We start from the raw sequence: 472,840 nt of genomic DNA, 5'->3' as shown, positions 1-472,840 counted from the left end.
AGTGGGGTTAAATGTAATTGTATTGAGCACAGTCCTGTAAAGAGCCTCGCAGGGATTTACAAGAGACAGCTTGAGGCAAGAGAGAAAAACTTTGTGTGTGCCCTTTATGAAGCAATTCGAAAGATGCTCAGCCAAGATCATAAAACGATCCAATCCTTAAAATGAAAATGACATGGAGACATCTCACACCTGGCGATCTGGAGATCACTGTTCGGCAACGAGCTGACCCATTCTGGAATGAACGTAGAATGATAAAAGGGTCACATCTCTCAGGAATGTTTAAGTTAGGGACTGTTTCGCACAGCTCTTTCTGAGCCGGATTGACATGTAGAAAACAGACTCGCTGTGAATGCAGTCACTGTTTTCTGCTGTCGGGATAAAAAACGGGGCTTGAGATGAAAGAGGGCAAAAGACGCACCTTGGCACACCTGCACTCTAATCACTTTCTGATTGGCAAACATCTGACCTGGAGATACCAGACAATAAGGACGGTTCTCTTCAGCTCATTTCACTCATTCTTTGCTGGCTTGTTTTTGACCTGCCAAAAACCTGGAATTGGTATCTATTAGAAAAATAATAACATCAGTATTTGAACTCATATCTTACTATAGTGCAATCCCAATGCAGCACAAGGAACACAGCACAGCACCCTGTTTTGTCTTCTGTGCCAAGTGCATGAGAAACACTGAACCTTAAATCTTCTGTCAATCAGCAACATCATAAAATAACACAGCTGTTTGATCTGGATGTTCAGAAATGAGCTAGAAACAAATATAAAAATATTATTTATATACAGTAGTTCCCTTCTGGTATCCAACAAAGTTTGGAATGCAGTGTATAAAGCTTTATCTAAAATATACAATCTCAAGCACACTGAAGACCTGCATTTTAGAATGAGGGCACAAATCTTGTGAGAAAGCTCCTTTTTGTAATGGATATGTTAGGCTCAAAGACCAAAAAAAATCTGAGAACAGTGTTGAATGACAGCTCGGTACCATGATTGAATAAGCTGATAGTTCTTTGATCTTGTGAGAAAAAGAATCAAGGGCATTGCTTAAAAAATAACAATGCAAAATTGTTTACTGCTGCTTTCTGTTCTGTTCTTTAGAGGTGACTGTTGGAGGTTATGGATGAGGTTCTTAAAATAGCCTATTCCCTTTTAATTTCACTTTGGCAGACTACTGCGGGAATGCACACACAGTTCTCCCATCATCCATAGTCACTTTCATGCTTTGCTGCTTGACTGATGGCCTGTCATTCAAGATGATCCACAATGTGAATCACAGTGACGCCGTGAACACCTGAACACGCAGCTTGCATGTGACTGCTGTTCTCTTAGGGGAAGTTCTCATTTTCTCATGACCCCTTTCTTTCAGTAAGCTACTTTCTTAACATGTCTTACATTTGGTGGTGCAGCTACAGCTATTTAACCGATGGGATGCTGGCTCTTTTGGGCTACTTATCTGGCTAATGGACTGGCCAGGAATGTAGGCAGATGCCTCATTCTCATTGGCTAGATAATCAGCCAATCAGCTGCTCAGATAAGATAAGATCAGATCACTTTATTGGCCATACACAATTTCTTGCATTAGGAATTTGTCTATTCGCATACCCCAGCTTGCTCTCCATGAGACACACAGACAGGGAGAGAGAAGCTTGGGGTCAGAGCGCAGGGTCAGCCATTTATACGGCAAACTCCTAAAGTGTGTGAAACTCAAAAGAAATGGCGAATCTGAGATAGTCAGAAAGTGAAAAAAATAGTCTGCTCTCTGTGGGCGTGAAGGAAAATGAAGAGTTCAGCTTCTGTGTTGTTCCCTGCCAGATCAAGGTTACATGTGAGCATGATGACTGAAGCAGCTTTGTCAGTTTCCAGTGGATGTTGCAGTTAGCTGGACCTCTAGCTGCCTGGGAATGACAAATCGGACATGGCAGACAAGTGGAGCAAATAGCTCTGTAGACTGCATGGCACTTAGGTCTCACCCAGACTTAAATCACTGCTGTGGGGAGAGAGCCATTGTGCAATGGACACGATTTACTCCAGCTGGAATTCTGTGCACTGTTTTCAATGGAGCTCCAGGCAGACACTGACCTGGAGTTTGAAACTGCAGTTTAATCAGTGAAAAAACATACAGTAAAAAGCATAAAGAGAAAAGAGCATAGAGAAGAAATATTACTGTTCAAAAGTGCCTTTGTTTATATATTTCCCCTTATTGAAGTGAAATCCATCTCCATTCGTTTTTGTAACAACTCAATCCCATTCTGGGTTGCAAGGGACCCCAACCCTATCCCAGCAAGAAATGGGCACAAGGTGGGATACACAGGACAGCAGTCCACCGCAGGGCACACACAGAAATGCCTACACTACTGCCAGGACCCCTTGATCCAGAAATGAAGTAACCCCCAAGTTTGTTGTTGGACTGTGGAAGGAAACCCCCTTGTACCCCAGGTTCAGAACTGAACCCAGGACCCCAGCAGTCAGAGACAGTGATGCTGGCTAGCATGCCACCCTTTGAAGGGGAATAGCCAACAAAATTTATATTAAACTAAAAGAAATGCTAGAATGTTTTTTAGTAATTCTAACCTTCATTTAAGGAATTACAGCACTTGCTGTATCTAGTTCCTAGTAGTTTTAGTCCTGATTTAGAACCAACTTTGAACACCATCCATACTCCAGACAGAATTCAGAATTCAGCACGCAGTTTTCCAGCAAGCATTGATGATTTCCTATGACTGCCTGTAATTCTGATTAGGAGTTTGAAGATGGAATGGTGTTACATCTGAAATGTAGATGGGCCAAGCCTCTTGCTTAGATGTGCATGCCCACCGCAAAGTGGTCTTTTGGTTTATTGGAATTCACAAATTTAAACTGAGCTATACTCAGCATTTTAAAACACTATTTGTGTTGTACACATTTACTTCTATACTATAAGCAGCTCAGACACAGGAATCACTAGTGATCATGACAGCCTAGTGCAACGATTATAAGATTGAAACGTGTGGAGGGTTGCATCTGTAACTCTACAGTAGCCTCAAGAGCTGCAGCATGCTACACCACTAGAATAAATTCACTGGAGCATATAAGTATCATTTTAGAGGTATCATCAGTAATTTAAAGGTGACCTCTTTTGAAATTTTCTAAAGTATTAGTGAAATGGATTGTTATTTCTTGAATACCTTGGTGACCATAATGTACGACTCGGCTCTCTTAAGGTAATTAAAATGCAAGCACTCTTTAAAAAAAGGCCCAAGCTGGTTTGCTTTCATTTAGCGTATGCTCCTAACCTGCTGTTTCGTCTCCTCTCTTTTCAGTTTGCCCCAGCCCAAAAAAAGACTCTATGCTTAGAAGCATAAAACATCTGCCTTAAAATAATGTGCCCACCCCAGTAAAACTTACAGACACTGGCCAGACACACTGGTGCCATCCCGTAGGGTTATAATATCCAGCTACAAACCATGAACATCTACCAATTCAGTAGACATGCTCATCAGCACACAAATCACAAAATTAAAGGCAATAAAACATCAATAAAGCCCAAGTTCATGTACAGTACATTTGCTACCTTAAAAAAAAGACAATCACATAATTGCCTTGTAAATTAGTGGGAATTTATTAAGAAATTCGTTCTCTCTCTGCATAAGTAGATTCCATGCCTACTCCCAGCACAGCAGTAAACGAGAACGAGGGATTTGACGTAAAAGAAGGAAGCACAGCGCAGCTTTTAGCATCTCGAAGTCCAGAGGTCTTGCCAAGAACATATCTCGGCGTCATTCGCTGCCTCGTACAGCGATTCAAAAAAAAAAGTACGGTATTTATCAATATGCGTCAGGTTCCTTTTCTCGTGCAGGAAGTAAAATGACAGTAGTATAAGAAAAGCAAGATGGAGGACGAATGTTTAAACATGCGATAACTCGTATTTAATCAGTGACATTCGGCCGGTGTAATTTGTTGCAGCGTCAGCTGGATGTTCCTGCCTGCCGGTTCCGAGCTATTATCCGCACTCTCACCATTCCTCCACGGTTCGGTTGGAATCCTCTTCCCCGGCCACAGCGCAGTCCAGGCGCTGTATCCCAGGGAGAGCCAGGTCCCTTTGATTCAGTTTCTCCAGAAACGAGGAGAGAAGGCGCTTGTTGAGGTGATCGGTGAGGGTCCTTTCCTCTTCCTGGACCTTTCCCTCACTCATGCCCTCACCCTGGTGCACCAGCGGTTGGGAGCCGTTTGTTCTTGGTGCACCGGGATCGGGAGAGGAAAAGCTTCCTGGGCTCGTCTCCTCATCTCCCTTATCGCCGACAGTCGAGGCCGCTTGCTCCTCCACACGCAGGGAATTCAGGCTAGTTTGCAATGCAACATTCTCCAGCTCTTTATGTCGTTTACTGCTGGGGTTACCGGTGTTATTACTGGAATGATTTGCTCCGCTTCCAGCTTGCATAACTTCTCCAACTTCTTTGCAAGCCGACTCCATGATACCTGCATCTGTGACGTCTTAGGGGAATTTCCCTGTGAAATGCGGCTGCTGTTGACGTTGTAAGGTAGCTGCCATGTTTGTTGGGGGCAAACGGCTTAATTTAGCTTTAAAAAGGCCCAAGATTATAGGCTACTCCTTATCGTGATACATTTAGCTGTTTATTTTTAGATGCATTTATTGACAATAGACTAGGTGGAATATGTTTCGCGACAAATGCCCTAATATTTAAATTCACAAACTAGGCTCACATCTAAACTCTTAAAAATTTGAGTAACCCTCGGAAGTGATTTTCACACGCGTGATCTTGTTAGGAATTCGTTTCAACGTTTGCTTATCTCTCTAGGTTTGAGGTTAAAATGTTTCACGTAAGAAATTAATATAGTTTTACTGTAAGTCATCACACAGAAAACATTTACTGATTGAAAATCATTGTATTTTACAGATAATCTAAACAATAAAAATATCACATTATGTATTGAGGTACACTGATGATAGAAAGTGTTAAGGAATCACGTGTATTACTAATCATTGAGTACCAATTAATTATCTGTCATTTATTGTTACATTATTCACATTTGTGTCCTTTTATTAAGAGACGCAGTGCAAAGGACTTCAAATGGGCGTCCAATGAGGATAGTTGTGACGTAAAAAAGAAGCGCCATGAAGAAAAAGGACCCCTGCAAAACAACAAATACGAATCTTTTTGTAGTTTTTAAATTGTAAAATACGGAGCACGGCTAATTCTGAGGTGTTTCACAACAATGAGAGGGAATCCCACTGCCTTTGAGTAAACGTACGTATTTATTTTCGTGTATGTTCTGGGAAAATTAGTTTATGGACTTGGGCAATTGAATAGACAGCTTCCTGATGCTATTACGGAGTTCCTGAGTTGCTTTGAAAGGTAGGAATTAACTGCATTATCAAAACTGTATTTTTCTGGGGTGTAATAAGGAAGATAGCTTTCCTTACATGGTTAATTCTGTTGATGCATAAGTACGCTAAGAATTTTGTTGGACTATAAATAACGTTTAGCTCGGCGAATTATAAACATTACTTTGGTGGTGTACGGCTACGAGGATCTATTGGTCATGAAGATGACTGCATGAAATAAAAGTAAAACATTCAGTCTTCCTTAATTTTAGAAACATTGTGCTCCATTGTTTGTCACAATGGTAACGGAAAATGGTAATGGTTTATATCTGTATTTCCGGAGCCGTTCGGAACAGAGACAGCAAGCTTGTCCCTGCCTAGAAAGGTTTCACAATATCAAAAGGCTTTGTATTCTGATTGTTCTCGATTCGAGTATAGAAGTTCGCCGTTGTAAACAAATTCAACATAACAGAAGAGCGTAGAATTGTTAGACTGAAAAAACAAACAACTTAGAAAAAAATACAAAAGACTTCAGTTTGGTCTCGTCATACCGGAATGACAGAGTTTGGAATTTCCCTGACAATTTCCCCACAAATAATTTTTTCGAAGTAATATCAGGTTGAGGTTACTTTTTACTTAACGTAGAATAAAAGCTGCAAGCTGCAATTGTTCTGTAAGGAAAATTTTGTAGTTTCCTTTAATTGTATAAATAGAAGTTCGATAATTCCCTTCTTCGGCTTATTATTAAGTTAGTTTTTTTTTTGAGACTTCACAAATCGTAAGTAGTTCGAAACTGCAATGTTTCTGAGTGCGTTGTTGAGCTGCCATCGACACGTCAATCTACAGCTTCCGCCTTGGCGTTTCTTTCGGCAAAATAGAATATAATTGCAATATCAATGCGACTAGAATATCATTGTCTTCATCGCTTCTATTTGTGTTTTGGTTACTTAATTTGTTCCAGGTGTACCACTGTATTTTAGCTCTGGTGTTCACTGGGGACAACAACATCTAAGAATTGGGTGCTTTGTGGATACTCGGTGCAATAGGTTTGGCTTAACCCACTTGGTTAATGGGCAGCCTCCTGGCCACAGGACGAGGAGACTCGAACCCCGTTCAGACTGAGTGAACCAAGGGGCAGCCGCAAGGTGGAGATTGGTGGAGGAGGGCTGCTTGAACCGAAAGTGAAGGGAAGGCGTTTGAGCTCGGTGTATGTACAGTAGCTAGTTTCGTCTTTGACGGTGACTAGGTACAGCTGTGTGAGACGGACTTGTCATCATTATCCCTCCCCAACTTTAAGTTAATAACCTCCATTTCTTGGGAATATCCTGATTTGTTGTTTTTAAGTAGATTGTATGAAGGTGATTTATTCCAATTCGTGTTGCCACCGCGCCTGTGAGAATTTCACTGGAAGTGCATCAGTGGGGGTAAAAAGAGGAGGATGTAAGAGACTGCTTTAGATGTTGGGGGGGGGGGGGGAAGTGGATCATAGTTATCTGATTGGGGTCCTTGCTTGTGCCATTAACAGATTCTCCCCCCCCAAAGGGAACCCAGCGGAGGAATGCCGAAGAAGTTCCAGGGAGAGAACTCCAAGTCGGCGGTGGCGCGGGCGCGCAAGGCGGAGGCCAAGGCGGTGGCAGATGCTCGCAAGAAGCAGGAGCTGGAGGAAGCCCTGTGGAGGGACGACGACAAGCATGTCCTGAAGAAGGAGCAGAGGAAGGTGAGGGAGGCAGGGAGTCGGGGGGGGAAGAACCATGCATGCTTGCATCGGGGTGCCCAGCTGCCGTCCTGGAGGGCTGTTGCTTTTATAGGCTTCCATTCCTGCTCAGCTCTTAACCAGCCACACGAACTACTGTTGGGCCTAAGTGGAACAGTCTACCTGGTTCTCCTGGCCCTCCATGAGACCTAAGAAATCTGCTAGACTGTGGTTCACCAGGACTGCAATTCCATCAGCCTTCCTTCCCAGCCTTGGTCAAGAATGGGGGAAAGTTCTGGCAGGTGTAAGGAATAGTAACCCTCATTCTTATTGTCAGTAGTAATAACAGCAGTCATATTTATAATTACCTTTTCAGCATGACAATCATTCTCAGGAGCATGCTCCTGAGGTAGCATTCATAGGGCAGCCTGTCTATTATGTATGTACTATTATTCCAGAACAGTAAAGTGTCTGAACACTGATGTTCAGCTGACTGTATGATGCTGTCCACTGTACAGGCACAGTCTGCAAACTCTGATGTAGCCTAGAGAACTGTTTCCCAACCAAGTTCTTAATCTTCATTGCTAGTACTTATTTTAAGTTCCTTTCACACCTTGAGGGTGATGATTTTAACTCTGTGTAGCTCCTTTGAAAGCAAATAATCTCAAAGCACTTTTCATGCACATGAAAAAGACATTGCAAACGGACTTCCGCACAGATTGCCTCATATAATACCCAAAGCAACATAGTGTAAGTTCTGTAGCAACTGCAAATCAATGTGATCTTTCAGAACAGACAGCAGTCCTTTTCCAGGTGACAAGTTCTTGGCAATCTTGGCTGATGCGTTGCCCGATTCCATTAGCTCTGTTGAATAAATGCTTGAAAATGATAAATGTGAAATCTATAGTTGACTGGACTGAGGATAGCAAAGCACTGCTGATAGTTGTATGAGAGTTAGCAGTCAAATGTTTTCTAATTGGGACTGAATTATAGCAAAATTAATTGACGGGAGAAGTACTTTTAAGAGAAATCTCTAGTTCACCTACTTCATCTATTTATTTGTGTCCCTAAGCTATCAATAATTATGAGTTGCTAAGTAGAATGATGTGCTGTAGGAATAGCTTTTGCCTCTTTTTTTTTTTTATCCTCACTTTTAATGCACCTCAAAATATGTTATTTGCTCACAATAATGGCAGTTTGTATTGAGTGTCTCTTGCCATTTTGTTGCATGGTATTAGTGGTGGAATCCAGCATGATGACATCAGAGGCAACAGACTGCTACATTTGTTTCCAGCATATAGATTTGTGAATGTTACATAGACATATGTATGATGAATTTTCAGGCCTTATGCTGTTGATTGCTCAAAACATTCACACTATTGAAGGAACGGTTGCTTATAAAATACAGCAGAGCCAGTTAAGAAGTATTACTCTTATAAATAATTAGATCAATTTAATAAATAGACTCGCCATTAACTGAGAACTTAGGTGGGGGAAAAAACCTAAGACACTTGGTCCTCCAAGGGTTACGTTTGACACCCCCCAATGAAGACCTTGAGTGTAAGCAGAGGGATCTTAAAACTGGAAGGGGAGCCAGTGTAAGGGCTCCAGGACAGGAGTGATGTGGTTGTCCCAGAATCTTTAGAATCTGGCTCTTTTCGTATGAGGGTCAATGCAGTGGACTGAAAGTCCATAGGTTTTAATATAGGGCTTTTTTTTTGCTGTGTTAATGTCTTATCTGTTCCTAACTTTAGGACCATCCTAATGATTGGTGTGAAACTGTTGAGGTTGCTTTTGAAATACTTCACCAGTTTACCGTGGAACTGTTTTGATCTATTGTTGAATTGAATATGACGCTTTAAAATTCCAACACTCAAATTCCCCGAGTGGAGAGCAGTATTTCATTTGGTTGTGTCCTGTTGAGCTGTTTGACCTTAGCCCATGCCTGTGAAAGTCCCGTATGAACAGATGGAGTTGTGTTCTGTTCCTCTCTCAGTTGTTAAAACAGAGCGGGTTTGCAGTGGGAAATATTATGCTGACATTCTGAGTTATGGATTTTTGTAATTGGCTGTTCATGCACATGAAATGCAGCCTGCTGCGTTTGACTTGGCGTTTGTCGATTTGCATTTAAATGAGGTGCTGCTCTGTGCCCTTTGATGGGGATGCCAATCAATGCTCTGCTTTAGTCATTTTCCCACTTAAGATACGTGCCTGAAGTAAAACTTATTTGACCAGCGTGTTTTGCTTTGTTTTAAATGTAAATTTCTTTACTCAGCAGGACATACGATAGAAGTGAAACTGAAACATGTCAGTTACGTAAGATTTCATTTTTTTATTGTCAGTTTTAATTTTGTACGATTGCTTGCGTGAATCTTGAAAGAATATTCTTTCCTATGCTGGCTAATCATATTAGAAAGAATAGCTTGTGTTTATTCTGCTGTGAGCAGACAATGTGAATGCTTGCATTTTAAAGCTTGGATGCTTATAGGTGAACCGTATTTGTGCTGAAGCCTTTGTTGATCCTGACATAATTCCCAAAATATGCTTTTAGCCTTGTATAATAAGGTATATTCTGAAGCCTTTTTAACAAAATAAGTAAGCCAGTGTGATGTTTTCTTTTTAATAATAATAATACAAAAATAAATCTCTTAAGAAATCATGGAGAAAGCTGTGAGCTGGGAAGTAACAGAAAACAAAAGACTGCTCTAGTCCTTAGAGTGCGAGTGGATTGTCGTTTTAGTTGTAAGTGGTAATGAAAGCTATGGACCACTAGGTGGCAGTAGTAGGTTTGCCATTCTAATGCGCAGCACCTGTCTTTGCTGCATTCTCCTACCCTAAGCCCCATAGCCTCATTCTTGGCCACTGCATTGTTTCTGATTTCTCACTTCTCACATTAAACCAATAAAGGGCATCTGTAGGATACTGAAGCACATTAATCCACCGTGGGCTTTCATAAATCAGTTCCTTTCTCCTGTATATGCATGTGCCAGCTCCTTTGTGGTTCTTGTTGGTGATGTATACACAAGTAACTGCAGCCAACAGCGCATAGTCTGTCATCTTTCTCATGACATCCAGAGGGTGGCAGAGGGAGCTTAGGTCATATTCCGCCTTGCGATTGATAGTCACGGTCCTGGAATGGTCCCTGATGGATCTAAAAGAAATAAAATCTGCCATTAATAACCTAGTCCTCATTCCTGTTCTTTTGACTAGGGCTGTTAATGAGTAGATTTTTTCCCCCCTTTGTGCATAAGGCGTTTCTTCTTCTAAGTGTAACCCGATCACTGGGTAGGCCCAGAGGTGAGAGCTTTGGCATTTTGCCAGACCTTGTTCTGTTTCTCCGCAGATGAGAAGGAGAGCTTGGCCTGGCTATTCAAGGTTTTATTTTCGTCAGTTCTATGACCTACCTGCTTTGATTAATGCAGAAAGTGTCCTAGAAATATGAGGCACTTACCTTAATTCCCCTTTGACACCCCACTCAGTGGGGTGGAGTCCTGCCTTGGTGCAGAGAAGATCACTACTGTCCAAGCGATGGTGTTGCATGACTCTGAGACTCTGGATTGTTCAGAGATTTGTTCCAGTTGATCTCTGAAAGATTTCATTGACCCAGTTATTTCCTTAATTTGGTGCTAATTAACTTGTTCCAAATCTCACTTGGCTTCTGACCTAGGTCATGTATTACTCTGACCTATTACTCTGTTCTTGCAGTATCAGACTTTGCCTCTGGTCCATTATTCTCCTGTAATTTCAAAACGACTTTGTAGCCTTTTGGAACAATTATAGTTTATGTTCATTTTATTCTGTGTCAACCTTGTCCTAGTCTGTTTTTGGATTTGTATATGAGATGTCATGCTTTAAAAGACTGAAAGATGGTTGTTAATGTCCCAGTTTCTATGTGGGAGATGCCAACTATATGAAAATTGGCTGCTATGCAAGAACACATTCAATGCAACCCTTACCGGTATCAAGAAATGTCCAAGAAAAGGGAGCAAGATTTTACACTCACAATGGTTGCATACTGTAAATAAGTTTTTATCTATGGATAATCTATACAGCATAAGCGTTAGTGTGGGGGGAAAAAATGAGACCAGTATTTCTTATAGTTTTCTTGTAGTACCTTAGTACCTGGATACGTCTGGCACTGTTGACAGGTGAAGAATTTCACTGACTTCAATGTCCCGTTATCCTGTAATGAATAATTGTTATGTGTAAATCTGTGATGCTATACACCTTACATTACCTTTAAATAACCCTTTAGATATTATGTATAATAATGTTGGTGGCAGGGGCTATACAGTATATTTGTACTGTATGTGAGGTGCTGGCATTGTCATTTTCAGGAGGTTGATGGTATTGATTCTCTGTGATGCCATTGTAGAAGACCCGCTTCTGTACCTTCTGCACAATATGTGCTGTTGAAGCTGATCCAGCCACTGCTGGGCCTGTCTCCGCCCTGGGCTGCATGCCAGGGAAGGGCCTCACTTCCAGACTGCATGACCCTCCACAGGCATCTCTAGACTACAGGCCACAGTGGCTGTTCCAGCCAGGAGAATATATTCAGTGTGAGTGACACTTTGACACTCAAACTCTTGCTAAGGCAGTGGTTCATACATTCTTGGTTTGCTCTCTCATTGGGTTTCCTGCGTCTTTAGTGCATTCTCTCTTGTTCCTGTGTATTGACAGACAGGTTTCAAAGGCATGAAGCTGACAGGGTGGCCGTTTTGCCTAATGGCTCTGTGTAGACAGATTAAACTTGAAGCATGGTTTGAATACTCATCATGAAAGAAGCTAATGGTTGGATTGTGTAGCAGATGGACAACATGTGTACTCTGTGGAAAAGAAGCCAATGGGGACCTTATTGTTGTCTTTAAGAGTGAACACCTGCAATAGTCATTGGTTTTTCTCAATGCCACACCTCTGCTGCCTATTTAACGTCTGACCCTGAGCTCTGCTTATTAGGTTTCCACTGACTTCCTGAAGCTCTTGCTGTTACCCATGAATTATTGAAGACCTGATGCCCTACAGTGAGCGGCAACAGTGTAGTGGGGTTTTGCCAGACCCGTTCATTAAGTGACCATGCTAAAATGTTAAATCGCACCCTGTGCTGGGATTTTGGTTACGCAGTGCACTGTCACCCAATCCTGTGCTGCTCATCAATAGACAATGCAGATTCCACTACCAAGCCTATGCCTAGAATGGAGATAGATTACCCAGCAGGAGATGAGAGGCTACAGAGCAAGGGTTTGGATTCAGCCTATCTCTTAATGCATTTTCTTCTGCATTGATTCCACAGGCTTTCCCCAGGAGCCTGTCTAGACTTAGGAGGAATGCTGAGGATGAGGCAGTCATCCAGCCTGACACCAAGAACAGCAGTTTTATATACTGTATACACAGATATCATTTGACTTATTAACTGTTACTGTAGCTTCTTTGAGTTAAATTTAAGGGATCATTTGCGTTCCGTTTCATTTTTGCCCTATCAAAGGTTAAATTGAAACATTCTAAAGCCAAGCTAAAAACTGCATAAGTAATTATTTTACACTTCAGTTTGTTTTCTGTTTGTTAAATGCAAAGCATGAAAATTACAGTGCCGATCAATTAGCTTAATTTGCACACTGCTGGATTCAGGACCTCCTTCCCTGTTTGTGCTACTAATGAGGGCACTTCAGTGAATTGGGAGGCCACTCAATTAGCTGAAGGTTTTTTCACCTCATGATTCATTAGCTGTGGCAGCATGGCACACGAGAAAGAGGTGTTGGCAGCACTGATTCAGTAGCCCTCTCCTTTGGTTTGGCTCTTGCATGTTCACCCCTTTCTGCATGCCTGAGCCGTCCCTCTTCCTTTCAGGCTGGCCTGCCCTGCTCCTGTTCCTGCATGTTACCTTGCTGCCGGACATCTTTGCTGTCCGTCACAATTTTCCTGTACATCCAGATTGGCGACGTGACCTCCTTGAAGCTAATACTGGCAGCTTATACGTTTGATCCCTGACCTTATGCTATTTCTGACTGCATTCCATGCTGTGAGCCAGCCTTCCTATGAGAAAAAGGTTCCACCTGCTGCACTCTTGACCTTAAAGGAATTGACAGAGGGCTTTGACTGTGGGGTATCCTCTTTTTGCGAGCAAGGCTTCTCTCTGTCTTTGCTTCCTGTTAGCTGGTCCCTCTTTGTCTGACATTCGCTTTCTAAGTCCGCTAGTCCTTTTATCTGCCCTGTCTGTCTCTCCGCTCCCTAACCTTTACCCCCCCCCCCCAGTGAGCTGCAGTCCTCAATGTCACCTCGGCCTCTCGCTCTCCCCCTCTGCAGGATGAGAAGGAGAGGAAGAGGCTGGAGGCCCTGGAGCGCAAGAAGGAGAACCAGCGGCTCCTGGAGGAAGAGGACTCCAGGCTGAAGGGGCGGCAGACGAAGGCCGAGCCCGCGGGAGGCAAGGTCACTCGAGCTCAGATCGAGGAGAACCTCCAGAAAGAGCCGCAGCAGGCCTCCAAGGAGAAAGGTGTGATAATTACCATAATTAATGCTTTCGAGTGAATTGGTGTTTATTGAAGGCTGATCACGTTGTTCTGTTATCTATCCATCTGTTTTAAGGAATTGTAAAAGAAAATTCCTTGCCCGCTATGATTTTCTGTGCGGGCAGTGATCGGCCCAAGTGTGGGTGCCTGTTCCTCAGTTGTATGGGTTGCTCAGGCCCGAGGATGGGCTCCTATTCGGGCACAGTGGAGCGCAGCTTGTGGAATGTGGAGATGTGGCTTCAGGAGCTGGTATCTTAGTCTGATTCTGCTCGTCTTCCAGAGAAGCCCAAGAGTCACCTTGACACCCCGCTGGAGGAGAACGTGAATCGCATTGTCCCAGAAGAGGGCTCTGTGGAGGCCAGAACTATTGAGGATGCCATAGCAGTTCTGAGGTGACTATTCATCTTGTTCCCGACTCCTGCAACCCTTTGTGTAGAAAGAAAATTGACCTGAATGGAGTAGGACTGTGTTCATGTGTATACAAATATAAACATAAAATGTGGTTTAGATCACGGTGCCAAAGAGCATTTTATCATTTATTAATATGAATCAAAATGCACATCTCTGGTACCAGTACATTGAACCGATTGCAGAGCAGCAGTGTCTTGCTCTGCAGCTCTTAGGAGAGTTTCTCAGCATGATCACCCTCCAGCAATCTTAAGTGGGCTGACAGCGTCCGTGCCATCAGCACAACCGTGCTTGTTCAGTGAAGTTGAAAAAAACAGGGTGTGTGTGTCAGGATACTGTGTGCCAGTTCTACTGAGCAAGTAATTTACATATCTTTTCCTTTGCTGTGTGGTTCAGAAGTGTGATGCATAGTAGTAGATGTCATCGTGAGAAAGGTGTTAAAAGGGTATCTGTGATTGCAGGCGGTGATCTAATATCTCTTGGCACAGTGTGTACTGCACAGACCACCAGGAAAGCTAAGTCTGTTGCTTCTGATCAGTCTCAACCAGCTCTTTGTTTAAACATCTTGGATCTGGCAGAAACTATTGATCTTTTCAAGCAAATTCTAGTCCTTTTCAGGATCACTTTTTATCATGCAGCTATACAGACTATGCCATCTCAGAATAGCCAAGCACTTGTCTGGAATACTCAATACGTCTGCAATCTCATACATAACTGTAAATCAACATCCTTGTATGAGTGCAATAGCCTTCCTCACACCCGAAGAAGGCTCTACAGCTGAAACGTTGTTTCCTTTCTTCTCTTTTCAGCATGAAATAAACCTTTTACTTGTAATAAAACTGAACTGAATTGCTATTTACTACTACTACCCGAGGGAACTAAGCTCTTCTCTAATTAGATAATTGAACAAAAAAATATAACTAGATTATTTCAATACAGCAATACTTGCAATATTTTTGATTGCAATCTGCAATTTTTGCCCTCATCTCCAGCTAATATCGCAAACCTGGGAGACCTAGTTCTGTTCAACCACATGGCATCTAATTCATATCCTCTTTGTTTTTACGTAGTTAAAGAAAGGCCAGAATAGATTGCGCTCGCACTGCTGTCTTGCAGAGCAAGTGTGACGCAGATGAGCTTTATACACAGCTGTCCTTGCTCCTCTCTGATCGTCCTCTCTCTCTCTCTCCCCCCCTCCTTCATCTTTCTGTGTCTCAGCACGGCGGACGAGGGCGACCGGCACCCAGAGCGCAGGATGAAGGCGGCTTACACCGCCTTCGAGGAGCTGCACCTGCCCCGGCTCAAGAAGGAGAACCCCAACATGCGCCTGTCCCAGCTCAAACAGCAGCTGAAGAAAGAGTGGACGAAATCCCCAGACAACCCCTTGAACCAGCGCTACACCTCCTACAACACTGCCAAGTAATGAAGGACGTGGAGGTTTCTTTCCCTGTGCCCTCCCAGCCCTCAGCTGAAGATGATTGCTCAGGCACCCCAGTTAGAGCAGCAGGCCCGTCCCAGCCAGAAGATTTTCCTTGACTTTCTTCCTCTGTTCCTGGAGATTTTTTTTTTTTAAATGCATGAAGCGTCTGCCTTTGAAAGAGCATACCTCCCTCTTTCTCTCACTCAGTCCGTCTCCCTTCTTCTTCCTGGGAGAAGCACCCCTTCCTCTTGGGTGTGTTCCTCTGTGCTCACGTTTCTGACACCTGGTCCTGGATCAGTCACAAGAGATGGGAGGACAATCTGACTTTGTCTAGATCTAAAACGAATCCACAATTTACAAGCTAAATGGCTTCAAACAACCTAAAAAATAGGTGGATATTATAATGGATTGTGAAAAGAAATTCTAGACTTGATGGATAATATGTACATCCTGTCTTCTGTTATTTTGCCCGCTGAATTTGAAATACCACAGGAAGCTAGGGAATTGCCCCTGCTCACTCCAGCACTTCTCTGCTGTGTCAGGAACTCGCTGCCTGTTCATGACCCAGCATGGCACTCGACAGCAGGCCTAATTAATCTGCGTAACAAATGTTTATGATCCGCCAGTTATCCGTGAAAATCAGCTTGGTGCATAGATGTAACAGGATATGTTATCACTTGGGGTCTGCTTTAAAAAAATAAATAAAGAGATGCTGTTTTGGGGAGCTTCAAATGGTCACCACTGTTGCTATCCCAAAACTGTTGTGCGTGTTTTTGGAGGCTTTCCGGTCCACGTTCCATATGCTCCTGTTAGCTGTGCTTGGCTCCCTGCAAGGTGAATTTGTCTGAAGCAGCTGGAGAGCAAGATTGCTGCCAGTTCTAGTGTCATGAGGTTCTATCATCCAAGGGGCTATTTTGTAGATTTTACTTCTTAATTTATTTCATTTTTAGGGCTTGTGATTTCCGGTCTTTCTTTTTAGATTGATTTACCAGCTGGATCTGTAATCAACAGTCCACAGCCTGTCATTTGCAGTAGCCTTCAGATATATTCACACCCTAGAGAAACTGTAAAGGTTGATTTGGGATGGAAATCAATTTGACTTGTATGCATTTCAATATTGTATGCTTAAGTAGAACACCAGTTAAAAATAGTTCACTATATCTCTGAATGCAAACTTGACAGTACTAAGGGACTTGATTTTTGAAGCGGGCTTTGTATTTTTTGATCTGTAAAATTCATTTACAGTCAACCGTAAGCTTCTTGACAGGGTGGCAGTTATGTAGAATCTATGTCCCTCGGTTCTAACTAGGACACCAGAACTTCCCTGAAGCAGAACACATCCATTCCAAATTGCGTCCTGAAGATGGCAAAAATGTTTTGGAAAACACTCGACTGTGGCTCTTGGTTGCACGTTATCCTCCAAAATCACTTTTCTGGCCACACATTTTGCAGAATTCTTCCTACATCCTTGTTCTACTGAAGTATTAAGTATGAAGGACTCCTAATATTTGAAAACTTGTGTTGCACGCCTGCACTCTTTGCAGAGTCAGCTGTTAGTTACAGTTCATCAAGTATGTATCAACTTGAAGGCTTCTGTAAGTGGTTATAGTGCAAATTAGTTTCGCTGCAAAGCTTTGAGGAGCATTAAAGAAACTGGACCACTTTGCAAATGTAGTACAGATATCATATCACCTTCATGATGGAAAAACAAGTATTCTTCCGTCCTGAACACCTCTCTGTGCAGTAGCTGCATTAACAAAATTAGGGAATCCTACACATGACACAAACTAATAAGAGACTTTCAAGATGATTTGTCTATTTGTATTAATGCATGCAGCTTTTAAGCTGTTTCCCTACACTATCATCAGTAAAAGATTCTTACGCAGTCAGAATGAACTGGTTCGATTTTGCCCTGTGTTTTATATCACAGTATTTGCTTAAGAACTTCGGAGCTGTTAAATTTTGAACAGGCAGTTAAGGGGTCCTCTAGGACTAGAGACTATGCATCAGTCAGTACTACTCTCCAGAATGTTTTATCTGTGGTCATGGTTTAAAAATCCCCAGCATCTGTCAGTGTGATTCTGTTTTTTCAGTAGTTCTGTCAAAGTCTAATAATGAGCTGACAAATGTTAAAGGAAAAGCATATGTAATACTTTAGTGTTAACTCACCTGGCTGAGGGATGTCCAACAGTAGCCAAAGATCACAATTTCTAACATTGTCTACAAAATATGTACATTTTAAAGAAATGTTGTATAACATGATGAATTCCTCTAGTCCAAAACAGTGGAGGCAAAAGGGCAAGCTGCCCTCTAGATAAAAATGTATGCTAATGCCATATTGCCAACTTTAAAAGGTCAAAGGACGTTTAGATTTACGCTTAGGGTAAAGTCTTTCTAATACATTGAAGTGGGCTCAGTCCTAGTCATCTTCCAGCCTTCTTTCAAATAAGGCAGCTAAGCTGAGTGTTGCAGGTGGATAGATTTGTAATAGCGACCTGCTGAAATCGTAGGCAAACCTTTGATGGCTGATAGCTGTTGCAATGAGCAGATGAGCCATTTAAAGGATTATAAAAGTGGAAACAAAGCATTGCAGGTTGAGTAGTGAGCGAAGGAGAGAGGCACAGCAATCTGGCAATTCTTTTAGCCCGACTAGACGAGGTTCGAATTTCTCTCAATACAAGAATGTTGATTTGTGATTAAACCACCGATGGGTGTCTGTATTCAGGTGCTACAGGTTGGTCTCTATTAAATATTGGTAATGATTTTTTAATGCTGGATTTATTTTTGGAATTAATCATACCTTCTATAAATCTGTGAGGTTACCCACTGCATCACCCATGTGAGTGGATGGTTCAATACGCAATTTAGTCAAATGGGCATCTTATGAATATATGCGGTTTTGATTCCAAGAGTGGTTTTGAATGGCATCTTCAGAGTCGTGGGGCTTTCATGACTGTTATAACCATTCTCAGCTCTTTCTGACTCCTGCCCTTGGAAGGGGAGGTCAGTAAATTACCTTTATTGATAAACTGGGATGGAGCTTTGTGCATTCATTGAAATAAACTCTTTTAGGAATCTTTGTTGTATTTTTTGGGTGATGTATATAGAGGATAAACCCAAGAGTGGTGAGTTTGTTTGTGTTTAGTTGCATCAGGTTAAAATCAATTCAGGTCAATGAGGCCCGGTATTTTTTTTCTTAGGAATTGATATATTCTGTTCTGAATGTAAGGTCTAACATAATAATTCTCTGAAACTGTGTTAATCAGATAAAAGGACAGACTAAATTTTGCAATTTTCCTGGACTGGGGACCTGTGAGATGTGTGTGAGGGAGGAGAGGATGGAGACTATGTAAGCTCTAGAACAGCACTGTTCCGACAGCTTTGACTTTTAAACACAGGCGGGAAGGGCCTGTTTAAATTAATAAAATCAAAAGTATAAATTCTAAGTTAAATAAATTCTTGAAGTAATGGTCTGTGCTTTTTCCTTTCTTTTATTTTCCCTTTACGGTTGAACTCCTTTACTTTAAACAAGAAGGTGCAGTATCAGTGCAGACCTCCTCCTTTTAAAAGGGAGTCTACATTTGTGATTCTTTGTGGTCCTTTCTTTCTGTTCTTATCAACTGGTCTCTTTCCTTCCTCCTTTTGACCTATGTCAGGATTGCAAATAATGATCAAAACACATAGATGACCTGATAAGACACTGGGAATTACTTATTTACGCTCACCAATATTTCTGTTTGGTATGTGGTGTTAAGGGGCAGTACAAAACAAGCGAACTTGCCCTTATCTGATCGCGCCCATGTGGCACAAGTGTTGACGAGCTGTCCCATTATAAATCTTTCCGGATTTCGGAAGAAAACTGGGGGGCATTTTTACCACACTGTAACGCCTGTGCTTTTGGATGTAGCAGTTTCCCCCCCAGTACACTGTCACCTGGATTTCCGTGCAAGATGGTAAGTAAGAGATGGTAATATCAATTATGGAAGTGCACAATGAGAGTATGGGGTGACCTTATTTCTTTCAATGATTTTGAATCTTGTATTTTGGTATCTAACGGGAATGAGTCATTCCTCACATTTAGACTGAATGTTTTTGCTCCCTGACTTAGCATGCTCAGTCTGATCCCTGCTCTTGTAGTCTTTTCTTCCCTCTTGATTTTTAACTAAATAAGAACACATTTTGTAACTCTCATTTGCACCTTTTCTGGTTGATCTCCTACTTTTCTTTTGAAACAGCTGCTTTGTCTAAATGCAGAATATAAAATACTAGCCGGGGTCCTCTCGTGAGCAGCTGCACCTCGAGATCTTTTTCTCTCTCCTTTCGAGGGCAGCGGGGTGCCCTCTCTCCCTCTCCCGACTCCCTGCACACACTGCACCTTCGCTTAAAGTCTTTAAATGTCTCGACTGGAGCAGGAGTTCCCTTTCTTCTGCCTAATGAACTTGCTCGCGCTGCTTGCTTTGGGGAATACATTAAAAACCAGACACGATAAAGACCTCACGCTGGCTGACTGGTGGTTTGGTGAATCTTGTCACTTTTAGAGTTGCCGAAAACATTGTTGTTTTATTCTGCCTGGGCTGAACTCTAGAATAAATCCCCCCCCAAAAAAAGTTTCCCTTCGGGTACTAGTAAATAATTGACTTTCCCCCCTTTCTTTCTCCTCCTCTTCTTGCTTACCATGAAGGTAACTAACCTGTAGCACGAGCTTAATTAGTAGGGATCTAGCCCAACTCCAGTGACCCCTAAATAATGATCTGATTTCCATGAAATTGTTCCTTGAAGTGAAGCTTAAGGCCTAAAATAGAAAAGCATAGTGGGAGGAAGAGGTGTGAAGCTCTGCCTTTGAAATGCATTGAGCACATTCCTCGGCAAGATGGCTGCCTTCCAGAGGTAAGTGTAACTTATGCAGAATTTCCTTTTCTCTTGCAACTAATACAAGATTGACAGCCAGTATTGCCTGTTGTCTTATTGCATCCATCCTGCTGTGTATGCTCCTTCTGGAGATCCGTTTTCTATTTCGTTATGTTTGCTTGTTGGCCACAAGCTGCAATATTGCACATAAAAGAAAGTTTTTTTTTGTTGTTTTCTTTTTCCTTTGCTTTTAGGGGAAAGGAAACAAATTAGTGTCCAAGTGCTCTGAAGCCTACTGCACATCTAGCCCTTAAGGTACTTCGGTTGAAAACTTTTTGTTTTAAATAGTCATAAGTAAGGGCAATCATAGGTTCATATAAAGAATTCTTTTGACTGCATGAGTGACAAGAGGGAAAAGCGTTTAATACCCCTGCAGTGTTTTTTTTCATTGCAGGAGACACATTTCTGTTTGTACATTTAGCAGGGTCTCATACTAAATTAGCATGCTGTCAACTGTGTATCATAAATGTGCTCCAGCACCACGGAGAGATCTCGGCAGATCAGGACTGCAGCTAGTATCCAGCCCGTGCCTTTTTTTTTTTTGCTTATGGAAGCCACAAGATCAATGTTATGACACATTTCATATGCAGGGGTTTACAAACAGCTGCAATTTGGCACAGACATTTTTCCATTGCCAGGATGTTTTAAATAGTGCTCAAGGACCTGCACAGAGCAGATTACAATCTTATCCGTACTGTATGTTGGTTGCGGTATTTAAATGCTTTTGTCTGTTAAGGTTGAGATTGTTCACCTCCGTGTGAATGGCAAAAGTGCAATGGAGTGAAATGAAGTTGTTTGAGGGTCCAGTGTTTGGGGCAGAGGCAAAGGCTGGAAGCAGAGCTAGTGTAGTCCTTCATGGTGTCCTGTCCGGGCAGCCTTGCAGTGACACGCATCCCTGCTGAGTCTCATCACAACGGAAAGGAGAAAAGCAATCTCAGCCGATAGGATCTCCGTTTTATTGAGACAGGAAGATGTGTTATCGAGCCTTATATCGGAGAATTTACCTCTCCTGCCTCTCTTCTTCCTTTTCTCCCCTGATAGGATCTCTTTTTATCAGCGCTGGCTCCCGTCTTATCGCCACACTCGCTGGGCTATTCTTCTGCCTCTATCTCCTTTCCCCATGTCTCCTCTCTGCAAGAACTAAACTCATTTTGGACTGAGTCAGTACAAACAAAGCAATTTAATTAAAGCTTTTTAGCTGCTGTGCACATATTACAGGAGCTGCAGACCCAGGGTTTAAACTTGATAAATGAAAGTCCCTGATCTTAACCGCTGTACGAGAGAAATCGCACGACCTGAAAAATGTATATAACACTGCACTGACACTGGCACAGATGCCTCGTAGGCTTCCTGTTCTCTCTTAATTTTCTGTCCGCTTTTTTGAGGCTTTAGTGTCTGTAGCAGTGTTGATCCAATTAACAAGCACCGAGTCTGTTTTTATTAAACAGCGATTGAGTAGAAAATGGCTGTATAAGCAAAGGAATTGCTACAGGAAAAATAGAAAATTAAGGAGCCCCATTAAATGTTCGTTTTCAAGGGAAAATCCCCTATAGCGTGCAACTATAAAATGTAAATCACATTTACTATTCAACACTGTACCTACGACCTCATACAAGGGAGAGGAAGGATCTGCAGTGTAAGGCATGATTTTTAATGATCTGTACATTTAATCGGCATTTAAACAAATATGGAGAGAAGTAGAGGGAAGGAAAAACTCCCAGGAAAAGAGAGTGAGGGCGAGATAGACAGCTGTGTGTTTGCCTCCAGAGGGCTTCCCCCCTCTGCTACTGATTAAATACACTGTCAGCATTGATATAGAAACGCATTAATAATAAAAACCTGTGACTCAGACCCCATCTCTCTTCACTCTATCCCCGCTTCTCTCCCGTTTGTAGCCGCCTGTGATTGAATCTGTCGTGCTCGCTATCTCCAGCTGCCTCTGCTATTGTTTCTCTGTCCTTCGCCCGCTTGAAGGAATGCAAAGGAACGCGTTTAATTTGACACAACTAAACCGCCAAAAAGAATCCACTACATTTTGCAAGCAGGTTAAAAAAAAAAAAAGATCAGGTTGGCTTTAAGATCTCGATCGCTGGAAGTGAACATTTGTTTCCCTGATTTGCATGGGGGAAACAGGTCTCCACAATCCAAAATTGAAATCTCAATTTCTCAATAGTGGATGCTCATGGGATACCTCCTGCTTTGGATTCGCTCAGCAGTCTCTCCGGAGGAGGGTGAATTCTCCTACAGCAGAAGACTGGGGGGCATCCTGTCACTGGAGACATCAGTGCTGTCCAAGGGGACCCCTTTACAGGTAGCCTGAGTGAACACCAGGGTGACTGTTTCTAACCACATCTAAAAAACTGCAAGGTACAATAACCATCTGAGATTTAAAGAATTCAAATGAACAGGCTGATCTTTGCTCCCACTTCATCTCCCAGTTTATTTGGTCTTTCCTCCCCCTATTTAGAAACCACTGAAGTTGAGCCCTTGTTGACTGAGGCCAATTAAAAATAGTGTCGCATAGTCTCTGTATTCTCTTTGTGAAATACTAAGAGAGGTGTACTTGGCATAGGTTGGGGTGTTGTTAATCATGTTAAATCATTTGGCAAGGGCTAACCCAAACCAGAGCTCCAGCTACATCATTTCTGCCTCCTGTCACTGGCAGCAGTATGGAAAATTAACACTTTCCTCACCCTCAACTGGTCTTCAGTCAGGACTGTCTTTCATTTCGCCATATGCCTTAAAAAAAACATGTAACCACGACCCATCTGCCAAGAAAGATCAGCCAGTTCATCCATCCATCCATTCATTTGCTAACCGGAGCCGGAGCCTATCCTAGCAAGCAACAGGCACGAGGCAGAGAATGCCAGGGCCAGTGGAGGAGCCCCACATGAACATGGGGAGAACACACAAACTCCACACATATAGCACCTCATGTCCAGAACTGAACCCGAGATCCCAGCACTGCGAGTGAGCAATGCAAACCACCGCACCACTGTGATACAAGGCTCAAACAGCTGCCGTAAACAGTACAGCTCCATTCTTTACAGCTGGGAGGTTCCTTTTTACTGGGCAAGTCCAATTCAGATGTAGTCGTGCTTTGTAGTAGGTTCAGGACCAGGCAGCATCAGAAATGCAGATGTTGTCCTCTGCTTCAAACTTTTTTTGTTACCATATGAAGGGAATTGTTAATGTCGAAAAATATAATATCCATAAATCTCTCAATATGTATCCAATCCTTATCCAGAAACATTAGTTACTGACAGATAACATGCTGGTTTTATAGCTGTGAGTGAGGCTAATTGAGTGCAGTCTCAGGCCAGTCAATCAGTCCCTCACCTTTACGAGAAACCTCAGGCTCCGTCTCGGCTGGGTCTGATTAAGGTGAGGTAGGCCCTGTCCTGTTGCATTCTTGTCCCACCACTTGAGTTTCTTTCCACATTGCTCTGCAGTCCCCCCTTGACTGTCGCTCCTGGCCGTGATGGATGAGCTCGGTCCACAGCTAATTGTGCAGTTATTCTTGATAAAGGAATCACAAATCGTGGGTGTGATGGATGAGGAGCCATTTTGCGAAGGGGAAAAACAACTTTTTATATCAGAAACGCAGGTAAGCTCACAGCAGATGGAAAGAAAGTTGCTAAAAACTCCCAATTCCTAAATTGGTATGCTCCATTAGTCGATAACAGTGATGTTCATTCCAGGTACTGACCTGCAATTTTTAATCCTCTTCGAATAAAGACCACCAGGAAAAAGCAGTAATATAGACCGATTTAAGTAATCAATTGATTCATATAAATTATTTAAGAGTCCAGGATGTAATGATAGAAGACCCTAAAGCTCTGGATGACCTGGAGTGAACATCAGTCATCCACAAAAAGGTATTTGCACATTTTCAAAAATCATTTTATGCTTTTCTAATTTCTCTAGTTAGAAGAATGTGGGATTGACATTCATGTTAGTTGTATTCATTTTCTCAAGTAATCACTTGGTTTGACCCATCAGCTGCATGTGGCTGGTTTGAATCTTGTGCACCAGATAATTCTGTCCTTTGTCTGGTTTCCTAAAATTGTTTTATTAAAAAAGAGAGCGATATGAGAGATGGAATCAATCTGTAATATCCTGCGGCAAGAAACGAGACAGAAGGGCAAATTCGCCTGTGTCGCACACACAGAATCGGATAAAACAAAGTCATTTGCTCATGTTTCAGGCACAGGGAGCACATCACAGTACAGATAACCCAACAGAATTACACTGGCTACAGAGATTCTGTCTTGTACTAGTGTCTTGTAGCTCCTCTGCAATATAGTATACTCTATACCTTTGATCTTGTATTGTCAGACTATCACAGAGTATCGCCTGCAGCACAATTAATTAAAAATAACCTATTGTTGACCAATAATATTTGATTATAACTTTAAATATAGATTATATGTTTATGATTATAAGGTATAGAAATATTATATTTTACAATTCTTTTTTTTTGTAAAACACTGTAAATGCAGAGTAAAACTAAGGATTTTTAGTTTCTAATAAGCCAACTTTATAAACCAAAAGGGGCTTTAAGGGAACTTTCTGGCTCATGAAGGTGCCGAGACTTTGTTGTTTATCAACGTGACGGAGGATTTCATAAGAGCCCGCAGAGAGTGCTAATTAAAAATCTGTGAATCTGGGCCTTTTTTTGGTCTGACTGGTGCAGGCGACACTCAGAAAGCTTTTGCATGAGGTCCCTGAAATTTCGAAAACAAAAAAGCTGAAATGTTTTGCTTTTGCCTCATATTAATCTTTTAATATTGTTTCCTGTGTTGTAGTACCTCCCACCAGATATTATTGTGGACATTTTGACTGCCAGTCTGCATTACATTTTCTGGCCTTGTGCTCAGGCTTGAATAGTGTCTTTTCAATCACAGAATTGTTAAATAGCACAATAGCAACATTCCTGGTTTACATGCTTATTTTGTTTCCAGCTTGATGCAAGAAAACATGGCAAAATTGCACTGGTTATTTCTTGTGAAGTATAAGTCCTAGAGTTACACCCTGATGCATCACTGTATCATCTGTACTTTATTTTACAGAGAGGGACAGACCTTTTCATCAGGATTGTTAACACACTTGCTCATAATAATCAGCTGGAAAATATGCCAGACTCTGATATTTGAGTTTTAAAAAAATGCCTCTGTCCTGCCAGTAATTATCCATTTTAAGTGCTGATAATGAGCAATTAAATGATCATTCGAGTCACAGCTACTGCTCCGCTATGTTTCAAATTAAAATGCAGCAAAAAAAGAGGAAGAAGTATATAGCACTTTCGTATTATTCATGTACAATTAACAGATGATTGTTGAATGCAGACTCTGAAAATGATCAGTTGAAGCGGCCTCGTATTAGCTGCTAGACAGAAATTAGTTCTTGTTAATTATCTGTTAAATGCATGAGAATTAGATGTTATTATTAATGCACTGATGTTATTGTCCTAATGGTGCCATTTCAGATCTATCATAACATAAATGCCGATAATACAATACAATACAATACAACAACAGTACAATATCACAATGCACAACAGCATTTAACAACATCGCTCAGCAGCGACGCTGTTCTTGCAGAGCAGCTGGTTTCTGTACTTGCAGGTCTATTAGCTTGGGGAATCCTGCCGTGGCAAAACAAAGAGCTGTAAAGGAGAGAGAACTGGCTCTTCAGTGCTTCATGCAGATGGTATACACTTATAAGGAAGGTATTTTAGTTTCCAAAATGTGCTTTTAGGGCAGCCACTTTCCCTCTTCTCCTTATACCCAACACGATCGGGTCTGATCCAGCACTGGACTCCTTAAGAACGCGTGGCGCCCCAGTGTCATGGTGCAGTGCTCTGGCACTGCTTCAGAGCCCAGGCACAGCCCCCACCCCCTTTATTAATAGTCTGGTTGCTTGGTCACGATCCCAAAACCCATTGCCTAACCGGAACATTGCTGCTGTGGAGAAATGCTGCCTAGGAAACCCCCTGCTGCTCCTCCGGGAGGAGAGAGCTAAAAATAGACCAGGGATCCCCGCATCAACAGCGCCGACCGGCATAGCAAGGTCACGCTGTCTTCTGCTTCTGCTCCCCCCCCCCCTCCGCGTTCTCAATCGCGCTCTCCCTCATTCCCTCCCTCCTCTTTAAGCCCGTTTTTCCATTTTCCATCAAATTCAAAGTCAATGCAGCCCTCGTTGTGGCTGTGAAATGACGCCAGTCTCGTAGCCCCGAGTGCTGCTCTCCATTCACAAAGACGTGAGCCATGCTGGCAGTGTGGCGCAATATTACCGGCGTTATGAGTGTGGGCATTCATTTGAAAATTGGAGCCTGTGTTCAGGTGCGTGCGTTTATTATCTGTGGGTGTGCGCTTTGCAATTTGCTTGCCAGCCCTTGACTATGGGTAATATCACCGTGTGATGTGTTGAAACAAGAATTGCAGCTTCCTGCTCCTGTTTGCATATAAAAACTGAACAAGACTGCATTGTTTGCACTTGTAAAATTTTCAGTGAAAAAATGTGTGTGTGTAGGGGGGGGGTGTATTTGCAATGCATTTTCCTGTGCTTTGCTTTGTAAACAGTATTCCTCATTTCACAGTTCAGTTCCCCTACATAAAACTCTTATTTCTCCAGGGCCAGTTAAATGAGGGAGTGTAATCTGCGTTCAGCACAATCCGCAAATCAATCGTGACTCAATAATGAAAAGTGAAATAGGATGAAATGACACGACTCCATTCCCAATAAATAATGCCCCCGTCCTCCCCCAAAAAAAGAGCAGAGGATTTAACAAGGACCATGCTGTGGTTGATGCAAATATTAAATTTCATGGGCTCTGTGTGCAGTGAGGATCATTTTAATTGCATCGTTTTAACATTTAAATATTTAGGTTCACAAGCTGCGTGCGATCGAGAAGGCTAGTTCTCTTGCTCAGTCATTATCATAGGCTGGCGGCCTGGAGTAACCCTCCAGCCTGTCCAGGAAAGACTCCTTTCCAGAGCTGTGAATGCTTCTAGTCACCAGTGGATATGGATATTGCACTAGACCAGCACTCACCCTCTTTGACCAGAATGCATGGTGGGGTCATGGTGCCTATCACTCCTTAAATCCATAAACATGGATTGAACACGGAGATGAGGAATGGTCTCAGAATCAGAAAAATAATTTACCTTCATTATTTGAAACGCTTCCCAACGCTAAGCTTTTTACCGTAATGTAGATTAGTTTTTTCAAGCACTTGACATAAGCAGCTTTGCGTCAGTGGACTTTTATCATTTATCTCACAGCCTTTCTGTCTTGTTTTTGTCTTGCATGAAGGAGGAGGAGGGTAGCATCCCTTTTTATTATCTCCATCCTGAAACGTGGGCTCATTTCAGCCTTGGCTTCTCACTGGAGAAGGGCCTGACAGTCTAGGAAAAGCATTGCCTCCATGATGCAAGGTAAGTTTTTTTTCTTATAAAGATAGTGTTGTCCCCTGCTTGGTCAGGAGAAGACCTCCTCATTAATCAGAACCCTGCAGCCCAACTCCACTGACGCTCTCCCCCTCCTGGAATCATAAATCAACAGAAAACCTTGGTCACAGTCTGTATGCTTCCTGGATTCATAATCAACTCCTTTTCTCTGGGGAAAATAACTTTTAGGTACTTACTTGAAACTGACCAGTCTGGCAATGGTGGACACTCACCTCAAGACCCTTTGACTACTAACAAGTGGTTGGTAGCCTATGAGGAAATAAGAGATCCATTGTGGTCTCTGAAAAGCTTTCAGTGATGCTACTGTATGTGGGTATTTTAAACAATTCATTGTTTTATTACTATTATAACCTACACAAACCCCATTCCTTTAGTTCATTTATTTACGTGTTTAATATGAGCCATGAGATCCACACCCTCACATCCCTGTGTGGTTTTGACAGAGGAGACTGTACAGCCCAGAAGATCAGTGCAATGCACTATATTGATCATGATTTGAACTTTGTATGTACTGGCAAATAATATGAGTGCCAATAAGTGATCCACAGAGTCATGATATAAGACTACAGATGTGCCTGTGTAAGTGGGACCAGTCTCTGTCCATTTTCTCCCATTAAACCAGAGGACTCTTGGCATTCTGAGCGTCAGAGATTCTTGGCAGTCTTTTAACTGGCCACAATGGCTAGTGCGTCAGTTTTAGAACTCTTGGCTCCACAAGTCTTCACCAAGTTCCAGTCCCTTACTCCTCCCATGTGCTCCTGTGGTAGCAGGCATGTGGCCGAGATGAAATGTTGACCCAGAGTGGCTTCATGCATTCCAAATGTGGAATCGCGCCTGTGTGCAGCTGTTAGCCCTGACATGGGAGGGTAATTGAGCTCTTGGACATGATGGCAAGTGCTCTTCCCTGATAAGGGAGACTGGTTTTACCAGAGCGAGAGGTTTTGGTGCCAGGGGAGTGCTTTTGAGTTTGACTGCAAAATGTCAACTTCTTGTGACTTCCAATCTATCCATCTTCTTATGTTGAAAGCATAATCATTACTCTTATACAATCAATAGCTTTCTGGCCGCTTGAAAATATATCCATGTGTTCTACTAGGTTAACCAGAAAGCACAGTGCTGCATGTGTAATGGCAGATCAAACCCATCCTCTTTGCAGGTGTCATCCCTCCAGTTTCATAGCTGCCCATAACTGGTGTCACTGTGCTGCCTTCAGTCGGAATACTCATTAGTGCTCGTGAAGAGAACGAGCATCCCTCCCACCCAGCCCTTTCAGAGAGCCCGTGACGGGGGCGGACATGAAGAGGAGAGCCTTTCCTGGTTTTTGAAAACTGCTCCTTCCAAGTCCCGGCTTTGGAAGACGGAGGAAGAAAAGGAAAGCAGTTGAAATTGACCCCAACATCTTCAAAGAACTTGGCTCATGGAACAAGAAAGCACGCTTGCAGAAGCAGTCCAGTCGCAAGTAAGCTTTTCCTACACCTTGTTTTTCTGGGGAATGTTTCAGAACGGCTTTTGGGGCGGTTTATGAAGTAGCTTACCTGAATGTGCGTGTGGCCAAATTGCACGTCCTTCAACTTGAATCGGCAACCAACGGTATGACTCCATATGTTTTAACAAGCTAAACCTAAGGTAAAATTAACAAGAGAAAATCTTCACGCAAGATAAATTCACATAAAGGGTGAACATTTAAAAGCCCATTTATCTGTGTCATAGTGTGCACGCTTGCTGTAAAAGGATGATACAGGTATTGTGTTGTCTGTGAATTTCCAAGGAATTTAGGATCCATCTTCTGTCTGGTGTCCTGAGCAAATTGGAAATTTCATGTCTTTTCAGTGAAGATGTGGGATTTCTAGGTGGCACTGTGTCATGGCAGTAAGCGTTAGGTTTGATTCCAGATTCCTTTGTTGTCGGGTCTCAGGTGTGCGGAAAACAACTCGTTCATTTTAATGTATTCTGTGATGGCCAAATCTCGCCATGGCTGGACATGTCTGTCCCAGGGAGAAAAGCATTGCTTCCCGAGATGTTAAAGACAGGATTATATTCCGTGAGCAGGGATAGGTGCATTGGGTACTCTGAAACAGTAACCATATACTAGCAAGGAACATTAAATTTCACCTTTTACGCTGCATGCTTACTAGAGCTTTACCTTTTGCTCTTGTGCTTCATCATTCTACTAGGGTGGCTCTTCCTGTAATAGAGAAAGCTTAATCAAAGTCTCCTGTGGTGCATTTTCCCATTCATTTCAGAGTCTCAGTGCTTGTGCTGCACATTCCCTGGGCTTTGCATAGCTTATCAGTGGCTTGCTGCACCTGTCTGTGTTTTAACACGCTTGCACTCTGCTTTGCTCATTATTTAGAACACTCTTTTGGATCTCTGTTGGTTGTGGTTGTGATTTGATCCAACCGGCTGGCAGTTGATCTGCCTTAATGCAGTGCTATGTTTGTCCTTTCTCAGCGGGAATTGGTGCAAGAGGAGCTGTGTGGCTCTTCGGCCAGATGAGTCATTCCTTCCCTCCTCGTGTCTTCCTCCATGTGTTTTTGGCAGTTGTATTTTTGTAAGGGGATTACCCCTGGCTAATACCTTAATTCTTGGACAGCCTGGAAAGTTGCCTTCCTACACTGAAAACCTGATTTTGTCATAATACAAACAGATAAAGCTAGCCGAGCTATCCTTCAGTTTAATTTCTTATTAATTTCTTTTCAACATAATTAAATAAGCTGAAGAATGTCTAAAAAGACTAGCATGCTAGTTTCCTTGACTGAACTACTAATCTGTTGAGTTGGATCCCTTTTAGATCTGTGAATACAAATTCATCTCAGACCTGTAGCAACTCTAAAATTTTAAAACAAGCTGCAGAAGGGACACATTTTTATTATAATTGTTTTGGGTGTTCCATTACAGAAATGAAATATTTTGTGTCCTGACCTCCTAGTTGGTGATGGTTATGTCAGATTGTTGTACTGGACTCTGCCATAATTCAATAATGAATAATAAAAATAGAATATGTAGTACTTACAGGTTTCTTCATGCTTAGTTTCTGCCATGAGTCTTCAGTTCCATGCGGTGTGCTTTCAAGGGTTGTGTTTATCGGCCCTGTAGAGCACACACAGGAATAAGGAGAAGAGGAAAGGTCATCTGGTTCTGACAGGATGGCTAGGGACAGCAAATATGCCTCAGACCTCCTCCCTCACACACAAACAAGAGAAACCCACTGACGTGCACACAGTCGCATTGAGGGCCTGTGCTCAGAGCAAAAAAAGCTCACAGACAGAGGTGCTTTCTTTCTGGATGCTGTTGATCTCCCTTTTTTCTAAGTGCATAGGGGGAGTCATGTCTGTGCTTCAGCATAATACACTTGCGCTGTGGCACACATACTGTAGTGAAAGATTTCATTTTCTAGTGAAGGCTCACCTGCAGGTCCTGAACAACTGTTTCAGTTTTGTGCTACAAGGTGTGGCACTGTCAGTGTGTTTCATGTGCTGCATAAAAACAGTGTTTATGTTTGAATAATATTAGTGCTAGCATACTAGGATCCTATAGTACAGTGAACATAACCTTTTCAAAAACAAATCTGTTTCAGGTTTTTGTTTCTATAGTTCATTTTATTGAGTGCTTCTCAAGGAATGAAAAAACTTAAAAACAAAAAGAGCTCTTGGGGGGAAAAAACTGCTTGGATTAACTGAACAACACATGTGGGTAGACTTGTGGTTTTCCACATAGCCCCACTCAGGGGGAAAATTAATTCTGGGCTCTTTCAGAGACGTGGTAGTTTCAGTGTGCCGTATTAATGGCACGTCATCTCTTATTCCAAAGGGCAAAAGCTTTGTGAGAAAAGGCTGCCACAAGCCATCTCTCCTGGTTCGCATGAGAAGATGCATTTTTGTCTTTCTAGAAAACAAATGGTGGATATATTACCCTTAAATACCTAAAAGCAGACATTTTAATGCTCCAGGACAAATAGTCTCTCATAAAAAGCGGATGTGAGTTTGACAGATTGATTCATGGCAGACAGGATGTTATTAGACTGCTGTGCTTTGACACACTGGGGACAGATTGCTCATTACCAGCCCGTTCCCTCTGTTTTCAATTTCACTCTTTCGTTCTGTCCCTTCCCTTCTTGTCTGCTGCTTCTCCTCTTTGCTTCCCTTCTTATTGCTCCGGCTCTCTCTCTCTCTCTCCATTTATTCTCTCCAGTCTGTCAGTCAATCTGCCCTTTTCGGTCCATCCCCTTCAATCTGAATCACTGCCTCTCCTTGCCTGGAGTCTCCCTTTCGCCTCCCTTTCGCCTCCCTTTCGCCTCCCTTTCGCCTCCCTTCGCCTCTACAGAATACCCCTCCTCCCTTTCTCTTCCCCCCTCGCTCACTGCTCCCTGCACCTCTCTCCTTGCTTTGCCGGTTTCATGCTCTCTCTTGGTTGCCCTCTCTTTTCTGGGTGCCCAGATCACCCAGCAGCTCCATTTCACCGGAGCTCAGCAGGCGTGAGCCTGGTCAGTACCTGGATGGGAGACTCCTGGGAAAGCTAAGGAAGAGGTGTTAGTGGGATCAGTAGGAGGCGCCCATCGTGTGGTCTATGTGGATCCTAATACACAATAGCGATAGAGCACACTATGCTCTAAATGGTGCAGTCCTTTGCACGAGACGGAAAACCGAGCTCCTGACTCTCTGTGGTCATTAAAGATTCCAGGGCATTTCTGGAAAAGAATAGGGGTGTTACCCCAGTTTTCTGGTCAAAATTCCCCCTGACCTTTACCAATCATGGCCTCTTAATAATCCCCATCTATGGATTGGCTTCATCACTCTGGTCTCCTCTGCACTGATAATGTGGTGTGAGTGTACTGGCTCGCTTTGCCAATCGGTGGGGTCTACACATTGGTGATGGTGGAGAGTTCCCATTGCCTGTAAAGCACTTTGAGCACAGTGTCCAGCATGTTATCCTTGCTGCCAAATCTTCAGTGACTCACTGCAGGATCGAGAATCGGGGACCTGTCCAGTCTGCTCTGAAACACGGCTCCGCGACGGGAGGTTTACCACGTGCCTCTGACTGACACCTGTTTTTAGTCATCCAGCTGTTGACTCATCTCCCCACTGACTCGGTATCTGCTGACTTCCACTCCATTGCTTCACTGAACCCTTGACTGAAGACATCATTTACCTGTAATAGACCTTTCTAATTGTTTTACTGCTCTTCCAATTTGTTTAGGTTATTTCCTGTGAATATTTCCACCCTTCTGCAGTCACAAGGCTCAAAACTATTCAGAAAGGCCTAATTAGCAAATTCTTTAAAGTGGGTTTTAGTTTAAGTAAATCCAACTAGCGTTAAACAAGTGTAAGCTGAGAAGCCCTGCTCCCACAGATCGCTGTGTCAACCCTTGTCTTTCTTGGGTGTCTTTTTCTCACTGCCCACAGCTGGGATCTCTGATCCTCGTCCTGGAGGGCCAGTACATCTCCATGTTTTCAGCAGAGCGTGGCGTGTAACAGCTCGAATCAGATCATTATTGTGGCTTAATTGGGCCATTTTAACAGTATCTCAGGTGCCGGAGCTGCCTGGAAGAGCATTTCAATAGGATCAAAGTGAAAGTGTAACTGATCTTCAGAGGCTGGTGCTTTAAAGAGACTTAGAAACGTAGAGACACAGCTATAAGGACTGCGAGAGACCTGGCGTAGGGATTGGGAACAGGCAACCTAGACTTCGGCAATGTCTTTCTGGTGTTCTTCCGCAGTGAAATAGAGCTGATGTTTGATTTTGAAAGACACGATGGGGAGTGAATTGTTTCACTTTTCACTTGCTAGTCGGCACACTGCTTTAGGAAGCAAGCAAGCTTTTTTTTCCCCGATAAAAAGCCATCTTTTCAATATTTGTTGCGACTGTGAACATGCATATATCCTTTCCTCATTTATCTAAAGAAATTAATAACTGCTGTTCACTCAGTAGAACTTGACTTTCTTCAACATACTGTTTCATCTTCAGCTTTGTGACTGACCATCCAAAGCTTTGTCCTTAGACCCTCCGTTCCCATTTGCTCATCGTCCCGGGAGCCCCCTGGTGGCTGCCCGTGGGACTGCCTGCAGTTCATTGAACAGGTGGGGAAGCCGGGAAGGACTCGATTCCTGCCTGAATCAATAATTCAGCCAGCGCGTCTATTATATAAGACCTGGGAGCTGCGTAACCCCAAGGATTCCCAGCAAACATTAACCTCTTCTTCCCACCTGAAGGAAAAAATAACTATATATCTCCATAATAGAGATTTATACCATTGTCGTACGAGAATATACGACCAAACGCACAGTGCGTTGCTGCGTGCGAGCTATTATCCGTGCTTTTTAATGCGTACAAAAGCATTGTTGTGTTCACAAACATGTTGCAACAGGATGCTGCAAAATGTTTGAATTAATAAAACAGAGCTGATCACGGCTAGAGCTTATTCGGCCGTAAAGTGTAGGAACCCTTTTACAGAACACGTGATCCCCACAACAGGACTAGATCCCGGGCGCTGTCTGCAGAGAACACGATTTCTCTGTATAACTGCCCGCTCAGATTACTCAACACAGTAGCAAGGTCTGGTAGCCCTGTATCTGTACCCACTCGGGCCATTTATTTATTTTTTTTTACGATTTTGGTTTCAAGTCTACGTACTGTAGCATGTGCAGCCTTGACTGGTTTATAGACGTGTCCAGATAGTCATGGACTAGGCCGGCAGAGAAAGAGGCCGGTTTGGGTAGGGGGGTTTCCATAGGGAACCTGCACAGCACTGGAGTGTTCTGCTTTCTCTCCCCGGCCTTCACTTGACTTTGGACTTGTTTTGGGAAAGGAGCGCGGTGTGTTGAGGTGGGTAAATAATTGATGTGATCATCACGTCCCAATACCACACGCAAGCGATACTTTGCCCTGCCCAGGAACCCACGCAGGTCAGGTAGAGACTAATTACTTAAAATGATTGGGTTACCACAGCAGCAGTGTCCCCGACTCTTGAGTGCCTCCAAATTCCAGATGCCCTGCAAGAAAGGAACTGTAATAATAAACCAGGGCCAGAATGGGACCTGGCACCTTCTGAGCCCTCTCCCGCTGAGGAAAAAACGTCAACTGCCTTTCTACGAATATTAAAGTTATCGCTACTCCCATGCTCGCTGTGGTTGCCATTATTAGCAGCAGGGCGTTTCTGTGTTTGAGGCACAGCGAGTCATCAGGCCGGAGCGAATCTTGGTTTCCGTGGCGTTGAGCGAACAGAGAGCACAAGACTCCGCCCCTCTCCAGGATGGGATGCCAGCGCAGAGCCCACTCCCAGCACATATGGGTCCCCATTCCTACAGCTGGGACTGGAGCCACAGGGGTAAAGCACTTCACTCGAGATACAGACAGGGAACTCGAACCCAGTGCCTGTGAGTGACAAGGCCACAGGCTTACCTACGGCGCTACCCTGTCTCTATAGGTATCAGCAGCACTGCTGTGAAAAAAACAGAACCAAGTCAGATCTATGAGAAAATTGTATAGGAAAACAATGATTTAAAGCACCGAATCAACACTCAAAAGGTTATCATGCTGAATGTGAGAAGACCACAAGCCCATGTTCTTGGCTATTAAATTCTCACTGTCTGCCATGGGATCTTGGAAAAGCATTTCGAGGTTCAGAGTTTTCATGTTCTCGTGTCACAACCATCCTTGTTTAGGTAAACTAAATCGTAAAAAATGCCGCTCCTTAGAGCGAACTTTGAGGGAATCCACCTCGTGTCTTACCATGAAATGCAGTAATCTAATGAGGGGTTTTCAAAATTTCAGATTCGCTGTATTGTGAATGAGAGAAATAACATTAACAAGGGAAAACAGAGATAGCTGAGCAGTATAAAAACACGAACGCAATAGGGAGTTGGCCCACTCTTGAGCTCTGTACTGCCTCCCATGTGCTCTGTGGCGGTAGGTGGTAATACAGGCCTTGTCAAAACCTCAGGGATCCGGCTCCTGGCTGCCTGGGAGGCCCATTTAATCAGCCGTACTGTACTGCCAGCCCATAAATCTCTGCTTACACCGATATTTCCATTGACATCCTGACACAGGGCAGTTTTAATAAGTGCTGTTTATGTCAACATCAATACTAGAGATTAATAAAAGGATCACTTAGCCATTCATTTAGAGTAGTCCTCTGCGATTCATTCAGGTCCCGCGCAGCTTCTCAAGGAGTCTTGCATTAGGATCCTTGCAGGAATCCCAATAAAGTCGCCTGGCAATAACATTTTCATATAGTTTTCAAACCGATTTTCAAGCCTTTGAGTTCATTATTGTTCTGCATAGGGCTAATTATACATTCAACAACATAGCTTTGTGCCTATTTATAGCCCAATGCTAGTGTTTTGCACAGCGAAAAGCAGAGGACTGACCTGAAAGTCACCTGCAAAAGACAGGCCCTGTTAGATCTGGACACCTCCACTTTCTTTTTCCCAGGGAAAATGCCTAGAGAGGTTTCAGACACTCCTATAATACATTTTCCACGCAGCGTAACTTATTGCTATCTGCCATCTCGGATTCCCATACCTAAGCTCTCCCCAAATAGCCTTAATACAAATACGAGGCTCTGAATGCAGCCTGAGAGTGTTGACTACATGGCTAGTGCAATCTGCATTGTTTGACGTCTCCTTTCATTCTTGCTTGCTTTCCTTCTGTGTCTTTTGTGCGTCTCCTGAATACCCCTCTCTATCATTCCTTTCAGATTCGTATTTGCCCCCCAACTGTAGCTGCTTCAACCTACTCCTGCACAGATGGAACTAGCAAGCAGCTTGAGAGAGGGATTACTCTTCGAGATGGTTTTACAGTTTGGCAAGTTACAGGAGAATCATTGAAATGTCTTTTCTAAAGCAGCGTTCTGTGAAATACCTATTTTCAGCAAATGCCATGTAGGTGCCTTAATGGGATCATATGTTTTTATGTATTAATAAACTGAAATGGCTGTACAGGAGGTGCGCATGAATGATTTATAGTGACCTACACAGATCTATTGCGCTCCGAGGTATGATTTGAATATATTTTGTTTTAATTATGTATGTCTGCAGATGAAGAGAATAGAAGACGAATGACTGTAAAATGCCAAGTGTCTATTACAAATCATTGAAAAATTAGATGAATATTTTACTGTATAAGAAAAGTTTACCAAAAAACTCTGCAGTCCTTCTCTCCCTGTCATATACCGTTCTGACAGTCACCAGTATTTAAAGAAGATACTCGCTTTCAGTCTCTCATTCCTTGTTCTTTTTACTATGATAAACTCATGTCACTCTGTCCACGTTCCAAGAAATGCCCTCTCTCTCCCACTCTCTCTCTCCCTAACTCCATCCAGCCACTTTCACCGTCATCTCGTCCGTCACTGGCGTATCTGTCGCTTGACTGCTACCATTATTCTAAAAAGGGTTCGTTCAGTCACGATGGGAGGTGGTCTTTGAAAGGAGTACATGTACTGAATCTAAGCACAGGGCGTTCGTGTTTTAATCGTTTGCTACTGCTTGTGCACCCTTCCCGTCCACATATTTTGAATTATGGACTCCTGAAATAATTGCTCTACAAAATAGAGCTCGGCGTTTTAGATCACAATCCTTCATGCCCATTCATATTTTTTATTAGTCCATAAGCGTCAAAATTTTTGGTTGGTCTGAATGTCCAAAAAAATGTCGTGTAAAACTAGCTTTTTATGGATCCGTCAAGGGATGTTCTTTTTTTCTGTATTATTGGCTTAATCAGAGATGGTTGAAAATCCGGTTGTATTTGAACGCACCTGAAGTCCATATGCGCACTCTGTTACAATTACAGAGCAGGACAGGGCTGGATTCATTGGTGTATGTGCTGAACGTAACACGAAACGGCGTTTGACCATGATCAAATATTTAGTGCAGCCTGTTCATCAAATAAATATTACTTAGGTTTTTAGACGATTAAAATGGCCTTGTAATACCGCATAGATCTACTGTATCTGTGTGTACTGTGAATCTATGATGTTGGTGATAGCATGTATAAACGTAGTTTTCTTCAGTTTATTTTAACAGCGCTGATACCCTCCAGAAAGCTGTTGAGAGGTGACATTTTTGCGCGGTATAGATCCCATTAAAATTAAGAGGACAGAGGAAAGGACTTGGCGCTCTCAAGTCCCGTGAAGAGCGTGCCTTCGCAGTTTGGGAAAGTGGGGCACTGGACGAGCAAAAGACATTAATGAAGATGTACGCACTGCAGTCCGAGGGCAGGAAGAAGTTGGAAAGACAGAAGGGAAACCGTTTCCAAGACTAATTTAATTAGAGGTCGGGATTATTTAACTTCTAATGCAACCTTAAGCTCTTCAACCGCTTCTGAAATCCCTATGGGCGTTAAGAGATTTCGGTTTCGATCATGGTGGTCAGTGGCTTTAGAGGACGGGTAGGATTGTACACAGACTTGCCGAACCTGTCTGAACACTGATTCACATCTCCACCTCGCTCTCGGTAGGTGGGGGGGATTCATTCAAGTAACAGTGTTTGGACCAGTTTTCACATCTAGGCGGTGTGTTTCGTAGCCCTAACCGTGACGTTATGAGGCTGGTCTTGGTCAGACCTACCAATGAGACGGGTCGGCTCGATTCTGCCGGGGCTGTTCGCAATGAAAGGGTGCCGGTGCGCTGCATCGCACGGGAACAGCCCCAGAAAGACGGAGCTGTAGAGGGGATGCAGCATCGGCACACGGGAGCTGTCTTCCAGCACCAGCCCCCCGGACAAGAGCAGGACGGCGCGCACGGCGTTGCGAGTCATTCTCAGAGAGCAGTACCGAGCCCGGCCGGTCTTGCCGCGCTTGCCCAGCCGCAAAACGCCCCATTCTGCAGCCTGCCTCCGCCGCCGCAGCCGCACAAGCAGCGCTGCGCCGCCTCGCTTCGCCAGAACCGCCACGAACCGCCCAGTCCGAGCCCTTTCGCTCAGAAAGGTAGCACCCCTCCTCAGCTGCTGCGGCACGGCGGTCCACCGCCGATAACAAGCCACGGAACCGGCCAGCGACTCGCCGATCAGGGCTGTGGCTTGGCCAGCCAGTCCCTGCGTCCGCAACAGGATCTCGGGGCCGCAGCCGGCGTTAATTCGCAGTCGGAGCAGCACCTCTTCCAGAACTGCCACTGCAGTTATTGGACGGAGGCGAACCCTCCTCAGCGGCACCAGCCCCGCTGCTGCCCACCACAGCCCTCCCCATCGTCGCCGCCGCCGCCGCCGCCGTCGCGGCTATTTCCGCAGAACCCGAATCGGGGGGATCATTTGCAAAAGGGCGCTAATTGCCAACAGGAGCACCTCGGCAGCCACTGCAGAAGGGAAGGAGGGCTACCAGCGCCGAACCAGCTGTTGCAGCATCAGCCTCATAATCATTTCAAGCAACAGCAGGAGCAGAACCCCTCCTCTGGCTCAGTAACACGGAAGGCACAGCCAGCGCAGCTGAACAGTTCAGGCGAGTCGGCCGAAGTCCACCGGCGAGCGTTTGCGTTTCAACCTCAGGACCCGCAGCCTGCGCCTCCGTTGCAGGTGCAGCAGCAGCAGCAGCGGCTGGTGGGGAGCAGCCTGCCGACCCACCACTGCGCCAACGGAGCGGGGGAGCCGCACGGCAGCCAGCGCCGGCTACGGCTGCCGCAGCCGCCACAGCACGGCGCGCCCGGGCAACACGTCCAGCCGCGGACGCGTCCGCCGCACTGTGACCGCGACTGCGAGAAGCCGGGCGCGGAAAATCAATCGCACCCGCAGCCCCGGCACTGCCCCCCGCCCTCAGCCGCCCAGCCCTGCCGCCAGCTCGTGAGTAACTTCTCCGCGGGCAGCAGCGCCGCCAGCAGCCTGCTTCAGTCCCCCAGCCGCCGCCTGTGGCCGGAGAACCACGACGAGGAGGGAAAGCAGACCCGGACGGAGCAACAGCAGGTACTGTAGATTTACATTTCAGCACTGGTCGTGTCTCCCAAACAGGTACGCTTCTTGGTTAGCCCCCCCCCCTGCGCGCTTCCTCGTAATGCTGGTACAGTACATTATCTCGGCGGCGGAGCGCCGTGTGTAAGCAAGGTGTCTCCGGGGATTAACAGAATACGTCCTTGTTGTGTTTAAAACTTGACGGCCGTATTCCGTGTCTCTCAAGAGACCGTGTTGGGTTTCTCCATCGAATGTTTTTCTTCTGTTGCTTTCCCGGTGCACTCGCGCGAAAAGGCTGTGAAGATCCTAACCTCTAGACGGTTGTTTGGAAGGAGCAAATGCATTTTTAAAGAGGCGTATTGCAGACCGCATTCTCATTGTACTTTCACGCCTTCTTATTTATTGGTCTTGTTAATTTTATTATCGATGTAATAATATCAGTATTGTTTTAAATGTTGGACAATTATGAATGCCGTTAGGATTTTGCGGTGCCGTTTGTGATGGACTACTATGTTTAGAAAATAATATTGCATGAAGAATGCAGGACTTTTGTTGTGTTTTTTTATATATATATACACACATACTGTACATTACAACCTAATATCACTGGTCTCTTTACATTATGTTAGAAAAGATTAAGAATGTCTGCTCAAATCGCACGGTTTCGGAAATCCAGTTTCTGCTCTGATCCCGAAGAAAATTTCCGGCAGGAAGTTTGAATTTACACCTAGAACATGTTAATTCCTTTAAGATAGTGAGGGGACGGCTATTTAATCGCTAAGCGTTTTTTTTGTTGTTGGAAGACGGGATGTGGGATTTAAGGTGTGATATATGCTGTTTGTGCCTGTTATGTTCAGTGTGATCTTGGACCGCAGGTTCAAGGATATCGTGCGAATTTCTTTGCAGAATAAAGGAAGGATTGCACCACTGACATTCATCACTGCCCGTCTTCCTTCTCTCTCTTTATCAAAGGCAGGAAGATTAACCGTTTGCTCGTTCTCTAACGTTTTTAAGGCTGCGATTCCGAAAAGTCGAAGCGACCATAAAAGACTGTGAAACCGCGCCGGTCCCAACTTTGCCCGCTGGTCTGCGGTCATTTATGATGACAATGAATTGGAGCAGGTTTATCGAGCAAGGTCAGAGCAATCGTTACTAGCAATCCGGACACACGAAATTACATTGATACCGACAAGAAACACAACACATTAGACTGCGGCATCTTATGGTCCACTTCACCTAGTCTCTTAGTGTTAGCATTATACCGAGCAAAATTGTCACGACTGCATAACTAAATAAAAGTTCCAAAAAGTGAATTGATAACTATAATAAGAAATAATATAACCGTAAAGTAGGCCAATATCATGCCCACATAATAAAATAAAAGTTCTGAAGAGTAAAAATAATATTTTTATTATAAAGTAGCTCGAAAGCACTTCGGATGTTGGCTGTTTAGAAGTTAACATTTATTGGCAACCATCAGCAGAGGCTGTAAACTAATTAATTAGTGTAAAAGTCTTTAAAATGTGTTCAAGCACATTAGTAAAAGTATATGGAAATGTGTATTACAGAGTCTGCAAAGTACAGCACACACTGCAAGGTATAAATTCATTTAGCTGATGTTACCAGATGAGCACAGGCGTCTCTGATATTATGGCTCTTATTATTTAAGAAATAAATACGACCTTTCACAATAATAATATTTTAGTGACAACTGGAGAGCAGGCAGAGAGGTGGGAATGCGTGAGGACTTCAGGGAAAACTTTGGAACGGGGACAGGCCCAGACATCAGAGGCTTACCAGCCACTACGAGCTTTGGAGGAAAATAAAGTCCAGTGTCCAGCCAGCAGTGGGAGAAACAGAATGAGGTTCAAACAAAAAGAAAAGCAAACAGCTCATAAAGTTCATTCCATATAAAGAACATATCGTTAGTTCATTGCAGTAACTGCATTGTTATATGACAGCTACTTGTTTTCACATGGATGCATAAAGATGCATCAGATAATCACTAGACTTTTAGTTGTGAAAGTCATTTGGTCAGGAGTTCCTTGACCAGATGTTACAAATGATGAAAACCTGCTGGTGTTGAGCTTGTCAGGTCTGGGCAGTGATGTCCTCTGAAGCACGTGGTCAGTGCTATTGTGGTTCAGAGGTAATTACTCTTCTGGTCATGTCACCTATTTCGAGATGCAACTTGACCCCGTGACTCGGAAGCATCGGATTTCAGGCCCTAGATAGGTGTCCGCATTGAGTGACCGACTGCAGGAGGACACTGCAGTCTGAAATGCTGCCCCTGGCTTTAGGTGGGGCACTATATCATGAACACAGGACAGGTGACACACAAGAGGAGGTCATTTGGCCTATCTGGCACGTTTGGCTGCTAAGTAGTGGAATGATCCAAAAATGTTCTCCAGCAGTTTCAGGATCCCATGGAGTCAGTTTCAACAAGGTGATGAGAGATTTTTTTCCAGACTTCTCTAACCCTCAGCATGAAGACACGTCTCCCATTTTCTGTCCTGAAAGTTGCTCAGCTGAACTTCCTCGTTTCCAAAGGTCCCTGTATCATTGTAGCAGCATTCCCCGAGGAAGAAAGGAATGGAAATCTGCTTGTTGCTGTTTTGTCGGGAGTTTTTTAGGTTGTAGAAAACAGCGAAAATGCTTTGTCAGGCTTTTTTCTCCTCAGTTCCACTGAGCTAGGATAAAGGTTGCAATTGATGTGCTTTTCTTGGGAAAGATCATTTGGGGGTTTCTATGTGAATTAAAGACTTTTACATTCCAGGTTTGTGGGTTTTAACTTTTTTTTAAAGAGATTAGACTTGATTTTGATTCCAGTACTTTTACTCAGGAGGATAAAAAAAAATGTTCACAACATGTAATGCACTGCGGTAACTAGACAGAAAATGTGTTTTAACTAAGGCTTCACCTGAAGCTGCATCCAATCCTAAGTTTAGCATTTAGTGGAGAAGCAATGGGCTTGCTTATAGTTCAGAACAGGTTATTTTAAGGCCAAAGAACCTGTCAGGGGTCTCCTCACAATGGCATTTGTGCTGCACAGACCAGTGTTGTGTAAGGACATCTTTCACCTGCTCTCCAAGGAAAACCATAATTAAATTGCTATGCTTTTGCATACAGAAGACTTTTTTTACAGTCAACATAGCTAAAAAAACTAAGTATCCACATGGCGTTACAAACAGCGTCGCTTATCAATAAGGTGTAACCAGTCCAGTCCAGTGTCCTGTTCTGATTCTAACTGCACCTTTTTAACACTCGAGAATAAGGACATTCTTGTGATTTATGGCTTTAAGTGATTTCTTTTCCTGGAAAGCAAAACTTCTGTCTCTTTTGTTGACCTACAATAAAGACCAGTTTAGTTTTCACAACTAAATGTAAACGAAAGTAATGCTGGCCTTTCCACACCTATATAAAATCCCAGTTCATTTTTTAAATTTTGGGTTCGCATTTTCTTCCAGATTGTTGATTGCTCTAATGTTTCTAGCTGATCATGTGGGATTTTAGAAAATCTTTCTGTAATTCATGTGGCATAGAGATAGGTGGTTAAGAAACATTGTGGAGTTATTGTTTTTAATAATACTCTCTTTTCAAAATGACAGTACGGAAAAGCACTGCCTACTCATGTCTCTGTATCTTTAGCTTCTGTGTTGTAAGGTAGTGTTTGTCAACATAAGAACAAGTAAAGGTTTATTCCATGCTGAAAAGAGAAGAAAATAAACACAAAGTTTTGGCTGTGGAGACTTTTTCAGGTGTCAACGTAGGCCATCATTGTCACTAGGCTTATTGTGTACATACAGCCCTACAGAGCGTTCTTGTGCCTCAGACCTATACCAGATTTGTTCCTTTGGCTCATTTGGTGATTGAGCTAAGTACTGGAGAAAAAACAAAGTAAATATCCTGGGGAGGAGAAAGCATTTGTACAGAATGGATCCACGGACAGGAACTACATTAAAATGCAGAGGACTTGGACTGTTTCTCTACACGCGCAAGGACAAGCTCGTGTGAGTGGGCACGAACAAGTCGAGACGTATAGGCTATGTGCGCTGTATGTACGTGTAACACAAATCCTGTTTTCCACATGGATTGGCTGGCCAGGCCCCAGGTACTCTTTAACTGCAGCTGTCTTTGTTATGGTCAGGAAAGTGCACTGTCTGTGCTTGAGAAAAGCCCCCAGTGTGCATTGTCAGGGGGAAGCTCGGGGGGGGGGGGGGGTTATTGCAAAGAGGAGAATTCTTTTTGCACAGACCCACTTGCCTATTGAAATAGCATTTGCAATCAGGCGAATATTCATTTTCAAATTCAGCGGAGTGCAAGAGCTACAGGGAGTGTGTCGTCTTCTAACCCGGGTGGTCTATGTGATCTGATTTCTTTGCCTTCACAAAAAAGGCACGTTTTTCACAATACAAGGCAGTCCTCGCAGTATAGCTATGTACCAGCTTCACAAACTGTAGGGCCGCAAACAACAATAATAATTATTATAATAAGTGCTTACACTTTTATGGCTTTTTCTGGACACTCCACTCAAAGTGCTTTACAGGTAATGGGGACTCCCCTCCACCACCACTAATGTGCAGCCCTGGATGATGTGACAGCAGCCATAGTGCATAGTGCTCACTGCACATCAGCTATCAGTGGTGATGAAGCCAGTTCAGAGATGGGGATTATTAGGAATCCATGATGGGTAAGGGCCAATGAGAAATTTGGCCAGGACACCAGGGTTACACCCCTACTCTTTTTGAGAAAAGCCCTGGGATTTTTAATGACCACAGAGAGTCACGACCTCGGTTTTACGTCTCATCCAAAGGACGGCGCCTATGTACAGTATAGTGTTCCCGTCACTATACTGGGGCATTAGGACCCACATAGACCGCAGGGTGAGCACCCCCTGCTGGACCCACTAACACCTCTTCCAGCAGCAGCCTTATTTTTCCCAGGAGGTCTCCCAGCCAGGTACTGACCAGGCTCACACTGCTGAGCTTCAGTGGGCTGCCAGCTGTGAGTTGCAGGGTGATATGGCTGCTGGCTGCTAATGAAGGAGAGTGCATGACCAGCTGTACACCTGTAGTTATGGAAGTAATTGGAGACTCTGCTGTTATAATTATTAATGGCTCTGCAAATGTCTTCCTCCAGAGCGATGTGCACAGTACAGCAGTACACATAAGTGCAATACAATTTAGTATTTAAAAACTACAATTTAAAAACACTGCAATAAAGTTACAATAGTACAATGTGAAAATATCAAAATCATAATGAGTGTAAAGCAAAAATACAGTAGAAAAATTTAAATACATGTCAGATTCAATCAAAGTCAAAATGCAGTCTATTAATAATGCAAAGACAGTTAATAGTGTGGAATAGTGGTGAGGGCTCTGGACTTGTACTTGGGAAAACTGTAAGTTCAAATCCCATTTGGGAAAAGTGCCTTATGTAAGCCTAAGCCAGGTACGTCGCTCAGACTGATCTAGTAAAATACAGTACCTCGCTGTATAAATGCGTAGGATTATGAGGACTTTATCTAGAGTATCAGCCAAAGCAATTAATGGTTAAAATTGTTGTTATTTATTTATCAGTCAAGATTAGTTAGAAATGGGGAGTCCTTAACACTGGAAGAGCAGTACCAGGACACATCACGTTCTGGTATCTTCATTAAAGTTTATGCATGGACTCTTAGAGAATTTGATGCCTCTTGTTTATTTCAACATTGTTCAATAATATGGGCTGTTCTCCTAAACGGATACCTCTGGCTTATTTTCCAGGGTAGCCAGACGGTTAGAACATTATTGAACCTCCTCAACTCTCAGTTTAAGTGTGTTTATACCTGGGAAATGTCTTCCTTTCCTTCCAGACATCTAATATTTCTTGCAATGTATATCCCCCCCTGCTTCACTATCTACTCTGGATGGGAAATGTGCATTGAGACACTTCACTCTGCTTAAAGCACTCAAGCATAACCCAAGCGAAACTTAATCTGGTAATGAATCCATCAACACTACAGCCAAAAGAAATGTCAAAATATTTATTGCAGTCTAAACCTGGAATTAGGTTTAAACCAGGACAATAGACTCCCAGTGTCTATGCAATCGGGGAAAATGGCAACACAGTTATTTACTTAACTTTGAGTGGCTTCAGATGAGGTATTCTCAAAACGTTCTATTTCTTGTAATAAGGAAACCTGTGCATCGAAGTTGAGTGTTAAAATTGTCTTCAATGGTTCTAAAATGTAAAATATTTTCTGTTTTCCAAAAGAGGACTAAACTTGCAGCACTGGTTTTCTTCCTGTTTCTGCTTGTAGTCCGAGTGTATAGGCAGGACTGCAGAGTGACTATATACTGTACTACAGAGGTCTTCAACTTGCACACTGTGTCCCTGTTGTTTGGATATGTAGCATCAAGTAAACCTGCATAATTCTGTTGACAGCAGAAATTATATATTTTCAACACAGCATTACAATTCAAGCATGTGTAATCTGAAGATTAAAATGAAGTCAGCAAAGCCTTTGTGTGCTATTTTTTTAAAAAGCCTCCAGCTGATTTTTGATTATAATGATTGCTCTTTCTGACTACGACTCCTGTAATACATAGGAAGAATGTGGCAGTGAGCCCCCATCCATGTTGGTGAGGGGAAATATTAAGAATCTCTAGTTTACGTGAAAAATTAGCCATGAATTGTACACCAGGAATAATTCATGACACATTTAATATTTATATGCTTCTCAAATTGCATTTTAATGCCTAAATTCACCCTTCAATGCACCTCCAAACATGCCTTTTTTATACAAAGCTGTGACAGTACTAAGTAACAGTTTGCTAACAAACAGTGGAATATTCATTTTGGTTTCCTTCCCACACAGAGCTCTCTGCCACATAGGATCATCACTGGTTCATTGGCGAATGGGTATGTGCTGTGTCATTCTAATTCTGATCAATCATCCTTCAGTCTTTGATGGTCTCCAGCCTTCCAGTTCTACTTATCTCCTTCATTTCAGCTTTGTAATAATTTATCAATAATGTGTGTAGGCTGCATGTTCCAAATTCGCCCCCAGACTAAAGCTCATCGAAAGGTCCTCCAACTCATGTGAGCATACTCTTCATTTTTAGATAAATAAAATGGTTTCCATTAATGACCATTAATGAATTCATCCAGGTGTCATCAGATGTACGTAGGTTCTACACCATCTTAAGGCCTCAGTGTTACCAAGTGCACACAGAAAGACGTGTCTGGAATTTGACCTAATCAATCCCACTTTTCTTGAGATTCCTGAGCTCACACAGCTTCTGTTGCACATATCGTAGGTGTGGCCTCATGTAGTCTTTAGTTATTCTTATGGAAAAAGCCAAATGCAGTGAGATTCACCTGCCAAGCTAAAAAAGATTTAAATCATTGAACAGCTGGCCAGATGTGATGTGATGACCACAATGGAGCACTGTGGGCTCGATTCACTTCTCAATTAAAACTCTGTTTGTGTCTCCTAGCCATAAGGGGATTAGGTATGTGAGAAGACAAATTTAAAATCTGTGATCGCTGTCATAAAGAATATTGTTTTCCTAACAATCTCTTAATTCAGTTTTGAATGGCTGCGAAGGAGAGTACAGAAAGGGTGAATTCTGAAGTGACTGTCAAATTCACCAAGTTAATCCCGCAAATACACAAGTTCCTTTTTTATTGACAATAGTACAAGAGTAAAACATAATTTTAACACTGTGCACAATTTTAACGTGTGCATGTGACGAAGTGCACTGCAAATGGAGACTCGGGGTGGAATGACTTGTTCAGATGGGATACCATGAAGACACAATCTGGTCGCTGGTATTAATGCTGCACCGCCTCAGTAACACTATCCGAGTGTCAGTATCTCTATCCCCTGGCCTCCATCCTTCTATTTCTCTCACTCAGACAGAAAGGGGTAGGTGTCCCCCCTCTTCAGCCCTTCCCAGTCATGCATCCTCTTTCATAAAAGAGAAAAAAAAAACATTTAAATGGAGTCAATTTACACCAGGAACCCCAGAGGAAATTCAGGCACTGTGCTTAATTTCATAAAAAAAAAATCATAGCAGAAGAAAATCATAGCCTTGAGCAGCAGCAAACACAATTTCGGAACCTAATCAGCACACACCTTAACTGTGTTAATAACAATAAAGAAAAGGGTGCTGAGAATTGTGGGGGGGATCATGGTTTCTTGCAACAAATAACAGCACCAAAGTCGCAGAAAGAAAGCCGTCATTACTAATATTCATTGTTGGAGGGCATTGGGGCAGGGCAGAGTTTGTTCAATTTGAAAGAGTGCTCCAGCCCTGTCCTCAGATTTTAGGTCTTTAACTGGCTTGTCTCCTGCTGGATGTGTGTGTTGGGAGTTTCTGATGAGATTGGTATCTGTGAACCATGCCATGCTGGAAAACACAGAACTTGCCCTGGATGAGTAAGTTTTTAAAGAGAAGGATTTCGTCAGACAACTGGCAAATGTTGTTTCGGAATCTCTGGCTGCCACTAGACCTGTTCCCAGATCTTTCTGCTGCCTAGTGGGAAAACTGGAGTATTTCACTTAGCACAACTAAATCGCTCTGATTTATTTTTGGCTTAAAGCCAGTAGCTCACTGCACTTTACAATTTAGTTTGCCATTTCTAGTCTAATTACTTACACTATAAAGTATTCGCCATCTGTCCTAGTTTTAAGGGGAATCCCCTATAAAGATGAAAAAGAATCCTTAATTCACTGACAAATCAAAATTGAGGGTACTTTTTTTTCTGTATTGAATGCCTCTTTAGGTTGTGGTCCAAGTCACAGTGCTTTCTGAAGATCTGTCTTCAGAAAGCAGGACACAGTAAATTTGCAAATACATCAATAGAGAAATAACAAAGCCTTTTCTAACGTGTGTGACTATTTCTATTTGTTACATTTTGGAGGATAAATAAAACTGTTTGAAACAAAAGTGGATTACATGAAGACCGCAAACCACAGATGCTAGAATTTATTTTATTTACTTTAACTTGATTATTTGGCTGCACATTAACTGTGCTTTTGTGCCATACATTTGTTCCCTCTTACATGAACTGCTCCTGAAGTTGGGGTGTGTTTGCTACAAAAAGGCATCTGTAAAGTATAGACTGGTTGATTAACTAGTACAGGTCAAATTAAAGGGTAATGCACTCTTGACAAAATGTCCACCTCGCTTCTGAAAGCTGTGCAGTCACCTTTTAACACTGGGATAGAAAATGCAGTGTTCCAAACTGTAGTCATGCAGTGTCTGCATTTGCTTGTCCAAGCTTTACTACGAAATGTGTTTCAGAGCTCCCGGGACTATTTTAAACCAGAGATCAGCAGCAGTATTATTCCCTCTGTGTTTCCTTCTGATACTTTTATGATTTCCAGCTGTCTGCGTTTGAAACAGAAAATAATGTTGGCATCACCTGCGCACTATGCAGCCAAGAGTGTTAGTTCCTGTGACTTAATACGTGACTACGTACGAGGTGTGGGAATAGAACAGGCTTTCACAACTGAGTGAATAGCTCTGTGTGTGTTTGTGTGCTTATGAATGGTATTAGCACTTGGACTGCAAATCGTGAAAATCCTGTTACTGTGATAAAGTAACTGGAAAGCTTTGCTTTCTTGTCAGCTGCTCTCTTTTATTGAGAGGAGTGCTGTAATAGCAATCTTCTGTGTGTCCACAATATGCATCCACAAGTTGAGGAACCGCAAAAAGGCACTATCTTTTTATAGGAATTTATGGAACACTGACTCATTCATGGGCTGAAGCCAGCAGAGAACAGGACAAGAAAACTATTCTAATGTCTGCCTTCAGGTCCCCAGGATTCCGGTTCTAAATGGTGTCAAGAGTGTGGGACTGGTTGGAAACTATACTGTTCTGAGAGCGCTGGCGACACTTCCAGACTAGAGCAGACGCCTGTGCCATTCTCTTTGATCTCTTTCAATTCACCAGGGTTAGGTTGCAAGCAATTATGTGCCTTTTATCCTGTGTGACATGTACAGGTTGAAAATGGTGAGACGATATCCTGGTTACACAGTTATCATTCATTTAGTTAATTATTTATTTTAGTTAATTATTAATACTAGTTATCATTAATAAAAGTTAATTTCTTTGGCTAGCCGCAGTCAGTATGTGCAAGCATGTTAAAGGGAGCAATTTCTCCAAAAGCTGCTGAATTTTGCACTTTGTTGTCTCTCCTGTCCAGTCAGGGTGATCCACTTTTAGTTCAACTATGAAGATTTTGTGTTGTGCTGTGGTCAATGACTGTTATTTGAAAGACTTGCCAGCCAGTCTGTTTGTTAGGATGGTAGAGATGGTAAAGTTCTTCACATAGAATACTAGAAAACAATGAGGGCTGTATACAGTAAACTTCCCACTTCCTTCAGTCACAAGCATTTGTATTAGAAGGAGTGATGTTGCAGGGCCAGGTCTGCTTGAACACAAATAAAACCAGAGAACTGCATAAGAAAAGGAGAAAAAAGAAGCTAAATACAAAAAAAACAAGGCCTACATCAGCATTGTCCAAAACTTTCTACACCCAGGCACGCAACCTGTGGAAAACTCGAAGAAAAGGCTGAGAGAAAACACTTTGATCTTTCTAGTGGGACAGAACATTCATTAATTTAATGCTATTAAATGACGTTTCAAAGTCAGTGTTAATTCTGACTGCCACCATCGCCTTTCTCTCTTTTTCTTGGTCACAGACATTATTGCACATGCAAAGTGTAAATCCACTGGGCTTTGGGGCTTAATTGGGGTCGCTGAAAGTTAATTATGGGCACTGGGTATTATTATTTTGGTCTGCCTAGTGTTCCATGTCGCTGTTGTTTTGAAGACTAGACTACTAGGACTTTGTTTTTTCACCTTGCTTTAACTGGAGATGGGGATGTTTCTGTGCAAGGGATTTGACATGCTGCATCCTAAAACGTTTGCTGGAACGTCTTCTGGGTGTCGAGTTTCCAGCTGAACATTTTCTGCATTTTTCTCTCAGAGCCAGGATAATTGCAGCGTTCTGCCTGTTCTTAGCAAAATCCCATCCATCAACGCTTAGCATCTTATTTGGCTGAAAAATATTGGCTTCCTGCACCTCATCAAAATCATCTGTGACTGATACTCTGACACGTAAGAGACCAAAAAAAGCACAAAAGGTGAAACTAAAAGCACAAGGGAGCTAGGAGCTTTTGTCCTTCAAACCTTCAAATGTGGAATTATTCCCCTGATTGTTTAAGGACAGTTAGTTGGGAATAGTACTTTCTTGGCACTTAGTTAGGACTGTTGTTTGTAAAGGAGTCTGGCATTCTTGTGCAGAGTTTCTGATGACAGTAAATGTCTTAGAATTATATATTTATTCGTATACATTCTTAGCAGTTTTCTGCAAAATACATCTGAAATTCACTTTTTCTCCAAGAAAATTAGATAAGAGATAGCTTCAGGTTTTCAGCTGTGGGTTTGGCCATGACACCCGAGTTAACACCCCTACAGTAGTTCTTAGAAACAGTGCCAGTGACTTGGAAATGGCTTGATGGTTAGAAAGTCTGGTTCAGAGGGAAGACTGCCACCTACTGGTCCACTAAGTCCATGTCCAACAGCAACCTGATTTTCTTCAGACGTCTCCCATCTCCATCTAGTATGCTGTGCCAGTATGTAGCATGTTGTACTAGTCAGTTAGACTATGGTGATGGTGTTCTGTGTTTGTGACTGATCATTAGCAGTGGAATTCTGAAACCATGCCTCCTTTTTCTAACCATTTCATCCAGATTAGGGTTGTGGGGAAGCGACAGCCTATCCAGCCAAGCAACGGGACAAAGCTGGATACACCCTGGACGAGACTCCAGTCCATCGCGGGGCAGACACACACAGACGCACTCACACCATGTTGTGATCGTTGTGTGCAACTGCTTTGGACACTCAGCTATTACACTTCGAAGGCAGAATTCGAAATATAGCTGATCAATTGCTCATTATATGTGTTTCATTACATTCTACATAGTAAAAACAAGCGCATAGCCTGGGTTGTAACTGGAGTCTCAGTTACTCGGATGTTGAGAAAGTTCACGGATCAAATGACTGATCGTTACGAACTTCAAATGCTAAGAAAGGGCGGATATATTATTAAACGGGCATTTCAGTTTACCTGTAGCAAAGCTAAACTAAGATTTTTTTTGTGCCACGTGCTATTTCAGTAACTTCAGCTCTTCGGTTACAAAATCCTAATTGTTTTTACTTGTTTGATCTGAATGCACTGCAATATGCAGAAAGCTCTACGAAAAGTTTAGAAAAATAGGACACCTTCATCCCTTTCCTCCCTGGAATCGATTTTTAAAATAGACCTACTAAATTAATACGATATATCCCTATAGATGAGAAGGGTTATAACCTGTTTTTTTTAATAGCCTGCGGATAAAGCACATATTTTTGCTTTTCATAATCTGCTCTCTGACCACCCCATCTCCGTCTGTCCTCTCTCCTTGGAAGAAACCGTGGACTGACATTAATTTAATCACCTTAGCCAGGCAGCAAAATGATACGTCATTTTCGAGGAGATTGAATGGAAGTCGCTGCAAGTTATGGTAACCTCCTCTCACAAAACGCCATACCTGGGGAAGCTCTTAAGCTAACAATGTGAGAGAGGCACCGTTCCTCAGAGCTCCTCGGTCTTAGGTTTCCTTTTTAGAACTGGAGTAAATGCTGTGTGGAGCTTGTCTGTTCCCACCTAGTACGTGTTGTGTTATTTCCGGCTGATCTCCGGTGCTTGCAGGTTACATTTAATTGGCTGCTCTACACTAAGTCCCCGGGTATATTCCCAGTTGTGTGAGGCTGTGCATTGAAGAATTGAAGGAATAGACGTTCTCAAGCCAAACGGCAAATAACCGACTTTCCCTGAACAAGTTGCGCCCCTGATATTATACAGAACTGATGGTTAGGGCAACCAAAATCAAACTTGAAGCTCTGGCTTTGGTTTCTAAAGTCCTGAAACGACGCGGGGCGAGCCAGCAAGACGGTATCAGGACACGTGGTGGTAGCAGCGGTAATAGTGCGAGTAATCAGCGATTACTTGCACTGAAGAGCAGATATACTGTAATATCTGCGGATTTTAGTTTAGAAATTGTGATTACTCCATCCGTTCAGGGTGACCTTTGCAAGCGCTAGCCACTACATCACCAAGACGATTCGGTTTCAGAAAAGGTATAGATAAATTTAACCTCCTAAACCTTTCTTTGAGCATGGGAATTTAAAAAAAAACATTTATCTCCCTTGTAGGAATAATTTTGTCTTGTTTTCGCGAAATGCAAACTGCTTTACTTTTCTACACTGCTGCTCCGTTGTCAGTTCCTGAAGTAAACCTCTCTCTCGCAACAAATTCGCTTTTAATTTTACTTTCCAGAATCAGTGAAATTTTTCTTGTCCTGATGACTGAGCTTTTGGAATTTCACAGTTTCGTGTCTCTCCTGACTTGCTGGCCATCGGGCGTCTCTAAATTGTTTTCTTGTTTGTCCGGTGATGAGTTGGTGTCCCACCCGGACTGTGGTTTCTGCCTTGTTCCCTGTGCTTTCAGGATAGGCTCCAGTCTGTCCTGGCTCTTGCTACAAATAAGTGACATTCTCATAATGCATGAAGATTTCCAATTATCAATAATACTCCAATTCAAATAAAAAATATGGATTTTATCATAAACAATGTAACCTCTACATACACATTGTATAGTACGTTTTTTTTTTTCTGGATGAATACAATACAGAATAATGCTGAAGTCACCCCTCTAGGGATGTCCAGCAAATAATACATTTTGTAGTCCCAGTACTTCCAGTGTGCATCTGCAAACTCTGAGCCCCACAAAAGTAAAATGAGACACTGTCGTTTTAATGTGGAAGGGTTTATCTTTGTGCCGAGGGGAACAAATAAAGAAAAAAATGCAAGTCACTGATCCAGCCAGAGTTGTTTAGGTTTCATTACAGGGGAGGAGAAGGAGGAAAGGAATGGAACACGTGATGGGAGGGCTATGAGGGTGTGAATCCAATGTCAAAATGGATTTTCTCAATTGGATTTATATAGACTCAAGGAGGCTGGCGGAGGGAGAGGGGGAGATATGCCAAGCAGACATGAGGACAGCAGACGGACTAACAGGTCGCCAATAAATGAGTCGCTGTCATCCATTTTAATGTAGTATTAATTGTACTGATGATTAGGCTCCTGTTCCTCACTTTCTGTCTTTTGGGATGACTTGGAGAAGGCTTCACTTTCAAACAAAGGCAGAGGCAGGCGGGGCAGTGGCCATCGGAGTGGTCAGTCCTCCCTGCCACCCATCCTGGAGGGGACTGTGTCCTTGCTGTCCACTCGAGTGTCTAGACTCTGATGTGGGATTGATCGGTCTTCAAGCACAAAGGGAGGAATTCTGTGCACAACTGTCTCTGAATATTCACAGTGCAGAACACAGTGCACAGTGCAAGGTTTTACTGAGGTTTTAGATGTTCAATACATAGCACTCACAAAGGTCAACTTATGTGCCTTCGGAGTGGCTCATTCCTGTTTGGAAAGCTGGATCTTATGGCTGAAGACTAGGGGTTCAAATCCAAGCTGTGCCTCAAGCCAGCTGATATGTGGATATGTGGTGAGCGTACTGGAGCACTTTGGCTGCCGTCATATCATCCAGGTGGGGGCTCGTACCCGCAATCAAAATCAACCTGACTTTTCTGATTTCAGTTGCATCCTAACTGCCTGCTAGTGTGGTAGCTACTGTCTCTTGTGTCTTTGTTCTGTCTTCTGCCACGGTACTTTGAAACATGCTCTCCGAAGTCACAGATATGCTGGGTATCACAACAGGTTATTGTGGAGGATGATGATGATAATACTAATAATACCACTACTAATAATGTTTCATGGGATGCCTTTCCAAACCCTAGGATGCTACACATAGTGATAAAGAAAAAAGTACAATTAACAGTAAAAGTAAAAAAAGAGCATATAGCTTTATACAAATAGAATTTAGGGCAATCAGACACAGGCCCAGCTTTGGATCTGAAGAGAGTCAGAGAACTTGTCTCTTGTAATATTTGAGGAAGGACATTCCATAACAACTGAGCAGCAACAGAAAAGGCACGATAGCCAAAAGTCCAGTATTTAGTTGACAGGGCAACCGAAAAATCCATTAAGAATAGTGACAACTTTTGATTCTTTGGATTGTGTGACACTGCAAGGAGATCTATGTAGAGACACTCGTTTATTTTGTTTTATGAATCGCCCTCTGTGAACTGCCTTGTCCTTCAGACATGTGATTCAAAAATACGAGAGCATCACACTCATGCTCATGTCCTTCCTTGTCCTTCTTTGATTGAAAGTATAATTAAAGGGTGAAATCAGAAGCAGTGTTCTAGTAACGGAATCTTATGCAAGACACAGGCACTTGGACATGACAGGCCAGCCCTGTGCTGACCGTGTGAATATAGAGGAACTACCAAAGGCAGCAGGGGAGCTGAATTGAATAGAACTGGGCCTAGGGGCTGCCAAAGGTTGCAGAGTTCATGCATTGCAGATGATGTTAACAAAGAGCATTGCCTTTACAACAAGACGAAAGCCAGATAAAGTCTTCCTCAGGGGCTTTGTACTATCTTCTGCAAGATTGATATTTTTATTATTTTTCTTCTCTGTGCCGGACAGGACACTGACGCAATGTGCTGTTTGGAAAAACTTGTAATTACCAATATAAATCTCCAAGAGGCCTCATTTTAAAAGCTTTGCAACCGGCACTGAGTATTTTATATCAGTCTTATTCCAATATATAGAAGACACGTAAAGTTTGTTTTTGTGTACTGCAAAGGACAGTAGAGGAAAATTGCATGCATTAAATCTAGTCACGTATGGTATCAATGAAGGAAGATGGTGACAAGCTCGAAATTGTGCTCAGATTGCATGAATGAAACAATTAAAAGTACACGGCATGCACTGTCCGTCACCCATATTTGCCAGATTACTCGTTGTTTGATATGAAAGATGCATGCTTTGTTCCTATAAGGTTGTTTCATATGTTAATTCATTATGATCACAGGCTGTCTTTTGAGCTGCAGAGCAGGCTGGAAAAATCCTATATGTGCAGGTATAGTTAGAATAGAATCCTGAGGTGGGTCCTGCACAATGAGATGTGAGGTAAATATACGAGTTGTTTTGTTATATAATTTTTCTGCCAACTTCTATAAGGAATTAAAAAGGTTTAGAAGGGGGAAGATGTGAAGTCATAAAACAAATGGAAATGGGGAAGGGATTTCAAGAAGCAGCTTATTTTCAGAGTACAGGCATCTACAGCTCAAGATCTATTGATTCCAGATCCAGTTCCACTCCAGGCTGTACCAGCACTTCATTGTGTTAAGCCACTAGTGTTTGAAAATTAACCTGTGCACTGTTAGACTAACTTTGAGGTGGAGTGATCAGATTTCTGAAGCTAAGCAAGGCTTAGAACTATAATTTCCAATCCAGGCCCCTATGGAGATATCCTGATTCTTAAATTGAGGTTCAGGTTTTAAACCTTGAGGTTCAAATCATGAAATACTCTAGAGGTGTGAACCCTAGTGTTAAAACCTAAATTCTAGTCTAGACCTGTGACAACCTGGCCTTCTTAAAGTTCAGTTGGTGAAGCTATTTCTTGTCTGGATCTGGTCTGGATAGTGGGGCTGATAGCATATAATGATTACTGCACGCCAGCCAGGTGGAAGTTTCAATCCAGAAGTGGATGAAGTGGGACCTGTCTTGTATGTGAAGCTCTGTGGAACGAAAAGATCTACAGTATATGGTTGCAAAAAATTATCCATCCATCTGTATACAAACTGATTTTTCCAATTCAGATTGGCAGGGAGGCCAGAGGCCACAAGGCAGGGCCCATCTCGCCTGGAATGCCAGTCCATCACAGGGCACACACAGGGCCAGTCTTTCCTGAAGCCAGTTGGCCTACCAGTATGTGTTTTGACTGAGGGAGGAAACTGGAGCACTATGAGCATGAGTAAAACACACAAACCACATGCAGCAAGCATTTATCAGTAGTAGTAGTAGTTAATAATAATAATAATAATAATAATAATAATAATAACCCTCACACTTACTTTACTGGACACTCCACTCAAAGTGCTGTACAGGTGATGGGGACTCCTCTCAACCAACACTAATGTGGACCTGCATGGTGAGATGGTGTTTAATTTGACTGTGCACAAGATGAGTGCGTTGATTTTAGCAGGAATTTTGCAGAACACTCAAAGCGGTCTTGCAAAAGTGTTTCTGCTTATGTCCTAATTTGAAAAATGGTAATGTCTGTTGTCCATGTGTCTTATCTCATCTCTGTTTTCTCCTCAGTTCAGAAGTGTAGTAGTAAAATAGATTAAAATAAGTAATATAGTATATACAGTATATTAGTAAAAAAATGGTTCTGAATTAACAAACAATACCTGTGAAATCTAAACATATAAAATACAGGAGTTATCGCTGTGTGGTTGTCAGGATACCGCAGTGTTTCTTTTTTTTATTTCAGTGAATCTTGTTTCAGCGTCTCTGTTGACCATAGTTTTTGCCACTGTCATGTGATGGCATATTGACGGCTACAAGTTGCATTCCTAGCTAACAGTGGATCTTTAAAATGGTCACAATCCATCTGGCTACGTTTGCTGTGTGTATAAGTATCTAGGTTTGAATTCCTGTTTCACCCGGTAACTTACTGAATTGAGTAGTATCATGAGCACGCTGTAATTCTTAGAGATGAGGCAGACTCTTGTAAAAGGGGATTGGTAGTGTTCCAGTATCTGAAAAAATCCGGTCTGTTCGTGCACCACACCTCTGTGTTTCTCACCCTCTCACCGAGCCTGGTTTTAGGCTACCGGATTCCAGTGCTCGCCGGGCTGTCTCTAAAATCTTGCAGCCTCTCTGCAGTGTGACAGAGTAGCACAGCTTGCAGCTCTCTCTGCAGTGGCAGCCTGTTTCTCTGCCTTCGGGGCCTCTCTCTCCTCCCTCCCTCTCCTTCTCTCTCCCTCGCCTTCTCTCGGAGCGAGCGGAGTCTGCAGCAGGCAGCAGCGCGAGTCCACACTGGGCACGCACGAGCTCTGTGCACGAAGGAAAAGATTCCCGTTTCCAGTCAGCTTTGGGGTGAGGTGGAGAGGCGAGGGGGCGGGAGGGGGTGGGGGGGTGTTGGGGTTTGAGGAAGAGCACTGCAAGCGATCCCTTCTGAACGGCAGTGCCATTTTTCCGGCAGATGTGTGTGCCCGCGTTTTTGGTTGTCATTGGGCGAAAGTGGACAAGAGGCTGTGTGTGCTGCTTCTCCTACCTGTGAGGTGCTGGCTGCAAGCCTCCTGGAGTCTGTGCACAAGAGCCGCCCTCTGCCTCAGCCCCCTGGCTGCGTGCAGCTGCGTCTCCTGACAGTCTCTTGTGAGCGGAGGGTCTCTCGGAGGACGAAGGCTGGCTGCAGCAGTAAGTTTACCTTTAAGACTCTCTGTGCTTGTGCGGTCAAGGGAGCTAGGCAGCTGAGCCATTCTGCAAGCTCGAACATTGCTTGGGGAGAAAAAAAAAAGTGCTCTGCTGCAGTGCCTCATTTAAACTGTTCTGCACCGTAGCTTTTCAATTTCAAGCCGGGGCTCTGCTGGCGGAGGCTAGATGCGGTGCCGCATTCAGAATCCCTCTGGAGGGATGCAAGGGCGACCACTCTCCTGTTCTCTGGGAGGCTGTGAGGGACACACTGGTTAGGTTAGCAGCACTTGGGCGCAATGCTTCACAGCCGCTTGGCACTTTTGCCGTTTGGAAAGGTGCCGCTGCACGAACCGATGCAACCAAGTGGTACAACTGATTGTTCGGCGATGTACTGTAGCTGTGTGACTGGTCACTCTGTCGGAGGAGGCAAACTTGTGGAGCGCTCCTCGCTAGACAGCTCTGCTGCTAGTTTTCTGCTCATTGCAACGCAAGCCGGTGCAGACAGTACAGATGGTAGTTGCTCTTGTCACCCAGACTGCATGTGAGCTAGCTGAATGGAGGCGGTTGCTCTGTGTTGCCATGTGAGCGGGTAGCCATGTGGAAAACTACTGCATGGAATGGATTACTCACCACCAACTACATTCCCATGATCTGACATCTCTTACCTGTTTGGGTTTGCTTTGCTAGGCTGATGCTTCATGCTGTGCTGCTCTTCCTTATAGTTCACACACTGCAATCTGCATCTGTTAAGTCATCCAAATAAAGGCAGAGAAGGCTGTAGTGTAATAGAAACAGGAAGGCCATGTACTGTATACCAGCTCATGAACAATGTCAGCATCTTTAATTGTCACAGCTACAGAGAGGTTCCTAAATTTGCATTGGACCTGGTCCTTATAGGTAAAATTGAAGATTTTTGCAGCTGTCTTTCTGTGCTGTCTAAGTAAATTCCAAAGTCAAATAACATTTGGCTTTCCTTCCTCTTAACATGCTCCTGCACTGAAATTTGCTCAAGCATGTGTTACCTTACTCTGTTGGGCTATATGATTCATGAAGGAATAGTAAATATCATCTGCACTGTGCTTGCATTTAATGTTGTGTTCTTGGGAGTGGTGCGCGCCAATTTATGTGGCCCTGAGATTTTCATTTTCAATGAAACAGTAACTGCCTGTTTAGTCAAAACTAGCAACAGATGAGGCTCTTCAGGACTGGTGTTGGGGACATGTGGAAAGGAAATTCTTGAAACACCTGAGCAACCTTATTTAGAATGTTTCTGTCCAGTTCTGGTCACTTTATTGTTGAAGGGGTTTGTGTTTCTAAAAAGAGCATGAAGAGGGACGTCCATAGCTATCCCAGGAGTGAAAGGCATGTCATTCTCAGGAGAAACCAAGCAGGAATTTTCTTAGCCTTGAGAGCCAGGTAGATATGATCAATTTTAATTGTTTAACTTTTCTTTCAAGACTGAGGTACAAAATCAAAAGAAGTCCAGACCAACTACAAAGAGGCATCTCTTTAATCTCAAGATCAAACTGGGGATGGAGTTCAAGATGTTCCTGACTGGCTTGCTGGATTATGATTGATTGTGATTAACTGGAAGAACATGATTTGATAACTAAGAAATCAAGTACTGTAACTGGAAAATGCTGATGATTAATAGTATGCTTGTTTCAAACATTGGGAAACCATGTTAAATTGGGACACATAATACACTTGCTATAATAAGTTCAGTTGTACTTTAGAGTGCAGAAAGAGTGGCAAAGACAGCATCGTCTTGCACTTGAGAAGAAGAGACTGTGCATCACCACATAATAGTTAAGGGTATTCTTGCCTACTCCCATGAGTGTGTGTTAAATGAGTAAATTCTTAGTGGAAGCTTTAGTTTAAAAAGTCTGTTCAAAAATGTTCTGAATGGAGGACTAGGGGCACACTTGGGTATTTCAGTATCCTGTTCAAGGTCCAGAGGCCTGGGGTTGTTGTATCCCTTAAGTCTCGGCTGATATAATCGTGGTTGCCTCAGCAAATTATAAATCACTCTCCTGTTTCAGTACAAAGCAGCAAATCTCCTACTGTCTTCATTTAGACTTAAGACATAAAAATAGTTATAAACCTCAACAAAGGGTTAAAAAATTATGCAGGACACAATGGCGAGGGGGTGTGCAGGTCAGGACAGAGAGTGTTATGCAGAGTTGCGAGAGGAAGCTCACATACTGGCTGTTGGCACTTTGCCTGACTGCAGTCAGTACTGTTGTCTGACCCTGGAGCAATAATTCACATTCACTCTAAGAAGGAGCAAAAAGAACAATAGGAATGGCTCTATTGCTTTCGTCATGGTAATTTGTAAAGACTCTACCTGAGCATAACATAGGACATGACTGTCAAGTGTGTAGGAAATACTAGATACAACTAGTTTAATTTATCAAATGTTTAATATTGGCCTTGTGGTCTTCTTTGGTATAGGTGATGTAGATGTACTGCAATGACTATAATTAGGTGAGTCAGACTGGTGATTACATCTGGAGTTGCACGGTATCTCTGTGATACTTCCTTCATATTTGTTAATCCGGCATTGAGTCAATCTGTATTCTATCCTCTGCTCTGGGTGACCATGGTTGTACACTGGCAGATTTTGAATTTATCCTTTGTGCATCAAGTATCAACATCTGGCACAGTTTTGCATGGATGAGTTTAGGATTCATGGGCTTTTCAGAAGATTGGAGCCAGGAAGCGTCTGCATCAGGACTTTCACAAGGTGGATGTGTGTTGACCTTCTTGTGAACTCCGTTTGGTTTTCCAGACTTCACCAAAATTGTGCAAGAAATGGAATGTCATCCAAGAGGGTATGCACAACTTTAGATATTAACTTTAAGCAGTCGTTTTCCTTGATGTGATCAATGTCCCATAGGGGTTTGTGGAGTTGTGGTGAAGGAATGAGGGATGAATACACATTGGCACTGGCTGCTGGAGGGTTGGGGTCACCGTGTGTGCTCCAGAATGAGCAGTTAGAGATCAACAAGTTAGGTGTGGCAAATTCTGGTTGGTACTGGTACAAAGAACATGATAATAAGAGTCTACCCTAGTCCTCATCTTACCAGCTGCCTTCTTTGTGGAAGGTCATGGGAGGTCCATGTCACAGAAGATGACTTTTAATGGTGCACTTGGCTCTTCTCTCATCAAAGATGGAAAGTAGTGGTTATGGGTTTGGGGGGTTTAGCTTGTCTGTTGTTAAGCATGATTGCATGATGGTTGACCATGTAGGCACATCTGGGCAACTCCATGTTGTTCTTGTAGGCCTTGAGAAGTGTCTGGCAAGTGCCTCTCCAGTCAGTCAGTGCTGTGCTGTGAATGCTGTGGCTTGTCCATTTTTTGTTCAGCATTTGAATTCACTTTTCTTAGCTACTTCATTGTGTAACAAATATATAAATGTCATTATATCTCTTGCTTGCAGTGTCTCTCCTGCCAGAATGGTAAATCACCTCAAACAAATATAAATTAACCCCCAGGCATGGATAGTACATTTTCATGGGATGGCAACTTTTGATTAAGTAGAGCTCTGAAAAAAAAGTTATCAACACAAAGGATTTAATTTTTCTTTCTTCTTTGTTTGGGTGTTTGAACCTTTTTCTAGGAGGTTCTTTCCAAAATTGTGCATAGTGGAGATCAATAGAGTGTCAGTTCACTCACCACTTGGTCAAACAGTGGCCCCAACTTACTCAGAAACTCACGTGGGTTCCATTCCTATACCGTTTGGTTCTTGTGAGACATTAAAAGCAGACATGTTCTGATTAGGTTTGTTTTTCGATATTTGTGTCGAAAGACTTGATAAGCACAGTCAGGAATTCAGAGTTCTTTATGTTAGAAAGCGGAAGTCAAGAAGTCGAGTCCTGGATGTGTGTGGATGTCCATATTAACAGGCCTTTCTCAACCTCAAGTTCCCAGTGTGTCTGTATAGAAGGGCCAGCCTTTATGTTTCTGGTGTATTGTGGCCGTGTGAATAACAGCCATTGCAGATATCATCATTCCACACAGAAGTGGTGTGGAGTGTGTATTTAGCCAAATATTGGTTTACAGGATTTCTTGAGAAAAAACCTTTCACTGAAAGTAACCTCATTTTATTCTCCAGAATACTGAGAGAGTTGTAGTGATGTACATTTTAAAGCTGCTGTTAACCTTTAGTTCTTGTGTAACAGCCCATGAAGAGTGTGTTTGAATGTATAAGAGAAGGAGGGGCTTCTTGAGGAAACGAGAGGTCTTGTGTCCTGGAGAAGCATGCTGTGCTGCTTATTGAGACGGAAAATGAGTGAAATCTAATGATCAATATCGTTGAGCTATTGGTCCCTTCCATTTTTTTCTCTCTCGTTAGTTCTGTGTGCCACCTCTCGGTTAGGGGCCAACAGCATGTGTCTTCCCGATTCACGACAGAGATAAGGCAGGGTGTTTCAGCAGGCAAGGAAATTAGTTGTCCCTTTTCTGCTCCGGCAGCTGCAGTCTTTATTAATACCATTATGGGCCTCACACTGTTAAAAGGAATATAACAAAATCGTGAATATTGCCAAACAAAAGGGGTGACATCTGACTCATTTTTGCTTATTTTTTTTAGTATCTACTTATATTATCTCATGCCATTTCCTGAACATAACCAGGGTGTAGTTAGGTTTGTGGCTCCATACTCCAACAACTCTTTGTGTAAAGAACTGTCTTCTTTTGTCAGTTTTAAATGCATTTCCATGGTTTCCAGGGTGATGCTGAAAATATCCAGCGGGTCGACTCCATCAATGGCTTTGAGCACTGAAGATTTTTCATACCTGTATCAGGTCTCCTCCGTCTTCTCTGCTAAAGACAAAAAAGATTAAGTTCTTTTTGCCTGTCGGCATCAGGAGAGGACAACCCCGGCTCAAAGGAATCCAGAAAAACACACTTTTTCTGAGACACTTCAAAGACCGTGAGGTGTTATTTTGCTGTCAGGGGAAGAACACAATTCAGTTAAATCAGTTCTTGTGAATTAAGAGATGACGTAAGTGTTCGTTAGTGGGAAACACTTTGAAAGGGTGAAAGTGAAAGCAGTCAGGCCTAATGGTTGCATTATTTATTATAGGCTGTTGAATAAATTGAAGAGAGAATAAATGCGATGTGTACTGGTGTGTCATGATCAAACGGAAGAAACGGCACAAAAGATGAGGAATAGGACATCTCACTGTAAAACACTAGAAATGACCATCATCAGCCCCTTCAGTATATCTGACTATTTGTATGCTTTAACAAATTTTTTTTTGCTCTCTAGTCAGTAATTTAAACAAATGATTGTTACATGCAGTACGTGTTTAAATAGATTTAAACACATTTTTGTTTAAATGCTGTATGTGTACAACAGCCCCAGTGTTTTGGGTTGACTGGTGTGGTGCAGGTGAGGATCCCAATTAAAGAGCCTCATTCAATGAATCAAAGTTAATTTTTTCCCCAGCTGAAAGCACAGAGAATGCCTACTCCCTGACTGATTCAGCCTGTCGTGTGCAGATTTGTATATGAAACGTCACTGGGGTTAATCGAAAAATCCATTGGAATCGGAAGATTGCTGAATCACCTGCCATCACATTAGAGGGACCCGCGGCTTAAAAAGATGTCTTGCCAATATCTCTTTCCTTGTTGGCGGTTCTCTGTGATTTCTGTTGCTGTTTCTGTTTGTGTTTTTGTCTTAAACTATCCATGCCAACAGATTGCTGCAGTGGAAACAGCTTCCAGAACTAATTAAGCATCGCGCAAAGCTGTGAGGCCAATCAGAGGAGTGCCATGCTCCGGAGGGGTGTTTAGCTCCCTCTGTCATTTCCTGTCTTTTTTTGTCAAAAGCTCCATCCGCTCTGTGGGCACATGGTAAAAAAAAATTAAAAGCAGACAACGTTGATAATCATGTAGACCAAACAGTGTAACTGAATAGAGCAGTGATATAAGCTATACCTATAATGTTTTATTGTGATGGTTATTGGATAGTCTGTTCAGGATCATAACATTGGGTTTGCTTTAAAAGCTAAATACATTTCCCGAGATCTTCCATATTTAGCTCATTAACTTGATACGTTGCTAAAGCCACAGAAATACTTTGTGTGAAGTCAGAGTTGACTGGCTACTCTGCAGGTCAGCATACACATCTGACAGTTCTGTTACGTTCAGAAGAAAAATGTGGATGATGTTACAGAGCATACTGTAAGTGACAGGTGGCACAAATTTTTCTGAGCTCAGAATCTGCTTTTGGCCTGGTCTCACTGACTTACTTGAACGTGTATGTTTTAGTTCCAGAGTTCAAAGCTGTGTTAAAGCATGAACTAATGGAGTTTGGGAGAGATGATAACAGCCGAGTTCAGTCAGACTCAGCTGTCAGTTTTTTTATCACCCCTGACGTCATTTCCTCTCCTAAAACACTGTTAATACTGTATGTGATCCCCTTCTCTCCCTCGCATATGTCATTTTGCTTCACACCTCCATCCTTTCTCCCCCTCTGCGGCTGCCCCTGGGTCACTACTCACTCTGCAGGGGGGTCCCAGCCTCCTCATCTGGCCAGGAGGTCAGCCCTCAGCTAATCGGGTTCAGCCACATTTGAACTAAAACGGTCCATAATCCTTTGAGTATACTTCATTCTTGGGTGTTGTTATTCCTAGTGAAACCTTAGGTATCCTAACTGCAGACATGAACGCACATTTACTTGCAATCCGGCCCACCGAAATGAATTCCTTTACAGCTCCTGTTTGCCCTCTTGCAGGTAAATGCTGAGCCCAAGAAGCTAAGCCATGCTGGATCCAAGCCCTCCCTCTCCGAGACCTGTAACCCATTCCCTGAGATAGCCATGAACAGCTGCAAGTACAATGGGGGTGTGGTGAGACCCCTGGGCAGCTTAGGGTCATCACGGCGCAACCTTGCGGAGCTCGACTCAGAGACGCAGCCCCTCCAGACCCTGCACAGCTCCGGCCTGGAGGTGGTGGTCTCCAAGGGCAACGGCGAGGACCCCAGCAAGGCGTCCAGCGAGAGCCTGGCCAGGGAGGGGGGCAACGCGCCGCAGAAGAAGAACAAGGACATCGGCTACAAGTTGGGCCACCGGCGGGCACTCTTCGAGAAGCGCAAGCGGCTCAGCGACTACGCCTTGATCTTTGGAATGTTTGGGATTGTCGTCATGGTGACAGAAACCGAACTATCATGGGGGGTTTACTCTAAGGTAAGTAGAAGTCTCAGAGTGGGAGTTGTTGGTGGGGGGGGGGGGGGGAGATTGTAGTAATATTGTGACAAGTTCAGATGGGCAGCTGATTCAGCATGTGTAGGCTGCAAAGGAACACGAAATAGGTTTATTCCATGCTGAAAAGAGAAGAAAACACAACGTTTCGACCATGGAGCCTTCTTCAGGTGACCTCAGGTGGCTGAAACGTTGTGTTTTCTTTCTTCTCTTTTCAGCGTGGAATAAACCTTTATGTTGTGACAAGTCCTAATTTTACTGAGGAGTTAGTATGAGGATGTTGCTAATAATATCCTTTATTTTCTACTCTGTAAAAACGGCAGTCTCAGAACACTTTGTAGCAGTTTAAAAAACACATCCATCCATTTTTCTAACTGCTTTTTCCAGTCTGTGGTTGCAGAGGAGCCTGTGTCTATCCTGGCAAGAAATGGGTACAAGTACGCCCTGGACACGCATGCACTCACATCAGGGCCAGTTATCCCAGCAGCCCATTACCCTGCCACTATATCTGTGAACTGTGGGAGGAAACTGGAGCACCCAGAGGAAACCCACACAAACACCCACACGTGGAGATCATGCAAACTCCATGCAGACACCCCTGGTCCACAACTGAACCCAGGGCCCAAGCACTGTGCCACCATGCCTCCCTTAAAAAAGCACATGTTACAATACAAATAAAAATGAAGATTACAAAACCACATATAAAAGCAAAGCAAATACTGGAGAAGTATTTCTGAAAAAGTCTTAAGTCTTGATTTAAAAACACCTAATGTGGTAGAGTCCCTAGTTTTTATCTGTGGTGGGTTTACATAGTTCTGAGGCAGAATAAAGGACTTGATCATCCATAGAGCCTAAACAGTCAATAGGGACACATAATACAACAGAATAAACTAGCTGGAGTGCATCTAACTAACTGAAAAGGAAGATGCCTCTTATCTCCAGCCAGTCTTATCTTGTATACTGTTGTTTCAAAGTTGGCAGTGAAGAAGGTTTACACTGAAACCCCTCTTCTCCAATTCATTTTTAAAAACCCAGACCTGCTGCTGGTGTATTCACACAAGTAGGATTTGAATTCACAATCCTCCTAGGTCAGATCCTGTCCCGAGTCTAGATCCTGTAACTACTACTGCGCACTGCCAGAGGGTTTTCCTGTGGAGCTATGCCAGGCTGTCTGTGGAGTAATCTGCGTTGTGAGTTAAGGACAGGTGCTTCTCTGTACACCAGTTGGCGTGAGTAAGATTGCTCATTATGCCCCAAACGTCTGTTTACTTATTTAACGTGTGAGGTGAGGAGTTTTAATGAAGTGATCTTGTGAATGTTCTTCCCTGCCTGTGATCAAATGGAATTTAGCACCCTTTCAATGAGAGAGACTAGATGCAAACCTTCATTGAGGCCAACAACGCTGAGTGCAAAAGCCTAGGTCTCACTGACACCCCCCCCCACCAGGTACTGACAGGTGAATAAATAGGTTTACTCAATTTCTTTCCACAAGGGATCTGCAAGCGTCAGTTTCAAAGTCTCCTCTCGCCTTGTCTTGATCAGCCAAGCAAAGGCTCAGGTTAGTGGGGGGAGAAAACATAAATAAAAAGCAGAAAACTGCAATGAACTTTGTAGCTGACAAACATTTTAGATCAGCTGACAGAGAATAATTCCTTCACAATAATTACACTTACACTTTTATAGCTCTTTTCTGACTTCTGACACTCCACTCAAAGCACTTTACAGGTAATGGGGATCCCCTCCACCACCACCCGTGTTTAGCCCCACCTGGATGATGCGAGGGGAGCCATAGTGCACCAAAACGCTCCCCACACACCAGCTCTCAGTGGGGAGGAGATAAGAGTGATGAAGCCAATTTATAGATGGGGATTATTAGGAGGCCATGATTGGTAAAGGCCTGTGAGACATTTGGACAGGACACTTACTCTTTTCGAGAAGCGCCCTGGGATTTTTAATGACCACAGAGAGTCAGGAGCTCGGTTTTATGTCTCGTCCAAAGGACAGCGTTTTACAGTGCAGTTTGCCCAGCACTGTACTGGGGCATTAGGACCCACACAGACCACAGGATGAGCGCCCCCTACTGGCCCCACTAACACCTCTTCCAGCAGCAGCCTTCATTTTCCCAGGGGGTCTCCCATCTAGGAACTGGCCAGGCTCACACCTGCTGAGCTCCAGTGGGCTGCCAGCTGTGGGCTGCAGGGTGATACAGTAGCTACTGGCTACTGTAACAATGTCTGTGTAAAATAACCTTACTCCTCAACTTACCTCTGTAACGCCCCCCAGACAACTGAGGCTGCTTACTGACACTCAGGGAGTTAAAATCTAAGCATAAAATAAAGAAATGCCAGAAAAGCAATACAGGCTCCTATCTCTAACAGCTGTGATTTGGACTGCAGTTTCTGTCATGTATAAAATGTTCCAGTGGCCCGATTATCAGTGAAATGTACCCTCTTTGCTGTTGTAGATTTCTGACAGAGGCCTGCAGTCTCCAGAGAGCCAACTAGGGGTTAATTTAATAGCCTCTGCAGAATAACATTTCTCACACCAGTGACTACAGCATGCGTGCTGCCAACGTCTAGCAGGATCTCTGCAGCTGGAGCTCCTGCACAGGCAATTATAAGCCCGTCTGGGACATGTCACTGCCGTCCAGAAGTGCGTTGCTGCCACTGCGGTATTACCACGGCTGTAATCTCATGGCCGGGCAGGAACTGAACTCTCAGACGACCCGTTCACCAAATAATCACACTGCTGTGATTGTGGGTGGCAGACTTGGCTTTGTGGGTGTAGCGCACCCTGCTAACGTGCATACATACTGTATGTGGCATTTTCTCATGGCTCTGTGTTTATTTGATTTTATTTGACTTTCTCAATTGTTTTTCTGAAGAACTAGCCAGAAGCCGCAATATTCACTTTGAGTCAGTTTTAGACTGTGCTTCCAGACCAAATGAGCCATGTTTATTAATTGAAACAAGCAAAGGTTTATTCCCTGCTGAAAAGAGAAGAAAAGAAACACAATGTTTCGGCCGTGGAGTCTTCATCAGGTCTCAAGCTTCTTCAGGTGTCAAGTGTCAGGTGTCACCTGAAGAAGGCTCCACAGCCGAAACGTTGCTTCTTTTCTTCTCTTTTCAGCATGGAATAAACCTTTACTTGTTCCTTTCCAGCCTACGCATGCTGACACAGCTCCCTACTTGAACATGTTAATTAATTGCCTTTGACCCTATAATATGCACCCAATCTCAAGTGCTAAAGTTCTTTACAGACTGCTTTTTACTATACTGCTGAAGCAGTTTTATAGAAAAAGGCCTATTCTTTCCAGGGTGAAATGCATGTTCTTTGAAATCTAATTCAATACTGTTTGAAAAATAATTAACTTTTTATGTCTCTTTAGTTTTCAAAAACGTCTTTGGAAAGGGCAATAGGGCACTGGAGTTTTGATTTATTCTTGGTAGAATTGGTTGCCTTAAAGCTTTCTAAATACAGTATTGCCCTTTAAGCACTTTAGCACGGGATCAACTGTCTTTGAAAGCTGCCAAACTTCACCATGTCCTGATCTTGGTGTTGCACTTAACAGAGTTGCCCTTCCAAAGAAACTGGCATCAATTTGATTTAGACAGTTCAGGCTGAGTAAGACTGACAAAACGCGTTTTGAGATCAGCGGTCATTAGTGTATGGAAAAGTTTTGATGGTTATAAAAGGAGGTTGTGAAATCATTGAAGTTAACAGGAAGCATGAGAAATCTGAGAAACGATCCTGTTGTTTTCAGGCAAGCCAGGGGAAAGGAGAGGCTTTGATCTTGCTAATTCTGATTTTACTTAATTCTTAATTGTGTGAATTGGCACAAACTAAACTTTGGAGACAGTTCTAAGCTGTTGAGTGTTTTAATTATATCAACAATTAATATGGCACCAGTTCTACCTCAGTGATAAAGTTGTGCCAAAGACCTTGGCGCCTGATTTGTATTTATTTCCAAGTTAGCTGTCTTATTTAACCATAGTTCTTATTTCAGTACTTTACAAGCTGTAGCGGAATTTGTTTTTCTGTGAGGGCTGTGCCAGTCAGGGGTCATTCACCTGGTCATGGTCTTAAAGACCTGATTTGAAACAGTTGCTCACTTAATGGGAGGCATCGTAGCACAGTGGTGAGCATCACTGCCTCTCAGCACTGGGGTCTTGGCTTCCAATCCAGACCCGGGGTACTATCTGTGTGGAGCTTGTATGTTCTCCTCATGTTTACATAGGTTTCTTCCGGGTGCTCTGGTTTTCTCCCACAGTCCATAAAGATGCTGGTAGGTTAATTTCTGGGACAATTCTAGGATGATTGGCCCTGGTGTGATCACCTTGCACCTCCCAGCTGGCAGCCCACTGGAGCTCAGCAGGTGTGAGCCTGGGCAGTACCTGGAGGGGAGACCTCCTGGGAAAAACTAAGGCTGCTGCTGGAAGAGGTGTTAGTGGGGCCAGCAGGGGGCACTCACCCTGCAGTCTGTGTGGGTCCTAATGCCCAGTATAGTGACGGGGGCACTATACTGTAAACAGGTGCCATCCTTTGGATGAGGCGTAAAACCGAGGTCCTGACTCTCTGTGGTGTGTGAAACTCCAGGGCGTTTCTCGAAAAGAGTAGGGGTGTAGCCCCGGCGTCCTGGCCAAATTTCCCATTGGCCCTTACCAATCATGGCCTCCTAATATAATCCCCATCTATGAACTGGCTTCCTCACTCTGCTCTCCTCCCCACTGAGAGCTGGTGTGTGAGGAGCGTTCTGGTGCACTATGGCTGCTGTCGCTTCATCAGGGTGGGGCTGCACACTGGTGGTGGTGGAGGGGATCCCCATTACCAGAAAAGCGCTATATAAGTGTAAGCAATTATTATCATGTGTGTGTATTTTTATCTGCTGTGCGACCCTTGCTTGCCGGGATAGGCTCTGGTTCCCCCATGACTCTGAATTGCAAGCAGTTCGAATGGGTTCAATTAATGGGCCTTTTACTCATTAAGGATTCTACGTTGCCTATAAAACCTGGTGTACTGTGACTTGGTCCACTGTGACCCTACAGGACCAGGAGTGAGTATCACTGTTAGGTTCCAACGTCCCTTAAATACATAAGAAAACAATTAAGAGGCTCTTTCAAACAAAGACCTCCCATCTGTGGGAAACCCAGTGACTGTGATCTCACTCTAGCACGTGGACAGACAGGTGGTGTTTCAGTGTTGTTTTTCAGGTGTAAATTGTCTCCTTGTACAACAGCTTTTGAAAGGATCGCTTTCCTTCCTGTGTTGTGTGTTGCCTTTCTGGGCTCGACCGAGCCTTTAAGTTATTTAATCGCCTTCAGGTTTTGAGGGCCCCAGCTGTCATGCGCTGTACTAGATTCCAGTGGGCACCACATTAATCCTGCTCCGCTCTCGGCAGCTCGCGGGGCCGATGTTGTGAACACCTTCAGATCTTACACTGTGATGCAAGAATGTGCGTTTTGATTTGCCGCTGAGCAGCATTAATTGAAATTGGTTCAGAGAGCTGTGCATGGAGAAACTGCAAGAAGAAGCACTGTTCAGGAGTTACTGTACTTTAAAAGAGTGTGGGAGACAGCCGCTTAGTCCCCCCTCCCGCCCCTCCCTCAGGCCCTCCCTACCTCATTACTGTCGGGGACCCAGATCTAAAAGTTAAAATGATACATGGCCCGTGCTCGTGCTTCAGCACTGGCGTCTGTGTGCCAATTTATCATCGCTGCATACAGTAGGTTCTCCATAATGGAAATGAGAAGCCGAACAGGTCCCAGGAGGGATAGCGTTTAGAAGATAAATGTGGGTCTTTAAGGCATTAGCAGTCGGTGTCTTTTACAGGCTTTTGCAGGGGCCTCTGCTCTGCTGTTTCCCTTCGCCGCGCTGTTCCATGGCTCGGCGCAGTGTTGCAGAGCGCCTGTCCGCCTCCCTCTCCTCCGTGCACCTGGGCTACGGCTGTGAGCTCTCCCCCTGCTCCAGGGTGCAGGCAACCACTCCGACAAGGAGAGAGGGGCCTGTCGCACAGAGCTCTGAACGAGCATACCTTTATTATTAAAGACCCGGCATCCCTAAGTGAGCGTAAGGAATCGTTTCTCCCCTATGGAACCCTGACCATCTCAGTCCTTGGCTATTCTTGAGCTGAGCACAGATCACCCTATATTTAAAGCTACAGAGAAATACAGTGAGTATAGTCATTCTGTGGACGACAGCAATGCCAGTCTTTCTCATGCAGCCTCCTGTTTAACTTCTTTTGCTCATCTCCCTTTTTGAACCATTATTAGCTGCACAGATTGAAAAGTGATTAATCCCTTTCTGTGTTCAGCGTCTCATTAATTAATGGAAACCTTGCCACTGGTGAGCAGTGTTGCACATTTGTGGACTAGATATATTTCACTGTTCTGGTCTGCTAGACAGCTGCCGTTTCTGCCTCTCTGGGTCCTTCAACCCCTGAGGAAAGCACTGTGGTCACTTACACTCAAGGCTACTTACCGCTGCCAAGTTTTTGCTTTCAAGATCAATATTTGCTCTGTGAGACTGGTCCCAAGCACAGAAGCTTTTTTATTTGGTTATTTTTTAGAGTGTTTGTAGCAATTATCTGCCATCAAAGCTTTAGATCACTAACATCAAGAGGCATGTTTCCATAGGGGCATTCCTGTTCTCTCATTTCTTGATGGTTACTGTTGTTTCTGGCTCAGCTGTTGTTTCTTATGCTGATTGTCAACAGATACCGTAAAGGATTCATCAGATCACAGTAAATACTAACTGGAGGTATATTAATAATCTATCTAAATTGACCCTAATTGACTTCCACTGTGTACGGCTTGCAATGGGATTTTTTTCCCTTGTGCAGTTTATTAGGAAGTACTGTACATGAACCAAACTCAGTACAGCCTTGGATTGCATCTTTAACAAAATGATTGTTGCTCCGAGATCTAATGTTAGAGGGACAACTATATAAATTCCCTTTCAGTTGACAAACAGGTTGAAGAGAACTAGAATCAGACGACATCAGTTTGATGGAATATTCAGCTTAATGGAACTCCTTAATACCTTATCCTTTCTGTGCAACATAGTAAGATGTTCATGGTGGGATTGCACCCACCTGACGATGAATAGCGTTTAATTGACTTCTAATGTAGGTTACTGTACATCTCAAGCTGGAGGTTATGTGGTCCTCCTGAGCTGGGAATATTAATTAATGCACTCTGCCATAGTATATGGGGCGACTGGGGCTGTGGGCCCTGTCCTGTAAGGTAGTCAAGTTTTTCACATGACATCTCCATAAAATTGGGCTTCATTTCACACAGAGGAGCTCCACGATGTCTCAGGCGAAGAGAGGAGGGGAAGAAATGCAAAGACAAGAGAAAATCCAAATGCAAAAATGTTGTCTTCTGAGACCGCCTTTAAAAAGAGAAACAAATCTGGTTCATTCAGCACCCCTTAGAATCGAATGGCTCTACTCCAGCCAGCTTTGTAGTCTGGTTTTGCCAACTTGGTGAGAGCAGTACCGCTATAGCTAAATCTTTTTTTTTCTTCCTTTTTTCTTTCAGGAGTCTTCGTATTCATTTGCACTGAAATGCCTTATCAGCCTTTCCACTGTTATATTGCTTGGTCTCATTATAATGTACCATGCCAGAGAAATCCAGGTGAGTCAAGCTCTTTGTTACTGTGGAAATCAGATGAGGAGGGGTTGGGGGTTAAGGTCTAAACAGGCAAAGGAAATGAAAAGGGTGAATGGTAGCTGATTTTTAAGCCACATTTTCTTGCTGCTTTCATAGATTTATTACGAACCAGAACAGGTGTATTTTTATTTATATCTATGCAATTATTTGAAATCTCACACTTATCCCCCCTAATCCGCATCCTATTTTATATTAAGAATTTTGTACAGTCAGTATAACCAAAGAGGTAGATGTCATCCATGACTTGATTGCATACAGGTATAGTGCCTTTCAAAGTAAGCACCCTTCACAAAACTCTGCCCACTAAAAACGTCACAAAAATAAAAATGCATGTTAATAAATCGCCACCTTTTTCAGTCCCTTCATCTTCAGAAGCCTCTTCATTAGGGCAGATAAGGAATTCTAGAAATACACCATCAGTGACATGGATTTTTGAAAGGTCATTTATTCAATTCTGCTTATATCTGCGGTAGCAAAACATTTTTATCGTTTAAGATGAAAACATGATTTTGGACTGGTGAACGAAATTAAAAATGAACCTGGTAACTCCTTCTGAGGCTGCCCTCTCCTGAGCTCCTTTCCCTGGGCTTGAAAATCAACCACATGACCACATGGACCCTTTGGGGATCCTCTGTGCTTCATTGTCTAAAGACGGTCCTTCAGTCAGCAGCTTGACCGCTTCAGTCGAGAGATGACTAATTTTAATGAAATACCCGCCCAACTTGGAATTGTCACATGTTTTTTTTAGAAATAAAATGTAGGTCTCCAGTAAAGCTAGGAGAGAATGAGACATGAGGACACTCACCTCCGAGACACCCCTCTGTAGACCCGTTCGTCTTTGGGCGTGTTGCCATGAGAGCAGCATGTCTCCCAGTGATGTCGTTACAAGCCTCAGGAGTCGCTGCTTGCTGGAAAGACTCGGGAAATGCCAGACTAATCCCAGCACTGCCTGGAGGTGCCATCTTTTGAGAAATCACTGTCACAGTCGACAAGATTGAATCTGTGAAGGGATTCAATGGGATCCCGAACTGATCCCTGGGATTCGGTTAGTTTAGGTTACTTCTGGGCTGTGGCATTGACCATCCGTAGCCAAGACTCTCCAAGCTGCAGCGCAGAGCTTGCGTGTGCCACAGTGCTTGGGTGATTGGTGAGACGTACTGTACAGTATATGGCATCTTCATCCACCGCCCTAGATCAGAGACAGGCAAGCTTGGCTTGTCTTTGTTCCCTAGCTATTGACATGAGCTGCAACACCTAGGTCAATTAAGCAATTAAGGATACTTTGGGAATTATGAAGTCCTAGCTCTGCCCTAGCTCTTGCTCTGGCTGTGAAGTGCATGAGAAGTGCACGTGTTGGAGGAAGATCTGGTCTGGGTTAATACAGGAGTTGCACTGGTGAGATGAGTCTGAGGTAAGAACTGGCACACCCCGATGAAGGGACAATGAGAATAAGAAGTATACGAATAGTAAATGTCAATTCTAGATTTATTAAGAGAAAAAAGAATTGCTCCTCTTCAGCTCAGGTTTTTGGTAGTTTATGCTTAAAAGTGTTTGAGATTAACTTTCCTCTTTCTTTCCAAAGGACTTTTCTCTCTTTAATCCAGTTACTGCATTTCATCATGCTTAATTCTTCCATAATACTTTCAAAATACTGTCGTAATAGCATCAAACATGGATGATATTGAGTTGATCAGTAACTCCCACTGAAAACAGAATGATTGATGACCACATTAAGCACAGAATTGTTAACTAATTACCATTGTTATCTGGTGATGATCTTTCATGAATTATCACTTATAAATGATACCTAAATGGTCTTTTGATTTTTTTTAATTTTGTGCTCTAATTAGTCTGGGTGTATCTAATATAAGCCTAATACTTGATTTTCTTGTTTTACTTAGCGTTTAATGCATATTTAACTGTAATTAATTTGTATTTTCATGCTTTATTTATGGAGCATTTAAATTTCGATCAATTTATACTTTGCGTTGCTTCACGAAATGAACAGAAAATGACTGCAACAAGAGATGAAAATGTCAAAATCAATACAAATAAATTAAGGAAGACAATCCACAGTGCTAGGAGGCATTCTCACCGTCATTTTTTAAGCAAAATGCTTTTGAAAGCAAGTGTGTTAGTGTAACTCACCACCACCACGTTTTAAACTTTTGAGTTCTTGTTGCATCTCCTATTTTTCTGTATTTTATCATACCTCTTTGTGCAACGCTTTAATTTTTCTTTCCTGCTGAAACTAGAAATGCCTTTGTGTTCTGCTGCAGACATGCGGCAGTTGTAATCAAAACAAAACACAGACCTGTAGGTGTGATTCAGTACAGGGAGGGGAGGAATATCTTTTAGCACTTTTAAGAATCCAACATTGTGTCAGTAAGTGTGGCTATAAAAACAGCTTTGACTACAGAGTAATACTGCATCACAGGGGTCGAGCAAGTCTTCTGTGTATCATTTTGCCTGTTTCACCATTGACCTGATCTGCTTCCACCAAACTCTCTGAATTGTTTTTCTGGACTGTTTTTCTGCAAAAGCACTGACCTTTGAAAATTAGGGAAAATCTCCTGGGAAAGCTGCACAAAGCAGTAGGATCCACAGCATGTAAGATCTGCAAGGCCAGGAAACTACAGAGGTTGTCGCCCGAGTCCTTTGGTGAAAGGTAACTTTGCTCTCCGCCTTGTCAGTTGTTCATGGTGGACAACGGGGCAGATGACTGGAGGATAGCCATGACATACGAGCGCATCTTCTTCATCATGCTGGAGCTGCTGGTGTGCGCCATCCACCCCATCCCAGGCCAGTACGTCTTCACCTGGACGGCCCGGCTGGCCTTCACCTACACCCCCTCGGTGGCCAACGCCGACGTGGACATCATCCTCTCCATCCCCATGTTCCTGCGGCTCTACCTGATCGGCCGCGTCATGCTGCTGCACAGCAAGCTGTTCACCGACGCCTCTTCGCGCAGCATCGGCGCCCTCAACAAGATCAACTTCAACACCCGCTTCGTCATGAAGACCCTCATGACCATCTGCCCCGGGACCGTGCTCCTTGTGTTCAGCATCTCCTCCTGGATCATCGCAGCCTGGACTGTGCGGGTCTGCGAGAGGTATGACCCTCCCGCTCTCAACCCCACTCCACTCCACATTGCATCTCTGGGACAAGCCCCCCCTTAACTTAAGGCTCTCCTTTAATGCCAGGCATTGCAAAGCTGTTGAAGCTCATCCCGTCATGTAATTTAGATCCACAAACCCTAGAAAGCCATTTCAAATCTAGTTACTGAGTATATTGTTCTCCTGATATGTGTAGTTTTGTGCAGAGCAGTTGCTCATGCCTACAGCTTCTCAAGGACAACCTCAAGACTTGAGATAATGCATCTCAAGAGGTTTGTTCTGGAGACTGAGATTAAGAAGTACAACACATGTTGTCCCCTGTAGAGCTGCATGACAGAGAAGCAAATTTGCCATCTTTGGTTTTCTTTTCTTCATTAATTTAATGAAAAAGAGAAAAAAACAGAATACTTTGCCTTCTAAAACAAATGGCCCATAAGAAGTCTTAGAAACCAGACGCATGCGAGAATCAAATGACTTTTGGGATGTCTTCTGTACTATTCAAAGCAAATCAGAATCAAACCTGCTTTTCTGCCCCCTCCTGGCTGTATAATGGAGGCTGGTGTATTTATCAAAGCAGGGCCTGTCTTTGTCCTCCTCAACTTCAAACACTTACAACTTTGCTATCATATTGCAACTAACAGTGTTGACTTTTCACCAATAACTTTTAAAATAGCCAAGAATAGCCAAGTTGCAGACTGCAGTGTTCTCAGAGTTATGTGTGTCTTTAGCACTTAATAGACTTCAGGTGTGTGTGTGTGTGTTTGAAGTTACCCTCTCTGAAAGGGATGGAGGTGTTTTGATAAACTGCAGAGCCCTTCAAAAGAACATATCCTCTGCCTTCCAGGTGACACTTTTCTGCAAGAACTGATGCACCTGTTTTTTACAAACATAGGTTTACATTGGTTATTAACCTGTCCTGTCCACCTGTCCATAGTTTCTCTTTGGTACCCTGTACCTATATTAATCTCTCTAGGGAAGTAAGGAGGCTGATATTTGTCCCAGGTTTGAGGGTTTAATTGGAAGCATGCAGTAAGCTATTTTGAACACTGTATCTCACTCTAATGAGAACAGTGTTTCAAGAAGGATCCAGGGTTTTGAGAAACTAACAAGGAGTGCGGGGTCAAGTCAGTCAGTTAGGCATTCTTCCTGTGACTGTCTTTGCGTTTGGACAGCTCTCTGTTTTCTGCACACACCACACTGGTTTCTAGGTATCCCAGTCCCAAAAGCTCTGCCTCTCTCTCTCTCTAACCCCTATTTCCTCTTTCCAACACACTGATGACTATGCAGAAGCAGCCAGAGAAGGAGTGGTTCTTCACTCACCAACTACCTAACCTAAGGATTTGGTTGAGGAACAAAGAAGAGCAAGACAAAGGTTTCTTGAGCTGAGCCAGAACATGGATATTCTATCGCTACCTGCTTGCTCATCTTGTCAGTTTATGTTAAAATGGTACTGTTTGCACATAGAAAGGTGGTTTCAATTGCAAACAAATTTTAGAAGCTTTTTCTGCTTAGGCCAAGAGAATAGTGTTGGTAGCTGTGGGTGCCAATGGGCATGGCACAGCACTTACAGTAGCTTGCCCTTTACAGCAAGTGTTGCATGAATTGTGGCTGGAAGAGTTTGGTAGAAAGGAAAATGAACGGCAGAATGAGTAGGAAGAGTGATGCATTACTCATCACATCTTTAAGACATGCACAAAAAAGTAAGAGACAGTGGAATGGGAAAATGCGGATGAAATTATAGGCTGCTGTGAACAGCTTCTTCAGGTGTTTGGAGAGCACCTTCAGTAGGGTTCGGTCTGTGTCTGTTGTGTCTCAGCCTTTCTCACAGAGAGGAGAGGGGATACGAGACAGTGGCACAATCCACAAGGTGTGATGCCAGCCCTGTTGAAGGGTACAAGGGAGACAGGAGCAGAATTTTCTTTTATTTTTAAGGATTCTTTGGGAAGTACCTCACCCTCCCCTCTTCCCCCTCTCTGCCCAACTCCCGTTAGCCACAGTGCATGCTGGGAGGACGGGGATAACCTTCTTGGTAACAGTCCATTGCGTTATAACCTGTGTGTCTATAACTCACTGTTGTGCTTTCTATTTCCCCACTATGCTGCTCCATAGGGATACCATGTGAGTCCTCGTTCCTAGCCGCGGAGAGCTATCATTGTGCACTGAGCTGGCGCCACTGCAGCTCTGAGGGGGTGGGGCCTCTAAAATGCAAAAACAAATCAATTCCAAAACGAAATGCAAAAACCTCTCTCACCTTTCCTAACGGGGGGGGGGAGGGAGACGAAAAGGGCACAGTCATATGGAAAACTCAAAGCCACTTAGAGACAACAGCAGACGACAGGGACTAGGGCTCCTTCCCCAAAGCAGTGTAAATATGGCAACATCGTGAGCGAGACAGACACGGAGATGTTATTTAGGCCGCAGTCGCTCAAACTTGTAAATGTCAGAATCTGCGCAGCACTTTGAACCAAGCGTCTCTTCGTCAGTCAGTCCTGGGGGGAGGGGGTCGTGTAGAACAGAGCGGTTCCTTGATGCCACCTTCACAGGCATTGCTCGAGGATAGAGCTGTTTTTAAGAAGCAGCATTCACACAGTAATTATAAATCCTAACAGTGCTGACTATTTAAAGATCTCCTTTTAAGGTCTCCTGAGTTACAGTCTCCTTGCTTTGTGCCAGTTTTAATATGTGTTGCGTTCCCTGTAACCTTTCCTTCCCTGTGATGACCAGTCCAGCACTCTGCTGTTAATCATATTACGTTGTTTTACCTGATCGAAGAGGTGGAATGCACATCGGTGTTTTTTCTGCAGCAAATATAATGGAGGAAGTCACACTGCTAGAATGGGTTGTTTTTTTTTCAGAAAAAGACGATTTCAAGACGTAAAGGATTTTGTCGCTTGTGGAAGCTTGTGATATATACTTAAAAATGCTGTCTAGATATCAGGGAGAGGTGACCCAGTAACTGTCTGATAGACATAGTAGACGGATTTCACTTGTTTAATATAGCATGATTTACTTAAGGTCAGAAAGTACAGCTGGAGGATTGAAACAAAAGAAAAGAATGAAAGGGTGAACAGGTACAGGGGGATGAAGCATGAGGTCTCATTTGCTTATTCCTACTGTGATAAAGTAGGCTTTTTCGAATGACGGGCCCTGCAGTAATAAAGTTCTAGAGAGGGATGGACTGTTTCGCTGTAAGACAGGCTCAGTGCACAGAGAGAGACGGGTGAAGGGGAGGTCTTAACCCAGATTGACAGAAGAGGATTGGTGTAGTGCATCACTGTGGGTAAACACTGAAACAGCCTTCCTGTTTGTCACTCTTCATCTTTGGGAAGAGCTGCCTGTTCAACGGCACTCTCACGTTTTCAATAGGCCAATGCACTCCACTGTAATCTCCCACTCAGATGCTGAGATGAATCTCCCAACGACGATGTGTGCAATTAGACGAGAATGGAATCTCAGGAATCCTGGCCCAGGAAAGGGAAAATTCAAGGCATGTTTGGTAGGGATCCAGAGTCTGGAGATACAGTTGTATGCAAAAGTTTGGGCACCCCCAGCCAAATGACATGTTTTGTTGATTTTCTAAGTGAAAAGAAGTTGATACAGCCTCTGCAGCGAAGAAACATAAACTTGACATATTTCTGCAAATTGTAATGCACAGTTACTATTTATTTGCTGAATTTAGCAGATTGAAAAATAAAACAGTAAATGTGGCATGTGCAAAAGTTTCGGCACCCTATCAGTCAGTTCTTAGTAACACCCCCTCACAGCCTCCAAACGTTTCCTGTAGCCAGCTAACAGTCTTTCTATTCTTGCTTTAGGAATTTTTTCCCACTCTCCCTTGCAGAACGCTTCTAGTTCAGAAATATTCTTAGGTCGTCTTGCATGCACTGCGTGTTTGAGATCTGCCCACAGATATTCAATAATATTCAAGTCTGGGGACTGTGAAGGCTACTTGAAAAACCTTAATCTTTCATTTCTTGAAGTAGTTCATGATTGATTTTGAGGTATGTTTTAGATCATTGTCTTGTTGTAATATCCAACCTCTTTTCAGCTTCAGTTTCTTCACTGACTGTGGGACATTAGCTTCCAGGATTTGTTGATAGTAGAATGCATTCTTCCCTCTATCTGCACAATATTTCCTGTGCCACTGGCTGCCACACAACCCCAAACCATAACAGATCCACCCCCATGCTTAACAGTTGGCAAGGTGTTCTTTTCTTCAAATGTTTCTCCTTTTTTTCTCCAAACATACCTTTGGTGATTGTAGCCAAAGAGTTCCATTTTTACTTCACTTGGTTCCGAAATGCCCCTGGCTTATCTAAGTGTTGTGTTGCATGTTTCAGACATTGACTTTTGTAATGAGATCGCAGGTAAGGCTTCCTTCTGATGACTCTTCCATGCAGATCATGTTTGTGCAAGTTGTCCAGTGCACCACTACTCCCCTGTCAGCTTAGCCTTCCTGCAGGTCCTTTGCAGTGATATGGGGGTTTGGCTTTGCATTCCTGACCAGTCTACGAGCAGTTCTATCTGAGATTTTTCTTGGTCTTCCGGATCGTGTCTTGACTTCAACAGTTCCCCTTAACTTCCATTTCTTAATGACATTTCAGACAGTGGAAATTGCAAGCAGGAAGCGTTTAGATATCTTTTTATAGCATTCCCCTGCTTTGTTAGAGTCAATTATCTTTATTTTCTGATCCTCAGTCAGCTGCTTAGAGGAGCCCATGGTTGTTGAGTGTAAGCACAACACCCTGAGAGGTTCGAAGAGTCAGAGAATTTATTAAGCTCTGGAATTGTCATCACCTGACTTTGATTAAGGCCTAACGAGTCAATTAAGTTCCAAGACCTTACAAAAAAAAATACCAGTAGTGGATAAACACATTTACTGTTTTATTTTTTGTTCCTTTCAGCACATAAATAGTAACAGTGCGTTATAATTTGCAGAAATGTGTCAAGTTTAAGTTTGTTCGTTGCAGAGGTTGGGTTAACTGAAGAAAATCAACAAAACATACAATTTGGCCAGGGGTGCCCAAACCCTTTGCACAAAACTGTAAACTGGTTCTTCAGGCAGCTTCCACTCTGTTTCGAGTTTCTTTTTTCTTCCTTTCTCCGGGCTCATGCTCCATGCACACTTCCTATCCTTCCCTCTCATATACAATATAAAGCAGGCAACTGTCCAAAAACATTTCCTTACTTTGCACTTCCTGTTCAAAGCTAACGCTTCAAGGACACTTGCATGCTTAAAAACTGATACCAGCCACTCTGGAGGGTTTGAACTGTCAAGGACCTCTGGTTTGTGGATTTAGCAATCACTAAGCTCCGGCGAAACCTGATATGACAACTTGACACCATTTTTGACTCCTCCAAAAAGCTCTTGCTATGCACCTTGCAGCTTAGCTTACCAGATGGGTTGAGGATTTGCTTCTGCCAGGGAGATTAGAAGGATTGAGTTGCAGAAAAGCGGCCCTGGCTATCAAGCACATATACAGTAGCTAGCTAATGAAGATGTAACCTGTTGCACTCTGTCTCTTTATTTGCAGCCAGGAATGTGTTGGGAACAGTTCACTTTCCCGTTCCAACTTTTATAAGGCTATACAAAAAAATGTGTTTATGTGTTGATTAAAATCTTTCTCTCTTTTTCCTCAACCGTCTTAATTTTTGCAGTTACCGTCGCTTGTATTAGAACTGCAAATGTGTTAAAGGGAAATCGACCACCCGGTTTTGTACACGCCATAAGCCCCTTCCCTCACCACTTTCAAGATACCCGAAACAACACCAGATCACTTCCCAGAGGGAGTTTTATTCCTACAATAAGTGTTCTGAACAGAATCTTTTTTTTTCCTACTCTCTCAATTTTGAGGTCAGCAGGAAGAGACAGAGGTCGTTTTAGAGCTCTCTAGCTAATGAGCCTTTGAATAAAATAATGAACCATGAAATTTGATGTTTGAATGCTGGGTTTATGGATATCTCATGGATAGAACGGAGTATAGTCTTTATTGCAGAAAATTCAGTAGCTTTTAGGTCGGAAAGGTGGAGTTTTAAATACAGAAAGGTCACAGCCGATCTCGCCTGATTGTTCTAGCCTCCTTTCTGTCCTAGAAATTAGTCATGTCAGCATTGTGCTGATTTAACGCATTCAGGTCAAGAACTGAAATCATGCACATTAAACCCCTGTCCCGCCTCTGATGGAAGCCTGGTTGAGACACAGACACAGAAGTGAAGATCACTTTGCATCTGCTAGTCTCTGCTCTCTGCGTAGTCAGAGGATTTGCCCCTATTGCTTACAGTCCTCAGAATGCAGACTTTAAATCATTTTAAGCAAGAACCTTGTAGTGATTGAAATAAGCCCTCACGGTGACAAGAAATCACATTTTTAGAAAGAAAAACGCAACCTTTGCACAATGCATAAGCACCAAATTAGCTTTCCACTATTTAACATGTTAATCCATTAACATGTTACTGATGTTGTTACTTGATATTATTAATTGTACGATGGGGTTAGGGGTATAATAGTATAAAAAAGGGGTATAAGGATGGACATTCCTAATTTTGTCGAGTAAGTAGCAATGGACAATATTTTTAATCTGCCTTCTTCACTCTCCATGCACAAATGAAATTTGTGTTTGAACAAAAGCAGATTGGTTGTTGGCTGTTTGATTCCTTTTTTTGTTTTACTTTGTTTCAACCTTGCAGTGACATATTGCTTACCTCAGATTTATGCCACTGCTGACCGATGTGCTGATATTGTCAGCAAGACGCAAAGTTGATGAAGTAAAACTGTTTAGAGTCCATAGTTTAAGAATTGCACGGACGCTGTGTTTACTCGTGGTTTGTTCCACTATGTCTTTCACGTGATTCTGAGTGTTTTGGGTTTATGTTTCCGTCCATTCACGGAGAACCATAATCTGTGGAACAAGATATTTCAAAGCCAAGTGCAAGGAGGTGAAAGAACGAGAAGAAAATGTCACAGTTTGCAGGAGCCCAGAGACCCTGTGTCATTCTGTCACCCTTCCTGACATTTGGCCTTGAGAAATCTTTTCAGAAACGCTATTAAGGAACGTGGAAAAATGGCATTTTAGGCAGAACGGGACCAGAGGAGTAAAACTACATAAACCAGTACCTCTAACTAGAAATCATGCTCTGCAAATCATATGAACTACTGTGTCTAACAAACACAGAGGAGTGTCAAAAGGAATGTGTAAAATGCAAAGTTACCAGCAGCAAGACCTGTAGCTTTCTGGACTTAGAAGGAAATCTGTATCAGAACACTCAGCAGATGATTTCCAGAAATCTGTTCATCTTACTATTTCCACACACACAGCACTGACTGGCTGCTTTACGTATGTCTGAAGAGTGCAGGAGCTGTGTGCTGATTAAACACGGTGTTCACAGGGTCAGGAATGCGTGTCGAAGTGGTCCACAGTTTTGAAGCACCGCTTCAGGAGGCAGACTGAAGACGTACATGCACATGCAGGCAGAGAGGAAGATGTAGCCAGCTGGCTGTGTAAGGCTGCTTGGGGGAATGGGCTGTGAAGACAGTAAAAAGGGCTCCCTCCTGCGGCTTTGACAAGCAGGGGAGGATGGGGTGGGGGGCATGAGGGTCATGCCTTGAACTGTCCAACATTCCTAGCAAGGTTTGGTCATCAGTCCAAGACTGACAAGTGTTATGTTCCTTTTTTGGGTACACATTCAAGATCTTCACTGCACATCGCCCTGACTCATACCGGAGGTTTATCAACTGGGTTGAAAGGGACAGTCGTTAGGGTTATTTTTTCTGCCTTACTGGGCTTCCATTGAGTTTTTGGCAATCAAGCCACATATAATGACAATGATGGTGATCATTGGAATGATGCCATTAATTAATACTGCAGTGACTCCAAAAGAGTCGGAAAATACAGATGAAAGCAAAGGTCCTGAGGCCTCTAATTGGAAAATCCTGCTGGATTGGAGTGTTCTTGATGCGACAAACCCCTAGTCTTGTTATTTCCAATCGAAGGTGGTGCCAGCTCTCTTCCATCCCATGCCTGTGTACAGTATATTGAGAGCATAAAACACAGTAGATGGACTTTTCTTGCTGCAGTCTCTTGGTAAACGGATTAGTGGTAACAGAAGCTCTAGCATGTGATGTGCTTGGACTTAATCAAATTTAACTAAGTGGTAAATAACTAGATGTGATGGAAAATACTACAGAAATGTCATTATAATCCATGTTATAACAACGTCTGTAAATAAATAGGCTCCAGTGTATAAACATTTGTACGAAACAGTTTCCAACATCCTATTGATCCACTTAGATGAGTTAGATTATCTCCGGAATCTGATGCAGTTTGCGTCCATTGAGTTGTGACTTAGTCATGTGCAAAGTCCATAGAATATTCTGGAGCTCTTTACTTTTAAGTCATTTTTTTAGGGCAATGCATAGCATTCATGTCCACGAACCAACCACACGCTGCTGCTTCATAGAAAATTGCCTTCCAACAACTTTTGCTCCAATTTGCCCGTTACAGTTATACAGCATGAAATGACTTGAAAACATGCCCCCTCTCACTGCACCACTCCAGCTTCAGTGTCTTGAGACATTGTAATTGCTGGGAATATCAGAGCACGTGCAATTCGGATGGTTCTAGTGCTTAAGCTGCAAAAGCATGAACCTGATGAGTTAATTTAACAGTAAGAGATGATTGAATGGAGTTGTTATGTTGGATAATTTCTCAATGGTCCAGATAAGGTACAGGCTCTGGTCCAGAAGAATCAGGGAAAAGACAGAGTTTTTCTCCAAGCCCTGCCCTAAACACTTTTTTTATGTGTTTGTGTCCATTATTGGCTTTCACTCTGTACCTCAGGGCAGGATTTTGTGGGAAATGGCTAAGAACCCCATCAGCACCCTAGTGCTTCCAAGTAATCACTCCTGTACTAGTATGGAGTTTCACCAGGTTGGCCTGTATTTCTCCATAGGGCCCATTCAGCGTCCTCGGACAGTTTCATGAAAATACACTATCGACTCCTGCAAGTCCACCAACATCTCTGTTCACCTCTGCTAATTAATTACAAACCCTTTTTTCAATCAAATAAGTCAATTGCTGAAAAGAAACATTCGCTTACAGAGGTGACTGGCAAATGTCCATTTACACAGCAGTATATTCTAATGGAGTAACCTGAGTGAAGCACTTTGTTAAGGGTTCTACCTACCAGTTACACATCCAGAACCCTAACCACTACTCCACACTGCTGACGTTTAGCTCCTGGTGTGTTTCAAACTAAACTTTTTTTAATGCTCACTGGGACTTCTGACCAGAGCTCCTGATGAGCTGATGTCCCCAGAGCTGAAAGGCTAGTGCACTAATTCTCCACTCGCCTCTATATGCACATCGATCTTCACAGCGGTTAATAATAGAAACTTTAAGAACTCAGCAGCAGGACCAGATGTCTTGCTGAGACCAGAATGCTATTTGGTGTTCTAGTCACAGCAACACAACCAACATATTGCATTCATAGTATGTATATCCACATAGAGTATTAACAAGCTGATCTTTCCAAAGCAAGAAAGGAAATTACCATTGGTGATTAAACCCATTTGCCACTGCTTTTGAAAGGAGTAAGAACTGCTTTGAAACGACACCTGCAGTTCAAAAGGCTGCATTATAAATATCTTCAATCGGGTAGCCTTTGGACACTTTACACACTCCACTGAGAACTGTCCCTAGGGCACACAATATTCAGATCTCACATCGTATCACAGCTGCACTATCAGTGCCTGCCACCAGGCAGCTCATTCCTCCGCAAGGCCACATTCTTGAAGAATATATATGTTGATAAAGATTGTAGGTGAAGGACCACTTGAACATATTGCTATCCTGTGTTTTCCTGGAATTTAAACAGTAGAGCGTGATCTTGTTTGATTCTGTTTTTCACTTTCCTTGCTCTCAATATACTGTCTTTTCTTAGCATGCAGGCCGAGGAGTTTTTTTGTCGCTAGCATGATATCTACTGCTTTTGCATGTCAGACTGGGGGTGTCCTCCACAAAGACCTATATGACCAAAGTCAGTCATTTTTCCATGGGCACCAGTCTCTTGAGATCTGAGCATGCCTTCAGAACACAAGTGGAGTGCAGTCTGAATCCTAATGACAGGCAGATGGGTTTGGATGTGATCACATCATGGACCCATTTCTGAGAGTGAGCTGTCTGGGAGGCATACACGGGGGGAGAAACAATTGCCTGTGCCCATTTGAAGAACGTGAGCTTCAGTAGGCATCCATTCTGAGTCATCTGATGTAGAAGGCTATTTCGCACATGATTAAATGAGAACACCAAGTGAGCACTTTGGAAGTAACTAACAGTTGGGCACTCCCACATGTGATGATTGGTCAAAACCTTAAAACATGCCTTGATGTTGTGCTAGACTTCCAGACTGGGTAAAGCAGTTGTTCTTCCAATGACATGCCCTCCAAGACAGGTCATTAACAATAACAAGAGAAGCTCATGAGATCAGGATTGTCCTGTCCATCCTGGACTCTGAGTCACTAAAACACAATTAATATTTTTGGGTTCTAAAGTTTGACTAATGTCCTGTTCAAGGAAAAGAATTAGTTGTGATAAATGATTGTTATGCTGTGCCATCCATTTACCGGACCTTGCTAGTTTCTGAACAGAAGACACAATAATTCATGTTTATTTTGTAATTGTTTTGCTCCAACACTTCTCACATCTTGCAACTACACAGTTTTACCACTCTTGTTCTCTTGATTCTCTTAATACCATCTGCATTTTCCACAGTTGGTGGGAGGTCAAGTGCACATCATGTCGCCTGAGGATGATACAGATGCTGTCTGAGATGTGGAGCAGTTAGACTTTCTTTATTCCACATGTTTGTGTTTCCTTACTACGAGGACAAAACCACATTCACTGACATTAAGTGGATTACCTCAAAGCTCAATGCACCTCCTTCTATGTCCATTAGCAAGAGGCAAATTAGGTGCTAGGTTGCTCCCAGTGACTTGGTAGACCATAATTAGATCAATCAGAGTTTTTTTTCCAGGTTTTCTGCAGCAAATGATTGAAACATACCACACAAACAGTAGGATTCTAGGATTCTGTTTCCCTCCAGACAATACAAAACATCAGGCTCAGATTACCTCAATCCTTGATGAAGATATAGCTGACAATTCTATATTTTCTATATATAATTCTATATTCTATACAATCCCCACACTTTAGATATTTTTCTTATGATCACGCTCACCGGAAAGCTAATGGGTTAATGATCAAATTGGGGCCCAAGGTCACGCATGCAAGTTAATCAATGAAGAGGTTCGTACCTCTGGGATTCTGCGATTAAAGCTAAGCCAGTTGCATTCAATGTAAAGATGCTTTCCAAACACATCATCTTTTATCTCAGATCTCAGAGAAAACAATCACTAATGCAAATACTTGACTTGATTTTAGTGCTCAATGCGGCCTATTGATTTTGGCAGAACTTCCTAATGAGGACTTTTTGGCATGTCGCATCACTACAGCAGTATTTTTTTTTTAATCAGGGCAGACTGCAGTACATTTCTGCAAAGCAACAGATGCCTTGAAATTCTGATTGGGCTGTTTCCTTTCAAACCTCTCGGAAAGGAAATTAAAACAGAAGGGAAGGGTGAGATTAGAATCTGATTATGCAGCAAAAGCACCTAATCACTTTCCCGTTAAAAAAACACACAAAAAACACACCTAGAAAAGTTTGATGAAGATTACAGTCTGTGTTATAGCAGTGCTGTGACAACATATATTGATTTTTTATGTTCAAATACATTTTAAAGTTCAGTCAATAACTTTTTCACAAGAGTCACAGTATACAGTATATAATGCATGACAGGTTTCACGTGATATTGTAATTACTTTTGCTCTAAAAATACCTGTGCCATACAGTGAGCCCATTACAGTCAGCACAATATAAATATTTCAATCATAAATAACAGCAAGGGACAATCTCATGTGTTTGTGCTTAATGTGAAGATAATATTGTCCTTCGCATTCATTGCGAAGATAAAAACATAACCAAATTATTTGAATTGAGTTGAGTCCCATCATCAGATAAATCAATGGACCTTTATTTTACTGTTTGTTCAGATCGTAAACATAGAACAAGGCTATGCACACATTTCTGAGTTGAATTCCGTTTTCACTTTCTGCTGAATTCCAGCTGTTTTCTGATGCAGCTCTCTAACAGTGATGTAGTATTTCCTAGGAAAGAATATGATACAGTATGATAATAAGGTCCTCTGATATACCCTCCCGCTGATCCGTTCATCTTTTGATAAACCTCATACACCATAGTGCTCGACAGGAGAGCTACCTCTGACAGGAGAGGCTGCACATCTCTTGCTGACATCACTGCAAGCCCAGCCCTGCCCACAGCAATGCACAGCCAACTGTGCACTGATGCACACTGAATCTGCCACATGCAGATAGTGACCCAGGCTTCAAACTTGCAAGTGAGCATTTACTGATTGAGTTGATCAATAACCCTCCAGCCTTTATTCTATAGTTCAGAGGTGCAGAATGCAGAAACCTACTGTTCAGGTAGGGTAAGGGCATTTAGATTATAAACTAAACTGTTGGTCTTCAGAGGAAATACTGTATCTGAGACTGACTGTTTGCACTGACTTTAGTCACTGCTGAAAATTACTTGGGGAACTAGTCAGAGTTACAGTAGCTAGTGACATAAGCCTTAGACAACACTCATAGAAAATTACTTTTTTGGATAACACTCAGGCGCACAAGTACATGTTTCGATGAGGAAAAGCATATGTCAGAGCTTATAAAAAAGTTATTTAGTCTCATTTTTCTCACACCTTTTAAACAGGGCAAAGAATTCTTCATTTTTATCATGATGACCTACAGTATATGGAAATAGTTTGTACATCATAAGACATGTTAGCCATTGCTGGATATCAGCTGAGTAGTGTTCCTAGTTTGTCAGTCATAATGTTTAATAGTAGAATGATATCAAACATATGTTAAGTATTTATTTGTTGAATAAACCCAGCAAGTATGGGTTACACATTCACTATTGTTAAACAAAGGTCATCTGTCATAAAGAACTAATATACTGTATGCCTTGTAATGTAGCTCTAAAATAAAGCACTATCATTTGTTCTCAATTTAGTGCATGAGAATGGATGTGATCACCTGTGTTGCTGATTAAGTGTGGGATACAAAGATGTTTGTCTGCACTAGCCAAGGGATGTGACACATTTCATCCACCACCTCACTGATGAACATGCTTCTGGAAATCCAGTGCAGAGCAGTGGAGCTCAGCATATCTGTCACAGAATCCAGTTTCATCCTTTTTTCAGGAAGGTGAAGACAGCAGTGTGTTTGACTCACCCGTGATTATGAATGAAGTCATTAGCACGGCCGGGAGTTACAATAAAACATTCCATATTTCTCTGCATTCATATATCAAGGCGTCTCTGCAAATGCATCTCTGCCGACAGAATTTGGACTCATTACACATACATTTCAAAATATCTTAGTCTGCATTGCTCTCAAATAATATGCGTTCTTTAAGTCTTAAAAGTGTCCATTAGATTTCATAACCAGGTTTAAAATAGGTATTCCAGCCTTTCTAACCTTCTCCCAGTCTAAAGATATTCTGTGTTTTCCCCCAAAATAGTGTCTTCTCATTTTGTTTTTTATTGTGTCCTCAAGTAATGCTCACCCTGGTTGCTTCCTAAATGTGCCGATGATTTATTTCATGGCATAAATATCTGCATGCTCACTTCTTTCTGTCTGTATTGTCCATTCGTTGCTTCACCTTTTCATCAGTCGAGCACAGCCGAAATGTTCACTTGCTTTTTAAAATGAACCGAGTAGCAGGGCATGAACTGGTTGTCTTACATCCCTTATGTGAGAGACATGCCCTGGACTTAGGCCTCACGCCTTTTCTTTAATTTTCCTAAGATGACGAATTTCACTGATGTAGTCACAGAATATTCATCTCAGAACTGGAGAAAACAGAGATGCATAACCTCTCTATGGGAGTTATTAGTCAAATACTGGACTCAGTCAAGTTTCATCCTTGAGCTTGCTGCTCCCTTTGTTATTATGTGAGCTAGTGTGGGACTGCTCCCCTTGTGTAAGTGGAAGTAACGTTCTACTCTAACTTGTGTTTGTTTCTTGTCTTTGTATTTCATTGCCTAGGTATCATGACAAACAGGAAGTGACCAGTAACTTCCTGGGAGCCATGTGGCTAATTTCAATAACCTTCCTTTCGATTGGTTATGGAGACATGGTGCCTCACACTTACTGCGGGAAGGGTGTGTGTCTACTGACGGGGATCATGGTAGGTAGATCCCACCTACCTTGAAAACGTGAGCTCTGAAAGTTGCAGCTCTTCCTGGGTTGTCTGTTCTCGCATTGCACCTGTCAGCTCTGTGATCCACTATTCTCTTCTCACTTCTGGTTGCATGTAACCATCTTGGTTTTCTGTGGAGGGCCAGTAGTGCCAAGAATTAAAATGTCTTCTCTCTGGGCTATAACTAAAAAAAATCATGCTATCCTAGAAATGCTGTTCAGTTCATTACTAATTAGTGTGCCTATACACTAAATAAAGTCCCCTGTCTGATGAGAATTCTACATTCGTGATGCTTTTAACTTTAAACTAATAGGACAACTTTTCATGATACACCCTGGAATCACAGGGAAGACACACAGACATGCACAACATACCAGCAGGTCTCTGGACCATAGGAGGAAACCAGAGGACTAAAAGGAAACCTACGCAAACACAGGAACATACAACCTCAACACAGATCTCACCCCAGGAATTGAACAAAGGGCCCCAGCGCTGTGTGGCAGCTGATGACCACTGTATCACCATGCCACCCATTTTTGACTGTCATACAAAAGCTAACTGTTTTATCTACATAATATTTATTTTAAATGTGTTTTAAAAATGGGGATTCCATTAATACATGAAAATAAAACACCAGATCAAATTTCTTTAGACCTCTTTAACTTTTTTTCTGCCAGCTGTAAGCTCCTGGTTCTGTTGGTCTTTTTCTTGTTTTTAAGACAAGACAAATGGCTACTAAAAGCCAAGTTAGAACTGTTCTGACTTTTCACTTTTATTTTTGCGCTTTTGGTTTGTGTGTCATAAGAATATTTCTGCCTCGTTTCCGCAGGGAGCCGGCTGCACTGCTCTGGTGGTTGCCGTAGTAGCCAGGAAGTTGGAGTTGACCAAGGCCGAGAAACATGTCCATAACTTCATGATGGACACCCAGCTCTGCAAACGAGTGAGTGAGAAATCCCGGACATCCCAATGTCCATTTAAAGCTTCCTTTATCCAATACAGGGTTGAGGGGGAGTCACAGTTTATCCCGAAGAAACAAGCAAGGGGCACGATACAGCTTGAACAGAATGCCAGTCCATCACAGGGCACATATAGACAGAAACACCCAAAACCCTCTCACAGCAGGGCCAATTTTCCCAGAGGCCAACTAACTTCCCAGTATGTGTTTGGACTGTGGGAGGCAGCTGGAGCATTCTGAGGAAAGCCACGTAAACGCGGGGAGAACATACAATATCCACACGGATAGCATCCCAGGAATAGAACCCAAGGTCCCAGTGCCAGCGCATGTGATAGTGAAGTTTGAACAAAATGTAAAAATGTAAAAGTGAAGTCCAGACTAAAACCACAGTGGCTTAATGGAACAGATATCACTGGGACAGAGCTCATTTTGGTATCTGTAGCGTTAAGTGGATTAGAAAGCATGTGAATCTCACGTAAAATTGGACACTGGTCCATTGCAGGGATCATCCCCCCAATAATAATGGTCCCCATTCTTATAGCTGAGCGGACTGCAGCAACTGGGGTACAATTCCTCATTCAGGGTGCAACAGCAGTGTATGCAGTGTCAGAGACTCAAACCCACAGCCAGCCAGTCTTGAATGAAGGTCATTAAAGGAGGAAAGAAAATGCAAACTGGTCTACAATTCAGAGCCAAGCAGGAGATGACCCATTTCAACAATTTTTTTTTCCCCCCTACAGGTCAAAAACACGGCTGCAAACGTACTCAGGGAAACATGGCTCATCTACAAACACACAAAGCTGGTGAAGAAGATCGATCACGCCCGAGTCCGAAAACACCAGCGCAAGTTCCTGCAGGCCATTCACCAGTAAGTACCCCGGGCTGGCCAACGACCAGAACAAGGCAGCAAGTAACCTGTCTGTAGAGCACCTGCAGGAGAGTTAGTCTCATGGTTCAAGATTAGTTCATCTTGAGTACACTACCTTCCCAATGACCTGCTACAGAGCACCCAGGAGGTTAAGCTTAATATCCTTTCCTATCTTAAGTGGTTTATAGGCCCAGAACCTATCCTAGCTTCTAGGGCATGCATGAGACAGAATGTAATCATGTTGATGAATGGACAGAGTGCACACACATGTCATGAACAAAGGATTGCCTTCTTTTTTAAATAAAAAACCTGAAGGCCAGCTTTCAAAAAGCATTTTTCTCTCCTTTTGTTCAACACTACAGTTAAAAACATAAGAATGGTTACAAATGAAGGAGGCCATTTAGCCTGTCCAGTAATTTCAGATCTTAACACTAGTTGAAAATAATCTTTACTATTATAGTAAATAATAATACTATTATTCAATATTGACTAAGGATATTCAAGTTGTGTCTTCATTGGAAAAACAGAGTGGAGAATCTTTTTTGGACACATTTATTAAACATTGGTAGACACCAGAAAAAAAAAGCATAATCCCATCAAGTCTACCTCCAGCAGACGTTGAGTGGTTTGTATAACGTACAGCTGTATCTATAAAATGTGTTGTGTTTATGTCCATTAGTGTATGAACAGGACATCAGTACATGCCTAACGTGGTGAGATCAGTAGGAGATCAACATTGGTCAATCATTAACTAAGTGCGTGTCATGGAAAATTGGAAAAGTTGTTTGGCAGTATTATAAATTTGGGAGACTAAAACCACTTGTGTCTGCACCATCTAATGGTTTATTGACACCAGAAATGGCAATCCACTTTTACAGAATTAGCAATTGTGTAACTTAAAAGCATTAGCATATCCTTAGTAGTAACCAAATGTAATTTATGATGTGACAGAACCAATTAGTACTCTGTAATGTCGCTGAGAAAAGAATGGACAGATTTTTACCTATAACACTCTCCTGAACATAAAAGTAAAAAGTCTAGAATAACATTAGAATATAAAGAATAGTGTATTAGTTGCATTCACCCCCAGAAAGAAAATTGTGCATAAAAGTTTATGGAGTGCATTACAGTGATCTTTCTAAAAAAGTGTAATATCAATTTTGATGGATATCTCTCATGTTGGTATGAGTCTGGCATAGTTATAGACTATATACAGTAGTTCCCTTTAAAGGAGGCACTGCTCCCTGTGTTTTAGACTAGATCATGCCTTTCTCCTACCTTCCTGTGAGATATCCTTCGTAGCAGCTCTGTTGAACATAATGGTGAAGGGGCAGTTTATGTCAGCCATTGTTTTTTTTTTCTTTTTGACACGCATCTCATCCTGACCCTTGAACATGTTGAGATTTGGTGCTCCTGCTCAGATCTTCTTTTGTCTTTTGGACTGTTTGCTTTTTTCCTGAGAGAGAAGAAGGACCTGAACGAAGAGGAACTTAGGTTGGGGAACGTTGATTCATGTTGCGCAAGCTTCAACGCACCATCCTTACCCTAGCACTTGACTAGCGCCTGTCACAGTGCGCCTGTGTTTTACTTCCCCCACCCAACACACTTCCTCTCAATCAGGTCCTACTGGAATACTCCTGCTGTTAGAACCTCAGCAGGACAATCAGTTCTGTGGAATTCCCTTAAAAGCAAATAAGTATCATGACGAAGCAACACAGGATGTAAACTGCTCCTGCCCCATCTGTTTTAATACAACAAAGCAGGGAACCTAAACCCTGTTCTTTGCCAAGTCTGTCATGACATCTGTTCTACCTGCTGCAGTTTGACAGTAACCCTTTTGTTCTGAATGTTTTTGTTTTATCCAAATCTTTATAACCCCCAAAAACCATCTTCCACCCAAATCATAATGTTAAGACCACCCCTACCCCTGCCCCAACCTTGCACCCTGCTGAGAGCGAGAGAAGTCTAAGAGTTAACCTGTTTGTGTAAGTTGTGGTTTTTAAACTTGTACTGTGTTCTGTCTTTGTTTTGCTCAATCACTGCAGAGCTCAAAAGTAAGTTGCGTCTTCTGTGTTCCTCGTGTCCTATCTTTTCTCGTCGCTGTTTCTGAACATGATTGACGTGCATGAGGTTTGAAGCTGGATGCTGATTTGATTTCTTTTCTTTTTTTTTTTCCTCCCCTGAATGGAACAAAAAAAAAAGAAACAAGAGTGAGTCTGATGTGGTGGATGCAAAGCGCTTGTTCAAAAAAAAGCATCTTTCGAGCTGGAAGTATAGCAGCTTTCCCCAGAACCCATTCATCAATAAACGTGTCCAGATCTCCATACTAACTCGCATTGACCCCTAAATGATAATCAATTGTAAATGTACAGCAAAGCACCTGCTTTGAATCAATATAGTTCTCACTATGTGCAGATCTGTACTGTAAATGGGCTTTGATAATCCATTTAAACACCCAAATCATTTGATCATCCTCCTAAAGAGACTGACCATGTTAAATCAGAATGTTTCTTCTTGATTCCTTCATAATAGATAAATCCCAAATTAAATGTCTGGGGGATCCTAAACCACTTAGCCATTTTACCTTAAAATTGTATCCTGGGCTACGTTAATCAAAGGTCCTGTCAAGTTAATTGTAGCATGTGCAGTTTAAGTAACGTTCTATAGCAGTGGTTCTCAAACCTTTTGGACCAAGTACCACCCCTGATCAAACCAAAGCATCCAAGTACCACCTACAAGTCATGTTCTCATAGGAACCACAGAAAATCTCAATGACCAACATGAGCGCACACACATAATAAAAACAGCACTTGAGAGACACTGTTCCTTATGGTGGACTTGTGCCGCTTCATATCTTTAAGTGTCCTTTGAAAAAAATCAACATGCTTATCCTTCAAGAGCGCGTGTTTCGTGGTAAAGTGCCGCCTCAGATGTGCTGGCTTCATGCTTTCATTGCTGAGAATCCCACAGCGTATGACACACTGTGGTCTCGGCTTTTCCTCCATCCCAGTGTAAGTAAATCCCCAACTTAAATAAACAACTTAAACGCTTGCTAACACTAGCAGTACTGTCTGTGTAATACTTGGTTTTTGTGAGGTATTCATTTTCGATCACTTGTTCTGTTGGCGAATCTGGCCCTAAGCTGTTTCTCTGAAAGCTTGAGAGGAGTATAAACACTCAAGTATTGGCGCGCACTGTATCGGCATAGCTAAGTACGTAGGCAGCGTATTTGACACGTAAACTAATTTGATTAAAATAGAAAATATGAAAACCCGTCTCAAGGTTTCTGAAACCGCTTAAGTAAATTACTGACGAACAATTTACATATTTTTTCATTTTTTCCATTTTTAATTCCCAATTTTTCAGTGCGCACAACAAATTTCCAGGGTCATCTGGTGTACCCACTGGGGGTGCTCCAGAGTACCACAGTTTGAGAACCACTGTATAGTACTGCAAAAGCCCATTAAAGACGTTTTGCCCTCTTACTTTGCTGTTATAGCCAAATGCAAACCCAGGACTCACAAAGTGCGCTAGAGCTCTGTCATAACGAGTACGTATAAATACCCACTACCTGCCAGAAGATTTTGGGAGCTAGCCTTCTCAGGTTTATTCCTCTGCATGTTCTGCACAAGTGGCCTGAACTATACTATAGCCATGGAGTTGGTGCAAGATTCTATGGAGCTCTGGCTTAAGAAAGATGCTGTCCTGCAATGACTCTCCCAAACCCTGTGAGGAACTTTGGGAGCTCATCATGAAGACAGGGTGGGTTGCGGTGGGGGTGGGTGACAGCTTACATTGAAGAGCAACTGAGGAGTGGGGGGTGGCAACAGGGGAAGGGAACACTTACTTGGGCAATTATCCAGCAGATTTAGCAGGGTAATGGGAGCACTGTTAAGATAACACTGCATGGTAATTGCATACTTCATGGATGCAGAAACTGTGGTTAGTTAATTACTCTGTAATGATGGCACACTCCGACGAGCATCGGCTCATTCTGCGTTTGCCACGCGGAGCTGATCTCTCTTAATTGCATGCTCGTTTTTCTAAACAAAAAGAGGTAGTTGATGGCATCTGCATTTTGCTGTTGTTTTCCACCTTATTGTGCACGGCTCCCATGATGCTGTGCTGTGACATTCCACGAAGATTGTCATTTGCTGTGAGAAACAAAGGGTGATTGCGATAAAAAAGACCTGGAACACATGTTGGTGTTAATCAGCAAGCTACAAAACACTGTCGCTAAACTGCTTCCTCCAGACTAGGGGAATGTGGGTATTTCTATATCCCAAAAAGTCATCTGCATTTTTTAAGCTAACAGGTACAGTATCACCTAAGAATGAAAGAATCCTCTCGAAATGCAGTTGCAAGATGACGTTTCCTGCTTTTTCTGCAATCTGTTTCGACATGTTTTTTTCATTATCAACAAATGATAATGAGAAGGTGTCTTTGCACATTTGGAATAGCTTCTCTGCAACAGGATCTTTCTCCATTTTCTGTGATACCTGTCTGCTCAAAACGGTCTGAAAGGGATTGTTTGGGAAATACAAATATCAGCACTCCTGTAATCACCACACCTCTTTTTTCAGTCGGTTTTGAAAATGTACTTGAAAGAATGGTTACATTGCACAGAAAATTATCTCAGCATCATTGAACTAATAGCAGAGAACAATTACCATTGAGGTGTTCAATAAGTGAGTTTAATGACAGAAAAATGCAGATGTATGTTGCTTTATACTAACCAACATCTTGAATAGTCAGCTACACAACTATACTGTTTTTAAGCATTACAATTTGTGTATGATCAGCATGTGTTGTATATTAATTATGTAATACATCAGCGCTTATAACGAAGCACAAAGTTCACTTTAAGCTTAAAGGTTCATTGTCTATGGCAAATTTATTTAAACAAGAATCCTGACAGAACATATCAGATTTCTCTATGTATCTATTCATTTATTTATGTGAAAGATGGAACAACATGCCAGGAAATAAAAAATCAATTTCACAAATGATTTCACGCATCAGCAAAAATTGATTTGAAAGTAGAGTTTTAAGAATAATTGAAGAATGTGCTTGGTATGCTTCATTAGCTTCATAAACTCTTAATTAAAAGGAAGGCTATGTAAACTGTAGGCAAGTGAGCAAAAGATGAGTGTCTTCAGTTTAGGGGCTCTAAATTACTAAGTGTTTGAAAAAATGCTTTTTCAGATCCTTTTTAAGATGTGATACACTGACAGTGCATTTAAAGAGAGTTAACAGCTCTGTGGTTAGTATTGGTAAAACAAAGTAAAGATAAAAGGTATGTATATTTGTGGGTGAGCTCCCGAGGTGTGATTCAGTATTTAGAATTTTGACTTTGAGTAGCTATAAATTGCTCTAAAGATATATTGTAGGCCATTATTAAATCAAAACTTTGCTGTACCAGTTGAACATCACTAGCTGACTGTGACTGAGATGACAGTATGCAGTTAGCAGATCGCTGTCAGGATAGAGCTGCGATGTAAGTCATCCAGTGCTCCCTAGACTCCTGTAATTGGCCAGACTTGCACTGATCTCAGTGAGAGATGCGCTGCTCCTCCTATCGGTGGAACCTCAGCTGTCGGGCACTGTGCTCCTTTCAATATGTCCAGCTACAACTGGCTGTGCAGGTGGGTGTGGCAGTGCAGTCATTCTCACACGAACACTCATTCCCTTTAAACTGAGTTGTAAAACAATTGGGGATTCCAAAATAAGAAGCTGTATAAAAAAATAATTTTTGTTCACTTCAAAGACACTTCTTGCTTTGATAGAATCCCTTCACCAATTATTGGCAGTCATTCAGAGACAGACGGGTAGGTCTAGGTTTTTATTTAATCCAGACTTTATTTTTAAGTGTGAATGCGCCCTTAATTTTAAAAAAGAACAAAATATTTGGTACCATAAGTAGACATGGTGTGATGTAGAGGCAGACAGAAGCCCGGGCACTCATAACCCTTCCTTCAGTATCAACATTCAGGATCATAAATCAGTTTGCATCCATGGTCGAGCAGTAGAAAAGGTGTGTCATTAAAGTGTTGTCCCAGTTCAGATTCTATATTTCTTCTTAATTACAAATGTATGTGTCTGGAGTTTTCTTCCAAACCTTTTAAAGCTTTTAAAATCTCATTCAAAATGGGTTTGTTAATGGTAAACATAAAACAACATGGTCTGTTCCTCATAGATTTCAGGGAGCAACCTACCAAATTCACAGTTCTGGAAAAACACTCCTTTTCTGCCTATATCTAATTGATTCTACCACTTGTTTCCTTACAAACTGTATTTGTGCTGTAGTGTTAAAATTGTTTTATAAAGCTTTCTAATAAGAATTGCTTAATGAAATAGCTGGTGCAATGCAGAATATATTCCCTATACACCCTCTCCTCAGGTTATGCAAGACTCAATTTATATAAATTCTTCTTTACATAAAAATCTGCCGTTGGTTCCATAATAAAACTTTATGTAAATTCTATAAAGTTTCCTAGAGAGTTCCTGTCCGGAGTGAGCTTAATGTCACGAGTAATCACAGAGCTCTGTTTCACACCCGGTCTCACTTGCTCTTGTGCACGTGTGGTGACCTCTGCATATCATCTTTGTGCTTTTTCACTGAAAATTGTGAGTATTACAATCATATTGGGGAAGCACACAAGTGATTTTATTATTTACTCTGTATTATACAGTATTTTGTATTTAATTACTTAACGGCACAATGCTATACAGTAATGTATAGTATTTATAAATTCATTAAAAGGTATTTTCCCTTGTTTAATCTACTGTACTCTATATTACTTAATAATAGGCTTTTTTTCGTTCATCATTAATTCATTTCCTCCCCTAACATAAAAAGGGAAGTTTCCTTTTATCCGTCTACCTCCCTCTGTGATAGCCCATTAACCGTTAAAGCACAATAAACCCCATAATAATAAATAATGGGGGATCTCTGCTATGCTATGAGGGGTGACTCTCTATATGTGTTCACACAGAGGCTAAGAATGGGCTGCTTGCAAAATGTGTAAAATCTGGGTTGTGTAAAGACTTGCTGAACGGAACCCTTGTGTAACCCAGGGCATGGGTGTATAGTGAAATTCCAGGGTCAGGGTCTGTTTTTAAGGAATCGATCACCAGTGTTAGTGGAGTTCATTGGATCAGGACCAGATACATCACAGTGACATGAATTGCTCGTTTGAAGGCAGACAGCAAAGACAGAAATGAAGGGCAGCAAAGACACAAACCCCTGTCCATAAAAACACAATGTCTTAAGATCACGGGACATTTCAGTTGTCTGTGTGTCGTTGTCCTGTTTTGTTTTCCTGTTTTCCTGTCCTCCATGGCTTTACTGAGTCTGGGTTGGGTGGGCAGGCGCGCTGGCAGAATTGGCTACGGTGACCCCAGGAAGTAGAATATAGTCCCTTGACCTCTCCCAAACCTGCAATACAGCCCAATTAACTACATTTATACAGTCCAGTTACTCATATAACTACTCTTTACTAAACAAATCCACTACATATGTCAACAAAACCTTTGGCAGCATTGGTGAACTTTACTATTTAAGTGTGTATTATAATATCTGTGCACTGATTTGTAACATAATAATTTAGTGTTTGAGGAGTTAAATTTCATTGGGTAAAAAAACATGTATAAGAAATTCAAACTTCGGTGTGGAGTTCCAACAACCCCTGATGTCAGATGATATCACTGACGGAGCCCCAAAGCAGCACTTCAGACCTGTTTGTTGGCTCTTTTCCCAGTCAGAAGAATATTACTGAATATGATTAATAATAGTTTTCTAAACTAAAAGCGTGCAAAAAAAAAAAACAGCAACTTGCATTTTCCTGGACAGTTAATTGTCTTCGGGGAAAATTGGCCCAGGTGTGAATTTGTCTGCCCTGTGATGGACTGGTGTCCCATGCAGGGTGTGCCCTGTGCCTCTCACTTGCTGGGATAGGCTCCGGCTCCCCCATGACCCTGGATTGGAATAGCGCTCAGAAAACGGATGGAAGGAGAAACATTTCAAGTGATTCTAGTGTTGAATGCCACATTGGGTGACTGTGACAACTTGTAAGGAAGTTGGCAAGGAGATTTCTTCTTTAACAGAAGTGTACCATGTGTGCCACAGTCCTGGGATGAGCCCTATGCAGACATTACAAATGGTCTGCTAAAGTCACATCTTAGCCATGTCACGACAAAAATACCTTCCAGAATTCTGTGCATCTCGCTCACCTGAGCACCAATGTAAACCTATGTTTGTGAAAAACAGGTGCATCAGTTCAGAAATGGACCTGGTGGTTGAAGCAAAAGCCAAATTGATCAGAAATGGGCAATAACAATTAGCGAGCAAGATTGATAGGTTTAATTAATTGCCACATCTTGGAATCTCCTGTTGATCCAAACTGCCTTAGCCACTCTATCCCAAGTATTGACAGCCTGTGAGTAGTTAATGTAGTTAAACAGGTTCGTTTTCTCCATCTCTTTTAGTTAAGCAATGACTGTTTAATGTAAATGTCCAATTAGATCTGTCAGGCGTGTCTCATTCTGCTCGCGTTACTGGTTAACGAGTATATCCCTCGCATGAATGACAGGAGTGTGCACTTTTTCAGGAAAAAGGGCATTTTGTTTTAGATTTTGTTGTTGGTTAGCCATGTGTCATGTCATTGAAGGACTACGAAAGTCTTTATCATCAAATGTTATTATCAGTTTAGTTTTGATTTGAGAGAAACGCAGTCTAAGCCACAACCAGACTAAGAAGTCTGCACGGAATTCTGGGAGGTGTTGAGAGTGTATTGAATAAAAACACGCCAGTGATATCCAGAAGATGCCCTTGCGTTTTAAAAAGCTTGTTTAGTGCAATGGGTCTCAAATCCATCAAGTCAGAGAGGTTGACATACTTCACTTACCCTTGGGCTCTAATGCTGTTACTTTCAACCTATGCTCCCTAATTGCTATAAAACTTTTAAATTAAACACATAAACTGTATAAGTGTCTATATACAATTCCCCAGCATACAACATGATTTATCCCTTATTCTCTCTTTGGGATTTAGCATGATTTCAACCCTTAAATGGACAGGTGGAGTCTCTTTGACTACAGGGCTTATCCTTCAGTAGTAGCAGTAGCAGTAACAGTAACCATAGTAGTAGTTAATAATAATAATAATAATAATTCCTTACACTTATATAGTGCTTTTCTGGACACTTCACTCAAAGCACTTTACAGGTAATGGGGATCCCCTCCACCACCACCAATGTGCACCATCCTTTAGACCTGCAGCATTCAGTGTATAAATTATTTATTAGACTGAACCTGTTCCTTGTTTAATACTTTCAACCTTCTTAATTCTCCTCCACACCACCCCTGTGCTTCTTCTTTTCACCTCCCTTTTGGCTTCAGTTCATTAAAGCCACCAAAAATATTGCAGAGGACCCCCTCCCCCCCTCTCCCATCTCTTCACCGCAGGGCGAATTGGGACCCTTCTCGGCCCAAGCCGAGAAAAAAAGAAATTTGAATACAAACTGTCCTGGGCTCCGACAGCTTAAAAAAAAAAAAAAAGAGCGCAGGAATTTTCTGAGATACCAAAACACCTGCTGAGCATCAGGCTTAGAATGAAAGGAGGATGCAACTGTGAGGGAATCTTAAACCTTTCGGAAGAGGTTCTCGTCTGGGCGTCAAAGCCCGGCTGTATTTAGGGCTGTCTCTCCCCCAAGTTCCCCCACCCCAGCTTCTGCCAGTTCTCCGGCACCACGGCCTGCTCTGTCTAGCTCACCCTTGCTTTCATCACTGTGCCTCCGCTCCGACCTCATCCAGACTGCAACGCTGTCTCACACACTGCCAAGGAACCAAGGCTGCGTGGGTGTGGGAGCAGATGGGAGCAGTGAGATGTCTGAATGCCCTGATGGGGTTTTTGCCTCTTGCGGCCGTTGCATGTTTGGTATGGCATTCTGGACTGGGAATGTTTGCATGCGGACTGGTCTCTCCGTGTCTGGCGAGAGCTCTCCTGACAAGCGATGTGTTGCTCTCCCCTTCCTGCCCCCCCGATCCCACCTCCACTCCCGATCACCCGATCACCCTCCCCATCCCCTCCTCCAAACCTCACCCCCACCCTCTCTCCAGACTGCGCAGCGTGAAAATGGAACAGAGGAAACTCAACGACCAGGCGAACACGCTAGTGGACTTAGCCAAGGTGGGTGTGTTGCATTATCTCACCTTTTACTTCAGCTGTCGCTCGGCAGTTTCAGGCTCCGAACTTCCTGTACATTACCTGGCATCGTGGGAAATGCTCGGACTTTGCCACTGGTTAAAAACAATTCTGGGGGGAATTTTCTTTTAATGATAGGATTTGATGAATTATTTTAGCTCTCTATTGAAATGGGTCGATAGTATTAGCTACACATTCACAGTGTATTCCATTATCATGATTAAATAGAAGCTGTTCGCTGACATTTCCTGTGGAAAACAATCCTGTGATAGGAGTGGCATTTTCATTCAGATGATTAAGCAGTGAGAATATGAAATTCTGCTTTATCAGCTGTTGCAATCCAATAGCTGAACGCAGTGTGATTGCTGGATGGAAGCACAACATTAGGAGTTCATGTTGGGAGGTAATGAAAATGTCTTCTGAAAGTTGTGTTAAATGGCACTTAACACCTCTGTTATGTTATACTAGTAGCAGGAATTGCAGCCAATCAATAAAGCCCACTAAGACACTTTGTGGAAACGTCAATGAAACCGCTGCTGAGAAATGTTAGGAAATGATGGAAGAAGGGAACGCATCTTCTAAATTGCAGATTAACAGTTTGGAAAAGTAACGTCCATTGATCCCATCAATGGAAAGATAACTTCTTGGCAACGCACTCTTTATGTTATGCTGCACATCTGTTTTCTCAGATTTGGCCAGCATTATTGGGTGGATGTTAACATGTATTCGTTTCCATTGTGGTTTTTTTGGTTAGGAATGAGGTATTATTTCGAATCAGAATAAGTGTCTTCTTGGTTTCTGAAAGTAAAGGATGCATCGATCCCATTTTAGGTGTATTTGTTTACATTAAATAAGTGATTCGTTTCCCACAATGGACCACAACAAAGATTTTTTAAAAATCCAAGTAACTTGTCAGGCACACAAATGTTTTGCTGGGTCAGTACTGCATAGTGCCAAAGATTTTCTCACCTCTAACATTCTGTCGTGTTCCGGTCAGTTTTGGGAGAAATTGCTTGGTACCTTGTTTAGAGTGACAATGTTTTGGCGTTTGGCCCCTCTGACCCATCTGCAGCAGCTTTTCCGTCTGCCTTCCTTGAGGATGCGATCTGGCAAGGCTGTCATAGACCACGGGCTTTTTCTAACAGCCTGAGAGTACAGGCTGGGGCCTGGCTGCTCTTTGACCGCTGCTTGTGTTTGCAGACGCAGAATGTGATGTACGACCTGGTGTCGGAGCTGCAGGAGCGCAGCGAGGAGCTGGACAAACGCATCGGGACACTGGAGGACAAGCTGGACTCCATCACGGGCAGCCTGCAGGCCCTACCCGGCCTGCTCACCCAAGCCATAACGCAGCAGCAGAGGGACTTCCTGGACGGCTTCGCTCACCGTTTCCGGCCGGCCTCCCTGGGCTCGGAGCGCTCGTGGACCCCGACTCGGCGACGCCGCTCGCCCTCCACCGCCCCACACACGTCCTCGGACAGCGGCTAGCCCCGAGCAGCCGGGGGAGGGAGGGGGCCGCGCGCCTGTGCGCCTGCGCCAGCGGCCCGAGAGCGAACGATGACGAGACTCGAGTTCAAACACAAGAATGGAAACGCAAATCAAACAGAAGAACGGTAGAGAATATGGTTTATGTTTAGCCATTGTATGGCTGTTCAAGTTAGCTTTTTTGTAAAGCCCTTGTATAGTTACTGACTGAGTTCAGGGTGCTGGGGTGAAGCTGGCTATCACACCTGAAAGTCCTTAACCCAGACGGGAGGAACGATGGCGAGAACTGCCGCTGCCCTGCAAGACAACGGCAAGAGAGCGCGTGGCCGGGAGTAGATCTGTCGGCCCTGAGGGATGAGGAGGCGCGCGGGAGCAGGGATGGATGTGCAGTGGACTTTCCTCTTACACTTGAGGAGCACCAAAGCTCTTCCAGAAACCAGGGTGGGAGCAGAAGTTCTTTGGAAGCTCCAATCCATGCATTTAAGGGATGCGAGCGGGGAAAGAACACTGAAGGTGCTGTCGCTGTCCACTCTGAGCTGTAAAGCTCGCAATAACCCTTAAATTAGAGGCATATATATTTGCCCTCATCTGAAATCTGTGCCGAAAACCTGCAAGAAATTAAGTACAAATTTGTCTTCGTATGACATACTATACCATAGGCAACTAGCGTCCGTTCAGCCAATTCAGTTGCTCAGTTAGGGACACTTAAACATGACCAAACAAGACCTGAACCGTTTATCGCTTGACATCATTTTCCTCATCAGTCCCACTAGCAGAATCTACGGGTGATGTCGATCACTGATCCCAAAGCTTGCTCAGCTCACAATTTATATGAGGGTGGATGTTTTATGGTTTTATTTTTTCTACTAAATTTAAACAAGACATCCAGACAAATCTTCTTTCCAGAAGAACTGCCGGCATGTGTCGTACACAATGCTCATAAATACAACGGTTAAGATCATTCTGGTTAATAATAAAATTGTCCTAAAATCAGGGGGCAGTGAATACTATTGGCTATTGGGAATAATAATATTTCCTTGCATTTGTATTGCACATCTCATGCCAAAGGATCTCAAAGTGCATTACAACTATAAGGGGACCCACTTCATCTCCCCAGAAGTAAAGCACTCATCTAGGAGCAAAATGAACGCCATTAGCTTCACCACACAGCAGATCAGACGTAGAAGTGAGAAATTGCTTCTCTAGTTTAATTAAGGGGAATACCCAGGTAGAACACATTGAACAAGCCAGTCAAAATGGAATTTGGCAGGATTGCCAGGACACCCCTACTCATAAGAGCAGTGCCATGGGGTTTATATAGACCACAAGAAGCCAGGACTATGCATTCATATCTCATCTGAAGGACAGAATATTCTGCACTGTCTCCTGTCACCATAGCAGGGACATTCATTTAGGCAATTCTGTCCCGGGGGGCTCTAATCCACCAGTACAGCTCACAGCAGTAAACTGGTTTTGTGCAGTAGTCTTATCATCCCAGTACTTTTCAGGCCCATTCCCTGCTTATCTTCTGAGTTCAGGCTACAGGCTGCTAATGCTTCTTGTCTTCTGCTAGTGAAGACTGAATGGTTGCCAGCTAGAATTTAAAGGGAGTTAGATCATATTGTTTGTGTAAAGTGCATGGAGCTATTTCCCATGAAAATCTGAGGTAATACTCACATGAGTGGATCTAATCTGTTTGTAAACAGAGCCTGAATTAAGCCAGGTAAACTTTGTACTCCTCTATTAAGGCAGTCGTTCAACCATAAAATTGGTAGATCAGAAAACAAAAAGAATTAAGATGTCTCCACCCATGCATTCCTCAGTGCAACAAGAGATGTGAAGGTCATTGATTATTAGAACAGAGGGACTAATCAATTTCTGTTTCACCTGACTGATTTGTTTTCTCACAGCATGTGGTTCAGTTACATTTTCCACCTACGTTCAGGTATGTCAGCAAAAAGCCGCTACCGTGAATTTAAGCAACATCTTTGTACGTGTCCCAGCAGAAGGCAGGTACTGCATTGCTGAGTTTTGAAAATTTCTCCAGAATCCAAACATTAACAATCCAGATTATATCCCACTGCCATTTTGAATTTATCCAAACCAATGATTGATGAGAGCTTCCAAAGATCTTCATGTTACTAAATGAGGAACCAATCAAATGTGTCTCTTTGCCAGGGCTTAAAGTCGATTGGAAGAGGACAGCAGGCCACACCCACTGTGGATGGGCGGTTTTGTGACAGAACTGAGAAACAAACCCCGCCCCCTTGCATGTTTCAATGCAACTGGTGATGGAGCTAACCTTCGGGATGGCTTTATGTTATGTTTTTTTCTTTTATCTTTTTTTGTTTGTTTTTTACAGGAATTCCTTTTTTATCATTTAACTAGGGTTTTTTTTAAAAACAAGTCAAAATCTAATGTTAAACTGAGTGGCAGTGAAAGTGATTGCTATGTCAAACACCATGCATTCCTAGTTCTACTGCATATATAGCATCAAGAGAAATACAGAAAAAAATCAAAGCAGAATACACATTTGGAATAAGCTGTAATTAGCCCATGATCTGGTGCCCATTTCCAAAACCAGAGTTGAAAGACCTTAAGTAAAAGATGTGTGGGCAGCAGAAAGCACTGATGACAGAATGAATGTTTATGATGACATTTTACGGGTTTCAGATTTGAGAACTTTTTATTGAAGGGGGGATTTGACCCAATTTGCAAAGCTGTGACACATTTACTGAAGATTGCTACAGTATGTGGCCATTTTGTCTACTAAAAGTTTAAAAGTGGTATTTGTCAAGCTGCTTTTAAAGAGCAAAGATGGTCCAGAGTGACAATGTCTTTCTGCTCTCTTTATCATCTACTTGCAATACTCCCAAATTGTTCCCGTAATATGATATTTTGTCTTATTCATGCAAAAAAAGGAAGCAGGTGTGATGATGCTGCTTGCTCTGAATCTTAATGGGACTTGATCCCAGGTTACCAACCCATCAACAGGGCACACACTACTGCTTTTACTGCAGGGATCTCAAACTCAGTTGCTGGAGGCACTGCAGTTACCTATCTAACATCTCACATCCTGAGCAGAAGTTTTAGAATTATGTGATAAATTAAATAATTAGGTCAGCTCAGGTGGAATAAAACCAAAAGACACTGGACCTTCCAGGAGCCGAGTTTGACAGCCTCAGTCTACTGTGTTGCTACAGACTTGTACACTTTATTGGCCTGGTTGTCATGGTGTAGGTCTGACTCTGCACAGTACTGCAGGGAGAAACACATGGAAATCGGTGCTCGGAATACAGGGATGTGCTGCACCTTTGTGAATGAGCAAGTCCTCCTGAAACTATGAGAACTGTAAAAAACCTCAGTTGCTGTTAAACATTAAGGTGACTACTGTAGAAAAAGTGTACTTGGTACTGTTTCAAAGAGCCACAGTTCCATCTCCTTCACCTGATAGCAAAGCAAGTCAGCATCATGATGCATGATGGGTTATTACATGCGGTTTGATGTGGAATATCACCGTTGGGGACGGCACGTTTCAGAAGCTGAGAAATGCATCGTGCAGCAGGTCAGGTTGAACTCATGCCTTTACCTCCTTTGACGATGATGCTCTTTTAAAAGCCATTTTTTTTTCTTTCATTCACAACGGAATGGTCCTAAACTGATTATTGTGATCCTCTATTGAGAGACAGATGATAAGTAACCCATTAAAACTCTCCTGCAGGAAATGATGCTAACTATTTACTTCTAAATCCAGCGGGCCCATACCAAACAAATTACAACACTGAAGAGAGACAAATTATTGCAAACATTTGAAGTCTATATATTGTAATTAAAAATGTACTTGGAAGATGCAGTAGCCATTATATAAAGGTACCTTACCACCATTTCTAAACAAACAGGTCTCAGTAGCAAATAAGATACTGAAATTCTAAAGTTGCTTTCAGGAAACAGGAAAGTATGGGACTACATTCACAAGATGGGCAGAACAAACAGTCTTGCTTTTATGTTTGCACCCTTGGTGCGTAACATGTTAAAAAAGATCAGCTGTCATTCTGTGTCTAACCACATTATTCCTTCACAGAAAGGTCTATGCTGGAGCTAGAGCAGCTTTGACATTCTTTTTATCTGGACAGTAAGTGTAGCCATTTTGGGCAGGATGTTCCATCACTAGAGATACAGCATAGCAATGACTTTGGTCCTCTATCTATACTAAACACGCACACTCATATGTGCCTACACTTAAAAGTGCACAGTGACTGATCTGGCCAGAGTGCATAACATTAAACCTTTGAACTGTATACTGTATACCATTTTAAAGGCAGAACTTTATCATATGATTGGAAAAGGCTTCAGTTATGAGCTGACATATGAAACATTGCTTCCAATACCATTTCTAAGCTTGGGTCTGAAATCTTTAGAATTCAGATAACATTTTTGGTTAATATGACATCAGTTTAGATCTGGTGGACTCTGCAGTTAGCAAAAAGGCTATAGATTCCATAATCCAAACTAACAAACTATACAAATAGCCTCCTTTCCTACTCCACTGAGTGTCAAGTTGGTGAATGTGGAACATCGTGGCCACGTGGAGATTTGTATAAATTGACCCGGGAAATGAAACCTGGCTTTTTGGTAGCTGAGATCTGTGGATGTCCATACTGAATAAGACGGAAGATTATCACCAATGTGACCATTTTGGATCCCTTAAATTGTTCAAACCGGACAGAATTTTATAGTCCACGACAAGATCTGCGTTCATTTTTCTCATTGATGAAACAAAAAAGTACAAAACCTTCTATGACATCCATAATTGATAGGATAATGTTTTTTTCTCTTCAACGAGAAAGGAGGGATTTGTTTCCAAACACGTGCAAAAAAGCTGAGTTTCAGAGGCAGCTGAAAGCCATCGGCAAGCAGAGAGCTCTTGTGCAAGATGAGATGTGTGCTGTGGGAGTTTGAAATGGTAACTGCGTACATTTTCACATTGCAGGAAAGGTCCTGTGGCAGTGGCCAGAGGACTCTGTGAGTATGCCCTCAGTGAGGGTTTCACAGGGCAGATGTGTCTACAGGAGAGTAAAAGCCGATCAGAGCTGAGTAAACTCCCCATCACAAACACTCAACCCCCACCTTTGCGATATGTCAGAGTTTCAAAAGCCCCACGACAACACTTAGGGTGTCACCCCCAATCCCTTTTTAACTCCCCAAACAGAGCCCACATATGGCTCAATTTGTGTACCTCCCGCCCCACCCCCAGCTTTGCCCCAGCATTTAGATTCTTACAACAGAATCCATTTTCTCCTGTAATAGCCAAAAGTCACCGTAATGTAAAAAATAATACTATAATAATAAATAAAACAAAAAGATGCAAGTATGTATCTATTAGACGATATTATTTCTCAGTAGTGACATCAGATGATTTATAATTTTTTTAACAGGAAAACAAATGAAATGTATAATTACTGTTTTATATGCACTGCCACGCCATGCATATCTAGTAGCACTGGAATAAAAAAGAACTGTAATGAATGGAAAATGGTAGCGCTGCTTTCTTGTCGTCTGATCATTAACAACGATGATCCCGAGCATTCGGTACCCATATGTGGTGGGGTGAGCCTAAACGCCGAAGAAAAGCATTCTGGGAGAGTAGTGCAACGGAGTATACAGTATGCAAATACACTGTGGAGGAATAAAAAAAACCACCCCTGCAAAGACGGTGTTTATAAGTAATTGATTGTCAAAACACTCAGTGGTAAGTGAATCCTGACTTTGAGCAGTGGAGACTTTTTAACCTCTGATGGTTTTGGACTGAGAGAGCCGTGGGGTCCCCAAGTGCTGTTGCATTTGCATTGGCACCTTTATGAGTGCTTGGGCATCTGGCAGTGCCAGCGCTGACTCCCAGCTGCCATCAATAACCGTGCAACTGGCACAGCCCGCAAGCAGATGGCCACCGCGCTCTGCTGCAGAAGCACACTGCTCGCATCCCTCCAGCACACAGAACCAGAAAAGAACAGAAAGGGACAGAGGGAGAGGGAGAGGAAGGGACATCCATCAGCTATTTCTACACTGTAGAGGATGTGGGGTTTTGGGGGAGGGGGGGTGGTTTGCACAGAGAGTAAAAGATGAATGTAATAGTTGTGCTCCGTCATGCAGAAATGAGGTTTGTGTGGCACAGCATTGATGGAGAGCCCCAGGCCTTCACGAGAAAACCCCATTTTTAACAGCCCACAGGGACAGGGAGAGAGGGGAGGAGAGAAAAGCAGAGCAAGTGTCTGGAATCCCAACAGCGAGTGAGCGAGAGAACTTGAGGAAACGCGATAGGAGGTGGGGGGGGGCCTAGAGGGAGAGAAAGAAGAATGACAGACATGCAAGGGGCTTTCCTCAGCTCTCTCTTTGCTGGCTTCACACTGCAGGCAGCAGTGTGTACGGGGGTAGAGGAATGTAGTCCACTGATCCAAGTAATACAGAGATCGCTGAGGCTGAGAGAGGAGGCTCTGCTCCCCAGAGAGAGAGAGACAGCGACACCACAGGAATTAAGAAACATCGGATGTTCAAGGGTTGGGGGTGCACAGCAAATCAGGTGCTTCAAACGTGTAGGAGAGGAAAGCCTGTGTGTTTCAGGAAACCAGGAAATGGCTGTACCAGCGCCAGTTTCCCGCAATCCCACTGTGCCGGTGTGCTTCTGTGCTTTCATCCTCCACCTGGCTGACCGGTCTGTGAACTCTGGTTCCTAGGAGGACTTGCAAGGGTTTCCCACAATGCTACCCTGCAATTTGAAGTGTCGCTTAGAGTTGAAGGACAAAAAAAAAAACTGAACATGCTGTAGTACTTATTAACACTTATGAATGCTTCAGAAATAAAAAAAAATGTTGGTTTGAAGAAAGGTTAATTGAACTACTTACAAATAGAGGGATGTCATTCATCTTAAGAGCTCTCCCAGAAGAAAATATGTTTTTCCAGTTTTCCAGAAGAAAATGCATAATTGCAAGAAAATGAATTCTGAAAGGTACTGTAAGTCCAAAACAATCCATTAATAAGCCACCACAGAGATTCCTTTCAATCCAGAGAAGTATCATCTCTACTCCAATGATCTCCCATATAACTTAGCTTTTCACCTTATCATTGAGATTAAACCCCACAGCTCTGTGAAGAAAGCTCATTTCTGCAGATTTATTTGGTGAGCCATTGGTGAGGAAAAGAATGAAGATCAATCTGCAGACTGAGGGCTTCATCGGAGAACACAACTCCTGCTTCACCACAATAGACAGACCAGCGCAGGGTCCACAACACTGCTGGCTATACCAGTCCAGCAGCCTACCTCACATCCACCAGTTGCTGTTCCAGTCAACTCCAGGGGACTCATGAACACTCAACCCTGATACTTCACACTTAGTAGCCAGACGCTTATATGAGCATTGGAGATCAAGTGAGACAAGAATAGTGGGAGCAGGGAGCAGGCACCCTCAGCAGAGTGCAAAGTCTTGACCACGAATAAGGATGCAACCACTTCCAGAACACAGGGAGAAGATTGAAGGAAGAAGCAGCACCAGAGGCTTTACTCCCATAGCATCTCCCATAAGACATCTGGGGATCGTCTGCCTTTTCCAGGCTCATAAAACATTGGTAGACCTGATTGACAAACTCCACCAACTCCTTGAATATCCCCCCAAGAGTGCAAAGAACTGTTCTATTGTTCTGTTGGTTTATTAACCATGGATTGTCCTTCCATGCACTCTAGACTTTAACTGGGGAGGTTAAAAGGTATGACCCCCCTATCCTATTGCAAGAATGCACTCCTTAGTCCATTTCTTAAATTTGGCATTTGTAGACTCAGGTGAACAGATCACATCAACCAACCCCATGATAAAAGCAATAGGTTGTTTTGAAAAGGTAAAGACTTGGACACTTTGAAAGGTTCCTCGATTTGTTTCCAACCTTCTGGTTTTTATAGCCTCTAAAGAGGATTTATAGTCTGGTCTCAGGGCGGTATTCCTGTTTTGCTGTGAAATTGCTGACTATAGCTACAGACCTCAATAAACCTGAGCTTACAAAGCAGTGTGTCCACCATGCCAATGACTTGGCACACAGTGCTTTTCTATCTTTAGAGTACATTCCTCAATCTACGCAAACTGCGATATACTGTAGCACTCCGTGAATAAGAAGACTAATAAGGGTGAGTCATTTCAAAAGCTGCTTAATCAATATTTAAAAAGGATGCTTTTTTCATATCTGTGCAAAAGCCACTGTTTGTCCAAACATCGTCAGACAAGAGCATTCTAGCAAAGCCCGATGAACACCATTAAATATTTTATACAGAGAAAAATAGGAAAACTATGCACTTTGCTCTATAAGCACTTTTCTTGTTTTTCCTAGCCCAGTAATCTTCCAAATGGATTTGATACAACCGTTGCAAATACATATATGCTTGTAAAATGGTCTGCACATCAATAAATAATCATTCTCTGTCTATGTAGGTTCAGTACATTCAGCTGGGGCAGTTTTCCGTTTTTGCTATTTTTGACATTTTACATTTGGACACTATATTTTCAAGACTAATTTGTTGTATTGTAGTTAAAATGATCAACAAGGCCACCCACAACTGTGCTCTTAGATCATAGCTCTCTACAAACAAATGAATGTGTTGCATTTTCCTTTTGAAATTCTGAATTTCTGAAAAACTGAGTTGAAAATATGAAAGGCCATCTTAATCAAATATCAGATTCCTGCCATAGCCAAGTGCTTGATTTCCTTATATCTAACAAAATACAGTACCACACTATTGGAGGTCATTTTGGTCATCGCTATTATTGTTATTATACAATTATTATTGTTATTATAAAATTACCTTATCTTTGTCAATTTAATGCTACTTTCCAGCATTCCAGAGCCTATCCCAGAAGGATAAAGAACAAAGTGGGATCCCAGTTGTAGAACACAGACACACAAGAACAGTTTAGAAATGCCAATAAACCTAATTAGCATATCTCTGGCAGGTAGGAGAAAACCTGGACAAAATCCGGGTGTACATGCAAACTCCACACACAAGGCTTCCCAGACAGAAATGCTGCAGCATTCTTCACCATGACACCATGCTGCCTCATTTAGTAAATCTATAAAAAAGTGAAGATGAAAGGGTGAATATTTTCCTAGGAGGCCAAAACTTTGTTGAGAACGAGCAATAGAAAAAATAATTGCTAGCAGGAACCAATGCAACCATGGTAAAAAAAAAAAGTGGTGCTTCAAAGAAGCCAAGATGTAGCACATTGGAGAAAAAAGGGCTTTCTCTTTTCTTGTGAGAGGAGTCAAGTGCCTGAACTCAATTATAGCACGGAGAGGGTAGTTTGGAATCATTTTCCTTGCTCTCAAAATGCCATTAATGCTGAGGAGCAAGTCAGGAGCAGAGAGCTTTATTTCTCTCTAATAAAATTCAAATTCAGACATTAGACTTTGCTTTCATGGGCCGGATATTGCTCTAAAATGCTTATTATTGTAATATATCCATGGTGGCAAAGGGGTTCGGGCAAATTAGGGCCTGAGTGGAGACTTGATTGAATTTGGAGCGATCAAAGCTCATGTTGCTGATAGATATCAAAGGGGATCCATGGTGCATTTTGACTGAAAAGGCTGTAAAAGGATGAGAGTGCCACGCTCTGTCTCTTGACCTAGGGAACAAGGAAAACTCCCCATCCAAAAATCCTCTTCTGCCCGTGTCTTTCCAGTGATCAAGTACTGCTCCTTCCCTGATTCTCAGAGCTCCTGCCAACTGTCAACCAGAAAGGATATTCCCCAAGAAGGATGTATCCATGCGAACAGGCCAGCTGGTACAAACACATGTACAGTATTGAGTGGACTGACATCAAAGATTCCTGGGTGAACGACAAGGTTTTAAATACATACCATCCCGAAAGCTTTCCACCAAAAGTTAAATGTGATCATTCACAGTGCTCCTTGTTAGTTAAAAATAGGTTTGGGGCCAGATTTGTTTGCCCAAATATTTTACCTCTTATGTTAGCTCAAGGACAGGGTTTTGAGGACTTATACTCACGGCCAGCTACTTTTTAGCACGAGGCAAGTCTGGTACTGCACCCATTAAGCCATTAAAATAGGACAATTCTGTAATACATTGTGAAATTTTGGACTGTCAGGTGGTTTAGTGTCAGGACATAAAACCAGTGAAAAATGTCATAATAAAGCTAGTCTCTGTGTACCATAAACATTTTAGTGTTCTTAATGAACACATTTAAATAATGGCAGGCATCAACATGGGCAATGTTTTTTTAAAGAGTATGCTGCAGTAAAACAATGTATTCCACAGATGTTTCCTTGGCTAGCTCCGTACACTCATGACCCACCGAGAGATTGAAGGCCCCGTCAAAGGGGAATAAGAGTTTCTCCAGCGCTAAGACAGAGGCCGAAGCCTCTCTCTGGGGTTAAAGGGAGGTTGTTTACTTGGCGTGGTTTGTCAGTGCTTCGGCAGACGGTGAAGGGGGTGCCTCTCTGTAGTGCCATAACTGGTCTCTTTCAAAACCCTGAGCTGCCTTTGAAGCCTAACATTTACAAACAAGAAAGGGAATCCACTGTGAGGAGGTCAACCACCCAAGCTTTGTAGACTCACAGTCAGGGAACTCTCCTGTCTGTGGGCCTGTCCTTTAAGACTGTCTACATAAAGGCACAGAGGCGGTTTTTCAGCGTCTTCCAAGTCAATTAAATGTACCCACCCTGAGAGAAGCTGAGCTTTAGGAGGTGTTTGAAAATTATTAGGAGCCAGTTCAGGGAGCGATCTACTGGTAATTACCACAACACTGCCATCAGACTAATGAACCGGACAGGACTATGGATTCAGACATCAGCTTATATTTCAAAATAAAAAAACCTTTTGGGCTGCTACTGTTTGCACTGCCCAATGCTTATGGACATTACACACTCAAAATCCATTTAACAGAGAAATGTTCCCCAAATTATTTTGCCAAGTGAAAAGAAAATATACACACACTGAGCCAGTAAAGAACGACTGTATAGCTAGATGTTATACTTTTTTGTTACAGCATAATAGCTATAAGAAAAACACCATGTTGTTTTCAGTAAACAATCATTTCATTTTTCTAAACAGGTGCTTTAAGATTTAAGATTTTTCAACACAGTAGTTACACTGCTTGAAAAACGTGACAAAGGTCTGGTTGTGTCTGAGATAATGCCGAATACCCTGACATGTCACATGTAAACACGTGTCACAATTTAAGGCTATTATTTTGTTCGAGAAGAGTATTTGCCATGTACAGTATGTTAGAGACCTTTAGAGTTTATCAATCTATAGTGGTGTTGCATTTCCGTTTCAAAGATGTTGCCCGACAATCAAACATTATTTTTCACTGTTATTTTGATCAAGCTCACCAGTCTGTCCTAATTACATTAATAGGCAGCAGACATGTTTAAACTGACTGATCGTATGAGCCAGAAAAGCAGCCCATCACTTTTTCCTGGGTGGCGTATACCTCTGGTTTTCCCTAAACTGCAGTTTAAATTCCTCATGCTGCCATCAATTGTTCAAGAGAAGGAAACAAATATGTTTCAAAATGAGCAAAATCCCCTACTTGGTTAAATTTTTTCTTCGTTAAATTGTTAGATTTCTGTTCTAGCGGCCTTTTTAATCCCAGTAAGGCCTGGGAGAGCAGAAATCGATCCTGCAGTCACTCACATTTTTGGTGTGTGTTACTTAAGAGTTCGAAACCAGATCATTTTCTTGACAATTTAACCCACTCGATTTGAGCAGTCAGGTGGGCTCTATGAGCCCAGGGTCAAAAACAGAGCTTAACCCCTTCCCTGCCGAGTCACACCACTCTTATCTGCAGCTTTTTACCTTAATAATAATTCCTTACATTAATATAGCGCTTTTCTGGACACTCCGCTCAAAGTGCTTTACAGGTAATGGGGATCCCCTCCACCACCACCAGTGTGTAGCCCCTACCTGGATGATATGACGGCAGCCAGTGTGCACCAGTCCGCTGCCCACACACCAGCTCTCAGTGGGGAGGAGAGCAGAGTGATGAAGCCAGTTCAGAGATGGGGGTTATCAGGAGGCCATGGCTGGTAAAGGCCAGGGGGAAACACTGGTAATTGTCTACTTTGCTTTCCATGTCCAGTTCTGATTGTGCACGGTGAGTAGGGTAGATGATCTAAGCCCTCACAAGCGACAGCAGTCGGGCAGGCAAGCTGGTGTAGCGCAGGGACTGGCGAATCCGAGACCTCCTCTAGCTGGGTAGTGCATCACTGTGGAACGTCTTACCAAGGATATTCCCTTTTCACTGACCCACTTCTTACTCCCTCGGCAATCAGAGTGACGCAGGTGAGCAGGCAGTGACTCACCGCAGCAGTGACCCTCGGTGTGATCCCTTGTGCAACACCAGGGCATCACCAATTACAAGTTTGGAGCAAAGTGACAGCTACTCACTACACTATACTCACAAGCAGAATCATTTTTTTTTTAATTCAGAGCCACGGTATTTTAAAGTGATAGCCTCTAAACACAATAAAGATCTCCAGACTTCTCACGGCACACCTGCACCTACATGCCATCTGGATAGAGTTCTGTGTCACTCCTGGCAGGATTCCTGGAGGCTGGCTACTACATACCACTGTGCTTGTGCCTCCTCTGCCTGGTGCCTGCTGTTGTACCAGATACATTTTATCCTTCTAGCCTCCACCTACATCCAAGTGATGATAAAAAACCAAGTTGATGTTTGCAAGGGGAGACAATCTCTCTCCACACTGTTTCAACACCGACTGTAGCTGTCTGAGGTTTAAGACCGGCTGCCTGGTTAGTGCCAGTGTCTGGCTGCTCTGGCGTCAGCTCCCAGAGAAACAGTGGCAGCTGGGGGCCCGTCTCTGTTTACACGTGTAAACAAGGCTCCCTGTTTAATCATTGAAAGGTAATTGTGGGAGACGATGACAGGGATTTATTAAATTACTCCCGTGCCTCCTGTGACAAAGGCGAGGCTGTCATTGGCCCGATTAAGCTGGGGCCCAAGTGCGAGACTCTCTCCGACTGAAAGAAAGGTTTGATTGCTTGATTGATTGAAATTAACACGGACTGGCCTTTTCTCGATGCCCACACCCGATTAATTGCCAAGCATCCCCGACGCAAGTATGCAAATCAGAATTCAACTGTCTTAAAAGGCGGTACTTTGAAAATCCGAGCAAAATACGGGCAAAGCGTGCGATTAAGGGAATGGATGTTGATGACTGTTGAAAAAACGGGCTAAAAGTCCGACAGCGTTCATTTAGTCAAGTGTCCTGCAAAGGCGTTCAACATTTTCCAATCAATTAACCTCCTAACGACGTACTTGAGCATCACCACACCTCGGAACCCGATTGGCCTCCCGGTCTGCAGCTCACTATGAGACGGCCAGAGCTGGCCCTCTTCTGGTGCAGCACAGTCTTGACAATTTACGTGAGCGGGGAGCTGCGTCACGGCGCCTGGGCCGCAAAGGTACACGTGAAGTTTAAATCCGCGTTCGAAAGTCGGAAGAAGAAACGCAGCGTTTCGGCTGCTCATTCGCATTCAGGTGTCAGTCTCCTCATTGCTTGCTCTTTGCCTCCACGTTTCCATTCAAAATAAGCCATTGAGGAGAAGATAAGAGTATGCACGGTACTGATGAATAGCTTCGTTCCGTTTTGGGGAAAAAGTCATCCTCTCTTCCGCACCTTAAATAAGCTGTTCTGCGTCGCTGTGACAGCAGCAAAATGTAATTGTTTTGAGAGTTTTACCGCTAGTCACTGGTCTCGTACATTTATGCTTACGCCCTGAGCTGCTGAGCAGTGTGTCTTGTAGCCTATTTGTTTTTAACTGAACAAAAAGGTCACTTAACCTTAAAAGGCACCAAGACATTTCATACATTTGTCTCAGTTTAGGAAAATTCCGAGTAGGACAATGATGGTGTACACTTAGATTGAGCCAATAGAGAAGGGATAAAAATAAAAATGTGAGTTCTAATTGAGATGCTTTCATGAATTACATCTACCATATGCATACTTATACGTGTATGTAAGTATGATTATAATCATAGCAATAATCAATGACATGTATTTAAATTTTATAGTTCATACTACTTAGGTCCAAAATAAATTATATAAGAGTGCTTATATATGACTGTTCCCTTGGGCAATTTGCGTTTAGTATACCTCTGCAAGCTTGCATCTCTGCTGCTTTCCTCCTGGTGCGTTCAAGACAGATTTAATTATTTTTTTACAGCTATCATTAGAATGCAGCAGGAAGAGTAGCTGGCAGCGAAATGCTGAAGAAAGGAGTTTTTGAGTCCTCCTATCAATTTGCTATTGGCTCAATACCGTGGACAGAAAATGTCTAAATGTGTGACTGCATCAATTATTGTAATTGGAGAGCCTCAGCTGGCATCTTTGTGCTGTGAAGAGTGATACACCTCTTTCAGGCTTCAACTCTGGGCCCAATTCTCTTCCTCCCCCCTTCCTCTGGTGATGAGAGATCTCCAGAGCCTGTAACCACATCTTTGTTGCTTATGTTTTCTCATGGTTGCTGTTAGGAGCTAGATGTGTTTCGGTTTATAAAGGTTGTTGCTTTCTGAACCGAGCACCTTCTGGTTGATACCACCTGGTGGTAACCCATGCATACACAGATCAACATACAAACTCCACACAGATGGCACTCTAGCAATTGAACCCGGGCCCCAGTGTTGAGAGGTCACAATGCTAACCAGTGCGCAACTGTGCCACCCCAATAAACAAGCATGCAGAAAATCACGATGCGCTCCATAACATTCAGAGGGTGGGTTTGAAGGAAGAAATGTTAACCCATCTAGGGGCTGTTACCTGACAGAGCATCCTGCTCTCTCTTTCTGATTCCTGTCACGGAGGCTGATGAGTCTCCAGGCAAAGCCTTTTAAGGCTTCCTCTGAAAATCGATCACTCGCTTGCCTCGAGAGGGTGACGGAAATGGAATGAAACATTCAAAATTAGTGTCTTCATCAGCTGACACGGTGCAATTGTGAGATCGCTCTAGTAACCCTGACTCATTTCGAGACAGGTGTCCTGTTTTCCGGAATCACAATCCTCCAGCCCTTAGAGAAAAACAGCTGGAGCTCTTCTACCTGGGAGGCTCTTCAGATGTGTATGAGGCAGCCTGTCTGCTCAGAAACTGGCAGACACTCTTTAAATGGACTTGCCTGCAGTGGGAGAGTTTAATATTTCTTGTCCATTTTTATTTTATATTGTACTAAGCCTAACTACTTGGTGAAAATTCCTGGATCTTGTGTTTCTGATTTTCCAAGGTAGCTTTTATCATGTTTCAGCTTTGATGTTAGTGAACCCATTGAGGATATTTTTTATTTCTTTTTCTAAATGCTAACTACATCACATATATAAATTATTACAGGTATTATTTTAATAGAAGTATTTTATCAGAAGGGCCTGCTTAGAGTCTCATGTTGATTCATGAACAGCCTTGTTTAGAGAATATGGTATTAGCAGTAAAGAAATAAGGCCAGCAGAATGCAGGATGTGCAGAATTCAAATCAAGAGCGATAATGCAGAAGCCGAATAATTCTCGATGGTGACTCCATCTACAGTGGATTTTCAGGTTTGCTTTACAGATCTCAAGAAAGAAATTGGCTATAGAAGAATGATCAGAATAGTCCCAGATGAATTTCAACATCTGGCTAAAGCAAACTGGGGAAAAAAACAGGTTAGTTTGGACTCAAAGAAAGACAGTGAATACCATCTATAGCTACTAGTCTCCTAGTCTATTCCTTAGTTTTTAAAAGCTAGCACAAGAAAGTAATGATTATGACTGAGAGTTTCCTGACACGCTCAGCCCTAGATTCATTAGCTGAATTGGAATGTTTGTCAGAATGCACCAACAGCTTTGGGGCTGCCAGTAAAGGGAAGGTGGCAAACTTACAGAGCTGCACTGTTGTTCATTGAGGATCAGGGACTGGGAGAGAGAGAGGAGCTGTCTCAGGATGGACAGAGCCATGTCATGACTAAGACACCTGGCACAGAAGGAACTCCAGGCAGCAGGGAGCTTGGAGTGCAGTGAAGGATTTTATATACTCTGCTGGGCCTTGTTTAAAGAGGAAAATGTGTGAACATTTTTCTTTTTGTACATAAGAGCATGTGGGTCCATTTTATTATCATATTTTTAAATGGTTTTGATTGTTCTGGTAACTTGGTATGTTGATTTGGGGTGGCTACTATAACAAGAAAGCCTGAGGCAGATGTTGGATTCATGGTGCATTTTGGTTTGTCAGATTAACCCAACATGGCTGTTTCAGCTCAGTTCAAAATTGACCCAAACTCTGTTGGTGTCAGTGTAAGATAGCATTCAAATGCATTTAACAATGCATTAATACAAAACAGACTTGGATCGATTATAGAATATTTAACTGAAGTAGGACAATTAGTCTGAAAGGATTGCACTCTTAAACATTCTACTGCAATCTCATAAAACAATTTAATATGTCCATCCATATTGATAATAACAATATGCATGTCAAACTATTGGGGGTGTACAGGAAAAGCATAATGTAATACATATTTCTTAAAAATACAATTCTCCATGTTTACAAAGATTACTTTGCCTGTGACAGAAGAAATAACCCATATGACGGTAGAATAAGGTCCAACTGTTTTCTTAGGTGATCTTTTTGAAAATTAGAGCAAAGCAAATACAAGCAGTTGTTTCACACATTACTGTGCTGGGTGGAATAAGATGACTGTGCTGAAATGCTCTGTACAGAAACAAGCTGTGCACTCCCTGGTCTAATTAACACGGGTGGTTACTGCCCTCTCCTGGCCAGATGGAGAAAATATTTTCTCTTAAGAAATCGTATTGCACGTAAAATGAGTTCCAGTTTCTCCTTTTAAAGCCTTTTACGTTTGTCCTGTCAAGACTTTTGTCTTGGCCTGTTATGTCCTTCTCTGTGTTATAATACTTGTCTGTCTGGTATGTTTTTAAAGTTTTTACATTCTTGCTAAATATGCATTATGTAAATATAACCAGGAAAATAATTCAAGCAAGAAAAAATACTAGCACATTCTTCTAACATTCTAACCCATCATGAGACTGGTCATCATGATCATGATCATCGTGTGAAAGACAAAGACAGTGTTGAGAGACAAAAAAAAACAGCCTGTGCTATTCAAATTATAGTAGACCAGTGGTACACTGGGCAACAAATAAAGGAACACTTGCAAGGAAGTACAAAAAGTATCACAATTGCACTGGATACTGAAGAGGTTCACGGCACTCTGTACCAGTTCCTGTGCCAATCAAGATGGGTACAACTGTACCATCCTGTGGAGTGTACCGGCAACCATGAAAGCATGTTCCATTGTGCCATTTCTGTGTGTGCCCCCCACAGTTCCCAGCTTTAACAATGGTCTTGTCTAGACAAGCCAGCACACTTTATAATCACCTTATATTCCCAGTGAAGAAATAAAAGTGTTCTCAATAAGGCTTTGCCAAACCTGTAGTCTATATAGTTTCATTATTTAGACGTTGCTGTTGTGTGCTTTGTCAGTGTCCATTTCAATGGTTGTTCAGGAACTCGGGAATCTCCCACGCCTGTGTCCAGCTCTTCTCTGTCAGATGCAAGGCCACCTGTTAAATAATACAATCTACCATGAACGTCGCTCCTTTTCTCTTATAACGCATAGATAACATGGTGGAAAAGGACTAGATGGGTTCTTGCTCATGCAAGCTATACAGGATCTTAGCTGCCAAGAGCCAAACTGAGCTGTTCTGCTCCAGCCTGCTGTGTGTGTGTGTTGGTGACTGGTAGAGTGTACAGGGTTTAATGTTTAAACTGCAAGTTCTTTTTCAGCTCCCTGTGATAAGGCCCCTGCGTCACCTGAAGAGGCAGCTGGGGCCTGTTAGGGAGAGGCCATTTTAACACTGCCCACTGCCAGTCAGATAACAGTCTGAGGGTCCTGTTCGGCCGCAACAGTAAGGTAAAGTACATAATCCTATTTATTTTTTAAATCTGAGCCACTTTGTTGCTGCTATTAACTCACTGCAGGAGAAGGGAGGCTTGTTTCTTTTCTGTAAAACCAAGAGAGCTGATTTTTAAGCATGTGCGCTGTGGATTTTTTTACTCTGTTTGTTCCTGGCCGCTCTTACAGACTTCGGTACAAGCTCTCGTTTCTTCCGCATCAAGCAGGAATGTAAACCAGGGAGAAAAAAGGTTTTGCAGTTCTTGTAGTGGGTTCCACTGTAAATAGAAGTAAGAATTAATAGAAATATTTCTTAGCTGGGTAACTGGGTAACAGCACACTTGCCGTGTTGTTAGTGTGGATTCCTAGCATTTTGAGCCAGACTGGCGCTCAGCTCTTCAAACCTTTGTCGCTGCGGTATCCGTGAAGAATTCGTTGTTTTGTGATTTCTGGGTGGCTTTGATACAGCTTTACTTTTACATCCAGAATTTGAGCAGAACTACATAAAAATAAATAAAACAATAATATATAGTAAAATAATAAAACCAATATTAATATCAATTCACAGCGGTAACTAGCTGATTCTCAGCTCTAATTCTCAGCCCTGGGTTTAATTCTATACCTGGGTTCTATCTGCATGAAGTTTGTATGTTCTCCCTGTGCTCATGTAAGTTTCTGCTAAATGTCCAAAAATATACAGTACAGGTAGGTTAATTGACTTCGGTGAAAACTGTCCCAAGTTGTGAGTGTGTGCATGTTTACATCTGTATGGACCATCACCCTGTCCAGGGTGTATCCTGCCTTGCACCCACTGCTTGCTGGGATAGGCTCCAGTTCCCCCAGCAACCCTGAATTGGTTAGAAAATGGATGGTGGAATAATAATAATGGGTGTCTCATATACTGTAGTTCACCTACTTTTTGTCTTCCTTATAAAATCATGTTGGACTTTTAAAATATTGACATGTTTTATTGAGAGCTATTTTTTGCCATGAACTGATGGTTGTTATGCTGTGCGTTTTAGAAGTGTAAAATTGCAAAATACAAGAAAACATATTCAAATCATATTCCTCATGTTGTTTTTCAGTGTGGGCCCAAGAGCTAAAGACAGAGACATTGTTTCTGCGAACTGAATTAGGATGATCTACAAATACCTTCAAAGATCTCTTTATCATGGGTTCCTCACCGCTCTGTAAATTGCTAGATGTATGACTTTCTGCTTCCTTCTTTGAGGGGAACACAATCATATTATGACCTCTGTAGACGGATCGTATTATTCCAAGAGCAGGACTGAGAATAGAAGACCACTGGTTGATGTTCTTGGAGATCTAGATGAAACTCTTCCTCTGCAAAGACAGATTCTGCCCAGCAGACTGTCAGAACATTCTTCACAGAGGGTCCAGGACGATGATGAGTTTGATGACTCCAGTGAGGGCCCCCCTCTCCCCAGTACCCCACCAGTCGGGGAGGTAGCCAACCCAGGGGATCAGGAAGAAAAGAAGCCCCTAAAGAAGAGAAATCTCATCCCCAAATCATGGGGCAACTTCTTCAAGAAATGGAAGAAGGGTGACAGACCTGATCAGGATTCGCTGGAGGAGAACTTCCTCCCTGATGGAACACGAGTCAGCCCACCCCTGAGCCCCCTCCTAAGCCGGAGGTACGGAGAGCCAGAGGACTCTTTGAGATCGAGCGGGAGCTCACGCAAGCCCCCCTTCACAGACAGCAGCACGGCATACTCCAGCCCGCCGTTCCAAGATCCTTCCGAAGCGTCGGACCGAGCGAGCATCCACCCTGCGGAGTACTATGCCGAGAAGCTCGAGGTGTACCAGAAGAAGTACTCCTACATGAAGTCTTGGCCTGGCTTGCTAAGGCTGCTTGCTGGCCTCCAGCTCCTCTTCGGGGGGATGGTGTTCGCCTGTGTGTGTGCCTACATCCAGAAAGACAACGAGTGGTACAACCTTTACAGCTATCAACGCCCCAGCTTTGGATTCGGGGGTATATACAGTGGGGGAACAGGTTACTATTATAATGGACCCATGACCCCCTTTGTTCTGGCAGTGGCTGGTCTGGCCTGGATCGTGACGGTCATCCTGCTGGTCCTGGGGCTAACCATGTACTACCGGACCATTCTCCTGGATTCTCACTGGTGGCCGCTGACCGAGTCTTTTATCAACATCGCCATGTTACTTCTGTACATGGCAGCGGGAATCGTGTACGTCAATGACCTGAACCGAGGAGGGCTGTGCTATATGACTATCGGCATCAACCCCATGATGTCCAGTCTGTGCCGGGTGGAAGGAGGCCAGATGGCCGCCACTGCCTTCATCTTCATCAACATGCTGATGTACCTCATCAGCTTCCTGGTCTGCCTCAAGATGTGGCGCCATGAAGTTACCCGGAGGGAGAGGGAGGCCTCAGAAAGGCAGGTGGGTCGTGCTTGGGGATTCCCCATCTTCTCTCGCCATTACTGATGTGCTTCAAAAGCTTCCTATCTTGTACTGAATAAATTTGGACAATGGTTAGGCCAAAGGACATAAACATCATTTTCTTTCATCAGCATAAACCAGAAGACCTTAACAAAAAACAAAACGAAAGGCCTTTGCCTTAATGTTGTCCATGCAGTGTTATAAAATGTCAATCTTAGATTTGTGCTCATGGCTTGCCAAGGTTTTCAGGCACACTCACTTTAGAGTCGTGCTCTCAAACTTAGGCCTTTTCTCCAAAAGTAAGAGTACCATAGCTACTTTTAACAAAAGGGCTCACAACAAAAGTTCCATTGGCAAAGATTTCAAGGCAAAAAATAAACAGAGTGCAGCACGATGACGCAGTGGTTAGCGTTGCTGCCTTATAGCTGGGCTTAGTTCTGGGTTCAGTCCTTGGGTGCTTTCTGCATGGAGTTTGTTTGTTCTCCTCACGTTCATGTGGGTTTCCTCCAGCTGCTCCAGTTCCCTCCTACAGTCCCAAAACATACTGGTAGGTTAATTATCTTCTGTAAAACTGGCCCTGGTGTGTCTGCCCTGAGGTGGTCTGGTGTCCCACACACGGTTTATCCTGCATACCCAAAGCCTCCTGGGATAGGCTCTGGGCCACCATGACCCTGAATTGGATAAAGCGGTTATTGAAAGTGACATGATGAAAAATAAACAGTTACTGTTGTCAGCTGCATTCATGACATTCAAACAAGTCCTTGTTTGCAAACCAGTGACTGGTGCAGCTACTGTATGCTTGTAGTTTCACTGGGGTCCTATAGAGCACAAGATTAAACTATTTCAACCCCCCAATAGGCACTGTAAACAGTTTTTATCTTGAGGTAAGGAAATGACCTTAGAACTTGCATTTTAAGTTCAGTATAATTTGTTTAGCTGAAGACCATGTTGTATTCTAATTCTTTAGTCAAGATGGCATAGGAGTGAGAAGACAAATAGAGAAAAGTGTTACTCACAGACTGGAACATTGCACATGGTGTTGTGAATCAGAGGATGGGTTTTATTCTACTGCTACTGTCAATTAAACATTTTTTCTCCCTCAAGATTCATTATTAAAATAAGGTCAAGGTCTTGCCGGAAGGGAATGTTAACATTAACAACCAATGTTTTATGGTTACATATACCATTAAGCATTCAGATTTCAGCGATTCTTAATTCTTAATTAATTTGAGCAGGACATTTGCCAAAACTTTCTTGTACTCACCAAACAAAAGATTACATCAAAATTACACCATTATTACTCAGGAGCAGAGAGTAATCATTCACTAACACATCTTATGGGACATAAAAAGAAAAAACTCACTTCTCTGAGAGGTGAGATCAATTTTACTCTTTTTTTACAATTTTACTGCTCTGTCGTCACAGCACTGCCAGTATTCCAGTCGCTATTTTTCTTTTATCAAGTTTCCCTCCTTCTACTCCAGAGTCCTGTCCTCTTGAGGAAAGCAATAAATTGTCCAACCAAGAAGGGAGGAAAAAGTAATTATTGAAACAAACAAAAAATGGCTCCAACGAATACACCAGGGACTTAAAATAATGAAGTCCAGATATCCAGAAGCAGAAACAGATACTTGACAGAGCAGTGGGTAACGGTCAGGGAGTCCTGTGTTCACAATTACATGGCAGAGCAGCACAGAGGAAACACTGAGGTGTGTAAATTAAACAGCTGGCATGGAAGACTTCATATCAACACAGGCTATTACTGCATAGCAGTGGAATATATCCAACTGCTTCTCCTGCAGCAAACACCTGGCATTGGAGAGTCTAGAAATTAATTAGGATGTTAGACGAAAGTCGTTTTAAATGATCTGATACATCATGTCCTTGGCTTAATGTGCTAGAAAAAACAATCCTAATTTGTGGAAGGAGGCGCTCGGCGGATTCCAGGGCTTCTGTTATCATGTAGCAAAGTTTTTACCGTCAGCTGTTATTCACACGAGGAGTATCTTCGTTTAACACTGGCTTTTTTATATATATTTATGTACCCATCCATCCAGTTTCTGACAACTTCATCCAATTCAGGGTCGCAGGGTTGCTGGAGCCTATCCCAGCAAGCAATGGGTGCAAGGCTGGACACTGCCCGAAGAGGACGCCAGGCCATGGCAGGGCGGGCACACAGACATGAACACACACGCACACTCACGCCAGTACAGCAGGGCCGATTTTCCCAGAAGCCATTTTTTTCCCAGAACCCTCCAGTATGTCTTTGGACTGTGGGAGGAAACTCACACTGACACAGAGTACAATCTCCTGACAGATAGCACCCCAGGTCTGTAATTGAACCCAGGGCCCCAGTGCTGCAAGGCAGCAATTCTAACCACTGCACTACCATGCCTCTCCCGTATTTTTATATATTATATATTATTGATGTACACAAAGTGGCAAGGGTGTCTTTGCCATGGAACTGCATTATTTGGCTTTTTTAGAGTTTCCTGTGTTTGTTAAAATCAGACACATTCATATCCACAGACATGCAAATTAATCTAAACTAATATATGTTTGTCTTACGTGGGTATATGTGTATGTACTGTATATTGCTGGAATCGGGATCAAGCTGTTTAAAAGATGCAGCCTCTACTCTCTGTCCCCAGCTGTCCGCTTCTGCCAGCACAGTCACGACAAAAACCAAGAAGATCATGTTTGAGGATGAAGTGAACCATTCAATGAGGACCACGAAGAGGATTCAGTTCTCCGAGTCCGGAGATGATCCTGGCACCCTCAACAGGGCTATACCTTCAGGATATGTCCCCAAACCACGCATCATCCCTGATTACATCATGTGAGTGCAGAGTCTTTAGTCAGCCGAGGCCAGACTGGAGGGGTTAGATGCAGAGGTGCATTAAAAAAAATATATGGTTTGTCTTTAGAATTACATGCTAAAGGATCTACTTAACATGCTCTACATTTATCCCATTCTGTTTTATCAACATTGTACTTCAAGAACAGAATAATTTCATGTCTGTCACTCCTTCCTAACCCTTTGAGAATACCAGCTGTCTCATTGCCTGCCAGTGACCTCTGTGTCTATATCCTGTGTGTCTGTCCCAAAGGAAATACCCTGACATACGCTCCTTTGAGGACAGAGAGCAGTACAAGGCTGTCTTTAATGACCAGTATCCAGAGTACAAGGAACTGCACAGTGAGATCCAGGCTACCATGAAGAAATTCAGGGAGCTGGACTCCATGATGGGGAAACTGCTGACCAATGATGACAACCCTGAGGTAAGAGACAGGGCAACACTTGCAGATAAGGGGAACCCTTTTCCAAAGCACATCAAGTGCAAGGAATTGAGGTCCATATTAAGTGGGCTGGACTCCTGTGCTGCAAAAGTGGCCAAGGTGCTCCCTCAGAGCACAAGTGGAGCACTGTGGTCAGCATAGGCAAAGATCTCTCCCAGGTTTTAAAGGGCATGTGTGTTGAGTTCATATCAGTCCCATGTTTCCACCATCACTCTCGACAGAACCCCGAGGGCAATCGCCTCAAGACTGAAACATTCCCACTTCTCTGTTCGTTTCTGTCGACTTTTAGCCTCTGACATCGCCAAGAAAGTGGCTTAAACGGTTACCGGGGTTTTGCTGTTGACGAGTTTGGACAACCAAGAATGTTGAAAATAGAAACTAAAAAACAAAAAATGCTGAATTTAATCATACTTAGCAAAGATAAGGAACCCGATGCAGTAAGATCTTCCAGCTGTTCAGTCCAGCCAAATTCTTTCAAGGCTGTTCTGTCCAGGAGTGAAACTGTGTGTTAATGAGGGATCATTCTAATTTCTTCACTGATTCTTTTCTGTCCACTCTGCAGGTGCACCAGAGAATTCAAGGCGTGCTGGTCAAGTACAGGCTGAAGAAGAATGTAAGTTCTTCTCAAGGACACTGGTGTTTATTGCTTTGATCAGGCTTGGTCCAACAATGTGGGATGAGCTATCTGTATATTTAACTCTCTCCTAAAACAAGATTATAGCTAGTTTCCAATAATAATTATAATAATGGATCAATGTCTGCAAGAGAAACCATTTTTTATTCATCCCACATTGCTTTCTGCTGAAGTTAGTTTATTTCAAATGATCTCTAAACCTCTTCATGTTAAAAAGCAGCTACTTTAGTAGCCAGATTGGATTGCTCTAAACATCTAGGCTTTCTGAAGTTGATGGTTGGCTACGCACTATGGTGTGGCAAGGGTTAGCATTGCTGTCTCACAGACAGGGCCTGGGGTTTAGTTCCAGACCTGGGGTGCTATCTGTGTGGAGTTTGTATATTCCCCCTGTGTTCCCCCCCACTGTCTAAAGACATACTTGTAAGTTAATTGTCTTTTGGGAAAATTGGCCCTGGTGTGAGTGTGTGCGTCTGTGTCTATCCTGTGATGGACTAGAGTCCTGTCCTGAGTGGATCCACCCTTGTGCCCATTGCTTGCTGGGATGGGTCCAGCACCCCCTCAATCCTGGACTGGATTAAGCAGTTAGAGAAGGGGTCACTGGAAGGGTAGCCTATAAAGCTGTATTGTGGCTTTTCAAGACCTGCTGCCAAAACATCTTGGGTGCAGCGAGATATTTTAAACTCTGTCCAGTGTAATCCCTCCACCTGTCCGTTGTCCATCTGCAGGACCCCACCTTCCTGGAGAAGCAGGAGCGCTGTAACTACCTGAAGGCAAAGTTGAGCCACATCAAGGGCAGGATCCAGGAGTTTGACCGGAAAACTGCAGGAGGCCGGATTTGACATACATTTCTGATTAGTTCAGACTGAGAAAATCCTACCAGCCTCAAGACAGACATACTGTATACCAGTACACAGAGATCCAGGCTTAAAGAGAGATCCCCACTGCTGTACAGAAGTGTTAGACACAGTACAGAGTTACAAATGATGTATTTTAGGATCTTCATCAAATCTTATTTAGCCATCTTCAGTTCACGTCGATAATCTCCAAAAACCTGATCAAAACAACATAAATTCAATATAAAGTGTTATAATAACCAATCCCATCACATTTACCAGTCAAACCTAATGTAATTGAGTGTTCCAATCATTAACATCCTGTATACACACTCATGAAGCTAAAAAAAAGCGAGTTTTTGTACAACAAAATACAAACCTCTCTGGATTGGCTGTTATTCTAAAAACAGAATGATCATATTTCAATAGAGATGCCATAGAGCGGTGTTTCTGTGTTAAGAAGAACAAAACACTGAGAGAAAACAGTAGAACAGTGCAGGATATCTATAAACATTTGTGCAGCACTGTGTCCATGTTAAAGCACACGGGATCTTTTTCAGGCCAGTTCCATATCTAATATGACACCTCTACAGCTTTTTTCAAGTATATGTCCAGGTACGATAAAGTGGAGATAGTTCTGCCCCCAACTGCTTTCTTTGATCTAATACATGATGCTTGGTGTGGGGTGCTGTGCTACAGTCAAAATCCAATTTGTTCTACATGAGAATTAACAAGGAACAATATTTTAGGCTGTCAATCAAATTTGCCTGAGGTATAAGGTATTAGGCGGATGTTGTTACGTCTTTACTGGAGATACAGTTAAACACTTGTAATCACTGTTTTCACACATAATTACATTGATGTATATAGTTATTTTGGAGGGGGAAAGATGTCCATGATTTTGTCTGCTTACAGTTTGTCAAAGATGGTAATGAAACTGACCACAATGAGCACCTTAAACTAAAGGAATGTGTACGATGTGCATTGTGGGCATGTCAATGCTTGTATGCACTTACACACAAATCACAGTCCTGTGCAAATATTTTATGTTCGTTGTAAGATACATACTGTATATACTCCTGTTTCACTCCTCAGAGGTAGTTATAATGGGCTGCTGAGCCCCAGGTTGAAACCGCTGCCCATGGTGGCTGACTTTGACTAAAAAGTAAAAATAGAAGTTGCTTCAGAGCTCTAGCTGCTCAACATAACCTGAAAGACTTTTCTTGTCCAGTATTTTATTAGTTAGGTGTAACAAGTTATGAACTTGTTTCTTCGATCTGCTTTCAGAAGTGGATCTTAAATGAGGGAGAATCAAGAGGCCCATATTCAGCCCTGTGAATGTTTTTTTTTTAGAGTTGGAATAAGAAAATAATCATCTTGATCTTTCCTTGCTCCAGGGCTTTATCACAGGAAAGAAAAAAATGTGTATAATTTTGTGTTGAAGAGGATGTGTGTAGTCCTGTCTGCCTCTCTGGTTTTTGAATACAGTATATATACTGTATATATATAGTGTATATATATAGTGTGTATATATATACGGTATAGATGAGACAGGGGAACACTAGAGCTGGCATTCCCAGTTTTAGAAAGTGAGGCACTCCAAACAGCTTTCGACGGCCCCGGTTCCTGTTGGTTTCACAAGTACATTTCAATCAGCAATTCACTGGGACATTTTACAATAACTAGTTATGTTTTTTAGACATACACAATACACTTAAAATAATCAGAACAGCCCTAAAACACAGGAGTGGACAATGTACGGGTATTTTGGGAGCCTTCTAGATATTCTTTACAATTTCATTTAGTCAAAGGTGGAGCTCAATGTAGCAATTATCGAGCTGGTTGTATCATAGCTCTGGAATGGAAGGTATTGGAATCATTTTTAAGAAATAAAAGTATGTCAATATAAATGTTCAGGTGGGGAGCTGCGTCAGCATGCGTAGGCTGCAAAGGAACAAGTAATGGGTTTATTCCATGCTGAAAAAGAGAAGAAAGAAAACACAACGTTTCGGCCGTGGAGCCTTCTTCAGGTGCCAATATAAATGTTTATATTTTTAACAAAAGAACACTGTAAGTATAATCTGGAACCTGAACTTGGGAAGATAGAATTCTAACCCTGAGCTTTGAGAGAGAGATTACTGTTTGTTCCCTTAATGCAAGAGGCCAGCCTGATACGAATCGAATTTAATGCTTTGTATGGCTTGTTGAAGCACACACACAAAAATTGTATATGTATCTTTGTAACTGTATTTGTATATAATTAAATTCTTCATACTTGGAACGTGCGTGTTTTGTCCATCTTCCAAAAAAGTAATGAATATAATCGAGTCACTGTGATGTAATACAGGGTTTAGTAAAACAAAGCAGGTCATGAAGAATTTCACTTGATCTGCGCTAATGTTGAACCCGGTTTCTCTAGTATTTTACTGGCTGGTTGTTTTCACACCTAATTTGTGTAGTTTTCTTTTAGCTTTCTCGTGTCCACATATATTTTACTGTTTAACACGGTTCCACTATTTATGTCCGAATGCAGTACGTTTAAATGTTATTTTTTTCCCCTGATTATATTTTTATTAAAACGCTACCATTCCGTTATTGGGGGAAGAGAGGGGAAGATGTGTTTTCGTCTGCCGCAAATGACTGCTTTCGTGTTCAAGAAAATACAGTGACACACATTCCGCTTTTAAAACACAGGAGAGGGATATTTACGTTACTGCCAGCCATTTTATTTTTGTTTGCTTTTGACGTTGTTGTATGATAATTGTGAAAAAAGGGGGCCGATGAAAAATATCTCTCGTTATGCCCACCTGTACAGGCAGGTGCTTACTTACGAAAAGCCTGCGGTTGCTTTTAATACGTTACAGAAGCTCTCTAGCGTAGCGGTGAAATGACGGCACCTGAAAATCAGAAATGGCAATTAGAAAATGAGTAACTAAGGCTCATTTCTGCGCTGTTCTTTTACACGCACTGGACCGACCGCCAGGAGGCTGGGTTTGTGAGCCGGCCAGCAAATAGCTCTGACTGCAGAGCGCAACAAGTGCTCCTAGCCTGGGAGGCTGGAGTTTCGGTCTTTGTTGTAAAGTCATTAACCGTGTCAGCCTAGGGGCCGTAGTTTCTCGTTAATTTGCGGGCGCTTTAACAAAGAAACAGCCCCGACCAAGAAGGCAACAGTCACCTGTCTGTCTGAAAGCAGGGAGGAAAATTACGAGTTACGAACAATATCCACGCTTTTACATAGAGAAGAGGGTTTTAGAAACGTCGAGGCAAGACTATGGATCGCAGAAAATGAAACATCATAGTTAAAATCTAACTGGAACCTTGAAAGCAAGAAAAAAGAAAGGGGAGAGACTCTTTATTCCGCAGTAGTTCGTACAGGTGGGTGGATTGTGAGTTTTTGGCGTTGCTAGTTGTTGTTTTGTCAACTCACAAAAAAAGCACCGCGATTTGTGTTCCTGTAGCGGAGTGCCCGAAACTGCAAAATCGTGACGCTAACTCAAGATAAGCAAATGTATGCACCGATAAGTTTCCTCGCAATATTCCCAGATAAGATTTCAATTACGCTCATTTCAGGAACCGGTCGTGTCTCATAATAAGGATCCGCTTATTCCTGTTAGGAGACTGTAAACCGCAACAGGAGGAATATATTTGAATAGGTATGTTACAACCTGTGCGCAGCGCGGTGTTGTTAGGAGGGGTGGGTTTACATCTGTATTAAAACACGCTTTTGCCTGATATTGTTACATTGTAAGGGATGTGACGAAGTAATCAATTTAAGTACTTTAAGATTAGATTATTTTGCACATTTAAAAAAAACAGAAATAGATCATCTGAAGCTTGGTAACACGGCTAAGGTGAAGTTGACGTACTATACAAAACAAGATTTATTTTTTACGTTAGGTCGTGAAAAATAGTCAAGGGTAATGGATCTTTAATTTAAAGGTGAACGTAACTAAAAGCCTGAACTGATTTCTTTAGCATGAATGTTTTTCATATTTTAATTTTGATTGTGCTGATATTATATCTTTTTATATACCGCTCATAAAATAACAGGTAGAGATACGTAGTCGTACCTGATGATACCACAGATTTCTTTTGTAGGTACGTGGTATTACTTCATGACTCTTGTCCACTCTGCCTGTGTTGTTTGTATGACTTCTACAAGCGTTTAGTGTCTTTATTCTTGGATTACCTGACATTGCTCTGTAAAAGCTGTACAAAAGCATTATGCTTTGGGTTTTGAGTCTGTGCTAAAGGTTGAGGGATAGATGACATTTAGCTTTTGGCTGGGAGTATCAACATCAATTTCACAACAGCCTAGTTCAAATCTGCAGACAGTACAGGCCTAAATTCTGCTCGCTTCTACCATCCTGCAGAAAGAGATTACAGAGGTCTTTCTGCAGGAACAAGCTGAATTATTTAACTGTGTCCAGAGAGAGACAGGTAGGTTACAGTGTATTGTTTCCAGGGACAAGGGATGAGATGTTGAGGCTGAGTGAGAGCACAAAGAGTCTTTTGTCATTTGCTGCTTGTATTTAAACAGCCAGCTTTTTAAAAACCAGTGTGATGCACGAATTGTAGGCTTTTTATTGGGCTCACAGTGTAATCTGTGTAAAATGGCTGACCCTGCGCTCTGACTCTCCCTTCTCTCCCTGTCTGTGTGACTCATGGAGAGCAAGCTGGGGTATGCGAAAAAAGACAAATTTCCTAATACAAGAAATTGTATATAGCCAATAAAGTGATCTTATCTTAATCAAGAGGGAAGAGCTGGGCATTCAGCAGGTGCTGCTGATACCTTTGCAGAGGGGACATGTACTGTATAGTTGGCTTCACTAGCCTCTGCTGTCTGCCGAGTTACAGGGGCTGACAGGGCAAGGAGACCTCTCATTAGAAGCAAGGGAATGAAAGTTAATTTGCACGGGCTAAAAGGACACAGCAGAAGTACTGTGGATTGGCAATCTTTAACATGGGAGTGACATCTGACAAGCTGCCTGGTCTGGGCTTTATTGAACTTGTTGCATTGGTATGTCCAGACCTCAGTTAATGGGAGACATTTAGGCAAATCCTGCTAGCTTTTGCCATCAATATAGTATATGTCTATATTTTAATAACAGCATTGATATAATCCACTTGTATGCAGTGCCGAACACTGTGTGTGTATATATATATATAAATTGTACTTTTTGAGGCTCAAACAGTAGCAAAGCATTGAAGGTAACGCCTATTTAGAAGCAGAACAAAAACTTGCTTAACCTAGTGAGTTTTCTGACCTGATAAGCTACTCTGCACTTCCTTGACAGCCCCTTTGTCTAGTTTTCCAGTAGCTTTTAAAAATAAATTTGACTCGACTCGTACGGCAGGCGGTGTGCCTACTGTTCAGAGCTCTGGAAAGCCCAACTGAAGCGTGCTTGGGGTTTTTTTTGGTGGGGAATTCCATGGTAACCCTGCTCCTGTTACTTCCAGCCTTGACTTTTCCAGAGCCAGAGGGGTGGGAGTGGGCTGTGAAGCCCCTAGTACGCGGAGGTGTGATTGGCCGGCACTGCAGACTCCCTGGTGCGACAGTGTTAGTGCCAGGACCGGATTGCTCTGCCTAATCTTCAAAGCTAGTGTGTGATTTCTTTTCCCCCGGACAAAACAGTACGGTCTTTATGCGGGGCCCAGAAAGGGGTTATGTTGTAGTGATCAGTATGTGACAGTGAGTTATTCTAAATACAGCAAACGGGGGGGGAGAAGCAAATTGAACAATGGTAGGGGTCTGGCAGGTTTGGCAGAGATTATTAAGGAGTGGAATTTCAAAACGCAGTACCAGTAAGAGTGAGCACCTGCTAAGCATACTTCCATAGAAACCTTCCCTTTGGATCACGAATTAAACCAGCCTGTGAGGGGGAAGAAACATTGCTTTCATTAGTGATATTTTATACAGCTTTCTGCAAGTCTTCCAATGAAGTTGTAACTGTTTTTTTTTTTACAGTTAAGTGTGGCTTGTTCCCATGTGGAAGGGCATTTCTCTTCTTTCTCCTGACTCTGGCAGCATGTAAAATACATGTTTTAGAAAACAAAAGACTATTGTTTAATTATTTTGTGATTAGTCAGGGGTGGTAGAACAAACTTCACATAAATTCTGTAATGGCGGACAGGATATAAACTACAAAAAGACTTTGCGGTGGTTGTACAATGGGGGGATATGAAATGACTCCTACAGCCTTCATAACTAGAACAAACAGTCACTGATTGCTGGCCCTGGTATGTCTAACTTTTCTGGCTCACAGATTCAAACCAAGGTTATCATTGAGATAGTTCTGTATTTATATTAGAGACAGAAATGGAGAGAAAGGGAGCTTGAACTATTTCCTTTTAATTTCCTGAGACATGGTAACCCCTTGTAGTAAAATCTTCATTATTCTCTTAGCCATGAACTATAAGCTGAAACTCTGCAGTAAATCAGGTCCTTGCAGATATTCATACTCAACAGCTCTCCTAAAGACAAGGAGTCAAGAAATAGCAGTTCCGTTGGATTCTAGGTACCGCTAAGTTTAAAAAAACTTCCTTTTCAAAGACAAGAAAGAGCTGGATGTAATGTTGTCACAAACAGTACATCAACCACATTAGACTCTCTTCTGTATTGCAGAAGGAAATAATCCCTAAAATCAAATATAGTTATTGGCTTTATTAAGGTTCTAAAGTGGGTTAGATTCTACAAAACATTTTAGCCCTGATATCACCATTTTGATTTTATCTAGTTATAGCGATGGTGAGATCTAATTATTTAAACAAATATCTTAAAGTCCATGCATAGTTTGTTTGAGATATTTCATTCTAGCTTCCTTATTGACCACAATGAAGCTGCTCTTGTCAGTTAAGATAAGGATAATCGCATATCTATATTCCCTGATTTGACAAGTTCACTCGGTTCACTTTCAGCGCTTGAAATATTTAGGCTTACGTGCAATATCAAGTGCATTTGACCATTCTGTTTGAATTAATCATCTTGAAAATAATCCTCATTTTGATTCCATCTCTGAAATAGGATTCAGTTGGATAAAAAAATAAAATGATGCCTCCTTTTAATCTAACATGACCAGGGATGTTCCACAGGGATCCATTCATCTATCATCTAAACCAAGGGAGAGCTTTGCAATAAATATCCTTCGGGTTGTCTGGCTGGCATTAATAAATGGAAGTCAAAACAGTTTTTAAAGTTAATAAAACAATCCTACTGAAACCTCCTAATCAGTTTAAAAATGCTAAATCTGATCACTAATTCAGTGGTTTTTCTACAAATTGGAAGGCTGGGTTGAGATATGTAGGTGTTAACTGTGAACAAGAGCAAGTTTGTGAGCATCTTCTTAGAATTGCACGAATTACTTTACGTTGTGTATTTGCAGCAAAGTGGACCATCATACATTGTATATTAAAAAGTCAGGGGTTACATAAGTATATTATGCACATGATCCTAGTCTGTTTGTGAAGTTTTCCCAGTGATTGGTTTGCATTTAAACTGTTGTTTTAGTACATTAACTATCTTGCTGAGCATTTTAGGGTATCCTCAAGAAAATTGTTTGGAAAAACATTTGGAGAGGCAGCTACTCATAAGATGTAAGCTAAAGTTCTGTGATTTTCAAACATTTCCTTTATTACTTGTGATAACTTCTGTTATCTAGTAGTACACAGAAAATAGCAGAATGCGGCACAGTGGTATTTACCTTCTCCTGATCCCACTCACACACTTGAAAAATACCCCATCATTACCTATGTTCACATAGACTGAAGGCAACTGCCTTTCTCTACTTCCAAAGCTGTAAAACTAAAGCCCATAATCACTGTTGTGATTCAGCTGGCTCAGCTGGACGGAAGACCTGTCTGAAACAAGCTATGCTGTGAAGGCACATCTCTGGTGTGCCAGTGTGAAAAAGGACATAAGGTATCTTTAATTTATCTAAGAGACACTGCCAAGCTCAGACATACTCTTTTTCTGTCTAACACTGAGAATAATGCCTGCCTTTGTCATACTAGATTATTGTAATTCCCTTTTCTTTGTTACCTCTAGTCATTTAATGCCTACAGCTTGTAAAGAATGTTGTTGCCAGAAATGTAGCAAAAAACATGACATTTGAACAATTGTGCCTTGTGTGGGCACACCTCTATTGACTCCCTGTTCAATCAAGAATTGATTTTAAGAACTTGCTTATGACATGTAAAGTTCTACATAACTGTGGTCCCTCTTACTGTATCTAAAAGACCTGTTGATCCGCTTAGTGTGCCCACTCATCTCTCAGGTCTCTGAATGCAGCCCTGCTTTGTCCCAGAGCTGCAAAGAATAAATGCAGGTGACCCAAGTATTCCCCTCAAATATGATCTGTCACTTTCATAAGGGAGTCTTCCTCTTTTTCTGTGTTTAAAATACAATTTTTACAACTTGCATTTTAGATCTCCATGCGTGAGTCTCAGAACTGGTTAGTATTTGCTGTTATCATCAATTGCATCTTTGTAGCAAAAACAACCTTTCCCTGTTACTCCATTTCCCAGTTGTATGCACAGAGAGGGCGTGTGAGCAAAATATAGGAGGCTTCTTTTGAGAACTTTATTCGTGTAATAGTTGAGAAACATGAGAAAGGCTACGAATAAGAGGCAGCCACTCCACCCATCGAGCTCAATGGGAAATCTAACTGAGCAGAGTGCATTGTGATTATAAACCCACAACCTCTTCTCTTGAGTCTATGAGAGAAAATGAGTGGGCATTGTCTGTGATATGGGCAGTGAGGATAACTTCCTCCAGAAATCTGGCTCTGGCCTGGGACCATTGCTCCCGACCTGGGTGGAGTGAATTTTAAACAGATACCTGCTGTCGTACGTGACACCTCAGAAATCACTGAAAGGCGGGACAACATCAGGAATAGCCACTAGGCCATAAAAGGAATGCATGCTCATGAACCCCCATTTATGACAATACCATGCCTGGACTCAGACTACAAAACCCTCTGTTACACTTGCAGTTCAGGGAGTTGTGGGAAATAGACCATGTGTGTGTCTCCTTCAGAGTTCTCCAGAGGTGGCCATTTTCATTGCGATGAAACTCACGTCAAGCCTTCACTGGACTCCTTGCATCCTTACACCCCGTTTATCCTTCTTGTCGTTTTTTCTTAGGAATCGGCCTCACTGTTGTTGAAGCATGTACGACAGGCAGCGCTATGACAGCCCACCCATGTACAGCCCCCCCTACAGCCCCTCCACCAATGGCTTCGGCCCACCGGGGAGCTTTAACCCCCCCGGCAGCGAGTACGACGCCTACCCCCCGCCCCCCGGCTCCTATTACATGGAAGCCAGGCCGCAGCACTTCTATAAGTGGCGTTCTCCTCCGGGCATCATCAAAATCCTTGAAGGCCTGATCGTGCTGCTGTGCATTGCCATCTTCGCCTGTGTGGCCTCCACCCTGGTCTGGGACATGCAGTATGGTTATGGCATGGGAGGTTATGGTGGCATGGGAGGGTACGGCATGGGAGGGTACGGCATGGGAGGGTACGGCATGGGTGGTTACGGCTATGGCACTGGAGGTTACGGCATGAGCTACTACAACTCCTACCCCACCCCGTACTCCGCCAAGACCACCATGATCGCCATGGCCGCCATCACCTTCATCGCGTCCCTGGCCATCTTTGTGACCAGCTTCTCCAAGTCCGACTCCTCGCGCAGCCGGAAGTTCTACCTGGTGGTGCTGGTGATCAGCATCCTCCTGGCCATCCTGGAGGGCATCATTAGCATCGTCTACATCGTGGGCATCAACCCCATGGCCCAGACCTCCAGCAGCGTCTATGCCAACCCCATGCTCATGATGTGCAACTCCATGTACGGGACTGGCATGGGAAGTTACTCCACCATGGGCATGTACAACCAGTACCTCTACCATTACTGTTACGTTGATGCACAGGAGGTAAGGGATCTTATCCACCTGCTTGCGTCTTTGCCGAAGGCTGGGGTTAAGGATAACTGAGTAAAGAGGAAGGATATTAGGGAATATGATGGTAAAGCACGATGCTGGATTTTTAAGCCTCTTAACTTCTGAAGGTGCCTTTTTTAATTAATAAGAAAGGGAACGGGTTGGAAGGGGCACAGTGCCACAATGGTTAGCATTGCTGCCTCACAGTGCTGGGGGCCCTGGGTTCAATGCTGGACCTGGGGTGCTGTCTGCGTGGAGTTTGCATGTTCCCCCCCTTGTCCACATGGCTTTCCTCCAGGTGCTCAGGTTTCCTCCCACAGACTAGTGACATACTGGTGGGTTAATTGGCTTCTAGGAAAATTGGCCCTAGTTTGAATTTGTGTGGCTATATCTGTGTATATTCCGCCGCCTGAGCACGGTTTACTGTCATGTATTATGAGGTGCTGGTGTGTTTCTCTCCATTCCTTCATTGTAAAGCAGATTGTACTGTGCCACTCTGGTATACTTCTCTTCACAGAAAGAGACTACATACATTAAGCTCTGATTGCTGTTCTTCCCTCCAGGCTGTGGCTATGGTCTGTGGGTTCATGATTGTCATTGCAGAAGGTATCATTGCTTACTTCGCCCAGAAGACTCGTGGGAAAATCTGGCGCTACGGGAAACCCAACATCTACTGGGAAAAACCTTTAACCGGGGAGTCAGAGGGCCGCAACGTGGAGGAGTGGGTGAGTGAGTGAGTTTGGGCTGGGTCAGCTGCTTCGGCCGTACTTGTAAATGCTGACTCACGCAGCCTAGTCTGAAATCGGGCCACAACAATCATGAACAAACCGGAAATTAGTTGGGGTTTTATTTCAAAAAACATCTTACTTTGAAGACGACGTTGTAAGCTTCGTATTTTAAGACTTAAATGTGGCTTTCCTCAATATGTATCTTTGAAAGCAAAGTCCTTTCGTCAGCAGACTTCACGTTGCTCGAGAGCTAGCAGTGCCAATAACAAATCTGAAACTTAAACGACTTGCTGGTGACACTGTAAGCAATGAAATCGGTAAGAATTTTATACAAAGCTGGAAGATACAATCCAACCTGTAATCCTAACCCTTCAGCTAGATTGATCTGTCATACCCCTGGACTTGATTTAGAGAAAAACGTGTTCATAAGAGAAAAACGTTAATGTTGCGGGAGGACAAATAAACAGTTAAGGATTATACGACTATCCTTGAATGAAATGTGATTGTAGCTGGAATGAAGGTTAGAACATACGGTAATGATGACACAGTGCAATAAAGCCAGTGTAAAACTTCCATATGGCTCAAAGTTCAGTCTAGCCTTTTATTTCATTTTCCAGGTAGTCCATTACCCTTGTCACATCTTCTGCTGGGCCAAACCCTTTAGGTGTTTCTATAAAGAGCACTCACATGACCCTCTATGTTCTTGATAGCTGTTGTTTGCTCTTCATACACTAGGTTTCAGTCTGAGTGATCATTAACTAAGCTAGATAGCAGGTAGTTTCTGGTGCTCTGCAACAAAGGTTTCTCCACCACACCAAACAGAGGGAATACTATGAGTTATATCCCCATATCAGAAGATCTGGGCTGGTAGAGATTGTCAGTATTTGCTCAGTTGTGTTTGTCAGTCAGACACATTGCAGCTCTAGAAATATGGAGGTACTGTACACATTCAGAAAAAGATAGAACAGAAACTGTATTACAAGTGAGATCTTATTATATAATGAAACACCCTATTAAACAAACTGATTCCCAATGTATCAAACCTTAATCAGTATTCATAGTGTTCATGTTGAATTAAGCCATCTGGGATATGATGTAATTGGTTGGGGGGGGGCTGAGCCTAATTTAATTTCTGGGCAGACAGGGGAAGGCTTTTCAGGGGTGTTTCTGTGTGCTTTCCCATTCTCTCTAGGACATGCAGAAATGGGCCGCCATCACAGCTGAGCAGAATCTAAAACTCACCAGGTCTGCATTCAGCATTTACCGCACAAGGTGCCCTAATGTGGCTCAGTGCCAGCATCACCACCCCCATGTTAATTAGCACACCTGTGCTAATTATAATCTCAAACTGAACCAGGAATGTACCGTTTGAGTCTCTGTTTTACTCTATCCTGGTAGCTTGAAGGATTGATGTCTCACCTGTGTGGGCCTAGAGGAGATCAGCATTTTGCATTTTTCCAGACCCTTTACATCCTGTCAGTGTGACACTGTGGGAGAAAGGCAGGGAGCAGTGAGACCAGTAGATGTGTGTTTGTTGAACCCCTCCCCCCCACTGTGTTTGGTGTGCGAATGGGTTGAGTCACAGTGCTCCTGCAGTTTCGCAGGCGTGACGCATTGCTACACTTCTTGGAGTTGGATGTATCGCAGGTACATTGTTACTTCTGATCACTGACCGGCACTTTTAAGTGTCTGTTCCAAGGCTGCCCTGCGTTTGAGTGCATGCATGACTGCGTTTCTGCCCAGTGTTGGACTGGTGTCCCAGTATTCCTTACTGGGATAGGCTCCGGCTCCCCCGCGACCCTGACTTGGATGAAGTAGTTAGAAGATGGATGGCTGGATGTTCCAAGGCTGTGCAGTGCTGTGCCAGGCACTCAGCTGCTTGATGGATTGGGCAGGGCTTAGTCAGAGCCTGGTATCGCACTCCCAGTTACTTCAAAGGAGATCAGCCAGCTGATTTTGTTTATGCATGCCATGGGGAAATTAGAGTCAGCAGATGGCTTGTCATTTGGCATTGTTATTGTTTTTATTATTGTTATTGTCATTTCCCATCAAATGTAATCTCACCCAGTCTAACATAAGTATTTGTGTGTGTGTTTGAGCTGGTTTCAGTATTTACATCATCTGTCTATTAACCACCCTCTGCTGTCATTATTGAATGACTAGTGAAGCCAGTGACTGTGCAGTATAGTGATAGCACAGTTTAACCCCTAAAGTGAATCATTAAGACTGAAGAAAGGGAAAGAGGCCTCTTTGACCATTATAATGTCCTTGATGATTCCTTTAGTTGCTTAGAAAGTTTCTAATGAAAGACAAGATGTCTGTAACTGAAGATGAAAATTCAGTCTTGTACTTGCTGACATTTAAACCAATAATAAGACCTAGAGTTGATGTTTTTGGGCAGGGGTAAAGGTTGCAGATTCAGAGCTTTGAAGTTTTGTCATTCCACAGACTCTGTATTATTAAAGCAGTATACACTTTGCATATTTACAGTAACGTCAGTACCCCGAGGAGTCGTATTTTTGTTTCAAGTAAATGTTTGCCTAAATACATTCGTATTGGATAAGGAAGCCTGCCCAAAACAAAGTGCTAGACGAATAACTGCTGTAGATCTTCTCAGTCTGAGTCCCAGAACGATCAATATGTGCTTGATTTGTGTGACTGTTATCTGAGGACTTGGAGACGTAACATATTGAGTGTCTTTTGAGGTCAACACCTACCTGGATAAATACAGAGTGCCATTACAAAGGTCAAGTGTTTCATCTCTTCTCTAAAATGCAAATGTATTGATTTCAATCAACACATATAGTGAATGCGATTGCCTGGCCAACTGGTTCCTATCAGACAATTGCCTTTGGGACCTGTAGTATTGATCGCCACCCCAAGGGCTTAATCACTCAATTAATTTTGCTTAATATAGCATGTTTCATGCAAAACAAGTTGGAATGTACTTTTAAGAGCAAATAAAAAAGGAATGTGACATGAATAAATACAGTCCATCTCCCTACCTCCACATCCAGCTCCACATCTCAAAAAAAGCCTAGAACAGATTTTGTATTTCATATTTTGTCCTTTTATTATTTCTCTTTTATCTGTTTTTGGTTTTCAAACCAAATTATGAAGTGTATGTTAAGTATATGGTAAGTTTAGGATTAAGGCAGGTTTAGGCTTAGTCTGATCACTATAATGAATTTATTAGCATTCTACGAAACCTGAATTTGTAGTAGAATAGCCATTAATACAGGACACGAAAGAAAACAACAGGAAAATGCATTAAATTGAGAACAAGAGGCACTTTTTTTACAATAATGATTGTGGGAGTGAAAAAAGTTAACTAGTCCTGTTTTTTACATGAATATCCTGGCGTCTTTCAAAAACAGCTCCCTGCAATCAAATGAATTAGACGGGGCGAATGACCTCTCATCTGGAACCTTTCTTATTTCGGGTTACTTCTCACAGTCCTTTCCCAATATTGCAAGCGTTCATGTCTGGCTGCTTGCTCCTACAGTCTGTGTACTGCTTCACAGTGTCTGCAGAGAGGGCATAGCTGGAATTCCTAGATGACTTGCATTCTTCAACCCGATGCAACAAAGTCTTTTGTAACTCAAGATGTGTAGTAAATTGTTTCCTAGGATTTTCTCCAGCACCAGCATAGATGTAACAAAGCTTCTCATGCCAAAGGACTTTGCTCAGTTTGTTTAGCTCAAATGCTAATGAACAAAAACCTGACATTGTTTGTACACCTGGCAGTGTAGTGTAAGCTGTCTTGTGACGGTATGACTGAATGCTGATTCTGTTCCTGTCATCACTGATCAAGGACAAGTTTTAATACGTGTGATGCGTTGTCTAAAAATGGGGTTGAAATATGTGCAGAGTTTTGAACATGTGGAGAGCTCTTGGTGTATTTTGTGTGTATCTTGGTAATTGCCTTGTGCAGCTGGAGGTAGAAAGACACTGCAGTGACAACAGGCCGCCACTAGAGACCGCTAATGTAGCAGGGGAAGGACTTTGTTAATTGTTTACTTGTTAATTGCAGGTAACCATAGAGAATGTGTTTTCGCATGGGGTTGTGTTATTATAAGAGGGTGTCCTGAAGGAGGCAGACGGAGAGGTGGAGCTACCCATCTCCAATAGAAGTGTTTCCTAGAGCATGGCCGGGGCTCAAAGACAGATATGTTGTTTTTTTCTTTCCTGAACAGTCCCTTGTTTTTCTTCCACTTTCAAGCACAGCCTAGAGAACGTCTTGTTAATAACTTGTGTTCTAGATTTCCGTTAATGATTCAACAAAGTGTGAACGGTTCCGTGTTGATGGAAACCAAAGCCACACTGCCTGGACAGGGAACCTTCTGACGGAGGCCTCGTTTGTTTCAAGTTGTAAAATTACGTCATCTTTCAAGGCCCACACTCACATTGGCGATGGGATCAGCCGTTTCCATTTATCATTTTCAAAAATGTGTAAATTAATGGAACATTAAAGAACGACACACTCTGCTCGATTTTGGTTTATTTTCAGCCTAATTTTGCTTCAATATGCTACAATGTCTTATAGCTTTTATTAATGTTATTTTGCTTATAAAATATCTAAAGCATATGAGAAGGCAACCATACTGGTTTTTGTTAATCGGTTATGTCTTTGACTCTGATCTACCTTATTGGCCAACTGGCTTTGACAGAATCCCGAAATAGATTTGTTTGTTTTTACATTGCAAGTTTGTCACTGAAAGAATCTCATCTGGCTAGCGATAATAATCTAGGAAGTGTGTGTCTTAGGTTTAGGCACTGTGGGAGGCATAGTCCGATTTAAAACAATGGACATTTTCTAATGCTGTTCTGTGGGGGGAACCCGTGTCAGATCTTGTACTCCCTTGAGGAGAGAGAGCAGATTTGCCTCCTGATAAAGTGAACTAAACAGAATGTGGTGCCTGCCATTGTGCCTGACCTTCTTTAGACTCAGAACTCTGACCTCCAGGAGACCTCTGCAGTCTCAGTTTGAGCTCAGGAAGCAGCATGGCGATCCAACAGGAGGATATCCTTATTTTTCCCTCTGCGTCTTGTTTATGTTGCGCTGTGGACGGTTGGAAGAAGACAGCAGTAAAGCTGCAGGGGGTGAATAAAAAAATAGATCTTGGCGAGTGTTCCTCAGGCATATAAATCAGAGTAGGGTTTCCTGAAGGTCGTCCTGTTAAAACACTAGTACAATAGGAGTTGGTGTGTAGGTGGGAAACAAGAAGGAAGGAAGAAAAGGACAGAACCCGCATTTACTGCTGCTATCTGGATTCTTGTGTACTTTTTATTTGACCCCTGCCAGATGATGAAAGAAGTGTAAAATAATTTGAAAAACCTGTAACTCATGACGTAGAAGTGGGAGATACACAGTCTCAGGTAGGCAGGGGTTAAGGCGGGTCAGTGGAGAAAGGCAGGTGATGGATAGTTAGACGATCTGCCTTCTCTTGATAGTGTGGGAGCAGCACGGGGGGGGGGGGGAGTGTTAACCGCAGAGGGAATGGGAGTCGCAGTCAGGGCAGCACGGTCCAATTTCACACTTCACTGGCCTCCCAGAGTGGGAGAGACCTTGAGCTGTGAGTGAAGCAAGCTGAGCAGAGAAGAAATGGGCCTTCATGTGACCTTGAAGCAGGAACACCTGGGGTTTCAGTCACAAGACATTACTGCTCAGCACACCTGCTTGCCTGTTTTGTGTATCCCAGAATGCTCAGGCAATGTAGTGTGATAAATCTGACCCTGTGCTTGTGTATGGCTTTCTCCTTACCTGGGTTATTAGATGTGCTTCAGAATTCCTCTAACAGCAGTTGTGTACATCATTAAATTAACTCTCCTGTCACTCTCGCAGTTCTGAGGAGTGTAGTCTCTAGCTTCTTTTCATAGTGCTTTAACCATTTGAAAGGAGAATACAAACGATCCATTTCTTCAGCGCTGTACACAAACTGCTGGTCTTGACAGTTTTGTTCAGCAGTTGTACAAACGCGTTTTTAGTGATTTTAGCTGCTTAATGTGTTGCTTTTACAAGAGCTGATTTAAATTCTGTTCCTTTTCTCTTATTTTTGTCTATGCACCCACAGGTCAAAAATGTGGAAGATGAAAAGAGTATTCATGACGCCCCAACGGTAGTGCTGTCTGAGAAAATGAGCTCTCCTCTGAATGCTGTCAACAGTGTCAAAAGTGTCAGCACCTACCCAACCAAAGCAGACAGTTGCTTCAGCTCTGGGACCTACAACAACCACGAGTGAGTAATGAGGCAGTGATTAGATGGAACTTTAAAGGGTTCTGACTGAGGGTGACGTCAGGGCTCCGAGAATTGCCTTGGTCCAAGACCTATCCATTAGTTCTGAATTAACCATATCAGCTTTACTCACTACCAGGAAGGGGAGATGTCCAAATCATGTGTGATGGGTTAGCATATGTAATTGCATCACAATTCTCAGCCCTTAAAGTTTCATTGTGTTTTAGCGTTTAGTGTTTGTCAAAAAACTGAATTTTGGAGCACCCGCACACTGAATGATTCAACAAATACAGGATCTGATTCAATAACTATTCCTTTTTTGGGTGTAAATAGCATTTTCCCATAGGATCTGAAAGCACTTTACATCTAGGAGGAGACCCACTCTATCTGTCACTGAAGTGGAGCCCCCACCTGGCTGGTGAGAAATTCACCAAATGAGTTAAGGGGGAACTTCAGGAAGGCCAGGTTGTGTAAAGCTAGAATGGAATCTCTGATCAACTAGTCAGATCACCGTTTGGATCACTGTATGTCATTACTTAGTTGTAACCAGGATTCTCGGCTGCATTGCATGGTCGACCTCATGGGCATTGGGGCTGGGTGGATTTGAGAAGGCTGGGACAGTGTCAGTTTTGCAGGGAAGAGCTTGCAGCTCCTCCCTGGCTGTATCCAAGGGCTCGCAGTGTCAGCGAGAGCTGCGTCTGCCCTCCCTCTGGCGACTGCTCGGCCGTGAGAGCTGTGAGCTTGCAGCAGATGTCAAAGAGGCAGATGGCGCGGCAGGGCCATCAGAACGCACACGTGCCATCCTCATTTCTCCTCTGTGTGGTACCGCGGTAATGACGGAGCGGGAGGCCTTGTCCATCTCCACTGCCGCTCAGTCGTCGTGTTTTGGGATCATTTTCTAACTTCAGCTACACGGACACTCCTGCCAGCCGGCCCTCGGAGGGGCCATCCCGCGGAGTGAGCTCCAGCCCCTCGGAGGAGGCGGGAGGGGTGCGGCGGCCCTCTGCCTGGAGGGGGAGGAAGAGGCGGAGGAACCCGGAACTGGATGAGTCGCAGTACGAGACAGATTATACCACTGGCGGGGAGACGTGCGGGGAGCTCAACGAGGACCAGTGGAAGACGTAAGTCTGGTGCGGGGGCCTCTGGCTGCTGGGACGGGTCTCTCGATACTTCTCGATATTGGGGCCGTGATCTGCAGACCTTTGTGTAACCTCTTGCCAAGAGCAAAGCCTGCCTTTGAGAAACTAACCAAGCGCCTTCCCTCTCCCTTCCTCCTTGTCAGCATGTACCCCCCGATCACATCCGACGCCCAGCGACAGGAGTACAAGCGGGAGTTCGACTCCGACCTGAAGCAGTACAAACGGCTGTGTGCTGAAATGGATGACATCAGCGACCAGATGAACAAACTGAGCAGAGAGCTGGACAGCCTGCAGGAGGGCACTGCGAAGTACCAGGTTAGGTGGTGGTGCGGGGTTTACAGAATACAGCCTGGGTGTCTAAGGCAGCCCCTTGAGGAAGTCTGAGGTTCCACTTTGCTGCTTATCAATGCATTGAATGACACATTCAATGCACTTCTCCAAAGTGCCCTTAGGCCAGTGGATCTGGTTGCTTGAAAAGTGGACAGTTGCTCTTTTTTATGAGGCCAAAAATGTGGAAATCATTAAAGATTAAAGGAAGTTCACTCCTGGAGGTTTCGGCATGGTGATTAATAGTTATTTTTGGTCTCTGAGGTTCATGTACTGGCCGTGTGCTTGTGCAGTATGTGTGATCGAGGGAGGCTGTCCTGTAGTGGGGACAGAGAGAAAGGTACAGGTGCCTCAACGCCTTCTTCTCTTGTAGGGAGTGGCTGAAGAATACAACAGATTGAAGGACTTGAAACGGGTGAGTGACCAACGCCCCTCGGCTGTAGCTTTCTGATGGGATTTGTGCAGTAGGCATGCAAGGTCTTTTCTTACTACAAGACACTGTGAAAATGTGGGGACATTCGTTCACATCCATCGGTTATCTTTTGCATTAAGCAAGCGAGGGACAGGAGCCCACACTGAAACCCTTGGTGGATTTTAAAGCTTTTTATTGTTGCAGAACGGTTGATGATAATAAATGGTATAACGTATCAGGGGCTGTATTGCAGTAGTGCCGTATTGTGTCCCCAGGGTCACACAGCTGTGAGGTGTGGATTCCCGGGACTGTCACTGACTCCTGCTCCCTCTTGCGTTCTAGACCCCCGATTACCAGACCAAGAAGCTGCAGTGCCGAGAGCTGCGCCACAAACTGTTCCACATCAAGCGCACGGTGAAGGACTATGACAAGGGGTGCTCCTAGAGCCAGGACCCCAACCCGCCCCACCTATACCCACTCCTTGTAGACTCGACATCGAAGACTAAAACTGGTTTTTGCTGCAGGGATCCTACAAACCAAAGCTGTACAGACTCTTTGAGATCTACAGGGCTGAATCTGCTTACACAGGGTTCCAGAGCTCCAGACAGATTGAGAAGCCTCCAGGTTTGGAAGGTGAAGGGTCTTGGAAAACATTGCATCTAACATTGAATAGGCTTCGTTGGGGGCGTTTTTAAATAAGATGCACAACAATGCATTGGCTTGTACACTCATCTGTCTTTGTACCTTACATTCTGTACTGCGTTAGCTCCAATAAGATGATCTCCATTTTAAAACCCAAAGCACGTAGTCAAGCTGCTGTAGCATGATTGTAAGACGTTTTGCTGTTGGACAGCAGTTGGTGACAAATTCAGTCTGATAAACTTAACTGTGATCGTTAATTATTCCATCTGAAGAAGGATTGCTCAACATTCCTGCTCACACTTTCTTCCATAATTCTTTCAACCATACAAAAGCAGAGTTTTCAGTTAAAAGATAAGCTATAGCTAAGCCCCTGCAGAGAATTTGATGGTAGGGCCCAGTTGCTAAGCTGTGCCTTTGAGTAGAGGTGGATGACACCTGTAAAGCACAGGTGAAGCTTGTCAGGTAACATGTCTTGGTGGCTGTTGTGATTATGGTCCTTGGGGATCCATTGAAATCAAAAGTATTTCTGTGCGAAGCCGCACCTTGTCAGACCTCATATGTCTCTTACGAGACATACATGTCTTTACAAGAGACATACATATGTTCAATGTTGTATTTTTACATTTAATTCAGATTAAGGTATGAAGAAAAAAAGCCACTGTAGTATTGCCACAGAGTAATGTCCGATAATCATTTTGGTTTAGATTAAAAAATTGGAAGGAATTTAATACAGAATTATTAAATTAGTAGGGGACGTTAACACACTTCTGCCTTTAATTTAGGTTTAAAATCAAAATCAGAGGCACAGTAGGAAATGTTGCTTTATGGAGTTCATAACAGATGTTCAGCAGGAATCTTGCACACTTCTGCTCGCCTACATATAGAGGTCTCGCACCTGGGACTTCCTGTAGTGCATCTCTCTTGCATGCTCCTATCACCCCATCTGTACCCCTGCAGCAGCTCTCTGGCGCAATCCAAATACTCGATATTTTTTGTCCCTCTATCACATTCATTAGAATCTCCATAGAAATGGAGACCTGGGAAAGCAGCTGTGACATTAAGCTGTAGTTTACACTTGATCCAACACTGTATCAGTTTTAATATGTTTGTATCACAAAACTGGGAGAGCATGTTGTTTAAAATGGGTGTGAAGAAGTTGTTTATGGAAAAGTGCTTCAGACTGCCAAGCACTAATGGAGTCTTATCTATCGACCTTTGCTCTGAATTTCAAGAACAAACTTCCAAACATCTGAGCTCTTTCCATGACGCTGAAACTCTTGGAAATCAGGAGAGAAAAGGGTGTGATCGATACCAAGGAGTTTATTCTGTTCAGTCAGTGCCAAAGTAAGCTGCACACAGCTCCATCTATTGGTTCCCAGTGGAACTGCCGCCCGTTATTTATACCAAAGACAAAAAATGTTTTTGCTTTGATAACTATCTGTCAAGTGAAAATGCATTACTCCTCTCGTGACCAAAGTGACATTATCATAACATAAAATAGTAAAAAAAAAGTCTGCTATTTTGATAAAAGACGGTTATCAATTTTGATTTTTTTATGTGGTCTTGTTGGGCTTTAGTGAACCTACCCTGAGCTCCTATAGCTTGGCTGTATTGTATGGTTATTTTTATGGCTGTAGCATGGCTATAGAGTGAATAGAAATTCACTCAGGACAGAACTAACAGATGCCTCTACCCTTTAAACAGACAGGATATACAAGTCCTGAATAATGTTCCCCTTCACCTGGGTGTGGTAGCACAGTTAAACTGCACGTACTACTGTTACCTACATCTTTTACATCTTGACCAGATGTGGTTATAAGTCATTTTGAATAAAAGCATCAGCCAAATGAAGAGATTTTGTGAATTACTCAGAAGATGCAATGCACTGAGGAATTTGTTTAAACAAATCACAGTATGAAGAATGCAACGTTCACATTACACTCCTCACTATCAAATTTCCCCATTTCCCGATCAGTGGTGACTTTTCCTGGATTTAGAATCTGGGGTCTGTTAACCTGTAGGTATGCATCATATGGGCTTGAAATAGATTTGTGGAAATTCTATGGAGACATAAGCTCATCTTTAAACTTAAGGTGTGGGCATTGTAGAGCACCGGCTAAATACCATGAATCTGGAAATACTACCTTCTAAGTGAAGCAAGAGATACATTTCCCTGACAAGAATGTTTAGTGTACGTATGTAACGTACTGGAACAGTGTCAGTCGTCTGGAGTTGTAATTGTGATTTCAGGAAAGGTGAGCAATTTGGCACCTTCTCTCCTCTTGGATGTGTGACTATTCCTGGCTGGCGTATTTCAAAGCACTGCTGGTTTCTCATGCTGTGTTTAGCTTGTTGTTTATATGTCAAAGCTCTGTATCAGGTTCCAAATAATCCAGATACTTCTAAAGTTCAATCCGTGTAGTAAATGAGTGATGAGGCACTCGTGGAAATGGGGGTGCTATATTCCAGGCCAAATCTGAAGGCTGGAAACTGTTTTCAAATTGGTTCGTCAGACACAGCTTGATCAGACTGTGGTGCCTGTATCCGATTTCTCTCATAGAGTGTCAGGTCTTAGCAACTTTTTGCAATTATGTTTATTTGAATTTTTTGCAAGGATTTTGGATTTGCTTCTAAATTTCTATTTCAGTAAAAAAAAGAGCTTTGAATGCCAGCTGGGAAGACGCGGGAAGTTTTACAGCCAATGCTTGTTTTTTCCACTTTTTGTATGGTGTGTGTTATTGTTGATTTACGGTGGGTTAATGTAGCCCTGTTCTGTTTATGCCAGGAGCCACCATGTGCACATTCCTTAATCCTGAAACCTTTTGCCTTCTTGTAAAAAGACAATGCTCTCAGCTTTTTTATATATGAACTATTACTTTTCCTAAATAGATTAGCAGATTTCCTTTTATTGGAAAAAAAAACTTTTTGTAAATGCCATTTACAAAACAAAAATAATGACACTTTTTAAATAAATCATTTAATCTGCACAATATGTTTTTCAGACATCTTTTTGTTTCCTGCGCTTATGAACACACAGAAGTAAGAGTGTTTTAAATGGGACGTTCCAGGCAAACATCCGACAGTCTTGCCTCAGACACTTCAGAATATCCATCTAACCAATACTTGAATGATCGACAATAATTGAACATTTACTATTTAATTGACCCTAATGGTGAAGGCAATTGAAGTAACTGATGGATTAAATGGATCAGATGAGGTTCCATTCCTAGACTTCTCTGTCGTAAGTGTTTCCTCTATGCATTGCTTTACATGAATGCTTAAAAGATGCATTGATGTTTGGATATCAATCATCCACCCCTTCATTTTCTAGCTGCTTCTTCTAATTCAGGGTGGCCAGAGCCTATCCTGGCAAGCAACAAGCACAAGGCAGAGTATACCAATCCACTTTGGGGCACATATACAGACACACCACTGCTAGTTTTCCTAGAAGCCAGTTAACCAACCAGTATGTCTTTACACTGTGGGAGGAAACCAACACAAACCCAGCGAGAACAACCCAAAGAGAACTCCACACAGACAGCACCCCAAGTCTTTTTTTTATCACTTTATCGGCCATATACAATTTTTTGCATTAGGAATTTGTCTTTTTGCATACCCCAGCTTGCTCTCCATGAGACACAGACACACAGATAGGGAGAGAAGCTTGGGGTCAGAGCACAGGGTCAGCCATTTATACGGCGCCCCTGGAGCAGTTGGCGTTAAGGGCCTTGCTCAGGGGCCCAACGGAGTAGGATTCCTCTGCTGGCTGCAGGATTTGAACCGGCAACCTTCCAGCCACAGGCGCAGATCCTGAGCCACAGAACCACTGCTCCGCCCAGGGAGCTTGAACCCAGGGCCCGGCCTTGTAACCCATCAATTTCCAAAAAAATGTAAAACCGTGAAATTAGTGCATTTTTCTAATCATCTTGACAGTGCAAGGAGTCAGCTCTCTCTCTCTTGTCTCATCAGTTCTACCATCCATGACCTACAGAGGCTTTGTGGGGGGGGGGGAGAGATGAGAAAGAATCTGAACACTGTGTTTTCCTGTGAGCACTCAGGCAAACAGACAAACAAATGGACACCTCTGTTCCTGTAAAATATTTTATTGCTTTTCTTCAGGCATTATTAGTTGTCATTTACAAATGTTCTAATCGGTTACTAAAACCCCACCCTTTCCTAGCAAACTAATCTGAATTACACTGTCAGGGGCAATCTCAGCCTCTTCCTTCCCCCTCTCCTGTTCGATACTCTGCCATGTCGGACAAATGAGAAACTGCAGACCTGACACAAGCATACTTCACAACGGGGCTCGAGGTTGGGCTCTGAAGTCTCTTGAGTACAGCTGCGGCTTTGTAAGTGAAGCAGGATCAGCAGGATAGGCAAGTTGTCATGAGCCCTGACAAGAATTTTCACCATGAAAACTAGAAAAGCCAGGAAAAACAATCATAAACTGAGGAAAAAAAATATATATTTATATATAGATTTTTAACACAATCATAGAAGTCAACGCGCGTCTTCACATTGTGATTTGGTGATTAATATGCAGTCATACTCACGGGAGTCTTGAAGCTTATTAGAAGAAAAATCATTTTGACGTGCTGAAACGTTGCGTTTCAGTGAAGATTAGAAGATTCCAGTGCGTGAAGGCGCAGGTATGAGGTAAGTTCTGGTCAGTTGTAGGATGTGAGATTTCTAGCCCATCGTCCGTGCTCACAGGGCTAAAAATGTAATTCTGAGCTTTTTTACATGTACAGGCAAAAAAGACAAGTACATTAAATTATTTGTCAGCAGCTTTGACAATATGCCTTTAATTAAACTACACTTTCAGAGAGATGTTGGTCATTAAAACCTAAATGTCTGTCCATGACGGTCAGCCTCTCAGCTCATCGGGCTGTGTCAAGATGCAATCGCAGTGCAGGGTAGTGAGATGATGCATAACTAAGTTCATGTAGAGCTCCAAGTTTGGGCTGTGCTGTCAGTGTAGTGAGTGTTCAGGCTGTTCAGGGCCTATTGCATGTTGAACACATCTTTTTTTAAGTTTTTTTCTACGACTTGAAAAACTGATTACAGCATATCTTAAAGGGGAGTCAGAAGTGTTTATTGGCTTTTTTTCAAAGAAAAAGATCAGGGGAAAATAGATTGGTGTATGCACAATCTGAGTGAGGCAAGGGTCACTAGAAACGCTTTCTGTATTTTATTGCTGTCCCATTCGAAGGCAGTAAAAGTCACTTTTTTTCTGTTTTTCTGAGACCACACTCAAGCTGTGCATGTGAAAATCGTCCTTTAGGCAAAGATCTGTCCAGATAAAAGCATGCAGTATATTCCCAATGGTTTGCACACTGCATTAGAACGATGTTTGCACAAGGCTATCAGGCTACATGTTTTCACTATGCAAAGCAACAGTGATTGTTGATTAACTTTCCATCTTATTCTTTTGGCAATGCCATGACATTCACCATTCATACTCGGATTGAAAACGGAGAGTTGGCTGTTATAGCAGTCCAGTTCTTTTACTTAGTGCAGTTCTCAACCCAAGTGATTTTTAGAACCTGTCTAATTCTTTTGCTAATTTCCCGATAGCATGGATGGCTTTTGTTTCTTAAAGCAGATGTGAGCATTGTTTCAAACACAGAACCTTTTCTTCTTTTTACTCCTGTCAGATGGTCTCCTGACACCAATGTTTTAATACAAATCCAAATGCAGTTCTAAATCCCTTACTCTGCAGTCATAAATTAATACAGGTCGTTATTAGGCTTTTGGAATGAAGGCAAATGGGAAGATTTCCCTGGAATAAAGGCAACATTATTCCAGGTTTACATGTTGTGATCTAACAGATGACTTGAATTTCTATATCTCTAACAGTTTAACTCTTTATTCCTTATTCTCCACAGGAAATCCATCAGAGAATTTTAGTGTCGCCTTTTTTTCCTAGTTTCCTCACTCCCTTTGTCTTCCAGTTCAATGACAATGCAAAGCTTTATGCTCGTCTCCTATTTGACTTGCTTTTAGAGATGTGCTCTCGCGAGGTTCCCTTTCCTTTGGTGTTGCAGTTCTCCTGGTGGCTCTAGGGATGAGTACAAACATGCTCATTGCAAACCTGCCGAAGAGCCTTCAGAACCAGATCTGCAGGGAGTAGAGCTCTCTGATGTACAGTATTCTACAGCTCTTGTGTTGTTACCTTGGTTGATGAGGCCTCCAAAACTCAAACAATAAAGATCAAGCTGGTGTGCAGTGGGAGAAGAGGCCCAAGCCAGAGAGCACAGCCGTGCCATCGCTGGCAGCGGAGGCTACTGTCCGGGGACGTAGGGCCAACTGATGGAGCTGCCAGAGAGCTGCATGTCGCGGATCAGAGTCTCGATGGGCGTCTTGCCCACCAGCCGCATGAAGAAGAGCTGGGAGATGAGCGAGGCGGGCACGGCCCTGAGGGCGGGCAGCCGGAGCAGCAGGCGGCCAAAGCGCTGGGGCTGGCCCGGGTACTGGGCGCGCTCGTACTCGGTCAGGGCCACCTGCGCCTTCTCCTGCAGGCTCTCCACGTGGGCCGGGTCCGTCAGGCCGCAGGCGTCTGAAAGGGAGAGAGGAGTGGGTCCAGACCCTCTTACCGGGAAGTAGTTTGAAGCTAGCGCTGCGAATATCGCACTCGATGGGCTGGTTTTACCAGAGCACCAGCCCTGGTCTTGCAGACTCAAATTCACATGAAGTAGTCCAAGATTTATGATAATCCTGGCCTGTCAAATACTAAAAACTCCGTCTCTTTTTTGTTTATTCCCACCATAGTCATGCAGAATCTTTGAATTTAGTTTTATCAATGCTCTGAATTAATTACGAGTCTTAAATTTTGGAAGAGACTCATCTAAGACTTAGAAATGGATCTAAAACCTGCAGAATTGTGGCGAAGAATAGAACTTGCAATCCCTGGTTCTTTTCACAGCTATCCAATATCTCTTTGTGCTAAATTAGAGACGTTATACATACAGAAAAAAACCACAATGGCGAAATTGGAATAGGGATTCTATATCCAACAGTGACGGTAAGGTTTGGGGGTCGATGTTTTCTCAGTAACTGCTGGTCTAGAGCAGATTTCTTTAGTTTCACGCCAAGACCACACACATATTCGCCAGCAGAGGGAGCCAAAGTACAACAATCCCCGTAATATCCCCGTTTTTCTCAGCGCTGAGGCTGTCTCTGCACAGGTGTGGGGGGAGAGTTTCTTTTCCCGATTCCACACAAAAAGATCTTTCACAGTTGAAATGTTTCTCAGTGATATTTTATGCCGAGATTTACCGAGTATGCACCATAGGCTGCTATAAGGCCGTTTTAATGTCCACTGGGACCTGCTGGGTTGTGCTCCATCTGAGGTTCCAATTGCTCAGTATAATTGAATTACTTATTCAATTTATCTGTCTTTTCCAGATCACTAGCAGCTGACAGCTTAAACAGGCTTCTATAAGGCTGATTTTAGACCCCCCCCCTTCTGGTCAGGAATTCATTTTCAGGGCCTTGAAAACCTCATCTTGTAGAGCCCCAGTCTCCTCTGAGCTTTTACTCCAGCTCAAGCTGAGCTCTAAACGCAATTCTGCGCCTTTCGCTGGCCTGCAGATTGAGAGAATACCCCCCCCCCTCAAACCCCCCGGCCAAGACGACCAGCCCGTACTGCGCACCCCCAGGCGGTAGGCAAACAAGAGCCCATGCCAGCGCAGGCCAGCGGAGGAGGGGGCACCCACCTGGCGAGAAGAGGGCGATGGCTTTGAGGCAGCTGTATTCGGCCGAGTCCACCTGCAGGCGGGTCAGCTTGTCCACCTGGTCCTGGAAGACGCGCACCTGGTCCATGAAGGAGACCACCCTCTCGGCCGACATGGGCGCGGCGTGGAAGCCGGCGGCCGCCAGCAGGGGGGCCATGTGCAGGGGCAGGGCGGACTGCGCGGCGTTGAGGATGAAGAGCTCGCTCCAGCTGAGCCGCAGCAGCGCCACCTGCTCCGACACGGGCAGCTCGGGGAAGTAGGGGATGTTGCGGGCCCACTCGATGGTGCTGAAGAGCAGCCGGGCGGCCAGCTCGCAGATGTTGTCGATGCCCATGACGCTGGCGCCCTGCTGTGGCTGCTGGCCGAACTGGGCGCCGTAGCGGCTGCTGGGGTACGGCTCGGCCCGCAGCAGCTGGGAGATGAGCTCGGACACGGGCTGCCCGTTGAAGAAGTCGACCCCCCCGCCGCCGCCGCCGCCCCCGGCGCCGGGCGTGGAGGTGGGGCTGATCCCCGAGTGGGACGGGGGGATCCGGCCCCGCTGCACAGCTGGAGGGGAGAGAGGGAGCAAGAGGGGGGCTGAGTGACCACGAATCCTAGACAGAACCCCCTGACGTCACGGCCCACCTCCAGAGCACGAGACCCTCGCAGACCGGCAGGCGTGGAGGGGCGGTCAGGGCTCTGCACTCATACCAGGAGGCATGTGGGTGTAAACCCCAGGCTGGGCACTGCTGTGGTGCCCTTTGGCACTGTGCATCACTCCAATGGCATCATCCAGGTGGGGCCACACACTGGCGGTGGGGGAGTCCCACATTACCTGTAAAGCACTTTGAGTGGGGTGTCCAGAAAAACGCTATAGGTGTAAGGACTATTACTAAGAAAGAAAAAACCATGAGAGGAGATAAAAAGTACCACAAAAACAGGGGTTTTTAAGCGTGGTAGAAGACACAAGGGGGCAGACCCAGACATCAGTGAAGTAAAAGCCCTTCTGAAGAAGGAGGTTTGGAGTCTGGATTTGAAAGGCCTCAGGGAAGGTGACTCTCGGATATTCTTGGGGATAGAATTCGAGACCTTTGGGGCGCTGCAGGAGAAGGCACCCATAGAGTGTAAACGAGCTTGGGGGACAAACAAGGGAGCAGAGTCAAAGGAACAAAGGTTGCAAGGTGGGGAGCAGGAAGATGATAAATCACATAGGTACAGAGATACCAAGCCACGTGGCAAGAGCCTTATCCCTGAGCATGAGGATTTTGAAGGAGTGACGAGTTCTGGTGTTTGAAGTCCTCATCTGTTCTAAAAGGAATTTAGAAACTCTGCATCTATGAGCTTGTAAGTCACCTTGGATAAAGGTAGGCAAAATTGGAAAGGGGAGCATTTTGCCCTTATTTTTATACAATACTAGGTAGTATTCCATTGAAAAAGTGCCTGAAGTCTTAACCTTTTTCAGTTTTACATTGTGACAAGTTAACCACAACTGACAGATCTTTGCAACTGATGGGTGAGACTTCAAAAGCTTTGACACAAACTGATAGCGATTTGTCTGAACCTTCATTAAAGCATGAATGTCTCAAACCTTCATGTATGGGCTTGTTAAGCAGATTTGGCATTTGAAGACCTCTGAGGTGATTTTAGATACGCTCAAATCCGAGATTGTTGATATTTGCTTTCAGAAGGACAAGTAAACATACTGATCTATATAACCTTTAAGGACATTTTCCCTATGGAAATTCTTTTTAGAGTTGGAAAGGACTCCTAAATACCAGAAGACATCACAGTTTCCATAAGCAAGCAGGTCTGAATAGGGGGCTGTGAAGGACCAAGAGGTTAATGTGTACACCTGAAGAAGAGCTAAACTATTTTTTTTACTTTTTAACATGGGACTAACCTCTATTTGTTCAAATAAAAAACACATATTGACATAAAAAATGCAGGGACTGTGACCCCTTAATTCATTGCCCTTCTTTGAATACGAACAGTCCATGAAGGACCAGCCTGCACAGAACTAGCTTTCATCTGAGGGCCTGCACAATGCAGAGTAGGTATTTGGAAGTTCATTCTGGGTTTTGACCTTGAAGGAAAGGGAAATACCTCTTGTCACATGCCCCTGGATGGGGGGAGGGGAGGAGGCAGTGGGATGACTGATGTTAGTTCCATTGTCACATGACAGGGGCATAAAGGGAGGAGCCTGGGCGTCCTCTCTGAAAACTGCCAGCACCTGAGAAATAACCAGAGTCACAGCCTTTGGAAAGGAAGTGCTCAAGTGCTCATGGGGAAAAATCCAGAGCACGCTGTGTTAGCTACATAAACAAAACTCGAGCCAACCACACTGGCTTTTTTTTTTGCTGTTAATTATAGTGCAAATTAGGATTGTCTCACTTCGCAATTCATGTTATTCCTGTATTTGCATACCTGAAATAATGCAAATGTGACTAGAAGGTAAGAATTTTCAGTTTGCAAATTTCTGTTGATTTTTTTCAACAAAAAAGCAAAGGACCTGAAAGATATTGTGAACCTTCTACCATTGGTCAAGTGACTGACAAGGGCAGTTTGAGCAGGAAACAGGCAGGCAGATTATAACTATAAAGAGTGTCAACAAGGTGACAATGAAGTAGTGTGCACAGTGGCCTCTGAAGAACAGTTTGTAACCATGCATAGCCACAGCCCCAGGGAAAATTCTATCCAAAATCAAAAATCAGATCAGGGCTTCACCAATATTTACACCCTTCTTGTGTTCAATAATTAAAACCATGACAACCCTTCAGGCTGCTTCCTATAAGAATCTAGATTAAATCAAAGGTGAGCAGACAATGACAATTTTTCCAAATCTGACTCACCAGTTAGTGCAGGAGGCTGCACTTGTACAGGGATGCCAGAGTTGAATGTCTTGGGGTTTGTCTACATGTGCTGTGGATTATCAGACTAATGCAAAGCTTTCACTTCTGGCACTGGTTCAAATCCGCCAAGGACAGGAAGAAGACAGTGAACTTTACAGCACAGCACGTCTTAGTTTTGTCATTGTAGTCTCAGAAGCTGAAGTATGTATCTTTCTTTGCTCAACCCAAATCCTGGAGTGTCACGCGTCTGCTGGATTTACAAATAAATAACTTAAACTCTACAGACTTGAAAAAAATTGTCATCTTCCCCAGTTAGGTAAATCACTGATTCATCGATGGAAAGGTGACTTGATGAGGACTTTCAGAGACTGCTGCCTCTGCTTTACAGCTTTTTGATTTGTTTTAGCCTGAGCGTCCACCTGTGCTCCAGCGAACCCAGAGAATGTTGTTTTGAGCCGAAAGCAAGTTCACTGAGGCAGTTGTGTTTTTTAGTTTAGCCAACCATGTATATATTTAAAACTGAGAAAGAAAAGGAAGACGCATGTGAAAGATTTCACAAGGTTAAAGAAAGCATTTAGCTGTTTATATCAGCTGTTTTAGGAAGATGGGACTTGATCTGAAAAGGCAGTTTTAACTAATTAAACCTCGTGTGGCACATTAAAGCTTCCTTTTCTTTTTCAGTCGTGCATGTGTCCAGCCTGCACACATGCAGAATTTCGCTTTGCCGTGTTGCTAGCAGCTGCAGGAGCTGCAGTCTGGGGGGGACTGAGCTGACCTGTCTTGCTGTCTGGAAGGAGCCCCTGGATGTTCCCGCGATCTTTACCTTCTTTGCGCATTCCCACACGGAAGCACTTCTTGAGGCGGCAGTACTGGCACTGGTTGCGGTGATGTTGATCGATCTGACAGTCCCGGTTCGACCTGCGGGAGAGACCAGAGCTCGTGAGAACAGCTTGCAATCGCCTCGGTCCCGGTGCCGCAAGAGTTTGGTATCGCGCGTGGCGCAGGCAGTGGCAGATATTTCCCAAGAAGCATGTCTTAAATTGCGATTACTCCTTTTTTTATGGCATCAGAATTTTAAGAGAGTATAAATGTTCCCCCTTAGCCACCTGATCTGGTGGGGCCGCTGTGGGGCACAATCCCTGCTGCATGTCACCTGGGTGGGGACCCCCCTTCTGTGGAAGAAGTGGGTCCCCTCCCTTCAGTAAAGTGCTTCATGATCCTTTAAGGTGAGCTGATGGAGAAGATAGAAATGTCATCAACAGTTGAATTAAGTGGTAATGTTTAGTGAAGCCACAATGTGCAAGCCCATAGTGCATTTTAGCCAAAACCTAGTGCCAATAATCCCAATAGTGCATCCTATCATTCATGCTGTCTCAAAAAACTTTAATGAAACAAGGTTTTGAAATCTTGCATGTATAGTTGCAGGGTAAAATGACTTTGTATCTGAATAAGGGTTGTAAATGTATTATTTTCATGCACGTAGCTGAAATGTATGCATATATCCTACACTAGAGGTCCCAGAAAAAAAATATTAATTTTCATAGATTACTGACATTTCATAGATTAGTCAGTACACAGAATTAGGAAGCTAACTGCCCCAAAGCTAGTTTGTCCACAACTCATTTCTACAAGTAGGCTTGTCTTCTTCAAAAACTTTGTCAGTAATTACTTTTCCCTGGGCAAGGCAAAGAAACATACCCAGTGGAAAAGTACAAGAATGTGCTGTCATTTGAGAGATGTTGCTAAGCACAAGCTTTGGTAAAACCAATAAAGTCCATAATGTAAACTATCTTAAATTATAGTGCAACTTTCAAAGTATAACTATAGTAGCTTAAAATGTTTTTTTTTCTTTTTTAATGACACGTTTCTTATCTAAATTAGAAGTCTCTGACTGTTCATAAACTTTGCTGGTTAGCCCCCTTAATATCCAAAGGAGGTGAGTCAGTGGAAATATGTAATATATAAGATGCATTATAGAGTGGCGTTGGTGAGCATTGCTGCCTCACAGCTGTGGGGCCCTGGGTTCAATTATAGACCTTTGCCATAGGTTGGGGTTAAGGGTAACTGAGTAAAGAGGAAGTATGTTTGGGAATATGATGGTAAAGCACGATGCTGGATTTTCAAGCTTCTTTACTTCTGAAGGTGCTTTTTTAATCAATAAGCGGGGGGGAGGGTGGTGCCACAGTGGTTAGCAGTGCTGTGGCCCTGGGCTCAATTCTTGACATGGGGTATGTCTGTGTGGAGTTTGCATGTTCTCCCTTTGCTCCGGGGGCTCCAGCTTCCACCCACAGAAATAAAAAACATACAGGTACTGGTGGGTTAATTGGCCCTGGTGTGAGTGTGTGTGTGGCTCTGTGACGGACTGGTGTCCTGTCCAGGGTGTATCCCACCACCATTGCTTGCCAGGATAGTCTCCAGCTCCCCTGCAGCCTGTTTCAGGAGCGTGCACGTGATCTTTATTGGGTGCACATGGTTTAGACAATTGTAGTCTGGAGAACCATTCAGTCGGAGTCCTGGTTCTTCTTTGAACTGTTGTTTTCATCCTGATGGTTTGAATAGCAGCAAGGTTGTGCTGTGGACAGGTGGCGCGCACTCAGGTGACATGTGAAAGGAATCGCAGCCCACTGGCGGGACAGGTGGAGGAGCCAGCAGCACTGTTGGCTGTGTGGCACGATTAGACCGAGCCTGCAAACTGAGGGGTGCGAGCTGGGCTGCGGCTTGCCTACAGCTGAAAGCAGTTTGCAGGGGCTGACGTGCCCTAACGTTCGGGAGCAGTGGAGGTGTAGGTGTCCTGTGTGCAGAGTGTGTGAGCGTAACGACCAGTCTTCTCGATCGTTGGATCAAGATGAGCAACAGATGAGCAATATGCGTGCACGTTTTCATCAAAGTAGCATGCATAACTCTACAGCTAAGCCTAAGCTTAAAACGCAGGGGGCACGTGCCACCGACAAGAGTGGTGGGCATTCAGATCTTCCCGGAAGCTGGCGAGAGAGCTTACCTGCAGGTGTAGCTGAGGTTGCGACGGATGCTCCGCTTGAAGAAGCTCTTGCAGCCCTCGCAGGTGAAGACGCCGTAGTGCTTCCCACTGGACTTGTCGCCACAGACCACGCAGTCCACCACGCAGGCCTTGTCCTCCTCCCCCGCCTCTGCGTCGCTGCCTCCCGCCTGCGGGGAGCCGTCCTCCTCGTCCCGCAGGTACCCCCCCTTCTCCCCCAGCCCGTTGGTGTCCCCGTTTGGGTCACCCCATCCCCCGCTCACCATGGCCATCGCTGGTCCGCACAGCCCAAACCTGCACCCCCACCGACAACCCGGCAGGCGAGGGGCAACTACAGAGGGAAGTGGGAGCAAAAGCTTCTCTCTTGCCTTAAAAAAGAAACACCCACCTTTAGGGAGCTCAGATACCTTAGACTGGGTTCCTCTGGTGCTGTTACTGTCAGGAAGTTCTGTGGGTCTTTTCTCTCTCTTTTTTTTGTTGCTCTAACTGCTCCTTTTAATAATCCATACTTAAATGATTGGTGTTATTCCTTCTGCTCTCCTCCGGAGTCTTACACCAGCGCGTTATTTGTCAAATCACCCGACTAAACGGATCTCTTTGATCTTCTGGGAATCTGCCTTTTCCTTTGACCACAGAGGAGCTTTTCGAAAGAAAGGCGGACGCTAGAACTTCTTCTCAGATGGCAAAACAAACATTCCCGTTCCTGGCCTCTTTTGTTTCAGGGAGTAAGGGTTCCCTTTAAAACAGAAATCCTGGGAAGGCGGCTCTTGTCATGTCGACTTACTTTTTTTGTTTGGCTGGACAGTTTTGGGGCCGTGTGGGCCTCCCCCCCCCCCCCCAGTCTCTTGTGTTCTCCTCTCCGTTTTGATGACCGCCCCTCGACTTTTTTTTTCTCTTTCAAGCTCCAGAACAACAGGTTCACAGTGCGAAGGACAGGGCCTGGCCTGGCCTTTTTCACAGGAAACAATAAATTACACAGAGCCGCGCACGCTGGCACAAACGAGATTTAATTCACCACACAGCCCAACCTGTGGGGGGGGGGGGAGAGGAGAAGACCCCCACACTCCCCTCAAGGAAGAAACCAACAAAAAAAAAACGGCTTAGTTCTGTTGTCGGACACCGAAAGCCTCTCACCTTCAGCAGGGAGACGGAAACAAGAGTTCAACGTCCCCAGGGCAGGCACAAAAAACTGCAGAAGAGCACAGTCTCTGCCAAACCAGTCTAACCAGTTCTAAGAGGGGAGAAAACGGTTATCTTCCAATCTGACAGCACCCCCAGTCTCACTTTACTATTTCCTGCTTCCCAGATCGAATGGGGAATAAGCATACATTTTAAAAAGGTTGGGCAGGATAAAGACAAAAACTTTATACTTGTTTTAGGGAGCACAATCCCCCCACCCCCTCCACAGGCACCAAAAAGATATATTCCAAAATATATACACCAAAAATATGTTTTCCTTTTCCCTCACGGAGCCATATCGTAACACAAAAATATGGGCATAGTCGCCTGTGTGTGCAAAACAAAACAAAACAGTGTTCTTGGACTGAAGGAAAAGTAATGCAGCTGAGGTCTTCTGAAGTTCAGTCTGCCGCCCCCTTCCCCTGCAAAGAAAGAAGCCAAAAGCCAAGGTTTTGAAAAAGACTAAGCAGCTGTGTGCGGTTTAAAAAAAAAAAGTTGTCGCGTGCTGGATCCTAAATCTCCCCAGGGTAGCTTGGTGCTCTTCTGTGTTATCTTTCAGGTCACCTCTCTTGATCAAAACAAGGGAAGACAAATGTGCTTCAGGGCTGTAAATACACTGTATCCAAAGCAAAGTGTTACTTCTTCCTTTTAAGGGTGTTTTTTTGTTAAATAACAAAGAGCACGAGTTTATCAAGGCCAGAGCAGGGCAGAAATCATTCTCCACAGTCTCCCTCTCTCTTTAAACAAGATCAAAGTTCAAAGAAGTCCCCTCTGTCTTAGCAGTTGTTTGCTGGAAAACAAGGCCTGGCTTTTTCTACTTCCTCTCCTGCGGCCTTTTTCAGTCTTCTTGTGGCTTGCCTGTAACGAGCGGGGGAGAGAAAAGCAAGGTGGAATGAAAACGGATCCTCTTCCTCCTCTCTGCTCAGGTCACGGACGCTCCTCTCCAAGCGTTCCCGTGTCACGCTCGCTCCCCCTCTGCTCAGCGCTTGGTGCTGCCCTGTGAGCAGGAGCAGTCTGGGGCCTGAGTTTGCTCCTGTGTTGTTGTGAGCCAGGCTCGCTTAAGAAGGCCGGGAGGGGCTGTGCTTTTTTGGCTCCTGGAGCATAAATTAAATTAACCGCGAAGAACAAGGAAAAGACCCAAGACCGTGCTGCTGTTGCTGCTGTGGGCAGCTGAAGAACCTCTTCTCTTCTGCCTCTCTCTCCGTCTCCCTTCCCTTCCCTCTATGTGTGTGTGTGAGAGAGAGAGAGTGTGTCTGTGTGCTCAGGGATTTGACACTGCTATTCAAGCCCTCTGGTTACCATGGCACTCCCTGCCTTATATGGACATTGGAGTCAAAGAGCAGTGAGTGGGCTGCTGGGCTGCAACCATACAAAAGGAATGTACTGCTCCTCTCTCTCTGTATCCCAAACCCTGACCCTAAGGCTGCCTTGGAGCACAATGTGAGAGTTAACCCCTGCTCGTCCGGGCTTTTCCGGCATCAATCAGTCAAGCCCAGTTCCTCCTTATCTTGCCCCCTGCTTTAATTTCAAGCTGCTCCTTCTTCTCTCTGTCTGCAGCCGGTGTCTCATCTCAGACCGTCTCTCTCTCCGCTTTGGACGCTTTTAACTGCATTAAAAATTCAATTACAGTACGGGTGCGAAGTAAGGGGAGACATAATCTAGGCAGTGACAGAATCTAGCCTTCTGGTTTAGAATGTCTTTCGGGTTGGCCAAAGCATTTGACTGATGCTTTGTCCTCCACATCGAAATGCGTTTCAATTCTGGCGTTTTCACAGATTTCTGAAATTCTTTTATAACCGAGTTCGAGCAAGGTATTCAAAGCCTTTTAGAAACAAAAGAAGCTGAAAGAAACCAGAATGGTGTTGGGTTTTTTTACAGTTAATTTGCATTTTATTTTTGAGGAACAGTTACAGTATGATTGTGGTTGGGCGGCACATTCCTTTTCCTTCAAGTGTGTTTCAAACTGTCGCTGAAGTTTTTACAGAAAGTAACGCACGTTGAGAAAACAGCTCATGAGACATTTTCACCTCTTATTTTTCTCAACATTAATCTCAGGGGGTCTTTTTAATGTAGAAGCTGGCTCCCTTCAACCTGTTCCCTGTCACCTATCCCTCATTTCAAACCCTTGTCCTGCCTGGGAGGGAGAATTGCTTTAGAATTGAGCCCCTGGGGATTGCAGCTGACTGTATATATGCTAATGCTGCTCTCAGAGCACCTAGGTGGTAAATCACTGTTTTTTCCTATGTCCATGAGCAAAGCGGTCTGCTGCTGTCTTTCTACACAGCAAAGGTGTAAAAGGACCCAGCAATGAGTCACGTTTTCCTTCCGTCAGGACACTGGGGTGTGTGCAAGAGGGAAATGAGATCCCCGTCAATCAGCCTATCCGCACGCCGGCTTGTGCCAAAGGCCTGGAAACAGGAAACATTTCATCAACTATTGGAAAGAAAAATGTTAAAAAGGCAATTTTCCATTACTGCTCCCTAGCTTGTTTAAAACTATAAATCCGGTCTTGAACGCTGTGTTAAAACAGAAGAGGAGGTTAAGAACAGATACAAGGCAGCCTTGAGTAGTGCGCTCTGGACTCTGCACTGTAGGGTCCTGGTTTCAAGTCTTGGATGAGAGGCTGCTGTTGGTGTCTATCACTCCACGGTATATGCTTCTTGTGTATGCCGTGCTTCTCCATCCAAGGTTAATGCCCTGCTGAAGGGGTCTCCAGGAAGACAATGCAAATGAGAATTGGAGCTCAACTGGAAACTTGAAAGATTGAGATGAAAAGTCATGCATGAGACTCCTACACTGTTGTATCAAGAGTAATCACTTTGTTAATGTAATGATAATCCTTACACTTATATAGTGCTTTTCTGGGCACTCCACTCGAAGTGCTTTACAGTAATGGGGATCCCCTCCACCAACACCAGTGTGTAGCACCACCTGGATGATGTGCCAGTCCGCTCCCCACACACCAGCTCTCAGTGGGCAGGAGAGCAGAGTGATGAAGGAAGTGATGGGGAGTCTTAGGAGGCCATGACTGGTAAAGACCAGGAGCAAATTTGGCCAGGACACCAGGGTAACACCCCTAATGTACTAGGAGCATGTGTCCAAGCAGTACGATGACCCAGTACCCCGACACACACGCGCAGAAGCACGGCCCGTCCTTTGGCTGTTGAGTGTGTGGGGTTTTTGCACGCGGAGGAGCCAAGCGCACAAGGCCAACATTCCCCAGTGACCCCCCCCCCCCGCCACCCCCACCACAACGACAACTGGCACTTCAAAACAAGAACAACATCATCATAAACAAAGCCGGAATGTCAGCCAGGAGGGGCACGCAGAGACAGCAGTCCTCCTGTGCTCGTGTCTGTGGAGAGTAGAGTGCCCGCGGTTGTTCAGCTTTCTCACTTTGAAGGCCAGCTCCGTTTGCAGAGAGAAACCCCCAAATGTGCCAAACCCTGAATTAGAAATACAATTAGGAGCTCGAAAGAGCCAACTGTCTCCGAAACTCTAACTTTATTACTAATCTATGCCCTTCTTTTCTGTAACGTTTTATTCCGTAGGAGAATAATGCTGATGCCCTCTTAATTGGATTTGTGTCATTGTTTTTCAGCCTAATGCTGTTTTTTTCTTCTCCTTTGAAAAGTGCAAACAAAATGTGATGCAAACCCCATTTTCTGCTCAAAGGCTTTGTGGGTGCTGCACCAGATCTTTAAGAACAGCCTCCATATGGCCATTGAATCACAGCTTGGGAGCTGTGTGCTTCCTTTGTTTGGGGTACTGGAAGATTAGAGACGTGTCCTGAGTCTAATTAAATGCTCTTGGTGAAGCCTGGATGCCTGGCAATTTTCACCTCCATTGTGGATAAGGTGGGCATTTGAATAATGGTAGTATTTGTGCGGGGGGAGGTAGACTAAAGGCTGTCCAGTGTTGCTAAAACAGAGCAGACTAAAAAGAAGTTCAGACTAAAAGGGTCATTTGTTCCTGAAATAAGATCAATATCAGCACTTTACATGCTCAGTACTCTAAGCTCAACAAAAAGACTTAAGAAGCTGTTATAAAGTGTGGGACTGAACAGACACAGATGTATAATATCTTGACCCCCACTCTATATGTGATTCAGACTTGATCAGTATTATTAATTTTATCTAGTGTTGTCTCATCTGAGAAAGTTGGAAAAATATTTTGGAACAAAAATGTGTTACAAACGCTGTCTGGTGTAGTGTCATTTAAATATCTTTGTAGCACATGGAGAGAAACATTTCCAAAACTAGGGGGATTTGAGAGTATTTCAACGGCCACAGGTTCCCCTGATGTCGAACAGGGTTTGCGTGAAGTGGGGGAAAAAAAATCTGTAAGAGGAGTTAGATTCATTAAATAGGTTAGGCAGTGTGTTATCTGATGGGGAGATGGTGATGTAAGCACTGGTTTGTCTGTATGATGCCTGCCACTACAATATTTCCTTTACAAAATAAGATTGACACAGTATGACCCCCTGGGATGTCAAGTGGTCAAATGATTCTCTGTTTTGTGTTTAACTCAGTCAGATCCTAGGCTGTCCTGCAGTGCCAGTGGGATTCCCAGGAAATAGAGTAGATCTCCTATTTAGCAGTTGTTTACAGAGCATGAATGGTGTGTCAGTGGGGGGTTGGTTATGGCGTAAGATCCAAAGCACATGTGTGTAGAATAAATCCATGGCATCCCAGGTGAAGCCAGCAGAGTGGAAACGGAAAGAAATGAATCACAGAGAGAAAGTGTCTGTGTGTGTGGTGGGGAGGGGTTGGGGTTAATAGAGCCAACGCAAGGAATAAACACATTTCCACCCCACCCCCCACCCCCCTTTAGGACTAAGGACTACCTGAAGCAGGACAGATCTGGGAACTGAAGTCCCGCAGAACTAGAATGAGCAAGAGACAGGGTGGAGGGGTGAGAAGAGAGAAGGGGAATGAATCCTAACGTGGAAACAGGACCAGAGAAAAGAACATTTGTTCATGTCCACTCTTGAGTGCTGTTGAGGCAGGGGTGCAGCCTTTGTGAGCAGAAATGCATCTTATCATGATCCTTTTTGCCTACCTAACTACCAACATCTCTGGCTGGCACCATAGAGATGACTCCACATCATATATCTCCCAGGCTCTTTTCAGACTGCGATTTCAATACCTTTCATCTTTGTCTCTGTTTAAAAACTCCCTGCATTTTCTCTTGGCACTTGTGCTGGCCAAAGGGGCTCTTCTAGCTCGTCACAACTTTACTGCCAGCGCTGACTCTGGGGTTTCCTGGCAGTCTTTTGGTATAGAGGGCGTGTTAGGTTTGGGAAGAGGCCCAAGCCCTTTTTACAGTTTGTTTTCTCTGCATCTCTTGTCTTGTTGGGGGTTTAGAAGGGAGTGTGTGTGTCTTGGAGGGGGGTGGGATGGGGGGGGCTTTGAACTAGCAGTCAGGAATGCAGCTGCTCTTGGTGGGGGTCCTCCAAGCCCAGGACTGCAAATATTCATCCCAGCCTGTGGTCTGTTGCTGTCAATACTTCCTGAATCTCTCCCCATGGGGAACATAGCCTGAGGTCTGGCAGCAACAGTTCTCTGCATTGACAATAACTGTAAATTAACAGCAAAGACTTGGCCCTGTCACTACTGACTGCTACTGCCAATGTAAATAAATAAAACAAGATTTAAAAGAGATGGACTGCTACCTGTATCTGAAAATGTAAAACGTAGTTATAAGCAAGTGATGCAACTCTGGCAATGGGTTCCTCACAAACGTTTGAATGATTTTCTTTCCAGTTCAACCCCTTCACCTTAAAAACCAGCTGATGGGCGTTTTAGTCACAAGAGGGATCTGGGATCTGCTCTGGCATCCTGATCTCAGAAACACGTCCTTAGGTGTGAAGGAATTTGGCCTTGGAGTTTGGATTAAAATGTAACTTGTACACTTGTTTCCTCTATGCGGATGAACACATGACCTCCCACTGGCATCTATAAGGCAGCATGGCCTTTCACCTTTCACCTTTCAGGGCAGCCAATCAGTGGGACGTGGTTGAACTCTGGCCCCTTGGGGATGGGTGAGCAAGATTAAATAAACAGCACCTGGGATTCTGCAGAAGATAAAACATCTGCTGGGAAGACAGAGGAGTGGTCTGGGGGTGGGGAGTCAAAACGATTTATCTGCCCCTTCCATGCGAAGACCTTGAGCTGATCCCTCACAGGCTGGTGACAACACTGGTCAAAAAAAGAAACCACATATTTAAAGCAAATGTGCTTTGTGTTACCAAACCACTGACTGAATGTATGTTTTGGCTATATGCCAGTAGCTATATCGCCCTGCACCTCACAATTGGCAGCCCACTGAAGCTGTACAAAGGCGCCATCCTTTGGATGAGATGAAAAACTGGGGTTCTGACTCTCTGGAGTCATTAAAAATCCCAGGGCTTTTCCTAGGGGTGCTATAGAAGTGTGAGGAACTAACTAAATGTTATACAAGTCTCCTTCCTTCTCTTTAATCTTATTTCAACAGTAGTATTTTCCTAGTTTTCCAAGCTGTTACTTAAATCTGGGGGTTTGGATGTCAGTGCAGGTGAACGAAGTGTTTAGGTGTCTCTGTCCAGACTAAGTAAAAGAAAGTTGAGATTAAAACCTAAAAGTCCTGATTCCGCATATTTCCTCTGTAATGCTTAGTTTTCGTTCTATGTTTTTTTTTAATGGCGTTGCATTGCTAACGAAGAGAATGTTCATCGAGCTAAGGGCCGTTCTGTTTCCCGAGCTGCTCTGTACGCCTGCTGGCCCTGTCAGCTGCTGCAGTGATGTCTGGAAGAAGGCAAGTCCACAGGCAGACAAGCTCTTATCGCTGACGCACAGTAGAACAGGGATTACGCCACATGGAGACATTTCTCTCCTTATTTTTGTAATCCTGCATTTTCTCACTGAATGCTCACCAGCATGTCTGACAGGCAGGTGGAGAAATCAGATGCATCAGATGTCACAGCATTGAATTTGGACTTTTTTGTCTGTTCCTGGCAAGTCCAAAATCCAGGAAATCCAGTTTCTGTATAAGTCTGCTTGGTACAGAACAGCATTCTGGCTGGGTGAAAATAACTCAGGTTTGAGCACACGAAACATCGCCCTTCGTTTTATGTGGTTTGAAAGAACAATTTTTTCTTTCCATCTCCTCCAGTGTTTCTGGCTTTTGACAGCCCTGTTTTTTGCTGTATTGCACCCCCACCTACCTCTTTCCCAGTTTAGAAACCCGCTACAGTTCACATACTACTTTATTTGCATAAAGAATGTCTTCCCAAATACACCGTGTGAAACTGCAAATTTATGTCTATGCACTAACGCCTCGGAGAAAGAGAGCCTGAATTCTGTCTAAGGACTAAGCAGACAATTAGATTTTTCACTGTGTCGAGGGGTCTTTATCTGTTCTTGCATGTCTTAAGCACTGGTTTACATGCATGTTTCTGCTGCCTGAAAGGGCCTTCAAGTATATATAATAGCTTTAACCCAAGAGGAACCACATTAGAATATCTTATATATATATTTCTGTCCATTAGTTCCTCATCCACAAAGACGCTTTCATTTTTAAACTGTTCCAAATACTCAAAGCCTTCAAGGACAAAGAACTGACTAGATGTTAAATGAGGGAATTGAGTCGGGATAATTAGGTATCTAATGAGTCTATTTAAGGAATTTCTTAGCCAAAGAAGACTTCAAACCCGACAAGCCACCCTGATCCTTATCTTTCCCTCCTCCCTTTTCACTTCTTGTTTTCAAGGGCTAATTCAGAGGTGCTGTTTGAATCAACCTCTTAATACCCCAGGTGATCAATTCTTTAACTCAGTTTTCTGTCCTCAGCAATGCGAAGCCTGAAAAGTAAGGAGGCCCTTGAAGTTGGGAGTAGTGCCACTTCATGGTGTGAAAAGAACCTAGTTATTTTTGGAGGATTCTTAAGTAAAGATCATAGCAGTTTGTGAAGCAACAGTGTGGGTTCCTCTCTGCAGGTGGGGTTGGTATATGCATGTGTTCAGTGGCTGAAGCGTAGTATCTTTCTGCTCATTTAAGATAAGATCAGATCACTTTATTGGCCATATGCAATTGCTGGTATTAGGAATTCGTCTTTTCGCAGACCCCAGCTTGCTCTCCATGAGACACACAGACAGGGAGAGAAGCTTGGGGTCAGAGCGCAGGGTCAGCCATTTATACAGCGCCCCTGGAGCAGGTGGGGTTCAGGGCCTTGCTCAGGGCCCCAACAGAGTAGGATTCCTCTGCCGGCCGCGGGATACGAACCGGCAACCTTCCAGCCACAGGCGCAGATCCTGAGCCACTTGTGTGTGTGTGTTAGTTGAGAATATGAAGGAGAGTTTGTGCGTGTGTCTGTGACGGAGGTGCACCGGGTCGGGTCAGAGGCTCCATAATGACGCCCTCCAGTGACCTTTCGCCTTTTGCAAATACTCTGAGCGCACAGGGCTCTGAAGGAGGCGTGTTGGAAGAACACAGGCCGTACGTTGCAGGTCAGAACAAGCGCCCCAGGAGGGTCACAGGGAGGCAGGCGAGAAAAGACCAGACCAGGATGCGATCTCTTCATGCGCTCCTCACCAGAGTGGCTGATTTGAATGTGAATGGCTCTCTGAGAGTAAACGAGGTGACCTTAACTCTGCGCGCCGCAGCCCCCGGTGGCGAAGCAGCTTCTCTGGGGAAACTACTCCCTCACCCAGCCAGCTGGAAAATCTGTCTTGCAGTCTCGCGGCACAACCCCCCCCCCCTCCAGCCCATTGACAGCCCCCATCATTGTCTGACTGCTTTTGACACTTTTACTGGAAGGCTCCGCACCCTCTTTCTTTCTCCCTGGGAAGACGGTCACAGATCTGTAGACACCCAACAGTATTTAGTTTCTCACGTCCATCATGCAGCTTTGTCCTCTTGAGAGAGCGAGAGAGAGGCGCCGCAAAATTCTGCTCGTCTTCGCCCACGTTTAATAAAACCTCAACAATGCCAGATGTAGCAAAAAATGCTTTTTAAACTAGCATTATTGTAATGGAAGAGGGTCCTGAGGTGATTCACTAGCTTTTTAGCGTGTTCCTGCACGCTGTATTTACTTTTTATTATACTGTAGATTTCTGCATTGGTTCTATTTTGGACACATGCACATGTGAAATGGTTTTAGAAGATGCTTGATAAAAAACATCTTAGCAGTACAGGACACAGTGCAGTGCGGATCAGTAGCAATAGATTTGCTGCTGAAGTTAGTGATTACAGTCTGAGCTGTAACAAAGGAAAGCAGGGTGCTTGGACACAAGCCAAGAGGTTAACCTCTGATGTTGCAGGGCCGGGCTGGCGCGAGGTTAGGCGCCCAGGGGTGAAGCGTCGCCATCTGAGCCCCCTTCGAAATGAAAACGCGAAAGCGGGACCCCTCTGACCCCGCGCCGTGACACTTGACCTTTGCCCCTCCTCATCGGGCAGCCTGGGAGCAAACGCTTGGCCGCCCCAGCCAATCAGGGGAGGGGTGGTTATGACGGGGGGGTCGGGGGGGGAGACAGCAGGCACGCGCTCCTGGCAGCTTCAGGCGGCGGTGGGGGTCCTGGCGGGGGGAGAAGGAGAGAGTGGCACACCAAGAGCCTCTGAGCACTTTCCTATTTGTCCTCCATTGTTCTGGCAGAGCGATGGGCAGTTTCCAGCTGCTAGAGCTTTCTTTTTGTCAGCCTCTGTCATCCCCCGGTCGATCTAAACAGCATTTATGTCAACATTTCATTATGTCTCAGTCGGTATAAATTAGTATGTTCACACAAGCAACACACAATCCTGCTCTAACAGTGTCACTGTGAGAAGGTTTTTCCCCAAGGAAAGTATGGCCCCCAATACTAAAGTAAAGTATGATTATTTTTTATTCATATTTTTTTTTTATTCGCAGTGCATACACTCCATATATGAATGGGATCATCAATGGTTTTTACATATTGGGAAAAATGTTTTAAAAAAAACTTTTAGTCAGGTAACATGGTGTGTGGGTGTTTCAGTTCTCCGATCTGTTTGTTCGGCGGTTCATGACATTCTCTCGGATCAGATGGAAAGACAGGGGTGATGCCAACAGAAACTCCATTCCTAGCCACCCCTTGCTGTCCATCCTGAGAGGGGGTTCTTGCTGCTGCAAATAAAAGAAATGTGTATACTGCCCTCTTGTGGATCCTTTTGGGTACTGCAGCCTGTGGGGTTCCTCCCCAGGCCTGTTGGTGTGCAGGTGCGTGCAGCACCTGGGCGCCAGAGCTGCAGTCACAGCACTGTCTCCTCTTTCTTCCACTCCAAGGCCTGCAGCGCCCCCTTCAGCCCTCCAACCTGGCTGCTGTGCCGCTCTAGTATCGCCGCCACCTGCCTCTCCAGCTGCCGCAGCTGCTCCCGGTACTTCCTGCGGGCGTTCCTGTAAGCGCCGGCCACGCTGCTGCAGAGAGGGGGGGGAGACGCCGAGCGTGAGCTCTGTCCTCCGGCCTGAGCTTCCGAAGCAAGATGGGAGAGTGCTGGGGGATGAGGGGCAGGCTGGGAACTGTAAGGGGATGATCAATGCTGTTTCCTCTCCAATGCTGCCCTTCTTTTTGCAAATACTATTCCACGTGTCCTGGTATAGCGGCCTGCGCAAAACGATTGATTGACTTTGCCTGAGCCCGCTGCACAGACAACGGCCAGCTGAATCAAACCAAAACCTATCTTCCCCAACACATAAGATCCCCTGAATACCCCCAGCAGAAAGAGACAGGTTCGAGTTGCCTTGGGAAAGCTGGGGGTGCTGCTGGAAGGGGTGTTAGTGGGACCAGAAGGGAGCTTTTCTGGACACTCCACTCAAAGCTCTTTACAGGTAATGGGGGCTGCACAGTGGCGGTGGTGGAGGGGAGTCCCCACCTGGATGATGCGACAGCAGCCAAAGTGTGCAAGTGCACTCAGTACACACCAGCTCTCAGTGTGGAGGAGTCCCAGTTCACAATTCAGGGATGGGGGAGTCTTAGAAGGCCATGATTGGCAAAGACCAGGGGGAAATTTGGCCAGGACACCAGGGTAACACCCATACTCTTTTCAAGAAACACCCTGGGATTTTTAATGACCACAGAGAGTCAGGACCTCAGTTTTACATCTACTCCGAAGGACGGCGCCTTTTTACAGAATAGTGTCCCCGTCGCTATACTGGGGCATTAGGACCCACAGACCACAGGGTGAGCGCCCCCTACAGACCCCACTTACACCTCTTCCAGCAGCAACCTTAGCTTTCCCAGGAGTCTCCCCTCCAGGAACTGACCAGGCTCACACCGGCTGAGCTACAGTGAGCTGCCAGCTGGGAGTTGCAGGGTGATATGGCTGCTGACATGCACATGCACCTGTTGAACCAGTACTGCAGCACAGAAGATCTGACTGCTTTCCTAGAGGTGTCTGGGGATGATATGATTCTGTTCCACTGTAGTACCTGTGAGCCTGGGTGAGTTGCGCTGCCAGCTCTTCACCCTGTCGCCTGCGGGTGGCGCTCTCTGTCAGCATGGCCTCTAGAGAGCCCCGCAGAGCCCCCACTCGTTTCCTCAGCGCCTGCTCCCTAAACAAAGCCATGGGGCAAAGTTAAAGCCAGCTCCCCGGTTCCCCGCACATCCACAGAGAGAAACAAGTCTATTGCGACAAAAACCGGTGCGTTTATAGAGAGGCGTGTTGCTGAAGCGGTAGGCATGTGCTCGGTTTTGCCTTTTTAAAAGAACACAAAAACGCAATCAATCTACAAGGAAGGCTTGCAATTATTGTTGTCATAAGCATTATTTATTTTTTATCGTGCGGTGAAAGCCTCCCCAGGAAAGATGTCTGATTTCACACAAGCCTTTCTCTCACAGTACAATTCTGTTTGAATTCGCATGCTGTCAGGTAGCGTTCAGCAAACAGACGGGTCTCTGGAAAATTCCAGGACAGACGAAGTAAAAGATGCTAAATAACGTGTTTTGGAATTAAGCTTTTTTCGTTGTCCGCCTCCTCAGCAGAATCTATTTGTGATTAGCTCCCCCAATTTCTCCAGTCTTTATCCGCTATTTCAGTTTCGGCCAGAGACTAGGGATCTATATGGTAATGACAATTGCCAACACCATCAAAGCACTGTTCTTTTTTTTACAGACGTTACTAAGCAACCACCTGCAGGCTGGCAGCTGCTGTCTGCGAGGCTTGCCATGTCTGAGGTGATAGTGAGCAGGTGCAACCCAGAGGAAGAACTGTGACTTTTTCACAGACGGCACAACACCCCTCCATCACGCCTAAGTGGGCCAGATTCTTGTTCTTACCAATGGCGACAAATAGTTTTTAAGTTGCCCTAACAGAATAAAGAAAGTGCAGGTAAACTCCATCCAGTATCGTAACTTAACTCACCGCAGTAGGGCAGCCTGGATCTCTCTGAGCATTGTCCGATTTCGGGGCCCTGAGACCCCTGTACCGGGAACTTGTGGATCTGCCAGTTCTAGAGTTCTCTGCAGGACGATGCAAAGGTGAACAGATCAAAAAGACACATTAATTACAGCACACCCCCTTTGTTTATAAGAATCCTTCCCTAAAGCTTGCATTTAACATTACAAAATAAAATCCCAAAGACTTAGCCTTTAAATCATCAATGATAATTGCAGGAGCAAATGGTCATTTCTGAATGGCCTAGCCCCGTAACTGAACTTAAAAGGATCATGAGGATCATCAAGAGCAGAGATGGCCACCACTGTGCCAGTGAGCTGGATACCTGCCCTCCGGCCCGCCTGTCCTCCAGCTCCTCTCTCAGGATGTCCACGATCAGCCCCCGAGCCGTCTCCTGTGCCCCCTGAGCAGTTAGCGTCCACTCCAGACAGCGCCTCTCCTTCTCCGCCAGCTTGATCTCCGCCCGCAGCTCTGACATTTCCTCCTGGAACGGCACTGACGTTTAGAAAGTGAGGCACTGACTGGATCCTCAGCCAGAGACTGCTAGGAGCAGGAAAGGATTTTGGCTTACTGGGAGACGTGCAAAGAATAAAAATAAGAATTTTCATATTGCGGTTTGCATGATGCACTTTGCAATAGAACAAAAGCAGGTATACACAAATTAATACAGTGAATGAAAATCCAGCATATAAAAGTGATTTGGTCTCCCACTGTTCAGAGCCTAGCTCTGGGAACAGATCTCAAAGAGGGCGAACAAATGTTTAAAACCACTCATGAAAAAGATCATTTTACATCACCTGTGAAGGCTGTGCCTAAGATAAGACGTGACCACGTTCTGGAGGCCGGCGCTTTTTCAAAGCTATTGTCGCCAGATTAAAACACTTCAAGACAAGGCAAATGTGCTGAGGATCTTTGACACAAAAGCTGGAAAGGACTCAACTTAATGTAACCTAGTCTTAAAAATATATGAAAAGGTTAAGTTGAAGGTTTAGTTAACTAGTCTTCTGAGAAAGGCGGTGCAGTAAATGAGGACTGTTTTTATTGCCTATAAAAACACCTAAGGTTATTCATTTAGGGCCATTTTAATAAAAATTGAAGAATGAATGATGACAGTGCATTCACTAACATGTTCCTCTCATTTTTCTGCACACTGAGTGAAGGTTTTGAACATTATAAAATGAAGTTGTTTTTTTTACAAGCATCTGGAGAAGTAAAACCAACCCTGACAGCGACTAACTCCTGTAGCAATGCTGCTTTCTCTTTCCTGGGGCTGTGAGGGCCTGCTGCTTCCTGGCCCCTGCTCCCTGGCAGGGTGTCTGTATCTGGGCTGGGTCGTCTTTCTCCGTCTGGCTCCTGCTCCGGCACGCACACCGCTGCCCTGTCCTGTCGCAGCTTCTTGATCCGGGCCCGAATCTCCTTCTCCTGCTCTCCCGAAGCAGGCAGATCCCTGCTTATGGAACGCAGAGTCAGAGACGCTGGGAAAAGCGGTGTTTGCTGCAGAAAATAGGAGACATGTCTCCAAAAGAGCCACTACTGGCTGATGGAACAAAATCTCTAATAAAAACTTTATTACTACTGTCAAGACTTTGACAGCGCCATCTGGGCCCACACCCTAGGCTTGTGTGTCCACTACAGTGGGTGACCAACTCATCATGGCCTACACCCTGTGGTAGCAATGGGCAATCCCGCTTGTGTTGGGTCTGTCTGGAGATTTTCACTACAGCTCAACTCTTAAAGACGCAAGCCCACCCATTCAGACCAAAGTAACAGATTCCACCCAGCTCTCAGAAGAAAAGATATGGCTGCACAGGAATCTGTCCAGAGAAGAACAACCAAGTTCATTCTGGATCTTAAGGGAATGAAATAAACTGACAGGATGAAGGAACTAAACATTTTTAGTCTTGAATAGAGAAGACCATAAGTGGGCCTGATTCAACAATTCAAATTCTGACAAAGCCAGTACCGCAGATGTCTTCTGAATAAACAGTGAAACAGAAAGCATGTGTACCCAGCCATGTTGCTGAGGCTGATACCTTCATCCTTGGACATATCCAGCTGTTCAAGACTAAAAAAAAACTTCAGTTCCTAATAAAAACCAAAGCAGCTTTTGATGGGCCGAATGACCTCCTGTCATTTTTAATATTTCAAATGTTCTTCTGCTCTTTCTAGGTGCTGGCACTTTGAAGAGCCCTGCAGACGCAGCGGACCTGCCCTGCAGACTCCTGGGATTGGGTTTGGCCATGTGCAGATTGAGGAGAGCTTTGGATCCGTAAGACAATGGCAAGTGAACAAGTAAAATGGACCAGCCAGTCTCTTAACACGTGTATCAGTCCTTACTGCTCTACAAACAAGGCTGATATTTCAGTGAGCTTTTGTATGTATATTTACTTACTTTCTGATTGAGTCTGCACATCACCGTGTGATAGTGGGTCCTGGCGTGTTAATAGGGCTGTTCGTATTGTCAAAGACATTTTAGCAGTTAAAAAATAAGTGGCATTTAAATAAGCTTTTTGAAGAGATTTTCATGTTTGGGATGAGGTACAGTAATCTTGTCACCTGTTCTCTGTAGGCTGGGCTTCATCCACAGCGCCCCCTAGTGTTAAATTAGGGGACTCCCCTGTCTGGGGGCGACTGCATTCCTGGACAGGGCCATGTGGCTGCTCTTTCTCCTTGGCAAAGCCTGTGAGAAAAAAACACCTTTATACTTGCTTTTATTCTTTATTAATCCTTCAGTCTTATTATGTAAGATTCTTAAAATGTAGATTTATATCCTAAATAAATGCTGACTCTTAGCTCCCCTCACTTGCAGGCTGAGGTGTCTCCTTGCTGTCCTCCCGTTTCCTGTCCCAGTACAGTGACAGAAGCTCGCCGTAGGCCTCCTCGCACTCTTCACTGTCAGTCACCGAGTGGACGCAGAGAGCAGACAGACCACAAAGAGGAGAAGGCAGTGAAACGGAGGAGCCCCCTTCACAAAAGACAGACCTTTTATTTGCTGGATGACACAGGCTACCCAAGGCACATCGGGATCACACACCATGTGCAAGAGTTAACATTGTGCTACACATTTCAAACATTGTGCAAGCACTATCGTGGCGATTATGGGGAGTTATCTGATGAAGTAAACAAGCCCTGGATTTTGCCAGAGCAGTTTAATATGCACAGAGCTGTGCAAAGATTAAGAATAGGCCTTATCTCGCCACTGATGCATTGAATGAATCAGACTGTGAATTACAGAAAACCCTGCTCTCACACACAGCTGCACCAGGAGCCATGTTGTATATCTGCATTGCAGTGCAGCTGCTGACTTCACCTGTATTTCAGAGCCAGCTGGAGGGCTGTGCAGTTGGCCTCATGTTTGCCCAGTGTCATGCTGATCTGCTCCGACTCGCCTTTCCTCCTCTCCAGCGCCGCGGACAGACGGTCATTCCGCGACTTCAGCCTCTCGATGCACCTGGGGGGACAGCACAGATTTAGCCCCGGGGCAGCACTGCTTTCTCAGAGGGTAGTTAGCATGGGACTTTGTTTCTTTTCCAATGATTTGGCAAAAAGACGTTGCCCTATGTTCACCTGCTTTCCCACATCTGCACATACTGATTTGCATTCGGCAAGGCTCTGCAGCAACAACGATCTTTCTCCCTACCGCCAAGCTCAAACCGTTCTGCATGCTTCTGGATGGACTTTTCCGTCAGGCATTTCCGTATTCCTGTTTATGAACCCAGAAGGCTGTTGCGGTCTTGCATTCGAATGTGCAAATGTGCACTCAAAAATGTGTGCGCAGGTGGTCTCCAAACTTTAGATACGGGCAATTTAGGGTAACCTGCAAGACATCGAGGACTGCGGCAGTTTCAGGAAGAGGGGGAGAAATGGCTCGAGATGAAGCCCCAGATGAAGAAAACGACAGAGCGATCTGATAAACCCCCACGCGCAGACGGGCCACACTCCTGCCCTGGGCGCGCTCACCTCTGCAGGCGGTCGGTTTCGCTCTCGAAGCCGATGATTCTAGAAGGCTGGGGGGCAGGAAAAGGCGACACTCCACCGGCGGGAGAAGAGGGGGTGGAAGGTGCTCCGTCTTCTGCAGGGTCTGAGCCAGGAGCAGCGTGACCTGGGCCATGAGGCTGCCGGGGGGATCCGGGGCAAGCCGGCGATGTCCAGCAGGGGCTAAGGGCTCCACTGGAGGAGCTGGAGGGGCTGGTAGGAGGGGAGAGGCTGCCCGCACTCTGCAGGCTAGTCAGGAGACCCAGCAGCTGGGGTTGGGGAGAGGAAGCTAGTGGTTATAGCAGCTGGGGGTGTGGGCCAGATTCTGCATTTTAACAATGATTAAAAGGACAGAAGCTTAGCAAAGTTGAAAAAAAAAGACAGAATAGCATGCACTGAAATAAGACAACCAGAAATGGCCAAAAAGGAGATTCTTCTCCATAAACAGATTATGTGCTTGCCAGTAAAACTTGTTTGTTTCTGAGCATTGTTTTGAGATACTGTAAGCTATCACAAGAACACCACCCTTTCTTCCTCCATGCTCTCACTCACGTACTGCTCATTGCTAGTCAACTATAAGGTAGTAGGATTTCATGACGGCCAATGAGACAGATAACACATGACTTCTGGACGTTTCGATTGGTCGTCTTCTAATTGAAGGGCACCAGAGTCCGCCCGTCTAACATGTTACCTTCGCTTTCATCCGGTCGCGCTCTTCCTGCAGCCCGTTCAGCATGACCTTTGACCGGTTGATCTCTTCCTCCCGCTGGCGCAAGCTCTGCCGGAGGTCGTGGTTTCGCTGGTGGTAGGTGAGGGTGTCTCTCTGGAGCTGTCGGCGCTCTTCAGGGGGCAGTGCTGAAGGGTAGGAGATCCCAAATTCTCTCTCCATCTCCTCCAGGACCTGAGCCAAAGCCATGACATCCATTTAACAGTACACAGTGGAACAGAGCCGTGGTACTAATACAGGTCGAGCTGCTCTGCTAGACGCACCTTGGTGACCTGGACCCAGCTCTCCCTGGCTGCTCTCAGGTGCTCTGCGTGTTTCTCTTCGTCACAGGTGGTGCCTGGGTCAGCCCACGTTCTCCTGCTGTGAACAGAAGTCTCCAGAGCAGTCAGGATCCTCTGCATTTCTTCCCACAGTTCAGCACTGCCACCTCGGGGGATGTTAAAACACAACATATTTAGCGGTGTTCTCTGAAGAATCGCCCAGCATTGCCTACTTCAGGAACGCAGAACAAGCCTGAAATTTATGAGCATTTATACTCAGAATAAATAGTAGGGAAATGTCAATGACAGAGCTGACACAGTCAGTTCACATTCTCACTACCTTGTCCAGGAAGTGAAACCTCAGGCTGTGGGTCTCCATCTTGGAGGGGACACTGAGACAGAGGACTGCACTCAGACCCTGGACTGAGACTGCTGGGTGCTGACGCTGTCTCTTCTCCTTGGACCCTACAGCACGAAACATCAAATGCTTCACATCCTAATATTAGAGTTCAGTGGAACAGGTCCTGCTGCTACACAGGGCCTCGAGTTTCCACTTTAAGTAAGCTGAGTGTTTAGTTTCATTAATGGAATCTCCACAATTCGAAGTGGACAGCAACAGTCCACCGTTAAATGAGTTTATGCAAGGCTGTTAATCAACGTGCAAGTTTTCTGGGGAGATAGTGCTGGCGGTCAGACTGACTGCTGGTGTGCACCTTGGATTCTGCAGTCCACTCATCTTCCCATTGAGCTCTGCTATCACCCTCAGCAAGGTGTCCACCTCCTCTTCACACTGGGCCAGCTCCTGGTCCAAGGGATCAGAAGAGCCTGGGGTACAGTTCTCACATTTTTGGGGCTCCTTATTTCTGGCAGTTCCCTGTTCCTCAGAGGAAACCTGTGGGGGCTGCAGAAAAGAATACATATTATGGACATTAGCAGGGATTATTTTCTCTAGTGTGAGCCTAATTGAGTAGAGAGGTCGACTAAACTCACATATTGCACATATGTAAAAGTTGGTAAAATTATGCAAATGAATTTTTGTCTTCCTAATGGCAGACTGCCTTGAAAAGACATTATTACTAGAGCCGCCAAGGTAAAAAATGTTGTTAGGTTGCATTTCGTCCTCCTACACTAATAAAACCTGGACGGCAGTATTTAAGCCGTTGCAGCGATGTTGCACGTACGCAGAGCTTTCACTGAGCGCTGAATGTTTACGAACCATAGGCATTGTTTTGAGGAGTGGAAAAGAAGGAAACGGGAACTTCCTGATGCATAATTTCCTGTCAAGATAACAATACCGTTACCAGAGTGCTGAGGGGGGGAACAAGGGAGGGTATTGTTTTTGAGGTTACAGGAGATGGGGTGTAGAAGCTAACAGCAAGCCAGACGCCATGGGTTCCCTCTTCCTTTACTGGGGTGTTTCCAGCAGATATAGGAGGTTAGATTTTTTTTTTTATCAGTGCAGGTTAATCTATAGGAAGAACGATGCAAATTTAAAAATCATCTGCGTGTTTTCCATTAAGCAAAACTGAAACCTTGTATGAAACAAAATGCATTTTCTGTAGAAAAAAAAGATTAACCTGTATTTTCCTCTGTGCAATGAGAAGCATCTTTCTATTTAGTCTGTGAAATGGTTGCTTATTCAATACGTTGATTAAAAAAAGCAACAACTGGTTCTTCTCAGAGCTTTGCTATTTTATATCAGACTTGCATGCTGTACTTAAAACCCATTCACTGCATTTCTGAACCAGTAATAAGAGTGTCTCTTCCCAGTATGGGTCATCAGGTTTCTTTAGCAATGAAGTTCTTTCTTTAGTAACTTTGAATGACTTTGCAAGACCTACCTCTCCCTCTGTTCCAGATCCATGAGAAGATAGCTTCTCCCAGCCCCTCAGTCTGTCTGTCCCTTCCATTGGGATATAATACAAATTTCACAGCTCAGTTCCAAGGTCCTGCTGGTGCTGATCAATACTGCTCCATCGCCACCACCTTCACCTCCGACACTGAGTTTTTAAGCCGTGTTGTCACTTGCAGGGCTTTTCTTCAGTTCCACTTCAGCTGCGGAATCTCTCTCAGACGTTTTTCCAAAAAAAAAACCTGAGCTAATGTTCCCCACCAATGCCACAACCACCCTTAACAGAGGCTTCCAGTCTGTGACTGGCCAGTGCAGTATCCCCGTCAGTCTCTCTCTGAGCTAGATTTCCTGTCCTGCTGGCAAAACCTCAAAGACAACGAAGGTGATGACGAATTTAGAAGAAAATTGCATTGTTCTTCCTATAGTTTAGAAGATCATCCATTTTCTAAACCAGAGCACCCGGAGCAAACCGACGTGAACACTGGGAGAACATGCAAACTCCACACAGACAGCACCCCAGGAATTGAACCCAGGGCCCCAGCACTGCAAGGCAGCAAGGCTAACCACTGTACCTGTGCTGTCTGAATTTAGAAATGTTGTTTAGGGGCTGCAGCAGAAGAGTGTCCAAAGATACTAAAACACAAACCTGTTGCTGAAAGTCCATCCTCTAACCTGAGTAAATCTACTATGAAAGTACCTAAAACGTGGTTGTACAGTACATATAAACTACATGATAGGTCAATGATTTAAATATATTAGTTCTGTATTTTAACTTTAGATTGTAGTATAAAAAATATTACTTTTTTTATTAATCGATTATAATAGTTACAGGTTTTCAGGGATTTTTATATTTAAAGATTGTTTGTTTTTCAGGAAAGGTATAACGTCTTCTTTACTTACAGTAGAGTATAGTAGTATTGACAGAGACATTATATGTATGAAAAGGAAAAGCTTCTGTCCGGTAATGTAGATGATTTCGCTGAAAACTACAATTACCAGGACTCCCTGCAAATTTCCTGAGTATTTGACTTCCGGTGGTGAAGATGGCTGCCTGCTTGAATTAGATGTTTTTGGGGGGAATTGATGTTTTTGCAAGTATCTACGCTTACAAATCTCTTTTGAACTCAGTTTAATATTGTAAGTGAATTGCTTTATGTTTTTGTATATGTATGTCTTGGCGCTTTAATGTGATAAAGTTCGTTATTCGTTAAAAGCAAGGTTGTGATTTTTTGGGTACATTCTACCCGGCTCCTAAATTGTTATGTCAGTGATTTACCTGAATGCAGACAGTTGAAAACGTAATGAAAGACACCGACGCTATTACATAAATAACATTATATGAATACAAATGCTGTATTACAGCGTTTAATCTGCACAACACATAAACGGGTATTATTTTAATGTTTGCATTTCACGGTGTTATCTGTACTTTTAAGTATAACCTCGTACGTTGAACACCTCGTACTTTAACTTAATCTGTTCTTAAGTTACGTAGTTTTTAACACGAACAATTGTACGAAATATCTGATTCCGGGCCAATACTGACCCAGGTTTGGGTAATGAAGGGCTGAACTAGATTAAAAATAAATGAGAATAATTATTTAAAAATTAAAAGGTTAATCGTGATTCTCACATACTTTACCTTTACCAAACCCTTAGGTTATGTTTTGGGTCTATTTAACCAAACACTAGTTTCCTTTTTGTTTTCTTTGTAAGACCTTAGAACATTGCCTAAGATCTGGTCATGATGGTTGGGGGAAAAAAAATTGAATTCTAGTTCAAGAACTCCGAGAAGTTTGTGACCCCTGGGGTAAACACCACAGACAAAAACAAAAGAACATTTTATTCCAGTTTAATCCATTTCTTTTTGGTTTAAAATGGTGTTCAGTTAGTATGAACAACAACAACAGATGTAATACATTCTGAATATAACAGGAGACGTAAACCTCAGAACTCAGAATGTTAGGAGTGTTTGTGTTCATTGCTATTGAGCACTGAAATCAAACAGCTTGGATAGTAAAAACCCTGAAAGTGCTTCCTACCCTTTATTTAACTAATTCTAAACTGGTTTTTTATGGGTGTAAAGAACAGAACCTGATGACCTCTTGCAATGAAACCGAAAAGAGTAAAATAGTGCATTATCCTCTAACCCCTTGTCCTCTGTGTCCCTGCACTCGCAGAATTGAAGGTAGACAGGCAGGGGCTGGGATGGGCAGTCCTGATCCTGGAGGGCCAGGGCAGGTTTTCATTCCAGCTGAGCTCCTAACAACTTGGATCTGCTCGTTATTGCCTCGACGGAACCAGTCTAAGAACGTCTCCTGGTTCTTCAGGGGCTGCTGTTCTGAAGAGACCCTGAAAACCAGCACATACACTGGGCCTCCAGGACCAGGGCTGCCCAGTTCTGGGCTATGGGGCACCCTGAGAAGGAGCAAGAGGGATTTCTAGGAATCGGTTCGCTGGCAGTGAAATTGTCTACCTAGAGCTGCTTGTACCCTGCCAGGCCGCCATGGACGAGCCCGAGCCTGGCCCGGCGGACGGAGAGGAGAGGGCGGTGGAGCTGAGACCGCAGACCCGCTCGAACCCCGAGGGCGCGGAGGACCGCCGGAGCAGCAACCCCCAGCCCACGGTGGGCAGCAGGAGCGAGGGCGAAGGCGAGGCGTCCGCCAGCGACAGCCAGCCCAGCGCTGCTGCCGCCAGCGCCTCTGCGGCAGGGGCTGCTTCTGCCGGCGCTGCCAACGCAGCTGCCAAGGAGAGACCCAAAGTGGCGCAGTCCTCCCCCGCACCCCCGGCCCCCACAACAGACTTCCAGCTGAGAGCACCTCGAGTGAACTGTCCAGAGAAAGTGGTAAGTGGCAGCTGGCCAGTCCTACCATGTTCCGGCCTGGCTCCGGCCTGGCTCCGGCCTGGCTCCCGCATGCTACAGTCTAATGACTGCTTGCTGTATGTAGAAAGGTTTGATCTTAATATGGCATTGGACATATTGAGTCTGATCTTTGCTTTCCTGTACAGATAATATGTCTTGACCTGTCAGAGGAGATGTCACTGCAGAAGCTTGAGTCTTTCAATGGGTAAGGAATACCTGTTCCATACTAAAGAATTGGAACTGCATCTTTTGTACCAAAACTATTCCTATACGGGGTCATTGACTATTTTGAATCACATCAAATTTCTGTACTGCATATATAAATACAGTATATTCTGCATAGCATTTTACACGTGAATGCATATAGCTGTTAAAATTCAACTGTAATTACAAAAACTGGAAAAGGACTTAGTGCTGTAAATGAAAAAGTATGTATGTGCTAAGAAATGCAATTCAGGGTTTGGGTTTTGTAAGGAGACTAGATGTTGTTTAAAATGATTTCACCAGTAGCAATTAGCTGTTGTTAATCATATTTGTATTAGATTGTGTGTTATAGTTTGAGTGATTTATATTGGGGTGTTCATTTTTATTGGAAGAAATGTTAAAAAAAAATGCCTACATGGTTAGTGGTTACTGCCTCATGTTTCCAGATCGAAAACCAACGCCCTGAATATCTCACAGAAGATGATAGAGATGTTTGTGAGAACAAAACACAAGATTGACAAGCGCCATGAGTTTGCCCTGGTCGTGGTCAATGATGATGCCTTGTGGGTGAGCGCTTCATTTCTTGTATGGATTTTTCTGTTTTTTGGCCATTTCTGTTATTCTTTATGCTTAAATTAATTTGACTAATTGTTCAACTGTGTGAAAACGAGCATGTTAGCGTTATAATTTACGGCTGAATTAGAAAACATGGGAGTACAATTATTACACTCTCACACCTCTTAATTTCCTCCCCCAAACATCTGAAATCGTATTTCAGCAACTATTTAAGACCATCCAAACTGTTACAAATCAGTTAGTTATTTAATCATTAGTTTATTTGTTAATTAGAAACTCATTGATCCAAGGATCTGAAGGATTTGTGGAATAATAATTTTTGTTTGAAATGTTTATTATGAAATTGTCTGTGAAGAAAAAAAAAGTGAATATTGCAGTCTGTACACAAATATTTTGGCATATGATTGCTGCCAGTTCCTAGGATCAATTATAATGATTTATTCTTATCTACAAATGCCTTTTCAGCTGTCTGGCTTCACATCGGATCCCAGGGAGCTGTGCAGCTGCCTCTATGACCTGGAGACAAATGTCTGCGAGTCCTTCAGTATCCTTCCATCTCTGAGCTCTCCCCCCTTTCTCACACAGGATCTTTCAGTTTTTCACTGGAAATCCAAACATGGTCTTTTACCACTGCAATGGAAATTGCACTCATTTAAAATCGCAGTTCCTGTGAGTTTGCATCTTCCTTAACTTCATCACCAGATCTTGAGGACCTTTTAAATTTGATGTAGGTATTAAACAGTTACTCATTTGCGATCAGTACTTGGTGGGATCTGATATTCTGTGGAACTGAATTTATTGTTGCTTTTAGTGTCAGTCAGTGTGCATTATGAGGGGAGTTTCCCTGTATCAAAGCCGTTCTGAAGGCTGTTTTCTCTGTGTTGCCACCTGCTTGCAGCCTCCAAAAGATTGAGCTTCCGCAGATGGAGAACGTGCAGACCATCCCACCTCCCTACGTGGTGAGGACCCTGCTCATCTACAGCCGACACGCTGGACAGCAGCAGTTCAGCCCTTCGGAGGCTGTCAATGTGAGCGCACATCGCCTCTGTGAAACACACTTAAATCCCCCTCACTGCTCACATTAAAGTAAATGCCAAGTCTCAAACCCTGTGCCATCCTGTATCCTAAATGGTTTTGCCTTTCCTGTCCACAGAAGATGCTACAGTCTCCCTATTTCTTCTTTGATGTGGTGTACTTGCACAATGGAGCGGAGGAGCAGAACGACGAGTGCAGCTGGAAGGTGAGGGGTTTGAACACGAAGGGGTACCACACACGCCTCAGATCTCAGATCGGGCACACGCAAAATGGCAACATTGGACAAATACCAGCATCTGTCAGCTAAGCCAGGAAGTCTTGATAAGTTTTGTGTCAATGAACTATGTTTCAATAGGTTTCATGGGTTTTTCTTTTTTAAACCAAGATTGTTATCACCGTGCAAATATCGTACGATATTTTCCACAAAAGGAAAAAAAAACTACAAATATAAATGGCAAGGGGATGTAAAATAAAACAGGATTTTGACCATCTCCCTGTGCCCTTTGTTTTCCAAATGGGTGTACATTCATTGTTTTATTTCTCTTGTTTTCTTCTGATTATTCTACCCTTGTCTAGTCATTGAATATGTGCCATATCTCCCAAATGTGTTTGGCTGCCCTCCTCTTTCTGCAGGATGTGTACACCTCCTTCTGTGACCTGGACACCAAGGGCACCTGCTACCAGTTTGAAGTCTCGCTGTGCGGCCCTGCGATCGAGCTGCACAACTGCATGGCCAAGCTGCTCTCCCACCCCTTACAGAGGCCCTTCCAGAGCCACGCCTCCTACAGCCTCCTGGAGGGCGAGGAGCTTCAGGAGATTGAAGCCACAGTGTGACAGAAGCAGTGGAGGACCAGGCTGTGGGAGAACTGTGCATCCAGCATGTTGGCAACATGTTTCCATTTTAGGAATTGGGAAAATGTTCATCTTGGAGTCATCTTGACTTTGATGGCTTGTATTAGGAAACCCGGATTTAATCACTGTATCCTGGAATGCATGTTGTACTGAGTTGGCTGCAAGGTTCTGATTTGTAATTATCAGGAGGGAGAACAGTTTTATTTGCCTTCTATGCCAGTGAAACAATCATTGGATCCTCACTTCTGCAAGACTGCCTGCCCCACTAGGAAATATAGTTGATTTTTAAATGAAAATGTGTATCATAGCTTTTCCAGTTTTCAGTGGGTTGGTGCAGCATAGGGTATAATGTTCCAGCCATGCACAAGCAAGGACAGCCTCATCAAGAATTGGATTGTGCCAAATTTACATCTGTTTCATCCTTAAATGACCCATTCCTTAAGCCAGCTTGGGTTTCAGATTTTAATAAACTTTGAAACAACATTTTTCTTGGTAAGTGCTTTCTTGCTTGTTTATGGGTGTGAGTTTTTTTTAAGCTGGATGTTGTTGGTAATGTTTATTTTAAAGTCCTAGTTTCGTGAACATCAATGCAACTGTAATGATTTTAAAAAAATACAGATAGTCGGTCCTATTCTTGATAAAAGCATCTTCCAAAAATGAAAACAACGTATCATTATAAAGAGGCACACCACTTACTCAGCACCTAAGGGCAGTACACCACCACTCTTAAGTCAATTTATTGTTTCAGTGCATTAAAAGAAAAATCTGACATCTGTGTTCATAACATCTTTCAGTAAATGAATACTATAATACTTAGCTGGAGGTCACACACGTGAAGTACATAGAAGTAGAAAAAAATACCTTACTGAGTGCAAAATAAAAATCTTAATCACAGCATCATCTCCAAACAATATATTTAAAGAAATAAAGGCCTCATTCCTTGTTTGGAACTACTAACTTATTTTGCTCCTAGTTTATGGTAAATTAGCTAACGTACGTTTTGATCTGTAATATCCCACTGCCAGAATTGTACTCAAGGTCTTAATGCAGAGGTCCTTTCCTGCATCTGTTCCTCAGTCAGCAGTCTGTTTCAGGTTCTGTTCCAAAGCTTTTGTTATTGCCAGGTTCGTACTTTCTATAGCTCAGCAGTTGTTCAAGCAGTTTCCTGGTCTCTCTCCACCAGTCAGTCACAAAAAAAATCAATGGTTTTCTCATCCAGTGTTTGTAACTGAGGGAAGATATTTCTTTCACCTGTGTTCCGCCCACTTTACTGTTCACTTCCTTCATGCCTCCAAAGGGTTTCTGGGACATGTAGTCTTCTGGCACATACAATAGGATAGTATTACGATCTTTAATGCTTTTCGCCTTCTATTGGAGACATACCTGCCTTCTACAACACCCCCCCCCCCCCCCCACAGTACACAGAATGTTACCCAACCCAGCTCTCTTGTAATTGTTTTCATCTGAGCATTCCCTTTGTACAAAAAGAAGACGCTGTATAGTCAATTCAATCATGCAATATTGACTTGAGATTCTGTGGGATTCACCATTACTGCTCGAAAGTTAGGAATTTAATAAGAAAACTACACCTGTCAAAGAACTGGAAGTCCTCGTGTCTACGTTTTATGGTGTGAAATGGTTCAAATACTGTCGTGGGATAGCCAGTCCTCTTTGGGCTATAGTACTTCAAATATAGAAGTTTATAAATAATGAAAATAAAGTCCATTTCAAAATATTGTACCTGTTTTATGTGACTTTGTTGAGGGTAAAATGCCCCAAAATGTATTTAAATAGAACTATAGAAAAGCTAGGTATTTCTGTATATTAGGCTATGACTGGGTTGTATAATTACTGTAAAATTACGCTCACCATAGTGTTACTAATTGAAGTAGGAGGTGTGTCTTATTTTGCTGTACATATATGCACTTCCATGTCTCCTATGTTCCACTCCTATGCTGTCTAACCTCTTCTCTTCTGTCTCTGGTACCTGGTTCTCTCTTTTCTACCAGTGTCTTCTCTTTGACCACTGTTGTATCACACAGTGTGTCCCACAGAAGCATCTCCATCTTCTGATTGAGAATTCAGAAGGCCAGTTACTTCTATGTGGACGTGCATTTAAATACACCAGCAAGGCGCCTAAGCTGAATTTCCAGGGCCTCCGGGGATCCCAGCCAGTCTGCCAGCACGAGAGACTGGCACAGAGGGCTGATGGCCGCAGTCTGCGTGGGCTGCTAATGTTGTCCCCCAGGTCGGGGAGTCCGGGATCGCTTTCCCTTCTGCATGTCCTGCAGGTTGCTGTTGGATTTGCATGCGCGCCTGCGCTGCTCTGGTGAAGTAAAAAAAAACCCACTCCGTGTGCTGATTAATTCAAGTTGAATTTGTGCAGAGACTCCGTTCATAGACCCACCGCGAATTCTGAACTGCCCTTCTTTATATCGCTGGCCATCTGTTGCACGACTCTGTACTTTGCAGTGTTCCAATATGTCATATTTTAGCAGTCTATGGTGTAACTGTCGTATCGCTCGAGTCACCTATAAGATAAACAGTCGGCTATAAAATTATTCCAATTTTATTATATAGACAGTGATCATTCTGCATACATCGTAAGTGTTCACAAATGTGTCCGGCTAATTCAAAACGGCAGTTAATTCAGTCATACAACGAGTAGTGTACTCTATTGCATGCAGTGCACACACTAAAGTCGGCATAAACGTGTGTTTCACATTATCCCGTGTTTTAGCAAACAGGACATTTTTTCTCACATGAGATGGGTGTTTTTGCTGTTTTACTCGTTTTGCAAGCAGATGCACTCGGAATATCGGAGACACGACCACACAAAAGGGAAATTGTCACCCCGTTGTCCTCCCTTCCAGAGGGACTGGCTCGGCTGCACCAATGATCACCAAGCGCGGGGTGGGAACACGGTCACTCTGTGAAACGCACAGGAAGGAGGCGGCGAGGGAGGGAAGTTCAATAACAAAGTGATTAGGAAGATGGCCTGAGCTCGGAAATGAAGTATGGCGACACTTGCAGATATAAACAGTGTAAAGACAACACCGATACTTTTTTTTAGAGCTTCGCTCATGAAGCTGAACAAGGCAGCAACCACGCACAACAAAAATGTGAAATGAGGCTGAACGAACGTGCAAGAGCCCAGCCATGAGTATCAATCACGAAGAATTGGCCGAGCGTCTGTGTAAGGCCGTAAATGTTGGAGATCCTAGGTAAGACTACATTAATTGGTACGCGTAGTACGGCAGTATTGCATATATAGTTAGCAGATGTTGACTAATGACCGTGGGCATTTTTAAAGTAAGTCGCGTATGTTTTCTACATACTGCTATAGAAGCCAGGTAAACACTGTAAGCACCCTTAAGTTGCATGCTTTTGTATGCATGCTTGTAGGAACGAAATTGTGTTCCGTTTTTCGTGCATTTTCCATCGTGCAATAATAATCATAGTTTTGCGGGTAGTAAAAGCATTAGCCAGTAAAGAAAAACAAAAACACGCCAAGGAAAAAAGTTAACGTGAAATTTCTCTCCGCTTTCGCTGAGACTGTGTTCAGCTCCCGCAAGGTCCGGATGAATTAGCTGTATTTTTTTGTGGCAGCCGAACCCAGTTCAATGTTCCCGGGCGCCACAAGAAAGGAACCACTTCAGAACTGTGTTCAGAGCTTTGATCTGCGTTCGCTTGTCTGATGTTTTGGGGGAAAAGTTGCAAGAGGTTTTGATGGCGTGCATGCCTTGTGTTGTAAAACAGACAAGTCTAGACATGTTCCCAAAGGCAACGTATTGAATAGCGTATTAGTATCAAATAGCAGTACATTAAGTATGCAATAGTATAATGAATTAGTATTAAATGATATATTAAAACTGGATGAAAGCATCCTGCCTTGCGCCGGTTGCTTGCCGGGACCCTGGATTGGAAGAAGCGGTTTGAAAACGGATGGACTTGTTCAAGTCTTCGTCTGACCAGTCTTGGAGCTGTAGTGTAGCTCCGGTTACAGCGTGTGGCTCTGTCCCTGACCGGCTGTGCTGTGCCCAGGCAGGTGGAGGCGCTGCTCGTGCAGGGGGCCGACCCCAGCCTGGTCCTGCAGAAGGGGGCGGCCGCTGTGCACCTGGCCTCCGGGAAGGAGACGGAGAAGCGGATCCGCTGCCTGAGGCTCCTCCTGCAGCACGGCGCCGACCCCAACGTCAGGTGAGCCCTGCTCCGGTCCAGCCACAGCCTGCCTCCCGTTCGCGAAAGGCATCCCACAGCGCGTTCTGCGCTCATGAACGGAGAAATGAACGTGTGCCTTTTTGTCCATAGGAGCTTTCCTTATTATCGTTTTTTGTGTCTGTGCAAGCAGTAGTCTTCCATTTCATTTATTGCATGTCAGTATTGCAAGCCGGTTTCTTGTCCTTTAAAAGCAATTTTTACGTTTGGTGCATGCTCATTTCAGGGCCTGCATCCGTGTTTTCAGATACACAAGATGCATTTGCTGGACAAACTGTTTTTTTCTTTTTTGAGGGACCGCGAGTTTTTCGCCTGGGTCAGTTCCCTTCCAGCCTGAATGTAGCCAAGTTTAGCACTTCACCTCTGCATTGCACATCTAACAAAGTCCGAGGCCAGGAGCCCAGCTCTGCCCTTCTCACTTCAGAGCCTGGCAGGCTTGTCCTGTTATAGGTTGCTAGATTCCCATCTGTTTGTGTCTCTGGCTACATCCTCCCCTGTTATCGAGGAGGAAGAGTGTCTCATTCTTGGACAGCAGGCCTCTGGGAATCCTGTTTTTCTCCAGGGCTCCACGGGGGAACCTTCTGAGGTTCCATAAGTCTTGGAAGCTATGTGCTGGTCCCTGGCTCTTTGCTTTTGATATTTTTGAGCCCCAGCACTGGGTTGCATCCCCCTGTGGAGCTCTTGAGTGTCTGGCCATTGAAAACCTTGGGGGTTTCGATCATTATTACAGATACGTGTGTTGTTTTCTATGGGTCTTGCTGTAGAAAAATGTGAATGAAGGCTGGTTGTCTCACAGGTCCGTGGATGACCTGACACCCTTGCATATAGCTGCACTGTGGGGTTGCTACCAGAACCTCAAGCTTCTGCTGCAGAACGGAGGAGACCCCAGTCTTAAAGACCAGGTAAGCACCAGTCTTATAACCTTCATATGATTAAATTTACTAGAGCAGTATTTCCACTTAAGCTGAACATGCATGCAGCATGCAATAAGGGGTTAGACCTTGATAGTGTCTTTGCTTTCTCTTTTGGTCCTGCTCTGGTTTGCCACAGACTTTTGTTTTCGACAATTAACCTTTGTCCCTCATTGTTGAGCTGCTTTGAGTAGTAGTTATGAAGGAGACAGTTCTGTGTCCTGAGAGCAGGTCTGTTTCTCTACAGGATGGGAACAGGGCTGCTGACCTGGCCAAGCAGCAGGACAACCGAAAGTGCGCCCAGCTTCTGCAGGAGTACCAGTCTTACAGTCTGTTGCAGCCAGAAAAGGAAGACCTGCTCAGATATGAATACTGTAAGAGTTTCTTGAATCGCATTCAGAAGAAGTTTTGCTACAAGCCATACCTCTTTGTTTCCTTGGTCTGATCTTTTTTTCTTATCCCTTGCAGCTTTTTATGACGGTGAAACCAGCAGAGACAGTTTCGCTATTGGGGACAACTGCACATCTATGAGCCACAACCTGTCTTTGCTCAGCGACTGTGGTGATGGACCACTGAGTAGCACTCGGAGGTCCTTGCATGATTCTAGTTGCCTGAACCTGTCGGCAATTTCCACCAGACCCAGCTGGGGGGGTGGGTGTCGTCTATCGGGACAGCCTGATTTTTCCCAGCTGCGTGGGCCTTTCAGCCAGGACTGGAGCCGCACTCGGATTTCAACAGCGGGTGGAAGAGCCCTCGGTGAGATCCTGCCAGCGCTGCAGGAGCACGTTCCTCTTTCCGCTTGTTCGCTCCAGCCCCGGGACGGGGAGCTGTGCTCGTTTCCAGAGGGCTTCTCGGAATCCCCGTCTCGCAGTCCCGAGCTTGTGGACACACCCGTGTGCGCTAACCGCCGTGCAAGCCGGAAAAGTGTGAGTTTCAAGCAGGCGAATGAGTATTTCCCTGCGTCCGCCCCAACGTCTCCCCTGCGGCCCGCAGCTGAGGAAAGCCGTCCCATGGCCGACGTTACTTTTGATCCCTCGGAATACCCGGAATTCCTGGACGCGGACCGCTTGGCAAACGTCTTGAGCTCTCAGGGGATCGATGTGACCTCTCCGGATCACGTCTTTGTGTTTTCCCGGGGTTCGGACAGTGCCGGCGCTGATCTGGATAAGACGCAGGTGGGATTCTGGCCCTCGGCTGGAGATGAGGAAGGTGGAGAGCCAGAGGAGGTGGAACCGGTGCCTCCTGTTCAGCCCCCACCACCTCGCAGCTCCAGCTCCAGCAGCAGCAGCCAGTACAGCAGCTGCGATAGTGAGCCCTACACTAGTGCAGTGGAGGCCTCCTTCCACCACAGGCTGGCTTCAGTAGAAGAGGAGGAGGACACGGACACGGCACAGGACAGAAATCCTCGAGGGGCCCCCCGTCAGGAGATTGCACCAAGCTCCTTTTCAGAGCTAAAGACCACTTCAGCAGAGCTAGGAAATACACTGAGTAAATCTCCATCGCTTCAGGAAGTAAGCAGGCAGGGAGACTCCAATGAGAGTTGTTTGTTGGGTAATGGATCGGTGGTTTATGAGTTGGGTCAGAGCCCATGCAGCCCCACTATGGCAACTGTTCCTGTTCAGAGGAGCATAACCTCTCCTGTTCTCGACCAGGAGGAGGCAGCTTTGAGGGCAATGCTGAACGCCTGGATGTTATCCTCTAAAATTCCCCTGCGTGAGCATGGAGCTGGGGTACAGGAAGGCATTGCAGACGCTACCTCTGCAGACCAAACCGAAGTTGCAAGACACAGTTGCCCAGGGGAGGGCGATGAGCCGACGAGGGATGTCCTAATCTCTTCGAGGCTTTGCTCTGCAGGCAAAGCCCTCCCTGCAGCAGAGGAAGAGCGCCCCCTAGTGCCAAGCCCCTTTGTAACAGGGAGGACCAAGTCCAGACAGAGCCGCTGTTTCCTCAGAACCAACAGCAGCTCCAGTGCCTCCCCTTCATCCTCCTCCCTTTTTGACGACACCTTACCCATACCTGTGCGACTTTGTCGCCGCAACCCCAAGAGGCACGACGGTAGCGCAGCAGCCAAAGGCAGCCCCAGGTCTTGTTCTGTGACTGATGGGAAAGAGGACAGTCTCCTAGTCACTGCACGTCAAAGCACCCAAGATTGTCAGACCAACACTCCACTGGGTGAAGGAAATACGAGCAGTTTGGAACAAGGGGTCAGTCAGGCAGACACTGTGATTCTCTCGGGCAGTCTTGCGGACACTGTAATTCTTGAAAAGAGCAGTAATGGCTGTTCGGCAGGTCCTCAGGAGGAGACGGCTCCTGAAGTGCTTCCAGGGGCAGAGGATTTCATGACTGATGATCTCTCGAGTTCAGGTGGAGAGGGGGTCAAGTCACGACTCAGTCGGGATGGATGGTGGGTAGCAGATGAACGTCCGCGTCCTACAGGGAGGTGTCAAAGGCAGCAGTCTTGCATGACTAGTGACCTGGATTCCAGCAACCTTCAAGTGAAGCATACTTTATCAACAGAGAAGCAGATGGCGTTTTTGTCCAGTCACAAATCCCCAGAGACGCAGAGGAGGCCACCATTAACACCAGGCTCTGGTTACACCCCCAGGTACAGCATCAGTCGGCTCTCTGCGCGTCACCAAGCTGAGAGACTGGCGGATCTCTCCTATACTCCAGGGGGGCGACCCCTGATGGTTGATGCGGATGAGCCCATAGAGTACCTCTACACTGATACAGAGCAGGGCCACACGTTGATAGAGTGCCATGTGCCTCCTACAGCCAACAGCACCCTAATCTCCAGTGAGGCCGAGTGCGACACAACCACCAGTGAAGACACAGTGTTATACAACTGGAGATCCTTTCAGGCCAGCCCAGCCAAGGATAAGGAGAACCGCCTGCCCCAAAACGAGGTCTCCGCAGAGATTCGTGGGCTGTCGGACAGGGAGCTTCGCCGCAGGCTCAAAGAACTGGGAGAGGACCCTGGTCCCATCAATAAAACCACCCGACCTCTGTATTTGCAGCAGCTGAACCGTTTGAAGAGTGACAGCTGTGTGAGGCAACCCAAGAATAACCCAGGTAAGATCTCAGTCATATTTCTTTTTCAGGCAAGTAAATATTGTATTTAAACTGCAATATACACATTTTCTTTACTATATATTCATGGGGAAGTCTGCAGCTTTCCTATAAAAAGGAATTTTTGTGTTTTTCAAATGTCGTCATTGCACAACCAAAACTACTAAAGCCACTTATGTAATGGCTCTTATTTCCCATTGCGTGTAAATAATGCGTGGTTTTGCCATTTAATGCTCATGTGTTTATTTGCAGGCTACAGCCCAGAGCTGGCCATCAGCCTGCACACCTTCCAGCTGCCCAAGTGCCATGCAGATGAACTGGCCCTCTGTCAACAGTTCGACCAGCCTGACCAGAACAGGAAGTGGCGAGAGGGGGTGGTCAAGTCCAGTTTCAATTACTTGCTGCTGGACCCGAGGTTAGTGTGCTTTTGGGGCGGCTCGTTCATTTATCCGAGCTAGCTGACTTGATGATCAAAAGTATTTCCTCTTGCTCTGGGTATAGACAAGAATGCTCGTTTCTGATGCAAACAGAAGTCACGGATAAACAATCGCTTGATCATTTCATTGATTTGGGCTCCACTCTTATCGTTTCCTGACCTCTCCTCTTCAGGTCACTGCAGAAGGCTTGTGTTGTGCCCATGTGAGTTAATGACCTCCTGTAGCTTTTCTGGAACAAATGGGTTTTCTTCCAGATCTGTTGAATTGACAGAAGCAAGGAGCTCGTGTCTTCCTGCCCCAACCCCCCAGATGAGGAGTAATTTACAGCTAACAGGCGCGGTTGGTTTTGTAAGGAGGCAGGGAGGAACGTCTGTCTGGGCTAGCATTGTTGAGCACAGACAGCTCTGCAGGCCTTGTTCTTAAGAGTATTAAACCATGGTGTCTGCTCAGCGACCATCGCTGTAAAGGAGAGGTGTATGTGCTCCTGCTCCATTCGCACGCTGCAGCTCCACACGAGCCCTGACTCCTCCCCTTCCTGTTAGGGTGACGAAGAACCTGCCGGCCCGCAGCCCCTCGCTGAGCCCCGCGGAGTGCTTCCGGGTCTTCGTCAGCGCCATCTTCTACGTGGGCAAGGGCAAGCGCTCCCGGCCCTACAGCCACCTGTACGAGGCGCTGGATTACTACAGGGGAGACAAGACGTCCAAGGTGAGACCCGCGCAGCTCTTCGAACGGAAGCACCAGTGAGCGGCTCCGCCACCCTAAACGATCCTGTTCTGACTTGGAAGTTTGTAGCAGAGCACTGGCTTTGTCCAAAGTGAAAGAAACCGTGCAAACCCCTTTGTGTTGTGTTTTGTAGAACTTTTGATGCCTTTCAAATTGCCAGTTGTTTATCAGCACATACCCATCCTCTTCGGAAATCACGATTGTCTTTGTCTCGGCTCTCAGCCAGGAGCCCCGAGGAAGTTCAGACAGACTCCTAGTTCAGGCTGCTTAAATCATCTCAGTAACACAATTAGGCTGATCTCTGTAGGATGTTTTATGACTGGTTAATGCTCACTTTGTCATGCTAGTGACCATTACCCTTTTAATTTGAGGAAAATATATCTGTGTGCTTTCCAGACTGCCCTCTCCAGCCATGTCAGTTTTGGGGGTGGGGGGAATGGGGTAAATTGTGTGCCACAGATCGCGATATCTTTGTGATAGCCAAGTCTCGACGGCCCCCGGCTCCCTGTTTTGCTCCTGCAGAAGCTTTGCTCCAAGGTGCAGCACATCCTCCAGGTGTGGGCCACCGGGCAGGGCGTGATCTCCCTGCACTGCTTCCAGAACGTCATCCCAGTGGAGGCTTATACCCGCGAGGCCTGCATGGTGGACGCCATCGGTGAGGGAGGCCACTTTCCTGCCTTTCGTCCGCTGCGCACAGCGTTTCGAAATGTTTCCCCACATGAATTTAACTGGCCAAGCTGAAGTCCTTGGCGCCTCTGGTTTTCAGTGTGTGTGTTTAGTCATGTTGCATCCCTTTAAACAGATTCTAAAGCAGTCCGTTTTGGCAGGAGTTGTGATTTAGAAGCATTCAGCCATAATCCCATATTTGTAATGCTATAAAGATATCTATTTGTCCATATACTGTAGACATGAGACATGCTTTTATAAAGCAAATAACATATCATCAGATGAACCATTAAGGAAAACATAGGCAGTTTTGTTCAACTTTACCTTGTGCGACACACTCACCCTGGCCATATTCCATCATTTGTGCACTGTTTAGTTTCTCCTTCAGGTAGAATGAAATGTTAGAACAAATGTTCTGTTGATACTTCCTGTATAAATTCTTAATTTTGATTTCCCAGTTTGCCAATGTTACTTCTTTGCGATTGCTGCACAGGAAGTATGATTCCCCTCCCTCCTCCTCCTCCATTTCCTTTCCCATGGTGCCGTTTCTGAGAGCTCTGTCCTCTGTGCCAGGGTTGAAGATGCTGACCAATCAGAAGCGGGGAGACTACTATGGGGTGGTGGCGACGTGGCCCATGAAACGCAGGCGTGACCTGGGCGTGCGCCTGCTGCACCGCACCATGCAGATCTTCCTGGCCGAGGGCGAGAGGCAGCTGCGCCCCGCCGATCTCCGCGTGGGCAGGTGAGCATCTGGGGTGGGGTGGGGGGGGCACGCCTGGCGAGCTGGAGTCTCCCATACCCCCCCCCTCCCCCCAGCCTCCGCCTGCAGGAAGACACCTGGATTGCTGGGGCCTGAGTCAGCGTTGCTGAAAAGTAATGAACTTCAGGGGAGAGCAGGTATCTGTCTGACCCCCCCCAGGACCCCCCCTGCTACCTTGCTGACACCTGGCTGAGATGAGCACTTACCTGTAACCTGGGGAAGTCAGAGGGATGGTAGAGTCAAGGAACATTGAACTTGGGAAATGAATGGTGTACTGAAAAAAATACTTTCTCAACTTCAAAAGCACTGTGTGGCTGATGATGATGATATCCTGGAATCATCCATTTTTAATAGACTGATCAACACAGACCTAGGATTTAACTGTGCCGACTTGTTCTGGATATCAGCTGTTTCGTTGAGCCATGAAGTGTATAAGCATTATGAAACTGGACTTTTCTCTTTTTTTGCTTTTTTTCCTTAGTACATGTGCTGTTCTGCTTTTCACTAGTGATGTTCATATTGGGGAAAAAAAAATCAAAACTGAGCTGTGTTGTTGGTTCATTTTTCGACACACCAGCACACAGAATGAGAATATATGCTTTATTTCACTGCTGGAAATGGCACTATTGCACGTCACATTGTATAATGAGTTGTCTTTTGTTCTTAAACTGCTGGCAGAGCCAGCATATCTTTAAACGCAAGTGTTTTGAAGACAGTCTTTATGATTAGCTGCTACCAACATTTACATTTTTTAACCACATGGAGGTGCCACACTGTGGTACTGATCGATTGTATAGGTTAAGACACTGGCTCCCAGTCCTGGTCCTGGTGACCCACACACCTGTTGGTTTAGTTTAGTTACACTGTTGGTTCAGTTACACAATCAAACTCCACATTGTCTTAATAATAAGATTAATCTGAACTGTTTGTTTCCAGCTCTTAAACATGGTAGAGCTTTAAATGTTGTTTTGTAAGTGAAATAAAATCCCAAACTTGTGATCAGAAACAAAATGCATCTATTCCGATGAACCAACTTTTTAGACCAATTAACTCTGTGGCTATCTAATTAAGGGGGTGGAATGAAAACCAGCAGGTGTTTGGGACCAGGATTGGGGAAACACTGGGTTAAGGAGAAGCAGAGGTGTGCACTGTACATGGATCTGATCAAGATTGTCTCTTTAAAACACCCAGTTTAACCAAAAAAGGAACCAGCAGGTTTTCAGGTCCTTTTCATTCTGGATTCTGACGAATCGTATCCACAGTTTTCCGTGATTGAGCTGCTGCTGGTTTTAAAAGTCATGATTATTACACAGTGATGCAAAACAGTCATTGGAAGCAGGATGTGACGAGACTTTAAAACTTAATTTTCAATTGTAACAATTTGTAATATCTAGTGTTCTCATCTCGTATTGCTGTTAGACAGCTTGTGATGTTGTATAAAATGTCACCATATGTCAAAAGAGCATTTCTTTTACATTAAGAGGGATCTAGTTTAGGAGGGGGAATCTTGACAGTAGATTGTAGGCCATGTTTTTTTTAATCTTGAGTTATGGATTGCAATTATTAATGAACAGGTCGAAATTGACCACTTGTCCCTTTTTATGTTAAGTTAAACTTTGTAAAAAATGTCCTTTCATTACCTAAAGTGCTGTTTTGTTAATACTACTATGGGCAATGTTTTTTTTTTATAGGCTTGAAACATTCAAGAAGAAAATAATTTTGGTGGGAGGTCATTATATCAATTTTGGACCGAAGGTCCATAACGATACTGCTTACGCCACCCAGGATCAGACTTTGGGTTCTAAACTATGCAATGAACAGCTTGTGCTTCCTCCTTACTAAAACAGTCACAATTTCTCATTATGAGACAATATATTGTGAGGACTCACTAGTTAAATCAGAGCTCCTTGAACCCACTTTGTAAGTATACATTGGGGCTGATGAAATATTCCATATAAAACCCATCCTTGATAGAAGACCAGATAACCTTACAACAGTAGGAAGTGCAGTGGTTCAGATTTTACAGATGTGACTTCAATTTGAAATCTAGGGATCTACCGATTCCTAATGAGATGCACGGATTACAGTTCAATGTTGTCTGCAGAAAGAAATTTTTCTTTTGCAGGCTGTTGATATTACCATTGAGTGGCCAGTCAGAAGGCTTCAGAATGTTGACTGGAACATGCATTTAGTGTAGAATTAAAGCCCAGCTGATTAACTTGTTTTTACAAAAGGGGTCACAGAGGTCCTTAACTAGCCCTGTCTGTCAGATTGTTAATTGAATACAGTACGCTCACAGATGTTGAGCCTTATGCCATTTTTTATGGCAGTAATGTGAGAATTTTAAAATTCTCTTAGCTTCCTGTTTCTTCATCAATTAAATATTCTTTTGAAATATGAATTGCTGTTTCAACCATCAGCATAATTCCCTAATTTATTTTGCTTAATTGTTCTCTCAGCTGTATCTTTTGATTGTCAATATATTGGATCTCCTAAACACTTATTGCTGATTCCACTGTACCACAACAATCCACAGCATTCTTTAATTGTTTAAATACAGCTTTGTGAGCCTTTGGAACAGGGACAAGCTACCTATTCTAGCTGCTTTTGGCTAAATCAGTCCATTCAGAATCCTCTAACCCATCCCAAGTCATCAACTCCTACCACACTGAGCCTTAATGGTGTGCTTTATACTCTTTGTGAAGGTCTGTGTAGGGGAGAAGATGGAAATTTGTCAATGAAACGCTGATCACACACCTCAAAGGGACACTGTTTTGAAGTGTAGCTTTGGTAAATTCGTGTTGTAAAATGACGTATTGCTTTCACTAGTCTAAAAGTACACTGTAGCCTGAAGAAACCCAGGTGGCTGTCTACATGTCTGTGAAGCATGGCAGAGTTGTCTATCCTCACTGGCTGCTTGAATAACAGTCTAAAGGACAGGAGGGGCTCCTGAAAGAATTCACTGCTCGCTGCCTGTCCGTAATGGAAGTTAGTGGAGCTACAAGATACATGGAGGTAAAAGCAAAGCTATATACAGTACAGTACACTGACATTGCTTAACACAATGATCCATTATAAGACACACACAAGGGACACCAGAAATTAATCTACATGCACAAGGTTGGGCTTGCCCAGGCAGGTTCAGACCTGTACAGAAAGCAGGTGTTTTCCCTGCAAGTGCATAAAATTTCCTTAAGGAGTTAAATGAATTTGGTACATAAGGACCTGTGTATGTATTACTGTGAATTATTTTTTTGTATGGCGACAAAGTTACCTTGTATTTTGGTTCCAGTGCGTATGTTCGGTAGGGTGCCCAAATGTTAGTCGTAGATGCTTTGGTTGTTTGGCAGTTGAAGTGGGAACGAGTTTTAATGAGAAAACAAAATGAAAGACCTGTCACATAATCCAGCAGGAGTGGCCATTCCGTTTATCTGGTTATTAAAAAATAATTGGTACAGGGACTGACACTTTTTTTGTCATGAGTGGGTGGTAAGGGAAACGTTATTAGGACAGCAGTCTTGAGATTAAAGGTTTAGAGGGTTTTTTTCTGGAGAAGGAACTATAACTCGGTCTTGTTAAATAATGGTCAAGTAGATAGTGTTTCTAGTGTCCCCTGTAGGATTACATATGTGGTTATTATATATATTTTTAATATAAAACATCTTGAACCACAAACCTGGCACAAACAACACAGATTTTTTTTAACGAATATTTTTAGCTTCTCGTGTTTTTGCAAAAGCTCTTCCGTTTCAGGAACAAGCCGAGGAGGAGAAGATCTGCTCGTCTCTTATTTCTGCATCAACACACTTGACTCTTCGTCAGCAATGCCTCTCCAAGCCACATGCGGGCTTTGTGCGTTCACAGGTTAATGCATTGAGGCGAATTTAACTCTTTTCCTGTTTCTGCTGTGTAGTATTTGTTACCCAGGTTGATTGTCGGACAATTGAATTTGGAACAGTGATGATGACTTTCCCCATGGCACTGATCTTTGGGTATTTTTATAGCTCGAGGGTCTCAAGTCCAGTCTTCGGTTTCTGGACTTCAGCTAGTTTTCTGCCTAGCCTTAAGTCCTTAGTAGTTCTTTACTAAAGAGGAGTTTTAAAGTGATCCAGTTAGGATTCAACCTGGATCAGTGTACCCCTTATTCACAGCCTTCTGCTGTTCATTTCAAGATCAAGATCCCCTATGATCTTGGGTTGTGAGCCCCCTGTTCTACCTTGAACTAGTGTCTTGTGGTAGTCGCAAGTGTCGGTGATCTCCATGGGTAGGAAATTAAGAAATTATTTTAAATACTTTACACCTTGAATTCAAGGCTATTATCGTAACTTTCTGCACCGTTCCTTTCAATCAGAACACGACACAGACTGAGGTTAACACATACGCGTGCCTAGTCATCGAGTCACTGAAATCCACTCTGACATTGAAAAGGGTGCAGAATTAGGGTGGGCTGGCTGGCTTAGCTAGTGGTTTATCAGCAACGGGTGTGGGGCAGTAGAGATAAACTACTTATTGCTCAGGAACAGTTAGTTAATTTGCTGTGTGCTGGGCAGGATTGTGTTTTCTTAAAAGCAGGCAGGGTGGCCTGAGTAGTTGGATTGGTCTGTCTCATGTTCTGCTAATAATAATTAAAAAATAGACAAACATATATTTGACAATATTCAACATATTGACATGTGCCTTCCTTCTTGCATGTTGTGAGACTGCTGCTTTTGGGGGGGGGGGGATGGAGTATTAGTTAGCTGTGAAACCTGCAGAAGAAAACATTTATAAGCCAACAGAAGAGGTCACATCTGCCCCTTTGATCTGGCCCTTCATAAAACTACATACACCTGTTTAATATAGCAGAGGTGCTTGTATTCCTCTTCACACAGGAGAGGCCTGAAAAAAGCTAAACTTGTTCGCCGATGACTTGGAAAATATCAGCATGGTCCTTAAGAACAGCAGTCCTTAGATTTGAACTCCAGTTCACTCTGTAAGGAAAGACATGATCCAGTGGCAAAAAAAGGTCTTTGGGATGTGTGGTATAGAACAAGCAAACCATCATCTCCATAGCTGCCTTGACTTTTACCATTCCTAATTTCCTCTGATTCTCGCAATTTCCTCCTTTCTTTGCCGAGCACTTCAAGGTCCAGATGCCTGGTCCAGCTCAAGCTTGGAGCCCCTAGTGGCCCCCTTGCCTCCTTAAAAATAGCTTTCAGCCTGTGGGAAGACAGTGCCCACTGCAGCCAGCCTTGGGACAAGCCTTTGAATTGGTTCACTTTGGTTGCAAAAAAAAGGCTCCCATTGGTTACTTGTTCTGTTTCTGGCTCTCTGGAGGCGGTGGGTTTTTGTCGGTGGTGGGAGTAGACGTGTTGTCCAGGGGTGGGGTATTGTCCTGGCTGGGCGGGGATTCACTGGGAGGGAGATCGGGCTCCCACAGGAAGAACTCGTGCAGAAGTGTGTTGACAGTCTCGGGACACTCCATCATCACCATGTGACTGCCCTCGTCGATCACCTTCAGGAAAGCGATCAGGAGGATCTGCAAGGGACAGTGAGGCAGGTGAGTGAAAACACAGCCAGTCTGCTGCATGTCTTAATTTTCAGAGAGAAACAAAGTAAAACTCAAAAGAATTTAACAGTGACGCAAGAACCCCAAAAGATTCCTTTTCTAAACATTGCTTCCATTGCAAAATACAGAACCCTGTTCATAATATTCACATTGTTTAATGACATTCATTATTTTATTGTGTGAATGCAAGACCATCTGCTAAAGCATTTATAAACTATGGCTTGCTAAACTCAGTGTCTGATGTACTGTATAAAGAATAGATATTGTAATCTTATTTTAACCTTTGTTTTACATGTGGTTTGACAACCACAGCACATAGAATATTGGCCATACATGTCTTATGAACCGTGATTCCAAAACTGTTTGTTTGATGAAGCGCATGTTAGAAATCTCATACACAAACGGCACATGGTTACCTACCTCTGCCATGCGCTGATCCTCCTCAATGGGCACAAACTTGTCGTGCATGCCATGCACCAACAGGATGGGCACAGTGAGCTCGGCGTGGTAAACCTCATCGCCCTCCGGCCAGTACTGCCCACTCATCATGGCCCGCAGCACGAAAGACGAAACATTGAAGGCATTGCCCTCCTTGAGCAGCTGTTTCTCCTTGGCACCTTGACGGGCAAACCCCGCTCTGAAACACAGAGCAACACCTTGTATTCTTCGCCAGCCTGGGGGGGCTCATCTTTATAGAAAAGGTACAAGTATTTTTCCTTTTATCTAGATCAGTGGTTCCCAGGCCTGTTTCTGGTGACTCACACACCTGTTGGTTTTTATTTTGGGACAGGATCTTAGATACACAATCAAACCCTTCATTGACTTAATAAGATTCACTTGAACTGTTTGTTCCCAATTCTTAACATGTTTGAGCTTTAACTGTTGTATTCTGTAAGTGCAATAAAATCCCAAAAGTGTGACTAGAAGCAAAATGTAAATATTCCGAGAAAGTAACATCTTACATCACATAAAGCTTCAATGACCTAATTAAGGATGATTGCATTGAGAACCAGTGGGTGTGTGGTCACCAGGACCAGAATTGGGAATCCAGGTGGAACAAATGGGACGGATTTGTCTCTTACTTCAGGAAGCTCCAGGCCAAGCACGGGGACAGGCAGTGGAGTACGCAGGTGGGCAGGTTGAAGATGGAGCAGAGGCTAGGCTCCAGCGCTGTGGGCCCTCCCCCGTTGATCATCACCACCTTGTGGACCTGCTCTGGATACTCATGGGCCAGGAAGGTGCAGAACGACACCCTGGAACAAGATCGACAAAAGTCGTAAGGAGCATCCTAAAAACAGCTGGTGTAAAATCGAGAAGATGGGAAGACTCTTAGAAGAGCAGATTTTCTCTTGGCAGTATCTTACACACAGGACAGTACACACAAATCCAACACCGTGAGGCACACGCGGCCCAATGACACACTAACCCATAGGAGTGTCCAATGAGGATGTTTCGGCGGCGGGCGTAGCGCTTGAAGAGGGCGCGCATGTCCTCGGCCAGCGCGTAGAAGGTGTAGGCGGCAGCAATCTGGGGCGCAGAGCTGGCTCCGTGGCCCGCGAGATCGGGGGCGATGACCTCGTACCCCAGGCGGGAGAAGAAGTCTAGCTGGCTGCCCCAGATGTCCAGTGAGCCGCCCACGCCGTGGATGAAGAAGAGCGCCACGTCCGCGTGCGTGCCCTTGCAGCTGGAGATCTTGCGCTCGCAGTCGATGGCCACCGTGCGCTTGGGCTTGCGCCGGCGCCGGCGCTGCGGCCCGGGGGCGGCGGCCTTGGGCTCGGGGGCGAGGGTGGAGGTGGCGGCGCTGTTGTAGTCGGAGAGCTCCACCTCCACGGTGCTGCTGGGCTCGGTGTTGCCGTTCTGGCAGTGCAGGATCTCGGAGCGCACCACGTCGCCCAGGTTCTCGATGACCAGCTGCCCGTTGCGGTAGACGGTGATCTTGCGCTTGCAGTGCACGCGGCCTCCCCGCCCGGGCTCCGGCGCGGACAGCTCCTCCTCCGGAACGGGCCCCCTCTCTGGGACAATGTGCCTGACCCGCAGCACCCTCCCCGGCTTGACCTCCACAAACTCGTAGCCGTCGCTGGGCTCCGAGCTCTCGATGGGCACCACCACGTTGGCGGACTTCCCGGTCAGGCAGCAGAGGATCCCTTCGGTGATGCTCGTCAGCATGGTGTGTACCTGCAAACACAGGCATTTACTCGCTCAAGACATTTTAACCCAGCTGGCTTTGAGCTACTGAAACCACCAGGGAGAACAGTATAGGATGCGTTTTCTGTACTTAAGCGGAGTAGTACAGAAACTTAAGTCCCAATTTCTCAGACCAGTTATTAAATCTCAGTAACAAAAATTCATTGGCATCGAAAAATTGTACAAATTCCTAATTAAGCACAACAGCGTGAACTTTATGAAAGTAGTGTAAGTCGCCACGTTGTCGCAAACCCCTGGTTTCGCCACGGGCGAGAGCGAGAGTTTGCACCAATCGTGACGTGAAGCGGCCCTTCCTGCTCACTAGTCACTGTAATATGATGTACGAGCAAATAAGTACAAATTGTGCAGCAGATATTTCCATGAAAACCATGGTTGATATTGAATTCCTTAAAGCAAAACATTGTGACAAAACAGAAGTTGTACTGGTGGGCAGCAAATGTCAGCTGGAAAAGATGGAGAGTTTCACAGCGATGGTGGATGGCTGTCCCATTCAGGTGTCCAGAATTTGGGAGTTTTATTTGATCCTCTTTTTTTATCTTAGAAATATTAGCCGCATTAGGCAGTTTATCTCAATGGGTGATGCTGAGTGATTGAGTCATGCATTTATAACATCAAGGCTTGATATCTACAATTCTGCTGCAGGACTTCTAACTCACACCAGATATTGGCATCTCATTACTTCTACTCTTAAATCACTCTGTTCGTTGCCTGTAAAGCAACATATTCAATATGGTGGTTTTGTTACTGCTCTGAATAATGTGGCTCCATCACACATTTCTGACTGCGTGTTTTCTGTCACTGCTCCCTTTTTATGGAAGGTCCTTCCTAAGACACTTTGATTTTTTTATATCTAAATTTAAAATTAACGTTTTTACTGGGGACTATGTATGAGTATCTTACAGATTCTCATAGATTCTTGTTTTATTTTTTAATTATGTACAGGGTCCTTGGGTTTAGGATAGTGCTTTATAAATAAGACGGCTTATTACATTAAACAACAATTTAATATATTTAATGGAGGCAGACAGGCACTATTTGCTTGTTTCAATAGTAACATCGGGAGTGGAAAGGGTTTTTTCCCCACCACACTCCTTCCTGTGTGTAGCGCACTGTGAATTGTCTACATTAAGCTCAGGATGATGAAGAACTAGACAGCCGTCGGCCAAACATCTAAAGTATTAGCAGTTCAGTATTCCATAACAGCACTGTGTCTTTAAATCAGCTCTCAGGACTGGCTTTGCTGGGGGAAGGGAGTGAAATGGCTCCACGTAACACAGAGGATTAGGCAGGTAGACAAAGAACTATCCTACTCAGCTCCTTCCCAAATTGCAAATGAATCAAATTTGTTTTGAACATCTGCATCTACTACCTGAATGTTTCTAAAGGCGCGCGAGCTGCTTTTAGAGCAGATAAAAGTACGTGCGTCTCCCAGTCCTGTGGGGTGACAGGATTCATCCTTGCTCACTCCCTTGCGCCACTCATCCCTTCACAAGCAGAGAACTTCCTCTGGGCGGGGAGGGGAGTGACAGTCCAGGCGATTAGACGAGAGCTTTGCAGAGATCCTTATATGGGTTTTTCTGTCTGACCTACAAACAGAAGCTCAGTCCATGACAAGCTTACAAACGTAATGGGATATATTTAAATAGTGTTAAACTCGTCCGTGGTATTCCAGTGTATATTTGTTCTGGTCCGTGGTATTCCAGTGTATATTTGTTCTGGTTGGATGCATTTTGTACATAAAGTTGTCCTGTTGTATTTGGTACTTTTAGTCCCTGGATCTGTTCAAACCCATGATTTTAAGCAATACTTAGAATAAGTGCCTGTAATTTTGAACAAGACAAATACAACCACCACTCCATACATGCACACTTGCCCCCCTAAAATATTCACGATAATAGAACAAACTACCCAGAAATCAGTTAATCTTCCAGTCCTATTCAGTCTCAGTCCTTATGTCACAATTCTCATTTTCATTCCACTGTGCTCTTAACAGCCTTATTGAGTCAAAACTGGAGTTATTTGATCTGAACTGGAGTCTAGACCCATTGAAGATGCCTGTGCAACCGTCAGAGTGCAGCCCAAGAGGAGACAGAACTTTTTATGCAGAAGATTTCAAAGCCAGGCTTAGTCTTCAATCAATATTTTATTGCAAGCAGCAAGCGTACAGTACAGAACAAGGAACTACCGTCTTTATAGGAAACCGGAATTAATACAACCTTACCCAAATAAGAGCTCTGGCAACTGTGACAAATAAACTACGCAGATTAATGCCTCATCGTATACCCCAGCAGTCTCAGAATAGAAGTGTTCTATGTCATACGCACTGAATACAGTATGTAGAAATGCCATTTGGGTAATGAACAGATTGGAGGCTGTCAAAGACGTTAGTCATTACATAACATGCTCTGCTCTACGCCTCCATATTTCTAATATATTTTTGCAGTCGATGATGTCAAGTCGTTTTCTTTATTTGTTTTTCCTCTTACAACTCTTTCCTTTCTAAAACATTACTTCCTTCCTAGAAGAAAACCTCACAGTCCTCCAAGATATGCAATGGTATAACATACATATGTCTACGCTGTATTCAATCACTCTACAAGGTTAGAGGAAAAATATTTCTTTGTGTATATCTAATGTTTACCAGTTTAATTTCTGCTTCAAGCAGTGCAGATTATAAGTATAAGGAATCATTATATAGCGCTTTTCTGGACACTCCACTCAAAGTGGTTTACAGGTAATGGGGATCCCCTCCACCACCCCCAGTGTGTAGCCCCACCTGGATGATGCGACGAAAGCCAACGTGCTCCAGTATACTCGCCACACACCAGCTCTCAGTGGTGAAGAGAAAAGAGTGATGAGGTCAGTTCAGAGATGGGGATTATTAGGAGGCCATGATGGGTAAAGGTCAGGGGGAAATTTGGCCAGGACACCGGGGTAACACCCGTACACTTTTTGAGAAATGCCCTGGGATATTATGTACCACTAAAGGATGGATAAATCTGACCACCAAAAAAATTAATTTGCCATCATAAGAGTCTACCTCTTACAAAATAGCACTTCACTTTTTCATAAATTTACAGGCTATAAAGGAAGCATGCAGAAAACTTCAGATGCCAGGTTGGACACAACCAACTCAGTTACTGTTTTTGATCAGATTCAAGCGTGTGCTAATTGTTTTATTCATTACCTGTTTTGGCTGCGTCTCTCCTCGCATCACCCATCTGAGTTGTTGGGGTCAGTGTTACTAATGCAGTGCAGAGAGAGGGGCCTGCAGATATGCCAGGCGTATGCCTGGACACCTGAAATGCTTTCAAGATGCAGAAACAGACATTACTGTTCAGCAACCCAATCCTCCCACTGGGAGTGAGGGGATATTTTGAAATGCAGAGCCTTGCACTTTGAAGTCCATTATTAAATTGTCAGGTTGTTCAATGGAATCTGTAATTGTACCATGTTGACTTCATTTTTTTCAATTACCTTGACAACAGACAAATGTGCCTCCCTGAAGTGTTCAGTTTACATGGCACTCCATAGGATACTACAACTGGTACAATACTTCTGACATCCCACATAACTGCTAATTACTGACTGGGTGCTCTGTCAAACTACTTTATTTTTACAGAATGTTCCCAACAGTTCAAGTTCAGAACATCAAGATCCTGAATCCTGATGGGAGAAATTTACCTTGAAGATACCGAGCTCTGGTTTTAAATTTCACTTTATCAGAACAGCAGAATTGTATTTCTGTTACAGATACTACATTATCGTGCTTTTTTGTTTAGTGCACAATTGGGATCATTTTCTTTTATCAGTTAGTAGAAAAAAAAGAGCATTTAATATTCAGCACAATATATAGATCTGTACAAATTGAAGAGACACTTGCAAATACTCTACCAATGTCTATTGAGCTTATCTGTCACCAATATACTTGATATTATGTCTGATTAGCCCCTGGAGTCTCTGCTCAGTGGCAGATCAATGACCTCCCCTTAACCCTGTCCCAGCCCAATCTCTGCAATTCAATCAAAACATGTGGCACAGCCTGGATTGGAACTGGTGATCCCCTGGCTGTAGAACAGTGCTACAGGATACAATGAAATCAGGGAGCCTGCTCTATTAGACTGACCAGGTATCGATTGGTATATAAGGATTTTGCACTGAGGCTCGCACTCAAGACAGATACTAAAGCATCTGAACATGGCTCTCCTTCCCTCTCCTGCACTCTTCCTTTCACTCAGGTGGCCTGAGACACATGCAGGTTCCACCTGGGTGGATACAAGATGTGCAAGTTAATAACTAGTGAGGGTGTAAAGAGCTCCGGAGATTTAAACAATCTAGAAATTGAGATGCCCTTTGTGATCACTGGCTGTAGGATAAAGAATGTTTTAAAGAATCCTTTTCTCCAATTGCAACCAGTTCCACATCTCTACGACATCACCCTGTGGCACTAATCTGGTATTTCTGACTGGAAAGTGAAAGATGTTAGCTGCAGTTTAGACTGGCACAATGTTGGTTCTGTATCCTCTTACAAACCTTTGAACTACCAAAATAAGAACATGAGAACAGCTTTCTCTCTTGTATACTCTTTCAGCTCATCTTGCATTTTTTTGGTAGTTAGTTCAACTGTGTCTTGAAGGAAGTGAGGGTATTGGCTTTGACAATGTAGACTGCATATTATCTTAGGTTTGCAAAGGTGTTGCTTTAACAACCAGCAACAAGATGCAAACGCACAGTAGACCTGGTTTCTGACCTGATTCAATTCATGCAACTCATTTGATTACAAGACCCTTCCTGTGCATGCCTTTTGTGCCAGATTGTTTGGCCTTTATTCAGGCATATTGCATGGGTAGGCAATGACCAGCTGGTGGTCAGGTTGCAGACATTCAGTAGCAGTCTGTGAATGCTGGAACAGCCTTGCTTCTTAAGCTACTCTGCAATTTTAAAGTTGCATTTTATCTGTACTGTAAATATTTTATGCACAGTCCCCTCACAGCAAAGCCCCTCTCAGACAGAGACCAATGCATACAGTTCTGCATGGCACTGAAGAGAGCTGTCAGTCACTGTGTGCCATTTCAGAAAATGTCTTCCCAGCCTCTTCTCTCTTTCACTGCAGCTTCCTACAACCCATACTCCAGCTTTATTCATTATTTAAAAGCCACAGAAAAGATGTCCCTAAATTATTAATAATATTCAGAGCTGCATACAAAACAAACTCTGAGCAGAGTGAAGGTCTCATCATTGGGCTTTAGACAAGAAAAACAGTGACATGGAATGAAAAGGCACTGAAATGAGAGCCAATTTCTCCCATACAGACATGTACTGCAGCATATGAAGCTTCTGTATGTGAAGGAACAAATAAAGCTCTGTAGTAAAGCCAGGGTTTGAACCAGGGACCACCTGAAAAAAGCCCTAATCCCTACCACTTCGGTAAACAATTTCTGGAAACATTTTTTGAATAGCAGTGTTCCAATTGTCAAAACAGAGAAAACATTTAAGCAACTTTTAGGGCCCGACCCATTCAAGCTTGCAGCAATTATTTTCTTCATTACCTGTTTTGGCTGCGTCTCTCCTCGTATCGCCTGTCTGATTCCTTAGGCTCATTGTTATTAATGCAGTGCAGCGAGACAGTCAGATCTCAGAGCTGCCTGGACAGAAATACCCCCCGACCCCCGACTGCTTCTTGTATCTATCCTCCCTAGACTATAAATATTGACTGTCTAGTGAACCTTGTTTCCACAGAACATGCTGCGAGGTTATTGGTACCAAACAGTTTACCAAGATCCTCTGAGGAATGCTCATTTTTGAAGTGCGCCAGATTTCATCTAAGTGCTCTTATTCCCTGTTGAGAGAGTGTTTCAGGATTGCCCCCTGGGATGCGTTGCCCCCAGCTATAAAAAGCACTCTTTTGCCAATTAAATGTTAAATAGGATATCCCATGGCACCGTTTCAAATCACAGCTCGATCCCATCCCATCATCCACATTGACATGAAAAGCAATCTGGCTCCTAGATCGCTATAATGAGGATTCTCATTGTTACATTTAAAAACCCATTGAAATACTGCAGCCTTGACTCATTAAGGGATTTTCCCATTAAGTGCTATCTTGGCTAGTGTTTGTGCAAGTGGGGTGGGATGAAAGAGATCTTACTGCTCTTGCAAGGCAAGCTGAAAGAGTAATTCAGAACGCGAAACAGACTTCGACTTTGAGATTTTATTTTCCCTAATGGTGGAAGGTCAGTCTTTGAAGCAAAGTTTCTATTCCAATTTCTTGAAACAAAAGAATCCATGCTGATGCATATTAAAGGTAAGTGCTCATGCTGAGAAAGGGTTTGCTCTGCACACTAAGGTTAATTAATGTACTGAAAACCAATAGTAGGATCAATATTTTACTGGTGCCCTCTGAGGGAGAATGATTTAGCAGTGTATTCAATAAAAGCACATGGGCCTTGTTGGTGCATGGCATGAATTTCTCTCGCAGTCTTGTGCTGACTTCAAAAAAGGTGTTATACTAAAGTGACCCACTGACACAACCAGCTGATTTTTCACAAAGGAGTGAACATTCATCTATTTTCTAACTGCTTCTTCCAATTCAGGGTCACGGGGGGAGTCGGAGCCTATCCTGGCAAGCAATGGGCACAGGGCAGGGTAGACTCTGGATGGGATGCCAGCCCCTCACAGGGCAGACAAACCCAGCCAGTTAACCTACTGGTATGTCTTTGGGCTGTGGGGGGAAAACTGGAGCACCTGGAGGAAATGTATTCAAACACAAGAAAAACAAACTCCATGCAGATTGCATCCTGGGAATCAAACCCAGGGCCCCAGTGCTGCAAGACAGCAATGCTAACCCACCATGCTGTTCCCTATGACTGTCCTACAGTGACATGTACAATTAGATCTAATTGCAAGTTCTATTGGCTTTAAGACTGCCATGTATCTTTGATGTGGCACAATGTAGAATGCTTGGATATCTGTAAAACATCAGGATGTGAGAAACTTCTACTTTTTAGTTGCATTCCTAAATGTAATATCATTCCAGGGCTACTGGTAGTGAATGTGAATTGCAAGGTACTAATCTCTGGGACAGACCTAGCCTCATTATTGTTTATCTCAGTTTATCATTAGAGCACTATTAGGAACAGACGCTAGTGATTGAAAATCTTATTACACTGAAAGTGCACAAGGATTAAATATCATTATGCTCAAATTGTACAAAATATAGGATGCAAACAAACAGTGATGGATGCCTTTTGGGCAGTTAACGAATGTTAAATTCCTGCAATGGACTGGCATCCTGTCCAGGATGTGCTGTTCCCGTTGCTTGCCAGCATAGGCTGCGTCTCCACCAGGATCCAGAATTGGATGAAGAGGTTAGAAATGGGTGGATGAATGGTAAATTCTTGTAGATGGGATCTACAGACAAACGTTAGGGCCCGACTGGCAAAACCAATTCGTCACTATCACGAGGACGACTGCCCTTAGCCACCCATTTCACAGTCATGCAATTCCACCCATGATCACAGTCACACAGCATGAGGGGACTCCCCATGCCAAGGGCCTGCTCAGCCCAAGACAGGTCTGGGAATAATAATGCGGAAGCTGAAGAATTGTTTATGGCCCAAAAAAACAAAAAAATCACGACAAGCAAAACAAACGCGAGTCTGATAACTTCCCGCTTTTGGCAGTCCTTCAGTTTGTGCATTAAGACTCCACTGGGTATTATATTAATAATTTGAAAGCCAGCCTCCTTCAAATTGTTCAGAGCGATGGACTGAAGGTTACTGTGATCAATCTGCAGTTTCTGAGTGCACCACAGGGGACCTGGCTGGGAAACGGCCTCAAAGCCATCTCGGAGATCAAGAACAGTACAGGAGACGAATCCAGGCCAGAGAATGACCGACTTCACTCAGCCTGACTGACTCAGGGTGCTACAGCACAGAATGGCTGCAATTCTCTCTCCATTTAAACCTTTTTTATGTATCTGACACATGGAAACTTGGGCATGTGAATGGAGACCAGTAATATGCCACCATCATATTTTAATTAGTCAGGAACAGGCTTGACTATTCGTGGTATTTCCAAAAAATTCAAACTTTGTATATCCAAGGATTATAGAATAGATCATGGATGGAGTTTTATTCATGTAATAATTAGGCTTTTGAAGGCAACTGATCCAAGTCAAATCCCCTTATCCTTCAGATATTTTAAGTTTTGCTGCCAGAAAAAAAAACCCAACTATGCCTTTGGTACTCTCTACAGAACATGACTGTAGATCTTATGATACGATTAAGGCAACAAGAAAGATGAGAGAAAGAGTTCAAATCCATGCATAATTCCATTCTCTATCCTGCCTGAATAATAGTCAAATAATTCAGGTTCCTATGTGCAATATAACATGCATTCTGAAAATCTGCAGGGCATATTGTATAAACTGTCTGCCTCAATAAGTATATCTCTGTGTCTTATAAAATAGAAAATCCTTGTTTGGCAAACGTGGAAACATAAGACACCGTCCAGTCAGTAAAAGCAAGATGGAATGCAGTTTGTTTTCTACGTCTTTCTGAATCAACACCTGACATGCTTTGATTTTCAGCTTTGTACAGTGTAGCCGTGCTAAGATGCGACACGTTGCTACAGAAGGAATCTTTCAGGCAGCTGTTGTATGTCAGTGTTGCAGCTGAGACGTCTCTTAGAAGAGCCAGATCACTGGAAATATCCTTAATTAATTAAAAAAAAAACTAGCTGTACAAAATGCCAGTTGCCTGTTGATTTAGGTTTGTTCTGGAAATGCTACGATGTGCACATACCCACTTGGAAAAGACAACCTCTGGGTACCGACAGCTCCGGCTGCGGTACAGAATGATGAACCTGCTCAGGCTGGACATGTTACAATTGTTTTGAGCTGTATGGTCATCAGCTTGCCTGTTCGTGCCACTTAGATTATACGTTTGTGCGACTGAAGCCGGGTTTCTCATGCGGCGTTCTCTGGCGGTGCCGTGCGATGTGGTGTCTTGGCAATGGGCAGCGAAGTCAAAGAGGGTTCTAATTTTTCAAGAACCCACATTTAAACAAGAAAAATAAATTGTCATTGTCAGGACCTGCCGCAGATGATGGAAAGTTTTCCTGGCGAATTCACGAATGTAACAGAATGCACCCCATCTCAAAAAGTAGGACCTACCGAGAAAATGCCGAAATCTAACGTAATACTCACGATGGCTAATCTCTGCTCAGGTCTCTTCGTTTCTGTGAATAGAAACACTACCCTGACCTGCTTATCTGTGCAAATTCCGTTTCCCAAGAAGAATACTGTTGGCGTTACGGAGATCAACGTCATTTTGCAGTTCTGGGTCATACATTTTAGAAAAATACGACCCACGAATTTCCATTATATTTTAAATTTGAATATACAGTGTTGGCTTCTGGTCTCTATGGTCCGCATTGCAGCCCAGAGCTCGCCTTGTTAGGCTCAGAAAAACCTCGGCTGTCCAACCGTAAAGCGAAGCGGTCACCGAAAACGGACGGACCCGACTGCAGTTCAAGTCGTCATATTAGAGGTGGCATCGCCCAGCCAAGCACATATGATATCTGCAGGGGGCAAGGTGGTCAAGAGGTCATCAATCAATACCCCCCGATGGGGTATTTGTGTTTACCGCGGCACCCAGGTCTCCGTGGTGCGGCCGAAACATACCAACGAGAGCATTCTGCGATCACTGCTGATGCTGATGGCCTGAGACCGTAATACCAGTCCTGTGTTAGCGTACACGTATGTTTCATCAAAGCATCATATGCAGAATCGATCATGCATGTTTCAGCCCTCGCTGCGACGTGCATCTTTGGGGTTTTTAATTGAGCAATGTTGCGGCCGATTAAAATACTCCTTATGAATGTACGCGACTGTTCCGTATCGAGCTACAGCGCACTGGTTAATTAGCATTTGTCCTACAATCATTTAAAAAAGTGGGTCACATGTAACTCGTTTCATGCTGATATCCAGGGTCGCAAATTGAGCACATCGCACATCCAAAATGCGTCTAGGTTGAATAACAAGTCGACAGCTCTCTTTAACAATCATAATTCATAAAAATCATAATCATAACCGTATATTGAAATATTTTTATTTGGCATGAATGGGTAATATGTCAGCTCATGAAATCCTTGATTTCTGGAGCGCATGAAAACAGACCATTCCGCTAAAACAGAGCCGTTATCCCGCCTGACTGTGCAGCAAACGACCAGACGGATTTCAAACCGTGACAGGTCAATTTTAGGACGAAGTCACACTTCATGTGTTCAGAGACCCAATTCGGTTTATTCACAGCACGCAAAAGCTTTCAAAATGGACATAGAAATAACAAGCCGAGACGCACAACCGTGCATGTCAGTGAAAATCAGATCCGTTAATTGAAGGCAGGTGACGTCCCCATGTTTCACACCTTTATGCTGCAGCAATACGATCTGCAGAGTAGCTCCAACAAGTACGCACTTCTGTAATACAATACATCAAAGCAGTAAACGCATATTTAATGAATGAATGAAAAAAGGATCTTACCTCGTTTGCCTTTTCTGTGAAGATCGGCTGTAAAACAGAGAGTGTTGCACACCTTTCCCAAATCCTATGTAGTGAAATGAAACAAGCTATAATCTGTTGCAGCCAATCCAATAATCTCTTTTAATTGGAATCTGCTGCACTATCCTTGTTTTTTTGTTTTTTAAAATCTTGGACTCGTTTCACATGTCCAGATCTGACAGGAACGCGGTTACGGCGCTGCTACCACGGAGATGAAATGCGCTGAGACTGAACCCGCGCTGCCCTCCTGGCACGCCAGTGGACATGGTGTAGCAATCCCCCATCCTTTATAATAAGACACGGGACTGAATCGGCGCTCTCCCTTCGCCCTTGTGTTCTTCAGCCATAGAGTCCCGTATCCCGGCCCCCTCCTGCCTGGATTGAAGGCAATTCTCGCCAATGGCCGGGGCACTGCCGCTGCCAGTGAGCCTATAGGATGCCTTTCGTTTCTGTTGCCAAGGCAGGAGGGACTAAGGAGAAGGAGTACACCGGGTGGTTGCATTGGAATTTAACTCTACTGTTAATGCCTTCACAATAATTATACGTTTGCACGTTCATTTAGTGCAGAAGTGCCTTTTTTATTTCGTGACCGTTCTGTTCTAGGGCTAGGAGGTTATTTGGTTGTTTTTAGCTTTTTATTTATAGAATGTTTCCCTTAGAAACCCCCCCTTTTGTTTAACATCTCGTTGCCGGTAGGGGTCGCAGTAACCCCGGAGTCTACCCGGAAGCATGGCGCGTCGAGTGGCGCTACAGCGCGGACAGGACGCCCGTCCGCCTCACGGCACACACACAGGGACGAGAGAGAACATGCAAACTCCACACCGAACGTTCTCTAGCCTAGAATCAAACCCAGGACCCAAAGAGCATCAGCGCTATCTGCCGCATCACCCATTAGCAAAGCCATTATGTTTGAAAGAATAAGTATGAGGGACATTCATATTATATTATTACATTAAAACTCGAAATGCAGGAAATAATTCAACGTTATTGCTACACGGAAACGCCCCTGTTCTGCATTTATGAAGTGTTTGGTAAATTCGACTTAGTTGCACAGAAGGCTTACATAGAAAACCTCCGAGACTTTTTTTTCAAAATAAAATCGCATGCATGAATCTTTGACAGAATAAAAAAAAATGGCTCCCACATCACCGCATCTTCGAGACGCTTTTCCTGACCGTCTCATCCTCTGCGCTGCTTCTGTTGCTAAGCAACTGTTTCCAAGGTGGTACAGGCGCTTTCAATACCCACCGGGGCAGAAGAAATTTCTATATGGTAGTTTATTACTAAAAAAAACTCCTCACGTAGGCAGAGGGAGGGTTCAGATTTCTTTAGGTGAAAGGAAAACTAACACATGCTTTCCTTAAAAGCAAAAAATGGATTAATGCATACATTCCATAAAATGTTTTAAGCAAATCCTGTATCCCAGCAGACTGTGCTCGATAGGTTGTCCTGATGCTAGTAGTAACCAAAATATAATCACAAAATACACTGAGGATGTAGGACGTAGATTTTTAAAAGTTTGGTTTCTTCCGCGGTCTGAGGGATGAAGAATGTCAACATCGATTTGTACCACCAATTCCAACAGCTGGCATTCAGACTATCTTGGTGCGTTGTTGACCCTCAGGTTATTATTATTCAACCTTGCTGTCTACAAGGTTTGTAGCCGGTGGGGTCAGGAAAACCCTAGAAACAAAGTATATAACATGTTCAGGTGGGGAGCTGCGTCAGCATGCGTAGCCTGCAAAGGAACAAGTCACAGGTTTATTCCATGTTGAAAAGAGAAGAGAGAAAACGCAACGTTTCGGCTGTGAAGCCTTCTTCCGTTTGCTCACACCTGAAGAAGGCTTCACAGCCGAAACGTTGTGTTTTCTCTCTTCTCTTTTCAGCAGGGAATAAACCTGTGACTTGTTCCTATATAAAATGTTGACTGGAGGCTGCCCTGACACCGCCAATTTTCAGCAGTTCGACAGGTGATATGCACATGCCAGGGTCGTACAAACATGTCATCTGTACGAGCTTGTCGGGGACGTTTTATAGTACGTCAGTGGGGTCAGCTGCAGTCTGAAGTTCACTCTTGAGAATTGTAGTGATGTCCAAGTTATCAAGTAGTGAACTATCATTCAGTCGGCTGCAAAGAAAAGCGAATCATCCATTGGACGGTTACATCTTTCACTTTGCGCTCGTGTTAAAGAAGTAACGTCGATCATTACCCGGCCGTGTCCTGTAGGATTTTATTTTTCGTATTCTGCATAAATCTTAGAGCAGTATATAAACAATGAAAATCGTTTCATGCAAACTTTTTAAATTATTTCAGTTTTTACAGACAACGCAAAAAGGGATTGCTCTACAAATGTAAAACGTTTTGACAAATTAACGTCGCCTGGACTTCATGATTATTATACAATAGGAGTTAAAAAGGTTACGGTGAGTATTCTGTATTCAATCTAAATCGGATCGTTTAATTGCAATTAAACTAATTGCCATTACCCTTAGAACTGTTAGGTTGAAAATTGGGCAACAGAACTACAGTTCCCACAATCCACCGGGAGCCTATAACCTATATGTGGATTGGAAGAGTTGCCTTCGCCAATAGCAGCTGCACTTGCTGGCATGTTTTCGGAGTTAAGTGACATTGGCCAGGCGGTGTAGTAGAAAGTGGTGTGATAAACCCTGCAATGAATTTCTGTAGATCGACTTCGTTGCTGTTCAGCGGAATTAGGAATAACTTGTCCAGGTAAACTATTCCTACTCTAAATAGACGCAGGAACGTATGAAATTATATTTACTGCAACTGTTGCAGAACGGACAGTAGGCACGTTAGCAGGGGGTACTATGGTATGTAGGCTACCTGGATTTGTGTCGGGAGATAGTAAGCACGGATTCAAACCACCTGTGTTTCTTACAACCCCAACGTTACAGGAAGCTGAGTATTGCTAGTGTTTGATTTTATGTAGACAGTTTTCATTTTCTCTAGCATTTTTCTTTTTTTTCAGAAGCAGGCTGGTTTATTTGTTCCAAAAACAAAACCCGTCTAGATTTATACGTACTGCAATTTTGAAAAATGTACTGTAAGACAAAAAGTGCTTTTTTTTTCCTGTACTCCAGGGTTTCTTGTCTCGTTCCTAAAAAGGTTTAGGCTTGTAAGACACTGACTGTGTAGGAAATTGAGGCAGATGCATATAGTGGGGAAAGATGATTAATCTGACCCTTTCCCATTTCCCCATTGCCTGGTTGCTTGCCTGTGTTCTTTACACCACTGGACTTGGAAACATGCACGGCCAGGTGTGAGGAGTGGTTTGTGCACTGAAGCCCAGCTGTGTGGTATTCTCAGCAGACTGCGTTTGATGAGGCTGACCGTGTGCCCTGGTCAGATCTGCAATCCATTGCTCCACAGTGGTTCTCCTGTTTCACCTCGCACTTTGAAATATTCCACGGATGTCACACTCCTGGAGTGTGTGCGCGCCCACCCACCGGTGTGCTTGGCTGGCGATGCCTTTCCCTCCGAGTGCCATACCGACCCTGTGGAAGTCGGACGCTGTTGCTGTTGCTTGTGAAACATCAGCCGGCTGAGCTGTCTTGGTCAGTGAAGCTCCTGCTGAATACTCGCCCCTCTTTCAGAAGTCCTGGAGATCTGCTCTTGCAGTCATGCTAGCATTTACTACAGGCAACCAGGCCTGTCCTGCATGACCGGAAGCATGCTGGGATGTTATTTGCTTGAGCAGTGCACGTGCCATGTCTGTGTGGAAGCCCTTGCTGTTAATGTACGGAGCGTTTGCATTTACCTGTAAGTGTTTTCAGAGTCTTTTAATGGCTGTTTCTTCCCCCAGGGCTCTCTTGAAGCAGGGTCCTGTGTGCGGTCCCTCCTGCCTCCGACTGGCCAGCAGCTGGGTCCTGTCCCACGTGGCCACAGACCGCCCGGCCCTGCCTGGCGGGCTGCCGAGACGGACGGGCGGCTCGGGGCTCCTGCAGGGGCTGCCCTGGCACCAGCAGGTCCGCACCCGCAAGCGCGGCCTGGAGTACCAGCCCAACAACATCAAGAGGAAGCGCACCCACGGGTGGATCAAGAGGATCAGCTCGCGAGGCGGGATCGAGGTGATTCTGCGGCGCATGCTCAAGGGGAGGAAGTCACTGACGCACTGAAGACTGGGTCCGGGGCGTCCCAAGGCGGACGTTTGAGTTGCGGCTGCAACCCAGGGCTCGTCGCCCCTGAAATGCGTGTGCTTGGCCAAGTGTCCTGCGGCCAACTCCCAGTGTGCTTTGCAGCTCATTCCACGTCTTCCAGCGTGCTGGTCTCCTCGCTTGCCTGTCTGGCCTGGGCAGCATGTCTACAAACAAACAATCTGGTCTATTTAAAAGCTCGCTGTCATGCCCGGTTTTATGTGCTAACATCTAAGAACGCTTTTTCTTCACCAGACTTTTCTGAATTCATTAGTGGATGAATGGAATAAAACATGCTGATGTTCTAATGAAGACGTGTCATTACGGGCTTTTGTTTTTTCTCCTCAAGTAATAAAGCAGTTTTATGTAACCTACTGTATGACTACTATACCTTTTACTGGTGTTCTTTAAATTTCTAAAAATACAAACTTGTGAGGAATATTTTTTGTCTGAATAGCTTTATTTTGGTTTTTAAAAGTGTGGTGAGAATGTGCCAGTAAATTTTACTTAATTATGTAATATCTTTGGAGTTCTGTGTTAGGCATATTGATTACCCTGGGACTATGAGAGCAGAACAGTGTCATTATTAGAACTGATTATCGTCCATGATTGAGTACTGTGAGGTGTAGTTTCAATATGCTGGATGTTGCCCTGCACCAATAATCCAGTGTAAAGCTCTGATCAAGTCTCCCTGAACCTCTAATCTGGGATTTCTAACAGTGGCATTGTAATGATTGATTTTTATAAAGTGATTCCCTTATAGGAATACACAAGATGCAATTTCACTCTTCTATATTTGATGTTCGTGTAACAGATACTCGGGGACACCAAATGAGGGTTACTATTTGTGTTGCAGGACAGTTATTGGGTATGATTTAGCCAACAGGCTCATTTTCTTCAACATTTCCCACTGAAGAATGTGTACATCAGTATCCCTGGAGAAGAGCCAGGAGCACTGCGTGTGTCACTGAGGCTTGCTGATTTCAGTAGCCACAATCCTCTGAAAACACAGATCTGTCACCATAAATTATGGGTTTGTCAGAAGCATTTGTTCTTCCCTGAACCTTTTCTCAAATGCTGGAAGGTGGCAGTTTGAAAAGGTGATGTGCAGTAATTTTGGAGAAAAAAAAATTGAGCCTCAAGAAATAAAGGTAAGAAGTAATATTTTGTAGCTGAACAATATTTAGTAAGATATTTTAACCATGGATTTCACTTTCTATTCAGATTGAAAACAATGGGGCAGCGGTAGAGTTGGTCCCGGGCTCTTTACAGGCCTGAGGGAAGCGAAAGTCACACTTTGCCACCTGGTGGCAAAAAAAAGAATTGAAGAATGAGAATGGAGGGTCAACATGAAGAGTTGCATTTCGCACGTGCTCATTGAATTTCTGAAGAAAAGGTTAGTTGATACAAGTGTGGCGTGGATAAAAAGGAAAACTTATGTACAAAGTACTGGCATTACCTAGGAATGAGATGTGCTCTGTCTCTGTAGCTTCACATCCTTTAAAGTAAAACAAATGGTTGCAGTCTCTCTCACTGAATTTCTCGGCCTTTGGAATGAGATTGTCCATTTCCTTTATTAAGAGATCTTAATATTGCTGTCTGTATTCTTAGTAAATGAGATACCACATAATGAAATTAATGTGGGTACTGCAGTGACAGAAAGCAGTGATATCCTTCTTCCAGGCCTTAATTAAATGCTTGATTAACGGCTCTGTTGTTTCAGCATCCTGCTGAAGGTCTGCACTGCTCTAGTGCTGGAGCAGACCCAGACACTTTCTTCAGCTGCTCTGTAAGAAGGCTGGTAACCGAATTTGTATCCCTCTGAATCTCCCTTTCCAGCTTGTTGGAATATTCCTGGTAAAGCAAGAATGATTTTCACAGCTCAGGGACAGATAAATCTTACATTGAGCAAAGCAAGGACTCATTTTGCAAAAGAGTTCCGGAGTCCAATTGAATTCACTGCCTTCAGGATTGGCTGCAATTTGACAATGGAAAGATTTTATTTGCCAGAATTCATACAAATGGCAGGAAATCTGAACAGTGACCAATGCTGATTCATCACTGGTGGTGGTGTGTGTGTAGCATGTGTGCTTTCCCAAAATCATTTTGTGAATGACCCATATTTAATTTTAAAACTTTTATTATGAACAACAACATATTCAAAACAGGAAGAGAAGAGAGACTTGTAGGAAGTAAAGTGAGGCAGGGATATTGGATATCTATGTTGAGATAGATAGATCTATAAAAAAGACAAGCAAAAGCAGACATCAGAATAGACTAAAAATTAAAATAAGTATAGGTGTGTGCAGTAGTCACTGTAAAACAATAAAATATGTGCAACATGCGCATAGGTATATACAGATTGAAAGTACCACAGTATAAACAGTATATTAATGCAGTGTCCAAAAAGTACATTAGTACTTTGAGTTCTACCTTTGATCTTGATTCATGATCTTGACCCAGTGATGGCTTTGAGAGGAGGCAGTAAGACATGACACAACATCCGGGTTTTCCAGCTAAGCTCTCAGTTACACAACTGAATCCTTAATTGACTTAAATCTGTTGGAGGATGCCTTTTATAACTTCTGTAAAAATCCTCCAGTTTTTGGATAGAAATAAAAACTGGCCGATATTCCCATTGAGCAAGTTCTTAGTTCAAATAAGGCCTCAGCTGGGTAATCGACTGAAATGAAAACCCACAGGTATGAGATTGTCCAGGACCCAGGATTGGAAACCCTTCTCCAGAAGGTACCACTCTTCTGCTATCAAAATGGGAGGTGTTGCTGCCCATTAAGTGCAGCAGATCGGGATCCAGTGGCACCAGACTTCAATGCTGCTGCTGCTAACAGTGTAATGTAGAATAACGGAGTCACGAAGCCATCAGCGCTAATGGAGCTGTATTTATAGCCATTCCCTCCAACCTTCTCCAGCCGCCTGAATGTCTGGGCTGAATGAAGGCTTTAAATATTCATTATCATACAGACAGCAACTCGAAAAGCAAAGCACACCCATGCAGTCATCAAGCTGCTCAATATATCCAGTTATACATGTCAGAACAGAGCCAGAGGTATGTGAAGTGTGTCTTGACTTAAACAAAAGAATCCTCATTTGGTATTAATCCATTTTACAGTGCGATAAGATAATACCTTATTGTCTGTATTCTCAGGAATTGGTTTTGCATCCAAACAGCTATGTTTTGCACATAGAATACTTTGCAAAAGATTATGTGTTTTGTTTTTGCTCTAGTGAAATAACACTTGAGCAAAAATGTTTTCAATCTTCAGTTTTAGGGATGCTTTTAAGAAAGTGTTATGGGGTTTGTAAATGGTATCAACTCCATGCCTTTTCCTGTTTTGCAGAACTCCCCCCGTTCAGAAGTGTTAGCTTAACTGCAACCTGGCAGACTTCAGCAGAAGAGAAATAAGACGAACGGTCATTGCGGGGTTTCTGATACATTGACAGGTCCATCTGTGTCTCTTCATCATAAATTGATCACATATCAAGAACATTTTATTTGAAATAAAAAAGCAAAATCTTACTATGTAAGCCCAGAAGAGGCTGCAGAAAGTTATTTATGTTGAAGATATGAGAAAAATCATCTTTTTTTTAAATTTAGCAGATCTGGTACAGGCCTCCAAGAGTTTTGGGGAATAATAAATGAGATGAATATCGGACACGGTGCTCCCCCGGGACTTGACTGAGAAGCACTGCTCTGTATGTTGAGAGAACTGTTATAAATCAACAGAATCCTTGCAGAACCTTACAGCAGACTTGATGTCATGAGATATGGGGCTTCATTAAACGTATCTGGTTCAGCTTTGCTGTCCTGTGGATTTATTAGTCTTTAGAAACTGATTTTAATGGCCACCTACGAATATTGCTGGAGAGGGGCTCTGCCCCCTTGTCTACACAGCGCTTATTAGGTGACCACTATAAATCCAGACACAGGCGTGAATGACATACCCACTAAAAATAAGACTCTTATATTTCATACACCAGAATGAGAGAGGGTATGAAGCAGTCACCTATAGATTAAAGTAATGAATATATTAATAGTTTTTTATTTCGGAATTCTCTATTTTTCTATATGTAATATTTCTCTAGGGACGGGTTTCTGTAGCGAGACCATGCATTTCAAGACGCAAAAATAAAGTCATTTAAAAATCCTTCAATCTAGAAGAGAACTGTTTCGAGTTTAACGCGTCAGACACATATAAAATTAAACTGAAACGTGCACTACAACTCCCACGCTCCCCCGCGAAGGGAGACTCCCAGCAGCTCACCTCTCAGGCACTAGTTGGTTACGCACGTGACTATGCGAACGCCTCAACCTACCGCGCCGTTCGGGTGGGTCTGGAAATGATAGACAGGGACAACTATCCAATAGAAAAGGGCGCTGTTGATCGACACGCAGCACAAGGTCTTGAGAGGCTCTCTGAGAATAGGGCTGTGCTTCGTATCCAATGAGAGCCGTCCAAAGGCGTAACAAGATCTAACAGGTTAGGATGTGTATTTTCGGGACTTGCTTGTTGGTTGTGCCGAAGTAAAGATGGTGGGTTTCAACTGAAAAAGAGATCTTGTGCATATATTTTTTAACTCTGTTTTAGTATTATTGTAGTATAACCTTAAAAGTTCATAATATCGGTACTGACAGCAGGAGCCTGGAAGCAGTGTCGAGGCAGCTAGGGGAGTGTGTCGTGGAGGATATGATTGTATTTCGGTAAACGTGTATATTGTGCTGGTTTGTGCTCTATATATACACAATCCGACGTTTTCTTTTGATAATTTGGATTTGAGGACTTAAATTCGAGAGGCATGGACAAGGTATGGTGTAACTCGACTTCTCTTTCTTGTCGTGGGGTGGTGAGGGCATGGCTGCAGGGTGACGTTTGCGCGCGTCTGTCTTTTAAGACGGTGTGTTTTACAATGTGGTTTTATATTGTCTTCTTTGTAGTCGACTAAGGGGTGTAACAAACAGCCGTCGCTGCAGAAAATCTTCACAGGGAGCCTCCGGCTGAAGTCGAGACAACGGCAGAGCTCCGATGAAGCGCCATCATATTTGTCTCGTATTTTAGACCGTTAAACCGCTCGCCTTTGGCCCAGAAACACAAAACACCCGCTCTCGCATCAACAGCTAGCTACGTCGCTTTTCACCCTTTTCTTTGAGTTCCGTGTTTAAGCAGGATTTTGTCGAAGTTGTCGGCTAGCCTTTCCGTGAACGTCTGCTGTGTAACGCCGGCTGTGTCACTGTAGAGTCTGCTTCCTGGGCAGAGCCATATATCCTGCTGTCCGACATGATAAGTACGGTTTATTTGGGTTATTTTAAACTGCAAGTGGAATACGTGTAAATGGGTTTCTGCTCTTAAACGTGTGTACGCCCTGTTTCCCCAGACGCTGGGGCGACTGTGCCCTTACCCCCGGCGTGAATGTTTTTTTCTGGTCTGGAGTCCACACCCAGGCATGCATTATCTAGCAGCTACCTCCAATTCTGTTCACCAGAGCTAGCTGAATTAGGGTGGTGTATTTTACGCAGTTTTGGGGATCCTCGGGGGGGGGGGAGAGAGAACTTTCCTCCCAAGTTGAGGTGTTTTAAAACCACTGTTGTCATTATAGATTGTTACAAGGGCCACGGTCAGTAATTGCAGTACCGATGACATGTTTTGTCTGCATCCGCGGCGGACGGTTCCAGACCACGAAACCCGGAGAGTCCTCGCCTGCTCTGGGCCCTTATCAGTCGCTAATGGAGAAACGCCGGGAGCACCTCCAGGCCCTTGAGGACTGGGGTTCCCTGCCCTCGTGTGTGTGTGATGTCACTCATGGCACAACCCATCACGGCTTTCTGATTGGTGATCTTAGTGCAGTAGAGTGGCTGTGTTCATTTGTTTGTGGCTATCAAAAGCGATAAATTGTTCTAGAATTCTAGTTTGATCATTTCTAACCATTTATTTCCTATCTGCTACTACTACGCATCCTTTTAGGATCTAGAAGAACACACGTTTTGCCCTCGTATTGAAGGGGATCGGTTTGTTTCATCTCCCCCGAGTATTTATTTTTAGAAGCGGGAGGTTAAAAACACTGACTAGGCTTGTTAACAGAACATATGTAGATCCCAAGCACTTAAAAAAACAACTGATTCTGCAGTTAGGAGTACAGCGGGGGGGGGGGGGGGCACAGACTATAACTTGCATCTTTATACAAGTTATACCTGCTTTTTGATCAAAAATTAATTGAGCCAGAAGGACTTGGTGCCTCTCCAGAAGGAAGATGACAGTAATTGCTGTCTGCATACAAAGTGTTCTAAAAAATGTGTTTCAAGCCTGCATATTGTCTGTTTGTGGTTGTTAAAGGAGCAGTTTATTTTGCTTAAAAAAAAACGGAACAAAAAACTTAAGTTAATGACTTGTTCTGCAGAGTATTTTTTTTTCTAGAGCTAGTACTGCAGAAATAGTTCCCATGTCACCACCTTTGAATGTGCATCTTCCTTAGGGACAAGAAATTGTTCTGGAACCCAGTTAGCATTGCACAGTGCTCTGGTGGTTACTGCTTCTTGCAAGTCACAGCCATGTGCTGTTGGACTTTTATGTTTATCTAAGCAAAAGCTGTAGGCAGAACAGGTAAGTAGGTGTGCATGCAACATAATTAAAACTGTCGAACTCCTAGATGCTATGCCGTAGACCTGTGAAGTATAACGGAGATTATTATATTCCTGCAGCTGTGTGCAGGCTAGTTTTTTTAACCAAGTTTGTCTGACAACTGGCCTATTGTGTTGCAGGCGGATTTCTTGAAAGGCCTTCCTGTCTACAACAAGAGCAATTTCAGCAGGTTTCATGCCGATTCAGTGTGCAAGGCGTCGGTGAGTATTGATTGCCTGCTACAGGTGCGGAGTATTGTAGGGTTCAAGAGATTAAACGTAATCAAAACTGGTTGATTATTTCAATTTTTTTTTTAATTGAGAGAATGTTGGACTTCTCGTTCTGCTAATATGGGTAGTCGTGGCCTTGATGAGCTCCTGCCTTCTCATGTTTTGCAGATGTGAGTTGGCTCTCGTGAAATTTATGCTACCTGTTGTAAAACTGGTGGCAAGTCATGCTATATCTGTATGGAGTTTGTCATGCTACTAGGATGATAAACGGTATCGGCAAAAGTGCTATAAAAAGAAAATGTTGGATATCCCCTGATTCTTTCAAGGGATACTGGTGTGAGGTGTGAATCTGACCTTTAGACTCTGCAGCTCAGTTCCTGTTATCTGGCATGCTAGCAGTATCTTCCAAGTCTAATCTGCAAGCCTTTGTTTGTTTGTTAAACTTTTTCTGCACAAATAGTTAGGATGCCTTTGTTTGGTGGTTAGCTATGTATATGTCTCATTTTAAAGTCTTAGGCAATGGGTCTCAAACAGCCCTGCATGTGCTACCAAATTATCTGCTACTTATCTCTAAATAAAATGATTCACAGGACTGAGAACTGCATATCTGTAGAAGATGTGTAGTTTGTGCTATACTTTTTTTAGATCTTAAATTCAATGTATTATTAATGGCTAGGTTTCATATTTGCATCTGTCTTATTTAAATACTGTATTTCTTTATTTTTATAAATAGTATAAACTCAGAAATTTGAGCTGGAATACAACTTAAACTTTTATAAAAACGCAGGCAACTTAGGTCTGTGTTTTTTGTATAAAATTAAAAAGCCTTATGCAAAATGATCAACCTAAGTATTCAGTTTTATCCAGTACTGCTCTGGATTGTAGTATTCGATTGTAGTGTTGGCAGTGAGGGATTGGTATTGTAATGCATGCTTGCTGAAATGAGAGAAGATGAAAAAGTTAGAAGAGAGGGAGGGATCTGTGATATGTCCATTGTTATACCAAGTTCACGTTCCCAGAACTGTTTTATTGCCTCCAAAGGGTATTATCTTTATCCACACTTAGTTTAAGCACTGTGAAATGTTCTCTAGGGCCAACAGTGGCAGGAAGAGCCTGCTCATGTCACTGGTTAGTGACCCAAGCAGAGCTGCTCTCTCCCAGCCTCCCTCATTGAGCTCTTTGTTTTACAGAACAGGAGACCATCTGTGTACCTCCCCACACGCGAGTATCCTTCTGAACAGAGTAAGTGTCTTCGGAATTTCACTCTGGGATTGAGCTGGGACACCCAGTAAGAGACGGTTCACTTCCTGTGTGAAGCATAATGTAGTACTGAGCAGAAATGGAAAGAGCTGATTTTGCCTTTCTGCTGGGGGGAGGTGCAGATCCAGCTGGCTCTTTCACAGGGTTTGCTGTGTCACTCCCATTCATGAATCCTTGGGTCAACTTTGCCTGTCTTTCTCCACCATCCCACCACTGAGAAATATAATGCACAATCTAAACCCAACATTAGGTCACACAGTAGTGATGGTGAATTAGGACTTTCACCATTTATTACTCATTTGAAATGTTTTTTGTTTCCCTCACTGTTATGTAGACCTCCAGAACGTCATGATTAGGTCTTAGAATAATTTGAACAAAGCTGAATGATGCTGTTAATTAACACATTAATTTAATTGACTAATTATGTTAATGTACAAATTAATTTAATATAAATTTGCACTCACTACTTGTTCCCAAATCTTTCTGGCCTTTAATTTTTTTCTAGTAACTTCAAGTAGCCTCCACTGTCTCTGAACTTCTGTTTTGCACCTTACTTTTAAATTTAATAGACAAATATCATGCATGTTTAAAGAAATCTGTTTGAGTGAATTTGGCTTTAAATATTCATGCATTTGTACATTTGATGCAGATTAGTTTAAAGGGAGGTTTTACTTGAAAATAAACACCAGAAACCCTAGTCTTAATCCCTTCCTTGAGGTTCTGTGAATCATACAGAACTAGCAGTGGATTGTACTAAAGAGGGTTGTCTTTGCTGAGCAGCTGGTCAGAACTAAAAAGCCTAAATGTATGTTGACTGGTTTTGATGATGTATCTTACAGCCATTCCAGATGATTTTTCTGCAAAATAAAGTGCTCATCAAATCCTGCACACTGTTCTAAAGCAGAACGTTCCCTCTTGTTGCACATCATGTGTAAATAATGGGACATGAGTGTGAATTCTACATAGCAATGATCTTAGTAAATGTTTCTTTGTACTTTTAGTTCATTTATAACCTTTGCTTAGTGCAGCATTTTTATAGATGGGATTATCATCCATGATGGATGGTAAAATATGCACCCCATGGAAGGAAATGAGGACAGATCCAAATGGAATTGCATGTAAAGCAAAAATATTAAGTCTGAGTGGCGGTTGAACGTTGAAGAGAGCTTTCTGATTGCAGGAATAGCCCTTTACATTTGCCTCTACAGCTTTGTACAGCTTGAGGTACTTGAGGTACTCTGTCAAATCTTGTTTGATGGAAATAAACTCGTGACACTTCTATAAATGTCAGCATTTTTGTAAATTCTGATTAAAGGTAAAATTGGACTAGTCCTTCCTGCAAAAATGTATGTCTGCATGTAGCAGTTTTCCATTCTGAAAGGCCACTATGCTTTGTTTCAGACCTGATAGTTTCCTTTGTAAATGTGTTTTTTCCCTATTTGAAAAATAGCTTGTGGTCCATTATTTTAGAAGTGCGTTTCTAACTATCATTGTGCATTATATAAAGGTTTATTTGATAATTGCTTTCATGTTTTTCAGTCATCGTCACCGAGAAGACGAATATTCTTCTGCGCTACCTTCATCAACAGTGGGATAAGAAGGTAAGAATCGCTTTCTTAATGTGGGGATTGTGCTGTATTCTGAAAACTTGTTGATTTTCCTTTCCATTTGATTCTTGCTGATATCATAGAAATAGTTTTTGGTTGCAGGAGACAAATTGTTTCTTTCTAAGTGTTCCCATTAGGTGAGTGTAGCCAAGTTTGTTTTTGTATGAAGCTACAGTATTACGCATTGCAATGGCTATAGTTCTACCGTATGCCATCTATGTCAGGGAGGTCCCACTCCTAGAGGACATTGATTAATGGCTGAAGTTAAGCCAGTCAAAAGCTGATTTGGCTCAGAAGTTAAACTGGAATGAAAACCTACAGATGCGTGTATGATGTACGTTTGTACAGTCATCTCCAAACACTGCTAGAAGTGGCTGAGGCGGTTAGGGCAGTGTCCCTCCATCCTGCTCCTTTTTTAGGGTTTTCATTCCAGTTCAGCATCTATTACACGTGTAGGCTGAGATTAGAAATTGACCCTAAACCTGTACAAGGTATTGAGTTTCAGATCTCCTGCCACTGAAGTTGATCGCAGTAGCACCCAGCCCTGTGCGGGTTCATGTTTCAGTTCTTTTTTTTTTTCCTTCTCTCTCCGTCTTCAACAGAATGCGGCCAAGAAGCGGGAACAGGAACAAGGAGAGGGGGAGAGCCCCGCTCCCCCCAGGAAAATCGCTCGGACAGACAGCCAGGACATGAACGAAGACACTTAAGCAGAGCCTTTTTCCCCAGTGCATGACCCACACCCACACTTACATCTACATGCACTCTGACCTCCACGAGACGAAAGACGGAAAACAGAAGGACGGATTACCAGGACTTGGGAAGGACACTAAGTGTTCGTTTGTATATTTTACTCGTCGCAAGCGCTTCCCATTGTGCTCCCTATGCTCTCTCCCCTCACGCTGCCCAGCCTTGGATAAGAGGAGGGGGGGAGGGGTCAGGGCTGACAGAACATCCCTCTGAAGCTGCCTGTTCTGATGGACCCTCCAGTGGTACCCCCGAGTGGTGGTATCAGCACAGAAACACTGGGGATCTCTCCTTCGTGTTGGCATCCTATATCTATCAGTGCATTTTTTTTTTACTTTGAGTAGCATGAATGCTTGTGCTAGCCATAGCAGATTAGTTACTGAGGTTGAGTCTTTTTTTTTTGATGTGTTGCATTTAATTTAACTGGGCTTGGAATAAATAGATTAAGTGTGGTGGCCCATTGTTGGCTTAGCCTTGAATGTTTTGTGGCAAAAATAATGGTTAACTTTGTTACCCATTGTTTTGAAGCAGACTGACGGATCTGTTCTGTTGATTTTTGGTTCCTTGTCTGCATTCTTTCATTTCTCAAACAGCTTCAGCACCTCACGGGAGGACTGCATTCCTCTGAATGCCTGTACAAGGCAGAAAGCACATCATCCTCTGCTGGTTCTTTTTGCATGCCGGTACATCTTTGGGTTTTTACAGATCGTGTCTGAAGAAAGGTTCTGTAGAACCTGGTGCCCCACCTGAAGTGTTCCTAGAGGAAGATGTGAACAGTTGAAACCAGACTTCGTTAAATGTCTTTTAGAGACGTTGTGTTCGTATTGACCAAACATTCTTATAATGAGATTGCAGTACACAAATCCATTAAGTTATACCTTCAAGGGCGATTTAACTGTGGGTTTGGAATTGGGGTTTAAGCTTTGACTGCTTCAGCCACATACATGCCTTCTCCCTCAGTTTAAGCCCTCGTTAAGGTTTTTGACTCTTTACAGAGTGCCTGATCATAATTAATGTCGTAGGTCTTAGACAACTCTCAATTGTAATAGTGGGGAAAATTAATTGAGAATCTAAATTGCCCATTAACTATCACAAACCTTTCACTTTAGTAGGTGTACTGCATCCTACTGTTTTTAATGGGAATTCATCCAGGAAATTGAGCGAACATGTCATGCGTTTGTTTACAGCATCTTATAAAGCTATGTCAAGCTCAGCAGTTTGATTTTCTTCCCCTGTTCTATATCACTATTTAGCCTTCATGAATTAGATTATCACCCTTTGCTCTGCTCCCTGTACGCTGTTGGGCTGTGGCTCACAGACTGTTGTATCTTCAGAAACTCTTGTTGTAATCTTACAAATTTAAGTCTAAATCTTTGTTCTTGAGTTGTCGTTGCGTTCAGTGTAATAAAAATCCAACACCTAAAGGTGAGTTGGTGTATGGCTCTAAAAATACACTATTGGCTGTCATGCTTAACATAGTAGTACACTGGTTTGGTGTAGTTTACTGGTGCAGAGTAAAGGCAAATCAATTTCCTGTTTCAACAGCCTTTTATTCTATGGGTTGAAAGATTAATATAGTGTCCGTGCAATGTAGTATTTTAAGTTTACAACTAGAGTATAGTTTAAAGTGGCAGTTATGAAACCTGTTATTAGTATGGAGATGTCACCATCTTGTGCTGTTAATAAGGGTCTTGAGGTTGCCTCATTTCCTTTACATTGACGTTAGGATTATATTGTGAGTAAAACTTATTACAAATGTGATACCCAAGCTCTCCACAAGAAGGGCCATTCTAGCACCATGGACAGCTCTCAGCAGAGAGGCGTTGGCATGAACTCCCCATCATTCTCGTGCATCCTTCTATTTACAATCAAATGTTGAACCGAATACGAAGCCTTGCACCCCTTGCAATTTGGGAGACTAACTGGGATTGTTATCAACACATTTCATTTAAGCTCCAACACCAGACACCTTAGAGTATGTTCATTACTAGACTTTTAAGAGCAGTGTTTTTTTTCTTACTACTGTTAATGATGTACTTTGCCCCTTTTGTGGTCTTGTCCCCTGGATTTGGATTTTCTTTAGGAATAAGCGAAGAAGCTTGCTATTTTGGGAAAATATGGCTTGCCACTATAGTGACTGTGTTGTGGAACAAATATACTTTGCACTTTGGCATTCTCTTTTCAAGTTATTAGCTATTGGCCTAAATATGCTAATAAAATGTGTGGCTCAGTAGTACTTTACCACCGTATACTTTTTGCTAACCATTTAGTCTTCTGGAATTGTTTAGTTCCGTGATTTTTGCCTCAAACCGTAAGGTGATATTCATAATTCAATTAAGTCATGTGATTTTGATGAGTATAGTCTGTCATTGCACCTCAGACTGATGCCTTCCCATTCCGTTTCACTGAAAGACTTTAAAACTACCAATTCCCTAATTAGTGTAACTGGTAGAGGGGTCTAAGCTGAAATGGACTGGAAGGACCAAAGCAAACCAATGCAAGCCTAATACTTAAAAAGGGAATATACAGTCATTGGTTGAGTTACCAGAGTTTTTAAAGCCTGAGCCATGATGGGTCGGCATTTATAGTTATGTGGATCCTTCACAGCCTAGATGCTAAAATGTCAACATCTAAACCGAGCAATGCAGTATGAGCGACAAGTGGTGGAGCAGGTGTTGTCACATTGTGTACATGTTTGTCAATGTTTTTGTTTTTACATGCTGTTACTTGTGCAGGCTATCACTGTTGATAGCACTCTTTGATATTGTGTCAGCAGTTTTATCTGCTTTGCTTTTTTTTACCACTTAAGGCGGTCAGATTAAAGCTGGCATTTACACAGAGCCCATGAGATTGAGTCCCATTGATTTGTGATCAAATTGATAATTGGTTGATAGTGTCAGATGGGGTAAATGCTTCAGTTTGGCAAGTTTCTGCTGCCAGTCTGAACTTGTGCGAATGGGTAATGTGTAAATGAAGGTGTGGGGAAATTAGCCAGAATTAAATTCCCCAATCTTGTTTTTTTACTGCTGCTATGTAAAATTATCCCTTTTCTTGTACCTAACTTCTTGTTTTTCATTGTATTATTGTCTTCGCTTGTAAAAAAAAAAAAAGCAACCCTACAATGTTTTTTGTCACACTTTTCTTGTGTACTTTAAGTCTGAAAAGCACAACTTCCAAGTTTGTGATGTCCATGCTTGACATTGCTTTTCCTTCTTGGCCGTAGTAATTGGGGATCTGCAAGTTTGGAAGCTTTAATGTATTGTGGGTGTATAGTCCCTGGCTATATTATGTCAGTGTAATAGTAATGCAACACACATGCCAAAGCAGGTGCTTTTGCTGGATGGATGAATGTACTGGGGTGGTGTCTCTTAGGAGGTCAGAAAGAAAGCACATAGTCAGCACTGTTTTCATGCTGATCCCATCTAATTAGGCCTAAGCTGACCTGCATGTATGTACAGAGTTTTCCATAAAGGCAACTGCAGAAAGTTATAGGTGGCAAATAGCTGCCATGTTAAAGCAGAAGGAGTAAGCTTCTCCATGCAAACATTTGTAACCTTTCAGTGAGCATTTTGTCTGATCTATAACATATTGTATGTACCATGATATCCTTAACATGCCATGTCATTTGTTGCCTTTGTCAGAGTCATCCTGCTGAGCAATGCAGATTTACAGGCAGGAAGGCACTTGCTTCACTTGAAGGAGGAGTACCCAGTGGGGCCTGCGGTCTGTGCTGTTGTGCCATTGTTGGTGTGGCTGTGGGAGGTTTTGAGGTCTTGCAAGAGGTTGACAGGGTTGGAGAAACTGCCTGTTTCCCCACACAAGTCTTAATGAGTGCAGGCAAAATCAGAACACTCCCTTCAAGAGATTTAAGTTTAAAGCATGGCTCTAAATCTTTACATGTAAAAAGACATGTCGCACCTTTAACTTGCAGGGACAGAAATGAGTTGGTTCAATGGTTTCTGTTTCCATTATGGTGGTGTTTCATGCATCTGAAAAGTTGACCCTTTTATTTTAATTGGTGAATTTAGTTTATAGTTGTTTTTTTTTGGGAAACAAATCTATTATTAACTAGTTTAATCTAAAGTATTTTTCTGTTATTTTTATTGAAGCAGCTCCTCCCCACTGAGAGCTGGTGTGTGAGGAGCGTTCTGGCGCGCTATGGCTGCTGTCGCATCATCAATGTGGGGCTGCACATTGGTGGTGGAGGGGATCCCCATTACCTGTAAAGCGTTTTGAGTGTCCAGAAAAAGCGCTATATAAGCATAAGCAATTATTATTAAAACAAGAAGAAGTGGCACTGCCGTCTTCCTCAGCCCTCTCTCTCCTAGTTCTCCAGTATGCCGTCAAACCTAGTGTAGCAATAACTTTAGTATGAATCGAACCGTGTGATAGACATGGATGGGTCTGGTGTTTTTTGTGTGTTTATATTCCTTTGGGTTTACGGTTTCATATCTTAGCTCTTTTAAATAAAATTGCTCTTACTAGTGTGAATGGAAAATGTGTTCTTAATGCTTGAAGCGGACTTTCAGACTAGACCAATTAAAGACAAAGTGCACGCATGCTAACTAGCTATTCCCTGGGATGGAATATGTCCTGCAGAGTGTTGAAACGTCTGCACAGAAACCGCAAGATCAGCAAGAGTGCCCCTTTCTGCTGAAGGAATGTTTGGCACAATAAGCAGTTCCCTTTTAGTAATGGGGGGTGTTGCAGTGCAGGGAGACGTAAGGGGTTCAGCTTAGGATGTGTTTTGAAATGCATGTATTTTTATGTTTAGAACGTCAATACGATACAAATACAAAGCAGCCCTCATTCAGATGTTTTTAAAGGAATTGTGTACAGTAAATCACTTTTCTCAACCTTTGAGGTTGATGCTGGCTAATTGGATAAGAACCAGTTGTCCCACAGATGAGAACTGGCTGTGTGGATGCATACACCTGCCTTTCAAGAGCAGTACCGGCTTTGCATCATAATGCAATCATTGTCCAGCTCATCAGTCCCATTTTCTTTAAAATCTTGCTTCCCTATTTAACGGAGCACTCCTTAATTTACCTGTTTTACAAATTAACTGGGCCCAAAAAAAAAAATCATTAATACATTTATATATGGGAGAGAAGAAGAACTTTTTAAAATTGTTTTATTTATTATGTTTGCAGATTTTACAAAAATATGACAAAATAAATTAAAAGAAATAAATAATCCCATTTGTTTTCTTCTTAAAAGAGCCCTGTACAGTTCTCTTATACAGCGGCCACTTGGAAGAGCAAAGGATGTCCACATGGGTGACACTGGAAAATACGTTTGGGAAGGGGTTATATTGGGAAGCTATACTTTGCACACATGACACCTCGCCCCTGAGCTTCTGGGTATGTACCCACTGAGTGTTTAATCTTACTAAGAGGATAATCTCCCATTTGCTCCGATAACAATAGTTCCCAGGGCTTCCTGATTGCAAGCCAACCACAACCACAGAGGCGTCACTTTTTCTGTCCAGCCTTCTCATGCCTTACCTCTCACCAGCCTTCACAGCTGCTGCCACTCAAACTCCTTCTTCCAGGCTGATGATGCAGTTAAACACTGTTTACACTTAATGGACATGAGAAGCAACTCAGGCCCTTCAAAAGTCTTTTAACAGAGTGCTGTGTCTAACCCAGTCTAATTCACAGTAGCCGAGCTCAGACAAAAGTTCACTCAACTAACCATCGTTTATGTAAAAAAAAATCTTATTAGTAGTACAACACATTCCCTTAGTTTATTGCATTAATTAAGGCCTCCGCAAACATCCTTTCTCCCATTGCTACAAGGTGAAGTGATCAATGCCCTGTCAAAGAAAATAAAAACAGCCTTGTCAAGCTCCAGCTATTGTTCCAAGTGTGCATGGGTACTGTGCAACTCAATGCAATAATGAACTAATACTACGCTGCAAAACGCATCCCACACCTGTGTGCTGCAAACTGCCTGAGCTCACAGAGGGGTGAAACCAGTTGCTGAGTGCAAATAAAATTGATGTCCCAGAGCAATGGTGGTGAAATCATGCATCGGCCACAAAATGTTTTAGTCACCTAAAGCATTTCAGCCGTTTCCTGCAACATCTAACGATGGAATTCTGACAGTTTTACAGGATTTCCTAATTAGTTGATGAAGGGAGATGAATGAGACACAGCAGGAAAGCACCAGCATATACCACCTTAAGTGGGCAGGGGATGGGCAGTGCCAGTATTGGAACTGGAAACTACTGCATTAATTGTGGTCTAAAAAAAAAAATCAGATGCCAGTCAATGTCTCTGATTTCTGGAAATTTTAGACATCAGTTAGACATTAGTTGCTTCTGCATCACAACTCGCGGGTCCTAGATTCACTTTATACTTGTGGAGTTTGTATGATCTCTACGTTTATGTATGTTTTTCTCATCAGCAAAAGAAGAAGGCAAGTTGGCTAGGTTAATTGGAATCTCTTAAATCGTCTAATATGGGAGAATACATAAGTTGGTTTTTGCTACTGCAGCTAGTACTGTCTATGGGACGATAGAACAATGGAACCAAATTATCTCAATGGGGCAATGTGCCTCCTCTCATTTGTAATTTTTCCGATGTACCAAAGCAAAACAGCTTAATGGGTATAAATTGTTTTGGCTGTAATCATACAACGGTTAAAAAAAGGAATGCACTTGAATTTTCGTAGTATTAAGACCAGGAACTACAAGGAAAGAATGAATATGTTTGGCAAATCCTGTCGTACAGAAGCAGAACACTTTTCCAGCTCATCAATTTTATAGTTTCTCCTTTGATTGTCACATAATCAGGACTGCTGTCTACCAAAACAAAGGGCTCCAGCACTCAAAGACCTTGTCGTTCCTGCCAACGACACTAAAACACCTTCTGGTCGGACTCGAAAAGATGGGAGAGAAAACTCTCCAGGACTCTAAATGGTAGACAGGCAGAGATCTGGAAAGCTGATCGATCCCATGAAGTCAGTCAGAGCTCAGCTGTAACAAAAACCACAAGACACCGTGACTCCCTGTGACCAGGCGTTTAGTCTCCTGCTCCAGTGGAGACCAGAGGGTTCCTAGAGGAGACACAAGTGATGTGCCCTTCCTGTGTCTGCATTACCTAACAGAGGCGGTACAGTACCGAAATAGCTCCTGCTCATGCAAAGTACAGTACGTCATACGTCTGTATGTGTTTTACTATTATTATTGCAAATGTTATGAACACAAATTCCTTCAATGGGCAAGACTGGTAGTGCATAGTTCAGATAGAAATTTCACAATGGTCTTAATGAGATTAAAGGAGAGAGAATGCATTTTATTATACAGCTGGTTAGTTTCTTAACCAGTGCTACTGAAAACTATGTCAGATTGAGATGCCTTGGCCTTGCTTGGCCCATGCTCAACAGCTCTGCAGCCACCTTGAATGACAGCAGCTTCTTTAAAATTTCCACACTTACAACAGACCACGGACAGACCTCCTTCTCTCCCCGTGCCTGGCTTTGAAATCTTCCAGGTGCATCCTTAAGGTTTAAAAGCAGAAGATTTAAAATTGTAACTTGGCGCCACCACCTGGACAAATCCCAAACTGCTCCTGGTTAAAAACATTGTCCCCTTTCACCCCTTATGTAAAAATTAAAAACAACAGAACAAATAAATATAAAATCTAACATATATTCCATACAGAGAAACCCTCAAGACTTGCGTCTCAGACTTCAAAATCCCCTTCTAGAAATTTCTACAGGGAGAAGAGAGGATACTATTGAATCCAACAGTACTTCAGAAATGGTAAAAATCTTACATAATGGCCCCATGCTTTTTCCTTGAAGCTATACACACAGATTTATGGCTCTGTACTTAATTTAAAAATCCCTACCAGATTCCTGGTTTTGGTCTTGCTTTGGCAAATCACTGATTGAAAGAATGTTCACACAATAAATTAAATTGCCTAAAAACAGAATTCATAAATAATCCCAGCACCGAGATGTCAAAACAATGATTTCTTTTCTAATTGATCATAATGTCCAAGACACAAAAAAAACATTAAGATTTTCCAGCTTTTGCATACATGATGAGGCAGGCTGGTGTTTCCCCCTGCTGGTATATTCTAAACCTCTCCCTCTGCTAGCAGGGTGAGTGGTTAGTGCAATCGTTTTTTTTCTTTGAGCCATGCATGAAAATGGAACTCCCACTCCACCTGTCTTTGCAAGCAAAATGCAGGAAATAATAGCGGTACCTATGGAAACCTCCTATGGCTCAATCCAATCCCTCACCCTCAGCCTCGCTTATGCCCCAACTGGTTTATACCGGTCAATATCCGAGCTTCAACCAGGAAAAATTCAATGCGTGCAAGAGTTAAGACACCCAGGGTTCAAACACTCCATGGTTTGACATGATCCCTGTTCGTTGCCGTAGCAACAGCTGACCCAAACTTGGTTGTGGTCCTATGTGAACCTCTTTCAAGGCTCTTGTGAAGCTCCTACAATTGTTTTCAATTTTAAGTTCACATCATTCAACCAAATGATTTTTACTCTATTAACTAAGGAGTTCCAGCAACAATAAGACTACAAATGCCTCCGTTTTGTTGCAGGAAAGACAATATCGTCAGCACACTTTCCCGTTCCAAAACCTGCATGACCAGTGTAGTCATCTGACCCCCACACAGCGAGCAAGTCCCAGTTTCCTGCATCACAGGTGCTTTCCCTCTTTCAACACTGGGACTGAGTCTAAGTCACACAGACACACTGCTCAATGTGGAGGAGTCCAGTTCACTTCACTGCTCTGCCCAAACCGTGCCCAGTTACAAAAAGCTGATGTCTAAAGTCCCCAGGTTCTAGGTTTGGGGCCATAACAAGCCTTTCATTTTTAGAACACATGAAGATGGTTTTTTTAAGATATTCATAAAGATTATATAACTGTATAACTCATTTGATACTGCAGATTTGATAACTACTTCTTCAGTCTGACAGAGCTGAAGAAATACAGGGAGGTAATGGACACATGAGCACATGTACATTCAGTCCCAATTTTGTAGTTCCAGAGAAGGGCTAAGAAAAATGTCTTCACTCATTCTGTTGCTTTTCTATTGAAGAATGCTGCTGTCAAAGATATGGGAGAAAAAAACTTTCCAATTATAATTTTGTTTACCATCCTCCAAAATCTGTACATTAAATATGGGTCTATTTCCAACAACAGTGCTCTAAGCTTTATTCTTAGTAATTTTTGTGTCCAACCTTAATTTTAATACAGAACATTTTAGATTTACTCAAAGTCTAATTACAAATTACAAATATTAATTGTATTAGTAAGATTAATTGCAACTGAGATTCAGCAATTCCTGAGCCTTCATCTCTTTACTAAGACATCAGCATTTTCAACTGGAGCTCCCATCCTGCAGCAGGCCAGGGAGAGATGCTAGCGCCCTGCAGTCTGCAGGACACTCACATCCCCTTCCGGCTTTGCTTTTCCAAACGGCTTGTGAACTATAGGAAACGCAGGTCATGCATTCCTCCTCGTGTCGCAGGACAGTGACAGTGAGGACGGGGGGGGGGGGGGCATTATCTTTTTGGTAGGGCATTCTGCATCCTAGCAGGCTGACTAATCACAGCCCTTCTTCTGACCGGCCGAGGCCCACTGACCTCGCTGCTAGAGCTGGCTGGAAAAGAGCTGGGATTCTTCCTCGGTATTGTCTCAATTGAGTTTTTAACAAAACAAAACGAAACGAGATGCGTCCATGGTGGCCTTAGATTTTGGGGCCGGCGGATTCCGAGTCCGTGGAGTGGCCGTTCTCCCCGTCTCCGGAGGGCAGCTCGTCCGGCGCCCCGTTCAGGTCAGATTTGGTGGGCAGTTTCTCTGGGGGGCCGTCCGCGGACCTGGCCTGGGCCCCGTTGACGCAGATGGCGGCGCCCCCTTCTGATTTGCCGAAGTTAAAGAGTTTCCCTGGGTTGAAGGACTTGGTTGGGGACTGAGACCTCTCCTGGCCGGAGGCGGCGGCGGCGGCGGCCGCAGCTGCCGCCTCCTTCTTGGTCTCGGGGGATTTGAGGAACTTAAAGCTCAGGAAGCCGGGGAGCTTGGGCTCGCTGCCCGTGGGCGACTGCGGCGAGCGCGCGGTGCCCGACGCGAACTTGCTCTGCAGGGGGATGATCTGCTTGAGCTTCATGACGTTGTTGTTGGCCAGCAGGGAGCTGGGCCGCTTGGGCTTGTCCGGCCCCTGGGCCCCCCCGCCGGGGCGCGTCTTGCCCCCGTGGCCCTTGTCGTGGTGGTGCTCGCCGCCGCCCGCGGACTCGGGCTTCCCCTCGTCCCGCTCCCGCTCCCGCCGGGCCTGGTACTCCGCCTGGCGCTGCCGCTCCTCCTCCTCCCTCTTCCTCCTCTGCTGCTGCTGGTAGTGCTGCTGGGCCTGGCGCTCGTGCTTCTGCTCGGGGCACGGACACACAACAGCGTCACCGCCTGCGGCGCCCCCCGCGGGCAAGCCAGCCGGGCTCGGGCGCGTCGCCATCGCAACACGATCATGCAGTTACCCTTTGCTTCCGGTATGACCACACTAACAGAGCTGACAAGCAGAGTGCGGGAGGGATGACAGCAGCCACACTGAACTGGCCTCACGGTCCTAAATCGTCATCATTCTGATTACAGTGTTACCCCAGTGTCCTGGCCAAACTTCCCCCTGGCCTTTACCCATCATGGCCTCCTAATAACCCCCATCACTGAACTGGCTTCATCACTCTGCTCGCCTCCCCACTGAGAGCTGGCGGAAAAAAAACCCCCACAAACGTACCTTGAACGCCTCCCTTCGCTGGTATTCCAGTTTCGCCATCTCGTCGGCCACCCAGGAGGGGATGTCAGGAATGGCGATGTGGATGATGTACTTCAGGAGCATAGCGAAGTGCTGGAGAGAGAGGAGAGTGAATGAGAGATGGGCAACACAGCCTGCTTCGCAGCAGGGAAACACCCAGGCCCTGGAGCTCAGGTGGTAGTTTGTTTCTTTATCATTATATGTAGAGCCTTATGCATATCTCAGATCTCATAAAGATGCTGTGTTTTATGAAATGCTTCATCTCATTAGAATCAGTTCTCACTGACCAATCGGGTTAAATAGCAGAAACCGCTGAAAACCTTCTCCCACCAATTCCAGCAACATAACTGGGTACCCTCTTTTTGTGCCTGCTAACAAAGGAGATCACAGCGTACCGCCACGGTACATTGGGAGACACAGCCGACAATCCCTACTCATCAGCATGTGCAGCCCGAGGGGAGCCCCGTACCTCCAGGATGACAATGGAGATGATGGCCATCTCGGGACTCAGCCAGGGGAAGAGGCGCTGCAGCTGTCCACACTGACCAATAAGGTAGCAGTTCACGATGATGGCGATCAGGCCCATGGCCTCCATCACGTTCTGCAGAGACAGAGAGAAACCGTGACACGACGGTGCAAAGCACAAACCGCTGAGACGGCTTCTCGTCGCTTCGGAAAAAACAGCAGCCGAGTCAGTGCCGGCATGTCAGTGTTGAGAGGGTCGCTATGAAATTTGTACAAACTTGTTCTGCTGAAGCTGCAATATTTTGCATTTAAGACTGGTTTGAACTGGATTGGAAGAATGCTGGACACAAGGGCTACTATGTAATTCTATACTGCGTTATATAGGAACGCGTGCTACGAACCTAAGTAACCAATTGTGTTAAAAATTGTGATCTTTGGCAAATAGGGGAGTAGGAAGATGTGCATAATTCTGGATCACTGCCAATCTGATCAGCACAGGGAAGCGTGAGAGATAACAGAAAAATGTTTAAGGACTCTTCTGGTTTAATTACTTTGAGAAAAATACACCCAGCATCTCTTTTAACTTCCGAGACTGACTCCTGACTGTCTTTCAGGGGGAAGCGGGAAAACTTTCTCCAACATCAGCCAGGGAAGTTTCGTTTCTGTCGGACGCTGACCTGCCACTGGCCGATGCTCTCCACGCGCTGACCAAGGGGCCTCTGCAGGCCGGTGCACAGCTTGAAGGCGTCGCTGCGGATCTCGATGATGTTGTTGATGAGCGCGCACATGGCCGCCAGCGGGAAGGCGGAGGAGAACAGCACCACGTAGCCGAACTGGATGAACATCTCCTGGTAGTCCTGGAAGGTATCCTGAAGACAAACCCCATATCACCAGTGCGGTCACAACCATCCAGTCATATATTTTCCAACTACTTTATCCAAAGGGGAGCCATAGCCTATGCCAGCAAGCAACAGGCACAAGGCAGGGTACAGACAGGATGCCAGTCCATTGCCAGCTCGCACACACTCACACCAGGGCCAGTTTTCCCAGTAGGCAATTAACCTACCAGTATGTCTTTGACCTGCGGGAGGAAACACACACAAACACATACAAACTCCATGCAGATAGCACCCCAGGTCTGGAAATGAACCCAGGACGCAGCACTGCAAGGCAGCAATGCTAACTACTGTGCCACCCTACCAGCACACCCACACTTCCTAATCTGCCACCCAACCATTCACACTGCTCTTAGGTTAGGTCAATTTAAGCAGACATGCCCGATAAGACTTCATTATTATCACATATAATTCTAAATATTTCAAGCATCTGCTAATCCCAGTTGATTCTGTGAGTCCCTAGCATTCCAAAACACATTGCAAACACTGATTCATAGAACAGATCTCTCCACTTATGATCTAGTACAAGGCCAAGAGAACACAAAAGCTGTAGCTGTGTTTTAGCACGTGCTGTTTAGGGCCTCCTTAAAAGGCAATTGCCACCTAACGAAATGAATAATGATGAATGTATAAATTGTAACATTATTTTTGCAGTAAGTCTGGGTAGAAAAACAAGATCTAGTCTCTGTAAATGCATTGCAATAATGGCAAAACAACTACACCACCAGACAGATGTGGCAAATACCTGTGACTTGGAAGAAGCGGTCTCCCCAGCTTTGACCGACTGGCTGTTAGTAATAGCCCCGAGAGCCCTGCTCAGAGCACAGTGACCACACGCAAACTCCTCACCCACCTCGTACTTCTTCATACAGCTCTCGATCTCAGCCTGAGTGAGGGGGGTGGAGTAGTTCTCCTCTGGGGGGTCGATCCAGGACTCCCTCTTGCTCTTGCTCTCCTCCCTCTCGGCGCCCTGGCCCCTCTTCCTGTTCCGAAATGAGATGGTGCTCTCAGGTGCAGCCGCTAGGGGCGCGGTGATCTGGGGCTCCCCAGGCGTCTCCCTGGTCTCGGGTCCCCCGTTGTCATCATCATCATCACACATCTCGAACACGGAGGAAGGATCCATGCCCTTCTCCACCATAGTGGGGCTCCCTTCCTCCAGGAAGCTGTCATCTACCTGTGTCACTATGGCCCCAGCCTTGCGGTCCACCTTCTCAATGAAGCTGACCTTCCGCAGCTTCAAGCCGCAGTCGATGAGGCTCTCTTCTTCATTCTCTCCCTCGCTCTGCCTCTCCTCTTCCTCCTCCTCCTCCTCTGGCACGCCGCAGCCCCCGTTCAGACACTTCTTCTCTTTCTTCTCACTCACTGGCCCGCTCTGCGGCCCCAGGCCCTGACCCGGCGGGGCCTGTTCCGAGGGCGAAGCCTGGGCCTTTCCTGCGGCCAGACGCCCATACTTGAGCAAGGCAGACAGGACGAGGTCCCACACGGCCCTCAGTGTGAGCTCTCCCAGCTTGTGCCTCTCATAAAGATAAGGCTGGAGCACCTCTTTGATGTTCTGGAGGAACTGACGAATGATGAGTAGAGTGGCCAGCATCTAAAAAGAGGGGAACAAAACAAAATAACAACGGATATCAACAGTATCCAAAAGACCACTTTTTACCGCAAGAGAGCTCTTTAATATTTTGTAATAATTTAAAAACCGTAAATGCCAAGCATTTCTTGTTTAAAAGTTGCATAGACCATTTTGAAGTTTGAAGAAACTAACAATTTCAGCTTTGCTCACTACAGGCATTTTTTAATTCCATATACACCCTAACAAGCCTTAACCCTACATTCACTTTGCAAAATTCAGCCATCAAAAAGCATCAGACACTGTTAATGGCATTAAGATTTCCAACACTAAAGGGACTCAGCTGAAGAGACACAAGTACGCAACACATAGATTGCATTCAGGCTCAAGGCACATTTATTCTCCGAGCACAAGGCACAGCAAACCAGCTCAGACGTTCAGATCTAAAGGCGACAAAGACAGGGTTTTGTGTAAAACAACAAGAGCAAGTACTGCTAGTCCTCACAAAAATCACTACAAGGCATTTAAAAACAAAACACTACAGGGCTTGTCAAAATCTTAGATGTAGTAAGGCAGGCATTAAATTAGAACCTCACTGAGTTTGAAAAGACATTATAAGTCTCTGCCCCCTCATGTATGCAATGAACTGCTGTTTAAACCTTTGCATGAGGGGCTTTTCATTGACAACCTGTGATAACCATATATACACCAGGACAAAATGTGAGAAATGTTACCAATTCAAGTTAAAATGCACCTTACAAGCCCTGAAATGCTCCTAAATTGATACGCACAGGAAGTGACATCATCAAAAGGGGACCCCTTTTCAATTTCTCCAAACTGTACCTATCTTTTGGAGTCCTGTGTGGGGGGAAATCAGGGTCTAGTGGACAAAGTCTTGAGAAGTCCCCCCCTCCTCTTAAAAATGACAGTGAACCAAAAAGAAGATACAGTATCAAAATGAAGAACAACAAGTGGGCAAAATCCACTCAGAAGATTTGCATTCTATTTCAACAGCTGGTTTCTCCAACCTGCAGGAGAAACTTGATAAAACATGAAAGGTGACTCTGACAGCGCTCAGCAAGAAAGCGGAGGGCAAGCAGACCTTAGGACAATATACAGATTGACAGTGGAACAAGAGTCAATCAGGACCTGCATTAAAATATTAAACACAACCCAAAAGACTCCTTTTCATCTCTCTCTGCCCTTCCAAACCATGCTCAGACTTGGCAAAGACAGACGGTTATTACTGCCTGGCGTTTGTGGGCACAACAGAGCATTCCAGTGGAATACTGAATGCTGCCAAGCTCAGCCAGCAGGCGGACAGACAGAGCAAGCAGGTGAGCCTCATGCTGGGGCCCTGGAGAGGGGAGACAGGCTGGCCGTACTTTAGACCTGCAGTGGGACTGGAGGACTCTCTTTAGGAACATGAGCAGGAGCTGCAGCCTGAGGAAGAGGAAAGGTAGGAGGTTCTCTTTGATCTGCCTCAGAAAGCTCTGGGACAAGAAGACCAGCAGGAGCTTGGAGAGGGCGGGGGACAGGGCGGAGAAGATGGACGGACGCATGGACAGTCAGAGCGAGGGACAAAGGAGAAGAGAGGTGAAGGACAGATCAAGTTGGAAAACAAGGTTCGCTGATCAATCCAAAAAGTGTCATAGTTTCTCACAAAAATCCCAAGACTCCCATGTTTATGAGCAATACGTTTACAGCAGTGACTAGATTTAAACTGTCAGACTCAACAGAACCTGCGAGCTGGAAGGCTAGTTGGGTTCAATTAATTGGTCACCCAGTGCTAAACAGAGAAAATAAAGACACTTCTTGCAAAAAAAAAGGATGCTGAACAAATCGACCTACAGTATCATTTTAATGACACAATGGATAAAGTCCTTCTAATGGTGAAAGGAAAAAAAAACCTGGAATTGCACTATTACAAAACTTATAACCGAAAAACAAAAAGTTTTTAGGTTTGTGAAGTCCTGGTTCAAAAACCTAAGAAATGCCATCAGAATGTCTCGACCATTCTGCGAGAAACACCTCATTGATACTCACGTGGGATCAATAACATACTGTACAATACTGTATCGGATGCATACTCAAAACGCGCAACCTTGAAGTGGAGTCAGGTTTTTTTCTGCATGTAAATTTGATACATTTCATCTGTTAGGCTGCACCTTTGTGTAATAAGCAATCATTGAGATACCAGTCCACAAAGACCAGCAGGAGCTACCATTATTTATAGACTTAAGATATACAATAGCAGACGTATTGTTTACATGTTTGTATTTTTGGTACAAGATTTGCACTACATGTGCACCATAATAGCTGCTAGGTGAAGCTCATGGTGCTGCTCAGAGCAGTACGAATATATATTTATTAATTTACTTGAGAATAACGCATAAGCACCCCTCCTTAAAGCCCGACTTGCATGTCTGATCCTAATGGAAGAGCTACCGAGACTTTGTCCCTCTCACCTCTTTCAGGCGCTCCATGTCTTTGAGGTAGAATCCAATGTAGAAAAGGCTAAGGTAAGAATTTACAAACTGAAACTGCAAGAGAAGAACAAACAAGCAGTGGTTATGACCGAGGCAAAGTGACGTCTTGCAGCTCTTGCGAAGTATTACACTTCAGAGTGTCGCTTCAAAGTGGTTTCAGACAAATCCCAGCAATCCCATCTGCTGACAAGTTGAACGAGGTTTTGCAGCATGAAATATAAAAGCTGTAGTGGGATTTTATTGTAATTGTGCACTTTTTGTAGGAAGTCCAAGGAGAAATTAGAGGTATAGCGTTCCAGATTTAAAAACAACAGCATTTGAACAGCTAATTTCTGCTGGATGACTTGACCCGTGGAAAAAGGAAACTTACTAGAACAATTTTAATGATGAGATTTTTCTCATAGGCACTCTGGAGTCTGTAGTTTTCTGAAACAAGAAAGGAGAAAAAACAAACTTGAGAACAAAATGAAACGTAAACAGGCCCATGAGGTGTGATCGGTTTGTTAGGAGCTCGGTGAAGAACCTCATGAAGCCACTGCTATGAAGGTCCCAGGCAATGACCCACCAAACAAATTAGCCGACAGTCTTTTCAACCTTCCTCAGTGTTAAGATCACTTTATTGGCCATTTACAATTTCTTGTATTAGGAATTTGTCTTTTCACAGACCCCAGCTTGCTCTCCATGAGACACACAGGCACAGAGAGAAGCTGGGGGTCAGAGCGCAGGATCAGCCATTAATTCGGCACCCCTGGAGCAGCTGGGGTTAAGGGCCTTGCTCAGGGGCCCAATGGAGTAGGATTCTTCTGCTGGCCGCAGGATTTGAACCGGCAACCTTCCAGCCACAGGCGCAGATCCTTAGCCACAGTGCCACCGCTCCACCCCTGCTACCTACTACTCTAATCATGCAATTCTGGGTCGCAGGAGAGACAGTGCCTATCCCAGCAAGCAACATGCGAAAGGCAGGATACACCCAGTATGGGACACTGGACACAAACACAGGCCTACAGTTTCACACCAGGGCCAGTTTTCCCTGAAGCCAATTCTTCTACCAGTACCTGGGGTATCTCTGGATTGTGAGAAGAAACAGGAGCACCCAGAGGAAACAAGATGAGAATATACAAACTCCACACATATAGCACCCCAGGTACTGAACCCAGGGCCCCAGCTGTGAGGCAAAAATGCTAACCACTGCACCACCAAGTCACTCATACTCTGAATAACTCCTGCTTAACGTTCTTGTAAAATATGCCGTTTACTTAGATTAACAAGTGCGTGTGACTAACGTCAACCAACAACACAGGCCACTCGCCTCCATCAGCCAGAATGAAGGAACATCAGGAACATCACGCACCCATATCGTTGAGCCAGCAGGCGATCTTCCTGTACACCTCATCACAGGCAGTCACAGTGACGGCCAGCATAATCTTGGGAATGAACCTGGCAATACGAGGCAGCTCCTTGACCCCCATCACAAACTCCTGGGGAAGAGAGACTCACATACAGGATCACAGACACCGAAATACTAGCAGCTATAGAGCCGACGCAGCAGTGCTGTGTGAGCCTCTCCTGGCTGGGCCAGTGCTCTCTAATGTCAAAAAACCATTGCCGGTTGAACACATTTCCTGAAGGTTAAACGTCCATTTGTATTAAATTGAAGCTACACAAGGACGAGCCCATCCCAAAACATATGTTTGATACACATACTGTAGGCCACTGTCATACTTATTATTTTCAGGATTGTGCTCATTTCAAGAAGAACTGTATATGAATAAGCTTGATTGAGATACTTTCAAAGAGCTAGTCAATCAGTATCCTATACAGGACACCAGAAGAAGGCTCCACAGCCAAAACGTTGTGTTTCTTTTCTTCTCTTTTCAGCATGGAATAAACCTTTACTTGTTCCTTAGTATCCCATATAGGTCCAGTGTGAGTACGGGTTTCCTAACTCATTGAGACCTCATGGGCTGAAGAGAGATTACCCACTGACTGGCGCTTTTGATGACCTCTTAGATGGTCAACTGGTTGATTGATTACCTGGAGGAGTACTAGACTGACCTGCAGTTCGAAGCAGATGAGCATAGCCAGGAAGACAAAGCAGAGGCAGAAGAGGCAGACCGGTAGGCTGACCAGATACTGGAACACCATCCTCTTCCAGGGAGGGTAGTAGAATTCCTCACAGCCTGTCACTGGGCTGCAGCGTTTCACTCCCTGACAAACACAGCACAGCCCACACTGGGGCATTTATACCCAGGCACATCCTATAGACATTACGCTGACATACATGAATGCAAACATCCTCACAGAAAGAGCCAATTAGGGTTACATTACAGTTTCATACACATGATGCTCAACTTGTTTGCAACCACCAGTCAAGAGCAGTAATCACTCAAAATCAAAGGCACCGTTTAAAAAAGCGGAAAGCCAGATCTATTCACACTCGCTTATCCTTATAGTTCATTCCCCTTTTCTCTTTCACACAAAATCAATAAAGCTTGCACGCACGCTGACAGGTGGAACAGTCCACTCATACTGCCACAGACACACACAGCAGCATGGCAGTCTGCATTACCCTGAACTGTGGGCGGGGCTCCTCTAGGGACTCTGCAGGCGTGTCCAGTGTCCCCCACTTGTAAGCGAGCTCCGCCCCCCTGCGTTTCCACCTCTCCAGGAAGAGAGTGGCCCAGACGACGTTGAAGAGGGCGAACACCACACTGCAGATGTCACGGCTCGTCTGAAACACATGACCACCCACAGCACACAGAAAACACATGGTAACCATCCATAACTGCACAGAACAAATGAACGTATCAGGGAATCCAGGTGTGCAAGGTTGCGAAACAAGCATGTTTTTCTTGTGGTTTCACACAGGCAATCCTATAATATAGCTGCTTCTCCCATCTCTCTGCACAGCCCTTGCATTAACCTTGTCTAGGAAGGAAGCGTCCACTATGCAAGGTGTCCGCTGCCTGTCCATTTCATTTATAAACTGAATTTTTATCATGCCAGCTTTAGGGGGGAAAATCCTGAATGCACACTCAGGTTTTGTTTTTCAGATAAGCTAAGGAGAAGTGCATTTAAAATTGAGAACACAAGGTGCTTCTTCTTACACACAGGGGTTGTGGAAATACAGAGCATGCCACGTGGTAGAAGCTGTTATCCTAGCTCTTTTCAAAAGAAGCGTCTGGGTGAGACCCTTGAGTCAGCTAGCCACTACGACCAGACAAGCTAATATCAAACACCACTGTCTCATTTGTAACTTTTTTACTGTTCATCAAGCATATGAAGAAAAGTGACATCTTTAGGACCTAGGATGAGATATGCAGTACAGTACCATATCTATGGCAGAAGGGCAGGCTCTTTCAGAGTGAAGTGGTACGTGGCCCTCACCTGGTCTGATTCTGTTAGCATCCACAGCACAAAGCCAATCACAGCTGGGTAAAGCATGGAGGTGGTGTAGAAGCCCAGCCAGGCAAAATACATGGCAATCTTCACCCCAAAGTAATCACAGATATCGTCTGCCAGGCCAGAGGTGACACAGAAAGAGGCAAAGGATGGGAGAGAACAATCCACAGTATCATCTGCTTTGATCCTGAATGCCACAGAAACATTTTAAGGTCTCCTCTCATTGTGCACATCTTGTGTATTCTTTTAGTGTTGCTGTCTTTCTGCAAATCTCTTTGAGAAGCCACCTTTAAAGGCGCTATATAAAATAAAGCTTTTATTATTAATAATAATAATAATAATGAGCTTTTATCCAGGGTCTTGGGACACAAGGCGGCCTGTTGCATGTGCTGTAGCTCCTAAACCAGCGATCGCTGGATATATACAAATATGTGAGTGGTTGGAAATGCTTAACATAAGTTCACAAAGCTCATTGTTAACATGAATGACCTATTCAGCACAGCCTGCACAAGTGAACGATGTATGAAATGTTTAAAATGACAATCGCCCCCCTGAAAGCACTATGTCCGGCGTGTCAAGGCCAAGGGAGGCAGCTCAAGCTATTCATACATTTCCAGCATGGAGACCTCCTGAACTGTGGAATCGTCTCACAAGAGAAAGGCACGTGATCGCAGCTCATTCCCTCGCCCACAGACACTGTGTCCCGGTGTGCGAGCACAGCAGGCCACACCCTGAAGACACGGGTCTTGAGGAATACTGACCCAGGGGCTGTTTCTCGCAGACTGCCTGCACCCAGGACTTCATCAGCTGACTGAGGATCCTCTGCTCGTGGAGCGGGAACACCTGCTGGATGACACCCCTCGCGCTCAGCTCCGGGACTGTGGCACAGAGGAGGAAAGAGGGTGGGGGGTGTGTCAGTGTCATGCAGGTACTTTTTTCTGCCTATAAAAGCTGGACACCTCCTCTTGAAGTTAAACTTGAATTGCCGCTAATGACACTTTGCCTGATTTTAGCACCTTGGGTGCACTCTCACATACAAAATGGCTAAGGCCCATCCTGCCACTAATTCTGTTTATGCAAAAAACGTAATGCACATCTTCCAGTTTTCCCACCAATCACTGCATTCCACAGGCCTACACCCTGCCCATTTCTTCTGCTCTAGTCACTTGAGGCTATCCTCCTCCCGTGATCCCTTCACTATCCTACTTTTCCCCGTTTCCTCCCAAGAATTGTGCAATACAATACAAATTATTTATATAGTGCCTTTCAGAGCCAGTCGAGTCAAGGCTCTTCACATGGTGTCAAAGTCAAGAGGCAGTTACAAACATACTAAAAGGATTAGCTAACAAAAGACCGTACGAAAACTCACATAATACTGAATAAAGTGGTTTAAATAACATCTGATCAATATATAGAATCAGAAAGCTGAATAATTAATATAGGTCTCAAGCCTCGATAGCCACTATGAGTGAACCTCTAACGTGATCAAGCAGAGAATTCCATAGCTGCTGAGTTTCACCCTCAGAATACAGACTGGGAGACGAGTCAGACTTTAAACCGAAGCAATGGGAGTTTCACATATAAATGGGTCTTTGCTGATCAAAAAGTGCCGCTCACTGATTGGCTGCCCCTCCAGGAAGTGGATGTTGTGCAGGGCTTCTCCTTGCTTGGCTCTCAGGTTGTCCAGCCAGTACTTGATAATACTCTGACGTTCCTGTGAACAGAGGACATATCAGAGCAATATCAGAGCGCACGCACGCATGCGCACAACATTCCAGCTTCTGTTTACAAGGTTTACAAGGGACTCCTGGCTTGTCCTGAAAGTATAAACAGTGCAGGGTTTTGATTTTGGGGGACACCTGTGAAACATTATGAGACAGACGTCCTGTCAGAGCGTGAATCACACATGAGGTGTGAAACTGTAACACTTAACTGTGCCACAAATCCATCAGACTTTCTCACTTAAAAGTTCCCCAGAATTAAAAAAAACTAACAATTAACAGCATGAGATTCGTGAGATGTTACAATATTACTATTTATTGTATTGTATTGAATATATATATAGCCTGTGTTAAGAGGCTACTCGTTTGGCTGTCCGCGTGACTGAGGAGGGAGAAGGGAGGCGGGTGGCAGCCGGTGTCTCACCTGCGAGGTGAAGAAGCACAGCTCGCTCTCGATGTTCTCATAGATGTAGTCCTCCTCACAGGAGAAGCAGCGTGCCCCCCCGCCGAACTCCGGTTTGACGGCCTTGCGCAGCCCAACCTCCTCTGCGCCGCGCAGCAAACTGGGGGGAGTGGAAAGCAAGCAGGACTTCAACACAGTTTCCAGCCCATCCTGCTGGCTCGCCTCTACCCACCTAGGTGATCAAGGCAATGACACGCATAGAGAGCCAGAGACCTGCAGATCCTTGGTTTCTGTGACATGAAAGCACGTGGCGTCAGTAAGTGAACACCTCAGGTCTCAGGAAGGGATTCCCAGAAGTGGGACCAGAGCAGCACTCCCAGTACAGGCCCAGATGGCGCTAGTGGGAGTTTGTCATGTTACCAGCTCATTCGTCAAAGGGTGATGCTAAACCAGCTGCCAGAGGATCAGCTAGCCAGCATCTTCTTGGTTCTTTGAGCACCGGCAGGTTCGTAGTGATGTCACTGAGAGACACACAGCCTGGCCAATCAGCACTAGCTCTCCTGTAGGGCACTGTAGAGTTTACAGTGAGTCAAACGGCTGACTCTAGATCCGCAGCTTCTTAATTATTTATTTTCATTGAGAAAGAAATGGTAACCAGACATACAGTAACATAGGATGAAAAACAATGGCTGAAAACTACTGATAAAATGCCTCATATCCCTATTTTACAGCTAAAAAGAATTTAACTTTTCTCCTGACCAAAAACACTAGTGTTTGCTAAATACCTGATTTTATATGATGTGCAAGTAATAATATGGACACACAAGACTAAAATTATTTTGCAAGGAGTTTATTAAGAAGTTGCAATAATCACTAACATAGGGTGAGGCTCTTGATCCAGGTAATTCTACTGGGGTGGATTTTTTTAAAGTGGGACTGTCTTGTGTAAATTGACAATGACTTCCTGTCCAGAATTAGTGCTGTTTTCACCTGCAGGGTATATCCTGCTTGCTCCCTCGCCCGGCAACAGTGAGAGAATACCACAGCTCACATTGGCTGTTTACCATCTGTTCTACCTCTGAAATATTAACCCCCTCCAGAGGCTGTTTTTCTACAGCTGTGCCTGAAAACAATGACATGTGCAAACCCTTCTGTGTAAGGTAAATAGAAGAATGGCTGGAAATAAAAACCTACAGTAGCTCTTGCATGCCTCTTGTGATGTTAACGGACAAGCAACTTCAAAAGTGCCCACCTTGGCCTCAATCTATTTTATTAAAAAAATAAAATAAATAAAAAATCACATTGCCACACATCTACAAATGCTCCCTCAGGCAGCCTGAGAGAGTCCGGCACAATTCACTAACAGTGTTTTTAAATTTCATGTGGAACTCAGTGCAAGTTCTAAGTTTAATCACTCTAGGCAATCAAACTATTAAACAATTTAACCTCCACCCACATCTGTTATTTTTTCTCTTGTCTGCTGCGATATTGAGAAAGCTTTCTTTTCAGATCATCATTCTTAATCAGAGAGGTAAAGAGAACACATCCAAAGCTTTCACAAAGGGAATAATCCAGTTACCAGGAACTCTACAAAATGCAAACACCCAAGTCAGCAAGTTTAAGCTTTAAATAGGTTGAGGTGTCCCAGTTAAAAAGAGATCTGGTTAATTTATTCTTTTCCATTATTGTAATTGAAAAAAACCTTGGCTGACTATTAATCTGAAGGAGTGCCACATTGCCAAGACTTCATCTGCCTTAGTTTACAGAAACAGTTTATAGCCCTAATCTTGAAGTTGACTTTATTTTCAATGGTACATCGCTTTGGTCTCAGAATAGTGGGGGTTCATGGAGAGACTGAACAGCAAGGTTAACCATGAAACAAACGGAGCATGACATTCACTGCAGGCAAACTGTGGGCAAATTGCCCATCACACAGTAAATGAATTAGATGGGCAATTTGCCCATAGTTTGCCCATGGGGAAAACAAGGAGAGAGGGGCTTAAATGGCAGATGAATGAGTAGAAACGGCAGAGAGAAGGGGGGTTTCTGAAAGTCCTGGGTTGCCTTCCAAGGCCGCAAAGTCATCATTTCAGTGTTACATAAAGGAGAAGCCTGGAACATGAGACAAACTTCACCGGCAGTCAAGGCGATGTGATTGGCAGCCAGTGACAGGGAGAGCTGATTTGTGTCCGCTGATTGGGCAGCGAGTTGATCAGGCAGTGAGCTGGATTCACCAGCTCTCTCCCGAGTCTGAGACACCTGGAGCAAATTGCAAGAGCCAGAGCGAATGAAGATAGAGTACGTCACTCTAAAGAGCACTTTGCACTACAATGGCGATCAGGTGAAGTCAAGACCTCATCAAGTACTGGATCAAAAGGGACCACAACCTCAAGCACAAATGATCCACCCCTTAATGATCCACTGACACCTAGAACCTAAACATCAATTTAAAAATAGGTACCCGCCTGTCTTTCCGCATTTGGCTGTTCTAGATCAACACCCTGCCTTTCTTGATGCTGTTCTTGTACATACAATTAAAACGCACTGCCTTTCCTCTTTCATTCAGAGGCTGCTGTCATCTCTCCCTTTTCCTTGCATAACAAGCATTCATAAAATGGAAAAGAAAACTAACACTATTCTATTAAAACTAGCACTTCTTTATTTAAAACACAAAAAGCCCTTAACAGAAATCCATCACAATGCAGCACGGTCCTATGCATCCTCCTGGGGGACAGGGGGTGTGGCACTGCTGGTATTTTACAAAGCTCTGATGTAGAATTCCCTCCTGGGCTGCTAGTGCACTCAGTACAGAAATCACTTACTCCTCCCTGTACCACTCCATGCCTCATTTGCCTTAATTCAATTGTGCAGACAGAAAGGAATTGGAGGGTTTCAGGCGCAGCAGACTTTAGCAAAAAGGAAAACACTGGAGATTCTTAACAGCTCAGGAAAAGTCAATTCAGCAATCTAGAGCCATGTGCTGTCCCCGTGTCTCTGCTACCCCAATGCCATGTGGGAATTCAATGTCCATGTTTCAGCACCAGCTCAGTCTTCAAAAGAAGGCACTGATGTCTAACATACTAGAAAGCACTACCTTATACAGTAGCTGCATTCTTGTTTTGAGAAATGTGCAGCAAATGAGGCCTTTTGGAATTTTTCTTCACCAGGGAAGGGATGGCACTGAGAAAATTAAACAAGATGTAGCGTTTGACAGGAGCACTTTCCAGCCCTATCCCTCCCCTGAATCACAGATTGACACATATTGTGACTCTCATGGCAACAGTCATGTTCAGGTTAACTGCTGATCCCTTTTGAACAGTGAGTCACTAGAGCTCAGACCAGGAATGTGGGAGGGGTTCAGTAATGTTCACAGGTACTTAAGGCTTAGTGTGGAAAAAGGCAGGTAAACAAGCAGTGTGTCCGGAATGCCCATGTGAAACAATTACACTCAGTGACTAGACAGGCACACCTGTGCTACACATACATCCTCAGAACACACCATTGCACTGTACATCATAAAACTTTAACTTTGCACGTCTCACATTAGACTTATTTTAGTACTCTGCTCGTCACTGACCCTGGCATGTGGCACTGTACCATTTGCCCTCTCTTCCTGGTTAGCTGTGGAATACCAGTTCCTCTTAACCCCTCCCACAAGCCACCAGCCCTCCCGCCCCCAACCCCGCCCCCTCCAACCCAGGGTCTCACTTCTCATAGGTTGCCGTGACGAAGAAGGCGTAGACGCGCGTGTGCTTGTGGTGTCGAACCTGGATGATGAGCTCCGGGATCCCCAGCCGAATGTGGTTCAGTAGCCATAGCAACGTGTGGTCATCCGTGGTGTCTGCAAAACGTAAACAGGGCAGAGTAGGAGTCTTAGTCGACCATTAACTTATAATGCAGAATGGTACTTGACTCGGAGGAAAAACAAAACAGCTATCCACCAAAAACTGTAGATTTCTGCGACGTAGTAAGTAAAAGGTACTTATTTTGAAAGGAACGCAGGGACAAATGGCAACGGTCTACTTGTTCGGAGAAATCCTGCATCCGAAAAAGATATGAATTTCATTTAGTGCTACATGTGTCGAGACCAAAGCTGGAATCTCATTTCGCCGTGCCCTAGCATCCTGTATGCATGTCTGACTGCATGCATGCAATTGTGAGCCACGTCACTTTCAGCAAGGAAAACGCAGAGACAAAAGCAACAGCATTAAATCAGACCCTTTCAGGCCAGAGAGCCACAGAGGTCTTGTGTGCAGAGAATTCAAACAGGAGAACAAGAAGGAGAAGCAATGGTTAGAGAAATGACAAACCATGAAAGATAAGGGGTGTGAAAGAGAGAAACGGAAATAGAGTGGGGGACACAGAAGAGGATATGGAAATGTATGGTGAGAAAGAGAGACTCTATAAACAGGACCTCCTTCACAGCACCTGCAAAAGTCATTAAGACGTCACAGTTTTCCGTGGGTACAGTCCTCATCCAGGATTTGTGGGACATGATGTAACGGCCAGCCTGCAGGAGCTTCTTCCCAAACAGCTTGTCTGCGGGGGGGGAGAGAGGGAGACCGACAGAGACAGTGCGTCAGGCAGCCTGCTGAGGCACAAAACAGTGTCACGCGAGAATACTGACCAAGGGCCCAGCCAGGGCATTTCTAGTGCTGTCACCCCCTCCTCCTCAATTTTAAATGTCACCCACCTGAGCTCTGAAACTTGAGAGGGGAGGACAGCGGTACTTAACCCTTGTTGTTCCAAGAGAGGCTACGGTGCCCAGAGAAAGGATCTGCTAATAGGAGGTTCTCCTAATTGAAAATATAACTTAAAACGGTTTACTCCAGAAGGCTTTTAATGACACCTATGTAAACATAACTGTATAGATTTAGAGATTTAAAACGCATTTTGTTTTTCAAAGTAAAAAAAAAAAGCGGAGATGGTCTTTAACCGTTCTGCCACAGTCAGTGTTTTGCAACACTGAATGACAAACACTGAGCTTCATTTCCCATAAGGCTGTTCACTCCATACTGCACACAAATCGCGGGTCTGAAGAACAGTGAAACAGCTGCAGAATGCAGATAATTTTACAAGAACATGTCCAGGGTGGAGCAGAGGCTCCAAAAACTTATACCTGGAGAGTTCTCAGTTTATGTTTGTGAAAACCGGTGTGTGAAACACATTGAGAATAATCACTGAGCTGTGCCTTCTGCAGCGGTCCCTGCCAGCACCTCAGAAAGTGGGTTATGTCCCAGCATTCCAGCAATCTTTTGGGTCAAGTGCGGCCTTGTGAAGAAAAATCCAAGGCTTATTGAAAAAGCAGAAAGGGAGGAGAAAAAAGATGGAGTACCTTAAGAGAACGTACCAGAACAAAGGCTGACATAAGGCCACAAACAGCCGCATGCAGTGACCAGACACACAACAGATACTGTATATGCAGGCATTGCTTTTTACTGTCGTTATAACATAAAAATGTCTACTTGAGCCCAGACTAGCAAGCATAACACATAGAACACATGATATAATAAGCAAACTCAACTGCAGCAAAGTACATCATTTCATTACTGAGATGTTTGAAATATTAGCAGTATTAGAAAGAATGTCTAAATGAACTTTAAAATTAAGTGTGGGAGGTTTGAGTTATAGTTTCAGTTAAAAAAAGAATCGTGCACTGCTAGTTTGTAATTGCCCGTGTCGGATTTCACAGTTAAAGTTAACCTTACAGCCACGCAGGTATCTCTCAGTAATGAGGCATCCTGAAATGCAATTTGTCTTACACGTACATGTGCAGATTGCTAAATCATTCAGAGCTGTACTACATGTGTACTACGAGGGCTGTACTAAAAGACTTTAACAACAAAGAAAAGCGAGAAGGAATGTATACAGTATGTCAAATGGCATTCAGACCTTTAAAATAAAAAAAATGCTGTGCAGCTTTAACTGATCCATCCTATATGCTAAATACAGTACGTAAGTGCTACATAAAGTACAGTACAAACCCTGTCATTTATTGTTTCCATATTAAACCTGCATACTCACACCCCGTACTAGAACCCAGTCACACACTTCGACATTTTGCTCGTCTGGAGGGTCCTGGGCGTCTTTAGCCTTTACAATAGCACAGAATCAAAATAGAAAGACTTTCAGTTACTTCAACAGAAGAGGTGTGAATTTTAGAACAGCAGCACATTAACAATCCCACAGACTCCTAACTGCTTCCACTTCTCAGATTACTGCCCTAGCAGTGAGTTTCACTCAAACCTTTTCATATCCACATTACAAGAAGGAGCAGCTGTTTTTTTGTTACATCTTCTGGAGCATTGCGATTATTCCCAAAGGGACTTTTTGCACCTGTCTTTTGGGAGAACACAGAATTCATTGGTTTATCATTAGATGTTTCTTAGTGTTTTTGTAAACCAGACAAGATAAAAGGTCCAAATCTTTTACACTACTGTGGACATGCAGATGACAGCGAGACACTTGATTTCAGTGTTAAAGGCTTTTGACTGCCACTCCTAAACCTGAATTCAACAAATTAAAGCCCTCATTTCCTCAAGCTGTTGGGTTCAGTTTTAGGGTCACAGTAGCCTCTGTGTAATTTTGGTGTATGAATGCAGGGCCAGAAGCATGTCTGTCTGTCCAGGTGCTTTTCAAGATAAGCAGTAGTTCTCTCTCTCACCACAATCAGTTATTTTAGAATTATTTTTATTACCTAACCTGTTTTTTTATTACCTACTGTACATGTGATTTACCTTTTCATAAAACTCCTCTCCGTTACAGGATGATAAGAGTTTGGCTTTTTTTACCTGGTCTAATACCTCTCTGACTTTGTATTGTTTTTTACAGTTAGTAGAAAAACCTCTCATTTGAATTCGATTTTCTTGATAACAATTTTCCCTCTGTCTCTCCCGTCTCGGATAAAAAGGAAAGTCCTTGTGTACCAGCTGGTGCCCCAACAGTTCAGAGACTAGAAGAGAGACAGAAAAACTGTATGAATTAATCACACGCGCACTCAGTGCTTTTAATACAGCAGAATCTGAGTGAAAACAGTGCCAAATTCGCGTGGAGACACTTCAAGTCAACTCTATGTCTGCGTCACTCCTCTTAGGAACATAACAAATGTTACAAATGAGAGGAGATCATTTGGCTTATCCAGCATGTTTGGTAATTGGTAGATAATTGATCCCAGGATCTCATCGAGCCATTACTTGAACTAAGTCAAGGTATCACCTTCAACTATGTGGTTAGGTAGCTTGTTCCTTACTTTGGGTAAAGAATTACTGTCCTTCCAGTTCTTGATTTTAAATGATCTTCTGCATACTTTACAATTGTGTCCTGTGGTTCGTGTTTCACTGTTGATTCAGAAGAAGTCTGCTCTGAATGTCTTTGACAATGCCTTTGAGGATTTTGCTATGAGAAAAAACTTAATTTTCCCAGAATGTTTCCAACATCTCAAAGCTCCATGAAGATTGTCACCTACGTCCAATCTGATCTTAAATTTCCTTGTCATGATGCAAAGGTTACTTGTGACATCTAACAATAAAGTAAACATTATACCATTTTTTCAGCCTCCAGTCTTTACCACTTAAATAAACTGACTCTTCTGACTTTAATGCAGTCCAAGTTATAAGCATTCTTTTCGCAACTATTCAAAGACCATGGAAACAGTTATTCATTTTACACGACCATTCACTCTTTCACGAGGAATAACACCCAAGAATTAAGTGTACTGGAAGGATTAGTGTTTAGTGAAAATTTGGTTTAACCTGTTTGGTTGAGGGCTGACTTCCTGGTCAAAGGACGAGGAAAGAAGGAGATCATGTAAAGTATTTATGATGTTTAGTGCACTGGAGAATTAATTACGTCAGGAGTGATTGCTAATTACTGACAGCCGATTCTGATTGAACCTGGTTGTTTTCATCTCTCCCAAACTATTGTTACAAACTCCATTCATCATTGTCAGTGTAGTTGGTGGGTGTAAAAAGCCCTGTTCTTCCTCTGAATTTCCCCATGAGAGCTCCTGTATGTCCAGGTTTCTCAATCCTGAGACTGAAATGAACAGTGTAACCGTATAGGAAGCGGCCAACTATAGAAAATAAAATGTACAGCCTGGGTATGCAGCTTGTCTGCAGAGTGTAACTGGAAGCTCCAAGTGAAAAGAATGGGATCTCTCTGCTGTACCATTGGGTACCCTGCTGCTTTTTATCAACCTACAGTTTACATCCTTCTGATGTGCACTGCTCTGTAAGCAGAGGTGATGTGAAACTGAATGTATAAGGTAGATCTCTTGGCTCTGTTTCTGAAAGAATAAATATTGATGGCATTCAATATTCGCTTCATAGCACTTCAGTTTGCCACATCTAAATCTCTCACAGAATGCAGCACAGCACAAAGTAAAGCCTTCATGCAAATTGATTAAGTACTCAACAGAGGTCCATCATGGATGAAGCTGTCCCAGCCAAGTCATTTAGTTTTTCAGACGTGTGGCAATGCACCTACAAAGTCTCTAGTCAGGAAACTCTGACTAAGTGAAGTTCTATCACAAGATCTTTGGTAAGAGAATTCTGCCACTTAGCAGAAAGAGAGAAAATCGTCGAGGTTGGTCTAAGAGGGACTGGAGCACAGAACTTGAAAGCCAGCTGACTATGATGTGGGAAGGCCCTCTTCCAAAACAAGGCCAGTTTTCATAGTGATCATAGGGTGTGATCAATGGCTTTGTCTGGTGTCGTTTTTCAGCTTGTGGTGATGAGTTATTAACAGCACACAGTGGCAGCAGTAGCCTTTTTAAATGATAAGCTGGTACAGCCTGACAGGCATGCACTGTATGCAACACCACCGTCTCTGATGCAAGGTGAGGGCAAATGTGCACCACTGATGACATGGGGTGGGGGGGCCAACCTTATGACAGGAGTGCTCAGTTCTGGAGGGTCTGTGTGCCTGCAGGTTTTCAAAGTCTTTTAAAATAAGTAGCACTTGAGGAGCTAGGAGAAGCTATTAAGGAGAAAGCCAGAGGTTTAAGCAGGTTTTTGTAGATACTGATCTGCAGCACGGCCCATGCAAGTGCCCTGCTAAGCTCTGCTGTTGATGCTGATGAGCTGCAGGAGAGCAATAGTTAAGCTGATCTGCAAGGAGCTCTATCTGTGTGGTTCACAAGCACAATACGAATGCAGAATATTCTTTAGGGACAGACATGCTCAATCAAGCATCACACGGCTACATTTGTGAAGAAACAATGATGCAAATTTATAGTTAAGACGTAATATTTGGAATAACTGTTTCCTTGGATATTTTCCAGCAAATTAAAAAAAACACTCTTCTTTTCGACTGCAGCTAAACATGACATGCCTAGTCATGCCTAAGTAATAGGATGATCTATACAGCACTGAAAAGAATTTTAACTTGTAACTCTGTTCTTATCAGAGATACAAGATCTGTTCTTTCGTGCTTGAAAGCTGATAGTGTCTTTGACGTTTCTGATATGTTCCCTCATATATTATACTCAGTGTACTTGTTGTCCAGAATCTGCTTTCCAGTGCTAGTCAAATATGGACACTATACAACTATACTGTATTTAAAGAAGTATAAGTGTAATGGCTACAAGCAGGGCCTAGCAGGGACAAGATCTGCTTGATAACCTGATCTGTTCCAGGACTATGGCTAAGTAGGACTGATTTGATGCATTTATGCTTTTTGTGGGATTAGCATGAGAAGACTTCTAGTTACACTCTGAAAAATTCAATAACCGAGGTATAAAACAGCAGCTACAACTACAGCTCTGAGCCGTATTGTTCCGAAGGCAAGTATGCAATCCAAGTGTGTTCAGACAGTACAGGTCCCATCTCCATTCCTGGCCCTGGAGGGCCAGTATGCTTACAGGTTTTAACCCCAGCTAGGCTGTTAGCAACCTGAACCAGATCACTATTTGCTTAACTGGACCAGTTAAACAGCTTCTCCCAGCTCTGGAGGTACTGCTGCTTTAAAGAGACAGAGAAACTGACTGGCCCGAAAGAGGGTCAAATGATAAAACCAGAACTCTCTCAGATTCTGTCCTTGGACATTTTTGTCTCCTCTTCCATCGTATCAAATATAAGGGTAAGTGCAAAGTGTAAAACCCCAAATATATAGTTATCAGAACTGAGCAACTTCACTTCCACCTTTAGAATCAGCACATGGTACAGACAGCCTATACAATGACCAACTGTTTACCTGGGCAACCGAACAGCTAACACTGTAATGCAGTCAAAAATAGACCCTTGCACACAGCCAAATTGCAGCTATTCCCCTACTTCTGCTTTCATCTAAATTGGAACACAGGCACATCGCTCCTGAATGACACATTAACCACATACTGCAACCTGCTGTGGTTCTTGAGCATGCACGATGGTCGCTCTGCATCAAGCCCTCAGATGCATATTTCTTTTGCAAACAGAATCCCATCCCCAGAAGAAAGATGCATTTTTAAACAACATCACCGCACACTGCAAGTGCAGCTGCAAACCCACACACGCAGGCCGATGGAGGTAAAACTGAGCCGTGGCCCTCCCCGCCTTCCCTTCCTCTCTCCGAGCCTTTTCAATCTCGAGCCCAGCTGCCCTCCATAGATCTCCGCGATAGCCTCCGCCCCCCTCTGTAACCCCCCTCAACCCCTCTCCTCCCCTCCTCCCACCCCGCCAGCAGCTGCATTCACAGACCTGTTATCACCAGGATCGGATACAATCGCCTCTCTCATGGGCTCGGCAAGCAGTGCTTCCCTCCCTCCCTCTCTCCCTCTCTCTCCCGGTTTCTGTGCTTTCTCCCAGCTCCTCTGGGCACAGGCTGCGCCAATAGCCTGGTGGGCAGAGAGACTGATCCACAATAAGAGCACTGTTTGTTTCTCCCAGCAGGGCCCGATGTTGTGGGCACTCTGCTGTTCCAGCAGGGTGGCTAGACATCTGCTGGCACCAATCGCTTCTTTCCCCTCTAATCATTACATCATCATTAACACACCATCTGAATTATGATCATTGCCATGATGATCTCTTCTGAAGAGCTCATTTCGTAACAGTTACTGCGTATCTTCTCACACAGCTTGTCAATAGGCACTGTACTACCCGATACTTTTTTTTTCTTTGCTTATGACTTAACCTTAGAATTGAAAATAGCAGCTTTCATTTCAATTACAAACCACTATCGCTCTTTAGAAATGCAGAACGTAAAGGCAGCTTAGGTTTTTAAACTATGTTGCTGTGATGTTGATTGGATGTTTCTGTTTTCTAAATAAAAACAAATAAAAAGTGATATCAACAATATCACAATATTGATACAACAATGTGAGGAGGGGTCTAGTTTAGTACCTCTTTATTGTTATACATGACTCTCATCGGTGCTTTTAGAATGTGTACTTGGCTTTATTTGTATGTTTGGCAAAAGTCCAGTGTTTGCTTAGTTTTTTTTCCACAAACTTAAGTATTGATTTAAGTTATTTGAGCTTGACCAGGATATGCAAATCACGGGACATTTGTGCATATAAGATTACATAACGGGATACAATCTATGCAAATTTAGTTAAAACACTTGCTAAGCCTTGAGAAGAGGCCTGACCTACAGTACATTGTTGCACCTGTCATTCTGACAAATCAAGAGCTTCAACAACACATGAGTGTAAGGAAAAGAGATGGGGAAATAGATTTGAGGTGTGCACGATTTAGCTTTGGGTTTCAGAGGGCTGTGTAGCCCTAACTGTCTTCCCTTTCCCATGCCACACAATCAGAATTCACTTTTTCACATTCACATTTACCTTGTGGAATAAACTGTTGGTGTGGCAAACCTCAGACTAAACAGCAGGCAAGCCACAACAGGAAAAACAGCATTTTTAATAGCCGAGTAATGAGGGAATGGAACAAAATCGAATGGGAGCCAATCACATGACCTATGACCCATGACCTGTTACCTCTGGGATTAAATCACTTATTGCCCTTTTACAAGACTTCCCCATGTTAGAGATGCAATTTTGTTGTTATACTGGGAAGATAAGGCATTAACATATTGTAATTCATACTCCACAAGCACAGAGACACATATAGGTCAATCATTCATATGAAAACAAGGACTTGCCTTTTTACAAATAGCTGATACAAATTCAATACACAGCAGTTTCAAGAGTCACGGCAGGTGGACTTGTGACTCTTTGGATAAAAACAGCTAAATGACTGTACTTTTTTTTCAGTTGCACAATGTGAAATTTGCTAAAATCCATCAAGGGTGAAGCATCACATCTGCAAACCATTTCTAACAGGAAGAATCTAAGAGTTTTTGAGCAGATTGTGTAAATGTGGAGCATTGAAGCATTTTAATCCCCCAGGCCATCAAAGAAAATTAAATCTGAATAATCCCGTAGCCATGTTGTGCTGTTTGAACCAAACACTTGAGTAAAGTCAGCTGAGGTATTTTGGTCTTGGTCAGATTAGGGACAAGATGGAGACTCAAATGAATAACCTTCACAGGAAGATGGACAATCATGAATTATTAAGATAGTGTGCCAAGGGCATTAGAGCATTTCCACTGACCCAGATTTGACTGACCCAGCATTAAACAGTCCACATAATTCTAGACAAAACAGGATGTGGAGCGTTTTTCCCCCCAACAGCTTAGACAGATAAAGTCCAGCCTAAGTCCCTCACATGGTTGGAACAGGAGCGCCTCTGAAGAGAGCGATGATGGCACAAAGACAGGGTTATCAAAAAGGGAAGAAGAAAAAAATCTAGATGTCTTTGCTCCAGGGAAAGTCAATAATTCACATGGAATTATTTTCCTGTTTTCCCACTAGAACAGTTGCACTGATGTATGGAGCTTTTTAAGCTGTCCTGTGCAAAATGAAGATAACACATCTAAATTAAAGCTGCTGTATTGAATGTAACTTCCATCCACACGTTCCTTTGTCAGTAGAAAGAAAATCTAGGAAAAAACAGAAACGCAGAAACAACATCTCTAGGGTTAGGCTGTTATGCTTTTTCTTAATTGATCTAATGAAGTAATGAATCGATTTAATAGAATCAAATTAAATATTTCCTCTTCCCGATTCCCTTTCTTCTACATTTGGTACTGTAAATGGAATATATATTTTAAATTATCTAGAGTCATGAACCTTGTAAAACAATCTGAAAAAAATCAGTGGGATGACATACACAGATAGACAGCAGTAGACTCACCTACAGTAGTGAAGGTCTACTCTACTTCTTAACACACGTTTGAGCTTTATGCCATGTGAGAGTAACAGGTCACATACTGGGCTTTTGGCACAATAGATCCAACACATTTGTGGTCTTTGTGGATCAAGTACCTGGAAGCATGAAAATAGTTCAGATTTTGCAATTACACTGATTAGCTGAATTAAGCATTTTTACATGCAAACCAGTGGCAAATAAAAGAACTGTGTACAAACTGTAGACCATTGTCTCTTAATTAAGGGGGCTCTCCCGCCAGTGACTGCTTCATTGATTGCATTGACTCTTTTAGAGAGTCAGACAAAGAAGGCTAGGAACCAGGTGTTGCATGGTAATGTAATGCAGAACAGTAAAGTGGTTTAAAAGTACATGGATCAATCAAGAAGCAAGAGATTGATCTCTGATCACCTGAAGACATTTTCTCTCTTGTCTTATGTTTATGCCAACACATTATGCACACGGTTTTGATGCATTTTCTAAAACCTGATGTTGGTTTGACTAAACATTTAGAATAATGGGATTTCTGCAGGCTGGAGTTTGTCTTCCTCCAGTTACAGCTCCAGTGACTAATAAGCCGAGTCTAAAGGCAGGATCCATGTTCTTTGTGATAAAAAATATATAGGTTGAAGAAAGTCCTTTCTCTTTCTCCATTAAAATAAGAAGAAAGGGCATTTGTAAAGATAGCCAATATACTCTCACAGATTAATCACTGCAGTGCTCCAATCTAGCAAACCTACCATTACATCCACACTAGTGCTAACTAAGAACCTTTATACTTTAATAAAAGCAACAGTTGCAGGAATAAAGACTTTAAAACAAATACAGGTTAACATTTTAACAACAGTAACTATGTAATTCTACTACATCTATTACTACTATTACTAATCCATCCATTTGATAACTTAATGCTTCTTCCAGTTCAGGACTGCAGAAGAGCTGGAGCCTGTCCCAGCAAGCAACAGGCACAAAGCAGGGTACACCCCAGAAGGGATGCAAGTCCATCACAGGGCACACACAGACACGGAAGCCAATTTACCTACCAGTCTATCTTTGGACTGCGGGAGAAAACCCAAGCAAACTCCACACAGACAGCACCCCAGGCCTGGAATTGAACTCAGGGCCCCAGCACTGCAAGGCAGCAATGCTAACCACTGCATCACTATGCCGTCCACTAATGCTGATACAGACTTTTAATCAACTGTTAGTGATCTATGCTATCCACATCTATGATTAGCGTAGAAGACAGGAATGTTTACTTTTTATTAATAACAGTAAAAAAAACAAGATTAATTAAGAATGGTTGCAAAGTATCATTAGGAGGCTCTAACTTGAATTTATTTGCCTTTACGATCTTTACAGTTCAACTTAGCACATGTATGTGGTGTATTCACAATGGTGTCTCCTTCCCTACTTCAGTGTGTATTCACACAAGTTCAGGTACCTGTGTTCTTACATGGATTCACCTGTCTGGGTGCTTGCACAAGTCTGTTTTAGCCTTTCTGCATCCACGCAGTGGTCTGGCCCCTGATCGCGAGCTCAAGACTGCACTTCAGATCTTTCATCTTACAGGCAGAGGCAGGCTGGGGGAGCAGAGAAAAGCACATGATGTTTAAAAGCAGACATCACTATGGGGACTCCCATTCGCCCATCAAGCCTCTTGCCCAGAACCTCCAGACAGCATCCCAGACCTATCTGATCGTGCCTGAATGCAAAACCGCTGCTGCTGTCAGCCATAAAAAAGCACAAACGTGTCTACACAAGCCAATGCACTGCACTCCTTCTTTATGAGAGACAGTTTTAATGCCACAGATGAGGCTAAGTAATGAAATGAGACAGACAAATTGAGCTTGCGTCCTCTGGCCTGTGACATAGTCCTCCAGCAAAGAATGAACTCCAAGGCATCCAGGCAGGAACTGAAACAGAGATCCTATGCTAATCAGGCAAAAAAACAGCATTCCGCTCCGGTACCTTGATTTTTAATGAGCTCACTTAGCAACTTCCCTACAGACATCGAACAGAAGAAGAGGGCCGGCGATGTTTTATGGTCCAGTCTTGAACCGAAACGAAAGCGGTAACTGATCTCTGAGAGGCACCATCCTGGCGTGAACGATGAAGAATGTATGATCACTGGGGCAAAACAGAGTCACAGCCACCTCCATCACACAGCTTTTGGATATTCGAGTTCATCCCTCCCAAGGCTGGTTAGGATTCTGGGCAGAGCGTTTCAGCCCGGAGGTTGCAGATTCAAATCCAGGACATGCATGCCCTTCACCGACTGTGGTTGTGAACGGCAGCTGAGTTTACTAGGAGGTGCTTCTCATTGTGCAGAACCAAAACAGGTCTCAGAGCCTGATCATCCTGGGCACATGAGCATGCTCAGCTGCTACACGTTCTGTACGGGGAGAAAAGGGAACCAGGGGACTCGGAGACTCACTCTCCCACCGCAGCCAAGGCGGGAAAGAGGGTATTTAGACAGCAGTTGAGCATTGATGCCAAATTCATCATGGATTCAAACTGAAAAGAGATTGAGATCTTAGATCGGCGAGAGAGTCAGAAGAACAGCTTCTCTTTCCTTTCCTTGCCCCGAAGCCACGAAACCGTCCAGTTAAAGAGTTAAAGCTAACACAGAGCAGCAGAGCTGTCTTATAACTATGGACAAGGTGACCACAAATTGAAAGACCCTGTACCGCACGAGTATAGATAAATCATGCCTCAACATTATACTGGAAATGGAGGCAGGAGAGGAGATTTGCAGATGTGTTGGGGGCTAAAACTGACCTCTCCTTTGGGTTTTATGTACTGCAAAGGCAGCAGTTCTGCAGTACAGGTCTTATTACCAGTTGTGCGTACTCACATTACGCAAACAATTCAGAAGTTCCCTTCCTTGCTACAACATCACACTGGGATGGGATATAGCCTCTTAATCCATGGAGATCACTAATAAGCAGATAAATATTCATAACATTTACCCTGCTGCTTTCCTGCATAACCAATGCAAAGAAACTGGCAATGAGTTCTTAAAACACCTGTACAGTAAAGACAGAATTTTTCTTATTTATCATTTAACCCTACAGAAAAATGTCTTACAGTCAGCCTGAAGGACACTATAGGAAGAGGGTTCTCACATCCCACCTATCAGAAATGGAGATGTATGAGAGATCACAGTACAGTGCCAATAACAGGTAAAAGAAACGAGACTAAAAGCTAATCCCAATAATCTAGTGGTTTTTTTCTTTTTATTTCTACCTCAGTAGGAAGCTCTTCCAAGGCACACCACAGAATCTTAAAAGCAGTAGATCCTGCTAATATGAACATAAAGACTTTGTCAGACAAGTTCATTCAGCCCATCCAGCTGTTCGGTAAATAATGGCTATTTGATCCCAGGAAAAGAAGCCAGGTTATCAGCTTCAACAACATGGCTGGGTAGCATGTTCCACCCTCCCATCACCTTTCAGCTTGCCCTCCTCCAGACGGATTCCTGAACAGCTTTATCCTTCTCAATAATGTGGTGAGCACAACAGCACACAATACTCTAAAGAAGTGTGTTGTATAGTTATGAAATGAAATCTTATGATTTAAATAATGTAGTTTAGCTACACATCCTAATATTTTGTTTGCCCCTTTATTGCTTCCAGAAGAATGAATGATGGAAGAAAGAAACTGTTACTGTGGCCCCACTGCCCCCAAAAATTAGACACCAAAATGTTGCTGGGGCATTTCCAACATTCAGAAAGCTTGCAGTTTCTGCCAGCAACACATGCTGCACCTAAAACCGTGCTCGACCACCATTGCTGTCCAGGAAGTATGACTGAAGTGGACCCTAATGATCATATACAACAGAACAAAGCTAAGCTTTATATTGAAAGCTTTTGCTGGGAATTCAAACAGGATCACATATTCTCTCAAGAAAGGCACACCTATATTAATTAATTCAAGTGAAATGCTAAGCAACTGTTCAAAAAAGAGCTAAGCTGACACAAACTCAAAGCCCTTCAAGCCTAAAGCACTGGGATTAGAAGAAATTGTGAAGACATCCAGCTACAATTTCAGACACCCCTGAAAGAAAATGCTAACAGACCAACAAAGAACTCTGATCAAAGCTACACTATATAGAATCAGATAGTCAGTGAATATATGTGAATTGGGGTTCAGTATTATTACATCCTTCAAGAAACAAAGCCTGAGACACAAATGGAGGCATGCACCCTTTATCAGAAAGCTGCTCATTTCTGGTAAGGGGGTGCACAACATGGACTATCCTGGAAGCATCAGGGACCAGTCCATCACAAGGCACACACCAGTACACAGGGACAAACAGAGACAGCATGTCTCTGCTGGGGGGGAGGAAACCAGAGCACCGTGAAATGTGAGTGAGGTAAGCAAGTGAACATGTGGGGGTAGCATGCAGACTCCACACAGAAGGCTCCACAGTCTGGACCCAAACCCTGGATCCCCAGCTGCAAGAAAGCACCAATAAAAACACTGCATGTTTTTGAACCGTTTCCTCACGGTGGGAAGGAAAGAACTCTTGAATTATTCTATCGGGTTACTAGGGCGCTACAACATTAAATGACTTGTTTTGCTAATTGGGGACCCCAAGAAACTAGAACACCACACTCAAAAACAGTAAAGACAAATACAGAGAACAGGCCCGCTATTTTCTTAGCGATGTCGCTGCCTTTAAAACTGATTTACAAGTTATTCATCACTTTCCAGTCACTCTTACTGTTTAATTTCACGATCAAAATAGTCCTCCTACAAAAAAGTGAGTTTGAAAACCGTAAAAAAAATGATAATCGTGTCATTGCATTCTGAACAAATTACAGAGATCAGCAACCACAAAAGGTTAGTAACGACTCCTCACCAAAGAGCAAGAGATTCAATCAAACGGCCGATAACACCCACAAGTATATAAACTCAAGTGAGGGACGGGTCTTGTTATAGGGAGCCTAGAGACGTCTAGAATTATTCCACAGTCACAAAAGCACGCATTCAAAAACACGGATAGGACCAACAGTGATAAATGAAAGGAAAATGAGCAAAAGCGTCGCAATTTGTTAAGTTTTTTTGTTTTTCCCTTTAAAGCTACATTACACCTTTAAGAGCTCCTATGCTCTAAGAGTTACCTTGCATAGCTCCTGCATACAGAACGCGTCCCCGGCCGCCTTCCAACAGGCTGCGAGTCGCCACACTGCATCATCCTGCACCACAGCTGGAGAGGCGCACTCAGCGACTCCGCACACACGGACACGCACACGCACACGCCAGGCAGCCGCAATGAGTTCCGGCTCCGTCCTCCTTCGCCGAACAAACGGAGCGAAGGCCGCTATTATCCTGCCGACGGATAGCAATTAGCCAATATAATTAAACGCAGCCAATTACCGATGTAGAAATGTGCCGGGCCTGTATTTAAAAGTCAGTGCAGTCCCACCCACCCCCACCTCACTCCTCAGTTCATGGTACAACAAAACACATGAATTAAGAAGACAAACGCAACCTTGTCGAATACGGCGTTCTACGTCGGTTTAATTTTGAGTTGCCAAAGCAACCCATTCAAACTTTAAGGTCTTGAGGTAAAAAAAAAAAATAACACAACACGCTCTGACAGCACCGGCTCAGTGAAGTGCTGAACAATGTATCCTAATATAACCTTCCAGTCTCACTGGAAAAAGTTACACACCGCGCTGGTTCGTATGCAGAATGCATATGCAGACGGAGTCATGTTCAAATGCACAACGAGCAAAAAAAAAAAAGCTTATTTCATATCAAGGATGTCAGCACAGACCACCTGATCCAACTGTTTTAATTGCTGAAAACGTGGTAGCTAGATTCAACTTCAACGGTGTTTTTGACGCCGACAGGACTGCAAATCCGCATGACCTTCCTGCACAAGCGCCTTGTTTTCAAACGCGGAGAAATCACTTCGGATAAGGGTGGAGGGGCTTCGCAACTGTACAACACAAGTAGACAAAAGGGCAGCGGGACATCCTGTAGTGTCTATTGTCATATACAGGCTCCTCGTCTACCTCAGCATCCATCTGAGTGGTACGCCTTCCACACATGTACGACTCCCCCGCGACCTCTATTTACATCCCCCTTCTCGTTTTCCGAGACTCACCCAGGACCCCGGAGGACGCTTGCTGGGTCGCAGCAGCGGGGTCAGTCTTCTCCCCCTCCGCCTGCGCTCGGTGTCTGTGCCGTGAGCTCTCTGTGTCCGCGGTGCTGCCTGAGGCTGCCGCCGCCGCCGCCGCTCCTGTCTCGGGCATGCTCGCTTCCGCGCGGGGAGCCAGTGGCTGGTGAAGCCGGGACAAGGGAGTGCGGTACCGCGGGTCAGGGCTGCATGGGTTTCGGTGCAGAGGCAAGAGTGGGGAAGGTGGAGGGGGGGGAGAGGAGCGGGTCGGGTCGGGGGGGTTAAATGAACGTGAAAGTGAAGTGAAGGTTGTTGTGGCTCATCCTGGTGGCAGCGGGCTGCGTGCAGGCTGAGAGCGCTCCGGAGCGAGTCTCACTTTGGAGGAGGGACAAAGAAAAAGGGGGAAAGAGCTTCACTCACACACACACACACTCACCGCACACGCGCTCACGGACACACGCTTGTACACATACATACGGAGACAGAGGCGCGCACACACACACACAGACGCTGGAAAAATCGCATGGTTCCCCTCGCCTTCCGAGACGAAATTTCCCAGCTCCTTCAACGGTTTACGCCAGTAGAGAACTGTCATCCCTCACCTACGAGCAACTGCTTCCACTTATTAGAATAATGGACCCCCAGAAATAATGTGCTGCAAGAATTCTGGTTGCAACGCGTTAGCTAGCACTATCTGTTAACTATATACTGGTCCACAGAGACTACAGACTGAGGTGTAGGCGATGTACTCACAAACACATACATGTTGAAACAGACAGATGCGTGTGTACTTGTTAGATTATCTCCGCACATGCATGTTTTACGGTGGAAAGCACACCAAGATTTCATGGCTGCTGCAGGTTGAAATCTCTCAAACCGGCATGCAGAACAAGGCAAATAATCTACGCGTTTGTTTTTTACCCCTTCAGACAGTATTAAAAAAAAACCCATAAAGTGGTAGACAGTAATGTACTTACTGTTAGGCAGTAAGGAGAAGTTATTCCCCGTGAAAGAGCTTATCTGTGGCACTGATCGCTGGTACTGGCAGCTCATTCAGTAGGACACCTCTTCAAAGCTCAACAGCAGCCTAGAATAATGAAGTGAGCCCAGACTGCCTGGGGGATTAAGGGCGATATGATTTATTTATCAAAGTAAAAATATCGTCTCAGTTTCTTTATTTGTTTTTTTTTTTAAAGAGGCGCCTCAGCCGTGAGAATCCGCGTTGTTACAGAAATGTGGAGAGAGATGTAGAGGTGGCCCATCAAGGCTGGGGTTTTCCCTCGACCTCGAACGCCCACGTCAGAGGCGCACGGGAAAGGGAAGAGCGCTTGCCTTTTCTACTTTCTAGAAAAGAAGAATCAGGGATGAGCAGGGTGATGAAAGTGTCTCTCTCCCCCCGTTTGAATTGAACAATGTTTGTGTGTGGGGGGGGGACCGTTCACTTGCAGGTCACATCAAAAACGTCGCAATTCAGAGTAGGGAAGCAGTTTTTGATCAATTACAATGTGCTACAAGCCTCAGCATTTTACGCTGGAAGTCATGTGCCTCCGTCGTCGTTTTTTTTTACAAACACGTGCAATTACAAAGCACTTCCAGTTTTCTGTCCTAGGAGAACCTAGGGGTGCGGGAAAAATCGAACATGTAACACAGGGCGACTCGAGTCCACCGCCTGCTTGCGAGGAGATGGTCGTCAGTGGGTTCTGCCCCCACCGCTGTGCTGTACACAGCAACTGGAGGCTAACCTTGTTATTCCTGCACCGAGCTCTCTTCAGCAACATGGCTGCAAGCTTGCGATACACCGAGGTGAAAATCAAGACGGAGAGACGCAGGGTGATGCGTCATTAAAGGTGGCAGCTGTCTAAGAGCGCACCACAACGTATACATTATTAAGAACATCGGAAGGATTCCCTCTGGCCCTGCAACACCTAAGGCTGTAACAGCTTCTTTGTTTCCTGGATTGCTGTCTGCACAGCTACCCAGCAGCCGTGCTACAGTGTGGATTATGCTTACTCACCAGTTCTGGGCTGACAGCTGCAGAGATCTGCAGTAGGACGCAGCAGTGAACATTAGCACCGTGTGTGAACTCCTGAATCACACAGAAGCTACCTGATCCCACTGACTGACAGCGGACAGTAACAGTGGCTTGCATTCACATGCTGTATAACCAAATGACAAACGTACTCTGATACGAATCTGAGAAGACGGTTATCTGATCAGAGATATGAGTGAATGTGAAGAGGCTTCCGCGTGCATCGTTTGACCCTTTTTAGGAGCACATCATAAGCATGGCAGCCCCCCCTTTTTAAATCTTTTAATCTTGCACCTCTTGTTTTTTTTCGTTTCCTGTTAGTGTCCGATTTGCATTCTTATCTTTATTCTTCGCACGCAATTGCGTTCACAGACCGGCAACAACATGCATCCTGTAACACATTCACTCAGCCTACAGTGCAAGACGATGAAGAATGTCTATAAATCTATACCTGTACCAGCTGTTCTGCAGAACTGATTTTCTATTAAGCTTCAAACAGCCAGAAGCATGTTAGCATGCTCCTGTTGTTAAGGCGGGCAAAAACAGTAAGTGTGAGGAAGACCTGCACGAAACTCCCGAAGGATGCAAAACTATTCTCTTTGGAATCGTGATCTATTTTACCAAAACACGTATATTGAGGCAGACATTACCTCAGAATGGAGCTATTCGGTTTACAAATGGCCATACTCCCGCTGAGGAGGATCATACACACGTTTCAGTCTAACTGGCCACGCTGTCCAGTACAGTACAATAAAGCCGTGTCCCAGCATCGCAAAACCAAGAGCAGGTTACAGTTTGAAAGCGGGGTTTAAATATTTGATTTATCAGTTTACACGAGAGTCTTGAAACAAGATTCTGTGTCCCTGCTGTTAATCTATTCAGCACAGGATCAGAACTCTCCGGCGGATACAGATTCACAAGTACGAATCTAAGTTGTGAAGCTTAAAATGGCAAAGACCTTTGTAACCTTCTTTCTTATCTTCTGATCTGCTGTGTTTGGGATTTGGGATTCTTTAGGTTGGAAAGTGCTATTGAAATGCAAGGACTTTGTAATATTGTAATCATCAATAATAATTAAATAATTATAAAAACACCCTTGGTTTAAACACCTCAAAAGTTAAGAAAATGTCCGAAACTTTCCAAGATGACTTTCTTATCTTTGGGTGTAATTTGTAAATTGCTTCCGACAAGTATAGTCTGGTGGTACAATTCATTGAATACAGGTAGACATCTAAATAAATGCAATCACACTTTGAGGTGCGTATTCAGATCCATTTACTATAATATTGTTCGCATTCATTTTAATTTTCTATCACCTTTCTGTCTGCCTTTTGGGACAAGGGTTTCTGCATTTTAAAAAAAACAGACTTTTTTCATGGTTTCGTCTCACACCTGTGATGAAAAGTCTGTTTGATTAGCTGACTGTTAGCTACTGTAGACGTTTTATTAAGAAAATAAGCTAAACTAAAAAAGCTCTTCTTCCTTACCCTGAATGCACCTCATTTGCAGAAACAATTGTTACATATTACAGAAGTATCGTGTTCCGACTCGAAACAATCAACGTGCATTAATACTACGTTTCGTCATCCTAGTCCTCCAGATAATAACAAAATCGCCACCCTCAGCCCTTCAGACGAAACAACGCACAGCAAATAAATTATATGGTTCACGGTCAACGCAGTGACACAAGCCAAGGTCATTTTCTACAAAAAAAACGTGTCTACATTACAAGCGTGTATGTCAGCACTAAATCTGACCTGGCCCCTACCAGAGCTAATCATACCCTGGTTTATTTACAGGTGCTAAATTAAATCTTGACGTCTTGTAAAACCTCTGCGGTACGAAATCGAAGTGTATCTTTAGAGTACTATATTTTTTTTACTATTATCACATGAAAACTTCATTTCCCATAAAACATAGCGAAAGGAATTTCGTCACCTCCGTGTTTGTAAACAAAGTTCCTGAGAGCTCGTGCCCGGAATGAAATTTAAAACTGTGTGGCGCTACACGCTACAGGAGAAAGCAGATAATCTGTGGATTATTTTCTTTGTGTGTGTACGCGCAAAGAACAAGGGATATTTGTTTTGAGAGCAAAGCAAAATTAAGAAGATTTATACCTAAAATGTTATCTTAATGCCTATTTTAGTCTTAAAAATGCAGAATGTTCTGTTAATTTAAAATATATATTAGAGTAGCAAATATGAAACGTGATGGATTTTGTATGCCTTTTAACCAATATTGACCTAAATATATTATAATAAAAATAACAATTTGAAAAGCTATGACTTGCAAATATCTGTTGAAGTGTGACACAAATCTCTGGTTTTGATTGACAAGACGTTGACCAATCCAATCCAGCAAGAATACGGATGTAGGCGAGAAACAATATTCTAGCCAATCAGAGATCGCCAAGGGGGCTGAGATCCGATTTCAACCAATTGGGTTTAAAAAGGGAGGTGCTTAAATGTCAAACAACCCACGTGTTTAACGAAGGAGAGCTTTAGAAAGAAAGTCTGCGAAAAATAGCGCTTAATCGTACAAATCGTGAAATTATGAACATTGAAAGATAACTAGTTTATGTTTTTTTTAAGTGCAACAAGAAAGAACTAGGAATTAAGATACTTTCGAAGTGCTCTTCTTCTGTAATGTTTTGTTGCTTGTGTATCTTTAAGTAGACCGACGCACAATGCAATGCTAAACGATAAACCGTCAAAGTATTTTTTTCTAAATATCAGTAATGTTACCATGAGGGAAAATGTTCAAAATAATGCTTGGCGCTCTGGGGAGACCCTGGGAGTCCTGTATTGCAAAGGGTTTGAGGTTTGTTCGGGCTTCTATTATTTTTCTATTTAACCTCGTGATTCAAAGCTAAGACTTCTGTTTGGTTTGATGTGATAGCATGTGTTCTAGAAACCACGCAGCAATTATTATCCAGTCCTGTATCGAAAACTAACCAGCGCGTAATTTAATAAAGCAGTTCGAAGTTAGGTTTAAGTTTTTAGCCTCCACCTCCATTCACAAATAACAAAGCCTTATCGGCTTCGCTATTTTTTTAAATGTCCTGTATGACAAAATGTTATGTTCATAGGTGCAGTTTTAAGTAAGCTGTAACTGTTAACAGATTATCCCACAAACAGGCAATCAGAAGTGCTTGTACTTCAAAGCTCACTGCTGGGCTCGGGAAAACTGACGATGTGCTGGACACTGTATACTATATATGTGAAGGAACAAGTAATAGGTTTATTCCATGTTGAAAAAAAGAAGAAAGAGAACACAACGTTTCGGCCGTGGAATAATTATTTATTCCATGCTGAAAAGGGAAGAAGTGAGCACACCTGAGGAAGGCTCCACGGCCGAAACCTTCTCTTTCTTCTTTTTTTCAGCATGGAATAAACCTATTACTTGTTCCTTTGCAGCCTACGCATGCTGACGCAGCGACCCACCTGAACTACTATGTATGTGTTCGTACTGCATACCTAAGTCAGCGGTTCCCAAATCTGATCCTGGGGCCTGCTGGTTTTTATTTCATCCCACCTTCATTGCATAATTTAAGTCTCAGTTGATCTAAAAAGTTGCTTTAGTTAGTATATCGGCCTTTTGTTTCCAGCCACAGGTCATCCCGTTTACAGTTAAAACATCAACCTGTTTAAGAGCTGGGAACAAACGGTTCACATGAATCTTCTTCTTTTTATTATCATTAACATTGGGTCAATGAAGGGTTTGATTGTGTAACGTTGGAATCAGCTGGAACAAAAACCAGTAGGTGTGTGGGTCACCAGCACTGGGAGTGCCTGACCTGTACACCGAGCATCACGGCCGAGAGAGGCCAGTGTTGCTCTGAGCTGCACTCCTGCGCTGTCTGGGCTGCAAGCCCGGCCGGTGTCCGTGAGAACAGCTGGACACCGTGCGGCGCCTGTCCCTCTCTTCCTCGCACAGGAGCCGCGGCGGGAGGTACCTGAGCACGCTGACTGACGCCGACACCATCTTCGCTCTGTCCTCGGGCCACGGCAGGTGTGGCGTGGCGGTGATCCGCGTCAGCGGCCCCTCCTCGGCCTCGGCCCTCTGCAGCCTGGCGGGGCCGAACCGGGGGCTCCCGGCCCCCAGGACGGCTGTCCTGCGCGACCTCACAGACCCCCGCACCAGGGAGCTGCTCGACAGGGGGCTCGTCTTGTGGTTTCCAGGTCCGTCTGATTGCGACTGCCAAGACAACAGAAGACACGCACAGGTCTTGCACCCGGTGTAGAACGTGAGGCTGTGGCCTCTAGTCTGGTCCATCCTGTTTGGTGCGAACAGCGTCTCTATCGTCTAACTGAATTAACGGTCGATTAATTACACAGCGAATAGAGCAGCCTTTCCAAAATTCTGCCCTTGACCACTCCTGTTACACAGTCGTTTCTCCTCATGTTTTACGTACAGTAAGCCCATGTCTTTCAAAAACAAATGGAAAAAAAAAAACACAGCTTTGGAAGTTAATGAATATTGGGAATGATTTCCACCTTCAACATTTTGTAAAAAAATATTGACGCGTTTTAAAAAATAAGGACTGATCTGCAAGGGTTGCGATGGATCTAAAGGGACGGTGTCTTCCTTCAGGTCCTCACAGCTTCACCGGTGAAGACAGCGCAGAGCTCCATGTCCACGGGGGTCCTGCCGTCATCAGTGGGGTCCTACAAGCTCTAGGTAAGGAAAGCAGAAGAAAAAGCAGCTGGACAGGGCGTCCAGCAGGGTGCCCAATGATTCAGAGCCTTTGTTCAGCCACTCCTACCTTCACCTCTTGAGCCCTGCTGAGCACCAGGCTTTATCTCCGCACCCCACAGCTAACCCCAGCTCCCACACAGCCTTGGAGAGTTACTGACAATAGCCAGATGACTGTCTTTGAGCTCTATAAAAATCTTATGGAGAAAAAGACAAAACAGATAATAGGAGATATAGCAGAAGGGGGAGCCGCTGTTTTTGCACCACAAAATAAATGGATATGGAAACTTTTATTTTATATTGTATTACATTACATATTGTACAGTAATGCTGTCAAATGAGCACTTCAGTTGCATTTACAATCCTGGAGAGGATTCTAGTGAATGGTCCTGCATTCAGATAATCAAAACCCGCATGCATAGTATTGAACACTCCTAGGATGCTGTTCTAAGATATTCATGCTAGAGGGCGCAGCTGGACAAACCTTCGAGCATAAATAGTTTGAGTGCACAAGTGCTGAACTGGAGAACTGTTCAGTAGTTGCACAGATAGGTGGTGTACTTTGACAGTAAAGTAGGTTGGGATGCTGAAATTCCACAAGGCAATGAGTTTCTGCGCGGGACACGTAGTCCACAGCTCTCTCATTAGTGGGATTAGTCAGTCTGGTGTTTCTTCTTGTACGTACAGCTGTGTGTCACTGCTGAATCCCTTCCAGGAAGCAGTCTGGTCTCCCACTATTAGGTCAGCTAGGTTAGTCCCACTTTGACTCGGCCCGGCTGTGTTTTTTTCAGGCAGCCTTCCGGGCCTGCGCCCTGCAGAGGCTGGGGAGTTCACCAGGCGAGCCTTTCACGCGGGCAAGCTGGACCTGACGGAGGTGGAGGGGCTTGGGGACCTGATTCACGCGGAGACAGAGGCCCAGAGGAGGCAGGCTCTCAGGCAGATGGCGGGAGAGCTGGGCCGGCTCTACCAGACCTGGAGTCAGGAGCTCGTCAGGGTGATGCAGTGCTGACGCACAGTCTGGCCCGCTCGGCTGGCTCTGCGTTTTCCACACAAACACTGTAACCGTCTAGACTCCATGTAGTTTCATCGACTGTCTTTTGGTACCTCTCTTCCCTTTGAAATCCATCTTTCCTGAGCAACAGTTAAAGGACTAAAACTGCTGGTGTTCGGGTTGTTAAAGGAGAACTGCAGCACTATTTTTATATTTCAGGTTTCAGGTTTAGAAATTTGATGAGTACATTTCGAACCACAATGAAATGTACACAGTAATGTGTAAAACCTCCAATCTACATCACAAAATTGATTAAAGTTATGCACAGCACCATTTTCATGAATTGTGATTCAGAACGAGGCAAGAAAACTTCCAGTGACATGAAGCGGCCTTATTATATTGTAAACAAGCAGGCTTGTGAATACATCCCTTTCAATCCAATAGAAATACTGCTCTCAACTTCAAGACGGTTTTGCTGCAAAAATACAACTTGCTTTTTAACTCTTTTTAAATCTGCATGCAGATCACATTGTAACATCTGCAGTGAAATGTCTGCTGCACCACCTGTACTTATTCGCTTGTACATCACACTCGTTACATTAGTTACGCTTCACATCGCAATTCACACAAACTCTTGCTCTTGCCTGTGGCAAAACCACTGGTTTGCAGCAGCTGGGCGACTATCCAGTACGTACACAAAGTTCACGATTTCTGTGCTTAATTCAGAATTTGTCAAATTTGGCGATACTGTCAATTAATTTGTTCTGTTACCGAGATTTAATAACCGGTCGGAGAACTGGGGACTTGTGTTGAGAGTTTTCTCTCTTTTTTGGAGCAATTAGGAGTGTAACATCCTTATTTCATAGACTTAAACCTTCCAGATTCTCAAAATGAGGTTTTTCTGGCCCTGCCTCGCTGGAGGCAGTCAGGTTGGGAGCAGGAGACAGGATGTCCGGCTCCTGTGGTGATGTGTGACCCGGGAGGGGGTGAGGGGTACTGAGCGATGCCACTCTGAGCGCGGTGTTAAACTGCGTAAATGCTAACCCTCTCTGGAGATGAGATGAGGAGCTAATTCAGGTTTTCCTGAGGAAACCCCGTCCATAAAGCGCTCTATTTTTGTGAAAGTCGCTTTCCATAAATGCTGACGTTCACAGGCCCCTGGTGTGGCACTTGAGAAAAGGCTACTTTATCAGGCCCAAACAGCCAGACCAGGACGCATCAAGTTTATTCCGGATGTAGTGTGAGACTGGCCAGGCAACAGGCATAGTCAAAGCCCTGCGCAACTTTGATGTGCCGTTCAAGAAATTTTAGGGGGGGTTGGGGCAAAACAGAGCATCAAATCCTCAAATTTCCCTTTTCCTCTTGTTGAAATATGTAATCCTGTTTATCTGCTTTCACTATGAGTCCGCCGGTCACAGTACATGCCAGAAGAAAGCTAAAGCAATCTTAAAACATGCATACATCATGCATCGCAACTGTCATTGTGTGAGAGTTGTGTTCAAAATGCAGATGACTTCCCATTACCAGCTCATGTATTTTTCTTAGAAGAATTATTGTTTTGGTGCCCAAAACCGTGCTTGTGAGCATATATTCCCAAGACCAACCGAGTTCTCAAAAGGTGTGCACTCAATCAGAAATGTTCATTCAGGCATTTGGCAAAAGAGTTTCCTCACAAAGTTTTTCATATAAAAATAATTTTGCTATAGAAAAGTGCCATTGGGATCTGTGTTTTTACAGAATGGAGGGTGCCATAGAGTACAGTCCTGGCTCAGCTGGGTTTTTGTGAGTGTTAGTTCTCTGTGTCCTGTATGATCACGGAGCTGTAGAGTCTGTGGGGGTTAGGGCTGTTCAGGAAAGCTCTGTGTATAGTACATTCACAGACAGCTCCTGCGGACACAATATAAGCAGCTTCCTTTACCCTGAATTAAAAATCAGGACTGTTTGCGTGAGATACAGGGCTCCTTGCAGACATGGGAGTAACGCACAGGGCCCATAAAAAGTCCTCAATTCTTTCCCATGTTGAAATTGTGGTTTTATGATTGTTGATCCAAGAAAGATTAGCTTGACTGCAAAATCTTTAAAAAAATCAATACTGGTTCTAAAGTTTTTGTCTTGTTTTACTTATAACCGCACCCCCAAAAAACATACTGTGAATTGGGGAAACTTCAGCTTAAATAAGGTTTCAACAGAGAGATCCAACAATAGGTCTGGATCTACTTACCTAAAATTGAATTAGAGGTATTCTGCACCCGTAACTACTGGTAAGAAACAGAGAATGCAGTGCAGCCTTCATTAAGAGAGATTCAAATACGGAATTCTTTCAATAAAGGAGGAAGCAGTGGAGTAATATGCTGGCTGTTCGCGTTTCAAAGAGCAGCTGTGAAAAGCTCTTTTAATGCACAGCGAGGGAGATGGACAAATTCAAAGCCTTTGTGTTTTCTCAGTTAACAGTGCTACTGTTTTTTTTTTTTGTAGTGTCTTGCTCATACCGAAGCTTTCATTGACTTCAGTGAGGAGGAGATGATAGACGGTGGTGTTTTAAATGAAGGTAGGGTTTCTCAGCAGTCACTAATGGCTTCCTTCCTGTTTTTGTCTTTTTGAGAAGGAAAGGCCTTTGGAGAATAAGGACTTTCGGTCGGTTCTGGTACTTTTCCAGAGCTTTATTTCTGCCCATGTCTCCATTCTGCTTGTTGAGAGGTGTACAGTTTTAAATATCGCAGGAAAACAAAAGCTACCAGAATGAATCATCTACCCATTTATATCAAATCCCCAGCTTTAAGTGATCTCTCTAAAGATATTTCTTTTTAGAAATCCAGAAATTTAAAAATTGGAACTTCTTATTTTGGACAGCACTACGCACCACACATGACACTAGGTCCACCGTATCCAGCCTTTAACCACTGGGTGCAGAAATACTGCTGATTCTGTTGATGACTGCTGACGATCTGTAAAAAACCAGACGGCCCGCAGATGAAAAGTTGGTTTCCTTACGGATGTGGGGGAGAGAGGGATTGTGACACATCTGGGCATTGGTCATCCTCAAAGTATGCAATCAATAGACAGAGTCTCACTTTCAAGGATGCAAAGGCATTCTTTCTATTTCCTGTGTGTCATCAGTGTGGAGGCATTCAGTCAAGCTGCCAGGCATTCATCACCTTATGTTAGCAGCTTTTAACTACTCATATTGTTTTCCAGCATTGGACAATAAGATGTACTATATTTTGCCAAAATGTTAAGAACAGTGGTGACACAGCGGCGCAGTGGTTAGTTTTGCTAACTCGCAGCACTGAGGCTCAGGGTTCAGTTCCTGCCCTGGGCTTCTATCTGCATGGAGTTTGCATATTCTCTCCGTGCTTGTGTGGGTGTACTCTGCGTGCCCTTGTTCCCAAAGTGCCAAAGACATACTGGTAGGGTAATCGGCTTCTGGGGAAACTGACCCTGGTGTGAGTGTGTGCGTGCCTGGCTGCCCTGCGATGGACTAGAATCCTGTCCAGGGTGTATCCTGCCTAGTGCCCCTTTGCTTGGTAGCATGGACCCTGATTCCTCTGCAACCCTGAATTGGAAGAAGTGTTAATTGCAGCTTTATGGAGCAATGGGAAGTCTTGTTTTCCGTCCCTTCATGCCTGACAGCCCCCTTCCCTTCCCAAGAGTTTAATGCTTAAGTAAGTGGTGGGATTTTTCCTGACCTGTGCCTCCATCTCAGTGGACGACTGCGTCGCGAGGCTCGAGTCCGAGATCGCGCAGCACCTGCGAGACGGGCGTCGGGGGGAGCGGCTGCGCGGTGGCATCCACGTGGTCATCGCCGGGGAGACCAACGCAGGGAAGAGCAGTCTTCTTAACACCCTGTGTGAGTGCCCCTCCCGGAGCCCCGCGCGCGCAGACGCTCACCCGCTCGGAAGTGGACTGTAGGGCCTCAACATCCGCGAATTTAACACCCGCCGACTCGCCGAATCAGGATCGGCCCGGCTGACTGTCTTCTGTGGAAAAAGACCAGAAACCCAGCTGAAGGTGGTTAACCACAACTTTCTAATTAGACTAGGATTGTGAGACAAATCTAGCGAGTGAGTGAGCCTCTCCCTGCCCACCACCCAGCATCTGCATCTCAGCGTGGTCTTGTTTTAATACTGTAACAAACACTCCAGGTTCTGTGTCAGCAGAGTGAGGAATGACCAGGTTTTTTTTTGGCCCCTTTTATTACAGCCAGGTGTGCTAGTCACAGAGGGAAAGAGGAAAAAGTTCAGGCTGCACGCAGAGAAAGGATTCATGTTGTGATTGCTGTTTCTTTTAGTGATCAATTTAACTTCACGCCGATGAATTATAACTTTTAATTATCATATAAGGAAGAGTTACATGTCTTTTAACCATTCATACTACATGCTATAGTACATTATGCAATGGTATAGGGATGGACTTATAAGGGTTATTTGTGAATTTGGCTCTTTCCTATGGTTTTCCAGGAGGAACTGGGGTAAAAGGGGTCCTGTATGGCCCAGGCCTGCAGTCTGGTGTCTTGTCACTTGCCGAGTGTGGTCAGATGTGGGTTCTCAACTGCCAGAGTCTCTCCAGGGGTTAGAACTGGGGGGTCATTCCGCCAGGGATCTCTCTGGACTCTCGGCAAGGGTGCCTCCTTCAACTTCCTGCATGCCTGCCGTGTTTTCCGTGATGTCACTGCGAGTCGCCCCAGCCCTCCAGTCAGAACTCGCTCTCCTGTAAGGCACTGCGGAGCGTGTATCACGTGACGGAATGTGTGGCTGTGATGGGCTGGCAGATTGGAGAAGCTAGGCTACCATCCCGATTCTCCCCTGAGCGATAGAGGAGTCAATGCTGTGAGCCAAGATTGGCAGATCTATTAGCTGTAATGAACACAGTCAGTAAATGTCCCTTGGCTGGAGTCCCTGAACTGTTGTTTGTCACTTGATTAGATCCTTTTTGTTTTCTACAAACAATAGAGCCTATTCTGCTATGTGTGTGGTACGCCCTTGACCGCACATGTAAATGCTTATCAGAAGCATTGCAACCCTGCTATGAAAAGAGGTTGACCTGAAGCAGCCTTCGATTCGGGTACAGAAACGAGCCGTCACTCAGGGTACGTGCCAGGGGCTGAACAGTTAAACAGTATCGCTCACCCTTTCCCATTTGTCAGAACACGCCGTGTTTTGTGTTGAATCAAGCAGAAACAATTCAAAAAGTCAAAAGAATGAAAATATATAACAAGCTACTAAAATTATTTTTAAATTTTTCAAAGAAAACTAAGAAGCAGATTATTAAAATTTTTGTTCGGTGCTATCAGATCAGCACAATTTACTTGGATGTATATTAGGTCTTTTGATGCCAAGAACTGGAAAGCTTTTGGATGTGATTAGACATATAGGTCTCATTCATTTTCCCACATGGAAAGACCTACAGCCTTCTGTGGCAAACCACTCAGATCTTAGCAAACACTGTAATATGTAGATCTGTGCCAATAGAGTGCTGTGCTGTCCATGTGGTACAGCACCAGCCATTCAGATGTTCTGAGAAACTGGCCTTCAGATAATGTTACACCCATAGCGAAGGAGTAGAACTTCCATTAGACTTTTATTTAACTTCATAACTCCCATCCCTAGATTTATGAACATATTTCATTCCTCAAAAATGGTTTGTAAAGTGACAATTCATAAACCTAAAATAAAATTGCCATTACTTGTAAAAGCTTTTGATTTGTTCCTAGAACATCACCCACATTACCTGTTTTTACCCTAACAGAGCCCCGAATCATCAAAGTAAGAGCTGTTGCTTGTTCATAATAATTACCATATTTACATTAGTGCGGTAGTTAATTAAATAGACTTAATAAAAAGTGTAAAAAGTCTAATGCAGGCGCATTGGTGATCTGTGTTGTTGGAGGTCAGGGTGTCATTTACTGTTTGGCTACAAAGGATGTAACTTCTTTGCAGTGAAAATCTTTTTATAACTGCGACGAACAGGTGGGGAAAATGGTTATAGCAAACATTCATAAACCGGGTGTCTGTAAATCGAGAGACAGGTGTATGCAGTTTCTATGTGGGGACACCTTGTAGTTTCGAGATGTAGATGAGCAGAGACCTGAAAAGCGTGTTTGTTTGTTTTTCAGGACTCTGCTCAAACTGTTTAATCTGATTGTCGTGTCCGGTGAGATTTTTCTATCTGTTGCGTGTACTGAGAGTGCAGCATGTCACCTGTCTGCTTTCTGTGGCCCCAGGTCAGAGGCCAGTGGCCATCGTGTCCCCTGTGGCCGGGACGACCCGGGACATTGTGGAGACCCCCCTGGACATCGGGGGCTTCCCCATCTTACTGAGCGACACGGCCGGCCTGAGGGACACGCCCGACAGTGTGGAGAGAGAGGGGGTCCGGCGAGCCAGGGAGAGGTGAGAGGGGTGAGACGGGCCCCAGGCAGGGGTGAGAGGGGTGAGACGGGCCCCAGGCAGGGGTGAGAGGAGGAAGTGCCCCAAGGAGGAGTGAGACGGGCGCAGGGAGCTCTGCAGTGGGAAGTGCCCTCGTGGAGCTGTTCAACTGTGGAAGCAGGCAAGGGCTTACTGTAGGTCAGTTCGGTGTGTGGTCATCCTCCGATTACAGCTCAAAGACCAGGGTCACAGCCTGGCACCTCACTGCTTTACACGGACTATCAAGTTCTCAAACTGTTAACTACACCCACAGTCTGAAAACAGTTTTATGGACTTCGAGAAACGTTCATTAGTGGTCAGGTAGTGCATTCCCATGACAAAAAGTGTGCAGTACTACAGCTGAGGGCTGAAGAAATTTGACTCATAAGGCGGGCAGTCGAGAGGAGCCGGGCGGATTAGCTGAATGTTATTTCCTTAAGCGTCTAATGGAAGCGCAGACCTTGTCCCAGATGGGTTGTGCCTTGAGAGAACACAAGGCGTTTTGGGGGATGGAGTCCAGCAAAGCCAGGAAGCAGTTTGGCCAACAGCTGTCCCGCCAGAGTGCAGCAGTTCGAGAAAGCGCTGATCTCTAATGGCTTTACCATGTTGTCACGGGGGCCGGCGAGGCTGATGAGGGAGACGAAGGAAGTGCAATCAGCCCAGCGGTGTGAGCGGAGCAGGAGGAAAGAGACAGAAGGGGCTTAGTTTGTGGCCCGAGGCAGGAAGGAGGTAATAAGAGCGCGTTCCTGTACTCAGGGTGGAGCAGGCCGACCTGACACTGGCTGTGCTGGATGTGACCGCGCTGCCCCGGGACCCCAGGAGCTCACCCAGCTTCCTGACCGGCTACCTGAGGGATGTGCTGAGTGCTGGCCAGGATCCTGGGTCCGGCCTGGGACGCTGCCTGCTGGTCCTCAACAAAACTGACCTGCTGACGGGAGAGCAGGTGGACGGCCTCAGAGGGGTCCTCAGCCCGCGGCCCGAGGGGCTGCCCCCCGTCTGCCTGCTGTCCTGCCGAACCGGAGACGGGCTGGGGGACTTTCTGGGAGTCCTGCAGGAGCAAGTGGAAACCATGTGAGTCTTTGTTGAATACAGCTCAGTTACCAGTGAGTCAAGTGTCCTTTCTATGTAAATCTGACAGCCTTCGGAAATCCAGAACGCCTTCTACTCAGGAATAAGATGGCAAATCCAGCACTGAGAATGTGTGCATATACTGTAACTGATCATCATAAGAGAAATGGAATATTTCTAGAAATAGAAAGGAAGGCCGACTGATAATGCAATACAGCTTGCTGAACCTTGCAGTTTCAATTTATGAATCCATCTGAATGTCCCCATCTGTGGTGAAATGCTGAATTCTCCCTTTGTGTGGAACAGCACAGGAATATGGGTCCCTCTCTTGTGCTCTATGCGTATTGCAGGTGTGGAGACCCTTTGGCAGGAGCCCCCAGTTTGACCCAGGCTCGGCATCGCTCTCACCTGCAGAAGTGCTGCCAGGGCCTGGCGCAGTACCGCTGGTACCGGGAGAGGGACCTGGCCCTGGCGGCAGAGGGGCTGCGCCTGGCCCTCACCAGTCTGGGCAGGATCACCGGCAGGGTGGGAGCAGAGGAGATCCTCGACGTCATCTTCCGGGACTTCTGCATCGGCAAATAGGCATCCAGACGCTTGGAATCCCCGTGGATCAGCATGGCAGGAGCAGCCAGCGGCTGAGGGGAGGAGGGAGTCACTGCAGTCAGTTACAGGCACAGGGACTTGTTACTGACGGCAAACCCCTGTCCTCACAAGTGTTAGACAGAATGGGAGAGGCGGGTCTGTCCGGTATGGTTTCTGACAGCTTCAGCAACAACTGGGTTAATTGTCTCAGTCTCCCACACCCCTTTGTGTAAAGATATACCTCTGACTCTCTGTCTGATGAGCACTTGCTCGTCTGTGTAAGCAGTCTCTCCAAGCCGAAGAAAAGCTGGAAAGCGGTTAGAATCTCATTCTTTCCGCATTGGATCAAATGAAAGTAAAAATACCACAACTGTTTGACCGTTAAAGCCTCGGCTACTTTGCTGCAAAACAAGAGCAATTATACATAAACATGCATCCCAGAAATCATCAACACCTGGTGTCAAGCTACTTTGGCCACAAAACAAAGAAACAATGCATCAGCTGCTTTTTGCGCCGAGCGTCCTACTCCTAATGTGCAGGAAGACTTGTAACGGTGACCTTAGGCTTCTTTGTTTCACTGTGTCTGGCATTGATTAAGTATCTTTGCTTCCTTGAACGTGTCTCACTTGCCACCCCCATCGTAAAAGCAGCCCCTTCTACAGAGCCCTGTAACACCCCTCTCAACACTGTGCTTTCCAGCTTTCCTCTGTTCACAGCACTGTTTTTCACCTTCTGGGTAATTAATTGGCTGATCCAGCAGCAGCTGCTGTTTTTCCTCCAAACTGTTTCTAGCAATGTCCAAAATCTCCATGATTAGTGCAGTATTTTTCCTCTGTAGAAAGACTGTTTATCTTCTAAACCATCTGAAATGTCCAGTTCCAGCAGTCAGATTAATCATTACGTATCTTGCGGTTGTGTATTCAGTCTTCAGGCAGTGAGATTTATCTGAATTTCAAGGTTGTTTGAAAAGGCCTGATTGTTTTGAGGGTTATCAAACTTATGTGCAAGCAGGAAACTGGGGACATAGCTGAAGTTGGTCTATATTGAGATAAAACCCCTTTTAGGTTAGGTGGTTGATTTTTGAAGCATGATTCATGTTGTGGGTTTAAGCAGTGACCCTAAGCCTGGGTGGTGGGGACTGTGTGAGCTCTTCTGATTGTGTTTTGCAATGGCCCTTTGGTGCTGCCAGACCTGTTGATGAGGGCAGCGCTCAGTGGAAAAAAACACGTTGTTAAACAAAGGATATCCTGAGAACAGGAGAGGAGCCTCCTTCACCTGACTGAGACGTTCATCACTAGGCGCCCAGCTCCGTGTGGGAAGTTTGTCTCCCTCCCCCTTGTCGGGTTCTTCGTGTTCTTTTCCAAGAGGAGAAAAGGGAGAGAAAGCAATCTGTAATGAAATACACCTACCTCTATCTTCCCTCAGCAAGGATCCACTGGAAGAACCGTGCAAGGTGTCCCATCCCTTACGTTCCCAAATCAGGCCTCCCTCTCTGGCAAGCGAAGCCGGTGGGCCACTCTTCCTTCTTCGCCTGTCTCCCCTGACCCTTTCCCTTTCCTCGCTCCGTGAATGTAGCTGCTACTCTGATTGTCCTTTCATTTTCTGGGTTAGACATTGGGTGGGGATAAAAGTTCGCCCTCACTTTCTTGCCAGAGTGATCACTCACAGCGACAGCAGTTTGAGTGATAAGGTTATAGTAACTGAGGACATCGGTGCTAACAGACATCCCAAGAACATAATTAACCTGGGCAAGGATGGTTTCTGATTTAGGGCAGCAGTGTGGCACACTGGTTAGCATTGCTGTCTTGCAGCACTGAGGCTCTGGGTTCAGTTTTGGATCTGGGGTGCTATCTGTACAACCCATGTTTGTGTAGGTTTCCTCTAGGTGCTCAGGTGTCCTCCCACAGTCCAAAGAGATAGTGGTAGGTTAATTAGCTTCTGGGATTGGCCCTTGTGTGTTTTTGTCTGTGTCTGCCCTGTGATGGACTGGCGTCCAGCCTTGGGCGCCATTGCACGCCGGGATAGACTCCAGCTCCCCCGCGACCCTGAACTGGAAGAAGCGGTATGGATGAAACGAATGGATGGGTTTCCAATTCTTGGGAAGGTTGTTGTGGCTACAAGTAAGCCAGTGAAGGAACAGGCCTGAGGAAGGTATCTTTTGAGCCAGCTTAAATCAAACTCTGAAAAAGCTCCCAGGGCACACGGTGAGGAGGAAGTAAACAACGAAGTTAACATTTCAGAAGGGGGTGGGTGGCAGTGTGATGGGGAGGGGTTTTTTCCCCCTCCGATCGTAATTCTAAAGGAAATTCGTAAGGTGGCCACATCTATTTTCATGAAGCACGCAATCAGATGCGTGTTTAACGTTTGTCAAGAAGCCACTGTCGCCAGCTGGGTCTGTGCATTGTATATGGACAGCTTGTTCACAGCTGAAGTGGCGGGACATCCGTGTTCGGAATGCCATGGGAAGTATTGTTTTCCTCTGTAAACACCGGAGTTTGAGGGCCTCCCTCCCATCCTTATCGCTTGGCTCCCCGACAGGCCAGCAGGTTAACATAAACAGTTGTGTCCTGATTGAGCTATTAACAAACCAGAGCTTGCAAAGGCTTGAGCTTGCTGGGTTTTTAGGCTGGGAGGCGTTACAATTAAAACAGACATCTTGGGATGTGGAAGAAAGGTGTGGAGATTTTAATCAAGACATGTAAAATTCTATCCAGTTCCGTCAGGAATTTCAGGACACTGTGTTGAAAATGTGAAAACCCAACTGAAAAAATGGTTTTAGTGTGCTGTTATTTGAAATCCGAGTTGACGACCTCTTTGTCCCGAGACATTTTAAACATAAACCACATCTGTTTTTTTAATTAGACATTTATTTAGATATATGCAGTTTTTATAGACCATTGCATTAAATGCAGTGGTACAATGCAACCAAACCCAGCTATTTTGAAGAAAGGAATAATGATTGATTGAATGAATTAGTGCAAATAGCTATTTTCTTAGAGGTAACCTTTTGTGGTTCTGCAATTTCTTGTTAACGTTGGTGTGTGTCATATCAAATAACAGTACATCGCTGTTTTCACCATTCATTAAACTAGTGATAGAGGAGATGCTTTAATCAATTACAAACTATTATAAAACAGGAATTTACATTGGGAAAAATGTACATATATGCTAACATACAACAACAGTACCCCTTTATTATTTTAACTTTCTAAGGAAAGCAGTTTTTACCATTTGAATAAGCTTTCAAATACTGAAGCCCAAAAAGTTCTACATTGAATTCTAGAGTGTTAGTTAATATCATACAAACTTCTCTGGACGCTGGAGTGCATTAGGAAAGCAGGGCGAGACTGCCCAAGCCCAGCTCAGTCCTCAACACACCACTGACTTGGTTTCTGGCCCTCATGAAGCACAGATGGAGACGAGATGTGGGGCTGTTTGAGGGATGATATCACTTGTCACTCCTGGGTCTTTAGTGACTGTCCTATTTTGCAAGTTCCAGCACTGAGCTGTAAGTGATTAATAATTATTGGGAGGCATCAATGGAGAAAACTCAGGTCAGGGTAGTTTAACTCCAGTTCTGGAGGACTGGTGCATCTACAGGTTTCATCCCAACTGGGCGCTTAATGGCCTCAATCTGTATGTTAGTGATGTGATTAGACTGATTAACAGATTTCTCCCAGCTCTTTGGGTTCTGGTGCTTTAAAGAGACATGCAGCTGCACCAGTCTTTCAGTACTGTTGGACCACCCTGCTCCAGGATGCTTAAAGAGCAAAAGCTTTTCCACCAGATTGTTCATAAAGTGATGAAACTGGTAAAGACCACGTTGTGTGAGTGGTGGACTTGGACACACAGCAATCAGAATGTCCCTGATGATAAAGGCTTGTATTTACAGAAGACTCTCAGTGCAAACAAGAAATGCTGAATTCTCGTTCTGCGTTAATTTTCTTTGAATAAAAAGGTTAAAAGAAAAAAAAATGCGTAAAGCTTGAAGCCCTGACACTGGAGTCCTTTTCTTTCTTCAGTCGGTAGATGACAGCCTTAACCAGACACACTGGGGGAAAAAAAACAAAGGAACAACCCAAGCAGTTAGAATTGCTGGCAGCTCTTCGAGAGCGATTCATTCAAACAGCTCTGTGTTAAGGACCCGTGTTAAAAAAAATAAGGTTTGCGTTTAACAGAGTAAAACGTGATGCTTCTCTAAAATAAGATGATGTAATCCCTCTGCTGCAGCATAAGTTCTTCTGTGACACTGAGAAGTGTCCCAGCTTGTCAGAATGGTTTCTAGGCTTGTTATTCCTGCAAAGTAATCAAGTCTGTGGGCTGGCATTCAAGGCCAGCATTGGCACTGATCTAAGACTCCCTCATTCGAAACCCTTTCAGATAATTCAAGAACGATGCCACGTGGGTCTGTTATGAATAAGCGGTCAGTGAAAGGTATGTTATATCCTCTATTTAAATTCCTGTTCAGGTTCTCTCAGTCTGGCCTGCCAAAAATGAGTTCCTCTTGTTCAGCTGCCTCAACAGATCCCAGCTTTTCCATCTTGTCTGCCATGCAGCTGAGCTTCTCATGCAGAATGGCTCCAGCTCTTGTCAAAATGTAAAATCCAATCATCGGGCTATCGATCAGAGTTCAAAGCCCAACCAGCCTGCTCAATCTAAATACTCCCGCCCCCAGCCCTCTCTCCATAACTGAGTTAATAAAAGTGCGTTACTCACCTAGAGCCTTTGTCTGCAAACTGCTGCAGCTCCTGCAGATTCTTTTGAAGGTCAACTGGGGGGAAAAGCCAGGACAGCGTCAGGGACCAAGCTGATCTGAGAGCATGATATTAGGAATCAAGAATCACACTTAGTGCATATAACCTCTCTGATGAGAGTACAGCAGACGATGGCTTACCCTGGAACTTCTGGTAGGAGTTATCAGGCAGTTTATAACCAGGATATGGAGGTACTGGCTGAGGCTAGAAAAGAAAGAAAGAGCTATTGCTTTGAAAAAGACACACTGATCTAGAATTGCAGAAAGCAAAAGACCGAATTTTAGACATCAAAAAAGGAACATTTGCAGGGGGGCACAGTGGTTTGCATTGCTGCCTTGCAGCGCTGGGGCTACAAATTCAATTCCAGACCTGGGGTGCTATCTGCAAGGAGTTTGTATGTTCTCCCTGTGTTCATGTGGGTTTCCTCTGGGTGCTCCAGTTTCTTCCCAAAGACTTGTTGGTAGGTTAATTGGTTTCTAGGAAAACTGGCCCTAGATATGCATGTCTTCGCGTCTGTGTGTGTCCTGTGATGGACTGGTGTCCTATCCAGGGTGTACCCCACCTTGTGCCCATTGCTGGCCGGGATAGACTCCGGCTTCCCCGGAGATCCCGTGTTGGAAAAAGTGGTTAAAAAATGGATGGATAAGTGGGACACTTGGCCCAGGGTACATTCATGCTGCTTCATGATCTCAGAACATATGATTGCTTTGATGTTCCAAGGCCGTCAACATCCTGAACGGACTTAGCATTGTTAACCTGATTTTTACTGATGTGGCCGCTCAACACATATAGCATCATATATACTGTAGCTTTTAAAATGTGTATATTCCACGTTGTACTGAAGCCTTACATAATTCCAGTCTAAAAAAATGAAATGTCAGTTTGAAAATCACTACACTAAAACCAAAAACACGAATCACAACACTGATGACGCTTAGGATGATTAAGGCAAGGATTAACTCAGATCTCATTTTAATTAAGTCACTCGCACTATAAACCATGTACTGCATCAGTGAGAATATGTCATGTGAATAAGAAGTCGGGGAACGGCACACTGGTGCGGTAGAGTTTCAGTGCTCCAGCACCTGTCTCACTTACCCTGGGGATGCAGCCAGCCAGGGAGACGTTGAGGCTCTGCACCTTGTTGTTCAGCCTGGCGATTTCCAGGTCCTTCAGCTTGAGCGTCTGTCCCTGGAGCTCCTTCTCCCCCCTCAGGCGGGCCTGCTCCTTCAGCATGCGCTCCACCTCGTTGTCGTGCCTGGCCTGCAGCTCCTGGACCCTCCTGCCGTGCTCCAGGAGGAGGGCGGTGCGGTTGGCACTGCACTCCCCGAAGTCGCTGCGCAGCCGGGCGTTCTCCGCGGTCAGGCGGCTGCTCTCACTCTGGATCCGGGAGACGTCCTCCCCGACTCTGTCCAGGTACGTCTGGAACTTGTTCTCGATGTCCCTGGACAGGCCGGAGCAGTTGGAGCGGATCCGGTTCAGCTGCTCCTGCTGCTTTTCGCAGGTGAGAGCGAAAGAGAGGGCCTGGGGGTTCAGGCTGTTGATCTTCTGCAGGAAGGTGTTGGTCACCTCGCGGATGCCCGTCAGCGACTGCACAAAGTCCTCCTTGCACTTCTTCTTGAACATCTCCAGCTCCTTCTGCATGTCGACCTTCTCGCGCCGCAGGTTGATGGTCTCCTGGCGCAGAAGATCCTTCTCCTTCTTGGTGCTGTCCAGATCGTTCTTGACAGCCTGCATCGAGATGGTGAAGTTGGTCTTCACCACGTCGAGCGTGTTTTTCAGATAGTCCCTCTCTCTTGTGAGGGCGTATTTCTCCGCTGGAAAGAAAAAAAAACACGCACATCATATTGTGAAAGAAAAATAAATCGCTTTTTCCGCAGACAGCTGGCCAGAACAAAGTTAAGACACATTTGTATCAGTCACTTCGGTCTCCTGATATCTGCTTTTGAGTTCTGATGTCGTTAGAAGGACATCATGTCTTTAAATGATTTGTCTATCTTATCTGAGGAGTTAAAAACATGGTAGTTCAGCATTAAACTTAGTAAAGCAGAGATTATCTTAATTATATTACCGTCATAAGGTCTACCCAGAGAGGGGCTCTGTGGTTGGCACCGAGCAGTAGAGGAGATAGACTGAGTATCCATTTTTTTCTGAGCTTCACAAGCCATCTGTAAACAAGAGTACACGAGAAGGGACTCAGCATTTTTTAATGTAGTCGCTTGTTTTACATTTCTCCTTGTTTCAAAACTCTAGTTCCAGACCTGACTCTACTGAGTGCTACAGCTGAATGGGGATACACTCATGAATACAAAAGCACTGAAAACATTCACTTTGGCCTTTGTTTAGGTTATTTAATGTGCAACTAACACACTGCTTTATAGATGCTGAAATGTTATTTTTGCGTTTTGATCAGACAAAGGTTTGCTACAGTTTCTGTGCTGAATCCTGACAATTGTTCATGTTGAAGTCTCTGACTAAAACCTGTTCTGCACATTTACAGTAGGTTCTTGCAAAGCAGATTCAGTTTTATCATGCTTGCTTGATAGAAGCATTTAATCAAGCAATAATTTTGAAAAACGTCTGCCAAATTCTGCATCTTGAATTCCCATTATTATAAGTCTTTCAGAGGTATTTGGACAAGTTATCCTGAAATATATGAAGAAAATGGGGCTTTACAGTAAGTACAAACAAAATGACAGAGAAGGTAAAAGCTGAAACAATTAGTAAAAACTCACAAATCTCTGGTTCAGATTCTTGAGCGTTATGGCGCTGTTGTTGGCCATGTTTCGAGCTTTTCTCAGGTCCAGCTCCTTGAGAATGTTGTTGGTCATGCTCACGTTCAGCTGCAGGGTGAGGTTGTGGCTCCTCTTCTTCAGCGCCAGGTTGTCCACACTGAGCCGCTCCAGGTTGTGTTCCAGGTCCTCCACCCTCAGCTCCTCCGCGGTCTTGTGTGGCTTGCCGTAGACCATGAAGAGCACCAGCCCGATGATGATGAGCGACTGGACGAGGGAGGAGAAGAACAGGATGATCTTCAGGTAGTAGCTGCAGCTCCTGCTCTTCGCCTTGTGGATGTCCTTAGCCTCCAGGCCGAACTTCGCTCTGGAGTAGCTGCTGTCGTACATGACTGCTGGGCTGATTCAACCAGTTTCTTCAGAAACAGCTGCCCGCCGGTTTGCACAGGTCCCACAGGTCGAGCGTCTGTCCCCACCTTGTGCAACTGCGTGTGCTCAAGTGACCAAGAGCCCCACTCTCGCCAATGCGATATCCTGCCCCCAGCACCCGTGAGACTCGCTGCTGCCCAGAGACTGGAGTCAGTAAACAATACTCGCCGTCCCAGGTCGGCGATGTTTATGAACGGCAGTCCACACTTCCCCTCTGTGACGTCTTCCTGGACCTCCCTGCTGTCACCGTTTCAGGGGTTATCACAACACTGCACACACTCAGCCAAGAGGCGCAATTTACTACCTCTCCTGACAGCCACTTCAGCGACCGATCTGGAGATATTGTGCTCCAGGAAAAGAGTTTTTAAAGAAGAGGGAGGTGGGAGGGGAGGTGGGGAGCGGGGTTGGTGGAAATATATCTTTCATCGCCTGTGCCGGATTTGAATTTTTTTTCCTCTTTTTAGGTCGAGAATACGCAGAATCACGGCAAACCTGATTAGGCAAACCTAATTGAGGGTTAAAAAAAACACAGACCTCACTCAGAAGCAAAGACACTCTTGGTTTACAGCATTCGAGCCCACTCAAAATCACTCAGCAAGACGAGAGCAAAAGTTAAGAGGATTCTGTGATATTCAGAATCATCTACCGTCTTTCTGACCATTGTAGGTCTATCTGTGCCAGGTAAGATGATCTAAAGACTCTCCTATTTTTAACATCTATAAATTCCCCTGACAGGGCAGCCTAGGAAACCTGTGAATCTAAATATTTTTGGGCTACCATGATGTTGCAAAAAAGAAAACTAGAAAGGAGTTGCTAATGAAGTGTAATTTAAGTGAGTTAGAACTGTAAGTTAGTTTTCTTTAGAAGTGTCTCCTTGTAAAAGGTAATAGAAACTATTCTTTTCATTGTTTCTATTGGTTCTTTACCAGTTCGATGTGTCAGCTTCTCTCGAACTCATACAAGCCTGTGAAGGCATGGAAACTTGTTTGCTTCAAACTTCCTTTATATATTTACCCTTATTTCCATAAATATATTTGAATACGATGAACCGAGTATGTGCTAAACTGCTGTACGTTTGTAAGTTATTACAGAATGGAAAGGCATTACCTCAGAGGTGAAGCATAGTGCCCTGGGATCACCTTCATATTTAGCAGTTTAGTACCGGGGGATTAGAGACAACTTTGGAGCTCCGCTTTCTCAGCATAAAGACCAGCTCTCCAGACACTCCTCAGGCACTGGAATGGGCCAAGGACCTGCCAGTGGGATGCAAAACAAGGAATCCTGACAAATGGGTGTGATATGATGCAGGTGGGAGCAGTGCATTGATGATGGAGGCAAGTCCCCTATGCCTGTGAAGCACTTTGAGGGGAATGTCCAGAAAAGCACGATAGAAGTGTAAGGATATTATATAGTGCGGTGACATACACAGGAAAGAAAGCTCTTCAGTTAAGAAGAGTAAGGTATTAACTTGGCATTAGTTAAAAGGATCCCCAACTGAAATGCTTCTTGCAGACACTGATAACAGAATGCTGACCTATCTAAAGAGCGGGTGAGCTGAGGACAAGACCAATTTCCCTAAAAAGCCGAGATTCCCCACTGCGGTTTGGGATAACTAAAGCCTTTTCCTGCACACAATCAGGAGATGTAAAGCGAAAGGAAAACAAAAGAACATGGCAGTAATTTCGGACAGACGACAGCAGATATTCCCACCAGTAAGTCTGAACCAGCAGCAGCGTGTGATCTCGGCTGGTATTGTCTGCTGGTGACATTTTGGGCTGTTCATCCTGCCAGGGAGTGGTGTGAAACAGGAGGTTAATGAAATCCAGGGGTTTCCTGCCAGCTATTGTCTCTGTGCCAAACTGTCTTCACAGGAAAGAGTATTTCATGGAGGGGTTTTTTTTTTAAGTGGCGATGTCGAGTAACCTTTAAGACAGATCTCGGAAATACTTCAAAACAAAAGCAGGAAATATTTTCTTTTCATGCGAAGACATGGGGTAAAAAGATCAAGATAAACACCCAGTGCAAGTATATTTAAAGTGGATGCCATCAATTTATCTGTATGTCGCTGGAGTGCTTTGGTTAACATTTCTTTACGCACTTTATACTCCGATATAAACAACAATGCAAACAAAGGCAGCTATGGGAATATTGTATATTGAAAATATTCAAAGCCTTAATTGGCCATTTGTAAAAAAATTCATCCTTTGCTACTCATATTCAAGAAAAAGACCCTTTCATCACCTTGAAGCAATGTGTTAAAGGCTAAAGAACCCAAATCTCTCTAGTCTTGAACAGAGGAGACTGAGGGAACGTAATACAATTACTCAAAATCTTGAAACACATTTGCAAAATCAGTTAAGAGGGCTAAGGGTAAAATAAAGGCCCAAGGACAAAAGCTGAAATTGCATTTAGGACTGAAAATAGGAGTCAAGACCTTATGCAAAGTGTTGGAGATCGTTAAAAAAAAAAGGCAATCCATTAACTACAAACAAACAAATGAGCATTAAAAGCTTTTCATTTGTAATAATTTTCCAATTCTCAAAACATCGTGATTCATTTAATTTTTTCACTCTAACAGATGCAGTGGTCCCCAGCCTTGGTATTGGTGGAACCATTTCAGTAAAGTCAATCACAGGACATATTTTAAAGCTTAATTTCAACTCTGAGAAAGTCAAATGGGATTTGTAACTGGTACTAACCCTGTACCAAAATGTGAGTTTCACTGCTGCCCTCCTTTAGGTGTGTTGCCCAAAATGTAGCCAATTGGACCTCTGCAGAAGGAAAAAACTGCTTATTTTGTGAGGGTTTACCACGCATTCCCACCTTCATCAATTGAATGCCTAAATAGGAAAAGGTTAAGCAAGTTGAGGCAAGTCTTTAAAATACTGCATTCGGAAGCTGTTGGATCCTGTATTTCTGAAAACCTGGATTGCAGCAAAAAGTTAAGCAGAAGCCTGAAGTAAGGAGCTGGTCAATGAGAGTCAGTAAGTAGCTCTAGGGATGCAGAGATCAGCTGGAATGAAAACCAGCTGATGCAGCGGTTCCTGAAACAGTGTGCACCCTGAAGGCTTGCTCAGGTTGTGGTCAATGTTACAAAGACGAGCTGAAACAAACTGTAGGTATGTGCTGCCACCTTGTGTTTACAAAAGGGATTATAACAAACATTTTAATTGAACTGCAGTGATTTGACCCGGTGATTCAATCAAGTAAATGCATTTCATTAAGCAGCTTATTGCAGTGAGGATCAGTCTAGTCATGGGTAGAGTGGGTGCCAGACTGAGAGCACATTGATCTCTCCATGGCTTCCAGAAAGCAATGAAGGGCAAAATGCATTTATGACACTAAAAACAAATCTAAATCAACACAGAGGGATTTTTTTATTTTTTAATTGTAAATGTTCCCTTTCCTATTTAAAATGAGCAAAAACACATCAAGCAGATGTTTTTCTTTCCCTACTGAAAAACCGATGAGCACCAGTTGGAACAGAATCCTGCAGATAAAGAGCTGCTGCTGGAAAGGCAGTTTCTTCCTATATGTTTTGCACCTTTTGGCCATTCCCAAGGTCAGCTTTTCCTCCTTCAGTCCTATTGGACTAGGAAGCCTACCTTCCGACTTCTAACTGTGGGCAAAAAGTAATATCTGCGTAGTAATGACTATATAACCCAACCACCCATTTTCTAACCACTCCTTCCAATTCAGGGTCAGGCGTGGGGGCAAGCCTGAGCCTATCCCAGCAAGCAGTGCATGGCAGGGCACGCCCTGGACAGGATGCCAGTCCATCGCAGAGCAATAGCTATATATGTATATTCTTACAAAGTTAGACATAAGGTTTTGAATAATTCGCTGCAGGTGAAATGACCACCACCTACACGTTTGTGAGGGTTAAGTTGCTTGAGTATTTTCAGAAAATTCCCACTGAGGCTGTGTGTCCTTTGCTTTAAAACAAAATGGTGTCAAACACCAGCCTCTGCAGGTCAAAAGGTTTTCTGTTTTTCCTTATGTACTTAATTACATATGTCATCAAACAGACAATGTTTTTTTTTTAAGTTCACGCCATTGGTCGCCAAGGCATATGATTTCAAGTTTCTTTCATCCAAAGTGCAAAAATGTACAAAAAATTCAAAGCTTTCTGAGATTTCAAATGTCCCTACTTCATCAAAAACCTATGGTATTAATGATGAGGTCCCCAATTATACTGCAAATCATCCAAAATCAACTCTTTAAAGGGACTCACTCCCCTTCTGGATTTTTGTTCTAACCCTGTAATCAATGTAACAGATTTCTAAATTTCCTACAGTAGACGTATAGAAGATTTGTCTCAAGGTGTTTTATCGATCATGGAAGATACTCCCTTAATAAAAGATGGTTACCCAGAAAATACCACAGAAGAGGATTATGCAGCTTAAAAAATTAATATGTAACAGAGAATATGATGGAACAATATAGTAAATATTCCAGGCAACAAGTTTGAGACCTCTGGGTTTAGGATGTGTGTATTTGAAAGTTCACTGCAAGTCAAAATACATTAATCAACATTTTGTTGCTACATATTTTTGATGCGTTGCATCAGGAAGTACTTTCTCACCTGTGAACTTTTTTGTGGTCCAACCTTCTCTCTTCAGGTTGTGAATTCTCGATATCAGTCTTTGCTGTGGGTTCTTTTCATTAATGCATAAAAGCAACTAAGTCCAGGAAACATGAAAGCACAGGGGTAGCTGCTAAATTATTTTACCACCCATATTAAGTTAATATGTAGAGAATGGTGTACAGATCCCTACATTTTAGCCCGTGAATTCAGTCACAAAGCTGTACCAAAGCAGGTTAACACATGCCTAATATGCAAAACATTTATTGTATTGAGTTGTACAAAAGTTTTCATTCAGTCATATATGTATTTTACAAATGGAAAGAAAAGGAAAAAAAAAAACTTTTGGCATGCACCCTCCCAATAGTCCCAACCCCCCAAGTCCTCTCAAAATAATGATAAAGTTTAGGTTTAAATGTACGCTTCAAATCAAAACATTTTAAAAAATGGTTTCAAATTTGGCTTAAGTTATAGCCGAGTTCACATTACTGCACAGTCCTGTGCATTTCATAGTATTGTGTCACCTGAAAAACGAAAAACATTACAGTAGGATAAGGCTAACGCTTCTTTGACAAGACAGCGCTTGAAAACAAAATTCCTGTTTTAATTGCTAAAGCTGTGATTTACGTTCTTTCACATGAATTAGCTATAAAACAGCTGACGCACTTTTAAAGAACTGTTAAGACAAGGTCACCCAATCTTGTCCAGCTCACTCACATTTGTCAAAACCTGAAAACAGAGTTCTGTCAGTATAGAAATTCAGTGCATGAAACAATGGATTAACCATTTTTGACAGCTTGTTTTCTTAAAAATGACTTTTAAAAGTCATAACTTGATTTTCAATGCTGTGATGGCAGTAGTATCAGTTTTCACATTATTCACAATAACCTGGTTGTCAGTTGTAAACAAAGAGCAGGTCAAAATAAAACCAAAAAAGAAACAGGAGAATTGTTTAGAAAAATGGCCGTTACAACATCTCTTTGAGAGACACAAAATGTTGCACACCAGTGGAAAAGGCATGATTCTAATATTCCAGGAAAAAGTCTACAGGTACAGTAAAAGTGCTAAAGTTGACTGGAAAATGTCTCTTGCTAAGCTATAACCCTGAACCTGCTGATCAGAGATCAAAGGTAAGCTTCACTCTGTTCCTCATAACTTTCAAATAAACAGCTGTATAAGAAAACATAATCTATTTAAGGTCTTAACCACCTGTTAATTGGAAAATGTAATACCTACAGTACCAGAACTGCACAGCCTTGCAACACAATGTTCACCCTTAATCAATATCCATCTATGAATCAATATTGTTCATCCAGAGTGCACTGTGGAAAAACTACAGTACATATCACCAACTAACCCAATTGTTTTTTTCAAAATTCTGCAATGTCACCTGGTGCCTTACTGTTCAGAAATAGGATAAATATTTTTTTAATTCTGCTACACACTGTAACTGCTGTTTTCGACCTAAACTTTACCACCTTGAAGAGAACTGTTTATGATTAAAATCCCCCACACTTGCATGTAAACTTTGTTTCAAATACCATTCTTCTAATTTAAAAATTAAAATACAAAGCACTGCATCTGAAGACAAAAATTCTGTTTCCCAGGCCAATATCTGTACTACAAAAATGTGAGATAGCAGTGTTAAATCCAACATTTTATAGAAAGAAGCTTTTAATTAAATCAAGGTTACCTGCATGGAAATAAGAACTAATCCAATTTTATCTCTTTAATTTTGATATAAAATTAGAAAAAACCCCAAAACACCCAAATGCATTAATATGGCTAAGTTAATCATAATGTTTACTAGGGAATATTGCTACACTGAAACCCTGGCCACATGTTAAACATTTCCAAATCCTGAGAAACTTTAAAAGCAAGAGACCTCAGCTCCAATGGAGAATATCTGAGACCCCTTAAATAGCAGCCATTAGTTAGACACCCGTATAATTAAATTATTCAGGCTACTGAAAATGCGAATTCAATTTTCAATTCCAAGTCTCTCTACATTTGTCTACAATTGAAACAGGCTACAAAATCACTTAAGACCCACAATATCTTGGTAACTGAGTTCATTTCTTTGCAGCTTCTTCAGATAGAATATACAAAAACAACTTGTAAAATTTCTGTAGGTCAGATACCTTAAATATTTATGGTAAGGTACAGAGAAGATAACCCTTCATAAGGGTTTAGCCAATAAATCTGAGGCACGGTTATACATTCAGTGTCAAGTTAATTTGCAAAAAGAAATAAAATTGGATTATTAAGCAGGTCGCTTACAAATTCAGAAGCCAAAATTTCTACTGTGGTTCTTTTTTCAAAATTGATTTGTGCAATCAGTCTGTCTGAGAAACTGAATTTTACATATACAAGAATACATACTTATGACCTGAATATAATAACTGAATACTCTATAGCATTAGTGTAAACAGGGTGGAAACTATCAATGAGCCAACCCTTTCTGGAGTGTGTGAAATGGGGACCGCAGATTTTCCATTGAAACTGGAAACAAATACAGCCACACCTCACCTTTACATCACACTACAGCAGGCAACATTCAAGCCCACATTGGTTGAATATATTGTGTTTCGCACATACTCTTTTTTTAGCTTTGCCAACTGCTTTTATGCCACACATAAGTACTACATTTCTTATTCTGTGTGAGGACAGCACACATTTTTTAAATCTTTGGCAAGTTCATAAATGACTGGAATGTTGTCTGCTTGGAATTCCAGTATCTACCTATGTCTCATGCAAAGTTCTACAATTTTTTTTTCCCCCAATTCAAACAGCATGGCTGTTTCATCTTATTTTCCACCCTGTTTATTCCATCAGCAAAGCCAGCCTACTAAGCCACTACACACAGCTTCTATGTACCAGCTGTCAGTAAAAACATCTATATAACTTTCAGTTAAAAATCAAAGATAACATCCATAAGCCACAGTTTAAAACTTATTAAACCTTCATGGTCTTCATACTGCCCCAGGGGAGACTACAGCTTAGGACAGGGAAGAAGCCAGACAGAAAGGGGATTTTTTTATTCAATCCTAAACCTGCTAGTGGCTCCAATATCAGCCAAGATAGCAATATATTCAACTCCCAATGATAACATGTTTGTTCACAGTGCAGGCCAACAGCTGTTCACCATGAGCAAAAATGCAAAGTATCCAACTTAATACAGGAGTGTCCCCCAGCACAGGCCTCAGGTGTAACTGCATTGTTTAAACACCACTGTCTCTGGGCCTCCTGTAGGTTTCAAATAAGGCGCCACAGACGCCAGAGCCACAAATCTGGAAAACAGCCTGGAACTGTGTCAAAATTGTCTAGAGCCAAGGTTGACAAAATTCCACCCTTTTGTTTTATTCCTCCTCCCATTTCAAAAAAGGCATGAAATTGTACCTTCCTCTCTCTAAGCTGTAGGCGTTTCTTTATAATTAGTATTAAATGACTGCACAAACATGCTTTGTCAAGGAAGGCTAATTTTGGTAAGCTTCGACCCTTCAAAACAAATACACTGCAAAATAGTGTTTATGATACCTGGAGGTTAAACAAAATCCATTTTAAAAACATCTGGGCAGTTTTATTTGGTAAAAAAAGCAGAACGAAATTTTAAAAAGTACCCAGAATTTAAGGATTGAACACAAAATGAAATGTACAAAAATATTTTAAGTGGCTCCAGAAGAAATAAAAAGTAGGATTTAAAAAAAAGCAGGTGTTCCTTTTTACATAATCGAACACTCTCTGGATGCTGCCTTTGGGTCTCCCTGGAAACAATAAGAACAAAATTAACATCTTTCAAAGACATCTAAACCAGACATTCAGTTCAGCAACTCTAAGACAACGAATGCACATTTCTAAAGGTTTACGATCTAGGTCTAAATCTTGTTTTTAACATGTTGTTTATCAGTTTATTGGGAATAACTGCTTCAAAGTAGACGATAACGCAATACACTCCAAGAAAATATCATTCACATTAGTAATATGCCAATCGCATGTTTTTGCATTTCATACAAGCATCCTGTATGTATTCAGAAACATGGAAAAAAACACTAGAGAGGAGAATTGTCAAAGATGATTCATAATGTGAGTTAAGATCTTCCTCTCCTAGCTACTGTATGTACAATGACCCTCTATGAACAAAAACCAACCTGCTGGTGGAAAAGATCCTCTTCCCCAAAATCTGCATCCTCCTCTTCCTCCACCTCTACTAGGGATTTCGTTACAGTCCTCTTGGCTACTTCCTAGAGAGGGAAAGAAAGTTGTAGTAATGGGGTCTGATAAGAGAAGAAAGTCAGAAAGCATGCAGGTCTCCTTTAAAGATTACCAGGGAGGATCTCAAAGCTCTCGACGCATAGGAGACGAGCCATTTCACCCTCCGGACTGATGCAACCCCCACTCCACAGCCGATCAGGCAGGGAAATTGTTTCACTCACTTAATTAAATGGGAACTTTAATTGGCTAGATCGTGCACACCCAAAAAGGAATTCAGCCAGGACAGCAAAGTAAACACACTTCTATACTCTTACGAAAGGAGCCGTGAGATCTTTAATGACCAAGTCGTTAGGGCCTTGATTTAACATCTTATCCAAAAGACGGTGCCTCTTACAGCGCAGTATCCCATCATTACACTGGCAGGTAATTATAGTCCAGATGGCAGGGTTGCATTTGCTGGTCCGTTAATACAAATAAAGACCAGATCCGGGTCAGACCAACTCACTGCGTTAACCAAACACTTAAACAGAGCTTGTTAATAATGAGACTCTCCCTTCCCACCCGGGCCAGGTTGAGAGCTGAAAGGAAGTCTACCTCTCCATCCGAGTTGACGAGGAAGGTCACGATGTCATCTCCAGTGCCCCAGGAGCTCTGGGTTTTCCACAGCAGGTTGGAGGGAGGGGCGTGCGTGACCCCAGCATCGGCACTCCAGACCTAGGCAAGAGAAGAGCCAAGCTCCTCATTTAAAATCAACAAACACAGCAGCTTGCTTTCTAGACAGCTATTCTAATTCTCAGAGTCCCATTTAGGCAAGGACAGAGAAGTGGCAATAGCCAAATAATGGTCAATAGAGTTCCCTTCATTACCTTATAGCAGCTGGCACTTAGAGCAGAAAACTGAAGTTGAGCCACTAGCAGCTACTACAGTGGTATTGTACCCAAACTCTTCTTCAACTTTAAAACTTAATCTTTCTAGTATTTCATAAAGGACTAATGACACCACTTGCTACTTTTTAAAAAACCTTTGTGATTTTGTATTTAGATTTACACGTGCTTACCGTGACTGTCTGTCCAGCTTTAAGGAGATACTTCGGGGTGAACTTGTAGGCAATTTCATCTCCATCACCAATCCGTCTCTTCAGTCTCCAGTTGCCAAGAGACTGATCCTACACAAGCAGAAGTAAAAACCTTTACTAGAACTGGAAAGCAATAATCTTTGGGGAACAAGATGACCAATTTCACTTTGAGTTCCGAAAAAAGCAGACTTTGTATTAAAGTAGACTTTAACAGAACTCACAGCTGGTGTAGTTTATTAAAAAAATGAAAGACTTCTGGACTCTAGAGTGCACTTCAGCGGGGGTGGCAAACCCTGATCCCAAACTTTCATGGGTCATTCTTAAATTATTGATGTCTAAATGCTAGGAACACTTTCATTTTCGACTAGTAGGCGATCTGTGCAAGTAAGCAATTTACAGAGCATTTGCGTTTGGAGTGATTAACACCAGAGATGCCTCAAGGAAGGCAGCTGTTCACCGCCTAATTTGATCAACACTCACGTTTTAAGTTCTTCATGGATTGACAATTGAAGGGCGGCCAACAGGACCTGGGGCTCTCCAGGACCAGGGGCTCTCCACCCCTGTGCTATAGCCCCCAGTTTGTGTTCAGCAGGCACCGCGGCGACGCTGCACCTCACCTTCTCCGCATTGTTCTTCAGGGTAACGGACTTGCCCTCCAGGTCGATCTCCTCGATGGTGATGCTCCCGGTGGTCTCCGCCTGCTGGCTGATCTGGAACCTGGGCTGGCTGACGGTGCCGGACTCCTCCATCTCCACGCGCTTTCTCTTGGCGCGGGATGAGCGGGTCACGCTCCCGCTGGCCAGGCTGCTGGAGGTGACGCGGGACACGGTCACCCTGGAGGAGGGGCTGGGGGACAGCTTGAGCCTGCAGAGCAAGAGGAGCGAGAGGGTCAGCACCTCGCCCTCTCCCATGGGGCGACGCAGCGCATCTATTCTTCCGACAGTCCGCCATCCTTCACTTCTGAAAATAAACTCAAGGGAAAACCAGGGGATGGTTTCTGTACCCATCTTCCCCCAACGTGATACAATACTATACAGTACAATTCCTCATAGAAACATTCATTTGAATGCAAAAGGATACATTCAGGAATTGATTTAAAATAGAATTACACTCAAGATTTCACTCCCCCCCCCCCCAACATAAGAGATGCGAACTTTAATACACAGCATTTTGGTGTCAATAGTCTTTAGTAGAAATAAGAAGACTAGAAAACTAAGAAAATTGGTTTTGTTTCAGTGCACCCCTTTCAATTAAATGTAGCTTATGTGATCCAGCTGGGATTTGCTGCCCTGTCAATTGTTTTACTGCAGGCACTTGCTTTTGTTTTGAACTTTACAACCCTTCCAGATCAGAAGCTGGTTCGCCTAGCCCAGGTACAGCTTGGACGTTTTCCAAAACTGTTCAGCTTTGCCACAGGATCTCACATCTATGGAAGGGTGTGTGCAGAGCATTACTCCCCACCATGGGTTATTATTTCAGGTTCTTACCTAGGGGCTTCAATATAACATGTCTAAAGGGAAAGTCAACTCCCATGTGTCCAACTCCACCACTTACACCCACAACCTGATATTTCCTTAGGTCTCCTACCCCAGTACTGACAAGGCTCGGCATCAAGATCTTCCTGCAAGGTGCTAAACCAATCCCATTACTCGGATATGAAGCCTTACTACTCTCCAGACGTGAGATTCAACTCCACGCATAAGTCATCCCCACTTAAAGACCATAAAAGAGGGGATTTATATTTTTAGCTGGAATGAGATCTAGCAAGTTATGAGACGTATGAGAGGGGTAATGAGGCCACCACAACAAAAGCTGCTCCTAATTTTCCAAAATATTAATGGGACAAATCTAAAAAAAGATCAAGGTGGTCTCCCCAGCCTCTTGTAAAAAAGAAGCACAATGCTTTAGAGCCATCAGCTATATATCACTGCAACTCACAGCTAGCAGGCCACTGAAGCTCAGCAGGTGTGAGCCTGGCCTGTACCTGGATGGGTGACTCCTGGGAAAGCTAAGGTTCCTGCTGGAAGAGGTGTTAGTGGGGCCAGTAAGGAGAGCTCATCGTGTGGTCTGTGCGGGTCTTGATACCACAGTATAGTGCTGGGGATGTTATACTGTAAATGAGGGGACGAGACGTAAAACCGAGGTCCCGATATTAAAAAATCCCAGGGTACTTCTCAAATAAAATGGGGATATAGACCCTGGTGTCCTGGTCAAATTTCCCCCTGGCCTTTACTTATCATGACCTCCTAATAATCCCCATCTATGAAATGGCTTCATTACTCTGTTCTCCTCCCCCCTTGTAGCTGATGAGTGTGGTGAGAGTACTGGTGTACTCTGGCTGCTGTCACATCATCCAAGGTGGTGCTGCACATTGGTGATGGGGGAGGGGAGTCCCCATTTGCTTTGAGTGGAGTTTCCACAAAAGTGCTATATAAGTGTAAGGATTATTGTTTGGGAGTCTAGCTCCTGCTTGTGTTACAGTCAAGACTGCAGAGCCCCACACCTGTTCTCCTCCCCCTCCAGCAGCTTGTTGTAGGCGCTGATCTCCATATCCAGCGCCAGCTTGACGTCCAGCAGCTCCTGGTACTCGTTCAGCTGCTGCTGCATCTGGTCCCTCATTTCCGCCATCTCCCGCTCCTTGGCGTCCAGCTGCCGGCGGTACTTGTCCCGGTCGCTGGCCAGCAAGTCTTCCAGCTCACGGATGCGTTCTTCCGCTGCGCTGGCCTGCACGGAGAGCGGTACAGAGCGGGGTTCAGGTCTCTACAAGCACAAGCCTGGGTCGACACACACAGCACATCTGCAGAGCTATCATGTAGACAGCAATGGCAGCATCAGGAGTCACGTGTTACTTTGAAAAAATAATTTTAAAACTTTAAGCTTAAACTGTGGGTGATGTCATTAAACCACTATTTTTTTTAAACAGAGATTAAAATGAATATAAGATTTGTTTGAACTTTTTTTTACTACTTTGGGGTCGGCACTGTAGCCAAGTCCTAGTTCTGACACGGTATAATAAAGAGGAGAATATCCAGCTCCCTTTAACGCTGCCCATTACAACTGAATTTTGTTAATTTTTCTTTAAAAGCTTCTCAATATTCTTTATGAATTTCTCAAATATCCAATGCCAACAAGATATCACTTCCAACAGACAGAAACCTATTAAAATGTCGACTGCCGAATGAAATTAAATGCTACTGCCACACAGGATATAAAATTAACATGAGTGAGTGACAACAGATTTGATAAAAATGCACAGGGATATAGCAAGACCCTAAATTACAATTATCACGAGAAAACACACCATGAATTACCGAAAAGCAAATCTTGGATTCAATTAAGAGTAATGTGGTTTATAGTATGTGATAATTAGTAGTGTCAGACCTTTTACATGAAAATGCCCGTATCATGCTAATCAATGTGCCTCCAGTAATGTAGGTCAGAGCACAGTGCAGCAAGTTATATAAGCATCCTTGGGGACCATCAATTTCTAAAGGTCTGGAGCAATGTAATTGTTTAAACAGGTTGTGAGGTCAATTAAATTAATTCTTCAGCTCTCCTGGACCAGTTGTTCCATTGATTGTTGACATGGCTGATCTATGGCTTACGCAAGTGGTCTTAATCTTTAATCTTAGTCGGTGACTTTGGGGGACTGACAATTGAACTGGGGCTTTTCTGGACCAGTGCTGGAGAGCCCTGGTGTAAGTATTACACATACACGTGAATCCTACCTGTTTCTGCAGGGCAGACAGCTGGTATCCCAGGCTCTCAATCCTCATGTGCGCCTCCTGCAGCTCCTCACGCGCCGTGCTCACAGCCTTGTCATTCAGGTCAGAGGAGACCTTCGCATTCTCCAGCTGAACAGGGAGGAAATACGGAACTTTATCTGGCTTCCTAGTTCACCCACTTTACTCATGGATATCATGCACTGCACCACTACAACTAGAAAAGAGAACTGTGTGATACACAGTGTTGCGGGGATACAATGAACACAGCAATGGAGGGAGAAGGAGGTTCTAATAAGGAAATTCCTATTCAAATCCAATTTTGCCCATGTGCGACTACTCATAGCTAAAGAACCACTGGCACCTTTAGAACAATGTACATTGTGAGACAGCACTTACAATGCAACGGTACAGCTAAAATACAGTAGTGTGCTACAAAGAACATCACTTATAACAAACTCACATAGTTATCAAGGGTCATTTTCATTATACTTCTACATTTTATTGAAATGGTATTATACAGATAAATTAATTACGCTGAGCACATTAGTCACCAACAGGTTGTCTACTGTGAATGTCACAGGACAGCAGTGAGTTCACCTTCTACTGGGAGCAATAAAGATGATGCGCATTGGTGATGCAGGCTTTGCACCAGGCAGTACATGCTGGCTTGTGGGGTTCTTTCCTATTCTTCGCAAAATGCATGTGAAGAATATGCATCTGTTCCCAGATCTCCGAGTTCTGTATGCCAAATGTCAGCCCAGATCATCCCACAGATGTTCAATAGGCCTGAAGACTAGCGAATTGGAAATCTGGGGTGTGATTCTCACATTCTTATCTCACATGCAAGTTATTGTTACACATTCAGCATGAGGACATATGCTGTCCCGGTGGTATAATCACATCAGAATGAGCTCTGAACAATGGGTTTTGAGTGAAGTCCCAAGTTTTGAGCCATACTAGTATGTAGTGACTAGACCCCACATTATGTCTGCTATAACATCTTGCCGGGTTCGAAACTGTCAAGCTGCTGACTGTGAACACCCTATACAGGGTCAAACCATTACCTTATTACATTCAGCTGTTTTGATGTGTTTCAAGCTATTTCCCCCTTCAGAATGCATAATGGAAAACAGGTGTCAAGCGTTCCTATTTCAAACAAACTCTTCCCTCTCCGCTGGTAACTGTCTGTTTGGAAGCTACAAATACTGCATACTTCACATTCCAAACGAACATGTGGTATTCTTTCCATGAAAGACTTTTGTGCTGCTTAAATGTAAAGAATTTAATTTAAGAATCAGAATATTGTTACACAATATGTAAGACCGAATCTGAGTTTTTACTTAACATTTTCTTGAACAGGTGAAGGTGCATTCCACGCTGAAAGGTAAAGAAAAGAAACTACATTTCGGCGGTGGAGCCTTCTTCGGGTGTTTTCGCTACCTTTCAGCTAGGAATGCTCCTTTGCAGCCAACATAGCTCCCTACTTGATTCTCTTGACGAGGTTCAAATGTAGTTCACTCACTATCCACAACACCTTGATAAAATCCTTCATCTCTAAGGCTGCCAACTCATGTCTACCTATTAAAATAATGTCTTGCGAAGCTACTTCTAAACTGAGATCTGATTTTTGTTTTGTCTCTTGCAGTGTTTACATTAAAATGTTCACATCTTCAACGGTTTTTTGTGTAAAACAGTTATGACGCTTCTGACACTGATTTTTTATATTTAACGCGGCCATCCTAAATGTCTGTTTGGCAACAGTGTAATAAATAGCTGGATAAATATTAGTTTCCGAGTAGCAACACACTCTTACCTCTGGCTGTTATTTCTGTCCCTCTGTCACCATCACACTCGTAGTCTGTCCCTTGTCCAAAACTACCCTCCAGCTCCTCTGTTCTGTTCCTTCCTCCTTAATTGAATGACTTTCCAGCTTTCCTGCATGAATCCCTTCACTACGCTGACTCAGTTTTAAAATAAAAATCATTCTTTTGAAACTTGCAAACATGGCCATTCTGTACAGTTCTGACATTTCCCAACATGGAAAAAGACACTTCCAAGTTGCTGACAATTCAACAGCTATACTTTCAAGTGCCTTGCAGAAAAAGAGTAAGAAAGTAGATGGCTGAATATAACTGCTTTTTCCAATTCAGGGTTGTAGGAGAGCCGGAGTCTATCCCAGCAAGCAATAGGCACAAGGCAGGGTACACCCTGGATGGGACACCAGTCTATCACAGGGCACAGACAAACACGTACTCACCCACACCAGAGCCACACAAACTCCCCACAGACAGCACCCCAGGTCTGCAATTTAACCCAAGGCCCAATCGCAGTAATGCTAACCACTGCCCTACCGAGCCTAGTAGGCCCTTGACTCTACATCTTAAGAACTCAAGGGCCTGTAAGAACACATTTTCACCACAAAGCACTTAAAAAGGGCCGTCTTTTGGTCATCTGTGCTCAAGACCAACGGCAGTGCAACACCAGTGGCAGGGAAAGGCTTACCTTGGCCTGGAAGGTGTTCTCCAGCTCCTGCTTGTAGATGGCCACCTGCTCGTCGTGCTGCCTCCTCAGATCCTGCAGCGCCACGGACAGCTTGTACTCGTACTCCTGCTGCCTCCCGCTGTCCACCTCGACCATGCGCCTCTCGTGGCGCCGCCGGGTCTCCTGCACCTCCTGGGGGAGCCACACAAGCACGGTGCCCTCAGAGGGAGCCTGTCAGTGCCCTGGGGAAGGGCCGAGCAGGCCAGAGCACTGCAAGCCCACTGCGCCTCCCTTGGGAAGGCAAGGCAGCGCAGCCTCACTCCCAGGGGGAGCCAAGCAGCTAATTCACCGAAATGCAACAAACAAGAGCATTGCAGCTGAGCACCTGACTAATAATATGGGTCTGCAGCAGCTCAGTGTGACCTAGGACTCTGGGTACAGAAACTCTGCTCACATTCGGCACAGGGAAGCGAAAGGAGTGAGTCCTCACATCCTGAAGGAAAAGATGCCGGCAGTCTAGTGAAGTGGGAAAACTCTCTGAATAACCGGCAGGCCATCAGTAAGCAAAGTAAGCAGCGGTTAGCTGGAGTCCAGAGCAAGCGCAGGGAGATGTGACTGGCAAGAGACGGAGGCCTTACCTCATCGTATATGTTCTTCCTGAAGTTCAGGTCTTCCTGCAGGCTCTGGCAGCGGTTCTCCAAGTCCACTCTCATCAGGGTCTCCGTCTCCAGCTGCTTCTTGGCCACGGTGTGGGCATCCTCAGCCTGCAATCACAACCCACTGGTCACCAGCGAGCGATGGTGGCAGCCACCCTTCTTACTATGCAGTTCTACCACCGCACGGCTTCAAAATACACATTTCAGTTTTACCACTTAGTGTTGCTACCAAGCATTCGAAAATCAAAATCAGGAAAACCCACTCAGTCCACTACGCATACAGACCATGAACTGTGTTGAACATGCCAGTATCAAACGATTCAGAAAAGGCTGAGGAGAGGTTTTTGCTGGAACATACCTTGGCAAGCTGGGCCTTCAGTTCGTTCACCTCTGCCACCAGGGCTCTGTTCTCGCTCAGGGCGGTGTTGAGGTCGGCCCCGCTCTTATTGCACTGAGCCTCCAGCTCCTTGATGCGCGCCTGAGCCGCAGCCAGGTCTCCATCCTTCTTTTTATAGCTGGGGGAGACAAAGCCACCCAAATGCAGCCCAGTTAACAACTCAGTGCCTCACGCTGATGGGGTTCAATAAGGATTGAATACAAGTTATTTTCAAAATGCGGTCAGCTTTCTGAAAAAAAAACACTGAAGAGCTAAACTTGGGGACTGTGACATCAGGATAGACCTTAATTTTTTTTTTCCCCCGTAACCCATAGCTCCATTTCCCCTTTGGTTTTAGCTGCGTGTGACCAAAGTTAGAAGGGGAATTCCACCACGTTAGTCACCGATGCATTTTGTTGGGCGACGCAGAACGAGACGGCCGCAGTTTACCGCAATGACATGCAAGTTCCGTGGAAGAATGTCTACACATTTTCAAGGGGAAGATCAGCAGAACCCACCCCCGAAGAAATAGGTTGTCTGACTGTTTTTTTAAAATGTGACAGCTGAAACACAAAGTACCAGAATGTATATAAAACACATATATATATAAAAAAAGATTTGCATGCACAGCTCCAGCATGGCAGAACCGCCTGCTCTAATACTACGTACAGAAGAGCAGCACATGGCCCTGCACAAGCTGCTGCACTTCCTGCACTGCGATAGTTCCCATAGCAACGTTGTAAACGGTGCCAAACAATGAGAACTTTACCGCTGCATGTAAAGAGAGAGGCCTGCGTCATGTGAGGTTGTTCTAATGATAAATGCCATTAACGCAGGGACTTTCCCCCCCCCAATGTCAAAAGGCGTCTCACCACAAACCGCAAGACCTTGCTTGGGCTTAATAATGCTCAGTTTATCATGGTTACAATATAAACATTGCTCTTAAGCAGATAAGAAGAGTCAGGTGCCCCCACATAAACTAAAAGTCTGCATTCATCATATGTGAAATCACGTGTGTAAGAATCACTGTATAGGTTACACAAGCAAGCGAGGACCTTCTTAATTTTGAGTTACTAAAAGAGCATCGCTCTTGATATGAGACCATATCATTAAAGAGCTGCACATGGAAATATGAAGTTTAATTTAAAACCTAATAAAAAAATATATTAACCTAAAGGCTTTCTAAAAGTATGCTCAAAACCCTTGCATTGACTATACACAAAGCCCAGAAAACTACAGACTAAATGACAGGTGTGCTGAAAGAAATGTCTCTCTGTGGGTTGGTGTTTCCCTGCAAAATGTATGAACGTTTAAAATTCCCCAATCTTGACGAATCCAGGTTTTCAACCTAGTGCAGGTAATGTATTATTATTTGTTTGACGTTTCTGGTCCAAACAGTTTGAAGGGTTTACTGTTGCCAACTTTTTTTAGATGGCAAATTTTCGCAGTAATCCATACAGCTGGATTCCACAGAGCAATCAAGGAAGAGATCCCTGTTGCAGTGTCCCCACCTGGGATCTGAGCCCAGTCAGGAGTCCAGCACACTGCTACCCCTAAAGCACTGTGGCCACTCAGATCTGGAAAGGGGTGAAACTTCACCCACATCATGAACGTGAACATCACTCTTAACAGTCTCCGGTGCAAAATCCCCTTTGCTTTTATTTAATTATTCAAGGGAAAAGAATACAGGTCTTTTGAGGGGGGAAAAACAGCTTTGCGAGTTTTTTCCCCCCACTAAAAACAAGGTAAAAGGCCCTTTTTAATTCCTGTGTGCATCTAGATAGTTAAAAACTTTTAAAAATTGACGCACCCTGCATTTCTGAACAAGCCTCCAGCTCACAACACCATACGAGTTTTTCAAATCCTTTTCAGGACATCCGAAAGGACAAAAAAGGGCGTCATACTCACTTCCTGGTGACCTCCTCGAGCTCGGCGTTGGCCTTTCCCAGGTCGATCTGCAGTTTGGCCCTGTCCCGGGCCGTCTCGTCCAGGACACGCCGGGCATCCGCCAGCTCCCCCTCATACAGGCTCTTAATCCCGCTCACCTGTCGGGGGGGACAGACAGGCACTGAGTGTCCACATTCGCACCCCAACCTGAGGGCAGACCTCGCACATACCATCCGCACACGCGGGCAACAGAAGAGCCTGGAATTCTCCTCCTCGCCCTCAGCGCTCGATACAACATACTGATAATTACAACTCGATTCAGGGGAATTCATTTTTCAGCAGCCCTCACGACACATTTGTCACAGATCTTTACACAGACTATACAGATCGCACAACACAATAAATCAAAAGGAAATCAGTGCAAGGGGATGCAGTTCAGTGCATCACTTAATAACAGTGTAACCATCAACAACAGAGGACAGAAAAACAAAAACCCTCTTTGGTTAAGAAGAAATCTCCGGGGGTAAAAGGCCAGATGGTTTCCCACCCCTCCAGGCACTAGCTATGCATCGTGAGGCAGTATATGTGTGAGCCGTGTTGGGAGAGGTTGTGCGTACGATTGGATGCATTAAAACTTAACAATGCACGACTCACATGCATGATAGAGGCGTTAAGACATTTGTGGTAGCTTTGAACATCCACATTTACAATAGTCCTAGATTTGCCAACCTATAAAGTGAATGTTTCAAAACACCTGACTAATTTCATTGGAGCACAGTCATATACGACGTCCATATAGCTATTGTACAACACAAGGCACACCGCATTCGCTATCATCAAAATTGTTTAGCAATCATCTATATTTAATAATGTCCCTCCATTTTCTAAGCGCGTATTGTCGGAGAGCCACAGTTCAAGTTTAAAACTTTGTTAAAAAATCGTGATTATTTTTGTAAATTTAACGCAGCTTGACAGGAATCCTGCTGGATTACAGCCAGAGAAGAGGCGTGGATCTCCAGAGTTTTGGCTGTTATCCAGGAGAGGATATTAAAACCCAGAGGCCGCCCTGGGGCTGTTGCCTCTACAGTCGGTCACACCCAGCCAGAGGAGCTCTGCAAACGCGGGCTGAAGTCATCTATGAAACTTTTTTTTAAAATATATATGCAAGGTCCTTCCGGTGTACCTTCAGTGAAAAGGCACGGTCTGGCACTAGATCTCCACCAGCCACGTTAACAGCTCAAATGGCGCTCTGTGATCAAACCAGTTTTCAAAGAACTTTTTTTTTAAAAGGTTGTTTTCACATTTCTTGGTGGGGGTGATATATGATCCAAGTAGTTCACACTGCTGCCCTGCGATACTACTTAGAAAAAGAGTCAGTCGTTAGCATCTACTATTAAAAGTCTACTTACTAACGATCATGCATAACAACGTCAACTGTATCATTCAATGTACCTATTACAATGGTGATCTTTAAAACACTGTAATGAGTTACTAATATAGCCATAAACAGCAAGTCCAGTGCGCTAGACGGCTGTGGGGCGTATATCTTGGGTTGTTTTTTTTGCAAAGGGGCAACTCGACGACCAAGACCATAAGACACTTCCAATAGGTCCGGCGGACAAATGCAAACAACAGAGGTCCTGAGGGCTGGGTAACCAGACACATCTACTGCTAACCGCAGTCTTCTGTCAAGCGCTGTCCCGCATTTCAAAGAAAAACAAGGTGTCAGATTCCCAAGCGACTCCTCCTCCCCCCATCTGGATACCAGGCGGATTTTGGGCGAGGCAATTTTAAAAAAAAAATCGGGAAATCTCGGCGTTTTCATGACAACGAGAATAAGAAAGAAAAAGTCTTGAAAAGTCTGCTCAAAGTAAAAATAAAAAAGTTTGCCCGAATCGTGCACTTGGGACAAGGCACCAACGCAAGACGTTTCCTGTCTTGCGTTGGTGTTCCAGTTCAGCTCGCCCGGGGAAACCGCTGAGTCCCCCCCAACAACACCCTTTCTTGCCATCTCCAACAACGGCGTGTTCAGTCTACTATACTGCCATACCACACGGATCAGCTGGAAGAGTTGCTGAAGACCCCCGCAGACGAGCAGACCCCTCGATGTCGGTGCAGTTGGGTGCAGCGGAGACAAAAACACACTCCGGCGTGTCAATCTCGGAGCCACAGTCCGATCTACAACCCAGCTACTCTTGCCAAGTGCCCACCCGCGCTATTTTGAATACTGCAACACTGTTCCCACAGCAAAGCACTGAGCGCCCCCCCCCAATTCATCTAGAAAGAGCATCGGGAATCTGAGCAAAACCACTCAGATCTGCAAAGATGACGCCGCTGATACTGGAGTAAGAGTCGTAGGAAAACACCCGCAGTAAAAACCAGTCTAATGCAAACACAACCAGTCCCTATGCACACACGAGGGGCGGGGGATTCCTGCATTTTTACATAGGTTTGCATTTTAGAGACAGGTACGTCCATCGCAGCCTGGACTGCACGAAGTTCTATTTGAAAGTGTTAAAATAAAGATCTCGAACACACAGTTTGGGCTTTAAATACTGAAGAGCACCCCGCGTGTATCGTCCAGGCACGGAAAACCCACCTCTCGTGTGGTGACCTCTTCCTTCTCGGAGACTTTCACCATCAGCCGGTCGTTCTCCAGCTCCAGAGCCCGGACGCGGTCGATGTAGACGGCCAGGCGGTCATTGAGGTGGCGCAGCTCCTCCTTCTCCTGCAGCCGGGAGATGCGGGTCGGGGAGAGCGGCGTGTCCGCACTCTGCCGGGGAGTCCCGGCGGCTGAGCGGCTGGGGGTCGCAGTCGCCATCACACACACACACACTCAAAAAATATATATAACCGGAGTTCTGCTGGGGGAGGAAAAAAAAAACTCGCTGCGCTTCTACTGCACTACTTATAGAGCAATGCTAACTATTGTAGCTTAACCCCCTTCAATTCCCTTTTTTATACGCGTTTAACCCGTTAAACGTTTTTTTTGTAACTGTTTTAATTCATTCACACCACGCTCGCTCAATGAAGGAAGTCGGAGTCTCCCGTACAGTTAGGAAAGGCTCTGCCAAAGATGGCCGAGGCCCACGCAGCCCGCGCCAAAAACGCGTGGCGCGCAGGACTCTGGGACTTGTAGTTCTTTAGCTCATATCGTCTGTTCGTCTTTGTATAACTCATTTTCTTCCAGGTGTGGTACGAGTTCAGTTGCCTTTATACGCTAAGATCTTAATAGCAAACTCCCTGTTAGTGACACTGTTTGGAAAAAGGAATAACGTATAAATTAAAACACATCAGGTTACAACACCTACTAACGAATTGCTGTTGCGTTTATCACTTTCAGAAGAAAATGACTTGCAGTCTGCTCAAGACTTTGTCATTTCTTGTATCAGGACAAACGTTTTTTTACTGGAGTGAAGACATACAAATTTTCTTTCATATTGGTAACTGCAGTTTTCTGGTTCTCATTTAATTCCCCCCAAAATAATGAAGTTTATTACCTTAAGAGTCAACAACGCAAGATACAGTATCAACTTTGTTCAAAACAAAATTCAAAACGTATCTTTTTAAAAAGTGTCTTAGACGTGTGACTCCAACTACACATTATAGCAGTATTATATGAACTACTTATATATCATATGCACCATAAGAGACTCTATAAGGAACAACAGGTTTATGTCAAGAACAGATAAAAAAAGATAAACGTTAACAAGTATCGCTGGACTCTTAATACTACGAGTACCAGAGTGCATTGCGGGACGAGGTGGGGTGAAGCTTGACCTGTACGTTTCCACGCCCCCACGCAGATGATTGGCTAGGTCTGAAAAAAGCAAGTACTCCCATTGGTCGAGATACATTGCTGTTTGTAGAGGGCGAACGCGGCTTTCAAAATCTGGCGCCCCACCAGAAATACCATAAACTAACCGCTATTGGCATTATCATCATCATCACGGGGATGGACTTTATTCGAACACAGTACCGCGTTTCCATTTTAATTTTCAGATAAGGGCGACGGTCTTTTTTTTTTAGTCGCGTCAGAACAATACAAAACCAGACAAGCCTCTTCGGCACTAATCCCTCTCCCCGGAGACCCCGTATTTCATTTGCAATGGAAAAATGCATGGAATAGGCGGTCAAAAGGGGAATTTTAAGTTTTACACTCATCTGGATCTTAACTCCTGTGTGAAGATTAGTTTTGCTTGAGGTTAACTCTATAATGCTGCAGTACTGTAACTATATATGTATAGGAAAATACTGCGCAAGGCTGGTGCCTTGTTTTCAACCAAAGTGTGGATTTAATTACAATTAAAGTGAACCCATTTAAAAACATTTAAGTCGAATGCTTTAAGCTTTAAAGTTTGTATTGTTTGAGACACTGATATTTAATTACAAAGCAAAACTTAAGATTCTCGCATCTTGAAGTGAAACTGTCCACCAGACCTGTTTTGGAGAATGACCTGAAGACTTTATTTTGAAGACTATGTTCTGTGTTACTATGCAAGGCTCTTTGGTTCTCTTCCTATTTTAAATTCTACCGTGTACTGGCAGAAAAATCATTCGTTTTTGTCCCTTGCTACTCAGTAGATCATTTTCAATTTTACGGGCTTCTGTTGGAAACAAGAGTCGTAGTTTCTATATAAGGAATGAAACCCCTAGCTTCACTGTCATTTAATTGTTGTTGCTAGCTCTGGTCCTGGAGAGCCATAATCAGGTCTTTTCAAGTTAACTATAAACCGCCAATGCGCAAAGGCATGTACTACATGTGAGTGTTCTAATAAATTGGTTCGTTTATATATCAGGAATGGCAGCCGGGAGCTACAAGGTGTTGACATTAAAAGGTGTTTCAACCTCAGTAGGACAGTTAAGTGGTGTTTTTCTGCTTACTGTTCAGGTACCTGTCCTGAGAAAAACCGGTTTTCGATAATCAGTCTGTCCAGTAGAGGGCGCTCTAAGATTTTCGCCTTCCTTATTTCTGCTGAGGGAGGAAGTCAGATTTCCCAGCATTCCGGCGTGGCAAGGTCCTTCCTGTGTGTCCGCCATTAGAGAAAGAAGGTAAGAAAGATGTCCCTTGGCTGTGGAATTACAATCTTAACGAAATCTGAAGCATCGGTCCATTTTTGTTGTAGTGGTACCATTACACTGAAAATCTCTACTGTACACCTTAGCTTGTGAACGATATTGTTTGGATACATCGCGGATAACTGTCACTGTGCGGCTAATAAGTAGAGCTCCTCTCTGTGTGCCCAGAGGCACCATTCATTGCGCTTAATGAGCATTTGGATTTACAGTGGTGTCGCGCAGCTGTGTTCATTGCCTGCCTGTATTACAGTGTTAAATACATCCTTAAAAAACAGCTGCATTCTGTTTTTGTATCCTCTTCTATGAGGGTGATGTAAAATATAGGGTGAAAGAAGGTGTCAGGCCACCAGCTACAATAAGAAACGACTTAAATGTAAAATGTTGTCATGCTGTCATTGTACGACGTTTGACTTTACACAATTTGATATAAAATCATTTGAAGCGGGTCATAGCGTTATTGCTCAAAGGTGAACACTAAGCAGCGTGCTTTTGTTTTCGTGCTAGGCGGGTGTCGACTATGCGAGCTTGATTTCTTTTAAAATGTTCTTTTTAGCAGCGCTGTAAAGAAGTATACATATTAAAATGTTTAGTTAATAGCGCCAAATGTACAAAAAGAGAACCCCCCCCCCCCGTCCCAAATAATATACTACCCTGATCACTAGTTGGTTACAGGTCATGACCGAGTGCTTCTGCACTGAAGTTGGGTGTCGTCATAGTAATTTGACGCCTGTAATTTTGTCCAGGTGTGTATTAGGTGACAGACAGGGAGGTTAGCACCGCTGCCTTACAGGTCTTGGGACCCGAGTTCAGTTGTAGGATGGGGGGGTACCTTCTGTGTGGAAGGTTTGCATGGTCTCCAGTGATCACATGGGGTCCCGTGCAACCCATAAAAACATGCTGGCAGGGTTAATCTGTGTCAGTGTGTAGACTGCATGTGTGCAGAGGTGCCCTCTGACAGAGTGGGGTCCATTCAGGGTATAGTCTCACCTTGTACCCAGCATCAGGTGTGGGCTCTGGGTGTTGCGAAACGTACTGTAGCTTTCTAATAACAGATGGGGGGAGTGTATTCATTGCTTGTAGGTTTCTTGTAAGTGCAGGGAAACGATTAAAGCCCTGATCTCGTACAGGTGTGATGCTCTATAACTGATTTTTATTTATTTTTTTCCCCAGACATGGCAATCAGATATCCTATGGCTGTTGGCCTTAACAAAGGCCACCCAGTCACCAAGAATGTGACCAAGCCAAAACACAGCCGTAGGAGAGGGGTGAGTGTTCAGAAGCTGACAATGTCCAGTCTGCTGCTTCTGTATTGGTGCACCTAAGGCTAGATAATGAAGTAGATACCAGCTTATTTGTAAATCCATTATTCTTTATGCCAGAGACTGTCTCACTGAAGGCAGTGCTTTCTGTTAGAACAGTGCACTAGAGGGGCTTTGTTAATTTCTCTGTTTCTTTCTGAACTTCTTGTAGACTTTTGTAGTCAGTAGTACACAACTGCATAATTACCTCAAATATTTAATGTCACATAATATGTAATTGTAAACAAATGGAGACCTTTTCTCTCAACTAGCTATAAATGCAAGTGTGTTTAGATGCTTTTTGGATTATCCTTGAAGTCAAGGTTTACTAAAGGGAAGAACTAAATGGAAATACTTAGTTATCAAATTGGCTTCTCGATCTTTGCTTCTGAAAACCAGTAGTTCATTTTTTCAACTAATTTTGAACTGGTGTTAATTTTTCGGGGGCAAGCATATTATCTGCAATAGTGTGCATTTTTGTTGGTCGTTTCCAAGCGTGGTTTTCCTGCCGTGTCCGCAGCACCTGACCAAGCACACCAAGTTCGTCCGCGATATGATCCGCGAGGTGTGTGGCTTCGCCCCCTACGAGAGGCGCGCCATGGAGTTGCTGAAGGTGTCCAAGGACAAACGTGCTCTCAAGTTCATCAAGAAAAGGGTACGTGTGTGGTTCCCCAGTTTGTACGTGCTGGTGTAGGCCGAGTGACTGTTAGTGACAGCTGGTGACTTAGTTGTAAGTGAATTGGACAGTGAATTTCCGGTTTCCTTATGATAAGCAACTCCATTTTTCTTGCATCTACTTTTATTTCACAGTTCGTTCACTTATGTACAGTTAAGTGTTAAGTAGGTTGAAAAAGCTCAAGTAGGCAGCTGCATCAGCATGCATAGGCTGCAAAGGAAAAGTAAAGGTGTATTCCGTGCTATGGAGAAAATAGAGGCAAGGTTTCGGCCAAAACAGTCTCTTTACTTGTTCCTAAGTGTTAAGTCGTTTGTGCGTGATTGATAATACATTTAACAACTATTCATAATTACCTTTACATGAGTGGATTTTAATTTCCATGTTTCACCCTAAACCTGTGCTAAACTGCATTTGTGAAATCTTTCAGGGCATTTATAAAACTACTCGTTAATCAACGAGAGATCTGCCCAATATACCTTTATTATTTATTACACTTTTATACTCGGCTCAAAAACCTGTTCTTAGCTCTCTCAGCATTTGAAGACCTTGGAATTCCTTTGAATAGTGTTAATATAAAGCAGTGTATTCAGTGGAAAAAAACTGTCCTTAGAGGACTTGTCTAGTTTTTGATCTTGTAAATACCAAATGTGTGAATGACTGAGGTTGCCCAGGTAGGTTAGCCCTGAGGCATTACACAAACCTCCAAAAGACTGTCCAGATTAGGTCGTATCTGATGAACGCAGTACCTTGTTCAGAAGTTGCAGGGAGATTTATACATGCCTACCTGTCTTGCATATGGTTCTCAAGCGCATCTGTGCTTACAGGTGGGAACTCACATCCGCGCCAAGAGAAAGAGGGAAGAGCTCAGCAACGTCCTGGCTGCAATGAGAAAGGCTGCTGCCAAGAAGGAATAAGTTGTGTAATAGTACAAAATAAATATTTCCAAAAAACCACCATCTGCCGTGCTTTGTTTTGGGATGTAAAAGCAACCAGTTCATAATGGTGGAAGTAAATCTGCCTTTCCATGTTTTTGAGCTAAAGTAGTATTTTCCACATAAATAGCATGTTTTAATGGAACATCACAGTTATGCTTTTCGGTACTACACACAATTTAATTCATTTTTGTCTTCATAGCATCGGTCCTAAGGCTGTTCCAAACAGAAAATGGTTTTTACAAGTACTAAAATCTAAAAAGAAATTGGGAATGAGCTTTTGAACTTGGTTAGTAATCACATAAGCTTCAAAAGAAGCTTCTCTTGCAGTAGTTCCTTTTTACTTGTGGATTTAGATTGATACTACTAAACAATATGTACTAGGAATAACCAGATGTGATTTGATCTCTGGCTTATACATCACCTTTAAAGAAAGATAACTCGTATAACAATTTTTAAATAATTTTTACTTTAGTATATTTAAAGGCAATGCCACAGACAACATCAATAGTTTGTACAAAATGTTTCAGTTTATGATTCATCTCCAAAGTCTACACTGCTTAGCAGCAAGATCTATAATCTTTAAACAAGTGTCCTTGGGATAACAAGATTTTTCTGCTATGGCAAAAAAGCAGGGCACATCCATCTGGGCTAGACAGCAAAAAAAGTTTCACTTTTCTGTATCAGTCCATTTTGCAGGATGTCAGCACTTCAGACTTTTGTTTTCAGTAGCCTGGACCAGGGTTCACATTTATTTTCAATCATGATGAGGAGCTCTGTTGTGTTCTATACACAGTGGACCAAACAGAGAAATTAAGTCCATTCTCGTCAGGATTTTTCCATATCTCAGTCGACACAAAACTGGTGGTGGTGTCCAGGATTTCGCTTAAGAGACGCACTGTAGTGACGCTTCAGAAGGAGGCCATTCGGAAACAGAGAGCCTGACCTGCACAGTGACAGCATCAGGGTTTGGGAAAAACAATGTCATATATCTGCTGGTAATGGTCCACAAAGTGCACCTCCAGCCCCTCGGTGATGAAGTCGGGCAGGTCCGAGTAGTCTTTCTTGTTCTCTGCAGGCAAGATGATGCAGGTGACCCCAGCTCTCCTGGCCTACAGCAGGGAAGGAAAAGGACACGGTCAGGGGGAACAGGACTTTGCATATGAAAATGCTATATGTGGGTTACAATTAGAAAATAAAATTCATTGCAAAACCTGCTTTGATGATACTAAACCTCCACCATAAGAAATATACAACATGCATATGTCTTAGATTACTTTTCTGCAGTTTTTATTCTTTACCAAGCGCCTGACAGCTACTGTCACAAGTGAGCTGCATGCTGACAGTCACACCCGCTGATCTCCATGCAAAAGAGCAGAGGCTCTCTGCAGCGCTGGTAGTGCGAGGTGGCTGTCTGGACCCTGGGAGCCAGCGAGGCAAGGAGAGACAGCTCTTCCACTTCACTCACCGCGATCGTCTTCTCCTTGATGCCACCCACGGGCAGGATCTTGCCGGTCAGGGACACCTCCCCAGTCATGGCCACGTTCTGCCGTGCCGCAGTGTTTGTGGCAAGAGAGACCAGGGCCGTGACAATAGTGCACCCGGCGCTCGGCCCATCCTTTGGCGTGGCACCCTGCGAAGCACAGCGCATGAGAAGAAAAACTGACAACGTAAAGCAAAAATGAGCCATTTTCATACTTGCATGCAACCAAGCCTTTTTCTGCCGATATTATCGGAAAATAAGCATACTATTTCTAGCCACCGCTGGGTTTTAATTCAGTGACAATACAGTTAAGATACGGTGAGGCTGACCTCGGGCACGTGCAGGTGCAGATGGGATCCGACCAGGAAGTCGTTGTGGGGCTGCTCCTTCAGGAGGAAGGCCCGGGCGAAGGTGTAGGCGATCTTGGCGCTCTCCTTCATCACGTCTCCCAGCTGCCCCGTCACCTCCAGGGACCCCTCCTTGCCCGTCGCATCCGGGGGGCGCCTCAGAGACGTCTCGATGAACAGCGTGGAGCCACCTGCGAGAACAGGGAAGAGGGGACGAATCCTTTATTTTTCTCATTAGAAGAGGAGTTCTCTACGAAGATACATGGACCACGCTCAACGGGCATTCTTAAAGTGCATAGTGTTCGTGGAAACCAGCACTCTGAGTGCTGTCCAGTGCAGGACTCTCACCCATGGCTGTCCAGGCCAGGCCCATGACCACTCCAGGGGGGGTGACGTCATACATCCTGTCCACAGTGAAGATGGGCTTGCCCACGTAGTCCTGCAGGTTGTCAGCTGTTACCTGCACTGAGCTTTCCTCCCCATTCACAATACGGTAGGCAGCCTTCCTGAACACCTACCGCACAAACAGAACAGAGGGAGAGCTCAGCGTGTGAAGACCGCAGTGAACAGCAACTGGTTGCAAGAAAGAAAGAGATGAACTTTGGCAGCCCTTAAAAATACTGTATCTACAGTGCTATTGGGAGCACTGTAAACCTTCAAAAGCATCCAATAATACTTACAGTACAGTGATAACAGATCGCTGCCAAGCCTAACTAAAAAGTACATACAACAAGATTTTAAAATGCCTTCAATAACCATTTTCAATGTCCATCTAAATGACAGATCCCAACATTTTAAAATTTAAGATCATAAGAAAGATTACAAAGGAGCAGAGGCCATTTGGACCATCTATCCCACTTAGTAGTTAACTTGATAGTTAGAAGTAAATTGTTTCAAGGATCTCATCCAGATGCTGTTTGTAAAAAGCCAAAGTATCAACTTCAACAACACGGCTGGGTAGCTTGGTCCATACTCCAGCAACCCTCTGGGTAAAGAAATTCCTCGTGTTCTTGGTTTTAAGTGCACTTACCTATAGTTTCAACAACAACTGACCTAAACACTCCAAAGTAAATATGAAAATGATAAGAGTATAAACTAAGCCCATTTTACTAGAATAAGAGAAGTTGCACATTCACACTTATACTTTATTATGGTCTTTCCTTCTCTCCAATGTGACTGTTTTCAATCAAAAAGTTCAGGCTCCTCACCTTCTCCACCTGCTTCTGCAGGTTCCTGACCCCACTCTCCCTGCAGTACTGCCTAATGAGGACAGTCAGGGCCTCCGAGGAGATGCTGGTCTTCTGCTCGTCCACCCCGCACAGCGTCCGCATCTGAGGGACCAGGTACCTCTGCCAGAGAGAGCCAGCCCACAGCCACACATGAGTGCGCTGAAGACACCTGCCCCGCACCCACCCCCACAGCACGAAACCGAAATGGGTTTGGTTTAGAATATTATTGTGTGTCGTACAATTTCGGTTTCTATGTTTACGTGTGTCGTGGGATGGAAGAGGTTGAGAAACACTGCTGTAACAGGATGAACGCTGCATTAAACATGAACGTGAATTCAAACCAGTGTCTTCCTCCAGCCAAGAGCCTCTTTAGCCTACCTCTGCAATGGCCAGTTTCTCCTGTGCCACATATCCCGACACATTGATCATTTCCATCCTGTCTCGCAGGGGCTCAGGGATGGTGTCGGTCACGTTGGCAGTGCAGATGAACAGCACCTAAGAACAGACCGTACTGCTTAGCACATAACTCGGGCTTTCTGAGGAACCCTGAGGTCCAGATCTGTTCACAGAAGAAGCAATTAGCTGACACTAACGAAAATACCTTCAATAAAACCCACCACCCATTTTCAGTTAGGCACCTATCCTGGTGAAGGTCCTGGGAATTCAAAGCCTATCTCAGAAAGAGGTAGGACTGAAAGAACAGGACTATACCCCCCTCTCCCCCTTCAGGAATGGGGCTTCAGTCCCTAACAGGGCATTGGAGAAGAGGAGAACTTAAAAGCCAGTCTATGCTTGCTAGTATTTCTTCAGGTGGGGAGAAGAAAAAACAGAAACTATAATTAGAGCATACACCACTGCTCTGTATTCGATATTGGGACTTGTTCTGCGTTTCTCACTCTTATTAAAGTTATTATTAAAACAACTGGAATATATTGTGACATCCAGATCACAAGTTCTTTTGGGTGAGGATAGAGGAGATGAAAAATTATTCTCTCAATCAAATTGGGATATTTCTCCATCCCATGTGGTGCTCTAGCAGCAGAGCAGGGGTCCAGTGCTGCCCAGGGTCACTGACCTTCGACAGGTCCACAGGCACGTCCAGGTAGTGATCCAGGAAGTTGCTGTTCTGTTCTGGGTCGAGCAATTCTAGCAGGGCGGAAGACGGATCACCCTGGTAACCACGACCAATCTTATCAACCTGCAACAACAAGACCTGCTCAGTACAGTCCTTAGCAAGATAAAAATATGCTTCTTCCAGGATGGTATAAATTTCCCTTCCATCGCCCAGGAATTTGCACAATTGAAAGCACTTCTGTCATATTCCTTTTTTTGTGTACGGTCATGCAAACAAGATTAATTCTCCTTGAAATGATTTACGAAAACATCAGGCCTGCCAAAGTCCTTGCACAAGGAAAGGATTAATGAAAACCAGACTGGTTTTCAGCTGTCTGGCCCACACTGGCCTCGACACAGGTCTGTTCACAGTAATCCATATTTAGAGCAAATAAAATTAAAATGCTTTACATTTCTTTAAAAAAATTACTAATTTGTTTCACTATAACAGTAACAGATTTAAAACAGACATGGTTCACAGAATAAATAATTCCATCTGTTTTGAAACAACCTTCACTGTAGTGACTGTGGGCAGTGCCTCTGCTGCTAAAACCTACTGCGTACTAAGTGCACAAGTGGTGTCTATCTGGCAGAGGAAAAGTACCTCATCTATGAGGACCAAGGGATTCTCCGTCTTCGTTTTCTTCAGGCACTGGATGATTTTTCCTGGCATTGCTCCCACATATGTTCTCCTGAAAGGAACACATAAGACTGTAGGAAGAAAAGCCCTTCAATACATTTGACCAATTGCTAGAATCTCCTCCTGCTGGACACTGGATAGCTCTGCATAGCTGATCCTTCTAAACAATGATGAGCTTTTCTTCTTCTTTGGTGCCATTTAACTGAAATACAATCTGTCGCCATTCTATTCCCTTATTCCTCCTGTGGGGCATAGCTCCCTGTTTACTTTCCAATACTGTTTGGAGGGGAACGTCCCTTCCTTTTGGAAGTCAGAATCTGGACCATCACTGGCAGATATTCGTTCCTCATTATTTTATGAACAATGTTTCTTTCTGCGCCTGAAAAGTACGTACCTGGAGCTAAATGACAGAAAGTGCGAATCTTTGATTAGCCATGGAGCCCATTTAACTGGTGCATTGGCACAAATAAATCCGTTGGCACTACTCATGAAGCACTGAAGTACGCCTGGTCAGGGGGCAATAAGTCCAACATGGGTCTTGAATAAGTGCATACTTTTCTTCTCAAAGATCTCTGTTCCACTCATCGTAAGATTTGACATTTTTGTTCCGCTGACAAAATGACAAGAGGAGGAATCTTCTGAAGAAGGGATCTTCGGCCTGGCTGCCTCTTGCAGGCTGGCGAGGGGCCACGCACCTGTGCCCTTTGATCTCTGCCACGTCCGTCATGCCGCCCACGCTGAAGCGGAAGTACTCGCGGTTCAGGGCCCTGGCGATGGAGCGGGCGATGCTGGTCTTGCCCACGCCGGGGGGGCCGTAGAAGCACAGGATCTTGCCCTGCGTGGAGCCCCGCAGCTGGCTCACCGCAATGAACTCCTGTGGGGCAGAGGGCAAGGGGCAGAGGGGCTGGCACAGAGACAGGGCTCCTCCGGCCCAGAAACAGCGCGCGGACCGGCCAGGCGGCTCCGAAAAAACACCCACAGACGACACCTCGCCGAGGGCGGCTGAAGACGGCACAACCAGGCTACACGTCTTGAGCATTACCTTCCTTTTTTAATTATTCACTGTTTTACAGGATAAATAACCTCCAAAGAAATGCAATGTTCCTCTCCAATTGGATGTGTTCTGCTACTGAATACATGCTTTCTATAGCTGCCTAAGAAAATGCTAAAGAATTCCACATTCAGAAGCAAAAGCCTGTTCATTAATATATAATATAATGAGTGTTCACCCAATTATAGGACTAGGTGCCAAAAAATGCAAAAGTGCCCCAGGAAGGATTATCCAAGGACATACTGCATACGTGAGACATTTATCAGAATAAAAAATGATTCAGTATATTGGAACAAGATCTCAAGACGCACCAGGATACGTTTCTTCACATCCTCCATCCCATAGTGGTCCTCCTCCAGCACTTCTCTGGCCCGGCCCAGCTCCAGGTTCTCCTCGCTGTACTTGCCCCAGGGCATGGAGGTCAGCCAGTCCAAGTAGTTCCGGGTCACACTGCGAAGGCACACAAGAGCCAGTAAATACACTGAGTCTCAGCAGCTTTTCTACACTCGATTTTATGCAAAAAATCTGGACCGACCAGCAATTCACATGAATCCCACCCAGTAAGGGACAAAACTGCAGATGCACAAGATTTTGATGATCCTTTTAGAAAGTAGTTTGAAATTTTGAAGCATTGCTGTTGCACACAGACAAACAATGAATTAATATGAAACAATTCAAAAGCTACACCAATGCTTAGTTATTCCATCATACACTCATGAAATTGAGGGGAACACTGTCAGGAACAGAAGGAACGTCCAGATATATGTGCAAGGACTGACTTGAACTCAGAAGAGTGGTTGTCCAGCAGGCCCAGCTTGTTGAGCTCCTCGTCGATGACCTCCATGACGTGCTGCGGCACCACGCGGTCCTTCAGCCTCTCCCGGAACTTCTCGTCGATGGCGTCCTTGTCCTCCTTCTCCAGGCCCAGCTCCTTCTTGATGATCTTCAGCTGCTCCTGCAGGAGGTACTTCCTGTGGGTCTGCTTGATCTTCTCCTCCACCTGAAGGGACACCGCAACCGTCACTACCCCCCCACCAAAGCCTGACAGGTCCATAAAAATAATTCAATATCTCACAACCCAGAGCCTTCAGACAGATTTCACATGGTTTGTGTCATTGTTAAAAACTTGAAAAATCCCATGGTTTAGTCAACAGCTGTTCACCAGGAGACATTTCTCATCCTCCATCCTGAATCCAAAAGGTTGACCCAACATCCAGGACTACACAAAGGGTTGTGTATTAACCAGGATTCATGTTATTTATAGGAAGGGCAACTTCTGATCATCGCACACACAAATTCGGTGTCTTTTGATCTTCACTACTAACTGCCGACCACACCACATGGACCAATTTCCAATGTCTTCCATAACAGTGCTAAAACGACAGGCCTTCTCCAATATTGCTGAATATTGTGTATTGTGCACTGTGCAAAATCTTCAGTGCATGAGAACTTCTAATTGCGGACGTCATCCCCATCAAAAGAAACAGCTGCTTTTGAAGCATCTCTTCTTCATGGGGAAGTATGAGGTAGTGGGTAATCTGATTGATCTAATTCAGTTTAACGAGTGGGGCCTGACGAGGAAGGTCAGCAGCCCGATGCCTACCTCTCTCCCAAGGCGCTGCTGCAGCTTGCTCAGCTCGTACTCCTTCTTCAGCAGGGAGAGGGCCTTATACAGCCGCTTCGGGATCTGCAGGGAAGCACGGAAATGGAAATCACACCCGCTCTGCACGGACACCACGGAGCACGTCTTGCAGAGATCTGCAGAAGAACGGCGGGATTCAATTCCCTGCAAGCCCCAGGCAGTGCCTTTCAACTTTGCACGTCTGATTCAGGCTTTTGTGGCCTGAATGTTGGCATTTTTATACAAAAAGAGTAGAAAGTGCTCATATATTGACAACGGCTGAACTGGAACTGGAATGTATGGTGCTCATACTGTATATTGTAATACTTCCTTTGACAGTCAGAAATAACACAAAAAAGGTTTCATTTGTTGGACAACAAGTTTTTTAAGCCAAGGGGGACTGGCAGGGAAAGTCCTGAATTCTCTCTCTCCTCCCACATGTTGAATATTTTGATATCATTAGGTTGTTAAGGGACTGACTCAAGTTTAATGAAAAAAAAAGAACTCACACTGGTGAAACTCACTTTTTTTAGCAGCACTCAATTCCCATCTGGGTGCCGAACTCTAACCAGTGTCCACCTCTGTTCTGCGCTCTCATGCCATTTGATGTGACTCTGGAGTCCCGCCAGGCCAGAAGCCCAGATTCACAGACTATATCTACTGGAGGGAATTTCAAGTCCCTGCTGGCCATTAGAGGTATTAAGACAATTACAGAATTCTATGGGGCAAGCTCTGACACAATGAACTCTAAAAATCAAAAGGGCTGCTATTAACCTGGTGCAAACACCTACCACCCATTGGACCACAGTGGTGGACTTAAAGCTATAGGCATCTGAGGTCTTCAATTATTAAATGGGATGACAGAACCTCATAAAGAATGCAAACGGTTAAGCTATTCAGTGCTACAAGTGTCAACACACAGGTTCCATCTTATCCTCATCTCTCACATCCCTGCGACTCTCTCGGCTCAACTTACGTTGGTCTCCTCTAGGACATCCTGGAGTTCATGGGATTCTGCTCCGGTCAGAGCCGCCCCCATGTCACTCAGGTAGATGGGATTGTCCACCACCCTCTGTCCAGCCTGCATCATCTGGAGAACGGACTCTCTGAGGAAACCAAAACACTGCACCTCAGAAAGCGTATTCCCAGCAGCAGAGGAGAGTTCATATCCCAGAGGTCTTGGGAAATTTCTTGCTTTGCACTCTTTTTCATTTCTTACATTACATAAAAAATGTCAATTATTAAAGTAAGGTCTTGATTAGAAGACTGTACAGCTGTGGTCACAGAAAAGATATTGCTACACTGAAATCAGTTCAGAGAAAAGCAAACATACATTTCTGGGCTTCAAGGAGTGTCTTACATCAACAGACTGAAGGAACTGAACCTTCTTCAACAGAGGACTACAAGGGGACAAATTCAACCAAGCATATTTCTTCAGAATGACCAGTGAAACATGAACGAGTGGTCACAAGTGGAAACTAAGTGGAAGTGCATTTTAATCCCAGAACAGGAGGCATTTCTTGACCTAGAGGGTTGTTGGAGTGTGGAACAACCTACCCAGTCAATTTGTTGGGAGAAATGAATTTTGGAATCAGATACAAATGTCAAAAGAAGCAAGTACCTTTTCTGAAAGCTTCAGAAAGGTCCTATATTTCCTTTGCAAGGTGCAGGTGGCACTAAATGATTCTGTGCTGTACCATAACAGTAAGATGTTATCTTTCAAGGAAAGCTTGCGGACAGTCCAAACTGAGGTTATTAACATAAAAGAAGAATATTGTAATTACTGTACCTGTAGAGTGGATTTAAGGCAATGATGTCACGAATGGTCTTGACTATTTCTGCTGTTAGAGCCTATTTAAGAAAAAGGGAACCAAAATTATACTTTTTTCAATTTGATACTTTTTGGCATTTAGCTTTCATTTAAATTAAAATACGTACGGGTAGTGTGATGCCATGAGCAAAGCTGCAGAACTCAATGAGAGATCATCAGGTACTCAAGAGAACTACCAATCTGTACTCCCGTCACCTGCTTTCTGTCACGTTTGTCCAGTCTGATAGAACTCTTTGGGATCCAGCTCAAGCCTGAGCCTGGACAAGCTGGGGGCACTACCTTGACCTCCTCGGTGACCTGGAAGTCTTCGTGTTGCACGTTTTCCACCTCCACCATGAGGATCTCGCTGGGGGCCGGGGGCCTGACGGGCTCCACCGCCAGCTCCGCCTGCTGCACGCGCTCCTCCATGGCCTCGCCCAGGGAGCCCTCCTTCTTGCCGCGCTTCGCCTTGCGCCGGGCCTTCTGCTTGCTCTCCTCCTCCTCCGGCTGCGGCTCCTCCGGCTCCACCTCCAGCTGCCGGGTGATGCGGATCCTGGAGGCACAGGGAGAGCAGACGGGTCTCACTCGGCCGCGCCTCCATGGGATCACGACAGCACGCGGAAAGACACTGGGGAGCTACCACAGCTCACAAGCATCCTGGCCCGAGGAAGCCCGCGATGCTCGGGACACTTCAACACCAATGACACCGGACAGTAAATATGGCCGGAGGATTGGGCTGGGCAGTCCGAACACCTAGCCAGGAACTCTCGGAATGAGAAAACTTCCTAACAGGGTGCACACAATAAACAGAGGTAGGGAGTAGGATGCATATATATGAGTTCTTGAGATGTGATAACAATCAATGTATAATTGCTGTTAGAATGAATAGACTTTGGTAAAATGAACAGCTTTTATGATGCAAGAAGAGCTGGACACAAGCAGCTGCATCAGCTTCACAATTGTGAGAACTGTTGGTGTAACAGGGGTCCCTGTCGCTGAGATTCTCTCCCTCCGGAGAGCGATTGAAGCTGGCTCAGTTGAACTCCCTTGCTCAGGGCTTTGATCTCAGGTTTGGAGTCTAACCCACGGGGAACCAGAAGAGCCCTTGATGTTGTTGCTGGGTTACTGGGATGCTTCTACGAATGACAGTGGGCCTGCAGCCCCTACCTGCGGTGGCCCATGACAATCATCCGCAGCTTGTCTCCCAGGTCCTGCATCTCGTGGATCTGCACAAAGGTCCCAGTGTGGTGGACAGCCTCCAGGCTCTCCACCACGTCCGACTCGTCACTGACCCAGGGGGAGAAAAGAGATTCTCAGTCAACCTCTGGAGTGAGACAAGCTCCCATCTTCACAGATTTCTGACCAGGAGGTGTAGAAGGCTCGGTTTTAACAAAACACATGCATACCTTGCCCTTGCCTTCCAGGATAGGACAGGAAATTCACCCTCTGCTTACATTTGTCTCAAGCTTTAAGCATGACAGCCTTTTCTTCTTCAATACTGACTTTCCAAGCTGACAGGCACACACACACTCCACATGCAAATTCATGCTGCAAACCAGACTTTCCAGATGTGTGGATGAAGAGGGAAGGGCAGAGTGGGGATGGCAACTGATATTGATGGTTTACAATGTATTCATGCTCATATACAGCATTGAAGTTCCTGCTGTGTTGCATTCAGAATGTGCAAGTTAACTGACACAACAGACTGTTAAATAAGTTAAATAAGCAAAACTTCAGAACGTATCATGCCCGTATTCTTTCCCAGCACTGCTTTGCAAGCAGAAAGCAGGATTTCCTGTTTGCAGCAGTAAGGCTAATGTCTGTACCTGTCATCTTTTTTGAGGAAGACCCCAGCGTAGGGCTGAGCCAGACGAACCTTCGTTCTCAGCAGGTCTACCAGTTGATTGTTCTTCACCTGGGAAAAGCACAGTAATCGCATAAGAACTGGGATCCGCATCTGCTGCAGTGTGAGTGTTCATGGTAAAGAGCCAGCAGCAGTCATGCTATACTGGCACCACGGGGGTGGCAGTGTGAGGTATTGATTAGGGTTCTGGACCCATAACTCCTCTTCACTGGTTCAAATCATTGGTAGACACTGTTGATGTATCCCTTTACCCAGCAATATAAATGGACACCAAAATCTGTACGTTAAAAAAGAAATTTCTTCATCTCATAAGTCAGCCTGGCTAAGAGGATCAGTCGAATATACTAATAAAAATATTACTAAAAAATAGCAGTTCAACATGGTGATCTACAGTTTGTAATTTGTTTTGACGAGATGGCCTTGAATTATGAAATTATCACAAAGCTCCCGTCTCAGTGAGATTCTGCAATGTAAATGTTAAACATCAATATTTTTTCGCTTATTTATTCACAACCTCGCCCCCCCTTTTTTTTTTGGCAGAGCAAGAACTTCGCAGCGAGGAGCAGAAAAACTAATGTGTAAAGGAACCCCCATTCAATTATTGTAAAGGTTTTTTTTTGCGAAGCACAATGGTTCACAAAACGCTTGCAAATATCTGGATGACGCAATTCAGCGGTCATGGTTAAATAAGCCTGACTCCTGCTGAAGGTCAAAGGTTAGAAGCTGTAAGTCCCACGTTACGAGCAAAAAAAAAACGGATGTCAAGATATTTCTGAACTCCTTTTCTCCCCTAATCAAGCTATCCCTCCTAGAATTCCAGCGCAACACACGTCTTGTTCTCTGATAACGCCGTACGAGTTTATTCCGATAAAAACTTCATCAGTGGTGTCACACAAGATAGAGGTTAATTGACAAGCCGCTTAGTTTACCTCGATTATTTTGATGAACCTAGGGAAAACCGGGTTCCTGCTGACAGCTATCAGGGGCACGTTGGGAAACACTTCAGGCACCATCATCGGAGTAAGAGCTGTCATCTGGGGATGCGGATACACCGCAGGTCCGTCGCCCCCGTCTCCTGTCTCATCCCCTCCAGAACCGCCGCTCTCTGCCCCATCCTCCCCGGAGTAGGCGCTGCTTTTGTTCCCAAAGTCCCGGACATACCTCCTTTGATTGCAGGTAACCAGTTCTCCAGATCCCGCAAAGTGCTTCCCGTTGGCACCCACGCCAGCCGCCCTTCTCCACTGACTCAGACGCGCCGACCTCGCAGCTCCAGTCATTGATGCAATACTTGCGCTACCGTTGCGTAAGGATGGTTTACAAACGGTGCGGCTCACCAAGCACAGGCGTTTTGTCACAAGTCCGCTGGTCCCGGAGAGCCCGCTTACCGAGACCTGCCTGGTTCCCGCGCATAGCGCCCACAGTTTGCTTTTCACCAAAACAGCCCCGTCTCTGTAACTTTGCCTACTCGCACCCCACATCCTCATGCAGGCGGCCATGTTGGATCTAGAGCTTTCGGCTTGGAAACCAGACTCTTCCGGCAGCGTTTGATTACGACAGCATCTGAGCCACACCCCCTCCTTCTCAGATTACAACACGAAACTGGGATTGTTGGACCGAGTATATCCTGACTGTGCTACAAATATTTGTCATATTTGAAAATATGAACATGAAATCAGTTTGGACAGCCCTCGACAGATACTGTCTTACAATCAAAGTTAATGGAATAAGGTTTAAAACTGTTCCTAGGTGTTGTCCTGCTGAACTAACACTTTCTACAGTAGATTCAAATATGAACAAGATGAGTTATGCAAAGGAACAAGTAATACTGTAGGTTTAGTACATGCTGAAAAGTGAAGAGAGAAAACACAACGTTTCGACAGCGAAGCCTTCTTGAAGAACAAGAATGGAATAAACCTATTGTTCCTTTGCAGACTACGCATGCTGTCGCGTGTTCTGTAAAACTGGAAAAGAGATTCTGACATTTATTTGTCACATGTATATTCACAAAGTTGTAGACTTGCAAAATGTTGTCTTTAAGCACTTATGTGTGAATGTTAGATTTAAGGAGTTTCGTATTATGTTATACTTTGCAAGACGTAATATGGCAAAATAACATTTATTTATAATTAATGTGAGTCATACTAGCTGCAATTGCATTAACCTGAAAATCATAGCTGGCAGCCCACTGAAGTTCAGGAGGTGTGAGCCTGGCCAGTACATGGATGGGAGACCTCCTGGGAAAGCTAAGGGTATTATTATACACCTGTGAAAGTCAAATACATACTAGATATCTTTCATTTAAGCAGTAATGCTTGTTGTTGTAAAGGACAAGAACTGGGTTAGAAACGTAACAACACACACGTTGCTTGTTCGTGTTTATTTAAATCAAAACGAATATTTATTCTGTACAAAAGTTGAAACTTCATTGAATGGCTGTAATAATACATTACAACGAGTTGCATACAATTGTGAAATATAGAAAATGATGTGCATGTATTATTCTAGGTAAGACAATGACTTAACGGGATTTTGAGGAAATGGGTATTGTGCGACATACTGTATAAGAAGCTTCTTTTTAAATAATTGCATTTACATTGTATTCTTTTTGATAGTGCCCCAGATTATCTATGAAAATTAGCGCACTTATCGGTTTCCATGGAAAATTCCCGCGTTCATCACGTGTCGAGTACCGGTTCTACTGCGGAAATAGACTTGATTTTTTTTCCACATAAACGCAAATATTGTCACTGTATAATGCCTTATGTTCCCTTTAAAAGCATCCTAATTATATTGGCAATTGCGGCGCAAACGTGCTATTTGACTCGCTGCAGGTAAGGCTAGCGGAGTTCTTCTTTAGAAAGGTCAGTTTAGATGAACATGTTGCGATGTTCAGGCTGGATTTCAGTGATTTCTGCCCGTAGTGACAGCACAAGTGTTTTCGTCAGGTTTTTTAAATCTGTTTACGGCTAATTGTTTGCTTTCACAAATAACAAAGAACAAATGTATTTCTGGACTGGTATCACCGCAGTCCTGCTCGGTGTTCCCCCAAACCCAAGAGAATTAACGGTTTTCGTGAATTCTCCGTTTACAAATGAAAATGGCAATAAACACCCTGAAAAAGCCTCCAAGTTAATGTAGAATGACTTAAATAAAAGTATATCACTTTGCATTTATGCGTCATTCTCTTTTAACAAAACAGGTGTCAACAGTGGCGAATTGGCATGAAAACCGTTAAGATTACAGGCCCATGTAACCCAGCGGAGGCAAACTTGTCTTTTACCTTACAGCCGGCGCTGGCTTTCCTACGCGCTCTTGAATGGACGAGCCAGACCTTCGCAGGAGGCGGTGATTTCTCTCTTTTTAAAAAAAGTTTAATTCTTAACGTATAACGTGCTCCACACGCCAGTGTAAGCTGAACTTTCACCGTCGATTTCGTTCTAGACACCCCTGAGATACGCGGAGAACAGGACACTCCTGGTGCAAAACGACTGCAACAGCAGCGTGGCCTTATATATGGGGTAAAATCTATTGTAATCTTCATTTTGTTCATTGTTTTTTTCCCCTTATATCTATCTATGATAGAAAGCCACTCCATCTTAGAGGATCCTTAAACCTGCACAAGCAGACACAGGGCACAAAGCGAAATACTCCCTGAACTGGATTCTAGTCCAAACACAAGACACACACGAGAACAGTTAAGAGACTTTTTCTGTAGCTTCAGTTCATGCTGATAATTCAACTTAGCTTGATCATGACGTGTGAAACATAAGTGCACCTCTTTCAGTGAAGAAGCAATAAATAGAAGCTTTCTTGTCAAACGTCTTGTCAAAGCTTGTTTTTCTGTATGGCTTTGTGCTCATTGTGGTGCTAATGATCAGGCTTTTCTGTTCCTGATCCTCTTCAGAACCAGACTTTTCCTGACCAGAAATGGCTTCGAGGGTTCCCTTTATCCCCTTTATTTCTCTGGAGACGGTGTAAGTACACATAACGGCCATGTCTCCCAGTCACAAAATTCTCAACACAGTTTTCTATTAATCTTATTGCACTGTTGGACCAGAGCCCAGCTAGTCTGGTGTGCCACCATGGTACTGGTACACTGGTCCAGATATAACACCACAAATCACTTCCCCGTTTTCACAATTATAACTGCAGAAAGCAGTTATAAGGCTTCACCTTTTTGGTTCCCTATGAGTAATGAAAAATATTGAATCTAAAACCCTTTGACAAGATGTTCCTCTCATGATATTCTCACAACGATGATTTTAACCTTGCAGAGCTCTGTGTACATTAGCAGCCAGAAAATAGGATCATAATTCTAATTAGTGTGGGTGTTCACCAACAAGAAGAAGAGAATTAGACTATGTTTATGTTTCTAGCCCACTGGTGATTGATTGCTCTCTGGAGTTTTATGGCTGTATTAGAGGTGGATAGCATGTTTTTTTTTTTCTCTGCTGTTCACACCTCTCTCCTCTCAGGTCTCAGTGGGCAGAGTGACTTCTGCAGCTTTTGTCTCGGAGGGCCTTGTGCTGGTGATTGATGGCAAGGTCTATGTGTATGCTCTGGAGGATCACACATGGACTCCTGCCCAAGGTACAGCGGCACCATCACGCTAATGGTTTTGTCCTTCCAAGGCCGTCTAATCTGGCCTTGATGGCTACAACAGATGGTGTTGCTAAAGAAGAGAGAAATCACCAAGTTACTGAGCAGCATAAGGACTAGACCATCTTCTGACTTCTCTGCAAGGCCTCCTTGTTTACACTACACCCTGTATACCATAGGAGTTTCTGTGATTTGCTTTGCCTTACTTTTCTTTTACTTTAGGCTTCACATACTTCTAAAACCTCTGATTTATCCTACAGTTGCAGTCATTCCTGATCCACATTCCGTTACTAAATAAAGCTATATTATTGCATTATCCAATTTCTTCTGCTCATTGAATTCAGCATTTGTATTTGTGCGCTGCTCAGATTTTACAATGTATTGGTTGTTTTTCAACATAGGGTGCTTTCAATAAAGCCAGATAAAGTCATATTAATGATCAGAAATCCTCATTAACAAGATGTCTGTAATGACAAAAACGTGATTTAGTAAATGACAGGCCTCTGCCTTTGTGTTTAAGGTGTGGGATCACTCATGACAGAAGTCTCTTCATTGCAGTGCTGTTTCAGTACTGAGCCTCCTTGCACGGTACAGAATTCCCATGTTTTTGAACAAGGTGTTCTGTTACAGATCAGATGAAGATTTATCTTTGTAAATTGCTTTATTGTGAGCTTGCATGAAATGCTTTAATTGGTTCCTATTTTTTTTTTAACCAGGCTGTGAGCTCCACAGTTCTTGTATATAACAGAGGACACCCTGTGCAGGATACAAATGTATTCTTGTCTTCAGATGGGGGATTCCAGTTTGAGAGATTTGCTTTACCTCCGACTTTACAAGTAAGGAGAAGGAATGGCAACCTAGTTAACATCCTTTCTAAGAGTAGCTGTTTTCAAAGTGGGATTGTTTGTGTGGAATCCTACATAAGGTTACACCCTGTATAGTAAGCCCCCTGCAATGATCTGTATGTTGGTAAGGTTCTGATTGGCAGTTCCATATCTGAGAGCAAATAGCACATGTAAAAGAGGAACTACAACTTCAATGTTTAGGAAGTGAGAGCTAATATTACTTATTAATATTAGAGCACTGTAAAGCATTGTAAAAAAGATACATCTTTTACACTTTGATCTAAATTGGTTTGGAGATACTAAAAGGCGAGAATGACTGAGGGAGTTGATCAGGCTTGTAACTACAGCAAAGAAAGTTTTTGTTTTTCAGTCTCTGGGTAAACTCAGAGAAATTCTTTGCTTACCAGGGCGTTGTGGAGATGGTTTTTAACATGCCCACACTGTCAACTATACTGGTGATGATAACAGACGACAAAAACAGGGTGAGTAATCGTATAGATCCCATTGTATCTTCCCAGACAAAAGGAGGCACAACCCTCACACAACCAGACAGCTTTAGATGAAGAAAAGAACAAGATTATTAAGTTTGTATTTAAAGGTGTAACTGGTATTCTGTTAAATTAAAAAACAAGAGTGTCTAACACACTTCCCAAAAATGCTCATTTCCAGACGTGATAAGCTTCTAGTAGCTTAAAGAGTTACATGGGCTTAATGACTTCTTCTCATTTATAATCTTTCTTTTGTTCTCATGAGTTCAAATGCACTGCATTTTAAAAGTTTTGATGACCTGTCAGTCCTCTTTCAGCTATGTGACCTCAGATTTAAACCTGCAGTCAGATGTATTCTCTCTGAGGGGCCCTCTGGACCGAGTACATGTGGTCCAACCCCCAGGCATGACTGGACACCTGGTCATCTGGTCTCTCCGGTCTCTGTTTTACTCCCCAAACCACGGTGAGTATTGGACTGACCTGACTGACCACTCTGTGCATTGTTTTCCAGCCATTTTAAGCAACTGCCACAGGACTGATGGACAATGTGTTAAACAGTGTTCTCTGAGCATGACCACACTGCACAGCACTAGTATTCGGAGCTTTGCGACAGTGTTGATGCCACATCATTAACATAGGAAACTGGCACAGTAGAGTCAGGATCTATGATAAATTTGTGCTGAAGAAGACAGATTGTAAAATGGATTTGAATACAGGCTTCCTGTTGAATTGTGTAGAGGCCTGTGGGATTTAAGCCTCATCAGACTTTGTCTTTGTGTATTTAAGGCCAGTTCATACTTCCACTGAAACCAGATGTAGAGGGTGAAAGTGGTGTATTTCCAGGACCTGATGTCTTCCTACAACAGGTTGCTACAAGTATGTCCTCACATTTAATATGGAAACGGCAGCACAAAGTTACTGTCTGCTTATTGTCATGCTATCAAACACATGCATTTTGTAAGAAAACCTGTGCTCCTTTAAAGCATTGCGTACTGTATTTTAAAGGTTTTTTTGCTACTACTAAAACTACATTGTACAGTACATTTCAATAAAGGTTCTAATGATACCCATGTGTTTAAATCAAAATACAGAGAATGTAATATATACTAATTTCTTAAGATCACATACTATTTATGTCTTCAAAGCACAAGCAAAACTGGAGGTATAATATTGGAGTTTCTACCTACAACATAACATTTTAGCCCCGTGTTGAGCAGCAGAATGTTTTGAATGTTTTTTCCTGATCATTATAATCTCTATCTTAACGATCACATGCGTCAAGTGACAATGAAGCAAGTAGATTCTAGACTGTTGCGTATTTGTGTGCGTTTCAATTAATGCTGCTAACTAGAGGAATCAATAAACCTTCTGCAGGGTTCTGTCAGCCAACGCCCTGAATAAACAGTAATTCCAGTTTCTCTCTCGTCTCCTTGGCTGTGTTCCAGGTGAGAACAGCGAGATTGCAGTCCTAACCAGTAAAGGGATGCTGTACTATGGGAGGCTCAGTATGGATGCAGTAATCGTTCAGGTGATGTCTTGTCTGACTCTGCAGAAATAAAAAAGTGAAGCAAATCAGAAAATATAGACAGGTCCCAATTAAAACGCTGGTACACTTTCAGCACAAATAACTGAAATAACTTAATGGCTGGATAAAACCTCTGCAGTATGAAAGCCAGGAATTGAACTTGCTGTTTCCTTTGTAGATGAAAAACTTGACAGACTTCTCAGAGCAGGCAGTGCTGATGTTCAGCTCATTTGGGGACCTGCTGGTGACCCAGCCTATCGAGGACCCCAGCGGCGGGGGCGTTGATTTCGACCACTGCCTGATTGTCATTCAGCAGCAGCTCAGCCATCTCGTTCCCTTGCTGGGCACATGCCCGGTGAGTGCTGCGCCCAGGGTGAGGGGAAGGGGGTGAATTATCAGGCTGATCTCACTGAAAGAAGATTCAGGGTTTCCTGTAAGGGGCCCGTCACATCTCTACAGCGTTGTCCAGAAATACACATATCTTAATGATGAACAGTGCATGAGCCAGATGCTTTGTGTACCTACTACCCAGTTCAGCAATTTCTCATTGGGGGTCTTAAATTAACACTGTACGAGACAAGGAAGAATGACTTCTAATACTAAGACTCAGGGTATTAAAAATGCCCCAAACCTTTTTATTCCTCTCCATGCAGCAGCTATTAAGCAACTCTGTCTGCAAATTGTTTACTAACTTGATAACACTACAGAGGATATATAGTATAATAACCTTTCTAATATGATATTTTCTGTCCAAACTCTTTTTCAGGTGGAAGTCCTTTATGGGTCTTTTGATCGAGGTGTGTATTATATTGATATGGGAGACCACTTATACCTGTCGGCGGTTTTTATCCCTGCACCACTCAGTCAAGTTTTCCCTTTGGTGAGCACTTTCTCTCTCCTGTATTTCGTATATCATTCCATATTAGTGGGGTAAAGAACGCAATTAAGTGGTCATTCAGTTAAATTAAATTTGTGATTTCTAGTCTAGATAATTTTTGTACAGTAGCATTACCACCTTGTCAGATCTCTCATCAGATCTCAGAAGCTAAGTAGGGATGTGCCAAGTCAGTAGTGGAGAGCTTTAATGGAAAGAAAATAACAGAGGCTCTCTTGCCTCTGGACCAGAATTTCCAAACCAATGCCCCAGTATGCTGTACAAGCTCTTTTGGATGAGTCCCGATTACTTGCTTATTAACGATCCCAATGCATTGTTCAAAAGAACAGGTTTTAACCCTGGTGCCCAGTAAAAATTCTGGTCTGGACTAACCCAATTTGGCTTTCCTAGATTTCTCCATTAATTAATTTGGGAAAGTATCTTCTTACTTCTCCACCTGACCTGCTCTGTTGTGGGGCTTCTGGTGCAGAATGGCCATGTGTCTCCTCTGTGGGTGCTGAACTTCAGTGGAGGAATTAAATAGGTTCTCTCCTATAGGCGAGGTGCTTTGAGATTGAAAAAATAATCTGCATTTTCCCCTCCTGGTATCTCTTAGGTGACTGTAACAGATCCTCATCTGCTAGCTTTTCAAGCTGTCTCTAAAGAAGATGGCATTACCTCAGATGGAAATACCAAGTATACTCTGGTAAATGTCAGATATGCTAGAATGAAAAAAAAATTCACCCCAAATATATGTTAATAATTACATTTATGGATATTACCTTTTGCAGAGTATAAAGTTACGTCAGCAGAGGGGTGCAGAAATGGCTTGTGATTCCTTTCATCACAGGTAAGAAGACTGTGGGAAGGTGTGACTGATGTTGAAAACATATCCGTCCACCCATTTTCTGACTGCTTCATCCAGCTCACGGGGGAGCAGGAGTCTATCCCAGCAAGCAACGAGCACAAGGCAGGAAACACCCTAGACGGGACACCAGTCCATCACAGTTTCCTTAAAAAGAGTAGGGGTGTAACTTTGGCTGCTGTCGCATCATCCAGGTGGGGGCTGCACACTGGGGGTGGAGGGGATCCCCATTACCTGTAAAGCACTCTGAGTGGAGTGTCCAGAAAAGCGCTATATAAGTGTAAGGAATTAATTATTATTATTATTATAAGGAAACAAGTTAGATAAAATCTTCATTATATTCATATATATTCATCTACAGTATCTACAGTATGTTGAACTGAAACAATAGCTCTAAAAGCTGCAACATTAAGGAGGGGTTTTGTAAAATCTCAGAGAATAATAAAATGATGAGGCTTTATTCTGACCAACACTTCTTATGCTGCGGAATCCCAGAGGCACAAAAACTGCCAGTTTGGACTTTTTGACGCAAGAGTGCGAGAAGGTTTCAGAAGGAAAAAAAATAAGTTAAATTCAAAATGAGGTCCGTGTAGTTATGGAGTTCGACTGATCGCGAGGGCTAGGAAGATACAAAGAAGGAAAAGGCTAGGAGGGCGGATCATGAAACCGCCGTAGCAACAGCGGGAAAGATCAGGCAGGAGGTGGGTAATGGAAACAACCAGCCAGCCCTTCAAGACTGTGCTCCCTGGTCAGCTTTGTTAAAGAGCCGACTCCTTGGTAGGAAACGCACACAACACCCGTTCACATAGGTGAACCTCCCTCCCCTGTCAGGTGGGGGTTACACAGTGGTCCCCAAAGCTCCCTCACCCCTGTTCTCCATCTGTGCAGCTCACTGGACGGAGGCATCTCCACTCTCACTGTGGACGTGGTGGGCAAAGGAATCTCCTGCAAGGACATGCTACCACTGGTGAGGACAAGAGCTCTCTCCCAGACCTGCTCCACTAATGGCAATCATTAAAGTCTTGAAAGCACATGTACACCTGCTTCAGTTATCATCTGGAAAGGCAGATTTCTGTCTAGTTGTGCTCGTTTTATAGCTCGATGAGCTAACATTCATGTTTCATTGCAGCATGCGTACATCAATGTCAGATGTCCACCTGGAAAGCACATAAAGGTTTTAAGGTATGTGAATTCCATCTGTTTTTCCCCACTTAGAATACAGTGCTCTGGGAATAAGAATGCATACAACTATATTGGTTTTGTAACTGGGCTAGAGAAACTAGAGTTAAACATATCTTATCACAAGATGAATGGGTCTCTCTTCTAAGCTTAACCGTTCATGTTATTTTACACAGTGTTCACTTTTAATTATATTGAAATATGAAATGAAATAAAAATAAAGTGCTTCCTAAAAGAAGAATCGAGAAAACCGACAATCTCCGGTCAGTGAACAGAGACCATATTCTAGCATTTGGTCCAGGTGAAGAAATGTCTTAATTTTACTGTACCCTGCAATTAGACTTAACATTTTAATTGTTGATCTCCTGACACACTCTAGGAATGTCACTGCGTGCACTAAGGGCACATTCACTCAGGGTCTTCTGCAGAACAATTACTCCTACACAATTTCAAAGTGAGTATTATGCCAGGCTGTACATGTTGTCATTTATAATCCATTCATATTACAATGTCTTTTGAGGCAAATTAAGAAATTGATAGACAAATTAATAAAGTAAGGTAAACATGGGTCCTCTTGGTTTGCATTTAGGAACATCTATGACCCAGAGCATCTGCGTCGACAGAATTCTGCAGAAGAAGACCTCCATGTGACTTACAGCTTTGTTGAACACCAGTGCCCCCTGCTGGTCTATTATGATGCACTATGGCTGCCTATATTAGAACTGTAAGATTTCCCCTATCTTACATTTTCACAAACAGCACTGTATTTTAGGTCTGTTCTTTAACTTATATTCTATGCTTGTACATTGTTGTGTTGTTCTGTTGATACATTTTTATATTATTGATTATGAAAAATGAATAGCCTGGTGGTACAGTGGGCAGCTCCTGGGTCCTGGGTTCATATCTTCGTGCCATCTGCCTCTTCTCCCCATGTTTGTATGATTGTCTTTGTGTACTCTGGTTTGCTCCAACTGCACAAAGACATGGTGGCCAGGTTAAAAGGCATCTGTGAATTGCCTCCTCTGGGTGTGGGCATTTATTGAATGTTAATTTTGTTTAATTAATTGTTGGACAAAAGAAACCAACAACTCAACATTATTCTAAAGACATCAACGAGGTAGACATGCTGTGAACAGTTAATTTCAGACAGGCTCAAGGTTGAGTTTCAAAAGCTAAAATAACCACCCAAAAGAGGACACCCTAGGTTTGTTTCTTACAGGTGGGACAACGGGCAGTTTGTAGAGTTTGTCCCAGTGGACTTTGTGCTGTTTGAAGTCCATGGGATGTACAACTATGACTACCTGCAGTCTGCTGGGAGTGCCAGGTGTGTGTCCCAGCCACAGACCTGGCCATCCATGCTGGCCAAACAGCCACAGCCTGACCCCCACACGGCATGGACCAGAAAGGTAAATCCCATTTCTTTCTATTACTTTGTTCAATTTCGGAAGCATGAGTTTTATTTTGTTATAAAACCTCCCAATGCGGGCTCAGAAGTCTGGGGTTTTCACGCCTCATCTCCCAGCTACAAACCCTGCAACCGCACAAGGGGAAAGATCGAGGACCTGCAGGCAGACTCCTCCCCCCACAGCTCCTCTTTAAACACCCCGCGATTTACACAGGAGGTGGAAGGTGCTGCTGTTCCACTGGGAGACCCAACCTGGACAGTCCTGGCTGGCTCTCCCCCCTCTGCCCTCTCAGGCAGCCAGCTAACTGTACACTGCCACTGGTGGGGGGGGTATTGGTCACAGACAGTGACAGGAGCAGCCCAGGATGTCTTTACTCTGGTGAAGTCCTTATGAGCTCCCAGTAAATTCCCTTCGAAGGACTAGAGAAACTCGTGACTTGCGTTATGCACAGGACAGAGATACATATTCACCTTAACGGAGACAACGTGATTGGTGCACTTTACCTTTCACACAGGCTGTAAAAGCAGGCTATACAGCGGCATCAGAAAGGATTTTGGGTCTCACTGCTCCTTTCTTCTCCTGCTGTAGAACTACGAGAGCTGTATGAATCCAGGCGGGCCTAGCCTAACATCCCCGTGGCAGCAGTATGAAGTTCTGAGAGCCGCGTCAGGGAACAGGATCATATTTCCAAACTACAACGCCTTCTATATCTTCAAAGCCATTGTGGTGGATCCAGCATACAGGTATTAATGGCTGTTGCAACTGCTTTACTAAATACCAGCATCACACATCAGTACTACATACAGCACTTTTCATTAGATTTAGTGACTTTAAGGAAAAAGCATTCAGTGACTAACATGGCAGCAAGACTAGCACATCCAGCATTAAAGACCACAAAACTGAAAAAGCTATGATTTTGTAACAATGGTACTTCTCATGAGCCTACACTTTTCTTGTATAAGCAACAGGTTTTGCCCACTAGGCTGAAAAAACTTCAGCCTTTATATGGTTTTGCAAGGTACATTTAACACTTAACAATTGTCTGCACAAAGGATTGTGGAAGTGTGGAGCATGCTGCCCAGCCAGGGAGCGGTTGTTGAAGTCAATACCCTGACTTCTTTAAAGAAAGTATTACGTTAGATGAGATCCTGGGATCAGTTAGTGACTGGAACACCTAATGAGCTAAAGGACTGCGTAACCCCTTTTTCACTACCTTCTTTAGCTCTTTGCCGTTGAAGTGTAACACTTAAAAAGCTGACATTCACCCAGTTTTCTGAAGATAAAAGTCAAATAGATGGGCAATGGAATAGAAATAGGTGCATGCTTACCTTGATGCGTTTTAATCCTTTGGGGGGGTCTCTGGTTATGGCCATTCACTGTTGCTTTTCTCTTCCCCTCCTTCAGCTTCTGTGAGCTCTCCACCACCTTCAGTGTGTACGTCTACGGCGCACTCCCAAAAGAGCAGATCAACTCCGGGATATTCCTGGCTATCTTCCTGTCCATATTCGTAGGGTTACTATTGACTGGCTTCTTCCTGCTGCGGCACACGGCTAAACACAAGGCCTAGTAGGGCCAGAGTCTCTCGGGACTACTCCCAGGAGACAGGAACCATAGCTGCAGCTTGCACACCCACAGAACGGCACAAAATACAAGAACTGCTCTGCTTTTTCTCTTAACATGTCGTTAAACACATTGTACTGTACTGTGGCACAAATAGCCACTTGCTGCAGAGTGACATTCCCGATGTTTCTTCTAGAACCAGGGTTCGAAAAGCATTCACCTTATCTATAATAGCTAGAAATACACCTTTTTAGTTGACAGAATGAGGATTGAAACCAACATTCAGCTTGTTCTCTACTGCTTCTTCTGCTCCCAACTATGGCAACTCAATGTCTTCCTCAGCATGTTCTCCAAGTAAAAATGTTTTGACACCTGACAATTGCTGTCATGTTGTTCTTATTAAGTTATATTATTGCTGTGGAATGCAATGATCTTTTCCTTCCACGGACAATGTAGGGTGAAGCTTCTTCAGTGCATTCCTTCTCACTCGTGTCTTAACACTAACTTTACCTGCAGTAATGCACATGAAGGGGCTCTGGTCTGAAGTGAAAGCAGGAATGTGTTTCTCCCTGTATGAATATATCCACTGGATTTCTAAGTTCAGCGGGCTAAGAGTATGACCAACCCGGTCATAATTTCTGTCAATTAAGTCAATAAACCGTAAGTCTATCTATACATATATCGGTTTAAGGAAACGGTTTAAAATCAATTTTGTATAAATAACAACTTAAGTCCAGATCAGAGAACAAATCGATTACCTTTTGAAAGGGTAAATGGTAAGTTGCAGGTATGTAACGTATTATTCGTGTTAAAGGAACAATCATTTGATAAGCACCGGTTGCGTTTTGTAAAGCAGAGATAGCAGGTATTTGACGAGTCTGCTACCCTACAGCTAACAGAGCTGTCCTTCATCCTAACTGCATTTAAAATACATTCAGCGCGGTAGAAGGTTATCTTTTAGTCTGTAAATAAACACTAAACGTGGATTGCAAAGACACTGACTGGACTACACCTGATTCGTGTCCAGCTTTGTTAAATTGGTCGTCATTCAATTATCGCACCCACTCCTTGTTTTTGCCAGGAGAACTTTTAAAACACTTCAGTCCGCAAAAAGCGAGACTGTGCAAACGCAGAGAACGATGAGCGAGACGTGCGTCTCGTTTCTCACCGTTATCGAAGACAAAAGGGCTCATTTCGAGTTCGTGTTAGATTAGCTCTGCGTTCCTACACCTTCTAAGCGTTTTGCATCGGTAGGACTGTGTATTTTTACAATGTGTGTTAACTTTAATGTGTAAAAAGCTGGCGCCGTATTTCACTAGGAAAATCGGCATCTAATACAAGCTCAAATTAACATACAGATATCCTTCCTCTCGTGTTTTTCCCCCTAATATTTTTGGCCTGCTTTGCTTTATAAAGACCTGTTTCTTTCCCCCAAATGCATGGTTTCTCCGTCTTCTCCCCGAAAGACCACGATGTCCTCCTCGCCGTCGCCGTCGCTGTCGGAGCTGCTAAGAAGTGGACTACAGATCTCCCCGCAGCCCCTCCTGTCCGCGGAGGACCCTTTCAACGACAACCTCGAAGTGTAAGGCGGCCGCCCGCGAGTTTCCACGCAGTGCGGGTCTTTATGAGGATGCTGGTTTATGTTTGCAGCGCTCCGACTTGCGAGGTAAGTCTCTGTAGTTCAGTTTCTCCCTTTGCTCCAGCGACCTGTTAGACGCGGCCGAGGATGACTGGCGCGAAGGCGGCGCCTGGAGTCCCCCGGGGCCGGAGCTGCGCAGGAAGATCGCCGCCCAGGTGGAGAGCTACCTGTCGGATGGGAATCTGGCGGAGGACGCCTTCCTCCTGAAACACGTCCAAAGAAACAGAATGGGTTACGTCAGCCTCAAGCTGCTCACCTCCTTTAAGAAGGCAAGACATACAGCTTTGTGGATGTGGTGAGCCGGCTATTCCTGCTTACCTGTTGAGGAAAGCTGGGTTCTTCAGCACCCTGAAACACAGGTTCTCAGTCCTGGGCCTGGAGGACTTTTTGCCGTTTTTATCTGCCAGCTGGGTCCTTAATCACCTGTGCTTATTGGTGTCTTTGTGTAGCTGTTGTGCTTGTTGGTTTAAACTTTTCTGCCTTGCTCATAAAGTAGTTTCTACCATATTTCTGACTATACAGCTCTTAATGGGTAATTGGTGGTGAATACACACAGGTGGGAATGACACTTTTTCCTTCCTCTTTGGTCCAGTTGGTTATACTTCAGCAGGCACACCTGACCAAGGGCAGTGCTGAAACTCGCTAAAAGGCCCAAAAGTAATGCTTATTTAAGTTGTTAAAATGTAACTAAAAGCACATTTTTTTACTGCTGTTGGGTAGAAACCTGAAAGGAGGTTTCAGAGGTTACTTCTGTCAGAGTCTCCCAGCTTAGTCTATTGCACTCCCCCACAGACGATTGCCAGGATCTATATAGCAGTTAAAGAGCTGGTTAGAACACACTTCTGCATTGACTGGACATGACGGGGCTGCATCACGAAGAGCCTTGTTCTAAAACGAATCTCCTGGTGCCCGTTTCCCGTCCTGCAGTCCTACTCGGGTAGCTTGAAGTTGGCAATTCAGAGATGCGACTTCAAACTGACACAAAGTTTTCGGCGTTTGCTCAGCCCACGTTCTTGCGATCGTTTTCACCAACGCTTCGGGGAGAAAGCACATCTTTCACCCTGGAAGCGTGTTCAAAAATCAAAACTCCCCCCCCCCCCCCGGTCTGTCCTGCAGATCCGGGAGCTGACGAGGGACTGGCGCACCACGCTGTACGCGGCCGGCTGCTCCGAGGCCCTGGAGGTCAACGAGGAAGGGACGAAGGTGCGTCGCCGGGCGCCCATCCCCGAGTCCCTGCTCTACACCCCCACCAGCAAGCTGCTCCTAGCCTGGAACCTGCTGGGCGAGGGCCAGGCTGAGGAGGCCTCGCTGGGCGGGGAGCAGCAGTGCCTCATGGAGACGGCCATGAAGCTGTTCGGGGCCCACGGCACCATCAGCTCCCTCCGCATCCTCAGGCCGGGCAAGGAGCTGCCCGCGGAGCTGAAGAAGTATGCCAAGAAACACTCGGAGCTGGGCCGCAGGGTGTGCGCCGTCGTGGAGTACGAGTACCTGGAAGGGGCGCGCAAGGCGTACGAGGCTCTGAGGGCGGAGCAGCTCTCGGCCGGCGGGAGGGGCGTAAGGGTGGCCCTCCTGGGCAGCAGGGGCACCCGCAAGACCTGCAGCACCCTGGACCAGGAGGAATCCGAAGACCCGGAGGAAGGGGGCGAGAAACCGTCCTGCAAGAGGCCCGCCAGGAAAGTCAAGAAGTTCCTGTGCTCCCTGGAGGATCCCTCGGTCTACAGCTCCTCGGAGTCGGACTTCGCCCCCGCCTCGCCCAGGCCGCTGCGCAGGGTCGCCCGCCCCCAGGCCCTCTACGGCAGCCCGCTCGCTGTGCCCAAGATGGCGCCCTCCTTCGGCCCGGAGCCCTTCGGCGGCGGCGGCGGCGGCAGCTTCGGGCCCAGCCCCCTGGGCAGCCCCCTCCTGCCTCGCAAGCTGTTTCCCAGCAGCCACATGCCCTCCCCCCTGGCCGTCCCTGAATGCGGTGGCAGTGGCAGTGGCAGTGGCAGCAGCCCCACGGCCTGCGGCGCCGGTGCCGACCGGTACAGGTGGCCGGCGGACTGCTCCCCGGACAGCGGCATCCTGGTCCACAGTCCCTGGGTGCAGCGCAGGAGAACCGCCGCGCAGGTCTTCTTCCCCGAAAAGCCCTCCCCTCTGTCGCCCCGCCTGGGCCGGCAGCCCCAAGTGCTGCTGGAGATCGTGCGCCAGCCTCAGGGCCCCGATGGCACCCGGGGCTTCTACAACTGCATCGGGAGGGGGAAGGTGCTGCTCCGACACTAGACAGGGGGGTCCCTCCGGGAGGATCTATTCCCAGGCGGCTCTGTGCCGTGCTAGTCTATTTCAAGGTGAACCACAAAAGGGTTGGGTGTTGGAAACTGTAAGCTTCAAACGTCTGGTTAAAGGCTGAATCGCTGACCGTACCAGCTTCAGGCTCACAGGAGGGTGATGTGACGTTTTCCTACACGTACTTTGTTTTTTCCAGAACGCCTGCTGTGGCTACAATTAGAACTCATGATGGCTGCAACAGTGTTGCCCTGAGGGAATGTAGTGAAGAGGGAGCTTCTGTGGTGCATACTGTTGTACATGCATTGTGTTTGGTACCTAATGTTGTATATGTATTAGATAAAATTAAGTAAAATATGAATAACTATTTTTGTACTGGAAATACTAATAAAGATGTTTGTACTTCCTTTCTTTGTATTGTATATGGTTCAGAATAAATTATTTTGCAGATTCACTATACAACTTCTGAAAGCTGGGTTAAAGCTCACAATCTGGTTTTGGAACTTGGAACTGTCTAAAAGGTATCTAACGTTCCTGGTAATTGCATTCTGACAAAGGTAGATGAAAGTAGAACTTTACCTTCAATCTCTCAACCAACCACGTTGGTGACATCCCAGTGTGTGAAGGGAAAATTCCCTGTTTTTTCCTCTGTGATGAGTGTTTAAGTTGTGTTAATATATTGTCAAATAGTCTTTTTTTTTTAAAGGAAAACCCCATTGTAGGTCAAACTGCAGTTTCTATTATCCGAAGGCACTCTGAAACACCATTGATTTGCACTTCATTAACATTCCAGGATCTTTCGGAGGTAAAAAGAAAACGCTTAACGCTTTTATACTTTTATTGAAGCTGTTATTCAGATACATGTGTATATACTGTAGCTTAAACATCCTTCTTCTAATTCTCTATTGGGGAATTTAATTTGATTATAGTCTGATAAGAATTGTGTTAACCAAAGTATGACGTTTCTAAAGATCTGTATCTAAGATGGAATAGAAAGATCTGTGTGAAGATGAAATCTGCTGTAATCCACTTACTGTTAGTCGGAACAAAACAGGAAGGAATAAAATTAACACATTTTTGGCATTTATTTTAAAAGGAAGAATAATTTTCATTCATGTACCTAATTATGTAGTCCTCTTATTGCTAGGATCTTTTATAAAGCACCTTCGACTGCTTAAGCTGAGTTCTACCATATAATTAATGCCTGACACTAAATGTAGTTCTGTCTCTTGCTGTCTAATAGAAGTCTTTGAGCAATTTAATGTAAACTAATGTCTCTGACTTAAGGCAAATGCGATATTGAAACGCGTATACAGTCATCTAAGTTTTGGGAGCAGTAAGTACACAAGTAAACATTTACATTCTTCCTGGTTAATCTCTTCTGTTTGAAGAGCCTTGTATACATAATGTAATATAACAACTATTCCATGTAACTTACTGAATATAGTACATTTAACAAAACAGAAGCTGTATCCGAAGTGAAATCTAACAGTGTAAATAAGGTTTAAATAACTGAATGTATTCAAGCTGTGGTCAGCACAGCAAGACCCAAGTTGCTGTATTAGTATCCTGATGCATAGCAGAATTAATATCTCAGAAGATATTTTTTCTTGAAAGTCAGTTATCAAGAGCAGAAGCTTCCTGGCATTTATTTGAAGACCTCTGTATGATTTAGAAGTCTTGAAGTCTCAAAGTTCAAAGTGGTTCTGAAAACCCATACCTTAGGCCGTATTGAGAGTTGGTTTCTTGTAAAAAACAATCTCTAAAGTGAATATAAATAGAGGCTTCACAGCTGTTTTGTTCTGATTAAGAAATTGCCCGTCTCACAACAAGAGGCTAGAGGATTTTAACATACCTATGCAGCAGAAATACAAAACCAGACATTTCCCCATCAACACCCCCAAACACTTCCTTCACCGCCTGTCTTCAAACAGTGAAGATGTATTTTATTTTCCTATACACGAGCATACTACACTACCCAGGGCACCAGGCTGAAGATTTACAACCAGCTCTGCAAAAACAAGTCGGAAGTTTGCACATCGACACTGATGCTTTGAATAAAAAACACCTTAAGGATATAAATGAGTGCAAATCCTGAATTGCCTTAAATCTGTGAGCAGCCTAACTCCTTTTGAAAGAAAACATCCATCCATTTTCTAACAGCTTGAACTGATAGAGGGCAATGGGTAGGATACATCCTGCGTTGGACACCAGTCTAGTGCAGGGCACACACAGACAGACACACACGCTCATACCAGGGCCAATTTTCTCAGAAGCCAATTAACCTGCCAGTCCTTGGTGCATCTGGAGGAAACCCACACAGAGAACATACGAACTCCATGCAGAAAGCACCCCAAAAACTTAACCCAGGGCCCCACCATACGAGGTAGCAAATCTACTGTACTGCCCAACAAAAAACATATACAATTTAAACTGACCCTATGTTGTGCACTGAAAGCTGCCTAATATAGTCACAAGATCCTCCAGCACTTTTGCATTACAGTGCCATTCGACAAGAGGAAGGTACAGGCATCAGGCAGCTGACACCTCACTTTACCTTCTGGGTGGAAAATACAGACAACATTGGTTTTGTATTGAAGAGCCCAAGGTACAGCTGAAAGCAGACAAACAGGCTTTGAGTATTAAGATAAACAATAATGAGGAAACCACCAGAACGAAAAGAGACAATAGGGTTTGCCTCTTCCTATCCCATTTGATAAAAAAAGAGATGAAATAAGAGATTAATGGCCACGTGCGTGGTTTTTCATGTACATAATTACATTCCTTTTACCATTTATTTAACTGCTGAAAACAACTGAGCACATCTAAGATCTCTTGAAAATCTATTTTATTTTTGCATAGACTATGCTTCACTGAAGCAACATGACAATCAAAGCTCGCACACAAATTTCCTACAAAGCCCACAGGCGGGCGCACAGAAAACTCGAGTTCCGGCAAAGCCCGAAAAAAAGCCACTGCAGGCAACACGGGGACTGGTTCGACCTCATTTGCAGCTGTAAAATTAAAAATGGAAAAAAAAAGAAAAAACACACCATACACATAGCAGTAAGGAAATGCCCCTTCACCAATTTATGTTACAAATGCTCCAAGTTTTATTAAGATGGACTGCACATTTAAGCAGAACAAATATTGAGATCCTCCTTGTAAATTGCTTCCTACAGTGTCATCTTGAGCCAGCCCAGTTTCTCTTCCAAGTGATGAACCTTCCATTTTTTTTTTAAAATGAGGCACTGGATATTTCAACTTCAGAAGCAAAATCAATTTCCTAATCTTCATTATCCCCTCTCTGCCGCGCAACTCTCCCAAGACCAGGGACCCCATCTCTAACAAACTCAGGAATTTCTGTCTGTTCCCTGAGGACTCTGTGATCCCTCAGGAGACAACTACTGCCCTCCCCTCACCAATTTCAGAAATATACGATAACACTGTGCAGCATTTGCCACAGGAAATCAAGGATGAACTTACAAGGCACCAGCTAGTTTAACAAGGAAAGAGATGAGAGGCCCAGAAGGGTACTCTGACGTTTGTACTTCATGTAACCTAGAATCTACTCATATTGAAGGTTCTTAATAACATTAATAGAAAAAAAGATGTTCGATCAGTCTTTTCTTTCCTATTTCCTTGCCCGTACAGGACACATAAAAGTGACCAAGTGACTGAAAGTGACTTCTGCCAAGTGGCACAGGGCTAATGCTCTGACCACTGGGAAGGATTTATCTAATATTATGTAGCCTCCATTTCTGCTTACATTCATCATCCTGTGGTGTATGTTAGCACCTAGAGTAAAGCTGTCAATTATAGCTTACAGCGATCGGTGGGTAAAAATACAGTATACATTTCTTGAGCAGTTTCCCTTTTCTTTCAAAATATTGATTCTAAATAAAGTCACAGTACCCTAAATACATACTGTATAGAAGTGCATCGATCTGTGGGAAGCAATGGAACAAGAAGAGGTTAATGCCACAGTAAAAATGAAAAAAAAACCCTAATGTTTGAGCCTTGTTCAAAGACCTTCCACACCTGAAGAAGACTGAACAGACAAAAACTTGCTTTCTACTCTTCAGCATGGAATCAGTTTCTGCTACTTCCTCCAACAATATATATATATTTAAATCCTACTGCCTTTTTCATTTTCATCGTTCTGTCTATGCCAGGGTGCCGTGTCCTAATAACAAAGAAACAGCTGTTCACACCGCTAAGATTGACTTCCTCTGTGCAAAAAGGCAGAATGTGAAGCTGTAAAACCGTGCATCTGCTGTAGCACTGTGATCAGAGGAGAATAATATTCATACCCATAATTCAATGCACCTGCTCTCAATGCCCACTACAATCCTGAAGGGTGTTATTTCTAAATAAAGTGTGTGAGAGCATCTATATTACATTTAATTATTCGCTCCAAATATACATCCAGGATTTTCCAAAACAGGTGAAAATAACTAATTGTCATAAAAATATATATTGATTATATATGTATCGCAATTTCAGAAAAAGCATTGTTAAAAAAGTCACTAAATAAAAAGCCGACTTGCCGAAATTAAATATTTCCCTAAAGTTGAATGCCTTATAATTATATTAAACATAATCCCTCAAAAAAACTACCAAAACAAGACTGATGCCACTGGAAATCAATGTACTATATCAGTGCCGTGTTGCACATGGACATCTTTGTCAGTGATGTAATTTAAGCACGGGAATTCGAAACCTGGTGAACGCATTATCATCCGTCACCACTGCTGATTCCAGTTTTTCACGCCTGTTCAGCTTTATCGTGGATCTCTCGAACTTCTGACAAACCTGAGAGGCAGGAATCCACGTCAGACATGCCACAAAGCTCCCTGGGCAGATGAGGACCGCTGCCCCAGCGGAGATCTCTGCCATCGGTGTGCGGCTCCTTTTGTAACGACGATCAAAGCAGATCACGGGGATTAAGAAAAGCCTGGAATAAAACTGAAATAGAAATAGAATGCGATGGCCTGGCCTGAGCTTAATGACATTGCTCGTCAGCAAAACCGACACCAGTGTAATGAGATCCAAGCCTCTGCAGTTCCTTCTCTTGCTCTTCGGATCGGAAGAGATCGCAAACAAGGAGGCCCAGAGCTGCAGTGACGATGGATTATTTTTCCCCAGTTTGTACTTGCGATCCGCCAGTTTGAATCTCCTCTCTCTGTAGAAATGCAGGCTCAAAGGGTGCTTCGCACTGTCCAATCTGGTGTCGACACAACATTCCTGACTGGGCCACCTGGGAGCACAGAGCTGGACAGCTTGGTTGGGGGGCACATAGAGGCCTCAGCCGCCTGCTCTTCGCCCGAACCAGCACTTTAATCTGACCTGGGACGGGCGACACAGCTCACGCTTCCAAGACACTCTCACAAGAGTCGGCCCCCCGGCGCAAGAGCCACCCAGGGAGCAGAACGATCAGGGCCAGCTGTCACCTTCTTAGCAGGTGCCTTCCCTTAATATGCCGTCCCAGGTTCCCAGCAGGTCTTGCAGTCTTGTCCCATGTCCCCCTGCAGGACTACCCTGCAGCTAGCTCTTTGACTATAAAATTGTTGTGGGGTTAAAAACTATCCAGCAACAGAGGTAAAGGGTGGAGCCACACCTTAAGCAGCTCTGATGAAGGCCTTTGGTCTGGTTCCTCTGCTCGTCCCAATCACTCTTGTCTCAGTTCGTCTCCTTAAGGTATACCGGGTCGGGCTTTGGATCGGGCCCTGGTTTGGCAGGGCAGGCTAGAGGTCTGGGGCCAGCAGTCTTGACTATACGGTCGTGCCGAACATCGTCTCCTCCAGGTCTTGCTCGTCCATGTCGTCCTCGCTGAGGGAGAAGTCCCTGTGGTTGGCCATCCGCTCGGGGCTGCAGTTGATCTCCCCGTCCGCCAGCGGGGGGCTCCTGGCCGCCTCGCCGAGCCCCGCGACGGGCCCCAGCCTCTCGGCCTCGGCCATGTGCGCGAGCATGTTGTCCAGCAGGGGGCGGCTCTTGCAGATGTTGTCCAGCAGCCGGCAGCGGTGTCTGAGCTGCCCGATCAGAGCGTCCTTCTCCTTCACGAGGTTCTGGAACCTCTGGATGGTCTCCTCGGACTTGCACAGCTTCTCGTGCAGGAAACCAATCTCCCTGTGAGAAACACAAGCGACGCGGGCGGTCAGTCCCCCGCACGGGCATCGCCCATCCAGCTCACTACTAAACCAGCAATCTCTGACAACCCGTCAAAAAATGTCTTTGGAAAAAACAAATCACCAGCCCTGAAGGACAAGGGTTACTCAAACAGATTTCTTGCTTAATTGATCAACTAGTCACAGCTGTTTCCAATTTCAGGAAACAGGTGTATGGGCTGGCCCTCAAGTCCTGCTGAACTGGAGCTCTCCAGGACCAGGGCTGGTGGGAGACTCCCACCCAATTATTAAAATGATTTGCTTAGCAGATGCCCACAGCAGGTGAATTAGAGTTCAGCCTGCACTTCAAAAGCATAGTGTGAATTCAACCCCATTAGTAAACAGAAAGCACTGCCTTGAAATCAAATCTATGGTGTCATTTGCACTCCACTTTATTAAAGAATTTTAAAAAACCACTTGGAATGTGTGGAAATACAAAAATCCCAGCTATTCAGTGTTAATTTAGATCCTTAAACAGGGCGTTTCTGACCTGTGTTGCCTTAATAGTCAAAAGAACATACATGCAGTAAATCAAAACTGAAGTATCAATACTGTAAGTGTAATGATGAACGGTTTATGAAATACTACTTATAATACTTAATAGTTATTAACTAGTGCAAAAAAGGTTTTCTTACACCAATAACTCCAAACGCCTAGAATAACTTCCATGTAACAGAGTAGTCAACTTATGCCTTCTGCACACACTAAATTATCATCTATAAATGCCAACAAATATTGAACTCCTCGGAGGGTCTGTGGTATATCAGCGACGACAAACTGACCATCAGGCTGGCAAAGGGAGATGGACTTCGGGACACGATACACAGAGAAACCTGTGCGGCCACTGTGGGAGACACAGGGGCGAACCTGTACTATTCCAGGAGCGATTACAGCCCAGGGGAGTATCTGCTGTATCTCCAGGGTTAGTGGCCACGGACTGATGGTCTATGTGCAAAAAAGCGCGGAGTGGATTCAAGCAGATAGTGGCTTCGAAATGTTAGAGGTTAACGTCTACTTAAAAGCTGAAAAACGACCAATTTCACAAGGCAGCAGGCTGCAGGGTTACGCTGGAGTGAGGCGAAGTGTCAGCTTTTCTGGTAGGAGGGGGAACAGCTTATTACGCTGCAGAAGTGGAAAGATGAGTTGTACAGAGCTTGCACAGAAAGGACGGTTGGCCCTTGTGCATTAGAAATGAACCAATTAACACATTTCATTGCTCAAATACGAACCGTGATCCCTGACGTACTCGGCTTCACAAATCTAAAACACGATCTTGGAGAAACGAGTTCTGAACAACGTAACGTTTAAACAAGATGGAGAACTTTTCGAATTTCGCGGCGGGGGAGACAGAGACGTTCTGATCATCATCATCATTATCGCCACCGACCTTCTGTGGTGAGGGAGAGAAGCGACAAGCTAACGACCGCTGTCCTACCTCTCCTTGGCCTCCCTGATTTCCTGAGTGGCGGCCCGGAGCTGCTCGTCTTTCCGGATCAGGCTCTCCGCCTGCTCCCGCACCGTGTTCTCCGCCGCCTCCAGCCGCCTCTCCAGCTCCGACACCCGCCTGTGCACCGCGGCCAGGTGCGCATTGGCCTCCTTGATTTGGACCGGGGACGGCAAGGACATGGCATTCACGCACCGGACGTCTTTAGTGGAGGGCACCCCCACAAAATTTACAACGCCAAAGCCTCCGTTTCGCTGTCTTGAGCCCAAGTATTCCTGAGCCTCCAGCCTCTGGACACAGACAGCCTGCACCCAAGTGCCCTCGCTCAGCCTGTCCTCCTGGAGTGAAAGCTCTTCTTATCTCATCCCCAAAGACTCGCTGGGCTCCTGGGACAGCTCAGGTTATAATATTGCACGGACTCCTGCAGGATGCAGGTGGAGATCTGCGTGCAAACCGCATAGGTTGCTATACAGGTGGAAAAAGCGCATAACATTTACTGGAGGCTCTCCTAGTAACAGTCCAAGACGCACTAAGAAACGACCCAGGTCTGTTCAAATCACAGGCACACTGAATTGCAAAACTGCACCTGTCTTCTGTTACAAGAAGACTGCATTATCCCTGATTAGCCACGTTTATTAGGTTCTGCAGAAGTAAGGCGTATCGTCACCGTCATCCTTGCGAGGAACTCACTACACGGCTGCGAATCTTTTTTTTCAAGCATCCAAGTAGTTGGCGATTAACTTTGCAGGAGTCCCAACTTGCCCTAACTTCTCCTGCTGTAACCTGTGGATCTCGCGGCGACTCCGGAACCAGAAGCAGTCGCGTTCCTGCTGCGTGAGGTGGGAGACGGCCTCTTCTGCGCCTGTGCGAAGCGCGGTCGGGACGGAGTTAAAACACCGCGCATGTCGCTTGGGTCTCCTGCCTAATTTCATTAACCGCGTCCTCACGATGCTGGAGTCTTTAAACCTCCACAATCTTTTAGCCCTAGGATGTCTGAAACCGTTGTCCTATTCTTAGCAACGGTCTAAATCTGTAAAACTAACAGCAGCCATGACTCCTTTCCCCTCCCCTTCCTATCTCCATATACAAGATATTTAAAAAAGTTTGATTTTCCTGGACAGCAACAAATAATAATAAAAAAAAGATTCATTAACGAATTGTGGTTAATCCAGATTCCTTACCATTCAAAAACTGTGCATTAAAACCTATGCATGTTATAGCCAGTCTTCAATCGGACAGAATAATAGCGACGCCCTTTTAAAAACTTTTTTTTTCTTACATGTCACAACTTCCTAAGCAAGTCTGGGTATTAAAAGCCGTTTAGGCAGATTTCTGACTGTGTGCATGGTTTTAGGGCTTTGTGTCTAGATTAGGCGGATGCATATGTTGTGGCGGTTGCTGAGACAGATGGGGGAGAAACTAATCTCCCGGTTTATCGCTTAATACCCTTGTTTCTTGGATTGGCAGCACAGTCGGTCTGCTCGGATCCGGAGCTGTTCGCGCGCAGATCCCCGACTCTCTGCTTGCTCGCACGCGTCTCGCAGGGGAGATCGGATCCGATCAAAAACGATCGATCGGTCATATCGCTCCTCCCGCTGGCAGCCACCATGGTGGCGGGGGGTGTTCAATATTATTTAATTTATTTAGGTGATGCCTTAATCCAGAGCCTTACACATCTAGATCCATTTTATACAACCGACCGTCTTAGAAGTTCAGTACGTGGGTCAAGGGCACCAACAGCAGCGTCCCACCCGCGATTTAAACCCACGGCTCTTCTTTGTCAACTCCAGAGCTCATCGACCTCCGAATAGTAGCATTTCAGCTTGATTCGGCTAGAATCCCTGCCTAGTTCTCCAATTTAAATGGCAAAAGAAATATTATTTTTGCAAAACAAATACTTCCAAGACTGCATTTAATGTTCACTTTTCGGCTAATATATTCTCAACGCCATTTGTCCGACAGCAGTGTGGCATTGCAATAAATCCGCGACTGGTTTATCTCCATGAACACGTTCTACACAGAACGTACAAACTCCAAACGTTGGTAAATTCTGGTGTAAAATGCAACAGAAAAAAAATCATCTCTTGTGTTACTTTACAAGAAATTATTACCTTGACAGGAGAACATCTTCGGCTTCAGGCAATCTTACACGCCTAAGAAAGCGCTTGCTTACAGTAAATGGGCAAAGTCCTCAGAAGACAGCCCTCTTTCTTTTAATCATCTCTTTACTTTTATGGCGTCGTTTTTTAGACTTCTTGAGTGGGATACACAAATATGCCTTATAAAAAGTTACGTTTGGCTATTCCGTAGACAGTATAATTTTACTGTAGTCTATGCAACTGCACCATAAGAAATGCAATACGGTGTAAAATAAGAAGTCATCGGAATGGGTTATTTTTCTTTTAAATTGAGCTTTATTCAATCGTGTATCAGTTTGCAGATTAAAGCCACAAGCAGGCAAGTTTATTGTTTAGTGACAGCTTGAAAATGTAATATAATTTAGATGGTAAAAATTGTAATAAATCATACGTTTCGTAAAAATAGCATATAATTATTAAACAACCAATAAAACACGAGATGTTTCCAGTAATGATCATACTAAGCGAACATGGCACAATGTAATGTTTTTTTTCATCAAAATGTCAAAGATTTATAGCACAAGATATTTTCATTAACTCAAGGAATAACTTCAAAATGATATGTATATTTAAGATCGCACTTAGCACCATCAACGGAATAAGTAAAATGTAAAAAATATACAATACACATTTTGTGCATGTACAGTAGGGTTTTAATAATAGTTACGTATTCAACGTCGCTTTGTAGATCTGTGCGCTCTGAGCGGCGCTCCCCCTGGTGGATAGCCTAGGTTTCTGTTCTTGCCGTGTAACCCCGAGCTGCTAATAAAGTTGTTGTGGGAACCTCTGGCATTGTGAAGTCTCGCGATAGTTGGTGTCCTGGTGCCCTTGTTCGTGGATCCAAAATGGGTTACTGGGACCTGCAGGACGGCAAGGATTGTGTCCAGAAAACATGGATCACTACTAAACTGAGCGCTGCCTTGGGTGAGCTGGGCATGTCACGGAAGCAGTAACCGTGCTTTGAAATGGTGTTTCTCGAAACAGCGGTACGGGGGTGGGAAAGATAAGACTTTATGGAGGTGGCCTAGCTTGAACCTGGAATCATTATAAACTAGAGATGAAGCGTCTTTTGAGTAACGAGAGAGTTAACAATTGTATTTTCCTTTGTTAAAAAATGTTTTCATGACCCACTAAGCATTATTTAAGGTTATTTTCACAAAAGTAACCTGTCACTCTTGCAGGTTGTATGGTTCTCTTCTTTAACCACTGACAGAGGCAGTTATCACATCTTTAGTTACATGGCACTCATTTCCCGCAGTTAACTTATATACGGGAAACGATGATGTGGGGCTGATGACAGAAAGGCTTGTTGAATATCAAGGACCGTACCAGATGTGAATTTTATTTTTTTTAGCAGATGTGAAACATGACGGTATACAGAATTGCTTTAGAAGTGAATAAATTCACTTCTGTTAATGTTCTTGCTGTTTAATGAGCCCATATCATTAGAAAAGTCAATAGCAGAGCAATTCTTATTTACAGTGATGATCTAGAGAGTCCCTGTCTGTACAGCAGCGCATCTCCTGCAGAAATTTCAGCGTTTGCTCAAGAGCTCAGCAGCAGAAGCGCGTCCTGCTTTACTGTGCGGTTGTCGGGTTGGTGTAGCTGTAGTTAACTGTTGTGGAGATAACTGTTGTATGGTGCTGTTTTTATTTTAGGCCTGGTTGGTTCAGCTTATCACATAATAGCATTTCAGCCTGATTCTGTTATCAAGGCACTAGAGAGAGCAACAGCTGCGACAGTCACAATGGGTAAGTGCTTCCTTTCTACTCCTTCTTGCCTGGGATTAGGTGCTGAATTTGGAAAAGGCCACATGTGAATAATTATGCTGCTTTCCGGATTATACAGTAGTGCTACTACACTGTCATTATAGGTATAGGATTGCCATGTGTGGTCTGTTTTGGGTGCTTTAAATAATATCAATTTCTTAAATTGTATAGCACTTTTCTGGACACTCCACTCAAAGTGCTTTACAGGTAATAGGGTCTCCACTCCACCACCACCACTGGATGATGTGACGGCAGCCAGTGTGCATCAGTCCGCTCACCACACACCAGCTCTCAGTGGGGAGGAGAGCAGAGTGATGAAGCCAGTGCAGAGATGGGGGTTATTAGGAGGCCATGATGGGTAAAGGCCCGGGGGAACTTTGGCCAGGACACCGGGGTTAATTAAATAACGGTTCTAGGCTGGAATGTAGAAGGCAGGCATTCCCTTGCAACATTCCTGATTCCAGGCCCCTTTCCCCCTGCAGCTTCTCTGGGCGCGATCTTCGGCATGACCACCTGTTTGAGCGCACAGGTCAGGGAGAAGCCGGACGATCCGCTCAACTACTTCATTGGCGGCTGCGCTTCCGGGATCTTTCTCGGAACCCGGAGTGAGTTGATTGGTCTCTTCAGGCCCAAGGGAGGAAGCTGGACAAGTGCACTGCAACTCATTTTGGCCCCTTGCTTTTCTTCGACTATCCAGTATATCCAGCTACTGAGCTTAAAAAGAGCAAGTAAAGGCTTATTCCAGGCTGAAAAGAGAGGAAAAGAAACATTGTTTTGGCCGTGGAGCCTTCTTCTTGTGTTTCTTTTCTTCTCTTTTCAGCCTGGAATAAGCCTTTACTTGTTCCTTTGCAGCCTACGCATGCTGACACAGCTAGCTAATTGAACTGTTTAAAAAGAGCCTATTTAGCCTAGTTTCCCTGGTTATGTGGCTTATTGATTATAGGACGTGCCATTGAAAGTCAGTGTATTATATATCTTTTAAGCCTGGTGAATTTAAAATGCATCAGATTCATGTTCATGATCCTTACTGGCTGGTTTTTGGTGTGTGCTTGCAACATTTTTGCACCATAGGTCTTTCAAATGTGGCTGAAAAACTGCTCTTACACATGGTTGTGCATTGTAAGATTGGAACACCAAACTCACAATAATGGCAGATCACATTGCGGGGATAATAATCCTTTTCTCTTCACTTTTATGTGAATCTGCAGCTCACAGTTACATGACGGGAACGACAGCCTGCCTGGGACTGGGCACGTTGGCGGCGTTCACCAAGATCGGAAAGATGGAAGGCTGGAAGATAGCAGGCCCACCAGAGCTGTAAATGCACTGAAATGTAAATCAATGAACATTACTGTTAAATAAATGTATTTAAACAAAGAGTTCTTGTGTTATAAGGTGGTGGTAATTTGTTAAAAGTGTTGCCTTATAATGATATAATGTTGATAATAAGATTTTTATTTTTTAATAATAACAGTACTCGGTTAAACTAAAAGTAACGTTTTTAGTTTGTACGTGCATTCATAGTTATACAATGGAGCAAACAGTGTTACAGGGTACATATGTTTTATTGAAACCCCTGGTAGTGGTAAAGTTGCTGTTTGGTAGAGCTGCCAGATGAGGGCAGTATGACTACATCATGAATGAGCAGTTCCACTGCCTGTGGGCTTAGCAGAGGATACCCTTAACTTGACATACAAGGAGGGGGTTTAACATTTCTGAAAAGGTCTGCTGACAACAGACACATGGGCTCGGGGGAAGAGCAGGCCTTTGGCAGCTTTCTTGGTGTAACCAAAGCTTTATCGAACTCTGAGAAACAAGCTTCAAAAAGCTTTGCACAGCTATAAACGTTGTGATTAAAATGCCACAATGCTGCATTTCCACAGATAGGTCCTTGGCAAAACCATCCAGTTTCTCTAGGGGCTCCTTCACCACAATGCAGAGTTTTTAAAGTGAACGGGTCAAAAATCTCGAGAGCTGATGGAGATGACCTTGCTGTGAGAACGCCCTGCGTGTATGAAGATGACCAGCTGTCCACACTGCTGCTTTTTGAGAAAGACTTGGCAGTTGATGGATTACCCCATCAATGGGGAATGTGTGGAAGAGAGATTGGGCTGAGAGTAATATTACGATATAGTTTACTTGGATTACAAACTGTACCGTGAACTTGGCTACACACATGGGAATTTCATCAGTAAGACTTAAAATCCCCTAAGTTCAGAAGAAAACCTATAGTGGATCTAATGCCTACAGAATGGGAGTCTGAATTCCACCACACTGGCATGGTTGATCAGAGTCTTTCATTGTGGCAGCTGTCCATCGTTCTTTGCAGCTGAGATATGTGTGGTGCTGGAAAGTCATGTCTGGTGTGCTGTAAACAAACAAATCCTCTCAAACCATCTTGCATGTTTCTTCATGTCTTTTCATTTTTGGCTCTAAAGCAGGAGTATGCTACCTCCTTCAGAGAAAACATTTCCTTATTAATTCCGAGTATCTCAAAATATCTAATTTTGTTTGCAGAGCCTGTATCAATATAGAAAGGCTGGAGTTCGTCAGTGGCTCCGTCAGCCATACTGAGCTGGGGTAGGAGCCAAATGGTTCAGGCATGTCCCTGCCACCTCTCCCTTCCTGGATGTCAATATTCACTTCCTAACATGTTTTATCTTGAGTAAGTGAGCGATAAACTAATATATTACTAATCATTCAGGCATAAAACCTAACTGAAAAATTGGATTCTGTTCAAGTGCTATGAGTGAGGAACTTTGGGTGGCCTGATCTAAAAAAAAGGTCAGCCTGCTGCCTGGGTGAGCCAGGGGTCAGTGCCCGTGGTACCGATTACTGATTCCCCTTACCTGGGGAACAACAGTGTCCCAACCAGCCACGGCACTATTACCAGTGGCAGGTTAATCCTGGCATGTTGAAGGACTGTCATCAGTCTTGGCAGGAACTACTCAGTGTAAGACAGCTCTGCACTGTATCTTGAATCTGGCTTGATGAAAACCAGCTGGGAGTGGTCCAGGTAGTAGCTTGGGCTTTTCAGCCAAGTTCGGCCCCTTTGGATTAATCCTGTATACAGGGAATTCGAGGCAGGATACAGGGAATTCGAGGTTTTTGCATGAGCAGTCATCAACATGTAGCCTTTGTAGGAAAATCTGAAAGGTTTCCATCTGTTCAATGACTTGATTTGGGTAAAGCAATACTCTAAATCAGCTCACTGACTGGGACCACTAACAAATGATGACAAATATATACTTCCTAGGCCACTGAGATGTCAGTACACTAACCTTTTCAAGGGCTGTTATTTCAATGATTGAGCAATGACTATTTTTTCCTTCATAGAAAAGGCATTGTATGGCTGCACATGTCATTAATTAAGATTTAGTGATTTAGTGATGTTGTCTGAATGGGACAACGTGCAGTGTAACTCCTCAGCACGTGTAACCAGCCTTGCAGACATTACCACAGGTCATAACTGTAACAAAATTCCCAAAACAGAGAAAAAATACTTATTGTTTCTGGCAATAGGCAAATAGGTTTCACATGTGAAATGGGAAAAAATTATTAGAAAATGGTTCATGTGTAATACTGCTAGGATTAACAGCAGATAGATGATTGCACTGGAGTTGTTGAAATAATCTTCTGCAAATTTAAATGCTTTCCTAGGGTCTCCGGGAAAAAAAAAAACAACTAGTGCAGTCTCAACTTTTGAAAATTGCTGCTATACCTAATTATAAATCCTAAAAATATTACAACAATGCAAGCTGGATTCAGGGGAAAAAGCACTATCTAAACTGAATGGCCCTGCAAGTGAAATTATTTTATGGTGTAAGACATAAAGATCAGGAAATGCGAATGGATATTTTCTGACCGTGAATGGTAAAACCTTCAATCTTAAATTTGCTGTGCGGTACGTACCTTTCAGATCGGCTTCTCGTTCACAGTTCAAGAACACACGACGCGACATCTCCTTGAAGATCCTGTGTTTGAAAAGGAGGTGGGCGGGAGAATCAGTACTGAACATGCAAGTCAACAGGCCATTCCTAGCCTGTTAGTCACTGGCGATAAAAGGCGGATTTCACTCCAGCCCTTCATCCCGTGCTAATGAAATAAAGGATCCTGAGGCAGAGCAACGTCGTCACCCGCGTTTGAGTGCTTTCTGCATGTCCTGTACTGCTCTGCATGTACACCGTGCCTCTTCCTGCAAGGCTGTACCAACAGATCAGTGGAGCCAGACTTGCCCGGACTGGCATTTTCATTCCTGCCTTCCGAAAATTCACAATCTGAATTCTATGGATTCTTCTTAAACAACGGCCCAGGTTTTATTACATCCTGTGCTGTGGAATAACTCCCTAATAATAACAGTGTTGGGTTCTGATCTAATCATCGTTTTCGGAACCTCTGCCATTATCCTTTTGCTTGGGGCTTTCTCGCCGGAGTTGAGACGATCCAGAAAAGGAGTCCTGCACAGATCGGCCGCCACAGGCCAATGATGCCCAAGTTAGAAACCTAAGAGTTTACTGTGGCCCAAGACTCCAGCTATATGTCCCTCCATATTAGATGTTTCTGTTCTGTGAAGTTAAAAAAAGGGCCTGTGTGCCTGTGAACCAAGATTGCCTTTCTGCTTTTTCATGAACAAATGGTTTTACTTTACAGAAAATGTAAATATGGAGAATCTGAGGTATGAAACCACATTGCACCTGACGTTAAGTAGAAACAATAAAATTGTCTTGTTGCTGAAGACTTGTCGGTCATTCCAAGCAGTGTTCTTTCCAGAGACTCTTTGTTGGACGTGTCCTGTGTTGCATTGTGAGGTGGAGGGGCACTGGTGTCTGTTTGACAGGTTTTCCAGTCTGACCAGGGGCCACTGCTATGCAGCCCTTTCTGGCACCTGCAGTGGGATCCGGGATAAGAGGGCTGACCGGGACTGCGTGGCGGAGCTTAGCCCTGCATCAGTGGGTTTACTGGGGCGCAGGGAGCCCCCAGAGTGAGGAATTTCAGACCTCAGGTTTATCACCTCTTCCTGCAACAGAAATATGAGCCGTTTTTCTCTAGCTTTGGGGATGCCAGTAAAACTTTATTGATGTGCCATTAAAGACAATGAAAAGTACACTGGGGGATATTTACGAGTGTGTATGGGCAAGTATATATGAACATGTGTGTGTTGTAATATTGCTGTTTCACACTTCAAGCAGCGAAATATGTGCAGTATTCAAGGGACTTTTACTGATAGACGATAAAAATAAATAATTCTGGTCACTGTATTATTGCCAGTTCTGTCACATTTTTTAATTTTCCCTTGTAGGTTTTGGCTGTCATCTTCTGAAGACAATTTTGCATGTTTATTCTTTTATGTAATCCCCCATATCGCTCTTGCTTAGTGTAATTAAGTTATCAGTGAGGTAATGAGAGCGAGGCAGTCTCAGATTTCATCGGCTAATGGCTGGGAGAAACCACTGCCCTGAGTATCTCTCGCCTCCTGTCCCAGGAGGAGGACTGAACTGAATTAGCATGTTATTGTGCTGAGGCGCCTTTAGCCAGTCCCCTTCAGATTCCATTAAGTGAAGCTCATAAGAAGGAATCAAAGAAGTCTGAAGATTTTGAAGCTGTGAACACTGCAAAGGTCAAGTGACCTCATTCGCAGTTTTCTAGTTCTAATGGACAGACACCTCTTTGATTGGCTAATGCCTTCGCAGTGACGCGGAGGTCAGCAGTAATTAATAAAAGCATGTCTTCTGTTCCCATCTCCTGACCGTGCCGGATTGAGCAGTGCATGAGAATGACAAGCATCAGTGGCTGTTTAAAAGTCAAATCTTGAACGCAGCCCTTTTCATGTCTTGGCAAGTCATTGGGGAATGCTTTGTCTTTCCACGGGGCTAGGATTCACTTTGTGAAAGCGGTAACGGACAGGAGGGAATAGAAAACGCCGCAGATTGGTGTTTGAAATTCCAAATGAGCTTGCAGTGTTTTTAGTCGTCATGAAAGTCACAGTACGTGCCTTCTGGATGAAGAAAAACCATGCAGGCTGGTATGCTTCCTACATCATGCCACACAACAAACAATGGACAAATTCTTTGTCTTTGAGTTAGAAAGCTTTAGACTTTAGATTCTTACATATGGCCATGCAAAAAAGTAATCACCTTCTTATGCCCAATGGGTTACACATTGAAAACATGTGATGAGGGTTTTATTTCTGTAATAGGCTGTCCAGTATTGCAAGACCCCCCAGTGCACTGTGCCATCATTTGGACATGGCTTGTGACATGCCAGTGCAGAATTTGTAACTGTGAGCACTGCACTGTGAGATCAGTTGGCTGTGCAGTGTTCACTGCAGTCATGGAGGAGATGCAAAGTCATTATTTGCTCAGCAGACAAGCTTTTCCTGGACAACTTAACAATCTACGACACATGAAGAGAAATGCAAAAATAAATCATCCACATATAGTAGAACAATCAAAAATAAAAATGAAACGAACAAAATGATAGACATGCAATGTCTGTGCAGAGCACAGCAGTGTGACAACAGTTGGCATGAAGCAGTACACAAGGCGTAGGTAAGGAATCACTGATTGCAGTAAAGAACTGCCCTTGAGCACAGAGCATTATGGGCTGGTAGTGAAATGTTCACGGCAGTGTGAAAAAGATCACGGTTTGAATACGGGCTGATGAGTATTGAGGAGACGGTTGGGGGAAGTGAGCAGTTCTGTCTGTGGGCTCTAGAATGAAGAGGCACTGGAGGTGGGAGAACAGACACCTCAGGAGGAGGTAAAGGGAGAGAAGAGGTGTTGGAGATTGACCAGCACAGTGTGGTTAAGACAGCAACTGGGCAAGAATCAAGAATCGGATGTGTGCAGCTACAGTGCACCAATGTAGGGACAAAAGCAATAGCATGGCATGAGAGAAGGCATTTCCCGATTGTTCCGGATTAATAAAGCATTAGCTTATCAGAGAGCCCGATCACAGGCAGCGTGCTGACAAATACTGTATTCTGTATTGCAAGAATGGGCTGTTTGAGCTAAATATTGTCAGTAAAATGGAAATGCCGCGCACAACACGCCACTTTATGTGACTTGTAAGCTTGCCAGGACTGATTCAGAACGGGCCAAGCTGAAGAGATGCAAGAGAAGGAAGGATCATAAATACTCCCTGAAACGTTCTGGTACAGGAAGTCGCTCTTTGAGCCCCGTTCAAACTTCACAAAGAACTACACCAATCTGTCCATACAGAATCTGTGCTGTGACTTCAGTGAGCTCGTTAATGACCCACCTCTCCAACCTCCCTTAGACGTGCTCATATTTTTTAAAATAGTAGGGCCCATTATTAAGACATAAACTTGGAAGCTCAGGAGATCCCAGCTGACAAGGTGAATTTGAAGTTGGTAATAACTTCTCTTTTGTTTCTTTTTTATCATGGACTTTGTTACTTCAAAAGAGGGCAGCACATTAGCCGAGGTGACAAAGAAGAACTAGATCACTGAAATAACTTTTAAGGCTTTCACAAGAGAGGAAATTTAAGCAGAACAAGGTTGGGGTGGCGGGGAAAGAGAATAAATTCTACTTTTACGATTTGAAATAAAACTACGATTATGATGTGCTCAGAACTTTAAGCACCACTATGAGGGAAACAAATTTCTCTCAAAGACCTTGTAGTTTCTAGGGCCCACAAATGGAAACCGCAGGCTTGCAGGTGAGCAGTCATGCTCCGTGTATAAGTCACATAAACAGCAAGGTGCCAGGAAACCAACCAGAGTGAAACTATTTTATATAGCACCTTTAAAAGCAACTCCTCAAAGCTCTTTATAGAAAGGTAAAACAATGAAAACTGTAGCAAAGGAGATACAATTGGCCCAAAGAAAAAGAAGGCGGTTTTGAGTCTGCATTTGAAAGCAAAGGTGACTCTGATTTCCTTGGGGTTGGAATTCAAGACATTTTGGGGCAAAGCAGGAGAAGCCCTGTCACCCCAGGGTGTAAGCAAGCTTGGTGGACAGAGAGGAGACCCAAGAAAGATGAACGAAGGCTGCGAGGTGGGGAATAGGATGATAGCAACTAAGACAGGTACTGAGGTGCCAGGCCATGCAGAGCCTTACAGGTGACCATGAGGATTTTGGAGTCCGCATGAAACTTCTTAGAGTGGGCAATGTGTTCAAGATAGTGGAGCTGGTTCCCATCCCTAAAAGTAGGACTGAAGGGCTGAGGGTGTTGCAGAATGGTTAGGGATTGTGTAAACAGTGTGGTGGTAATTAATTAGAACTCCACTGGGTCTTCAGTTTTTGAAGGGGATTAATCAGCAAGCTGGAATGGCAACAAAACTAATATCGCTCCCCCCAGCGCTCTTTGATATCAACAGAGTTAATAGGGGAGCTTTGAAAATGCCGTAATGGGGGACTCGTCTAATTTATAATGACACTCTTCACTGTGATTTCCACATGATTCATTAATGATTACAGCTTAGGGAGTCTTCTGGGATATCAATCAGCATCAATCCCGAAACTTGTGTTTGCAATCAGCCTCTGGTGCTGATTGCCTGAGTATCTGTGCACACACTGGCCCAGCTGGCCGGCTGGCAGGTTGGGGAGAATCCAATGACAATTTTCCAAAATCACTAGCGATTCATTTCACGTCCAAATATACAACTGTTAAATATAGCAGATTTGTTGAATGCCATTGACATGAATTCCTGTCCAGTCTGGGTGCTAAATTCGGGGAAACAAATACACAGAAGGTTATTATTTTCTTTAGGAGCTCTATGCCAAGGATATGAAGAATTAAGCTATCATGGTTACATAATAACATAGTGATTAGTGTCGTAGGTACTGGGGTGGCTTTTGTGTGGAGTCTGCATGTTTTCTCCAATTCACTTTGGATTTCTTGAGTTTTCTCCAGTTTATTTCCACCTTCCAGAGACATGCTACCATTTCTAGATGAATTTGAGTCTCTGAAGTGTCCCCCTGTGTGTTCCCTGCATTGGACTGATGGTTCCAGTTAGGGTGTAATCCTGCCTTGTGCCCTGTGATTCCAAAATGAGCTCCAGGTTGTCCTTAACAGAAGTAGTCTTCTAAACAGTAGTGCACTAGGTTTAGGGTTGTGAATTCATATTGCTATTGCTTAGAACTGGTTGTGGTCCAGCTGCAGGTACTGTTCTTGTACACTGTTCCAAACAGATAGCCATGGGAATACTAGATACTCTTCTGCAACACATATGTGTCAATGGCTGTATGTTTATTGAAAGTCTGATATTTGGAGAGTTCACACTCCGTTAGCCGTTGTTGTTAGAGCTGGTTTAAATTACTGTACAAAACAAGGCCATCAACTGAGAGCCAATAACTGTTTTAAATAAGTACAGACTTCTACTTCACATGCATTTCATTAACTGAAGAGTTTTTGTGCTGTAAGTAAGATGCAGATATATCTGTTAGTGATGGATGGGACATACCATATCTCACAGCCTCCTCAGACTGTAGCCAGCGAAGTGACACCATTCAGAGTGTTTTTGTAGTTTTGCGTTCCTCAGGAGCTTGAAAGGTATCAAATAAATGGCAAGAGACCCAGGCTAAACACCACAGCCTTATGCTGTGGAAAAAAATGATGTTCATAATGGAAAGACCCTGCGCAATTGGAAACATCTCTCCTGTCAGCCTTCACACTACAGGCCTTTGTTACTGTCAGCGACACCTAGGTGATGAAACTCTGAAATCACAGCTTGAATAACTCCTGTGGAAAACTCCGTCAGAAGGTTTTAATAAGCAGATCTGACCTCAGCATTTGCACTTGGGGAAACAGCACTTTATGGTATTTTAAGATTTAATAAATTCTGGATCAGGTTATAAGCAGGGATTTAAAGGAAGCCACTGGAAAGACATCATCAATCATTGCTGACTTCCAAGAGAGTTAAGTTGCATATGCTGGATTTATTTGATACTTTTTGGACAAAAATACTGAAAGACACATACATTTGATTACTCACATGGATTTAACACCCCACACAGTTGACAGTAGCATTTGATTCCCTCCAGAAGTCACTCTCTGAAAGAAGAAGGAGGTTCAGGTTTCACAGTAATCGAGCTGAACAATGTGGTTTATCTTCATAAACTGGCCCATACATTGCAGTGTTATGGGCATCAACAACCACATCAGCACACCCTTACCCACATAGCTGCTTCCTTCCTAAGGACAGAGCCTGCAATACCTGCCCTCAAACAGATATGCCGCAGAGAAATGGAAAGCAATTTCCTCTATCTGAAGCTGCTAATCACATCTCAGCCTACCTTTGTTTAAGACTGATCAAATTAAAAATTATGCCTGCTCAGGGCTCGGTCTACTCAACTCAGCCCTCCGGCAAAACAGACGACAACACCAGCTCAGAGCAACCAAAGGAAATCATTGCTCTTCAAAAACACATGCTGGGCTGGAATCTATTAACACTGCCTGTTTGAGAAAAACCTAATTCCCATTTGTTCCTGTGCCTCAGGAATTTTAAATCTATTCCATTTGTTAACACTATATTCTATCAACGCACTCGTTCAGGTCAAGACAGCCAAACCATTTACTCTTGAGATCACTTCAAGGCAAGGGACCGTATTACAACTACACTTCTGCTGATATTATGACAGTCTAGGCCAAGAATGATCTATTAACAAATCCTAATTCAGCTTTTTCAAAACTCTTCTTAAAAATTGGATGCAAAAGTTGATGTTTTTGCAAGTATTAATATCTTATGCAAAAGCATCACTACAGTATATTCAAAAATGCATGATAAAGATGCTTGTATCTTTTTCATAAAACCAAATGGAAAAATACACTGCCCAGGCTGTCTTTAAGTGTTTTTTTCTCCGTCACCACTAACAAACAGCCTCTCTGTTCTCTGGGTGGGATATAAGGTGAAGAGCAGACAGAATGATGTGTATAGTGGCAGTCTGCTGGCATCACATGGTTGTTCTGAACTAAACTACCCACAGAAACAGCTTGGGGGCAGCAATATTCATACATTCGAAAAGGAATTTCCAGCATTCAGATCCCCAGAAAAGAGGAACTGTGGCAGATTTCCTTGTAGTCTGGTAAGTGAAAGATCTTAAACTCGTAAATTAAAAATATCTTATTGGTAAGGAACGTTCTCCATTTTGGTGGTAGTATCAATACCTAGTCCCGACATCATAACTTTAGTTAAAAGGGCAATTGTTTTTTTTTTACTTTTACAAGCAATGCTAGGTCAATAGCACTTTGATTTTCCTGGTTCGCTACTCTTGAAAGAACAGTGGGAATACATTTCAATCCATTTCAAAAATCTATTTTTTTAACTGTAATGGAATTTGACTTTGCCAATGCCTTCTGCTTAAGTAATGGCAAAAAACAAGCATAATTCAAACCTTGATTATCGTCTGGCGACTGTGACTCTTAACTTAAGGCAGGTGCTCTTTGCCATTAGCCATGTATACTCAGAAACAAAGTGAACTTTTGTATTTGGAGTTACTGGGAAAGAAATCGCTTTTATCAAAAGCTGCAGACCAGAAGTTATCTATATTTATTGGAGGATTAAGAAAACGAGGATTAAGAGAAATGTCAAGCCCTGATAAATACAGAAAGGGAGGAAGCCAAGCCTGATCAATAAAGCCTAATCACAGAGATGATTGCAACTCACTAAGCAGTGCAGTCTGATTTAATCAATGGAGGCACTGGGAATGAAGTTCAGGTAGAAGACTTAACAGACTTGCCACGTGTACTGTATATATTTTTAAAAAATGTAATTTTATAGGTTGAAAATTTCCTTTAGAGTCAGCACTTTGCAAGACCTAAATCTCTAACAGTGCTTAAGATACTCAGTCTTTATCTGATTGAACCTGTTCAAAACGAAAGCATGTGATGTGCGTGATAAATACATGTATAGGCTGTTTCTGAAACATATTTGCATATTGCATCTACTTGCTGCAAGCATAAAACTTTATGATAGTGATAATAATAGAATACCCCTATTGTGCCTCAAAGCTGCCAATCCTATCACTGAGCTGTGAGAGACAGGACTGGCAACTCAAGTGAAGCATAATTATTCTTTATGCATTACTGTAGTGATTACTTTGACTCAGAAGAGACTTAGCCTGATTACACTGTCAGGCCAATGGCTGTATCGTCAGCGACGTTTCTCACATAGCTGAAGTGATTTCTCTGCCAGGCCATTTTGTCACCCTATTAATGGCAGAATGGGGATTGTCACTGAAGCCTGATATTAATAGCTCTCAATCGAGATATACCACTGCCCCATTTCTCCACTCTTCATATAGGAAACAGGGCACATTTTCCCATCCGTACAAGACTTGCACTTTTAGGACTTTACTAAGAAACAGTAAACCAGGGGGTTTTGAATGAATTACGTTAGCTACTGAGGGTTTGGATTAATCATAACCTTTTAACATTTTACACTGCATATCTGCACAAATGCATGTTGAATGATCATTATCATGCAAATCAGGGCATCGGTTCATTCTGGTATTAAATAGAATTGCAGAATTAAAGAAATTAAAGGAGGAATACGGGTTTCATTGCCCATGAACAAAGCATAGAAAGCTACCGTCTAAAAGTATAAAGATGAAGCCTTAGCAATACATAATTTCTGCATTGTGAAGGAAATATATTCCAAATCTGAAAAAGGTTATCTACGTCTAGAGCTGTTCTGCTATGATTGGAACTCCTTTTAAGCCCATTACAATGAACAATTATAGAATAGTGTCCTCACTTCACACCCCTTGCTGAGTATATAGTTTGTGTTTCTGGGAAGCCAGACGGGTAAGTATCCTGTCAGATAGGTGTCCTTCTTTTAATATCAAGATACAAGATGGGAAAGACAATGGCTAATTAGCACAAGCCTCAATTAGCACAAGATAAGCAGTGAAATATAAAGCAACAAACTTGAATCTGCAATGTCAGTGGTACTGAGTTCTGTGATAGACTGACAGCAACATTGTTGTGTTTTAATTGGGAGGCAGAGGTCAACCGTGATACTGCAGACCTCTGGCAGCTCAATATGCTGTACAGTAATGGGAAGAGCTTCACAGCTCTTTTTTATTAGCAGAGATGTGTGTCGAGTAAAATCTGGAATTAATCAGATCATCAAAGGAACAAAATCTCCTGACTGACGATAATTGATGACGCTTCAGAATATGCAAAATAAATTTTATATAAATGCAGAATAAGAAACTTTAATCAAGTATTAATAGAGCTATCTCTTGTGTTGTAATAAACTTGCAATTAACCCATAACATGGGTTTCAATGATTTAGAATTGCATTTTGCAACCTTCCTTATCTAAAGCAGACCAATATAAGAAAAAAAATGAGAAGGTATCAAGGGTAGTGAGAAGTGCAGAGAAACAGAGGTGCAGGAAGCCAAGCTGGAGGAAATGGTTTCCTTAAACTCATCCGCCTGCTCACAGCAAAACGATGCTTTATAAAGAGCAAGCCGGCTTGACATCCTGAAAGAATTCCAGACTTTCCAAGCCCTCTGCTTGATCCCAAGAGCTAGTAAAGCCCAAATCCCCTCGGAAGCCATCTGCCATCAACACAGTTCTTCTTTCACACCCAGAGCAACGGAGAGGAAGCTTTTAGCGGGTTGTGATTGTGGCAATTATTCCTGCGGAGAGAAATATCTCCTGCAGGTCAAGGCCACCTTCCCCGAGTTGAAATCTGACACACCTAAGCAGAAGCTGCTGCTGCCTGCGGCACAGGGGCTCACTGCAGCCCCGTTTCTGAGTTTCAGGGCCAGCGTGGGACAGGCAAGGCAGTGCTCAAGTTCACGCATCCAGTCTGATTAATGAACACCACTCAGAACACAGTCTGACAGGAGGCCAAAAATCCCAGATAGTCAAACGAGCACATCAGAGTCTCAATCTTTAAGTAAACGTAAAATGTTTGTGCTTCTTTTCAAACAATACATCATCTGTCCTTTTTTCTGGATTTGTTTTACTCTACCCTGTTGAGCACATGTAACTTCAGGGCAGAGAAAAAATGAAGCTCCTGTTCCCCAGGCCACTGCAGAGACCTCGATGACTGTGGCAGAGAGGAGGAGGTGCCCGTCAATCTCAGACTGACACGGACACCGGCAGCAATCGATGCTAACAGCATCAGAGGATCCGGGCTTGGTGCAGGAACTTTACATTAACCTAATTCAATAGGTTCATTTGTTTTAAATATGGTTTGCTAAATAACTCCCTTGATTTTCCCTATTGATTGATTCGAGCAGCAAACTGACCTGCTGTCTATGAATAAGCACAACAGTATATCCCGCCCATGCACAGTCATAGACATCCTTAAGTTTGGTGTAATTAAAAAAAAACCTCCTCCTCCTCATCATCATCAGTCTTATAGTCTCCCGATTTCTAATGAATTGCAGACATAAACTACTGTAAATGTTCTGTTTTAAAATATTTCTTAACTTGTCTGAAATTCATTTTTATCAGTGCTTATTCTAATCAAATGATTACTTACTATTGCACAGACCAGGTACTTTCAATGCAACATGGGGGTGAAAGTATTCTAAGCAGCTTTGCACATTCCCTGTGTAGGAAGCCATTAAAATTCATCATGACAAGTCAAAGAATCAGACTTCGACCATCAATCAAAGAGGCCTGTCCTTGTGCTATCCAGCTCTTTTAGCATCTAATGTGACTTTCTTCTTTTCTCACTCACTGTGCTATTGATTAAAAACAGGTCTTGTCCATTGCTGCAGAAAAACTACAAAGAACAGCGACAGTAAGTAGCTGAAAGAAGCAAGAAGACAAAAAAAGAAGTCTTGTCTACTTAATTTATCAAGGTTCAATACTGCGCTTGAAAAAAGTGAAAAGTGTCTTGAATTTACTGCTGGCCGTATCCTGTTGTCAATCAAATTCAAGAGGACTTGACATGTCCATAAATCCAGTTCTGTGCGAGACATGCAGTTTATTTACTATATTCCCTTTACAAGAGGAAGTGCTTCGCTGTGAGGTTTTCTCTTGCTTTTCAGTCAGAGGGGGGGTAAAGAGGAAAGTACCTCTCAAATTCCAAAACTGGAATACATCAGCACCAGGCGAAAGACACAGGCATGAACCTTATTCTGAGATCTTCAGAGAACAGCCTCGTCTCTTACATTTGAGTCTCCGTGCCAAACGTGCTCCTCTGCAGCGAGTGATTAATGATGCCGTACTGCAGTCTGCAGTAAATGCATCCACACTCCTATCTGTCTGCTGACACTGTGCTCACCGCTGCTGTCCTTGGGGTCACGACCCCCATACCAGCCAGGCCTGCCCCTCACAAACACAGCCCTGTTTGACTGCAGAGGGGTTTCAGGGTGTGTGTGGGGGGTCAGGGCCCATTAAAGCACCGACTGTCCCGGGACCCTGGGTCTAACCGTGTGGAACCATCACTGTTTTTTGACAGTTCTTGAAAAAGTGCTGCCCAGGAATGTTTGGGAATGTAAAGGTTCAATGATGTTTCCTGCTGCAAACTGTATCCTATGCAAAGCCAGAGCTGACACTGTCGGCTACCTCTAACAGACTAATTTCAGTCAGCATTACAGTTTATACAGTTTCTTGTTTGAAATGTTATTATTAATATTATTATTAGACGTTTCCTTTTTTGGTGAAGGGCCACCTTACTTTTCTTTAAGCTCTAATCAGTGGGTTGAGCTGGTCCCGGGTTCATCATTGTGGTAACGGTTAATAAGCGAAATCTGCTGTACTGTCCAGATGTAAAAAGCAAAAATAAGAATGGATGAATTGCATTTCAACCAGTGAAGGCGGTTCTGTCTTCACTAAACTGCCAACAGTTAAACTGAGTAAAAAAAATATTAAAACAAAAACCTGCAGTGGATATAATGTATTAATGGCAGGAGGTTATGTAAAGAACTTTTTTTGGCAACGAGGATGTACATTATGTGTCACTTTATCTTTGCCCACTGCTTTCTGAGATGTTTATTTGACAGACGATTACAAGGCTGTTTTGTGAAGTCTGTCCAAATATTTGCAGACAGGCGCTTTTTGACAGGTAGGTCTCTTTTCTTAACCTTTGCTCTCCACGGTGTTTCAGGATCAGTGAAGTTTGCAGCACGGGGTCTTCTGGGCTGTGCTCTTGGCTGCTCATTTTCCCCGAGTGTATATTATTTCAATAGGCTGAGTGGGAAGATGGTTAACCTTTCCTGCCATCTGCTACTGCCCCAGCCTCTGACATCCCTGACATCTGAGCCAACCACTGGGTCAGATTCCTGGTGTAAAACACACTAAAGCTGGCAAAGGAGATCCTTACTGTAGAGTCAGGAGCTCTGCCCCTGTGTCATGAAGTCCACTGCTTCACAGGAGCATTGCCCAAGCCAACTGCACCACATCCTTAATGAAACATGTAGTTGCATGTTACACCAGCCTGCGCTGTGATATGGAGACATTCCCCAGAGAGAATACTAATGACATTTTAATTTGAAACAACAGGTTTCCACTTAATTAATTGTTGCATTTCTTTGAGTACTCCTCTCAAAATCCCTCTGAATGGGCTCTAATGCCTGTGTTTTTCAGAAACTCAAACCCCACATCTCAGAGTGTATACATCACTTCCATATCTCTTACTTAAATGATGGCATGATTTAGAAATGTAAATAAAATGGATATATTTAAACATTTGTTACTGTTAAGCTTCTCTTTTGTTGTTTTCATCTCCAGTAAGCACAACCAAGTACATTACAGGTGTTGTTATTCTTAGGATGACTGTTCTTTCAGTTTGTTAGAAACCTCAGCTGAGCTTCTGGCACAACAGAGCTCCTGAGTTCTCACACTGAGTCCTCAACGTTTTGGGTGACTTGCTCCAGAAACTGTGCTTTCCAAGGTGCTTTACAGTGACAATTTGTCAGTCTGCACCACCCTGGTTTTGTGAACACTACTACTCTGAGACGACAGTAATAAGTGAAAAGTATAACCTTTGCTTTGCAATCTTTAGTTTGGAAACAAATATACAGGTATGCCCATATTATCTCGTTTTTAGTTAAAATATACCTGATCCATGTCTTCTTGCTTGGTATCAGACTTTAGGGATGCCCAGATGCGGTCTTCAAGGAACACATTTATTTAGCCAAGCTATAGCTTCTGATCCTCCACTGAGTCTGTGGGTTGGGCAGTTCTCCAGGATGTGCTGCACAGTTGGATCCATCCCACAGGAACAAAGAGGGCTGCACTGATTCCCCATCATTTTGCAGACCCCAGTCCTAAAGTGGTTTAGAGTGGACCACTCTGGAAGATGAAAGACAGGGGGCGTTGGGTAGGGCATTCTCCTTCTCAGACTGAGAATGATCTAAAAACACCTACTGTAGTCAGGGACTCTGGACCAGTCCTGGGCATATCAGTAGTTTTCCTGTGTTTTTTTGTGATCACACCATGTATAAACTTTGTTTTGTCTTCATATAGTTAATAACAGGCACTGGGCTCTGGGCTTTACTGTGTGCTTTTTACTCTGTACTTAGCTTTTACCATGGTACGCCAAAACACCCCTTGCTGAAGGGTGCTGCGTTTTACTTAAAGGCTCTTACAAGTACATGGTACCAACCAGTCAGTGGGAAGGCTGTTAGTTTAGGATTTAGAAGAATACAGATCATTACTTAGAATCAGGTACTGTATAGGAAGTCTCATAATTTCAGATAAACGCGTTGCACTTAATATAAAGTCTAACCTATCTGGTAGAATCAGGCCTGGAATGCAGTATGCACACCTGGAATTTCCAACACTCTCAAGACAAAAGCTCCTGAGACAGACTCCCTTCTGTTTATTGATCCGACCATCTGGGGACAATATGGGCTTGATATGGATGATTAAATGTTTGTGTACACAGATGCGTGTGTGCCTGTCTGTCTAAGTGTGTCAGTGTTGCATGTGTGCTGGTCTGCACATATGGGCTAAGAGAGTAGAGGAGCCAATTTGCTGTGGCGTGTTTAGGGTCCAGGATGCAACAGAAAGACATCGAAATTCAGGAAAACGTGAGCATATAATTCCACATTACACAGTCTCATCTTTGAAATTGGGGCTGTATCACCACAATTCAAAACTAAACCTACACCTATATTACAGTAAAAAATGATCAAAAAGAACAAGAGCACGAATAAGAAGAATTATAATTCAATGTTTCCTGTCTTTGGTGAAAGAATCATTAGTTTCATGGTGGTCTGTTCTCCCTAAACATAATTCAGACTAAGATTAAATAATTTATTAAATTATTTTAAAAATAAACTGAAAGTAAAAGTGCAAATGTGAAAAGCCTAATGTATCTGCTTTCTTAGTTTAAATATTCTAATGTCAATCCTGCAAAAAAACAAAAGGCAATCCCTGTAAAGGCTGAAAAATGTAAATTCCTTCTCCCCGTCAGGGCCGCCTTTGAAGGCTGTTCTTATTCCTGGGCCTCCATTCCGCACCTGCCCATCAACGCCCACAAACCGTCAGAGGGACATGGTCAGTGACTTTCTCCGCTACCTGATCTGACATCTCTGGGACATCTTCGTGGCTCTCCTGCATGGACCGTTGCTTTCCTAAACCCCCGCTGCAACAGTCCGGCGTTTTGACCTCCACCGCCGAGCTGAGAACTGACAAGCTGTAATCGCTGCCGGGAGCTTCGGACACATCACTGGAGATCACAGAGGGCAACTTGAAACCGAAATGGAAAAAAAAGACACGCAAACTAACTGGAAGGCACGCATAAGTCCATTTAACAGCGGAAAACATCGACCTTTCCATGGTTACAAATATTATTCTATTATAACGAAAAAAATCAATAAAGCGTTTTCTTCTGTCAGCAAAGTATTTTCCACATTCTCATAAATGTCAGGCTCTACGTCTGCTGTTCCTGAAACAGCATAGTTTTGCTTAATGTGAAGAATACAGTCCTCTTCAGGTCGTAAAAGCTTTCTATACCTGACATACCATGGAAAATAACAGCAGGAGGAAGAATTTTTTAGAACACAGGAAAGAAACATTACGAATGAAAGGGTCTAGCTTATCTAGCACGTTTGGCTGCCAGTACCATTTATGTTTCAACGAAGTTAGGATTTTAGCGCCAACCACAGTTAGTTCCACACTCCTGCAACTCTTTGTGTAAACAAAGGTACCTCCTGTTCTCAGTTTCCATTGCATTTACTTGTAGTTTCAACTTGTTGGGATGACTTTGCCGATGCCTTTGAGAGGACTGTAAATGCTTGAGCCTCATTCCATTGCTGTCTTCTGTGGTCTGATTTCAGAACAGACAATGAACATATCGTTCATTGTAAAGTAACCAAATTCATACTCCATATTCTTAATCAGGTCTTACTAGTACATCATACCATTTTAACATGAAGTCAATTGATTTATATTTCACACTTTCGACTATATATCCTTATATGCCGTTTGCCTTTTTTATTGCTTCCCCACATTGTCTGGAGGAACATTTTTCAAACCCTCCATGAGCACTAAAGTGTACAAAAAGACTCCAACAAAAACCTTCATTGCAGATAAAAAGCACAATTTCTTTCATTCCTGATTTGCAGTATAAAAAGACAGCCTCTTCCTGACAGAAATCCTCCGAGGATTTCAAAGGAGTGCAGGTCTGTGGGACACCTGCAAAAGTCAATCTACTGTAGATGCTTTTGGCAAATCCTAACTCAAAAAACAAAGTGAGTGTGAATTTCACATAATAATAATAATACATCATCATCATCATCATCATCATCATCATCATCATCATATGCAGTGAAATAAAAGCAAAGGAATCCAAAGTAAAGTAAAAGTAAAGTTTTCCTTTACTGCAGCTTATAGTACAGTACCTCTGACAGTGAGACAGCAATAAGCATGATGAATGGCTACACTGAGAAGACAAGCAGAGTAATTTTATATTTAAAAAGCCATTACTGGGCTGAAAAATTAAAGTGCGTGTCTTTATTTATGGCACATCGCTGAGTGAGAGGAACGAGCCTGCGAGGATGAGGGCTTCAGAAAAGGGGTTTGGCCCAGCTGTAAAAATAAATACCGCTATTTTGAAAAGGACAGGGAGCTTGCAATAAATTTGACAAGGAGTCAACCTTATTGTCCTTTTTAAAATACTGTGAATGGCTGACAGTTTCTCCCTTCGAGTTGCACATAACTGGTTGAAAAATGACTGTTTGGAGACATCTGGGTGACCCCTTTGAATAACGCTGACGGGGTGCGATTGTGTTGCGCCGATGATAAATACAAGAGCGCTATCATGCTGATCTGCATGGGCACATAACGAATGGCCATAATAAATCAAACATTCACACTGATCACAGCTTCAAGAATCTCCATTTACCGTGTGTCAGACAGGCCACGCGCTGCTGGGCTAATTCCTGCTGACTGGCACGAAGCAGCTGAACACCAACAGGACTGATTCAATAAACCTGGAACAACAGGACCTCTTTACCTACCAGCGAAGAAGAGCTGCGTGCTTACAGCAAGGCTCATAGAAATACTTCACCACTTATTTTTGCTATTCCATAGCCCAGGTTATGGTATATTTTTCACCTACTTTAAAAATAAGAAAGAGATATGCCTACTCGGGAAATGGAAGATCAAGATTAAGTCTCATAATTTAAAAACAGGTAGTGCATAACTGAGCGACTGATTTTGATTTCTCAGCACTTCACAGAAAAATGATGTTTTTGTAATTGGCTCTGTTAATTGACAGTCACATTGGCCCTGATGTGACTGAAATGTACTAATTAGGACTCCACCTCTGCCAAGACTCTAAGTAAAGCAACTTGGACCCTTTGCTCCACTGACTGTTCAGATCCTCTTAAAAAGAAAAAGTGCAAACAAGACAAGTGTTTGTGTGGGGGAGAACGGGAGAAATCCTGGAGCTCATGCAATAGTGCTTTCACAGCTAAACCGTAGCCAGAATGAAGGAAGTCCCACAAATGAATAATTTACTGCTTGCTGAGGAGGAGGAATGTAATATTCTGTATGCTGTACACTAAAATTCACATTCATTCATCTGATCAGAAACGCACACACAGCACAAGCGCCTGCAAGCAAACACAAAGGCGATTCCTCTGGAGGGATAGTAGACTGTTGAAAGGTAAAAAATCCAGATTGGTTACAAATGAGTCCAGACCATTCAGCCCAGTTAATTCAGCCTGTTTAATGAGAAAAAATAATACATTTAATTTATACAGCACATTTCAGTACAGTGAATGTCAATGCGCTCAGTGTGTTTGGAAGGTAGTAGCTGACAGAACACAGAACTGTGTGGAAATGCACAGTGCTTTAGAAGTATCATGTCAGAGGAGGAAAAGGTTAAAACGTTGTTTGCACAAAGCATTCACATTTTTCTCCCCAAGAGCTATGAAGTATAACTGGGCATGACTCTTATTTCAGACTCATGTTTTAATCTCTTTGTTACCACAGGGAGTCAAAATTTCCTCTCTTCATTTAGAATGCACACCTCAACCTCAGGTTTGCAATAAAACAATAAACGTTACAACAAAGAGAACAAAGCAATTTACCTACATTTACAATTGACCTTGGCCTATATTTTTAATTTCCACCTTCCCGATCCTAATTGTGAGACTGTCCTCATATTCAAAAACACGATTTCTTCCAACAGGCTTTGCTTGTCAATTCAGGAACTACAGCTAAGGATTTAGGACTGGGAGAGATATGTCCAGAGAACCTCCTCTCCAGAGGACAACCGCTATTCATCTGACTGTTCATGCAAGCATGGGAACAAAACCTGCCATAATTCGCTGATTCTCTTCCACGTACATTAGCTCTTTGGAAACTTTCCAAATATTTGGTCGAAAGGAAGGTGTAGTTTTTAACAAATTGCACATGAGACGAGGTTAGTACACTCGGCGTTAGGAAACTGATGAGCCAGTCATGAGTCATGTTACTCATAGCTCACTTATCCAAGAGGCTGCCCCACACATTCCCATACAGGCTCTGCACCATCAGCGTGCATGACAGGGCTTAGAGAACTAATCCAGGCTGCCATAATTCTCCTCTTATGTGTTTTAATCCCTCATTCTTGTCAAATGGCCATCACTGACTAGCAGGAAAAAATAAATATCTGCAGCATTTGATAGTGCGTTACACTTAGAAGACAAAGACACTAAAACCTGAAGTGTAGCCAGGTGCTCCAGGTAATAATCATTTTGAAAGCATGCACTTCTACAGCAGCTCCATCTGTTAGTATCTGGGACTGTAGAGCAGCCCTACTTACTCATTTCCCCCACAGGCTGCGATGTTCAGGAAAGCTACTTTAGATATTAAAGTCCTTGTAGGCTCTTTTGGGCTTGGGGTTCAAGTTTAGCTCCCAAACCATAAATCTCGCTGTCCTGTGAGCTATAAAAGGGGGCTCATTAGTCAAATTTTAGGGGGTCCTAACACCAGACAGAGTACAAATCAGTAGTTATGAAACTAAATAGCTGCACCTGGTGGAACTGTACTGCTGCTTGCCTGATTCTGCCTCCCAGACATCTAATGACCCCACAGAGAATGACAAAGAGGGTGGCCACTGATAGGGTGAATTCATATGCAATAAATTATTGATCTCATGGTTTTGGTTAGCAAAGTCCAGGGAGCTGGACTCTCCTCTTTTGGGTATGGATGAAAGCAAGGAGGTTGAAAAAGCTGAAGTAATTTTGATCTGAACCTGCAATATCACTTACACAAGTCTGGCTGTGATGCAGACTGTTGGCACAGAATGGCTACAGTGTTCCAGCCCAGTGCCAGCTGCTTCACAGAATGAAATCGTGAACTTTCATCTAAGATACTGTCAAAGAGCACCTTGGAATCCTGGGACTTTTTTGTATGAAATGTTACCTTAGTCAACCTGTGTAATATCTTCTTAAAGACTGAATTAAAGCACACAATTCCACTTGCAGTGCTCTATAAATAAAAAATTGGTACATTTGGTTTTTGCACTTATGTGATGCTCAAAGTTTTGGAACTGCTAAAATGATGCACGGTACTGTATGTCCATGTCTTAAGAAAGGATGAAGTTAAATCGCATGATGCAGAATGACATCTGTGATTATACTGAAAACAAGGAGGCTGAGCATCCTCAACTAGTTTCCCACAACTATTTCTTCGGGCTGCAATTCTGTTAAACATCTGGCTTAGCAAAGGAATAACAGCTGTGTGGACCTTCAGCTTTAAATCCAACAACAGCCCCTTCCATCCAGCTGCCCATCAGAACGCTATACAGCATTTTAGGATAATCTACAACTGTCAAACAAGTCTGGAACATTAACTTGAACACAATATAACTGCTCTCTTACATTTTATCTGTGGCAGTTAAACTGTGTCACTATCATCTATTAATAGACCATGATTGCTAAGCCACGTTTCCACAGGCCCTGTCACATTGATGGTATTTGCCTTCTTTAATGCTGGCCTGCTTCTTTTAGGGGTTTTTAGATGATCTCTTTCTATTTTTCTAAGCCACAGCTTTACAAGGGCAAAATGCGTGCCATAAAACAAATTCTGGTACTAACGATTTTAGCTTGTAGCTATTGCTTTTGTCAGCTCTTCTTGGATATTAAGCAGACCCAAAACGTGATACGTTGAAACACATAGCCAAGGTTTACTGTAATTCTTAAAGAGGGGCTGTGTGTTGTTAAAACAATTACTTTCTAAGCTGAGGTCTGTAACAGGGCTTTTAAATCACAGCTTTTAAGAGAAGATCTGGCTTCTTTGAATGCTAAAAAGTTGCTCCGGTCACTGGCTACAGGAATCAGGGCAGGACTTTTTATTTAAGTACGTCTAAATCTGGTTTGTAAAAATGTACCAGCCATGGGCAGCACTTATTTAAACAAAGTCAAGTTTAAATAAAACATATTTTAAATCCTTTACATAAACAGTAACTGGGAAAGGTTCCATGATTGCAGCAATGATAGTAAAGCTATTAGCAACAGAGAAAGGTACCAGCAGATGAGGTACAAGTGGGAAAACACCTTTGGTTTTTAAGGCAATTAGATCCCCCTTTAGTCTACTGTGAGAGAGTCATTTCTAACCTCAGTTAAAATATTCTGTTGAATTCTGGTCCCCACATAATAAAAAAGGCATTGCTGCTCTGGACTCAGTCCAAGAAAGAGCAACCAGATATGGTCCCAAACTTAACAGATTGTCCATCACAGATCTGAATCTTTTTAGTTCTGAACAGAGGAGACTATGATGGGACCTAATCCAAGTATTTAAAATCCTCACAGGCACTGAGAACATCAACCTAGTGTGTCTTCAGCATCAGCAGTAAAATACAAACTGGAGAACACAAGTAGAAAGTATTTCAAGATGCATTTAAAATATTTTAAGGGTGACACGGCTTTAACAAAAGGGTTGAGGGAGTTTAGAACAAGCTACCCAGCCACGTTGTAGAATTCGATACCCTGGCTACCATCTAGAAACAGATAAATGAGATGGTGTGTTCAATTAGTTCTCAGCTACCTAATGGGCTAGTTGAGCTGAAAAACCTCCTTCTGTTTGTAATCATTCTTATCTTCTTCAGTCAAAAAACGAAACAATTTATTTTGCTGCTCTTATTTTGTTACGAGTGGGATTCCAAGTTCTAATGAGAATGAACTAGAAAAATGATCAGGTCTAGTGAGCCTGAAAGTCATGCACAAACCCAAAAGCTGAAGCTCTGCAAGTCCCAGCCATCTTCCTGAAGGCTTGTTTGAGTGGGGCTGATATACAGAGCACTTGAAGTTTAATTCATTCACAGAAAACACCACAGTAAGTAGACCAGGAATGCCTGGCCCTGGTATCTCTGTAATGTTAATAGTCTGTGAACCGTGATGTCTAAGATTGCTCTCAGATGCCTAATAACTATCACTCTTTTTTGGAGAAACAGGAAATGCATCCTGCTCTTGGAAAGAAAACAAATACCTTATAAGACTGTGCACTTCATACAAACCAAAAACACTTGTAAGCAAATACTGTACATGTACTCAGGGAAACGTTTTCTCCCAAGCACAAATGTCCAGTGTGCTATACAGTGATTTACGCTTCCTTAAAGCTGAAACGGAGAAAAACATCTGCTTTCTGCAGTATCCCATGTCCTGCTTCTGACAATTCTTTCAGCGGCTGATTTGCTGGTCTTGCTTATTACCGTCACACACGCTCCAGATCAATTTTGAATGGAATTTGAAATTCTGCTTACAACATTGTATCTTTTACCTATCTTTTTTGGAGATTAAAAAAGGTTTGGCAGCATGAATAGTACAGAACAAACAGAATTTTTGTAACCTGTTAAAACTTTACTTCTTCTTTTAACCTCATCAAACTGAAGAAAGCATATGAGGTCACTATTTTCGAATGGTTCTGGTCAAAGACAGACTACTGTAATATGAAATACTGGTAGCTGCAGCAATATTAATAAAAGTGGTCCTGACAGTAGCACTGGAATTTTTTTTTATTTGGAGAATATAGTAAATATTTGGAAAAGAACTACAAACACAGAGCTTAAAGTATCATAAATTCTTAATAGTTTAACCTCATAACTTAATAGTTTCATACTTCATTGCTGACTAGAGCCAATTATATAACTTCCTGACAATATTCCATGCTTTTTAATACAAAATCTAAACGAAACATTGCTTCAAAACTCAAATGATTTGCTAAGCCTTTCTATTATATTCCTTTCTATTATATATCTAAACTTTGCTGTTATGAATATCATTGTCGTCTGACTACACGACTCCTCTTTCCACATGAATGTGCATCTGAATACAGGCGGGTTGAAGAAGGTTTACTAGCAAAGCCACAGCCAGCTCAGGGATAGAAGCCACAGGAGGGTCAGGTGTTATAGTCTCCTAAGTAAGAAGGCAAATCACAAAGCAAATAAAATAGGGATTTATTTTCAGAAAAGTAGCATTATACAATATATGTGTTTTTGAACATATTATGCATCTTCTGTCATATCCCCATCCAATTTGAAGTGCTATGCATTTTTCACATTTGGGAATGGAAGTTTTTTTTTTTTTAAACCCCAGACACCAATTTGGAATCACCGATCCTGAATGTGATCGGCCTTGTATCTGCACAGATGGGATAAGAGGACCCTGCCCTCCTATAGATACATGCTCTTGCAGACCTCACACTGTGAAAACCACAGTCTCTCACAGCACTGTGCACTCAGTGGTGTCCAGCAGGATGTGCTCCTGGATACTCTGGCCAAGCCAGGCTGATCTGTGCCTTGTGGCAGGGCAGCAATAGTGCTTGGGAAATCCTAGTGAGTATTGTGAAACACACAGTCCCAGTCTGCTGATGCCTTTACCACAAGGCCTAGTCTGCACTCCAGATCAATCTTTCATTGGTTGATGAAACCATTACCGCCATTAATTTCTGCACAAACGCAAAAGCCAAGGAAACTATACCAAGTCAGTAGTTCTAATAATGGTCTTTTAATAGAGGTAACCAAGAATTTAAACTCAGTTCTTCCAAATTGCTTCAAAGTGAAGATAATTATTCACTGCCTGCTTTCCATGGAAATATATATCAATATAATGTACTGTAATTTATCAATATTCCTTAATGATGAAGAACATCTCATACACACATATTGTATTACCAGTAATTAAGTTTGAACTTTATCAGTTAATAACACATTTAACAGTGGTGCGTACACATGTAGCCTAGAGTTGCACAAGTCCTGGCTTTATTATTGAAAACAAATGTGCCTTCTCTTGGTAAAATGAAAAACATCCCGGCCTTTCTACGATACCACACTTCAAATTTCAAAACACATTAGATCAACGTCCACGATCTGAGCAATTAAAAAAAAAAATCTATTCCAGCAAAGCCAAAATGTGCTGTTAATGTCCTCGATCAAGAAATATAGTGGAAAATAGAATGGGAAAAAATGCAATGAAGAAATCTTTTTTTTTTTCTTAAATGGTTGCCAAGGACCCAGACGAAAGCACTAAACCACAAATTGCAATTGCAGTCCTTCCCAACCACAGGTCCTTGATTAATATATCCTCACTAAAATTAAACACATCCTCAGACACAACACATTTCCTGGAACCTCGTGTGCTTCGTCTTTTCTTTCCACGGCGTCTCGTCACTGACGCCCAGGTGTTAAACTCTTGTGATGGCAGGTTGAAACACAGACACGGAGACTGCTTGGCCGTAGTGGCTCTGGAGGGAAAATACATTTAGGGGCTGATTTAAAGTGGACGTATCTCAACAGGATCAAGTGTCAGAAGAACACCTATGAACGCAAGAAAGATTACAAACAAGAGAAAGCCAGTCAGCACGTCCAGCCTGTTGGGTACTAGTGGCTCGTTGATCAATGGATCTCATCCATCCATTTCTTGAAAAAAGACTACTAGTGCTGGTATTTTGTTCCATTCTCCTATAGCACCTTGGATAAGGAAACCCCACAATAAACTTTGTATTTATTGAAGAAACAATTTCCATGTCAAATATGCATACAATGTTTAGCGTTTTTCCTTCCACCTTCTTCTGACACAGGTTAACCAGTATTTGCTAAACCTTTCTGACTGTATATTGAGAGAAAATGCTCTCTTTTCCATCACATAAATCTCATTCATAATATCAGTCCACTGCACAGGTGTTGGAGGCTCTTTAATACCACATTTTCTTGTAACTGCTTTTTTTTACTAGCAGCTAGAAGAATTCCTAATATATACAGTATCTGTATATTTTACAGGAATATAAACAGTATCTGTATTTTGTTTACTATCTAATCAAGGGTTATGTGTAGAAATCTCAAATAATGCTGGTTGTTTTCAGTCTCAAATGTACTTTCACTTTGTTTCTGCTCGTGCCCACAGGTTCATGGTTCACGGCTCGTCCTAAAGATATCAGTGTCTGAGGATTTTGAGTACTTGCAGCAGGTTCCTTCGTTACCTGTGTTCAAGACTGAAAGGACTCAGTTCCTTCAGCCTGTCAGTCTAGGACATTCCCTTAGGACCCAGAATGTATCTGGTAGCTCTTCATTGGACTGATTCCAGTGCTGCTATATCCTTTTTTCATTCTATGCTGGTGAAAGGGAGCAGTTTTAAGAAATCCAAAAAAAGCTTCCAAGGATGAATTCCCTCAATAACTGTGTGGAATACTTCTTCACTGCTCATTCTGAAGAATTCTGGAAGCTTGACTTCTTCTGTGCCTATGAGAATTTGGAATGCTAGTTATCTGATTAGAGGTAGAGTAAAGTTAGGTAGACTAGTTTATTGCTCTGATCTCCCAGGACATACACAGCACAACTGACAACACCACACAGTGTAAGATTCTAATGTTCTTTATCACTTTATCACTAACAAACAAACACCTTTTCTAAATTGTCTGTGCTGTATAAAATCGCTGTTTGGTTGATGTCTTTAGAACTGAGCAACAAAAAGAGAGTGAAGGATTTAGTCCAAATCCCCAAAAACAGAACGTCTGTACTTACACAAAGCGAAGCCAAGAATTGTACATGCCGGGACATTCCAAAAGAGGATAATTTTCAAATTGATTGGGCCAGATGTTGTTCAAGACGATTTGAGTTTTGTATTTTTGGCATCAAAATGAGAAATTTGTCACCTTTGCAATTGCCTTGCTTGGCTATAAATATGAAGGTTGATACTGGACACTTTGATTGCCTTTTCCCTTGGTGCAGCAGGGCTCTGATTTAAAGATACATGCAGGATTCTTTTCCGTTTCTTATAATAATGGAATTAAATGCTTAAATCCATGAGCTGTAAGAGATAATGTAACACTATTTAGCTTTTCCAAATCACATGCAACATTCTTATTAAACAATCATAAGAGATGCAATTATAGTAACGTGAGGTAGTAACAAAATGCCTTTTTCCATCATGACTGTTATTCTTGCTTTGATATATTCATCCTGATGCCCTATATTACAGTCTCCCCAGGAGGACTTGACCCTTTGCTTTTTCAGTTTAGAGCCAATAGAAACATGTTGACAAGGAAGCATAAGTGCAAATGTCTCTTCAAGTCTATCTTTTGTTAAATTAGATGGGATAAAGGTGTTATAAAAGGCTTTGTAAACTCCCAACTGTTTTTATCCCCTGTTTCTCAAATCCTAATGCATGACTTTAAATTACACTACTGTATATATAAAGTGTGAAGATTGGCTAATTGCAGATCTCAAGGCTTTGAAGCAGTGTATACCAGTGGCACTCTTTACATTGTAAATTTACAAAGAATCCCAAGAGTAACGCATTTGACAGCAGTGCAGCAGTAAGACATAGAACCTTATAAAGACTGAGATCAGCACTGGCAGCAGAATCTGACTTGGTCCACCCTCTTGTGCACCATTCTGTAGTGCTGCAGTGGGTCATTCATGCAGAGCCACTGTGCTCAGGGGGCCAGGGATCTGTGGAGTGCTTCCAGAATCCCAGTGGCAGTGACAGATAACCAAGTGTCCTGAGCCCCCTCTGAATCACTACTATTGTATCAACATGAGAACCTCTTCCAGTCCCATTCCAAATATGGACTTTACAAGCTATATAAATGATTTCCAACATTTAACACTCCCACACAAAAGGGATTATAGCCAGAATCAAGTTACAGCAACTTATCGTGAACAGTACCTCTGAAATCCTTTTTTTAAACAAATGTAAAATTTCACATACTACTTAGGGCTCATGGAAAAACCTTCTCCAGAGGTGATTTCAGCAGGGTATCTATTGCTCTGCAAGCCCTGCATGCTGGGTGTTTATTTAGAGGATGAGTAATGAGATAAAAGAGCTGGCTACCATTACTCTCCCAATATTACACACACATGCATGCTTAAATCATGTGACTTTCAGGACTGACTGGAAGCTTTGTTTTGCTCAGAATAGTTTCCGCACAGGAATCACTATTTCTGCATCAGCAGTATGCTTACACTAGCTGCTTCTGTCACATCATTTAAAATCAGTTGCTAACAAAGAACAATGAAAAAAAAAACCACATATTCTTAACCAGGGTCATGTTACATCGAAGGAAAGTTAAAATCAGAGCAGACTGATCTGTCCGGGATGTGGTGTGTTGCTTTTCTGAAATGCCAGGTCTGCCTGACTTTACCACATACAACATTACATACTGTAGGTGTGACCTTGCTAGTTGTCTGGTTTTCATGCCGTTTTGGCAAATGGCCTGTGTTTTGTTGTTATTAGCAGTTTTGTTGTACTCCAATAACATTTGCACCAACACCACTTCTTCCATATGGCCTGCATGTTCCTGAAATATTTCCAAAAAACTATTCGTAATTAAAAAAAAAACTAATGCAGAGTTTTTATATCACCAACTACAGACAGAGATACCTGCACAGATAAAGGGGAAGGTTATTTTCTGGGTTTTAGATTATGCAAAGTGAAGCATAATTTCAGCAAGTACGGCTTTTTTGAAGACAGACATCTCAAGGTGTAATCTACCATGTAATATGAAAAGCAATAAAGATATATGCAAACATAAATGTAAGTTATAGATTTCAGAGAATACAATGTGCTTTAAGGAGCAAGAAGGTGACTAGTTAACTGCTGGAATTAAAATACTAGTAAGTATTTAACACCTGCGCTGAGCCAGGCCAGTTCTTCCCTGAAAGGTGTGTCTGAGATCTGAGGCAATGAGCCACAGAATACCCCCCTGCCTAAGTGATAGGGCTGCACTGTTTGATCAGAGATGTTTTAACTGCACCATTGAAAAAAGGAAATGTAAGCCATATGCTTCGTCACAGGGCCACATTTTATAAGAGAGCCCTGCATTCACTCTACCTCCCACTTTTCGCACTCAGAAAGAAATGATTTTGCTCAATAACCCAGAGGTCCAATATATTCAAACAGCAAGCACTGCCTTCTGTTATCAGAAATAAACCTGAAATGAAAAACACCCACCTCATTAAAATGTCCAGTTCTGTTTGCACAGCCCAAAACAAAAGTGTACATGAATTCCTGTTCCTTACAGTATGTGTAGTGCAGATGCCTGTAAAACAGCCTTTGAAATGACATCTGGCATACAGTAATTTTGCTGAGGAACAACAACCCTAAGGCTTTTCTGTTAAGAATGAAAACCTAAGGCATCTCCACCCTTAACTTACTGACATGCAGAAATCCGGGTCTTCCAAAACTGTCCTTAAAAGAGGGTTAAACCCCTGATTACAGATATAAAATTCCTTCTCAGGGCACATTGACTAATCCTGAGACACTCCCATCCTGGTTTTACTATTTTTATTTAAAAACTGGTTCTTTTTCTGTCTTGTGCTTTGTGTAACCCTGATATAAATGGATTTTAAAAGACATCCCTTTGATATTTGCTGCACATAAAGGGCAGCTATTTGAAGACGGGGGGTGTGCTCAGAAAGTTGTTTTGCTTTTGATCTTTGCCGACTGCAGTGTTTTCAAACATTGCAGGTGAGCTCATCATGTGACGAGTTGTGCTTAAACATGTGTAGACATCAGCAGATATCAAGAAAGTACTGTATAAAGGGGAGGGTCTATCCTGCCTTGCAGCCATTGCTTGCCGAGATAGGCTCCAGCTCACCTGCAACCATGAATTGGAAGAAACGGTGAAGAAAATGGATGATTGGATTATTGGATAGATAAATAGAAGCATCATACAAGCTAGCAACTAAATATTAAAGAACTGTTCTACAAACTGCACATTTTCTTGATAATCAAGATCTCACACTGTATATTCAAATTAGCTGACTCATGCTAGTTTTTGCTAAATGTTTTCCACCTGCCCATGTTTTCACAAGTAGTTTTACAGTTAATAGTTTTTCATGGGGTGGACTATTCCCATATTAAAATGTTAAATAAGCTCTATCGTTAATATAATGTCTCTAATGTGAAGTGTTCTGAATCTATACCAAACTGTTAGTACTCCAACCTATGAAAGGTTAGTACATTCCAAAACTGAGATCCTCTAAGCTGAGAGATCAGTGAGAGAGCAAAGCCATGCTGGGCAACAGCCTTGACATTTCAGCAGAAACCCTCCTGATTGCTGGGTTTGCTGGACTGAAACAGCACTGACATAAAACGCAAATGAAAATGACCACCCCTCACCAGCCGAACCAGATCATAGGAAACACTAAAAGTTTTTTGGAAACTCTTTGGATATCCTGTAAATGCAAGTGTACTACTGTAGCCTCTTTCACATACAGAAGCCTGGTTACTAATGACTAGGGCAGGTAAATCACGTACTGCCAGGACAGGTGTACAGCTGGTTAAGCCTCGAGATTCTGACTCTGTCCCACCTGGCCACATACGAGATCAGAAATGGTACTGTGCTTGAGTCTAGGACGAGGGATGTACTGTACACTAGAGTGGATCTCGCTTGACTCACAGTCTGTAGACAAGCCATAGCTGTCTTTCTGGGTTTTTGCCATTTTTAGACATTTAGATGCACTTAAAATTGCCAGAAACCGTGGATTAAACCTGTCTGAGATTGTATAAATGTTACGTATGCTATCGTTAGCAAAAACCTTTTGTTTCTTTTGCCGTCGTCATGCTCACCACTGCAATTGAACTCAGCTTTCACTGTGGTTCTGTAACAAATACTGTAATTAGATAAGAGCATTTTGGGCTGAGGAAAGATGCTGCGCAAAGGTCAAATTAATGGGTTTCACTGATTTACTGCAAATCCAGGCATCGCCCTATCGATTTCAGTAATTGTGCAATTTTCTGCCTTGGCTCTGCCTCAGTTTACCCCAAATGGACCTTCAGTCCCGGTTATAAATAGCACTGGGAGAACAGGGTTTAAAGAACGTTTACCACATGCCTGGGGAAACGATTCACCTGGAAACAATTCTATTACACCAACCAACAGAACACTAAAGAGCTGAGGTGTTGGGAGTCATTGTTGAATTTATCTGTGTGAGTGGACATTATTGTTATTATGAAAAAAAAATACATCTTTCTCTTTTAGGAGCGGTTGCATAATTGAGAACACTTGTAGTCAAATTACGGAAACAACCACAAAACAATTATCCAAAAGGATTAGCCACAACCTGAAATGCCCAAAGCTGAAAGGATGTGTTTGTTTACCTGCGTAGAGCCACACAACACTTCTCCCTGTTAGTAAGAGTTACCAGGAAATTCCGAGTGCCAGTGAAATTCCAGCAGACTCCTGCAGCAGTTTCTTCATGGTGAAATTCACTGTGTACACTGTAGCTCCTTTATCTTCTTCTCCTTCTATCAGTTTCCACAGCTGGGTCCCTCCTCCTTCTCTGTTTTCAATTACCTTTTGGCATTGGAAGTTTTAGCAATCTTCCCGTTTCTAAGAACAAGCCTCTTTTTCTCACACCTTGCAGAAGAACTTGTTTTCCAGTAAGTAAAGTAGTTGCAACATATTGTGTTGCCCAGTATTAATTTAACAAAGACAATGACTTGATGCCAAAACTTAATTTATACCCCACCTGGAGACCTGGCTGAACATATATAATTCTCCAGAATGAGCTGCAGTCTCGTACATTTTACCTGCAGGACCAGTTGGCAGTTGGAGAACGAAATTTAAGATAATTCTCCCACCCATCCGTTACAAGAATGCTATTTATTTTCGTGAAGGTTAAGGCCACCCCCGATGCACAGGACTGCAAGGCAGGGCTGCATCCTAAGCATGGGGGTTTAAATTGTAACTGTGCTTCAAATAAAGGTTCATTCAGCAAGCGAGATCCAAAGCCCATTTATTGTTACATGTATTTTCTTAGTATCACATGCCTCTCCATGCACATACAACATCCATGAGATCTTACCAAGACCTCTCAGACTGTGTCCCAGACTCAGCTTTCTGCTGTCCCCTGGGTCATGCCAGCTTTCTTTAGTTCTTCTATTGTGTGACACATTCTGCTTCTGGCTCACCTTAAACTGTTTGCTGAAAGCTGTTCATCCTAAGTCAAACTGTTTAACAGAGCTGGGCTATTTGTTGGAGTTCTGCTCTACGACATGTCAGAACACCTCTCCATACAGAAGGGTGGCAAGCACATGACTTCTCTACATTTGGGGGCTTTGCCTTTAGGTTTTAGATTGAAGATCCCCGCAAAGATCTCAATTTGTTAAGGCCAGTATGGCACATAGTGTATTACAGTACAGAAAGAAATTAAATACAACTAAAGTCCAAACGATCTAGAAATGATCCGACACAAAACGTACTGGTCATCTCTGTAATGTGCTACAGTATAAAAGGCAAGGAGCTGTTTACCTTCCTGCCTGGGTTGTAGATTGTTCCTTCCAGGCAACATTAAGAAGAAGGCCATCGGCCAAATCCTGGAAGTGAAGCCAAGAAATCATGGCAAGAGCTTCTAATAAATCACTGATAAATCACGTCCCCTTCTTTCCTAAAGTATGATGATTTTGATAAACATTAAGAAAGAACAATAAGGTTCACTGAGTTAATTTCAAACACATGCTATGATGCATCATAGCTGCTGTTAAGGAAACAGTACACCGTGATTTCCCTCAGTTCCTTCAACAACTTATTTGATTATCGTCCAGCCTCCACGACCCCAGGAGGAAAGAAACAGACATGGAATCCATTTTCTAAACTGAGCAAAAGTGAGGCAGAAGACTGCTGTGTCAAACTGCTTCTCACTTCTTGCAGCCTGCAGGGATAAAAAAAACTCTCCCACACACCACAGCCACCAGTGTCGCTGAGTAGCTCCCCTCCACTGGGATTCCTCTGTACTGTAGGTGCAAAGTGACCTCATGCAATACAGACACAGAATTTCCATGAGAGAAACTGGGACGATGCAAAACAATGTGAAGAATTTTAATTCTTCAAAATTTAAATTAAATGATTGGCTTACCATGAACTTGATTATTACTGAATCTATAATCACTCTGTTTACTGTATGGATTATGACAGGTCCTTGACATGAAAAGCTCAGGGATGGATCTCACCTTTTAGAAGGTGACTCTACATTGAATTACATTCAATTTTACAGGTCATTAAGTGTCATGATAAAAGGCCAAAGCATTCCTTAACGTCACTGTAAAAACAACCTTCCTTCAGCCAGATGAACAGCTTGAATTTGGAGCTGATTATATAAGTCTGTGAAGAAGACAGTCTCTCGTTTTTCCAACAATTATGGGTTTTCCACCAATCACCAAATGCCTAGGCCGAACAACTTTGTGAACACATTCACTAATACAAGGTCTGTCTGAAACTTCCAAACCTTTAATAACAGCAGCTCCTAGACCTCAATACAGATACTGTACACTCTGTGAACCGCAGAGAGATGTACCACTCATGAAAGAGTGTCGTCAGACTCGGTGAGCTAATAGAAATCATTCTGCTCCCAATCAATTTCAGAAGTCATCTGGATTTTAAACATTAATCTTCTAGACTTTTGCTTTCCAATGTTCATTGAGCTGAACCAGCAGCAACAGGAAACATGAGCACAGCAAGTCCATGCTGACGTGTGGCGCGTGTCTCGGTGCAGGGAACCGGCCTGCAGCACTATGTGTGCAGCGAGCTAGCCTCGCACACAGGGAGGATTTGAATGGAGCCCAGGATACAGCCAGACTTATTGCAAGTGACGCCTAACATATCTCCCATTGCATTGATGGTTTACAGTGAGCTGGCCAACACAATGCTTTCTTCTGTGCTGGCACGAGTCTGATATTCCTTAACTTTCGTTAACAAGTGCAAACTGGGTGTTTTGCTCCTCAACCATGTGTGGTTTACAAATTAAGAGCCAGGTACTCTCCTAGACATCTGGTCTTGCTTTTCTGGCATGATGCTTGCCAGATCTGACATGCAGACTTGGTTGTTTGCAGAAACTTTGAACCGGTGGGATAAATTATAAGGCAGTCTGAGCTCTTTGGCACAGGAAGGTACAACCTGTTGTTGTACACTGTAGTAGACAATTGACAGAAGAACAACTTCTTTAGTTTTCCACAGATTTGACAATTATGAGTTTCAGTTCATGACATCCACTGCATCCTAAATGCAAACAATAAGCTACACAAAAACTATAGAAATGTTCATATAATTACATAATGATGTGATTAGTGATTTTTTTTTTTACTTGATGAAATCCTTATTTCGGAAACATAAATACCGCTTGACTTCAATCAGACAACTTGGGATTTTGTGCAGTTATCAGCTGTTGTGTTTTGTATTTTTGTTCTCAGCTGCCTTTAGATCCTTGATATAACAACAGAACTGATTTTTCATGAACAAAACACCGCTGGTGAACTGAGGAGTGCATTTCCTCCGCAGTCCCCACGTTATTTAGCAATTCCCAGCCCGGGGTGTGAGAGAGGGAGACTGAGCAATGCAAGATCCCCTCCCACAGCCCTTCAGTACATCTTTTGTTGTACAGCCATGTACATACAGTACTGGGTGGGTCAAAAGTCATTTAGCAATTTTTATTTTTACAGCAGCAAATTCTCCAAACTGCTCGCCTTTGTTATTTCATGAGCAAATCTCTGTGTGCATAAACATTTCACTCTGACTCTCCTTTTCCTTCTTCCTCTGACATAATCCCCTGCACACAATAGCTGTCATGTGTGTCATTGAGAGAGAGCGATGGGTTTGTATTGCGCAGGGCTCGTCTTTTCGATGACTCCTAATGACATATTTCCGAAGCCCTCGACCGGCTTCCACCTGAGTGCTTGGTGTCATGTTAGATTGCACAGAGAATGAGCTGCTGTTGGGGCTGCCTGGGTGACTGTGAGGCTCAGAGCAATACAGCCCTGGACTTCCCAGGTCAGGAGTGCTGCAGCCTAGGAGGATTAAGAGACACTGAGAGGAGATTAAGGGAAGTTTAGACAAGAAGAACTCCTGTTCCTGGAGGCGTGCAGAAATGTCACAATGGTGACACAAATTAGTGCAGAAATGTCTTCCAACAATATTACTGTAAAAGACAGTCATTCCTAAAAGTTAAGGAGGAGGGGAGTGGTGAAGAAGGGAAGTATTTCTCTCTTAGATACCCAATGACCTCTTCATATCTGCTTGGCAAGTCCTCATTTTCATTATTTCTCTAACCAGGAACACCCGGTGAAGCTCTCCATTGCTAGAGGGACCAGACATTGAAATACAAGCAAATAGGAGCAAAAGACCCAGCAGAAGCAGCCCCACAAAAACTTTTAAACTGGTTGCAAGTGGAGGGTGACTGGACTTGATAGCCAGGTCTGCTGGGCTCGGTAGCTTTGTGCGGCGCACGTCTGCAGGTGAGAAAGAGATCTGGGGAATGTGAAACCGCTGGATGCTCACTACCTCCTGGGTCCTCCCTGGCGTGGGCCGTAGCCCAGCCCAGCCCAGCAGAGTGACTCACTAGAGGCGGGACGTCTTCTTTCATTTCCTGTGCATTCAGGCATGCAGCTTCGCTTCTATTCATAGAAAAAGATGGAAATACATTTCCAACAAAGAAACAAGTCAATATTCTTTCATGGATGAAGCCTTTATCCGAGTATAGCCAGAGGGTGTATTTCTGTGCTTGGTTTCTGAATGAAATGTGAACAAGGTGCCTTCTGCTTCGAGTACTTGCATTGTATGTGCCTGTTGCTCTCCTTCCCAAAGTAAAAATATGCTGTGTTTAGCTTTGTATTGATATGCCAAGGATCTGATCAGGATTAAATGCACTCTACGTTCTGGCCTTGACAAGGAACCCATTCTAATTAACTTTGACAGGTTACTGAATCGTGCCTGCTTGGAAGTTTAGAGAAACGCGTGACATGAGAATCATTCCAAACGCGGATGGAAAGCACACACATAAAAAGGCAAGATTTGCCAAAAAAGTAATTGTTTTGGATGATGAGGACTTTCAGTGCAGCACTCGACCATGAAAAAAACAATTAAAATCTGTATTTAAAAATGAAAAGAAGGTTGGAATTTCAGTAAAAGGCAATTGATCTGTACGTGACACCCTTCAGACGTAGCTGTTAACACTTTCCCTTTTAAAATGTCAAAGGCGCCTTATTGGAAGGAAGGTGGTGGGTTTGAGTCCCTTCTGTAGACGCTGCTGTCATACCCAGCGGTGCTTTAACCCCTTTATTCCAGACCATCCAACCGTACATACAAGTACCAGCATTGCTTGAGGCTCCTCTATGACAACAGTGTTCCATCCAGGTGAGGTTAACAGGCTGTCAGTCTGCTTGATGCTACAGAAACAGAGATAAGTTTCAGCCTGATGCGCATCTAAGCCCATACACATGACAGCTTTGCTACCCTTGAACAAGGATGTAATGGTTTTGAATGATCTCACACACTTGCACTCGTGTTTAAATGTTCTTCCTAAAGCAGACCAGCACAAACAGTAAGAAACACGTCACCACCATTTCCCTTCATTGGGTTTGACTCCAGATTGCAAATGTCCATGGAAAAGATAATGGTAATGCTTTGTGAGCTCTTATTTTGTAAAGTTTTAGTTATAATATTTGGCAGAAAGGATGTACTGTATACCAACATGCTGCATCATGTTAACTCATTTGTTCCCAGTTTAACATGTAAACATAAAAGTTTAACTGCTTAAAAATAGAAAATGGCTTTGAACTGACAACAGCAGAGGTAGTTCTTAACATTTTAAAACCTATTTTATTACTTGTGCTATGTGCATACATGGCTTATTACATCAGCTGTGCTTTTATTGGGCTCTGCAGTGCTCTAACTTTGTTCAGAGATTGTTGGACTTTGCAGGAAACCCAGATCTAACAGGTGACTAATATGAAAGGGCTTTAAACTGAACAAAAATTTGTCAGTGAAAATATGAGAAGGACTGAAGAGTTAGGAATTGAATATTTGATCATTTAATATACATTTGGCTGTTAGTGACACTCAATCCACTTTTAAAACACAATGTAAAGGATGAAACATTTATCAAATTACTGAAATGCAGCTTCAAAGCTAGAATCAGAGTCACACCTTACACAAAGTAGGGTGTTTCTGAAGTCTTTGTTGTGAGATCCCTACACTCAGCCATGACACTGCACACCCAGTAGGTAAGACCAGAGCTGGTGGGAGCCTAGGAGCCTAACCACAGAGGTGGAGTGGTATAAGGATGACCTTTACAGAGCAGCACAAAAGACCTGGACCTTTGAGGTTACCTCAATAGCAAAGGAATTCCTTTTTTATCCAGTTTTCTTTACTTTACAGATTAACCCATGACTGCGATTACTACTTTACAAGATGATTAACTCTACTCCAACTTTTGCCATTTAAAAGGAACCGGGGCTACAATGTAGCGATGCACTGCCATACTGCACATGCATGTAATTTACTTTAGAAACTGTGTGGAGGCACTGGAGCTTCTGTGATGCGGTGTAAACTTTACTGTCGTCAGCACATCACATTACATTTTTAAGAGTCACCTCAACCGATTCTCAAATGAGACTCCACCTTTTTTACAAATGAGGCCTTTACCATAAAAGCCAGCTGTACTGTAAAATACTTACTGATGGGTACGACCCATGTTTCTCCTCTCATGAAGTGTGAAAACAATCATTTGAATTTGAACTTTGAATGGTTTGATGGTCTGGCAGGCACACGTACAGTGTACACCAGTGTAATATTTGTGTGCGTCAGCAGTGAAACTGCATGTTGATTGGTGGAGGGCTGAGCGTGAAAAACGGTTACTCAGGGTCACAGGTCATAGTGAATGTAGGAGCTAACGGGTTCGGAGTTACAGGTGAAATAAAGAGTTTGTTCGAGTGTCACATCGTCGTCCTGGGTTGTTAATTTCTACACTATACGTGTACGAGAAACAAGACAACCAGTGTGCCCTTATGTGTGCCTTCCAGCCTAAATGAGGCACAGCACTGTCCCAGTATGATGCGGTTTTCATTCCACTTCAAGTTATTACTTAACAGAACTGAACGATTGGACAAGGAGTCAAAAATCTCCTGTTTTTTTAGGTAATTAGTCAGTAAGTTAATGAGTGTGGCAAGCAGGCAGATAGTAACGTTCCTATGGCTCTAATATTGAGGAAAGGGGACTTATTTCAGAAAATTCCTGCCCCACTTTCTCTCGAGACAGGAAATAAAACTCTTGTCATGGGTGGTCATCAGCGTGGACGGCGGCCAGCAGGTTCCCAGCAGCAGCTGCTGCACGTACTGGGAGACAGAGGGACTCTCTCCTTGCACAGCCCCTGTAGATGCAGAGGATTCCAGACAGACAGGCGCATCGTCCTTGCGCACTGCCTGCTGCAGGAGCTCCTGTGCTTTGAGACCGAGCAGCATCTAATTAGCATGTCAATAGTAACCTGACTCTGTGCAAGCTTGCTAGGAGGAGCTAGGAGGAAGCAAGCACTGATGAAGCCCAAACTACACTCCTTCGCACGACTTCTCACCCTCCCCTCGTCTCCCCCCTACAGCGCAGCAAACTGGAGTCCAGCGCACTGAGCAGGAGAAGCTTACAGGAGTACCGTGCTGAGGAAAAGTCACAACAACATACAGCCGTACCGCACTTCTTAAAGGAAAATAATTTCTTCAGTCATTTCTCCGGAAACATGCTGCTGGTATTCCTTTCTCTCCCTGCACACACTGTCATCAGAGAAAAGCAAGAGCTGTCATGAGTGGAGCCTTCCGATCTGACAAGATCAAGGGAAAAGCAGTTTTTGCAGTTATTGGAGGATGAAACCCTCCTCTCCATATCTCTCAGAAGTAGACAGCCTTGCAAAGATGTTTGGTTTTTTTTTCTTCCTCGGTGTAGATGAACATCAGGCTTGGATTATCCTCCTGAAGGTATCTGTGGAATGAGCCTTGAAAAGCAGCGAAGAATATAGTCCTGTAGACATCTCTCGTTTCAGAAGAAAAGTGTGGCGGATGGTGATCACCGGTTCTTGAATATGAAAAAAAGGACCTTTTGCGTTTTTTTCTGAGAGTGACTTTTCAAGATGTGGCAGCATTTTTACGAATAGAAATGTAGAACAGTTTTCAAACATACAAAGTCTCTTATAATAAATTTGTCCTCTTTATACAGAGATTACTGCAAAGTATACTCTATCCCTCAATGTATTTAAATTCTCTGAATCATCTACGAAGAATCCAAAGAACTAACAAAAAATGACTCTGAATGGCTGACATTTCTCATCCTTCATCTTGCTGGTTCAGAACACATTTCCTGATTAAGAAAATCGTCTGTTGAGTCAGATTAAAGAAATCGGACAAGGACAGTAAGATAAGACGTTTAATTTTTTTCAATAATAAATGGAACCAGCCTCTATATCCTGTTCCAAATTTAAGTCAGACTTTTTTTCTTTTTCTTTTTTAACAACTCATTCATCAGTCCTATTTTTAATTGAACGATTTATGCACAGTCCTTCTTTTATTCATTTTTTAAATAAAAGAATGAATTATGTTTTGATTTCCAGCCAGGTTCTTGACTTAAACACAACAGCTCAGACTTCATAAAGTACGAATAAGAAGGTCAGTTTTCACATGCTGCTCAGTGGACAGTTAGCATTCATCACATTCGAGATTGGGAATCACAATTTACGCAGAGCTTGAAGAAACCGTTTCTGGTAACAAATGTTTCACCAGTCGACTTTGCTGGCGGTACCTCAAGCATGCTGTGAATTATGTTCGGATTTCTGAGAACAATTGTTTATAGGCAAGATGGGAAATTCTGGCTCTTTTTTACTGATGGAAATCCCTAGATGTCTGAGTGCTTTCAACTGATTTTAAGATGCTGCAGAACTTAGGCTGATTGTTCTGCAAATTCCCTGTTCTTAAGCGATCCATGGAGTTAGAGTGGAACTGGCAAATGCATCGCTGCCTCTATTCCCCAGTCCTGGTATTGGAATATTGATATTGCTTCTACCTGGAGGTCACTTAAAGACTAAGCTGTGCAGACAAGTCTGGATTATCCGGGCGAACGGTAAGGACACAACCTCTTTTGCACACATAAGCTCCAGCTTTACGGGAGAACTGTTACGCACCACTGGGCCAAATTCATAAAGCACTGGCATGCCAGAAAATGCACAGGATTATCACAAGAATGCTTTCTGGAAACCAGGGGGTAGTGTTTCTAGGATTGCTTTTAAACACCTGTCGCAAGTGCAGGGTGGATCCTTATACGTTAGACTGGGCTGTTTTCGAACACAGTAACATTACTGAATGTCCTATTTTTAAAAATATTTGTATGAGCTTCCTATCATCACGTGAAAGATTTTAATGATCTATAATATATAATAACATAATACGTATTTTATCCTATTTATCAGCAGTAAATACGTACGCAACATACCGTACTTTGAGTCTTTAGGTGTTGTGTGAACTTTAGAACATTTATATAGTGACGTCTGACTTGGAACTTGTGTTTGGTCGCTTTTTAGGGATGGTTAAAACGCTACATGTTAATTTCTGATTCCAGAAGCCAATTTCTCTTTTAACAAACTCCATGGAACGCAGAAGGAAAGAGTCCTGATTAGACTGCTCCATGAGGAGGGCAATCACAAGCAGACCAAGCTGCTAGAGGATAAGCCTCTGGTCTTTTGAGCCTGTAACCTCTGATAACCTGGGTTCTGATCCGGCTTATATATACGAGCCCAGTAAAGGCTACTGCTGATTAACTCCAAAAGAGATTCCTTGTTAGCCTCAACAAGTTTTTTTTTTAAACTTTTTTTCTTGGGACTATATGTGTTTCTGCTGGATCTTTAATATTTATACAGTGAAAACATCTTTAGGCACTTAAAATTCAGGTGTGTCAGTGTCATGCAAGGTGGAAACAGGACGCAATTTTGTTGTGCATTTTAAGCATCAGTCAAATTTGAATTATTAGGGAGTAAATAACAACATCGTGGAAGCCATTCCAAGCCTGTGTAACTATCACATTCTATAGGACACATTCTATAGGAACACATGGGAAGAAGGAATCACTAATATAGCAACACTTGAATATCCAGGAGTGGCTGTGAAATGCAAATGAATGCTGAATAGATTAAGTGAAAAAATAATCATGCTGTCTAATTAGAAAACCCTCATTATCAGAAATGTTTTTAGAATGTTTTTTACAGGGTTACTGAGAAACCAATGAGATTAGAGCAGTAGTAAGGATGTCCCCAGTAAATGTTCTGCGGTGTACATTTGTTCTCAAATAACTTATTTGGATAAATACAAATTTCACACACGTAGGAAAAACAAGATCCTACATGATCCTAGATTTAGTGATTTCTGAACGACGGTAGAAATAGAGGATAAAATTGAAAATGGTGGAGAGTGTAATGCCACCCTTTACAAACTGAAAATGATTTGCTTTTATATAGACATGCATCTTAGATGTTCTTAAAAAGTGTTTGAAAAATTAGCTTGTTAAGTAGCAAGCAGACACCACAAAATATGATTTTATTATTGTTACTTCAAATTATAGTTTAAAGCTATGGATAATTTAGGAAAGAAATCATGAATTAAAGAACAGGAGAGCCTCGTGAGAAAAAATAATCTTTCCTTTTTCTATTTGGTCATTTTACACATTAAAACGTGTAAACACCTGTTTTAATAAAATTTAGGAGGAGGGGCATAAATGTGTATGCCCCTACAGTGTTATTAAAAATGCTTGTATAATGCCCTTTTTATCTCTGAACTTTTAGAATAATAAGTTTTATGCATTAAAAAATATTTTGATAGTATCATGTTAAACCACTCTCTCTATGCAGCCCTGTGTAATGGTATAGTTTGGGTTATATAAAATGAACATGAGAGTCACACAAGATCAGGTTTCTGTCTGAACTCCACAAATTCAAGAGTATATTCACAGGCAGGACCTCCTTTTAGCACTTGAACTTTTTTCCTTTTAAATGCAGCTTTGTGGTGTATCTATAGAAAGATGAGGCCATGTTATATCACAAAAAATGAGGATATGGTGTTTTCATAATTGAGTTAGCATAATTCCACACTCTGCATGATGAAGGTGCTTGTAGACATCAAACTTTATCTTTTGTCATATTTTCTCTTTAAGATTTATCTTTAAATACCCTATTTTGATATATACAAATATGTCTATATGAATACAATTCTCTGCACATATCTATTTGGGTCTCACTTTACAGTAGGTATTCACTCATTAAAGCACATGAATTTGAGAAGAAAACAACTCAGTTCCCAGAGCCTCCCACAAGAGGGCAGCTCCCACTTCACACACAAGATGATTCTGGGAAATGTAAAATCATTTCTGTTGAATTTTCACCTTACTGCTCACACACAGTATTTACAAGGCTTGCATAATTCATGTTCAATCAGTCATCAGAACTGTCTTGATTATGAATAACCCATTCTGCTGCACTACTTAATTTTTCAGCTAATAGTTTATAACATCCACATGTTGGATGGCTGCATTGTTATTGTTCATGCAGCGCAGCACATGAAGTACAGAAAACTACCACAGTCCCTGTGTGTTTGTGTATGACTCTACACTTCTGAGCATTCATGAGGCTTTAAAACCGGAGGGAGTTAAACCGGCCACCAGGTACAGTGGGATACAGGTCTGGTCTTTAACTGGCTCCTCTTTTCATGTTTCATGACATTGATAGGTGTTTATCTCATTCTTCAATAATGATGGCACTTTGCAGCTATTTAACATTCATTTGTGTTTATTGCTTGAATGGCCCAACCAGATTTACCTAGGTTCAACTAGTGAATTTCTTGCACAGCCTACCAAAAACTGATCCACCATCTACCCCTGGACATAAACTGATTTTCTTATTTCAAGAAAGAACATGAATTGTTCAATATTATCTGCATTTTTATGTCAGTGAGAAGGGCATAGTCAATCTTCTCGATATTGACATTGAAATAAGTAACAGGCAAAGAGCCAGATGACTTCTTTAGCCCAATTGTTAAGGAAGCAATACTGTATTAAATCAGATCTACTTTAGATAAACCAAGGTGATGTGAGTTATTATGCTATTTAGATACTGCTATCAGTAATGAATGCAGTGCTGTCTCGACACTATGTCACACGACAAATTGAACACTAAAACATGAAAAAGAAAGCCAACATCAGTTTTGGTCTGGTTCCTGAAACTGAATTCGATTTTCAAGTCTTTCAGTGTTAACAGGCACATCAAAGGCGGCCTGAGACTCCAGTGGCCAAATGTTTTCCGACTGGGTGCAGCTTTCAATTACACAAACATTTCTGATCCCTAGGGTATTTGATTTACAAATGAATGTATGGTCTTCAGTTCCAGAATATTGTGTGCACAGATGAGAATTACCTGATGATTGATTACATGACTCTTTCATGAATCATATTAAGAATGGCATTGTGTCTCTGCATGGGAGTTTAGGAAGAATTTGCTTTGCAGAATTGCTAAAGTCATTAAATATTAATTTGAGCAAGGTATCAGACTTTCAACAGGACGTCTCTTGCTCTATACCTTCAGATGCTACATCTCCATGTTTGTTTCTTTTGGGGGTGGTGGACTGGAAATATTTAGTGTTTTTTCAACCCAACTTCGCATATTGTAAACATGCCGACTTTACAAATAGTCTAGGATTTCAGTGGACCAGAAAGAATGTTTAACTAACACATTCTCCAGAAAATCCTGGCTTTACAACACTGGAACTTGATAATACTTAAAAAATGGATTTTAATAGCCATGGCCATAGAATCCAAAGTCTATGGGAATATTTTTTTTTTACAAAACAACACTTACATTTAATTGGTTTAATTGGCTCACTGGCATGCAGCAATGTTATAAACAGCAGGATACCCAGCCTAATAAAGCAAGCAGCCAAGTACACTACTATTACTGCAGGAGGAAACTTGTGCTGATGAAAACATACTCACAGTGCAATACAAACGAATAATTACTTTCCTTTTCTTTGTAATGTATCATACTATTGAGAGGCTTAAATGAACACAACAAATCAGGTCTAATACCGTTTGTCCACCTGCTACTGAAAGTCACTTGTGGATATGAGTCAAGGCGCTCTGTCAAAGGGAGTCCCGAGCAATGAGTTCGGCAAAGAAGGATGGGGTTTCTTCCCCCTGATCTCTTGTCAGTTGCATCTAACCCCTTGTCTATCTGCTTAACCTCCTACACCAATACTGGCCTCTCTCTACAGCTGGTCTGCAGTCAGTAGGAATTACTGTCTGCCCTGCCTTTGGTCTTTAAAGCTTCATTCTTTTTACGTTTTGCATTCACAGTGCAAAAAAGAAAAACAACTTTTTTTCCAGCTCTGCACGTGTCAGTGAGGAAAGGGGTGCAGTCTCCAGTTTTCCAAGATCAGTGCAGGGTGGCCAGAGCATGTGGCTGAATGACCGTTAGTGATTGCACACTAGGAGTGAATGGCAGAACAGAGCCGCCTATATTACATCAGTTACTGATAAAGCCCACAGTGACACAGTTAGAAACCTCGAGCTGTAATTCCACTGCCTGCAAGAACAAAGAGACAAGCTTAGCTGAGGAATGCAAAAGCTGACATTTTTTTGAGAAACATAAAATGTCTTAACAAGAATAAATAAAGGTGTCTATGAAGGCCCTTGATATTATCCGCCCCAGGGTGTAGGAAGGTCATAATCATCCTTGCTGTCTTTTCAAACAGTCTACTTATGAGGGTTTGGCTGCTCCTTGAGCTAATAATCACAAATAAAAACCACTGCAGCAGTGAAGAAAATTTGTTTCATACTTTCTGGAACCAGATATGTTTTTTTATAGCACCGATCAGCACCTCTCTACTGAATAACTCTAGATTAATTTCCCTTTAATATCTGAAACATTTTTTGCTTTCAAATCTCTTTTCTCTGGGGCCTAACCAACATCAAAGCAAACAGTTTATATTACGGTAATTACATCACAGCTATTGTGAGCTGTCCTGGATCTGTGGATAATTTGTTACGAATGTGCTGTTGTATTTAATGCAGCTTAATTACTGCATTTCTGCAGAACCCTTGGCTTGGGTAAGAAGATTCCACACTTGCACAAAATCTATTTTAAGGTACAGTAGTACCTTTGTTTTTATCTGTTCCCACAACAGCTAAATGAAATATTACAATTTCTCTCAGTACAGGTTGAATGAATTCTCATTAACATACTGTAGAAAGAGCAGGGAGGGTTTTGGTAGGGCTTCTGTAAAAGTTCTGTTGTAATCCACAGTGTTATTAATTATATTATTAAAACATAATTCTGTTTTTTTTTTGCGGGCAAGCTCATTATGGATCTCGGCCTAAATAAATGAGACTCATAAACATTATAGATTCAATTTCCTTATGTCTAAGCATGATGCAAATACCTGCGTCTGCATGTTAGACTTCAGGGTAGTCAGAACCAGTCTCTGCACTACAAACATCAGAACACAAGAAAGGTTAAAAACAAGAGTTGGCTATTCTGCACATCTAGCTTGTTTGCTGGCTGGTACATAATTGTCCTGAGGATCTCATCCAGATGTTCCTTGACTGGGTGTCAATTTCAACAACAGGAAATGGCAGCTTGTTCCAGTCTCCTACAACCCTCTGTGTAAAAGTACTTCTTCCATCCATGAACTAAGCTTTATCAAGTTGCATTTCCTGCCCTTGCGCTTCTGAAGGGCTTTAGGCACCTCAAAACAATCAAACAGATGTTTTGTCAGGTATGTCGACCTTCCCCCCCTCCTTTACTCAACATGCCCCCATTGGAAACAAGCCTTTTTAAATTCCGCACGCCACCAGGAGGAGAGTTCAGATCTGAGCTCAGAAAACAAGTCTGCCAAGCTCTGCTTTGGAATCCCTGCGGAGAGCAGTATCCAGTCTAGGAGAAAGGTTTATTAATCATTACAGCGGACTGGCAGGCTAAAGCAGGAGGAGACCATATGGAAGACATGGGGGAAACATGCCGCATGACTGTGGTGTGCTGGGTGTGCTCTGTATACATGGTGTAGCAATACGCGTAGGAATCTCTTTTTTAGGAAAATTCTGTTTGAATAACGGATTGTTATCCATTCTCTTTTTATCTCCCTGAATTTGGAATTGCCATCTGATATTCAAACAGTTTTACTGCTGAGCCCTCCTCCCCACCCACCCACCCACCCCCCTGGCCAGCCTGGGTGGGAGGAACAAAGACAATGTGCAGACCCGCAGTCACGTTGTCCTGCGAGACAAATACATCACGCCAAGGGCTTCCTTCACAGCGCACTGCTGGAATGCCTAGAGTGGAGCTTGGGTGCCATCAGTGGAATCCACTCTGATGCCAAAAGCCCATTGCCCACAGTCTCTGCTGGTGGCATGCATGCCAGAGATCCTTAGGATAACTTGTCCTCACCCAGTGCTGGCAGCAGTTTAGGAGTTTAGGGCAGAAGTCAAGTCACCAATTGCTTTGGTGACCAACACCATTTAGACAATGGGATTAATCACACATTCCGCTTAGAGGGGTTCTAATAAAGGAGCTATTCTAGAGCCCTGGATATTCATTTCCTGCTCTTGCTACAACACTGCAGAATATTTTTCAGTACGTGTTTAGCAAAGACGTTCCTAACATGACATTCTCTATCTTGCACTTCATTGTGTGTGTTTAAAAAGCAGATTTCCTGGCAGTATTGCATGTTTCTGAACTAGTGAACTACATGCATCCAAAATCTGTTTACAAGACAAACCACAATACTCCATAAACCAAGAGTGCTATGGATTTTATTTTTGATAAACACATCCTGCCATTTCACCTCAATATTCATATGAATTTTTGTTGGTTTTTTTTCTTGGACATTTTATAATGTATGATCATTTAAAATGATATTTTAACCTCAGAATGATGCAACTCAGAAAGTATCCAAAAAACAGAGTGCAGTCCTTGCTGCCTTTAGTAATAAATGAACACCTGCAATTACTACTCAAAACTGTTGCTCAGTTCGGATAAACACAGATAAACAGAGGCTACAGTCTCCATCACACTACGTCAGCTCCAAATCCATCAATCCAAGTTAGAAATAAAAAAAACGGAATAAAGACATTAGATTACCAACCAAAATAGCACTTTCTTGGAAAGCTGTCCTAATTCGTGAAGACCATCTTTTTTTAATTTTTGTGAGCAACTTGAATAACAAGAAATAAAGCTGTTAATTAGCCCAGCCTTAATTAAACACATATCCTGGCATGGATTTTAAAGCTGAACTCTTGCATGAAATACATCTGTGTACTGTATATATATTATTTTTTTTCTAGCAACTCTGTCACAAATAGAGATCTTACAATTACTATACTGTGTTGAATGTCATTACTTTTTTTTACTCAGTGGATTGTTATATACAGCAGTAGTACAGAATGAATGCATTAGGGCACTTTAATACACTAGAACCCGAACACCTGCTGGGATTAGATTAACATACTGTATGTGAGTGACTAACTAAAGGTGTTTCTGATAAAGGCATTCTGTTGCTCACTGCACTTTGAAATAAATAGTGTGACAGTTTTCTCTGTTCAGAACTCTCATATCCCTCCACCTGCCTGTCTGTAGTCAGTCGGTATTCTTTTTTTTAATATTGTGAATGGAGCTATGCAATTTTTTTGCAGCAGGAGGAAAAAATATTAGTGTTGGCTGAAAATCTAAACCTGTGGTTTGGCAAGAAATCTTTAACCCCTGATGCAGAAGTCATTATTAATATATGGAATCAAGGAAGAATATTCCAGCTTTTTATTTGCAGATATGCTGGGTATTGGTCTCTGTCACAATTTCCAAGAAATTAGGAAAGGAAGGGGAACTGAAAAAAGCACATCTCTGCAGCTGGTAGTGGATTTCTCCATAACCACACGCATATGCCAATTTGTCATGCTGGGCTGCTCTGTTTAGCACCTCTTTTCTGGTGTGCTGTCTTCAAAAGCAGATTCCTTTATAAGAGTATGCACAGATACGCCTTGCTGCCTGCTGAAGGTCATGAAGACAACACATAAGGCAATACCCTGCAGCAAATTCTTCAAAGTCATTTTAACATTTCAAAACATTTTCAGCATGGTTTTGCATAACAATTATCTAACAGAGTGAGCAACCTGCTTTGCAGTGGCAGAGCAGTTGCAGTGAATTATGGGTAAGAATATTAGTTCTTCATTCAGTCGCGGAGCTACAAGTGTCAGAACTATCGTTTTGTGCATGTAAAGCCAAAGCTGGAATCCATGTTCTCTCTCCTGCTGTTGTATGACAGGTTCATCTCCAAAAGCATGCAAATGGACAAAGAGCTAATTCAATTTCAAATCTGTAATTTATCCATCTACCTATACTGTATCTATGTAAAGAAAGAACTGAAGATCTAAGGCTTTGAGCCAAATGGTTCTTTAGTCTGTGAAGTGAATATTTCAAGGTCACTGGAGTGTCTTCACCTGGACAGTGAACTCGGAACTGTGCATGCACGCCAACATCACAGTGAGAGCGTGTTTGCTAACGAAAGCCCCGGTAGGGGGCTGTTCACCTTTCACCTGAACAACGACTCTCCTGGGACATCTCCTGACAGCAGCTTCCTTGCCCTCAACTCTTAACGACATCCAGATACATACAGCTATTGCACCATGCCGTTTCTCACACGGCTGTTTTGGAACCAGCAATTGAATGCCCGCTGTGGAAATGTTTCACAGTTAGCACAAAATGGAGGTGAAAAAGTTCCAGAGCTGATTAAGTAGTGTTTAATATGAGTTTGTGTCACACTGAGCTTCACTGAATGTGTTCCGTGTACAGATGTGTTCTGTAAACTATCATAAAGGCAGAAACGCATTAATATAATTCGAGTTTTATGTTCTTTTTATTTTGTTGGCTCTTGGCCACAAGCCTGTCAGTCTATGGTCTAGAGATAGTCACTCCATCAAAGGAAGAATGACAACTATATTTCTGAATGGAGGTGGTAAAGAGATTTTTTTCCATCAGGATTGGAACCCGATTGTAGGGTACAGATCAAAAGTGAGTTCAGCCTCCTGCACTGTATGTCCAGTGCAATAATAATAATAAAAAAAAAGTCATCAAAAGAAAGGCCAGTCGCAGGCGCTGGACTCCATGGAAACGAGACCCCGTGCCAGGAACACAAAGCACATGGCCCCCATGCCCAGCGAGATGTGCGGTTGTCTTTAGCAGTGCCAAGAATCCAAAGATGAGCTCTGAGGGAGCCACCAGATTAACCTCACTAGCCTGCCTACACCCTCGGTCTGGGAGGCTGAGTAAGTCAGGCCCACGTGACGCGAGATAAACTGGGAGGTATTAGCAGTAATCCACTACTGATCTCGGGAGCGTGTTCCCATTACTTCGTAGTTTTTTTTCTGGCTATTTTCTTGGCTTTGGCACTTAATCCTGCAAAAAAAGGCCCTTTAAGAAATCTGCCATCAGCGCATCTTGATAAACTAGTAGGTACCTCCTTTTTTATCATGTGATATTTATCTATGTCTGTTGTCTATGCAATTTTGTACTGTGCTTAAATAGTAAATGACTAATAATAAGAATCAGACAGGAGGGATTTCCTTTTATTTTTGTGTTCTTTTTACAGTTAAGAGTTGAGTGCTATTCCACTGTGGTCATTGATGACAGTGCCCCCTGCAGGAAAGATGAAGTCAGGGAGTAAGAAAACTCTTGCGGAGGAGCTCGGCTCTCCTGTTCAGTTGACACAATTTTACATAACTCATCTACGTTAGCTCAGACATACTGTACTGCAGGCGCTCCCTTGGAGAGAATGTCAGAATTGGTGATAAAGGAGCAAATGACTCAGAGATGTATTTTTTTCTGCCCTGTCTAGGAGGATCCTCAAAAATACTTAAAACATCTGTTATTAAAACAATAATTTGAAACATCCTTTAAAGAGAAAACATGCAGGGCTCCTAAGAGCACTAGTAAGCTATACCTGACAATGCTGGACTATTCAGACAGCTGTAAACATTGTAGGCTAATAATGGCATCACTTTTTTCTAGCATTTGCTAATTGAGTCAGGACTCTGGCCAGACAACTAAACTAACAAGACTATACCTGCTAACAGATGGGAAGTATGATACGTGGAATATTTCAGTGTTTTTAATATCAGCCTGAGAAACAATATGGAGGAAAAAGACTGAAGTGGCTCTCATTGTGGCCAAGAAGGTGAAACGCCTGTCTGACTGTTTTTGAAGTGGCGATAAGATATTTGTTTAATATAGTCTATAAATACCCCCGTGTTTAGCAATTCTTTTCCTTTTGGTGGGAAATACCATACATAAGACATGACATTTTAAAGATGCATATTTAAAGCTTCCTGTGAACACAAATTCATTAAGTGTGTGTTGTACACAGCAGGGGTCTGTGCTGAGATGTACTGGGCTGGGTCTTCTTGCTGACAATAGCTTGTTGGCTGATGTATATGATCACAAAAGGGCCGTTCACTTCATGATAAAGGTCTCCCAGCTGGGTCAAAGACAGGGCAGCGGTCAAACATATCAAATTTGAAGAGCATGCTACAGCACAGACATGAACAATCTGAAGTGGCATTTCCTTTTCTTGTTCCAGTTAATTGAAGGAGAAAAAAATGATTGAATTTTAAAAAATCTGTGACCTTTTGACACCACATTTGTAATGATTATGACGGAAAACGACTCAACAGATTCAATGAAGTATGAATCATTTGGCCATAATTGTTTGAGAATAGTCACAAGGACAAAAAGCATCCGGGGAGGAGAGGAACTGAATGTCTGTCTGAGCTGGTGTCTCCCTGAATCCGAATGGTTCATCTCCATGTAAACAATCTGGTATCTTTTTAGTGTAAAGCTTAGGGTCAATTAAAGGGTCATTTCCAACCAGAAGGTCAAGCAACCTTTAGGCTTGACGTAGCCAGTCCTATGCCGCTGCCCAAGACTCTTCGCATAAGATGCAAGTTATCAGCTTCCTTTTATAATTCAGTAAACCCATTCTGTCTCTTTGCGAAACATATTTAATTAAAAAAAATGTTTTCACGGTGAAAGTAGATCAACCAAAATTAAATTCCTATTAAATTATATGTAAAACCTTTGTTTGTTTGATTCCTGAGGTCTGGAAAATCACCCAGTATTTGCACCTTAACAGAGCATAATTGCTTGATCATCCTATTTACCCTAATATAGTAGTTAACAAGATAAGCAGGACCAATAGGATGTCAATCCCAGCAGCCCAAACACATTGAGGAGTTGTGTTGTTGGACACGACAGGAGGAGGTCACATTGTGAAGATCGCATCTTCTGATTTGGCTACAAAGGGTCACCATCATAGCAATGAAAATCATTTCATAATTGTGAAAACACAAGAGGGAAAATGAGAGTTTTGGTACAGTGCAAATTACTAAATTAGAATGAGAATCGGATGTTCTCTGAACTCAAGGGTTGGGCAACTGCAATAATAGATATTAACTAGTCTGAATGGCTTTAACTTGCTTGGTTTCGATCGATGAGGAAGTGTCCTATAATAAAACAAAGATTGGCAGTGTTGAACCCATCAGGGATGGTGGAGGGGTGTCACTATGGAACAGGGACTGCAGGGTGTCGAGTGCCAGGATTGCATTATGGTGGAGTTGTTACAGATCTGGACCCATAAGTGGAAAGACTATTGTCAGTTCACATTCCAAAAATATTCCTTAATGTATATAAAAAAAAAACAATGTACATATATAGAAATGAAATATTTGCATTAATTAATTTCAGCTGGAACTAAATACTCAACAACCAGATTTTGTTGTCATTTGTAACTTATTAAAAGACAATTAAAGGCTGAGAACATGGGAATCTATCCCAGCAAGTGTGGCCCACAATCAATCCCAATAACGCCAGTAGGAAGCTTCCCAGATCTGACTAGTTGTCATCCCCAGTTTGAGGTGCCTTGTCTTGATTTCTAAGCCCAGTACAAAAAGAGTTTTGTTGAGTGTTTCCTCATTGTCTTCCCCTTTAAAAGATTTTGAGGACTTCGAATAGTTTTGCCCTGACCTATCATATTCCAAAACTGTAATTTGTCCAGCCTATAAATCAGACAAACAAATGAGAAGAAGGGAAAGAAAGACCCCAGTGTCTGCCTGCAATGGGGAAGATTCCAGTTGTGCTATATATAGACTAAAAAGGCACTAAGACAGAACAATATTCTTCAGCAATTGTTGGAATATATATAGCCGAATTTGTAGTACAATGGCTCTTTTTCACATTAATAATAAAAACATTCAGTGCTGCGGCAGACTCCCTCTTTAACAATTCCATCAACAATGGCCTCCCATTCCCCATTCTGATGACATGTGCTTCATGGTAAATCTCCCTTCGCTTGTGGTCAGGATACAGACGGGATGAAATTCCTTTAAGCCCGTTCCCATCCATTGTTTAGGGCATGTAGACATCAAGTCCAAAGCACGAAAGAACAAAGTCATTTTTAGACACATTCGCAATGATGTTTACAATGAAAAGCCCCCCAAAAAGTGGCTTCACATGCGAACTACTAGATAGAATTTCAATACCGGTAATACTCATAATTGTGAAATAGTCCAGTTAGAAAAAAGTCAAAACCATTAGTAAAAGAACAAAATGCCTGATGGATGGCAGTAGGAAATAACAGAGGGTGAGTAACATTACGTGTGGTTTCATGGAGCGAGTTGTGTGTGGCAGCAGAGGATTTTTATCTAACCATTCTGTGGTTCTGTGGACACAGTTTTTCCATATGCTCGATCCCAGACATTTGACTAACAGCTGCAATGGGGCCCTACTAGATGTGTATATTATTGAGCTCAGCAGGCAATGTTAATAATGGATACTGAAGCCATTGCTTCAAATTAATACCCCATAAAAGGCATACTGCATTTGAATGAGGATCTTTTTATTGTTCCAATAAATGGCTAAAATTCAAATTTCTCTTATAACCATCTGCTGTTTTTGGTCATGCAATGTTCAACACATGAGCTTATATCCACTAATAATACTCCGTTTTACCTTTTATAATAATGAAGAGAATCTGTGAAACTCACTGTGCCACTGTATTGGAACGAAGAGTCACGCTGTTAAAAAGTCTGAATAAAAGTAGTGGAAATTGCTTATAATGGGTCTACATCCATGTCTATCTGATATAACCACAGGTCCTCAAAACATCGCTACTGTTTGGGAATGTATTTAAAAAATAGAAATTATGGGAGTGCAGGAATGTGTTGCAAGCCGTGTAACTATTATTTAATGTCACAGCACAGCCAAAGACAATAAAAGCCAAAAATTTTAATAGTGCTTTCTTTTAGCCATATCATATAAATATCACAGCTTCCTAACTCATGGACAGGTAGGCGTAAGAAATTTTGTAAAAAACAAGTGCCAGAACACCTGAGGCTTGCAACTTACAATTGCTATAAGACATGATGGGCCCACACCAGACGAACACAGAGGTGTTGGACTCTTGTGAAATAATACACTCTATAAGAACCTACTTGATCATAGTATATTGTTTTGGCCTTGACTAACATTTACTGCAACTGAATAAACACTTTGCCAGTCAAAAACAACAGCGCCACGTGTTCACTACTTTGGAAGTATGGTCAAAATTCCAGCCACCAGAAAACTGACATATCCCACAGTCTGGAAGTTTACCAATGTGGATCGCCGATAATATGCCAGAGTATGGATCTGAAATCACATGGCAACATTGATTCAGCTGAAAGCAATCTATAGGGTATCAAATATTTACTGTGAGTGTCCCTTATACTGGCGATGGTATTCTAAAGTTTCAGTACCCGACTGATCCTAACAAAATATAAATACAGGAAATAGGTATTTTTAGCGTAGCAAACCATCATTGTACTTTTATTGTTTTTCATGAGATACTAAACAAAAAGCACATACAGTAGGCTTGTTTACTGCTACCTGAAAAGAGATCCTAATTTCAGACGGTGCTTTTCAGAGAGGAGCACCGATTTTCTTACCACAAGTCTACAATCTAAAGAAGACATTACATTAGACCACAGTCTGGCAAAACACTTTGGAGACTATCTGGATTTGTCCTCAGTCACTGTCAGTTTACTGTTTCCTGCTCTGGAAAAAGTATTTTGTATCCCCTCTTCAAAAATGTTCTAATGTTTCTACAGGTTTTAAAGAACAAGAAATTAAAACAATACTGAAAAAATATCAAGAGCGCTCTTAAACTAACTGTAACAATTCCTGAGAGAAGGCTAGACCGAAACAGAACAACACACATGGAAAATCTGTGAGAGGCCCAACGCCTTAAGTCAGCAAATAGGTGTGGTTTCACTGCTTGCTTGGAGATGGGATTATTTTACCTTTTTCAGTACTGTGAAAACATACTGTGGTAAAAAGATTGCAAAGCATCTCGAAGGCAGTGACCAAAATCATTAGCACAGCTCATGCATTTAATTTTTTTGTTTCATCTCATTCCTTTGAGCATGTGATAGTTTAATATGACAAAGCTGTTGTGTTTGTAAAGCATGCTTTAAGAGTCTGTAGAGGGGTAAACAGGCTCATATGTACAGTAAATGCCCTTTAATGAAGACTAGCAAATGCGTTTCTTCTCACCAAAGAATGACATCACCTAGAGCAACGCACCTTGATGAGTAACCACAACACGTGCTTCCTCTTCATCTGTCAGAAACCTAACACGCAGGTAAATTCCAGCACGGAAGCACAGAGGGAAATGGACTTTTGTTTTGACCTTCCAGACTCCATTTCAGTCACTTCAGGCAAAGCTACACACAGAGCCAGCCAAGTGGGAAAAACTAATTCTCTGTGGTGACGCCGAACATGACACATTTAAATTGCATTTTCACCACGTCCCCCTCTTTACACAAAAGTAAAAACGGCAGGTGGTCAAATTTAAAGTTTAAAAGCTCATGGTTATGGAACAAGTGAAGTATAAATGCCCATTGAGTAATTAAAAAAAGGCGTAGATGTTCTCAGTCGCCTGATCGCGTCATTTCAATGGTTGCAAAGCAGGACAGTATTGTGCAGATTTCCTTGTGCACTATATTCACTGATCCACCACTGTATTCCCAAAGAACAGAATTTTATTATATTTAAAAACAAGTTAAAATAATTACAGTTCAAGAGAATCCACACAGGGTTTTATAGCTACCAACACAATCAAATGTTTATTGGAAAAATGGAAGAAATACTGCTGGATCAGGCAGCCTGCACAGGAATTTGGCTGACCAGGCCTGTCAAAAATGACAACACAGAACACATGGATTAAAAAACCAAGGCCAGCCTGGGTTCCCACGAAACCCATACCGCTGTTTTTGAGAGACTGTACACAATAAGATAAAGGATAAGGGCAATCCTAATGCATTGTTGCAAAGTCTGAGATCATTCCTGGAACGCCCCAAGCCTATTTAAATTCTACAAGGAAGAAACAAACCTTTTGTGTGTTTCCACCCCTTTAGCCTTTAACATGTAGCATGAGGTTTTACCCTCGTGTCCACCTTCAAAAGCACATCACATCTGCAAACACTGAAGGAGAATAGAATGTAAACAAACCTTTTGGCATCAATATTCTTTTATGTTCCCAGTAACACTGAAAATTGGATGTCTTTCATAAGCTGTGATTCCAGTTACTTTCTTTGTCTGGCTTTTAATGTCAACACCCAAGTCCACCTTTCAAATAGAATGTGTTGCCTTGTTTTATTTAAGTAGTAAAGACATATGTTTTGCTTTACAAGCATACTATATTGACTAACTTTCAAAAATGTCTTGAAGGTGGCTGGACTGCTGATACGAGCTAGTTAACATGAAACTTCCTCCGGAATGAGAGAAGAAAAGAACTAGAAACATCCCTAATACATTTCTCATCTGTGTTGTTAAAATCCCCAAACTATCCTACGCTCACAGCCATAAAAAAAAGCTTTTAAGATACCCTGGAAAATAATACAAGCAGAAAACAATCAAAATACCAGAAACAAACCTGGTTACTGGTGACTGATAGCATTGCCAACATCATCTTTGTTCTGTTTAGCATCCTCTTTAATTATGTTATGTAAACAACACTACCAGCATTGCAATTATGAGTGCAAACAACACTTACAGTATGAAAATCATTTTTCAGTATTATAAATATTTGTAAACTTTACTGAAATTAGGCATGGCATTAAGAAGCATATCAGAAATAGCAGATTTGACGATTGTCCTTCATCCTCAATACTTTTCCCATAATATAAGCAATATCAGCAGGGTGGCAAGGTGGCACAGTGGTTAGCATTGCCGATGTGCAGCCTCAGAGCATTGGGGTCCTGGGTTCAATTGCTGGGGTGCCATCTGCATGGAGTTTACATCTTCGCCATGTGTTCGCATGGATTTTCTATGGGTGCTCAGTTTCCTCCCATGGCTCAATGACGTACTGGTAGGTTAATTGGCTTCTAGGAAAACTGGCCCTGGTGTGAGAATGTGCATTTGTGTCTGTATCTGTGGGTTCCCTGCAATGGACTGGCGTATCATGTATGGTGTATCCCACCTTGCGCTTGATGCAGATTCTGCCTCTCCTGCGACCTGAATAGGGAAAAGTGGTTAGAAAATGGATGGATGAATACTATAAACATCACGATAAAATAGAAGCACTCATCTAGCAAGCGGTCCATAACAACTGTCGCTTTTTCTGCTGGTGCTGATTCTTTGAAATGAATAACCACTTAATCTGAAGGCTGCTGTGATGCTCTTGTCTTCCAGAGTTTCAATGCTCTTACTCATTCTAAGATGAAGTTATGGAAGTGTGCAGCCATCGCCTTGATGCTCTGTGGTGCAGCACTGTCAGCCTTCCTCTGTAGAAACATGATTCCTGGAGGAGAGGGGCCTGGGGCCTGGCCTTCATCTTCATCCTCCACAATCTCCTCCTCGCGGCTCAAAGGACATCACAGGGCAGTCCGAGCTGCAGACAAGCCTTCTCTCTTCAGAGAATGTAAGCAACCCACCTTTTTCTTTCTAAAAATAGATGGTTTTGGCTATGGGCTAAGTGAAATAAGGCAGGAAATAAAAGCTATAGAACAGTTCTTCGTACATTTTAGAATACACTGCAAAGAATTATTTTTTTAAGACTTCAGTCTCAAAATCAGTATCCTCAAACACAGTTACATGCATTCCCTCTCATACATTAATTTCATGCATGAATTAAAGAGCTTGAAGTTCACAGGCTACACTATAAAGTGTTCTTAAACTGAATTCTGTTTCAGATTATTTTGAATGAAATGGAAATTCTGTACAAGGAGAGCTTATTACACATTAAATGTCGCAGGATGGAAGCATTTCTTCAAATAGAAAGAGCTTTATTTAATGATCAGGCACCCAGAGAATATATTTGTTTGTCTGAGGAAAAGGGGTTAGATATCCCCTTGTTCAGGGTATAAAAGACTGCCCATGCTTTCAAGGAAGGAAAAACTACATGTCTGAAAGATTATTGTTTTTGGACACCTACTTTTTTCAAATGCAGAATGCAAATACATTTTTCTGCAGACAGGATTCAATCTGGACATCTGTTTTATGCAGGAAAAACAAAAATCCACCCAAACACACAAACCTCATGAGGTATCCTCAAGTATAAGCATAATCAAGCTCAGCTGTAATTAATCACCCAACACTGTTCTGTTTCTGAAGTAGCCAATTCAGCAGTGGCCTTGCCACCTTTTGGCTCCAGAAGTTGAAAGGAAATCAGTGTTTGCTTTTTTGTCAAGGAGTCGCTTTGCTTATATACTGCTTAGGATAAAAGCCTACAAGTACATAAACATTTTCCAAATGACTTATGTTCGTGACATTCCACAGTTCCTGAAACGCCAACAACTTTACAGGTGACACTCCACAGCCAGTTGAAAAGTTACAGACCAGGAGAAAACTGAAATACTTCACATTTCTGAACTTGTCTGAAGCTACACTCAATTTCAAGTTCAACAGTGCCAACTCCATGGATACAAATTCCATGCAACCGGTCGTTACGGCAATAAAGTATTGAACTGACATGCAGAAAACACAAATTTCCTAGAAATGCTTTTCACTCCATGAATCACTCCTGTGTCACCTCACTACATCCATCTTCCAGAATCTTCAGTATGTAGGACCGCAGATTCAAAGCGGACAGATAAGAAGTTTCCCTGAGTTCATGTTTGAGCCTCATCACCCCTGTTTAACATGTTTTACACGTTTCAATCCACGTGGACCTCAGTATAAAATGAAAGAGACGTCAGTAAAACTTCTACATAAAGTTCACTTACAAATCAACATGTACAAGACAAGCCACAGCTGGAATAAGATACTGCCTTAAACGCACTTGTGCTTCCCTCCATGCACGTAGGTGACACAGACATCTGTATGCTGAGAAGGTCAAGAACAAACAAGTTTCTCCCACTACCAAGGGCACATAAATGTTCAGAACGCTAAGTAGGAGCTTGAGTCAAAGCAGCCTGTGCTGCAAAGTTTAAAGACCTCAGTTACAGGAGTTTGTACCCAACTCAGGCCAAAGAGGAAACAAGTCCTGCGATTAGCTCAAAGAAGATACAGAACATTAAGAATGGTTACAAAGAGAGGAGACATTCCTTAAATGTATGTCCACTTTGTTTTCACGAATGATTTTTATGGGTCTATGATTTTTTTCCAAAATCATAGACCCAAAACATAGTGTGGCTCATCTGAGTGGGCTCAAGAAATGGGCACATAGTCTGAGCCACCTTTACCTACTCATGTGAGGAGCAACAAGGATTGGGCATCTGAAGCACAGTGGCGGGCAAAGTGTGAAGGAAGCCAGTTCACTGCTGTGTATATTCAAACACCTCCACCGAGAGGAAGGAGCACCATTACTTTCAAGGAAAAGAAACTCTTAGAGCAACAGACACTATGAGATTTCCTGAAGAAGGTTCAGGGGTCAAGCAAAAGTTGCAGCTTAATGAATTTCCCCATCTGGGAAGATGGAATCCTTAGCCATGTGATTTGGGGACACTCGTGCCTCACAGGAGCCAGGCCATTTGGTTCACATCCAAGCATACCTTCAGCCTTAGTCACCACACACAATTAACAGTGTTTAGATGCTGTGTGTAAACACATAGGCGCATTTGCAACTTAATCATTTGAGTAACAGGTATTTCCTAGATGCAATGTTTATTTACTGAGGCCTGTTTAATGTAGCATCTGGACTGTTAATCGAGCTGAATGTAACAAACTATCCAGCTGAATGTAACAAGTTGATTTGAAACATTGAGCATTTAAGGAATTATTTAATCCATTAGGAAACTCCAAAGCAAAAAAAGACTTTTAAAGTGTGTTGGTACCACAATAAGGTACTTTTACATCTATAGAGTTGTTTTAAATGAAAAGAGCCAATGTCAAGATGCAAATAAATTGAATCTTTTAATAGCAAAGTCTACGTCTGAACGGCTCAGTTTCAAAGTCAATGCAGAAATGCGTAACTGTGAGCTGTAGTGCTGTAGCTACGTTAGGGAGTATCCTGCACATGTCCTTCCTGATGGTGGCACAGATCATTGGTGCCAAGACAAACCAAAAAGAAAAACAGCAGTTTTCCTGGGGTGAATGCTGCAAACATGTCATTTATTAGTTCTTCAGCCATTCCATAGTTTATGGTTAACTTTATGAAGATTGAAATAACAAACAGCACATGGCTAATAATATGTTGTGAAATCTGTCAGCACCATTTTTCATCTCTTTTTACAGAGGTTTAGGACCCACTGATTTTAAATCTAATCTTTGAAAATGGACTTGCATCTCTCTTTTTCTTCCTCTTAATTCCTTCTGACAGTCTAGGAAGCTAGGCGGATATAGGATTTAAAGTTAATAGTGATAGTAAAATCCTGTGTTGGAAACTTGGACATGACCTGTTAAAAAATACTTGAATTATAGATAAATATATACGAAATAATTTGATTATGGACTCATGGTAATACCTAGAAATATTATGGATAATGGAAGGATTAGGCTTGTGAACTGTCTTGCTTATATTCTCTCACTCATGCCCCTAATGTGCTAAACAGCTTATAAAAAACTATCAAGATTATAAGCTGTTGCTAACTATATAGTGCCAGTGCCCCAAAGTAACCCATCAAACACAAACACCATGTTGCATACCTTAGTGTTTCGTGGAACGTTCTACTAAGTCTGCATGTGCAGATATTACTGAATATCAGGTCATTTTTTCATATTTCTTCATACTTTTCACTGCAGCAAATAGTTTTTTCAGCTTTTGAAGCAAGCAGAAAAGTGCTAATGAATTCATGGCTACCATAACGATTGTTCTTATTAGGAAATCATATTAGGAAATCAAGCCAAACAATGTTACTGCCGATGTTTTTTCCTTTCAATTACGGTGCCAATATTTTGCCTGCTCATAAACACAATTTTCCTGGCAAGAAGAATAAACTCTCCAGACTGACCAAATCAATTATGTTTTGATGAGTGATGGGAGGTAAATGGACGATATTAGGCCTGGGCGTGCCAAAATAAATTTCTGTAATTTTTACAAATGTTTATTTTATGTTTGGCAGCGAAACAAATGTTTATGTTTCAGTGCCACAACAAATCCCTGGCACTCTCACGGTAGGTTAACTGAACCCAGCGAAAGCCACAAATGCTGAATGATTACAGATAGTAATAGTTTTATACAGTATGTGGCTCACATGTTATTCACCCACATTAAGGCCTGAATTTGGCAAAAACATGCACTTTCCCCAAAGTAACATGCTTATGTTAAAATTAAAGTGAATACGGAGAGCCTATTTCGCTTGTAGGATGAGCCACAGTGTGAACGCTGCAGGTCCAGACCTCAGAGATTCTAGTTCTAACTGGAGGTCCAATACGCAGCATAGAATTGGGTACAATTTCACAATAGTCCCTGTGCAATGATGTTAGTGAGCCAAGCAGCAACAGAAATCAGATCAAATCTGAAGACATTCAGAGGACTCAAGAATGACCTAGCTCATGTGCGTGCAGGGTGACGTTGTTGATTGTATTGGACATCAGGGAAAAAGGGGCTTTAAGAAATGGCTGCTCGCAAAACGGATTGCCTTTCTGAAACCCCCTTTTTGTTTCCCCAGTTTCGTATCTGTTGCAAAGCTACACAGAAGGGGAGGTAAAGCAGCTGATCAGCGCCCTGGTGGACAGATCGGGGCAGGAGGACTCGCGCCTGGACCTCAGCCTCAGCAAGAGGACTAAGAGAGCCAGAAAGGGGCTGCTGAAGCCGTGCTCCCTGAAGGAGCTGGAGGTGAGCGTGAGCCAGCTGGGGCTCGGGTACGAGGGGGACGAGATCCTGCTGTTCAGGTACTGCAGCGGGAGGTGCCAGGAGGCCCGGCGCAACTACGACCTGACGCTGGAGCACATGAAGAAGCAGGGCCGCGTGAAGAAGGGCAAGGCCCGACACAAGCCCTGCTGCCGCCCCACCGAATACGACGACGACATCTCCTTCCTGGACAACGGCAACAAGTACCACACCATCCGCGAGGTGTCGGCCAGGAAGTGCGGCTGCGTGTGACACCGCCGCCCTGGTGGCCGACCCGTCCCGCTCCGAACGGAGCAAGAGGTACTGTAGACAACCCCCGGACAAGCTGCTCAAACCTTGTGTAAGACTACAAGAGAAACCGAGGACCTCTCTGAGGAGAAGCTGGATTTATTTATATTTCTTTTTTACCGATCTACTTCTCGAACACCCAGCTCACAGATTTCACCTGTTTCAGCCCCCCCTTAACGCCCACTTTTTCATTCATCCCGGCTGAAAGTCCGATCGGCCTGAGAACACCCATTTGTTAGCACAACGCATTCACATGCATGTTTGAAATGGTGAAGGACATTCAAACCGTGCACACTGTGCAATGCTTTAACTTAAAAACAAAACAATCAAAACCCTATGCAAGTGAAGTTTGTGGGCTGGAAAGGTGGCGAATAAGTGTTTTTACAACTTGTTTCACATAACAGGCGTTCCAGTTTCTGTTAGTATTGCTGAAGATTGAAGCCTTCACGTCAATGCATCAACTGTTACAATCTACCTCATTCTCATTGAACAAAACCAAACTTCTATCAGCCAGGCCAAGGGGACACTGAACCCACTCTAGCTGCTCTACAAGCTCCTCAGAGAAAGGAAGTGATACTGACATGGAATCAAAGGGAAAGCTAGCTTCTCCTCCTAATGCCCACTTTAGAGTCCAGAGAGTAAACACAGTCACCATGTATGTTGGCCACAACGTTCTTGACGTTGAAGTTGAAGTGACCTAACAAAGGACAAGCTTCAGCCGACATCCAGCTTGTTGCAAAGCTCCAAGCATGGTAACTTTCTGAACTCAGATGACTTGTAAATATTATCCGTAGAGTGACCATGGAGAAAGACTTTCAGAACATTGTATGTTAAACCTATAATCTTGTGCTTTTGTTTCCTGAAAGCATTTTTGCCAAATTTCACCTTTCCTACTACATTGAGGTTTATCTGTTATAGCCACTGTCCAACCAGTGAGGATCTACAGAGTTTTGCTTCCAAAATGCTTGAATTTAGCATTCCTCCAAAAATGATACGATCAGAAAACACTCAATTACATAAAAGCTCGCACTTGTGGCCTGTACAGCCTATGTTGATGTATCTTGTAGCTCTTCTGTCCAATAAGCTGTTCTCAGCCCTGGTCCAGAAGTATCCCTGTATCTTCTGATTTAATTTTAGCTAAGCTCTTGTTCAGTTAAGCTAACTGACCTCTAGTTGACTACTCAGATGGACGAAGATAGTAATTAACATTAACTGTCATTTTTCACACCCACCTCCTCTTGTGTATTGGAATATAAGTAACTGGACATTTGGAGTGTTTGATACATTCCCACCTGTGTCTGGGTATCATAAATCAACTGCTTAGACACAAATAAGGCCATCAGCTCTTAATTAATAAGCAATCTGAGGAGAGAACAGAAGGATATTTGCTGAATGTCTTTGCAACAACACTTCTGCAGCAAAAGATTTTTCAAACCAAAGACTTGTAAGAAACTAACAAACAGAAAACAAAGCGCAGGTTTGGGTCTAATTAAGCAAAACATTCACTTACAAATGTCAAAACTGATTAGCCCGAGTGATTAAGAGCTCATCTGGAATGAAAGCCACCAGACACAGGGTCCTCCTGGATCAGGGCTGAGTCCTGACATATACAGCTGATGCCCATGGCAGGTAGACCCAAACCTATGAACCACCTCCATCACTTTCTCAAGCACAGCATGAGACCTTTCCTCCAAAGCTTCTTATTCCCCTGAGCAGATATGTTTTTCATAGCTTCTCAGGAACAGGGACATTCATATTCACAGACCTACATGCATGATAATGTTTAAAACAAATACCTGAAAAAAGAGATTTTCCTAATACTCAAAGTTACACTAGTCACAATAATTAGCTCTCTTTCAACATATTTATATTACAGATAAATGCTTTACATATTCTTACCAGGGTATTTAATACTTACAGTAAATAGGCCATACAGTCATAGATTATGAGTAAGAGACGTTAAATTATACCGAATTAAATTAAAGTATCGAATACACCACTAAGATATCCAAAATATTGTGTGGGTTTATATTTCTGACTCTGTACTTATAGCACAGTATCACACTCTGATAGCTCTTTGATTTAATCTGTCTTGTTTTTGTTCCTTGTAACGGCTATTTGCTTGAGGGCAGAAAAAATCATTGTACTACCTGGTGCTGTCATGTGAGAAGCAATTCTTTCAAATCTTGTGTTACTTTATGCATTGAGAAAACTCTAAACAAAGGTTAATTTCTGGCAAAGTTCCTTGGAACCCATTCCATTAAGTTAGCAGAAAGCCAGACACTTTCATGCAGGTATTTATGTTTAAGAAAAAGCAATAGTGCTGCTTTTCTGGTCTCTTGAGCTGGGATCAACTGGGGCAGTAGTCAGTGACAGACATACCCCCACATGCAATTTTACTGGCAGAATGATACATATGCGTCTGGTGTTTGAAAGATCTAGATAAACAACAAAAGAGAAAATGGCAAATTCAACTCAAGTTCCTTACATGTACACCGGGCATTCTTCTATGTGAGTGAATCTGTAACTTACTGTACATTTTTGCTATAGTACAATCTCACCTATGTTTGCCACACTCTATTTAGAGCAATTAAAGCTGCCCCTTGTAATAGATGTGCACAACTTAAACCATTAGTTAACAGATGACAAAACTGCATGCTTGCAAACTATGTATTTATAACCTTTTGGGCTGCTACCAATCTTGGAAGACATTATGTCCCTGAAGATGTAAATGGCTGATTACCTTTACCATATGTCCATATTCATAAAATAATTCTGAGGCACAATAGCACCAATTTCTCACTCTGATAAGGGAATTACAGCCAATAAAAGCTGCCCAGGGTCGTCATGTACTTCAAATAAATAAGCAAACATGACTGATGAAATTAACCTTGTTCAAAAAAGGTCACATTGTATAATTCTGAAAATGTTTTTGAAAACTGAATGTCCACAAAAATGTTATTGCCACTCTGTCTCTATCTCTTAGTCCCAAATTGTTCCTTTAACCCTGCTAGATACACTTCTCTGATACCACTACTGATTGTATAACTGACTTCACAAGTCACAAGTCAAACCACAGTGATCTAAAGCTTATGGGACTCTCTGCAGCAACCAAATACCTAAATATATACCTTTACAAATCCAGCTACAGTATGCATCTGATTAGCCAACATCAATCAGTTTGTATCTCATTCACACCAACCTTAAAATTTGAATTGAGATTACATGAAAATGTTTCTGAAATTGTTTCTTGCTTAAGAAATTATAGGCAACAGTTCTTCAAGTGTAGTACGACAAGCATATTTTTTTATTTTACTGTGTCAGTACATGCCCCTTCTATTGGTCACAGTACATGGGAAAAATCCTTAACCTCAAGTTTTGAAAATAGATTGCAAACATCTGCCCTATTGTTGTGAGAAAATACATTCATATATTAATGAACCAACAATAAAAGGATACTCTCACACTGGTGTTCAGTGATGGGAACAAAACCTGACACTCTTCCCAGGCACATATCGTTTTTAACCCAGTCCCTTCCTTGGAATGATGACAAACACAGTCCTTCCAAAAAACTCACAATCCAACCCTCCCTGGACATCTGAGGCTCTTCTTGCATGGTAAACAACGTTAACAAGTTTAGTAAAGCCTGGTATGATAAACTTGCACTCTTCTCATCTGGACCCACAATTTGTAGCCCATTACCTTTACTGGTGCACTTGGGGGACCATGTTGTACAGCAGAGATACTGTGGCTTTCATTCCATATAAGTCTCAAAATGTATTGATGTAAGTTTTTACGTAGTTGCATACGTTGTTTTCCACCTGTCAAGGTCACAGGCAACAGATAAAGGCATCAGACAGCAGGGCAGAGCTGTCAGAGAGCCCCCAGTGCAGGATGAGCCAACGTCCTCTAGATGCAACTGCAACTCCTAAGACTTGGCTGTGTCCGCAGGCTTGCAGTGACATCAGAGTGATCGGCCTCGATCCAGATCTCTATCTGGTGCTCCTTCTCCTGTCAGGCACTGCGGAGCTCCCAAAGTATCCCATAAAAACCATGCTACAGAGTCCCCTTCTCCCCAAACAAGTACAGGATCTATTGCAGGAAAGCCAAAAAATCATAGTCTGAGATCCATAGAAAAGTCCCTAATGAGGTCAGTCGATTAAAGGAACCGACTCATGAAGCCACTAAGAGCTTTCTTGCAATGACAGCCAGAAAATACTGAGATCTGCCAGTAATTGAGGCACCTGACCTAAAGCCTATGTAGTAAAAAATATCAAAAGATAGCAGTTCATGTTAACAGTACGTACCAGTTAATGGTCCTGTATAAACTGGCTAATAAGTGAACTTGTATCTGAAAGCTATATGACACACGTAATGTATGTGACACATATATTGAAATATACCTGTGTTAGTTCCAAGCTTGTGTAAACGTTAAATGTACAGATTTCTGCATGTAATACATACTGTACTGCTAAGACATCAGGCCACATTTATAGCACTGAATCTTGGGTGACACTTTAGTTGAAGCATCTCATTCAAGGCATGCACCAATTTTATCTGAAGTGATGCAGAGCACCTACATAGTAATACACTATAAATACTCCGTTTGCAATATTTCAAGCTGGAAACTCTAAAGGGTCAAGGGTCCCTTAGTCATATTGAATTGTGCATTTAAACTTCAAAACAATTAAAACTAAAAAAAGGTGAGGTAATATTGAGCACTGCAGTATTTTGGGAGTGTTCTGCAGCAATCCTAAACTTTACAAGTTTTCATTTCCGGTACAGCTTAACAGAAAAGGTGGTGTTGTATTTATATCACTTGGGTGTCAGTATGTTTCACGAGCACCTAACAGTGGATCTTTACTTAAAGTGTTACCTCAGCGTTTTCCCTGTCCAGACGTCGCTTTTCGTTACTTGCTGTCTCTTGAGCATTTGTGATAAACAAGATGAAAAAGTAACACACAGTAAACTTCAGTTCTGGCATTGTTGGACTCTCTGGACCAACTGCAGTAAGTTGATGCAATGCATCTGTATTATGGATAATCTATATTTATTGGAAGTAAGTTATGTTTTATTTATTTAGGTATCATCATTGATAAAGAAGAACACTTTTATTTATTGAACTATTGGTGCCAAAGTGGAGTTTACATGTATTATATTCTACACCCTATACTGACTGTTGAATAAACTTTACAAGCTTAAAAAAACGAAAACTGTCTGGTTTTTAAATGTGGTACACTGAGCGGTGCCAATGCCTGGCCCTACTGCTGCCTCCAGTGGGAATAAAAATTTACCTAACACAATTTTGAGTGAAATCCTCATTTAAGGTAAGATACACAGCTTAGGAACAAGCACACAGTAAAACCTGAAGCAGCCGAAATCCCAGCCTTTGACTGCACAGTCTCATTCCCACATTCTGAGAACAAGGCACTGTGACTGGACAGGGCTACAGAACAACTGCTAAAATCATAACTATATGAACAAGCAATCTCCACATTTTTTCAGAATGTCCTCGGTATGTGTTTCCAATGTATAGATTTGGCCAAGGTTATGCTTTGATCTATTAAAAAGAGAAGCCACAAAACAAAAAGAAAATGTCACACAACATCTCATTTAAAGGAAATCATTTGTTAATGTTTGGACATGGTTTCGGATGTCATATTTTACCTTCGCACATAAAACCTCCCAAGCATGACACATAAAAAAAATAAAACAATTAAATGGTATTAATGGTTGCCCAGCTGACACTTGTTTGCTCTAGCTGAAATATGCAGATCATCTTTTACACAATACTGGCATCAGTCATTATTCTGTTTTTCTTCTATATATTTTAAATTATCTGGTTTTCTGTAGTAGGTGCAGGTATGAAATGAATTATATCTGTACAGGACAAGGCACCTGAGAGTTTACTTAATTACCCAGCTGCAGAATCGGTGTCAGTCACCAGATGTTCCTATCAGCTCTGCTGGAGAACAGAAAGGCCTCACTAGAATTTGGAATAGCAGACTGGCAGGGTTTAGGGCATTTCCCTTACTGGAAAAGCCAGGCTTATGTCTCTGATTTTTATTTCTTACCCTGCTGTTTTGTTTAAAAATCCATCTAAGGAGTTCAAAGAATATCTCCTGGCAAAAACCTGGAGGAGGGGAAACAGTATTTTATTAAGCACTCAAGAAAGCTGGCAAAGGTACTTGTATAATCACAGTTTTAAAAAAAGAACAAATTATTCCAGTGGAGAAAAAGATACTACCACAAAGCTTGATTTAATTAAGGGAAAGCGAAATACACACAACATCACCAATACGTTAATGATGAAATCCAATCACCCACACATCTGGTTTCAAGCAGGCAGGGAGAATGCATGCCAGTCACTGGGGTATAACTGCCCCAGTGCTAGCACACTGGGTTTGGAGTGGTACGTCGTTTCAGGATTCTGTTCGCTGTGCATCAGCTAAAAGCCACACCTGTGGTTGAATCAATTGCCCGCACTGGCAGTTCGGCTGATACTGGCATCCCAGCCAAACCACAGAACGGGCAGATACAGGCTGATCATTTCCACGGTGGCTGGGCATGTTTAGCTTTCAGGACCAAGCACTCCTTGGGTTACTCCTTGAGTAGCTCAGTCATAACAAGGCAGGACTGCTGATCCAAGAACATAGAAGCTTTATGTCAGAAATTGCCTGTAACACTTGGCTTTTGCTTTATCTTGTTGTTTTTGTTCTCATTTGAAAATCAACAGCAATAATCCCTTTCAAGAAGTCTGAAGTGCAAACAGCTCGCTAACGAGGACACGCTTTTAATGTGCCGGTATCTTTTAATTTCCACAAAATGGCTCACTGGTGCTGTGGATCAATCCACCCAGAATTTGAAGAAATCAAGCATCTATGGAAATCTTTGTATACAGTGACACGCTACTGTCAGCACAAAAACAAGATCATTCAGCACTGAACACAATCCAGTGCATTAAAGTTTTCATTAACACACACTTTCATCCTCAAATACAATCACATTTAAATCTAGTAGTATTTCTCTTTTGCTATTTCTTCATGCGTAAACTGATTTAATGGGCTATGATGAGAGCTTTTGGATTTTATAATACACTTTTCACTGAATAATTAAAAAACATATTCATGCGATACCAAAAGATGTTTTACCTCGCTTTCAAAAGTCCCCTGTTCACTTCTGTCTCAACATCTCTTTCGCCCTCCTTGACATGAGTGAAGGGCGCTAAATGCTGTTTCATCTACCAGCTTTTTATTCCTTTTGTTTTCTTTTAATGTGCCAGCAGGACACAGCAGACTTGTCAACTCACCAGGAACGCGCTGTTTGTGCCTGCTTTCTGCTCGCCAGCCTTTAACTCCTCGTATCAATCACTCTTCTGTGTTTATCAGGACTGTGGTTCTGCTTGCTTTTCTGTGGGGCAAGTTTACTCACCAGTGGATATCTGTCAACCTTGTCACATCTGCTGTCTGCCGAAAGCGCAGCTGGAAGGAATTGGTCACAAATCACACGCTACATCTATAAACATATGGTACTTAATATACCAAGAGACCAGACAGCAGCAGAAGAAATCAGCACTGAGAGCTGCACAACAGGTCTTCATCTCTTCCTGTAAGAGGAAAGCATGATCTGGAGCATTTTTACTGATTTGTTTACTGATAGCTATGTGCTACTGTGATTAAATAATAACTTTTCATTGGTGTGCATTTCCCCCTGTTTTCCATAGGCCATTGATGTCACACCAGAAGTTTGAATTATAGCAACAAATTATAAAAGAGAAAAGCAGTGCCACAATCACTGTTTAACCATGTGTATCCATACCCATATATTGTCTTTAAATTACAACTCCATTTCCTGAAATAGATGTGACATTAAAGTTACAGACTGGACAGAAAAAAACTATGACTAATGCTGACTACCTGTCTTTGCCCCACTCGCTAAGTGGTCCTTTAATAAAATAGAGAATTCACACTCATTTCTTCTTCAGTAAACTTAATTATCAAAAAGTTTAGTTGTTTCACCAGAAATACCAATGCAGAGCTACAACTAACCTCATTGTCTTGCCACTGTTTTTACGTTATGATATAACTGTTTAAATATTCTGCATAGTCATGAAGTTGATCAAGTACAAATAAAAGAACATTCAGAAACCGGGTTAAAGAAGCTGTCGCATATCTCATAAATAAATTAATATACAGGCAGCAAAACACAAAATATATGCTCATTTCCTTTCATTCCAATAAAGTACTGCTTTCAAATGTACTCTGTGAGGCTTCTAATAGTTCAAATTCACTGCTGCCAAGGCCCCTTCTCAGTTAGGCACAAGTAAAACGTTTATTCCATGCTAAAAACAAGAGACACAACGTTTCGGCTGTGGAGCTTTCTTCAGGTTAGCGTGTATCTTTTCTTTTCAGCACGGAATAACCCTTCACTTGTTACTTTGCAGCCTATGCATGCTGATGCAGCTCCCTACAGTACTGCACAGCTCGCTGCTCAAATGCGGGTTATTTCACTATTCTCTGGAATTTTGCATCAGCCACTGACTAGAAGGGGCATCATGGTGCAATGCCTGTCTAAGGAAGCACAAGTTACTTAAAACAACAAACGTAAATTGGCATGAAAAAAAATCTAAATTTACAAACCTAACTGTCTTCCTCCGGTTTCCACCTCTTTTAATGATGCTAGCTTTCTTTCACAGTGAGGAGCACGACACGGTTCAAACACGCCTCAAGCTGGGCAGCGGTATGCTGCAGTAAAAGCATTCACTGCATCATTCTGGGCTGCGTTCAAATAATTTCCTCCTGCTGAAGAGCAATCATCGCATCCATCATTCCCTGAAACAGGATCATTTCACTTACTCTTTTTTTTGAACAGCGTGTAAAGTTCTAGGGATGTGTATGCTTGGCAGACAAGGTATAAGCAGTAACATCTTTAAATAACCTCTGTAAAAACATAACAGCATTCAGTTTCCTACCAATAAATCAGCTAAGAGCTTAATAATACTGACCTGCACATGAAGGAGATTAAGGCCAATTACAAACAGTGAAAATATGTGGAAGTAAAAAATTTCATACTGCATCCTAAAAGAATGAGGTATTCCAATCAGAAGTACTGCAAACCCCTTCTTATTGCCGACTGCAGGAAGACAAAACAAAATATTGATTGACGTAAAGACTACACAAGCTTGTTGCTTGATGCCAACTCGTACAGGAGGAGACAAAATAAACAGTGAGAAAAGTATCATTTACATGGATTAAAGGCTGTTTATCATATCAGGTGCTGCTTTACTTTCACCACAGGGATGAGAATTTGTAAGCGATATGTCTCAGTGATGTAATATGCCTTCGGAATTAGCTGCAATTATCTAATGATCCAAGCAATTCACTGAGCTACTGCTAAACATTTCAGGGAAGCGGGCTGTAGTCTTGCCACAAGTTGAGATCAGTTGCAAAAATATGAAATGAGATGCCTTCCTACGTCTGTCTTTCCATACAAAGTATTATATTCACTCTATTCCTTAAATTTCTATGTTGTCACCCAATGAGTGAGAAGGAAGGCAGAGAAAGAAATACTATATCCAACAATTGCCAAACACATTGGTAAGCCACCTGATGATCCTAATCAGTGAAAGATTTGTCTCTGGAGATTGTACATGAACAATAAGATGTTTATACTTACAGCTCTCGAGCCTCTCTTGACAAATACTGTTCATCGCAAAAAAGCCTTCCCAATAAAATTTAGTCAGAAATCTATTTGCAGGCTCTTGTAGACCAATGTGTTTGAAATATTTCTAAACAATGGTTTTCTAAAGAACAGCATGAAAAAAAACAGAATGAAGGAAGACTGATTTTTCTGTTCAGAAGAGAAGCTCTTTGCAAGACTGGAAACATTTAACCAAATCTGTAATTTCAGCTATTTTTTAAATTAATGTTTTTAGGAAACAGGCATAATGCAATTTGAAACTGCTTTGTGTGTTTTGTATTTCCATTTAATTTCTATTATATTAAAATACTTGGATTATTTTTTTTTCTGAAGACAAACTGCAAATAGATGTCTAACACCATATTCAATGTGTTTTCACATACACTAATGGAGTACAGTATGTGAAACTTTACATTTCTGAAATGTTATCTTTCTTGAAATAGAAAAACAGAAAAGGCTTAGGAATGTACATTTGTACTTGTACATGTATACATCCAATAATGTTCTTGATATTGTAATAATCAGAGCAAGTCATACATAAGTATATATTGCACAACTATGAATAAAAAACAACAAAGCACAATTTTGCTGTTCTACAGGTTTCTGTTTTGACAAGACAATTTATTGTTAGTTTAACGATCATTGTAACAAAATAAACAATATTCCCAAGTCTTCAATCATCTTACGGCAATAAGAACTACTTTGAAAACAAACATACAAGGTACAGACAGATAAAATGTTTTTGGTTTCAGTTTTATTTCAATGTATTTACTGTATAATAGAGCATTTCAAGATGAGATTTACAAAACTGTCAGAGTTATCTTTAGTCCAAAGAAAGGAGATTGTTTTAATATAACAGAATTAAATAAGGTATTTTTTTCTTCATCCCCTGATCTAGCCAGAACTGGTAAGTTTGTATCTCAGAGGTTGCAATCCCATTTTGCATTGAGGTGAGTGTGTTCCTCACCTGTTCCTGGTGAGTAAATAATTGGATTATTGTGAACTCAAAAAAGGTTTTGATGCAATAGACTGACACACAAGCCTATGTCAAAAAGTGACTTTTCTTTTCACACCAAGAACAAGCTGCAGGGAGCTACGATAAGAGATAGTAATTTTTTATACCCACTGTGTCTGACATCTTACAGGTTTTTGGAAATAATTGATTGCTTTAGCAACGAATCAAAATATCACTTATCTAACCACAACACCGACATTCTGAAGAAGAAATGCTAGAAATAAGAAAGCGTATTTTGGTAGTTCTGATGTTCTACTAAAGACTCTTAGTAAGTGGTAGAATCTAAAAATTAAACACCTTAATGGCAACGTACTTATACTTTAACCATTTCACCATTTTCCAATGACAGACTCAGTTATTTTTGCATGATCTACTAAAGAATGTGAAGGGGAATGTTTAGGGAAAGATCAATGATTCACAAACGTCCTACAAGTACAAGTGGCTGCTGAACCAGACTTTTATTTTTTACACATAGGTAAAAACCAGTCTTGCACAAATTGCCAGGAATGTAAAGATACCCTCCAAACACTCCTACACAAGTAAGAAGGCAACCATTCAGAAACAGGCTTTGCCATCCAGAACATTAATATTTACCAGCACTTAACCTGTGAGGACTATACTCTACACTTTGGAGGGTAAAGCGTATTCTTCAGTAAAAAAACAACCAAGAGATGAATATATCACAAAAAAACCAAGAACCATGCTTGAATCTTTTCCAGACCCCTGATTCCTACAAAGGTATAACTCCCAAAATGTGAGCTCACGGTGTTTCCATTCCAAACTTCATAGTAAGAAGAGTTACAAACAAAAGGAGGTGATTCAGCACGTCTACTGTCTGGGCCGCTTGCTCCATTCCCCCACGATTCTTTGGGCAAGGGAGTGCCTGGTCTCAGTCTTAAATACGCTTCCACTGGTATCCTCTGGTTTGTGTTTCACTTTTCATTCTGAAGAAACCCATGAGGTTGACGCTGTCAGTGCCATTAAGGATTGTGGAGACTTAAATCAGGTCCCTTCCTAGTCTTCTTTGGTCACTTATTTTAGACTGTAGGTGTAGAAAATTAAAGCAGTTCAAGTGGGTAGATGCATCAGCTGCTGAGGCTGCAAATGAACAAGTAAAGGTTTCTTACATGCTGAAGAGAGACACAATGTTTTTGCTGTGGAGCCTTTTCGGGTGTAGGGGGGAGAGAGGAAAACGTACTTATTCTGACCAATGAACAGTGCTGTTTTTTTGCAGTGCATGCTTTTCATCAGTGCAGGATGGTCTCTGTTAAGGCTGTTGAAGGAAAGCCAGGACCTCTTTACTGCTCCCAGAAACATTTACAGTACCTTCTTCAAGAAACATCAATGTAAAACTAGAAAGACATTCCCTCCCCATCAATGTGTTGCAGTTGCAAAACTAGATGGAATTTGTTCTCAGTATTTGGTAATAATGATATGTTTTTTTTTCCCTGTCTTAAAACGAGAGAGAAACAAAGGAAGAAAAAATATTTTGTTTCTCAAGCAAAGAGTTATCTAATCCCTAGGAAAAGCCTCAATTATCTTGAATAGGAAGATCAGACACGACGACAACAAAAAAATTCAAACAGGCTTCACAGTTCAGTGTTCCGTTTGGTCAGATTACACTCTGGTGCGTTCAAGTTCAAAGCAGAGGCAGAAAGTAAATAAAAAACAAAGTCCTTAAACGAAGACAAGACAGCATTAACACCCTTTTCAAAACATGACATGCCGCTTAAAATCGTTACTTTTTGTCAGCTAGGTTATGGAAGTGCGAACCCAAACAGCTGCCAACACCAGGTTTCATTTCGGCCTCATTCCTCTCCCAGTCAGAAAACATCAGGGGGAGGTAAAGTGAACCAGAAAGATAAGTGACAGCTGCTGCAAAGCGCATGCAGCTGCTTGAACAATGTGATACAGTGTGATTTAACACAAGCAGGAGGGAATCCGTGGTAAATACCAGTTTCCAGTGAACTAAGATACCAAATCTGCTCTTTCAGTTTAACAACCGCACCTTAATAACTATTGGTTCAATTTTGGAATATATTATGTTCACAAATGCAGCATCAGTGCGTGCAACTGCAATGGCATACTTGTACACACAACTAAAATCCCCCAAACTGAAATCTTTGTGCTGGCATGAGCAACAGGCAAAGCACACTGACTCTTTTTAAGGATCTCCAAACGGGTTGGCATTGGCAGCCCATGTCTTTTCGATACCCCCGGAAGAAATCTTTCCAGTGCACTGTTATTGTGTGCTCTCCTGACACAGGACTCCTTCCAGTTTAACTCGTTCTCTTAATTTTTGCTCTGATATTTTCCTTTCCCCAAACCACTTTTGTTTAGTGCTAACATGCTTTGCAGTTCCTGGAAGATGATGTCTTCTGATTTCACTAAGATAAATAGGACATTTTGTTCTTGCAGTTTTGGGGGCAGGCTGGCAGAAGTAATGCCCTTTTTTAAAAACTTTTTGGTATCAGGTTTATGAGCTACTGTCGAAAGGAAATCAGTTTAGAAATGCTGGGAATCAATTACACGCAACAGACCACAGGGATGTGTCTCTCTAGAAAAAGTCACTGATGCTTGTTTTCCCAATTTTCCACTTGCCTCTTGAATGGACTGCTCTTCTTTCTTTTAAATTTGGAGTTGGATGGTATTCTTATTAAGGATCCACCCAATTTGGAGACGCCAGTTTTTTTTAAGAACTAGCTTTATGTCTATGACTGTTGTACTGCAGTGTGAGAATGAAGGCCTCGGACGTACCACCTGTCTGAGCCACTCTTCCTTTGACATGCTAGTCAGAGCTAATTGGAGGAACGGTGCATCCCTCACTGTGGAGTGTGAACATGCCATTGCTGGAGAACACAGGTTACAGGAGCTGCTGTATAGCTAAAAGCTGGGAGGGATCCTGACTGACTAATACCCACTCTGCCCCAACGCTGTTTTGCCACTTGTGAGCTGTCACTTGATGAATCTTGCTGACGTAGGTTTAAAGTGGAGATGTTTAAGCCTTGGGGCTCAGGATTGTTCAGTTTCAGTGCCAAACCTTCCTATTCAGATTTGCAGCTCCATTCAGGAGTTGTCTTTGGTCAGTTTTAAAAGCAATTAAGAGTGTTCTTATAGGTCTGAATTCCTAAGGAACCATTCACCACTCTCCCTACACCTTAAACCTGAGTCAGTCCTTACCATTCACTCCACAATTATTTTTAGCATTAGTTCTTCCTGTTTTTAAAATGAGATTAACATCCTTTGCTATTTGTGAGAGATCTGCTGTTTTCACTGACTGGACGCTCAGTCCGGAGGACACTAGGAACAGCAGGAGATGTTGAGCCCCTGGAGGTGTGAAGCTCTTAGGACACATTTTGGGTTTGTTGAGATTTGAGTGAATTTGGTCTGCTATCGTGATCCTTTCTCAACAGCAGAAGACCCTTGTTTTTCTCTTTTGTGTGATCAAGCACTTGAACCCAAGATGCAAAAAGAATGTGAGCACCAGCATAAGATGAAAAATACCTGCCGTATAAACAGCTGACCCTGCGCTCTGACCCCAAGCTTCTCTCCCTGTCTGTGTGTCTCATGGAGAGCAAATTGGGGTATGCGAAAAGACAAATTCCTAATACAAGAAATTGTATATGGCCAATAAAGTGATCTTATCTTATTATTTGAATTTGTTCATTTCTGGCATGTGTAAAACTACGGTACATTTGCACAGGAGTATTATACTCAAGCACTGTGGTAAAAAAGCAAATTGTTTTTGCCAAGAGCCATTCACAATGTCAGAAACAGCACTGTCTGAAACACTTTGTGAAATGTTGTCAACAGCATAGCAATTTAATGAGGATATTTCCCATAATTCTGAGCTAACGTTTTTCTCTTTTGGCCTCCCACTCCAGCGCAGTTTTGTCTTCCCGCCTTGTATTACATGCTGAGTACATCAATGGTGCATGTAGACCTCTTTCCTCACAAGGCTTAACTTTCTTTTTTAAAATATTTGCAAAAATCCTTTGAGGCTCAAATTAGACTAGTCTCAGACAGCTATATTTTTCCACTATGGAAATAGGTCTGGGGATTTGGGTGTAACCCGTGTCTTTTCTTTTAGCACAAAATGGACACACATGAGTTTATCCCCAAAAGTGGGCTGCTTTAGCAATCCATTGGGAAACCCTGGAAAAAGCCATTCCAAATTCTTGTTTACTTTTGTACAAGTGGGATCACTGATGTGGTACAATTTTTCTTTTCACATCTGGTTACCAAGACACTAAGAAACAGTGACATTTATGACTCATTCTTTCATTAGGCTGATTTCTCACAAAAACCAATGTTTGCAGATGAAATTACAAAGCATCACTTTTGGGATAAAATGTTAATGTGATGGCAGGCTCATTTCTACAGGCATGTGTCACTTGATCTTAGGAGTAACACCCTCCTATGGAACTATCTACATTCTTTAGGTCTGGGGAAGCATTTGCTAAGTAGACTGTAGCTGATCTCCTTCATAAACAACATGGTTAGAACTTCGGAGAGCACAAGACGCCATAGTTTACCCACCCTAGACCCTCCAGTCTTCATGAAATGTGCATATCAAAACGTGTGACTTGATTTGTGCTGGAGTCTGGTCATTAAACTACAACACATTTAAAAACTGGATGTATCTAGAGAATTATGACTCTTTTCTCAGCAATTGTCTAGTAGCTTGTTGTTAAAAAAGATCAAATATCCAGTAATACTTCACAGTAAGTTTACATTTAGAGAGTACTGACATAGATATTACTTAGCAATTACAAACACATAATTACAAGGCAACTCTGCAAAGTTACGATGTACTTGATGTGTGATATCTTTTACCAATACTGTAATTTAAATTTGGAATTTGACTCTTTTTGGCCAAAAGTAAAAATGTGCAAAAGCTGCTTCATACTTCACCGATACAAAAGTGTACTATATATATTTAAAACTTCTCCTAGGTGCTACAACCAGCTTTCATGCAAAATCTCTGGCCTCCTCCCAGCATCTTAAAGCCATATCCCAGAAGTCCAAATCTCTCATTTTTGACAAAATGAGAAACATAAACTGACGAAAATGTTTAACAATTTTAAGAATTCTGTTTACACTTCTTTGGGCTAAAACATAATGTCCGTTTTGCTAACATACATGAAACATTTTATAATTCAGAAGCCATAAAACAGGGTCTAGCAATAGAGGAAAGGAGATGTAGATGCTCTACTGCCAAAGAGACTCCGGACTCTTTTACCAAATGCAGGTTTTTTTTTTGAAAAGCATGTGGCCATCATGAAGGATATGTCAGTTTACTCCTGGTGACAATTGTGACAATGAATATATTTTTCAAACCAGCAAAGAATAGACTTATCCTGAACTATTCTAGTAGCATTATTGGAGTAGCATATGACTAAAAAAAAACTGTGAATCCTTTTTTTTCCCCCATTTTCTTCTTTAATTTACAGGCAAAGATGGACACGGTGCCATTCTGACAGCTCTATAACCGTGCAGTAAGTATCATGTGGCCCAGTGCTGGTCTTGGGGAGAAGCCCTTCACAATGAAGTGAAGGCTTTATTCGGATGGTTCCAGGGCTTAAGCCTCATCAATCCTCACTGCAGTCAAAGGCAGTATATTTTATTTCTCATGTCCGATTCATCAGAATCCAATGGCATAATAAACAGACAACTATGACAGGAGCGTCTACAAACTGCGGCACTTAAATAGCCATTAATAAGGATATGTCATACTTTGCTGCACTGACAAGACCGGTACTGCCTTCTGCTTGTCCCCTCCAAAAACACCCACTACTGTTTTATCTTTATCCAATGGCAGAACACATGCTTTACAGCTGTCTTCTCCTGCAGATCTTATCTGCCATGTGGTTGCCAAAGCCCTAATAGGCAGCATCTGTGGGATTCGATTCGGTCTCACTTTTTCACTTTTGCTGAAAAGTGGAAGAAAAAGAGAGAAGATGAAACAATTACTTAACACTGGCTGAGTGAGTATATCTGAAAATTATCAATAGGGAATGCAGTGATATATAAAATGAATTAAGAGGCCTATAATTTTTTATGCAAACTGATCTTTGAGGTTAATTTCATTTGCTACTTGCAACCTGGCAGAAAACTTTTTGAACTTTAGAGAGTTAAAAACTGATTTATACCAGTACATCCACATATGTGGAGACAGAATTGCAATATTCACTTTGTTCCAGATACATTTACATGTCATGCTCCTGACACACGCACTTGTTGTGGTCAAGCTTGTGTTGTGCTCATGCTAGCCCTGGCATCATACAAGCATATTTGAAAGGTGTATACTGATTTGAAACCAATAGCTCTGATTTGGAAGAAAAAAAATCAAGGACCAACAATATGCACAGACATTAAGCTCAGCATTGTGTGGATCAACTTTCCCAAGTAGTTTTTATAGTCATATCCATTCGGCATCACCTTGATGTTATGTGCAAATTAATAAGTGCTGGAAAAAATGGAAAGCATTTAGAGAACAAGTAATTTACTGGGAACTGGAGAATCTCATATAAACTCACAGTAATATAAAAAGATGTCAGTACTATAAAACAGGCCAAGCATACACCAGTGGCTCCAAAAATATACATTAGGATTGTTTGCCATATTTGCAAACATTAAATTAGATCTCATCGTTATTAACGCTGATTCTAGGAGTGATATTAAGTGCTACTAAGACTATGCACACACTGGTGTGCATAGCAACATTGCAAAGAACAGCAGAAGATCTGTTTCTAATTAGCCTCCTGCTATATTCAAATGCTGTTTACCACCCATCTTGCCCTGTCTTGTTCAATTTCCAACATGCATTTAATAAAGAGTGGAAGCATGTTCCAGGTTTTATTTTTTATTTCAATTTTTTTAGGAACGGCAGAGACTGTGGGGTATTATTCTCTGGTTTTATCTACCTCTGTCATTGACTGGAATAATCTGAAGAGCGCTGAAACTGGCCAAATGCATATTTTAGGGTGTTCTCCATTCTCTGGTTAATTATTTTTTTGGCTGACACTCACAATTTCCACTTTATTGTTCTTTTCTTTCTGCCATTGTTTTGTCTCCTGTGCTACAAGTGTGTCACCTACAGGTATTGAGCACGTTGTCAGTGCAAATGAGTATCTGTTCTCCACTGACTTCTCTGGTAAAATAAATCATTATTGTTAATACAGGTTCCCTGTCAGTCATATCTATGCTTGCAAACAGGGTATGAAAACAAACTCTTGTGTCTGCAGTGTTTGTTATGTGTGGTTATTATGTCACAGCAAGAGGGCTTGCAGCACATTATCACTGTTGCCACAGGTGCATTTCATAAACACCTCTGAGAATGAGCACCGCACTCCCGAAGCTGTTTATCCTAAAGGTCCCAGACACGAAGTTAACAAATTGTGAGGCACCAGAGGTTAACAGCACTGCTCCTACATTCTTTCGAAGAGCCTGGCTTTCGGCCAGATGTAATTTACAATGCTGTAATTTATGTGTGTGTAAAGGAAACATTATGACAAAGTAGAGCCAAAGATGGGATTTTCAAAGGTCTTGTTTTAAATTATTCAATTAAATAAAAAACTTGCACCTAAATAAAAGGAATTCCAAGAAATAATACATTACCCAAGAGATACAAATAAGCACTAACAACATAAGACATTGGATGTAAGAATAAATCATTTAAAAATCTTTTTACTAATCTTTATCTATCTCCTAGTTGTACTTTTTCATGTGATTTCTAATCCCACACGTCGTGTGACAACTAGAACTTAAATCTAGGTTTGTAAAAACTTTTACATAACACATAGCACTAGACTAGCGGTTGTTGATGGGCTAATCTCCCTCCATTGGCACTGAGGTTCTTCTTTTACTGACTGAAGATTCCAAAGCCCCTCTCCACAGGTGTTCCAGCTACGGTGTTCAAGGGAACGTTTCCGCAGGTCTTTCCTCCCGGCGGCTGTCAGGGTGTATAACGCTGCCCTAGGCTAGGACTGTTAGCCCTTCATCTGCTCATCTATGGACAGCATGTTGCTCCATTGTACTTTTTTTGGACACTCAGTCTGTATATACCTATGCACATTTTGCACATATTTTATTGTTTTTACAGTGACTATGAGCATATTTTGCACACACCTATGTATTTATTTTATATTTATGTTGTATTACTGTACGTATTTTAATTTTTCATCTGTTCTGATGTCTGTTTTTGCTTGTCTTGGGCTGGGCTGCTGTAACCCATCAATTCCCTTTGGGATCAATAAAGTCTTATCTATCTATCCAAAAGTGGAATATGTTTTTACTATGATGCATCTAAAGGTTTGGGGACTCGTTTAGCTAATGCAGACTAGAAATCTTCTTTTTAAATACACATACAGTATATAACCTAAAGAGCGTATAAAACACAATTCCATGTAAGAAATAAAACTCTTATTTACCGCATTGTTAATGGAATATTTTAAGAATTAGGCCAGTGGCATTTTTATTGAAGGCATCAGTTCTTGAAAGAGCATTTTCAGTTTTTTAAACTGCCTTTCAACTGAGACTCAGATTAATCAAACATCTGCTGCAAAGGCATTATCTGGAAAAAAAACAAATGTATTATACCATATTTAAAATCATATATAATACTTTAAAAGATAAAAGCATGTCCCTTTAAGGTTAAAGGTCACTTCATAGCTTATAGCCTTTATACATACTGCTCTAACCAGGCGTCATTACTATAATACAAATTAAAAATACACTTTAAACTCAGTTGTTCTATACTTTTTATTCTCTGATAGAAGTGTGTGAAAGATGACCGGCAATTACGTTGACTGCACCATTTACTAGAGGTAATTACATCTGTCTAGAGAGCTGTATTGTGGGAAACAGAATGAATGACCAATTTCCTGGCTTGGTTTTTAACCCTCCTCTAGTGAGCAGTTTGGAGATGTTTGACATTCTGTTTTTCTAGCCTCCATTCTGGATGTGGGTAGATGAGAGAATGGGTGTCCGTTGCACTGCAGTTCCCCTGTAGCTGTTACAGGACGGCCTGCTTATTTTCCTGCCACACCGACAGACAGAACACAGCACAACAGCCCCCCTGACCTTTCCAGAGCCAATGGATGTGGAAAATTCAGGCCAAACTAGCCGATTGCTGTCGATTCAGAGCGCGGGCCTTCCACTCAGTTTCTCTTCTCTCTCTGCATTTTCTTTTTAATACTTTTGAGCATTTGAAATAACGTACTGTATAAATCAACAGAGGTGGTCATCCAAGCCAAAGCTATGTTTCACACTGGCCCCCCTGATATAGCCAATAAAGATTTCTAGGGGGTACGTGCAGTACACTTTGGGTTTGTTTCCAGTGACTGTTTTCAGTTGTAGCTGAGATGGTCAGTCTGGCCACACTATCTTTGATGACTTTCCAACTTCTAATTTCTGTTAGTTGCTGCTGATGAAGAAAGTGTCTGTTAAAGGGCATGTGATTGCAGAAACACAAAGCTAGCGAAGATGGATGAAGTGGGACAAACATTTGTTGCCCTTTCTTATTTTTGGCGTTCCTATAATGGCCTGTAACTTTATTGATGTCTTTTTGTTCCATAAGAGAGAGAAGTGTCTGCTTCAATGAAACATCTGACGACGCATATTTTGAATGTCAGACGTGCAGCGCGTGTTTGGGGATGCATTTTGGGGGTCTGTGCGTGGTGTTTGTTTGCTTGTGGAGAAACTGCTCAAGTTAAAATTTATCACATGTCTAGTTAAAGTATTAACACCCAGCATGGCTCGCTCCGGCTGGTAATGAGATAGAGAACTGTGCTGTCCGAGGTGTACAGTACAGTGGAAATGCCTTCTGGCTCTTAGCAACTGAAAAAAAAACAGTGGAAATAGGTCATTCTAGTACCGTTTTGAACATTTAATCTTGAATTTATGTGGATTTTGCAATTGTATTTTTGTTGTAATCTGAACAATGCAGGTCACATGCATCCAGCATACAAGGTAGGAGGGCTGCATGCCAGCAAACATGGATCTAACAAGGATCATCACACATCAAACATCAAACAAGAATCCTCAAGGCACTGTTTGAATTGCTGGAATTTCACAGTGTGTCACATGCAAGCCCTCCTCAGAGAAGTTTCACACACAAACATATGCAAACAAATGACTCCTGTATTGTTGTCTTTCTAGCAATACCTGGGAAGTAAGCTGATACGTGGGTACACTGTCTGCAGTTCTGCTTTCTTTTGGCTGTTTTATTAAAACAGATACCCGGGAAAATGCAAAGGGTATATCGCCTTGCATTGCCAACAAACCACTTATGACAGTGAAACATCACTCATCTGGCAAGCATGCTTGTGTAATACCACTGTCTCCTTAAGCAATCTGTCAAAAAAGCATAGTTCTTCTGATTATAAAGAGCATTTGAGCAAACCACACATTCTGCTTGAGGTTATTTGTGTGATGTTAAAAATTAAAAGGAACAAGTTTCCTGTATATTCCCTCACTGGGCCATTTGCTGACCAGAAGGAAGCTGGCTTCATACATGCAGTTTTGCCAAACAGGAAGCAAAAGGCTACTGTTTACTTTGAAGCAATCGTGTAACAGGTACATTTCCACGATATGCATCAGGAAAACATGGTTTGTTATATGTTTTATGTTGGTGTAGCAAAGCTCCTTCGGTACCAAGCCTGTTGCACAATGTGTCGGCTCTCCTTTGGAACCTGGGCAGTGGAAACTCTCCTATCACAGCAGGCCCAGCCTTTCAGCAGACCAGAGCTCCCTAATGCTGTGTAACTCCCCGCAGGGGCAGGGCTGAACTTATCTCATTTCGGAAGGAACCGAGCCATCCCTGAGCTCAGTCAGTGAAAGAAAAACAGCACTTAAAAGTTCATCACGCAGGGATGAACAACCAAAAAAAGCATTGTCAAGGCATAAACTGAACAAAATAAAATCAGAAGCCCAAACTACAGCAAAGTTTAGATAGAAATTTTCTTCCACTGACGTGAAAAGAGCCATACTGTACATTCAACTTGGCAAGAATGACACCTCATTATTCACTGCTCACACACTTCTGGGAAACTGTTTTTTGGGAACACTTTTTAACATTTCTGCAGAAATGGCAAGCATGTTGAGTGTGAAAAACCATTCATCCTTTTTTGAGATCAAAACGAAGGTTTGGAAAGTTAAAAGGCTGGATGGGGACATCTTAGTAAAATTACAATTTAAAACTTAGAAAAAAACTTGTATTTTTGCTTTCATCATACAACTGGATGAGATTATTTACATTTTTTTGTCGTTTTCCTGTCTGAATTGCTTGTTTGGCAGCACACAAACAAACAAGTCAGCCTCCTTCTTTAAATTCAAAAGACTGATCTAACTGAGTTGGGACACAAATTTGAGATACATCTGTAAACACTGACGTGTGTATATATAAACATGAATTACACGCATGCTGCCATTGTTTAAGAAAAAATGAAGGCACATGTGCCGGGCTCTTTACCATACAATGCTATTGGGAAAACTTCCATTAAATAAATTAAAAGTGGCTCATGCTATGTAAATGCGGTTTTCTCATTGAAAGCTGGCATGCAACAGCTAACAAACTCACTCAGGCACGTCTCCCCTCAGTGCTGTACGGTTGTGAAAAGATCAAAGTGGCTTTGATAGAAAACCACTTCGACATCCTCTGGTATCGAGTGTTCCTTCTCTGTGCACCATCAATCTCTTTCTCCCCAAACTGTTTATTTTCACTCTGTATTGGATCTGTGAATGAGGTAAGAATGTATCTACAGTTAATGATAAATACATGATGCACTTTCAGAAGCTATTACAAGAACTGTAAGAGACATCTTTCACCTGGAGAATGGGAGGTGTTCATGGTAAAATGCATTATAATATTCATCACTACAAGTAACCTTGATTGAAATATGTTGGAGTGGAATTAGATCAGAAAATGTTAGTAAAAATACATTATAAAAGGACAGGCATTTTCATGGATTGTAATGCATTGATTCATATCTTATATTGATTCATATCTTACATAATCTGAAGAAGGTTCCACTGCTGTAATACTGTCTCATTTTGTTTTTTCTTTTTACTTTGTAGCACGGAATTAATTAAGTGTTGGTTCCACAGAATTATGTGCAGATATATTTTTTAAATGTGTGCATGAAAATACTGTAAACCAAAGTGTATAAAATATTAGTAGAATATATTTATGTACATCTAGACTTTGAATCACAGTCATTTAATATTTAATAAAGGTAGCATTAAAATCAATATTTGTAGATACATTTGTAAGTAATAAATGTATTTATTTTGTGGTGGTCTATTAAACTTTCATGTTTTAGAGGATAAAATAGTATTTTCTGGGACTACATATGTACCTATCTGTATATAAATATATCTAATCCTATCACACACATTCAGTAGTTGGCAACGTCTCTATCTCACATGGTACCAGACAAACGCTGCGAGTCTTTGCACAATTTGAACAGAGTTAACTTTAATGTAAAAATGTGTAAAAATCTGAACAAATAATAGAGATCCACTTAATATGAGAAGCCAGGGACCTTAATGAACCTATTTTCTAATCGTGATGCTCAATCTGTGCATGGCCATCACACACTCCCCCATTTCGTTATGTGTTAAAGAGGCCAGAACCGCGGGGGAAGGTTACATCTTGCTCCCCCTAGTGTTAAAGAGTCAACATTACAATGGATTAACTCTTCATTCCAAGTAACGATGCTGAATGTTTAAACAGGTTTGCAGGAGGTTTGCAGCCGCTGTGCACCTTTCATGAAAGTTTAGTTAATACACACAAGAAGGAAAAACCAGCAGCTGACAATGACACCATAACAAAAATGAGGAAACAGAACGATCAGTTGAAGCAGCAGCAAAACAAGCATTTTTTTAGTTTTTTTAACTACTGTATTTTAAATGAACTCTACAAAATCCAAAAAATGCACTAATTGCAAACTTGCAGCTGGATGAAAAAGCTGGATTTCCTCCACTCAGAATAGAATGGCTTCCTTTGGTGGCAATCAGATTCAGGGAGTGGAGTTTCTTATTGTATCTTTCCTTTACATAGTTCCCCTGACCATCTGGACTTCAACTGGAGCCTCATAAACACTGCTAGTTGCTTGTTGGCACGTCACCTGGCATAGCAACACTTCTGTGCACCCAAAAAGGCTTTTGCAATGCACAAAGCAAGTATACAATGGCAACCGCTGACATCTGTTGCTCACTTTTCAGTGATTGTGCTGATAAGTGCTGGCCCTTATATTTTGGTTCAAAATTTTAACGATTGCCCAGACTCTTGTTGCAGGGTCAGACGTGGCGAAAGTGAAAACAGCTGTAGCTGAAGGGATATTGTGCGGAAGGTATCTGTTGATTCCTCTCACACCAGTCACTGTTGTGACCAGTATGGATGTAGAGTACAGGGGGATGGCGAGTAGACTATCAAACATTAGGAAACATAAGCCAAATCACTTGTGATATACACATCCAGGATACTTAAAAACAACTGCTGTAGTAGTTCTTTCAGGCTTTTATCCCACATGGCTCGAACCTGCTGTGCTACAGCATTCTGTAAAGACTTGCACATGCACAAGAGGGCAGCACAAGAGGTGGGGCTCACGACTCAGAACTTAAAGACCGTAGGTTTGAGTCCCTGCTGTGGATACTGCCCCATGCTGTCCAGCTGTATAAAAGTGTGCCAGCATTGCTGCGTTTTGACCTTGCAAGAGATTAATGACAGAATGATAGATATTACTGATACGGAATTGACTTGCATTTTATTGTACAGCTTTTTTGGAAGTGAAGTGTCCAATTAAAGCTGAGAACCAGCTTAAGTCTTTGGAAACGGTATTTGGTGGCGAGAGGGGAAGGTCTGGCCTCTGATGAATACTGTTTTGCTCCTCTCAAGTCAGGAAGAATTGCTGGTGAGAAGTAAATTCTTATTGCCCGGCTTGTAACCGATGAAGTACCAGCAAAAAGGTCTCTGAGGGATCCCTAAGTGATCAGTGACCAGTCCTAAAATGTGAAATTTATTCTCTCTGTTTATATTTTTTTGTAATTGCAGCATACACTATAGAACGAAAGCCATTTTGAAAGATTTCCAGTGCACTATGAGCCTAAACTCTAAAGACTAAACTCTCAGCAGCCTGCTTTTTAGGGAGTCTGCAGCCCCACAGTGGGACAGACAGACACAGCCCAAGGGACCTGCCAAAAACAGCGGCACCCAGAGGAGTTGACACAAATGAGTGACAAGTATGTGCTATTTATATACACATCTGTCCATTTTTTCACCGCTTTATTCAATACATTGTCACAGGGAAGAAAGAGTCTATCCTTTGAACTGTGGGAGGAAACCGGAGCACCCAGAGGAAGCTCACGCAAACACGTGCAGAACATACAAACTGCACAAAGATAGCACTCCAAGAATTGAACCCAGGGCTCCAGGGAGGCAAGGCAGAATGCTCACCACTGAACCACCACGCTGCCCTTTATATGCACATGACATGGCTATATTCCATTCCGTTGGGATTTTACAATGCAGCAGATACCAAAAAAAAGACCCTGGATGCACTATTTGTTTACTGACACTTCAGAGTGCTCCCAAAACAGTAAGGGAATGGAACTATGAGACAGACGGACAGCAAACTCCACAGCTACACAAGCACGAGCTCAGTGGAATCCATATCTCATAAAAATGAACTAGCGACATCCAATTTAGATGAAAACTGTTTAACCTTTTTTGCCCCTAAGGGAATTTGTCTTGCACGTCAAGAGCTCATAAACATAACATACAGTATACGACAATAATACAATACAATAGTACAATACCAAAATACAAAACATTGCCCAACCATAACTCTTCCAGTACCATAAGATGAAAAGCAGACAATTAGCTTGTAAAAACAACAATAATTATAAGATCTGTACCTGCAAACAATGTTTTCATTGTTTAGCAATGGAATGCTTTTAAAGCACAGACATACAAATGCCAAAACCCACAAATAATGCACTTGCATGACAGACAGAATAAGCCTCTGTGAAATGAATGTAATAAAGATCATCTTGTGAAAACTGTAAAAAAAATCCTGTAGATTTTAACTGTAGGTTTATGCCCTGCAGGTTACTACAGTGTATAATAATATAAGAGCTGCAATTGTAAAGTACTGTAAACTTAATTCTAAACCCATGACTGTTCAGAAGTGGGATTCATGTTAATAACCATGATCACATTTTACATGCAGGGATACCACAAAACAAAAGTTTATGCCCAGCACTTTTTTTTTTCCTGTTAAGGAAATCAGGTAATTGCACTGCATTAGAAAATTCATGCTTTTCATTACAGCAATCACTCCAATTAGGAACACACACACTAAACAATTTGTACAAGCAACTACTACATAAAACAAGGCCCCCTTCTGAAATAAATTTTCAACGATGCATGCATTTGTAAAATGAGGATGCATTAGTGAAATAATCATGTCTTGTAAACTGAGACTGAAAGGCAGATGAAAAGCACTTGGAGGACCATACTATTTAATATGTACAGATTAGCCTGGGAGACTTTATTTCAGCTCATACAGTAAGTCTGTATAATCAGGTTTATCTCCTGGGTCTGAAATTAAATGTTCCTAATGCAACTTCTGTATAGAACAGACTCCTGGCCTATATAGGAACATCATTCCATACCCCTCACATGAATCAGAGTTTCTGTACAACATTTCTTTCATTTTACAACAATACCAAAAGCATACAACAGGGCTTGTTAGAACAATGACTCTCGTTCTTTACTGGAATGCTTAAAATAAAGTTCAAAACTTTTAACAACTCAGTGAAAAAGTATGGATCCAAGCTAATTAGTTCATTTTTCATTGTTTTGGTTTTCAAAGAATGTGAAGTGATTGATCTCAACCCTTTTTATAGGGGAAGACTGTTACTATATTGTATTGCAAAACAGCTGTTCAGCAGCAGCTGTGCTCAAAAGACATTTCTTTATTGATGTCAAATATTAAGTGCTATTGAGTCTTTTTATAACATGAGAGGCCACCAAAAGGCTGTAACACTTTCAGACATGTACTTGAAAGCATGCCCAATGTGAAGGAGAGGCTCCCATGAGTCTGTTAATTGCTCCTAATTTGTCCACTGTCTCTCAGGACACACTTCAGCACCTGATATGATAGACTGACATTCCTCGAGCATAACCTGCAGTTTCCCATCCCTTGGTCCACCATGTCAAGGACAGATAAGGTATCGGACATAAAGCACTATGAATTCAACATGGGTTTTAATCAAATTAGTGTTAAGTTAATTTATTAAATTAAGATAATACCACTTAATATATCTTAAATGTAAAACAATGACCAATGCATTTAAATCATATAGATTGACATATCTTAAATGTAAAACAAATGAAGAATGCATTTAAAAAGTATAGATTACACATATTTAAAATCAAGTGTATTGCCACGGTTTTCATTCCTAAATGTGTCTTACGTTGCATATTTCTTTCCTCACCCAAGGTTTCTTTGCCCTTCAAAATCACATGGAGCAAACTTAATGCCTGCTGAATGTCTTGTTTACCATTTTTCATCACATCCACTAAGCCTTCATAATGCATTCCATATTTTCACACAGATCTACACAAAGATACACAGATACAGCTATTAGGCAGTCTTTGCAGGGTACACACTCCTCCGCAAAGCTGGGCATCCCTCACACACAGAGACCTGGTTTTGAAACATTTGGGATTTGATATTTATAGTTGATATTTACTATTTCTCTTGCCAAGAGCTTATTTACTTTTTCAAATTTGATTTCATGCTTGAAGCCTTCAGCGACGAGATCAGATATCAGAATTTTAAAATGTTACTGCTTATTAAAAGTCAGCTGTTTTCACTTAACAGTTTTCCTGGTCGGAGATAAAGCACCAAGAGAAAAATAAGCTGAAATACCTAATTCAACGGTTCTCGGTGTGCAAAGCCAGTAGACGCTGGCTTCTAAATCAAAATAATATTTTGAACTCTAGGCATATGCTGTGGTTTATGATTTAGCAACATTTACAGCTGCCTCTGATTCTGTAAACGTAGAAAACTTTGCTGGTATTTCCCCCTTGGAAAGTAACACTCTAAAGTGATCGTTTGGATAACCAAACAAGGATCTTAAATGAAGAAAATAAGAAAATTATTTTGACAAACCCTGGAGATTTTAGGCGATGAAAAATTAGTTTAAACACATAGAACTAATGAATAAATTCAAAAATGTTCGGAAAGAATTGTTTTTGACCATCTTTTAAATATATCTAAAAGATACTTAATTGTTACTGGTTAATTTCTGTTAGTCTTGAACAAAGCAAAAATGTTTTTATGCTACCTGTAAATGGTCATTCACAACAGATAACAAATTCTTATGTTGACATGGAAACAAAAAATTACTAAATTAAATGACAAATTACCACATTAAATTACAAAACAAAGCAATTAATTCCCATTTAAACCCATCAGAATTACAATCACAATATAACCACCGACCACAAAAACAGCTGCATTTGAGAGATGTTAATAATAGAGTTTGATACAGATGGTCTGATACAGGTGATCAGATTAAGTCTCTAGCATTAGAAGGGTAGATAGCATGTTCCTCTGTGTCTATGGGTGCTCCAGAGCCTTCCAACATCTGAAAGACATGCTGGCTGGGTTAATTGGGCTCTCCACATTGTCCCTGTGTGTGTGGATGGACTGGCATCCAGTCCACAGTACAGGCTCACCTAGTGTGCCGTCCAAGCATAGCTCCAAGTTGCTGCAGCCCTCAGTAGGAATAGGTTACTTTCTGATAAAGGATGAATTGATGCAGAATTGGATATTAGTATGAAAAGCAGTCAAGCTTAATGGTGGATACAATTTTCAGAATGCAGGAGCTCAGAAAGGCCACAAAGCCCCTCATTGTAATGTGGTTCCTACAGTATGTCTCCATACTCACAAGGCCAGTATTAATTGCTTCGAACAAACGTTGTGTTGTTAGTTGCGTGCTGTTATAGTTTATTTGCATCCTTTGCATCTTGTCTTGAGGCGATTGCAAAACACTCTGAATAAAAGTATCTGCCGAATGAATAAATGTAATGTATAAGTAAACTTTGCTGAAAGGGGACAGTCCAGAACAGCCAATAAAACCTAACCCGCATGCCCTTGGGATGTAAGAGGCAACCAAATGCCTCATGAAAGTTGACCAATGAGTGCACACCTGACTATGCTGCGGCTTGAGAGCTCTTAAGAGAGCAACAGGACACTCCAGTGCTTTGTCCACTAGTTACTAAGGGCTTTGTCCATCAAAACCTGCTGATGTACAGTCTTCTTTTACAGCAGCCAAGCACGGCATCTCAGAGTAGCTCAAAAAATAACATTTTTCACATTTTGAAAAAAACTATTTGTCAGATATGCTGCCTCTTTTGGCGCTTATAAAGCCTACCGTGGTTTGGAAAGTACTCAATTAAAATACTTTCCCAATGTAGTGAAGTAAACATAGGTCCACTAAATGTGAAAATTAAAAAAAGATCAGTGTAGTCTGTCCCACATTGGAGATCAGTTATTTGAACAGCTTAAGGACAGAATCATTTATTTTTAGTAAATAACTAAGGATGGCAAAATAAAATCTAAAAGCAATCAACGCTACGAACTATGAAAATGACTAAAACCTAAAGCCCGCTGCTAATTTGTGTTTGACAGCTTTGGTCTGATGTTCGTCTCAATCCAATGATTTAGCCATGTTTGAAGAGCCGCCATGCTGTATTGTTTCCCCCGAAAGAAAAAAAAACATTAAACAGGAATTCACAGTTGAGCAGACCGAAGAAAAATGTGGTATATTTATGTCTGAGGAGAAATGAGAGAGTGAATGTTTACACTGAGCCCAATTCTGCTCTGTATCAACTCACTAATGGCAGACACATCTTCTAAATACAACAATGGGTTCTAGAAATAACAGCGCAGAAGGCAAATGATTCACTTCGCACTTAATGATTCTGAGATGAAGGGGTGTGGCTGTGTCCTGGATGGATGCCAGAGCTCAGTGGCTGGTCGGGGTATTCAGCACTCCCCTACATCACAGCCTGTGTGCAACAGAGGAGATCTACCAGCTCAGGCTAGGCATTTCGGTTACTGGCTGTATCAGCAGAGATCCGATCAGGCTCTGCTCATGGAGTAGCTCTCTGAATAGACGTTAGGAACATAAATTCACAACAGAAAGGAGACATTTAGCGTATTTACTGTAACTTGTTTGGTTGCTTGTGGGTAATTGATTTGAGGATCACTTTAAGACAAGAGGTTCTCAGCTTTGACAACATGGCTGGGGGGGGAGCTTGTTCCAGACTCCCACAACCCTTTGTGTAAAAAAGCGCCCCCCTGATCTCAGATGTTTCTCTGTTCTGGAGGAAAAAAGGATTGAGTTATTTCAGTCTGTCAATTAGAACATTTCTCTAAGCCCAGAAAAGCAGCTGGTCACTCTTCATTTGAGTCATTGCAGAATACCAAGAATTTTTTTTATTATATGTGAAGATCAATATTCAAAGTTTATATAAGTGGTTGCTGCACTCATTGGGCAGAAGCAGAAAGGTGAAATTCCTGAAGACAACTGTTATTTAACGATATGCTACACTGTTAAATGAAGAGAGAGAACCTGTAAGGATTTTACGTAAATTTGTTAAAAGGTCAGAACAGACCCTACTCAGAAATGGTTTAGAACCTAGAGCCTTTGATGTTTTCAGTGTGACCTGCAGGAGCCGTTGTACTTTGGTGAGCTGGACCAAACCAACACTTCTATTCTGTTCACCAAGAGTCTCTTCTAACCTTTTGAAGATGCTGAGAACTTGAGTGTTCACAGACTTTCCAAGATGACGCCACTACATCTTTGCTATGCTGGAACGTCTCCACTTTTAACAAAGGGAAGTGTTTTGAGCCTTGCCGCCAGGTCTCATAAAATTTGAAAACTTCTGAATGAACTATTTATTCCTGGCAAAACAAACTTGAAACAATGAGAATCTTTAACTGGGCTCCTGTGGGTCATTCCCAGTTTTATTTTTTGAAGCCTATCCTCCAACATCAACACATCTGTTTGCAGTAGCAGTACATCAGAATGTGGGGACAATGAAAGGTTGTGGCCAGACCACAAAGGCACCTGCATCTTTTCATTCATTTTATATCTTCCAGCCAATTTCTCACCACTTTCTCCAATACTGGGTCAGGAGTTAGTTGTAGCCTACTCAGGCACAGACACGCTCACACCAGGGCCAATTTCCTGAGAAGTCAATTAATCTACCAGCATGGCTTTGGACTGTGGGAGAAACCAGAGCACCCGGAGGAAACCCATGTGAACATGGGGAGAACACACAAAAATCACACTCTTGGCACCCAGGTCTGGAACTGACCCCAGAGCCCCAGTGCTACAAGGCAGCAATGCTCACCACTGCCGCCTCATTGTATATTTATATTTGCTAACCGTGCCACCTCCTTTTCTATTTATTTTTATTCATTTTATATATACTGTATAAGAAACCAACACTTATTTTCTTTGATTTTAATATTGTAATGCATTGTACAACACAGTAGAGAGAGACTACCTACAGTACTAAAAACTATGCTCTACAAACCTTATTTCAGTCTCTCTGTTGAATTAAGATAGCTTACATTTTGATTGACTTTATGCAAGTTTTTTCTTGTTGCAATGGTGACAAAGCACTGAACAAAAAAAACACACACTAACATGTAATTATACATCTAGTGTTTGACAATTCACCTCTGTCACATAACTGTTTCTATGTAAACACCTTTGGTTAATTCTACAAAAATTCTGCAAGTTCTGAACATAGCATAAATAAGGTTTCATGGAACATTTATACCTGGAAACAAACTTTATAAATGTCAAATAAAAATACAATATTTTTAGATGGTATTGTTATTTAAAAGAAAGACTAGTTAACTGTAAGTTTTCTTAAAACTGATAAGAAAGGAGCTCTTACAACACAGTGGGTTTTGTGTTTTTTCAGGACACCTAGACATACAGTACATCTCTGTGAAACTATTCCTTGTGAGATTGTTTCCTCAAGTGAATACATTTGAGAGGTAAGAAAAGAAAAGAAGGAAAGAATTACACCATGGGACAATAAGACTTTAAAGTCCTCGGCTTACATTCCAATACAGATTACATTCCAGTGCAGTCCATCAAAGAAGAAATGTGCCTGCTTTAGTGCAGAGCCAAACTGGACTGCTGGCTACAGTTCACATTTACACAGATCAAAAATAATTACTTAAGTCCCTGCTCTTTTATCACAGTTCCAAATCAGTTAAATATGACTGCAGTATTACAAATCAGATTTATCTCATATACTCCCAGTCTCCCATTCTGCAAGTATGATGCTGGCATTTTCAAATCTGCCCCTTACAGAAGTGTTTCTTGATTGTCAGTGGTCAAGGGTCCATAGCAAGTGAGTATGCAAATCGTGCTTCAAGGGGAGAGAGGAACAGGCCGGACAAGTTGTGTCAGGTGCATCTTCATGAAGCCCTCTTGTAAAAAGAACAGACAATAATAAGCAAACAGTTTCAGGATAGATTTTGTAGCATTACAGTTTCACAGAGTCAGCTAGCTCCTTTTTTTAACAGAGCTGTTCCCACTTTCTCTCAGTACTTCGGGGTCACCAGACAGTGATAGTGACTGTGGTGTCTGAGGGGGGTGTAAGTGTGAGAGGTGGGTCTGGAGAGAGAGAGAGAGGGGCACGATGGGGTGCACCCCAAAATCACAACAAATTACAGAAGAAGAGAAGATTAAAACCTGCTTCTTGCCCAACATATAGAGCTGACAGAATGACCAGGATCTCAGACCTCAGGTAACACAAAACTGAAGTCCAAACCCAAGTCCAGCCTAATTAAAACAGATCAGGCTTATAAAAAACAGTAAAGCCACAGAGAAAAGCCAGATGTGAATGTGAGCCAATGCAAACCAGTTGGGTCTCCCCCCAGTATAACCATGAAGAGCTCTTTACATTTAAAATTGGCAAACTGGAACTTCCACAAAGGTGTATGATCTCACGGCAAATAAAGACAGACATGGAGGTGCTTTTTTCCCCAACAGGAACGGCTCTGCCCCAGTAATTTGTATCTTTCGTAGATCTGTGGATCTGAGGTTTCTGCAGTTCTCACACCCGTAGTATAAACACTTAGCACAGTGCAGTGATGGTGTTACAGGGGGCAAGCTACTTTATCCTGCAGGGAGTCTGGGGTTTCTCAAAGTACAATTTAATGTTTTTTTCTAGTGGCTTAGAGTAGAATTACTTTTCTTTCACTAAGGCCTTTTTTTCCCCACTCAGATAATTACATCCCCAAGAAACACTATTTCCTATTGTTGTCACTGGCATTCTCAGTAATTTAAATTTAAAAGTCAGGTAAAATAAATGGCTAGTTTAGTTAATGAGTCAGAACTGGAAAACATCAGAAAGACACAGTGACTTGTTGTTGGGTTTTTTTACAAGACAAGCATGTTAAACTACATTAAAACTGTCTTCATGCTCTTTTTTCAGGAACAATTGATGGGTAATAACTAGTTGCAGACCTAGGGGATTGTGCTGAACATACTATGCACAGATCTAGCTAAATTAAAGAAAGATTTGCCTTTCAGGCCTAGTAGCTTTTAAAGCATAGAACATCCTCACATACTGCATTTAGCCTTAAAATGCACAAAACCATGTGTTAAAGATTTTTTTTCTTTGCATTAGTGCATGACTGGAATGTCATCCATAACGCAGTCCTACTCTGCAACCTGTGTTTCCAGGATAGGGTCCAAATTTCTAGGATACTTCCCAGGAATATGCATGTTTCTGATCATACGTTTGAATACAGAAAAAGCAGTTTCTCGTAATAAACAAGGCGAGATAGTCAGTGTACCATGCAGACAGCATGTGTTTGGAAGGCTATAAATAAAGGACAGTTTGACAGCGGGATTACATACTAGCTCCAATGGAGACTTAACTGTGTTGCTGCCTCTGATGGTGACAGACTGTAATCTCTTCACAGTCCACATACCATGCAACATGCAAGATGGCCTTGTATTTTCAACTTGTTTCTTTTCTTTCCATCATTTACCTCTCCACCCCAACTGGGGCTGCCCTTTCACCCTTCTTTCATGTCTGAGGGGGCCACGCAAACCCCAGTGGAAACGGATTCTTGCTGGTCCCAAGGTGAGACCGTTAAAATTAATATCTGACCAAACCGAGACACTGCCGAGACTGGAAAATAAACACACCCCCCTTCTCCCTGATGATCTTGCACCAACCACGTGCATCGTGCTACAGAACGTGATCATATATGCCGGATCTGTTTTTAAAATTTATTCGAAAGCAAACATGGGATTTTGCAAAACACGTGTAATGCATTTAAAACCAGGACAAAAATAACTGAGTTTTAGGCAGGACTAGTTCATTCCTTTTTTTTTTTGTTTGTTTCATTTTAGAAGCGTTGCTTTGGTCTTCTGACCCTATCCTTTTTACAATCTGGTCTTGGTATTAATTTATTATTCTATTTGATATACACTATCAGGATTTTTTCTCTGGCATCCCCATCTAATTGGGCTCATTAGCTTTGGCAGTGTAAATACACAGACGAGAGCGATTTAATTCAGCGAGGTTCTCTAATGTCGCTCCAGACAAGACGACTAATCCCCTTTGATGAACTAGGGAAAGCTTGTTATGGGGACATTTTAGAAATAACTAAACATTTTTCATGCACTCCTAGTTTTTCAAACGTATCCCCCTAATTCAGAGATCTAAGTCTTAGTCTTCTCAGAAAAACAGATTTTAAGTGTTACCAGATCACTTTAAAACTGCAATATGGTACTCATGTGTTGATGCAATCGCTGAGCGATGACATTCTATCAGAGAATATGATTAACGTTTCTCATTTTCATACCATGCTATGTCTTTGTCCAAGCAAAAGTTCTGCTGTTGTTTTTATATTAGTAGGATAAGGAAGAAATATGTTTCAGACATATTGCATGAAAAAATTAAAAAGATCCAGAATCCATCAGCATTACCACGTGAAATTTTATAGATACGATTATCTAAAACTCTTCAGAAGTCTGATATTACAGGATTTTAACAGACAGGCCTAATGGGGCAGAATTACTTTCATTTTTCTTGTAAAAGTACAAAAGAAGAAACAAACTTCAAAGTAAATACAACAATAAGGCAAAATAAGCCACCCACAAAGAAGATATTGAAAATGAAAACAAATGAAAGTGTTCAAGTTAAATGATTTCTAGTTTAGTGTTAAAAATGCATGTCTGATTGTAAAATATATATGTATAAAACACAATGCTTCAAGACCATGGCTCTGGCAGCTCAGGTGTTCATTGTCTCATGGTGCAAGAACTCAACTGGAACCAGTGAATGAAGATTTACTGAATCATACGAATGAGTGCAGACTTTTGCTACAAGCCATACAAACACAAAATGAGAATGTATAGTGCAGATGGCTGCAATTAACATGTGAGTAAGAGGAGATCTTTGCTGATTAAGTCAGATAACCCTGATATCATGCACCACTCTTTCAGGGGTCCCCTACTCTCGTGGGTGGCACTGGTCCCACATATTGTGTTATCTGAGCAGGAGATGTAGTATGCAGGAGTGTATGACCAAATTAGTTAATTTCCTGTGTTTAATGTTCAAAACTGCTGAAAATATGCTCTCAGCTATTCAGTTATAGCTCCTGTCCTGGAAACATTTATGCTGTAATGTAAAAGGTCTGCTGAGCATGCCTGATAAGCAAAGGCCATGCCTGGGTCTTCTGAACTAAATCAACCCACAGCTTAATTGCCTGCAGTCGTGCAACTTTCTGGGAGGACCTTTGTGAGCAAGGTGAAAAATTCAAGACCTCTCGAGATAATTCTGGAACCCCAGGCTGTGGTGCAAAACCAGGAGCAGGGAAAGTTTTATGGTCCAGTCCGAGTCAATTGGTGACTTCAGATTTCTTGTTATTTTTATTTACAAACAACTGCAACTGATTTGTAAGTTTTTCAAAAACAGAGCAAATAAAAACACATACTAATGTTTCAAGATTCTCCTCCAAACTCCAAAAGGAGGCCTCTTAAAACAGGATCAGATAGCTGTGGTTGGAGGACTGTGCAGTAAGGATCTGACCTCATCAGCAGCAGCACTCCAAGTCTCTAGTGTCCTGTCCCCAGCACCATGGATCTGAGAGACAGGGAGCTCCATGTGCATAAAGTCAAGACAGGACAGGATGCCAGGGGAGAGAATGCAGAGGTTTCCAATGCAGTGATTGTGCAACATTTTTTAGCACCAGTCAGACCCGCAAACCGTCTTCTGCAATGGCAAGAGGACAAGGTTGGAATTAACGTTTAATAAAAGTACCAGTACCTTGTTCAGAACAAGAAAGAAAAAACCTGCAATAAGCAAAGGCCCTGGTAATAAGCAATTCCTGCTGGATTGTAAAACACACCATTTCTCCAACGTCAGCTTAAAAAAAACTTTTTTAACACGAATGGCAAAAACGTTTCATTTACATACTGCTTCATTACAAAAATCCCTAAGTACAAAAAACATATTTCTCTACACACATCTGTTTGATATGAGGCAAAACAAGTCTCTATGTTAAAGATACCCTTTAATTCAAGATATCATTTCTGACCTGTGTGGTATATGAGCCAATTTTGCTTCACTTTTCTAGCAGATATTTTGGATGTGCTCTAAACCGGTGCACCGAGGATGCATCAGAAGATGAACATCTCCCCTCAGCGATGATGAGGTTGAAGATAGCACCTGCAAACAATCAATCATTTCAGTGCATCCCTCATTCTGGCTGCATGTTAATATGCTTCTGCATGTGTGACCAATTAACACCATTTATTTTATAGAAGGCTCTTGCATTGCTTACCCAATAAATCAAAGTATTACAAAGGGCACTTAGCATTTCCAAAACGACTAGCCCAATTACCAGCCTTTATTTACCCTTACTCAGCAGGGCAATGTTCAAAGCTAGTCTTTGCGCTGTGTAGAGCCAGTACTGCGGTCATTATGATTTAATACGCATGAGATCACACCCAGATCCTCATACCCATTTCCTTCAATAAAACAAGCCCATCCATCGTCTACAGAACAGATTGTCCGTCTCTGCCACATCAACATTCACAAGGCTTTAGTGTCGGACCTACCAAGTGAGGGCCCTGTTTCTGGGTCAAGTAAAAGAACTGCTTGATAGCATTGTGACCAAAGCCCATTTTTGCTCTCTTTCACCCCCAAGATACTCTCTTTACCATAAACCGAAAAAGGATGGGAACCTCACAGTGAGAGGCCTCACTTCACTACAGAAAAAAAGAATTTGGATAGTAAATCATTGGGTGATCCTGCTTTTCAAGCTACAAAATCTTATGCTTCACGTGTTATTGCAGGTTGTCATATGTTATTGGTCATGTTTAAAACTATGTAATGGCCTAGAGTTTGCAATGGCCTGAACTACATCATGCACCTAGGACGTTTTGAAGATTGGGCATCATTTTATCTGTGCCCAGTAACCTTAAAGAACAAAACCTGTAACTGTCTGATCAATGTCACAGAAAGGCACTGCCCAGCTACCCAGTCCCCCACTTTGAAATAAAAAAGCAGGAAGATATTGGATGAACGAGATAACGAGATTAAGGAGACGAGAAAAAAGACGCGTGTTTGAGATTAAGAGTAGACCAAAACTCACTGTCTTCTCCCAAGCCGAGGAGGGCCCGTCTCCCAGAGGTCTAGTGCAGCCAGAGAGAAATGAGCCTTCTCGCACCTTCCGTGGGAAGAAATCAGACTGAACTCTGTATCAGTCTGTCCTGTACTCTGAGCCCCGCAGGCATCTGAGTTCCATTGTGTCGAGAGCCTAGAGCAGACGAAAGACACGGCTTAAATCTACGAAGGGTGCCCGTTTACTTGGCTCAATAAAAAAACTCTTTGCACCAAATATTATCCTAAATCATCCGTTGCTTTGTTCATTGAAAACGTCACATGTGGTCAAAGTAGTTCAGGTGGGGAGCTGCGTCAGCATGCGTTGGCTGCAAAGGAACAAGTAATAGGTTTATTCCAGGCTGAAAAGAGAAGAGAGAAAACGCAACGTTTCGGCCGTGGAGCCTTCTTCAGGTGTGCTCACTTCTTCCCTTTTAAGCATGGAATAAACCTATTACATGTGATCAAATACAACCAAACAAGTACCTTGTTTTCTCTAAGTACTCGCAAAACATGGTGAATTTGATAAAACCGGGAGCTTAGAATGCCGCAAAAAGTACACTGCACAAAAGGCAAAACAGCTGAATTTTGCTTCCTCTTCAAAGCTAAATGGACTGTGAAAGCAAATACGTCAATTCAAATATATTTACTTCCATAGAGCATACAGCACCGTTAAGGTTAGGACACCTCCTTCTTTTTTAAAACAGATCAATAATATGAGCCGTTCGCTTTTTCTCTGCGATTCTCTTCTGTCGCATCCCCGGTTTGCTAATTTCATAAGGCTTTTTGGGCTGAAAAAGCACTTTATGGCAACAAAACGGATTTCCTCAGCTCGACTGTAACAAATGGCGTTACAAAGCGCTCCAGAGAGCACTTCATGCTCGCAAGAAACAGAAAAGCAATAAATATCCAATATTACTAGAACCAGGTGTTTTCAGATTTTGCCATAAAGCTGCTACATATAAGCTTTTAAAACAGATGTTGAGAGTTGTGTACCCAAACTTTTTTTTAACACAGAACGATAAACACATTAATGAAGTGTTTAATCATTAGAAAGTTATTTAGTTCCTACAATACCATGTGACATCCAGGAGTTTTTGAAAAACAAAAATCTTGCACGTTTAAGGTTATTATTTATTTTTTAACATTTGATTTCACCTTAGTGGTAAGGGCCTGGTGAAACGTGTTGCTGTTTTAGTTCTTCGTCTTCTGTAACTTTTTTTCTGCGTCACAAATTATTTTTCTTTCTGCGTTTTACGCCTTTGTTTCCTGTTGTTGCTGCAACATCTGAACGGGTTTTACAATGTTACATGATCTTAATCCATTTATAGGCGTCTACGGAATAAAGCAACTTCTAGTGGTACAAAGAGAGCTGGAAAAGTAACCTTTGCGCTTGTCACTACAAATCTATGCACACCAGTTAAATATTAAACCGTTTCAAACGTCCACAGCTTCTACTTTCAGATTCACTCAGGTGTGAAAATAACATTTTGACCACCAACTCCTCATGCATTGGACGTTTGAATGAACTTACTGGTTGGAGAACAACATTAGAAGCCGTAGCAATGTATGTTTTCCCAAAACAAAAGCGTCGCAAGCATTACGAGTCATGTTCAATAACGTAGTAAATAAAAGACCCCTCAAAGCGTTTGGTTTGGTCACACCACCCGCCTTTCTGCAGCATTTATTTAACGTTTCCTTACCAAGCAACAGCATTTCATTTTCTTACCGCTTCTTCCAATTCAGGGACGTTGGGGAGACGGAGTCTATCCCGGCAAGCAACGGGCGCAAGGCGGGGTACACCCTGGCTGGGACGCCAGTCACACATTCACCCCAGGGCAAATTTTCCCGGAAGCCAATTAACCTACCAGTGTGTCTTTGGACTGTGAGAGAACACCAGGGGGGTAAACCCACAAGAACACAGAGAGACCCACAGCGCTGGAATTGAACCCAGGACCCCAGCACTGTTATGTTACATGGAACATCATCTCATTTTTTTCTGTCTGCGGTGGAAAAGAGAAAATGGGTCTAACCTGGAAGTAGGAGAGTAGGAAAGTACAGTTGTTGCCAAGGCGACCAGGTGCACTAACTCGAGGGCTGAACTACAAGACAGGTGAAGCACACCTTTAACAAGACAAAGGAGTGAAAAGCTTGGAAACGGTAAGGTGCAAATATAAAATCAGATCTTTTATTAAACAGAACTTACTTAGTACATCTTGCGTGATTCAAACTAAAAGCAACATATTTATTTTGTTTAATAATTTACATTATGTTATCAGGTTGTTTTGTTTACAATTCTTCTACATAAACTGTGTATCTGTACGCATTTGTGTACATAACATATTTTATGTGTAGCTTAAATATCCACAGACAATAAAATATGTGCGAAACATTTTAAGAATGGTTTAATATTTCATTTGTAAGTTTTTAGTTTTTGGTTGGTGCAATAAAGTGTAACTTCCTCGGGTGCTGTGCTGCAGAATTCGAACTACTGTAATTGTGTTCGTATTCATATGAGGGTGTTTAAGTTCATGCTAATACCATTTCTTTAAAAATAGCTATTCATAACAACTGTACATTTAATCTGATTTTAGAACAGGCGCTTAATGACGTTTGGAAAAAACACGACCATGACGGAATCGTTTTTATTTAGTTAACTGCGGCAGTTGCTATGTACAGTCGGCGTGTGGTGTCTATAACGAATCTGACCTGAAGCCGACACGATCTGAGATAGGCGTTCACAAACGGAATTTACGGCATTTATAAACATTAAAAATAAAGAGCACCAACAGAATGGAAATTTAAAAAAAAAACACTATGATGGCAGTGGACCACCAGTAATGATAAAGAAATACAGTTTTCAAAAAGACAGATAATACATGTTGTTATTTTCTTCACGTGTTTTGCTGGCAAACAGCATTTCTTCTTATAATGATTGAAACTTGTTTATTTCCAAGCAGGCAAACGGGTAATCTATGTCTTCTGAAAGAGTACGCGTGCTTCTAAACGATGGAAAGTTTCTTGAACAGTCGAAAGCGCTTCTGTGACTAATCCTTTGTGCTCTGTGTGCGTGTGTGTCTCTCTCTCTCTCTGCGCGTGTGTCTGCTGTGCCGGTACCTCCTGACGTCGCGATGGCCGGAACCGCGCGACCTGCCCCAGAAATGGCCCAGTCCACGGACCCTATTGAGAAGCTCAGATTGCAGTGTCTGGCCAAGGGCTCTGCGGGGATAAAGGGCTTAGGAAGGCAAGTTCAGCGACATCTGTAATACAGTAAATTAAACAAACAAAAAAAGGTTCAGTGATTTGTGTTTGTAGACATTGAATCTGCAGGCATTTTTTGCTAACACGGGTTAAAGTACTGGGGTTATTGCAGCTCATTCCCAGCAAAAACAGTAGAAGTTAAACTCCAGCCTACTTGACTGACTGTAACACCCTCCAACCCCTCTAATACTGGGCTTAAACCCCAATACTGCTCACAGTCTGACTTCTGAATAAGACTAGGGCAGAAAATGCCTTCAGTTGTGTTCTGCAGGTTGAAAATAAATTAACATTATGGAATAACCTACTGTAGTTAGTTACCACTACTAAAACGCTACACTTATCTTGGTGTAAATAAAGAACAGTGTATAAAGGATGTATGAAGTTGAAATATTTCCAAGCCTAAACATTGTAATCAGACTTGTAAGAAGGTGGCACAATAGCACAGTGGTTGATGCATTGCAGTGCAGGGGACTTGGGTTCAGTTCCCAAGCCACTATCTGTGTGGAGTTTGCATGTTCTCTCTGCATTCATCTGGGTTGCCTCCCACAGTCCAAAGACACGCCGGTAGGTTTATGGGCTTCTGGGAAAACTGGCCCTGGTGTGAGTGGGTGTGTCTGCGAAGGACTGGTGTCCCGCCCAGGCAGGACCCTGCTTTGCACCCAGTGTTTGCTGGGATAGACTCTGGCTGCCTAGCAACCCCTGAAGTGGAAGAAGCGGTCAGAAAATGGATGGATCGATTAAAGGGAAGACTGGTTGTAGACAACCAGACCGTTTTGGTGGAACAAGAGCAGGCAGTCGTTAGGCATCTACGTCCTCATTTCAGGACCTTCCACATCATGGATGACGATGGCAGCAGAACGCTGGATTTCAAGGAGTTCCTGAAAGGGCTGCACGAGTATGGGGTGAACATGGACAAGGAGGAGGCCCTCAAGATCTTCAGCCTTATAGACAAGGATGGTGGTGGGACCATTGACTTTGACGAGTTTCTCCAAGCTCTCAGGGTGGGTGGCAAGACAAGCCAGTGGTTTATATGTGATGACCTTTCAACTGTGGGTCATGGGTTCAAATCCCATTGTACTGATGATCTAGGTGCTTCTCTCCAGTGACTCTAATATACAGTAAATAGGTATCTGATTTATTGTCATAAGTCAATTTTTTTCCCAGATACAATTAAGGAGTAAAAATATTTTTAAGAGCCAATCCCTGCTTTTATGGCATAAGTATGCCAGATGCAAAATGTTTGTAAAGATTAGGACAGGTTGTGTATGTGCGGTACTAACACGTTTTATTATGTGTAACTTAAGGTTGCTTCCAAAGGTAAGTAAAATACCTTAATTAATAACTGACTGACTAGTGTTAGAATAGAAAGATTCTGCATTTGGCTTTGAGAATTAAACAAGCATCTCTCTAGAAATAAGTTATATGTTACATGAAATTCTTTCCAAATCTGAAGCACTAAATGTAATTAAATATTAAAGGTTCAAGCCATAAGGTTCATATAATTGTGCAGTAATAAGCTGGAATTAGATAAAGTAATTACAGCTTTATAACCTTGAGGGGTCCCAATGGATCATAAGTACATAATAACTTTGGGTGATTATGTAATAACTTTGAATAACCAACTGGGTTCCACAAATTGTTTCCAGAGCTTTGCACATACTGAGCTATTGTTTCGAAAGCATTGTGAATGCAGCTGTATGTGTTAAGTCCTTTTTGGCTTTAGCATAAGATAAATTATTTTTCTTGGGTTAAGTTAGGAGCTGGCCCAGAATGGCAAGTTGTGACTTCGCTGTTTGAACCCCCGAGCTGTCCTCACTCATCTAACAACCTGGTGTAATTTGATGTGATTACAGATGCAATTGATCTTTTTAACTCCCACAGCCTCCCATGTCCAGCGCCAGAAAACAGGTGATTGCAGAGGCGTTTCGTAAGCTGGACAGGACTGGGGACGGCGTGGTGACCATTGAAGACCTGCAGAGCGTTTACAATGCGAGCCACCACCCCAAGTTCAAGACGGGGCAGTGGACGCAGGAGCAGGTGTTCAGAGCATTCCTCGACAGTTTTGACTCCCCGTATGAAAAAGACGGAAAGGTATGACAGGGATGGCACTGACGTACGAGCCGCGTCTCTTCACAGAGTTATTTTTATCTTGGTTTCTTTGTTGAAGACGGTTATTCTTTTAGTAGACGCCTATAGAAATAGCGGTTGCTAGAGGCTTTGTGCGGGATGATGGACCTTCGGGTGTGTTCCGTCTGCTGTGACGCATTTGTCCAGGCAGTTTTGAGGCGGGTTCACTTCTGTCCTGAGCTAATTGTTTCTGGCTAGGGCTGGAATCTCAGGTAAAGGCGGGGCGTAGTCCTGGCAACTGAAAACCCCGAAACAAACTCCAGGTGTCTAAAGACCTGTGCTCTCTATTCATCGCCTCTAGCGGATAGAGTTCATGTCCCCTGCATTAGCCATTTCTTTCATTTTGCATTTTAGTCTCATGATTAAAAAAAATGGTCTCACGGCTGCTATTTACAGTACATTATATAGCAACCTGAATAAAAGCGGCGACTCGTGCGATTATAAATTGTGCCTTCTGTTTTGATTGCTGTTGAATGTTGCGTTACTGCTACAGAAATAACGCGGTGCCAAATAGACGCCTTAGGGCAGAACACACACAAATGGTGCACGTCCTCACTTTCAACACCGGAAAGTCTATCAAGCAACCAGCTTTGTTCTACTTTTTGCTAACGGTCCCCTTGTGGGCCTTGATAAACCTCGACATTTTTTTTTCTATGGTGCACCTCTGGCTTGTGTGAAAACTGTAAATCGGTTTGTGTCTTTTCCAAAACAATAGTTAAATTCTGTCCACGACACGCCGGTACAGAACAGTTTAATCCCGGGCGAAGCGGCCATCAGGGTTAAGCTCAAGGGCGCATGACGGCCTGTCCGGCTCGTCTCACGCTCAGCCCAACCCGGGGTTTTCTGAAAGATAGCGGTTCGCGTCAACACCGTGCCACTTTTCCGCTTATTTCTTGAAACACGTTTTCATTAAAGCTCACTGATGGATGCGTTTGGGGAATGAGAACGATTTCTTCCGTTCTGTCCATTTTTTAAAACCTTCGCGAACGTCTGTACGAAACGCAATTGTACGCAGCTCATTCCTCTGAAACCTCGCCCTTTCTGCATCTGGTGACAGTGTCCTTTCAGCCTCCGTTTCCTTTCTCTTCCTCTCCTTTGACTTTTTTTTGGCGGTACTGTGTTTCTGCACGTCCTCTCTGCAACTTGAGCTGTTTTGCATTTTGTGCGAGGTTTATACCTCACTGGTGTGTTTTTCAATTGATCGAGCTCGTCTCCGCCTGCAGGTCACCCTGGAGGAGTTCACGAATTACTACAGCGGAGTGAGTGCCTCTATCGACAGTGACGGCTACTTTCTGGAGATGATGAGAAACGCCTGGAAGCTGTAGAAGGCCCCCCTTTGCTGGAATGGTGACTTCAGTTTCCTCTCCCTATCTCCCCTTTTCCTTACTGCTCAGATTATATAGCGCAGACGCTGCAGTGGCCTTGTTTCACAGCGCTGGATGCTGACGAGTTGCCACTCGTATCTGAGCTCACCGCTAGTCACCCGAGGGCCGTGCGGTGCTGCTTTGCGTGTATGTGCAAGCAATTCCGTGAAATAGTACCCAAACTAGTCTGCCCGCTTTGGAAAACCGAAGCATGACTGTGCTGTTATACTTACATATCTGCTACTTTGGGCTGTCAGTTGAGAAACATATGCAGAGCAACAATGACAACAGCACCCAGGCATAAAATAGATGTATGGCTTGTATTCAAAAGTCCCAAAGCTGCAAGCAATGCATCCAAACCTAGAAGTAAATGATCTACTACTGCGCAAAGATAATTGCATCCACCCGTGGTTTAAATAATGAATGCACTAAAATGTAAATTAAAACTGATACAATATGTTTGCACACCGTTCTATTTTAAGGGGCGTATTTGAATCTTGCTCCAGTTGGCACCGTTAGAATGTTGTAGTCTTCGTTAGGAAAATAATACTGCATGTTAAAGAGATGGTTAATAATTGTATTGAATAATTCACACCAGCTGTGCATTTCGTCTTAAATTCTCCGCGGTAGGCGACAACGTTTGAATCGATTTGATTCAAAGCTCGGAGTTCGGTTCTTTGCAAAGTTTTCTTGTTTTCCCTGATCTCCAGTTAAATGGCGGATTGTACTGTGTGTCGGAAGAAGACAGTTTATCAAAATTACCTCGCTTCAGGAACTGCGTTAGGGAGCCTTCGTCACTGTATAAATCAAGGACGACGGACTTTGGATGCAGGATTTCATGAACCTGCGCTGCATTTGAGTTCACAATCACCTTCATTTAATATCATATATCGTTCTCCTGCTGAAAGGCTTTTGGAGAGAGGCCGGGGAATTTTTTATTTTCAGTTTAGGTAAGCCGTCCTGGCACAGATAATTAGCACATCTCCTCAGCAAACGGATCTGAAGGGCTGCTCTGTGGATCCATTTGTTTTAATTTACTGACGTTGCAGACAGAACGAGGTGGAGTACTTCACATTTTTCTCTCTGTTGCAGGTGTCAAAGCCCTCCGTCGACAACCACGATTACTTGATCCTACCTACGGAGAACAGCTGGGGACTGTGAGCTTAATCAAGCTCCCTTTCATCTTGCATTGTTGTGTTCACCTTGCATTCTTACGATCATGCTGTATTGTTACAAGTGCCTGCAGCTATATGAACTGTTTAAATAAAGCTGTCAACTTCAACTCGGTCCTTTTAAAAATGACATCATTGGGTGTTGTTTACTCGCTTGCATGTTTTATAGAGTTTTTATACCCCCTTTTACCTCTCAGTGCTTCCTTCGTGGAAGCAGACAGCTTGCAGTGAAAATATTAAGAGCTCAAGCACATGAAACTTTTAAGGACTGTTTTTTGAATCCAGTGAGCTGTACTCTGTGGCTGGGTGCTTATGTGCTCCAAGTGACAACCTTTGATTAATGGTTCTGTCTTTCCATATAGAACAGTGGGGCGGAAAAAATCCCGCAAAAGAAATATTACAAGCGAGAGCAGACCATTCCGCTCAAGGAACTCATTTCTTATTGCTAACTGATCCGAGCAGATCTCTCAACATGACTGGTTAACGCCTGGCCCTTATCTCTTCCGGTTCATTAAATCAGTACTCCGTTACTTCAAAAAGTGAGCTTAAGTAGAATAACCACATTTTCTACACTTGCTGGAGAATTAGCATCACAGCTGTGATATTAGCGTTTAGCAGATTGAACAATTATGAACACTCACACGCTGTTTCACTGTTCATTCTGAAGAAATTCATCCATAAACATGTACTTTAGCAGAAATAATGCAACTATAAACACATTGAAAACTCAAGCCTGCTTTTAAGTGCTATTTAAAAATTGGAATTGGCTGAAGTGTGAATTAATTTAATTCCTTCATTTTGGGTTTTGGTCAGTTTTATTGCAAGGAAAATAGAATTTATTCTTGTAGATTAACATTGATCTGATTTAAGAGTGCTTATATGGGTGTGCAGGTAGGAATAGTTATGACTTGCCACCGATGCTGTAAATTCCCATCAACCCGATTTCTGACGGCTTGTAGTGTCGAATG

The 472,840-nt window shown here is 43.0% G+C and overlaps 23 protein-coding genes across 32 annotated transcripts; 15 read left to right on the top strand and 8 right to left on the bottom strand.

Annotated features, from left to right (window-relative positions):
* The first annotated feature begins 5,029 nt into the window (after positions 1 to 5,029).
* ccdc124 (coiled-coil domain containing 124) lies at positions 5,030 to 18,825 on the top strand. Of its 6 annotated transcripts, none has more exons than XM_088907493.1 (5): positions 5,030 to 5,256; positions 6,876 to 7,050; positions 13,327 to 13,513; positions 13,810 to 13,921; positions 15,156 to 18,825. In XM_088907493.1, exons 2-5 carry the CDS (start codon positions 6,892 to 6,894, stop codon positions 15,358 to 15,360), a joined length of 663 nt encoding a protein of 220 aa, XP_088763619.1. In that variant the 5' UTR covers positions 5,030 to 5,256; positions 6,876 to 6,891; the 3' UTR covers positions 15,361 to 18,825. The 6 variants fall into 6 exon arrangements, with proteins under 6 accessions (XP_088763619.1, XP_088763617.1, XP_088763618.1 ...); XM_088907491.1 differs by having other exon boundaries at positions 5,030 to 5,364; positions 6,859 to 7,050; XM_088907492.1 differs by lacking the exon at positions 5,030 to 5,256 and adding an exon at positions 5,300 to 5,364.
* A 19,579-nt stretch (positions 18,826 to 38,404) lies between these two features.
* On the top strand, positions 38,405 to 103,880 carry kcnn1a (potassium intermediate/small conductance calcium-activated channel, subfamily N, member 1a). Its single transcript, XM_088907623.1, has 9 exons — positions 38,405 to 39,622; positions 64,781 to 65,230; positions 72,784 to 72,879; positions 75,609 to 76,027; positions 90,215 to 90,356; positions 91,198 to 91,308; positions 92,064 to 92,191; positions 102,311 to 102,380; positions 103,596 to 103,880. The coding sequence occupies exons 1-9, from the start codon at positions 38,405 to 38,407 to the stop codon at positions 103,878 to 103,880; spliced, it is 2,919 nt and encodes a 972-aa protein (XP_088763749.1).
* A 17,899-nt stretch (positions 103,881 to 121,779) lies between these two features.
* marveld2l (MARVEL domain containing 2-like) lies at positions 121,780 to 131,307 on the top strand. The gene is made up of 6 exons (XM_088907427.1): positions 121,780 to 121,853; positions 122,921 to 124,259; positions 126,911 to 127,098; positions 127,370 to 127,541; positions 128,122 to 128,172; positions 128,919 to 131,307. The coding sequence occupies exons 2-6, from the start codon at positions 123,084 to 123,086 to the stop codon at positions 129,030 to 129,032; spliced, it is 1,701 nt and encodes a 566-aa protein (XP_088763553.1). The 5' UTR covers positions 121,780 to 121,853; positions 122,921 to 123,083; the 3' UTR covers positions 129,033 to 131,307.
* A 543-nt stretch (positions 131,308 to 131,850) lies between these two features.
* LOC148813911 (occludin-like) lies at positions 131,851 to 151,430 on the top strand. Of its 2 annotated transcripts, none has more exons than XM_088907429.1 (8): positions 131,851 to 132,401; positions 138,168 to 138,951; positions 139,521 to 139,682; positions 145,760 to 145,923; positions 146,829 to 147,041; positions 147,203 to 147,374; positions 147,760 to 147,801; positions 148,141 to 151,430. In XM_088907429.1, the coding sequence occupies exons 2-8, from the start codon at positions 138,193 to 138,195 to the stop codon at positions 148,240 to 148,242; spliced, it is 1,614 nt and encodes a 537-aa protein (XP_088763555.1). In that variant the 5' UTR covers positions 131,851 to 132,401; positions 138,168 to 138,192; the 3' UTR covers positions 148,243 to 151,430. The 2 variants fall into 2 exon arrangements, with proteins under 2 accessions (XP_088763555.1, XP_088763556.1); XM_088907430.1 differs by lacking the exon at positions 131,851 to 132,401 and adding an exon at positions 132,603 to 132,679.
* Positions 151,431 to 152,527: 1,097 nt separating this feature from the next.
* On the bottom strand, positions 152,528 to 164,436 carry LOC148813910 (nuclear receptor subfamily 2 group F member 6-like). 2 transcript variants are annotated; one of them, XM_088907598.1, is made up of 4 exons: positions 162,006 to 164,436; positions 159,831 to 159,925; positions 156,162 to 156,725; positions 152,528 to 155,002 (listed from the first exon to the last, which is right to left on the bottom strand). In XM_088907598.1, exons 1-4 carry the CDS (start codon positions 162,272 to 162,274, stop codon positions 154,728 to 154,730), a joined length of 1,203 nt encoding a protein of 400 aa, XP_088763724.1. In that variant the 5' UTR covers positions 162,275 to 164,436; the 3' UTR covers positions 152,528 to 154,727. The 2 variants fall into 2 exon arrangements, with proteins under 2 accessions (XP_088763724.1, XP_088763723.1); XM_088907597.1 differs by having other exon boundaries at positions 159,783 to 159,925; positions 162,006 to 164,421.
* Positions 164,437 to 173,032: 8,596 nt separating this feature from the next.
* ushbp1 (Usher syndrome 1C binding protein 1) lies at positions 173,033 to 182,720 on the bottom strand. 2 transcript variants are annotated; one of them, XM_088907878.1, is made up of 14 exons: positions 182,368 to 182,720; positions 181,240 to 181,427; positions 180,867 to 180,991; positions 180,530 to 180,693; positions 180,231 to 180,440; positions 179,525 to 179,808; positions 178,875 to 179,015; positions 178,368 to 178,456; positions 178,121 to 178,244; positions 176,786 to 177,011; positions 175,890 to 176,048; positions 175,532 to 175,629; positions 174,600 to 174,722; positions 173,033 to 173,588 (listed from the first exon to the last, which is right to left on the bottom strand). In XM_088907878.1, the coding sequence occupies exons 1-14, from the start codon at positions 182,434 to 182,436 to the stop codon at positions 173,423 to 173,425; spliced, it is 2,166 nt and encodes a 721-aa protein (XP_088764004.1). In that variant the 5' UTR covers positions 182,437 to 182,720; the 3' UTR covers positions 173,033 to 173,422. The 2 variants fall into 2 exon arrangements, with proteins under 2 accessions (XP_088764004.1, XP_088764003.1); XM_088907877.1 differs by lacking the exons at positions 180,867 to 180,991; positions 182,368 to 182,720 and having other exon boundaries at positions 181,240 to 181,310.
* A 676-nt stretch (positions 182,721 to 183,396) lies between these two features.
* Positions 183,397 to 189,641, top strand: babam1 (BRISC and BRCA1 A complex member 1). Its single transcript, XM_088907846.1, has 9 exons — positions 183,397 to 183,515; positions 184,879 to 185,223; positions 185,388 to 185,446; positions 185,892 to 186,012; positions 186,487 to 186,565; positions 186,724 to 186,748; positions 186,920 to 187,049; positions 187,175 to 187,261; positions 187,690 to 189,641. Exons 2-9 carry the CDS (start codon positions 184,885 to 184,887, stop codon positions 187,888 to 187,890), a joined length of 1,041 nt encoding a protein of 346 aa, XP_088763972.1. The 5' UTR covers positions 183,397 to 183,515; positions 184,879 to 184,884; the 3' UTR covers positions 187,891 to 189,641.
* A 1,406-nt stretch (positions 189,642 to 191,047) lies between these two features.
* ankle1 (ankyrin repeat and LEM domain containing 1) lies at positions 191,048 to 199,230 on the top strand. Its single transcript, XM_088907871.1, has 9 exons — positions 191,048 to 191,132; positions 191,953 to 192,105; positions 192,920 to 193,025; positions 193,282 to 193,408; positions 193,503 to 196,106; positions 196,356 to 196,518; positions 197,083 to 197,245; positions 197,786 to 197,918; positions 198,503 to 199,230. Exons 1-9 carry the CDS (start codon positions 191,068 to 191,070, stop codon positions 198,673 to 198,675), a joined length of 3,687 nt encoding a protein of 1,228 aa, XP_088763997.1. The 5' UTR covers positions 191,048 to 191,067; the 3' UTR covers positions 198,676 to 199,230.
* A 52-nt stretch (positions 199,231 to 199,282) lies between these two features.
* Positions 199,283 to 217,338, bottom strand: abhd8b (abhydrolase domain containing 8b). Its single transcript, XM_088907872.1, has 5 exons — positions 216,989 to 217,338; positions 205,664 to 206,412; positions 205,320 to 205,490; positions 204,658 to 204,874; positions 199,283 to 204,207 (listed from the first exon to the last, which is right to left on the bottom strand). The coding sequence occupies exons 2-5, from the start codon at positions 206,401 to 206,403 to the stop codon at positions 203,977 to 203,979; spliced, it is 1,359 nt and encodes a 452-aa protein (XP_088763998.1). The 5' UTR covers positions 206,404 to 206,412; positions 216,989 to 217,338; the 3' UTR covers positions 199,283 to 203,976.
* Positions 217,339 to 219,618: 2,280 nt separating this feature from the next.
* On the top strand, positions 219,619 to 222,239 carry mrpl34 (mitochondrial ribosomal protein L34). The gene is made up of 2 exons (XM_088907715.1): positions 219,619 to 219,740; positions 220,834 to 222,239. The coding sequence occupies exons 1-2, from the start codon at positions 219,682 to 219,684 to the stop codon at positions 221,144 to 221,146; spliced, it is 372 nt and encodes a 123-aa protein (XP_088763841.1). The 5' UTR covers positions 219,619 to 219,681; the 3' UTR covers positions 221,147 to 222,239.
* Positions 222,240 to 225,656: 3,417 nt separating this feature from the next.
* dda1 (DET1 and DDB1 associated 1) lies at positions 225,657 to 236,128 on the top strand. Of its 2 annotated transcripts, none has more exons than XM_088907506.1 (5): positions 225,657 to 225,716; positions 227,937 to 228,017; positions 229,217 to 229,268; positions 230,826 to 230,887; positions 231,496 to 236,128. In XM_088907506.1, exons 1-5 carry the CDS (start codon positions 225,714 to 225,716, stop codon positions 231,598 to 231,600), a joined length of 303 nt encoding a protein of 100 aa, XP_088763632.1. In that variant the 5' UTR covers positions 225,657 to 225,713; the 3' UTR covers positions 231,601 to 236,128. The 2 variants fall into 2 exon arrangements, with proteins under 2 accessions (XP_088763632.1, XP_088763631.1); XM_088907505.1 differs by having other exon boundaries at positions 225,682 to 225,988.
* A 626-nt stretch (positions 236,129 to 236,754) lies between these two features.
* On the bottom strand, positions 236,755 to 272,808 carry ano8b (anoctamin 8b). The gene is made up of 17 exons (XM_088907504.1): positions 272,661 to 272,808; positions 257,784 to 257,894; positions 257,064 to 257,196; positions 253,377 to 253,515; positions 252,849 to 252,945; positions 251,993 to 252,109; positions 251,217 to 251,344; positions 250,399 to 250,560; positions 249,885 to 250,037; positions 249,181 to 249,307; positions 248,200 to 248,255; positions 247,809 to 247,883; positions 244,627 to 245,364; positions 243,555 to 243,746; positions 242,882 to 243,013; positions 242,395 to 242,505; positions 236,755 to 242,031 (listed from the first exon to the last, which is right to left on the bottom strand). Exons 1-17 carry the CDS (start codon positions 272,806 to 272,808, stop codon positions 241,363 to 241,365), a joined length of 3,288 nt encoding a protein of 1,095 aa, XP_088763630.1. The 3' UTR covers positions 236,755 to 241,362.
* Positions 272,809 to 277,147: 4,339 nt separating this feature from the next.
* Positions 277,148 to 288,882, top strand: gtpbp3 (GTP binding protein 3, mitochondrial). The gene is made up of 9 exons (XM_088907691.1): positions 277,148 to 277,521; positions 278,638 to 278,882; positions 279,295 to 279,381; positions 280,188 to 280,390; positions 282,863 to 282,935; positions 284,091 to 284,234; positions 286,608 to 286,773; positions 287,545 to 287,859; positions 288,207 to 288,882. The coding sequence occupies exons 1-9, from the start codon at positions 277,457 to 277,459 to the stop codon at positions 288,436 to 288,438; spliced, it is 1,530 nt and encodes a 509-aa protein (XP_088763817.1). The 5' UTR covers positions 277,148 to 277,456; the 3' UTR covers positions 288,439 to 288,882.
* Positions 288,883 to 291,102: 2,220 nt separating this feature from the next.
* On the bottom strand, positions 291,103 to 296,432 carry plvapb (plasmalemma vesicle associated protein b). The gene is made up of 6 exons (XM_088907692.1): positions 295,928 to 296,432; positions 295,264 to 295,360; positions 294,291 to 295,009; positions 293,333 to 293,396; positions 293,155 to 293,209; positions 291,103 to 292,489 (listed from the first exon to the last, which is right to left on the bottom strand). Exons 1-6 carry the CDS (start codon positions 296,312 to 296,314, stop codon positions 292,477 to 292,479), a joined length of 1,335 nt encoding a protein of 444 aa, XP_088763818.1. The 5' UTR covers positions 296,315 to 296,432; the 3' UTR covers positions 291,103 to 292,476.
* Positions 296,433 to 301,186: 4,754 nt separating this feature from the next.
* On the bottom strand, positions 301,187 to 318,419 carry lmnb2 (lamin B2). Its single transcript, XM_088907735.1, has 12 exons — positions 317,950 to 318,419; positions 315,372 to 315,508; positions 313,446 to 313,602; positions 313,070 to 313,195; positions 312,453 to 312,623; positions 309,954 to 310,079; positions 308,729 to 308,949; positions 306,843 to 307,089; positions 306,208 to 306,315; positions 305,745 to 305,864; positions 305,087 to 305,179; positions 301,187 to 304,702 (listed from the first exon to the last, which is right to left on the bottom strand). The coding sequence occupies exons 1-12, from the start codon at positions 318,169 to 318,171 to the stop codon at positions 304,661 to 304,663; spliced, it is 1,770 nt and encodes a 589-aa protein (XP_088763861.1). The 5' UTR covers positions 318,172 to 318,419; the 3' UTR covers positions 301,187 to 304,660.
* A 1,911-nt stretch (positions 318,420 to 320,330) lies between these two features.
* Positions 320,331 to 323,365, top strand: rpl36 (ribosomal protein L36). The gene is made up of 4 exons (XM_088907690.1): positions 320,331 to 320,402; positions 321,600 to 321,694; positions 322,248 to 322,382; positions 323,228 to 323,365. Exons 2-4 carry the CDS (start codon positions 321,602 to 321,604, stop codon positions 323,315 to 323,317), a joined length of 318 nt encoding a protein of 105 aa, XP_088763816.1. The 5' UTR covers positions 320,331 to 320,402; positions 321,600 to 321,601; the 3' UTR covers positions 323,318 to 323,365.
* Positions 323,366 to 323,779: 414 nt separating this feature from the next.
* On the bottom strand, positions 323,780 to 335,994 carry lonp1 (lon peptidase 1, mitochondrial). The gene is made up of 18 exons (XM_088907689.1): positions 335,423 to 335,994; positions 334,456 to 334,544; positions 333,797 to 333,916; positions 332,930 to 333,182; positions 332,609 to 332,670; positions 331,796 to 331,925; positions 330,802 to 330,885; positions 329,978 to 330,198; positions 329,510 to 329,648; positions 328,843 to 329,021; positions 328,112 to 328,199; positions 327,470 to 327,592; positions 326,773 to 326,889; positions 326,374 to 326,514; positions 325,514 to 325,679; positions 325,148 to 325,356; positions 324,804 to 324,968; positions 323,780 to 324,447 (listed from the first exon to the last, which is right to left on the bottom strand). Exons 1-18 carry the CDS (start codon positions 335,987 to 335,989, stop codon positions 324,298 to 324,300), a joined length of 3,003 nt encoding a protein of 1,000 aa, XP_088763815.1. The 5' UTR covers positions 335,990 to 335,994; the 3' UTR covers positions 323,780 to 324,297.
* Positions 335,995 to 337,247: 1,253 nt separating this feature from the next.
* On the top strand, positions 337,248 to 347,841 carry LOC148813897 (cation channel sperm-associated auxiliary subunit delta-like). The gene is made up of 22 exons (XM_088907355.1): positions 337,248 to 337,324; positions 337,781 to 337,838; positions 337,935 to 338,011; positions 338,398 to 338,467; positions 338,969 to 339,083; positions 339,613 to 339,680; positions 339,809 to 339,928; positions 340,345 to 340,419; positions 340,732 to 340,888; positions 341,212 to 341,301; positions 341,871 to 341,953; positions 342,129 to 342,305; positions 342,717 to 342,830; positions 343,441 to 343,530; positions 343,616 to 343,674; positions 344,578 to 344,656; positions 344,819 to 344,871; positions 345,248 to 345,322; positions 345,458 to 345,592; positions 346,088 to 346,274; positions 346,863 to 347,017; positions 347,679 to 347,841. Exons 1-22 carry the CDS (start codon positions 337,248 to 337,250, stop codon positions 347,839 to 347,841), a joined length of 2,277 nt encoding a protein of 758 aa, XP_088763481.1.
* Positions 347,842 to 349,306: 1,465 nt separating this feature from the next.
* On the top strand, positions 349,307 to 351,729 carry larp6b (La ribonucleoprotein 6, translational regulator b). Its single transcript, XM_088907327.1, has 3 exons — positions 349,307 to 349,416; positions 349,538 to 349,742; positions 350,590 to 351,729. Exons 1-3 carry the CDS (start codon positions 349,307 to 349,309, stop codon positions 351,727 to 351,729), a joined length of 1,455 nt encoding a protein of 484 aa, XP_088763453.1.
* Positions 351,730 to 354,563: 2,834 nt separating this feature from the next.
* Positions 354,564 to 360,154, bottom strand: vmac (vimentin type intermediate filament associated coiled-coil protein). The gene is made up of 2 exons (XM_088907897.1): positions 359,335 to 360,154; positions 354,564 to 357,861 (listed from the first exon to the last, which is right to left on the bottom strand). The coding sequence occupies exons 1-2, from the start codon at positions 359,523 to 359,525 to the stop codon at positions 357,507 to 357,509; spliced, it is 546 nt and encodes a 181-aa protein (XP_088764023.1). The 5' UTR covers positions 359,526 to 360,154; the 3' UTR covers positions 354,564 to 357,506.
* Positions 360,155 to 362,271: 2,117 nt separating this feature from the next.
* ndufa11 (NADH:ubiquinone oxidoreductase subunit A11) lies at positions 362,272 to 364,627 on the top strand. The gene is made up of 4 exons (XM_088907649.1): positions 362,272 to 362,405; positions 363,140 to 363,232; positions 363,733 to 363,855; positions 364,459 to 364,627. Exons 1-4 carry the CDS (start codon positions 362,327 to 362,329, stop codon positions 364,569 to 364,571), a joined length of 408 nt encoding a protein of 135 aa, XP_088763775.1. The 5' UTR covers positions 362,272 to 362,326; the 3' UTR covers positions 364,572 to 364,627.
* Positions 364,628 to 421,678: 57,051 nt separating this feature from the next.
* On the top strand, positions 421,679 to 426,561 carry nrtn (neurturin). Its single transcript, XM_088907905.1, has 2 exons — positions 421,679 to 421,901; positions 426,031 to 426,561. Exons 1-2 carry the CDS (start codon positions 421,700 to 421,702, stop codon positions 426,462 to 426,464), a joined length of 636 nt encoding a protein of 211 aa, XP_088764031.1. The 5' UTR covers positions 421,679 to 421,699; the 3' UTR covers positions 426,465 to 426,561.
* Positions 426,562 to 465,675: 39,114 nt separating this feature from the next.
* Positions 465,676 to 471,980, top strand: capsla (calcyphosine like a). Its single transcript, XM_088907869.1, has 6 exons — positions 465,676 to 466,108; positions 467,108 to 467,192; positions 468,033 to 468,210; positions 469,091 to 469,300; positions 470,560 to 470,683; positions 471,793 to 471,980. Exons 2-5 carry the CDS (start codon positions 467,110 to 467,112, stop codon positions 470,659 to 470,661), a joined length of 573 nt encoding a protein of 190 aa, XP_088763995.1. The 5' UTR covers positions 465,676 to 466,108; positions 467,108 to 467,109; the 3' UTR covers positions 470,662 to 470,683; positions 471,793 to 471,980.
* Positions 471,981 to 472,840: the final 860 nt, after the last annotated feature.

This window comes from Atractosteus spatula, chromosome 28 (assembly GCF_055471065.1).
Source record: "Atractosteus spatula isolate fAtrSpa1 chromosome 28, fAtrSpa1.hap1, whole genome shotgun sequence".
NCBI classification, from domain to species: Eukaryota; Metazoa; Chordata; class Actinopteri; order Semionotiformes; family Lepisosteidae; genus Atractosteus; species Atractosteus spatula.
The sequence above is the reverse complement of the archived record's forward strand: the minus strand, read 5'-3'. Positions and strand labels throughout refer to the sequence as shown.

What these genes read in the sequence shown, in the direction of transcription:
- dda1 (XM_088907505.1), top strand. An exon ending in ATTCAGTGTGCAAGGCGTCG is followed by an intron (nt 228,018 to 229,216) that starts GTGAGTATTGAT and finishes TTTGTTTTACAG; the next exon opens with AACAGGAGACCATCTGTGTA. An exon ending in ATCAACAGTGGGATAAGAAG is followed by an intron (nt 230,888 to 231,495) that starts GTAAGAATCGCT and finishes CGTCTTCAACAG; the next exon opens with AATGCGGCCAAGAAGCGGGA.
- capsla (XM_088907869.1), top strand. Translation starts at nt 467,110, where the DNA reads ATGGCCCAGTCCACGGACCCTATTGAGAAGCTCAGATTGCAGTGTCTG. An exon ending in GGGATAAAGGGCTTAGGAAG is followed by an intron (nt 467,193 to 468,032) that starts GCAAGTTCAGCG and finishes TCCTCATTTCAG; the next exon opens with GACCTTCCACATCATGGATG. An exon ending in AGTTTCTCCAAGCTCTCAGG is followed by an intron (nt 468,211 to 469,090) that starts GTGGGTGGCAAG and finishes TAACTCCCACAG; the next exon opens with CCTCCCATGTCCAGCGCCAG.
- ano8b (XM_088907504.1), bottom strand. Translation starts at nt 272,808, where the DNA reads ATGCCCGAGACAGGAGCGGCGGCGGCGGCGGCAGCCTCAGGCAGCACC. An exon ending in TGCTAACAGAATCAGACCAG is followed by an intron (nt 250,561 to 251,216) that starts GTGAGGGCCACG and finishes CATGTGTTTCAG; the next exon opens with ACGAGCCGTGACATCTGCAG. An exon ending in TCTCCATTGTCATCCTGGAG is followed by an intron (nt 242,506 to 242,881) that starts GTACGGGGCTCC and finishes CTCTCTCTCCAG; the next exon opens with CACTTCGCTATGCTCCTGAA.
- mrpl34 (XM_088907715.1), top strand. Translation starts at nt 219,682, where the DNA reads ATGAATTTCTGTAGATCGACTTCGTTGCTGTTCAGCGGAATTAGGAAT. An exon ending in ATTAGGAATAACTTGTCCAG is followed by an intron (nt 219,741 to 220,833) that starts GTAAACTATTCC and finishes TTCTTCCCCCAG; the next exon opens with GGCTCTCTTGAAGCAGGGTC.
- lonp1 (XM_088907689.1), bottom strand. Translation starts at nt 335,989, where the DNA reads ATGGCCGCCTGCATGAGGATGTGGGGTGCGAGTAGGCAAAGTTACAGA. An exon ending in AGGTCACCGAGGAGGTCAAG is followed by an intron (nt 332,671 to 332,929) that starts GTAGTGCCCCCA and finishes TTTCTTAAATAG; the next exon opens with GCTCTAACAGCAGAAATAGT. An exon ending in AGAAACTGGCCATTGCAGAG is followed by an intron (nt 326,515 to 326,772) that starts GTAGGCTAAAGA and finishes TCTCTCTGGCAG; the next exon opens with AGGTACCTGGTCCCTCAGAT.
- nrtn (XM_088907905.1), top strand. Translation starts at nt 421,700, where the DNA reads ATGAAGTTATGGAAGTGTGCAGCCATCGCCTTGATGCTCTGTGGTGCA. An exon ending in GCCTTCTCTCTTCAGAGAAT is followed by an intron (nt 421,902 to 426,030) that starts GTAAGCAACCCA and finishes TTGTTTCCCCAG; the next exon opens with TTTCGTATCTGTTGCAAAGC.
- rpl36 (XM_088907690.1), top strand. Translation starts at nt 321,602, where the DNA reads ATGGCAATCAGATATCCTATGGCTGTTGGCCTTAACAAAGGCCACCCA. An exon ending in AACACAGCCGTAGGAGAGGG is followed by an intron (nt 321,695 to 322,247) that starts GTGAGTGTTCAG and finishes CCGTGTCCGCAG; the next exon opens with CACCTGACCAAGCACACCAA. An exon ending in TCAAGTTCATCAAGAAAAGG is followed by an intron (nt 322,383 to 323,227) that starts GTACGTGTGTGG and finishes CTGTGCTTACAG; the next exon opens with GTGGGAACTCACATCCGCGC.
- vmac (XM_088907897.1), bottom strand. Translation starts at nt 359,525, where the DNA reads ATGTCCTTGCCGTCCCCGGTCCAAATCAAGGAGGCCAATGCGCACCTG. An exon ending in ATCAGGGAGGCCAAGGAGAG is followed by an intron (nt 357,862 to 359,334) that starts GTAGGACAGCGG and finishes TGTTTCTCACAG; the next exon opens with GGAGATTGGTTTCCTGCACG.
- ndufa11 (XM_088907649.1), top strand. Translation starts at nt 362,327, where the DNA reads ATGGGTTACTGGGACCTGCAGGACGGCAAGGATTGTGTCCAGAAAACA. An exon ending in TAAACTGAGCGCTGCCTTGG is followed by an intron (nt 362,406 to 363,139) that starts GTGAGCTGGGCA and finishes TTTTTATTTTAG; the next exon opens with GCCTGGTTGGTTCAGCTTAT. An exon ending in GATCTTTCTCGGAACCCGGA is followed by an intron (nt 363,856 to 364,458) that starts GTGAGTTGATTG and finishes GTGAATCTGCAG; the next exon opens with CTCACAGTTACATGACGGGA.
- larp6b (XM_088907327.1), top strand. Translation starts at nt 349,307, where the DNA reads ATGTCCTCCTCGCCGTCGCCGTCGCTGTCGGAGCTGCTAAGAAGTGGA. An exon ending in TTCAACGACAACCTCGAAGT is followed by an intron (nt 349,417 to 349,537) that starts GTAAGGCGGCCG and finishes CCTTTGCTCCAG; the next exon opens with CGACCTGTTAGACGCGGCCG. An exon ending in TGCTCACCTCCTTTAAGAAG is followed by an intron (nt 349,743 to 350,589) that starts GCAAGACATACA and finishes TCTGTCCTGCAG; the next exon opens with ATCCGGGAGCTGACGAGGGA.
- ushbp1 (XM_088907878.1), bottom strand. Translation starts at nt 182,436, where the DNA reads ATGGAAGGGACAGACAGACTGAGGGGCTGGGAGAAGCTATCTTCTCAT. An exon ending in GATCTGGAACAGAGGGAGAG is followed by an intron (nt 181,428 to 182,367) that starts GTAGGTCTTGCA and finishes TCTTTTCTGCAG; the next exon opens with CCCCCACAGGTTTCCTCTGA. An exon ending in GCCCAGCCTACAGAGAACAG is followed by an intron (nt 177,012 to 178,120) that starts GTGACAAGATTA and finishes TTCCATAAGCAG; the next exon opens with GGATCTGCCTGCTTCGGGAG.
- LOC148813897 (XM_088907355.1), top strand. Translation starts at nt 337,248, where the DNA reads ATGCCTTATGTTCCCTTTAAAAGCATCCTAATTATATTGGCAATTGCG. An exon ending in TAACAGACGACAAAAACAGG is followed by an intron (nt 340,420 to 340,731) that starts GTGAGTAATCGT and finishes ATGACCTGTCAG; the next exon opens with TCCTCTTTCAGCTATGTGAC. An exon ending in CCTTGCTGGGCACATGCCCG is followed by an intron (nt 342,306 to 342,716) that starts GTGAGTGCTGCG and finishes ACTCTTTTTCAG; the next exon opens with GTGGAAGTCCTTTATGGGTC.
- LOC148813910 (XM_088907597.1), bottom strand. Translation starts at nt 162,274, where the DNA reads ATGGCCATGGTGAGCGGGGGATGGGGTGACCCAAACGGGGACACCAAC. An exon ending in AACCTCAGCTACACCTGCAG is followed by an intron (nt 159,926 to 162,005) that starts GTAAGCTCTCTC and finishes TCTCTCCCGCAG; the next exon opens with GTCGAACCGGGACTGTCAGA. An exon ending in CATCGCCCTCTTCTCGCCAG is followed by an intron (nt 155,003 to 156,161) that starts GTGGGTGCCCCC and finishes TCTCCCTTTCAG; the next exon opens with ACGCCTGCGGCCTGACGGAC.
- babam1 (XM_088907846.1), top strand. Translation starts at nt 184,885, where the DNA reads ATGGACGAGCCCGAGCCTGGCCCGGCGGACGGAGAGGAGAGGGCGGTG. An exon ending in TGAACTGTCCAGAGAAAGTG is followed by an intron (nt 185,224 to 185,387) that starts GTAAGTGGCAGC and finishes TTTCCTGTACAG; the next exon opens with ATAATATGTCTTGACCTGTC. An exon ending in TCAATGATGATGCCTTGTGG is followed by an intron (nt 186,013 to 186,486) that starts GTGAGCGCTTCA and finishes ATGCCTTTTCAG; the next exon opens with CTGTCTGGCTTCACATCGGA.
- plvapb (XM_088907692.1), bottom strand. Translation starts at nt 296,314, where the DNA reads ATGTACGACAGCAGCTACTCCAGAGCGAAGTTCGGCCTGGAGGCTAAG. An exon ending in TGGCTGGCTGCATCCCCAGG is followed by an intron (nt 293,397 to 294,290) that starts GTAAGTGAGACA and finishes TTTCTTTTCTAG; the next exon opens with CCTCAGCCAGTACCTCCATA. An exon ending in CTCCTACCAGAAGTTCCAGG is followed by an intron (nt 293,210 to 293,332) that starts GTAAGCCATCGT and finishes TTTTCCCCCCAG; the next exon opens with TTGACCTTCAAAAGAATCTG.
- gtpbp3 (XM_088907691.1), top strand. Translation starts at nt 277,457, where the DNA reads ATGTTCAAAATAATGCTTGGCGCTCTGGGGAGACCCTGGGAGTCCTGT. An exon ending in GCTCGTCTTGTGGTTTCCAG is followed by an intron (nt 278,883 to 279,294) that starts GTCCGTCTGATT and finishes GTCTTCCTTCAG; the next exon opens with GTCCTCACAGCTTCACCGGT. An exon ending in CAGGAGCAAGTGGAAACCAT is followed by an intron (nt 287,860 to 288,206) that starts GTGAGTCTTTGT and finishes TGCGTATTGCAG; the next exon opens with GTGTGGAGACCCTTTGGCAG.
- kcnn1a (XM_088907623.1), top strand. Translation starts at nt 38,405, where the DNA reads ATGCAGCATCGGCACACGGGAGCTGTCTTCCAGCACCAGCCCCCCGGA. An exon ending in CATGGGGGGTTTACTCTAAG is followed by an intron (nt 65,231 to 72,783) that starts GTAAGTAGAAGT and finishes TTTTTCTTTCAG; the next exon opens with GAGTCTTCGTATTCATTTGC. An exon ending in ACTGTGCGGGTCTGCGAGAG is followed by an intron (nt 76,028 to 90,214) that starts GTATGACCCTCC and finishes TTCATTGCCTAG; the next exon opens with GTATCATGACAAACAGGAAG.
- ccdc124 (XM_088907493.1), top strand. Translation starts at nt 6,892, where the DNA reads ATGCCGAAGAAGTTCCAGGGAGAGAACTCCAAGTCGGCGGTGGCGCGG. An exon ending in TGAAGAAGGAGCAGAGGAAG is followed by an intron (nt 7,051 to 13,326) that starts GTGAGGGAGGCA and finishes CCCCCTCTGCAG; the next exon opens with GATGAGAAGGAGAGGAAGAG. An exon ending in GCAGGCCTCCAAGGAGAAAG is followed by an intron (nt 13,514 to 13,809) that starts GTGTGATAATTA and finishes CTCGTCTTCCAG; the next exon opens with AGAAGCCCAAGAGTCACCTT.
- abhd8b (XM_088907872.1), bottom strand. Translation starts at nt 206,403, where the DNA reads ATGCTGACGAGCATCACCGAAGGGATCCTCTGCTGCCTGACCGGGAAG. An exon ending in CTCATTGGACACTCCTATGG is followed by an intron (nt 205,491 to 205,663) that starts GTTAGTGTGTCA and finishes ATCTTGTTCCAG; the next exon opens with GGTGTCGTTCTGCACCTTCC. An exon ending in TTGGCCTGGAGCTTCCTGAA is followed by an intron (nt 204,875 to 205,319) that starts GTAAGAGACAAA and finishes TCTGTGTTTCAG; the next exon opens with AGCGGGGTTTGCCCGTCAAG.
- marveld2l (XM_088907427.1), top strand. Translation starts at nt 123,084, where the DNA reads ATGACCTCTGTAGACGGATCGTATTATTCCAAGAGCAGGACTGAGAAT. An exon ending in CCAATGATGACAACCCTGAG is followed by an intron (nt 127,542 to 128,121) that starts GTAAGAGACAGG and finishes TCCACTCTGCAG; the next exon opens with GTGCACCAGAGAATTCAAGG. An exon ending in AGTACAGGCTGAAGAAGAAT is followed by an intron (nt 128,173 to 128,918) that starts GTAAGTTCTTCT and finishes GTCCATCTGCAG; the next exon opens with GACCCCACCTTCCTGGAGAA.
- LOC148813911 (XM_088907429.1), top strand. Translation starts at nt 138,193, where the DNA reads ATGTACGACAGGCAGCGCTATGACAGCCCACCCATGTACAGCCCCCCC. An exon ending in GTTACGTTGATGCACAGGAG is followed by an intron (nt 138,952 to 139,520) that starts GTAAGGGATCTT and finishes TCTTCCCTCCAG; the next exon opens with GCTGTGGCTATGGTCTGTGG. An exon ending in GCCGCAACGTGGAGGAGTGG is followed by an intron (nt 139,683 to 145,759) that starts GTGAGTGAGTGA and finishes ATGCACCCACAG; the next exon opens with GTCAAAAATGTGGAAGATGA.
- ankle1 (XM_088907871.1), top strand. Translation starts at nt 191,068, where the DNA reads ATGAGTATCAATCACGAAGAATTGGCCGAGCGTCTGTGTAAGGCCGTA. An exon ending in GGCGCCGACCCCAACGTCAG is followed by an intron (nt 192,106 to 192,919) that starts GTGAGCCCTGCT and finishes GTTGTCTCACAG; the next exon opens with GTCCGTGGATGACCTGACAC. An exon ending in GCAACCCAAGAATAACCCAG is followed by an intron (nt 196,107 to 196,355) that starts GTAAGATCTCAG and finishes GTTTATTTGCAG; the next exon opens with GCTACAGCCCAGAGCTGGCC.
- lmnb2 (XM_088907735.1), bottom strand. Translation starts at nt 318,171, where the DNA reads ATGGCGACTGCGACCCCCAGCCGCTCAGCCGCCGGGACTCCCCGGCAG. An exon ending in GGAAGAACATATACGATGAG is followed by an intron (nt 312,624 to 313,069) that starts GTAAGGCCTCCG and finishes TGGCTCCCCCAG; the next exon opens with GAGGTGCAGGAGACCCGGCG. An exon ending in TGTCTGCCCTGCAGAAACAG is followed by an intron (nt 308,950 to 309,953) that starts GTAGGATTCACG and finishes CTCTCCGTGCAG; the next exon opens with GCCAGCGCAGCGGAAGAACG.